We start from the raw sequence: 574,443 nt of genomic DNA, 5'->3' as shown, positions 1-574,443 counted from the left end.
ACCCATGCATAAGGATCAACTGCAGGTTTCTTTGGTGGGGAGGAAGACTAAAGCAAAGAAGGTGTTGCCCTGGGCTTCTGGAGCTCTCTTGGACAGCTGACTCCACTGCTACAGGCTGCTGTGGTTTTTCAGGAAGGGTTGCCGCTTCCCTCCCTTTTATTAGAATTGGTGTAGTGAAAACGGGGAAGGAATGGACTGCCTTAAATCCAATGTAGTTAAGGGTACTTCTTCCCTTAACCTCCTTCCCCACACATGGATTATTCCCCCCTCCCTCCTACCACACACACAAAATATGTGTACAGGACCTCAAGGAGACTCCACAGTCTCAACTCATTTCTTCAGCTTGGCTTGCAGACATGTAAAACTTAAGCTTCTGGAACCAACACACTTATCAAAAGGCTTCTGAGTGCTTCAAACCAAATCCCTGCATGCTGTTGGACCCTTTGGAGGTTTCCCCTTCAACATCTTCCTATCCATGTAATTCTGGCAAACTCAGGGTAGGCCAACTGGACAACACAGACCAGCAGAGGTAAATGTGTTAAGCTCAGGACCAGTTCAAGCTGAAACCTTTGGAAAGCATGACTGCCTCCAGGTCCTTGTCTTCTTCTTTTTCTCGAAGTCGCTGCTCCTCAAGGAGAGCCACAAGGGAATCTCTCTGCTCCACTACTTCAAGCATTTCATTCAGGATCCTCTTCTCCTCCGAGAGCTCCTCATCTGTCTTCAGGTGATCTACAGAGATATCGAAAACTATCAGCATACACAAGGCTAGAAATACACACATACAATCCATGCAATATTCCCTTTTGCTCTCACCTTCTACTGCCATCCTCTCACGGAGTTCCTGCTGCAGTCGACTCTGCCTGTCTTCCAGTTCTAGCTCTCGAGCACTGAAAGGAAAAGAGCAGGAATCCAAGTTCCAGGTGTGTTAAAATACTGCATACATCGCTTCATATTCATTCTCAGTTTCTGCTCCCTCTCTAGATATCTGCTGCGCATTTTATCAATCTCCTTTGGAATAGCTCTTAACTGTTTTTGAAAGATTTAATTGTGCTTTTAGCATTTCAAGTTCTTTGCCTTCAGCTAGGAAGTGCAATGTCAAAAGTAGAGCAAACTAAATACAGAGCAGAGTCAAAGAGCAAATAGATCTGCAATGCCTCTACATATCATCCCCTGCTACTTCCTACTCTAAAATAAAAGTTATTTATTAACAAATGATTTATTACTTAAGGTCATGTCAGGCCATTGCAAACACCACCCTGAGACTTTACTGCCACTAAGGCCATCAGCTTCCACATTGTTGAGGTGAGCTGACACACTCCAAAATGAATTTCAGTGAAGTTGCACAACAGGAAAAGGAAAAACAATCAATTTCATTAATAGGAAAACAGCTTTACTATCAGAGCCCACATGAGAGACACTGGGGTCCCACTACAGGCAGAAAAGGGCCACATGGCAAAGGTGACTGAATTAAATGCTTTTGGCCATGCTTAGAAGACAACTTTACCAAAACTAGGAGTCGTCCCATGTTATTTCTGCAAGGCTCAAAAACACTTGCATAAACAGGATGTGTTTTATACAAGAACAGCATGAGAAGGGCTCACATACCTGTACTTCTGCATGTGCACAAATAATTGAAACTTTCATCCCTTACCACTACTATTCCTTTTCCAGCCACTCCTCTAAAAAGGACTTGGATTCCTGTCTCAGCCAAAGAGAGGCTGCTGACCTCCTGGCCTTACAGGGAAGACAATATTGACAGATCTTCCACTACTATTTATGACAAAATCCCCATTTTTTCCACATTCACTCACAATATCATCAGTTCAGACTCGTAGCGAACCAAGGCATTCTTCTCCTGCACCAGCTTGAACCACTCCTGCATCAGCTTGGGGTCATCCTTCTTACCCATGCCTGCCAAGAAAGAAACCCGGTAAATTTTCAGGTAATGCCCTGCAATCCTTACAAACCCAAACTGCAAATACAACAATGGGGCAAAATGTGCAAAGAAAGCCGAGCAAGATGCTGCCAGAGCACTCCCAAGCCGGGTCCATTCAGTTTGCCTACAACACTCAGTTGAGTGGAAGTCAACCTCCAAAAGGATTCTCTTCTCTTTGGAGCCTCCTTTTTTTTGCTTTTTTTTTGTTTGTTTGTTTCTGATATTCTTGTGATTACTTGTTTCTTCCTCACTCTTACTGCAGAATGCCCCAATTTTTATGAGTATTCAGCTTTTCCTTTCATTAGAAGAATTTTATAGATGCTCATGCCAGCTACTTAAACATATGCTCATCAGAAAAGGATTCAATTGCCACTCCATGTGTTTTACCTTTGTTTTCTTCAATTGCATGTCCTCATGTTTTTCTTTTACTAGCCAAAAGTAACATCTTGTCTCTTCTTTTTTCAACAATTAAGTAAATCTTTTCTGACTGCTCCTCCTAGCCACACATATCTATTAGTCTTGAAGATCCCCCTGCACAGTGAACACAGAAACTAATTCTACTGTACTGCATGCCAGCGCTAGAAAGGAAAGGAACCCCCAGACACATTTGCTAATATGAAAGAAGAGTAAAGAAGCCTTGGGCCTTGACCACCTAGTACAGAATTCTTAGCTGGTCCTCTTATTTTAGAACGAGCTCCTAAACTTATTCAACAGTCCACTGATGAGTCTTGTGTTTGGCAGGGGTCATGTGGAATAAATGCAGAATGCTGTTCCCAAAGCCTTCTGTTGACATTTAGCAAACACAAGAACTTACTGAGGAGGCTCCTCCTGGCAAGCTCTTGGTCTGGGCCACTTATTCCACACTGAACCACCTGCATCTGAATGCTGTGATGTACACCAGACCCCATCAAGGCCAGTGGCAAGGTTCCTGCCTATGTGGAAGTAGAAGCAGGAGCAAGGCCTCAAATCAAGCTCAACAGCACTTTTGGATTGCTGCATCCCCTCAGCTCGCACTGCACGTTACCTAAGCACCCCAAGACAACTACCATCCCTGTCTCTGCTTGTTATTATGGGTGCATACTCTGTACATCAAGAACAAAAGCTCTCAAACAGTCCAGCTAATGCTAAAATAATCAAGCAGCACGCTTACTACTCAAACTCTACGACACAGACGCACCACAAATACCACATTAATGGCTACTTAATTCAGACCCGTGCCCTGCCTCATCCTCAGTATGTCAGAGAAGTTACTCAAGGGAGAGCCTACAACTCCTAGTAAGCTGCAGCTTGGGCTGCCTTTCACCTGCATACCAGCCCCTCAGGGAATTCCAGACTCGGTTGTAGCACCCTAAGAGCCCCCGGCTCCCTGGACTTTATACCAGTGTGTTGCTCAGTTCCAAGCATTCCTTTCTGAGCGTCTCTGCACAATATGCCCACGTGGCGACAGGAGAGGGAGACTGTACATGCAGATGTCCAGTGCTGTGGCGCCATGGAAACACTGGGAAGTCTCCCCTTCCTTTCCGATGCCAGGATGTATAGAAAACAAATGCCTCTAAGGAAAAGCCAAAAACACAACGCCACTGACCTATGAAATACGTAAGTATTTTTAAACAGCCAATGAGTAGAGGAATAATGGGAGGATTGGAAAGGGAGCACTGACAACTGATGTGAGGGAGGACCATGGAAAGCAGATAAGTGGTTAGCAAAATTACACCATGAACACACATAAACAACCCCTTCCCCATGCCTTGGCAATGGAAACTCTACAGCAAATTCCATTTGGGATAGTTAAAGAATGCACTCAGCAAGACAGATGAAGGGAAACTAGTCTAACTTAGGGTCTGTTGGTTTTTAAAGTTCAAGGATGTTTTTCAAATCAGTCCTTATAAAGACACAGTATTCCTTTAATCCCTATATGCTAATTAAAAGGCCATATTTAAGGAAACAGATTGTCATCCCTTACCCCACTTTCCAAACATCTTTCAGGAGGAATAGAGAAATTGAAGCCACCAAATGAAAATAGAAACTTTTGAGTGTGACACTTCTGTTCCCAGAGCTGCTGCCCATTGTCCCTCCCAGTCACTGCACCTTCTCTTGCACAGCTGGGACTAGCAAAAGGGATACTGTACCTTTAACAGCTTGCCACAGGCTCAGAGGAGCTGGTTACCAGGTAGCTACAGACAAGGTTGGTGTGGGGACACAGCAAGAAAAGGGCTGGGGGCCTTGTGGCCACTAGCTGACTAGTGCTGCTATGACAACCCAGCTGTGGGCAGGGAGGACACGGGGAGTGTGAGGTTACGTTACCTTCATGGGCACAGCAAGGGCAGAAGGAGAGAGGTCTACGACGTGGTGTCCCGGCATTGGGCTCAACTTCAATAGGACCAAACGAGGAAGAGGAAGAGGCAGGAGAGGAAGAGGAAGTTGGAAGTGGAACGGAAGAGGAGGAAAGGGGTGAAATAAAAGACAAGCAAAGGACAAAAAGCATAAGAGTGAGAAAGAAAGGAAACACAAGAAGAAAAGAAAAGAAAAAATACAAGAAATGGAGAAGCAGAAACAAGGGATACAGTCTACAGATGAATAATGTCCCTAATAAGCACAGATAACAGGTAAGAGGTAGACTGAGGTACTGGTGAACTCTTACTGAGCTGTATACAAACACCAGGCAGGAGGTTACTGTTACTGCACTTTTCCTGATGCACAGTTTTCAGGTGCAAGGTATTTAACTGAAAGGTTTGTGACCCAGATGTCAGGACGAGTAGAGACATATATTAACTTCTGCTGACAAATGTCAGATTTCAAGCAGGGTTACAGTAAGTCTTGCCTGCATGCAGAAGACACCAGCTGTAAGCAGCCACCCTACCTTAAGCTCTATCAGGACCATGCTCTTATCACCGTGGCAGCATCCACTGATGGTAAAAGTGTCCTTTGTAATGGAATAGAATGTCTTCAGACAGGGAACATCACAGGGAAAATCTGATTACCATGGAACCAGCCTGCCAGGATCTGCTGTGTCAAGCATGGTGAGTACCCATGTACCCCACTGGACTGTTGTGGGAAAAGGCTTTTACATGGATAAAATGATTCACATCAGGGTCTGCAGGGGCAGTGACCAGCTGAGGACTTTGCAGAGTTAAACCAGTAAATTTAAAGCTCTCCCTTCTGGCATTCTCATTCCACAAAGCATTTTAAAGCTTACGAGTCCTGTTAGTATCAGTGTCTTATTGAATCTTTATCATCTTTTCCATCAGTCAGTGAAGGACAAAAATTTCTCATCTCTCAAAAGGTTCAGCTCTTTTAATACCAAGAATATGCTTTTCAGCTGTAGTTAACATTACAGAGATAAACAGCAGGCAGTTACCAATATCACTGATAGTTACAGGAGAACATGCACCAGGGAGATGATGAACTCAGAAACTCAGAATGGAACACTTACTGGGCTCAGGGCACAACTGCATTTATAAAGAGGAGGCATTTCTGTGTTGGGAAAAGGCATCAACTCCACAACAACAGTATGGCAAGAACAACACTCGTTTTGGAGAAGTCAGCAGAGTTTGATGTTTGTGGTTCAGAGAAAGCTCTACAAAATTCGAGTACCAGTGAACTGGGAAGGCTTTAGAAGGGACCATCACAGAACTAGACCAGCACATGGAGGACACACTGGAGCAAGAGGGAGAGCACACCAGCTTCAAAGGCCGTGACTGAGCAGCACAGCTTTCTCAGAAGAAGAAACCTCTGTACTGGAAGCAGGAAGGGGCAACATCAGGAGAGGTGCCACAGCTGGCCATAGGACAATTACAAATGAAGCATCGTACCAACAGTAGTTGAGAAAATACCAGAACATTAATTATAGCTGTTCTGAATGTTCCAACTTTTTCATTTAAAATAGAAAAACACTAAGGCTTTTTTTTTCCTACAACTGCCATTTCACAGATCAGGTTACAAAAGCAAAAACAAACAAGAAAAACCCCAAACCACAAAAGTACAGTGAAGAATATGCTTCCACACAAAGCAGAGCATTCAGTGCATGATACTTGTTAAACGTTTTTTATTTCCCATCCTATCTTATTCAAAAATAAATATTTAAGCTAAAAGCTTTAATACTCTTAGTTTAACCACTATTTTGAGAGTGGCCAGGAAGATGGAGATTTAACTGTATGGAAAAATCCACTTCTTTCAGGGTTTGAGATTTCATTCAGAACTGGGGGATTTGATACATTTCAAGCCATGGGCACAGAGACATGGTGAAGAACTTCCAGTTTTCCATATCTGAGCTGAAAATAAATAGCCAGTATGTAAAAGTGTCATTCATCTCATTGTAAAATGGCCACAGACTACTAGCTTTTGTCATCAGTAAGCAAGTAGGAAAGGATCCCATCTTTGGTCTCCAGTAAAAAGCCCCAGGGATCTCACAGCACCTGACAGAGCTCACTCCCCACAACTGTATTTTCCTCCTCTTAGTTATCTTCCTACTCTTGTCTAAAGAAAATTTGTCCTTGAATCAAGTGACAAAGTCCATGATATCTACACTAGTCCTGCTACTAGAAAAGTCAACATGTTTTTTCAGTAAGATAATAAACATAACCTTTACAATTAAGATCCTTTCTAGCTATTCCAGATGTAAATTACAGTTAATTACATCAGTGAATACAGGTTATGATCACTGCAATTACTTTGAAAATCATTTCTATCCAAAGTAGGATGATTAGCAAGGCTTTTAGAAAGCCTTATATATGTATTTCCTTATGTATTGGAGCTCTTTAACAGCGAGAACAAAGTGCAACTGAAAACTTACTTCCCATGGATCTCTAAAGCTTATTTCATGGCTTATTGTTCCAAAAGCCATTACTAATCCTACAGTAAATATTATTATTATTATTACTGCATTGTTTAGAGAAGAGAAATCACCACCTCCTAGTCTCACTAAATAGGATCATCACTGTAAGACAATTTTTCTGGATGTGGAGCCAGGGCCAGATAGGGAAAAAAATCCATTTGTTGTGTAAATTAAAAAAAAAACCTCAACAAACCTAACCCACCCCCCCTTTCTGTTTAAGTCTCCTTCACCACCAAAAATATACTGACACAGGTCTTCACCCACATGGAAAGAGTGCTGCTGGCAGCAGCAACACCAGCTGAAGCAGTTTGGAAGGAGCTGAAGGGCAAGAGAAGAACCATTTCTGTGGCCATTCCCTTCTTAGGTTCCTCCTGTGCTGCCAGCAACAGTCTAAGGTGAGGTCATGTCCTCTGGACAGAAAATTACAATTTTTTTTCAGCAGAGGGATAAAGCTGCCAACAGAGTGTGTTAGTCAGGAGTTGCTCCCTTTCAGTGCCACAAGTCAGCTCTTCTTTTGTGTAAAGTTTTGGCAGCAGAGCTCAGCAGTCCAAGCTGCTGGCAAGCCAGAGCACGGTTTGGAGGCAGGAGCTGCAGCTTATTTAGGAAAGAACTGTGCCCCAGTTCCTGATCACACTGAACATTCCTGAGAGGCAGAAGCTCTGCCTTGCACACCAGACATGTCCCATCAATGAAGTGACTGGAATTACCTTGCTTCTGTGTAAAAAAGCCACAAGAATGACCTTGTTTGTCACAGCACTCTTGAAAGATTGCAAACTTTGCTACAGTGGTGGAAACCAAGAGCCAGGTCAAGAATAAATACCATTGCTTCAAAGTCTCTTCAAAACAAGGACCAGAAATTGTATAGCAACTATGAAAATACACCTTCATTTTCACTGTACACTGTTCTCTGTTACAGAAGCTACATTGGACTGTTGCATTCTTTTCTTATCTTTATTTAGCTGTTGATTAAAGAGCAATTCCTCAGACTGGTTTTGTCCTTTTCCTCTCTAGCTCCATAACACTTCTTCACAATCAGAAGCACAGTGGTCAAAATGATCCATCAGGACGAAGAAAGCACAGCACAAAGTTTGGGGTGGCAGACCCCATTATCCCCAAGCTACAGCTCACACCAATCCCTTTCACTATTTGCCCCTGTTCTTTGATATGAGAGCTGTCATGATTTCTGAGATGAGGAGAGTCACTGCAAGTTAAATTTACTTGAACAGACCAAGAGGGAATCACATCCTTGGCAAGCTTTGCATCCAAAAGCTTTGATTTCTATATTGTTGACTAATCATGGTGGTTTGGGAAACAGCAACACTGGACAGGAAATTCAGCTCTGAGGCAAATCTCAGTTCTGTGGCACTTGCCCTCACAAGCTGAAAGCATGACACTTTGGAAATTTATTCTATTAATAAATTTCATCCCTTATTTATCAGGAATACTAAAAGCTCTGATTTCAAATCAGTGCTTAAAATATGGATCAGTTCAAAAGAGATCATTACGTCGAACAGCAGTGGTCACAGTAAATATCCTCTTTTCCACCCTTAAAAAAATCAGGTTATGGTCAGAAAAACAAGTACTGAAAAATAAAGCATTCCAACTTTACAATTTGGTGAAGTTGTTCAACAGCAGCATTGTTAAAAACCAAGGATACAGAAAGGCAACTCTTGGAGAACAGCATCCACAGAACTGCAGGTTGAGAGCAAGGATTTTGACATATGTCCCGCAAGCACATCACAGTTTATTACATCTGGGTCAAACTCAATATTCTCTAAAGTACAATAACTAGAAAAAAACCTGGGGAAAACTCACAGAGCACTAGATTGTCATGCAAATCGAACCATTTTTATTTATCCAGCAGAACAGGGTGGGGGAAAGGCAAGGAAGGGAAGGAAAAAAAAATGGGGCAAGCAATGGTTGGAGCGGAACACACACACAAATGATTCCACAGAAGTCTTCTGCTTCTGCTAGACCTTGAGGCACTTCAGAATGCACTCAGAATGAATACAGCCCTGCACTGACCCCGTTTCCCAAGACTTGTTTTTGTGTGCAGAAAGAAGCAGGTAAATGGCAATTGCCTAACAAGTACTGGTACTTAACAAGTTCTGCTTATCAAGTGCTCTTTCCGACTCCAAACTTACAACAAAGAAAACAAGTTACCAATTCACTTCAGCGTCAAAACCAGCTGCAGACTGTAAACAATGTTTATCTTACAACTCCACTCCTCTTTCAGAAGAGCTGTGCTTGCCAATCACAAGAAATAGGACTGATCCCCACTTGAATATATCAGACTCCAGCCTTGCAGAGTTAGACCTGCAAGACTTGAAAGGACATAGTAAGCTCAGATGTTTTAATAAGTTTAAAGAAAGGTAAAGCTGTTGTAAAGTGTGCTTTAAACAGAGTACCAAGATTTCAAAAACCAAAACAATTGCACTTCCCTGTTTACCTGATGTTCATAAGGCTCTTGTCAAGAAGGGAGAACACGTGTCTGAAATCAACACTATCAAACTTACCAGCTCCCTCCCCTACATCCTTCTTGCCTCTCTTGGCACACTCCAGCCAGTGTGTGGCTGTTTATTTAATGATTCCCTGCTGGCTGCAAGGAAAAGGAAGCTGCTCACTTGAACACAGACCATGGAGGTACTTCTCAGAAGCAGACAAGTGGGTTAGGAGGAATTGTGGTTGGGACTAAGGAGGCAAGGTGACTAATGGAGAATAGACAAAGGAGATGGAGAAAAAGGGTAAGGGATGAAAGGAGAAGGCAGATTTGAGATGAAGGCAGGACCTAAAATTTACAGACAAGTAATGCTGGGCAGAAGAGGAAGCAGAGCCCAAAAATTTTGGAAGAAGTCCAAAGGCTGGGATTTAGACTGTGGAGACTGTGTCAGTGGGAAGAGGAGACCAGGAATGGCTAGTGGAGAGAAATAGGAGGTCTGAAGGGTGGAATGCTAGGATTTCTTTGTCAAGAAGGCAGGATTAAAATTAAATGCCTGAGAACAAAAATGGAAGTGGGGTAAGGAGCTCTGGATGAAATAAGACAGGATCAGGACAAGGACTGTCTCAAAATAGGGAACAGAAGGAAGGACAAAGAGTGTATGTCCACCAGAACAGTGCATCCTTCCACTGTCTGGCTCAGAATCCATATTTTCAAGTCTCACTATTCCACAGCTGCCAACAAACACCTATAAAATCCACTGATTGTGTCCTATTTCCTCTCCATAAGGATCTACCCAGAAGATGACAACCTAGTGTTGCTACCAATTATTCCATAAGGACATGAGACAGCTCTCTGTGGTGGATCTGAAGGTTATAAATCTGTTGATATATCAATATAGTATCAAGTCTTCATTTCAGTTGACTCTTCTAATGTTCTTTTAGCCACACCACACATACAATATACACACAGGAATAATTACTCAGAATTGAAATGTGACCATCTGCAGCATGAAATGAAACATCTGCGTTACAGCAACGGTACAAAACATTTCAGAACAGGAAGAGAGGATTATGACATCTGAGCAGAGCAACGGAGCTAGTTAAGATAGCAATCTGTAATCCTACACATTGAAAGTTGACCAGGATGTCAGAAGTTACTACTCCCCTTGCAGAAGTTGTTGTGCAATCTCTAACAACTAAATATTACCAGTTTACAGATAACTTTGCAAAGTGCTTTGCAATTTTTGTTAATATTCTATGACAGCATATTACTAGAGTCATGCCCATGCCTCAGAGACATGGGCTGCTGATAGATGTTGCAATTAACTGTGCAGCATCCAAGCTGGCTGCAGTGCTCAGCAGGGCCTCCAGGGATTTTAATGGCACTCCACCCAGATGCAGCATCCTGCACAGACATGTTAATCTTGAAGCTGAGCTCTGTATCTGCCACTTGAGCTGACAAGTATCACCAGAGTAATGTATCTCTTGTGGCAAAAGTGTTCTGGCAGCCCCAAAAGCAAATATAAAGCAAATTACAGAGGCAACAAAATAATACTACAAAGCTGCATACTCCAGGCTATACTGGCTCACTGCATTTAAAGGGATACTGCCCAATATAGTTTTTTTAAAGTTTGTTTTGAAAACAGTGGTTTTGAGATGAGCAGAAATTTGATAGAGTTTTAAGATATATCAACAGTTTTTAAAATAACCATGAATATTGCCTCTGACTGTTGGAAGCCCAAGTGACTGAGTCACCACATAAATAAAAGCAGCCTGTTCAGAAATGATCACTCTGAGATGACTGAGCTCAGAGAAATGGAAAAGTGAACACACAAAGAGATAAACATTCCATTTCCAATTAAGATTTTCTGCAGCACAGCAGATTTTTTTAAAGTGACAGTGTCCCTTTAAGTGAAGATGATTTTGCTTTTCTTCAAGCCACTATTAGTGATTTTGATGGGATCTCTGTCTCTAAAGAGGCATTAGGAGCAGAGGCAGGAGGAGGGAGAGGTGTAGTGGAGATAGCATTAAATAGGGATAAGGGTCTGTTAAGTGTAATTCAGCATCAACCCTTTTACAGCTCCTACTCTATGCACATGTGAGTATGGGCCAGCCCTGGTGGATAAAACCAGGAAGAGATTTTCGAAGTCTCTCTGCAGGAGACAGCCCAGGAAAGAATGCCAGAGGGACTGAACAGTGAATGAAGCACAGGGCTAGCAGAGGACTATCACATCAAAATTAGCACAGGGCAGCAAATCAGATCTACTGAGGAGGAAAGTCTTCCATTGTGAAACTTGCACTTGGGTGGATATTCTGAACTCAGGTGGATGTTCTTGGATAAAAGTCTATTTTGCTGTGAGTAATTCACAACAGACAGGTACAGGTAGACAATATGTGGGACAGCCTCCCTGGAGCAGGAGGAAAAAATGGATCTTTCAAGGAACAAATTCAGAACACAATGAAATCAGGGAAGACTTCCAGGGATGTGTCTTGGATCAGGCCTAGAGTGTGTGGATCTTTCCCTCTGCAGAGCTGGTCTGCAATGCAGTCCCTCAAAAAAACACAGCTTAGATCAATTAACTTTCTACTCTGAAAGATAAACTAGATGAGACCCTCAGATAATAAGGCAACTGAGCAGAGTTCACTTTCTCTTGGATCTGCTGACAGACAGATGTGTTCACTTCATGAGAACAGATTTTGGGTGGTTAAACTAGCAAAGGAAATTTTAATTTTCAAGATTGGCAAACGCTAATAAAATGTCATTTGCAACCCAAAAGTTAATCACCTACTGAGGGACTCAGGAAGTAACATTAATTAAAGTAAGGGCAGAACCATGGTGCAGAGTGATGACCAGATTCTTCAGTGAAAACGAGAACCAAACACTCTAATGTGTGTTTAGCACTAAATGGGGTACTAAAGCAATAGCATAGCAAGAAGCTTAATAGCTGTATAATGATGCAAACTGGATTCCAGCAAAAACAACTGGAACTCTTAACAGCAGATTCTTTTCTAACCTTTTAAGACAAAAAAGAAAGAAGACAAATCTGTCATCTGCAAGTGTTTTCAATGTCCCTTGAGGGAGCATTTTTGTTTTGTTAGATCAACAACACACTCTGTCTTTTTTGGAAGGAAAAAACAAGCCTCAGAAGGGCAAGATGGAGGCAATAGCATGACTAATCCTTGACTGCGCTGTTTGCTCCAGCTGTCCCCCTTAAAATACTTTCCTTAAGAAAACTTCAGTGATGGAGCTGGACTTTCCAAAGGAGAAGCAAAAAACCAGAACAACCTTCCACTGCTAGCAGGGAAGGTGGCTGGAGTGAAAACAGAAAGCAAATTTAGAAAAAAAAATCAGCACTGTGAAAAATAGAAGAGGGAGCCTTACACATGGTTTGTGGAACATGCCAGGATCTCCTGTTCCTGAGCTGGAAAAGGGGTTCTGCTATCATCAGTCATGTGCAAGGGCTGTTTCTTCTTGTTTGTGAGCCAAGGATGGGAGAAGTAGGTGAAGGGAGGGTGGGGAGGAGTGTCAGCAGGGTTAGTGTCAGCAGGAGGTTCAGCCATACATACCACCCAGATGCAAGTCGATGAGGTCACTGTAATAAGACTCTCCCCAATAGTCTACAACAAGGAATTGGTGAAGACAGAGTTATTGAGTCAGATACCCACCCTAGCCCCACACAATCAAAGCAATATATGAGAAAGGCACAGAAACAAAAAAAGGCCAAATAAGAGACAGGCAGCTATACACGTGGGCACACACACATCTATATATACAAACACTACACATCTCTCTTTCTCTGTATTTATACATACACAAATATATCACAAACATATATATTAGGAAGATGAAGAGAAAATTTCCAGCAGGCAGGCAAGGACTTCCAAGGGGAAAAAAAATCAAGAAGTTTACAGAGACACTTCACCTATTTGTGTTTGCAGAGTACCTGTCCCTGATGTCTCTCCTGTTCTTGCTGAGAAAAGCAGAATTAATCCTGTTGCTTTGGAACTGAGCAATATGTCAGAAGGAAACAGTGTAATTTCTGCAGGAAAGGTGTAAGGGTTGATTTCTTGAAGGTGAGTGAGTGGAGGATGGTGAATGGCACGCAGGTGGGAGGCACTGAGCGCTGACACAATGGCAAACACTCCGGCATAGGAAAGTGGGATTGTCTGATTGATTGATTTGATCAATTGATTCAATTGATTTGCATCCTGCTGATGCAGTCTCTGCACTTTTCAGGACAGAGATGTGCATTTCCACAGCTGCTAGAGACAGGTGCACCATGAGTGTAGCACTGTGGAACATTTCATAGGGAGGAGACAGATGGAAGTATTGAGAGCAATATTTCTCACTGCATATGATTCATTTGATGTAAAGAGGTGGCTCTTAAACTTCTCAGTATTGATCTGACAGTAGATGTTTTCCAAGCTCTTAAAAATGACTATCAAGGTTTATGCTAGAGGGAATAAAAGGAAGGTTCTGGAAATTTCTGATTTGACATATTTTTAAGTTAATAATTGAAAAAGAAGAAAAATTCACAGAGGAAATACAAGTCATTAGCATGTCCAAACAGGCGAATGCACTATAATACAAAGTACTAATATTGTGTTACGTTAATTAACTCATTCAAGGTGTCTCTTGGGACACCAGAGAAAACTGAGGAAATTCTTCACTGAGATCCTGCCTTACCACTGTAATGAAATACTGTGATGCAGAAGGGAGGGGGCAGGGAGGGAAGGAAAACAAGGGATGACAGTAGCTCAGACCATCTGTGTATGACAGACTTGCCCCTGAAACAGTTTACACTGCCTCTTGAAACAAAGCTTACCTTCCTAATCATTCATTCTTGTTATGAATGCAACTATCAAAGGCTGAGATTTTTCAAAGATAAATCACAGAGAACACAGTAAGGCAATTAAGTAATCACAGGTTGTGAGATTTTTCTGAATCAGAAACTAAATGTTAGATTGAGCATTCAGCTTTTGAAAGAATAAAAGACCAACTGTGCCATGCCTGAGGCTGAGCTAATTAAAAAAAAAGAAAAGGAGATAGCCAAGAAAGTACTATTATTTTGTCAGAATTAAAGTTGATGGTGACCTCCAAAATGTTTCTGAGTTTGATTAGTTGAAGAGCAAGTATCACCCCATAAATATTCCTTGATAAATAGCAGATAATGGGTGAAATCTCTGGAAAGAATATTGAGCTGCCTGTATCTATTGCTAGGATCTAAAGCTGTAACCTCTCAGGAAAACAGCAGGTCATCACTGTGAAGAATTTATTATTGACAATCTTCTCAGCATAAGTTACTTGCCAATAACATATTAAGGATAATGCAAAATGGGTAGAAAGTAGAAACAAAATTATACTAAGTAAATAAATTTTTATCTATAGAACTGGTTTTCATTCTTACCAATTATACTGAAAAATACTTTTTTCTAAAAATGGAAAGTGGCCCAGCTGTGAGAGATTTGAGAAATTAAAGTTAGTGGAAGACCTCTACAAAAGAAAAAATTGCAATTCTTTACAGACAAGAAGATGACTAAGAAGCAATATGCTAGAAGATGATAAACTACCTAGAGAAACAGTTCAGATGGTCTTGTCTGTCTTTTTCTATAACAGAAAAAGAAAAGAATCAATGCAAGTTGCAGAATTCTGTTTCTTCTGTCTGAATTTTTAAGTAGTAAGAAACTACTGTTAACATTACCCAAAACTTCTTATTTAAATGCTGATCAATAAATGATTTTTTTTTTCTTTCCCTGCAGGGAAGGAACCTGAAAATCCCACTCATTACAGAGCCTAATACATTGTCCCAGAACAGTTAACACTGGCTGCTGCCTATGGAAGAGCCATTATTTCCATGCTGTACTGCAATCCTTCTCTATTCATGTGGACAAAGTAAGTGCACAGCAGACACCTCTCCAGCTCCCCCATTTTTTCTCCTTGCTTTCTCTTAAAAAAAGAGATTTCTTTTTTTACACACTGCCTTTCCCTTTTGGAACTTCTATTTTCATGGTTTTATTAGGGGAGGGTCTGATCAGAAACAAGAGCATGACTCCACACCTTTACACAGCAGTCCTTGCTGAATGTAGTGGTTGCTGTTAGGTCACAATGCAGGTGACAGAAAAATAACACTTCCCTCTTGAATAATTAGTGGATATTGCAGGCAGAAATTAACTTCATGGAATGTGAATTCTCAAAAAGAAGGAATTCAGTTATTTTTATTGCAAAGACAGGTAAAATATCTGGAAAAGAAGCTGAGGGGAAACCTCACTGCTCTCTACAACTTCCTGAAAGGAGGCTGTAGCCAGGTGGGGGTTGGTCTCTTCTCCCAAGTAACAAACAATACAAGAGGAAATGGCCTCAAGTTGTGCCAGGGGAGGTTTAGTTTGGGTATTAGGGAACATTTCTCCATGGAAAGGTTTGTCAAGCCCTGGAGGCCCCATCCTGGAGGTATTTAAAAGGCATGTGGATGTGGTATTTTAGGGACATGGTTTAATGGTGGGCTTGGCAGTGCTGGGTTAATTGTTGGACTCATGATCTTAGAGGTCTTTTCTAACCTAAATGATTCTGTGGCCATGCAAGAGGACCTAGAGAGGTGAAGCATGGAATTGATTTATAATCTTGTGTTTCAGCCAACACAGATTAGAACATGCTTTTTTTTTCCCCACACCAACAGAATGTGTTTCTGGCTAATCCCCTGAAATAAGGGGAAGAATTTAGGATGGTGAATTCTTTATGTCAGAATTAAGCTTCTGCAAACATAACATACAACCTGTTGATAGAAATATTTTGCAAGAGCAAAGCATACCCTAGAGACTTCCTGAAGCAAAGAGATCCCTTTTGCAAAGCAGGATCCACAATTTCACAGTTCTAGGAAATTCACAAATACACCAGCTCATCTATGACTGCTTCCATTTGGGAGAGCTGGGAGTGAGAAGCTGTTTATCCAAAAGTTTACTCTGCATATAAAATTGTAATTCTTACTCTTGGTCGTACTGTGTCCTCTCTGAACATGTTTTAGGCATTCTGTGATTCTTTTAGGCATTCTATGATGCTTCCGTGAGAAAACTCTGCCATGAATAATATGCCCTCAGCTGCTAAGATCTCCCATTTATGCTGGCATGTCTTACATGAAAAGTCATTCAGCAGCTCAATAATCAAGATTATTTGGACTTGCAGATGGAAAGAAGCAAAATGAAAAGAACCATTAGAAACAATGGAGGTGGGTTTAGTAAATGCAGTAACTGGCAGGCCAGAGAACAGAGTGGGGCTACACAGGAACACACAGCATAAGGAAGGAGGCAGGTCCACAAAGACAGGCGTTTGCACAAGTCTATTTTTTTGATCCCACAAATGAAAAAAGACAGCCTGAACATAAACATATTGAAGTCCTCAAGACTCTTCTTCACACTTGTAGTACCTATTTGCTTTGGTGAGCACTCAGCCTTGCTCCTTTGGCACACCAGACATACCTAATCCTGGCTGAATCCACAGGAAAAGCTGGCAGGAAGTCCACAACAGACTTTTTCTCTGGTGCACCCTCACTGCTTAATCAAGCTCCATCTTCAGAGGCATAGATGTGGCTCTTCAAGCAACAAGCAAACATTTTTCAAACATCTGTTCCACTGTTGCCATTCCTGAACTCTGACCCTTGTGATCAGGTACATAATCCTGGCCTTGACTGGTATACACACACTGCATTTGCCTGTTGGATATTTGACTCCTTGCAAATTGAGGATTTTGTTTTCCAAATCATTATAGTACTATCAGCGTTATCTGAACCAGATACTCCTCCACTCATATGCTTGCCAGATCAGATGATACTCATTTAATTTTATTTCAAGTACACACAGCATTTGTTTTAACAGCTTGACATGGATACCTTTCAGTACACGTGTGCATTTCTGCTCTGCACAACTTTGTCAGAAGTAGCCGGTGTGCTGGACTGTGCAGTGAGGAAGATGTTCTGTGATGGTCCCTTGTAAGGACACTACCTTGATAATCCAACACAATAGAGAGAAAGCACACACAGTTTCACAATTATTTCCTTAATATACAAACAGGGTTGTCTTACTGTGACAACTTGGTGTGAGTGGCAGCTGGGAAACCCCTGCATCCAGTAATACTCAGAAACAGTCAGCCATTAGTAGTAGCTGGAAAATTATCTCCTACACCTCAGGCAAAGGTAAATGGACTAAGTCTCTGCCAACAGGGAAGTCCCAGAATTAGAAGAAACAAAGGAAAACAAGGCTTCAAAAAGATAGTGGAAAAGGGAGAATGGCTTCACATTGGGCTCAGTCTCTAGGCTCTAATGGTCCAATTGCCTCTAAAATCCAAACAGCTATGGATTACTGCACAAGCACTTGGTAAGAAAACATGGAAAACCAAACCAAATTGTGATGGATACCTGCTTCTCCTCGAAGGGCCTTCTCCACAGCAACTCCTCTCTCCTCGAGTTGCCTCTGCTTCTCTTCCACTTGTTCCAGCTGCCTCTGGATAATCTGTTCAGAGAAGAATGGAGCTGAGCCTCACCAAAGCAATTCTCTTGCTTTGTCTGCAGCACACATCCAGCACTAAGAGACTTCTGTCAGATTTGCCTTTTCAAAAACAAGACTTTGTATTCAACAACACCCTGTTTCAACAGCAAGCATCACAGATTCCAGTGTGCGTATCTCACAGGGTTGAGATATAACCCTGCTGTATCTCAACTCTTAAATTTGCAAACATCTTGATATTCATTTATTTGCTACAACTCCTATCACCTTTCTGAACAATGAACTGAAAGGTGATGCTACTCAGTCAGCTGAGCCCCTGCCTTGACAAATCCCATCACTCGTAGATGATGTTAACAGTTTTCCAGCAGACTCACTGTCTGTAATTAAAGGTAATTAAAGGGTAATTTGATAACACATTACCCACCAGCACAACCTAGCAAAGCAATGACAGGAGCAGCTCCATCAGGCATTATCTGAGTATCACTGTTCCATTCAGTGCATGATGGTTCATCCATCTCCAGGTAGAAAGGAGTTATGGGCATGATTTTTCTCACTGTAAAACTCTCGTGATAGGTTTCAGCCACCCTTCACTTCTCTGTGGCATGGCATGAAAGTGGGAGCCAGGAGCACCCATGTAGAAAGAGAGGATTCTGTTCTGATACAGCCACAGGAATGTCAGGATCAGGGTGCTTTCATACAGAGCTAGCTGTGTGCCATGACAAGAGGCTTGTGAGACACTACCTGAGCTCTGTGTAACCTCTTTAGCTCCTCTTGCTTGGCTTGTCTGCGGGCAGCTTTCTGTACTCGCCGCGTCAGCTTGGCGTTCAGCTCCTCCTCTGTGTAGGCCCTCTGAAGGAAGGAAAAACAGCAACAGATCTTATTTACATGCTGAGAGATGACACAGGGGCAGGGATGACCATTTCCTCTTCCAAAAATCTCAGAAGGGAGGTGTTCTGTCTTTGCCATGGCTGTGTCAAAAGTCAAGCTTCTGTAGGCAAAGGTGTTCACAGTGCAGTGAGCAACAATTTCAGGATCAAATCAGGAGTGAAGAAGCATTTAAGCCAGCTGCAAAGCTGTGATTTTATATGATATCCCACCCCTGCCTTCCAGTGCTATATGAAACCTCTTCCCAAAGATCAAACCAGTTTTTATTGTCAGTAATTTCCATTTGTCAATAAATTTAGCCAAATGGATTTAGATAAATCAGTGAGTGCCCACCATACAGAGGGTTCATCTTGATAGGGGTCCCCTTGATTTCATTTAAAGAGGATAAAGGCTTGTCTACATAACAGTTACAGCAGTGTAAACTAAGAAATTATTATAGACTAATGTAGAATATTGCACCACCAGAAGCCATCCAAAAGGGAAAAAGCTATGCTTATAGAAATAGAAGGGTATTTCCTCTTCTGTCAGTGGAACTAGTTTTTTAAGACTGTCTTTTTAACACTACTGAAATTTGATTTAGGATCTTACCAAATACACCAATTGGATATATTGTAGCCTAGAAAGGCTTTCTCTCAAAGAGTTTTAAGAGTGTCAAAAAACACTTGACAACTGCACTGAGTAAACTACAATGAAGAAAAAGCCTCTTTTCTCATGTACATGCAAGTAAAGCCTTAAGGGACTGATGTAAACATGTGTCTTCCACTTCTGGAAAGAGATCTCCTCCATGGACAGTCAACTTCAAGAACAGAATGTTATGTCAGATCACCCTAAAATTTGCTTGGTCTAGTTATTGTACTGCCACATTAGTCAGTCTACCTCTGTTGATGGTTCTCAGTGAACAGAGTTTAAGGGAGGATCACAGCTTAATTAAAAATCCCTTGGGTAGGTCATTGGCAAGCACCACTGTTAAAGCTTCAAAAAGCTCACACTTTACTCTTTCTTTTTTGAAAACACAATGGTACTCAGATTAGAAGGTAAAGTGACAGAGCACATGACCTTTCTGTCTGGTGTAACACTGTTGTGACTGCAAAGACAAGACAATAAGAATTTCAGAAAGCAGCAGCTTCTGCTTTGATTTCAGCTTGATACAGAATTTCATTAACATTTGAGGCAACTCAGCAATTTTGACAGCTGCTGATTCAAGTGTGATGATTCATTTGAACTCCCATTGGAAATATTAAAAAAGAAGAATATGCAAACATATTTAAGTGCCTTGAAAACCAATTTGTTCTGAAGCACACAGACCATCCACATCACCGTACAGCGGCGCACTGATGAACGCATGCATTCCGACCAGACATTTCGGAGCTTAATGCATTTTTGGGAGACATCCTCTACAAAGAATTTGCTGCCCATGTCTGCTAACATCTCAGGCATGCACAGTCAGTGTTGATGTTAGTGCACACGTGGTGCAGAGCTATGGGTTCAATGGGTTAATGTAGAGGGGGACATGCAATGCAACAATGGCCAACTAGTGGGAATGGAGACGCTACCTTTGACGAGTATGATCTCTTGAATGCCAAGGCGTGTGGTACATAGATCGACTTTAAAAGGGGAATGGTAAAGGGAGGAAAATAAAAAAAAAACAAAAACAAAAACGCACAAAATGAAGCAAAATCAGTTCAACATTGAAAACAGGTGCACAGTAATAAAACAAAGTGGTTTTTACATGAAATGAAATTGTGCAAATGCTGAACGTGACCCGGACTGATGAAGCACAATGGAACTTCTGGTCACAAAATCAAGTTTCTAGCACTTTCCTGAAGGCAATTAGTTTTGGCAGCCTCCTTGAAGATACAGTCACCTTGGAAATACCTTTTTCTAGAGAAATTATTTGGCCTTTGTCTACCTGTATGAGTATGAAATTCTGGCCTAGGATTTGGAATAATGGCTTATTTCTGGAACATATTTGGTTTGAACTGGCTCGGCCAACCATCCATTACCTTGTCACATAACTCTCCATTTATATTCTGATTTACAGTCTCTCTTAGGAGTTGTGCTTATTCTATAGTTTTAAATTACCTCTATTTCATAGAAATTATAATTGACATTTAACCAACATCATAAATCATATTCACTGCTTCATGAAATAAGAAGCAGCAGATGGGCTCAGAGTGGGTTATGAGTCCTGCAGCAATGGAACCTCCTTGTCTAAAAAGAGAGCCTCCAAAGAGCTTGAGGAGCTAAAATTGGAGGGGGAAAGGAGCAGGAAAAGGAGGGGGAAATCACTACTTAGCCAAGGACATTCTATGCTACCCTGTACCCAAATATAAGGCAAGTAAAGCACTTGGCTTTATTTGCTAAGGAGAGAGGTAAATTTCTCTTTGTGTCATGAAGTCCAGAAGAAGGCATTGTGCCACTCTGGGCAAACAGACAGCATTTTGCACTCTCACATTCAATTAACTAAGTCACAAATGAGAAGCCAGAGAACAGCACCAGCATGTCTGCAGGCTCCAGGAAAAAGCAAGCTACCTGTGGTGGTGAACACCTGAGCACAACACCACAACTGCACAGGAACAATGACAAACACACACATGGTGACAATACACCTACAAACACAACACCCACGTTAGGAAGTCTTGACAAGATGCTTCTCTTGAAAGACACCACATTAAACAAGACTGAATTAACTCACTGCTGGTCACAAAGAACAGGCTGAACAGAGCAGGCTGTCTGGGAAGCAAGCTCACTACATTACCAAAAAAGCAGCATGAACAGGATTTCAGTTTGAAGAAGGGGTTCACATAAAAGTTAAGTAGCACACAGTAAGTCAGCTCTTACCCATATAAAGTAGCAGGCAGGTTATAACTTAAAAAATACAACTCCCACCCCAAACCAGTACAAACCCAACTTGGTCAGACTCAAAATTTGGTTACATTTCTTTTGACAAGAAGGCATTTCAGTGTTTGCATGTATATTCTACATCCTTGGATAGGATATAACAAAATGAGGTAAGTCAAGTTTTCAGATCCATATCCTCTAAAAAAATACATTCTCAAAACTATTCTTAAGAAAACAGGCAGATGCTGAGGAAATAAATTCTTAATGTAACTCCAGCAACAGCAAATGAGTGAAAAGGAGACACTGCCACCACACCCTTGGCAGAGCTTGTGAGATCTTTTCAGTAGGAGGATCCCAGGCATCTGCCACTGTCATCCCCTCCTGTGCTTAGAGATGTGAACTTTCTTTCTGCAAAAGCCATTTTAAATCTAAGTGGCCCAGTATAGAAAAAAATGACCATCAAGGCAGACCAAAAACTCTGTAACTCTTATCTGAACCCCAGGTATTGGGTATCTGTCCTCTGCTGGCCCCAGGTACCTCATTCTTCTGCATCTCTTGGAAAATGCAGAATTTCTCATGAAACGCCTTGAGGGCATGCAAGGGGGAATGGAAGGGGGAGAGAAAAAAGGGAAGAAAATAAAAACAAAATAATCTTCCTCTCAGATGAGATCTAGACCAACTAGGGAAAGAGATTAAAAGAGAGATAAGTAAATACAGAAAATTCCTGTTTAGTTCATCAATTTCTTCCACCAACCTTAAATTCATTCATTAGCTATTCTAGTTCATTCTAACATAAATACTTTGAAAGCATTTCATATGACACTTCAATTTGCAGTATTTCCATGCCTTTGCCATCTCAGCCAAGGATCAGCTTGGCATCTGAGACTGATTTGTGCACATGGGATGACAGGTTTGAGACAGGAAGCACAGGTGACTGTGCCTGTGACATTTCCCTCCCAGAGGCTCTTTTCTTCTTGGGCTTTTTTATCACATGTACCAGGCACCACCAGGGAAGAACAGTGGGAACACAGTTTTCATTTTGGTGTACCAAAAGAACCTTAGTGTTCTGTGGGGTCAGTAAAATCTCTACATATTCCTCCAAACCTTGCCAGTTCTGTCGAGCAGAGCTTAGAGGCTCTGAGGAATGAAAGCAGGATTCTTCATTACTAATATCAAACAGATCCTTAAATTATTCTCTTGTTTTGGCATTAACGGTGACATTCTAAAATTGAACCAAATAGTTTAAAAACAACTGGCTTTGAAACTTTGCTTTCACCATACATTTTCCACATTTAAATGTGTGCAATTAAACTAAATCCTTATACTAAATCTCAAGGTCAGTAGGGAGGTGCACAGCAAGCTCCCTACCCTGGACTTCAGGAGAGCAGACTTTGGCTTCTTCATGGATCTGCTTAGTAGAGTGTCATGGGATAAAGCCCTGGAGAGAGGAGGGGACCAGGAAAGCTGGTTAAAACTCAAGGATTGCCTCCTCCAACCTCCAAAGCAATGCATCCTAACAGAGAAGTCAGGCAAAAATGCTGCGTGGGTGAACAAGGGATAAACTCAAATAGAGAAGGAAGTCTACAGAGGGTGGAAGTAAGGGCAGGTAGCCTGGGAGGAATACAGAGAAATTCTCCAAGCAGCCAGGGATCAGGTTAGGAGAGATAAGGCCCTGACAGAAAAAATCTGCCCAGGGACATCAATGGCAACAAGGAAAACTTCTATAGGTATGTCAGTGATAAAGAAAAACTAGGGAAAACGTGGGCCCTCTCCAAAAGGAATCTGGAAACCTGGTTATCCAGGATATGGAAAAAGCTGAGGTACTCTAACTTTGCCCTGATTTTCACCAGCAAGTGGCTCCAGCCACAGCATCCCAGTTACAGAAGGGCTTGGGAGAATGAACTGCCCGTGTAGGAGAAAGTCACCTTTGAAAACATCTAAGGCACCTACTGGTGCACAAGCCCTGAGGGAATTGGCAGAGAAAGGGCCTGAGCCACTGCCCATCATATTAAAAAACCTGTGTCAGCTGGTGGAGTTCCCACTGACTAGAAAAGGGGAAACAAAATCCCATTTTTAAACGGGAAAAAGGAATACCCAGGAGCCTACAGGCCAGTCCGTCTCCTCTTAGTGCCCAGTAAAGTAATGGGCACTGAGACAATGGATTCTTCACATAAAAACAGTGGAGAGTAGCCTGTAATCATGAAAACAAGTGAAACCATCTTATTTTAGATAGGATAGTCAGCCAAGTCACAGGGAAACCTGCTCCATGGGAGAAAGAGTAAAAACAACAACATTAATCAGCTAAGTTTCGGATGTGAGTCCCTGAGTCTGTGATCTGAATGGTGCTAGATCCATCTAAAATGCATTTCCCACCTACATACCTCTCGTTTGGATTTCTGGGAGGAGCGTTCCAGAATATCATCACTGGAGAGGTCAGAGTCCTCTGAGAAACTCAGGTGTTGCCGGAGCTGTAAATCTGCAAAGTTGGGAACAGGAAGGGGAAGTTAGAGAAGTGGTAACAATTCTTTCTGTACACTCTTCAGAGCTCAGCTGTAGGTTGTTTGATTGAGCACCAAAACTATTCAGTCCTTTATGTTGTGCTGCTTTGGAGGAATCAAAGAAACCCTGCTCCACGAAATGACCAGCATGAGTTTGAGCTGTTCTAAGAGAGCACCCCTTTTTTCAAATGCTGTTAGAAATAATACTCATGGCTCTCTTTTTGTGCAGTATCAATGCTCTTAGGATAGATACAACATTTGGAATGACAGCAGCTGGCTCTGTTTTGGCTGTTTGTACAATGCCAGAGAAATGTTAACAGTTTTCAATTGTATTTATGGGCAACTTATTTACTGCATCCCGAGCTGCCATTAAACATCTCTGCCTGCAACTGGTGAGCATGTGAATGATTTACAGGAGGCTGCCAAGTCCTTCCTTCAGAGATCAGCAGACAGCCACCAGATTACTGAGAACAGGAATAACAGCATCTCTGCAGTCTTCAGCTTCCACGGAGCCAGGTGGAAAGAAAGAAAAGAGATCAGCCGAAGAAAACATGAAGATCAGATGTAAAGTAGGGATGAAATGTCACAAATTCCAACAAACAATGCTTATTTCTCAAATCTAAGACATAAAACAGATGTGCCTTGTATATATTGACAGTTAAGCTTTTAGTTAGGGTTCCATTTTTTTTCTTTTCCCAGTGGATTCTGTCAGTATGCAGACACACAAATCTAGTCCCTAACACTTACCCCACTCTGCCCCTCTGACACTGGGGAGCAGCAGCTGAATGACAAAGCAAACCAAAACTACTTTCAAGGATACCTCAGAAAAGTAGAAGTGCACAGTGCAGAAGCAGTTATCTGTTATACCTGCAGCTGTAATCAGTGGAGAGGGTTTGTGCTTGCCAGAATCCACGGTGGCATTACTTGAGGGAGTACTTGGGCAGGATTTCTCATCAGCCTTTTTCTTCTTGTCTTTCTTATAGCCAGAGAAAACAGACTTCCATAACGACCTCGGCTTTGTTGCTTCCTCTGTCCCACCACTAGATTTGTCAGAAAGCCTGCTATCATTTTTGGACTTCTTCTCCTTTTTGTTCTTACGAGGGGAGAAGAGGGAACTTCTTTTCTTACTCTTCCCACTGGAGCCTTCTGAAGAGCTGACAGACCCTTCAGGCCCAGCCATATCAGCAGGAGGAGTGGAGTACTTCTCAGTAGCAGAATTATGTTTTCGTGCGGATCCCTCGGCTAATTTCAAGGCCAAATGCTTTGGAGAGTCATAAAACAACTCTTTGGTCTTCAAGGGCATAGAAGATGCCTTTCGTGCCCTCGGGGCCCCAGCAGCAGCAGCCATCTCCATATCTTTCATCTTACACAAGTGTTTAGCCATGGCATCACGTAGAGCTGGGCTCTTGACAGATTTCTCTCTGGCTCTCATTCTTTCTTCAGCAAGCTCCTTGGCCTCCACAGAAATGTCAGGGAACACTCTCTTCTTTTGGTGAAGCCCTCCTTCCATTGAGGGTGGACCACCATTTTCTTTGACCAAGGGCAAAAGATGTGGTTTCTCTGGTCTTGGCCTACTGGTGGGAGGTGTAAAGAACTTCTCGTGAAGGCTTGAGTCCTCTGTCCTGTCATCGTACGTGTCTTCCACATCATCGGCAAACGGAATTTCATCCACGCTCTCCGCGAACGACTTCCGCACGTCTTCTCTCCTGGCCGGGGGGGACTCCTTGGCAGGAGGGGCCGGCTCCTGGTGTCGGAGGACAGGAGGTGTTGATGCTGGCGTTGGAGGTGATCTGGCTTCAACCTCGTTCTGCCAGAGCGCCTGGTACCTCTTCCTACGCAGCGTGGCCGGCTCCTCGTTCTGAGGAGGCGGTGGGGGCGGGCTCGATGGAGGAGTCAGCATGGTGGAGTCAGAGGTGTTGAAGCTCTGGCTAGCCATAGTTCTCATGTTAGATGAGCTCTCCTGAAGGCCAAGCCCAGAGCTGCTGGATACATCTCCCCGTGCTTCAGTGGAAATCTTTAGCTCTCTTTCTGATGGGGACTTCGGAGTGAGCAGAGAAATCTGCTCATTTTCTAACTTGGATAGTCCCTGTCTTCTTGGGGCAGGCTGGGGTTTCACAGGATGGATCCTTTCATCCCCTGAAATATTCCTGCTATTGAAAGTCTTCTGAGGAGTTGTCTCCAGAGCAGACACAGTGAAGTTGCTCTCTGAGCGTTTGTTTCTGTCCACGGGGGTGAGCCCTAAGCTCCTCCGGATTTCAGCGCTCTTCATCCAGAACTCTTCCACGAGGCTGCTCCGTTTCAGGGCTTCTTCTGCAGTAGTAGGGCTCCCCAGTTTTTCCACCTCACCATCCTGGCCCCTAAGGGCCAATTTGGCTAAAGGAGTAGATGTTAAGGCTGGGACGGGTTGGAAACATACTGGAGGCTCCACTGGGGATGGAATGGATGTTTCAGCAGAAGGCAAAGGCTGGGAACAAATAGGCATTTGAGCAGATGCTGGGGATGAGGGCAGTGCTGGTGCTCCTGGCTGAGACTCTGCTAGTGATGAGGGTGCAATGGCTTCTGGTGATGCCACTGGCTGGGACAACACTGGAGATGGTGGCACCAAAGGGCTCTGAACTTTCCTGTCTTTGGGAATTTCATCCTTTGGTCTTTCCTCAAGAATGAAAGGCTCAGGAAAAAAGCGTGGCTCTGGGGATTTTATTGCACGGCGTACTTCAGCCAGGGGATCTTCTACATCCTACAGAAAAATGAAAAGGAGGGAAATTAATAATCACTGGGCACAAGAGAATATGATTTTTTTTTTTTTGCTTTTAACAGACCTAGAGATAAGGAAACTATCCAAGTATCAAAATATTAATTTAATGTCCTAAAGTCTGCCTGCTAAACAATAACTATGTTTGATAGCATCATTAGATGGCCAGCAAAAAAACAAACTTTATTTTAATAGAAAGAGAATGCTGTCAGCAACTGCTGTCAGCAAACAAGACTCGACCCACTGTAAACTGCTCTGTTCTCTCCAAGACAATATTTTAACAATTCCTTAAAAAAAAAACAAAAACAAAAAACAACCAACTGAAACATTTGGAAGGGAAAATTTGAATTGAACATTTTAAGGGTCATGAACTTCCATCTCTTACACACTGCATACACCTGCAAGCTGCCTCCCAGGGCTGACAACACGACAGTACAACACTGGCATGCCTCACTTCCTTAAGCTGAGCTGTGCTGAGCTCTGGAACAAAGAGACCCTGCTTTGGTTACCACTGTAATTTTTAATTGCAACTGTACAGAATCTGCTTTTGGCACATAAAAGACAGCCAGACCAGGCTAAACAGGAAACATCTTACTTATGGCTCCCCACATTTATCACATATATCTGTTGTTAACTGCTCACTGAAATTAAAATACCCTGTGTAATTCAGCTGGGGCTTTGTTATGGGAACTTGTGTGGCTGTGATAGAGCCACTAAACTCTGAAGACAGGAAAGAAAGAGAGCATACATTATATTTTAAGCCTAAATTAAGTCAAATTTCAAGATCAGCATAAATATTAGAGACAGGAAAGAAGGAGAGCCTACTGCTGTCAGTCCTCATTAGTTTATCCAACAAATTGTTTTATTGAACTGCAAGTGCTAAGTAGAAAATAAGAGTCCCTTTCTTACCTCTGCTTGTTTTGCTTTGGGACTAGCAGCTGGAGACAGGGGGAGAACACTGTCACTAGAGGGCTGGATAGGGATGGATGGCTTGCATGGATCTAGGGAAAGGAAAAATGTTCCAAAAATACATAAACCATTAATATTCTACCCTTTTTTTAAAGTTACACACAGCAATTTCTCAGCTTTTTACAAATTTTAGATTGAACATCTAGAACACAAAAAAAAATTTTAAATGTCAATAATGGTACAGACTTTTTAATGTAATGACTTTTACAAGAACAAGCAATTAGAAGAGTTCTCACATTTTACAAAGCTCTGTTCAATGGATTCAGAACATTCTTTTCAAAATGTTAGTGCAAGGGCAGACCTTGCCAGTGAGAGTAGTGAGATGGTTCAAATCCAAGAGACTCTCTTCTAAATCCCACAACTGTATAGACTATCTCAAATGCAATTAACATCAGCCAAGCACTGAAGAGAGAGTGATTACCTTCTGTCACACTGCTAGAAGCACCTTCTGCTTCTTCTTCTTCTTCATCTTCCTCATCCTCAGAGACTTTTAGTTCTGGCCTTTCTACACCACCCTGGCGTAAGCGAAACTCCGCTTCTGCATCAGATGCGATGTCGTCTGATCATGGATGGAGAAAACCAAGAGAACTTGGATACAAGCCCATCAGGACATACTACTTTCTATTCACATGGTGCTAACCACTTCCATAACCTGAACACTTAAATGTTCACTCCTTTTTTTGGTGTGATAATTAGTCATTTAAGCAGTAAATGTAAGCAGTAAATGATTGGATTGTTAGTACAAAGAGTTAAATCAGTAACTGAAGTCCTGCCTTATGAGATCTCAGGAAAATCTTCAACATTTTCTGCCATATGCAGTTAATTTTACAATAGCAAGGGAAGGATTCTGACATAGTATTATGGAACTTTCACAAATTTAATTCTATTTCTGTTATGCATCAGGATCAGTATTGAATACAGACACAAGACACGTGGTGAGAGGACGTGACAAATTCATTACATAATCCAGGACACTGAGGTTCTTCTCTTTCTTTTTGACCCTCACTCCTGGCTCCCTCTCGAAACAAACTCCCACACCTCTAAAAACAAGACCAGGTTTAAGTACCCTCATGCAAAGTGTTCATTGCCAACACATTCTGTTCACACAACAGGTTTAAAGGCTGCACAGTGGTAGCCTACCATCGTCCAGCTCTGCACCCGTGTCTCCCTCTTCACCTGCCTGCCCTTCTGTGTCTGCAGGCTCTGTGCCCAGCTCATCCTCCACATCCTCCTCCTCACATGGAGCTAGAATATATTCAGATATTGAGGAAAAAAAAAGAAAAGAAAACAAACACTACACAGTGAAAAAGTTCTGTATTTGAACTGTACCGACGGTTTATACTGGAGATGTTTATCAGTTACTGTCAAAAGAGGAAATCCTGAAATGTGTCACCTGGAGAGACATCTATGGTGAAGTGACACTTCCAGACTCCAGCGAAACAAGGAATGCCTGCCCTTGGGGAGCCTCCAAGGCTCTTGCAGTCAAAGCTGCCAGGGCTTTTCTGAGCAACAGGTGTGAAAAATTAAACGAGAAGGGGACTGGGAAGACATCAAACCAGAACAAAGGTTACTGTTCTTCCAGGAAGATTTTGGTTTCTTCTTCACCACAACAGAATAGTTACCACCACTTGATAGAATATGAGTATTAGGTCAAAACTGAAACTTCACAATTAACCAGGACTGTTCATCTTGAAATTGAAACTGGTTTTGAGGGTGTAAGTCAAAGAGAGAGTTTAGTTATGGAATTGACCATTGTGACACTTGGAAACTGTTTAACTCTGTGCAGCTACAGCAGTCTTTGGTAAGGTTTAAGAAAATGCATATGCTGTACAAGTGACTAGTGCACAAATTGAGATACTTTACAGTAATTAAAATGCCATATATAAAACTATTTTTCTATTACAGATCATTAATTGAGACACTTTTAAGTAATTCAAATCACATATTCAAACTTTTTTTTTTTTTTTTTTTTTTTTTTCATTTACAGACCACAATTTGATTTGCTGGGTCAAAATAAAGAAAAGATTCTTGAATTTGTAACTCTGGAAACTATGACATCTGACACTACTTCTTTTGACAGGATTTAATTACAGGAGGAGAGACAAGACCAAAGTGTGGAGTATAAATCTCATTATTAAATGATACTTTAAAAAAAAGCAACCTATACAGGAGATAATTTGTTACTTTTTTTTGCCTTTTTTTTTTTTTTGTTAAACATTTCCACTAAACATAATTTAAATATTAAAAAAAAATAAAAATGAGCACTTCCAGTTCCTGATCCTTTTTATTTACTAGTGACAACATGGCTTTTGGAACTATTTATATTGTTGCATTGCTAATTAAGACAATTTTGAAAACAAACTAACCCTCTTTAAAACTGAGGTCTTGCAGCCTCTCCTTTAATACAGGTTTTTGCTTATTTCAAAAGACAGCCTTCAGCAGGGGGTTTCAACCTGAGAATTTCCCTTTTTCTGTGCTCTGTGGTTTTATTCAGACAGACAAATGCATGGATTAGTTTATTTTCTGTCAGCTCCTGTGAAGAGGCAGTTCCACACATGTGTGATATTCCTATTCCTCTACATCAGAGGATTATCAAATCCACACCCTCACCAGTGCTAAGCACAGGAAAACTGAATCATGTGGCAAAGGCTGGACTGCCCACAGGAGCATTTATAAATCTACTCAACAAAACCAAACCACGTCCCAGTCTGATTGTTGCTTAGGTATGCAATAGCTTATGTTATTTTGGAAATGATAATGTCATGGAATGGCTTCATGGTAACAGCAAATGTGAGTAATCTTAATTAGAACTTGCAAAAAACATGAGTGATGTTAAGAATATCTGAATCCACCATGTATGTGTGAGTCTTCAGATCCAGAAGCCATGAACGGACGTGACACACACAGATTGTGTTGGAGAGAGAGGAGAAAATCGGGTTTTAAATGGGTCGGTACAAAAAACTCAAGGGAAGATTACAAATGCATCAATAAGTAACAACTTGGTGCAAGGGTGGATCCCATTCTGAGGGACACAGGAAGCTTGCAGGTGGCTGGTTATATGGCACATATACTGTGCATATACAGATATGCAGTTAGGATAAGGAGCAAGAGGCCAAAAGCTGTCACACAATAACTCAGAAATTACACACTAGGGCAGCCAGAAACTGGGATCAGCACTTGGTTGGTATTAGCTGGCAGCTGTGAGCAGCCTGCATCGTGTGCAGACACCTTGTAAACACTGCTGACTTGCCAAAGCAGCAGCAGAAGCAAAGTTTTCAAGGCAAGCTGGCTATTCTGATGTGCCAAAGCAACTCAGCTGTAGGTCAACTAACTAGCATGGACTGCTCCACTAATTTAGACACCACATCTTTACACAATGTACTCCCTTCACTGGCATCCCAGAATCTTCAGGCTCATCAGTTTGTAATAGAGCTTAGAGGACCACACAAAAAAAAATCAGCTGAGCTCTACCATCCTTCAACTTTCCTGAGTAACGTGAATGCCAGGTCAAAAGAGATACAACAACCAGCACTATTCCTAGAGATCCTAGCTTTGACTTATTCTGCTTTCCTGTTTTCTTCACCACATAACTACAGTTTGCAGTTGCTACAGAGAAATGCAATTTATTTAAGTGCTCTCTGCCACTTAACCTTTCAACTGCAAGAAAGCCCCACGCTCTTTTAGTCTAAAGGCTGGGGGAAGAAGAGCTGGCCCCATCTTCAGTTTGCAAAGCAAATGGAAGCGCTCAGCTGGATCCCTCCTCTGTCCCTGCAGCCAGGATGAGCTGTCCTGGGCCTGCCTTCGGGGGTTACGATGAGTGTGGAGTTCATGCGAGAAGGAAGGGGCTGCCTGAGCAAGGCTGACATGCACGCTCCCCGTCCCCCCCTCCAGTCCACTCATGCAGCAGCGACAGGGCCGTAAGTTCCAGGGTTAAAGTAGCAGCTCAGCTGCTGAAGGGTTATTGTGCATTGGAATACATAGAACATCACCAAACTACCTCCAGGGACCGTCTCCAGCCACGCCTGTACCGCCTCATGGCGTACGGAGGGAAGGTCGGATGCTGAATTTAAAAAACAATAAATTGTAAGAAGGCAAAATTAGACCATCAGTCAGAGTCTAAAACAGAAGAGTGACAGAGGGAAACTTTTCAGCAGCAAATACAGGAATAAAACCTATGAAATTTCAAACAACCGATTCCAGGCTTGAGAATTAAAGAGAGATAACACACAAATGTCAGGGGCCTAATCTGCCTTTGGGATCTGTAATGTTAGAGGAAATATGTGTGGCACAGTGAGAAGGACAGCACATCTGACCAGCAGGCTGCTGCTCCCCTTGGAACTCTGCAGAGGAGGGAAACAGAGAAGGAAGAGCTGAGCAATGGGAGAGGGGTCCCAGGGGTCCCAGAACCTGCACTGCCCAGCAGATGAAGAAGAGCTCCCAAAGCAGAATGAGAAGGACTTCTGGCAACTGTGACACTGCCCCAGGCTGTCACATCAAGCCTTGTCACTGCTGCTGCCAGTGGGCTCTCCAAACACCTCAGATCACACAATACAGCTCCTCAGCCAGGAACAATCTACTGAACTTACAGCCTGTCCACAAACAGCCTTTTAAATACCCAAACTGCTGATAATACCTGCACACGCCTCTACCATATGACAAAACAACAGAAGCAGGTAATCATAAATCGGGATAGTCCTACCTTGGCCCAATTTCAGGGGACAGAAAGAAAATTTCAGAGGACAGAAAGGAAATACTGACTCTCTTCCCACAGGAATTTGGAAAGATCATGAAATCAATTTTGGAAAGATCACTTATTGCTGACAACTGTAATAGTACTCCATAAAAAGTACTCCAGGAGAGTAAGAATTATAAAATACAAATTAAAATAAAAATTTGGATACTAGAGTGATGCAGACCCCAAGCACTTAACTGCTGTAAACTTAAGAAACTGTGTTAACATTTTTTTCTTAGTGCTTTTTAAACATTAAACACTCTAGCAATACTGAAAGTTACAGACAGTTGAACACAGCCAGTTTCTGCAGCTGCAGTGGGAACAAAATACCCATCTCTTATTTGTTGGGAGCTGATTTCACACCAGAAAATCCCAGTGCATTCTACAAACTGCAAATGTAAGTACAGCCATACTGATCTGGAATTGTGTATCAAGCCAGACCAGGATTAAAAAAGCCCCTATACCAAACATCTAAAACTGCAAGGAGAAGATAATTATCTGGAATAGAAGGAAATCAAGAGCTCTGGATTTTTAACCTAAATTCATTTTTTCTGTGAAAGACAGCTTCTCACAGGAGATTTGCTCCCTCTACAACCCTGTCACTGTGGTTGCAGACTGAGAGAAGACCACTGCTCACCCCCTGCAGGGTGAACTTTGATTTAAGCCCACAAATAAAGCACTTATGACATACTTACCTTCGGACACTCTGTAACATAGCCTAGAACAAGGGCAGCAGGGACTCATATGAGATCTAAACTACCAGCATTTTCCCCCTCCAAAGTTTTGCTTTGTGTAATTGGTAACCTGCACATTAGAGGTAGATATACTCTCGAATCTTAAACACAGGGAGTCAAACCCTGCACTGATCAGATTTGCCCTTTGACTCACATCATCCCCTGCTAATACCAGATGCAGTTGCACACTTGGAAAAGAAGCAGCACAGAAAAATGCTCTATACAGAAGCTGAATCTGCTCAATCTGTGCTCTTGTAGCTACACAACACAGCCCCTGACCTTTCCCTATAAAGTGTAGAGCCACAAAAAGCACGAGACTACCACTATCAGCATCCCTAGCCAGTTACAGAGGGCTGATTGCCAGCACTACCAAATCATATGTGGTGAGGAAAAATGCTATGGAGTCAAAGCAGGCAGACAAAGAGGTCAGAAGTCACACTGTCACGGAGCTGAGAAAGCAGCAACTTTAAACAGACACTGACCTGAAAAGCAAAACATTTAACCAAGTGTAATTTCAGTGCAATTTGAGAGCAGTTCCTTTCAATCACTGCTGCCCCTGCTGAAGTCACTGCTCTTGAAGGGCGCAGAAGCAACAGAGTTAAACAGCTGCAACTGTGATCCAAGAACCGATGGTGTGGGGCTTGGGGGAGATTACCTCTGGAGGTGGAGGACTTTGAGGCTGAGACCATTTTTTCCTCCTCCTCTCTCTCACGGATGTGTGTCCAGTGCACATCTGCCAGGATCTCCAGAGGATCCACCGGATTTACAATCTGCTGCAGCCTAAGGTTTCCAGCTAGCAGGAGGAGGGCACGGCATAACAGGTTGTAGGCAGGGTGTATGAAGGGCAGGGAGGAAAAGATGGGAAAACAGTGGAAAGGAAAGGTAGCACATCATAGGAAAGGAAATAAGAAAAGAAAATATTATTGGCTAAGATCAGTTTGCAAGACAGACAGAAAAAGCTCAGCACCGTGTGCGCACGCGTACACCATCACAGCGCTCCTCACGCCTCCCATCCAAGCCGAGTAACGCCATTCCAAGGGCAGAGGGATGCTATTAAAAACATCATTAGACATCGTGCCTACTGCAAGAAGCTCCACTGAAATGAAAGATGTTCTCTGGCTGTCCAACAGCATGTGGTATGTAAATACCAACTGAGCAGAAATTTCCAGCTCCTTCAGCCTATTCGTTGTGATTATTGCCAAAGGTGTCTTGCTGGTAAAGGTGAGGGACAATCTCCATCTGATTGATGCAACAAGACAAAAGGTTTTTCATTCTCTGCTATTGGGTTAGGCACTTCTTTCTAGTCTATTCTTAATAATATGATGGATCTGAGTGTTTCACGTGTGTATGCACACATGGGCACATGCTAATTTTAGCACCTAAAACACCGCTTTGTTTACTCCTGGCTCTTTTGTACTGACTTGTTCAAAGGGAGAATTTTTTTCTGAAAGATACCAGAATTTTGGTTGTGACTTAACAGCTCCCCAGAAGGGAATTCCTGTCACACAAATTATTCTGTTTAAGAGGAATTGCTTTACTCCTCAATTACCTGCCTACACAAAGCTCAGCTACTTATGGAATGTCAAAGAGAACAATGGGCACCTAAATCAACTGATGAGCTTGTTTAACTTCTGCACAACACCTGCCTTGGGAGCACTTACTCTGAGGTATTAAATTTATAGACCCTGTCTCTATTGCTGTCAGCTCTGGTTCTGTAACCCAGGCTTCACTTATCCATAACAAAATAACTGGTTCTGAAAGTGTTCACCTATGCATTGTCTGCAGGAGTGGTCTTCAAAAGCAAATGTCTCAGCCTGGAAGGAAAATGCCCACTTAGTTTATAAAGTATGAAGTCAATTTTCACAACAACTGGATTACCACTGAGTAGGGCAAAGCACTGTTGCAGCAGTTTAGAACCTCAAAAGCAGTTAGATTTTCATATGGTGCTCTAGTGTTTGAAGGAAACAAGACACATTAGCAGCATTTAGAGCTTGCATTCATTATTTCCTGCTGTCTCATTTTAACAAGTTCCTCTCTCCCAGCCATGTCTTCCCCAGACATGACAAAGTGTTTGGGATTTCCGTCTCAGGAATGACTATGTGTGAGATTTGGCATTAAAACTGCAGAAGAAACAGGCAGAAGGAACTGCAGGAAGGACAGAATCAGCAGATGCTCATTAAAGGGAAACGGGCTCAGAGGCACAAACTCAAATGCAGAGCAGGATTCACAATGTAGCCAAGTATTCCACAGCTTTATGTCTCTGTGGCCTCAGCAGAGAGTTTTTATATCACTCAGCACAACCACATGGGCTACCAGAGGCAGTGGCCATCCTGGATCCTGGGCTGTTCCCACTCCGAACCAAAGCACTCGCATGCAGGCCCCAGGATCAGTAGAGTTAGCGTTTGCATCGCCACACAGACTTTTGGGTTAAAAGGTTTAGGTTTGCCAGCAATGGCTGAGAAGAACAGAGTCACTCAGCAAGGCTCGGAAAGAGCAGGTCCCACATGATCTGCATGTTTGAAAGTGGATTGCTCTGGGATTTAGGCCACTCTAACATTTAGTTTCTCCACAAGCCTCTGGACTGAGGCCTGAGCCTGTCCTGTCCCTCTCACCTCTTGCAATAAATAATGAGCAGCACAGCCAGACATCAAAGGCTGCTGCTTGGCTTAGAGGCAAACCTAACACTTCTTTAATGTCTAAGTGCTTGAGAATTTCAAACAACACCTAGCACGGCCTTTCCTCAGGACTGCCTGCTAAGCTTTGCAGGAACATTAATTGCACTTAGATTTGGAATGGCAGCTTTCCTCCATTCCCACCATAGCACCCACTAGCACTTTATAAGCTGTGGGCAGGCCCAGTGTTTTCACTTTATTGGTTCAATGTTTGCACTTTACTGGAGTGAGGAGCCACCTGCAAACCAACTCCAGAGTCAGGTCTGAAGCACCCTAGCAACTGCAACAGGAGGAACTTCTTCATGTATGCCCTTCAGCCACCTTACTAATACTTCTCATTCTTATCACAGAAAAGTTAAATGGCAAAAAAAAAATATGTTTCTTCCTTTTTTTTTCTCTTGGGAAAAAAAAAAAAAAAAGTCAGAAGCCAAGCTACTGTTATTGCAAACATAAACTGTAAAATATGCAGTTTGACAACTGCATATGCCTCCCCTTACATGCAGGAAGGTACTTGGATTTTCCTCTTATATATTCTGGTTCTAATGAACCACAATGAGGGAAAAAGAGATTAACAAGCTATTGGGACCAAGTGTTACCAAAAAACCAACTATCAAAAATAAACTGCAGGAGAATGCATCATGGAAAATCATGCAACCAGTTAGATTTGAATGTCTGATTAATTTTATTGCTGTTATGTAACTGTTTGAAGAATCTTGAGGGATTGCTGTAGCTTGATTAGTTTCCTTCCAGACTCTCCCCACAGACAGACACACACAGAGGACAACAAGAAAAGCAAATTTGCTGACACAAGCAGTCTAAAGGCAGTACTTCTCATGTGTCCCATGTGTCTGAGATAATGCACAGGTGCAACAAGTCTGCAAGTATAAAACAAATCTGATATTCCTTATAACCTGGAAGTCACCATTCATGCAAATTACAGTAGTAAATTGTCCAGGTTTTCTAGAAATCCTGAGGTACTCAGCAGCTTTATCACCTCCCTAAAACCAGTGGCAATGACAAATCTGATTTATGGCACTCGAACCAATGAACCAGTTTTGAGGGAGCTGGTAACACAATTAAATAAAACACAGAAATTCTTCATGTGGGACCTGCTCTTTAATACCTTCCCAGCTCCTGTGGGGAAGTGGAAGTGGGGATAGTGTAGGGGTACCTTTAGGTGTACCCGAGTCCTCTTCGTCTGAGAGATGTTGAAGCCAGAGGCCTTGCTGCAGCTCTCTCTCCCAAGGGTTATACTCCCCCTCTACAGCAGAGGGAAGCACACATCCACATTTAACACCAGACACGCGTGTGCACACACAAGCCATGGAGAGAGGGAAAGAGAGAAAGAGAGAGGACAGGATCAGAAAGAGAGACTGCCTGGAAATGCTGCAACTCCCTGCGCTCCCGCTCCGTTCCAAGCGCCTGACAGGAAAACTGCTCGAATGAAACAACATCCGTCCAAGAACGCCACTGCTCAGCAGACTGAACACACAACATGCATGTTACCATACTTATAAAGAAGTCTTGATTTCCACAGACTTTGGACACTCAGCTCCTATATTGAGAAAGCAGCCAAGGAGCCTGCTGAGCTCATCAACGACACTGCCACTGAGACGCAAAAAACTGGACCTCTGCTCGCAGTAGGCAGCCAAAGACCTTTACGAAAAAGCTCTTTGGAGTCTACAAGTCTCCTCAAAAAGGAAATGTGAGTATAAAGACAAAGACAAGAGCAGTGAGAAATTTGGCATGGTGGTGAAACACTGGAAACATGTCTATTCTGAGCACAAACTTTGCATTTTGATGACTGAGACAAACACAGGGGAAGGAGTCTTTCCCTAAGGTTTTCCATAGAAATCTTTCAAAGCTTTCAAAGTTAAAATGGGAATCTGAACTCCCTTACTCCTCAAGGCCATCTTTTAACTTGGTAGAGCTACAAGCACCTTCTTGTGGAATGCCCTGCTGACAGTGACAGGGCACTACCCCTTAGTGAGGCACTCTAAAACTGAAAACACTGCAGCAACAATTCTTCCAGCTCCTGCTGTCAGAGAGCAAAGGGCACATTCAAATCTAACTCCAAATAATAACAAAACCCAACCATAAGCCAATACAGCAGCAAAAGGCTGTGAATTGACATGTTGGCATGGTGTATGGGAACCATAATGTGTTAGTACTAGTACTCTAAACTGTCCTGTGGGCAAAGTCCTTCAGTATCCAGAATGAACCACCTCAAGCTCTCCTCAAAAATAACTCCCTCAAAAATCAGAGCAACTAAGAAGTGAAAGAAGGAATAAAGTTTTCCAAGGCAAATCTTTCTTATTCTGCATGGCAAATACTTAACTCATTTTCCCCTGCTAGTCAGCAGAAAGAAAGGACAAAAAGCAGAAAAAAAGGACAAACCAAGCTAACCTTCACTTGACTCTTCATCTTCTTCCTCTTCGTATTCCTCTTCATCATCATATTTGTACTCAATCTCATGATTTTGCTCAGCCTCAATCTCTTCTTCACTCTTTCCCTTCAGGAGGGCATGGATACGCACGGCTTCTTTCCATGGAACACCACCCAAGTCTGAAGGGGGCTGCTGAGGCAGCAGTAGTTCATCATCCTCCTCCTCATCTTCCTCCTCCATCTCAGATTCTGAACTACTGTAAGGTTTTAGGAAAAAAAAAATAAAAATAAAATATTATATTGCTAATACTAAATTATAATATTAAAGATTATGAAGTCAATGTTTTCTTGATCAGTCTTAGATCATTAACAAGTCATTTTTACACACATAAACCTGATAACACTGATTTTCAGCTTTCAACCTTTCATAGGCCTTTTAGTGACAGCATCACCTGTGGGCTGCAGTATGGTCCTTGCCCTGCTGCTTTCAAAGAAGGTGAGGCAGCAGAAAAATGCCTGTGAAGCCAAGTCCAAATATTTCTGCAGCATTTATTGTTACATTTCAAGACAATTGAATACAACAGAAAGAAACAATTTTCCTCATATCACATTGCTCTTGATAAATGGGTGCAGAAGTTCTTTACAGGATCAGAATGTAGAAGGCCACGTCTTTTGATATAGAAGCTACTGCTAAAATACCTAAGATGATTTTGGCACTTGCTTCTGTGAACCAGAGAAATCTTTGGGAGTAGAAAGAATACAAAATACATCAGGCAAAGGATACAGCATATGAACTAAGGAGAGATGGAGGAAAAAAAACCCAAAGATGTCTCACTTTTCTGCATCACAGAAATATGTATCCAATTAAGCACACAGTGTACATGGTGGCAAGAAACTGTAGGAATCAGTGCAAAGATAATTCCAATAATGAGATTATTATTCCCACAGCAAAGTCTAAACCATGCAAAGCCATAAATCATTAGTGCCTTTCAGAAATCACCTCAGTTTAATCTAACAGTTCCTCAGCATATGCAGCAGGGGCAGGAAATGTAACCACTTAGCCAGTGACATTTAATCTAGCTCACTTACTTGCCAGACTACCTAGAGGGACTGAGGAGAGAGATGTTTGCATTTGTCACTGGAAAATGAGTGAGGACCACAAAACAGATCTTCTCTGCAGGGTGAAAAGGTGTTCTAGCTTTGATTTACCTTAATGGACCACTGTCATAACAGAACTGCATTAATTAGAGCAACTGTTGGATGATTCCACTATAAATCTTCAAAGGCCCAATTCATCTGACTGAAGGAGAAAACTGAGAATAATGAAAGTTTGGGTGAAAAATCTGGGAATAGTATTTCTGTTTCCTTATGCCCACATCATTGGCCTTTGGTAGAACCCATTCCACGTGGACAATGAAAGGGAAAATCAACAAGTTGAAAGTAATGAAGTTTACACTTCATGTAGGTCTATAAAATACAAATTGTACAGTTGTAGCATCATATTTACATAATTTTATTCATCTACTTGTCTGAGAGGCTATTTTTGATAGCAAATCTAATAAGGAAAACACTTTGTTCATGCTCTGATTGTCACACACTTTTGTCCATAGGCTCTTAAATTCTCCTGACTGGTCTGCATACAAATAACATTATTTTGCTCAAATTACAAGCTGCTTTTTCACAGCATAAACTCAATAGTTATTTTTAACACACTGCCTGCTTTTCACATGTGAAATACTGAATACAAACACTGTTGGCAAGCCATGGGCTTGGTGCATGGAGGCCTGAGCATATTCCAAAGGCTTTATACAGATACTGTCACAGAGATAAAAACTGATGTTCCCCTTCTCCCTGATTTACTGTCCCACCCTTTAGCATGGAAATAAACCTGACAGGTGCTGCATGCTGGGGGCTTGGTGTGCTGTCAATAAGGTTTACTGCTGTTCAAATTGTTGCCATGGGTGCTGGATGGGATGAGCTGCTGCTCTTCCACCAGCCGGCTTATCGCATGGAGGAGTGACGACACAAATTCTTCACCACACAGCTCACTTTACCTTCTTTGGCTTTTATTTATCACTTGGCTTTTGTTTGACCTTTGAATGCTGAGAAATGAGAAGCTGAAAGACAGCAGTGAGAGATGGTGTGGTATAGTGAGCATTCCTTTCAGCATAGAAACCCTGTGCCATAGGAATTGATTCGACAGCTGAAATTGTATTTTCCTATAAATCAGAAATCAAGGACCAAGGTAGGCTGCTCTACAGAATTTACATAAGCAGTTGAGTATCTCATTAGAAAAACGTGTATGTACACAGATTTAGTGCTGAGGAAAGGAACTGAAACCTAAACTGTGGCATTGAATCTCTTCTCTTCCCTTGCCATACAGACCTCTACAGCAAGCAGGACACGACACCAAAACTGGAGATGGCACACTGAGGGCTACAGCAACTTAAAAGCAATGAATAAGCCATGCAAGTGGTTTCCCACACCTCAGACTCCTGTGCAGTCTGGGTTTAGTTGCTAAATTAATCTTTTTTCTTATTGAAACTTAAATAAGATTAGCTCTCTTTTGAAAGAATATACTTTGAATACTGTTTCCTGTAAACTTTCTTTGCAGTGTGTGTGTGTGTGATGCGAAGCTGTGCACCAAAATGTGAGGTCTCTGCCTGATTTCCATCACCTCAGTGAACCCTGAAAGCCCAACCCATCCTTCATAAGACATGGAGGAAACAAAGAGTTCCCCATCTCCTCTGCCTCCTAGAACAGAAACTACACGATGAAATGTCTCCGTGTTTCAAAAACTTTAGAAAGGACAATGCCAACAGTTAAAAAGAATAGAAAGGCAGGCAAAGTCTGATGGAATGGGTGTAGAAAAAGCTGGTGGGCAGTGTGTGCTGACCTGCTGGGCACATCCTCCTCTGTCCCTTTGTCCAGCACGCTGCTGAGGTTGTGCTCTGCCAGCGTCTCCTCGGGGACCTCCTCCAGCTCCTCCTCGCGCTGCAGGGACAGCCGGTAATTCTCCAGCTCGATGCGCTCGGGAGTGCCCCGCAGCCGCTTGGCCAGGCTGGGCTCCTCCAGCCCGTTCACACTGGAACCTGAGAACAAGCCAGGCAACAAACAACAAATGCAACAGTCAGAAATTCACGTTTTTAAGAAAATTGAGCAGATGGGAGAAAAGGGGCACGAGGCAGAGGGAGGTAAATAAAGCGAGAGAATACCTTACGTCATTTTCCTGTTCGCCACTACTGGGAAGCCAGACTGCAAAAGGGAAGCTTAGTGGTTTTGGCTAATAGATGCTAAAAAGAATGTTAAATGTCCTAGCTGAGAGAGGAAACAGGGCCATTTTAGCTGCAAAAACTAGAGATGCAATGAAGTCTCTGTGGGAAGGCCTAGGCACAGGCTGGATGTATTATGTGAGACACAGCAGGAACGCTCTGGGATAACTGCTGTGAGTTAAAACTGGCACCAGCCAAGGGAAATCTACAGAGTTCAGGAGCAAAACAATATTGTTACTACTTAAAGATGAGGGAAGGAATGAAAAAGGCCAAGTTTCAAAACTTTTAATAGACTTGAATCGATTTGCTTTTTAATCAGAATTTGTAACGAATCACAGGGACAAATCTCAGAGAGACATCTGCAAGCAAAAAGCCCAGAAATCCCCAAAAATTGCAGGGATATGTGAACCAGACAGTTGTAGAAAAGTAATGAGAAGCTTCATTCACTGTAACACCCAATGAATTTTATTTTACCCTGCTTTCATCCACTTATTTTTTAAAATTGCAATATTTTAGCTTGAAAGCTGTTTTAGCTGTTGACCCCTTACACAATTTACTATTCACAGAGCCCAATATTTCCATCCTTTTGTTTTGTTTTGCTAAACAAGCCAGGCCTTCTTCTCACTGAAGATAAGCTCTTCAGTGCACTGATCATTCCCATGGGCTCTGCACCTGTTCCAGTTTGGATTAATCTTTCCAGAACCTGGGTGATTAAAAGTGAACGTGGCTTTCCAGATGAGGCCTTTATCAATGTAACACACAAATCTCTCATCTGATACATGCTGAGAACACACCTGCCTATTTATACACCACATAATACTGGTGGCTTTTATGATGTTTAAATCTTTTCCCTTCTTTGCTTTCAACTGGTAAGCACTTTGTTGGTAGCAAAAATTCTCAGCATCTTCTTAGTGCATGACCTGGTACTTTCCACTATTAAGTTGCTAAGTTTAATCTAACAGTTGGCAACATTTTGCAGCTCTTAGTGAATGACGTGCCTGTCCTCCTCTGCATTGATGAGGGTTTGAAATGTTGCCTTAGCACTGAATTTCATTAGCAGATTTTTTTCCTTTTTTTTTTTTTTTTATTATTATTATTATTATTTGGATTTTTTAGGTTGTTTTTTTTTGGTTTTGGGCTGGTAACTTTAGTGACAGTATTACAAAGATCAGTCCCCAGAGATCACTTTTTGGGACACTACACAATCTGTAGGTGACATCCAACCTCATTATTTCCTCCTTTAAGAAAACCTCTCATTTCTAATTTAGGCCAGCTTAACTACTCACACTCCATGTATGCACTTCATGTATTGTTGTTAATTAACAATAATAATTGTTATTACATGACAATAATGTCCATGTGTCAGCATTCCTGTGCTTTACTCAAGTCCAGACTGTTCAAATGCACTATAATTTCTCTCATGGAGGTATCAGGTGTCAATAAAAGCCAGTCCAGCACAGTCTCTGATGAACCCATGCCACATTTTATAGCACTTACCTGCATGAGGTCAAAGGACTTCCCTTGCAGAACAAGCAGGTTTTAGTTATTCCTTAAAAGAAGGTGTTAAACCTACTGTTTAACTGATATGTACTTGTTCAGATCACTTTTTAAAGTTTTTTATTTATTTCATTTTTAGTTTTTTATCTGCAGGACATACTTGTGACCAGTGGTCACATAGCATTTCCTGAATGAGACAAAGTACATCAAGACAGCTTGATTTAATCACAAATTGTTACCACCAAGCTCACAATTTCATTTTTACACTTCTCCCACTCTTCTGAGACAAAGACTATTTGCTTCATTGTATTAGTCTTAATTTCCCAATCTTGCTACACACTGACTCTTTTGCTCCCATGTCTGATTGACTATACATAAAATTCTATTTTATTTTGGCTCCATCTTCACTATGAACACACTTCTGCTTTCCCTTTACCATGCTTTTACTTAAATGCTTAAGAAATAGAACTCTTTGCTTTGCTCTCCTTTGCAAAGTCTAACCCAGCATGAGCTTTGGCAACATTTACTATATCCTCACACATTTTATTGTCCAAAACAGCGTCTGTTTCCTTTCTTCATCCTTTGTAGTTTCTCACTTTATTCCTAACAGTTTTTTTTTCAGGACAGTTACTCACTCAGTACCACCTTCATATTTCACACCAAATTACACAGGTCTTTACATAATTACTGGCACCTATTTCCAATCCCCCCCCTTCAAAGATAAACTGCCAGAAGTGTTATTCTCTCTTCCCAAATATGTTTTAACCTTTCCACATTGTGGACAAGTGGCTGCCATGCCTTTAGCTGGAACTACAGAGCTTCTTCATGGTATAAACAAATAAACTTGCTCAGGTGGCAACACCACCTTGCATTTCCAGGGATGCTGTGGTCTGCACCATTTCCTGCTGCTAAGCCTTCTGTTGTGCTTTGATTTGCAGAGTTTAGTGGAATTCATCTGCCTTTTTCTCTGGGATTCACATTTCATTTCATTCTCTCTCTTGATGGTGATACCAACTCTGCCAAATCTATCTTTGCAATTTGTGCTGCATTACCCAACCCTGAGCTCACATTAACAGGGGAACTGACCTCAAATTTTGCTCTACTACTTTGGCTGACAGTAAAAAACACCACAGGGCTCTGCTTAACACCAAGGTCAGGGGGAACAAACAAGGAATATACTAAAATAATGATTTAAAAAAAAGGTTTTGTACGACTCAGAACTCTTTTTACACAGAGCCATCAGCAAGGCTCAGCTACTTTAATAGGAATGTCTTTCCACAAGCTGTTTTTAACTTATTCTCTTCTGATGCAAACCCTGACATAGCTGCAAAGTTCACAAGAAAAAGAATTCTGAAAACCAAAGAACAAGAACTTTTATCCATCTGATATATTATTTCACTCCTTTTGTTTTGTAACTATCTTAGGGGCTTTTTGTCAGCTTTCTCAAAGAAAAAAAAAAATCAAACAAAACAAACAAACAAAAAAGCCCCAAACAAACAATTTCCATATAATTAAATGGAGTAGAGTTCTTTAAAAAAAAGGCTGTTTCAATACTCCAATATCTAGTGTTGGGAGAAAGATTGGCAGCAACCCCTGTAGCATAGAGAAGGACTGAAAATCAAGCTGACATCTGTTCATATGTATTTTATGAGCATATGTGATCCTTCAGGTGAGTTTTTCTAACCAAAAATCATCAAAAAAACCCAGTGTAACTGGTACACAGAGAATCAAACAAATCCTATCACAGCACAAACTTCAAGTGGGAGTGACTCAATGCAACTATGTTAAAAATCTTACAAGATGGAAAATCAGTCTCTATTTGTCCTGGTTTAGGGCAAATTTGGGAGTGAATGCAAAAAGATGTGGTCAAGCCAGGATGTCCTGTGAGCTTGACAAGCACTCCATGCCTTGAAATCTCAAAGTAGGAAGGGCATTCCCAGTGCTTTCTCTTATTAATTTATTTATCTGTACACTTGAGATGCAAAAGTGGTCACATCCCTCCACTCCACTCCGCCAAGAAAACATCTCTGCATCAGAGAATATGACACAGAAACTCCACTGACTACCAGTTAAACATGGGATTTCTAGGAATTTGCACTACACAGACTATTTAGTCTGCTACATGTGTTAGTTTTGTTTCTAAAAGATGCCATGCATTTAGCCAATCTGGCTGCCTGCAGAGCCACTGCCCAACTCCTTACCAAATATGAAACAAGGGAAATTATACTGACAGCCAACTCTCTGCACCATGAAGCCATCCAGTGTCAGAAGGAAAAGCACTGCACTTCACTTATACAAGGGATAAAAGAGTGAGATACAGGTATCACTGAAGTGTTCAGATGATGGACAATTTCCTCATTTTATACTCTAAAGTTCACACCAACTAATTTGAAGTCAGAATTAAAAAAAACCCTCAAAACATAAAAATACAACAATAAAAATATAAATAAGACTGAGGAATTTTGAAGCTTGCCATCTACCACCTACTAATTTCTCCCTCATATATATATATGAATTATGCCAAATGCATGGGCAAACTCCATTCCAATGCAGTTCTTGTAAACCTACAGCTCTTCTGGAGGGGAAAGCTGCCTCTCTCCAACCAATACCCTGCATTTCCCAGGCTGTTTTGTAGCTTGCTGGCAGGGGACAGCTGCAGAGTGCACTCAGCCAGTACCTGACCTTCTACTTGGTCACTGCATCAGAGACAAAAGTCAGCAAGCACTCCCAAGTGAGAAAAAGGGCTGATGTGGCTGCATTTGCCAGGAAGAAAAGTTGTGTTACTACCCAGAGAGGGGAGCTACCTCAAAGCCAAGTGTAGCTTCTTGAACAATCAACTGATCAGCTGAAAACTCACAACAACATCCAAAATAGGATACATTTTAAAATCTGATTCTTTACTTTGGAAAAGTCAGTGGGCCATGAACATTACATAGATCATCTGAAGGGAGCTGTTTTTCTTAACAGGACAGGCTGCTAAGCTGGTGCATAAAAGCTGCCAGAGGCCTTTATTTATCTCAGCTTTGACAGAGCTTGCCTCCTGAAATGATAAGTGTCTGATCAGAGATAACATTCCAAACAGAACTGCTCCTTGCCTGCATGAGTGTGACCTATTCCAGCAATTCTGGCAATTCCTGGAAGGTTTGGGGAGCTCCTCTTGAGAGAGGATCCCATCTCAATTCACTTCCAGTATTACCTTGCTCTGTAAAATCTATGCATTATTCACGTGGGCTCGATGAAATCCTGCCCAGGTTCCTCCTTGACACAACAATTCCAATGCTGAAGATGCAGGAGAGAGCTGGGAATCTGGGAACAATGAATTCTTCCCAAAAGGAAAAAAAAAAATACCTGTCTATTTTACTAGAAGCTGTTTTTCAGTAATCATGCAGTACCTCCAGACTTGCTTTTCTTAGCTTGCTATCCTAATATCTGATTGAGGTACATGTCATCTCTTGTCCAGCATTTTGCATAGACTCAGCTGTGGCCTTGGGGAATTATGGAAATTCAAATTAAAGAGTTTACTTTGAAACAAATGCAAAAGGGGGAAGGAATTAATACACTCTCAGGAAAACCTTCATTATGCCATTTCCCAAAGCTTGTGGTTTTGTGGTAATGTGAAATGCTGTACCTGTTTGTTTTCACTTGTCTTCTGCAAACACTTCAATTATTTCTATCTCCACACAGTTGTTTGAGAACTGTGTCAGATAAAACAAAGCCTACAGAAACAGGAACACATTGCCTGTGACCAAGTGCTGCAAAGGAAAATGGGAACTTTTCCAGGGGAGTTTAAAAGTCATGTGGTGAGCTCTGAGTTTGAAATGCTACAAGTCTTCATATTCCCTTGCAATTAATTTCTAAGAAATACATTTTGGGGTAAGCTTTCTGAAGTGTGCTATCAATTCAGCAAACATTATCACTGAAGTATAGAGAGGGCAGCAAACAAGATCCAGCAGTATTTTTAGCTTCTCATTTTTCATCTGTGTTCATGTCACATTGAGTTTCAGGATTTTTCCTAGAAGTTTCACCCTCACCCACTTCAGTTCCATTAACTGCCTGTTTGTATTCCAGCCCCACTTCTCATCCAAGGGCCTCAAAAAGCTTTACAAGTACTAGCACACTTAAACAAACCTATTTTGGAAGTAGGTAAGTACTGTAGAGGCACTGCACAAGTCCAGACACAGAGATTAAATACCAGCAAGGCAATCTCACAATAGTCTGGTGGCAGTGCCAAAAACAGAATCCAGAATGCACAGCACCAAGCACTTCACTCTCAGCTTCACTTCAAGTCAACAAAAAAAAGCACTTTGATGTAAGGAAGTGCCCAGCACTGTGTGCACAAGGAGAAAGGAAATCTTGGTATTGAGGCTCATTGTTAAATGCTGCACACATTCAAACAATAAGTCAATTAAAACATTTCATTTAAATAATTGCGACTGATTTCTTCTGAAATCCTTTCCTTAATCCCCTCAAAAATTTTTATCTAGATACTGTTAACAATTTCTGTACTGCACAGCAACAGACACATAGACCATGCACATGGCAATTCTAAACTGCCTGCAGAATGGTTTTAAATGAAATGGATTTTTTAAGGGTTGGTAAGAAGTTCAAAGTTTTAAATCTGGATTCATCTGCCCTTTTACACTTCTCTTTTAGGAAATTTCTCCAGGAGACCCCTGGCAAGAGCCCAACAGACTTGCTGCATTCTTGTTGGTGCTTGTTTGCCCAGCCTCACATCACAAACTGCAGAACTGCACATTTCCTGGTAGGAGGCCCTGAATTTGGATAAATGCATCCTCAAAGACAACAGGGGCAATGCAACACCTCAAACAGACACAAGAACAAATTTATTTGTATTTAAATACTTAATAGTATCCTGGTTTGGGCTGGGATAAAGTTGATTTTCTTCCTAGTAGCTGGTACCATGCTGTGTTTCAGGTTTGGTGTGATAACACACTGATGTTTTGGCTGTTGCTAAGCAGTGCTTACCCCGAGTCAAAGACTTTGCAGCATCTCATGCTCTGCCAGTGAGCAGGTGCACAAAAACCTGGGAGGGAGCATGGCCAGGGCAGCTGACCTCAAATTGCCAAAGGGATATTCCATCCACAGAATGTCATGGCCAGAACATAAACTGGGGGGACTTGGCCAGGAGGGACTGATAGCTGCTCAGGGATTAGCTGGGAATCAGTCAGAGGGTGGGGAGCAAACTGCATTGTGCATTGTTCTTTGAGGTTATTCCTCTCATTTTCATTATAATTATTATTGTTGTTAGTAGTAGTATATTTCACTTTGTTTCAATTATCAAACTGTTCTTATCTCAAACATGAGTTTTATTTTCTTTCTGGTTCTGCTCCTGGCAGCTGTGTGGTACTCAGCTGATGTTAAACCACGACAAGCAGTCACTAAATGTCAGTGTTATTTTGATACAATGCCTCAACTTTCTCTCTTACTACCCAAGGGTATTCCCAAACCCTCTGAAAGCCTGAATTACTCAGCTGTACTATGAAGCCATCACATCTTGAGTTTTCTGATGTTTCCCATTTGATCCATCACACATTCTGCTAAATATAAAAGGCCTGAATTCAAAGAGGAGAGGATGATAAGAAAAACAAAGCCTATTCACAAGTAAGATACTCAGTATCCATGCACAACATTCAAAATGTGAAGACAGCCCTCCTGAAATTCTTCTGTAATGCACATGTACCAATCCTAACAGTAAATAGCAACTAAGCTTTCCAAAAGATGTATTCTACTGAGTCAAAACTCTTGGGAATTGTAAAGGCAAACTGGCTTAGGCTGGACCTGATCCATAAAGCTGTCCTTAAATTGACAAGCAACCAACATTCTCAAGACCTCTGTTACCACGTCAGGCTCCATCTTCACACCAGCATCTAGAAATTCTCCCCAGAAAACTGGGGACCTAAACAGAGAAATGGGGAGGTTAAGGTGTACAGACAGAAAGGTGTTTAATCAAAAAACCCTCTGATTTTTTTCTACTGGAAGAAGTAGCCAGTTGAGTTATCAAAGAACCATTTTTAGTGCTGGCCAAGAAGTTTTCCAGCATTAATTCAACAGCACATGAAACAAAAATCAGTGAGATGCTGATATCTACTGGTTCCCTAAGCAATGGAGAGCAGAAAGCCTCCCTGCCCCAAACCACTATAAATATGTATAGGAACAGCTGACACCTAAAATACTCAAGGGATTCTGAAACAGACACCCCAGAAACAAACATATGAAGGAAGGTGTAAGTCCTCCTCCACACATTCCACAATGTCCAGCTAGAATTAGTTCTCCATTCTCAGATATTGTCCATTAATGTGGAAGCTTGTTCTCTTCATAATAGTGAAAATAAATAGGACTGACTGAAATTGAAAATTTCACACATTTGTCTTATGAGTGTTGCAAGGTTTTGCCCCACTCTCCCCATTATTTTGGTTAAAACAGACTTCTAGAATTCCCAAAACAGACACTGACAAAACAGTTGCTTACTGCATCACCAGGGCTGAGCTTAGAAACAGCTGGCAATTGCATCGACCTGACCTTTCTCTGGTTTTAGTGGAAGCAACCAGAAGTGAATATAATTAGCTAGAATCACAGATCAAGGTCATCTGTAATTTATACTCATGTCTTGGAATCAAATAGAAATTCATCTAACTGACAGTGTAAGTTATGTTTGAGGAACAGTGTTCCCCATATGCAGATGCATGAAGTAGCAGCATTATGTAATGAAGGTTAGGAGTTCAGTATGTGGTTTAACAATACAGTAAAATTGCCTTCCTTACAGCAGAGGTATAGAATAATCCAGAGTATGGCTATTTTTGACTCCTGGAAAGTGGCCAGTGTTGTCACTGGTGGGTGGAGAAGAGAATCAGGGGAAAGGAGCTATTAGGTCACCTAATCCAAGCCCCAGGGAACACTGCTAAGCTCAATATTCCTTATTACATCTCTTCTGGCAGGAAAATCCTTTATGTTTGTACAGAATTCGCTTTTGCTGCTGCCCAAAGCGGTTTCTAGTACTGGTTTCCAGTACTAGATATACAATTATTTGGGGATTTTAAGCCTGTTAATCACTCAGGAGCATTGGCAAATCAGTAACCTATTGCCAGTCATTCTTCATTTTGCTGATATCATCTAGGATGTCAGAGCTCTCTCCCTGGTATTTTGATCAGCTCTATCATATGTTGCCTGGCCTCATTTCCATTCTCTGAAAGAACCTGAGTGTGGGAAGGCTCTGAAGAGGATAAAATAGCATTACTTTGCAGGCATACATTTTGTTCTGGAAGCTATTCAAGGTATGGTACCTCAAAGAACCCCCTGGGATGAGGCAGGGAGAAAAAGGGAAAAAAAAGAAAAGGCCACACTAGATTTTAAAATCACCATGACCTTGGTTAATGAGGTTTCCCACTTTTTGAGTGAAGTATTCTTTTTTTGTTAAGTAACTTAGAAATTAATATTTAAGACTAATTGTCCAGTAATGATCCTAAGAGTGACCCCTTTGATGTTGTTACAAAGAGAGCCTCAGCTATTTTATCTACTACATAACACTTTGTATCATTTACTCATTGTGGCATTTATTTCTTGCCACCTGTACATAGCAGGCCTCTCCCATTTCACTGTGAGGGATCAGACAGGTGATCCCCACTGTGCCAATCACACCAAGCCAAACCAAGGCTATTTCCACCTAAAAGTAGCAGTGGAATCTTCACTGGCAAATGCTCCAGGCTCAAATCACGGAAGGCAAAGGCAGGGACTAGGAGGATGAAGAAGTGTCTGATGCAGGAGAGGGTTTTGAGAAGGACTTGGGGTGTTGGTGGATCTGTCAATGTGCACTCACACCCCAAAAAGCCAAACATGCCCTGGGCTGCATCCAAAGCACTGTGGGCAGCAGGGGAAGGAGGGAATTGTGCCCCTCTGAGACCCCACCTGAGTCCTGCATCCAGCCCTGGGGGTCCCAGTGTAAGAAGGATGTGGATCTGTCAGAACAAGCCCAGAGGATGCCACAAAGATGATTAGAGGGATGAACCATTTCTCCTATGAGGAAAGGCTGAGGGAGTTGAGGTTGCTCAGCCTGGAGAAGTCTCTGTGGAGGCCTTAGAGCCAGCAGGAGCGCTGAGGAGGGACTTTGTACAAGGGCATGGAGTGGTGAGACACTGGAGAATGGCTTTACACTGAAAAAGGGTAGGTTTAGATTGGATATCAGGAAGAAATTCTTTACTGTGAGGGTGATGAAACACCAGAATAGATTGCCCAAAGATGTGGATGCCCCATCCCTGGAGGTGTTCAAGGCCAGGCTGGACAGGACTTGGGCCCACTTGGTCTAGTGGAAAGTGTCCCTGTCGAGGGCAAGGGGTGGAAACTGAACCATCTATAAGGTCCCTTCCAACCCAAACCATTCTTTCAAAATCTTTCAGTAAAAATTTTGCTTATTTTTTATAGAAACTGGTACTTCTAGTTCCACGTGGGATAATGGACAATATTTTGATCAATAAAGAACAACCCATCAGAAGGCTGAAATTTTATCATGTATAATTAAAATGTGGAATGCAATGATTTCAGGTTCCTGTTCAATTTGTGATCAGATTCAAAACACTACCTGTGAGCAGCTGTCTTCTTTCAACTACTGAGCTAAGAACCATTATATCTCTGAGAGAATGTCCAACAGATTTCCATAATCACTGGATTTCAGATAATATTTAGATACTAAACATGTTTTTACCTAATTTCTACCATTTATGTCAAGATTATCAGGTGCTGCAAATGGAACAGGCTGAAATCTTAGGTTGGCAGTTAGAGGAAAATATAGTGGGGAATACTTGCCACAAGTAAAAGATCCACATACCCCAAAAATGTTCAACATCTGCTCCCTCTTTCTGTTGCACACTTTTCTATAATCTACATTTATACCAGGTACTCTCGTGTACATTTTACAGAGCAACCAAATATTCCAAGCAATCCAGAGCTTCACACCTTAGTGGATTTTTTTCCTAAAACTAAGAATATTTTTGTAATTATATATGTAGATAGTTATAGTAAAAATCTGTCACAGTTCCAGGAAAAAAGCTTCCAAAAGACTTACTCCTGATTAAAAATAGTTTACACATCAGTTCTGATGTGTTTTCACATCAGTCTAGAAGTATTCAAAATATCTCTTGGGTAAAAAAAAATCCTATTTTTAAACACTTCTACCCTCAAGCCATCATCAGATAAATGTCTGTAACAGCAGAAAGGAGGATTATGAAATTTTCCTAAAAAAGCAAACATGGCCTTCTGGGATGACAGCAAACATGAGAAATGTCAGACTAAACATACATTTTTAAGAGAAGATGTAAGCAACTAAACAGGGCACAGAAGTGCCATCTCATCCTTAAAGAGCATCTGCCCAGCTTTGTTTGGAAAGCCCAAGTTAAACTCTACATTGTCAGGATCAGCTCAGAAATTAATTCACCTTCCTTCATAAATACACATCAAAGAAGCAGGAGAATAGCTTTGATGCTGTCTCTGGATTATCTGCTCCTTCCCTTGAGATTATTTCTGTTTGTTTTGATTTTGTGGCTTTTTGTTTTGTTATTTTTGGTTTGGGGTTTTTGTTTGTTTTTTAATTTGGTTTTCTCCCCTTATTCCTTGCATTTTAAGATACATCACCAACTGCATATCTTAATAAATTATGCTGCTGATCACAAGCAGGTGGTAAAACTACAACTCCCTTGTTTTAATTTGTATTAATTTTTATTCACTTGGTATTTTAGAAGATCTTTCTTACACTTTTTCATCCTTGTAACAGAAGTCATGACACTAGAGAAGAACCACAGGCACAGAAACACAAAGTGTGAGGTGTCTGTGTAACTTAAAAGGAAAACTGAGGTGAGGGTCATCTCTCCTACCACTGCTACACTTGGTTACTCCAAGTTTTAGCTGAAAACATGGCTTCCTATATTGGTACAGCAAGGATGTCTGATTTCTACTCTGATGGGGAGAAATGCAGCTCCCTTCACCCTTTATTCTTTTTTTTTTTCTTTTTAATTCATGAAGCAAACATTTGATTTCTGGAGAGTAGCTGCAGAGTCAACAGCTTTCCTGATACAGAACAGTGGAGGCTGTTGGAGAGGTTCATCAAAATGACATTTCTAGTTCATGCAGCAGTATATGAAGTTTTACACTGATTTCTCATGGCTGCTCCTCAGAACTGAAGGCCCATCTTAACCTCAAAACTGGCACTGCTTAACACAGTAATGAAAAATTACAGGCAATTTTGAAGGCAGAAAGCAATTACCTCCCTCCAAAGAAGGAAATTACACATATAACAGAACTGGTTTGTGGTTGTAGTTCTGTGACCTACCATTTAAATGTAACTACTCTGGGCAAAAGCATTCACAATTGAACTTTCAAAAATCATCTGTTAAATCAAGCTTTTAGCTGCGGGTGGTGCAGTAGGAAGCAGGAGAAGCACGTGAGGAAAAAACACAGAGCAAGTCTCTAATGTAGAGTAATTCACTGTGTTTTTGAGAGCAGGAAAATGCAGCTCAGAACTACGATCCAGGTCTGTTTGTCATGGTAAGAACATCACAGAAAAGGCTCTTGAGGAAGGCAGGTCACCTCCTTGTGTGCAGTTCTCCTCAGAAAAGACAACAGTCCAGCTAGAACACAAGATGCAGGATTTGGCTACTGAGCTGAGGATTTACTCATTTTCTGTCTTTTCATCACACCAAAACATCCCAGCTCCACAGCAGAGCTACACCAAGCAGAGGAAGCAAAGCCTGTCAGGACTCTTACCTGTCACACTACGTGTCCCTGCTCCCCCATGGCTGTGACTGCCTTGTCCACACAGCATGACAAAGACCTCTGGCCACACAAAACAACCTCCTAAAGACACCAAACTCTGTGAATCCACAATGCTGAGAGCACATCTATCCAAAGTCAGCTTTGCCAAGGCAGTAGAATATCTAGCAAGGAGGTCCTCAGCAGGTCATGCTGTCTGTGCAATGTGTGCCCTGCACTCAGAGCAAACAACAACATAACAGCAACATTTTAAAAAACCACCACAGTACAGAAAGAGCCTGAAAAGTAGTACTTTGAAGTGACCATGGAGCTCCCCAAATGGCTGTTGTATTAGAACTTGCTAGATCTATTCATTCCACTGTCCCCCAATTCTGTATCCCCTGCAGCATCCCTCACCTGGAACCAGTGGAGGGACAAGGGGGAGGACAAAGAAAAACTCAGAAACCTGAAGTTGGTTTGGAATTTATTCCCTTAAACATTTCACACAGTTGAACAAAAAAAATCTCCATTTCACAGCAACAGGGAAACCACGTGTTACATAATTCAGAGACACACACACCCAAAACAAAAACAGGTTAAAAACAACTGCATAAATCAAAGTCTTCAAAGGGACTATACAGCGGAGACATGAAGCCTTTCTGAGCACTAAATCATCTCACTTGAGCATTATCTGTCACTGAACTTATTTTATGCACAGTCCCTCCTTTTCTCTGAGGGAAACAATCTCAAAATAGTATTACTAAGATTCCACTTTTCAAAAAAACCACATGTTTTATTTCTGCAATTAAAAAAAAAAATCCAACTGTTTCACACCAACTTAATGCTATTTTTCTAAGACACAAAAACATTCCATGAAGCTCTAAAAGTGCCCAGAAAAATTCATATCACCCTTCAGAATATACACATACAAACAACAAATATTCCAGTGGCACAAGTCTACAGGTCTGAAAGCTAGAGAAAGAGAGGAGGAGTTGGGAGCCCAGTAACTCCCAAGAAAAAGTGTTCTTAGCAGGATCCAGCCAGCACAAACTCAGCACATTGCTATTTTGTATATATCCTTCTCCATCCTCAAAACATTTTTCAGGATGTTTCAGTGAAACTCCATCAAGTCAGCTTCATCTCTTGCTCTTAAGGACAAATAACCTTCCCACCATGTCTTTTCTACTCCAAATTTTCTGGGCTTCAAATCACCAATCCTTAGCCTTCTCCTTTCCTTTATGCCAAAAGCACCCAAATCCTGATAAGAACACTGAAAAGGAACATGATGGACTGGGAACAGTCAAGCACTTATCCTAACACATTCCTGGCTTGTAAGTGAGGGATGATTCACTGGGCACTGAACCCTGGTTCTAATCAGGCAACCCCTACTCTCTCCTCAGCTTATAAAAATACAGGGTCTGGTTCTTAAGTTTGTATTGTAAATGTTCCAGAGAGAAGTCAATCTTGCATCAGATCTCTCTGATATCCCAAAAAAGGGTTCAGTCTCCTGTGCCATGTCCTGCCAAACCCACAGCCTTGGCTCCTCCAAACAGAACAGACAACATTCAAGGCACGCTAGTAGAGGAAATAGCTTTCATCCCAATTTGGTGGTCCATCCTGAAATGTCAATGTTTTCCTCTTTCTTCTTTATTTTTTGGCAGGGAAAAGAGTGGGATGTATTTGTAAACGTTCAGTGGTCTAAAATGAAGGCACCTCAAACAGAATGTCATGCCACAGAATTTGTTGGCTGTTATCTTCCCTAATTTAATGTTCAAACTAGAGCAAATTAAAACCCAAAAGTGAATGAATAATAATGAAAAGAAGTGACCAAGTAAAGGATTTCATCAAGATGTTTGTTTGCACAGCAAACAGTATTGCTTTGAGCTAAATCATTTTCACAAGTAAGGCATGTTCAATGTATGCAGAACGGTGAAGAAGCAATGCTTCTGAACAATAGAGGCAATGTTTATGAAGGAGAATTCCTAAACAAATACATATCTATATTTTTTCACACAAAATTGAATTCTGTGCAAATGATATTGGATGCATTCAAAAATATTCCTTATACTTGTACAGACATTTAAGATCCTTTTGCAAATGTGGCTCAGATAATTTATTTTAAAGGACTTGCCACTTAGAGGAAACAGCCACTCTTTCCTAGCTCTCCAAGTCAGCAAAAGAATTTTGTCACGTATATTGCTTGCTATTATACACCTGTACTTGTTTAAGGGTCTGCTGTGAAGGGCTTTGCTCTGAATATTTCTCCCTGAAAACACTTAAGGCACATCCATAGGAGGATTTTAACTTTTTAGATTGCATACCTATATCATATACACTTTGTATTTATGTGGTATTAAAGCAAAAGCCCTGGTACCTCTAATTTGTATTGCATTTTTCAGTTTTTCATACTATCACATTTGATTTCTTAATCTTTCACAGGTCAAGTAACTACAGCAAAATATCTCATGACCTGCCTTTTATTGCTGTACAAGTATGAGTTTCCCTGGGCAGTCTTCCCTTTATGAACTTCCTATTGCTGATAGGGACAGAAATGCATTGTTGTGAAAATATGAGCCTGAAATGGGAAATATTTTACAACAAAACATTGCTGGCTAACATCACCCCAAGGAGCATATCATAAAGCTGATAGGGGTAAAGACTGTTCCAAGTCCATCTGTCAAGGAAGAGCTGAAAATTCAGAAACATTCTTACAGACCTTTAGAACAAACAGAAGAACAGCATTTGCATTAAAAGCACATTAAAACCGTATAAAGTACTGTAAATAATATTAAAAAAAAATTCCAAGACACAGCAGTTACAGATTATCAAAGGGAGAGACAGTTGAAAAGCAAAAGTTCTTTGTTTGGCTTTTTTTTTTTTTTTTCCTTGGCAATAGCAGCATTTTGGCACAAAGGCAAATGCAGGAGATAGAGGAAAAACAGGCAGACAAGGTACAGAAAGTTACAGAATCTACGACAAGCATGCCACAAGTTCAGTGAGACCAAAAGCACAGCAAGAGCTGTCCCAGCTGTCCCCAACATCCCTTTCCCAGAGAGAATGGCAGCCACTGCTCAAAAGCTTGTTGCCACTTCCCACACTGAAGGTTTCCATAAGCTCCCCTTGCAGGGCAGGACCACGCAGCAAACCCTTCCCAAAAAGGCTGATCCCAGCTGAACAAACCTCAGCTCACTGATCACAGACTGAGCCCTGCAACCATCACTGAATGCCACCCAGGCAGGGACTGACATCTTTAGCAAAGTTAATCCAAACAGGTTAGTGACAGCACAAGAAAGGGTTTCTTGGGAGCAATCTCACCTCATCTGACTAAACCTGCTGAAGGCTGTTTTGTGGTTGAATATATTTTAAGCATTAAGCTGGCTAAAACAGGTTTGGTGGTATAGCAAAGGGGGCAGTGAATGTATTGAGAAAACCCAGGCAATTTACATCCAGTTGGGATTTCATGGCAACTACTAAAAAGCAGGTCTTGCATGAGTCACCATAAAGCTCCCTGAAACAAGCACTTTTGGTAAGTCAGGGCTGAATTTAACTCTCAGGTATGAAATATAAAAATGGCTGCCTTTTTATATATTGAACAGTGGATGTTACTGTTGTACACCTTCCCTTTGCCCTCTAAGCTGTCTTTACATTGCCACTAAATATCAAACCTGAGTGTGTTACACACTTTCCTGCTTTTACTTAATCATTTCAGAGGCAACTAACACCCTACAGCAAGACCTACCTCACTGCTGAGGATTAGCTCAGGGCCTGAAATTGTTATTGCCAAATTCCATTTGGTGGTCTTGCCTTAAAGGAAGTAAAACACTTTCAGATGTATGACCTGTACTAGGTGAGTGAGCAGATGGATCAAGTGGAGGCTGGGAATCAGAGCCCTGCCTGTCTCCATCTCAGACAGGTTCTTGCTCCAGGTATTTGTCTAGTCTACAGTGAAAGCTTGCAAGAAAGCATATACACAAATAATTTAAATTCAGGAGTTACATTGAGATGTAATCTTACAGACTCCTGATTATTCAGGAATAATATCCTGCTTGGTAGTTCAAAAAGGTTTATTTTCTCAAGCCATAAATAACTGTAAAACCCACCACAGGTTTCCTGACCTAGCTACCCAGCAAGAACAGGAGCTGAGGGTAGGCACATATAGAACATGACTTTAACAGAGAACTGACCTGCCTTTAATGCCACTGTGGCTTGTTTTTAAAGTACATTCCATTTAGCTTCCTCCTGCTTCTTAACCATTGCTAAGTCAGTAGTTCCACAGTTTACTTAAATCATACTGCACAAAGAAAAGAAAACTCAGCCACTAATGGTATTTCCTTAGCACAACAGAGGCACTGCTCACCTCTTCTACCATTGAAGATATTTCTGCCATGCACACAAGAAAATGCACAACACACTGCCTGGAAGGTGTCCTAATGCACTTTGGGCACTGCAAGGGGCAAAGATTTAAAAGGTCCAAAAGCTCTAAACATTATGCTACAGTTATATGCTGCTTTAAAAAGCAGAAAGCAAATAGAAGGAGCTCTAGATTTCAAGTTTTGCCATTAGACAAAATGCTGTCTGTTCCATCTTGCTTCTCTTGAAGTACTACAGTGCTGCTATGGGATTGTGCCACCACTAGAGAAGGAGACAGCTGATTTATAGCTGATTTTTATCTGATTTACACAAGTTTGTCACAAACTATGCCCTACTGTTCACTCATTTAGGTGCTACTTGCTGAATGTTCCTTGGTAAAAGCAATTAAATTTGATTTAAATCAAAAGAGATTTTCTGCCAGCAGTTGCTGTGATAAACTAATTGATAAATGTGATTAAAATCTCCTCCTTCCAATTACCACCACCTACAGCTTCACTCCACAAAACAAACACCTTATGTGAACATCAGTTGCCCTGTGCATCAATAAATATATTTTTCTATTCATCTTTAAGAATATGCTCCAAGCTACAAGAAAATAAAGTTCTTTCACTTTCAGAGAAAGCAGTTTTAAATCTATCCAGTTATGCAAAAAATGCTTTGTTCACACATCTGCCCATAGCATTTTGCAAATATCATTCTTCCCTAACCTTTTCTCACTTTTGCCATATGGAAATTGCACACACACAAAAGAGGAAATCTTGAAAGTAACTACACTCCAAGAATCAACACACTAAGAATAAATTTCTGTCAGATTGCATTCAGTTACAATCTTAGAAACACTTGTATAATAATATAAAGTCAAAGAACACCATGATTTTTATCTGCTCCTGTGTTTTTAAGGTCTTCTCAACTGGCACTATGAAAACATTCTTTTCTCAAAGTATTGGCCTAGGTATATTCCCTTTCTAAAAGCAGCTGATTTAGCTTATTCATAGTCCTCTGGAACAAGTACTAGAAATTAATATTTCTTCCTTTTTCTGACATCACAAAAGGAGCACTTGGGGGCTGGGCAAACGAGCATTTGTAGCACAGACACTTCTCTCGTGTTAGAAGGAATTAGAATGTCAAGTTAAAAGGGAAAACTACATCACAGTAAGACACACACATTCACCACCCCATTTCCAAAGCCAGGGCCAGGAGCAGCACAGATGCTGGCAGAGGGAAGAGCACCATGACCTGCCAGCACCACGAAATTCGAGGGGTTTAAGGAATCCAATCCCATTAGCTGTCAGACACCCAGAATTCCAAAGGAGACACAATCCAAAGATAATGGGATCTTTCCCATTCAAGTACCAGATTAATAAAGAGAAGCTTGGGAGAACGAGAAACCACACCCAGAATTCAGGAAAACACAGAAATCACAGTTGGTGAGCTATTCCAGTGCTTCAGAAAAACTTTAAATTTCACTGACACCGAGCTGCATACATTGCAGGGCTCTTTATCTGGGCTGACTCACAGGAGACCCTCAACCGAGCATCTGTGTTTTCCTGGAATTCTTTCAAATAATGTCCTTGAAAGAACTGAGAACATCTAGGCCCCAAAGCCACAGTGCAAAATAATATATCGAGATTTCCACGTAACACACAAAATTCACATGGCACCGCAAAAACCAAACGAGTTACACAGCTCAGAGTGGGGTCACATGAATTCTTACTGGTCAGCAGGCTGCCCACAGAACTCCCCTAGGATCTGCCCGAGAACTTCTGACTGCACATAGAGAAAGGGAACCCCAAATGCCAGCAGCTGACACATGAAAAAGGAGTCCAGAGGGTTCTGGGCTATGTGGTGCCCAATGGAGGAGACTGTGCTGTGCAGGCGCTGGCTCACCACCCTAACTCTGCCCACGAGGCCGAGCGAGTACTGCACCACCCTGCTAAAGAAGGAAGCGGAGCTACCTGGGGCCCTCTCTGCTGAGGTGGGGATGCTGTTGGCCCGTCCGTTCCCTTCGCTGGCCATGGTGTCCTGCAGAGGTCCTTTGGTGTCCTGGAAGAATGTGGGGGAAGGTAAATTCACGTTAAAATTCAAATTGTTGTGTGTACTGAACACGCCGAGAGAGGAATTGAGATACCCTGCAATCATCACCATAAGGCAAGGGCTGAAAAACAAGCGTGCTCCTTCCCAGTTTAAGGTTTTATTAAAGCTCTCAAAAACAAACTGGATAGCCAAGAAAGTCCAAGCAGTAAGATCCCTGAGGTCTGCTCCTCTGGGAAATAAAACAGATACCATTTTTAGTCTTTAGTTTTGGCAGGAAGTATGGCACATATTGGGATGGATCTATTATCCTTCCAAAAAGGAGTACAGCTTCAGCTTGTACTAATAGAACCTGAGAATCAGGCAGGAGGACAGGCACCACTGCTAGCACAAAGGAAAATATCATTTAAGGGAGAAGGGCAGTTTGCAGCATGCAAGTTTAACAGAACTTAAGAAATCAGCATGTAGCTCACTCAGTGTATGCAAAAATACTGACAAGGGGCTTAAGGAGAAAAATTAGGTGCCTTGGATTATAATGACAAAAGCTGAGGGACTTTTCTGTATTACACAGTGTCTCTTAATCCTATATTTACAGCACAAATACTTCTATTATGGTAGTATAGGAAAGGGGATATTCTGTCTTTCCATGCAGGTTCCTGTTAACACACAGCAGACCTTCAGAAATGAAAGCTTGTCATCTTTGCATCTTATGTAAGAGGGGTAGAACTTTATGTTTCAAAGGAAATGCAAACAATTTGTTTCATCTTAAGTAAAACCACAGAGAAACAAAGCAAAACCAGAACTGGTACCATTATTCATTTAGTCTCAACATACTCTGAGAAATTATTTCAGCTGACAAGAAAAACAAATCAAAATTCTGTTTTGAATGGGAAAGCACATCATTTTATAGTAAGTATAAGTACCATGAAAAGTGCAGTACTAAGTAGAGGAACTGCTTTTAAATAAGATTTAGTTGAACTGCAAGCTTTCATGTTATATAAAACAACTAAATACACTCTGAATTTTTCTACTTTCTGAAAAAACCCCAAACCATCACACAGACTTTCTCAATGTTAAGAACCAAAATCTATTAACGTGGCACACTAGACAGAAAATAATGAGTTACCTTTCCTGACAGAGGACCCACTGCTGGCCTCTTCCTCTGAGCATAACCAGAGACTCGGTAACAGTAGTGAGGTTTACAGTAGAATTTACCTGTAGATAAAACACAAATGATGGTCAGCAACAGGAATACAGGAATTTAGCACAATATAAATGTCCATCTCACTGCAACTTATTTTCTGCTGCCACTCCTGTTGCTCTCTCTAATTTCTTCACTCTATGCAGAGACAAACACTGGCTGAAGTTTTAGCTCCAGCCCTGCTGTCTGCCCTTGTAACTAGCCTCCTTTCCATTGGGTGCCTGACAGCCATTTAGTTTAAAATCCTGTCAAACACCAAAGCAAAGCTGCAGGCTTGTGTGGTATCACATGCTAACAATGCGGCAGTGTGTGAGGAACAAAGAAATCATCACATGAAAAGCTGGCAGAAGCACTTTTGGAAAAAGCAAGAATTAATACAACCAGCAGAGGAAAGTGGGAGAGGACAGTGTTAACTCCCAAAGAACCATCTCTCAAAATGCACAGTGGCTACTTGTAGAAAGGACAATGATTCATTTTCACAAATAAGACCTTTTGTGATCCTGCTGGCTTTACTAACACCCCACAAATCTAGAGAGGTTTTTCACTGGTATCTGAGCACTGTCAGGAAGACAAAGCAGCATTAGCAATACCAACATGCAAATACTACTGGTACTAATAAAAGCAGCAAACTGATGCCTCACAATTATCTTCCACTGTACTTTTATCAGTGTATTCTGCTTGGTACATGCAGCCCATGGCACTCCCCACTGCTATCCCATTCCTAGAGCTTTGGCAATGCATTCCCAACACATATTCTGACCTCTGCCTTTTCTCTCTGCTGGTATTTGCAAAATGCTCAATGGAAAGTGACAAACATCTTTCTACAAATCTTTACTTCAAGGAGTATTTCTTAATATTCACTCTTACCAAAACCTGCTTTTTGAGATTGTCTGAAATGATAACAACTGAAAAGCTCTTACATAAAAACTCTCAGACTTTGAAGCCTAAAACCAGACACTGACTGCAGAAGGCTGCAGAATGCTTGTCAGCCCAAACAGCTAGATGAACAGCAGCAATGTGTGTATAGCTTTGGTTTTTTTCCTCTCAAAGAAAGCTCAGAATGAAATATGAGCTATATTTTCACAAAAATTACATTAGATAGGACACCACAGATTTCTGTTTAGCCATATCTGCTTCATATAGACCTACAACTTTTAGGCATGTAATATTTTAGAATGAATGCTGATAGCCTGCTGAAACTCCAAGCTTTGTGTTTGCTTCACTGAGAACTATCTGGTCATAACACAAACATGCTTGCACAGGGAATCACTAAAAATCTGGTGGTAAAAACTGTTTCAGCCCCTACAGCTGACAGAGGAGCTCAGTCTGTTACTGCTGAACAGTCAGTCAGATAATCAGCTATTTGTGAGTGCTCAAAATAACAGCAGGGCTGAAAAAATGCTTTTCCCCAACTTTGATTTCTGACAAAGATGTTACTTTCATATGTTGATTTCAAAATTACCACTGGCCCCTTTAAACTTGCCTGCCAAGTCTGCTGACCTTCCACACAAGCAATAAAGGGGTTTCTATTCCTTACTGGGAGTCTGGTTTGATGAGTGAGTTTCCTCAACTCTTCACAACCCAGCAAGTCCATTAGTTCAAAGTCATTATATAATGCATTATGAATACACAATTTTAGTTCTTTTTGCCCCTTAAACCAGATGGTGTTTCCACAGCCATTTTTCTACCCAGTATATACTAAAAGATTCTTCTTAGTTATAGAGTGGACACCCATCAATTTCAGTCTGCAGCAGAATATCTTGGAGTGTCAACCTGTGACATCAATTTTAAATTTTTACTCCATCTTTGTATCAGTCAGTGAGGAAAACTACTGGTACCAACACTTTTTTCCTGCTATTCTGTTTTCTACACCATGATGTCTGAAAGAGAATTCTCTGCACCTGACTTATCACCAGTTTTACACCATTTTGCACTTTTTTTCCCCTGAGATTGGATTAAAGATAGTCATCTGTGTAAGAAAATAAATGGATACCTGCAGATGTGAAACATTTACCTGAAATACTTTCCAATATGTTTTCTTCAGAAAATGTGATGTTTTTGTCAATCACTGCTCAAAGAAAGATTGTAATACATAGGAACCCTTGCAAGGAGATCACTTTTCACAGGTGATGGATGATCTCAAATTATTACCTTCAATATGCTCACTTTGTTGATAAAGTGAGTTTCTGAATTGCTGACATATAGTCTGGTTTCTCAGATTTGTAGGGTATATCTGAAGCTTCTCCTAATTCTTAGCATGTTAGATTCTTTAAATTGAGGCATCAGCAAGTTTTTGTAATCATATTCTTCTCTCTTTAGTCTATCAGATACAGAAAATGAGTCTTTACTGAATCTTCAGTAACTACTCTAACACTGACTTACCTCTACTCAACTTTGATGTTCCATTTTTTCTATATAAACAGAATTTAGCTTGAAATGACTTATTATCACAGCCCCATTATAAAATTCCTATTTTATTACATCTAAAATAAACATACAGAGTTGGACAGTTGTGGTATCTTCAAGAAGAACAAGCTGATCACATTTCTCTCCAACTTGGAATTTTCTCTTAAGTGGTATTAAGCACTCAGGAGTTTTATTTAAATACTGTCAAATGAGGAGAGTAAAAGGTCTAGCCCTCAAACACAGCCTGTAAAGCTTTTTAAAGCCTCCAGTTATTAATTGTTTCCCTGCATTCTAGCAGCTGTTAATGATGCTTTAAGTTTTAGCTTTCGTATTTTTAAGATTCTGCACTGCCTTTGTGTGAGACTCTGAACTTCACATAAAGTGTGAGCAAGTTCTCCTCACAGCTCAGACAAAACAATCCTTTTCCAGCCCCAGAACCAAGGACACCACTGCAGCTTCAGGCCCAGAAAGTATAAACAACACCAAACTGAAGAGAGCAAACTGAGAGGATGGGATTTCATCACCTGAAGCTGTAATTGGACAATTAACCCCAATATGGCAATGTCCCAAAACTTATAAAAGTGTGAAAACTCCTGACCCAGGGTCCATCTTGGGTGGAGCCACAGCCAGGCTCTTGCACTGCCCAAGGTGCATCCTTTGAAGGCCTTTTAATAAATAAATATCCACTTTATTCCTTTATCTCTGTCCAGCCTCTGTTCCAGGGAGCCTCTCCAGGCACCATCACAATGTTGTATTAATTCCTACGAGTTTGGCTGCTCTTCTGCCACCATTACCTGGCCACAAGGAACCCGTGAACCTCCAACAGCTTGAGAGATGGAGACTGGAAGTTACTCTCTTCCCTAACTCACCAAATAACTTTCAAGCTACAGAAGAGCTTCCAGGACAGAGTGGTGGGCACGAGGCCATCCCCTTACCATCCTCAATGTCGTAGGCGTAGGAGGACAGGCGCAGGGTGGTGGTGCAGTACTCGCACTTGAAGCAGCTGCGGTGGAAGAACTTGCCCTCAGCACTGAGCCTCTCCATCACGTAGACACGCTTGCGGCAGAAGTAGCACACGTCACTGCCTCCCAGGTTCTGGGGGAACTCCTTCTTGAGAGAGCCCTGGACGCAAAACAAGGATGGCTGAATTTGTGTGTGTCCAGATGGCACACCAAGGTCATGTTCTTCGTTTGTGTGGGTACAGGAGCACCTGGATGCTGCTGCGGTTCTCTCACACGTGGATGCTGCAGTTCTCAGACACGAGACACGGTTTTAACCAGGACACCAAAAACCAACCTTGTCATCCAGGAAAAAAGGTCCTAGGATGCCATTCCTACATCTATCAGGAGTAAAACAAGTTCTGGGTAGATGAGTGGACACCGGCACTATTAACGGCGACCCTGAAATCAGTGACTTAAGGAAGCTTATGAAGAAAGGCAAAACCATTAGAACACCCTCAAACAGCAATTCTTAGACCTACATTACCAGAAGCAGTGTTTCCTCCAGAGAGCAGCAGTGCAGAAGTGTTATGAACAGCTTTCTCAATTCACTATGCACAGTCTTTGGACGCTGGCATTAGATTAAAATACTTGGCAAAGAAAACGAGGGCAGGAGTGAGGGTGGATGGAAAAAGGGAAACAAAAAATCTCTCACAAAGCTACGACAGGTTCCACCAGTGGTGCAACAACTGGACACTCACAAAACTGGAGATCTACACGACATCTAATCACAAACACGCGTCATCTCCGGCACATCGTCTTACCAGTTCCTTCTTGTCTAGAAGGGTTTTGGGTTGCTCTTTCCTTTGAAGCTGATTGGCTATCTGCTCAGCCAATGAGCTCACTCCGCCTGTGTACATCTTTATGTACTTCTACCAGATGGGTTGAATAAAACAAGTGTGATGTGAGAAAAGGAAAAAAAAAAAAAAAGAATCAAATTAAAAATATAACTAGAATGATGAGAGGTTAGGTGGTGAAAAGGTGCAGAGAGGTCAAATCATGCCAAGACAGTGGACAATATAAAGTGACAAGTAGTAATAGCAAAGCCAGTGTCATCAGAAATCACAAGTACAGTCCAGGACCACCTGTAGGAGCTGACAGGAAGACTTGCATTTTGCATTTTTCAAGTTTTTTTAAGTTCCAGAAATACTATGATGATGAAGGGAGCAGATCTTGTTTTTACCTGTGGGGTATTTTGCCCCTGGAAACTTGAGTATAGACACTTCTAAAAGATGAGGCTGAATATAGGTTAGGAATTGAGGTTTCAGGAAAAATTGACATCAGAAACAAAGATCTTTCTAGAAGGTATGTTACTGAATCTAATGCAACATGCTGCTTTACAACAGTGTATTTGTATGCTTTGCACCTGGAAAGAATGAATTTACAGAGCATTCACAGAGCAGGGAGAAGTCCCTTACTAAAGAACTCACAGAGACTCAAAAATATTACTTCTTCCAGTGCTAAAAATACGTGGAGGTTTATATGGAAGAAGATGGAAGAGCCTTATCCAATGCATTAAAGCCATACCTGCATACATCTGGAACATGTATTTATTCAACCCTGAACACGGCTTTATGACTTGGCTCTTCTCCCTCACGGGCACAGACTGACTCCATAGCTCTGGATATCTAAAAACCCTCCAGTATTTTCAGCAGTCTAGGCAAGTCAGCTGTTACCTTAGATGGTACCAAATGAGTGTCTGCAAGCCAAGTTCAATCACTGAAGGAGCGGAGGAAGTGTTTTTCACAGGAAACACAACCGTTGGCAAGAATTAGGTGGTTAAGAAAATGAGGTGGTTACATCCACGTTAGCTCAATCACACTGCAAACGCCACGGATTTGACTCTGAGCAGCAAAGAGCACACCAAGCAACTTCCCTTTTCCACACTAAGCAGCATTAGGAATGTTTCTAGCTGGATTCTTAGCTAACACAGGATCAGACAGCCACTCAGCTTCTAGCAAGTGGGAAATGCCAAGGATAACAAAATGAAAGTTGTATCTTAAAACCCCGTTTACGTGTATAGCAGAACTTGCTTGAAGCACAGTAGTTATTCCCCACAACTAATAACTAATTTAATAGGTGTGGTTGTTAGCCTTTTAGCAATGTGTAAAACCTTCACAAGTTCAGACACGAGAACAGCAGGAAGCATCCCAAAAACTGAAATTCATCACAGAATGGGTACTTCTTTGGGGAAAAAAGATGATGAAAATGGAGTGCTCAGCCAGAGATTATTGCTGCTGTCACTACAGTCCTAATTCCTTAAGCTCTTTGTCACTGCAGTAATGAGGGGGATTATTTCTACCCAGAAAGAATTTATACCTGTCTACTGATTCCATTCCAAGAGGCAGAGCACTTGCAGTATTTCTAAATGCAAGAAATAACAAATGATTTGTCTTTCAGAGTTTTCCAGATTCCACATATGCAAGTGCAGAGTTGCTTTTCAATGATATATATCTTGTCAAACATTACATTTAAAATGGTGCTCACTTCTAAAATTTCCTTCAGCATTGATTTTTAACTGGCAATCATAATTTGGCCAAGAGTTCTCCCTTTCCTCTGAATGATCAGAGACCTTTAAGGCTTTTAAAGTTTTCTTAGAAGAGAGATCAAACATTTCCAGGGGAAAAACTTCCTTTTAGCCGAACCAGATTTCTCCTGATCAAGTTTTGATTTAAAACCTTCAACTGCAGATCCTTCAGGATCTTTACATTTCTGCCAGCACATAAGAAGTTCTGTGCTCAAAAAATGAATATGTTAATATTAACTCACAGTACCTTGGACTATTTGGTGTGAGAAATTTACTTTGCTGAATTTTTCATTTGGGGTTGTGTGTTTCGGATTTGTTTTGTTTTTTGCCTACATATCACATCTGGCCTAATTATGGGTATTAAGTGAAGCATTTTATCTTTCTTCCTATGGTTTTCAAGAGATGGAATGTTCTGCAGCATTTTCAAAAGGAGGCAAAGAACCTGCTCCAGCTTAGGTCAAATCAAGTTCCTGCTGTTTACGTAGGACAACTGTAACTAGTTGAAATTCTCAGTGAATTATCAAAAAGCCAAAGCACATTTTATTTCACACTGTCCATTAACCATATATGCACAAACACATTCTGTTGTTTAGCCCAAAACTTCAACAAAAGCAGCAAGCAAAACCAGAAAGCTTCACTGCAAAGCCAGAAGGACTACCAGTGCTCAAACCCCCTGGTTTGAGCGTGAGATGCACCACAAACTTCTCACGGACACGGAATGTTAAAAACATTTCCTTTCAAACCGCTTTAGGGCTGACAACACCCGAGCTGTGCCAGGCACAGGCTGCCTCTGGCTTCTCCTTTGGGCATGAATAAGCACAGAGGTTCTGCAGGTGAAGCAGTGCCAGTGTCCCGTGGGGTGGACAAGCAGAGGCAGCTGAGTGCACCTGGAGTGCTCAGGGGAGGGCTACCTGGCGGAGAGAGTCGGATGAGGGTGAGGAAGGGCGGTTGGAGGAGCGGAGGCTAAGGGAGAGCTCCCACTGGTCAACAAAGAATCGGCGAGACGGCTCGGTCTCGGGCTAAAACATAAAATAAACATCAACACAATCATACATGTTCTCTTCTAAGAGAGAAGGAAAAATTTTTAAAAAAAACCCCAGCCCAGGCCTTTCTGGCTACCTTCAAGAACAATTTTTTTAAGACTCTTATAGGGAAACTGTGAGAAAAATACCCAGTGTATCTTTACTTTCTCCCTAGGGATGCAGTGTAGTTATTCTTAATTTGCTCTTTATTAGGTTTTACATTATTTAGGAGCATTTGGAAACAGTTACCTACTTCCACAGATGTCCAACCTCCTGTAACCCAACCAACTAAGCCACTGGCAAAGACCCCAAATCAATTTCCTCTGCTCCTTCTGTATCTCCCATTGTTCTCTATTACTGGCCCAAGGCACTAAGATCATCTTTCAAGGCCACGTGAGACCTCTTCTACATTTTAACTATATAAACCAAAAGTCTGCTCTCCTGGGGGACAGAAGAGAAAGAAGTTAGCTTGTATGTATTTCCAGTAATTAACAGCAAATTTCCTACCTAAAATTCACTGCAAGCAGATTAGAAACACCAAACCAAAAAAGAAGGAATCAATATAAAATAATCTGCTGATCTGGACTATCAAATGGCAAAGAATAAACCACAGACTGAAAACCTGCATCCTTCTGAAAATGGTTCCTCACAGGAGAACCCAAAATTTCATCTTCTAATATATCCTCATCATCATCTCCCTGGATAATTATGCCTATCCCAAGAAATAATTGATATAAATAGGAAAAAATTGAAAGTTGGAAGTATCAGACAAACAGCACTGGAAGAAACTGTGCATTCCTAAAAATTATAGTCTGGAAAGAAAAAAAATATGCACATTAAAAAAAAAATAACTGGCTTTCTTTGCAAAATAAATTATGGTTTTAGTTATAAAAAGGAAAACTAAATGTCATGTATCTGCATGACCCATGAAAATAGCTACTTCTAACCACTTGGAATAGATCAACCTCAAGATTGAATTCACTGAGCAAAATGGAAAAGAGCTTGGCTTTCACAGTTTCCCCAATTTATAATTAATATTATTATTCATACAAAAATTTTCTGTACATCAACATTTAATTAAATTTCTTCTCTGAAAATGTCTTACTTTGCTAAGCCTTCTCTTAGTATTTTTCTTGTTTTCTTCCTTTAAATCCCACATCATAATCCATCATTGCTCACAGTGTTCCAACATCTGTTTCCTTTTTCCTCTCTGCCCTACCCACTTTATGCTTTCCTCTACTTTGTGTTCTCAGTCTCTCCTCCTTTTCAATTCTGCACAACACAGAAATTAGACAATTTCAAGAATAATTGCTGTCTTTGCATCACAATGCTGTAATCTTTTTACACCTTCAGAAAGGGGATTAAAAATTGCCAGAGAACACTATAAAAGGTAGAAGCGAAGTATTTTGGTCTAGATCTTCATTTCTGTATCATCATTTTAACTGAATAAGGAAATGCACATGAGCATTGTGAATCTTGCTTTAGATATTAAGTCATGGCACCCATTAACAAAGAGGTGCCACAATGTTTAAAGTAGTCTTATTATTGAGGCCTTCATAGCTTGTCCCCAAAATTTCAAATCTAATTTCAAAGGTTTGCTGCTCCTTCTTGGAGATTCTGTGATTTTAACTATCAGAAAAAGATGGCATCCCAAAAAACCCCAGCAATGGGAAATGACCTAGATGTCACAAAATTCTTTTTAGTAGGGCTTGCTAAAAGTTATGCCCACCAACAAAAGTTCTGGGGCTGTTTATGCTCCACCTCAAGAAGACAGCTTGATTTGGGATGGTTAACTCAAAACAGTAAAGTTATGAAAAAAAATCACTTCTGTAGATGGTGCTTTCCAAAAAAGCACTCTGCAGTTTGCCAAGTGCTGCTGAAGATAACTGAAAACAGAGAGCAACCAAAGAAACCACAGTTCAAACTGGCATGCTCCCATAGCCCAAAGACAACAGACTGGAGAGAAAATTAAGCACAAAACCAAAACAAAACAAAAGTGAACACTGAAATCAAAGACAATCTGCACAAACTGCCAGATCTACCATTGGAAACAACTGCACAGGAAGGATGGACACAAGAGTAGTACTAAAGAGCCAGGAATTAATCTTGGAAAATGTGAATATTCTTGTTTCCAGAAGCAAATAAAATTTGTGAGCAGTTGACTATTAAATGACCACTGTGAGATGACTTGATCCAGAGCCCAGCTGGGCTTCAGCATTTACTCTGAAGTTTAGAGGCTGCTTTTTACTTCATTGTTCATTTGTTTTGAGGAACAGAAAGGGTCACTCACCAAACAGCTAAGAAATGACAAGACAAAAGAGTTGATGGCTGTTTTAACCACGTGACTGTAGAGTAGTGGTCATCATATTTTTAATGATTTTTTTTTTTTCTCTCACTCTCTGAGCCAAGATTTCACCTGTACCAGAATCCCACACTGCTACAGGTCACCTGTAGGGCTGTAGTCACCTGATGCCTCAGTGCACGGCGTGACTCCAGGAGGGCAGCCAGCTGACATGCCCTTTGCTCAACATTCATGGGCACTTGGTCATGAGAAAAGAAACGAGGAGATCTCTGCGAGACGAGGAAGGAGGCAGGAAGTAAAAAAAACAGCACAAAAAGGAAGAGACACCAAAATGCCAGCCAAAAGGTATTACATTCACATGCAGAACAGTAACTAAAGCTCTCATGTGAAAACCCCCCAGTATCTACTTTTCTAATGAAGTGCTATATTTTGACCCTCAGGGGCAAGAAAAACCAGTGGAATTAATTGTTATTTACAACTTTTCCTAGGACTGCTGCAGCCAATATCAAACAAGCACATAGCCTCTCTCTCTGGCATTACCATCAAAAAATAAATTTAAAATGTGGCTTTATAATGCATAAAGAGCCTTATTTGTCAGTTTATTTCCCCATAGTTCTCCATTTTCAAGGATTTCTTTTCAATATCTCAACATGTACTTATTTTTTTCTTAGATTTTGTGTACAGAAACACATTTTAGGGTAATGACCTTCAGTTCTCATAAAGAATGAATTAATTTCTTAAAGATGGTGGTACATGCAAAATAAATACTCTACAAGCCAAAGAGAGCATGTTTAATGAGCCTGCCTATATAAAGCAAAGAACAGCAAAATCAGTCACAGAAGCTGCCAGTTTTACTTATGTAACTTCACTGTCCTACTTGTTCTTATTGCACTACCATGTCAATACACCCTAGGCACAATATTTGACACCTCTGCTATTCTGGTCTTTCATATCAATGTTCCTAAACTGTTTTGTGGTGCACTTGGTGACATGAAAAAAGACCTGGCAGGTGGCCTGCTATATAAGGCAGGACTATCACTGCAGCATCACACAGCCATCAGCTAATTTGTTTGTAGAATACAAAATTAAATGGACCAGGGACTACAAACATGTGCATCAAGAAATCCGAGGCTTGATCTGTCAATAATGCCAGGGTGCTGCTCTGTATTACTAATTATCCTCCAATGCAGAACAGAAAATTGGGTTCACACCCAGTTTACAAGAAACACATTTCCCATTCAGATGCATTAATAATACTCTCTCCTTTCAAGCTGCTTTCCGTTCCACCTACTCCTTCCTACTAGATCATTTTCACTCAAACTGGGGCCTATTATAAAGCTGTGGGCTTCTGTGTCTTTGCAGACACGCGTATTCATTTTCTACTGCCTGTCACAAAACATTCGGCCCACAAGAGCCTTTTGTTACAACACATTCTGGAAGTTACAACAGTTTTATTGCTGGCTCCCATTTATGACTTAATTCATTCAAAGCCTGTACTGGAATGTCAATTAAGTTGTCAATATGAATTCAAATCAACTGGTCTTTTTGAGTGCCCATCTTTTCTTTTCCCATGCTTCTGTATAATACTGAGCTGTTCAGACTGCCTAATATTTCATTGTTAAGAAGGCTTCAAAGTGTCTATACTAAATAATGCCTCATCATTTTTCCTTTTACTTTGGCCTGTAGGAGGCAAGATGGAATGCCAGTTGTTTAACCATCCAGAAAGCAAGCGGTGGACACAATGCAACCATGTTCGCATGAATTAGCACAAAACATAACTCTTCTTGTTCTGCTACAGCCACAGCATACTTCACTAAAGAGGTGTAAGAGGAAAAGAAGAATGAGAAGAGCTCAAGTGCTCGACCTAGGGCAAAATAAAAGCATATAGCAAACTGTTGATGAAGGCTTGTTATGCATTTTTGTGGGTATCACACAGGAAGGATCGCTCCTGACTGACTCTCAGCAGTTCCAGCGTGTTAACAGCAGCATTAGGGTAAGTGTGCTTCACCACCCCCTGTATTTCACCTCTGTATTGCACACATCCACCACAGCTTTGTGTCATCAGCACCCATGCCATTTGTTCATGCTCTTTACCCTTTCCTGTCTGGGGTTCTGCTCCCCGGGATAGCCGGCACCAGGTTCCCTGAATCTCTGCAGGCAACAAATGATGAGCTTAAAAACAATCACAGACCAGCTTCCTAATTAGAACACACTTTATCTGATTTTTCTTATGATGCAGGCAGAAAAAAAGCCATAACAAGAGCAGAAGTTTATTCAGAATATTCTAAAGCTGGCAAGAACAAGTTGGCTCCTGTAGGGAATTTTTAAAAAAAGGATATATTCATATTAAGTCAATAAACAACAACATAGTACCACAATGTAATCAAATTAGTGCAATAAAGATGGCAAGACACTCAGTATAACCCACACTGTGATGTTAGTTCAGAGGAAGGAGATGGAAAGCTTAAAAGATGTGGCAGAATAAATGCAGTAGAAGAGCAGAATTAAAGGTTTTAAAAGACATCAGTGTAACAAGATCCATCTGACTTGCTATGAGGCCTGGGCCAAGACAATCTCAGGGAAAAAAAAAAATCATTTCTAAGGAAAAAGAATGCCTCCAAAAGGAGATTACTCAACTGAGTCTAACATCAGTTCTGTAGCACAGAGGGTAAAAATTCCTGAGTTAAAAGAAGGAGGACTTCCATAGGACACAACATAGAAAATTGTCAAAATACACTTGGCAGTAGCTGGCTTTCATGACTGAGCTAGGCAACCAAAAAGACACAGGACAAACAAACACTTGGAGAGGTGACAGAAGGAAAATATAGAGCTACCAGATCCTTAGTGAGTGAAAACAAGTTTCTCTACATGGAAAATGAATCCCACACTATAGATTAGAAAGTAAAACTCAGCATTTAACTGTCTTAGGTTGTCTATCTGTAAGGTTGGAGAAAAACCTTCTTCTTTCCTAAAACATATCAAACAAAACTTTAAAAGGATTTTGACAAAAGGAAGGCAGCTAGCTATATCACATCGTCTGATAACATTACACTGCAGTTTAAATGCAGGTTTTGCTAATAAAAAGGGCTTTCCTCCCCCATTCTACTTAGATGTCCTCTCCTGTATCCTTTTTGAAAAGTCTGCTGATCACACTGTGGCAGAAAACCAACCCCCTTTTTTGTAAGGACAGTTTCAAGTGGGATCAGTAGGCAGAGCTGATCTATCTTGCAGATGCAAACACCACAGAGGCAGCAAAGAATGTGTGTCCTGGAGGCTGACAATAATTAGACCAGATAAACAGCAAGATGTAATTAAAATTTGAGAAATCACACCAATAAGGCAAGTAAAACCTTCTGCCAAAGAATAGAATTTGTCTGCTCTGCTAAAAGGTAATCCTCCTTTACAGTTTATAGGCATACACGAGCTCAGCAAGGAAACATGCTCCACCTCTGGGGAAATTAATTTCTACAATCCTTAGGAGATGTCACGACACCTCTAAGGAACTGCAACTGCCTTTTCAGGACCTCTAGTTCAGGATTGATCAAGAAATGGATTTGAAAGTAGGAAAACAAAGCAAATAATTTAAAAGGATACAATTCAAGAAAGCACAATGACAATATTCAAGAAGACAAATATTAGAAGGATTTCAGGTAATATTTAACTGGGACAACAAATACATGTGCACAAACATCTTTCACACGCTGTGCTCAGAACAGCTCTCACTGCTCCAAGTTCAAAGTCAGACAGACTGAGATTAGAGCCTGGTGTGGGAGAAACAGAAGGACCACAATGGACGTATGCAGGACACTACAACACTTAAAAAGCGCTTCAAAAAAGAAATCCTAAAAAATGGGATACCAGGGCAAATATTCAGTCACACCTATTTAAACGGAGAGTGGAGATGGACTAAAGTTTAATCTTCTTTCCCTGCATTACTCCAAACATTTAATTTCTACTTTTCTGCATCTCAAAACTGAGAAAGGTTACTGTAATAAAAAAATTGCCTAGAGCAAAATCTCAGTCTCCAGTGGAAACTCTTCATGCTTCCAGTGAGTTAATGCTGCCCTAACTTCCTAACCTAAGATGTTGAGAAACCCCTATCAGCATCTGAAAGAAAGAAAATTGGAAATGTATTTGTAAATAAGCTATTTGATAAGTGAGCTAGTCACCTGTACAAGCAGCAATGAAGAGAAAGGGACAGAGCATGCAGAGGGAATCACCTGCTGCCTGGGATACGGTGGAGAGGAAGATGGAGTGGAAGAAGAAAGCATGATCACTTTTTTGGGGCAGGTCCGAGAACGTTCCTTATGCCTCATCTTTTTTTAAAACAGAAAAAGAAAAAAAAATCATAATAATGGTAGAAAAGAGGCAACATTACCAGTGGTTTGGTGAGACAGGCCAGAATGCATGAACTGAGACCATGATCCTAACCTCACACCTCTCTCAAATGAGCTAAAGCCAGAGTGTACCTGAAGCTGAGAGAGCCAAGTTTTCACCCAGAGCCACAAGATCACATTTGACAGTCCATGAACACAGATTTGTGTCAATCAGCAATTAAACCAACAGCTTTTGAGTCAAGGTCTTCCAGTCAGTTAAAGGCAAAACTTGGAACTCTCCATAACACAATTGGACTGCTCTCTTTGCTTTATGAAAAATTACTTATTGCTGTGCTTTAAAATGTTTAAAAGCATCCATCCTGTTGACCTAATTACTCCTGCTTGCAGCTCATTACTAATACAGTTCAAGTCTCAGTGTTCTGCTCCCAGCTTCAGATCCTTCCTCTCTAACTTACAGACATTACACCATCTCAGGCAAGCTAAAATGTACAACATTCTATTAGAACAGAAATCCAGCTGGTTTATAGAGAAAATGGAGCTGTATTTAATAGTCTGCACATTACACAATACACATACATGTCCTCAATTTAACACACCAGAAAATGTGCCCTTCTAGTGCTGTATTTCTTGTTATGTACAGTCTTTTCCCCACCATTTCTTCTCTATTAATGTGCCTTCTGCCTGATTTTTGTTTTACTTTTTGAGTTCTCACCAGAGCATATCTGGAAATGATTGCACTGGGAAAAAACAAAATGCTGTGTACCCAAAGCCACTGTTAGCTCAGTCTCTAAAAAACTGCACATGGTAGAGAGATATTACAGATGTTTACTACTGCCCTTGCAGACGAGCTGCCATTAACATCTGTTTGGGTGCTCTCCTTTTCAACAAAACAGTTAAATGAATAATACACTCCTCTATCTCAAACAGATGCTACAAGCAGCTTAAACTAAAGCATATGACTTTGCACTGCAGTGGATGAGGAACATTTTTATGCTGTTTCAAAAGGTTTAGCTGTGAAGTCACTAATTTCTAACTGAAAGTATGGTAACATTCTCAACCATAGAGCTGCCCCTGGATTTTCATCTGTCTGTGGCCAAGTCTGCATTTCAAATGTCAAAATTTTCACAAATTTGTTTATTTTTCCAAGGCAAATCTGAGAATACTGAATGCATGAAGCATGTGTTCAGTCAGCACTGTAGCAGAATGTATTTCTGAGTGTGCAAAGAAAAGGATGACTATAGGAAGGCAGAAAATAATCAACAGATTTAAATAAAAACATTGATGTAAAAAAGCAGTATTTGGAGAAGTCACTGGTGTTTTGTGTTCTCTCCTGTCGAGGTTTCAGCTCTTGATGTCTGTGGTCATCTCAGTCATTTCTTATCTTCAAAAAATACAGTCCCAACAAAATTACTGCAGTTTGTACTACTGCCCTTTATCACACTTCAGGGAATGGTCTCAAAAGAATAAGCAGCAGATCTCCAGAGGCAGGAAAGATGTGCACCAAAAGACATGGGATCTCCATCTTACAAGTATCTTTGTACACATCAGACATGATTTAAGTTTATGTATTACACTCAAACATTGCTGCTGATAAGAGACCTACAGAACAATAGCAGAAGACTGCTGAAGGCTATAAGCTGAGAGTCTGGAAATCCAGGGCAAAATTCAGTTTAAAAGGTTTGTCTCTCACACCATGCCCAGTCAGCTCCTCTTCTGGATAGACCATATGGCTTTCAATGGCTTCATGATCCTGGATGAGATTCTCTTTCCCAAAAGCAGCCAAAATGGCTCAGAGAGCAATAAAGCACATGATGGAAGATGTTCTTCTACAGCAGGCATTCATTTGAGGAGATTAACCACCACACCATGAAACAATCCAGCCTTTTTAGGTGATATTACCATCATATAAAAAAATTACATTTCCACTGTGCATATTCACAATATCTTCGTGCATCATTAGATGCTGCTGTGGTACTCATAAGAACACAAAACCAAATTTAACATCACAGGTCAACATCCTCAAAGTGTAACTCAATAAATCAATTTTTGTCATCCAATTCACAAGGGATGCAGGCCACACAGAATTTTGTGAGGAGCAGATTGGTGAGGTTTTAAACCACTTTTTTCTTTGGGAGGTATTGCCTTTCCAAGAGAGACAGCATTAAAGTTCTTGTGATGAAAGTAAAAACTGCTTCAGAACAGATTCTGCCAGGATTTCACTCTTTCTAGGAATTCTCTCTTAGCAAGCCACCCCTACCCCACCTATACAACACACAGAGGTGATCCTGCCTCACAAGCTCATGCAAACTGCCCAGCTAATACCTTAATTCAGGGGTAAAGCAAGATTCTAGATTTAAACTGGTAAACAAGTACAGCTAAGGAATTCCATCTGACAGACACCAGCAGGCAATACCCCAAGGCAGATGCCAATTTCTCATCAGAACTGTGGGTCCAACCCAGACCATTTCTTTTGCAATTCTCTTCCTTGCAACCACTCTTAGGCTTTAGCAATATACTTTCCTCTTCCATGCAGTTTCCAAAAGACAGGAAGAACCAAACCTGTCCATCATATAACTGCCCTTCTCCCAAAGACAAGATCTCAACTTCATTTTGCCAGCTAGTAAGAGCATTAGGCAACCTGTGGTTTCTCTCAGTAACACACACCCCACCCTTTGTCCCCTTAGGAGCTGTTTTGCTCCTCTTGAAAGCACTCTCCCCTAGCTGGAATTTGCTATGTGATATATTCAGTTAGTAGCAGAAGTTTCTGCTCATGAACTTCAACACCTGTGCCAAAAGAGAAATTTTACCAAAACCTTCATGAGCAGCTCTTTCTAGCAAGCATCATCCTCCCTAAAGAACTTGTCAGATACAATACTAATCCTTTACAGCATGTGCAGTGATAAAATACTGGGATTATCTGCCCTGGGAGGTGGTGGAGTCATCAACCTTGGATGTGGTTAAAAAAAAAGACTGGATGTGGCACTCAGTGAGTTTAGTTGAGGTGTAGGGGCATGGGTTGGACTTGATGATCTTGGAGGTCTCTTCCAACCTGGTGATTCTGTGAGAGCTCCTGGTACTCAGCAGCACTTCACTGCTGTCTGTCAGCCAGGGATGAGCCATAAAGCCAGAGTGACCGATGTCACACAGAAGGCCAGTCCAGCACCATCAAAAGCTGTAACCTCACAGCTATCAGGTTCTGCCTGCCCAAGCAACCAGAATCAGAAATCTCAGCAGCCAGCCGAGGTACTGCTTCAGCAACAGCTTCCTGCAGGAGGGATTTCTGTCCAGGCTTGGAAAAGCTGGCTGCTTGGCTCAGTGTCTCAGCTGATCTCTGTTCAGTCAGCAATAAATGGCTCTGAGCATGTCCATGGCTTTTGAATGAAGGTAACTCATAGTCTTCCTTTGCCCAGACACACAGGAAAGAACCTTTGGAACAGGCAGCCTATCAAGAGGGTTTCAATCCTTCCGAATCCTGCAGATTTTGCATCCTTGAGACCCAGTTTTATACTTCTTCATTACAAAAGCACTGCAAATCCTGCAAGAAATCTGGACCCAGGAATCAATCATCCTCTGCTGACGCAGTAAAGCCAATCGAGGAAAGATCATCTCCATGTGTAACACTGAGAGGGAAATCATCCACACAAGGCAATCACTGCTAGTGTTGAAAAGAAGAATTTAAATCCTCTGAAAGGAAAACTGTTGCATAAAGATTTTTTTCAAAGACATGCCCTACACTGCTTCCTGTACAGAGATGCTATTGATGTCAAGGGAAAGCAGAAGGATTTTTTCTTCCTTTTTTAGAATTTCTTTTAAGTTCTATAATGCAGGTATAAACAAGAACAAACAAAAACAAAAAACTGCTCCCTGGTGAGGAGAAAAATCTTCAATTAAAAGAGGAAATAAAGCTTTGTCCTTTTATTCTATCAATGACAAAAGGACGACAATAAGAACATTTGTGTTTCACTATAAAGACTCACCATAAAGTTTCACTAAACTTAATTATAAAGCCTTCATAAAGTTTCAGTAACAGGTTCAAATAGAAATCTCAAGCATGCAGGAATGCAGAGAGAGAGACAGCCACTGCAATCCAGTTTTCCTTTTCCAGGAGGTAATATAAGCAGTGCTCATCAACTCACTTAATATTGTAGAGTTTTTTTGTATCAGTTTTTTTCCCTTCCCTTGCTCTAAGTGCTCTTGAGAAATAAAATTTGCCTTAATCGTGAATGATGTGAATCCATCTCAAAGTGCTCATTAGCCTATAAAGATGATTTTGATGAGACAAAAGGTACAAGAACAAACAATGAGTCAGGAAACCAAAGCATCCTGACAATCCTACTGACAATAACTCTCCTGGGCTTATGTCTTCTTCCTTGAAATCTTCTAGATCATGGCACCAGTCATGACATGCAGCATTAATTGTGCTGAATGCCTCAGACACGAAGATCACTGTGAATTCATCGAGAACAGCAAATTTCCAAACCAGCGTCATCTTCTTCCTCTTGATTCTGGACTATGCTCTGATTAAACTACAGACAGAAAGATGTTTCTCCAAATTCTGGCTGTCAGCAAAACACCTCTGAGCACTCTCAGAAACATGAGGAGGGCATTTGAACAGGGAAGCAGTGGAAGCAGATGGAGTCAGTGAGGTAAGTAACCTTAAATACCTGGAAAGATAATCTATCAGGAACCTTAGCTTTGGAAAGCACACGGCTGTAAGAAATTCAGCAGCAATGACAATGGCCCAAAACGTTGGAGGGAAAATAAAACTTGATACTTGCTAATTTTTCTGCTGTTGGTCCCTATTCTGAACCCCTCTGTGGAAGAAAACTTAAAATGTACTGAATTCACAGTAACACGGGAGTCTGCAAAGCAACAAGTGTGAGAAGTTGGCGAGGAAAGCTGCATTAAAGAAAGTGTCAATAAAGAAAGGGAAACCACAGGAAAGTCTCCTGCAACTACAGAACACCTAAGATTTCACACAGGAATAGCAAAACTGATAACCAATTTTACTATTTATATTAAGGAAGAGCTTTAATATCATAGATGACATGACATCTTTTACCTCACAATTTTCCATAATTGCTTACAAGTTTCCTTTATTTCTAACAGAAGAATCTAGAAATTCTATAGCAAAAATTTCTGCTGCAACATCCATGAAAGTCTTGGTAAGCTGAAACCAGCGTAAGAGGGCAGAGAAAACTGGATTAAATATTTTTGAAACATTAAATCATACATCATCACCCAAGGGAGATGTTGACTTCATTCACTGAGAATTATTTAAAATAACAAACTCAGACAAGGTGCTAGAAAAGGACTGGCTTAAAAACACAACAGTGGTAGCTGGTGTTGGGTGCAGGCAATGCATTGTAGTCAGAATGAATTTCTTTACCTGTTTCCACTGGGGTATGGGAGCAAGCCGGCCCTGCTCTCGTCTGCTGGATGGCTGGCTGTGAACACGTTCTTGATAAGGCAGGACAGGTTGCTGCATGCAGGTTGTAGGGAAGGTGGGACCAAGGAGGAAAGATAAAATAGTGAAGGAAGCTCAAAGAAAGCCATAGGAATGGAATACAGAATAAGACAGACAAACATTTAAGGAAAAAAAATAGGGTAGGGGGGAATTCATTTAGCAAGTAAAATATAAAAAGGAAAATAACATCCAAAAATGGGAAACTTCACATATTTTTGGACCTTTCCTTTCATTTAATTGTTTCTTCAAATCATTGGCTGAGTATGCCAGCCAATGTGTAGCAGCAGAAGAAACATTTTATTGTGTGGAGAGAATTCACCATTCTGATTATGTTACACTACTAATGCTGACATGTAGTGTGGCACAGACAAACTTGACCTGGCTTTCAAGCAGCCAGCTCAGGTCCCACTCACGATGTGGCACAAGCTGTGGAGATGGACTCATGCAGCAGAGCAAGGGCTCTGGCACTTAAACCACACTGAGCCTCATCCTGCTGACACTGCACTGCCAGCAGCAGCTTCAAGTGACTCAATCTAACTTCAAAGATAACCACCCTGCAGTTGTAGCAGTTCAGATACCATCCTGGATAACAAACAGGACTCACTTGGAATGACACAAACATCCTGATTGCCAAGAAACTCCCAGGCATTTATCTGCTGCACATACATACACGTACAAAGCTTAATCACAGCTCACGAGAACAAACAGATGTAACCCGATATGAAAATGCTCAAATCAGAAATCAAGTGGTTGTTCTTAAACAGTATAAGCAGAACATTCCTGGAAAGCTTTTAAAGAGCAATAGGAGTTATAAAAGAAACTAAATTGCTGGTAATATGTTTGTGAAAGATTACACAATAAGGGCAATAACAGAGAAACAGGCTTTTTTAAAGAAGTTCTTCTCCACCCTGTACTTGTTAATTTTAAGCTTTGGGTAAACTTCTCTTCTCTAGGAGAGCCTTTGAAGTAGAAAAGCAACACTAGCATCCAGTCTTGGGGAATGCATGCTATCATTGATGGTTTTCCTCTACAATTCCAAAACAAAGGGGTTTGTTATCCATCTCCTACCTGTCTCCGTAAGTTTGAGGACGGCACCGGAGCATTCTCTTCAAACTTGGCCAGTAGCTGGGTTGCCATGGACTTGACTTTGTTCTGATTCCCAATGGCAGCATCAATTCTCCTCTCTGTCAGGGCACTCACCAGTGTGGGCCTTTCTTCTCTGTAGCTTCGTGGGAGGTCCTCCTAACAATCAGTGACATCAAAATTTAACAAGACACAACCAGATCACCTTTTCCTTTCTCCCGCTTTGCTGTGAAAAGTTTCTTACACTGTAGATAACAGATCTCTTAGCCTCACTTGAAAGCTCAGATTTTCATTTCCTTTGGCAAGTCATCAAGTGTTCTGTTAAATTTTACTGATCTTTTCAAGCTTATTTGATACACTTACCTACCAAAAACTCCACAGCTGAAACACCCTGACATAAACCAAAGGCCCATCTTCAAACAGCAAACCCAAAGCACTGAATTTTAATTCACCTGTACCCATTTGGCTACAAACACTGAATTTGAAAGACAGCCTTATGGGGCATACTGGAAATGTATGCTTTTTGCACAAGGCCAAGGCCAAAGTTTAAATATACATCAAGCTTTTGACAGTACTGCATGATTTAACCAAGAAGTTCTGAGTGTTGATGTCTTCAAACCATTGTAATTTGTGATAAAAACAGAGTATCAGGGAATTGCAACATTTCATTTGTTATGTAGTATTCTTTCACAAACTTTAATTAAATACTTTCACTGGAGATACCATGAAAGTGTAACCTCTGAAGAATTAAATTGTATCTAAAAAATTAAATTGTATCTAAAAAGCCTATATAAATCCTATACAAAAAAATAAAAGAACTGAAATGAGAAAAATGTACCTACCATTTATTTTGCTCCCTGACACCTCTCACTGTAATACTTACATCCTCAGATTGGCTGGTTTTTCTCCTCTTTCCTGCACCATCCAGTTCCTTTTCTTTTTTGTCCTGAAAACAGAAGGAGTAGGGGAAAGAAAACAAAAATGAGCATCACACTTTTCTGGACTGAAATAAGTGCCATCAGTGCACTTAATCAGTTTAGTTGCAAAGCTTATTTAATTCTCTGTGCTCATTCTCCCTTTGTTTAAGAAAAAGTTTTTTTCCTGGATACTCCTTAGGGGATTCTTATCTTCAGTTGGACAATTCTTCAACACTTTCAAATCATTGAAACGTGAGAAAGCAGCTATGTTCCAAGAGAAAATATATGCCCATACACTACCACAAGGCTAAGATTTTAAGACTGATATACACCACAGAGTACATGCTACAGATGCAATCTTGCAGTCATAAATGTCACATATTGTCCCATACCAAGAACACGTGGTCTCTCACAAACTAAGTGCACTGATAAACATTAAAGCTGCTTTTTTAGTACCACTGCTTGTCCAGCAGCCTGCCAGACCCAAGAGTTCCCAGGGCTGTGCCTGGTTACCTTGGGAGTGCGCTTCCGAGAGATGCTTTGTCCCAGTTTGCTGAGGAAGGAGATGGGAGATTTGGTACTGGCAATCAGGGCTGCCTTTTCTTCTGCATTCAGGTCCAGGCTATCTGTTAGTGAGAAGGCAGAACAAATAACAAGAACTGGTATTAAATACTCAACTGAAGGACTCGCTGATTCTTTTTAACATAGCAATCTTTTTCTTAAATTCTCTGTACAGAATGTCTAGAATGAATACCTTTCTCAGCTATTCTGCTTCTTCATTTTGCCCAAAGCAGTTCTTTCAGGGTTTATAATCACCCATAACAGATACTGTGTTTACTTTATTTACTTTTATATTTAAAGTATAAAATAAAATAATAATCTTGATGTTCATGATTTAAAGAACATGAACATTGGTATTCTTAAAAAGAATCCAGAGTTTTAGAAATAATACATGATACATACTAAATTTTTTAAAGGCTATTAAACCAAATTTTTCCCCCTTATCAGAAAGATAGATGTGAATTAAGATAATCAGTAATAAAGAGCTGTAACAACATTATCAATATTTAAAGGCTGGTCATGTTAATTTGGGTTAGGTAGTTACATCTTTCAGTTCTGATCAAAGATGTTTTGTTCCTCATTGGCCTCAAGTTACTCTCACCATTCAGGGATGGTGAATATGTATAAAACTCAGCTGGTGTTTTGAAATTACCTGTTCAACACCTACTAGCAAGGCACCTTGCTAAAACAAACAAACAGTAGTAAGAAAGCAGAAAACTTATCTAGTAGTGCTGAAGTGAGTCTAGAACTTTTGAGGACATTATTGTGTATTAAGTCCTTATTTTGCCCCTGCTGCTGACATCATGGTTTTTATCAGCACCAGTAACAAATCAAATTCTTCACAATCAAACAAATCAGTTTGTAATGTAAAGCTACAGTGAGTAACTACTCTATGTGCTCATGCAGAAGCAGCATGAAGGTAACTGAAGCACACACATTCACCCTGGAGCAGCTTTTAAATCTGAGAGAAGTGCCCCAAAGTGCTTACCACTAGAGGGGATGGTGTCTTTGAACATCTCATAGAACTGTGTGAGGTACATCACCATCGACAGCTTATCTGGCTCTCCAACAGATGCCATTTCCTTTCCAGTCATAATGGGAGATATTCCAAACTCTTTCTCGGCAATGTCGAAGGCCAGTTGATTATTCTTCTCCACATTGTTCTCATCCAAGGAATCAAAGTCTCTGCAAAGGGCAAAAAGAGGCCATGCACTGACTCAAGTAGAAAACAGTCTTCTGAAAGAACTCAGACATCCTTTTTTTTTTATTTTTTCACTTGAAACCCTAATTTTATTTGCCACCAACATGACAAAGTTGATGCTACTTAATTACAGTTATTGTTACTTAATAGTAACAATAGTTACTAGTTATTGTTACTTAATTACAGCAAACTACAGATATATTCTTTTAAAATTTATTTGCTTTTGCTAAAAACCTAGACTTTTCTTCCTAAAACCATTATCCTCTGAAATACATCTCCACATCCTCCTTTGTTGGAAGGCTGTACATTCTCCCCTACATAAAATCTTCTGTGTGCTTGGTACTAAATTAAATCTTGACTTTTTGTCCCTTTTTTCCTTGACTGATCCATATTTTTGTTCTGCTGGCTTTTTCCAAAATTCGTATAACTATATAAAAAGCTATAGCTTGTAGAGAGTTACAAGAACCATTTTAAAAGCTGTTTGAACTCTCCACAAGCTATAAAGCTATTAAACAGTGTATCTCATGTTAACTCAAGTACACCAATATAGAAGTAACTCAGTGCATATGGATTGGAATAACTCCACAATTTTTCAGTATGTTTTACAGTGAATGATGTCTTCAAGTACAGCTCTAGAATTTTTCTGATGTCCCTTTGGGAAGTTGGAGACATTTCAGATTAAAGTACCAGAGTCTTTGGTGCTGTCTCCTTTCCAGCCAGTGTTTTCTCATTCTAGAATCTGGGCAGTGTTTTACCCAATATAGCACTGAAGAGGACACCTCTGCCATTCACCCAACCAAAAAGTCAGTGTGCAGACTGTAGCAACCTCTCTATTTAGGCTGTGGGTCACTATTTCTAGAAAGAGAAGCCTGAGAGAGTTGCTTTGCTAACCAGGGAATTAATAAAGGACTATGCAGAGACTTGTTCACAAGAGATTTAACTGAAACTATGAAGTGTTTCTTACTCCATACATAAAATCTGTCAGTCAATAATGCTTTCCAGTCAGTTCCAATTTGAAGCTTAATTCTGCCCAATCATCCAGAAGGGAAAATGACAACACATTTATTTTCAAATTCATCAAGCTATCATGACCTTCCATTCTGCTACTGAACCACTGGACGTTGGTTTCCATCAAGTTTAATTGAATTAATTTCAATCCATTTCTTCATAAGTCACAAATGCACTGCCTCCAACTCCATATTATTAGTTTCAAATATCACTAATTTCCTGCTCTTCCCAGTTATTTGAAGCAGGCAGTTACTCACATTAAGTCTGGACGGTATCTGTGGATAATGGCACACAAAGCTAAGCCACTTTTCCATGACATTGTGAGATCTGTCACATTAACACCAGCATATCCATCAGTCTGCCTCTGGCACCAGCTGAGCAATTTACTAGAGCGAGCTACAGACTCTGGAAAAAAAGATAGCACATTTCAAACCAGCTAAAATTCTAAATACAACACAAACTCCAGAAGTCAACAAGCAAAATCTTAATGTAAAAAACAAGCTCCTTCTACAATGGGTAACAGAGGACAGGATTCTTGTTTTCTTTTAAAAATACTATCATATCTATTTTAAATCCACTTAAGTATTTTTCATTTGCTGAAAAGTAATTATCTAAGTTGTAACTTGCCAGACTTTTCACCCTGGCCATTGTAAAAGAGCCCCAGGAAATATAAAACTGTTGCAAAGGCTTGTCAAAAGGACATACAGTAGCAATGCTCTCTAAATCCCAGATATACTACTTCTACAGGAAGAACTGCAAATGTACTTCTGTAACTTCTTCTCCCTTGAAAACTTTCTTTTAAAAGCACTGACCTATTCTGACCTTGTCTTACCAGAAGATCTGATGAGATTACAGCCTAAAGGGACGTGGCTGCAGGGCAAAGAGCAGAGACTACACAGCTCTTCAGCAGTGGAAGGAAGGCTCAGCAGCAAAGGCCACTCTGAGAATCCCAAAGCACTATCTGGGCATCCAAGACAAGGCGTGCAAAAGGAAAAGTCTGACATACCCCTCCAGGGTATGACAAGTAGACAGATACTGAAATGCTTATCACAAGGCATCTAACTCTCAGAATAATGCAAGCAAAGTGAGGTTTCATTTAGTTGAGAGATGAGATGAAGAAAAGGAAGGCAGGAACATGCAAGACTGCACAAGCAATAACTTCTGTTACTTTTTTAAGAGTTCTGAGTCTACTGTTAGAGCAAACTCAGTCCAGGCTTCTGCACTTTAAGCAAGGACATTGCTAGAGATAAAGGAGATGAAAAGAACTGCCTATACAAACAAATATGCTTAGAAAATTAACAGCATTATAAGGCAAGGGAAATTAGGCAAACAAAAATAAATTCCCATGCTAATGGCAACTTGAAAAATTGTAAGCTCAGACTGTTGACAAAACAATTACTGGATACATTTTCTAAATGAAGAGGTTAAATAATGGTAAAATAATGCTCTACAGCCCTGCTCTCTAGTTCCTGCACTGATTCAGCTCCAGAATACCAAAAGGAGTAGGACAGCAGCCAGACCTACCATTTCGAGTCAGCTTTGGTGTCCTGGAGTTCACAAAGTTCTCTATCTCCAGGTGAATGTCTTTCAAGTCTCCTGTATTATACAAGTGGCGTACCTAAAATGATGTACAAAAACATTTATGATGATCAACATGCCATGCACCCTAGATACACACAGAAATAACCAGAAGACAATAAGGAGACATCCCAAAGTATAAAAAGGAAGGTAAGTATACGTAGGTAGCAAAAATCCTACCCCAAGAACTCACAACAGCAAGGATCAGTGCTGAACAGTCCAGCTGACTGCTGCTGCTGCTCAGTGGACACCAAATTGCAATGTCAGACTGCTAAACTAGATTATTACAAAGAAAATGCACGTGCACACATAGAAAACACAAATTTATAGGTTTCCTGTATCATCATATCACAGTTAAAATTATCAGAATCAAGCATTCCTAAAAAGGAATTTGTTCAAGCACAAAAGTCTACTCTTGACTGATGCAACTGCCTTTCACCGCTTCCATGTTACACACACATCACTCTCTGTTCCCAGAACACTGGCACAGCTTCACCTGGGGAAAGACACTGCAGATTACAAGCACTCAGAGGCACAATTTGTGATTTACCTGCTGTGGCCGCAAGAAGTTGACGTTGATATTGGGATATCGGGTGGCAGGATCAATGCTGTAATGGCTGAAGTTTTTACTCACGTTCTCTGGGGTGGTCTGAGGCAGAAGCCTATAAATGCTTTCCCTTGGGAAAATAACACAAAAAAAATGTCTGGGGTTTTGTTTTGGTTCATTTGTTTTATTTAGGCTTTGTGGTGGTTTGGGGTTTTTGGTTTGTTTCGGCTGGTTTGAGGTTTTGTTCTGTTTTGGTTTTTTTTCTTAAGAGATGCATCACTACTACTATGGCTAAGTAAACTCTGGAGAGATAAACATTCAAATCAGAAATCTAACCACTTCAGACACTGCATAGCTAAGAGTCAGCATTAGCATATAAAAATCTGCACTTTAATACAACTTCAGAATTCCAAAAGAGGGAAGAGAACAATTCACTGGGCAAAACTGAAGTACAGCAAAGACACTGAGACACAGGAGGAGCTCAGGAAGAGGGGCCACCAAGGGGACTGCAGCATTTGCCCTGTGAGGAGAGGCCAAGACAGCTGAGTTTGTTCAGTACATTGAAGAGAAAGCCCAGGGAAGATCTTACTGCTGTCTGAAGTGGCTAATGGAAAGGTGATGAAGTCCGGCCTCAACAGCAACATTATTTTCCTCACCTTTTTTTTAAATTCAAACAAATGGAATTTTAAGTATGAATTGTGCCATTGTGCAATTTTAGACATTATACTATGGTTCCTGACAGTCAGAAGATGCAGTTGCTGAAGCTTAAAATAGGACCTACAAACTGTTGCTTTAACTTACTCCATTCTTTAATTAAGCCTGTTCTGATCTCCAAGAGAGCACTTTGAGTCACCGAAACAACACTCATCCAAAGCTGATTGAAACACATCAACAACTCAATACTTCAAAAGAGATGAGATGCTGCTTGGCTTACATGAAACAAAGTGACCAAGGACAACATGAAAAATAGCAGGTCACAACTTCCTTAAAAGGAAATAATAAGGTATTCACAAAATAATAGGAGATGGCAAGAACTTTTGTATCTGGTACTTTAAAGGCACCTACATCTTCACCTGGTTTGCCAGTGAAGGGCTGGTGACAGTCAGGCTCACTTTGTCCATGCAATGTCAATAAGCACTTTTAAAAAGAAAAGTTCTTCATCTAATCCTTTAAAACTAGGACCAGGAACAGCAACATTTTTTACTCCTCCACATACTTCAGTTTATTGACTCTTTTGAATTTTTTTTTCTTCAACTGAATTATACCCTCAACCATTCTCTAAAAACCGTAAGAGTCTGTATCACCCATTCTGTCTACACATTTGTACTAAAAGAAACTGGAATGAATGATAAGATGTTGGAGGATTGGATTAGAACTGTAAATGTATTCACTTTCTCCATTACCTCTCTGCAAGAACTTCCAAAGGACTAGCTCCAAGCGACCAACTTCGTACCATCCAAGCAGAGTCCATGGCAGCCAAAAATCCCCTGGCTATTCCAGTTCCCATTGGCCAAAATGGCTGATATTATAGGTTACAAAAAAAAAAAAAGGAAAAAAAAAAAGAAAAAGAAAAGCAGAGAAAGGAAAAGCATCACTTAGGGAAAATTTTAAAAGAAATATCAAGTACATATTCAGGCAGTAATCTGCTGGGAAATTATAATTCAGTAATTAGCTTCAAGCTCCACTCCCCACTGGGTTAGAGGAAACCAGATGTATGGTGAACAGCTCATGAGCTCTCCCAAAATCAATGTCCCTCTATTTCTAACAGTAATTCATAGCCTGGAGTGCCTTAACAGCTTCTCTTCAAGACAGTACTTTTTAACCAACTACAAAATGCTAATTATTAGCAGGCCTACAGTAGGTTCTGTAGAGAATCAACTCATCCCAACAAGAAGCAGATGGAACAGCCAGAACTTCAGAAAAAGCTCTGCACACATTTTCCTAAGCGACATCATTACCATGCTAAAAATTCTCTTTTCCCAACACTCCCACCCTTCCTTCAAACCTCCCACTTTATTCTACAACAAACAGCAGCTTTCCCTATGTCAGGCAGCACACATTTCAGTGATGGTGCAAAGGTTTGTGGCTCATTCAGAGCTCACCCCCTCCAGCTGAACACAAACCTCGAGGAGGCTGTCCCCGACCAGCGCCACGAGGAGCTGGTGGCCGTTCTGCTCGCGCACCAGGGCGGCGTTCTCGGACGCGTACATGCACGTGAAGTCAAACATGGCCACGTCGGGCTGCCCGTAGTGGTTGATGGCAAAATCCAGAGATGGCAGCTGCTGGTTAGTGGAGAAATCTGCTGCTTCCCTGGCATAGTTCAGCAAAGCCTCCTGGTCCACGTTCTCCCGGGAGAGCAAGACCTCTGTGTCGGCGTGGTCCTGCCAAAACCCGCAAAGTAAAAGTGCCGTGGTCAAACCCACAAGTTGATTTTAAGATTGGTATATATGGTAGTTGGCATTAAAATTCTGACAAATTCATTCATACAAATTTGCCTGCTGATTTCTTTCATTCCTATTTGTGTTAATGGTTCCAGGAGAAAATCTATAAATCTTTTATTGCAAACAGTTAACAGTCCTGCTTGCATTTCTGACTGTGAAAGGGCTAAGAAACTTTTGAGCACTTTTCATTCCCATAAAATGAGGGAAGCTCAACTAAACTATCAAATGTTCTTTCAGCATATTTTATCTTGGCATGAACAAAACTCTCAAATCTACAAAGGGAGACAAATTTGAAAAGTACAGGTTTTCACCTCGTCTGATGGTTTAAAATACTTCAGAAGGGCATTAACTGCTTTTTAGAACACAACTACATTCATGTTCTAAAATAACAACTGTATAAAAAACATTATGTGATGGAGGAAAAGCACATTTTCCTGCTTTCACCTTCCCAAAAGTAAATTTTAGCTTACAGAGAATACAGGAGAGGTTAATACTCACATGCCGTATCACTCCTTTATCCAGCAAGCTCTGCTTTTTGGCAGTCATGACAAAGTAGTGTGTATCATCTTTGTAGTAGACAATGTTCTCCAAGTCAATGCCTTGTGACAGAACAAAAGATGTGGTAGTGAAGGAACAAGTTAGGAGTGATGTGCAACAAAAGTCCTACCAGAAGAAAGTAAATTGAAACTGTACCATTAGAGAAAATCAGAGAATGACAACTTTATCCCATGCTCTGGGTGACTTTAAAATCTGAATTCTCAATAAAACCACAGACAGCACATTTCACCTGCATAAAGCTACCTCTTTTAAAAAAATCCATTTATCATCACTCTAAGGTTCAGATGTGGAGCGCAAAGAGAACTCTGGATTCATGACCTTTTCCCATTTAGAGCTCTGATTTCCTGAAATCCCTAAGTTCTCAGCTACTGAACCAAAATGACACACGTCTGCTTTGTACAGCAGAGCAGCTGCAAAAATAGGGAAGGCAGAGACAGCAATGACTGCCTGCCTTGCACGAGATGCTTGCTTCTCGATTAAACACACAAATCTGAGCTGCAAAGCTGTAACAATAAATACAAACAGTTTTCACTGGAAATCTATCAAGAGCCGGCAAACCTGTGGCGTCTCGGAGATCCTGGAAGAACTTCTGGTTGAAGATGAAGGCCACACCGCTGATCTCTTCTACTTTGGCTTCAGCTGTGGTGTTGCGATTGATGAAGTTTGCCGTGATAGCAATCGCAAGTTTACCGCGGAATTCTTTCCGGCGAAACCCTGTGGGAAGGATAAAGTTGTAAGGCTGAAAACCAGACACACCTTCAGAGAAGGCTCAGTATGCCACAGACAAGTGCACTCACAAAGTAAAGAGGAAGAAGGGAATTGGTAAGTTACAAACTCCTCCAGAGAGGAAAGAATAATTGCTTCATCAGAAAATAAGCGTTGTTTAGAGTAAAAGCTCCTCACCACCCCCTCTCTCATCTCTCTTCCCAAAGCTGCAATTTCCATTAAAAATATATTAACATGGGTTTCTCTGCTACACAGAACAACATTCAACACCTCAGATCCTACACTCAAAGGTAGGAGTGACAACACTACTCAACTAAAGAAAAAATGTAGGAAAAATAATCCAGATCAAAACCCCTCATGTCTTTGTTAGTTTAGAGGAAGAAAACAAAGACTACCCACGTCTTTGCTACAAATGGATTTTTACATGGACTTTTCATCTCCCCATCACTTGTCAAGTGGTTTTTTCAGATGCAGATTGGCCTATTAAAAGCCACTTTTGCTCTAACAAATTTAAGAATAAGGAGGTGAATTATGGACACTCCATTACCTTCTAAGGTGTTCCTCCTGCCATCCCCTCCAATGATTACTTCAAACTCATACTCAGACACTGGATGGGTTTTGGGGTGGACCAATGCACGCCAACCTATTCCTGTAGATAGACTCCAAGTTAATGACAATATAAATGGCAATAATCATGGGGAAAAAAACAGATAAAACCAGTTCTTACTATCAATAAATCCTTCAACACATGATCAGTCAAGAAACCCTGCAGACAGCTACATTGATGGCAGGGCAATTCCTGAACTGTGCAGCAATTCCATGTGAATCAGAGGCAGACACAGCTCTGCTAAAATTCCTCTAATCCCTTTAGGAGCAACTACAAACTTCTCTACTATCTATACAATTAATAAAAGGCAAAAAAATAAGTAAGCAGCATCTCCTGTGGTGATGAGAGAACAGGTTTCAGTGATACTAAAAGCATAACAAGGATCATTCACCAATATGAATATCCTCAGTGAATGCAAAGAAAGGAGTTGTTTCAAAATGCTATCAGAATGTTATGTAATAGGCTTAAGTATTTTAGAAGCAATTACAATTTGCCATGTCTTGGTCTATTTCTGTGTAGTCCTTCTGGTGACTTTGCTTCATACAAACTCAAAAAAATTTCAACTAATTTGGATTTGTCACTAGAAAAACAAATCCTGCTAAAAATCCAAGCAAAAATGGATTAATAACTATTCTCATTAATGAAGCACGAGGAAAGGACTTAATGTCATAAGCAGAGTTAAGGTTTAGGAGCCTGTGTATCCAACCACAACTTCCCCCTTCTCTACTGCTCATTTTGGTGCTACTTGCTTTCATTTTCCTGGTCCTCAGGAGGGTAAACGAGCCCCCGAAATTCCACATTGACGTGGATCTCTATTCCCAAGATCAAGGCAACCTTCAAAAGGATGAGCTGGAGCTGACGGATACCTGCAAAAAAAAAGGCAGATGATAAAGAAATAGAAGAAAAAGAGAAGAGCACAAGTGGACATTACTGATACCCTGACTTAAAGGCCAGCTGCTGCTTTCTTCTTCTTCAGGTAACTTTGGCAATGGGAATGAAAATTAATGTGCAATTCAATTAATTTGAAGGAAAATACCATATTTCAGATACTTCATATTTCAGATACTTCCATATTTCAGATACTGCAATGAAAATAATCCTTCACTTAAACACTAAATTTTAGCTGTGCTGATACATAAAAAAGGACAATATGCATAAAAAGATGGAAGAATAAAAATGAAAAGAAATTAGAAGGAAAAAGCAATCTGCAAGAGTGAAGTTATGAAGATATTCATATTATTTTTAAGTTTTATCATTTGTTGCCAAATTAAAAAAAAACAAACAAGACACAAACTGGTGGGCAACACCTGGCTGTGCCATGTACAGTCAATTTTGGGGATGAAAAAAGAAAAGAAAAATAACTCCTGCTCCACCAAAGCATTCAGCTTTCAAAGAAGACTGATTTAACAGAACTTAAAAATCATCAAGATTATTTCTCAATTTTAACACATAACCATCTATTTAATCAAAATGTATCTTCATCTCTCCTAAAAATTAACAAAGCCAAAACTGTTCCTCCTTTCTCCAAACTGAAATTCATAAGGATGTTCAAAAGCATGCACTAATTTTTCTTTACAAGTTGCTCAAGAGAAACAGAATAATGTGGCAGCTGCAAGAATGTATCAGCAAAAAATAGGAAGAAAATAAAAAGAAAAAAAAACTTTGAGCTTCAAGTGTATTTTTCAGTGTAGGAAGAAGCTGTGCCTAAGGAATGTCTAAGAGATGACAGATAAACATTGCATGTTTTAATCTCATGACTAGCCCAGAATGCACAGTGCCAAGCTGTACCATTATGGCTCGAGAGCAGGGTCTGATGCAGGCTGAATTTTCATTACCCCACACCCTTCCCCCCAGAAAGAAGCAGTGCTGCTGTGTCCAGCCCTGGCTGTACTTACTGATGTGGTCTATGGATCCTGCACAGAATTTGCCGTAGAACTTTTTGGCGCCGAGGCCCCTCAGGTCGTGGATGGTGAAGGGCCACAAATGCAGCACGTTATTGCGGGAGAAGGCATCCCTCTTCTCTATCACCACCACCTTGGCTCCCAGGAACGACAGGTCGATGGCTGTACGAAGGCCACAGGGTCCAGCCCCAATTATCAGACACTGAAAAACAACCAGCACACAGTAACTGGACAGTCCTAGGAGGAAATGGGTATTTCTGCAGCAGCTTTCGAGCATCCCATGGCTCTTAGAAGTGTTCTTTGTCTGAAACATAAGCTGAAATTTCAGATCAGTCTTTATTTCTACCTGCCCAGTTCTGCCATTCATCTGGTTAAAGCAGTAACCACAGCCTGAAAATGAAGTATATTGCAGAGAAGTGAAAAGACTCAGGAAGCAGGCAAGCAAAACTGTGTGCTTGCAGCCATTGCTCTAAGAAGAGCTGCCAAGTCATACTTTCCAAGCTATGTAACTACCTGGAGAACAGCAAAATTTCTGAAGGCTTCTCCCTCCCACAATCCATTCCTTTTTTTATTAAACAAATAAACAAACAACAACAAAAAAACAAACAAAAAACCAAAACAACCCCCCAAAAAACAAAAATAAAACCAATGATGAGCTTTCCTCTCATCTCCCAAACCCTGAGCTGGCTTTTCTTAAGAATATCTTCAGTAGCATTGCAACAGCAACAGCAGATAAACACAAGACACTCATGTTTTTATAAACACCATCATTTAGAATAACAGAATAACAGAGTAGCCAAGTCAGAGCACTCTAATTTATGCCTTTGTTGCTGCTTTGGTGCTTCTACTGCTGCAGCAAAGGAGGCTTTGGGGAAGTAAACATCATGTAAACCTGAACTTTGTGTGACCAGAGAAATCTTTTCTCCAACTCAACCTTTGTCATATGGAAGGCCTTTCACCTTCTCTTATCTTTTTTCCACTCTGGTCACAAACACCATCAGATGCTAATAAACAAGTTGAGAATGTAAAATATGTGCGTGTCTAGTGGTGAAGTACCTTCTGAGAACAGAATGATGCAGCAAAATACTTTCAGATTAAAAAGCCAAGATAGTTAAGAGCCACTTCTTAACCACAGAAACTGATGTCCACAGAGAAAGTGTTGGTATGTGCAGTCACATAAACACAGTACACAGTCCATTTTGTCATATCATTATTGTACTTTGATTTCTACTGAGTAAACCAGAGACAGGGAATAAAGACCTTGTTACAGAGGTGGCTGCTGCTGCCCTTGATTCTTTTCCAGATCCTTATGGCTGCACAAGGAAAGCTCTTTGAGAAATTCTTAAATATGTCAAAATTTAACTATCAGCCAGTGTTGTGATAGACAACCAATCCCAAAAAGCAAAACTTTTGTGTTCAGTGGTCATCCCCATCGGACAATTTTTACAGGCTGCCACATTCTCACCACTTATTCTGGGGCACAAACTCTGCAAGCACCATGGAGCTGCAAATGTAAAGCCAGAATGATGAAAAACCAGTACAAGTTACAGCAGCGATGACACAGCTATTGACATGCAAATTCCACCTAAGACTACTGAATGAGATAAGAAATGACACAAATCTGAGGGCAGAGATCCAAGTCTAGACAACAGGGAAGGGAATAATAACACCACTGCTTTTTTAGTGGCTTCAGGAACATAAAAGCATCTGGGACAAAAGGCACACCCAACCTCTGAGCTAATAAATACCTAAATAAAACTGTATATTGAACAGGTGTCATTTCGTAATCTGATATAAGGAATCATCGTTAGGATTATTATTTTATAATAATAATTTATAATAACATTATCACATATAATATATAACATTATAATGATTTATAATAATATTTGTAGTATAATAATATATTTTATTATATATACTATATCTTTATTAGGCTACAGTATTAGGATCTACTATATTATACCAATTTAATATTGCCTTCTTTGTAGGTAAGTGTAACTCCCCAACACCACCTTGCCTTTCTTTTTTTTAAACTTTTCAGAAAATTAGCTCAGCATAACATACTTATCCAGGTAAGAATTTTGCTTGGCTGACAACTGCAATCTTCAAAGAGCCTGGATTTCAATAAGAAACAAGAACACACTGAATTGGGTGACCTTCATACTTTGACAAACTTCCACATATAAAATATTTATGATGGAGTACACAACAGCCAAGGAATTGTACTAAAATCAGACTATTCAAACTCAGGTTTCATGAAATTATAAACTAGTTGCCTGCAATTTTGTCACAAGAACTTAAAAGGTTTTTTCTCTCTCTCTATCCTTCCTCCCTCATAGGGATGTGGTTAAAAGCATTTAGGTTATGTTTAAGATTCTAGATGTGTTGGATATAAAATACTCTGGTAAGTAATTTATGGTCAAAGCTGCCTTTTTTTAATACCATCACAAAACCATTAAATTATGTTGTTATAAAACATCAATTCTAAGCACAATTAAAAATAGAAAATATTCTTTTCCAGTTTCAGATATCTCATAAAAACCCACCTTCTGATACTCTCAGTCTGCAGTGACCCCGTGACATGCCAAGTAGAGCCAAATAAAGACAGCTACTGTTATTCCTTGTTCCCTTTCCCTTCAGTGACTCCAAGAAATTGCTGCAACTCCCTGCACTGAAGCTGTCTCACCCCTCAAAAACACTTCTTGCTCAAGATCTTTCAGACAGATTAAATTAAGTTTCCAGTAACAACGCCATGGTAATGGAACATCAAATGCAAACTGAAATGCTGTATTCTCTGTATAACCAATGAAGAGAGAGCACCATTTGTAACTATTTACATTTGAACAACCCATCCAGTCCAAGACACTTTTGTGAACTCTGTTTATCTGAATTCTGGTTAGCCTGGATGCTGGCCATGTGCACAAACTGCCCAACTCCAGGCACAGCACCTCATCCTTGAACAATTTTTAAATAGGCAATTAAGAGCTATCCTACAAAGTATGAAAACTTCAGAACTGGTTTATGTTCAAGTGTACAGAAGCCAGGCTGCCTAATGAAATGACTGACTTCTGTTCTGACATGGATAAAACCCTAATCTTTATTTTAACTTCTATCATCTCCACATGCCCACTTAGATTTCTGTACCTTTTAATAAGCAGTTTGCAAATTACATTAAACATTAGGAATATAAAGCTAAGTGAGTTAGGAAAAAATCAGACATGACTCAGTTCTCAAAAGGCCTCTGCTTTGAACAGTTAGGATTATCTCTTAGGAACTCCATTTAAACATTTAATGGCAGATACTATTTGGATAGGAAACAAGAAATTAATAGAAACATAGATGAAAAGATAAGAGGAATACATAGTGAAATTCAGTTTAAAAAATGTGTCCACTGCAGTCATTGCTCACTTCCACCACTGTGGTACTTCACACCAACACCAGCAAGTTCTGAGGTTTCTCTCACCATTCAATTCCATCTCATCATCAATCATTTCCTCATCATTCAATGAGGGGCAGTCCCACACGACCTCATGAGTCTCTCTGCTTATCTCACCATCACATGCTACTTCTACAATCACTCTCTTGATCCCAATTCTCCAATTCCATCCTCACTCTCTTTAACTTGGCTTTGGTGCATGAAATAGGTTAAGCTTTTGGATGATACAAAACCCCTTGCAACCTCTTCAGTCAAACATCACTCCCAGGATGCTTTACTCCTTTTATTCACTTTATAACTGTGCTTGAAGAGAGGTTTTAAAGACACTTGGCTACAAAGCACACCCTTTTCTGATGACTTCTGAGCTTCAGTACTCCTCTGGGTCTCATTCCTCTCACTGCCAGCTTCCTGGAGGCTTCACCCATGATCTCATGTGTGATCTTCCTCAATAAACTGTCTTTGCATCACCTCATTCAGAGACACTGCTTCAATCAGCTTTGGCAGAGCTGTCAATTCACAGAACTTGTCCAACTCAACACTTGGCTACTTTTTGGCCAAGAAAAAAATCTCTACCTTTCTGACATTTCCTTGTGGCTGCCTCATTGTTAATTCAAACCCAACAAAACCAAATGGAGCTCTAACATCCTTCTGAACTCAGCTCACCACCTCCCTTTGAGATAAATGTCACACTTGATTTTCTGGATGCCTTTCATAGCTGGATGTCACTCTCCACTCACATCTGGTTTTTTGTATGCTCTCCCAATCAAGCACTATCCACTTATCTGCCTATTAAATCCCTTCTTTAATGTTTCATCTCTATTATTGAACCAACTTTTTCCACAGTGTTAACAAATACAGTCAGAGCCTAGATGCAAAAATCACTCTTATTGTCTATTATTCAAATAAGTTAAAAACCTCTACATCTTGCTCCCTCCATCTCTTTGTCATAAAAACATAAACCACTTATCTTCATTTCAAAGACTTAAACACCCTCATTCAGGTCAAGCCATTATGTTTCATTCAAAGTAAGAACAATTCCTGAATCTAATGAATGCACAGAGCAATCAATTTTGCAGAAAATTTAGAATTTTTCTCCATGATGCTCATAGAGCTTGGAAGGCCTGTTCCTAAGCATACACAGAACCCACTACATTATCTTCAGGTAAATCCTTCCTTTCTTATGTTGCCTGAAAAATGTAAATTTTTAACAGTGCTTGGATTCTTGGGGTGCTGAAGCTACTGCCCACTGTGACTACCAACAACGGCCAATTGTTTGACTTTCAGAGTTTACCAAGAGTTACTGTAGTAATTCATTATAAATGCCTTCATCCATATGAAAATAGGCACTGGAAAGTGAAGCAAGATAAACAATTAAGAAATTAGCATAACTTTCTAATAACTAGTTGAGGGAAAATCTAAGGTCACGGATCTGAAATGACATTCTCTGAACAAGATCTCCCTCAATTCTATACTGAGGAATTACTCATTGATTCTTCCAATTAAAGTATTCCCTTCTCTCAAAAGGTGATTATTCAAGAGAAAGAGCAGCACCTATTGTCCTCAATGAAGGAGGACAGAAACCTGTTCTAATTTTATCTCATTCTGCACTATTTGCCTTTTTTAAAAAACAAGAGTGCTTGGTTATTTACAAAACCAACTTATAAAGAACTGCTTTCAAACTGTACTGTCCAAGGGGTACAGCACATAAATTCCAGCTCACAATAATTCAGGTTAAAAAAAAAAGGTAAAATGCTCTGTGTGTGTGTGTGCAAAAGCAGGAATTCCTGCAGTAAATACCACACATACCAACCTTTTAAAAAGAATTGGTATGAGTTTCCACAGTATATTTTTTTTCTTTGAACTTGGAATATAAATGATCACTTTCTAAATAATAGGAAACAGTCTGCTTCGTCAAATTGGCAGAAAAGTTCTGTTTTCTTGAGAGAGTCATGAGAATTTTCAAATTAAAACTGGAAATTTCCAAACATGTATACTTTGCATCCTAGACTCCAACAGCACACATTCCAGTTACTGTCAAAATGCAAAAAGAAGTTAACCAAGATTAAAGGTTTACCAATTAAAATTTTCCAAGCCATCTATCTATAGGACCAATGCCACAAAAACAATGTAAGAACATGCTGGTTGCTTCTCCTGGATAAAATACAAACATTCAGGTGGGCAATCACACCTGGTGGTGACAAAAGGAATTTCTCATTGCTGATCAAAGGTTAAAATTGTCAGAACATTCCTGAAACTTCCCTGGGCTTACAGTGACACCAGGCATTATCTTTCTACATCCATCCCTTTTTACTGTGTATCCCAGAGGGATTGGGTAATAGCAGCCTGGACCATGGGGACTGAACCTCTTACCTTCGTGTTGGCGCATGCTTTCCCCTTCTTGTAGTCCTTGTGGCTGCCTCTTTTATCCAATTTGGCCCACAAGGCTTTGGCTTTCCAGTAATTGAGCTTGGACTTGAGTTTGTGATAGAAGGAACGATAGTCCTTGGGCTTTAGTTCTAGGTAGTCACAGAGCTCCTGGAAAGCCTTGAGAGTCCCCTTGCAGGTGGAAGCCTGGACAAATCTGTCGAAGAGAACATGAGCCTGGTTCACCTTGTCGTTTTTACTTTCCTCCATGCTTCACACGTGGCAGCTGCCCAGGGGGGCAAGCTGTGCTCTTCCAGTCTGCCAGATTTCCTGATGGTGTTCTGCTGAGCCACTTTCACCTCTGGCTCACAAGCATTATTAACCTATAAAATAAAAAGAAGAAAGTGTCACTGAACTTGCTCTTTCTTCTTCAACATTTTGTCTAAGCCTGCTGAATTGAGCCCAGATTCCAAATCAGTCCCCAGCTGATTGATATCCCATGGATTTCTACACTCAGTAGACAACAGCACCTCTCTGCAGAATCACAAAATGCTTTAACCTCAGCCAGTGCTTCAGAAGTTTTATCAAAACTCATTCTGCACAAAGAGCAGAGAAGTTACAAGTAAACAGGCAGATGTTCCATGATGTCTGGAAGAGGGCAAGAGGTTGTAAAAACAGAACAGGCAGACCTCCTATGTCCCAGTTACTGTGTAACACCACAGCAATGGTTGTGGGCTGCTCTTAACAATACTACTGCCACAGAGCACTTCAAGAGTTGGTTCTCCATCAGTAGAATAAGCCTTGGTGCCTTCACTCTAAAAAGACATGTGTCTTTGGTCATGATAAATAGAGATGAGAGAGGATGGCATAGCACAAGCTGATATAGAGTCGTTGCCTCTAAAAGACTGGCTTTTGCACAGTGATGGTTACTGTGATCTTAAAAGTAAGTTAAACCTGCTAATAGCAATCCATTTCTTAGGAAAATATGTCAACTAAAAAAAAAGGAAGCCTGTCTGTGTTGCATCAAGCAGTATAGATATCTCCCTTACCTAAAGCCTGTACACATATTTCTGTCAGTAAATGAGCAGCATAAGAGTGAAATGTGGCTGCTCCATGAGCTTCCTAAGATTCCCATATTAATTCATCTATTCTGTGGTTTTCAACTCCTTTTGATATGCAGGTCCATACAAAATTTTAGGTGGTAGCTGGGGTCTACTTTAATCTGTTGGGTCAGATCTGCTGTCATGAGCTGTGCTGCTCATTTCTGGGATCCCTCAGAAGCAGGCTGGAGACCTACAGAATCAGTTCTTTGGATCACAATTAGAGATTTTGTTTGAAGAATAGATATCTTCTCTTCCTCTCCCTCTCTTTTATATATAATAAACTTTTTCCTTTCCTTTATACATAGTACTAGAGTACATACACTAGCTTACCCTGCTTGCTGAGAAAGAACACATGCACCAACTGTGGAAGTGAAAGCACTTCTGTGGTGCTTTTTGCCCTTTGTTTTTTGTGCAAAGGGTATTAAAGTAAAAAGGGAAATATGTGCACTTGGATAAAACTTTTTAGATTCTCACCAGCTCTTTTCCTGCTTCCAACAGACAGGAAGCCAAGTCAAACATTACAGCTCATGTCTCTTCCCCTCCCTTATGACAGCTCTCCAGTAGTTTATTTGGGCACTCCTGCTTTTCAGCCAAACATGGTATTTATTGTTTATGTTTAGAAATGGCAAAGGAGACCTGGAAACTTTTACATAAGCCACAAATTGGTAGTCTCTAAAAATAAAAGTTCCTACAGAAGTCAAAGTATAACAATGGGTTATAGTGCAGAATGCAATTCAAACTTTATTAGGACAACTGCCTTAGAGGATTCAGTACCCATGAAGCTGTTTTTCTAACTGGCTGATAGTGATGCCCATGTCCATAGCAGTACTGCTCACTAAGCAAATTGGAAGTGTTTTCCTTATTTTCCATCTTAACTGCACTGTTGTGAAGCTGGAAACATGCTCCAGGCTTGCACCTCAGGGAAACCACTGCACTAGAGGCCTAAGCCACAGAACCCTAAAATGGTTTGGTTTGGAAGGAACCTTAAAAGTCACATAGTTCCAACACGCCTGCCATGGGCAGGGACACTTCCCACTAGACCAGGTTGCTCAAAGCCCCATCTAATCTGGTCTTGAGCACTTCCAGGGATGGGGCTTCTCTGTTCAGCTTCTCTGAGCAACCTGTACCAGTGACTCAGCACCCTCTGAGTGAAAAGATTCTTCCCAGTATCCAACATAAACCTGCCCTATAACAGCTTGAAGCCATTCCCCCTTGTCCTATCATTCATGTCCTTGTAAAAAGTCCCTCTCCACCTCTCTTCTGGCCCCACCAGGTACTCAAGGCCTGTCTCTCCTCTTTTGTTCTCAAGAATGTTATAACACGCTCCCACAAAACACCTCTAATGCTGAAGGAGTCATTTCAGTGTCTCTGTGTCATACAAACACAATAAAATACCTACAGTCTAAAGTCATATGCCTCATTAATCAGCACAACATTCCAAGCTGAATTATGTTCCCCCCACTTCTTGCACCCCCACTCTACCACCCAAACACTCACTTTATACCAGCGCTGATGACTGAGACTTCTGCAGAAAAAGCAACACGAGTTACATGACCTAAATTAAGACCTAAATTTGGGTCTGTTAGTCCACATTCCACTACTGATACAGCCAGATGTAAGGACAGCATAGGGATCATTTCTTACTCTTGTTTCTCCCATAGTTTTTCAGCAAGGAAGTGAAGCAGCATTGGTTTAGCACTGCTCAAAGACCCCAAAGTTAAAAATCCAACCTCCTTTCACTCTAGGAACTTATTGCCGTGTGTCTGAGGTTTGCCAAGCCAGCAGCCAAACCTGCAGAAAGCAGGTCATTTGAGCCAGCACATTCCAAGGGGTACCTCAGCATGGCAGCTGTGCCCAAATCCCATTTCACACATGCTGGGAAATCAGTTATGCCCACAGGTGAAACACCGAGGCTTCAGTCACCACGTTAGGTCACTCCCTAGAACTCTGCATTCCTGATGTAAACACCCCTTGGAATCCACGAGCAACACGTCAGAGAACATGGAAATTACAGGAGGAAAGCAAGGGCAGGCAAGGATTACTGGCCAGGTTTCCAGGGTATTTGTGTGCCTTGCTGGCTGTTCTGCAGGGCTGCAGTATCCTGCATGTTTTGTCTCGAGGCAGCTGATTGCTGACTCAGATGCTCTGTGAATTCCTTGGCTCCCGCGTTGGGCGAGAAAGACAAAGCCCGTGGAAAAACTCATGCAAGAACAGTGTTCACGTTGCTATTTACAATAATAGCAGGAGGTTGTCACTGACTCATGGCTCCAAGTACCCTCAGGACCTCCAGTACTCACCCAGGACAAAAGAAACCAATGGAAAACACAGAGATGCAGGCAGTGAATAATTCCAGGTGGTGGTTCCTTCCCCCAGTCACAAGAGACGCAGGAATATGAATATTTTATCAAATGCATACATGAGAAAGAAAGCCCAGTGCCCTACTTCTGCCAAAGCCAAGAGATAAGAGAAGATTTTGCAAATTCTACACATAATGAATTTGGTTGTACAAATTGAAGTTCTGCAGCAAGTGTTGCAAAAGCAGGGCTTATATATTCTGGGTAAATAAACTCCCATTATAGGAGTTACTGCCCCCCTCTACATTTCCATCCTCATTTTGTTCAAAGTGTTCATTCAAGCAATCATTTGAGCCCAAGGGAAAAAAAAAATTCTACAGGAATATATTTTTCAGCCATCTCTTTTTTGCCATCAGAAATTATTGAGTTAATTCCACCCACATTCACAACTTCTTCTCTCTAGCCTAAATCAGGAGTGAATAAAAGATTTGCCAAAGTAACTGCCCAGCTGCACTTCAGAATGCTGAGTTTCTCTGAGCACGATGTAAATGCTTTCTTACATTTATTTCACAGCCAGGCAAACACCACAGATGCACCCTTGACAAACGAGCCTCTGAGAAGTCAGGCATCGAGAAGAAGAGGTAATACCACATGGAATTTGAAAACCAACTGGTCCATGATCATAAAACCACTCTCCAACAACATTCTCTACGCCCTTGCCTTCCTTCCATGGCCCCTTCTGTAGCTTGTGCCTAGGCAAGACTCAGTAAAATGCCCTGGAAACTGAAATTACTGCAGTACCCAGGCAGCCAGGACACACTTGGAACTTGGCTAGCAAAAGCCTAAGCACAGATTATAGTTAAGCTTATGCTACAGACAGTGGGGACACCTATTTTTGTCTCTCTCCTCCACCCAGCCTCCAGTTTTCTTGTAGGAAACCAATTACCTTTGAGGCTCTTATTCCTTGTTGAATCTGGATGAAATTGTTCAAAAGTTATTAAGGATGAACTGAAAAGCAGATGAACAAATGGCTCAATCCCATAAGCCTCCTTTCTTTAGGAAGCCACACACACAAAAAATCTTTATTCCAACAAATGAAAAAGCTCTGTTTTAATTTCCAAGATTTAATTTCTTTTACTTCAAGCTAAAACTGAAAAAATGGATTTTTTACAATATGTTCATGACTTTCTAAGTGATCACAGGTACCAAAGAGTACAGCTTTAGGGCAGTGGAAAGAGTAGGGAACAGATGGCAAAAAGAGGACAATTTTGACAAGAAAAGCAAAAGCCAAAACTGGCAACTATTTTAGCTCCATATTATGCAGAGCAAGAAGGGGAAAGCAGGAGGACAAAGGCGTGGTTGCCATTGTTTGCAGCTTCCCTTTTACACCAGATGGAAAAGGGGCACGTCAGCACTGTCCACAGCGTGTTTTGAGATGGGATTTAGATCTGTTCCCGTTCATAATATTCGAGACTCAAGCAAATAAGCTGTCAAAAAACTGTGTTTAATACACCTGTTAAACTTGGTCTGGTCACTTCTGCCCACCACATGGGACTTTTGGGTCTCCACCTCTTTCCTGTCTACCCTCCCTCCCAAGCTAGGCCAAAAGTGGGAGAAAGAGAAACCAAATACAAACCTGACTGCAAATACAAGAACGTGTTCTTAGCACTTACACAAACGATTCATAGAATTCTCATGTCAAAAAAAATTCAAGCCAGTACTGACTTGAGAAACAGTGGTAATTATACACAAGAACATGGAAATGTACAAATACAGAAGCAGTTACAGAAAATATTTTGGTTCCCAAATTCACATCAAAGTACAGAAGAAAAAAATGTGTATGCTGCTTATTACTAACCATTTCTTCAATGCCACAACACAACTACTGAAAGCATTTGACCTACAAAATACAACCTTTTATCTATGAGAATTCAAAAAATATACTTTGCTGCTGCTGTCATGCACAACTCTTTGATCACAGCACTCCCTACACTGAATGAACACTACCAAAGAAAGAAACCAAGGTAGAGATCAATGCTTTTCCTTGGAAGAAAAAAAAAAAAGGAAATTATACCAAGGAAGAGGTAGCTGTCCCCTCAGAGGATGGTAAAGGAATAATAAGTAGGACACCTGGAGAGGTGGCATTCTCACACCACGATGTAACAGAGCAATACAGTTGAAATCCCGTATCTGAAGTGCTTTGAAGCTGTTCCTGATGTTACATTTCAACATAGAAATGCATCCTAAAGTAAGTTCCCACCCAGTTTTACAAGCTGGATTTCCCAAGAGTTCTGCAAACACTATTTAATAACCCTAGGAAATGCCTATTTAAAAAACAAAAGAAAGACTCCTAAAATTATCAGAATGATCCTTTCACAAAACTTTCCTTCTATGACTTCAAATGGGAATAAAACAAGTTGGTTGCCTTAGCACAGCAAGATATATCAGCTTTTGACACCATACAGGACATGGAGCCATTCATTTTTCCAAGCCAATGTGCTGTGTATGCCACAAGAAACACCAGTGTTTTGGAGAAAAGCTTTAGTGAACATTAGAGAACAAGAACACTGTTCTGCCCCAATTAAAAATTCTGGGCAGAACAAAGACTGGAGGATACAAACACACTTTAACAACCTCTGCAGACCACTGAGCCAAGACCATCTGAGGTCTCCAGATTCTGTCAGTGCACTGATCACCCTAAACCATTCCATGACACAGGGAAAAAACAAAGAACCTGTATTTGTATTCTGGGAAAAAAAAAAAAAAAAAGCTCATAAAAAATTCTCAAATGAAACTCACATGAACACATTTGCAAAAATTTATGTAAGTGAAAGCTTCTATCTGCCAGAACCTAGCACCAAAACACAGCCTGGAATGATCACAGAAGGGATCACAAAGGAGAAAAGAAAATCAACAGGGACAAAGAGACAGATAGAACCATATGATCTGCAAGTGACAAGAGGATAAAAGTTCCCAATCTTTATTGAGCATGTAGAATGGTTCAGAGATCTGAAAATGAAAAGGTCTAGCACCCTCTGTAGTAGGTGCTTGCTTTCTCTTATGTGCACTTGCCTCCACTTAATATGCTTCAGTTCTCCCTCATTACCTAATTAGCCAGGGAAGGGAAGAAAGCTGGTGAAGGGTCTGAAGCACAAGGTGAGGAACCCTTGATGGAGCTGGGGTTGTTTAGCCCAGAGTGGAGAAGAGAAAGCTCAGGAGTAACCTTATCACTCTCTACAACCACCTGAAAGGAGGGTGTAGCCACGTGGGGGTCAGCCTCTTCTCCCAGGGAACAAGTGACAGGACAAGACAGTCTGAAGCAGTTCTAGGAGAGCTTCAGACCTGGACATCAGGAGGAATTTCTTCAATGGAAGGGTCAGGCACTGGAACAGCATCCCCAGGGAGCTGGTGGAGTCACCGTCCCTGGAGGTGGCACTGAGTGCTGTGGTCTGACAAGGTGGTGTTGGGTCATAGGTTGGACTTAGTGATCTCAAGAGGTCTTTTCCAACTTTTTACATTTGATTCTGTAATTTGATTGCAATTAATTCTGTAATTCCCCCTTATATAGGTCAAAGATTACTTATCACCTAGAGTCACAGGATCCAAATGAGGCTGAATTTACCAAAGCCCCCTTCATTTGTATCAGTCATTAAAAGAAATATTTAGCACTTCAGAAGGAAGCTCAAAGACTGGTCACTTGTGCCAGCATTTATTTTAATCACAGCAGATAGATGCCTAGACTTTCAACTCCAGGACTCACCCCTCAATGGTTTGGTAAATCCAGACTCTCACAAAACAAATATTCCAGTTACAGACAGTAAAAAATGAACATGGGAAAGCAAGTTTTATTTGTGCTGCTTCCAACTCTCAGCTGTAATGGGTGTGGAAAAGAGGCAGGCACTTCCTGAAAGGAAGCGGTGGATGACAAGGGAGTTAGAAAACAGGATTACAAGATTCCTAATGTCACCATTTTTACACAGTCAGCTGGGTATGGCATCACAAATCCCCTGCACAGAGAGTTCAGACAGATTACAGGTTATTTACTGGATATATAACCATTTTCTGTGGAAGAAGACTGATTACAGAAAGCAGAGGAAGTTCAACATTTTGGAATCTTCTTTATACACATCTTGCAAGAATCTTTTGGCAGCCAAGAAATCTAAGTAAATAGACATTTGAATAAAAGAGCTGTAAAGATTTCTCCAACCCACAAACCACCATTTAAAGACTGCTGAACTTAAAAAAAAACAAACAACAAATCCCAAGCTTTATTCCAGGACAAGTTCAGGGAGGGTTGAGATCATGCTATAACCCATGGGTGCAACCTTAGCCTGTATAATTCCTCCAATATAAAAGATACATGCAGAATCAAAAAAACCACAAAAACCTAAAAAATCAACCCTTGAAGCCAGACCTCCAGAACTGCCACCTCCTTTCCCTTAAGAGAAGTCCAACCAGGAACAGCATCTCAAAGACTCACCTGCAGATGAGGGCAGTGGTAATTAGTCACTCTTCATCTCAGCTATTTAATGCTCAATCTGCCCATGTCCCCAGCCCATGCATGGCCAGTAAGACCTAAATTCCCCCAGGGCAGGCTGACACCCTCAAGTTTCCCTGCTGCCCAAGAAAACCCCACTGTGTGTTTATAACCACTCATGGGTGTACCCTGCTCCTGAAACTCAAACTACACCAGCCTTCCTTTCTCCTTCCAAGTTATGCACGACAATATGTGCTCTGCAGTCTGTCTGCACACCTAAAATCAGAAATGGTAACAACAACAAAACTCCATCTAGGTTAGATCAGGCTGTTTCTGAACAGGCTTCACAGCCAGGTACTGCCCTCCCACATCAGTCACTAGATCAGACCATAATATAAAATTAAGCTATTTCATTTTGTTTTGCAGAGGTGGAGAATTACACACCTCAGCAAGAGCACTGTTGACTGAGTAGAGTCTGAACAGGGCACCAAGCAGGATTTGAAAGGAACCAGAAGGAGACTACTTTCCATCATGGCTTATCATTCTGGTCAGATTCACTATGGAGCTGCACCTCACTTTCACAGTAAAACTTATTTATTAGACTCTGAAGGCACAGGGCTTGTAGATAAATGGAGAGATATTGAACACATGCAATGGACACAATGTTAAATCCAAATTTGTCACAGGAAGAAAACTCACCCACCCATTAATCCTATAACTTTTATTTCATTAATTACATCACTTGGTTGAGGTGTGTTCCACACATCCCACAAACCTCCTCTATAACCTCTCCCAGGCTGCATTCCTGTAGACATGACTTTATTTTCAGATGGATATAAAGTCTTTATCCCATCCTTTCCTCAAAATACTCTTATCATGCTTGGAGTTCTTGACAGCATGTTAAACTTCGTTTAGTATTAACCCTCAATAAATTTACTCACATAAATCTTTGCTCTTTTCAAGATTTTTGGCACTCTGGCATGCTCCACAATCCTCAGTAAGGAAAATAATTTTAAAAAGCAAAGGAAAATCCAACCCTTAGCAACTAATAAACTGTGACACCACCAAATGACAACTGATGAAATCTAGCAACTTAATGAAAGTTTGTCTCTGTTACACAATCTGCTGGGTCTAATGCTCCCCCATAATTCATTTTCCTCATAGATACAAGGAAAGCTTTTACCAGGAGACAGGAATGGATTGTAAGCAAATAACCAGTTCAACATTTTGGCTCAATCTTGACAAACAGCCAGAATAAAGAGTTTGCATTTTCTCATGCTGCAAAATACACCAGAATCTTGAAAATAAACCAAACTATAGGCAGCAAACCCAAAACTCTCAACATCAAACTTGCAGTTCAGCTCCGCATATCAGCTAATACCAATTGCACATATTATTACACAGGTTATAAACAGTAACCAGGCAGCACCTTCCCCATTTGGCTGGACATTTGACTCTCAGTAAACACTGAGCAGTTTCAATTGCCCAGATAGCACTCTCCCTGCAGCCCTGCAACCCGCAGGATGCCTCTCTCAGCAAAGACCATGCCAAGCTCAGTGCCTGGAGCAAACGAAAATCTCTTAGGAAATCAGAGGAAAGAGGTGGAGGAGGTTCTGAGATTTACTCTCCTCTCCCCGAGGCTTTGGCAAGCAGCTCCTGGAGGAAGATGGCAGGCATCACTTCCAGAGGCAGACATTACAACCCTCCTCATGTACAGCTGCACTGCTGGGGACATGAAAAGACTTGGTAAGAATTAGTCAGAGATAAAATCCAACCTCAGTGTAAGGATGCCATCAGCAAAATTTATTCCTAGTAGCAAGGACACATCTCTCTTTGCCTTTCATCCTCAAGGACTGCTCTGTCTAGTCTTTTTAATTCCATCCTCCTTTGGATAAAGGCCATTCCTCTGCAAGGATATCTGAGGGTCTGAGGCAGATAGCTGGAAGTAAAATGCTTTTAATGCAGCAAGAAGGAGCACAAGAGACTGCAGGTCACTTGTGACTTTCTCAGTGACAATACCAACAGGCTGCTGCTGCTGAATCTGGAAAAGAAAAATATTGAAATTAAGAAGTATTCTCTTCAACTTCTGCTTTCAGGTTCAGTCAGCCAGAACAGACTGACAGCAGAACAGAGCTCTCTCTGCAAACTGGGAATGACCAAGAGTGGTGGCAGCACCATAGCATGACAATAGCTGCTTTCTTGGAAATCCATACAGTGCTCCTGAAGAGCATTAACTGGATAGAACAACCTGGGGTCTTCAACACCTGAAAACTACTCTCTCTCTGGCAGTGAAGAATTTAATATCTATATATTTACTATTAGTTTATGCCTACAGAAACAAGTGCTGCAATTAAGAAAGCTAAGTTTTCTCCAATTTAAGGACTGAGAAATGTAAATTTGTTTCTAATTACACTGGGAGCTACCAGTAAAATCCATGTCTACTCTCCACTCCCCTGTCATTTCCCATACATACACCCCAGAAATTATCATGTGTTTTTCCCATGGACTTGAAAGATCTGGCTAACTGTAGAGAAAAATTTCTTATTTCCTGGAGCAAACCAGAAAACTCTTCAGTATTTGGTTTTTGAAATACTTGGGAGTGACCACAAGTAATAAGCAACATTTGCTTTTAACCTTTCATTTCTGTAACACTCCTGTTTATTTTCTAGGATAGAACAGACTATTCCAGTTGGAAGGGCCCTACAGTGATCATCTGGCCCAACTGCTTGGCTGAACAAAAGTTAAAGTGTGTTATTAAGGGCATTGCCATAAGGAAAGTTCATTTCCCTTCCCTGGCTGACACCAGTGGCTGGGCACTCACCTTTTGCAGTAATTTCTGCATTATGTTCTGTAACTATAGGGAATAACAGGGAAATGCTCATTTGAAGAGCAAAAGGCAGACAGAAGGATCTAATGCTAATAGAAATGGGCAATTTCCCACCCTTATCACACTGTAGCCAGTGAGATTATTAATGCTTTATGTCTCATCTCTGTTATCAACTCAGACATTTCTTCCTGAGCCGGTTGCTTTTATGATCAATAGCTTTCTTCTAATTTCCAGGCCAAGTTTATACCTCTCTATTCCTGTGATGATGCTGACCTATGCATTAGCTTTCCCTCCCTTCCCACACATATTTATAGGCAATTCCATACCTTCACCTTCATTATGCTAAGGTTAAATCAAGCTCTCCTGGACTAAGATAGGCTTTCTTTTCTGAGGTTTCCCAAGGGAAAAACTGCATAATGTTGGGTATGGGGTTTAGGAGTTTGAAAGGTGGGAAGATTGTGTAATCTTAAGAAGAATTATAGCTGTACAGTGTATTTGACCAGATGAGTTCTCAGAAGAGGATGGCACAATAGGGTGTACAGTACATCCCTCTCCTGCCCATTCTGGGATTGCTTTTGTCTCTTCCACCTCTACAATCCACAACCAGCATACATTTTAATGCACTCATTGATCACAGGAATCACTCTTTCTCCTTTCTTGGTTATTTCCAAGCAAAAGGCCATCAGATTGTCTCACACTATTGAATTGAATTTCACAGGTATCCTATAAGTTCTAGTTCTTTCTACAGAATACCAATGTAAAGGTAGAGTTGGTCTCATAGACAGAGAAATTCAGCCCTGATCCTTTAAGAGCAGGTACAGGAACCCTTCCCCCCAAACTAGCTTCATCCCCTTCTAAACACAATTTGGTCTTCTTTATGAAAGAAATATGGTATTTGGATACAGAAGAGATGCAATATCAATGCCATGGGCCAGGAGACTACTGGAGCTTCATGTGGAAGATTTCCACAGGCTGTGGTCAGCACTTGTGATCAGCCCTTCCAGTCTCCTCTACTTCTCAACCTACTTGTATCAATACAAAAAACTGGGTAGAACTCCTCCAGGTATGGCAGAAAAACATGTTGGCTTTTGTCCTGCAACTCACTATTTGAAACCAGGGAAATGGAGTTCTAGAGCACTCTCCAACAAGAAAAGCCCAAGGCAATTACTCAGTTTATCAAGAGAATACAGTTTTCTGAGACTGAAAAGAAACAGGTGGTTACATGCTAGGATTTGCCTCCAAACTAGTCCAGTGCTTTGATATTCCTGTATAGATGCAGACATGACAATATGTGCACGGTTGATGTGCCAAGCCAGAATCACACGCTCCTAACCATGACTGCAAACATGTATGCAAAAAAACCAGCTTTATTGAAGGTTCACTGAAGGCTGTGTAAAATTATCGGGTTCAAGGCCTTTAGCTGCATGAAGTTGAATTTCTGTGAAAGCAGCTGATACTGTAGCCATTTCTATAACCCTCTGTCCTCTCACAAGTGTTGTGTGGGGTGGGAAGAAACTTGAATGAGGTGACCCTGTCATTTGAAACTCCCTTTCCTTGACAGGATGGATGAAATTTTGCTTCTTCCTCTGTTTCAAAGAATTACAGCCTTGAAAGCTGAAGGTGGCACGAGACTTGTATGATTTTGCCTGTGTGCACAGAGCTGCCAGAAACAGTGTTGGTAACAGTTGTTTGGAAAGGCTGTTCACATAATTTCAAGAAAATTCTGCTTTTGGAAGAACAGCTAAATAAAAGCTGCTGGTACGCTCCTGTGTGTTGTTTACTTTGGAAAATGAAATTTGAATGTTGTTTTCCCTCAAAAGCAAAGCTATGCTATGCAAAGAAATACTTCAGGCAATTTATGCATCATCTGTATCCCCACAGCTAATAAAGGAATGTAAGATGACTACAAGCTATGCGGGTATAATCACTTCTCTAAATTACATAAGAGAATTTAAGAGATAAGTACTGTTCCAAGTGCTCCAAGCATATATTATATGTTGCCCAGGAGTCCATTATCCCAAAAGAAGAAAAATTATTTTGTGTCTTTGAATTGCTTTTAGAAATATCTAAAATACCCCGACAGTGTGGTTGATGCAGCATTGCTCTAATCTGATGTTGAATGAGCTTGGTTTTCCCTTTTCCACATATGCTATGGAACAGTGACTTCACTTTCATTAGTTCCCTGGCTAACTCCTTAGATCTGCCAGTAATACAGCCATTAAGCAGATCAGCAGGGTCTCACATTTAACACAAAGATCAGTATTTAGACATGTCTGTGACTTCAGTCCAAGGTTGCTGGCACATTTAGAAGCAGCCTTAGCTTGAGATGCAGTGGTATCTTAGAGAAACAGAACAAAGCAGCAAGTTTACAGTATCCAGCTGTAATGAAATGTAAAACTCTGTCCTTGACAAGAACAATACAGCATTGTTCACTGGACACAAGAGGTGCTCCTTTCTGGAGCTTTGACTACTACCTGTGTCAGTACTTCCATGTGCCCCTACACCCTCCCACTTGCTGGTTTTGGAGAAAACAGCCTGCCAGGGTACTTCATGGAGGGTCTAGAGCTCATCTCACTGTAGGCTGTGGGGAGTAACCCTGAGGTTACTCAACATTTTGGTATCTCAGTAACTCATAGGACACACTGGAGAGAACATCTGTGGTACCCACACACCCTCTCCGTGGACTCACCCAGCATTTACTGACTCTGTGTGTCCAGATCTAGCATCAGACTCCCACATTCCTGCACTCCAGAGGACAAGGCAGTTCACTTCCAGCACAGAGCTATTTATTACTTATACCACATGCCACATTAACATGAGCTTATGTAACAGAGCAAGGTAACATCTAATGAAAATGGCCAACAAAACAGGTACCTTGCTATTAAAGGCTGCTTTCCCTGGAAGAATTTGAAGCCACATAGGGAATGTGTGGGAGAAGCTGACAACACTGCAAAGCAACCTGCAGCAAGGCAGGTGTGGATGCAAAACACCTGCAAACAAACACAATCCATTACTAAAGGTGAGTTTGACTTTCACTTACAACTGAACATCACACACAGTCTGTGCCCACATCTATTTCAATCCTACCTTGGGTCAGCCTGGCAAGTGGTGGGTGTGATGTCCACAAATGACCACCTGAAGTGACCAAGAGCAGCTTTCACTCTCTCTGACTGGAATGACCAGGCTGGGAGGCTCATTCTCTCAGCAGCCTTTTTCTACAGACAGAATGAAGCACAGAGAAGCTTCTAGCACACTCCTCTCCTGGCTTTCTCCACTGAACACAAATAGTTACAACCCATTCATTGAAAAACAGCCCATGTGCCTGCAGAGAAAAACTAGTCTGTCCCAGCTAGGCTACACTCAAAAACTGCAGTCAGTACTAAGGTGACCCAGACAGGATTAAGCTGGAGGCCTGCCACACCATTAGCTTTCATCAGATCAGTATTTGGCTGCAGAAAAAGACAGAACATTTCTGGGGGAAAGGCATCCGTGTTTCCTTTTCTCTTCTTAGCTAAGAAATTTGATTTGGCTGTTGATTAAGAAAGTACACCAATCCATATTGTTTAAAACTCTTGCTTGAGGAATAGGTCAAGATAAGAAATTGAAAGTCACAGAACCACAGAATAATTAAGGTAGGAAAAGACCTCTGGAGACTGCTTAGGTTGATGCCACCGCTCAAAGCAGAGTCAGCTAAAACAGGTTATTCAGGACTGTGCCCAGTAGGGTTTTGAGTATCTCCAAGGATGGAGTCACAAGGGATGCTTTAAGCCTAACATAATATCTCTTGCAACAGACAGACCTGCATATTTAACCTCCAGGCAGATTAATTTTTATGTAACCAAGCAATACAAGAGAGGATAGATACTCAAGTCCCAGCACACATCACCCTAAAAGGTAAAGTCAAGGGTGCCAAAAGCAGCAAGTCACTTTTTCCCCTATATTCATGAAACTCATATGGTCCTCAGATTTCCTCCTAACTCTGAAACAAACTCAATTGTTTATTCCCAGGTCTAAATGGAACATTAAACAAAAGAAAGCTTAACCCATGAAGACAACACATGAAGCTTCTCTAGCAGATCATATTGAAGCTCTGAATCCCATTTTACTTCTTAAACAAAAGCAACGCCTAGTACAAGGCTTTAACTAAACTGCCTCTTCTCTCCTTGAAAACAGTTCTTACTGTCAAGTTCGGTGACATCTGAATTTGCAGTAAACAAGCACTGGCAGAATCATAAATAACACTTAAGAGAACCTCAAGGAGTGACTGAGTGTCATGTTGGTCCAGATGCTGACCCAGAACACGTGAGTGTCTTACAAGCTGCAATATAAGAGGTACCTAATGACATCAAAAAGGATATTCACATCTAACAACAAAAAAAATTAGAATCAAAAAAAATCCATGTTATGTTTTCCAAAGGCAGAATGTAATTCCTGGCAATGGGGCAACAAGGAATAACTATGCAGCTGGCAACTGAACCACAAGGTTTTAAATAGATAGTTCAAAGCCAAAGATTACTCTCTTATCCTATGCTGGGGGTGTTACAAGGCTGTGAGGAAAGATACATCATATGTGCAGACTAAAATGTATCACTTCACTTTTAAATTATCTACCTCTGCCTGTACAAAGCCACTTTTTGGATGACTTGCAATGTGTCAATATGATTTAAAACAGTAGCTGTCTGTAGAACCCAAGGACCCCTGATTCAGTTTTGGTGTAATCAGGAGGCTTCAGTTCTTGCAGGGTTACCATTTTAATTTTGACATATAAAGAACTCACTCAATAATTTAGGTTCACCTCTGGGATGAGAAACTGTTTCTAGTCTCAGTTCATGGTGGCTACTTAGAAGTACTCAGGTAAAAAGTGATTTTGCTAGGAAAGAAAAGGTCACTCATGGGGGAAAGACAAGTTAAAGAAACCAGCAGAGCAGGTTGACCCTACAAAGATTTTCAACAAGCCAGGAGGTCAGTCCTCTTACACCCAGGGTCCTTCTTTCCTCATCCCCTAATAGGAGGGTCTGGAGACAGGATTTGAGAAGATTACCGGGTCAAAGCTGGAAGTGCAGCCCCGCCAGCAGTCTAAAAGTGAAGTTAATCACCTCAGCACTCACAAAGGGCCAAGGGCTAGGAGAGATTGAGCCAAACTGCTTTCAGCAACTGGCCTGAAACCCATCATGAGCCACGTAAATACCCAGTCTGATCCTGAGCAATGCTTACTTGAGGTAACAGATGCTGTGTGATACACAACATACTTCTTCACACTGTTCCACACACAACGTTTCAGCAGGTCTCACTGGAACTCTGAAGTTCTCCAGCCAAAGGTTTGTACTAGAAAGAACTTTTGTTAAAAGAAAATAAGCAATGATTTGTGTGTGTTTATTTAGAAAATAACTAACTCCACTCAAATCCTCTGGCAAACAGGGAAAGCAGCACTAAGTCTGTCCCAGGAAAAAAAAAAGTCTATTCTCAGTCTAGACTTAGAAAAGGCTTTGTTTAGACATGGATACCACAAGCACTGAAATTGTGAAAACTTTTCTGGTGTCCTCAGTGCACAGGATCAGTGTCTCTCCTCTCACAGCACACAGCCCAGGTAGGGGTCCAAGCCTAAATTCAGTTAGCACATTACCATAGCCTGTCATGGTGCACACCTGCTCAAAAACTTTGGAATTTATGCTGAAACTTGAAAGAAAATATCCCAGCCAACAATTTTAAGCTAAAACTTGAATCAAGTCTCTAGCCTAAAGAGGTCAGCTAGCAATTGCAGAATTCACTGAGTTTCTTCTGCATTTCATATATCTATATATACATACCCTCATCCTTCCCCTTGTAGAAAAAGGAAAGTCAGGGATTCTATTTTTAAAACAAGCTTGTTTTCATTTAGAGAGAAATCTGCACATGTGCAGTTTCAATATCAATTATTCCAGATTTTATGGGCAGTTTTGTCTTTAGTGACCTGGTTCCTCAAAAAGTAAATCAAAAGCACATCCCAAGGAGACACATTAAGGTTCTGCAAATTGCTACAATCCTTCAAAGTCCATTTCAAAAACAAACCCTTAACTATGGCTATAAGATTTTGGAAGGAATAGGAGTGCCTAATTTTAAAAAATGCTATCGCTTACCATTGTAAAGTTTATTTAAATTAATTATTTCAATGTATCCTTGAGCTTTCCAGTTCACTACTTATAGAAAGAAAAAGGAGTGTAGGTTTCCTTAGACTTAAAAGACCAAAAATTCATTTTAAAATTAATTTTTAATTAAAAACACTAAAAAATTATTCCATATCTTGGTATCACCAGTAATACTTTACAGATCATTATTTATGAAATTTTGAGATAAGGCAACCAAAAGTGGTTTTATTCTTTTAAGGTTTGAATCTACCACAAACAATGAGCAGGAAAATCCACAGTTGGCATTTTTCTATTTTTTTCCTCCCTGTTGTTTTTATATCCTTCAGTAAAGAGGAAACCCTACTAGAAAGAAGAGCTATTCCCTGCAGTACCACTTCTCCATTCCAAATTGCCAAGAACAGTACAGGGAATAGTTTCTAGCATGGGAACAGAGAAATCGTCTTCTGAAAGTTTAAGGACACTCTTCTCAGACTATTTTGGTCAGCAATAATTGCACTGGAATGGCACTGGAGATTCCAAAGGGAAAGCTGTTATCCATCACCAGCAAGTCAGCTACACTCAACTCTGTAAATATATCTCAGAAGAATCAAGTGTTAGACTTTTCCTACATTTACAGTGGTGCAAGAACAGAATAAGGAATACAGTCTATTTAGCTTTTATTTTTGTCTTGATAGGTTTCCATCCTAAATTTCAAAATTTATTCCTATCACTGAAGTGTGTATTTCTTCAAACTGAGCACTTCTAAATGCACTCTCAGTCAAAAACAAGCAAGAGAAAATTCAGTACCTATGTCCAAAGAAGAAGTGCTGACATTTCCACCTTGAGAAAGGCCAACAACAAGCTTGTTCATCAAAACCAGTTCCTGAATTTTACAACTTTCTCTTCCAGTCCTGTGGTTTCACTGGGTTTATTAAATCCTATCAGCTGGTGTTATTAAGTACTTGATGATAATGCAGAAAGAAACAGCACTTTTGTGGTCGGAAATGTAGCCACACAACCTTCCTCTTAATGCATAACTGGAGGCTGTAACAGCAGATGCAACCAGGATCTCCTGGTTACATATAGATCTGTGCTTTGCTTAAATCTATTTATCTAGGATATCTATTTTGTTTCCTTTCCCCCTGATTTTGGAAATGAGTTTCAACTGAAGACCATGCTGGAAACTCTCCTGGCCTAACCAAACACAAGCAAACTCTTCAGTCCTATCAGAGATTTGACCTGACTCTCCACATGGCACAGCTATCACAAGAGAAGTGGAAGAGGAAAACAAACACAAGGTTTGTGATGAGATGAGATCCATCCCTTAGGCAATTGTGGGATCTTCAGCTGTTTCATGCAAATCATGATGATATCCATATCTTTATATCTTAGGGCAGAGGCTGTAAGAAATATAACAATCTCACTTAGTTTTTAAAGTCAGCAAAAGTTGAAAAAAAAAATTTAAAAATCAGCAAGGTCTTAGCAGAAGAAAATATTTATGTCAGTATTTTTAAAAAATATGCAGTTTCAATCACCTCAGTATGACACATCTGGGAAAACAAGTTCCTTTTTTTGTTTTACTTTTTTTTTAAAAGTTGCATTACCTCTAAGTTTAACTAGAAATGGCATGTGCAAAGCCAAGAAGCCAGCCTGCTTAACAGCCAAATAAAGAATAAAATTATTTGTCTGGATCTACCCTTCTGCATGCTTTAAGGACACAAATCTTTAAAACTGCATATTTCATCTTGCCTGTCCCTTTAGGAAAGGCTCCAATTCCTCTTTTAACATCCCCATATTTAACTTCCATTTTTAAAAACCTGTAGATTTATCACTGACTTTTTCTTACACTCATAGCAGCTGTACACTAAGCAGAATTTTGTTACAGGATTTTAATTGCACTTTTTAGGGCTACAGCTAATTAGCTTTCAAAAATACTTCTGGAGAAACATCAATCAGAGCAGTCCAAAAAGCTTCCATCAGAAACTGTGACAAAGCAGTACAGAAAAAAGCTCATGCCCACATCAGGGCTGTTGTGGAACAGAGTACAACTCAATGTTTGCTCTATTATCAACTTGGCACACTCAAGGGAAGTTGTGGAAGTCTGTTGTTCAAGTCATTTAAAATTAGACTGCTTAAAAAAATAGCAGGAGAAATAAGTCTTAGCTGTCTAGATTATGTTTCCTATAATTTTGCAGGAAAATTCTACAAATATCCACAGATTTATTTTTGTGCAAGGGTAATAAGCTCGTGGGATGTAAATCACCACAAGGCTTGATGCTTAAGGACAGAACATTTCAAGTGCAGTATTTTTCCCACTCTCCATGAGTGTTCTCAGAGCTCTTGGTCAGGTGCCTGACAAGATATATTTGTCTCAGAGTTCACAGGGCAGCACCTGAGACTTCTCAAGTGTCCCATGATATTTCCCCTCAAGCCCCCTTCCACACAGCTACAGAACAAGACAAAAGACAATCTCCATCATCTTTCCTCTGGAATCCTGACATGGGGAACATAAAATATCTGTGCCAAGTGAGTGGCATGTTTCCTTGCACAAATTTCAGATGGAGTGGCAGAGGCAAGCACAGGGGGAAAAAAATATACAAACAAGACATAATTACAGCACATCTGCAGTGGCAAACAAAACACTGGGTGCATTGTAACTTGGAAAAGAAAAAAAAAGAACCTTTAGGCTCTGACACCTGCTCTCTTTTAGGGGTGACCATCTAATTATCTAATAATTCAGAGCAACATTTCACAAGCTTTCATATTTTATTTACACTAGAGAGTTTCTCTCAATGAAATAAAAAGTTGTAAGCTACCAATATGGCTCTGAATCAAAAATATGGTCAAAAAACTAATTTAATTCAGCTTGAAAACCTATGTGACTTACCATCTTCAGCTAGCAAGCTGCAGAAAGAGCAGAGCTCCAGAGCATGCCTATTCTCCTGGACTAGGTTTTGTTCAGGAGAATGTAAACCATCTGTGAAGTTCTGTCCTTCACGGGGTGAAGTTGTACCATGAAGCAGCTAAAGATATCACAATTATTATATGTTTGCAAGAAAGCAGTTAATTAGGCCTTGCCTAAGCAGGCAGAAAGCAACCACAGCTTAAACAACCACCATTCTACAATGATTCTTCATCTTTCTTTCCAGAGCCAAAATAGTTCTCCAGAATTTCTAAAATGTTATGACTCAAGTAGACAACCCAGCTTAGATCTTATTTTTTTCAACTCAGCAGAGATTTTCACGTGGCATCTTTAAATCTGAGTTATACAGGTAACAAGTGTACCCAAAGATCCAGAAGGGAGATGTTGCAGAAGAAAAAGGAAGGCAAGTTTAGTTGGAAACAATCCTACAGCCACAAAAGCACATACTGTCCTCACTATAAAATCTATTTACTCTTCAAAGCAGCAAGATGAAAGATTACTGAAGAAGTGCTGGACAAGATAAAGCAAGAATTAATCTCAATTAGTGCCATTCAGTTTGTGTTCAAAGTCTTTAATCTCCACTTTTTAACTCCCACTTCTTGCCAGCTCACCACTATTTTAAAGGAGAGCTACGGCACGCTCTACAAAACCTTCATTATGAGGTTTGTTTGCAAAATCAGTCCCTTTCCAAGCAATTCCCAAATTCTCAGCTGAGGCTGCTGCCACTTACGTGGTGCAGCAAAGCAAGCTGCTCCTGCATTTTTGCTGCCTTACTTCACTGTTCCTCTTGAACAAGAGCACATATCCTGCTGGCTTAACCTCCTGCCTTTCAATTCTGCACTCCAGGGAAATCGATGAATTCCAATTATGCACACTTACGTCACCACCTACCATCCAGGCAGGACAGACAGAGTTCAGCTCATCCATTAAACTATGCTCTCTTTGGCAGCCAGGGAAAGAGGTGCAGGTGCAAAGCAGGAATCCCATCTGTGTTTTGAAGGGCAAGGGTAAATCAGGTACAACAGTGGGCAAATGGAATAGCAGCGAGGCACGAGACTGAGCTGAAATTCTTAGAGCACATACAGACACTTGTGCCAAAACTGAAGTTTTTGTGTCCCCATCACATGTACAGAGGGTGGTGGGCAGACAGAACCCTGGTGATGTGGCAGCTGGTTTCTCTTCTCTTTCTAAAGTAGATGATTTCATATCTGAGTATATGTTGATTTCAGTCAGAAAAAATATCCGTAACTGTCAGACTTTTTCATAAAAGCATTTCTGACCACAATGTGGCAAGATGGGGCTAAAAAGGGAGAAGCCAAAGAAGCACTTTTGTTTGAGAGCTATTTTAAGTACACATCTCCAGGCAGAACAGCTTTTAGCATTGCTGTGCTCACTAAGAAGCTTCAGGGTCAGTTACTTTCATTTGTTGTTTCTTCCCTAAGGAATAACTAGGTTTTGCATGAATAGCATTGTCTATCTTGGCTTAGACCACGTATGTGGGGGAAGGTGAAAAAAAACATGAGAGGCCTGGAAAAGACAAAAAGAAAATTGCAGTGCAAACACTGTTTACAAATGCTGCACCACACCAAGACAATTTCCTCAGCTGCTGAGGCAAACCATTACTTTAAATCCCAAGCAATGGTTACAGAAGAGGAAAAAAGCCTGGTACCATCTCATCCTTCACACCAAGGGTAGGTGGAAGGGCAGGGATGTTCCATGCAAAGCTTCCAAGAGGACAAACTTTAGTTTTACCCAGGAATTAAGCACTTGGCTGTGGACTCCAGTAAAGGAAAGTCAGACTCAATTTTTCCACAGCAGAACAGCAGATCTCTGATGAACGACATCCACAAGTAAGAGCTAGACAAGACACTGAAAAAGCCACTATAACAAAAAAAAGTGGTAATTTTGCACACAAAAAAAGGTGACAGAGTCAAAAGGAGCTCAAGGACTGCCTCTTCTGACCATGAAAGCACAGCTTTGCTGGGGCCTGGCCTATGTGTTACCATCACTGGTTTCTATTTTTATCTGGACAGTGAAAATGTAGATGATGTAGAAGCTTCTCACCACTTTACTGACTATTTTTTTATTTGAAGTTCATGAAGGAATGTATAAACAGCCCATTTATCAGCTGCACAAGCACAAGTGCTCAATGCCTGTTACTCCCTCCTGTATGCCTACTTCATTTCTTTAGATTATCATTGACACCTGTTTATTTCTTTGACTCAAAGCTTATTTGTAAGTACCATTTATGTGTTTTTTTTTTCAGAAACCCATGCCCTAAGAGCCTGACAGATTGCCAGCCCCACTTCATTAAAAAACGTCCTGTGGCAACAGCTTTCTTCCACTGCTGACCAAGGCTGTGTTTGAACTGATGACCCCAAACTGAAGCACTTCACATGGCAACTGTGGGCTATGCCAAGTCAGCCTGTAGCCCCTGAATATGGGGAATTCTTGACATGGAACTTCTTTAACTGTGGCATCTGTTATTCACCCAGAAAAGCAGAAGAGTTAGCAAATACGCTTTTACAGTCATTTTTAAGCCTCTAGAAATTGTTCTCCTTTCTTCATCTTGACACGCCTTTCCTCTTCTCAAACACTCAGAATTTGCTATTACGCCAGCACATTTTAGAATACATTCTTTAATCCCTTTGCTGATTGACAACTTGACTTAAGATTTTATCTTCACCCTTTTAGGATTACTTACATGGTCAAACTCTGCTCTTCAAATAGCTCGTAAAGTGAGGATTGAACAATAAGGGGCAGGAGAAATGAGTTTAGCATCAGACAGAAAAATTCTGGCTCCTAGGGTTGGGAAAGAATTGGAAAAGACAAGATTTCTTACCATTATACTGCAGATCACCTGCCAGATAGTAACAAAAACCCCCCACAAAACAACAGAAGATCCCCCAACAACTAAAAAGACTACAAAACAAAAAAAAACAACCACTTTTAGATCCAGTTACCACCCTGAAATGCAAAGGAACAGGCAACACCACAGAGCTGATAGCCTCCACCCTTGCTACAGCAACAGAGCCTGCCAACCAGCTATTTATCAAGAATCCACAGCCACATGAGCTGGAAAACACTCCTCTCTTCAGACTCTTGACAACTGTCCCAGGTCAGGTTAATACCAAAACCCAGTTTGGTACATGCAGAACCTGTGACAGGCTTCACAACACTGAGAATGTGACTAAAAAAGTGCTGCTTCAACACCTCGTCAACTTAATACTTCTGCTACGTCTAATATTAGAATATTGTAAGTCCATTAGCCTTTAAACAGTTTTTCCATGGCAATTTCTCTGAATTCTCTCTCACAGTCTTCAAGCACTGGGGCACACAGCTGCCTCACTATTTTCTGAGGATGGCACAGGGAGAAAGACTAAGCACAATTAATAAAAACCAAACCACACCCCCAAAATACAAAAGGTTCTGCCAGCATAACACTGAAGAGCACAGAAGTGTCAGAGTGTGCACTCTGCTGCTCTCCTGGCTCAGGTTTTTGCCAAAATATCTGGTCACATGCTGATGGGAAAGTCAGTCCCTTCCTTGGGAATACCAAGCTCAACAGGACCTGCATCCATGACAGGGTCCCCAGAAGTTGCCACAAATCTACCTCAGGTGCAGAGATGGCAAGCTTTGGGTGTTACTAAGAGAAGAAGCTACAATTGCCTTCATTCTCCTCTGTTAAAGCTCTTAAGATGAATCACCTTTTAAACCTCGGTTAAAAAGAGGCCTCTCCAAGCAGCGTTCACACACGGATCTGCTCCTTCCAAAGCTGCTGTGCTACAAACCTTGAATTCCTCCTCTCCACAGCTGATGTGCTCACAACCTTGAGAGAACAAAACAAAATAAGGGAAACACACAAGTCTTTCAAGTCTGATTTCTGAAGCTATTTAGACACTGAGAACAAAACTGTTTGATCAGCAACAAGCAGACAGGGATGGCTTTGGTCCTGAGAAGGCTCTGAAGGGAGAAAGAAAACACAGCACAAAGATTTGTTTCACTACTGCTGCTCAAGGACCTAAAGATAACTAACACATGAGTATGTCTCAATTTGTGGTACCTTACATGCTCTCTTGACCAGTTCTTGACCCAGAAAAAAATGCCCTAAAGGGACAGAGAGGAAACTCCATGAATATTTATGGTCTTTAAGAACAATAATGTGTGTATGGAAATATGTAATATATAAACAGCTTACTAAGGGTCAGATTTTGAGTGTTCCATTGTCCAGCCAAAATTTTGTGTTTATAAACTATTGCATGAATCAATCTTTTTAAAAACCTGTCAGTCTCCTGCTGAAAACAAGCAAAGTATTAGTCCTTGAAATCTCACACAAGCAGTAATTATTTTTAGACTAAAGGATACTAAGTGAAGGTTATGAGGCGAGCAATGTCATTTGCAAATAAGCTCTCTGAAGCAGGAAACATCTGAATTTGGGCCTGCTGCTGTTCAAAACAAGTTATCTAGCATTTCTAGCCAATGGCACATTTTACATACACAGAGGTGCTGGTTTCCAGACACAAAACACAACTGCCACCCTCGAGCACTTGTGATGGCATTGAGCCTCCAAAGTACAGGACAATGACAGAACTGACCCTCCTGCCCAATCTGAAGTTCAGAATCACCTGAATACTTTGAACAGAGAAAGGGAAAGGAGGTTGCATCCAAAGCAAGAGGAAGCAAAAGGAGGAATGGCTTATTTTTAACACCAGACAGGTACAGCCATGATTTCAATTCATGCAATGCAACCACTGAGATTCACATGAGCTCAAACACAGCCCTCAGCACAGACCAGTGGGGCAGGAGGAATAAAATGGTTCCAGTGGACATTTCTATTCCTATTCCATCAAACAGAGCACCAGGTGACCAGTGCCCTGCTTCCCATCACTACTGGTGCAAATTCAGAGCAGTCAGTGTATATAAGGATGATGAGTGGCCCTGCTGTATTATGGACAATCTGAGATTCAAGGAATAAATGTTGTTCTTTTCCAGCCTCCAAATGAGATTTCAGAGGAGGAAAAAAGACTGGCCTGCATACTCCACATTTTTGCACCAGCAAGGAAGAACAGGTTAGTACAAGAGCCTTTGGAAAATACCTTGTCAGAAGCTTCCCTGTACAGGTCATATTTCTGGGATTGCTCTCTTATCCTGGACAAAAGCTATTCCAGATAGCTATGGCCATTTCACCTAAACAATTTTTGGGAGTCAAGGGGAAACCCATAAATATCAGAAGTACTTTTTATGAGTAGATGGATTTCCACCACCATCACCTCCCATGTATATTTATTTTTCAGATTATGAAACACAACTGCTTTTGAATACGACATACCCAAAGGCTCGTGTTTATTTCAAGTTCCAGACTTTTTTACTATTGTTACTGCTCCCCATATATACTCCTTACTCTGTTTAGAGGACTAAACACCAAATGCAGCATCATTTATAGGACTCAAGATCTTGCCAGATCAGTGTTCTTCATGCTTTATCACACGCTGTCTCTCACATAAGCTTTTACACATGTTATAACCAGCTGCAGTACTTTTTTAAACAATTGTTATTTAAGAAAAAAAACATACTATTTGGTGGTGTGTCTCAAGGATGGCGTAACATCAGCAGCTGTTGTTCAGCTGAGACAAACCCAATTCTTCTAGAGCCAAGGTCAGTACATGGGCACCACCAAACTCCTGCAAGGAGGAGCTAAGCTGAAAGGCAACAGCTCTACCATATGATTTTAAGACACAGTTTCATTTTTTTCCCCATCAATCATGAGTATTTACATTTATGGCTTAGCATTTTCTTCTGTATGGTATCTCCACATCGTACTAGACAAGTTCTAGACTAAATACATTAAGAACTGGAACCAGACTTTTAAGTCTTACATATACTCTTAAACAACCAAAAGAATAATTGATTTTAGACTATTACTCTCCAGTCTAGAACAGTCTGAAACCATGACCAAATTTCTGAACCACAAAGTTAACACACTTAGCTAGAAAAGATTTTCATTTGTAATCAATTTTTTCAACAGGAGACTGGTCATGACTTACAAGTCTTTGTACTGGTTGTGACTATCCAAGCTCGGCAAGATGGAAAAAATGTTAGAAAAATCAGAATCCTGGAATGGTTTGGGTTGGAAGGGACATTAAAGATTATCCAGTTCCAATCCCCCATCATAGGCAGAGACATTTTTCACTAGACCAGGTTGCTCCACGTCCCACCCAACCTGTCCTTAAACACTTCCAGGGATGGGGTAGCCACAGCTTCTCTGGGCAATCTCTGCCAGTGACTCACCACCCTCACAGTAAAGGTGTTTTTCTTAATATCTAAATACACAGAAGAGGAAAAGATCTACTGTCACTCACCTACACCAGCCTGAGCCCAATTCCAGTGGGGAAGGAAAGAGCACCAGTGACCAGCAGATTTATCCAGGTTGTTCTCCTGGCCTATCTTTTCAGGTGATGTTATAAACAGCACAGATTCCCTCCCCAGCTCTTCCTGGGGGATGGAACTAGATGATTTTTAAGCTTACTTCCAACCCGAAAGCATTCTGTGATTTTATGAATTTCCAAACATTTCCCTCAATTAAGAAGTACCACAAGTACTGAGAAAGCACTCAGTGAGCTTTTAGCAAACCTGTTGCTCTTTTACACAATAACCTCACTGTGAACTTGGAAGAGTCCTTATGGAAATGTTCCTGAATCCAGAAGGAAGGCTTTATAATAAGCTCTAAGTAAACATATGACTTGAGATGCTTTTATAAGAGGCTACTTCACTTGATCAAGTGATAGAAATATCACTGATAAAACCTAGAAGGAAGAAGGCCCAGCTTATTTAAACAGCACAAGTGGCAGTATAGCCTTTCCCATATTCCTACTGCTTTAAGACGAGGGGAATTGAGGGAGGCAGTAACTCCAACTCTTCCTGAACTTAAGCACAGAAAGATAATCTCCCTTCAGGGCCACAAACCAACTACTCACAGCCTCCAAAGAACTCTTAGCTAAAGAGCCAGCCAGAGAAGTGACCAGAAGTTGCCTGGGCAATGGATAGACAAGCAATTAGCAAATTTGCTTCATTAGTGTATCACTTTGGTAGTAGCAGGAAGGTTCTAGAGCCAATTCCAAGGGGACGCTTCAACTTGTATCCTGTAAATCTCCATCAATATATTTGTATAACTGTGGATTATCAGGCTCTTAGATAAGAAAATACCTTCACTTAACAGTGAATATCTACTGCCAATATTTGAGACCTGAGTGCTTCTGTTGTGCACCTGCTAAATTCATTTGTGAAGTCTGATCAAGGAGGACCAACCTCAAAGAGAACCATCTCCAGGTTTACTGTCAAAGTGAGCAAAGCCAAGGCAGAGTCTCTGAGCACAGTGCAGAACTGTAAGAGTTTAGTCCTAACTCTCACACAAACAAAATTGTTCTTCAAAAGCAACTTTCAGAGCTTTCACTGTAGGTCTCCATGTCTATCCCACATCATCTCTCCTTTGAAAAGTCAACAACTTATTCCAGCTAATGGAAACTTATCAGTAAAATATTTTGTTTCACATAAAGCCACAGCAATTAAGGGTTGCTGAAGCAAAGTACAAGCCTTTGACCTGTGAATGAATATTATCTTAAGATTCAAATGGGGACCACTAGCACCAGTGCTGGAAAAATTAAGGGAGACAGAATATCAGCAGAGAAAGAGAGGTAGGAGTTAAAAGCAAGATCTTAAAGCCCCCTCTCTATCCTCAACCCTGTAGCCCCTGTGATCAGGTTTATTTTCCAATAAAGTGATTTGTCCAGAGTCACAGGTGTTCAATGATTCAAGCTTCTCATCATATGGTTGACTTTAACTTCAAGATTATTCTTGGGTCTACCAATTTAATCCTTAAAAATTATAAATCATGAACAAAAAGAAAAAAAAACAAAACCTTAACACCAAACCCTTTATTTACCAAGTTACACCCACATCACATTGGTAGAGCTACTAAATGACATAACAGATGGCTGCATGATACATTTAAAAGCTGGTACCTTGGTTTTATGGCACTTTAATACTTCTATAATAACCAAAGTTTTTTAGTCAGTTCTTCAAAAATGCACATCTCCCCTCTACCCATTTGTTTTGAGGCCCTATAAAGGTCTATCAGATGAGCTCTTCTCAGAAAACCTTGTAATATCTGCACATGTAAATCCCACCGAGCCTTACACTAGTTTGAGTCCTGTTTTCCTCAAGCCCTACCAGAAGCATGCTCTGCCACAGAAAGCCAGCTGTTCCTGCTGAGACTTCCTAAATTCTAGAAAGGCTTCCTCAAGAGACTGGGAGCATACCTAGGAGTGCAGAGCATTACATCCTCACATTTTAGGATGATGCCAATATTCTTGATCAGTGTAAAGGACAGCTTCCACTCATACAGATATCTACACTGCCAGAAAAACAAAGTCATAAGCGAGGGCACTTGCCACAAATCCCAAACTAAAGAACATCCTCAGCCAAGTTTTCCCATCTGTCTCAGTCTATGCCATCAACCTTCCTTCCTTATTCCTACAGATGCTGTTGCAGGCCTTCAAACAAGCAGCATAAATTCACTTTCTGGTTAAATTTCCAGTTGAATGCCGCCCTCCTGAAGGGGAGGACGCACAAACACAAACACGTTCTGTGCGTACACGGCTCTCCCCAGCCAGTCTGCACGCAGGGACACAAAGATCTGCCTCTTGGAGAGCACTATCAGTCCTGTAACAAAGTCCAGGGCAAGCTGACAGCAGCTGGTGATAGAGCCAAGCCCTCTCCTAGAAACATCAACTCCATGGTTATCTTCCTCGCACAGAGCGCTTTGTGCTCCTCCAAACATGGAGCTCTCCTGACGGGAGAGGAAAAAGGCTGAGAGAGCAAGAGGCAAAGCTGCTGTTTTGGTTTATGGGCTGTGGCCCAGAAAAGCAGATAGCCCTGGCACATGAGATAACAGCACAAACATTGGAGCATTCCTTGGGAACAGAATGGGAAAGGGTTTGTTACTTGTACGGTCAGTGAGATGCTGCATTTCTACACCTCACTGCAAACTACAAAAAGGAGCTGTGCCCTTCCCATTTAGAGGGAATGAAGCACCCAGAAGTTTTCTTTAGGATTTCCTTATTCCATCCTACCACATTCAAAGCAATGTTTTTAATGCATGCTTCAGAGCTGTCTTCCATTTGTAGCAAGTTTTATTTAGATAGGATTTATGTGCACATTATTGCTGAAAGCAATGCCCAAAAACAGTTTTTAAAGTAGAGACTACAAAAGGGCACTGTGTCAAAACTGGGCTAGTGTCAACAGGCCTGTCCTCAGCCAAAGAGTGCAGTAACCCCATCAAGCCAAATGTGACTATTTGGAGAAAAACAGCACTGCAATAAATGCAGGTTTGTGAGATGAAGAGCTCTCCTCAGCTGTCAAGTCTGAGCTCCATAGGCAGAAGTGTTTCTACAAACCAGACTGCAGACATGCCCTAATACCTATTACACTTGTTCAAATACAGTGTGTGTTCTCTTGTTCTAGTAAAGTTTATAAATGTCTTTTCAGCACAAGAGAAAACCAGTCATGCAAACAAAATCTGAACATGACACACTGTCAAGCTGACAAAAATAACACTGAAATTTCCCTTGCTCTGTTAGCATAGCACACACTTGAGTAGAAACCTATAAACAGTAAAGCATTTTCATGGAAACATCAAGATAAGGGCATTTCTTCCACCTGCCAAAATGAATCTTCACTGCTTAACTGTAACACAAGTAGTGAGCATAAACCTGGAAAAGAGCTAAGAAATTAGAGTTCAAACTGTAACTGTTGCTGCAGATACACAAACAGATGAAAAACAACTAGAAAATTCTATTAATGCAAACTGCAAGCACTGGACAGTGCTGCTCTAGACTGTGCAACAATAGTAGGAAATGGAAAGTATCTTGCCTTTTTCAGTCAAAATATATAAAACACAAACACACCATGAACACTAACCATCTTCCAAGTAGCTGCTCTTCCACAAAAAAGCAGAGGAAATTTTCACCTCCGATAAAACCTCCAAAGCCAAAGCTGTTTCAGTAAGACCTAAGCTGAACCCTTTCTGCTCACAGTTCAGATCCAAACTTCTGCTTCCCACCATCAGAAAATTGGCACCTACTGGAAAAGCACGAAGTAAATGATTCACTTTCCCTCTGATAACCATGCAGCAGATTGTTGCTACAACAGACCAGAAGAGAACTGGGAAAATGTGGCTTTTACTTGTCCTTAACCAGAGATCTGGAATGCATATGGGGGCTGAAGACACAGCTCAGTCCCAGAATTAATATCTCCTAGGCCTGCAGTCAGGACTCACGGTTCCAGCTTAAACATGTGAATTCTGCTCTAACCACCAAGGAAGGGATTTCTGTCTTTAGGAAAGAGGTTACAACAGCACAGGTTAATATCAGCCATGACACACAATCTCTTTATTATTATTTTTACTGCTGCTGTTTATCAACAAAAGCCCAAGTTGTGCCTTCATATCCAGCAAATCAGCCATTCAAAAAACCCTGCTTGGAATCTGTGAATGTACCTCAGATGAAGCTGTGAAAGAACTAGCCAGATCAGGGAAAGGAATAAGTCATTTGCTCACTTAAGTGTTTTAAAAAGTCAGAGCTGAGCCAAAATAAGAAACCATACACACTTTCTTCAGCTGGCAATCCACACACTCTCACATTAGGCTCTTAAGTAAAAGAAAATAATCCAGGGGTTGTTTGAATTTATTTTCAAGCTGCATCACCAGTGACAACACTGGTCTAGGAACCATGCACTGACTATCCTTTTACAAAATCAAAAGTGAAGGCTTCTACATATCATATATAGGAGAACCTCCCACTCATCTAGAAGTGTTAAACACAGTTGTAAAATTTGGGCTCCTTCAAAAGTCCAGTAAAAATACAAGCCAGGTTTACTACAGTGAATAATCCAGCATAAAGAAACCACATAAGGCTGCTGGGTTCACTCCCTTCTCAGGGCAGTAGTACTAATTTCATTTTTTTTTTTCATTTTACTGTTATTTTATCCTCATTAGCATGCCAAGCAGGAGCAGGAAGAATTCCACAAGTTCCCATACATTAGCCCTGGCAAACTGAGCTGCCTCTTCCCCATCAGTTAATTTAAAACACACAAAGAAAGGTGTCTGAGACACTACCTGACAACTTGTGAAATTAATTTCCATAAATTAATTTCCAAGCAAATAACTCGGTGTGACCAGAAATTTCAACAAACAAACAAACAAACAAAAAAAAGGCACACAGGAACAAGCAGAGAAGAAATGATCTGCAGTCAGACAGGCTGATATTAAAAAAGCAAACCCGAGGGCATAGTGATTTCCAGGGAGGAAATCCACCCCCTGCCAAACATCAGAACTAGATGGAGCACATATTCTCATGCCAGAAGCAGAATGCAACATATTCCAATATGAACAACTGCTTCACTCACTGCATATTGATCCTCAAATATCAACTCCAGTTCACATCTCTAACTCCTGTTATTGGACTATTTATTCACTGGTTTTCGCTGTATGAAACGTGCATTGATTTTCCCTGCCTCCATTTTTTTTCCTGTTGTGGCAGGACACCTTGAGAAAGCAGCACAGGTATGACTGCTGCCAGAACCAGAATTATAACAAGAAATGTTATACTGTGTATTTCAGTGCAGCTCTCAGGACTGGACAAGTTATATAAAGTTCAGGCACTGATTAGTCACATAATCTACATATTTTTTACAAGGCAGTAGTTGGGATGTTTGTAGTGAAAAACCCAGATTTTAGTCCATACTCAAGATCTGTGTTCATCACATTGACAAAGCCACCAAACAGCCATAAACCCCATTTATTTCTTGCTTTTCTGAAAAAGAACACTTAATGTTACCAAAATTCCAAAAGGGGCTGGTTTATTACCTCGGGACTGCCCTGAGGAAAAGAAGGCTTGAACAATAGATGCTTCCAGACAGAAATGCTAAAATACACACTGAAACAACAGTTTAAGAAAAGATACTGTGAATGCTGAAAGCAAAACAGGCTGCCTCCACTAGGTCAGTCCTCTGAAAAGCTCAAACACCTTTGAAAAACAAGAATACAACAGAAGAAACCATAACAGAGCAGAACACTATTCCTGTTTCTCAAGTTATCTAGACTGCAGTAAAATAATAGAATAATAATAGAATATGTGTTTTTAAAATTTATTTACATTAATAACTATTATCTTATAATAATATAAATAATAATTATAACATTGTTAAAATTAATTATTATTAAAATTAATGTATAATTAAATAATTATTTTTATTTACATTTAAATAAAATATTTAAATTTTATTTAACTCAGAACGGTAATTCCACAAACATTTCAGAATCAAACTCTGAGGCTTTTGCTAAAAAATGATTTTGTTAAAGGAACAGAAGTAGCTCATGGAGGGCCACCAGGTGTGACAGACATTTCCACAACAGCTGTCAAGGAAATGCATCAAGAACACTGTTGGTAGAAAAATAAAACACTATCCACTTCAGAAACAAACATTCTTGTGACTAACCCCCAAATTGAAGCAAGTCAGATGTAATAACATCTCTGTAAATTATCAATCTTTTAAAAACAAGCAAACACAGAAGGAAGAGGCATCTTTGTCATGGAAGGGGCTCAATGCACACATCCCTAGAAATAACTCCCAGCATGCAGTCAAGCAAAACTCCCAACTTCACCACCAGCCACCCAAATTTTAAATCTAAATTATAATAATATAATAAAAATATATAAATAGACTGTAAATATATAATATTTATATATAAATATTATATAAAATATAAAAGGACTATTAAAAAGGATTTCAGGTTCATTTGAACAGCATTCCCTTTCCCACAAGCAGCATTCCCAGGTTTGCCTACTTGGGGAAATGAAGAGTGGCCACACAACAGTGGTTCCCATTCAAAAAGTGACCAGAGAGGAGAAGTACAATTAATATTTTCAGTGAAGGATAGTTATGCTTTAAAAAACCAACACCCTAGGGCTCATGACTCTTTTGGGAAGGGACAAGAGGGTGGAAATCTTTATTTTGCCCTTTATTGCTGTTCTGCAAGTAGGCATTTGGACACACTGTATGTGCCAAGTGGCACAGCTACAAGCTATCACAATTTTCCCAGGCCTGCATCTTTTCACACCCACACTGGTATCTTACAAGTCCATACCCACATGCATCTGTAAAAACAGATGTAAGACTTCATTAGTACATCTATAAATATTCATTAGTTGCTATTCATGCCCACAAATACATATATCACATCTGCAAGATGGTAAAAGGTTCCCTCTTCCTGTTCCTGGCATCAGTGTATTTAAAGCACTGAATTCTTATCCTGGCTGTGTCTACACTCATGAAACTCAACTCCAGAACAATAATGCTGCGTTTCATTTATCTTCCTTCAGAAACAGAGGGGACAAAGCCTATTATCCATTTGGTAAAAGGGCAGGAACACCTAGAGATGAAAGAATTTCAGGGTAATGTTAGATCAACAGTATTTTCACCGCTTGAAAAGGCAGTGCTGCTTTCCTAGATAAGGACAGACCACAGACAGAAACCCTGTCACGCTGCAAATGCCTAATCTCACCTAGAGAGCAAAGTACAGGAGACAGGTAGAAAAGCAACCAGTCATATCACACTCCTGAATAGAACAGAGTGTGTGCAGTAGGGACTCCATGCTGTTCATGGAACAGGAAAGAAAGCTGGGTCCGTCTTTCCAGTTTGGCTTCCTTTCCATTTCTCTTTAGGCTTTGTAAAGCTGGCATTCAGACCCATCAGGGTTAGAGCCTCTGATTTTTTTCTCTAGAATTTGTTTAAAGACTGCATTGGCTCCACCTGGTTTACGCTCCTCCTTCACGAAGCAGACAGGACATCTTCATTTCAACTTTCTCTGCAGAGACACAAGAAACTCAGTTCCTGAGGGTGGCTGCTCATCTTGGAGCAGTGAGACAGGTCACCTCCCATCATTCTCTGAGTACAGCCAGGCTTTAACTCATTTCAGTCAATTCCATTCCAATGCTTCACAGAAGTCCTGCCATAGTCTACTCTTCCTTTTTACATTGAAATCAGCATCCCAAGACCTCACTACAGTAAAAGGTGCCCTCCTGAATCAGTGCCAAACCCTTTGAAGGAAGCATAAAAAAGGCTTTACATGGCAAGAAATCTCAGCCTAACACAAACTTAAATATCCACCTGAAAACTAATTAAAAAAACCCCAAAAACCCAAAAAGCCAAACCAAAACAAACAACCCCTCCCCCCCTCCAAAAACCCAGCTTTTTAGATTACCAACATTTCACTAAACTCCCCCTAATTACCAATCAACAGGAAAAAGCAGTCATGTGTTCAGTTATTAAAAGCTTTGATTTTTTTTTTACATATTCAGTTGTAATTAAGAATGAGCAAGTAGCATAGACTTTGCTAGTAAAAATATTATGAGGTCATGTACAGGAAGAGGCAAATATTGTTATAAAAACAGCTGGTACAGGCAGAAGTGACAATGTTCACAAGTGCCCAGCACACATGAAGCAGTTGGCAGAGCTAGGAGGAAAAGCAGACAGCAGCTAACAGAAAACTACTTCAAGTATTGCTCCTTTTGATTCTCAGCTGGGGCCCTGGACACACAGAACAGCCAGAATATGAGCTTAGGAACCAAAATCTTACATGGGAAAGGCATAATGGTTCAATAGAAATAGTGATTTTATTTTCTCTCCTTTATTAATTTGCATCTCTCGCCTCTTTCTTTCATTCAAGCTTGTAATACTTGGAACATTCCTCCCTCTTCTCCCAAATACAACATCATTAAGCAACAACTTTTCCTTGTCATTCAGCACTAAATCCTCCTCCCTGACCAGCAGTGCCATCGTGGCAGTTATGGATTCCACAGTAAACCTGCCTGGTTTCACATCTTTTAATCCAACAAGGCTATTTTTGAACCCAGATCAGATTTCTGATAAGACTCTCTGCACTCTCAGACAGCTGTGCTGTGTGACAAGAACAGGCAAAGAGGACACAGAACCCCAGGACTTAAAAACCAAGCAACTGGAGGGCAGGGGCACTGCCCAAGACACTCCTAAAAATCCTGTAATTGTTTTTCCTTTTGAATTTGGTTTTAGTGATTGCTGCTGTTGTTTCAGATCTGAAGAACCTGAGGGCGTTCAAGTCTGTCTATTTACTTAAAGCCTGTCTATTTATTGAAAAGGAATGTACTTCACTGCACAATGTAGTCATAGGAAAGCTGTATCTAAACTCTGTTTAGAAAACAATGAACAATTGTCTTGATTTAGTATCTTCAGATCTGTAACTCCACTACTATCAATATTTAAACCAAGGGTAAAAAAAAACAATTTCTCATTGCAAGCACTACATACTCACTTCATCCCACTGGCTCTGCAGCAACAAAGCTTAGTTGAGAAAAGTCCTGGTTCTAATAATGCTGCCATATCAGAAAAAGCAGGAAAATAATTTTATAAAGGAAAAGCAGAAATCAAACAAGAAAGGAATTTTGTTTGTTTGTTTCTAGAGCTGCCTTTTTATTTAAGAAAACACAATGGAAAGCATAAAAACTTCAGAAGAATGAAGCAGACAACAGTGCCCTAAGGGCAAGAGAAAGAACACAGATGCTGTGTTCCAACAGCAGGCAAGAGTTATTGGGCTGTAGATCACTGAGTGCTGCAGAACCAAAGCCCCCCAAATCCAGAAGTATAAATTTATGATTATACCTGGACTGTCTTCTTAACAGCTGCTGTGCTACACTACACCTGCTAAGCACCTACTTCATTCTGTCTGTGGGGTTTCCTAAGTTAATTTAACACCCACAAAAGAGAGTCAGCACGTCTTGCAGGAGCCTGGGGATAGCAGCATTTACAAGATCACATACAAAGGTGACAAGCAGCAGCTACTATACTTCCATTAAAAAATCTAAATAGATTTCTGAACAAATTCAGGACACTTAAACTGCTTATCCCCTAACAAAAGGGTCTCCCAGAAAATATTTTCCTAAATACCAGTCACACATGGTACTGTTCGATTCACATGAGCATATTCAAGGTCACTCAACCCCCCCAAATCCTACTTTTTCATCTAGCTGTTTTCTGTGGATACTCAGATACAGGACCCTTAAAAGCTTTTTCCCTCTTCATAGCACCCTGCCCAAGCCCTTGGAAAGGCTGCTGTGTTTAGCAGGCTCCAGCATTAACCAATGCTTTGTCCTACATTTACCCAAATTCTAACAGCACGGCTATTTAATGGATTTCCCTTTCAGCAGCCTTGAAAAGCGCATGCCGTGTACCAGATGTTCACTCACCCAGAAGCTCACAGCCTGCCACCAAGGGGAAAAAAAGGTGGGCAACAGCTCTTAATTCTTCAGTCTGGCTGAAGAGCAGCCTCCCTCCTGCATGCTGCATTCCGTAGAGCCACTGCAGTGCTCCGAGCAGGCAGACTTGCAGGAGCAGCTGGAAAACAGCCGTGCTCTCCTACGCTGAGCAGAGGTGTCCATCCCAGAGCCAGGGTGGTTCTTGCTCAGTGAACCTATCTTCTACAAGCTCCTCACCAGAGGGTGGGCCACACTGACAAGTGGCTGTTGGAAGGTGGTCACTAAGGCAAGAGAGGATAATAAAGCCAGAAAATTTGCCTGTGTGTGTGTAGGAAGGGAAAAGAATAAGTGGAGCAAATAATGAGTGAAAGAATGGAGTCAGTATGCAAAGAAAATTATTTACTGAACAGACTAATTGTGCTGCTGACCTCAGTCCATTCCTCTCCAAGTTTTAACTCCTTAGAGTCAGGGTTCTGTCAGGGAGAGGTCACAGCTCATCTTCCCCACTGCCATTAACCATTGTAGGATGTAACCACCAGATCCTGCAGTGAGACTCCAGAACTGAGCTGCAGCTCCGTTTCACAGCTCTAGGAAGTTCTCACAAATCAGAGCAGAGACACCAAAGTGGTTGGTCCATCATGTTTTCCTCCTATCCCCAGCAAGAAAAGCCCCTCTAAACCCCGAGCCGAAGAGGGTGGCCAGAGTTCACACCACTGCCATTTCTAAGACCGTCACAGAAAGGAGAATTTTTCTGCAGTACCTGAATATTATCAGGTTTTAGAAAGTTGATGCCTGCCAAACATTCTTTTCCACAACAAGGAGTGCTGTATGCAAGTTAATCTCACACCCATGACCCTTGTTCTTACTACCTAAAGATTTTGCTGTCATAAACTCCATAGACACTGCACACATTTAACTGTGGCATAAATTCTAATATGTCACAGCAGTGTGTATTTCACACAGCAGCAGCTATCCCATCAAATGGCAATACTATTATCTTTTCCATTTCTTCTTGGGGATATGGAACAGTACAGTTTTTTATACCTGAAATAATCCCATGTTTTAAGTCATTACTGCATTTGAAAACAGGTTTACAAGAATCTACTTGGCCCTCAGATTCCCTGATACTTATTAAGGATATTCTCTCCACATTGGAGCCTACATGGCAAAGCAAGCAGCAAACCCCACTGAGATCATGCAATATCCAATGTAACAACCCAGCATTTAATTCACAGCGCTGGAAACACCTTCTACCCCATACCATCTAAAGAAACTTCTAAATACATAACAAAGCTGCTTTGTAGAGACGTTAAAGCTGCTCCTGTTCTTCAGTCATCTGTCAAAGGACTCCATTCAATCAAGTCAGGAATTAACACTGAGCAGTTGCAAGTGCCATTGTAGCTCATGAAGCACAATTCTAGTAAATAAACCAACCTAGCTTAAGCTAAGGCAGCTGTTAGGAGAACCAAGCTCAGCTACCCACTCTTGTGAATCATTTCCTGAATTGCCGTAATTAGCACAGCATTGTAAGGCAATTCATGCTCAAATCCAACAGAAGTCAACACTCATCTTAATTTACTCCGTTAATCTCAGAGCACATGATGCCCAGTCCATCAGGAGTTTTCCCTTCAAGATGCACCTCTGCTGTGACACCAGGAGGAAAAGGAAGAACTGAGACCAGTGTGCAGTGCTGGGACTGCTGGGTCACGTCTGACCTGTGCACCTGGAACCTGCTTGGCCATGTCCCTTCCTCTCTTTTTACGACTCCCAACTTTGATGTGAACTTCATGTTTCTGAAATTCTTTGCTTTCTCCAAAGTCTAGAACCAAAGCACTCTGCTCAACAGCTGAATGCACAGGCAGTGAGAAAGCATTGAGCCCAGAAATTGCCATCACTGCTTGCTAAGAAGAACCCACCACCATCAAGAAAGTCTTGACTGCCTGGGATGTTTTCCTGTATGCTGGTTGATCCCTACAGCTTTATGAAATCTGTTAGCTTCTCTCACCCTTGGAGAGCCAGACTTTTGATATTATAAACCTTGAGCTCATTGAGAGTGTGATAAAGCATAAAATAAGCATAGTTTAACAGTCAAATGAACAACAAAGGGCCTTTTGTGATAGCTGGAAAGTACAGGAATGGAGCAGCAAAGGAATGAGGACTAAGAAAAAGACAATCCCTTTTGCATGGAGGTGACATCCTGCAACTTTTGATTAATCATTTGATTTATCAGTGACATGATATGATTTCAAATTAGTACAATGACTTTAATTCTTGTCCTGACACAACCTATCTGAAGGCTTTTGATTTAGACAGAAAAATATATAAAGTAGAATGGCTACAATGCTGGAGGAGTACAACGTGATAAGGAAATCTGACCTCCGGAAAAACATTTTCTTTGAATTTTTTTGGCAGAGGGTAAACAGCAAAGTCCCCAGGTTTTTGGCACGAGGAAGGAAGACTTACAAAATGCTTCTCTTTAAAAAAGGAAATTTATTTTTCTTGTGTAACACTACCTTACTGCTCCATGGGAGCTACAGTTCCAAGGTGGCTATCTCAGGATGAAGCTCACCTTAAGATGGCAGAATTCACCACAGGTGAAAACAAGTCATCTTTTATAGCAGAGAATGAAGGACAGCACAGAGTAGCCTTTGAAGTAAAACGTTTGAGCTTGGCAATATTTCAGTTTGGGAACGTACACAACTTAAACTAGAGGAGTTCTGAGGAAGAAAAATACAAAGTAAACAAGTCATCTTTAAAACAGTTTCATCCAGCCCTAGAGAACAGAAGATACAAATGTATTTTTTTTTCAATCTAGACTTTCAGAGGCTCAGTAAACATTTTAATTCCTTCCACCCTAACACAGCAGCATTTTAGAAGACTGTTGCTTCAGTAACTATTTAAAAATAAACTCTCCAGAGAGCACATGGCACTGAAAACAAGCCACTCCAGACTGATGAGACATCTAGACAATGATCCAGAAAAGGGCACATTAGCAGAAGAATTCTCCTAAGGAGGAAGCAAACATCTCAAGTGACACTCTGCAAGCAATTTAGCTGGTTTAGATCACAGCTGATACTATACCTTTTCTAAATTAGCATTAACCAATTCCTCTCCAAGGAAAGAACACAGCAAACTGCACAGCTAACCCAGCCCACGGAGGCATGTCCTGAACACATTCCTTGGTCCTGCTGGCTCATGGCTATTGCTACCAAAATGTATAAGCAGATCTACTGTCCCTGGAAAGTCTAGAGTATGTTTAGGTTCTGTTTATATGACACAAGATCTGGAAGAAACCTGAAGTACCTGGAGCAAGGCATTGGCTTTCCCAGGCTCACCAGGGAAACTGGACACAAAGGCTAACTCCAAACCACTCTTCCTTAGCAATCAGCACAGCAAGAGGCACAGCTCTAGAGAGTTCTGAATGGGAGCTTTGCCTAATTAATGAATTAGTGATTTAGTGTAGCAAAGTGAATCATGGTGCATTCTCCAAAGCTGTTCACCCTTCCTGACACAGAAAAACCGTATTTGACTTCATCAAATGGAGCAGAAGCAGAACTCTGTTTACACCAGATGGAGTGCCACATACCATGTACACAGACTGCTATTACAGAAATTACTTTCTGCCACAAAACAACACAACCCAATAAAAAACAAACTAGTGAAACATTGTTTGATTGTTTATAGCAAGACTCTCAGACAAACACCTGCCCCCCATTCCTTGTTTCTGTGCACATCACCACAGAACAGAGGAGATAAAATCTACTTTCTACCTCTCCTTCATTCCTTTAGTCACATTACCATGATGTTGGAAGTGCTGGAGGACACTCCTCAACACAAGATCCAGAATAACTTGGATATCCCATGGTTATCACTGATGGATATCAATTTGGTCTGTGCTCTTTAACTGAGTTAGAATCAAATTTGTCTCTGCTTGCCTTTAGACTCAATTTTTTAATGAATTCTGAAAAACGTGTGAATGTTAAATGGTGCAAATCACTTCAAGCTGCAGCATCTCACAAAACAGAGCAGAGTTGGTATTGTCCTTTACATCCAACCCAACAAGACTTTTTAACAGTTGTGTAAGTCAACACATTTAGAAACACCAAGTGGAAGGCAAAAAGGGACTCCAAACCATTCTGTTCAACCAGGACAGTTCCATCAGGGTCATAAAGAGATAGAAATATTAGCTAGGACTCACATAGGCACAAGCATTTTTATTTGTATGGCAGAGATATGATCCCAAACTTCCAGTGAGAGCTCACCCCACAGAGTAAAGAAACCTCAGCGATCTAAAGAGAGGTCACTGTAAAAGTTATGCCATCTATTGTCACTTCAGTTCAAAAGTTGCTTAGAAGACTAGAAGATTATAGCCTAAGACTTCATCAGATGTACCACCCAAAGCATCTTACAGCCATGAAAATAAAAGATATAAAGCCTAAAAGAGATTTATTAGAAGACTTCAATGCACTGCAATGTCCTCTTCCCTCAACCACATCAGCCTCCAGCAAGCCTCGCCTCACTTCAAAGCACTGCATTTTCAGAGGAATTATTTCCAAACAGGAGGGCAGAGAGCAATAACACAGAACTATTTTCCTGCTGGCCAAAGAGGAAGCTGATTCTGTAAATGGGCTATTTCCCAGATTTTAATTAAGGTTTACAACTGGAATCCTGATGCAGGAAAACACAGCAAAAGACCCATAAGGCAAAACAAATATTCCCAGACTGAGGTTGGAGCACAGAAAATGTCAAGATATTACCTTTGTTTTGTATCCTACAATAACATTCGAGATCATCAGTCTAAGGCAGAACTGCAAAATGCAATATGCTGCACAGTAGCAGAACAAGAAAACACATCTCTGGCACAGAGAGACTCCACCTCAAGGGGTGAGGTGACTGCTGGACAAGCAGATCCGAGGAAAGAAGAGAAGGCAGCAAAAAGACAAAACCACTCAAGGCAGATAAGCAGAGACCTATTGATTCCACTGGCAAGCTGCTGTGGTTCAGTCGGCTCATGGCAGGTGAGAGCATTAAGAACATCTCTGAAGGCAGAAGATGAAGCAGCACCAGAGATATCTCTGGGATTCCTCTTCAAGATGGCTGAAAAGCACCCATCTGCATGAACAAAGCAAAGAAAGTCCACAACAAGGCTTTGCTGAATGCCTTCAAAGCAAACCGCATTACCAAGCGCTCCACAGCATTTCACTCCAGGTGACAGGAGATAAGGGCCAAGAAAGATTAAAGGTAGAAAGTAGACTTGATCTCCTCTGTTCTGTGGTGATGTGCTTATGTCTAGCTGTAGAACCCCACGTAGGAATGACTTTTGGTAAAAATGGCCATTGTTTTGAACAGTTGAATTTTCAAGAAGAAATCCAGACAAAGCAAGGGCAGCCTAGACTAGTTTTAACCGTGTGGCTAGACACAAAAGATCATATCTCAAAGTCTCTGTGGAGAAAGATTGAAAAAGGTTAACATATAACAAGGATAAAGATCTGGGAAGAAAGAGATGACAGGCTGAAAGAGACAGGAATGTAGTAAAAAGGTTTTCCTCACAATTTCCATAGCTTTCTTCAGTGTCCCTTCTCAAAAATGAAAGGCAGTTTCTCATGCTGTCTATTGCAAAACAACAGGTTCAGAACAGTTGATCTCTATCAGAGCAATCAAGTTCTTGTCTTCAGCCAAAAAACTGTGCTGCTACTGCCCACCTTCAACAGAAAAGTATGAACTCCCTCAGGAAGTGTGGGATGAAATACATTCCTCTTTCCTGAAGCTGAAATAATTCTATTGTTAATTTAATGCTGTCTAGGAAAAGCAAAAACTTGCATTTCCTTTCCTAGTCTTACTGAATACATTTGAATGGAGTAAATTTCAGTATCTAAAAAAAAAAAAAAGATAAACATCCTTCAGTTTCATCTTGCTACCAAAGCACATGATTGCTGCTCGATTAAACCTTCAAAGGAGAAAGAAAAAAAGAAGAGGTATCAGAAGAGAGGCTGTCTACAGAGGTGAGCAACCTCCCCTTCCTTAAATTGTTTCCCATTTCTGGGCACTCCATTTCTATCACAAGCCATTCCATACACAAGAGTATCTCAGTGTCTCTTCAAACCAAGATACAACACATGCAGAATGAGAAGAGCCATGTCTGTTAATACAAAGAAACCAAATGCTGTTAGAGTCTTATCAATTCATTAATCCATATTCCAATTACCTCAACATTAGGAAGAATCCACTGGGACAGATAACAAATAATTCATTGAAACTGAACTCACTGTGTGCCCCAAACACTCAAAATGTTTGAACTCCAAATGTTTTCACACCATTCACAAATACCACCTATTGCAGATCTCATTCCCTGGCATGTACCTGTTCCTGGGTTTTCCTGGATGGACTTTTCCCTTTCTCCCTCTCCCCTATGCAATTACAATGTGAGCTGACATTCAGCTGGGGAAGGGGAGAAAAAGGAAGGAAAGGGTGGTGAGCTGATGTTCCTAGGTTAGCTTACATCTATCTCGATGGTTTCGGAGATATGGTATCTCCCCTCCTAGTAAACAAACAGTGCCTGACTCTTGTATCTTATCCCATCATTCCCAAATAGCAGCATGAACCCCAGCTCGGTATCACTGCTATTTTATTTCCACCTCTCTAATCATGAGCAGCATCCAGTGCTGCTGGGAGACCCAAGAAAACACCTCAGAGCGAACAGAAAATCCCCCTTCCTTGCACTGACCAGCTGGAACTGTTCCCTCCTCCTCTTTTTGGATGAAAGATGAGATTACCATTAGGATCTGCTGCAGTAAAAGCACTCCCAGGAAACCTTTCAGGGATCACATCCACACCAGGAGTACCTGGGGAAAGCTGCACTTTGCACCCCTGAATTAACAACACACATGTGTAAGAGCAGCCCCCAGGGCAGGTTGTGCTTTGCTCCTGCCTGATGACCCAGCACACAGCATTGATGGGGTTCCTTCTTACTCCAGGTTGTTAAGACATAGATCACCAGGCAGAGGAAGGATTCCTAAAAATCATATAAATCAGTCTGTAACAGCACGTACAGGCTCTGCTGTTGCTCTTGTGGGCAATTTCCAGTGACAGAGTGGAAGTTTCCTGCCTCTGCCAAGGACAGACAGAAGCAGAAACAGTTCTCCCTTCACCTGGAGCTACCCTGAGTACTACTCTAAGATTCCACCAGCAGGACAGCCCCTGTTTGCAAAGGGAAATAAAACCAAACCCTAATCCATTCATGGATTACCTAAGTGTCTGAGAAGTCGTTTTGAAATCCTGCAAGGAAAGAGGAACACATCCAAGTAAAGCCCAGTTCTGCCTCAGCTTTCTCCAAGAAGTGTCATCAGCCCTGCATTACCATGAGTACAACAGTAATTCAAAGTTCACTCATGGCAAAGTAACAGTGCTGGAGCCTCTATCAAGAGACCTGCACCTGCAAAATAACTGAGATTTCTCAGTGAGGCATGTTTGCAGGATATTTGAAACCCAGAGAGGCAAGAAAGAATAAAATGTCATCCTGACCTCAACCAGCTGTGTTTAGGTTTAGACCAGGAATATACAGTTACCTACTATTTACAGATCCTTTCTTAATACACAGGATAGTCAGAAACAGGATTTGTATTCAAATTTATTGAATACTGAAACTGAGATACATGTAATTCAGCAGCAGCATAACTATTAGTTGCTTCTTCTGCACAAATACTTAGAAATAACTGGCAAAAGAAAAATATTTATGGTTGTCCGGTAACATTGAAGAGGAGTTCCCCATCCATTAATTTAATAATTACAGGATTGCCAACATCACCAATTAGCTGTAAGGTGTGCCTTCCAACTGTAATTTAAGACATGAATGAATGCAAGTCCAGCATACCTAGTTAAGCCATCTACTTAGGCAGAAGTATTTTAGAAAGCTGCAAGCTAAATGCAAACATATCTGTTTTCTTAACTGTAGTGTGACTTCTGCAGCTGCAGATGAACGTGCAGTGGAGTTTTGGCTGGTTTAAAGGGGCAGTGCCAACTCCAATCTAACTCTAAATCTAGTTTTGTACCAGTAAGCTTTTACAGACTCTCAGGCCAGCAGAAATATTCCCATGATTGAAGAGCTTAATTCCCATGCAGTGAGTTATTTTTACTGAACATATCCCTGCAGTGCAACCAACCCAAACACAAGTACTGAAAATGTGACAGTGAGAAATAAAATCAAATATGAACATTGTAAGAAATACAGAAAGAGATTTTAGCATAACTATAGGCAAGTGTAGTATATTTCAAGCGAGTCTATAGTTAAACAAAGAAAATCTTGTTTATTGCATTTTTCAGAGCTCAGTTACCTTATATATTTCTAAGTTTCTAGCTAAAAGGAGCCTAATGGATAATCAGTTCCTGTATATCCAGCTTGTCCACTGAGAGGCCATTTATTTGCTCAGTTTCCCCTAAGTCCACTGCACTAGCACAGACAAAGTTCATTTAAAGTGCAGAATAACCGAGAACGCCAATTTTGAGTCTAACACTCAAAGATTTCGCAAAGGCTCTTCATTTTGTTCAGCTTTCAAAGCAGCACAAAAGGACCAACAAAGGAAGCAGAATTATTTTATCGTGTCAAACATAACATTAACTTTTGTCGAGATGGAGGGAACCTTTCCAGGTGCTCCAGAGCACTAACCTTAAATGGATCACTGCATGAGGTGAAGAGAGCACTTCTTTAGAATATGAAATTAAGCCATTGCAGTGAATGGATAGGCAGGTTTTTATTATTATACAAGAAGAAACCCTATGTTTAGAAGCAGCTACCCTTGTTAAGTACTAAACACCCTTAAACACCTCTTAGGGCAACAGCCCGCAGAGATTAAGAACGAACCATAACACAATAAATAAAGGAGCAGAGGTACAAATCTCATAACCCTTCGTGCTGAACCTATCTAAGAATGACGATAAAAAGGCTAAAGGTAAGACAAGCAGCAGCCTGTGCGAGCTGCGGGCGATTTCTGCCGTGAGCTCCGTGTGACGGAAGCGGCGGCAGCACTTTATGAGCCCGGTGCGAGGCACCCGCACGGCGCTCCGGGCGATAAGGCCGAACCGCGGCAGCGGCAGCGCGGCCACCGCCGCTCCGCCCAGCCCGGCACCGCCGCCGTGCCCTGGGCTGAGCCACCCGCTTTGGCCCCGGGTCGCCGAGCCGTGTAATGGGGTCACGGAGCGCTGGCGGCGCCCGCCGCCCTGTGCCGGCCGCTGCCGCCGCTCCCCGCAGGGCGCGCAGACCCCGGTGCTCCCCGCGCGGTGCCGCCGCATGAGGGGATCCTCCGCGCACCGCCCCACCTGCCTCCCCGCAGCCCTCCCGCCCCGCCGCGGGCACTTGCCTTCGCTTCATGCCGCTGCTCGGGGGCGGCGGAGCGGGGCTGGGACTGAGGCTGGAGCGGAGCGGGACCGACCCGTCCCTGCCCGCCGCGGGAGGGGCGGGTGCGGCGGCGGCGGCGCGCGCGCACCTTGGCAGCTCGCGCTGCCGCTGCCCCGCCCACCGCGCGGGCAAAGCCCCCTCACCGCCCGTCCCTTCGGGCGGCGCACCGGGAAAAGGGGAGCGCCGGAGGGAAAGCGGCGGCTCCACAGCCGCTGGACACGCGCTGGAGAAGGGGGACAAGGAGCGGAGAGCGAAGACAACAGGAGAACAACGGGTGTGGCGGGGAACGGACACCATCCCCCGCGCGGTTCTCCCCCCACAGCCCCTAAACGCTCCCGGTCCTCCCCCGCCCCCTGTGGCAGTGGTACACTCCCACCTCTCGAATTGCAACAGGCCGGGCGGGGATTGGCGGAGATTAAAAAAGGGGGCGGGGCGAGGCTGCGACCGTTTAAAGCGCCCCCGGGCGGGGGGGGTGGCGCGCGCGGTGCCCCGGGGGCGCGCGCGGTGCCCCGGGGGCGCGCGCGGTGCCCCGGGGGCGCGCGCGGTGCCCCGGGGCACGGGAGACGCTGATGGAGCCAAGCGATGGCGCCGAAGGAACCGGCCGGAGGAAAGCGGCAAATAAATCAGATCTAAAAGCGGCCGCAGGGACGCTTGTGAAGTCGCCATGAGAAAAGTCCGGGGATATTTTTGGGTCGGGGGTGGCCATAGCAACGCGTCCCGTTTGGATCCCGATGCGCTCGGGGACAGGCTCCTTGCCCCTGCACTAGGGAAGATGAGCAGCCTTGCAGCAGGTGGATGCTGCTGCCATCATCCTTGCCTCCTGCTAATCAACTCGGCTTGGGAGCCCCAAATATCGACTCAGGTTACACAGAGGTGACAGTGTTGGTAGTGGCTTGACAGAGAAATGAGCTAACCCCTGGTCTTGGAGAAAGCGCTGAGAGGAACCCAGAAAAGTCCTACCAAAGCCACAGCCTTCCAACCCTACCTTAAGAGAAGTTCTGATCTCCACAGTGTACTAGAGATTTTGGCATGAAAAGCAGTCAGGTATTGTAATAACATACGATAAAACATCAAGCAGATATCATTCATAAGAGGTGCATAAAATGAGTTAATCATACGGCTGAGCAAATTCTTACTACAATGGGGTATGACAAATATCAGCCAGAAGTGCACAATTCCCAATTCACTATCTATATCCACGTCTGAGAACAGATGGAGGAAAGCCTTTAGCTGATCTAAACTTGGCTCAACCCACCCTGTTTACTGATGGAGTTTCCATGAGCACAGAAATTAGAGCTACTGGTTGCAATCACCGGAGAGCCCCAGCCCGCTGATTCAGCTTACGTGTTGGAAAATCTGGCAAGGACACCCGTCCTTACCTGAGCAGATGCACAAAGTCATGCCCATACAAGCACCAAAGGGTGGCGAGAGCTCCAGACAGGGAATATTCCCCTTTGGAAGTCACTGAAGGTCACTGACAGAGGCAGAGCTTTGCAGGGGAGGCAGCAGCCTCCATTATCTGTTCAAAACCAATATTTGCAGGTATCCTCCCCTGCAGAGATGTAGGTTGGGGGTGTGTTAATTATTGAAAAAGCAGACGGAGGAGGGGGTTTACATACAGTGATACAGGAGATGTTTCAAAATGCTCTCCCAGGCCGACTCGCACGGTGTTTGCAGTGATTACTGGCTGAGCGCTCTGAACAGTCAGGAGGAGAGCTGGCAAGTTTAACAATAATCTTTGTAAAGTGCTAATAAGGACCCAAACAATTCCCATTAGGGAACTGAAAAGCCATCTGCACTCTAGCATGAGGCTGCCTATGGCATCCACGGCGAGACTTGTATGTCTTGGCTCGATATTTTGGAATTCAGCACCAGAGAGGCTAAGTCATATGACAGGGTTATTTGCATCATTATGCTGCTGGATTCCCAGAGAAGTTTTCACAATGTGCCGTAAGAGGAAGGGTTTAAACAAGTTGAACTGAAGCAAAAACAAAGGACTGTACTGCCTCTGCATGTCCCTTGTCACCGCGTGCACGTGGTGAGCAGAGTGGGAGGAGGGTGGCAGCCAGTACTGTACAGAATTTTAGGCTAATAAAGCACACTCACAAAAACTGCAACATCAGTACAAAATGGGCTATTTTGCACTATAAAAAAATAAGCTAAGACAGCTGAAACCCTACGCCAAGGCTTAGTTAGAAGCCTGATGTTCCAGGCTGGTGATGTGCAAGGCAAAGCCCAGCACCGTATCTCCCCCAAGGATTTTACAGAACCACTGCTTTGCACTGGGCTAGGGAACAGTCACCTCACCCCAGCCAGGCAGTGATTGATTCCCTGAGAACTGGTGCCTGCAGGCACTGTAAATCTGGGTGTTGGCACTCCAGAAGTGACCGCTAGTGAGCAGAGCAGCTGTTGAGGAAGCAGCTCCAAACCAACCCAAGGAAAAATATTGTGGTTCCAGATTGAGCTTTTTAAAGGAGATGACCTGCTACTGCTCAAAATAAAGTCAGAGTATGGCACAGTGTCCCGTTTTCAAAAGTCTATACAGAAAAATAAGGCCTGGCTTTTTTATGGAGAAACTATTCAAGGCTCACAAGGCCCAGGTGTTGCTCTGTCAGACAAGGAGTATAACAAGGAAGGCAAGTTACAGAAGAAAATTCAAGTAAGTTTTTGGTATCTCTATGAAATCAAAGTTATTTTCACAGTAAAAATAGCCAAGGAATCTTAAATTCTATTTTGACAACCTTCCAAGGTTCAAGACTTGCCAGGTGCATGCTCCTGTAGGAATTTGTAATCTCTTATAAACCCAGAGCACCAAATTCCACTGGAAGCGTACTGTCCCGGAGCAGAGTCCCCACATCTGGAAACAGGAAGTAAAAACACAGCAAGTGGATTTTCAGACAAGGAGGTGATCACCAAATTACAGGACTGGAAGGGATACTGAGAGGTCATCTAACTCCAGCGCTGTGAAAGCATCTCTGTCCCATCTGTTTTACCTCTTAAAGACCTCCCCAGTGCAGACACCACAGCCTGTCCAAGAAAGATGTTCTTTCCTCATGATTCACTCTTTTTGCCTTTAGAAAGTTTCCCCTAATGGTCAGCCTGGATATCTTTTACCATAATTTACTTGTACTTCTCATCCTACCCAATAAAGACAAAAAAAACCCATTTGCTCCCCACTCCTGCAACAACCTTTTAGATGCACAAAATTCCTCATGTCACCACATTCCCCAGGCCTAAAACACTATTTCTTCTTGCCTGTCCTCCTAGAATTGAGTGAGGCTCAGTTGATTCATGGTGTTCCCCTTTGGTGGCTCTCACTTTAATCCATGTTTCTCCTGGATTTCTCTGTGCAGGAACAGCATGCAGCACGTTCCCAGCTGAGGCCTCACCAGTACAATGCTGAATGGAAGGAGCACTTGGTGTGTTCTACAATCATCCCTCCTGTTTATACATTTTAGTGTGACATTTACAGTGACAGAGCATTTTTTTGTTGTTGTTTCTTGCTGCAATTTGTAAAAGGCCACAATATAAAACCAAACTGCCACTGAAGCCCCTGAGACACTCTCCATTAACAGGAACTCTTTTCTCCTGTGTACAAGTGTTTGTGTTAAAAGTCACTGTATTTGAATCGCCATCAGCTGTAAGCAACTGAATTGGGATCTTGATGAGTTATGGTCTTGTTTTCTCATGCTCACACTTGGACAGCTAAACCCATTTTTTTTAATGTAAAAGTAATCTGTACACAAATGAGCAGCTAAGAGCTTCCAAAAGAAGAACTGTTTTCAGAAGAAACTGAAGGACTAGTCTAGTCTACTAGTTTTAAAGTTTTACAATTTGCTGCTTTCTGTCCAGTTGTTCAGAGCAAGAACACAAGTGTTCAATCTGTGGTTCAAATGCAAGGCAGAAGTCACCAAGCACTCGTCATTCTCCTGATACTGGTGATTATTCACTGCACAGGAATTTGAATAGCTGTAATATTTATGAAATGATGTATTCAACCCCCTGCACCACCTCTGAACACACATGCACACCCTAATCCAGACTGATGTGTGCTGAGCTGGGAGCTGAGTTTTAAATAAATTGCTGGTGGTGGTTGGTTGCAAGGAAACAAATACATGTATAATTCACTTGAAAAAACCTCTCTCTTGGCTCGCTAAGTAAAAATTTCTGTAGGTAAAAACTTCTGCAGTTAAAAAGGAAAATAAAAAGGCAGCCCATTAGAGCCAGTGAGTTTTGATCATGTAGATAAATGTTTCTAGCCCTTCATGCTGAAAAAATAAGTGTTCTGATAGGAGCTAACAAGGAAGGTATCTCTGGGGCTACATGCAAATCTGCTGAGTGTTCAGTATAGACTTTATCATTTGGAACTACTTTAAGAATAAGAAAGGCTCTGGGTCTGTGCATACACACTTCAGACAATTTCACTGCTCACAGATTTTGCCAAGCAGTAAAATATAAAGTTGCAGCTGGTTTGCTGCTATGACTCAGGACTGTGGGCATACGAGAAACACATAACTTTCTCTTCACTATACTGTGAAGTTTTAAGCAGAATTAACCCAAACCAAAACGCAGAAAACTCCCTCCCAAAATGGTACATTATGCTAAGGGCTGGGAAGAGTAGCCCAGCAGAGAAGCCCAGCTGGGTTTCACTTCATGCTTTAGCAACTACAGTTCAAGCATGTAAAGAGGTGTGAGATCATTCAAAGCAGTAAGACAAGTGCTTGTCAAGGAAGAAAATATTGATATGCAAGAACACCATGCCCAGATGAAGTACTACTAGACTGCTGGCCTACAATTAATACACCAACCAAAAAAATCACAAGTAGAGCACTTCCTTGTACTCAGACAGTCCTTGAGAAGGACCAAAGGGAATAGATTCAAATGTTCCTTGGTGAAATGTAATGACAATTCCTGCAAGGCCATTATTGAGACCTTTCTTTGGTTCCTTATCTAATTTGGACTATACAAGTTCCCCACAAGAACTATATGTTGAACTATAAATTCCCCACAAGAACTATTTGAACTATAAGTTCCCCATAAGAGCTGCCAGTAAAGCTGAGATGGGTTTACTCCATGTAGCATGCATCAAAGTCTAAAAGGCATGTTTACTATTTGGAATTTGGATTAAGGGAGAGCCTGAGCTATGTTTTCTATGCTTGTTTTTAAAACAACAGCTTTTTACTCCTTTAAGGAAGTGTACAGAGCAGCTCCCTTGTGGTGCTGTCTGGAAATAGCTGACAGCCCCAAATCTCAAACAGATTTGGAAGTTTCCTTCAAACTCTTAACCATGGTTAGATTCTCTTTAGCTGTGTTGTCCTGGTTGAGAAGTTTATACAATTTTATTAGAGCTACTGGAATTGTTCTTTGACAAGCTGTAAAAAAGACTCTACCTAGACCTTGGATTTGTTCAATCCAAATTCATCACTGTTTAGAGAAGTATTAATAGAAAGGGAAAAGTAAATCAATGAAGTCACTTTATTGATCTTGAGAATGTGGAACTACTATTAATAAAACATGTTGATGTTGTTTTATGGATAGGTCAAAGTCCCGGTAAGGGTGTGTTTGTCATTCTAATTTTTGCGCAGTTTCATCAACAAAGTATTTGCTATTGCAGTACTGTAGTTATTCATCTCCTGTTTTCCTCCCCCACAGCCAGAACATCTGCTAAACGTTTCTGAATCTGAGCTTGTTGGGCTAGGGCCCGCTGCTTTTACATATTTATGAACTGTGTGGTACACTGGCACTCATTCAGCAGCCTGCTTCCCAAGGCTCATGCGCGAATGACATCAACCGCTTGTGGGTTTGTGTGCAGGAGATCCACATGTGCAGGGGTCACACAGGGGGCTGCAAATCCACTGGCCTCCAGAAGCACTTAAAGTCCACTGCTGCCCAGGAACACAGCTGTGGGCTACTCTTTGAGCGATGCAGGCATGAGGAAGAGAAACTAGAGGTATTTATGGTGTCCCCTGGAATTGTAATGAAGAATGATAGGCTAAAATTGAATGAAAAGAGTTGTATCTGACTCCAGAAATATACAGAAATATCATCAAAATATTTTTCAGTTTGGTCAAAGAGGCCAACTAAACAAAAGCTACTATGTTTGTGTTAGTTGCAACCGGCAGGACAAAGCAGAACACAGGAGTGGTTCTGGGGCTGAAGAAAGGAGGACATAATTAATTTCTGACTTCTGCTTTTGCTCTGTAGTCGCCCAGCCTGCCACGCCAACACTCACACAGGCACAGCTTTATGCTATTTACACACTGAGGGGAGGCTGCTGTGCCATTATTGTGCCCACACGTGATGACTCCCGTGGCACCAAGAGAAGCCGTGCTCACAAGCTGCCCTTGTGTGCCTGGGCTGAGAGGACCTGTCCCCGTTTGCCTTCCCCGCTGCTTTGCAAACAGTGCCTTTCCAAAGCCGAGGATGTAGGATTTTCAAACCTCGTGAGAAACAACGGATCCCCGTCTCCTCTCAACTGTGAGAGCTCCAGGGATCATTTGTCTGCCCAAATGCATGCCAGCAACAGACCACAAGCACAATCACAGCCTAATAGTCTTAATGAGATCACAGCTAGAGATGCCCCAGTGCTGCTGTCTGATTAAGGAACAGAACGAGCACCAAATTCATCTGGAGAAAACAAAATCTCCTTGGCTTTCATGTGTGCAGGCTGCAGGTTGATCAGGATTTCAGATCTGTGGTGTATGACCTTTGATTTATTTTCCCTTATAATTCTTTATATATATATATTTTTAATGGTTTTTTTCAATTACTTTTTTTACAAAGCAGTGTGTTCTTTCCCCAGATGTCTAAGTTACATTAATATTTTTTCAGGACACGATGATCACACTGCTCAGTAACATGACCACATTTATAGATGCCTATTGTTAGCCATGCTAGATCGATCTCACCCATGGCTTCTGTCTGTATGCTTGACTATGACACCCATGTGCTACAAGGGAATGTGGTGGATCTTTGCCAGTATAATAATTCCTTTTATCAGCAGTTGATCTGGAGCATCTGTTTGTCTCATCAGAATGAAACTGCTTGTAACTCTATCCTACACCGGGCAAATACTCTTTCTGCACCTGTTCAAGCACTTGATTTACTTACTGCTTAAATTCTTAATCTCAACAGAAACAAATAAGGCGGCTTGTACAACAAAGGCTGGAATCATGAATTAAATGCTGATACAGGACTGTATCAGCTGGCTAGAGCACAAAACCTGGTATTAAGGTAGTGCAGTGCTCACTGCAAATTGCAGATCTCAGCAAGCTTCCTGTAAGAAACCTGCTGCTAATGGCAAGGCTGCAGCTCCTGCAGGAATTCATGCCTAGGACAAAAAGCCAGTAGTAGTGCATTCATGGATTTTGCATGAAGCCTGGAGCTAGCACAAAAGAAAAATCCTCCCCTTAGACACAAGAAACCCTGTGATTTACTAATCAATGACAAACAAAAAATAACATTTGCAGCAGAAGGTAGGAGAGGCTTGCTGGGTCGGTACTCACAGAGCGAGGCTGCAGGAATGACCTTCTTCTCACATGAGTCAACTCCTCCCCGACAGGTGCTCGCAGCTCTCCCACCTTGGCAGGGGCACACACCTGAATTAGAGCCCCTGGCCACTCCACACCGCTTTTTTCTCTTTGCAGGGCTCCTACCAGCGATATTCTCCTTCTCTAGGCTCGCAAGGTAAAGACAAAATTGAAAAGAAATGGGATTTCAGATGCAAATCTCCTTGTGCAAGCCTTTGCCAGAGCATCTCGCAGAGTCTCGAGGAGGCTGTGTGATGATGGGTCTGGCTGCCAAATCGTCACTGTTGCCACAGTAACGGAGCAGTGGTCCCTTGTGGCTTGCTAAGGGAGTGGCAATGGGAGCACTGAAGGGATGCATTGCCTCCTCCTTCGAGGATTCCTCTGACCTGGGTAATCCACCCATTTCTTTAAAAAAGCTGTTTTATTCATGAGATATTTCCCTCACACCCCACATACACCCCCACCCCCTTCCCAGTTTGGTTACTCCGCTCACGGAGCTCTACAGCATCTTAAATCTTGTTTCTGTGGTATAGGAAAGCTGGCATAATCCTGAGAGAGCTGCTGGCTTCCTCTGGGGAAATACCATGGCTTGTAAAAAAGAGGAAAAAAGAAACCTTGTTCTGGTGAATATCTGAACACGAGCACACGCTCACCAGTGTTGGAAGAAGTGCTGGGACGGCGCGATATAATCTTGTCTCTGTGAGCAGGTGAATGAGCAGTTGAGGCAGCGAGAGGGGATTTCTCTGCCAAGTGCTTCTCTGCCAACACGACCGAGCACAAGTGTGGCTGTGAGGCCCTGTTACAGCCACAGGGAAGCTCAGGGCTGGCAGAAATCCTTTGTTCCTGTCCCCTCAGCTGAAAAGTCTTGGTGCTATCACTTCCGAGCTTTAATATAATATAATAAGGTTTCCGGGCCTTAATATTAATATAGCCTGTTTTCTGCTTATTTTTCTTATAATGTTGGCATAAACATATGCAGTAATGTTAGGCAGGACAGCCCAGCACAGTGGAGACCGACAGACTCTGGGCTGCAGTCAGAAAAGCAGCCAAGGCTGCAGAAGCAGGCGTTATTTCGCTGGACAATGAACAATTCAGCCTTGTTTTGGAAAGCAACTCCTTGGAGAGTTAAATAATACCATTTGTTTATGAGACAGACTATTTATCTCATCTTCTTTATAAAATGTTGCTAATGGTTCTTTGTTGCTTTCCTTATTATTCTCTCTTAAAGCCAAGTGCTTCTTTTAAGGTAATGGGTTTCCTCTCTCAGGACAACACACACAGCTCTGTGTGTTTGTAGGTGGTGTGGACAAAAAACAAACACACAGAAGTAAAACCCACACATTTGCTTTCTTAACTGACTTTTCTGTCCTCACTTTCAACCCAGGTTGCTTGGGCAATCTGTGACAGTGGCTCATCCCAACTTGCTAGGTAGGGACTGGCCTCCAGGTGCCAAAATCCAGATGTTAAAGATCCCATCATGACAAAGGGTTAAGCACCTTTTTGCTCCACTATAATCTGCAGCAACAGAGATGGGACTAGTCAAGAACAGCAGTATCAGCCAGAAGGGCTAGAAAGAATTGAATTCGATTATAAAAGCTGTGAGCACACAAAAAAACCTCACATGTTAAGTAAAAATTCTAATCTTTTCACTTATCTTTGCCTTCAGTCTGAGTTTCCCAGCTTTCCTCCAACATACTGCGAGGATTAGAATTTAATTTGATTTAGAAAAAAATCCTTAAATTTCTCCTATGTTTACAGGATTCTTAAATGTGGGACTTGGAGAACATCACGTAACGCAGTGATGGCCGTGACAACACCGCTGGGCTTGGCAGTACAGAATATCTCTGTGAAGTAGGAAAGTGCATCCCACTCCATCCCTGGAGCCTTCTGGTTACAGGTGCAGGATTTAACAGCATCACAGCCCCACACAGACACCCTCCCTTGTTCAAAATCAGTTATTAGTACACCCATGCTTAGGAGCATCCAGTTCCACACAGGTGTGAGGTTATTAAACATATGGAGGCATCTTACAATAATTCTTACTCGAATTACATCTTGAAATTCGAGTTATCAAGGGCATTTTATGCCTGTTTCTTCAGTAACCTTAAATGAGAATGCAGCAAGATCAAAAGCTGAGCTGCACACTTGGTCTCACGTAGGAAAATGTTGGTTGGTACATATAATTAAATAAATCTGTTTTGCTGACACTCACTCCCCCACCCCTCCCCTCAGCTATTTTTATGCTTGGCTTAGTGGAAAAGACTTGGTGCCTCTGGGTGTGAAGCAGGAAGCCATTCAAAATGAAGCTGTCCCCTGAAGAAGACAATCCTGAGAAGGAATAATGCTGGGCTCTCAGGGAGTATGAAAGCAGCAGAGGAATGTAGGGGAGAGGAGGTGGCTGGGCTTGGCCTGCAGCACTGAGAAGTCTTTTCCATTTGCAGCTTTCTCCTCCTGCAGTCAGAGCTATTTAATGGGATCACGAGGGCTGCTGTACCATTACTTAGGGAAGAGGGTATAAAAATGACAGCAGCTAATAAGCACCCATTTCTCATCAGCTGCCTCATAAGGCTAATTGCACAAACAGAATATTTTGGAGGCTAACGGACTGGAAATGACATGTCTGCTGGATCCAGAGCAGTACAGAGAGACTGCAGCCCTGTGCCCGGACACTTCAGGCCCAGCCACAAACAAAAAGAGGGCTATCTCGAAATGTATGTCCTCAGGAGGACCTCAGAAAGTGAGCTGGAATGCTGAAGACACAGCACAGCCATTCTTCCTGAGGATTAGGAGGCAACAGGAGCAGAAATATTGAATGTTCCTTTGTCCATAAATGTCCAGACCACATTCCTGGTTCTGAAGCTCTTTCACAAGAAAGGAAGGCTTTGTTTGGAGCTCACGACTGAGGACAGCAAGAAAGACTTTAAAAAACCTGAAAAAAAACCCCAACCAATCCAAGCTTGGTGGAGCAGGGTAGGAACACACCTTGAACTGAGACCTGGGTTCAGAGGAGGCATTCATGCTTCCCAGAGAAGAGGCTGGCTGATGGGAAGGGCAGAAACTGGACAGAGCTGTGTGTGGTCTCAGAGCAGGATAAAGGCAGGGAGTGTGTGTTTATGTAGGAAGGGAGGTGCTGGTAGTGGGAGTGCAGCCCCTGCACGTGAATTATAGATGTCAAAGCTGAAAAAGTGCTTGTTGGCCTGTTCACTTCCCTTTCTTTTGGCTGCTGAAGATTTGAAAAGTTGAATCTTCCACTCACTGCACCAAAGGACCTAATGCAGTATATTTGCTCTGGATAATTCTGACAAAAAAAATACTTGGCGAGATTGGTTCTTTCAAACATCCAGGTTCATTTTACTCTTAGTATCACTATCCAGGTTTATTTTAAACCCACATTTAATTTTTTTTTTTTTGTCACTCTGATCCACAGTTAGGCTTGTTAGGAAGTGTCTGTGCTGCTTTTCTATTTTTAAAATATGGGCCCACGTTTGATCAGTTTTTGCTTGAGATCCTCTGGTGCACTGCTGGTAAAATTAATTCACAACCAGTTTTCAAGGCTATTGGAAAGTTATCACCACATTAGAATATATTCTGTGCTAAATCATTTGGATATGTTAGGCTTTTTTCCCCCCCAATATTTCCACACCTGGTTTGCATGGAGATCCATTTTCCTGCTTGTTTATACCCCTATTAAGTGCTGCTCTGGTCATGCATGTTATTGATGTGTTTCTGGAAAGCTCAGCAAGTCAGCAATTTTATAACTGCATTATAAATTATAAATAAATTATAAATAATTCAATCAACTGTTTTTCCCCACATCTATTTCTCATTTATTAATGGGCTTTCTTTCTAGGCAGTATTTTCTTATCTCTCATCACTGTCCCATATATAAATATATATATGTATACACAAATATATATATATATACTTGGGGGAGGAACAAAATTAGCTTTGTGGTTCTTGTGCCAAAACTTGCACTGACTTCAGTGAGAGATTTGCCTGAAGAATGCCTGATTATAGCCTGTAGGAGTTGGTCCTATTTCTGTACACCAGGAACAGGCTGAAGTGAGTGCACACGGGTGGGCAGTGGAGTCCCACGGGCGTTTGAACCCAGAGTGGAACAGAAGCACAAAAGTGTGGGTTTATGTGTACAAGAAAAAGAAGGTGAAGCACATGGAGGGGAGCCAGGCAAAGTGATTGAGGATTCTGTTATACAAGAGCAGGAAAAACGGAAGATTTTATGTGATTAATTCGTGTTAAATTTTGTTTGTTTGTTTGTTTGTGGGTTTGTTTCATTTTGTTTTGCTGTAACTTTTCAAATAACGGAAGAGTGGATTTTCTCTTTCCCCATTTTTTCTGTCATCAGACAGCTGTGCAAATATTTTAGCATGTGATTGTGGAAGCACAACACTGCAAACTTCTGCCTTGTGCCAAGAGAAAAGTAGAGGAAAACAAAAGGCAAAAGCCTGGGGTAGATCCAGCTGCCAGGATCTTCTGTCCCCAGGGGAGCCAGAGAGAGGAAAAGGGAGAGGAAAAAGGAGAACTGTGATAGCTTTCACTGCTGACAGTGACAGTGTCCCAGGTCAGAAGGAAACACAGACTGGAAGTGGGGTAGCAAAAGTATCAGAGCAATTAGCAGTCACAGAACCATGTCTTTCTTCTTTTCCTTGGCTTTATCTACATCACCAACTGCTTGTATTGTACCTGCCCTAAGAGACTGAGTTCTCAGGTTGCAGGTAAATTGGAAACCCAACTTACACAGTGCAGTAAATCAGTCTTTTAATTTAGGAAATCAGACCTACATGCCTGGTTTGTGGTTATACTGGCATAAAACAGGTCTTTTCCAGCAGCTTAAGGGGTTCATCAGCAAAGCAGTGATTCAGGCCAGACTGAAAACCCATCTCTTCACAAGTTCCCTCAGGAGTTTATGCTACACAAGTGTGGGCAGTGGGTGATAACACAAACCTAAATATGCCACAGCCAGGAATCAAGCTGACTGATTCTCTGCCAAAGAATCCTATCTTGTTACTGTAGGGGAAAGAATTAATCCATAAAAAAATTAGCTATCACTCACAACATTTTCAGTGGTTTTTGCCACTCTCGTTTCAGCGATTCCTCCACATCAAATGATAGCACATCTTCATTTTTCACTGCTTAAGTTAAAACAATAGGTCACTGTGTATTGGCAGTCCATCTCCCAGCCCATCCTGCTCATGAGAAGTCAAAGGATCAAGACTCATTCCTGAAGCTGGTCTGGTCTTCATTCACAGGTCTTCTGTGCCCTGAAACACAGAGCTGGGGATACTTCTCTTTTTTTAGGCCCATCAGACTGCCAAAGTTACTCAAACAAACAAGAAACTCTTGGCTGTACTGCATGTAATCTCCCATCCCAGGGAATTAAACAGGTGGTTATTAAAACTGTAATAACACCCACACTGTGAGAACATTTAAACCCTAAAGGAAGAAATTCTTCCTCCATCAAAGAGAGCAAAATCATTTAATGATTTCAGGAAGTCTTCATACTCCAACTTCCTCTAACCATTTACATTTCACTTCCATTTAATTACCTGAATGATTAATTAACATCTATCAGCTAATGTTTTGCACAGTGTTTCAAATAAGTAAAGCACCATATAAACCCTTGGTAGGACTTGTTAATTAGGCTACTATTTATATGTTGTTGCTTTCTGGGCTCTTCCCATTCCTTTCCATATTCACTTTCCTAGGCAGTGGTCAGTGCTACCTACCCTGGCTGTTATTTCCAGCCCAAGCTATGGAGTCAGCACCACCATCTTCCTGGAGCTGTTTGAAAAATATGTAAGAATATGCATGAATTTCAAGAATATGTAGATTTTCTGGCATTGTGACATGTACTTTTATGGGACCTGAGTCCCCAGTGAAGACCTTGCACCCTGTTGTCCACTTTAACAGCATTTTTACCTCACAGGCTCAGCCTCACAAGCACCTCTCCCCTGCCCAGAGGATGGAGGCTCCCTTCACTCAGCACAACAGCAGAAAACAAGGGTGGATACAGCCCCTCCCTACAGGACACCGGTTTTCCAGACCTGGAAATATCTGCAGTTCCATCCTTCCTTTAGGAAGCCTCAGCAGGGTTCTCCTGGTGCCACAGGGGCTGAGCACAGATTCCAGAGTCACGGTCAATGTGGCTTCCAGGGCAGAGGGAGAATTTTCTGTCTGTAACAGAAATCCCACCCACCTCCCCATGATCTCCTATGACTCTGGGCAGCCCATTTACAATTAGGTGTTCGAGTAGTGAATTTGGGTGTCTTGAGTTGCAGCTGTCTTGAGAGACCAGAGACATGACTTTTAAAAACCAGGACATATCCCTGCACTGAAAGCAGCTGTCTCTGTAGTTATTGTCTCTGCAGATCCTGGGAGATAAGCACACAAAATACTCCATTCGTTTTGTTTTCCTTTAACTGTCAGCCATACAAATTCTGCTTTAGAACTGAGCATCAAGTCGAGTTCTTTCCTTCTTACTCATAAGTAACATTCAACAAGCCAAAACAGGCCACAGGAATGCCAAAAATATCACCCTTTGGAACTCGGTAAACGATTTTGTTGATACTGCCGAAAACGGAGCAGAATCGTTTTCTGGGAGTGCATTGGCTCTTCAGAGGTAATGAGAGCCCATTTCTTTGAGTCACTGAACTCAGCCATGAGTGCCAGTGGGACAGGCTGAGCTGGTGAATCTCATGATCCTTCCCTTATGTCCCAGTTTATTTTAACTCCTTCTAGAATCTCCAAAGGAAAGGACTCTCATGCTCAAAGACACCGAAGCAGCAAAGGATAAGTCCAGAAATGAAGTCCCTGTAATGTTCTTCCCTTCCTTGCCTAGACAATCCTTGAATTTTCTAAGCAGAAAGGTCCATGGAGAGAAGGGAAAGAACCTCATAATCCCCTTTCCTTCTGTATCCTCACACTGTATGCAGTTATGGGTTTGTGGGGACTGTGAAACTCTGCTTACTTCCAATCTTTATTGCCTTGGTCCTCAATAACTCTGGAATGGAGATTGCTAACAGCACAAGTTTTCCATGTAAATCCCACCAGGATGTCCAAGGGTTTGCCCAGCACAACTGCCAGTCATAGTCCCCAGTGCTGAGAAATGATGAAATCTGCAGTAAGTCATTGCTGGAGGAGAAAAGAAAGAACAAAATGGAGGAAGAAAAAATGGAGGGTAACAAATGGAGAGTGCAGAAAAGGAAGATACAGAAAACAAGCTAGAACAGAGCTGGTTTAAACACCAGAAAATCAGCAGGCTTGCTCTGAGACCTGCATACACATACAGATATGGAGACATTATACAGGCAGTATGGAGAGTTCAAATGAAGGGGGTAAAATCTATATGCTGCTGTGTGTATGTGCATGTTCCATGGTATGCAGCACCAACAGGGAGTAGAAAATCACAAGCCAGGCCTTACTTTATAACACAATAGGCTTTGAAACCTTAAGATTTTGAGCTATAAATAACAAAAAAAAAAATAAATCCAAACACACAAAAAACCCCAAAACAACAACAAACCAAACAAAAAACCAAAACCCCTATAAACAAACTAACCTCACAAAAAGAAACAAACAAAAAACCCAAACAAGCCCCAAACCAGGAGAGTGAACACTCTTTTGCTAAAATCCAAAAGTGACAGAAGAAGGTGAGGATGAGCAGAAGTGGCTGCTGAAGTTTGTCTGGCACCCCTTGGTGCCTGTGCTGGAGAAGACACACAAACCTGCTGGAGCATCCTACACATTTTGGCAGCTTTGTGCCCAAAGTGTCCTGAGTGAAGGATTTCTCTGAGGGATATAAAGGAAGTACAAATTTGGAACAAACTGCAGCAAAAGGCTGATGAACTGCTGCCTGAGTGACCCATACAGAGTGTAAGGAGCAGCCTTGTGGGGAAGACAGAAGGAAGAGAGGGTGTGTGAAGGGTTTGATTTTTTTCCCCACTGAATCAAGATGGAAACAGTGTATGGCACTTAATTCTGTTTGGCTACAGTGATCTGGGGAGAGCAGGAGGATTGGTTTCAGTGGCTCCTTACCCCAGGCTCCTGCTGTTTCATGGAGATCAATGTATCATTTAATAGGGAGAGGCTTTTCAGCTCGCTGAGATTTTATCTGCTGATGGCTTCCATGATATTTATAGACATATCCATCAGCATAACAGCAGGAAGCAATTCTCCAGGGGTCAAATTGGGTGGATTTCCCCTATTTAAAGTGCATTATGGATTCAGCTTTCTGTATAGGATTAACCACTTAACTCACTGAATCCCGAACATCATCAGCTATTGTTCACACAAACTGATGATCTCCACGGCTTAGTTGTGAGATGGCTGACTTGTTTTCAGCCTCAATTATCTTTTCAAATAATAAGGTCCTTTGTTAACCTCTGACTTGCTGAGCACTGTGTAGGCAGCCTATTAAGTACTTCACAGTCCTCTTTTAACCCTATGATTCGGGCAGCTCTGGAGGTTTAGTCCCTATTTCTGACCAGTCTGAATCTTGCCACATGAATAGCAACACCAAAGAACCTGCTTTGATCACGGCAAGCTTAGGAAAATAAACCACGGTGGCTTGGAAGATCGAGGCAGAACCTACGTGCTTATTGTACCAAGTGTTTTAACGCTTTCAGCCCGACTTTTGGTAATGATTTACAGAGCAAGCTTCCCTGCTAAGACTGTTTAGAGAGTCAGCTCCTTTGGGGATTCAGCATGCAGTGATTCCACCTCCTAAAATTATCTGACGATGTTTCTAGTATTGAATGTCTCCTTGTGAGCACACCTTTTGGAATGAGACAGCCTTGCAAGGGGAGCTCAGAATAGATATATTGTTCCAGCAGCTCAGAGTGCATTGGAAATGTGAACTGCTGTGAACTGCAGCTTGATTTGACACAGAAAGACAGATGTAGAGTCCTGACAGGACAAGTGTTCTTGAATACAAATTTCAGTTATTTAAGGTTTTGTTTTCAGTCACCAGAGCTATCATCAGTCACATCTGTCCATCCACTCTCCCTTTCAAATTCACCATGACCTCCTCATGGCCCTATTTCACTTAACCTTGCTGTTTTTACAGTGACCTCCACCCTCATGACTTGGTTGTACTCTGAGTGCCAGGCTGACACACCAGCATGCAGCTCTCTCTCATCACAGACACTCCATGAGAAATGTAAGGGCACTGCTGTCCATCCCTGAGAGCAAAAATGAAGTTCCCAATCCCTGGCAGAATCCACCTCATTTACTATCCTTGAAGGTCTGGTCAGAACTCATACATGAATCCCATTTCTATTGCTTTGCTCTGGAGTGATTTTATTTTGCTGGTGTGCACAGCTGCAGGGTACTCTTGATCCTTTGCTTTGCCCTCATCCATTTCTTTTCATATATTGGAGCATTCCATAAGCACAACTGGAATTTCAAACCAAATAAGCCTTCTGTCAGGTAGGAAAGACAATGACAATTTTCTTCTCTGTTCCCCTGGCTATGTCTGCTGAAGGCTGGTGGCAGTGGGAGACAGGAGAGCTAAAGTTCACTTTGATAAGCTAAAAATATTATAAATACAACTTGTCCCATCTACAGTGTAGTTCCAAAACATATTAATTATAGTTTAGTGGCTTTATGTTTCAAGCAAGTTCTTTCAGGCTGTCTACACTGAGTCATATTTTGGAAATAAACTTTTTGGATCTAACATTAAATGAGAAATTATTTCAGATTTGGTAATACAGACTGAGTTTTCAACTTCTTCCTTGAACAGGCATCTGGAAGAAAAATGTGTCTAGAAAAATTTGGCCTGCCTTTTGGGTCTGCCTGGGCTCAGGCTGCTCCCAAAGCTGAAAACCTCACTGTGAGACAAGGGCTGGATTCCTCACCGGCTGCCCTTCCCCCAGTGCCAAGAAGTAACCATGTATGTGTAAGGCTACATAAACTAATTAGACATTTAATCCTACCTTTGTCTGCACCTGGTGCTGCCAAGAAAGATGAGAAGAAGCAGCGAGTACGAGAGAGGGAAAGAGAGAAACGAGGGCCAATACACTGCTTGAGACATTAATCCTACACACGGTGTAAGCACACCTCTCAAACCTGTAAGACCCTGAAATAGCACACAGATCTTCCAGAGGAGAGGAGAAATCCTCCCAGAAAAGGTGCTGCAAGTTTATTAAAATACTAATTTTACTAATTACTATTAATTTACTATATTTAAAAAAATAAATAAATAAAAAAAAAGCTCACATGGAGGTTCATAAAACAGCAATTACCCGTAAATTACTGTATCAAGTTCAGGAGCACAAACAGCAAGCAGGGGAGTTCTGCCCACCACAAACAGCCCCTTCCCAGGGGATTTTTCCAAGGCTCAGGCACTGCTACCACACAATTCTGCAGCATTGCTGGCTTTCCTAAAGCAACCTCGCATCACAACTTCTGTGAGCAACACAAGGCCACACAAGAGCCAGGACCAGCAGACTGAGATGGAAAAGAGTTTGTTAACTTCTGTAGCACACTCTGAAATTTCCAATTCAAGATGCAGAAGGTGCATTGCCTGCTTGTAGAGATAATTAACACAGATCACAGTAAATGTGCATTCAGAATGAGGGACAGGTGACGCTGTGAAAAGAAACACCGAGATGTCAGAAAGCTAAAAACGAGAAGAACCATTTTCTCAAATCACCTTGTTTGCCTTGTGGTACAAATAGTTCCAGGATTCACACTGTCAAGCCTTTCTTCCAGTCGTGAGAGCACAAGGCTGGCTTTTGAAAAAAAAGGAAAGGTGGAGACTCACGGATGAGAGTTGATTTTGGCAAGTTGGGCCTTGAGAAGAGGCATTAACTGTTAGAGGGGTTGTGACTCTAAAGCGATCAGCAAAGAGACGCTGGGCTAGGCAAACAGGGTGTAATTGACCCATAGTGATGACAGGCTTCAGTATTTTCTCAAAGATAATAACTAGCTGAAGAAAAGAAGATGCCCTAGGCCTTGAACCAAATTGGTCACCTTACAGCTATGAAATGCCCCACCCAGCACTAATTATGACTATTATAACAGTAACAATTAAATCAAAGTAACTGCTGCTATTCTTTGACAGCTGCCTTGCCAAGGTGAGTATTTTATTTGATTATGAAGCAAAGAAAGGGACTTAATCAACTTAAAATTGCTCTTTGTTTCGGAAAGGTTTTGTTATTATCCGAGTAAAACTCAAGTTTTGACAAGTTGCGAACACTACCCTGTGTTTCCAGTTTCCCAGTTCCCAGTGTTTACACCTCACTCAGTGTTTCTACATCTGTGATGAAGGTTGAAACAGAGATTTTCTCTTTTGTTTTATGTGATATTCCTCAGTTGGACCGTGCCTGTGACTGCCCCTGCAGTTGTCTTTTCTGCTTTGCACCGTCTTTGCCTGTTGTTTACATAGCTCTGGATATAGCCAACATCAGACACTTAAATACACTGACTAGGAACAGCAGCAGGTGGGCTCAAAAGTCAGGTGAGTCTCCTCTAACCAGCTCTATTTTGTTAACAAAAAAATAGCTGTGATGCTGGGCCACAGTGCTGGGTGAGATAAGAGAGCATCACCATGGGCCATCTGTTCAAAGCTCACCTTCACCCAGCCCCAGGCTCTGCAGACCGCCTGCCAGCAGCCAGGGAAGCCCTGAATCTGGGCTAATTGAAGGGATCTGCAGCCAGCCAGCTTCATATTTAATAGGGATTTACTGCTGATGAAAATTACAAGTGAATTACAGATTCCAGCATGTCATGGTCTCGCCAGAGTCAAACAAAAGCACGTAGTGATAATGTCGCTCTATTGGGAACGGTGAGAAGAACGACACAGACTCTCTTGGGAGTTGAACAGGAGAATTCCTCCAAGGTTTATTACCTCAGATCTTCTTTTATAGACCGATATGTAAAAGTACAGAAAGGCAAAACTCTTATTTTTTAGTAAGAAAATATTTTAAGTAAGTATTTTTAAGTATGTGTTAGTAAACTAACACATCACCATCATTGGTCAGTGGGGTTCACCACCCCTCGACCTTCTCTTGCAAGAAAACAAGAAACTGACAAACAGCACCTGCAAGGCTGTGTTATCTCTGAGGATTGTTTTAATTCCTCCTTATGATTTCCCAGGCCACTTTCTCAGGCGAGACTGAGAAAATTATGCAGCCTGATATTCCACAGGCACTGTGCTCCCTGCTTTTGCTCATAGTTAGCATCCACAGTGATAAGAACAGAGTGGTTCTTATCCCTGCATCCTGGGACCTGAGGTCTCCATGGACATCATTGCTTTGTTAAAGTACTGCTGATAAGCTATGAGGTACTACAGAGCTCCACATCTTTCCTAGAGGCCGTGCTTTCCTCAGTTGTGTTTGTAATGCCGTTTATAATTTCCAGCTCTTCTGTTTGTTTTTATACGAGTGTAGGAGGGTTTCTTTCTCTTCAAATCAAATCATAGGGCCTCACCATTTCTAGCTCAAAGTCTCCCTAATGCTGCTAATCTCCTATTAACAGCCTACTGACACAGAAGAGACAACAGAAAAAGACTGATTGCCAGCCCTCTGGCCCTGTGACCGTGTGCTGGTCAGATCTGGATTAATAGCTGAGGCGATTTACCTCAGGAGGCCTCATCACAGGTGCCTGTAACCCTAAACTCTCCTCAAACTGCCTGGCAGGAGAGGGAGGAGGGGAACCAGCAAATCCACAGATGATGCACACACAAACAAGGCCTTGCTGAAACTCATTTTTCCTTCTCCTATACAAAAAAAAGACGGGGGAAAAAGCCCTCCTTGACTTTGTATAAAAGGCAACAAGCTGGGCATGGACATCCCACCCAGGACACAAACCCCACTATGGTACTCCCCTCATACTACCTGTCACTGACAGCAAGGTGGTTTGACTGTAGCTTTTCTGGTTTCTAGAAACTGTTATCCAGGAGCACAGGCAAAAACACTGCTTTCCTGTGTAGCACGAGACATTGCCCTGCTGCGTAGCTGCTTCAAGCACAAGACGGACCCTTCCAGCTTTAAGACAATTTAAGCTGCTACCATTCATGGAAAGATGGAAAAACAGCATCATTCTGACTTGGCAACAAGTATCCATCTGACAGTTCGGTTCAGCAGCCCAAACGGTCTCAGGCTCTCCTCCCGAGCGCTGCAGCTCCTGCATTTGCAGCGCTGCGCCGGCTGTGCTGCTCCATGACCCTACATAGCAGGAGGAGGGTGCTGGGATGATGGGTGCAGCTGGCCAGCTGCACTTGACGTCACCCAGCAGCAGAATGTCCCCACACAGCATCTGAGCTGCACCAGGAGCCTGCCTGACTGCCAGCCAGAGAAACAGAGGCAGGAGCTGATGCTGCCCGTGACCAGGTCAGCCACCAAGATTCCACCTGTGCCCAGCAGAAGCGTCTCTCATCTCCACGAAGATTACTCTGTTTCAGAATGATTTCATTTTGCTTGTTAACTAATAGCCGGTAAAATAGGTAATTGTTCCTGTCCTGAAGTTAAACAATCCTGTTACTGAGTGTTATTTGCAGGTCAGAGAGCTGCGAGAGGTTTGGCCTTCAAGGCACCACACTGTCCCCTCTAGGAAGAGGGGTGAAGTACAAAAACATTCTACCATGCCTTACGGGGAAATTAATTTAACCTATAATTATTGTTATTACAAGGCTGCTTGTCCACCTTGTCTTCTTATACAACCACACACTGCAACTCATACGGAGCTGCTGTTCAGAGCAGCTTCTACCTCTCCCTGACCCTTCCCAGCCTCTAACATAACTGCATCAGTGTTGCAGCTCTGTCTTTCCATAGGTCTTTATTCATCAGGCGCATCCGCGGGGAGACAGGATCTGACTCACTCCCCACCTGAAACAACAGCCCCGCTCCAAAAGCTTCTTCCGTGGCCACACCACCTCCTGCAAACATCACCAGGGCAATGCTGGGCTGCCCTTCTAAGGGACAGAACATCACTGGCTGCACCCCATGAAAGAAATCCTCCAACAGCATCTTTGCATAGCGCGAACTCACCTTGTTTTTGTGCTGTCCCACTCCTTTTCTGAGTCTCAGTGAGGAGCATCCAAGCCAGTGTGAGTCTTTTTCAAAGTTGATTCCTTATCCATATTTGGGAATTTGTGCTGGGCACTAGCTGGTACGAGGCACGTTCTTCCCACAGTGCACTTTGGGACTTGTAGTTCCCAAAAAGGAATGCTGTTTTCCGAATTGCAAGCACCGAGCAACACAAAGAGAAGTCTGAAACGCCTTTATCTCTGCCTTTGCTTGCTGCTGGGCCCTTCCTTTCACATGTTTCTGTGCAGTGGTTTCACCTTAGCCAGCCAGAATCCTTCGGGAATCTCTTCCACAGCTAAGGGCGGTGTCCAACCCCTTGGATGCGCCGCTGTGTAAAAGCTGCTCCTGCTGCCGAGAGGGGCAGGTGCGTGGTCCTGCCTCCGGGAAACAGCTACCTAGAAAAACAGAGCTCTGATCAACTTTTTAATCAGATTCCCCACACTGAAAAGGCATAGAAAATCCTCTTTAAAAGATGTGTTTCACTATGCGGCGTGTTTTGTATCAGCCCGTTTGATTTTTTTTTAAATTACATAATCATAGTGGGGGACAGATAAATGTGTCTGTTGTTTAAAAAGGCTGCGAGAGAAATCAATCCCGTCTCTCCTGTAGAGATCCCTTTTTGAAGAGCGTTTGAGGCAATTACCTTGTAACCAAGACACCCTGCTGTTTTTAAACAACAACCGGAGGAGAACGCCAATCTCTGCCTGCCGGGCACTGCTGGAGACGCTGTCATTACACCCCAACTCCATTAACAGCGTGATGTGCTTAAACCTGCGGGCACGGGGTGCCTGAGGAGAGGTGCCCGGAGGAGGAGGCGGCGGGGAACGGAGAGCATCCATCCCCGGCCGGGCGGGATCCATCCCCGGCTCCCGGGAGAGGAGAACCGGGACACTCCCGGGGCTGGGCTGACTCCCGGCGGCCGCGGGGAGAACAGCCGAGGCGAGCTCGGCCCCTTTCCCTCGGCGGCCACAGGAGGGAGGAGATGAAGGAAGCGCGTTTTGGCAGGGACGGGCAGCGATGTCGGTCCCACAGAGCCCGCTTTGCACCGCTGATCCCCGCAGGGTCGCGGCCGGGGTCAGGCTGGAAGCGAGCACAGAGGGTCATCAGCTCCCTGCTCCGTCAGGGTCATTGCATCCAGGCCATTCTGGAATATCTCCATAAAGGGACACTGCACACCTGCTCTGGCCAAGCCGTTTCAGTGCGAGCTCACCGCACACTAAAGCTCTTCCCCCTGCCCAGGCGGAATTTACTGTGCGTCAGTTTCTGCCCCTTGCCTCTTGTCCTACTGCTCGGTACCACAGAGCAGAACCTGCCTTTATCTTCTTAGCCCCTCCCTTTAGGTATTTATTCACATTACAGAGGTTCCCTCTCAGTCGTCTCTTCCCAAGGCTGAACAGACCCAGCTCCCTCAGCCTCTCCTCGTAAGGGACGCTCCAGGCCCAGCAGCAGGGCCTACACATCCCGGCGGCCCGCGGGATGCTCCGGGGCGGCCCTTCCGCTGCCGGGCGGCTCCAGCCCGGCTTTCCGGTGCCTGCCCGAGCGGCTCGGAGCCGAGCCGGGCCCCGGCGGGGGCGGTGGCGGCGCTGGAGCCGGAGGCTGAGGCAGAGCCGTGCGGGGCCGGGGAGAGCCCTCCCGCCGGGGCCATGAGGGGCGAGCCGCCCCCCTGGGCCCCGGGGCCGGCGCAGGCGGCGGCGCTGCTGGAGGAGGCGGCGGATCTGCTGGTGCTGCACCGAGACTTCGCCGCCGCCGTGGAGCGGTGTGAGGCGGGCTGCGACAGCCTGGGACCCGGCCCCGGCCCCGAGAGGTGCGAGCGGCGGGCACGGGGAAGCTGCTCGGTGTCGCACCAGCGCCCGGCTGCCTTCCAACTTCAGGCCACGCCTGCGCTGCTTTGGGGTTTCTTTTATCCCTGTCGGTATTAACGCGTTTCGTTGTGTTTGAGGGAGGTGGGGTGTGCCCAGCAGCCTTCCCTTCGTTCTCTCAGAGATACAGTGTGTATCCTAGGAGGTCTAATTGGCCTTTTTATAGAGGATAAGTAGAGGGAAAGCAGAGAGCTGTGGGGTACCTGGGATGCACTGAAGCTCACTGGAAGGGATACAAGGGGAAATGTTGTTGTAAGAAGCACTTATTTAGGTGTCTGTTCCTTACCAGTTTTGCAGAAGTGAAATGCTCCCTTTGTGTTGTGGGGATTCAGGCACTGGCCGAGATGAACCGGTGGAGAGAAGTTCTGTCTTGGGTGCTGCAGTATTACCATGTACCTGAACATCTGCCTCCAAAAGTTCTGGAGCTGTGGTGAGTTTCTGTCTGTTGCTGTCAGATGTACACACAGGGCTTGCGTTTAGGTTTAACTGCAGGCCAGGCTTGGCTATTACGTGATGTTTTCACTTTGTGTGGTGTAAGTGAAATCTGGGACAGGCCTGTTCTTGACCTGTGTGTGCTGGAGCATGCCTGCAAGATTGCTTCGTGGCGATCAAGTCCAAAAGAGGTGATGCTGAGAGAGTAACATCGATAACTGCACCTGTTGTCTGCCTCAGAATTCTCTGTGTGTGTTGATGTAGACCCTGGTTCCTACCTTCATGAGAGCTGCGTGTGGGTTGTAGCTCTCACAAAGACTTTGGGTTTTCTCCTGCTTCTCCCTTGCATTTCAGCATCCTGTTGTACAGCAAAGTGCGAGAGCCGCAGGTGATGCTGGAGGTCGGCAGCAGCTGGCTGAGAGCCTGTGCCAACCAGAGCCTGCCCGAGTTCGGGGCGCTGCTGGAGCTGTACCTGGAGCAGGTGCTGCTGCCTCTGGGGCGTTTCGAGGGCGCGGAGGAGCTGGTGCAGGGCTGTGCTGCGTTGGACAGCGAGCGGCAGCTGGCGTTCCTCGGCACCATCCGCGAGAGCCGCCGCCACTGGGCTCAGCGCGAAGAGACACACTCGGCTGCTGAGGAGCAGCAAGACCCGGCCACAGAAACTGTTCTGGGTGGGCTTTCCCTCTGTTGCTTGTGCTCTTCTTTTTATGGTTTCATTTCAAGCTGGTCCCTTGCTGGCGAAGGGTAGCAGCTATTAAGAATATTGCTGTGAGGAAGTCCTGTTGTGTATCACAGCAGGAATGAAAAGTGTTAGTGATACCGTTGCTGAGAATTGCAAGGCATATTTAGTCTCTGCCAACATGAGGAGATGACAATAAATGTTCTGGATCAAAAGCACTGTGGAGGTTTTGGTTGTTTTTTTTTTAAGGTAAAAAAGGAAAACTAAGACTACCTGGCAATCCTTTAAGGGTATGTTTTGTTGGCTCTGTGTACAATTTACTTAATTTCCATTTACAGTTGAGTCCAAGTATAACAATGCCTGTCTAGCATTTTAAAGTACTGCTCCTTCTCCAGATCTGTAAATCATTTGATGTTTTCTCCCAGGACAGAAGCTGGCACTACTGTGGTATAAGATCATATTGCAGTAAAGTAGATGCCTAAAAAAGAAGTATAATAAAGTGTATTACAAAATTGTACTGTTTCTCTGTTGTATAAAAAACCAAACCCAACCCAGCTCTCATGCAGACTTCCAGTATCTTAGTTTTTTTATTGTCTATATCTGTGTGATTACTTTTTAAACTTTACCTTGCCCTAACAGCCTTTCTGTTCTTGTTTCCCAGGAGTGCTTTCCCAAAAGCTCCTGACCATGTTGACGTTGCTGCGTAGAGCAATGAGGTCCATGTCAAATCACTTCTATTTACTTCCTTACAAGAAGATGCTCTTGGCTACTTTTTTGCTGTACCTGGTGGTGGTGAGATTAGACCCAGGTACATGATTAAGATTTCCAATTTTTCAAATTTCATTGTGCCTATGGAAAATAAATTATTTGCTTGTACTAAGTGTGGTAAATGTCTTAGGGAGACACAAAATCTGGGTGACTAGGAGCTTAGTTTGTCTAATGTTTCCAGTTGCAGTCCATGTAGAAAGATGAAGCTCCACAAATGCCAGTTTTCTGAAAACTCTTTCCAGCAGACAAGGTACAGACTGTGAGAGGCAGGCAGAGCTGTCCTAAACTCAGCCTTTTCCTCACTGGAGGAAGGAAGAGAGCTGGATTTTTATTAACTCTAGTTGGGGGTAGTTCTTTCTTGATATGTTTAGTGTATGTTAATTTTACCTAGTTAGTTTTACTAAGCTGGTTTTACCTTTTTGTTCTGCTTTGCAGCTTCTCCCACATCACTGCCATTCATTTACAAACTGGTCCAGCTCTTCAGACAGGCTTGGGCAGCCGTGCTTTCTCCAATCCATAGGCCTCCAATTCGAGACTAAGTGTCTTCCTCCACTGAAGGTGTTGCCTTTGTCTTGGGGATGTTACCAGGCTCTTCAGGGACTGGTGAAATCTGAGATGACCACCTGTGAACTCCTGGAATTTCTCCAGACAGGGAATGGTGGTGTATGAATTTTGAAGCCACAGCAAGTTTTCCTGACATTTTGCTTGGTCCTGTCCAACACTAGGGTAAAGCCACTCCTTCCCTATCTGCAACTGAATAAGAATCCTCCTTTTCAATCCTCTTTTTCAAGCTTTTCCAACACTTTGCTTTGGATGTGTCTCTTGAGTGAGGGTTGTGTAGCCAGTTCTGAACTGTGGAAGAAGTTCTCATCCTTGCAAATGCTGAGCAGTTCTCTGAACAAGTGCAATAGTGTTCCTGGAGGTGTGACTGTAGAAGGCAGCAGAGTACCAGTGATTAGGGGTTTTGCCTGAAGACATCTGAAAAGCCCAGTTCCTGCAGCATGGGGTTTAGGACAAGCACATGGAAGAAAAACACTGGAGATGCTAAAGCCTATTACGTTTTGAAAGCCATGGTTTCTCTTGTGACTGATGCCTCTTTGGATAGGCACCCTGGATTTTAGTCATATTTAAGCCAGAAAGATGGGGTGGTGGGCCACAAAGACTGTTGTGCTGTACCTACTCTTCTTAAATGCATATTACAGCACTTAGTGCTTGCCTGATGCATAGTCATTCCTAGAAGCACTTGGTGGTGGTGGTAAGGCAATAGAGTTATTTTTTAAAATTATATTCTATGTTATTGTCTAGTTGAACAACTCAAGTTGTTGCTTTGTTTTACTCTTTCCCTACCTCTTGCTTTGTTCACATAGATGTCAAAAAGTCTCTCTGTATATCTAGAATTGCTCCCCAAGTCCCCAGTACCCAAAGCCCTAGGTTAGATAGGAGTAGCTCAGCAATGCTCTGTCATTCAGAACAGAAGATTATTTTTTATAGAAAAAGATGCTTCTCTGACATCACAAGGTCTACCCCAGATCAGTGGCAAGAAAATTGTACATCTGCAGGTCTGTCACCAGACCAACTCCATTTCTAACCGCCTGGGGCAGAAACTGGAGGTTTGGGGTAGAACATGAATTTCTCCTCCATCCATTCACCCATTTCTCATCAATTGGCAAGAGGTCAATTCCAAGGAGAGATCCCAGTGTGGTGTCTGGCAGCAGTAGTGCCCTTTGTCTCTAGCAATAACCATTCTCCAAGCTGGTGGCTGTTCCTGTTTTCTTCACACAGATGGGTGTGTTGGTACCCTCAGACTGTGTGGGATCTGTTGCTTTGCTCCCTACTGGGGCACTTTGCAAACAGTCTCATCTTCACTACTAAAAATAGTTGTCTGTTTCATCTAAAATTATCCCAAAAAGAGCTACCCTCCAGCACTATTGTCAGACAAGCTCAGGCAGGTTATTCATGAGTGCAGTAACGACCTTGCCTAGTTGTCTCCAGAGGTTTTAAAACCCAGACCAATCCCATATCCCTCCCCAAAGATTTTGTCTCTGCCAGGACTCTGCACCAGGTTAAGTAGCACATAGCTTTTCCATATAAAAAAGTAATTTCTTACATACTCTGCACACACAGGGAGGAACAGCCTTTGGTATTGCTAAATGGTTCCTGAAACCAACACTTGATGTGAAATCAGGTAGAGTGAAACACAAAAGCTCTGTCTGGAGCTGAGCTCTTCCAAGAAATGACCAGAATGAGTCTTCTTCCCCCACTGCTTTGCAAGGCCTCAGGTTAAGTCCTTTGTAAGCCAGTCAATGAAATGGCAAACTTCACTGTGAAGTCAGGCCAAATTCTTACCAAAGTAACTGTTAGGTAATGAACACTTTTTGCTGTAGTCTTCTGGCATTGTTTTTAGTTGGATGGCAGAGATGCTGTTTTGAGGGTTGGTTTGGACCAGTGGTTTCAGCAGGCTATTCACAGTTTTTAGAATGCTGTTAAGTGTCATTTACCAGGATTTTTAACAATCAACTTTATTTTAAGTGTAGGTTGGAAATGTTGACTTTATTGGGGTACTACTGATTTAGAATTTATATTGTTTTTAAATCATCATGAGAGAACAAGAAGGCAGAAATAAGCTATCAGGGGTTTTTTTTTTTTTCAATTAATACTAAAACTGCAGTATCTAATTTTTATAATAAAATGACTACTGATTGACCTCTTTGTAGAGTTGCTTGTTTGTGCTGTGATTGAGGGTATGAAAAAAAATTGTGTTTATTCTATTGATACACTACAAAGTATATCACAGTTTTCCAGAATTGCTTCACATTGTTTCATAGTTTCAGCAGAGATTGAATTAAGTCAAGAATGTCTTCGGTGTGAATCTGATGAGATCTAATCCACTGATGGTGTTGGTAGGGCGTAAATCTGCATTTTGGGATGTCCAAGACCAATACTACCAAGAATAAAATACCTGGTATTCATCATTGTTAGATGAATGTATCTTCACATTAGAACTAACTATAGTTCTGACCTTGTTGTATTGGGGGAGAAACTCTACAAATAAAAATCCATAGCACAGTTCTCTGTTTCAGGGATAATGCCTGAAAACCAGTATTTTATCAGTGTAGCAATGTTATACAGGTACTTAATTATTAGACTAGAGAAGGTCAGAAATCCTGAAATGAGATGCTGCTGGTTTGCCCAGCAGGTGGCAACAGAAAAACAGAAAACAGTTCTACAGGGAATGCAAAGTGTTTAAATCTTCATTCACTGTCTGAGGAAGGTATTATAATGTGTGGGAAATGCAAATGCTTACATGTCCCAAATTAAAAGGAAAAGAGGATTTTGTGTGATCACCTAAGAACTTATTAAGAGTGCACTGTTTTGTAAAATGGCATAATAGTATTCTAAAATAATCCATGTTTCTCACACTGTTGGTGAGTCATTTAGGCAACCAGGAGGGAGGGATGTACATCCAGCAGAGGAGGAAAAGCAGCTGACTGTCCTTCATTTGCCTCTTGGTGTATTTCAATCTCCAGCATATTTGCCCAGCATATTGAGCTGGGGGAGGAAGGAGAAAGGGGAAGACATTCAGAGGGATGGTGTTTGTCTTCCCGAGCCAGTGATGGAGCCCTGCTGTCCTGGTTGTAGCTGAACTCCTGCCTGCCCATGGGAAGTGGTGAATCCACTCCTTGCTTTGCTTTGCTTATGGGCACAACTTTGGCTTTGTGTGTTAAACTAGACCTCAACCCAAGGTTCTTACTCTTCTGGTTCAGTGCTCAGTTGCCAATTGGAGTTAAACCAGTACAATGGTACTTCTGAGTTCTAAGTTATTCCAAAATGCCATTTTCAGAGATATGAAAATGTGAGAGTATTCCTTAGTCTCAAAGCAATGACCTGATGGTTTTCTGAAGAACTCTGAGATTCAGTTTAAGCAAAGCAGCAGATGGAAATTATAATGGAAATTCTTTGTTAAAAAACAACTATGGCTCCAAAAATTATGGCTCTGTAGCTTTTCCCAGCCAAAAGCAAAGAGTAATGGTTTGCATGTTTATGTAAAGAGCAGCAAAATGAAGACTGTACCAAAGTGAGTTTATAAAAACCAGTATGAACTATTTCTCACTCTTAAAATGCAGGTGTTAAAGAGGATACTTCTATGCTGGTCACCAGCAGTGACAGAACAATCTGTTAATATCGTCATGTCAGGGTAGACTAACCTACATTTTAGGAATTGTCTATTTAATGTCTGCTGATTAAACATCATCATAAACAGTACATTTATAGAGTCTGGGGATACATAACACAGATTCAATAATCAAGTGTGCCTTCCTCTTTGTTACCCAGGAGTTGCATCAAAATGAGGATTTCTATACTGAGAGAAGCTGCTGTTTCCAGTGGGGAATTAGTGCAGAGAGAGCAAAAGGGTGGAGGCGACTGCACCAATTTGGTGTCAGAATTTTGGGGTGATGCCTCCAGACCTGTCCTGCAATAAACACTGCAATAGGAATCAAATCTTTTCCTGTTTGTTTGGGAAGAGTAGTGAGAGTCTGTACTGAAAGCTGTCCCATCCTGCTGACAGCCTGGATGACTGCACATGGAAAGAGAAGTAATAGGAGTAAATTGAAATGTTAATAGAGAAGCCAGGAGATCATTTAGAAGCACTAATAGAGCACACTTAAGAATGATAATTATGTTTACTTTCCAGATATCTGTTTTTCTTCTATCCTTCTCCTTTCCATTCATTTGCTCTCTTACACCTTCTGTGCTGGAACTGAGGTGTGATTTTCACCTACAGCAGTACGTGTTGGCAGAACAGGGAACTGGCATGTTGCAGGTGACGTAAAACCCCGAGGTTTGAGAAAGCACAGTGTACAACATGCCACATGGCCACACTCCAAATTAATAAGCATGCCAACGCTGTCTGCACTGAGCTGGAAGCCTGGGGTGTGTCAGGCCAGCCTGTGAGGGAGGATTTGCACAAGAGGGGTGTTGGAGGCAGCAGGGTGACCTCTTCCCCCAGCGCTGTGACGCTGAAGCGCAGCAGCAGGTGCCGGGTGCCGGGCCAGGGGTTCCTCCTGCCCTGCAGCCCAGAGCCAGGCTCCGGCACAGAGCTGCCACCAGCCATCCCAAAGGGATCCCAAAGGCAGGGAAACACCTCTGGAGGCACCATGGTAAGGGGATGGGGAGCACTGAGCACATGGGGGCTGGGAGGGCCGTGGGCTCTGCTGTCGTCCTGACCTCATGCACCACTCACCAGGTGAGGAGAAGGGAGAGGAGTGCAGAAAATCTCACTGAGGCATTACAGCATTACATTTTCTTCAGAGAGTCCCTAATTAGTGGAATTACAAGATCAATTAGATGTGGAGTCTCAGCTGTTTGGTACTTTCTTCTTGTGACCACATTTTCTCAACACCGGTTTGTTTTCATATGAGTAATTAGGATTTATCTACTCGAGATCCTTCAGCCAAAGACAGAGTTTAGCTCCTTGTCCTGGTGTGTATGTCTTAGTTTTCTACTTTTATAAGCTTGTGAATCATGGCTACATGGATAATATATAAATGTATGTGTCAAAAGTTTCTTTATTTTTCTACTGCATTTGTTTGAGAAAAGTAACATTTTCATCTACTCAAAAATAAAGCAACTGTGAAAAATAAAAAAATAAATAAAATGGGTTTTGTATATAGTCTAGTGAAAAAATATCAACAAAAAATTACATTTTTTCAGTTTTTGGAATCTCTTAGAAATTAATTCTATTTCCTTTAAATTGCTGTCCTTCTTGTGTTTCACAAAAATGAAGCCTTCTCCTGAAAATGAAAAAAAAACCTCCATAATGAACGAAAAGCAATATTGCTACAAGACATTTCCAGTGACAGATCATTTTTTTAGATATATTTTTTTAGAAATAAACCAAAAAAAAGTTAGCAGTCTTTGTGTCTGTTTAAAATTAATTTAGCCCCAATGGCTGTACTATCCATAGCTATACAGGGTATGCATGTGTGTTTCTGGAGTCCATGAATGCTTTTATATACTTATGCATTTAAGTAAATTAATTAAGAAAAAAATGCCCTTTGTTTTTAAATGCTGGGGGTTTGTTATAAATTTGTAGAAATCTCTCAAAACCTCTTAGAATGTGAAAAAAACCATTTCACCTTGTACCCCAGTATATATCGAGCACTGAGTCTAATTTTGGTGCAGAGGAAGAACTGTGTTACTTTCTGCCAGCTCATCTTGCAGGCCAAATACTTCCACAGGCTTCCCCAGACCTAGGGAAGTGAGAGTGTTTGTGGAACAGCTGGAAGACTAAAGTCTGCCTTTTGCTGTAAATACTGCAATATTCAATATTAAATATTATTATTTAATATTATTACCAAATATTATTACTTCTGGAGCTAGGTATTAGCCTGTTTTTTTAAAGCTGTCCCAGGTTTAGTTTTGCAAAGGATCTGGTCTGTTCTACTGTTTCTTTGTTGGATCTGTCCTGGTGCATTAGTGGTGGGATGTGAAACATGAGTTTGGAATAGGCTCCAAATTAAAATATCACATAAAGATCAACTTACTCTGACTGTGACGCTGAAGAAGGCCCACTCTCTTCCCTACTAAAAGTCTGGCATCTATTTTAATGCTGCTTACTATGCAAAATCAGAAACCTCTTTTTCACTGTCTTCTCTCTTTGGTAGAATATTTCCAAATTACTGCAGGGGTAGGAGAAGATGAAATGGCTCAAAAATCAGGGTTGAGATACGGTTTCAAACTAGTGCAGCTGAAAACTCAGTCTGAAAAATCTTCAACCACAGTTCTGTATGAAGCTTTACAATATTAACTTCCTAAGGCAGCAATAACTTGTTCTATCTGTGAAAAAGCAGACCTGAAGAAGTGAGCAAAACATCTTTTTAGGTTTAAGATATTGCTTGACTTGTAATTGTAGTTTTGCTTTAAAAAATCTTTTTAAAAGCCAGCTGGCCTCACTGCTGTGTTTGAAAAGAAACACTTATTTTTCTTATAGATTCTCACTGGGATTTGAAAGAAAAGGCAGGAAAGTCAGCATTAATTGAATTCTCTAAGTCCAAATATGCCTTCAGTGTCTCCTGTGTAATCCTCCAGATTGCAACACACTCACTCATAAAGCCCCTTGTCACTCAGATAACTCTGAGACTTTTGCACAGCTCAGTTGAGAAAAAACAGGACTGTGCAAGTACTCTTGAGAACGTGTGCATTTGCAGGGACAGCAGCTTAGAAATGAGTACTGAAAATAAATAATTTGTTTCATTGAATGAAAGATTTAAATTGAGCTTTCATGCTCATTTGAGCTTCTGGGGATGACTAGCTGGGACAGTGGTGACTTTTGAAATTCTAGCTGCTTCTGAAAAAATGTCTTCAGTTATCATTCTTAAATAAGAATATATGATAATTTGTGAAGAGAACTGCTCCAGAGATGTTGTTGATCACACGTTGCAACTGAAAATTTAGTTTTTGTGGAAGATACATTTCATTCCCAGGTCACAGAATGATTTTGCTAGGTAAGCAGTTGCAGAATTTGATTAAAAAAAAAATTAAAATTAACTGGTGAAATCTGATAGTGCCATTGGTTATCTCTAAATGCAATATTACAAAACAAGAATGAGTGAGGACTGTCCTCTGCCCTTAAAGCCAGGTTGTCTTAATATCTGGGCATCTCAATTCTCCTTCCCTCTCCAAAGCCTGGCAGTGGTCACTGAGCTGCTCACAATTTTGACGAGTTGTTTTCTGCATGGTGCCTAAGCATTGTCTGGAAAAATATTAACTGACCTAAGCCAAAACTGTGCTAGTTTTTTTGAATTGTCAATCAGCACTGCAGATCACAGGCCAGTGTTCTGTACTATGACCTGACTCTTTTTTGCTCCCTAGCATGGACAAGGCCCTGAGTATCACAAAATCAGAGCTCAGGCAGCTTGAATTGCTCCAAAGCAGAAACCCAATCTGAAAAAATCCACATGCCTAAAACCACTCTCTCCTCAAAAAAATGCCTTTCAGTGCAGACAGTGTTGCAATTTTTGGGACTAACCCACAAGTATTTGCTTCATAATTCTGTTTATGAACTTATGAAACCCAGCACCGTGGCCTTTGTGCTCCTGTACTTTTAATCATACAGGATTTTGGAGCAATGGACTCCTGCCTGCTTTAGTCTGGTGTTACACAGTTTTCTCTTCCTGGCTTCCACAGAAGCCATGCTGGAAATCATGGAAATACAATATATTGCAATGGCACTGCCTGACAAGAAATGGAGCCATGGTATAAAATTAATGGCTGCTCAGGAGCTGGAAGGAATGTTTGTTTTGACCAAGAAAATCTGAAATCATTTCCTTAGGTGAAAGCAGCTCTTCCAAGTTTCCACACCAGCCTGCTATCACAGGGTAGAAGGATCAAAAGACATCACCTGCCTTGGGTTATGTAAGGGTGAAGGATGCCACATGGCTGTGTCAGGTTCCAGCCAGGAGTAAAAATAAACTAAACTGGGATGTGCTCCTCAGCAGGGCCAATCCAGGAAGGAAGGTGGGGTTTGTGTGACTGAAATTAAGTTTTCCTGACTTTATTTTCCTGGCTGTTTTAAAATACTTCTACAGTACAGCACACAGATCTCAATTTATTAAAGAACTGTCCCAGTATCTGGCATGTGCAGTCTCATTGTGGTCGTGGGGCTGAACAACCAAATGAACAGCTGACAGTGACAATTCACTGATTTTTCTGAAAAGCAACACACTGGGAAAATGTAACCACCAGGAATAAGGAGAGCCAAGGTACACTGTTTTTCCTGACCTTGCCTCTTCTCTCTCCCCTCAGCGTGAGTGCATCTCTGTTCACGTTGGCCAGGCTGGAGTGCAGATAGGAAATGCGTGCTGGGAACTCTTCTGCCTGGAGCATGGCATTCAGCCCGATGGCACCTTCAAGGACCTGCAAAACAAACTCAGCTCTGATGACTCTTTCACCACGTTTTTCAATGAAACAGGCACTGGGAAGCATGTGCCACGGGCTGTGATGGTGGACTTGGAACCAACTGTGGTAGGTCAGTAGAGAAATAAACCTGCAGAATGGAGATGAGATTGCTTTCCCTCGTATCACCAAGGTGTGCAAACAGTCTTCACTGGCACAAAGCAGCCCTTTGTACCTCAAACTGCCACTAGATAGCATAAAATTAATTTTCTTGTGACACAGGATGCCAGATTTTGTCACAGGTGTTACAAACACAGGAACAGGAGAATCCCCAGCAGTTTAACAGCCGGTACACGGGGTGTGTACAATCTTTTCTTTGCATCAATATTCAACTTTTGGATTTGTTTATCAGGACATTTTTGCCATTCAAATTCCACTTTTCTTCAGTTTGGATTCAAAGTGGGAGCCTGATCGCTTCCCTCCAATTTTAGAGGGATGTCAGAAAATTGGGACACCTGAATTTCTTCACACTTTTTTTTTATTTTTAATGGGGACCCGTGGGTGCAGACTGTACTTGTCACCGAGCTCATGAGAGGACAAGTGGCTGGATTGAAGATGCACCATAAATCAGTCATAAGCAACAACGAAAAAATGCTCTGGAGACATTTCCCTTCTCCATCAGCATCTGTCTTTTGGCATCACATGAACTCCTGTGGCTCAGAGCGTGCGCTGATGCCAACAACAACCAGAATTTGTTGGCACTGGAGCATATTCTTACAATTTCCTCTTTCTTCTTCAGATGAAGTACGGGCTGGCACCTTCCGGGAGCTTTTTCATCCAGAGCAGCTGATCACTGGAAAGGAAGATGCAGCCAATAACTATGCCCGTGGCCACTACACCATTGGCAAGGAAAGCATCGATACGGTGCTGGATCGCGTCCGAAAACTGGTAAATCCCAGTGGTTTTGAAGCAGCAGCTTGGACTCTGCAGAGGAAAGAAGGGCAGAACTAACAGCTTGTTAATTTTAGATAGTATCAGTGGGTCAGAAAAGAGATTGCAAGTCATACAGATGATATCCTGCATGTGGTGCAGAAGAGAGAACAGTAGTTCACTTCCCAGCTGCATGCCTCCAGCCATCTTTATGAAGTGGCTCTGAATATGTAATTTTTAATTATTAGCACAGCCCTACAGCACCAGTGCTGATACTGAAGGGTGGATTATGCAGTTGTAGATTGCTGGTTTCAGCTAGAATAACAGAGCAGAAGTTCAGAGAGAGAGGCTATCACACTGTATTAGGAATGGCAAGGAGTATGACATGACTCGCTCAGCTGCATTGTCCAAGAGAGCAAAGTTTATTATTCTTAATCTTTTATACACATGTTTGAGAAGGTCTGAGAGGTAAAACTGTCATTGGTCATTAAAGCAACACATCACCAGCATTGGTTAAGTGGAACACCACCCCTTGACTAAACAACACCTGCAGATTGCTGTCCTTTACCAAGGATTGTTTGGATGCTTTCTCAGGCCACACTGAGAAGCCTGTGTGACTTAGTTTCACACAGGCTCTGCTCTCCCTGCCTGCTTTCAGCATCCATAACAGGCCTGGACAGATCCCCATGTCATAAGCTCAGACAGTGAGGAAAGCAAAGGCTGGAATTATCACCAGCCTTTTCCCAGGAAACCTTGATGTGAAACCCATGCTGTATTCTGCCTATGACTGCTCACTCCTTCAGCTCAGGATAAGCTCATGTAGCAAAATCTTTCCCACCTTTTCCACCTGCTGCTGTTTCACTTTCTCGTTTGCTTTCCAGGCTGATGCCTGTTCTGGGCTGCAAGGATTCCTGATCTTCCACAGCTTTGGTGGCGGCACCGGCTCTGGATTTACCTCCTTGCTGATGGAACGCCTCTCTGTGGATTATGGAAAGAAGTCCAAACTGGAGTTTGCCATCTACCCAGCCCCTCAGGTCTCCACCGCTGTGGTGGAGCCCTACAACTCCATCCTGACCACGCACACCACACTGGAGCACTCGGACTGTGCCTTCATGGTGGACAACGAGGCCATCTACGACATCTGTCGCCGCAACCTGGACATCGAGCGGCCCACCTACACCAACCTGAACCGCCTCATCAGCCAGATCGTGTCCTCCATCACCGCCTCGCTGCGCTTCGACGGAGCCCTGAATGTCGACCTGACCGAGTTCCAGACCAACCTGGTGCCCTATCCCCGCATCCACTTCCCCTTGGTGACCTACGCCCCCATCATCTCCTCCGACAGAGCGCACCACGAGCAGCTCTCGGTGGCCGAGATCACCAACGCCTGCTTCGAGCCCAACAACCAGATGGTGAAGTGTGACCCGAGGCACGGCAAGTACATGGCGTGCTGCGTGCTCTACCGCGGCGACGTGGTGCCCAAGGACGTCAACGTCGCCATCGCTGCCATCAAGACCAAGAGATCCATCCAGTTTGTCGACTGGTGTCCAACAGGCTTCAAGGTGAGTAGGGCTGCCACGAGCTTCTCTTTGGTGTCTAAAATGCAGGTTCAGCCTAGTAGAAAACTTGTATTTGAGTCTTTCTGTTTCTTCTGTTTCCACCTGAACATGGGGGAATAGAGATATTTCCCAATGAATGTAAGAAGGATGCATTTTGGTTCAGCCTTGTAGAAAACTCATATTTAAGGGTTTCTATCTTGTCTATTTCTCCCATTTCCCCCAGAAATGGGGGAATATAGATATTTCCCAATGATCATAAGAAGGATGCATTTTTATAGAATGTGCCTTTCCTCCCTCGGACATCCCATTGACACAGGCTCATAGATTTTGAAATAAGTGGAAATTCAAAGTGTGTACAGGTTAAAATTGAAAGAAGTTTTAATTTCAGACCCGACCTTTGGAACAAATCAATGAGCGTTGCTTCTGAGGCACAATCTAAAATTGAGGAAATACCAAAACTGATAAAATTAATAAAGGAGATGCTGATATTAGGGAATCTCTTAGTTAACCTAGAAATATTATACAGCTTCTCCACACTGGCTACACAGCAGTGTTGGGAAACATATTTTCAACGATACAGAAATTAACAGTGGAAAAACATTTGTCATCCAAACAGCTCCTGCAGCAATGTCAACTTTCCACTGGGAACCAACATTTTGTGTTACTTTCTACAGAGTGTCATGGCAAAACTGTGTTCAGTATTGAGTAGCTCTTAAAAAAGCCACAAACTCATCAGTGTACATGGAACAGCAGAATAGTACAGGTATTAAAGTGGGTGTGCATCATGGTATTTGACATTTGGAATGGCACCACTCTACCCCAGCACCTGTAACTTCACTCGCATTTCTTCAGCTCTCTGACTGCCTCCTGCTGTTCTACAGCCTTCTCTCACATTCCCCTTTCCAGGTTGGCATCAACTACCAGCCTCCTACAGTGGTTCCTGGTGGAGACCTGGCCCAAGTGCAGCGGGCAGTCTGTATGCTGAGCAACACCACGGCCATCGCCGAGGCTTGGGCAAGGCTGGACCACAAGTTTGACCTGATGTACGCCAAGAGAGCTTTTGTGCACTGGTACGTGGGTGAGGGCATGGAGGAGGGAGAGTTTGCAGAGGCCCGAGAGGACCTGGCTGCCCTGGAAAAGGACTATGAAGAAGTGGGAACTGACTCATTTGAAGAAGAGAATGATGTGGAGTAATTTTAAAATACATTTTGGTCCTGGTGAGCACGGAACTGTCTCTGTATCACTGTGCTGCATGTGTCAACAATTAGGTTTTCAGTACGTTGCAAACATAAATTTAGGAGAATTCATATAGTGACATTTTTTGTTCCATAAATGACAGGCAAATTATCCTGTAAGATATCATCAGCTGTATTAATGCCACTCCCAGTAAGGTAAAAAGACTTGTTCTCCCTTGCACACTTAATGTGAGCCTCTTTAAGCACTAATGTACATGGTAAACTCATTACATTCCAAGTATGTCATCCCAAAAAGCTGCAGAACCCTGCATAAGAGCAACAGAGCCAACAGGAACACCACAGACACCTCCTAAACCGGGATTCTCTGGAATCCCCTCTCTGGGGTATTTGAAAAGTCCTGGCCACCAGGTGAAGTCCCAGAGGAGTGGAAAAAAGGAAACATTGTCCCCATTGTTAAAAAGGGTGGAAAGGAGGGCCCTGGTGACTGCCAACCTGTTGGCCTCACCTCTGTGCCTGGGAAATTGGTGGAAGAAGTCCTCCCAGAAGCTGTCCTAAGGCATATGGAGGGCAGATTTAATTGGATAAATTAAAGATAAATTTATTTTATCACAGATAAAATTAATGCATGAAGTACCTAGGTGCTCATGCATAAATTATTTGGGAATTTATTAACACCTCTGTGCAACAAATGAGATGTTGTCTTGCTTTTTGATTAAGTTCTCCTACATCCATTTGTGATCCTCCTTGCTCATTTCAGAATCTAGATTTTTTTTATGATGCTAATACAGAATTGCCTTCAAGAAGGACCTGCCTATAAAAAGTAAGACAATTCTTAGAAATACCCAAGTTGCCTTTTTTCAGGACTGTGAACTTTCAGACCTGAAAAATCTCATTTCTGGGACTGATTCTGCCAGATTTTCTCACAAAAATTAAGGCAACACCTCACCTTTGTTGCACAGTCGTGTTCATAAGTTCCCAATTAATTAATGCATGATTGCTAATTACCTCACATTTCCCACCCTTTCCCCCTTATATTTCTTACTCTTTTCCCACCTCATGTTTCCTGCCCTTTTTTCTCTCCTTTTTCTCCTCACACTTCCTGCCATTTTTTCTCTCTATTTTAATGCCCTTTCCTCCCTCTGTTTAAATACTTCAAATGTTGGGAAAATGGGGTTTTCTCCCCTCAATTAAACCTTAAATAATGGAAAAGAAGTTTTCCTTTAACTGATACCCTTAAAATCACAGGTGAAGTGGGATCCCCTCCAACTTAAACACAGACAATACTGGAAAATGTCATTTCTCCTCAGTTTAAGCCACTTTTCCCTCAAACTCCTTTTTTCTGGGGTCACTGGGGCACACTAGAGAGGGACTGGGGGCACTGGGCAGGGGACTAGAGGCCCTGGGATGGGACTGGGAAGATGAAATAGAGAAGAGAAAGGAAAAGGATCTCTCCACACCCACAGACACTGCCCCACCTGCTCAGGGGTGCCACCCTCCCTCCTCATCCTCATCTTCACTGACCCCACCTGGGGCTGCTTCACTCCCTCCTCATCCTCACTGACCCCACCTGGGGCTGCTTCACTCCCTCCTCATCCTCACTGACCCCACCTGGGGCTGCTTCACCCCCTCCTCATCCTCACTGACCCCATCTGGGGCTGTCCTGCCCCTCCTCATCCTCACTGACCCCCCTGGGCTGTGATTTCCCCCCGTCCCGAAGGCTGTTCCGCTCTCATCCTGGCCATCAGCCCCATGATTTATTTTATCTGGGAGGGCACTCAGCACTCAGCTGCTCTCTCTCAGCAGCCAAGGCACTTTCTGGAGCTCTCTGGACATCAGAAAAGCCGTGGCAATTATCAGGAGCCGGCAGATTTTGTCCGAGGGACGCTCCACGCGATGCTCAGCAGCACTTGGGTTTGGGCACCCAAATACTGCACATTTCAGCCTGAGCCATCCCTTCAGCTGAGCCCATGCTCTGGGCTCACACTTCTGCCTGACACCTGCTCCAGATGTGGCTGAGCTCTGCAGGCAAAGCTGAAAATGTTCTTAAGAGCTAAACTCTAAAGAGTTTTAACTCCTCCTAACTGAGCACCCAGGCTCTCACAGGAGTAATTTCAAAAATCTGTTTCAGCTTTTTCACCAACTTCCTCCAGCGTCCTTTTGCACTTTGCTCAGGTGGTTTCATTCTCTGTAGGCAATTTATGGCTCAGAGGTTCTACTCTTTCTCTTCCTCCCTTCCATCGGGCAGTCGCCACACAGGCCATTAATCGAAGTGAACATCACTAAATTTAAATTATTTAAATTATTATATTAAATTATTATTGCTGAGAGCCTCTGTTACGGCTGAAACGCTGAATTCCAAGCGCTTCTGCTTGGGAGTCCCTACAGTTATCCACATCCCCCAGTGAGGGTTCAGGACAGGTTTTGCTGTCCCTGCTGCCTCCACTGAGAACCTCCGACAGAGCAGGGAGTGTGAGCAGCATCCCCGTTACCTGCCCAGAGGGTTTGCAACCGGGATTTCACCACAAGGACAGCTCTGATGGGCTCCGTGGAACCCCTGTGAGAGCTCCCCGTGTGCTGCCTCCTTCCCAGGGCTCAGCGAGCCGGGCTGGGGCTGCACAGGCCTGGGAGCTCCTGCGGTCCTCACCCGTGCTTCATCCTGCTTCCCCCACACGGCACAAGCGGAGCCGTCTGTATGAAGGGACAAAAGAACCGCCTGTGACAATCCCTCGGCGCTTTTCTCCGGTGCCGGGAGGCGGCGCAGGGCGGCTCCGAGTTTCACTTTCTGTGTCTGCTGCAGGCCGAGCGGGAAATGAAAACTGCGGGGCGGGCGCTGCCTCAGCCGGGCGCTGCCTCTGCCTGAGGCGGCGGGGCCGCCTCGCTCCGCCCGCTGCCCTCCCGAGCGGGTCCCGAGCGGGTCCCGGAGCTCTCCCGAGCGGGTCCCGAGCGGTCCCGAGCGGGTCCCGAGCGGTCCCGAGTCCCTGAGCTCTCCCGAGCGGGTCCCGAGCGGGTTCCGAGTTCTGGAGCTCTGCCGAGCGGGTCCCGAGCGGGTCCGGAGCTCTCCCGAGCGGATCCCGAGCGGTCCCGAGCGGTCCCGGAGCTCTGCCGAGCGGGTCCGAAGCTCTCCCGAGCGGGTCCCGAGCGGTCCCGGAGCTCTGCCGAGCGGGTTCCGAGTCCCTGAGCTCTGCCGAGCGGGTCCCGGAGCCCTCCCCGGTCCCGGAGCTCTCCTGCTGCCCCGGAGGAGCGGCTCCTCCGCCGGGCACACTCGCTGCTCCATCCCCCGCTGCTCCCTGAGCGGGAGGTGCGGTCCGAAGCGCTGCTGGAATTGGTAAGAAGCCCTTTAGCTGTTTTGGATCGGCGTGTCAGGAGGGAAGGGGATCAAGAGGGAAATAATAACGGGGAGTAGTTTGGTGGCTAAGTCTGAAGTCTTTCAGCCGCATCCCAGAGAGTGTGGAGGTGATGAGCCCTTAGGTGCTTTCTTCCCCTCAGGGGTGGGCAGCCACCCTGAATCTCTGCTGGAGCCCTTGGAGGAGCACCTCAGGGGGCACCGTGGAAAAGTTTGGGTTGGAAGGGAGTTTGAGGATCATCCAGTTCCAATCCCGGTGCTGAGGGCAGGGACACCCGCTAGAACAGATTGTTCAGAGCCCCATCCAACGTGGTCCTGCACCCCGAGATCCCCACGAAGGAAAGAAGGATCTGACAGGGAAGGGATGACAAGTGCCAGAGGTGGGAGCCCTCCTCGGGTACGGGCAGGGAAGGGAGGATTTGGGGTTTATCATGAGAAGCTGGTGTCTTGGGAGGGCAGGTGGAGGCTGGAGCAGGCCGGGGAGAAAAGTCCCTGTGCAGGGAAAAAGAGGCCAAGCACAAGTCTTAGGAGGGCTGTATTTCTGATAGCTGAAACCAGGTGGTTCCAAGGGTTGGCAAGTCCTGCTTGTGTCCCTGCTCCCACAACGGGATTCCTGATAGTGGTGACTGGGAGAAAATTCCATGGAACCAGAGACACAAATCCCCCTGTATCCCCCTGCACCTTCCTGCCCCAAGATCTTTCTACCTTTTCCTCAAGTCACCCAAAGCCATCCAGCGCTGTTGCTTGCTCTTTAATCCCACTCTTAGTCCTCCCTTTCCTGACAAAACCTGTGCCCTACAGGTTTGCTTTGTCCCCTCTAGCTGTTGTTTAGCTGCCCCTCTCCTTTCTGTCTCCTTTGACACATCCCCACTGCCTGTGAGCATCCCTTCCCTTCTGTGATTCTACACCAGCTAAACCCAGCAGCCTGAGACGGGCTCCCACTCCAGCTCAGCTTCCAGAAACCTGAATTCACCCTTAAATCATCCCCAGGGAAACAGGCAGTCTGTGTCCAGGCTCCCTTTTGGCAAGGGAGAAATCAGATTAAATTTATATTTTTTTTTTCCTAATCACCAGGTTTGGGTATTAAAAAGTAACGTCCTCGAATACGTCTTTCGGAGTTCATTTTTTTTCCCCAAAAAAAAACAACTTCTCAGCAAATCATTAATATTTGGTGGATCTTAGTGTGTGACAGAGATGAAAAGTAAGCAATCAAAAGTACAGTTGGAAATAAGTGTACCTTAGTTTAAAGGTAATAATCAGGAAAAAAAATCTATTTCTAGCTTCTCTGCATGAATCTTCAGCAACTTTGATATTTGACACTATTAGGGATAGTTAACCCAAAAACATGCTTTTAAAACAGAGATTTTAATTTTCTCTATATGAAAGGCAGAAACAGGATTTTGCTTATTTCCCTTTCTTGGTAGCTTTTCTTAATTCTTTCAGTGCTTGGCCTTAGGTTGATTTTACATGCTGCTTAATTGTAGAATAATCATTTCCAAGTATTTTTTTTGGGTCTCCACATCCCCCTTTTTCCATGAATATTTGTTTTTTCTGATTGTCTCCATGTTGGCGGTGGACTTTTAGAAAGTTGCATTTTTGCCTAGTTGCATTTGCACTTTTATCAGATTATTTTGTTTGTGTACTTTAATTTTGCTTTAGTAGCTGAGTCTCAGGAGACCTTGTCAGAGTAATGGGCTGTTGAATACTCCTTTAAAAATCAAGGCATTGTAATTGTTCTCTTGCATTAACAGTTACTTTGCCTGTGATCACTTGAAGGAACAGAAAAAGAAACTGATATGTTGGCGCTTAAATGTCTTTCAAAATTACAGTCCAAAGTGCCCCAGTGGTGCTGTGACTCAGGAGCTTAAAACCAATGCAGGGAGCCCAGTACAGAAACCAAACTGGCTTATCTGGTCAGAAGAAAAGGTGAAAATTGACCTTTTCAATACTTAGGCTACTTTTTTTTTTTTTTTTATAGAATATTTTTGCTAAAAAAAGGAGTTTTGCAGTGTCTGCTTTTGGGCAATTTTAATCATCTTATTTACCAAACTTTTCTGAACAGGGATTTGTGGAGTTCCTTGGCTAGATGGAGCTGTCTCTGTGGAACTGAAGGCTCATTTATTTATTTAGCCACAAGAGGAAGACAGGATGAGCAATTGTCACCAAACTCTGTTTCTGTTCCCTTAGCAATAGCCTGCACACCTCAACACCCATGTTAATTCAAATATCCCACATGCTGTTGCAGGAATCTTACTGATTTTATTGATGTTCCAGGCTGGGCTGGATGGGGCCCTGAGCAACCTGATCTAGGGGGTGACATCCCTGTCTGTGGCAGGGGGTTGAAATTAGATGACCTTTAAGGTTCCCTTCCAACCCAAACCATTCAATGATATTTTTTTTATTTTTTTTTTTTGATTTCACCTTTTTCATAATGAAAATGTCTCTGAAGTCCTTTTGTTCCTTGATCAATATTGTTGATGGGACAAAGAAGTGGACGTCAAGAAAGAAGTAGGAAACCAGAGGTGCCACTAAGTGAGACCATGGAGGCAGAAATTGAAATACAAAACAATAAAGAGGAAACCGAAGAGCTGAAGGCCAAAACCCAGAAGCTGACATCAGTCTTTGGTGTGGCAGACTTAAAAAATGGTAATAACGTTTTGCCTATTCTTCACTGTCATATTTTATATTTTTCATGCCTGGTGCTCCATTCTCTGTCCATAGGCTTAAATTTTCTCCTATTTCTTACCTCTTCACTGAGGAATATACAGATAATTCTCATTTTACCTTGCCAAGTAACCATTTTGAGGGTTTTTTTTGGAATGGAATACATGAAGATCTCAGAGCTTTTTCCCTGTTTAAGCCCTCAAATTGGCCATTGCAGACAAAAAGGCCTACTTGCTGGCTCTGACTCTTTCCAAACATAGCCAGCATTGCTGGATTTGCTAAACCATGGACTGGGCCCTGATTTTAGTCCTCACACAGTCAGTCTTTGCCTCCTGTTGTTCTATTTTATGTTTAAGTGTGTTATGAGAGGACTGAAAACAGAGGAACTAGGAGAAATCTGAGCATCATTAGCCAGATTTACTTGGATTTTTTTCTGTCAGTTGCCAAACAAAACCAAATCTGCTTGAGCAGCAGCAGAATAGCTTGAACACTTTTCCAGGTCTGACCAAGACACTGAATGACTCAATGTGGACAAGAAGAGTTTGCCACTTCCAGATAATTTTCACTTTCTTTTCTTGTACCTATCCCCAGGCCTCACTTCTCTCTCTTCCTCTTTTTCTCCCCTGCAGAAGCTGTTGGACTGTACAACCTTGGGCAAAGCTGCTGTCTGAACTCTCTGCTCCAGGTGTTCCTCATGAATATACGCTTCACAAGGATACTCCGAAGGTACCACCTGTTTGAGCTGCCTGAGACATTTCCATCGTTGCTCTGTTGTCTCCACTCCTTTTGATTTCCTATGGGATGTACTTTTGGAGGCTTGGATCACTGAGGTGCTGTAAGGATGCTTTTGGTCCCTCAGCAAGGTCTCTGCCTTGTTGTGTTTGTCATACACTGACACTGTGAAGGCAGAAATTGCTGTGTTCAGAATTGTAAATCATCTCTGATTCATGTCCTGTGCTGAGTCTTTATGGCTTGCATCTCTCTTTTCCATAACAGGCTATAATTTTATTCCAGGTTTACTCACAGGCCGTTATAATAAAGGATAAAATTAATCCACTATTAATTTTGTCACTTGAAGCATGGAAACATAAACACACCCCAGTCCCTGGGCCCTGGCTGGCCCCTGATAGAGGAGAGTGTTGCTGCAGATCATGAAAACCTAGAATTACTTTGTTTTGCTTGACTGTTGTCCCTGCATGTTTTGAGAAGGATTTGGGTTTCTGTCTCCCTACTGACCACGCTGATAACTGGTTTGATTTGTTTTTGGTTTACTCACTTCACTGCAGATTTAATCATCTAAGTGGATCATTCCTATTCAGTGCTTTCTTACATGCTCACTACTGAGCAGAGGAGAGAGAAAACAAATTACAGACATGCAGAAACAATAAGTGTCATAAATGGGCAAAGCTAAATAACGTAGGCTGTAGGTTACCATGCTTATTTGAAGTAAGAAAAACCCATGGACTACAGTAAATTTAGGGAGAATTAAGAGTTATGGTTGAAATATAAACATTATATCTGCCCAGGAAATTTTGAGGTCTGGTTGAGGGTGAGGACATCAGTGGGTGGGAGGCAATAAAGGTCTGAAACTGGCTGTAACTAATGTTGTTTCTGAGGCCAGAAAGCATTTGAGGTCCTGCTTGGCTTGTCTCTTATCCAGGAACAAACCAACTTAAAATTCTGGCCTTTTATTTTAGAACTGTCAGCCTGCACTCTGGGATGAGCTAGTGTGGGTGACTTTGTCTTTTTCCTTCTTTTGCTGCAATTGTGCCCATTCTGATTCCTCTCGAGCTGCTGTCTCTGCTACTGACCTGTGCTCCTTCAGGTGTGATGTCTGATATTTCTCCATTGTACCTCTTAATCACCACTGGTGTTTCTTCTTCCCCTTTCAGGATCACAGTGCCACCATCTCCTGCGCAGAGGAGGAGCAATGTCCCGTACCAGATGCTCCTGCTGTTGGAGAAGATGCAGTATGGCAAGTGCAAAGCTGTTGGTCCCAGAGAGCTGGCTTGCTGCCTCTCAGAGCACAGAGTGAAATGTGAGCAGCCCTGCCTTGTGCCCACCTCTGCCTGCACTATCCAGCACTCCAACATCTCCCCATTCCATTTCTGAATTCAGAAATGCCAGGAGTTAGGTGCACAATGACACAGGGCTCCTGGGAGCTGCCCCCCCAGCTGAGTGCAATGCTGTGTCCTACTTGTGAAGAGAGAAATAAACCCCCAAAACAACCCTGCTGGATTTATTTGCTGGTATCCAAAGGGTGGGGAAAACTATCAGCCTGCTAGAAGATACAGCTCTGGATATTGGCCAGGAGGAAAGGGCTGTGCAGGGCAGAGAGTTCACTGCTTGATTTGGCTTGCTCTACTGGCATCATGATAGTGAAACACCTGCTGTTGCTTATTAGAAGAAAGGGATAGTGTGGGAAAGAGAATTAATTTGCACAGATCCCCCTCCATAAGGGCAGAGAGAAGAATTTGCAGGCTAAATCTCCCAGCTGCTCAAAGTTCTAAAAGAAAGAGGTTTTAGTGCACGAGTGACCAGTGACAATGGGATGCCAAGAGTCAGTCTGTGTGTACAAATACACAGGGTGTGTATATATATATATATATATATATATATATATATAACCAAATGCCCTTATCTTTGTCATATAAAAGCAGTAGAGTACTGAAAGGGGAGGTGCCCTGACCTTTATAAAAGAGGAACACAAGATAAACTCAGTATCTCTGCATCATTTTTCTCCTGTTTCTGAGTGGCTTTGCAGTCAGCCCTCTCTCTTCCAGTTAAAGAGAGATAGGGATCAAGGGGTTTGTACTACCTGATGTGTGAGATATATGCATAAGCCCTCCTGTCATTTTAATCTCAGCACTCAGGAGCATTTTAGCCTGCATGGGGGGATGGGGGAAATAAAGGTCTGTGCAGTAATAAAGGTGAAAAAGAGAACAGAATTTTCCCTGTGCTGTTTCTAAGGAGGATTCAAAGGGGGTTGTTTACAGGGCATGGTAGGACATGGGACAGAAGTGACAGGACAAGGGGTTATGGCTTGAAAATGGTTTAGATTAAATATTGGGAAGAGATTTTTTTAACTGTGGGAATGGTGTTGCAGGGTGCCCAGAGAAGCTGTGGATGCTGTGCCCCTGAAAGGGTTCAAGGACAGGCTGGAAGGTGTCTGCTGGAAGGTGTCTTTGCCCATGGTGGGGTAGGAGGGCAACCAGATGATGTTTAAGGCTCCTTCCAACCCAAACCATTCTCTGATGCTGTTAAATGCACTCCTCAACCCAGGGAGCCATCTGAGACCTCCTCTGATGGGTGTTGAGTATCCTCTTGTCCCTGCACCTGGTGACAAGGACAGGGTGGTACAAACTGTCTTTTCCCACTGCCTGCTCAGGTCACATGGAGAAATCACAGCTTGTGCCCAGCCTAAGCTCTGTCTCAGCAGGGAGGAGCAAAGGCCAAGAGACTGGATCTAAGGGGGGACAGTCAATCTCCTTTTGGCATTTGTGGGAAATCTGCTCTGCTGGCTGCTGTTCATGATGCTGATTGAGGTTGTGTTTTCTGTTTGTGCAGTGTTTGTGCAGCATGATGCTGCTCAGCTCTTTCTGACTCTCTGGAACTTGTTAAAGAAGCAGATGAAAAAGCCAGAGCTGGTAAGGATGGTGACTGAAATGAGCCTTTGCCCATTATCACGTGTGGTTTCCTTTGCTCCTTGAAGGATCTCATTCACTGAAAATTGTCCTAAGTTAAATTTTTAAGATTATCCCCTCTTTCATTGCATCTTTCAAATGGGACAGAGAATCTTTGTTTCACAAGCTTCAACATTTTGAACCACAGCTAAGTTTTGCTCATCCTGCTTTCAGGGCATGCCAGCCTCCATTCTAATGGATGAGCTGATTAATAACTAAAATACTGATCTTTTAGAACATTGTATTTATTCATGTTTAATTTCTTTTTTCCCCCCCCAAATTTCTGTAAGCATTTATTGGTGTATCTTGACACAGCCTTTCTATTTGAAGTCAGCCACGTGCATTTCATTATAATTAGTCACTGACAGAACATGAGTTATATTGCAGTTCCTCCCATGGGACTGGGAAGACAAAAAGAAACTTTTCCTTGACTGGCAGTCACAGTTTTATTAATACAGAAGTCAGGCTCCTGTTTCAGTTTCAAGCAAAACAGACCAATTCTGCATCAATGCAGATATTTAACTCTGATCCTACAGGCTGTGTCTTTCCCCTCTGTTGGGGAATGGGGGGAAGGAATTGTTCTCATTTAAATTGTGGGAAGTACCCTGTCCACACAAGTCATTGTCACACCTTGGTTCCAACCTTAAAGCAATGACCTTGCTTGAAATGTGTGACCACATGGGCTTTCCCAGCCATGGGGGAACAGCTCAGCTGTCTTTGTCATAAATCTTGTTTTGGCCTTTCTTTTCCACCCCTCCAGGTAGAGGAGCTGAGTGATTTGTACACCATCTGCATACAGGAGCATCTGGCCTGTCAGAAATGCTCTTTTGAAATAAAGAGCAACAGCACCATGTTAACCCTTCCTCTCCCAGTGCTGGATGCCAATTCTCACAGGCTGAAGACTCTGGTAAGTTTAGGAGCAGTGCTATTTCCTTAGGAGAGAGATGATTCCCCTCTGTTCACAGTGGATTATTCAGATGCCAGTGCACCACTGGACCTCATTGATTCTTTGACCACTTTATACTGTTTCACCATAAAGGAGCTGCTTTGAAAACCTCTAAGGCTTTAAAGTAGATGTAAAAGACATTTATCCATCAATGCCTTCTTTGTGGAATATGTGCACTCTTTTTTCCCCCCAGCTACTGCAATCACAGCAGCAGCTAGGAGAAATGAGGAACCTTTTGTTTCAGGCTGCTAGGCAGTCATTTGTCCTTGAAATAAAAACATTTGTAACTTTGCTGTTTGCTTGGACCCTCTGAAATAAGTAGAAATAAAAACCCAGCTTGGAGGAATTCATTTGAAAGAATTCTCTGTCTTCTTAGGAGGATTGTCTGCAATACTTCTTCCATCCAGAGGAGCTGACTGGGCTAAACATGTGTTTCTGTCAACAGTGTGGGAGGAAAACAACTTTTCTGCAGGTAAATGGAGAACTATTTCCCCACATCTCATACCCAGAACTCCCTTGAGGACTGGGGAGGGTGGGGAAAGGACTCAACCATATCAATTTAAGAGATCAACAACTGAGATTTGCCAGCACAGCAGTGTCAGTGAGATATAAACCACAGGCATCCCTCCTCCTGTTGGGAAGGAGGTCCCTTGTCACAAGGAAGTTGATTTGTGTCTCCTCACCTTCCTAGTGCTACCAACTTAGAGCCCTAAAGCAGGTGGGAAGTGCAGCAGCCCTTGAGACACCACCCAAGGCTGGGTGCTGATGACACTAAAGCTGAAAATCTTGGCTATCACAGTTTGTGTTATGTGGATGTGCCTTGTGTGCAGCTGGGCTACAAAGGTTTGGCATCTGCTGTGCCCTGGAATTGGCAAATATTCGCTGGAGCACTGGCTGTTCTCTGTTCTACACACACTGGGTGGCAATGGCTGTTTCCAGCCTGCTCCCCAGGGTTTGTTCCCCAGTTCTCAGTGGTGTTTTTTATTGCTTTATAGAGCATGAAGCTCGTCCATCTGCCACGGACTCTGACCTTGCACCTAAAACGCTTCTGCTTTGAAAGATCCTCTCACACGCACAAGCTGAGTCACTCCCTGCCATTCCCACAAGAACTGGATTTCAGGGAAGTCTTGAAAGAAAATCAGTGTCAAGCAGATGACAGCGAAAAGGTGACTTTTCAATACTTCTGTTCAAAAAGGGCAGATTTTCTTCTCCTCTCTGCTCCATTCTCATAAAAATTTAAGTGATCACATCAATACCTGTCTTAGTTCAAAGTGCCTGTCTTAAAAATTTGTGTCTCAAACTTTGCCTATGCCTGGTGTTGTCTCACATCCCACAGTTTTAACTGGTTCAGCCATTATTCAGCACTCTGTGATTAAATCACATTAAATTAAATAAATTTGGTGATCAAATCACCCAAGGCACCATAACTGGAAGTTCCTGTCTTAAGGACAGAAGCCAGGCTTTGCAGATCTCACCTGTCCAAGACAGGGGAACTCTATTCCTGCTATTTCCCATGCAGCATTGTTGGTATTGTTGGCAGAGTTTGGTGTTGCTGGCCACAGCAGCTTTGCCAGGGAGCTGAGCTGGATCTGCCCCACTGTGGACCTGTTTCTCTTTTGGGAAATAAGGAGAGGAAGCGTGGCAACAACAGAAGTCACCGCTGCAGCGTTGGCTGTGGAGAACCTCTTTGCTGCTCCTCTGCTGTCCTGCTGCCTTTTTCACAATCCTCTGGTCTCCAGGGGGTGCTGCCAGCCCATAGCTGACAGGAAAAACTCTGAGGGTAAGAGCAAAAAAAGGCAGTGTGCTCAAGGCTGATCTGATCTTTTTTTCCTTACAGAATTCACATCCTTGCTGCCCTGGCTGCTGCTCCTCTACTGTCCATGGCAGATGAGAAATGCTGCACTGAAAGTTGCTCTTTGTGTCTCTTTGCAGGCTACCTGGAAGTATGAGCTTTTTGCTGTGGTTGCTCATTCAGGATCAACCAGCTGTGGACATTACTGTGCCTACATTCGGAGCCTCACCGAGGGTAAATGGTATTGCTTCAACGATTCTGAGGTTTGCCAGGTGAGCAGATCAAACCACGTTTTTGTACCTTCCTGGACACTCCTCTAGGTCTCCTCCAGTCTGACTAAAGAGAGCCAGGAAAGGAAACTGAGGCTGTTTGAAAGAGGTTTGTTCACTTCTGCTACAGGGTGCTCTGGGCTGAGGGCAGAGTGACTCTCACTTCTGCACCAAACAAGGCCTCGGGGTCTGTTGTGTGATTTGCAGAAGCAGCAATTTGCTGAATATCCTACTCAATGTACCCCACATCTGTTCAATGTCTGCATTCAGAACTGTTTTTCCTCAAAGAGTAAAAGCAGTAAACCAATTTATTGAAAGGTGTTTAGCTCCTGGAAGTACCACTTATTATAACACTCTTATCTCTTGCGTGCTTTTCTTCTCTAGGTATCGTGGGATGATGTTAAATGCACCTATGGACATTCCAACCTCCACTGGTATGCAAATATATCCCTGATTTTTTTCCTAGTGCTGCTCTGGACTTTGGAATGAGGGTAGCAAAGAGAGGGAAGACAAATTGGTTTGGGTATTGCCTGGGGTGTAGTGGGCATGCAGGAGATGTCAGTCAGGATTTCTCCATGCTTTTTGTTTTGATGCATCATAAGAAAATGAGTTTACAGGAGGGAGACAATCTCTCCTATAACCTACAGCACTGCCAGGGAATCTTGGGCACACTGGAGAAGACCAGCTTAGTTGACCTAAAGCTCAGAAAGATGAACAGGAGCAATTCTGGGATGTTACCTGCAACCTAGATCTTCAAACATACCTTGTGTTTTGCTTTCTCTTTGCCTCCACAGGACAGAAACAGCCTATCTCTTGTTTTATATGAAAAAGCACCCTTGGTAGGCCTGTCCTGGAGTATCAGAATGTCTCTGAGAGCTGTGCATTGTCCATGGAGCTCAGCACTTCTATGCCAGTGCAGACATGCACAAATGTTTCACAAGAAAGACATTCTGCACTCAGCAACCTCGGTCTTCACATTTATTTATGAAAGAAGTGCAGCAGACACTCAGCCAGGGAATGGATCCAGGAAGAGTTGCAACGACAGACCTTTTCCTTTGTGTGTTTTATGTGTTTATGTGGCTCTACATGTTCATTTCCTCTTTAAAAGATGGTGAAGTTGGTCCTTGTCTCTGTTGCCTTGCTGTTTTCCTTGATGCTGACCCCTGGATTCCAGCCCAGGGGAAGTGTTTGGTCTCAAAACCTGTTGTGATGTGTGTGGTAAAACTGGAGAGCTGTGGGAGCCAGACAGAGCCAGTAAGAGCTTGAGATTTACTTTGTCCTTTTAACACCACGTTAAATGCTGGCAAGCTGGGCAGGAGACCCCAAAAATCACCCCAGAAACAGCTGGGGGAAGGCTCAGAACCCTGATGACTTGTATCAGTGGCACACACTCCTTAAAACCTGCCTGAAAATGAATCACTGCAGGGCCTGAGATGTGTCAAGAGGTGTTTTAAATCACCTAATCACCCGTGTTTTAATCACAATAAGTTGGATTTATTGGAGCAGTTCTGATTTACAAGATGAGTTTGTGTAAATTTGTGCAGGTGATTATTATTTCAACAGGCTTATCAGGCTTTCAGATGCATTTTCTTTCCTGTACAGGAAAATATTCAGAGCAGCAGAGATTCTGAGGCTGGTTAGTGATTTTGCACTACACAGGCCATACACAGTGATAAGGAAAGTGGGATGCCTTGATGTGCTGGAACTTTTGGGATTTTTGGGTTTGTGTGGCTTTTAAAGCACTCTTGACATTAACTCTTGCTGATCCTCTTGGATTGAGGATCCCAGCAATTTGAGATCTGGAAGAACCTTCACCCTAATGCACTCTATGACTGTATGTTCACAAAGGTGCTGGTTTTGTGGGACTGAGCAATCATGAAAATTATATTAAAATTATAGAAATTATATAAGACTGTTAAACTAATGAAGATATGCTACCATCTATATATAAACTATTTTAATTTTGGTAATGATGATGACTCATGTCCATTTCCTGAATGTAAACTGAGAAATCTTAAGAGCATAGCTGTGAAATTACTCTTTCATGGTGTAGCAGGCTTTTATTTCACTGTGTTAGCAATGTCCATTATTCTGTTCAGCTCTGTGTTTGTATTGTTTATCCTGTGGTAAAAAAAAATCCCAGTGTATTATTTGCCATCAAGATGAGGAATTTTCAGCCTGTTCACCTTCAGGAATGCATTGCACTCTTTTTTAAAGCATCTTGCAACAGGTGAGTAAGAAAAACAAGTTTCTGTTTGTTTTTCCAACACTTTGCCTCTGTGAAGGAGCTGAAAAAAAGCTGCATTCCCAGGAACTGAGAAGTTAATGGAGCAAGAGACTGACCTTTCTAATTAGCTGTAACTTGAAATTTAAAAACTTAGGCTTATGAAAAATGCCTTAAATGTGTCATAACCTTCCAGGGCTGTCACCCATCAAGGAAACAATTGCAGAGATATATTTAAGAATGTGGAAAAAAACCCATCTCATTTCAATGAAAAGTAATCAGTGTTTTTTTGAATAAAATAGTATGGGATAAATTCCTTAGAAAATCAGTCTTGTGATTATTATTCTTGATCTATTATTGAAAATTATTCTTGATCTGTTCCTCCTAAACACTGTGAATGCAGGTCAGGTATTCAGGGTAGAGCTGCTGCTAATGTTTAGCTCCCAGAGCCACGGAAAACCAGCTGAACCTGGACACTTCACCCTTGTGCTGGAGGCACAGTGAGTTTATTTTGGGGTTTGCTGTCATGTGAAAGCCTGAATTGCTCCCACATGCAGATGGGCCACAGGAGAGCAGGAGGGTGAACAGTGCAAAAACTCAGATTTAACAACTGCCCAAGCTGAGCTGCTTTTGCAAAAAGTCACTTTGGCTGCCCCTGTGTCCCCCCAGCATTTCTGCCAGAAACACTTTTCCACCAAAATCTGCTACAAAGGAGCTGGGATTATTTGTCCTGTGTTTGAGTCACTGTGCAAATAAGCTCAGCACCAGCATCAAGGGCTTTGAAAAGCCAGATAAAACCAAGAGGATGTGTGTGGAGAGATTATGGTAGGTCCTGGTAACTCCTTGCTTCTGTTTTTTGTTTGGTTTAGGATTACCATGTGGTAGCAGATTACACAATCTCTGCTTCATCTCTGCCAAAATCCTCCTCAAATTCAGGTATTCCTTACCTTCAAGAAACACAGAAAAAAACACAGGGAAAAAGTAAATACATCTAATAAATGTCTCACAAAAATATAATTTCTAGAATGTCAATATGTAATTTACAAAATCACTGAAGGACAGGGAAGCAATGATTCAGACATGGTCATCACAGATATCTCGCCTGCATTATTCCTTTTTCTCACAGATAAGGAGAAAAACCATGTAGGGGACTGAAATCTCAACACAGCAGCCCTGGGCATTAGAAGTGCTGGTTAAACCCTGATTTCCTGGCAGCATTCAGGCCTGACCTTTTTGAGCAGAGAAATAAAATTAAAAGGGTTCTTCTGAGTCGAGTGACCACTCATCATTACAGCAGCTGAGAGCAAAAGCTATGGGGAGCCTTGAGATCAAACATATATATTTTAAAATAACAATAAAAAATATAAAAATATAAAAATATAAAAATATAAAAACATGCACAGTGCCATGGGGATGAAGCCATATTGGGAATTTTAAAAAAAAATATTCCTCCTGTGGACAGGTTAATGCTTCCTCCTGAGAAAAGCAGCTACCTGGTATCTTCTGCTGATGTGAGATGAGAAATGGTTTTGGGGCATGTGCCAACTCCCCAAAGACCACTTCCCTTGCAGGAAAGCAGAGACCATGAGGTATACAAAACCCTGCAACCTCAGCCAATGCAAAACTGCCATGATGAGCTCACTCAATAAATTCACGAGGAGCCTGCAATCAGTTTTTAACTTCTTTGAAGGGTGAGATAAAACAAAATCCCTGCCTCCTCTTATCACAGCACTTCTGCCCATATTTTCCTCGTTTGCAGCCAGCCAGCAGGCAGGAGGGAGGGGCAGAGCTGATTTAAAAGGTTTTGCAAGAGACCACAGCCTCTCCTTGCTGGGAGGAGACCTCCCATGGCCACTTACCTGGAGCTGCCCACTCGTGCGAGGATGCCCATCCTGGGACTGGGGACCTGGCAGGTACCACGCTGGGAATCACAGCAGACTGGTTTTTATTCCAGCAACCTCCTCTTCTCATCAAGGGAGTGCAGCAAATCCTCTCTGCAATATTTCCTTTTGAAGTATCTCAGGTAACCTGGGTATTTATTTATTCCCGGCCTTCAGGAAATCTTTGGAGCAAGTGGAGGTAGTCAAGTAGGTACAAGGTTTTTCTTAGCTGTGGAAAAAAAATAAATTCCATGCTACAAAAGTAAAAACCTCTGTCCAGCTTGTTCTATTTTGGTTTTTGGGGTTTTTTTTTTTGTTTTTCTCTTTGCTTTTGGCACTGGGTATTAGCATCCCAGCACATCATGTAGGTGTCATCTTTGATGAGTGTGTGTAGATAAAGGAACTTAAGGGGCAATAAGTAGATTGGAAATGGGAATTTGCAATAATTCCATAGAGATTGAGGATAACTTATTTTTATTGGCAGAAAATGAGTAAGCAGCACTTTGAAGGAATATAGTTTGGGTGGTTCTTTACCTGCAAATATTACCTAATGGACTTTGGGTAAGAGAGAGTAGGTTTAGGAATATACTGAATTATAAATGCAAAAGAATTCTGGAAATAAGCTGAAAATTTTAAGAAAGATAAAAAGATTTTAAAATGTACATTCTCCCCTAGCTCTGGTCCTCAGATCAGAGACTGGAAACAAAATATGTCAAATCACAGCTTCCCACCTCCATGAAACACTTTCCCAGTCACCATAAAAATATCTTAAATTCTTGCCATATTTTTGGGTCAGCTGATGCTAATCAGCATCTACCTTCATGTGCACGAAAGGGTTTGTTTAACCCTTTCAATCTTTATTTTTCTGGTGACAAAGGACACTAAGAAGCCTAAAGTAGGCTTTTAAAACCAAAGTGTGCCTTGAGGGGGCCTCTTAGGGCAGGAAGCTGTGATGGGGGAGCTCTCTGAAGGAACTTGTTACGTTAATAAAAACTGGTTAGAACCAAGTAGAAGGAAAATTTCGGGCACACCACCCCTGCCACCACAAAATAATGTCTTCTGTTATGTAATGAAAACATGGCCCAAGCCCATGGTTAATTGGGCCATGGTTTATTAATCCATGGTTGTGGTTTATTTCATTAAAGCTGTTTGATTTCAAGGTTCCCACAGCAGCCTCAGCTTTTTGGTGCAGTGATGGGGCCCAGCAGCTCTGACTGGAGCTCAGTGAGCACCTTGTAAAATGAAACAATGGATTATTTTCTCTGAAAAACATCTCACATGACACAGTTTTATGCAATCTTGGGGTATGGTGTTGCTTTTGCTCTCTACTGGCTCCTCCCCTCAGAAGTGACACCGATTGCTTTGCCAAGCTGCAGCAGCACTGATGCCTTAAATTAATTAAATAGTTCTCCTATTTTCCAGATTCTGCACTGCCTTAGTGGATGGTTCTGAACTTCACATAAAGTGTCAGCAAGTTCTCCTCACAGCTCAGACAAAACAATTTTCCAGCCCCAGAACCAAGGACACCACTGCAGCTTCAGGCCCAAAAATTATAAACAGTGAATTGAGGGGAGCAAACTGAGAGGATGGGATTTCATCACCTGAAGCTGTAATTGGACAATTAACCCCAATATAGAAATGGATCAAAACTTATAAAAGTGTGAAAAAAATTGCTCTGTTTTCTATGTTTTTGTTGTTATTAATTTAGGTGGACCAACTCACCGCCCTTTGACGGCAAAAATTTGGAGAAGTGATATAATTTTTTTTTAAAAAGTAGGAGTTGTTCATGGTTTTGAATCACTTTGCTGTTTGGAGTGCCGTTTTCAGATTCAGTATTCAAACAGCTCTTCGGTGTCCTCAAGCCAAGAATCTGAAGTGGTTTATTTTGCTATTAAGTACCAAGTGTGCACTTTACCCAGGAGGTGGCACTGTCTGTAGTGTTTTGAGTCCCCCACCTCCCTGTCCCGTGTCAACAAGAGCTGGATTGTTTTTGTGCAGGGCCAGCGCACATTCCAGAGGTGATTGGTTTCCTTGTGTCACCGGTATGTCACACTGAAGTTGCTTTTAATTTCTGGGGGAATTAGAACTTATTTCAAGATAGCCTCGTGTCCCAAGGTGAACTCCCAATCCTTAGAAAAGGGTGGATCAAGCTCAGGCACCTCATCAGTGACTCCCTTTGCCATTTGATTTCACAAAACCAACGAAAGCCAAATCCAGAGTGGAACACCTTGTTATTCTGTGGCTTAAAAACGCCAGATTTTCAGAACACCAAACTTCTTAATCTGCTATTTAGCGAATCACCAGCTTCTCTTCTGGTTTCAGTGTCTCCAGGGAGCAGCAAGGGATGCAGTGAAGTTTGCCCTCGATGTTGGGTACTGCCACTTCGACTGCGCCTACATGTACCAGAACGAGAGGGAGATCGGGGATGCACTGAGACAAAAAATTGAGGAGGGCGTCGTGAGGCGAGAAGAACTCTTTATTGTCAGCAAGGTGTGTCCTTGGATGGGATTTCTCACATGAGGCCAAGCTCTAGGGAGGAGAGACAAAGCCCCAGCATGGAAAGTGCCACGGGATGAAGCTGGGAATTAACTCTGCCAAGGCAAAGCAATTTGTGGATGGTGAGGGGAAGGAATAGGTCAACCCCTGAGGAACAAAAGGCTTGGTTTGAGAGGGGTTTTTTTGTAGTCCATATCCATTGTCAGCCATGGAGACAGGAACTGAGGCCGTGCTCTCGGTGGCCTCTGGGATAGGAAGCAGGGCTATTGTGTTCGTGGTCGCTCCTGCTGCGCCGCCGGCCTCAGCCTGTCAACTCCTCTATGTTATGCCTTGTTTTGTTTTTTCCCCCAACAACAATGGTAGGAAAAATAAAGTAACTTCTATCTGCTGGAAGCTGGCGGGTCGATTTTCACCAGGTTAGCTTCTTTTCTTTGTTTTAATTGTTGCAATAATTGATGGAATTTCAGAGTATCCCATCTTTATTTTACTTAAGGGTAGCACTGATAAATTCAGGTGCCTCAAGTGGCACTTGCTCGAGATGAGATGTGCAACATCCTGAGCTGCCTCTGTGCCTGTGCTGGGTGTTTCCCTGCCAGGGATGCTCTGTCATTGTGAGGGCAGGAGAGCAGCTCCCAAGTTTTGTGTTCCCCCACAGCTCTGGTCCACCTTCCACGAGAGATCCCTGGTGAAGGAGGTGTGCCAGAAAACACTTGCTGCCCTCCAGCTGAATTATTTGGATCTCTACCTGATGCACTCGCCCATGGGATTCAAGGTATTGCAATTTGAAGTCCTGGGATCCATCTGTCAGGGCTCTGCCCCTTTTGCCTTTGGGACCAGACCTGTCATTATGTCCAACCAGGAGTTGGTAAACCTTGTTAGGACATAATGATAAACCTCTGCAGGGAGAGCCCAGGAGGAAAGGTAAGGTCATGGCTGCTTAAACTAGGTCTTGTAGTACAAAAAACACTTTATTTTTCCCTGCACAGCATTTTCAAGTCATGGATCAAATTATCATGCAGATCACATTCCTCTTACAGTATGGGGTTTGGCTGCCATTTCCTTATCAAGAATCAAACATGCAAACTACTCAGTTCCAATTCTTCTCTTCTCTTCTCTTTTCTCCTTTCCTCTTTTTTTCTTCTTTTCTCTTCCTCTTCTCTTCCTCTTCTCTTCCTCTTCTCTTCCTCTTCTCTTCCTCTTCTCTTCCTCTTCTCTTCCTCTTCTCTTCTTCTCTTCCTCTTCTCTTCTCTTCTCTTCTCTTCTCTTCTCTTCTCTTCTCTTCTCTTCTCTTCTCTTCTCTTCTCTTCTCTTCTCTTCTCTTCTCTTCTCTTCTCTTCTCTTCTCTTCTCTTCTCTTCTCTTCTCTTCTCTTCTCTTCTCTTCTCTTCTCTTCTCTTCTCTTCTCTTCTCTTCTCTTCTCTTCTCTTCTCTTCCCTCCCCTTGTCTCTTCTCTCATCTTTTCTTCTCCCAGTTTAAATAAATCCTGGTTTCCCCATCATATCACCTCCCTGGCCTTCTCCCAACCTGAGGCATACAGAAGTGCCTGCCCTTCCTCTGCCTGCAGGACAGAGGCTCAAGATACAGATTTTCTTGAAGATTTCTCGTCGGTAAAGCCTGCTCATTTTTCCTGCCACGTCTCCTCACACCACAAATATAAATCAGGATATCCAGCTCAGTGTCTCCAGCTCCACTTGCTAGCCCAAATTTCTAAGTGATATCTTTGAGTACTTATAATTCAGCTGACCTTAATGTTGCTTTTCTTTTTGTGCTGATAGGCAGGAGAGGAGCTATTTCCTGCAGATGGAAACGGCATGATCATTCCCAGCGACACAGATTTTCTGGCTACGTGGGAGGTACATTCATTTACAGGCCAAAAATATCTTGCTAGTTTGAAATAACAGCCTGAAAACTCTAAGCTTTCCACTGTGGGAATTGTTCTGAAAGAATTTCTGACAAAAAGTATTCGAGATTGCTGATTTCTCTGTGTCCTTGGGCTCCTTTTTGTGTCACTGTGCCAAAATTTAGGTATTTTTATGTCTACTGCTTATTAAACTGGCTGGGTTGGCATGACAAGAGGAAATCTTTGACTGTCTGTGGACCCTGCAGTGGCTTGAGCTAGAAAATGCTGTTGCCCTCATCCCTACCCTGCTGTCTGGGCAATTTTTGCTGGCTTTAGTTGTAGCCGTGCTCATCTCTTGTTGCACCTGAGCCATCCAGACCCCAGGAAAGCCAACATTCCTGTGCCAATAAACCAGAGCCCCCAAATTTCTGTCTCTAGAAGCCAGTGGGACTTGGCCAAAGTCCTTTGCTAAGCTCTGTGTGCAGCACACACAACACTTGAGCACGAGTTCAAATTCCTGCTTGGCTGAGAGTTTGGGCTTCCTTTCCCTTCCACTCCCACCGTGTGCTCAGCACAGCCAGGCCAAAAGCAGGTAAGAAACTCACCAGAGTCAGAAAAATTCACTGATGCTTTTTGCCTTCTCTCAAATGAAGAATAAGGCACATTTTTGTTGCTCATTTGAAGGTAAAAAGTGGACATTTCAGGCTGCTGCTTATGACAACTTCAAATGAAAATTATTTCTGCTTTGGAACAAGGTTATCTCCTGCTCTAAAGGCTGGTAGTAGATGATTTTCCCCTGTTTGTTTTCTGCTGGATGTGACAATCTAATTAGGGCTGTCTGGCTGTTTTATTGCTCATTAGTGTGAAAGAAAATAGGTGATGGAGAGGGAACACAGTGCTGCTTATCCTATAATCCAAATGCTAAATGGTACATCTCTCTTGGGAAATTAATCAGTGTTGATCACCAGTATCCATCCTGTTCCAGCTGTCTCCTAACAGCTCCTTGTTGAGCTGCCCTGTTCCAAAGAAGTTGCTTTTTATTATGGGATGATTATTTGGTTAGCTGAGGAATTACCCTAAAAGAATCTCTTTCATCTGTGTTAAGATCTGCCTGGGGATAGTATTTCAAAATAGTCATATTTTACTGTAATGATAATATTATTACAGGAGGAATTATGTGAATATTGCCTTTCTTTATCTGTATGGGGACACATGATGTGAGATCCTGAGTCTGACCAGAGCACCACTGTTCATGTTCTGTTCTCACAGCACAAGAGGAGACCAGCCAGGAAGATTTTCATCACTGAAATGGGCATTTTTCCCATATAAAAATGAAAGAACTTAACAGGAAGTGTGGTTCTGTGGTGTTTCTAGGCTATGGAAGAGCTCGTGGATTTGGGAATGGTGAAGGCTATTGGAGTCTCCAACTTCAACCGCAAACAGATCCATCGGCTCCTGAGCAAACCAGGCTTAAGACACAAACCTGCAAATAATCAGGTAAATTGTCCTCCAGCTCCTCTGTGTCGACATCACAACTGTCTGGGGTTTGCACTGGATGTAAACTCTCTTAAAAGTCCCTCAAAAAAACCCCAGTTTCAAAAAGAACCACCTTTTCAAAGCTCGTGTGGCACTTGTTAGGTCACCACAGTGATGCTAAACCTTGAAGTACCTTCTGAGAGGTGAAAGATAATTTAATTTTATTTTTTTTTTGAGATTGAGAGCCACCCCTATCTTCCTCAGGAAGAGCTGATAAAGTTTTGCCAATCCAAAGGGATCTCTGTCACTGCATATTGTCCCCTTGGAGCACCCAACTGGCCAGGGTAAGAATGTTTTGGGAGATTTCTTTCTTAGATGTAGACTGGAGTCAGAGAAGTAAACCAGGCTTAGGATGTGGATGAAACTTCAGAGCAAAACTCCTGTAATTAGGAAAAGATTTACTAATTCATTAAAAATAACACCCACAGAAACCTCACACTTACTGTGATATTCAGTTCACTACAGTTCTGTATTTTGAAGAAAAACAAGCAATTGGTTGATGAAAGCAGAAAAGAGAATTCTTTACTGAGCTTTGGTGAGCTTATTGAATATGTAGGAGAATTTCTGAACTAAAAAAAATCCCCACCCACAACAAACCAAACAAAAAACCAAAGCAGCAGATGCTTATGAAAATAGCAACTTTGCAGTCCTGCTGAGACAAAGGGATTCAGTTTTTAAATGGATAAGCTGCAGAAATTTTGCTTTTACTCCCATCTTCATGGCTTTCTCTGACCCAAGACAGGACATTTGCCAGAACAGCTGTGCTTGTAAAGGACAAAATTAAATTCTTGGGATGTGGATCAAAGAAATTCCCAGCCTGATCTCAGGCTGGATATAAATGTGTTATAGTGACCTGTTTTTACTAGAAACTACAGGCTCCTTCTCATGTGTTCAACATGTTAGACAAGGAAAGAGTGAAGGCAGGAACTGAAGTAACAAGATGTTAAATTGAAGTCTGCAAGACTATGCTTTTTAATCACTTAAATAATATTCTTATGATAAAGGGCTGGAGGGAGAAGACAATGGGTCATTCAACTACTGAAGCCTGGCTATTTTTATTTTCACAGGTCCAAGCCTGACCATATTTCCCTTTTTGATGATCCTCAAATTAAGGAAATTGCACTCAAGCACAACAAAACCCCAGCTCAGGTTAATACTGATCAGAATTATTTTCCCTGCTTTATTCTTCCTACTTGTGCTAAAGTAACTATTTACAGAGGTATTGTGGAATAGTAATATGGAATTCCAGCTGTGTCTTACACAGAATTTATTGCTTTAGAAAAATATTCTCTCTGCCTTAGTTTTAGTGGTGGACAGAAGATTTCCAGTGGCTTTGGGCTTTACCTGGAATAGGTGTTGGTTTTTTTTTTACTGGCTGCATTTCCACACTGCATCCCTGCCAATCCTGAACTCTTGCTCAATGCACTCCCTTGTCATCTCAGCTTCACATATGGATAAGGATTTAATGAGCTCATGTAGTAATTAGGAAGGGTTTAGCTAGTGCTGTGAGCCCTCTCTGATTACCAGTAGAGCAGCTCTGTGTAACCATGCAGACACCTTTGGTTTTCAGCTTTCAGAACACAGGCAGCACTTATCTGTAAATTCCCTTTATGTTCCTGCAGGTGCTTATCCGGCTCCAGATTCAAAGAAATGTGAGTGTAATTCCCAAATCTGTCACTCCACAGCGTATTGAAGAGAATTTTAAGGTAAGAAGGCACCTTACAGAGCAATTAAACTACACAGGAGAAAACCTCCATTCTATCAGTGGTACAAACCACCCACTTTCAAATGTAGTACTGTAAAACTTCGTCAGATACCACATAGATTATTATTTTATGAATGCAAAAAGTCACTTTGAAAGTAAGGAGCCATCAGAAAACATCAGGTAAGAGCCAAACTCTTGCACCTTGTGGTACAATGACGCTGCAGGCAGACCCCACCAGCACTGTAACCTTCAGACATTTATTCTTTGCTCTCCCTGCATGGGTGCCTGCTGCACAGCTTCTAGTGTTTGAGCTTGCTTTTGGTATTCTTTCTGCAAAGACACTTCCTCATCTCACTGCAAACCTGAAGTAACCCAGCTGTTTGGGACCTTGATGCAGGTGTTTGACTTTGAACTGACTAAAGAGGAGATGGAGACCCTCCTTGGTTTCAAGAAGCGCTATCGCATCTGTGCATTAAGCGAGTGAGTATCTCCTCCTCCTCCTCCTGGCTTTATGAGGATTGGATTACCACTGGATATTTGATAGCCCCACTTCAAAATAAAAACAGAGGGGGCCATAACCAACACCTGGTTGTATCTGCTGGACTCTCACACTTGGGTTTGTCAGAGCATTGCCCAGCCTGTACAGGTTGGGAACACTGGGATTTCTGCAGGCACAATGTTCTTAAGATATCCTGTACTGGATGCATACCAAACTGCTGCCTGAAAATCAAAATCAGCTGGAAATTCCAAAATAAATAAGCAGCCACTTCCCCCACCCCCCATTTTCTTTGGCTCCTTTACACAAGGGACAGTCAGAGTAAATAAACTCCATTTTAAGAATGAGAGTTGTAAGTTTTTTTTTGTGAAGGGAAGAGCTGTGCCTATGTACTCCTGCCAACGTTATTAAGGCAGTGCCTAGATAACAGAATGGTTACAGACTCACCAAAATCTTAATTTGATTCAGTTTTCCCAGGTTACCCAGTTCTCTGTCAGCATCCTGGGCACTTGGGATTTCCCAAGAGAGAGGTTTAATATAAAATTGCTCTGGCAATTTCAGCTGAGCAAAAGATACATTATCCTTTGAGAAGGAGGTCACTGATACATGCAAAGGTTACAGAGAATTCACTTCCCCTGCCCTGGGTACACTAAGCAGACACATCTCATTTAATGTAGTTCAGTTTGAGCTCTTTTACCAGGGGAAAAAAGGTTTTCCTTTAAACTATGAAGTGTTTTAATTGTGCTCTTCTTTTCTAGATGCAAAAATCACAAGGACTATCCTTTTTTTGAAGACTGACACAGGCATCAGCTTCAGATCCTCCAGGCATCCAGACCATTTATTGTGATTTCAAGCAATCTGCAATAGTTTGTGTATTAATTCATGATAGAAGGGGAATATGTATTAAAAAATGGGAGAAGGTAACTCTCAGGCATTCTGAAGAGTCACCTTTGAACATTTGCTTCCCTTTTTATCAACCAGTTGTATCAGTCCTTTATCTGCTCTTGTAACATAGTTTTCAGTTGCAGAAAAATATATATTCTGCCTTAATTTAGCAATGATAATGAAGTTTAATAAACCCATGGACTGGGATTAAGGAAAAGCAGTCTGTCATAACTGTATATCTTGACAAAACCTAGAGAAAAATTCTGTGATAAGTTACACTTTTGGACAAAAGGTCAATACACAGACTGTCTTTTAATTATCAGTACAAGACAACCCATTTAACATCAGAAGATTTTAATGACAGGACATGCTGAGTTCAGTAATTTCAGTGTAACAGACTGAAGCTCTTTAGAGGACACTGCTGAATTACAGTTCAGGAGCTCTTAATGAGGTTTCCTATTTATGAACTGCTAAAAACTAATAAACTACTAGGAGATTTGTATGTTTGGTTTATAGTATCTGCAAGAGTATATAAATACTGCCTTTATCAGTAGAATGACTGCAGTTGAGACTGTGAATCTCTCCTAGAAAATCCCAAGTCTGATAAAGGAGACACACAGGAATTATTTTGTTTGGCAACTGTCATATTTAGCAAGCAGAAAAGCTGGGCAGCTTCACAGAAGCCAACAGTAGATTTTCACTCTCCTGTACTGTTCCCCTAGGTAGTTTCCTTGTGTTTTGACTCAAAGGATGTCTCTGAATGCTGTTATCTCTAGTTAAAAAAACAAAGGTCAGTGCTGCTGCAGCCCAATGCTGCTGTTTTAATGAGGTGTCTGTTAATCAAGATTTGCTCTTTAACACTTGACTCAAAACTCCTGTAACTTGCTTTAGGCTCTTGCAGCCCAGGGTAAGAACAGTGTGGCTCAGCACTGCTTGCAGAGAGAAGGACAATTGTGTAATTAGAAGTTCAGGACTATGATACACACTTTATGGATATCCTTTTCCAACTGATTCTCTTTGTAGTTGATTAAGGAAATCATGGCATATCTTTGAGCTACTTCAGACTTTTCCAAGACATTTGAATAACAGGTGCCCCAGCAACAACAGAGCAAATTCCCATCAAATTGGATTTCCTACAACAATTCTTCTAAAGAAAGAGGTCTGAAAAATCTATTAGGAATTGACACTCAACAGTTATAATGCAGTGATATGATAGGGAAGGTGCCTGTAATGGGAATTCTCTTTTTTCTCCTTCTGAACACTCTACATTTAAAAGGCCAGTTGCAGGATATCATCCTAGATGCAATTAGAAAGTGAATTCTGTGGAAGGTGCTCTGCTCCCAGGTACTCAGCCTGTGGTCACCTGTCAATCTCCACCAGTAGCAGCAATACCCACTTTGTCTTGAAATATTCTCTACTTCATAGGAATTTTCTAACCACATTCCAATTTAATCACAGCTATCAGACTTGAAGCTATTTACAGGATGTTTATAGACCGTGGTAGGCAGGAAGTCAGACTAGATGATCACAGTAGCCATATAATAGTAAAAAATTCAAAACAAGTTAGAAGCCAGAGATTGTGTGTTTGTTTCAGAGACAATAGATCTTTTTCAGCTGCAGAGACTTTAGTAAAGGTAAAAAGAGAAGAATTTGGGTGGTGTCAGTTACTGGGAAATAAAAAGCCCCCCTGTTTTGCAGCAGAGCCACAGCCCTATTTACAAATGCTTTTCTAGAAGAGAATTGCTGCCTCACAGCAAGCACAGCCCTGAGCCTGCTTCCAGGAGCTGTATGGAAAGGTTTCTAATATCCCAAATTAATTTTCAGTTTCTATCAGCTGTGCAGCAGTGCTCTTCCACCAAACCCAGACATCCATCACTCCTAGTCAGCAGTGACATTCTCTGTGCCAATGAGCCCAGTAAAATGGGAACACCTTAGCTTAGCACTTTGTATCACAACACATTGTCCCATGACTTCAGCTTTTTATTGTGGAGTTCATCCATTCTGGTAGAGTCAAGCCTCATGAAAAGTTTCAAAAGGGCTGGGTGGAAAAAGTAAAATGTTATGTCTGTGTTTCAGAGGGAAAAGTGGATAACACAGGTAAAGAACAATAGGTACAAATCCAAAACTCTTTGCTGATCATTGTTGCTCAAGTTTTCTATCTATTGGAATTTCAAGATCTCTCATATTAAGGTCAACATTGTTCAAAAGCAAACTGAATGAGGAGCCAAAGACAGTCAGATACAAACCTATTTCATGAACTTTTTGCATATAATCCTGCACAAGAAGTACTGGTCCTTGTCTTCCTCTGAATCTTAAACAAAAAGACTTACAGAAGACTAATTAGGATGATCAGGCCTAGGAATAATTTCTACAGATGGTAATTAAATAGACTAAGACTTTCCTTAACCTGACACCAGCACAAGAAGCTGTGCCAGATGTTTATAAAACCTGGAGCAGCTTGCAAAGTGTGACTGGAAATAGACTAGTTGTTATTTCCTCCACAGTAAAAAGCAGTAGAATCAAATTAATTTATCAGCAAATCAGCCCAGAACAAATAAAAGATGGCAATTTCTTCACAAACTGAAGCACCATTCCCTGTGGAAAATAACAGATTCAGAAGGTAACTGAATAACAAAGAGTTAACTGATGGCTGTTAAACATAAAAGAACAGATTGCTGTCAGAATATTTAAATAACACTTTGCTGCAATGCTCAATTTATGAATCTTCAGCAACTTATTTTGACCCCAGATGGAGACAAGATGCTACAATATGTAGATACTTTGATACAATTCAGCTTTCTTATGAGCAACTACCAGATGGCTTGTAATCAGGCCTGTTTCAGTTCAGAAAACTTGATTTTGCATTCAGCTTTTTTTTTTTCCCTTAAGAATTTAGAAAAAAATATGAAGTTTTGCAGATGTCTAGTGGTCCTGTACCAGGCACTTTAACAAGTTAAAATGCAAGAGCAATGTGGTCTGTTTAAGAGTTTTAAGAGCTGCTTCACATGTAAAATGAACAAGGTTCTGCCAGAATAAGACAGGGCTCTGTACTTTTAAAGAAACCAAGGACAAGGCAGAGAGAGGGATGACAAATAGTTACTGACAGTTTGTAGATGACACACAAAGGGAGTATTAAGTGACTGAAATGAAAATAATTTGTCCCAAGTTAACTGTTCTGTGCCCCAGCTAAGCAAAAAACCTCCAGATTTCTAGTTGTATCCTCAACACAGTGAATGCATATTAAAATCCTAAAACAGGATTTTCTTTTCCCATTTTGAATACTGTAGTTTCCTGTGCCCCAGTTTTCACAACTCTGAAACAAGTGCAATCCATAGCATCTGTGCAGCCCTGTGAGCTCAGCAAGAGGAGAGGTCCTGTCTCCCTCTTTCCCCTGAGGGAAGCAAACACCAGTTTAAATAAGTTTCATATAAAAAGTGATTCCAGCAAGGCAGGCCTGTGTATTTTGTTCCAATAGCAGAAGTAAAGCTATTTTCTCTCAAAGAACATTAACTGCAGCCTGAAACAAACATGCTGTCAGAGTATATGTGCTGTCCTACCTTCAGCCAGCAAGATGCTGATTCCAAATACTTCTTGTATTCTCCTCTACTACACAAGAAATCTTGCAAAAACAGTATCTTGCCTTCTCTAATGAGACAATTGCTGATTTTCTCTACCTGCTTTCCCTGATAAATCAGTTCACCATCATTCTTTGCTACCAAGTAAATGGATCTATCCTGTGAGATCCATTTTCTTTTAAACCCAAAATAAAAGCCTGCTAATCTGGTATCATTTGGAGCAGTGAGTGCAGCTGGAAGTGAAACAAATTTTGTACAAGTACTGACTTTACCATTTCCAAGGACATTTTTTTTTCTGTTAGCTGCTCTTAATCTTTCCTGTAGGCTGGAAATCCTCTTCCCAGGGTGTGCTACAGTATCACACGAGCTCAGCTGCTGCAGCAGAGTCCAGAGAATGTCTAGGAAGAGGCCGACAAGGTGGAGCTGAACTACGAGTTCTTAAATTAAGAACACAAAACAAAACACAACCAACTTTTCATTGGAAGAGCTACAAGCCTGTATTTGTCCTTAAAAATGTCTTTGATCAGAAACCCAGAGATCTGTCAAATCACAATACAAAAACAAATGCTGTGAACAGTTTCAGCAGGAAGAGCTCAGTTAGCAGGAATGCTGAGCTCCGGATATTGAACTCTTTGATCTTTCCACTTTACCTTTTAGGAGATGAAAGGAAATCTCTGCTCTTGTAGGCAGAGGGTATGGCACAAACATGGGGGTACAACAGGCTGTATTTTACTGTAATAATTCCTAGATCAACCTAGACTAAAGGAAGACTGCCTCTTCCTCTGTCTTAGCCTTAGTTATATCTGCCCTTGGAGAAGCAATCCAAAACCTGGATTGCTTATCCAGATTTTGGATTAATTAAGGGTGACAGGGTTTCCTGTCACACCCTCCCCAGGCTTTCTGACCGCAGCCTGCTTGCTGCTCAAGCTTGTGCATCATTACCCCTGCACTCAGGTGCTTCTCTGTTTTCCCTCTATTCCCACTCTGACACTTCACCAAGATCCAAGCCCTCTGCTGGCTAAGCTCTGCACTGTGTCCCAGAACGACCCTTTCCAAATTCCTTCCCACTAAGTCATCCAGGGAAATACAGAGAGAGCCTGTTACAATGCCACTCCACCCCGAGCGCTCGCTGCTCTCCCTTCTGCTGTGGAGCACTCTGTCTCCAGTAAAATTCCTACTTCCAGAATGGAAAATTTCAGGCACAAACTTTCATAAAGTTACAGTGAAATGAAAATAGAGGAAGCTCACAGAACCTGATGTACTATTTGGAAACCCTGACCCCTCAATGTAACCTCTTGCCAGAACACACTTGTCACAAAAACGTTAATTGCAAGCAAGTCAACATTGCCTCAAACAGTTTTCTGTCACAGCTCAGACTAAGCAAAGAAAATCATCTCTTCTGGCTTTTTTAGACACCTTAGGGCTTTTGTTTATCACATTAGAGATTCCCAAAAACACTTGCAGAGCTGAAGCTTTCTGTACATGCTTTTAAGCCCAGAATTTAAAGTGGTTTATAATCAATTTATATTAGAAGAATCAGCACTAGAGGAGCATATTGCCTCAAGTCAGACACCAATTCTCTCCTCTTCATATTTTAAGTTAATTCAATCTTGTCTGTTCAGCCTATTGTAAATTATTGTGACCAAGAACGTGTTGCATGCTAATTCTGGTTTCAGCACTACTGCAAAGATTATTTAAAATACTTTTAAAATTTTTCTAATAAATATTAACCATTATATTGAGAAAGCAGGTTTGTTTTTTTTTGTAATTTTCAATTGGTATGACTCATTAGTCAGACTCCTTTTGATCAGAACCAGGAAACAAACCACCTATTTCACAAATACTTTGATATCAACTTGCTTTCATGTTACATTTTAACCTGGCCAAGTTCATTTTAAGGTTTGCTACACAATTATGGAATCACAATCCTAGATTTCCCATTTAGATTGGTTATGCATTAACAGCCCTGGTGTCTCCCTTCTTCCATCTTTCTGCCAGGCCTACACTACCCTCCTCAGAGGGGCCACTCACATCCCAGATTTACTCAGACATCTAAAAAACTCTCCAAGGAACATGCAAGAAAGCCACCCAATGTTAGCCACTGCTTTTACCAGTGCCCAAATGCATTTTGTGAACAGTCTTGAGCAGCTCTCAGGTGGCAACAGCTTTAAAACCACTACATATTCAAGTATGGTGAAAACCACAAAGGGAAAAACACACACCACAAACCAGAAGTTCAGTATCAGCCTATTTTTCTGTACTCCCTGAACAAAGCATTAAGTTTCTGATCTGCTAGCTCAATGACACAGGATTTTCTTGGAAATTTTTACTGTATTTGCCAATGGTATCTCACACAAGCACAGAATTCCTTCCTGCATCATGTGCTCCCTGCTGGAGAGGGCAAGTTTTTTACTGCTTAATCAAAGCAATCCCATAGGATGCTGTGTAGGCTTCAAGTCTTCAGTGGAATAAGTTTTCTACTAGCAGAAGTATACTATCACCTCAGTAAAATAAAAACTGAATTAAACATGACTGCATTGGCTGTCAGAACCAAACCAGTTCTATTTAAAGAGGCACAAACAGACTCATTGGCCACAAGTTCAACCATGAGAACAGCAGGCAGCTCCCAGAGCACACTTAAGAAGTCAACATCAACAGATGATTTTGTGGGGGATGGTAATTTTCCTTGCTTTTGTGTAATCTCTAGAGACAGCTGATATTATACAGCTGCTCCAGCATTACCACCATTAGAGCACTGCTGAAATAACCATCTCATTACACACAGTAATGAAACTGTATTTTATTATAAGCAAAACAGCTTTTATATCACCAAGAAACCAGGATCTATACACTTTTCGAAGAGCTACCCATGTAGAAATAACTTAGAAATCAACTTATACTTCCAATTAGAGGGGAAGAAAAGGCATGGAGTGTTACAAAGAAACAAAACCAACCCCAAAAGAAATCAGAACAAAAAAAAAAAGCAGACCTCATTATGCAACATCTGCCAGTATCCTGGTCCTTCTAGACAAGAATAGTCACTAGCTCCAAGTCACAGTATTTCAAAATAAAAGTGACTGCTTGTTCAAACTTGCTCAATGCCTTCTGCTTACCAATTCCAGACTTACTGTTTGGCACAGAAAATCTACTAGTCCACACACAGTGTGCTCTTCCAGAACCATTTCAGCATTTCCTTCTTCCAAAAAAGAAAACAGCACAAAGTCACGGAGTACATATACTGCATCTTTGTGGGGAAAAAGAGAAGGAAAAAAATATGGGGGTGTGGAGGGGTGTCTGATGCAGTGAAAAAGCTACACAGACAACTCATAGGCAACAGCAGAAGCATATCTGGGAAGCCTGGAGAAAGGCAGGAAACCATCTTCAGTATTCTGCATGGAAAGGGTAGCCCTTGTGAGTTTTGCACCTGGAGGAAATCAAAAAGCAAGGATTATCTCATGTCCCAAAGACAATGTATGCACCTGTAACCACCTCAAAGAACCATCAAGGGAAGAGATTAACTGTACAAAAGCAAAGGCTGTTTCTCTTTTCCTTGATGACATTCTGCATTTCCAAACAAAAATATTTTGAGTGCCTTCTGTTGTTTGGGTGATGGGACCTAGAGGTGCTTTGTGGACAACTAAGTCAAGGTTTTGCTGTTTACTGACATAAAGACTTTTCTTTCAGCCTTCCACAAAAGATTTCATATCTGGATCTATATTTCCAAGCTGCAAATCCTCACCTTACAGTTTGAATGCTCATCTACCTTCCCAACAACTCTTGAAGAACACACAGATTTTTGTAATGTACTTAGGAGTGATGAGGAAGAAAGACAGAACACCACAAGCTAACCAAGATTTTACATCTGCATCATGCTCATTCCTCCAATAGGGACAAAAAAATTAAGAAACCTCCTGCTGCAATTCCAGCTATAAAGAGTTTCTTGGCCACTGAACTGAAAATGAAGTTTGCTCAAAGCTCATGTTTTGGTTCATAAAATGAACATTTAAGAAAAATCTTACTCTGGAAAGTTATTTTGAAGATGACCCCTTTGAAAACTTCAGTTTGCATACCCTGAGTTTTAGTCAAGACTACCATCTATAACTTCATTTACTGAACTATGGGATAACTTAATAGCTTAAAGAAGTGCCACTTACATGGTCATTTCACAGGCTCTCCAGTTTCTATTAAAGCTGAGAATAGTTGCCATCTCCTCTTTAGTCAGTTCAAAGTCAAACACCTAACAGGAGAAAAAGCTGGAAATCACATCTTTGAACAAATCAGTGCTTGTAAGCAAAAAAAAAAAAATTAAGAGAAAAAAGAAATCACAAACTTGAAGAACAAGTCCACAGTGTAAGGTGCTTGTTGGAAGTGACTGCTTCATGAAGGGAAAGGAAAAAGACACTAATCTCTGGATTTCTGAGCCTCCCCTAGCTGGAGTGGGAGAGGCAGGAATTCTAGAATCTCAACATGCCAGTTATTCTAAGCACACACAGAGCACTGTGTAGCAGACTGCCTCCATCTTCCATTTGTGAAGGATGCATCTTTCTGTTCTATGCCAAAATAGAAGCTGTAAGACCTCCATATTCCACCTAAAGCCACTGAGTGTTTGGAAGCAAAATCCTAATACTGGGTCCAGTCCAGGAATCAAGAGTAGAAACATGGTTTGTGGACACCAGGACTATTTCCTTAAAAGTGCTTGCTCTACAGAAGTCTTTTGGAGAGTGCCACTGCATTCAGGCCCCAAATAAGCTGTCAAATGACTCATTCACATGACACAAAACAGGAAGAATCACAATGTGACTGCTCAGATTATCAGGATACAGTGTTTCCCAAAGCTTTGGTCACTCCTGCTCTCCCACAGTAATCTTAAATTCAGCCCTCAGGAGACTGTAGGCAAGCACATGGAGAAAAAGTCCAGTCCTACTGTCAGGAGAGCACCTGGGAAAGGTGAGAAAGGATCTCTGCTTGCTGTGCTGGGAGAAGCCAAGCCACCCCTGGCCATGCCATGCACCCAGCTCACCTTGAAGTTCTCCACAATGCGCTGTGGTGTGACGGATTTGGGAATCACAATCACATTTCTCTGGATGTGGAACCGAATGAGAACCTGCAAGAAGCACACTACTGCATCAGAGAGGGGATGGCTCCTGCTCCATGGCAAACAGAATCTGTTTAGCAGTTACTTACTGTAAATGGTACAATTCAGCAGAAGTAACCCACTCTTTGGAGCTGCTTTTCAAACTACACCTGAATTCTAAACAGCACTTCCTGAAGTGCACATAGAGGAGTGGTGGAATCCCACAAGGCTTACATTCTCCTCTCCCCTGCAATTTAGTGACACTCAATTCCTTTCCTTCTCACCCAGATTTTGAGTAGGCTATTCAAATGCTCCCTTCTTTGCAACAGCACTTGAGATGGGAAGACAAACATGGCAGCATCTGGAGATGGGTTAAGAAAATGTTTCTTGTGATGATTAGAGCACCCTTGGAAAGCCAGATAAGGAATAAAACCTTCACTGCTAGCTAACACCACAAGTGACAGGGAATGAAGAGCCAGCCTGCCCTCTACATTGTCATTAGCTGTCCCTCATGCTGGGCTACAGGAAGGGGTACTCTGGCACCTACCCACCTGTGCTGGGGTTTTGTTGTGCTTGGCTGCAATCTCTTTGATCTTGGGGTCATCCAGAAGGGAAGGATCCTCAGGCTTAGCCCTGCACAGAGGGAAGAAGATCAGTGGCAAGAAACCCCCATAGGCCCAACCCAGTAAAGACCTGTATCTGGATGAAAAATTAATGCTGCACATGTAGTCTCAGTGCTTCCAGAATAATCTACACCAGCTCCCTGGTCTCTAAGCAAGCTTACCATGGTCTGTCAGGAGAGCCAAGGGGGCTGTAGGCTGTCACAGAAATCCCTTTGGATTGACAGTACTTGATCAGCTTCTCCTGGGTAAGGTATGGATGGCACTCCACCTGCCAGCATAAAAGCACAGAGACTGACAGTGACTTAACTGCTTTAACAGGTTCCAGGGATTAGTTTTTAAACAAAGGCTGATTTTTGTGCCAACTCAATAGTATCTAAGCAATATTATACAGTATTTTCTCTATATCCCACCCCTTTTCTACTATTTATAGTAGCTCTCCTTGCAGTGAAGGGTCTGAGGACTGTGACAAGACTCCTTAAAACTTTGCTGATCCAGATCATCACCAGCATATGGGTGACCAGCTACACAATTGCTTCAAAATGGGACAGTAAAATGCACACCCAGGAGAGCTGCAAAATCACAGCAATAGGATTGCAAACCAGGGAAGTGCAAAGTTCTCTTTTCAGCCCTAATTAAAAGTGCCATAATATTATTTTTACAGCTATCACATTAACTTCAAGGTCAGCATTGTTTCATTAGTCTTCCTTTGCTTTGTGTCAGTACTCACACTAGGCACCTCTAAGCTGAAAATCTTGAGAATGGTTGCCTGCTACAGATTTTAGACCTTCAGCCCACTGCCCTTTACAAACACACGTGCACTTAGCATGAGCTTCCACAAGAATAGCTGTATAATGGAGCACAGACTCCTTCACAGTGGATCTGTGTTCTGGCAGGCAAATGAACAGATACAGAGCAAGGAACAGGAACTGTTCATGTGTCAGCAAGGCAGTGAATGAACATGAACATTTGATACTTTGCACAGAGGGACTACTTTCAGGATAGTTGCACACCAAGGAACACTACTTTTCTTTCAGCAAGCAACAGCAAGCACCCTTTGGACTACACACTGTCATTTGAGCCTCCTGCAGCTGCATTCTGAGGGCAGTCCTGGAAGCTTTTGCTGCTGGCAGGTGGAGCAAGGGAGTGCAAAACACGGAATCAGTTTACAGCCTCGAGCACTTTATTTGTGGTTCTAGCTGCCTGCTGTTATCAGAGGCCTGCATGCCTGTTTCCCCTTTGAGACATGCTGGAATATTAAACAGAACAGAGAGCTCCATTTTTAGGACACATTATACATATTTATTTTGCTTCAGCAGTTGCAGAAGGATAGCTATTTAAGAATAACAGAGCATCTAGTTTTCTCAACTATTCAGCAGGTAGAATTTGCAACACAAGCAAGGCATGGTCATCCTCACCTGTCCACTGGCAATTAAGAAATTAAATATAAGTACCAGCACCATTGTTATGTAATTACCACCTTGCCAAATTAATTTTTTGCTACAATTGAAACCAACACACATCCTGGCTACATTCAAATAAAGAATGGGAATGACAAGGAAGCCAGTGGATTACATGTGAAATATCTGCACAGAGGAAGTCTTTTCAGGAAGCACTCTCACTATTAACCCAACTGTTAGTACCAGCAAGCTTTCAGGCTTGCAAGCATCTCTTCAGAAGCAGTAGTTTGTGAAGGACAAGGAGCAAAGACCCAATGCTTCATGCTAAACTTGATTATTGCCAATAATCATTTATAGCTTGAGAGCATTTACAAGTGTGAGAGGTCACTATGCCAGAGATAAGGGCAATTATCATACAGTGTTAGTGGCAATGAGGTGTGGCAGATGTTGAAAGATATCATAAAATTTAAATTAAGCCTTCTGAAAGTGCTTCAGGGCTGATAATGCTCAAATTACCACAATAAATGACCCAGTTTTACTAATCCAGTATCAGTAATTGAGTAGAGTCCTTCAAATGCTGTAAGAGTCAAGGGTCAAGTCTAGACAGACTCTACAGGGGTCTATCCTGGGACTTGTCCTCTCCAGCAACCTGTGCCAGTCCATAATCATGTCAGTCCTGAAGGTGATGTCAAACTGAGGAACAACCAGCCAACATACTCAAGGGTGGGACTGCAACTTCAGAGGGACCCATTCAAGCAGAAATAACAGGCATACAAAAACTTGAAAGAATTCAACAAGGCTGCACACAAAGCCATGCACCTGGGAAGGAAAAGCCCAAAGCCATGCACCTGGGAAGGAAAAGCCCCTGGCAATAGCACAGGCTGGAACCTGACTACCTGTAAAGCAGCTATGCTTAAAAGGACCAGGGGGTCATAACAGACTGAGCAGGACATGAGTCAGCTGTGAGCCCTGGCAGCAGGAACACAGCCTGTGTGAGAAGTGATCATTTGCCTCCCCTCATCCTTGCCAGACCACCTTCATAATACTGTGTCCAGTTTTCCTCTTCCCAGCTCCCCTCAGCAGCAGAAATATTGACAGAGTGCCATCAATTCAGCAGAGAAACTCCAGGATAGGTAGGGGCTGGAGAACCTGCTGTACTGGGAAAGGCTGAGGGAGGGGAGGAAGGGAAGGCTTCAGGCCTCCTAGAAGCAGCTTTTCAGTACCTAAAAGGAGCTCATGCAAATGCAAGCCAAGCTCTTTAGTGGTGCTTGGAGAAAGGACAGATGGAAGCTCAGAGGTTGAGACTGGATATAGGAGAACTCCCTCTCCCTGCCATACCCCTGAGGGGGTCAGGGAGCAGAGCACGCTGCCTAGGGAGGCTGTGCAGTCTCCATCCTCACAGGTTTTCAAGATGGAAAAAGCCCTGGGCAACCTGGTCTGATCTCAGGGCTGATGCTCTTCTGAACAGATCATCTCCCAGGGTGTCCTGCCATCTGAATTTTCCTATTACTCCATTCTGGTGCTGTCTATATAACTTCTACTCTATTGCCTACCCTGCAACTTGATTTCCTCCCTCCTCCTAACCCTCATTAAGTCTTGAGTCCATAAAGCATGTTCCTGATCAATTCCCTCACTCATCTGCAGCAGGAACTGGCTTCTCCACAGGAGTGTCATGAAAAAGTCATCCAATTCTCTATATATACACATACACCAAGTCTTACTCTACTGCAAGGAGCTTTTTAGAGCTCATCTGAGTTCCCCCTCCTTTCCTTCTACAAGAAGGGATTCTGGGGCTGCTCAGTGCCAGATTTCCAAGCAGAAGCACAGAGCTCATAAAAAGCTAGCACCTTGGCATCCAGAAGCAGCTAGAGAGTGAGACTGAAGAATATGTAGTGTCTACTCTCTCTATAACCTTATTTCAAAGTAAGATCTTTGTCATTTTCTTTAAAAAAAACCCACAACAAATGACAGAAAAAAGAACACCACCAAACATTTGCCTCTGCCACTTGGCCTACCTGATTATTTGCAGGTTTGTATTTCAGTCCTGGCTTGTTCAAGATTCTTTCAATCTGCTCATGGTTGAAGTTGGAGATTCCAATGGCTTTTACCAGACCAGCATCCACCAGTTCTTCCATGGCCTGGCAGAAAGCACAAAGTCAGGATCTAATATACAAAGGCCTGAAGAGCACATGCTTCCTGATATGCCTTGTTTCCTTCATAAGGAACCTAAATGAAGTGCTTAGATTTTCAGAGTTCAGGTCTGAGGGAAAAAACCTCAGAGCACTGGTGTGTATGTGCCACGCCTCCCATGCTCAAAGGACTCATTCTTTGAGATTATGGAAATTCAGAGCAAGTTAGAAGTGGAAAATGATGGACTGATACATGACAATTTGCTATTGTACCACTTGAGACCTTCCAAGTAATTCTTAGTGAGAACATCTTCTGTTCTCAGCAGCCTCTGATGCTCTCTTTACCTTCATCAGTCTAAACTTTTTCCTGCTGGGGCTGAACTCACCTCCCACGTCTGTAGAATATCTGTGTTGCTGGGGATGGCCATGCCTTTGTCATCTACAGGGAACAGCTCCTCTCCTGCCTGTCAGTGAGAGAGAAATTGCGTGAAATAAACATTATGTGGAGGTTGGGTTAACACCAGCTGAAGACCATGATCCTATAAACTCTTATTACAGGACAAACTAATCCTTATTATACTAATTATCTACATACATATTAGACACTAATAATCTATCTATAGTATTTTCTTTTGTTTTCACATGGTATTATGGCAGGTTTCAACCCAGTAAGGACAGATATTTCTGATGGACACTGTGTCCCCTGGCTCACCAAAATCCACAGGGTGAAACTTAAGTCTCCACTTGTAACACAGAAAGTAGAATTATAGCCAGTTTACAAAAATACACAGTTGCTACCTGCTCATAATGAAGTGTTTTAGTGAAATGCATAAGGACCCCCTGAGAATTTGGAATATATTCAGGTTATATTGGGCCAGATTTCCTGACTGGTGTTTCATGGGGAGTCTCATTGTTTAAGTTGCTGGCATAGGGAAGGTTAGAACACCCTGTGTCCCAGTTAGGACCATCTGCCAGGTATCAACTTCATTCAAAACCAGTTATTTTCTACTAATCTGTTATTTACACCACAGTGCATTTTTAGTGCATTGATAGTTCTGTCCATGTGAAACTAATTTTAAAAATACAGATGTTAGGAAGAGCAGTTCATCTTGGTAGCAAGAGGTAGAGTGAAAAATTTGATCAAGCTCTCAATGAAAGCTTAAGCTTGGACATATATAACTGAGACATCAGTTCCTTTGCATGCAGTCAGTACAGTAGAAGACTTGGGAACTAAAAAGTTTAACTCTAGAGCCTGTGGAATGCTAAACCTCCTACAGCAAAGGTCAGTTCAAACTGGATTGTATTTAAGGCCTTAGTGATTGAAGAAAGAAATGAAAGACAATCTCTTATTCTGTGATTCTGTAACATGCAGAGGAAAGAACTTCTGTCAGACAGCAAAGGACAGCCCTCCTCCCACAAAGAAGAAACCACACTGAACATGACTTTGGATTTGTAGAAGGCAACACAATCAATAAACAAAAGGAAAGAGATGTAACTTCTGCTTTCATCAGGGAATCCCATCCTTAGGGTTCAAGGTCTACCTCTTCCATGAGGAAAAGGGCTCAGATACCATGCAAGTAGGGATCTCAAGAGGTAAAAATCAACAGCTTGGCTCACATGGCCACAGTAAAGCTGAGCACCAGAGCAGGGCTATTACACAATACACATAGGATGATCTGTGCAACTGAAGCAATCACTGGGCTATAAAGCCACACAGCTCTTCATAATTGCCACTCACAGACAAAGCCAAGGGCACTGCTGTTACCGTACCTTGAAACCAAGAGGCCAGTGGATGAGGTACAGATCCAGGTAATCCAGTTTCAGGGCAGCAAGAGTCTTCTGGCAGGCTCCCTTCACCAGAGGCTTCTCATGAAACGTGCACCACAGCTGGGGACAAAAAGCCAAGGCACATTGTGACCTCTTGGTTTAAAGCTCTTGGAACTCTTCCATACTGTTCAGCAGGGTGCCTGTCCCCTTGGGAAAGTGATGTGAAACCAGGTCATCCTACAGCTCTTCAAGTGGGGCTTGTTCTGTGAGCAGGACTGGCCTGTGACACTGGGCAGTGTGTGCAGTGGCAGCACACATAACTAACTGCATGATGTCCTGACAGAAGCAGTAGTCTGCTTTCAGTTATTAAGATTTAAGTTGAAAGCATCACCCAAATTTATGATATGGACCCTGCATAATTTTCAATACAGGATAAGGTGAAATAGAAATCTCAGGAATGGCTTAAGTAATGCTTTAAATTGCTCCACGCTGCACAACAGAGTAGGTGAGTAAAGAACTGGGGGAGTTTAAAACAAAAAGGGATCCCCCGGTATACCCTACATTACCAGACCCATACCTTACTGACGACAAAGAGATCCTCTCGTTTCACAACGCCTTCCTTGATTTTCTGCTGGATCCCTTCCCCAACTTCGTTTTCATTCTGGTACACGTAGGCGCAGTCGAAGTGGCGGTACCCGGCATCGATGGCAGCCATCACCGCAGCTGTTACTTTCCCCGGCTGGGACTGAAAAAAAGCCACGGCAAAATAAAACCTCCCATCAACACAGCACAGAAGACCTCTCTCACGGCAAGATAAAGCTAAGAAAGCCACCACATCCAGAGCAAACCGCAGCTAAAACAAAGCCAAATCCCGGCGGCGGCCTGGCCGGGACAGCGCTCGCAGGGCCCGGGCCGCGCTCCTCCCTTTCCCCGCTCCCCATCGCCCTCACGCCGGCAGCCCGAGGGAGCGCGTCCCGGTACCTTCCACGTGCCCAGCCCCAGGATGGGCATCTTGGCCCCGGTGTTGAGCTGCACGTAGTTCGCCATGGCCGCACCAGCAACACCACCTCAGCTACAGCCGAACCCAGCGCCTTTAATAGCGAGCGGGGCCGGGCCCGCCCCGCCCGGGCCGGGGCGGCGCCGAGCCCGGGGCCGCTGCCGGGGCTGTGGGGCAGGCCGCGAGTGCGGCTCCGTGCTGGGGCATGGACAGATATCAGACAGGTCTGGCCTCCGAGCCACCCTCCCGCAGCACCTCGGTCCCCTGGAGCCTCATCCCCGGGCGGGGGTGGCAGAGGGGACACGGGGCAGAAGCGTGTCCCCTCCCCCGGCAGGAGCTGCCTCACACCGCGGGAGCGCTGAGCCCCCGGCCCCGCCGCAGCGCTGGTGGCCCGGGCTCGTCCCCCTTGCCGGGATCCTGTGGCTCTGTGTGCTGGTACAGCGACACGGCAGCAGAAACCTCCGTGTGCCTGGCTACTGAGGGCCAGGAGAAGCTGTTCCCTGCGCCGAGTGACGCAAACCCAGCTTTGCTTAGGAGTAATTTAGGATGGGAGTGAATTTAAAAACAAAGCCAAACACCAAACCAGCTTTATTTTGAATTTTAGAGGAGGTTTTTTTGAAAGTGTTTTGAAAGTCTCAGAAGAGGAACAGTGACTTTTTAATGAGTGACATCACGGTCATGTTGTCCCTCTGTCTTTAGGAAGTGCTGAGGACATTGCAGAATAAAATGCACGATTGTAATGGTACGTGGTCGTGGCCAGCAGTCTCACATCAGAAACTGGCTTTGATGCTTTTGCAGACAAGCATTCGCTGTTCTGCTGAAGACGTCACAGCGCAATGGAAAAACCCAGACTTGCCTGGGAGGCTTTGCTGCTTATTCACATGTGGAGAGTTCCTTCAGGTGCGAGTGTTTCCTCTGGGTGCTTCTCCCTGCTCTCTGCAGCTCCGTATTTTTTGCTCCATTTAGCTAAGGGCGGCACGGTAATTGGTTTTCCTCTTTAGTGTTCCTCCTGTTTTGTGTCAGTACCATCAGGCATCTCTGGCAGGATGCGATGTGCTTTCACTTGGATCACAAAACCTTTACACAGCTTGGTGCTTATCTCTTACCACCTGGGTTGAATTTTCCCTCGTGGTTTCAGGTCGGAGATGCCTCTGTCCTGTCTCAAGAGGCTTCAGGCTGAAGTTCTGTATTTTGTTTTTGCTGTTGGCTCTTGTGAGTTGGAGCCTTTCCCCTCAGAGCTGCAAGGCCAGACAGCTTTCCTCTATTTGCCTCTCCTGAAGGTCTTCTGAGGGCCTTGGAGGAGGAAGAAGTACTGCACGTGTCACCCTGTGACAGCCAGCCTGCTAAATCTTGTGCCCTGTGTCCTTGATAACATGGTCATGTCTTTACAGAGAGTGCTGACAATGAGGAACTGTGAGGGGGAGGAGGGTCTTGCTTGCTTTTTTTTTTTCCCCTTGATCCACAGGAGGCATAATATCATGAGTTTTTGGTTTGTTTTGCTGACTTTGCATTTAGTAACTGTAATTTCACCACAAGTTGTGACTTTGGTGACCAGTGGTGTTTGGAGTCTGAGAACAGGGCCCAAAACAGAAGTGGGTATGTCCTTATGGACAGTGTTTACAGAGAGACCCAGTGGCCCTCTGAAATAACGTGAAGGCAAAGTGGGGAGGTGACACTGCTGCAAGGTGTGATCATCTCTACAGCTAAGGGGAAGAGCTGCAGCGGTCTGCAGCTTCAGAGACACCAGACACAGGCATAACTTACACCTTGGAGGTGAGGGCACGCAGGTTTCAGGCTTGAATTGCTGGGAAGCACAGCAGGAATTTCTGCTTTGCTTGGAGGGGAGATTTATCTTGCTCAGTGTGGGGTTCCAGTTCAACCTTTGGATGCCAGGAGGCAGATCTGAGGTGCTTGGCCAGCCATGACTGTGGAAGATCTTGGCCTCTTTCTCACTCTGAGCTCAATTCAGCCCAGGAGCATGTCTTGGTGGATCTCCCATATTCTCAGAGCATTTGGTCCTCATGCTTTTGTCCTTTGCACTCAGTGAAATTACAAGCTCCAGGCACAGCCAAGGATGAGGAAGAGATCCCACCACCCATCTGTGGTGATTATTGTGTGGGAAGGCAGGTTTAGTACAGCAGGGAAAACCTGGGCAGGGGGAAGCCATGAACTGCCTCAGGCTGGTCAGGACAGAATCTGGCTGGCTCTGAAGGTGGTGCTGTACCTGGGGTGACTGAGTCCTGGCAGATGGGAAGCACCTCTGTGTCCCCCACAGTCCCCCTGGCCGCTGAGGAGGGCAGCACCTCACTCCAAAGGGGGTCCTGTGGGCTGGGTCACCCCTGCTGGGCAGGAAAGTGGCAGTCCTGGGGACAGTGGCAGTCCTGGGGACAGTGGCAGTCCTGGGAACACTGGCAGCCCTGGGGACCGCAGACTGCCCACCCAAGAGCTCTAGGACACAGTAAGCAGGACTGAGAGGTGAAAGGAAGCATCAGGCACCCAGCATCACCCTCGGAGACACCCTTGGTTCCAGGGAGGGAATGGGGTGGCCTGGATGCAATCTGTGGTGACAAAGAAGGGATGGAGAGGAGGACAGGGAGCAGATTGGTGTTTGGCTTAAACTGAGGCTGGGGAAGGGGGAGAAAGGCATTTACTCAATTGTTCTTCTGTGGGTTTTTTTTCACTCTTCAGTTACCTGAGACACAGAAGTGGAGTAGTGAGAAGTCTGGAAGAAGCAATGATCCTGGCCCTGGGAATGAATATACAGTAGTGGAGCAGCCAGTGCACGTCCAGGGGGGAGCACACACAGTGTGCAATTGCCTGAGGAGAGGAGACATCTGGGCAGGCCAGTGCTGGGTAGGAAGATGACTTGGAAAAGAGAAACAGATGCTTTCTGGAAGCTGATGGCAAAGTGAAAACAAAGCCTCTTGAGGCAGCCTGAGTTGTAAGGTTAGGTAGGCCTGTGGAGGTGGGAGTGCTGCTCCCCAGAATGTGAGCACTCTCTTGACAGTCCTTTGCTCAGGCTGTGTCAGCAAATGGGATTCAGGTTTTTGCCTTGTAAGAGGAGAGTTGTGGGAAGCTTGGGCTCTCTGCTACTAGCAGGCAACGCCCTTCCCAAGGGAGGAAGGCTTTAGGATCCACCAGTGAGGGGCTGTGGGGAGAAATCGTCTGATCCTGCTGATCCCACAGATGAAACTCCTCTGCAGATGTTTGGACTGCTGGGTGGTGTTTACAGGCAAGGGGGGAAGGACCCTGAAAAAGTGGTGATCACTGATGCTGTGGCCTGAAAGCTCCAAGGTCTGAGCACAGTTACTACTGGTATCACTTGATAAGTTACTGTTGGGACATCAAGGAGTAACTCACATGCATTGTACTAGCTAGTGCATGCCAAAAGATCAGCAGATTAGTGGCTCTGGCCAAGGATAGCTGGGAGTTCAGCTTGGAAAGCATTTTAGAAGCAGTTGGAAAATATGTTGACTGTTACTGTGTTGATCCTGATAATTTTGTCTCTGGGAGAAGGGGTGGGTTTGGGATTCATGCCTTGTTTGCACTGGTGAGGTGTTAACAGCACAGGTCTGCATGGGCAATGGGTGGAGTTTATAATGAATATGCAGTAAGATGATGATTATGTTAAAGATGGAGTTTGAATAAGGGTGAAACAAATCTTAATATATCTCTCAATTAAATGCAGGGTGGAATGTAAAGAACATAAATTGCAGACAGTATCAAGGGATGGCAGTGGTGACCAAACATCCTGTCCCATGCCAGAATTTAAGCTCACAGTCCTGCCACTCAAGAATACTTCTGGAGACACAGGTGCACTTTTTTGAAGGAGATCCATGCTGAAAGGGTTTAATTCCAGGAGGACTGCAGCTGGTGGATGAGTTATGTTTGAACAAGGAAACCCCTGAAGGCATGGTGGGCACTGTGGAACTCATGCTGGAGAAAGTATTCACTAAAAAGACAGTGCACCAAATTTGTGCATCATAGTAACATTGTACCTTTATTGTTCAATAAAAATCTGTATTTGATTTCAGCAGAGCTAAGTCTCACCTCAGTTTGGGGTTACAGAAGGTTTTATTGGCTGCTTCCTTTAGAAAGCTGCAAAGTGAACGTTCTTGGATTGTATTTGCATGAATTAGAAGTGGAAATTTTGGAAAGAAGCACCAAAGAAGGTGCTGGTTTTCTTGAACAAGAGTTTTGCTCTTCTGCCTTGAAACCCAGTGTGCAACTTCATGATTGTGTTTGGTCACCTGCCCAAGGGTTGGGAGCAGAAATGTGCCACAGCCCCAAAAGCAAATACCTTCTGTTCTCAGCTGGGGCTGTGGGGCCAAGGGCAGCGGCAGATGGCTGGGCTGGAGGGCGAGGTGGATGGAGCTAGAGGGGCATTAACTGCGGCCAGAATTTGGCCCCCAGGCTGACAGGGCCAGAGGAGATGCTGGGACTTTGGGGGCTGAGCTCCTGGTGCCAGCAGCCAGAGCCCCGGGCTGTGTGACATCAGGGATGGGGACAGGCTGAGGGATGGCTGCCCTCTGCTGCCCGCAGGGGAATGGGAAATGTGCCCTGTCCCAGGGAAAATCCACACACGCAGGAGAAAACCTGGCTGAAAATACTGCTGACCACACCCCTGTGTGTTTTCTGCTTATGGACTTTGGTTTTTTTCCTAAGGGCAAGATTTTCCTAGGTAGGAAAAGCTGCTTTCTCAGTTACTTCTGGAGTGATAAAACTGCTGGCTTTTAGTTCACATTTCTCAGATTTTTCTCTCATAACTGCCAACTATCCTCCTGTCTCTCATAACTCCAACTATCCTGTTGTGTTGAAGCAAGATAAATTAAAAAGGTGAATGTGTAGTTCAAAGTCTCTCCCTCACTAAACGTGGATTACTTCATCCACATTTTGACAGAAAATGATTACAGCCCCCATTTTATTCTTTTGGAACAATTTTACTGTATCTTTCAGAAAGAAAAAACAAGAGATGATCACTGAATACATATGCTGTGGCTTCACTGGCTGCAGGAGGAGAAAAGCAATAAGAAAGTCAGATAAATTGATAGGAAGAATATCAGACCAAGCTCTGAATGAGGGCAGGATATTAATATCTTCAATATTCTGCATTGAAGGGGTAGTCCTTGTGAGTTTTGCCCCTGCAGGGAATAGAAAACTTCATTTTAGTCATAATTTTCCTTTCTAGTTTAGCTTCAAGAAGCCACTAAGGTGGGATCTGAACTCTGAAATTGAAGGATGAGTTCATTCCAGATTTGTTTTCCTCTATTGTATGTGTTTTTGTACATTTGGAACATCCCAATTACTTCATCATTCAGGCTCTTGACATTCTAGGCAGTATTTAGATGTAAAACCTCTGTGTATATAATATTCATAACTGATGGGTTTGGAGAAAAATACTGAGTGCTACCACTTACATGCTCATTGTATAGACTCTCCAGTTTCTGTTAAAGCTGAAAATAGTTGCCATCTCCTCTTCAGTCAATTTGAAGTCAAACACCTAAAAAGAGAAAACCACCTCTTTGAACAAACCAGAGTCTGTAAGCAAAATCCACAAGTCTGCAAGGGAAGGCAGCTGGTTAGAAAACATGACTGCTTCATGAAAAAGACATCTCTCTGTTTCACCAAGAATGCATTGGCAGAGGGAATAGAAAAATTCATCCAAAGTTGCAATAACACATGCCAGCTGTTGCAGGATCCTTGGCAGACTCTTGCATCTGTCACTTGTGAGAGATGCATCTTTCTGTCCTATTCCAAAGGCACATCTAGAAGATTTCCAAATTTCACTTAATCTGTCTAGGCTTTTTGAAATCCCAGTGACCAGTTGCAGTCAAAGACCACTGAATTAGAAAAGACCACTGAATAGAGCAACATGGTCTGTGAACACCACAACTGTTTTCTTAACACTGCTTGCTCTACATAAGCCTTTCATGGTGTGCTGCTGCACTCAAGTGCCAGTGAAAAACCATCTGGTAATTCATCTCAAGTCTGCAGAATACAAGATACTGTGTAAAGTGACTGCTAGAATTATCAGCATACTGAAAAAAGGCTTGGTTCATTCCTGCTCTCCAACTGTAACCTTAAGTTTGGCCCTTAGTAGAGTGTGTAAACAGACTAAAAGCCTGGTGTTCTTGCCTGTGCAGAAGCTGGGAAGAATGATAAAGGATTTTTTCCCTTGCTGTGCAGCGAGAAGCCAAGCCATCCCTGAGGGGCAGCAGCTCAATCCCAATCCCTCACCTGGAAGTTCTCCACAATGCGCTGGGGGGTGACAGATTTGGGAATCACAATCACATTTCTCTGGATCTGGAAGCGAAGGAGAACCTGCAAGAACAGACAACTGAATCTTTCTTCTTGCTCTGGAGGAAGCAGAGACTGTTCCAACAGATGTTATCCCTGTTTCCAAGCATTCCTGTCCCTGCAGCCCTGGTTGCCCGGCCTGAAGAGCAAAGAGGGAAGTGGTGGAGCCTTCTGTTAAAGGCCTCCTTTCCCATTCAGTTTTGGGCCAGTCAAGTCTTCCTGCTCACCCAGACTTCTATCAAGATTTCATTCTCTGCAGGAGGACTTGAGATGAAGACTGAAACATTCCAGCATTTGAGGACAGGTCAAGAAAATGTTTCATGATGACAGTCAGAGCACACTTGAGAGTGTGCATTGCAGGCCACACAGAAAACAGGCCCTGCACTGCTGCCTCTCACCAGAGCTGACTGGGAACAAAGAGCCAGCCTGTCCTCCACACTGTCACTGGCTGTCCTGTGTCACAGGAAGGGGTACCCACAGTCTGGCATCCACGTACCTGGGCTGTGGATTTGTTGTGCTTGGCTGCAATCTCTTTGATCTTGGGGTCATCCAGAAGGGAAGGATCCTCTGGCTTAGCCCTGCACACAGGAGACACAACAGCAGAAATCTGTTTTGACATCAGTGGCTAACAGTACATTGACTGTCTCAGTGCTCCAAGCATTATCCATGCCAGCTCCCTCACAAATTGCAGAGCAATCTTACCATGGTCTGTCAGGAGAGCCAAGGGGGCTGTAGGCTGTCACAGCAATCCCTTGGGATTGGCAATAGTTCACCAGCTTCTCCTGGGTAAGGTATGGATTGCATTCGATCTGCCAGCAGAAGGGTACAGAGGTGGGTAGAATGCAGCTGTAACTCACTGCAGGGATTATCTCCCAGTGCAATTAAAGGCTGGAATTTGTCCTCATGTGCCAGTCTTTGCAAAGCATCTTTCAGTTGTAGTTTTCTACAGCACCTGCTTCTACAGTGAGACTCCTTGTACCTCTGGGTCTTTGCTCTGGGCGAAAAGCATTCCATAAGGCTCACCTCTGGGTTCTTTGGCATGTTCTGAGGTCCTTCTCAGATTTCTAAGCAGTATTAGTAATTCTAATACTAATTATAATAGTATTAGTATTTCTAATCAGTATTTCTTAGCAAATATTGAAAACCCCAATGCCTCACATATTCAGCAGTAATGTGGAGTGGGATGAGAAGAACATGCTGCATCTGCTCTGTTCTCCCCCCCTGTCTGTTGTAGACATAAAATCTCTCTTTCTCATCAATTGGTGCTCCTTTCTCATGTGCTATAGTTTTGGACAAATGTGCATTTTTTTTTTCATTTCAGCATGCTCTTTTTTTGTAACTACTTTCAGAGGAAGGACTGGCAGGCTCTGGAGACTGAGGGAATTTAGTACTCTTGGTGAATATGCAAGAAGTACTGAATTCAGAACTGTAAGAGATGTCTGAGTCTGTCCAAGGGCCCTTGAAGGGATAAACTCCTGCAGCTCCTGCATGCAAAGGGGCAGTGGCTGCTGTATGCAAAGATTAGGTGATTTATTTTTTAAATATGTGTGTATAAAAACACCTTATTTCCTATTTTACATAAATCAGAGTAGATACCAGGAAGCCACCAGTGTGTCAGTAAATGTTCTAATTCTGTATAATAGTTAAAACTGACCTCCCTTTCCAACTGGGTGACTGAATTGTGGATTCCTGGATGAGATAAAACACATCTTGTGTGAACAATCATCTGCTATTAGTAACAGATTGATGCCATTACTAATAACAGGACAAGTATTTTAGAGTTCTTGTGGTAATTTGTGTACCACAACTTCATTCCCTATCAGGACACAGATCTACAACATCCTTGTGTGTACTCAGAAATAATCACAGGGCATAATTGTGCTGTGTCTGCTTTATATTTCCTTTTTGCATCTCCTCATGCAATTGTAATTGGATCTTTATAATCCCACAAAACCAGTCCCCTGCAGTCATTTTGCAGCTCACCTGGACATTTGCAGGTTTGTGCTTTAGTCCTGGCTTGTTCAAGATTCTTTCAATCTGCTCATGGTTGAAGTTGGAGACACCAATGGCTTTTACCAATCCACAGTCCACCAGTTCTTCCATGGCCTGGCAGAAAGAGGAGCACAGTCAGCATCAGTATACAAGATAGGCCCTGGAAGAATTATTCCTTCATTTGTGTGGCTTCATTTCCCTTCATGGGCAAGGAAAGACAAATGTTTGGAGCCGCAAAGATTGTCTCCTGAGGAAAAGTGCACACTGGTGTATTTATGCCCTGTCTTCCATCTCACCCAAACCCAAGGGCTCCTTTCTTGAGATGTCAGAAATTCAGTTATTTTCACATGGGAAATAAGGATAATCAGTGATGTGTTCTTAAGCCAGAATGATCACAACCTAATTTACTTCAGCAGAGTGTATTTGAGCACTTTCAGAACAGAATGAGGACAGTTCTGTTTCTGGTATGGCCAGGCAGTCTGGCTTGCAGCTTCACTAAAAATTATCAGCTTGACCGAACATGTTTTGAAAAACTATTTTGTATATGGTGCAATAAATACGTAAGAACTTTGTGGCTACTGAAGGTAATGAAAGCATGGAAAAGACTGCCAGCAACAGAAAGCATGACTTTCCTACCCTGGCTGAACTTACCTCCCATGTATCTAGAAAATCTGTGTTGCTTGGAATAGCCATGCCTTTGTCATCTGCAGGAAACAGCTCCTCTCCTGCCTGACAGTGAAAAAAAAAATAAAAATTATAAAAACACTCTTTTTATTGGCAGGGTAATACCAAGACAACTGAAGACCATGATGGCTTTAGCTACTAGTACAGAAAATACTAATATTTGTTTACATTGTTCCTGGCAATTTTGCCAGTAATCATTCCTAGTAGGAATGATCTGGAATCAGATGTCAGGTGTATGTCCTGGATCCAGCAATGACTCACTAGAACATGTACAAATAAACAAGTCACACTTGTGGAACAAACAAGCTTCCTGTACTCCTCTATTATTCCTTTAAGACCGAATTGGGTTTTTTTTTTTTGGTTTTTTTTGAAGGACTTGTTAAAGTTCCAGGAACATTTAAGTCAGGTTTAGGCTGAGCCACATCTGCTGAAGAAGATATTATGTGAACACACAGGTGTCCTGTGAGGGGAGCCTCTGTATAAGCTGGAGGCAAGTCAGAACACCCCAGATGTACAAACTCAGGAACAAACCTCCACATCCAATGTGCAGATGTCAGAGTATTATGGCACTTTCACTCAAGCTCTTTGTTCACATAAAACTAACCATGACAGCTTTGCAAGTGTGACAAACAGCTGACAAGCTCGAAAGCCACATATATAGGATGGAGGTCTTAACCTGTCTGCAGCAGAAGGAAAAAGCCAAGACTAGACACAGACTGAGACATCAGCTCCTTTGAGGTACATGAAGGATGAGATGTATTTCATGTACTTCTGACATGGATGTCAGAAAGTCTCACCTTTTGAAATCCAAGGTCTGTGGAACAACTTTAAGACTCCTACAGCAGAGCTCAGCTCAATCTGTAGTGTTTTAAGGACTCAGTGATTAAAGAAGGAAATAGAAGACAGAAACACGTTCTTGTTCTGTGCTTCTGTAACACACAGAGGAAAGAATTTCTGTCAGGCAGCAATGTACAGCCTTCCTTCCCTCAAAGCAGGAAAGGATGATTTAGGCCAAAGTTAAGCAGCATGAGCCAGTCTTGCAGCCAGGGGCCTGACCTCAGTGCTGGCTCTGCCTGCCCGTTATCAGGAGGGCAGAGGACGCTGTGCAGGCAGCGCTGTCGGGGCAGAGATCAGGGGCAGAGCGGGATGGGCAGCACTGGGGCAGTGCTGGCACAACAGGCACGGGCTCTTTCTGGAGCAGCAGTGGTGCTGCAAGTGCTCCTGGCACTTCTGAGGAGCTCTGCCAGGAATGACACCTGCTGTTACTGTACCTTGAACCCCAGAGGCCAGTGCATGAGGTAGAGATCCAGGTAATCCAATTTCAGGTCAGCAAGAGTCTTCTGGCAGGCTTTCTTTACCAGAGGCTTCTCATGAAAAGTGGACCACAGCTAGAGAGAAAAACAAGGAAGACTGTGACCTCCTGAGTTTCAGCTCTTTCCTGAAGAAGGAAAAAAAAAGCTAGCACACTTTCTGGGGCCATTTCTGCTTAACACATAATTTGAACAGTCCCATGAAAATGAAGAATGTAGAACACATCTTAGATAATGCTCTACAAAATAGAGAGACAAAAAGAAGTTTTCACCAGTATGGGTCTGAACTATTCTCCTAATAATTTCACACTATAGCACACAGCCTTTCCCCACTGCTCTGAATTTCCCTCTGTGCATATGTTGCCACAAATTCTCCTGGATCCCAGGTCACCATACCTTGCTGACAACAAAGAGGTCTTCTCTTTTCACAACACCTTCCTTGATTTTCTGCTGGATCCCTTCCCCAATTTCATTCTCATTCTGGTACACGTAGGCACAGTCGAAGTGGCGGTACCCGGCATCGATGGCAGCCATCACCGCAGCTTTTACTTGCCCAGCTGCAGACTGGAAAAAGAAGCTTAAGACCCCAAAGCCTACAGATTTCCTACTTATCTAGCAACTAAAGAAACACAGTTTTAAGTAGAGTTTTTCCATGCTGTGTTCGTAAAGCTCTCTTCATCTTACGAATGCAGGCTGCTGGGTTTGAATCCAGCCTCCAGGTATTTATCCATTGCCCCAGTCCAAAGCTGGCTCAGCCAACAGCCAGGTAGAGCAGAGCCCTCAATACTGCCAGAGATGGACCAGGGGGAACCAAATTTCGTGCCAAGGAGCTCTGCAGTGCCTCTTGCTCAACAGTTCTTGCTTCCCAGTGCTGTGTCTGAGAAACAAATGGCCCAGCTAGAAGAATTTTAGTTCTTATGGGGAGGGCAGTGGTCTACACCTTACTCATCCACATCTCTTTGGAGTGTTACACTGTGCTCATGTTAGGGCACATCCCACCTGTAATTTGAGCTTCATGTCAGCTGCTTCCTTCAGAGACAGAGGAGGTGTGCAGTTCCGTGTGTATTTACACCCTGAAAGGGCGTGTAAGAGCCGTGCACAAAGAAATGTTGGCGTATCTTGTCCGCACAAATCCAGCAATGTTTGTTTCTAGGCATTGTATGAATCAGCGGTTTTGCAGTCATCGTAACAACGGTGCAAACCTCTTTGTCAGAACTTGCTCGAAACGCATGAATTGTCTTCTGAAGCCATACCTGGTTAGCAGACGGCTCCCGGGGTACCTGGTACTGCTTGTTCCTCAGCAGGGATGTGCTCCAGTGCAGGGGCACGGGAAGGGACAGGGACAGCAGGGGCTGGGTGGGATCCGCGCATCCAGGGATGCGGCAGGGATGGGAGAGCGAAAGCGGCTTCCAGAGCATCGCCGGGGCTCTGCCCGCATCCCGGGACCGAGCCGAGCTGTCCCCGCTCCCTGCCCGCCCCCGAGCGCTCCGGACCCTTCCGGAGGAGACGGCACGGAGCCAGCCCGCTGTGCCCCTTACCTTCCATGTGCCCAGCCCCAGGGCGGGCATGCCGGCCCCGCTGGAGAGCTGCAGGCAGGTGGCCATGGCTCCAGCCGGGAGTGTCTCCCCGGAGCATTCAGCCCTCCCAGAAAGGCAGCGCCGCTCCCCGGGACCCGCCCGGGACCCGCCCGGTCACAGCCACAGCCCCGCGGCCCTGGGGACACCGGGCTCGCTGCTTCTCCCCCTGTCGCCCTGAGAATCAGACCTTTCCATATTGTTTCCATAATTTCTAGCCACTTTCCCAGGAAAGTAACTATAAACACAGATGTTTATACATTCCATTAAAGATTTGCCTTTTGATGGACATCTCTCGCGACCAGTGTGGCTGGGAAGGTGTTAACCTGACTATCCAATCCCTGGTCGTGGTCAAAAATCTAAATACTGAAAGAACAAAATAAACTTCCTTCTTCTTGCATCACACTTGGAGCTGCGTCTGTGTGAGTCATTTCAGCTGCAATGTGGGCTCTGGGTTCCCTCCTCATCTCTCTGGGACGGGAGAGGAAAAGTGACCTCCTTTGAAGGGGTAAATTAGAAAGCAGTTATTTTAAAGAAAAATGTTATTTTTAGTGTTGGGAGACGCTTCTTTTAGTGTTTTTTGAAAGCTGCTGAAGAATAATAGGTGTTATGTTGAAGTTTTGCTGCGTGCTGGTGGTTGGAGAATTTATTCAGGTGTCAGCATCAGCTGGCAACATAATAGTGCATTTTTCTCTGTGTGCCTTTTTTTTGTAGCTCTTTTCTTGCCCTGCTTACCTGAGAGTAGACAATAGTTTGTCTCTGTAATCCTGTTTTTTGTCAGCACCATCAGCCATCCCCAGCAGGATGTGATGTTTCAGTTAACATCACAAAATAGTTATGTAATGTATTGTTTGCATTTTACTTTTTTTTCCCCCTGCTGGATTCCTCCTCTTTAAATCTGCTCTGAGCATGCTCAGACTCTTGGGGTTTGGCTTGAGGGACAGTGAAATCAGTGCAAAGATTGTGATATTAAGAGTACAGTTTTAAAGCCAACCATGAGAGGCCTGCTGCCATCCTAGTCTGGGGGTTTTTCCCCAATGGTTTATTAACTTAGAGATGTCTCTGTCTTTTGGAAAGGATTTTGGGCAGAAGGTTTGCATTTGCTGTAATGTGTCTGAGGTCCATTTGGTCATAACCAAAAGCACAAGTTTTGTTCACACCTCATTTGAGAACAAAATCTTCTTTCTTTTTAATCACCTACAAAGGCCAAGCTCTGTTTGCATCTGTCAGGGGGTAAGGGAACACCAGACAAGGGGATAGTGCTAAACTGGATTCACCAAGTGCATCAGTGAAGGAAAAGCCTGGCAGAGAGAACGTGACATGCACTGAAGGAGTCTTGGTATGAGCTCTGGATGATAAAGCAACAGGAGAACCATACCTGGAAATATTCACAATGTGTATTAGTGATCCCTCATTATTATGAGGGATTAGAGATCCCTCATAAAGTACTGCAGTGAGTCAGTGTGGCCTCACCTGGGGGAAATAAAGCACTCAACTCTGACCTGTCAGGCTCTGGGCAGTGGCTCAGCACTAACACATGCTCTTACACCTCGTGTCCTCATCATTTTGGGTATCTGCATGGGTGTAGTCATGTTTCCTCACAGTCTGTTTTACTGAGGGCTTGTAAAGCTAGATGGATGTCAGCACAGCCTGGCAGCCAGAGCAGTCCCCACTTTTACCACAGAGCTCTCCAGCACTTCCAGTTACACTCCTGGCACTTTCACATGCTGTGTACCAAGACTCCTCCCACAGCTCTTGTCTGCACCAACGGGTCAGTCATGGTTCATTATATCCAGTTATTTTAACTCCTAGTCATGGCAAGCTCTTGATGCTCCTATGACATTCAGTCTCTCAGCCTTTCTGCCATCTGTCAAGAACCTTTCATCCATGCACTCACACCCACAACCCAATTCACATTGCAATTGTACAATGCAAGCAGCTCAAGCTTGTCTAAGTGTATTTACCCGCTGCATACAGAGTTAAACAATAGTACAGCTAAGTCAGTCAGCATTGGGCACTAATGCTAGTAACCTTCACAAATGCTGGTTTTTGTTAGTCCTCAAGGAAGTCTCCTGACCACTCTGCTACTCAAGACACAGCTCAACCTTCACATGCATTTCTCAGAGCTCACAGCTTGGTCTGATGTGGGAGTTATGGATCAGAGTGCAGCAGATGTTCTGCCAGCCCCAGGCACACATGGACACACGGACACCCGAGCTGCCACACTGTCACAGCACCTCCCAGCTATCCTAGCACTGCCCAGCCAGGCTCACCTGCACCTCCACCAGGAGGGAGATGATGGGACACTTGTGGCTGAGTTCTTTTCCCCCCTTGGACTGAGTTTGATGAGAGAGAGGCAGTTTTCTCTTCAGACTTGGTTGTTTATTCTTCTCTAATCTATATTACATATATACAAGGCACAAGGAGCTACATGCACTAAGATAGAAAGGTGCAAAATGGCCAACAAAGATCTTCTCCAAGGTTTTTTATATGTCCATTTACCCAATTAACAAATGCCAAGTTAATTATTTTTCTTAGTGACCCAATGACCCAACACCTGTGAGCTGCACTGTGGCATTTTCTATTCAATCCCTCATTACTACCCAAAAACCTCTGGAAGAAGGAAGAAAAGACAGCACCCTAAATCCTCCATCTTGTCTTTTGTTTTCTAACTACTTTAAACCTTTAACTTTTTTACCCAGTGACTTAAGAAAACTCTTACACACTCACACCCCTAGTTTTTCCATTTAACAGTTGTTTTCATGGTGTTATATGAAATTCAGTGCTTTCTTGGATGTCAGAGCCAGGTATCACAGATAAGGGCACACACTCTGTGCCTCTGACTCCAACAGGAGAGACTTTGGCAAGGGAAGCCTTTACTTATTCACATGGTTAGTGAGACCTGTCCCAGTGAATCAGCACATCCTGAAGAGAATATAATATTATATAATAGACTCCAGTGTCAGGCCCTGGGCAGCAGCTCAGTATTAACATATTCTAGTTCCACCATGCACCCTCTATGCTGTACCAGCCACCTGCTGAACACTGCTTATCTCCCCTCTTCCCCCCCAGTCTCTGGTACTCTGGGCTTTCAATAGCCAGATACCAGCACTGGCCACCAATTAAACCAGTCCACAGTGATACTCAGGCAGAGTTTTCAGCAGGTCAGGTGTTGGTCTCCTGTTGCTTGTTGATCACAAGATCTCAATGCTCTTGTGACATCATTTAAAATTGATCAGGGATGATTATTTCCAATTACATTTTATATCTGATTTTATCCAATTATATTAATTATTTTCCAATTACATTGTTCATGCAAATTTCTTGGTTTGTTAATTTTAGCATTAGAATAGAACTTCCAAACCAGCAGTAATCCAAATATTTTTATTTTGGTCAAGAATGAAATTGAACATCAATCTCTTTCCAGTTTCAGCCTATAAAAAAAGTGACTGAAATAAGGCCCAGTATGAGTTTGTATTCATCTGGACACTTCTCTCATTTATTTTTCTTTCCCAGAAAGCTTTGGGCTGTACTCTAGAAGTTAATTTTGACTTTTACCTTCAGGCAGTGATTATGTGATTATTCAGGATGCGTTTTTCTCCTGCACTTACATATCCTTAACCCTGCAGCCTTAAATGGTGCTGATGTAAGACAGTAGATAAAATCAGTTGCTCATTCCCTCTTCTGTTTTCCCCTTTGCTATTTCAGCCCTGCAGAAACACTTGTGTCATGAGAATTATCACAGCCCACATTTTGTTCTTCAGAACAATTGTACAATTTCCTTCCACCAAAATAAAAAACCCAAAGTCACTGAACACAATAATCTTGCCTTTGCTGGCAAGAAGGATACAGTGTGTAAGCTACATAGTGCACAGTTTGAGGCAATGGTAGAAACTCATTAGACCCTGGAGGCCTGAGAAAGGGCAGGAAAAAACCCATCTTCAATATTCTGCATTGAAAGGGTACGCCTTGTGATTTTTGCACCTGGAGGAAATCAAAGAGGGAAGATTACTCAAGGCTAAAATAATTAAGAGATTTGATAATATAGAAACAGCTACAGGACCAAGTTCCAGCCTTTCTGTTATTCAGGCATTGAACAGTGGTGGGACCAAGTTCAGAGTTAACTCTTTCTAGATACAGATAAAATTCACACAGAGGCAGCAGCACTTTCTGTGGCCTTGCAGCCAAGACTTCCTGTTTTGGCTTCCAAGGTGCATATTTGCAAGCAGCTGTGCTTTGTACTGCACAACAGATGGTTATCCATCCCCACAACCACCTGTGTAAGGGCTGACATCAATTTCTAATACCCCACAGAAAAAAATTACCCAAAATTTAAAACAGCCTAATGCTCATTTATCCCATATGGACACAGCCAAAGTTATCAACTAAAACCCTCATTTTTAAATTCCAGGCATATAAAGTTCCCTGGAGAATGGGTTTACAATGAATACACAGCACAACTTACCCTTGCCTTTCAGTCAATAAAGTGGAAGTACAACAACAGATGCTTCATCCCCAAAATTATATCAGATTTCAAAATATACCTAATTTGAACAGCTATAGCAGTCCCTGTGAGATCAGAATAAAGATCATTGAAAATGTAAGAGTTTGAAGGACACAAACTGCCACTTACGTGACCATTTCACAGATTCTCCAGTTCCTGTTTAAGCTAAGAAGAGTTGCCATCTCCTCTTTAGTCAGTTCAAAGTCAAACACCTAAAAAGAGAAAAACAGCTGGATTTAACTTCTTTAAACAAATCAAATCAGAATTAAGATTCACAGGATGAAAGAACAACTTCATATCAGAAAGGATGCTGATTACAAGATAGATTCATGAAACATGGAAAGGAAAAGAGATATCTTTGGATTTTCCAGACTCCACTGGCAGAGGAAAGAAATAGAAGGAGGCACCACATAAAGTGCCTGATAAGGTTATCAGAATAGTGTTTGCAAGAGCTCTGCTCTTCACTGCAGTTTTCACTGTAGCCCTGCCTTCCAGACAGACAGAAAGAGCCCAGTCGTCTTGCTGCAGGAGGCCATGGCAAGGGTGATAAAGGATCACTGCCCAGCCATCCCTGAGGGGCAGCAGCTCAATCCCAATCCCTCACCTGGAAGTTCTCCACAATGCGCTGGGGGGTGACAGATTTGGGAATCACAATCACATTTCTCTGGATCTGGAAGCGAAGGAGAACCTGCAAGAACAAACAACTGAAGCCTTCTTCCTGTTCCAACAGCTGTTTTCCCTAAGCTATAGCCACTTGTGCAAGCTGCATTTCAAATCATCCCTGTCCCTGCAGTCCAGGTTGCACTGCCTGGAGAGCAAAGAGGAGAGTGATGGAAGCTCCCATGGAAGGTCTTCTTTCCATTCTGGTTTTGGGCTAGTCAACTCCTTTTCATAGCACTCAGAAGTTTTGCAGTATGTACAAGGCTTACATTCTCTGCAAGAGGACTTGAGAGGGGAAGTGACAACTGAAGATGAGTCAAGAATATTTTCTTGACTGATGGCCAGAGTCAGTAGTAGCTTGTCTTGTAGGCCACAGAATGGACAGCCTGCATTGCTTGTTAACAAGAGAAAAAAGCAGGATTGCTCACAGGTAACACCACAGGTAACACACAGCCCTCTCTTCAGACAGAGTTTCCTAAATTGCTTTGTTACAGGAAGGGGTATCCACTGTCTGGTACTTACTCACCTGTGCTGGGGTTTTGTTGTGCTTGGCTGCAATCTCCTTGATCTTGGGGTCATCCAGAAGAGAAGGTGCCTCTGGTTTAGAACTAGACAAAATCGAGGGAGAAAAGGATGAAACAACAAAGAATCACTTCAGAAAGATTCCATCTAGCCCCATTAATTAATTAATTAAAAAAAAAAAAAGGAAAATATATATACACCTGCACCATTACTCAATTAGTCTGAATGCTTCAGACTTAAATCACACAAACCCACTTGGAAATTACCCATCAGGACGTCCAAGGGGACAGTAGGCTGTCACAGTGATCCCTTTGGAGTGGCAGTAGTCAATCAGCTTCTCCTGGGACAGGTATGGATGACACTCAATCTGCCAACACAGAAGCAGAGAGTGAGAGCTGTAAAACTACTGTAGTTTTCCCTTGCTCCAGAGATTTTTCTGAATCCTAATTTCCTAATTAGAGATTGCCTTCACCCAACCCTGCAGGTGGCCTGTGTGACAATACAAGACTATAGTTCTGTAGGGCACCAAATTTTATACCGAGTCTTAATGTGCTTTTTGGATTTTTGTTCTGAGAAGCTTTGTAGGAGTCAATCATTATGTCAGAACAATTGCTCACATCTGGATTCTTCATGCCTCTAGAGAGAATGGTTCCTAGTAAAATACTCCAAAGTTAGTGGTTCAACAAGATGAGACAAAAAGGAAATATTCTGGTTCTGCTTGTATGAAGAAATATCCAGAGAGAGGGATTTAAACTACATGCTGTATCTACTTTGTTCTCTCTTTTTCCACCTCCTCATTCAACTGTAATCAGAACTTTATAATCCCTGAGAAGTTATTTCTCTGCAGTCACTTTGCAGCTTACTTGGTTATTTGCAGGCTTGTGCTTCAGTCCTGGCTTGTTCAAGATTCTTTCAATCTGCTCACGGTTAAAATTGGAGATTCCAATGGCTTTTACCAGACCAGCATCCACCAGCTCTTCCATGGCCTGGCAGAAAGAGGAGCACAGTCAGCATGCAGTGGCTAAGAAGTGACTGAACACATTCTTCCTGACATGCTCTGTTCTTCTTCATGGGGAGCACACTTTTAAAAGCTGTCGTGTGCTTCTGCAAATTCTTTCCAGCTAACTGGGAATGAAAATGGATCAACACAGATGAACATTCTGCAACTGCTGAAGGCAACACCACTGCTGAGGACAGAAGATGTGACTCTCCCACTCAGGATGAACTCACCTCCCACGTCTGTAGAATATCTGTATTGCTGGGGATGGCCATGCCTTTGTCATCTACAGGGAACAGATCCTCTCCTGCCTGTCAGTGAGAGAGAAATTGCTTGAAAATCTCTTGTTGAGTCCACTAAAGTGCTCACAACCACAGCACCTTAAACTTCTAGTGCAAGAGCACTAATTCTTGTCTACATTCAGTCATTCCTTCCTGAGAAGTGGAAGGAATTTAAAGCATTTTTGCCAGTGACCATTCCCTGTAGGAACAGGTTTTTCTGCTGGACCCCTGGAAGCAATGTTTCCTTTGTTCCCTACAGGGAAACAAAGCAGTCAGAGCTGCAGCCTCCAGCCTCACATGTGCTCCCTTCAGGTGCTGTTCTTCAGTTCCCACTTAGCAAGAACTGCTTTGTCCTTTTTCCAGGGGGGGCATCAATACTTTGGTCTACACAACACCAGATCTACTGAAAAGAGGTTTTGTGTGCACTGCCAGCTCTTCCATGACAATGCTCAGTGTAAAGCCACCAACACAAGGAAAGTTAGAAGAGCCTTTGTGTACAAGTTATGAAAAAATGCCAAGACTGAACTGTGTTTAGCAGCTGTTTGCTGCTGTCATCATGAGACAGTTTCATTTTCATGGCTCTGTTATTATAAAGTTAAAATAAAGCATGAAAAAAAGATGAGCATCTCAAAGGCAACAGATAGAATAGGGAGGGATCAGACTGCGAGGGGATAGAAAGGCTGTGACTAGAAATATTCAAACTGAGACATCAACTCCTTCACTGATCTTGGGGGGCATAAACTCTCTAACAGAGGTTTCACCTTTTTAATTCCTGTCTCAGTGGAACAATGCTAAGGCTCCTACAAGCAAGGTCAGCTCAATCTGTACTGCACTAAGGACTTGGTGATTGAAATGGAAAACAGATCTGCTTTCTTTTGCTCTCTGATTCTGTAGCACAAAAAGGAAAATCGCAGAAAAGCAGCAAAAAGCAACCCTCCTTCCCACAAGAGGTGAATCTGAGATGAATACACACTGGATTTGCAGGATAAAAGTAAAGCAGCCTGTCTCTTATGCTTGGAGCTGGGAGAGCTGCCTCTAGTTTCTCTAGTTTTCAGGCCACCATTCCAAGGATCAAACAATTGCCTCTAGGGCAGAGACCAAGAGCCCGAGTCACATGGCCAGGGTCAAGCTGAGCACCAGAGCAGTGCTGGCACAGATAACAGGCATGGAATTGTCAGCCAGAACAATTGTTGGGCTGTTAAACCAGCCACAAGAAACAAAGTCACAGGCATTGCCACTACCGTACCTTGAAGCCAAAAGGCCAGTGGACAAGGTAGAGATCCAGGTAATCCAGCTTCAGGTCGGCAAGAGTCTTCTGGCAGGCTCCCTTCACCAGAGGCTTCTCATGGAAGGTGCACCACAGCTGGAGACACAAACCAGGGCTTTCTCAGACTTCTCAGACTGAGAATTCCTGGGTTAAAGCTCTGGGGTGCTCCCCTGCACAGGAATGCTGAATGGGATGGAACGAGGCCAGCCTAGTGCTCTTCGCACACACTGAGCTCTGGCTGTGTGGCAGCGCAGGAAGCAAGAAAATACCAGCAATTAACTCATTTACATTACAAACTTCTCCAGTGCTACGGCATTTAATGATGTTAAATGTCAGCTGTTCCTACTGTAAAAACACCACCGATAAAACCAGTATGTCCATAATCCACGGCCATCTGATCCATACCTTACTGACCACGAAGAGGTCCTCTCGCTTCACAGCACCTTCCTTGATTTTCTGCTGGATCCCTTCCCCAACTTCCTTCTCATTCTGGTACACGTAGGCACAGTCGAAGTGGCGGTACCCGGCATCGATGGCAGCCATCACCGCAGCTGCCACCTTACCTGGGGGGGACTAAAGGGACAAAGGGCAGGGCAGGCCTCGGTGAGGGATTCTCAGGCGCTCCCCCGTCCCGCAGCGCGGTGCCCGCCTCACCTTCCATGTTCCCAGCCCCATGAGGGGCGCGCTGGCGGCGGTCCCGAGCCTCACGTACCCCGCCATGCCCGCCATAGGTACCCCGCGTCCGCGGCCAATCAGCGTCCCTCGCTCTCGCGCGAGCCCGCTGCACTGACCATTCAGCGTCCCCCCTTCCGGCGCGAGCCCGCCGCGTCGACCAATAAGTGTCCCCCATCCCGGCGCGAGCCCGCCGCGCTGACCAATCAGCAGTGGAGCCCGCCGCCTGCCGTGGGGGCGGTTCGTGTGGGAGGGAAGCCGGGCGCGCTCCCGGCTTTCCCCCGGGAGAAGGGTGAAGTTCCTTGTGGAAAGATAAGGGCTGGGCTCAGGTGTGTCCCGGTCCGGCTGGAGTTCCTGCAGGGATCAGCTCCCGCAGTGTCCACGGGTTGTCCGTGCGTGTCTCGCTTGTGCCATGTCCCCCGGTGTTCTGACCCCCTCTCTGTTCCTTGAGAGAGACACAAACGTGGGACAAACAGTTTCGCTTTGGGGTGAGTTTGCGAGCAATTTCGGAAATGATCAGGACAAATCACTTCATTTAAAATGCTAAGGGAAAACGTGTTTTAGTGTGTTTTCAAAACTACCGAGGAACACTGAGTTTTCAGCGAGTATCACAATGATCACCTTATCCCGCTGCCTTCAGGGAGGTGCAAACCGTATTTCAGAAGGAAATACGTACAAGTGTAGCAATAAATGATAGGTGGCCTTTTAATTTCACATTAGAAACTGACTTTGCAATTTTGGAGAGGCAAAAAAAGAGGATGAGGTGTTGAAAGCGCAATGAAAAAGAAATTAATTTATCAACAGGATCCTTCGAGTGCTCAATAATAGCCTGTTAGGGCTGCTTGAGAGGCTTTGCTGTTTGCTGGTACTTGGGGAATTCATTCAGGTACAAACAGAAATCTGAAATATGTACAATGGTGCCTTTTTCTCCCACAGAGGATGTCTCTCCCACAGAGGATGCCCAAGATTGTTCTGCTTCATTTAACTGGAGACGGACAAGACAATTAGTTTTCCCTTTAATCTTCCTCCAGTTTTCTGTCAGCGCTGTCAGCTGTCCTCTGCAGGATGTGGTATTGCAGTTTAATCACATAAGAATGCAATTTCTCCTTCCTCTCCCTTTCTTCTCTGAACTCATGTTCTCCTTTGAAGGTTGCTGTCTGCTTTTCCCCATGAGAGCCACCTTGGTCTTTTAAGAGAGGGTTTTGGGCAGAAGGTTTTGTGTTTTGCTTTGTTGGTGTAAGGCCTTGCCCAGACCATGCCAATTCTTGCTTCTGTCCTGAAGGTGTGGCAGGGCCTTTGAGAAAAGTGTATTTATTGGAACAGAAGGTTGATGTTGCTAAATGGTGTGCATTGGTTCAACTTCCAGATGCTTGTTAAGGCAGGAGTAAAACAGGGGAGCAGAGATTTAATCTGATTTTAAGACATTGGCCTCTTTCTTGCACTGAGTTCAGATCAAGCCAGGAGCATCCTCTGAGGTCCCACCAATGTCTCTGTGTCTTCTCAAGAGGTTTTTTTTTTTTCTTTAAGACTTTAGCTTCTGATAATTCTTGTATTTGTTAAAAACAGGGCTGTGCCCAGGGCTCGGGGGCTGTGGCCGGCAAGGAGGGGACAAGGTGGGTGCTGAGGGATGGCAGGGGAAAATGCTGAGTGTCCCAGGCAGGATCTGTGTCCCCACAGTGCAGGTGGCTGCAACCCACCCCTCTGTGCATCTCTGGGCAGGAGGGCCTTGGGTTTTTCCTACAACAGACAGAAAACTTTCCCTCAATTAGATTTTTGAATTTTAAAGTTAATTTTATTTAAAATGCGTGACACCTCTGATGAAATTGTGGATCTGTGGGGTGTGCTTGTCAACATCTGGTTTCTGCTGATGCATGACTGAAGGCAACCACTGAATAGTGGTGCTGTAGAAAATACTCCTTCCTTCTTCCAAAAAAGCCAAATTTCATGGGATAAACATCCCATGTCTTCACTGGCAGCACCAGGGCAGATGACACCAGAGACCTAATGTTTCAAGCACCTTCAGTATTCTGCATGGAAAGGGTATTCCTTGAGGTTTTTGGACCTGAAAAAAATGAAAGTGAGAATGTTATTTTCACACATGATCCAAATGTGGTGTAGAGATAATGCTGTGTGCATGGAGGAGCCACCAAGGGAAGACCTGCATCATGCAGTCACAGTAAGAACAGGTGGAGATACATATTCTCCTTTCTCTGATACAGACTGAGATGAGTTGAACATCCAGAACCCATTTTTTTGTGTCATTCAAGTTACAGAGAGATTCCTGAAGAATTAAAAATGAGAATACAGTTTGGTTTAATTTTTGTTTCGTTTTTAAAGTGAAAATATCAAGCCTTCTCCTGAAAATGTTATTATTTTGGGACAAACCAGTTGGAGTTGGCATGATTTTTAAGTAAATTGAATTTCATGTTATTTAGAAGTTGTGACACAAAATTACATGTACAGAATATTCAGAATTTAAGATTTAGAAGAAAACAATCAGTGTCACTTACACATTCATTGCACAGACCCTCCAGTTTCTGTTGAAGGTCAGAAGAGTTGACATCTCCTCTTTAGTCAGTTCAAAGTCAAACACCTAAAAAGAGATACAAGTGGAAATCACTTCTTTGAACAAACTTAAGAGAAATATAACAGCAGCTCCACACTGGAGAATCCATTTTCACACATGGACTGCTGAATTATGAGCAACAACTTGTTTTATGGACGTAAGGGATTATTTTATGACCATTGCTAATTCTAGATGAGATGTTTCTGGCATGTTCCTGTGTGGGGATTCCAAGCAAACTGTGCCTGTTCATCCATCCACAAGCCATGGAACAGGGAATAATATCATGTAAGGATTGCTGATTAAAGTCTCCAAAAGTAGGCCTGGGTTAACACACAGTAAAGTGCAGTTAAGCATAAAGCAGAAGTCCAGTCCTCTTGCTGCAGGAGGCCATGGCAAGGGTGATAAAGGATCACTGCCCAGCCATCCCTGAGGGGCAGCAGCTCAATCCCAATCCCTCACCTGGAAGTTCTCCACAATGCGCTGTGGGGTGACAGATTTGGGAATCACAATCACATTTCTCTGGATCTGGAAGCGAAGGAGAACCTGCAAGAACAAACAACTGAAGCCTTCTTCCTGTTCCAACAGCTGTTTTCTCTAAGCTATCTCCATTTGTGCAAGCTGCATTTCAAATCATCCCTGTCCCTGCAGTCCAGGTTGCACTGCCTGGAAAGCAAAGTGCTGGAAGCTCCCATGGAAGGTCTTCTTTCCATTCTGGTTTTAGGCCAGTCAATTCCTTTTGTTTGCATCTGGGATTTTAGCAGTCTATGCAAGGCTTACATCCTCTGCAAGAGGACTTGAGAGGGGAAGTGACATCTGAAGGTGGTCTAGAATCTCTTTGATGGCCAAAGAGTTAAAGGTGTGTCCTGGAGGTAATATAATAAAAAAAATCTGCATTGTTAGGGAAAAATCAGAGAAGTGCTACAGTTCATGGGGAAGGGATAGAGGTTCTACCTGTTTTGGAGCTCTGTTTTCCTGCACTGGGAAGGAGTGCCCACCTGTGCTGGGGTTTTGTTGTGCTTGGCTGCAATCTCTTTGATCTTGGGGTTATCCAGAAGGGAAGGATCCCCGGGCTTAGCCCTACAGAGAGAAAACAAACCAGTGGCAAGAAACCTCTGCAGAAAGATTCAGCACAGCAAGAGAGATCTGTATTTAAATAAGAAATGAGTGGTGTGTGTGCAGTCTCAGTGCTTCAGTCATAACCCCCACCAGCTCCCTGGCAGATTGCAAAGCAAATTTACCATGGTCTATCAGGAGAGCCAAGGGGGCAGTATGCAGTCACAGCCAGCCCTTTGGACTGACAGTACTTGATCAGCTTCTCCTGGGTGAGGTATGGGTGAGATTCAATCTGCCAACACAAAAACAAACAGTCTGACAGTGGCAGAACTGCTGCAATATTGTGCTCCAGAAACTTTCCCCTAATCCAATTAGAGGCTGACTTTTTCCCTGATTTGACAATGGCCTCCATGATAATACCATGATAATAATGATACAAAGTGTTTACACAGTTTTTGCTGAGGGGTGTTTCACAAAACTCATCTCTGGGTTCTTTATTATCCCAGAAAGACTGTTTTCAGGAAAACTCTCACTTAAACAGTGGTTGAGCAAGGTGATACAAAAAAAAATTAAAAAAAAAATAGAAGTATCTAAGTGCTGTACTCTGAAATATCCACAGAGAGGAATTTGAAGTACATGCTGGGTCTGCTTTGTTTTTCCTTTTTGCATCTCCTCATGCAATTGTAATTGGATCTTTATAATCCCACAAAACAAGTCCCCTGCAGTCATTTTGCAGCTCACCTGGACATTTGCAGGTTTGTGCTTCAGTCCTGGCTTGTTCAAGATTCTTTCAATCTGCTCATGGTTGAAGTTGGAGACACCAATGGCTTTAACCAGTCCACAGTCCACCAGCTCTTCCATGGCCTAAAACAACAAAATCATCATCCAGTGTGTAAGGCAGCTCATGATGATTTTCTTCTTAATGTGACTTGTTTCCCACCACAAGCAGCACAAGAGAACTATTTAGTGTTGCAAAGTTCTTTGAGGGAAAAGCAGATGCTGGCACATTAATGCCATTTCACCCAAGCCCAAATTCTCATTCCCTGAGTGTGTAGAAATTCACACTGAGTTGCATGAGGAGAAGAATGATGACACTCAGTGCAAGCAGTGGAGGGCTGTCCCACACATTATAGGCCAGATTTCAACCTAAAATGTCTTTATTTCTGTGAAATTTGTTTGAGCAACTCAAGAAAGGCACAAGAACTGTGGTGAAAACAATTTGTTATTAAAACAAGTTGTTATTCTGCAGTGAGATTTTCTAGCTTCAGTGTGGTGGCCACTGGAAGTGCTTGTGCAGCTCCAGTCAAGTAAGACACTCGGAGAATAAGAATAACCAGGGAAGGATTAAGCATGCCCATTATGAAAAGCTATTTTGTACTGCCTTATTAAGTTTAAATTCAAGTTTGTAATTTTGTTTAATAAGGCAGTAAATTTAAGTTTAATAAGGCAGTCTGTACTGCCTTATTAAATTGGTTCCTTCCAACTAATTTTGTGTGAACGAGACAACAGTTCTATGACTGCTGAAGGTAATGCAAGCATGGAAAAGACTGATGAGGACAGAGGATGTTCCTCTTCTGCTCTGGCTGAACTTACCTCCCATGTCTGTAGAAGATCACTGTTGCTGGGTATGGCCATGCCTTTGTCATCTTTGGGAAACAATTCCTCTCCAGCCTGTCAGAGAGAGAGAGAGAAAAAAAGCTTGAAATAATCTCTGCTGTGACACTAGCTGTGTAAAATCACCCGACAGGGATGTAAGGAGCTAAATCTAATACTGCATTAAAAAAACCCAACAAAACAACAAACAATTCTCTCCATAACTCAATTAGTTCTTTGGTCACTTCTTATTCTTAGTTCTTGAATTTTTGTCAACTACTATGCCAATAAAGACAGGTGTTTCTGCTGGACCCTTTGAAGTGATGATCCACAGAGTACATGCAGGGAGGTGGTTAACTTATAGAACTATATTCTGGAGTCCTACATGAGTTCACTTCAAGTAGTGTTCAAGTAACAGTTTCTTTAGTTGTTATTAAAAAAGATATAATGGAGGATTGACTTGGGAACACAGACCTTCATACTGGAGTGCATCTGCTGACAGATGTCCCATGGGGATGCTCATTGTTGAAACTGCTGTATTAGAAAAATTAGAGCAGCTTCTAACTGGACAGTTTGGCCAAAGTATTTTGAATTATTTGAATTATCTAAATACCACAATATTGTGCAGTTTCACTTGACAACTTTGTCCACATAAAGCTAACTAGAACAATATTGAAGGAATGGAGTTGAGCTCAAAAGCATAAGGCAGAATAGAGATTTGCATAGGCATCATCTTTTTGAGATCCAAAGTCTGTGAAACAACATTAAGGCTCCTACAGGCAAGGTCAGCTCAATCTGTACTGTATGAAGGATTTGGAGAATCAAGAAAGAAATGGGAAACAGAAGTGTTTACTTGCAATATGTGATTCTGTAACCTGCAGAGGAAAGAATTTCTGTCAGGCAGCAAGCTGCACCCCTCTGTCCCAGGGGCTTTTCCTTCAGAAGATCACACTTTGGGGTTGTAAAGGAAAGGGAAAGAGGAACAGCTATTGCTTGCAGCCAGGGGCCTGACCTCAGTGCTGGCTCTGCCTGCCCGTTATCAGGAGGGCAGAGGACGCTGTGCAGGCAGCGCTGTCGGGGCAGAGATCAGGGGCAGAGCGGGATGGGCAGCACTGGGGCAGTGCGGGCACAACAGGCACGGGCTCTTTCTGGAGCAGCAGTGGTGCTGCAAGTGCTCCTGGCACTTCTGAGGAGCTCTGCCAGGAATGAGACCTGCTGTTACTGTACCTTGAAGCCAAAAGGCCAGTGCATGAGGTAGAGATCCAGGTAGTCCAATTTCAGGTCAGCAAGAGTCTTCTGGCAGGCTTTCTTCACCAGAGGCTTCTCATGAAAGGTGCACCACAGCTGGAGACAAAAGCAGGGCAGACTGTGACCTCCTGGTTAAAGCTCTGGGGTGCTCTCCTGCACAGCACAGAATTGCTCCCTGTTCTTTGTAATGAGATGTGGCATGAGGCCAGCCTAGTGCTCTTCAGATGTGGCAAGCTCTGGGATGGGCCTGGCCTGTGACTCTGGGGGCAGTGTGTGCCAGTGTCAGGTTCCATGAGTTCACCCATCATTTGTGCTACCCCCTTTGCCCCAGGGTGTGCCCTGGCAGTAGGGGGCTCCCAGAGGCAGTGGTGAATCTGTTCTTCCCGAGCACGCACAGAACTCTGCACTGCATGTAGCAGGCAAAGCCAAGGAGATACAACACAAACCATAAAGAGTGGTTGCCCCCAACCTTTACTTAGGTAAGAAGTAACTCCAGATTCCAGCTAAATAGTCTGATTTTTGTAATATGAAGGAAAACTCACCATCCCCACCTTCCTTGGGACATGTGCTGAGTGTCCCAAGGTGCCCTGAAAGACACCTCCCATGGCAGGGACACCCCTTTGGCAATGCTCTGAGCCAACTGCTGGAACAAGCACCAGGTAGTGACAGGCCTGTGTGCTCTGCTGTGCTTTAGCAGTCAGCAGGGTGTCATTAGCAAGCTGCTTCTGCCTCTATCAGTCCTTTACACTGAGTGGTCTCTGACCTCTGCATCACTTGTTTCTACGTTGCTCTGGGCTATCTGGTCCACTCTGCCTTTTCCTGCTTCTCTTCTTTTGCTCTGATCAATCCATCCCCCAGGAGTGCTGGGTCACCACATCAGGGTGCAGACATGGTGTGTCCTTCCTAACTCTCCCTACAGAAACGGGTGAAGCTATAATCTTGTATCAGCAGTGACCTGAATGCTGTTATGATTTGCTTTATCCTATAACGTAAAGTTTATCTCTATTTCTTACCTTCCTGCTATCTTCCTATTTTATTTCTAATAAAAATACTTTACACAAAGCATTCCCCGAGCTGTGCTCCAGGCTGCAGGATCATTTGATCCTTACCTTGCTGACAACAGAGAGGTCTTCCCTTTTCACAGCTCCTTCTTTGATTTTCTGCTGGATCCCTTCCCCAATTTCATTCTCATTCAGGTACACGTAGGCACAGTCGAAGTGGCGGTACCCGGCATCGATGGCAGCCATCACCGCAGCTTTTGCTTGCCCAGCTGCAGACTGGAGAAAATGCATCAATATTAAGAATCAGTGCTTGTCAAAGACCTGTATTCTAGGAAATAAATAAAACCAGGAAAACCATGTTAGGGAAAGCAATCCCTCCCCCCAGTGCAGGTTGGTGGGGTTTTTTCATTTACAAAACCACTGTTTCTTGCAGTGGTAAACATGGACTCCAGGGCTGGAAATCAACCTCCAGCCATTTATGTGTAGCTCCACTCCAACTCACACTCAGCCCAACAGCCAGGCAGAGCAGAGCCCCAGGACAGCTGTGCAGAGCTGGACTAGGGGCAGTGAAGTTTTGTGCCTGGGAGCTCTGCATTACAGGTGCTTTACTCTGTAGCTCTTACCTGCCAGGTACCCAGCCCCACGAGAGGCATCTTGGCAGCGATGTTCAGCTGCACGTAGGTGGCCATGATCCTGCACTCCCTCCTGGTTGCCTCAGCACAGCTGCCTCTCGCCTGTCTGGTTTTACAGTGGTCACTGGCCAGGGCTGGGACAGTGCTGGGGCGTCACTGGTGCTCTGGACCCTCCCACATCCGGCAAACAAGGCTGTGACATTTCCTTTTGTACACTCAGTTCACAAAGGTTAATGAAAAAGCTGAAATCAATTAAAGATTGACGAGGTGATTGTTGTAGTCTGAGACACAGAGTGTGTGCCCTTATCTCTGATGCTTAGCTCTGAGTTAGATAAAGCTAAAAGTGTAAGTGTGTAGATTAGAGAGTTGTCTTAAGTCACTGGGTGAAAAAACTAGTTTAGAGTTTAAACTAGTTTAGACAGCAGAAGACAAGATGGAGGATTTAGGGTGTTGTCTCTTTTCCTTCTTTCTTCTTCATTTTCTTCTTCAAAAAGTTTTTGGGTAATAGTAAGTGATTGGATAAAAAATGTCACAGTGCAGCACACAGGTGTTGGTTCATTAGGTCATTAAGAAAAATAATATATGTGTCTGTTGTTAATTAGATAAGAATAAGTATAAAGATAAAAAAGCTGCACAGTTCGAGGCCGTTTTGTGCCATCAGAGCCCAAAGTGTGCCAGGTTGTAGTGATTTGAAATTGTGTAGAAAGTCTGGAAAGACCTGCCAAGTTTTGTGATAGCATCCTAATAAACATGAGAAACAAGATCCTGATGAGCTTTCGAGTTTTCTTCCTCACCCAGAGAACTGAGATAAACAGAGCTCCCCATGAGGGAGTATTCTGAAGGAGCTTGGCCCAGAGGGGACTGAGAAATCCACATGAGAGAAGAAATACAGCAGAATCAAAAAAACAGATTAAAAATTACAGTGATTACTTGGAGCTTGGCAGTGGTGTGCCCTGCAGACCTTTCCCTTATGAGAAGATAAGGGTTGAGGGCAGGTGTGTCCTGGTCCTGCTGGTGTTTCTGCCAGGATCAACTCCTGCAGTGCCATCTCCCTTTGATGGAGCCTTGTCACCTTGTGTGCTGATGAAGTGAGACAGCTGGAGAAACCTCAGGGGGAGTTTGCAGAGGAGGAAGGAGCTCCTTTTCACCCTCCCCAAAGGTGTTGGTATCCCCTTCTCAGGCTGAAAGGTGAGGCCCAGTGCAGGACAGGGAAATTCACACAGGGCATGCGTGCCAACTGTGAGAAGTAAAATTAAGTCCCTGTTTTTCCCCCGTCTTAACAGAATCATCCCTCTGGTAAAATTACAGAACTGCCCTTTCTTTCCTTTCCTTTCTTTCCTTTCTTTCTTTCCTTCCTTTCTTTCCTTTCCTTCCTTTCTTTCCTTTCCTTTCCTTTCTTTCCTTTCTTTCCTTTCTTTCCTTTCTTTCCTTTCTTTCCTTTCTTTCCTTTCTTTCCTTTCTTTCCTTTCTTTCCTTTCTTTCCTTTCTTTCCTTTCTTTCCTTTCTTTCCTTTCTTTCCTTTCTTTCCTTTCTTTCCTTTCTTTCCTTTCCTTTTTCTTTCTTTTCTTCACTTTTTCCTGTTTTATAATTTTTTATAATATAATTATTTATATTATATTATGCTTTTATATATTTATTTTTATATACTTATTTATAATTATTTATTATAATATTTATTTTATTATTATTATTATTATTATTATTGTGGGCAGCAGGCATATCTTTGTGTCTTGTTTTTTAGCAGCCAATGCAGTAATAAAAGAGTTTCATAATGCAAAGATATGTGAGTGTAGAAGTGTGCTGTAGCTTCATGGTCACTGTGGATGCCATATATAATTACTGCCACAAACTAACACACCCTTTAGCACAAAACCAGAGCAGGATCCAGGGTGGATGGATGTGTTCTAATGTTTGCACACACGGGGGCAGAGTTAAACTTGTTTGTGGCCACTGCTTTTTCTTCAGTCTTAACTCAGCAGATTGCACTGGATATTGTATTCCTTAGATTTTGTAATAATGAGAAATTGGAAATCTCTCTTCCTCTGCCTCTTTTCCTAAAAAAGGATAAGAAGAAAAAAAATAAAGGTGGCTTACGTTTGTAATAAATTAATAGACTTGAAAATTGTCTGGTAGGGATTCAAAAGATACAAATCTGTGTTTAAAGAGGAAATTGCAAGAGATAACTGCAAGCCAGCTCTCACATACCAATTTTCTGAATTGTCTGATCCTTAAACTCATGACATAGAGAAGAATTCCATTTTCCCTGCTGTCTTTTGCTCTGAAATGTGAGATGATCTCCAACCAAAGGTGTTCCAAAACTTGCACTTTTAAGCACTGTTATGCACGTGGAGGGGAAATCAAGTCTGTTTTCTCGCTCCTGTTAACAAGGCACTTACCTTCATCCTTTGTGTCCAAGGAGAAGCAGAAAGACTATCTAAAATTTAATATGGTTGGATTTACTACAACTGGGAGCGCTCTCCTGTGCTCAACAGCTCCAGCTTTTGCCTGCAGCTGTCTGTGGGGTCTGTGGCCATGTGCAGCTGGTAGGAAGCAGGGTGTGCTGTACAGATTTGGGTTGTTAACTGCACATTTGTGGCAAGAAGCTGCTTCCATTGGGAAATTTGCCACAGATCCAATAGTGTGGAAAGGAACCATTTGGTAAAATGTTTGCCAGCTCTTTGTTCAGCCAGTGTAGTACCAAATTCTGTCTGACCTATGCTGTATGTTGGCCCTGGTGTGCTCGGAATGGCTGGATGTTGAGATTTCAGCGCTGTTTTTCTGTGCCTCATCCCCAGGGATCTCCTGTGTTCTCCCTGCAGCTCCCAGGGCAGCAGTGCTGGTGCCTCAGGCAAAACAGGGGGAAAAAATTCCTCAGGATCTTCGTCCCAGGGTTGACCTGGCCATGCTGGCCTCTGGGGGCAAACCAAGAACAGTAAGAAGAATAAGAACTGACCTTTTCCTTCTTCCCCAGGACATTCCCCACTCTAGTGTAAACCAGTGAGCTCAAGAGGTGCTGGGATATCATGCAAAGCTGAGAGAGTAGCTGCTAAAAATGGCCTTTTTAAAATACTTTTTCTCACTATATGTCACCCTCTGGATTAAGATGGGCCTCCCAGAAGGAGTAATCACAGTCTGATGTTTCCACAGCACAAGAAACCTGAAACAATATATTTTGGGTTCTGAGAAAAACCCAGGCAATTGCTTTCTGAAGCTGGAGTAATTATTACTGTTACAGGTAGAGGAAAGGGGAAAATCTGGGGAAGGTCAAGTTGAAACTACCCTGAAGAGGAACCTTTTAACTGAGCAGAACTGCAGGAAGCTACAGTTTTTGAGAACTACATCAAATGGGGTGGTGGTTTGGTGATAAAGAGAAGTGTAACTTGCCAACAAATGGGTACCTGGGGGTAAACAGGACAGGAAGAGAGAGTTAATAAAACTGTCAGGCAGTGGGGAGCAGACCCCTGGAGGCAGTGGAGGAGGTGTTGACAGCAGACAAGGGCAAAACAAGGCATGTTCATGATATTCCCAAAGAATAATATAGTTATATTTTCTTCTGAGTCTTGTCTACATGAAAATCTTGCACTGTTTCATTATGCTGATGCAAATGCCTTTTTTGGACACATATCAGTTGAAGTATGTTGTGTATTGATTTAGCTTAAATCCCTTCCTTACCACTTCAGTTAAAACAGTAGAAACGATTCCAGTAAAATAACATCCATCCTCCCAAAGACTTCACATTAATTTAACAGCATCAGTTTTTGAACTGGTTTAATTAAACTGCAACTTCCTTGCACAGGCCAGGACTGGTTGCTGTGGAAGCAGAAACATGTCAGTGTCTTTTGTGTCTTTTCTTTAACTTCTAAAAAGAAACCTTCTGATCACAGACTGGAGAGGTGGATTAATGTGGGACTGGCAAATACTTCGCTTGATTTTCTCTAGGTCAAGCCCTGTAAAAAGAGGAAGTACCAAAGCATCAACAAAGACCAAACCTTCTCAGTTGTTTCTGTGGGAGAATGGGCTTTGTAATGAGGGGAGAGGCAACTTCAATTAAGTAGGAAGAACACCATGGCCAGCATCCAAACCCATCTCATCTATAAATGGAAAATTTGCCCATCCCAGACCTACATTCCTGTCCAGTTCTGTTTGTAGGCATGGTTATCACAGGAATGGGATTTTCCTTTCTTGTATATGCAGACTGTAGGTTTTCCAAAGCTCATCACTTTAGAGAACAGTTGACTATTTTTCTTGCCAGGTGGAGGCTCTTATTCTCACGGAAAAATATTTTCATGCTTCCTTTCAAGTTTCAGCAGTAAGCCACGTCTAGTTTTGACAAGGAAAGGGATGATTTGAATGTCTTAAGAGTAGAGGAAGAGATAAGTTTTCCCTTTTAAAAAACACAGAAGTTTTGAAAAGTGTTGGAAATATTTCCCTAGTGTTTGAAAAACAAAACAAAATGAAGCACACAGTAAAACCAATGAGTTCATCTTCATTAGAAACAACATGAAAAATAGCACTGTGGAATCTGTACAGTTGGAGCTGAATAGAAATTGCTTTATAACCTGAACTCGTACACAACAGGGGAGCCAGATTGTTTTAGCTGACTGAGTTACTCAGGTTTTGTAAACAGGAGAGCAGAACCTCATGTGGTGTTTCTCCCGTCACATGGCAGGACCCGTGGGCAACAGGAACATTTAGTGGGGATGTGGAAGGTCCAGTGATTCCCACAGAAGTTCGGCTCATTGTCCTTCACTAATCCATGGCTGTGCAGTTATCGTGCTCTGTGCTCCAGGTCTGCTCTGGCCTTGGTCAGATGGGCTCCTGCACTCTCAGCATCTGTCATTTCCAGAAGGAATTCAGGATGTGCAGGGAGGAGGCCATGGGCTGTACATTGTTCTAGCACGAGGCTTCCAGCAATTGTCTTGGCTGGGGACTCAGCTCGTCCTGCAGCTGGAATGTGTGTGGAACCCAGGGGCTGGGCAGAGATGGTGGCCACGTGTGGGTTGCTGCAGAGGCCAGGAGAATTGGTTTGGCCTGGGTGAGTTCCCAGCTGCCCCCCAAACCACGTGCAACCCTAAGAGCAGATAAAGTGACTTCTTCATCTCTAAAGTTTCTGGATCTTGAAAAGGGCAAGAGGCCTTGGTCCAACAGCACGTGCCTCATTTTGTGGTGTGTTTCTAGAGACATTATACCCTTCCCCAAACAGAAAACAGGTTGTTGCCAGATGAACCTACTGCTGCAAATTCCTCCTTAAGAAGGACAGGACCTAGTGCCCATTTTTTTCCCCTCACACATCCTTGTATTGATCTTGGCTCAGTCCTGTGTTTGATATATTACAGATGCAGTACAGAGGAGAATAAGGACAGCAATATTGAATGTTTAAACAAGTACTTGACCTATCCAAAATGTTGAATGTTGGATAGTGCTGAAGCAGAAAAGTCTCTTTTTAAGATAAAAGGGAGAGAAATACTGAATTACAGACGGAATATTTTTCCTGGCCCTTCCATGGATAGCTAGATATGGTGACAATATAGAGGAATAGACTAATTCTGAATAGAAAAAGAGTAGAAGTCAGGCACAAAATTATTTAAGTGAATGGTTTTCCATGTAAGTAAAACAGATTTTAAAAATTTGAATTGAAAAACTCTGTGAAGTTGATTATTTTGACTCCCCATCACGCATGATTTATTAATCCTGTCTGTCTTTCCACTCATGCTCCTTTTTTGTTAAAGAAATGAGGTGGGGTGGAGGAGGAGGGAGCATGAATTAACTTGTGATACACAGCTATTTATTTAGCAACCTAAGTCCTAAAGTTTCCTGGGAAACAATCCCGTAAAAGAGAGGCCTGATTTTGTTGCTTTTTAGGGTCAGGAGCAGCCCCAGTGAATTCTGAGGAGTTACAGTAAACTGGAAGAACAGTGTGACTCAGTCCTTCTCTTGATATTATGTGACCATAACACATAGGACAGACTTTTAATATAGGAAGCTCATTTTTGTGCTCCATTCAAAACAAAACTGAACTTCAGCCAGTCTTGATTTGTAAAATGATGTTGATGCAAGAGAGCCACATACCATGGACAGAAACACAAGAAGCACCAGAAAAGTCTTTGTGATTTGTACAAGAAAATCAAATTTGTGAGAAAACAAACATCATAAATAACTCTACACACACACATCAACAAAGTCTTAGTTGATCCAAGGTTCATTGTAACATGGAAATAAAAGACTTTAGAGCAGCTTTTTTTTTTTTTTTTTGAGGTGAACCATTAACTTTTCATGGCAAGAAAGTTAATACACATGAACTTAATTATGTGTAGTGTGTGTTTGTTGTTCTCACCATTCTCTGTAACAACACAAAAGTTCCCATTTTACCCTTTTTGGTTGTATTTGCTCAGATTGTTATGTGCTGTCATCATGCTCTAGTATCAGCACTATCCAGTGTGTTTTCAAAATAACTTATCGTGACTAGACACCACCCTGCTGCTTTCTTTTTTCAAAGCACTTTAAAATTATCTCTTCCCAGACAGTTCCTTACTGACGTCTGGTGTCTGGAGCACTTTGTTTATTATGAGGGCAAAAAAGCAGATTTCATCACAGGATTTTCTTTGCTTTTGATACTGCTACAAGAAGTTAATTTGGACAATATTGTGACTAAAAACCAGTGAAATGCTCCAAACCAAAATGTGAAATATAAACCCCCTCCAAACCCACAAAATTTAAAAGTGAACCTTGTAAATCTTCAGATTTTGTCTTTGGCTCTAGAAATGGGAAAACTTTTGATTGTGAGAAAGAATTTTGTTTTCATAGCCATTGATACCTTGTAAAACTTTTTTTCAGAGGTATTTTTGAAGACTAGAACTGTATCCATGAAGATTTCTTCAGAACATTGTGTTCCACACACTTTTTTGTATGTTCTAGGCACCTGCTGGGCTGAGGTGTTTATTTGAAGATGACAATGTAATGGTTTTAAGGGCATGGAGAATATAAGCTTTTCTCCTGTGCCTATGTTCTCAGCTTGGGATATCTAGAAATAATTTTTTTATTTTTAGTTAATATTTTAGAAGAACAGACAGAAGTCATCTTTTTTACTTCAGAACAACATTATCAGTAACTAGCTATTAGGATTATATAAAAAATTCAGTTCCCACTTCAGGTTTAGAATATGATGCCTCACAAAGCAGCTTCCCTCCATCTGTTTTGCATATAATGAGAGCTTTTATGTATTTTCTTCTTCCTTCTTTGTCATTTATTTGGTATTAATGATGCAGAAAAACTTCTGCACTTCCTTAAAGACTAAAGTTCTGATTCTGGTGAGAAATGCAGGGTTAGTTTAAAAGTACTGACACACTCAACTTTTTCTCTTTTTTTTTTTTAAACAGATTTTCCCTCCAAGTAATGCAGTTAGAGAGAGAGAGAAGAAAAAAAAAAAAAAAAAGGTAGAGTACTTTATTTTCTCTTCACATGAGCTTATACTTCTGCTTTTGATAGAAGGAGAATCTACTGAAGTTGTGTATTGCCTCCTTACCCAAACAGGATGAAAGCCCCACTGTGTTAACACAGGAAAGGAACATTGTATTGAGCAGGTGTTGAACAGTATCTAAACTAGTGAAACTAAAGGTGAAAAAGGGCCTTGGCCAAGGAGCTTAAATTGTATTTGGGTGACTGCAAGGTGTGCCTGGCTGCTCTGTCAGGTGCACCCCCAAGTCTGAGGTAATAATAGGCTTGGTTTAAGATGTGCTGGTGTGATATGTTGACAAATAGGGGTAGGTGTGTGATGAAAAATTACCAACACACAGGTGTGCTCCAGCCAAGGAAGTGCTGAGAGCCACATGTGTGGGTACTGCAAGATGTGGTGAGTGGCTCCAACAGAGAGACAGGAGCCTGGCATGTCCTTGCCTGCTCCTGCTCCCTGAGCTCTGATGGAAAAAGGTTCATTTTTCTTGTGTTACAGACCGAGATCTGGTGTGTAGAGACGTATGAAGAGATGGATTTAGCCAGAGTAATTTTACAGTGTTGTAATTCTGAATCCTCAGGAGGCAGTAAGGATGTTTTTCTCTTTGTAGAGTGTTATACTCCCAGAGCTTTCTCCATACAAATTTGTCTGTGGGCTATCAGAATAGTTGCAGAGGAATGTGAGACAATAGCTTGGATAGCAGACAGAGGAAAGACAGGTTTTTTTTTTTTGTAGACAGGAAAGATCTAGGTTTTTTGTAGGGGAAAGAAATGTCAAGTGTTGAAAATTACCTGAATGAGCCTGCATCCCAGAAAAAAAAGTGAGGGAGAGTCCCTGGGCACACATCTGGGCAGCAGAGAGAATGGGCTGGAAAGGAGAAGGGAGGGTCTAGAAAAGGAGATGTAAATTCATGTAGGAAGACACACAGGAGAAGTTTTAGAGAGAGGGTTTCAGGGTTATTAAAGAGTGCAAGGACTTGATTACAGAACTTTATTTTGAGCATGAAATTATTAATGAAGACAGATCATGTATCAAATAGTTCTAAACAAAGAGCTCCGGGTTTTCTGGAAATTAAAATGGGAATGTCTGCAATGCTCTGTGGCAAACACTGGATCTGGCTTTGAACAAAGTAACTATTCTGTGAAAGAGTACCAAGGGCATAATCAGTGAAGAAGACTCCTGTTTGCCACGGGTTTAATCAATCCTTAATCAGCCTTTTTTCCTTCCAGTTCTGTTTTCTTCTGCATCTGCCTTGCTCAGCTCCAGGCCTTTATTCAGAGCGGTGCAGTTGCACTGGTGCCCTGGTGGAAGTTTATGGGTTGAGGAAAGGAGTTTCCTGGACTAATTCTGCCACAAACATTCCAGCTAAATGCAACAGGCTGGAAGGGCTCCAGAGCAGAGATCCTGAAAAACACAAGCCAGCTGGTCTGAGAGATAATAGCTGCCTAGTGAGTGTAGCTGTCTGCAAGAAGTCACGCACAGGGTTATTGCTTTGACTCTCTGTCCTTGGATAGTTTGAAATGTGAATCAAAGTCATTAGGTTGTTTTTGCCATGCTAATGAAATGGTCTTGCCTAAAGACTAAAGGAGACAAAAATCTGTATTTAATGGCCATAGAGGTCCTGGATTGTGGCATGGGGTACTGTCTACTCACTCACGACTGCACATTGGCATATAATGTTTCTTTCTGTTAATTGTATTCTTGGTGATTGATGTACAGCCAATGCACATAGTTCTGATATTCAAGAAAAGCTATTTTTCCTTCTATGTCTAGGAACTTTGCTTCTTTTCCTTACAAAGTCAGCCAACCAGTTTGCCTGAAGGCATGGTGACTGCAGGTGTGTGGTCGTGCAGAGGGTGTGGGAGCATTTCTATTCACCAGTTGGAGCTGATCTGGCAAATCAAACCCTTCTACACCAAGAACTTGAGTATTGCTTTGATTACATAGGCTGGACTGGGTTTATACTCTTCTTAGACAAAGCTGATAGGAATGAAAGGTAGTTGTTAAAGTTGGTGGATGAGGTGAAAAGGATTTTATGTGTAACTGTTAAGTACAATGCACAACCAGCAGAAATATTCTGCAGAAGCAGCAGATTTTATTGTGGTTCTGTGGTGGGGTCAGGAATAGCTCTATCAGGGAAGGCATTGAAAGTATTCTCCCTGAGATGCAGAATGCTTTCTACAGCTTCCCAAATGAATGAGGAACAAAGTGCAGTAACCACCAAAGAGATGCAGGACACCAGCAGCCTGGCCACCCTTACCACTGAGGGTAAGCACTTTGCTAGTGCTGTGAACCTAGCAAAGCAGGGTTTCATTTGGATCAGCCTTCTTTCCCACTGACATCTTAGAATCTAATCCCTATAAATGTAAAATTAGACCATTTCTCTTCACAGCACAACAGAGATATTATTTTAATACCTCTGCCCCAAATTTTATTAAATTTAATCATGCCACTTTTTCCTATCAGAATCTGAATCCCCTATCTTTTATTTTCATGCAGTCTTTTTTAACTTATTAAAAAAGGGAAGATCACCTCTATCCCCTGCAGAGAGGATGATAGAATACATTTGGTTTGCATCCAGTTTGGCCCTCTAAGCTTTACCTCGTGGCTGTTCAGGGTAAGCATTTAGAGAAGAAATTATGACTCTGATGGGCTATGAAAGATGTGCTCTGCTTCTTCTTTAAGATAAAATCAGACCTATGGCAATAGAAGCACTAAAGGACACCATCTTCCCCCACCACTTCCCTCTTTTTTCGAACTAGAGCTGCTCCATCCCCTTGTTTTTAATTACTTTATATTTGGATTATAGCCTGTGGGAATGAGGGAGCTAGCTTGATCCTTAGGAAGACGCGCGTCTAATTCTTTTATTCTTTTGGCTATTGATTTCATTATGAGTAATTAGCTTTTGGACCCTTGCTTTTTACCAAAACCAGAAGGTCCTAAAGCGGTTTCGGGAGAAGCTAGAGGTTTGGATGCCTCCGGTCGTGCGTTGGCGCGACCCCGTTTCCCCGCTTCACAAAGCGCCGCCTGCGTGCCCAGAGCCGCGGGGGGAGCCAGCATCTCTGCCGCGATCCCTGGCGGCAGATGAGCCGCTCCGGGAGGCCGGCATTGCCGCGGGAGGGCCGGAGGGAGGAGGGCCGGGACGGCCGCAGCATCCCCGAGCCCCGCCGGGCACGGCAGCGCCGGGCTGTGCGCGGGGCCCGGGGCAGCGCGTCACCGCCCCGCGCCGCGCCCATTGGCTGGCGCCGCTGTCCATCGCGCCGGCCGGCCAATCGGAGCGCGCCTCTCTCGCAATAAGACGCGCGGTCCGCCCCTCGGCCGGCCCGGCGGCGGCTCCGGCGCTCCCCGTGAGGCAGCGCGGCTTCAGCCCGGTAATTCCCGGGAGCATTGCCGGGAGCTCGGGTGGGGAGCGGGGAGCGGGCAGGAGGTGCAGCGGCCCTGAGTTCGGGGGGGGAGCTCCCTCGGTGGGGCTGTTCCGGCGCTCCGGGGAGGGATGGTGGGGCTGTGCCCCGGGGAAGCGGCGGCTTCCCGAGGGGGCGGTGGCTGCGAGGCGCCGCGTGTGTGCCCCGGGGCCGTGCCCGCGGGCCCCGGGCCGTGTTTGTGTTTGTGTGCGGGTCGCCGCCCCGCGCTGGCAGCCGCGGGTGTTTGCGCCTGTCCGGGAGGTGCTGCCCTACTTGCGGCCGAGCCTCCGTGCTCGGGGAGGGCAGGGACACGCAGGTGCTCCGCACAGGGACGCCTTATAAAAGGGATGAGCAGGGGAGCTTGTCCCGGCTGGAGCAGCAACCCTGGAAGTGACCGCCTCTGGTGTTAGACCTTAAAGCTGTGCTTGGCCAAGAGATCCGCCGGTGTAAGATGTTATCCCGAGCACCGTGCGCTGCCCTCCTGTGCTGAGCTGGGGCTCTGGGTTTCTCTTCTATCACAGAAGGAACCACAGAGTGATTTGGGTTGGAAGGGGACCTTAAAGGCCACCTATTTCCACCCCCCGTGCCATGGGCAGGGACACCTTTGGCTAGACCACGTTGCTCAGGACTCCAGCAAGCCTGGCCTTGAACACCTCTAGCGATGGGGCACCTACAGCTTCTATGGATATCATGTTCCAGTGCCTCTGTGCTGGATCCATGTCTGCTCTCTGTATCCTCCGTGGTGTCCAAGAGCTTTTGGTAGATTTCTGCACGCTACAGCTATGTAATTGCAGCCTAAACAAATCTTAGGAAGCAAATGATATCCCGGGGCATGTGGGAGACCAGAAACTTTCCCTTGTTAGAAATGCAGGAGTTGTGCATTGGCATCTCTTTTTGGGAGAAGGCATTTGGTAACTTTCCCAGCCCTTACAAGGGGTGTGTGCTCTATTTTTTTAACAACTTGGAGAGCAAATGGTGGCTGGCATGACCATTTGTACTTGTGGGCTCTTTCTGTGAGCGCTCAGTGTTTATTCTTTCCCTGCAGGTAACCAGCCAAGAGTGTGTGGTGGTCTCTGTATAAAGCAGCTCTTGAGCCTGTATTGGGATTTGTGTAGGTTTTTCCTTTGCCATAGGAAAGGTGAGTAGGATTATTTCCATGTGTTGCTCTAAGGCTTTTGAGTTTAAGTGCTTCCAGAAGTGGACTGATACTTAAACAACTGTTTCAGCTAGCTCTTTCTAAATTTGTTTGAGAATTGTGCTTCTGCCTAATGTTTTATATAAGTGAACTGGAGTTTATGGCACCCAGATGATTTTTGGTCTTTGTGTAACTGTGTTTCTTATACTAGCTAAATTTCTTACTGCTTTTGGCTAAAATGCCAACTGAACTTTGGCAAAGAGGTGCATCATCCCTATTGTTGGGTCTTAATTTGGTTTTGTAGATTATGCAATTTATTCCTGTGGATAATAGAATAAACTAATCTGAATAATGAGGCATCTGCAGAGATAGAGCTTTCTGTGGAGCTGTTTTGTGTAGCAGCTCATGCTGTGAACACAGTGCAATTTTTTTAATTGTATCTCTGGTATGTTGAGTAAGAACCAGTTGCTTTAGGTGGAAATTCTATCAAATACTTGTTTTTGTTACAAGCCCGGATCTTACAGGGTGCAGTTTAGTGTTGGGTCTGAGGTGACATAACATCTGACTCCTAGCAATAGCTGATTTCTTTGCTTAAAGTGCAGCTGATTATCAGGAGTGGAAAAAGTGGACTGTGCAGGCAATTTTGTCTGAGATGTTCCTTGCCCTACACAAATCTCAGCCTGCCTTTGCATGAAATAAAACTTTCTTTTGTATTTCTCGAGTACAACATTTTTTGGTTTGGTATTGTGTGTTAAACAATATTTCCTGATACTCTGTAAAAATCTTAAGTCCTCAAAGGCTTTTTAATCCTGAGCTGTGCCATTAGGCAGAAGTTAGCATTGGGGGGGTTTTGCATAGTGCCTTTGTGTGATGTAAATGCTGTCTTAACATGAGATTAGAGGAGAACTAAGCTGCAAGATCAGATTCCTGAATTTAACTTTTCTAGATGCTTTTTTTTGAAAGTCTGGAAAAATGAATGCTGGTATTGTGCTGGGTGTTTCCCAAAATCTAGAATGCATGGGCCTGTCCCATCCTGCTGATGTAATTCAGGGTCACACTAGGCTTGAATTTGAGATACTTGGAGTGTGATGGAAGCAGCTCCAACTGATTTGAGATGATGGGAGCTCCCTTAAGTGTGTTTCTTATGGAAATAAGCCCAAGGTTGAGTGTGCAGAAATCAGAGCTCAGTCTCCCACTGTCCATGGTTTTGAGAGCACTTCATATTCATCTGAGGTACAGCAGTTCCCCCAGTGCAGAGTTGTGTTTTTATATTTTTCCCCCACTCTGTCCATTCCATCTAACCTGTGTCTCAGGTCAGAGGGATCAGGTGGGGTTTTCAGAGTTGCAGTCCTGTGTTAGATGGACCTTTCAGGCATCCCATCATCTGCCAGCAGATCTTTGACCACCCTGGCAGACCCTTGGATGTGTTGTTAGAATGTATCTGCCGTTGAAGACAATCCAGAGGTGATGCTGCTTGGTCAAGAAAAAAGAGAAAGGTACTGTTTGGCCTTATGAATGTGTAGCTGTCTGACTTAATGAGGACAGCAAATAGGCCTTTTGTGCCCACTCCAAAAGTAGAAACATTAATCCTGGTGCCCATGAATCTGGCATTGTAATTCACAGACGGGAGAGGAAAAATAGACTTGAAAGTCGGGAAGAGGATGGGATAATCTGTGAGGTCGCTTGCAGATTCAGTAAAATGAGGACTCCCTAGTTGAACATTGCATCCCAGAGTATCTGTGTTGTCACTCTTGAGCATGGAGGAGGTGGCCTGGGGAAAAAAATCAAGCATAGACTGGCATAATTAGCAGGACAGGATGGGGATATGAGGAAATTATGCAGAGTGTGATTATGTTGACATCTCCTTTGAGAAAAGCTGATAAGGTTTTGTGTGTTGCCAGTTGCAGTTCTGAGGGCCACAGCTGCTGTCTGTGCCTGCATCCCCTCAGAGCAGTGAGGGTCTGGAGAGCCCTCATGGGCTTGAGCTACATGTGGCACCTCAGAGTCCCCCAGGGAGGGAGGTTGCTGCTCTGGGAGCCTGTGGTACTGAGTTAGGCTCTGTTTAAGCACTTGAGGGAAACCTGTAGGCTGGAGCAGCTTGTACAAATCTGCTCCTAATCAATTGTTTAAGTGGGCTAGTTGCAACAAGCTGGGTGAAGAACGGCGCTTTCCTTCCCACGTGAGGTCTCTCGGTTTGGAATTCCTCCCACTCTCAATTGTAAAATCATACTCAGCAGACACTTGTTTTGTTGGTTGTTTTGATTCTGATAGTTGTTTACTTTTCACTGCCGTTTTGCTACTTGTAACGCGTTATCTGTGGGATGTTTGATGTGTCTCTCTCATGTCTTTGTCCAGATGTATCGTTATTAGATGCCAGACCAGCTGCCATCTGTGCTAAGCTGCAACCAAAATGGCAAAGTATAGGCTTGTTCTCCTAAGACATGGGGAAGGAGCCTGGACCAAGGAGAATCGCTTCTGCAGCTGGGTGGACCAGAAGCTGAGCAGTGATGGGATAAAGGAAGCTCAGAACTGTGGCAAACACCTCAAAGCGCTGGGCTTCGAGTTCGACCTCGTCTTCACCTCAGTGCTGAGCCGCTCCATCCAGACTGCCTGGCTGATCCTGGAAGAGATGGGCCAGGAGTGGGTCCCCATCCAGAGCTCCTGGCGGCTGAATGAGCGTCACTATGGAGCTCTGATCGGGCTTAACAGAGCAGAGATGGCTCTGAACCACGGGGAGGAGCAAGTGAAAATCTGGAGAAGAAGCTACGATGTTACTCCACCTCCCATCTCTGAATCTCACCCCTACTACGCAGAGATATACAACGACCGCCGCTATAAATGCGGTGATGTCTCTCAGGAGAATCTCCCAAAGGCTGAAAGTCTCAAAGATGTGCTTGATAGACTCCTTCCCTATTGGAATGAAAAGATAGTGCCAGAACTGAAAAGTGGCAAAATGATTCTTATCTCTGCTCATGGCAACAGCAGCAGGGCATTGCTGAAGCATGTGGAAGGTAAGGCCATTTGTTTTAGCCTTCCCCTCTCCTCCTTACTCAACAGCTTGGAGCTTTATATCTTGCTCTGTAGTGTATATTACTTACCTGAGCAATGTCTGTGATCTCCAAGGAGGAAGTAGGAGGTTGGTCAAGGAAACAAACTGGGACATGTGGAAAGGTGAGAGAATTAGTTATGTTCCTGTAGTTAAAGAAAGGGCCAGATGCTTTCATTCTATTTCTCATTGTTCATTTAAAACTACTGTATTCAAACAAACTTTGTGGTTGGTTTAGATACACAAAAACTCTGCAGGCTGACATTATTTTTGGGTTCTTTTTCAGCTGCTTTTTCAGGTCTGTGATAATCATCTCTTAATTAAAAAAAACATTGCTGTAACACAGCAGAATAAAAGGGCTTGGGTTGTGGGAGATGTTCCTGTTACTCTGATTGGTCACCTTGATAATTTTTTATTTAAAATTTATGTGACAGGGAGTAGGCACTTGCTAAAGCTTGTGCAAGTACTGCACCATATCCCAGTATAGAAAATGCATCCCAATAAACAGCCAAACTGGTAGCTTAGCAAGGCTGTTGATTTACCACAGAATGGTTTGTGTTGGGAAATATCTTTTAAAGGCCATCTAGTCCAGTCCCTGTGCAATAAGCAGGGACATCTTCAACTAGATTAAGAGTCTGTTAAGAGTTGTTCAACTGTTAAGAGTCCTGTTCCACCTGGCCTTGAATGTTTCCAGGAATGGGATATCTGCTGCCTCTTTGGCCAACATGTTCCAGTGTCTTACCAGCCTCATCATAGGAATTTCCTTCCTTGTATCTAGTCTGAAACTATCTTCTTGTAGTTTAAAGCCATTACCCCTTGTCCTATTGCAACAGACCCTGCTAAAAAGTCTGTTTCCATCTTTCTTAGAGGCCCTCTGGAACCTTCTTTCCTCCAAGCTGAACAGCCCCAACTCAGTCTTTCCTAACAGATGTGCTCCATCCCTGTGTTCATTTTTGTGGCCCTTCTCTGATCCTGCTCCAACAAGTCTTAACCTTGACTGGAAATCCCAGAACTGGTCTTGAAAAGGACTTATTTGTGACTTTATGATAAAAAACATCCTTTTCATTGTTAGAGTCTTCCCTCCCTTCCTCTTTCATCTCTTGACTTTTAGGTCATCCTAAACTGGAAGTTGAACTATATTAATTTCTTCGTGGGTAGAGCAGAATTTAGTGATTTTATATATGTGTGAATGCAGCCTAGTACAGTTGTAGTTACAAATATGCACAGACTGGATTGTGTCCACTCAGTTTTGTGTTAAAGTTATAAAATCCTCTGTTCTGTGGCTCTGCCTGCTGAGTACTTTTTGCATTTGGCCATGCTGGAACTGTCAGGAGTCTGAAGCCTGTGAAATGTACAGGTACAAAGGGCTTCTGGAAGTAGAGAGGCTGTGAATCCTGGGCTGCTGATCCCTGCTTGGATGAAGGAGGAAGGGCTGGTTCAGTCAGTTCCATGATGTGGTCAGAGTGGTTGTCCACACTGTGTAAAGTGATCAAGGGAAAAGGGGAAGAGTGATCTGCAGCTGTGGTGACTCCCCTGCCTCCCAAGAGCTGAACCAGCTCTGTGAAACCATGCTGGCCAAGCCCTTTGTGGGTGAAATGGTGACAGCTGAGTGTAGCTTCCTGCAGAGATCCTTCCTTGTGCAGGCCTGCAAACAGGGGCTGGCAGCATCAGGGACTGGCAAGGGCTGCTTTGGAGTTAGCATGGCTGGATTTCTTGCTTCACTGAGATCAGAGAGGAGCAGTGCTGCAGAACTTTTCTTTTGGGACAGTTGCTAACTCTGTGTAACTCTTCCAGGAGTGCCCATACTCCAAGTATAATAAACCTATGCTTTGTCTTGCAGTACACCTTCACCCTCCCAGCATATGCTTACATAGGGAAATGTGAGCAATCCCTGGCAGAGATCTGGTTCTGGTGGCCATTTGTGAGCTACCCCACACAGGAACAACTGGCAGGTACTTGCTGGCTCTCCTGCCCTCTATGTGGTGGAGATTGGATTTCTGAAGAGCTTGCCTGAAGGGTAGCATGGACAGAGCTTTGAGACCCCATGGTATTACAATCTGCCTTTGTTGTTTTGTTTTTGTTGCTTTTTGTTTTTTCCTTTGGCCTAAAACTAGCTGGATCTATGAGGTTCCTTGTCTGCATTGCTGACTGTCTCTCCCTTTCTCTCCTGAAAGGCTGTGAGTTGCACTGGAACCCTGCTAGAGTTGGACTTGATTCAACAGTGCTTAAACTCTGCCATACTTAAACTGTATTTATAGCACCCACTGTGAAATGGGCTGTGTTTTTTGTGGATTTTTCTTTTTTATAAGCTTAGTGTGTTCTGCACTTGAAGGGAGTTTTCTAAGCCTCTCCAGTTTCGCTTTTTTTCCTTTTTTAATTTTTTTTTTTTTTTTTTGCATTTTGAAAACTGGGTTCCAAATGCCTCAAGCAGCAATCTTGCACAGCTGCTTGGATGTCTTAGTCATGATGTTAACTTGGTCTTGGAAGATGTAGCTCAAACTTTAAATGGCAGGAAATAGGAATGTTTTCATTCAGTTGGATCTGATGAAACAAATCTAATTGTTTCAGTGTCAATTTGAGATTTTTTTCATAAAAGACTACAGACTATCCCTTGAAGTTATTATTTCAAGGAGGTGTTTTCTTGAAACAGGACTGCAATTCTCTGAATCTGTGCTGTCCTTGTTCTGAGTAATTGGTAAAGAGCTGGACATGTAGTTCTGCTTTCTACTTGCATGCAATCATTGGAGTGACAGATTCAGACTGAAAAGGCTTTGATTGTGGGTTTGGGTTTTGTTCTTGTGTTCTCCTTTTACTGTGTGGACCTCATTAAGGTGTATGGAATGCTTGTAGAATCTGTCATGCTAAATGAACATCCTGGATGCACAGGATCTATTTGCAGGTGTTTTTTCTCAACTCTTTGGGGGAAGACAGTTTTCTCTTTATCTAATAACCAGTGCTTCATATTGGAGCCCTCTTGACAGCATCCCTTTATGAAGACATTGATACTTACACAAGTAATACTTGTGACCACTTTGCCCTGTTTCTGTTGAAGTGCTTCCACAGCATCAGGAATATCTCTCCAACATTATCCCCAAGCAGTCTGGGGTTAGGGGAGCTCTTGGGAGGGGATGTAGCCAGGAGAGCTGACCCAAATTGACTAAAGGGATGTTTATTCCTTACCCCATATGTTGTCTGCTCAGCAATAAAAGCTAAGAGAAAGGAGGAAGGGCATTTGTAATGACATTGGAGCAATAGCTCTGCATATTGGAGCCTTGATTAGTGGGAACTGACTGGATTGCCTGCTGATGGGAAGTAGAGAATAAATCCTTTGTTTTTCTTTGCTTCTGTGCTTGGCCTCTACTTTTGCTTCTGTAAACTGCCTTTATCTTGGCCCACAAGTTATTTTTGCATCTTTTCTCCCCAGCCATTGTGCTGAGGATGGGAGTTCCTTCTTGGTGCCCCCATCCACTAAAGCCTGGCTGTGCAAACCTAATACAGACAAAGTCTTGGCAGATGTGAGTGAAACAAATGTAAATGATGTGCACCATGGTTGTAGCCCACACATCTTTCTTTCCTTAAAATTTGCACAGCAAGTTGACATTCTGTCAAGATCAAAAGCCAGATTCTAACACTCTGCTAGTTTCCCTCCTCTGCCCTGTTGAAGTTAGATCTTCTGTCAGCCTGAAGGGAGGGCAGAAAGTGGCTCTGAATATTTACCTTACTAGGCTAAAGCTTTAGTATTTTCATTAAGCATGTGGGAAGGATGCTATGACCTGATTTGGAACTCAATTACAATGCACCAGTATTTAACAAGCTTTTGTGGCTGAATTTATGCATTTGATCATGTGTATGATCTTTTATTGGATGAATCACCCAGCCTCAAGTGCAGTTGACATGCAGAAAGGAGACCTGTTGTTATTCTCAATAGCTCTCGTGGGTTTGGGGTTCCTCTGACCATAGGAATAGAAGGGAGGAACATGGTAAAAACAGGTGAGAGGGAAGGGGAATCTGAGCCAGCCTCTGTGAAAGTGCTGTAGGTGCTCAAAATCAGTGGGGTTTGTCTCTGTAGGACTTTGCAAGCTACAAATACTTCTAAATACTCCATGGGCAACCACATAAAGGTGAAGCTTTAAGCTTGCCTGGAGATACTTCCAGTTTGTGTGTTTGGTTACCCAGTTTGGTTAAATGGAGGATAAGTGAGCTGGGGAAGAATTTTGAATGTAATTTTGAAAAGTCTCTTATTATAATAAGTGCTGTACCAAATTACTGTAGAGTTCCTGTACCTGCTTCCTGTTGTACAGGTGAGGAACAGTGTTCTCAGGGCACAGCATGGCAGATGTTCACTTGAGGAGTGCAGTTGTGTGCTGAACATTTTATCTGAGCTCCTGAGGAAGTCATCCTGAGTACTTCAGTAATGTCTGTGGGTTCTCAGGACTATAAGTAGGGAGGAGCTGGGTTTTAAACCCTCTTGGGCAAAGACTGCTTCCAGCAGCATGTTAGAATCTGAAACACAGAGTGTGTGCAGTTTGGTTTTGGTACTTAGCTCTGAGATCCAGAAAAACATTGAATTTCATATAACATGAAATTTATGAGCATGTTTTCATAGTGATACATGAAAACAACTGTTAAAGTTATATAGAAAAGCTAAAAGTGAGTGTAAATTAGAGAGTTGTCTTAAGTCACTGAGTGAAAAAGTTAGTTTAGAGTTTAAAATAGTTTAGAGAGCAGAAGGCAAGAGGGAGGATTTAGAATGTTGTCTCTTTTCCTTCTTCATTTTCTTCTAAAAGTTTTTGGGTAATAGTAAGTGATGGGCTAGAAAATGCCACAGTGCAGCACACAGGTGATGGTTCATTGGGTCATAAAGAAAAATAATATATGTGTCTATTGTTATTTGGATAAGAATGAGTATAAAGATAAAAAAACTGCATAGTTCAGGGCCATTTTGTGCTTTCAAAGCCAAAGTGAGCCACAAGGTCATTTTGTACTATCAAAACAAAATGAGCCAGGTTGTGGTGAATTGAACTTGTGCAGATAGTCTAGTGAGACTTACCAAGTTTTGTAATAACATCCTAGTAAACATGAGAAACAAGATCCTGACAAGCTTGGGAGTTTTCTTCAAACCCAGAGAACTGAGATAAACTCAGTTTTACTCCCTTCTTGTGAGGGAGTATCCCAAAGGAGCTCAGCCCAAAGGGGACTGAGAAATCCAAGAGTGAAAAGAAGTGCAGAAGAAGCACAGCAGTAGAATCAAGAGAGAAAAAAGAAACAAAAAGAATTTTTAAAAAGTTACAGCAGCACAGTACTTCAGCAGTGCTTTGGTATTAAACTGGAGGGAAGAGTGTTGCTTCTTCAGTGGTCTTATTTACCAGTGCACCTTGTAGTCAGCACTTGAGATCTTGCCCTGATTTCACCCTTCCCTGTGCCATGGGCTGGCTGGGGGCACAGTCCAGCAGGAAAAGGTCAGCTGGTTACAGTTACAGCACATGGAGTAACTGGATAGCAGTCAGCTCTCACTGCAGCCACCAGCACTGCAAGGAGTGCTCCCTGTGTGTAAAAGTGTTCAGCTTTTTCCCAGGATTAGGATTGATGAGCACAGAAACAGCTTTTTGGATTTAGGATGTTGATTTTTCTTACCTATATTACGTTTTTACAGACAGTAGGCACTTCTACACTAACCTAACAAGCTACAAATGGCAACCTAGGGGCTCTGTCTACAAGGCTTTTTAAGCATAAACTATCCAATTATCCAATGCCAGCTAATTTATTTTTACTTTTAGCCCAATAAACAAACACCTGTGTTCCACACTTCTCTATCCAATCACCCAACACCACCCAAAACCATGAAGAAAAGAGAAAGGCAAAGACAAACCAATGCCCTAGAACATCCATCTTGTCTGTCATTCACTACTTTTATCTCAAACTCTAAATTTTTCACCCAGTGACTTAACATAATTCTGTCTAACTCACATATTCACTTTCCCAGCTTCTCCACTCAGTTTTAGAAGCCTTCTCCATGGTCTTAAATTAAACCCAGTGTTCTCTTGAGTGCCTGAGCCTGTCAGCACAGCTACAGGGACATTTTCTGTGTGTGGCACTCCAACACCTGGCTGGGGAGTGTTCTGGTGAGCTCTCCCTGCAACCAAAGAGCTTGTGTGACCAGCTTGCTCAGCTTCTTGCTTCCTGAGGAACAGAAATACTGCACACAGCAACAGGACACTGCTGTTTCTTTAGGATTTTCTTCTGATTTCAGCTTGTGTTTCCAGACTTCTGGCTGTGGGGCAGCACTTGAGTATGAGGAAAAGTCCTGAGGAGAAAACCATCATGTTTGCTGCTGTGTGTTTATCCTAGACTGCACTGTTTTGCTTTATAAATTGATACTAGTTGACATTGTGGTCACTTTGTGTTCTGTAAAAACAGTAAAATGCATTTCTGAATCCATGTAGCTACAGCTAGTTTTGTTTAATCCATCTCCAGAGGAAACTTTTAAATATCATGTCTCCTGACCACATTATGTGGTTTGCCTAAACTCTCCTGCATGACTTCATCTGTTTTGTGTGTGTATGAATGGTTTAGTCTGGGAGACTGAACTTAGGAGGTGGTCAGAACACTTCCTAGATATAGATTCTCTGGGAATATACATGCTGATGTGGGTGTTGTTGAAGTCCAATGCTTAAGAATCCTTGAAATAAGAGCTCAGGCAGCTTGGCTGCTTGTTTTGCAAACAAAATCCTTGAGAACAGTGCTCGTGACTGGTGAATGGATGTAGTATTTTTCTCATTCATTTCTGTGCCATTTTTAAATTTTAGATATTCTTTGAGGTTTTTTCCCCTGTAGGTCTGGTACTGTGGCCTACACCAGATAAATTGCTGTCCCTTGTGTGCAAGAATTGCTTAAGCTGAGTGTGACTTCAGTGGACTGATGCTCAGTATGTAACAAGGTGTAAGTTTTTTGTAAAGGCTGGTGCCCTTCTGAAACAGGGCTCACCCAAGTGCTGAGCATAAACCAAGAACAGGTCACTGCGAAAGTTGGGTGCTGGTGCAGTCTCTGGGCAGGGGCACATGATCCTCACCTCATGAACAGTTCTGTTTTTTTCTGAACTGTTGTCACCCCAACACTTGAGTTTCTTTACTCACGTGTGTTTTCCTGTTAATATGATGGCTCTGCTTTTCTGCTTAATGTGAAAATCTCTGGTAAATTTACACCCCTGTGTTCTGAGGACCATCTGTTTTGACAGCTGCTCCAGGAGAATGTTTGCTTGGTGCACCTTGGTGTAGTTCATACGGTGTCATCATTTTAGAAGCTTGGTCAAAGTGAATTTTCCAAGTGAATTACTCAAAGCTGTGCCCTGCTGCACAACAGCAGGCTGCTGCTGGGACCTCAGTGCTTCTGAAAAGGGGTGGGAAAGGGAAATCTTGACATTCCCAATAACACTAACTTGCTTTTGCCTGATTTGTTTGAGGGTTGATGTCTTTGCAGTCACTGCTTTCAGTGCAACTATTTAGAACTTGTGTGGAAACTTTACTAGGATGTTTGGTCTTGAAATTTACTTGGCACCTTTGGTCTTGAAATTTACTTTGTGTTCTTGGATGTGCATTTGATAGAAAAACAACCTGCAATTTCACTGAGATGAGAGCCCAGAATATTTTAATTACACAACTGTGTAAAATAAACTTTGTTTCCAGTACACACGTGTACACATTCCTTTAGTTAAGTGGAAAAAAGCACAAGTTGGCTTTTCTGCCTCCTTTTTCTTCCCCTCATTTGAAAGTGGAAATGAATATCCTCTATGTGGTAATTCTGAGAATGCTGTGGACCCTGCTATAAACTTGCTTGTGAGAAATCAGGTGTGGGCAAAGAGTGATTCTCACATAAGAAGAATTAAATACTGATTTTTATGACAGTTTGTGTGATAAGAGCTGCCCAGAAAATTTAAGAGAAAAATTAACCTTGTTGTCCTGCCTTTTTAAGGAGTGTGTATTGGCTGTGTGGCAGAGGTTGTTTCATGTTGGAGTAGCACATGTGGACTCTCATCTTCTTTTGTGATGTGTGAGCTGGGAAATTATAGAGGGGAACCTATTGTACTCCATGTCCTGTACTGAAGGAACAGTCTCCAGGGCAATCTCTTCCTGTTTATTTCACACGTGTAGGCTGAAAAAGTGAAGGAACTGTCTTCACCTTGGTGGGAATTCTGTCCTTCAGCTGTTCCTAAAGCACTTCCCAAGCTGTGGCCCAGCTGGGAATTGACCCTTGAGTGGCTGCTGGTGTTGATGGGGGCAGGAAGTTGTCCTTGACTGTTGTAAGACCAGGAAACCTCAGAAATAGGCATTGAGGAAGCTAAAGGTGTAACTCTGTTCCTTTTTCCTTTGGCAGGCATCTCCGATGAGGACATCATCAACGTCACCCTCCCCACTGGTGTACCCATACTTCTTGAACTTGATGAGAATTTGCACCCTCTGGGCCCTCACCAGTTTCTGGGTGATCAAGAAGCTATCCAAGCTGCCATCAAAAAAGTGGAAGATCAAGGGAAAGTAAAAGCTGCTGAGAAGTAAAATCCTACTCTCTATCACAGCTGTGTTCAGTATGGTAGTAAGTGAGGGTGTGTGTATGACTGCTAGTTTGTGCTGTGTGAATGTCTCAATTTCAAGCACTAAATAATTGGAAGGGACAATTGTTGAGTCTCAGGTTGGTAGTTTAACCCTCTGCCTTTTCAAGAACTGGAATTTAGATTGCAGCGTGAGGTTTTCGATACTGGAAAAGGAAGAGATGATTCAGGTAATGAAAACTTGCAGGGCAGTCTGCCCCAGATCCACCACTGAGGATGGTCCAGTAGAGAAATAAAGGGATGTGTTCTTGGTGTCTACCAACAATCAATCCTCATCTGTTAAGGAGAGAAGCACCAGCTTACTGGACTAATTAAAGTCCAGGATGTTACAGGCACTAAAACTGTCACTGATAAAATGGAACCAGGTAACTCTGTTATCAAATATGATTTTTCTGTGTCACAACAGCTGTGTCAATTTGTTCTCAATGGATTTCCTTCAGTCTTTCAGAATGCTTCCAGCTGGAAAACTCTCTGCCTTTGTTATTCTGAGTCTTCTGTGGCCAGTTCACGGTCCAGAGAATTTTGTAGAGATGTTCTGACTATTAGAGTTTACACTTTATTCAGTTTTTAAGGAATCCAGATGGAATCCCTTTTCCTCCACCATCTTTGCAAAGCCAAGCATCACTGCATTTTGCTGGATTGCAGTAATAGGATTTGAGTCAGACTTTAATCCACAAAAGAAGCACAAAGGTTTTCTGCTTTGTTTATCATGTAGCTCCTAGTGAGGGACCTGAATAACTTTGAAAGACTTTGGTAAGATATACTAGAGGTTTGATCACCCCTTTGTCGAGTTGATAAATAATTCCTGCTCACCTCAGCAAAAGTGACCTAGGGAAAAACCCCTCTAAGCTTTCCTGAGTTGCAAAGGTATCTTGATAAATGTGTGCCACAGTAACATTAGTGTGGCATTATCTGTATCAAATTCTCTGAAGGGCTGGAATTGATGCACGAAGCATGTCACAAGTGTTGCTGGGTGCAGCTCGTTCAGCCATCCTGCTGGTAAGGAAGGATATTCTGCCATGCCTGAAGGTGGTCCCCTGTAAACCTCTCCTCACAATTGTAGCTTGATTCCTGCAGAGTGTGGCCTTGCTGTTGTTTGGCACTGGATTTGACCAGTTCATCTTGTGGTTGGGTGCAGTGTATCAGGTGTGGCAGCCTGGTGTTCTTTTTATCTACACAGGCACCAGAGTAATTCCACTTTTGAAGACTTGCTCTTAATCTTACCTGCAAATATGGAACTGTTAAAAAGTTTATATCTGACCCACTGTCTCAACACCTGAGCATCTGATTCTGACCTTGGATATCAACATGGGTGACACCTGTGCTGCTTGAGCTGAATGTGTTCTCAGCATGGCCCAGCTACAAATCTCAATGTTGATGAGCATTTCCTTGATGTGACGCTAAAGTTCTAAAATCCATGGGGAGCTGCTGCTGCAGCAGTGAGCAGCTCTGTAGCTTGCTTTGTAAGTGTGAGAGGATGTTTTTTCCTTTGAGGAGAGCAGTGTGACAGTGTGATGTGCCTCTGACAGTCTTGCTGACGTGTGGAGCAAGGCTTTGCAGGTCTGATGCCAGCTCACATTAGAGTAGCACGTACTCCATAACAGACTTCTTGCTAGAAGGTAGTTTCTCATGCATGAATGGTGCTTGGGCTCCTCTTTGGTTTTGTTTTTGTAGCCCTTGCAGTAGGAACAAAGCTACATAAAGCTGGTAGGTTTCCTCTTTCTTTGTACAAGAGATATTTCAGTGTTTTTTGGTTGTTTTGGCTTTTTTTCCTCTGAAATGCTATTGGCAGCTTCTCTGCTACTTAATTTTGATACTGACTTAGTTTCTGGGGTTTTAGTTTCTGTGCTTAGTGTAACTCTGAATTTTAGTTGGTAGTTTACAAGTGAGTGTCACAGCATTAGATTGCTGATCTTCATCAGTAAACATTCACCTGTGGAAACCCTGAGAAGGCTCACTGGCACTCAGGTGAATAAACTCTTCCCCAAACATTAAATAACGTGTGAAGCTTAATATCAAGTAAATGTTACTGTGGACTTTAAACCAGACTAGCAGAGCCACCTGTTGCCAGTGGGAACTGGATGCATCCAGGTGTGTGAGCACCCAGGCCACGTCCATATCCCTTTGGCATTGTGCAGTTGTAATGTGGAACTTCTTCAGGATGTGACACACAGCTGGAATATGCTTGGAAATGAACCCAGCTGAATCTTTCTTCCCCTTGTCTCAGAGAACCCATGAGCTCTTCTGTGGGCAAGGAGGAGAATAGAAAAGTGGGTGAGGGAATTTAGGGAGCATCAGTTGCAGCTGAATGGATGGAATTGACTGAAATCATCCTTTGAGTCATGGACCAGGAAGAGGAGAACACAAGTGTGATGTTTTCAGGAGGTGCTGTGTGAGATGAGAACAGTGACAGTGCTCTGGGAAGTTTGACTTTGTTTGCTTGGATTGTGGCTCCAAAGTGATGGCAGGATTTTATGTGCACATCTGGCAGCAATAACGCCCCACAAAAGTATCAAGTGGAACCAACTGGGGATTTCACTGTGCTCTTTAAGATTATTTTAATGCCTTGCAATTCTGAGTAACCTTTTAAACTAAATTAATAAACCTTTAATTAAAATCCTGATTCAGAAACCATGTCTGTTGAAGAACAGAAACCAAATTCCATCAACAGTGGCATAAGGATTTCTGATCTTCAGGCATAGCTGCATCAAGAAGGAGAAATGAGAATCTTCCTTTAGAGATCAGTGGTTGGGAAGCATTTTTCCCTGTGTTTGAGTGTGCCTCAAAGTCCTGTAAGGTTAAATGGTGTTTTTACAGTTAACATAATGGATGTGGTTGATTTGGTTTGTTTATGCATTTTTAACTTGTGGTTCAGTAGCAGTAATAGCTCTAGATCCTCTTGAAAACCTTTGTAAATATGGTGGAGCTGGCAGGTTCTTTATAACTCAATAAATCATCTAAAATAAAATTTAATTTGGCTTCAGTCTTTTTTTCCTTCTACTCCTAACCCGTTTGTTTCCTTTTCAGGGCTGATAAGTAAATAAAACTGACCTTCAGGGTTCCAAAACTACTCAAGCAGTTGTTTATCACACATCATGCAGTCAGTTGGGTTAAAATAGTGCTGGAGCCAACACTTCCAAGGTGTTTACATGGAAAGAAGTGTTGGAGGGAGTACATACCCCTTCAAAACTATGGGGACATTTACTTGGGAACAAGGAACTTTAGTTCCACAAGAGTGGATCTAAACAAATGCTTACCAATTCCCATGCTTGCTTTTCCTTTTAGTAAGAGGCATTACTTTTTGATGGTGTGTCTCCAAAGCACTTTGATGCCAAGCAAAGTTGGAGCTCCAGTGACAGCCACATGGAACTGCAAACCTGCTGAGGGCTGCTTCTTATTGCTGACCTTCACACAGAAAGCCTTGAGTGCTGGGAGGATGGGAGGCAGTATAAAAGTCCTAAAAAGAGTTGAACATTCAGCTAGAAGTGAGGAAGACACAGCTGTGGGGCTTAAACAAAAGCATACTAAAGAAACAGACCTTTTTAAAACTTGGTTTTGTTTTGAGATTGAGTGGGGAATGGAACAGATCTGAGTTTATCATTTTGCAGTTAATGTGGCACTGCTGTCAGCCAATTCCAAACTGTACTGGTATTTTAAGGTGTATTCCCTCCCTTTCCCCCAGTCTGTACTTTACTTTAGTAACACCTCAGCCTATTCCAGAGCAGTGTCCACTGTTTCCTTTGTTGAAAAGACCATCTGAAGACCAGCTTGGTTTCAGTCTGTCATACCTTTGTGCCAAGGACTTTGCTATGAACCTGCTCTTCACAGCCTGAGGAGACACTGACTCTACCTAGTCACATATGCAAAATTTCAACTTTGCTTTTCTTCTTCCTTTTAGTTTTGTTTTTTCTTTTTCTTCCTTTTAGTTTGTGGAGAGTGCTCATTCTCAAAGTTCACCATAAAGGACATTTGCCTTGTCTGTCTTCTCTGCTGGCCTCAGCATCTCCTCAGCCTTAAATTCCCCATGGGCAGGAGAGGAAGTTGATGTGACAGCTCTGGTGCTCAAGGAAGCACTCTGAATCAGAACTCTGGTGAGAACTGACTGATGATACAAGCAGAAGGGTTTGGAAGAGCTGTGAGAGCAGGTGTTGCTGCCTCTGCCCTCTGTTGCAGTGGCCAGAGGTTCTGGGGGTGGGTGGATATAAGAGAGAACTTCAGCTCAGCACAGAGAGCAGGATGGCTGTGGCATGGCACTCTTCCCACTGCCTTACTCCTTGTTTCTCAGCAGCCAGGCCTCCTTGGGGCCATTCCAGCAGAATTTAGCAGCCAGGTCGTGTCCCCATGCTACAGAAAAAAGGGGGAGCAGGGGAAGAGTCTCCCTGTTCTTGCCATTCCCATTATGCTGACAGAGCAGGGGAGGGCAGCACACACCAGACTATGGCTGCTGCTGAGCTGTGCTGTCCCTCCCAGTGCAATGAAGTGGCCTGAAGATGACTTCTGACAGCTCTTTTAAAAGGAGGGGCATTGACCCACAGCTCAGTTGATCCTTGTGAATCCCTTCCAGCTCAGATTATTCTGTGCTTGTTGCTGTGGTGCTGCAATTACTCTTCCCAGGCTTCAGAAAGCAGTTGTGGCCCTAAGGGGAGCCCTGGCACTACAAATGCTGTGTCTGCAAGCATTACTGCCTCATTAACAGAGCCATGCTCTTCCTCAGGTCTGTTCCCCCTCAGCACAGCACATATTTCCTCACCTTCAGTCTGCTACTTGCATGAAAGTATTAATTTGGGAAAAGAAATTCTGTTTCTCCCAGGAAAGCAGTGTGGCAGTAAATGCTCACATTTGGGCTGCTGGTGACTTCAGGGGAGCCAGACAGAATTTGGTGCCAGCTTCCAGCTTGGTCATTTCTACCAATGAGGAGCAAATGGCACAACTGAATACACTCATGGTGTGTCTTTGCTCTTGTGCTGCCAGAGCTGTTTAGTGGAAGTGCCTGTTTCTTTCAGTAAAAGCCATTTTTTTATTCCTTGTTCCTGGTGTTAATCTAGCAGAAGAGCTGGAAAGTAGGAATGTGCATTTGCTATTAATGCCATAACCTAGACTGAGGATGCCTGGCTGAATAATTAATTAACTACCAGTGCATCCTGCTCTCCTGACAGACACTTGTCAGGCTCTCAGTAACGAGATGATTACTCATACAACAACAATGATAATGTATGATTAAAGCTGAGCTACTCTAATATCTGTGGTTTTTCAGCTATTTTTCAGCTATTCCTGAGTTGCAGGGTTTTTTTCTCTCTATGGAAGGCAGTGATGCAGTGCTAGGAGTGAGAAAGCAGTCATAAAGATCCCCGAGTATCCCTACAGGCAAAGGAATTGCACAAATTACAGCTGTAGAAAAGCAAGTGGACAACAGGTGGAGCAAATGCATTGTGGTAAAGTGTGCACAGGAAAACAGGATTACACCCTGTGGGCACAGCGAGGCTGATCAGCCTCTCCTGAGAGGCAGCACATTTTCTCTGCCAGAGCTGCCCTGCGGTTTAACAAGTGGAGTGAGGGTGATTTAGTTCTGCTGTGGAATAAACTGCAGTCATCATCTAGGGTTGCTAGACCTAGATTTAGATCCCAGATTTAGTCTTGCTTCAGCATCTCCACCAGACCAGTCAGGGCTACATGACAAAAGGTGCTCAGCAATGAGCAAATACCAAATTAAAAAGAACATGAATTGGAAAGTGCCTTGGATTTCAGGGATCTGATTTCAGATGCTCCTGTACTAGTTGTTTGGTTTTTTCCCAAGGGCTCTTGTATTCTTCTCTTTACCTGTCAGAATTTGTGGAAATTTATTGATTATTATTTATTTTGCATGCTGTCAAATGTCAAGTTGAGCTTTGAGAAAGAGTTCAGACCCCCCCTTACACCTATCTTGAAAAATGTGGACTGATGTGACTTATCCCAGTAGTGTAGCTGATAGAAAAATAAATAAATTCTCATTCTGCAACCTTCCCTAACACATCAGTGTGAAAAGTGCTCGTTAGTGATGCAAAACTCATGAGCTTTGTTTTTGCATACTTCAACCCATATCTCTAAAGGAGTTTTTAAAGTAAGTCAGCATACACATTTCAGTTTCATGGCATGTTGTGGGAACTGGTACTTAATTTTTGTTGGACAACAGCAAAACAGAATAAACTTTCCCAGACCTCGTTTGCTCAGGTGAAAGCTTTAGGACACCCTACAGAAATTAAAAGTATTTTGTTTCAATGCTGGAAATCTTATATTCTGTGCTTTCACTTCTGTGTGGTTGGCTCAAGTGTTTTCCATGGCCAGAAATACCTCCTTTTAACTAGTATTTTATATCCCATTGTCCTCTAGTTCTTTATTTAGCTTTTCTGCCCTTCCCTTCTGATACCTTAGAACTCAAATTCCACAGGAGCTTGGATTTTGGTTCTATTTTCTTAGCTTGGAAAGCATGAATCAGATTTGGTCAAAATCCACCAGAAATACTGACATCTTTGTCCAGAACAATGAAAAACAACAACTGGCAAGTGCCAAAATGGTTTCCATAGAAAGCTGTCTGCACAACAAAGTCCTTCATGTTTGTTAGGGCGGGGAAGAGTCATCACTTGGTTTTGGGTGAGAGCTTTGGCTACTGTGGCATCTTCTCAGGTTTGTGGGTTTTCCCTGTCCCCTACCCACCCTAAACTTCCCCATCCAACCACAAAGTACCACCCAGGTGCTCCCACAGAGCCTTTTTGTTCCATGACACCTTCCTCCGTGGTGTGTGCTGCCAGCTTCAGGCTCCTTGTCAGAGGTGCTTACATGGGGGGAGACAGGGTCAAGTGTGGAATGGGTTTGAGAGGGAGATAGATCTGAAAAAGCCTGAGAACTGCTGTGCTGAGCTATGGATTTCCAGCTGGATCACATTTTATATTTTACAGTCCTGTCTGCATTCCAACGATTCACGGGGGAAAAGGAGGATTTTTATTTTTTTTTCATATATTTTATCTGGAAAAAGCCACCCACGTGAGAGAAACACCGAGTGACCTGTTTTCCTCTTAATAATTTTTATCTGCTTGTTCTGTTCTCTCTGTTCCTCCAGCAAAGCTCTCTCCCACCATGATAGCCAGCAGTTTTTCACAGCTGACAGTAGCTGTGCAGCTTTGTAGCTTTGACTTGGTTTTCATAGAGATGAGAAAAAAGGGCTCCACAAAGCCTGGCTGTTTGGTCTTGGTACAGAAGGTGCTTAATAGGTTTGCCTCCTATGTCCCTGTTTTTGAGTGTGATGCACAATAATTTCCACTGAAGTCAGCATTTCTGTAAAAGCAGGTCACTTGAAGAGCTGTCTCAAGTGGATGCAGAGAGTGTGAATGTGTGATCTTGTCCAGCTCTGAGACAAGCATTGGGAAAAAGGAGCAGGATTGGGAAAAAAGGATGAGGTGAGGAAGTGCCTTTGTCATGCAGGTCCAGGTTCAGCCCTCGTGTGTTCAACGTGTCCACTGGTGACCACAGAACTCCTGGTTGAAAACACAATGCTGAATTGAGCTCTTTACGTTCTCCTTTTGCTGTGCTCACCTTGGTCCTTGATTCTGGGATCCTGATCTTTGTTTTCCTGGCAGTAAATTGTGCAGGTCCCCCTGTCTGCAGAGGGAGAGGGCCAGACTGCCCACAACTCTTTTTTTTCCTCTGGATGCAGAAATAGAGCAGGCTTTGAAATGCAACCTTCCTATCTTGTCAGAGCATTTCTTGTGAGATTCCTGGGAGAGCCCTTAATGTCAGCAGCCTCGATGGACAGACAGGAAGAGAGCTAGACATTGCAAAGCATGAATAATCCTGAATTCTAGCCTGCTCATCCACCTAATGGAGCTCTGAGTAATGAGGTTTCTGGGAAAGCTTGAGATTTCTACCTTGCCTTCTATTTGCAACAGCTTTGTGCATTTTATCTTTGCAGTGTGCTTAAAAGATTCATTTGTTTTTAAATTGGAGTTTCCCTGCCTATTCATTCACATAATAAGCATTTATTATGTAAAAATTGTAGAGAGACCAGAGCTCAGAAGTCTTCAGTGGCAATTTCCATTGCATTGGTAGAACCATGCCATAGGTATCTCTGCAGGAGTTCATTCCTGCAAATAAATCAATGTCCAAAAACAGTCTGGCCACTTCCAGCTCTGCAAAAGGCACGAAGATCATCCTCACAAGTCCTTGTAATGCTGTTGCAAATGGACAGGAAGTTTTTCCAGTTCAATTTAAACAACCATGATGCCAAGTTGGAAGAGGAGGAAGAGTTGCTGCCTTTTTTGATGAAGCATGTTCCTAATAACACTGTTTTCTTTACCGAGGGGGACTGATGGGACAGGCTTTACCTCACCTCCTCGGACATGTCTGCACTGTAAATATCCCCCCACTTGAGCAAGGCTCTCCCTTGGCTCCTTTTGTTGATAAGAAGGACTAGCAGTCCTTTTTAGGATGTGAATCATCAGAACTATTTTAGATATTTCATTTAGGTGAGATTAATAGTGACCTCCCACTCTTTTCTTCTCCCCAGTGACTCAGGGAGCTCCAGTGTGACTAGATCTGATTTAGGATGTGTTTTACAGAAGCCTCTGTCTGCACAGAGGCATCCCCATGCCTGATGAGATTGGTTTCTGAGCTGCAGAGTTGATTTTGGTAGGTGATCCACATAGAATACAAAAACCCCCATGGATGCATACATTTATATCCTTTTTAATCATTTACCCCAAAGCTGGATTGTGCTGTCCATAAAGATGACCCAGTAAACTTGGTGTATGATTTCAACTTCTTTTCCATCCCATTTAGGTGGAAAGGGCATTCCAGCATGCCCTGCAGTGTCCTGTGCTGCCCAAAACCACCCTGAGATGATGTAAAAATCCAGAAATGGAGAAACATTTCTCTGTTTGTCCTATTCTCCAAAAATGCATTAATCCTATTTGTCACTGACAGAAAGGCTTCCAAATATCCCTGGGTAAAACAGGATTTATAAAAAAATTAAGTAGAAAGTAGTAGAATGTTTAGTATGTCACTGAAGTGAAAAGTATAGATTTTAGAGGGTTTAATATATGGAGTAAAGATGGAGGAAAAAAAAAGGGTGTGGGTTTTAGCTCTCTTTCTTCCTTCTCCATGATTCTGCAGTTTTTAGGAGCACAAAGAGTGATTGGCTGTAAGTTAGTCACAGTTTTAGTTACATAAGTAGATATAGAAAACTTAATTGTTAATATATAAAAACAATACACCTGTCTATTGTTAATTGGGTGAAAAAAATAGATATAAAGATGAAACAGCCACGTGGTTTGGGGTCATTTTGTGTCATCAGAGCCCAAAATGAGCCAGGTTATGGTGAATTTTTTGGTTTTCATTCTCTGCAGGCTCCAGCAGGTCCTGCTGGGGAGACAGGTCAAGGTGGAGGGAAACTGGGCTCTTTTCTCTCATTATTGGAGTGTTAAATATTTTGCAGAATTCTGGTGTTGAAAGCTGCAATCCCAACAGTTGAGAAAAAGTTCAGACCTGCATATTTAGCTTCCAGAAAATGCCCACATGAATTTCTCTGATTGAAGTGGAGCAACCACAAGGGAAATTCTTAGGACAGACAATTTTAAATTCTAAATAGAAATGTAACAGGAAATTAAAGTAAAAAAGAAAGACCTTTGACCAATATCCATAAAGAACCATTTGACCAGTGTCTAGATTTCAGCTTCATAACAAATCTAAGCAAACCACCAAGAAATAAGCATTTGTTATGCTTTCCCAGTTATGTTTCTCAAGCTCAAACCACTTGAAGTAAATAAAACAGCCTCAGGAAATTGGTGTATTACGGTTCTCATTGATGCAATTGTAACTGTAAAACATATTTTACAGTATTAATGTCAGCATTACTCTGCAGTCAGTTTAATTGGATGCATCTGATAATTAAGAGCTCAATCCTGACCCCAACGATCCTTTCAGGACTTTTTGCTTTGCACAGCTGAGCCTGTCAGTGTCTGTGTTTGGGGTATGCAACCAACATAGTCAAAGGTTAAGACCTTCAAAGTCAGAGGTTAAGACCATGGGTAATTCAGGAGCAACCTGTGAATCCTCCACTCAGGCAGGAACTTAGGGGGTTTCAAAATATATCAGGGACATGGGCAAGCTGCATGACCAACAACCCCATTTTCCACACAAAACAAGACAAAATATTCATAGGTGGGGATAAAATGTATTTCCTGAAAGACCATAATGAATGTATCTACCTCTTCCCCTTCAGGACCATAAAAACAAAGTCATCAAAGTCTGGCAGTGAGAAATGAAGCAAACCTGAGTCAGAGACCTCAGCCTCACTATGTGCATGGATATTTATTGAGGTAAAAGAGACCATGGAGCAGTTTGAGGTGTGCAAGCTGCAGAAAGAACAATTCTCCTGCCTCCTCCTGTGTCACTTGGAAATTTCCCATCTAATCCTGCAGCTAAGTGTGGTTATCTCTATATGAAAGAAGCCAGGAGCAAGCATATGCTATTATTGTGGAGAGCTGGTTATGTTTTGTTTTTTTCTCTCCTTCAAGTATTTCAGAAGAAAAAAAAAAATGTTGGTTTTTTTTTTTTTTTTTTTTACAGATTTAAAAATATTAAAGGAGAAACCACAACTTTGGGCTACAAATATTCTGTTTATAAAAAACTGGAAATTATTTTGGGAAGTGGTTGATTTTTTTTTTTTTTTCCAAAATTCCTTTTTAATAGAAAATAGTCTAAGAAAACAGGAGAAAATTCCGTTTTAAGTCTGTGCTTCTTTGTCCAACAGGAAAAGATTTTGTGTTGATGTGAAAGATGGAGAGGGAAAAAAAGCTATTGGCATTTTAAGAACATTTTTATGCCTTTGTTTGCATCTTATTTGTTGAAATTTAACCTTCTCAAGATGCAATATTATTTACACAGGCATTTTGTGAAATACGTCACACTCTGAAAGGAAGGTGGCAAAGAGGGCAATTCCTGTTCCCCAGCATTCCTGGGGGAAAATCACTGTGCTACAGCTCTCTGGAAGGCAGAGAAATATGTTACAGAGGACAGGGGATTTTCCTCCTCATGTTGCACCAAAGGTTTGTTCTAATCCTGGATTATCAACTGATAATGATGAGAAATGATCCTTGTTGTGTGATTTGTTGTTAACATGAGATGGTTTTTGTAGGACTTTGTAACTTTCTGTGCTTGTAGGTTTGATTTCTGTTTGTCCTGTTTCCTCTGCTGGCACAAATTGGCAACAGGGCTGATAATTAAGCAATTAATAATTGCTGAATGTTTTTTTAAAAATCCTTAGGCTTGCCTATATCCTATTTTCTTTTGTTAATATTTTTGTTAAACTTCAGCCCTAGAGAACAGCGGTGGTATTTTCCACACCAGAAGTTTTCCTCAGAATAGAGTATCAAATGCCAGATCACAAAAGGACTTCTGAATCTCCAATTAAGAAATAAATTGGTTTTTGTGTAATTGCCACTGTGAAGTCTCAGGAAGGAGGAGGAGAGGATGCAGTTTGCCTGGAAAGCGCAGGGGCTGGCAGGGAGCTGGGGTTAAATGATGACACTTTGTCACAGATCTAAGGATGTGGGAAAACAGGAATAACTGAGTGGTGGCTTTAACTGGAGCTGCAGAAAATACCACTCCATCAATCAGTACAAGCAGTGCCTCCTACCTCAGGAGACTCTGCAGCCCTCCAGGTTATCTGAACTGATGGAATTCCATGCTGGACCCTCTGTGCTGGTCATCCCCAGGAGGAGTTTTATCAGTGACCGAAAATTGTGCTTATTTCAGCCAGGGAGAACCAACAGTGGCTACAAAAATCAAATCAAATCCCTGCCATGGGTTTGCAGTAGCTGAGGTGTCCCTGCACCACTGATACCTCAAACCCTGCCCAGGGGGCTGAGCTGGACAAGAAATCAGCACTGAAAATTACTGTTCTTCCAGAAACAAAGCCAGCAGGAGCATGGTTTGTCCAGCTCTGTCAGCAACAGCATTATTGAGGGTGGGAACCAGGGAGGAGGAGGGTGGCAAGAACCCCTCTCAGTTTGAAGACCTTCACCATAGCAGGGATTTCCCCCCTGATTTTGGATTATTGCTCAGCTACTGAAGCAGAGCACTGACATTGCTGGAATAAAAGACAAGAGCTCTGTGGTTTTCCAAGGCTTTAAATGGAGCTGGGCTGTCCCAGTTCTGAGAGTCCCATTACAGCACTTTGGCAAAACCTTCTGCTGTCTAGATGCTCTTGCTCCATCTAGTGAGGAAATTTATTGCTCATCCTGGCTTTGTTTTGGCTGTGGAGAAAGCCTGGGGAAAAGTAACTTAATTTATGCATTTGACCTATGCAAAGATGGGAATTACCCAGGAAGATTCTAGGTTTGATTTTGTTAGCAGAGTAAGAATGACAATGATTTTAGCTTACAGCTAACATTGACATATCTATTATTTTTTTAAAAAAAAGGCTTGAGGTTTTTTTTTAATGAACTTTCCCATGAAAATCTATTTATGTTTATGTTCAGTGGGTGGATTTGCTTGCTGTGTGAATCAAATGGCCGGGGGAGGGCGAAGAGATGAAATGAAAAAAGTTGATTTAAGTGGTTTATCTGTTACAACCCATCTTTCCTGTTCTTGTTCAGCAGCCAAAACACATTCCTCTTGTAGAAAAGAAGGAACAGGAGGGCACCACTCACAGATCTTTAGTGCAATAAAGCCATCTCTGAAGCCTGTGTGAGGGGCTACATCCTGCTGGGCACTGAAGAGGGATGAGCAGGGACAGGGTGGGGAGCACAGAGATGCTCAGGACCCTCTCTGGTGCCTGCCAAGCCCCTGCTGAGCTCAGAGAGATCAGCATTTTCCCATTCCTTCTTCTACCCTGCCTTGCCAGACATATTTCATGTCATATTCCCCCTTTTCCCTTTCTCTTTCCAAAAGACATTCATTCAAATTGTGAGTGAAAAGGTTTTTTCCTTCTGGGTGGAAAGCAGAAAGAACAGCTTAAAAAAACCCAAGAGACCACAGCATTTCCTTCTGGGAATTGCAGTTTTGGTTACACTTGAGTGCACAGTAAATGCCATTTTCTTTGGGTAGAAGTTTCCTAATTTTATTTGAAAACTCCTGTTACTACTTGTGAGTTTGGTTAGGCTCATGCAATAGTTATATATACACACACCTTATATTAAAAAATATGTGTATATTCTGCAAACACACAAGCTGAAGACACAGGGCTGCCATCTCAAAAGGGATTTTTGGCTTTTTAAGTGAGAACAGATTTTTAGTTTAAAAAAAAAAAAGATTTAATAAACAATGTTTCCTAAAACCCAACCAAACGAAACCAAACATAAAATAGATATTAGTATTGTTTTGTGCTGGGCCTAGGGGAAATCATAATCTGCTTTCCTGAGCTAGGGAATACGTACAGAAAGGCAAAGGGAAAGAATCCAGGAGGGGAAAAGTTCTGGATTGATTAGAAATGGTAGAAATCTGACAAACCAGTATTTTTTTTTTCCTCTAGGGGCAATGCTAAATGCATCCAAAGGGCAAAAGAGAGCATAAAACAAAGTGACTGACTGCTGATTTTTTGACAGCATGGAAGAGGAATGGATGCACTTTGGTGAAAAACAGGACAGAGAAGCCTTGAAGCCAAAATATCTGACCTTGGAGCCCTCTGATGAAGTTCAGGAGTTGGTGGGTGCCCTGTGGAAGACCTGTGCTGCCCCTGGTAGGGTCTTGAAATATTGCCATGGGCTCTAGACAAAGGTAAAGACACTCTGTATTAAGGAAATGGGACAACAGGACTGGACTGAGAAACTGCTTTTAAAAGACCAAAAACTGTCCTGGAAGCTTTTGTATTTAATTAATCAGTTTACCTAGCAGATAACCAGGCATTTCCTCTCATGAACACAGGCAAAAGCTTTTAGCTGTGCCTGGGAAAATTGAATTAAATTGTGCCTGGTTAAATTAAAGAAGCTCAAGTGGTTCCTTGACAGAAGTAAGGAGGAAGATGGATTACAAGAAAAGGATAGTGAATTTATAGAGTTCCTGTGGAGAAGAAAGCAAGATGTTACAGTGGGGTGGCAGCTACTGAGCAGACCTTTGGGGTGGCTAATGTATGTAATTTATCAAAGGCAAGAGAGACTGTTGAGCTTTTTAAACATAGCAGAGTTTCCTGAGCACAAATGAACCAGTCACCTGATCAGTTTTTCAGATCTCTGGTCCTTTGGAAGTTTCATGGTGGAGGACATTCACTTCCCTTGAAGTGGTTTGTATGTGCTGGCTGGAGCCCTGCCATGGGGAGTAGGGACAAGGTTTCTCTGGTGACAGGATTTCTGAGCTTTTCATGGGCCACAGTTCCATCTTTAATCTCTTGTCAGAGACCCAGTGTAACTTTTCTCTAAAAAAAATCTTTTCTCTGTTTCTGCTGCATCTCTTCTGTATTTTTCTTTTTATTCTTGGATTTCTCAGCCTCCTTTGGACTGAATTCTTTTGGGATCTTCCCTCGTGGGGAGCCCTGCTTATCTCAGTTCTTGTGATTTGATGAAAACTCTTGAGCTCGTTAAAATCTTGTTTCTCGTGTTTATTAAAAGGTGATCACAAAACTTAACAGGTCTCTCCAGGCTGGCTACACAAGGTTAATCTTTGCAATCTGGTACATTTCTTTCTTCTGATGGTACAAACAAGGCCTTGTGGCACACTTCGTGTCTGATGCACAAAATGGCCCCAAAATACGCAGTTCTTTTATCTTTATACCTATTGTTACCCAATTAACAGTAGACATGTATATTGTTTTTCTTAGTGACCCAATGACCCATCACTTCTGTGCTGCACTGTGGCATTCTCTATCCAATCACTTACTATTACCCAAAAACCTCTTGGGGAAGAACATGAAGAAGAAAGAGGAAGGACAAGGGACAACATCCTAAATTCTCCATCTTGTCTCCATTCTCTAAACTAACTTTTTCACCCAGTGATTTAAAAAAAACTCTCTAAACTACACACACTTTTAGCTTTTTCTATCTAACTTTAACATTTGTTTTCATGTATCACCATGAAAACATGCTCATGAATTTCATGTTATATGAAATTCAGTGTTTTTCTGGATCTTATAACTAAGTATCAGAAACAAGGGCACACACTCTGTATTCCAGACTCCAACACCCAGTCTCTCAGCTCTAAGGAGATCCACAACAGCAACATTGTTTTTAGCATCCTTGACACCCGTTAAAAAAGAAAAAAAAAGGTAAAATATATATATATATATAAAAAAACCCATTTCCATAGAAGTTCAAAGGCTCTTTCTGGAGTTCAATACACTCTGTAGTTGAAAGGCCAAAAGATGCATTAAATGAAGATGTTATATCTTATGTAGGATATGAGTTGGCACCTGAGAACCTCCCCTTGCACACCTTGCTTGTGGGCCCAGGGGATTCCAGTTGGGATCCAGCCTGAGCACCAGTCTGAGCCTGATCCATGCAGGATCATCCCTGTTTTTAAGCATTCAGAACATACATGGGCTGATGTCTCTGCACTGTTGCTAAAGTTCCTAAACTTGGTTATGCATTTTTATTCAAATGTTTCTCTTTCAAGGACTGAGCAGTGCAATTCCACGCAGAGTGTTTGGATGCACTACAGAAGGACAAATGATATTGGCAGCCTACTGCTGTTATTTTTGCAGTTTATTTTAATTAGTAATCAAATATAATTTTTCAGCTCTGTGTTTTTTGATTCCAAATCTTTAATGTCTTCCAGATCCACTCCAGGTTCACTAGACTGGGTGGTAACTAAGCCTTAATTTTGATCCAGAGGAAACTGCCATGCCAATTTTGAGCATTCCTTATTTGCTTGCTTTTGCTCTTTTATTTTTAGCTGTATTTTGCACTGCATTTCTCTCTCTCCCTCTGTATTTAAAAATCATTTTAGACTTTTCATTATGTGGCACTGATTCTTGGCACCGAGGTTAAAGCCTGGAACTGAACAAACCATGAAATTACTGCCTCAGCACAACCACTTGAAAGTCTCTGTTTCTTTGCATCTCTTTGAGAAGCTAGAAAAAAAGAAGGGAAAGTCTCTGTGCAGAGGAGAGAGGTTTCTTCTTCCTGGTCACACTTGAGGAGGACAGTCAAACAAAGCTGTGATATTCCTGCTTGGCAGAGGTGTTACAGAGAACCCCATTTATTATATAAATAATAATAAATGCAACCATTTATTTAGGTTGGAAAAGGCTCTTAAGCTCATCAAATCCAACTGTAAATCTACCACTGCCAAGCCCACCACTAAACCACATCCCTGAGTGCCACATCTACATCCTGCTAAATCCCTCCAGGGATGGGGATTGAGCAGTTCCCTGGTCAGGCTCTTCCAGTGCTTGCCAAGCCTTTTAGTGGGGAGAAACTGGGAGATTTCCCCCAATATTTCACAAGCAGAGGTGTCTCTCAGCACAGTTTTGCTGTTTCCCTGCACCTTTCACAGCACTCCACTCAGCCAGGGTGGAAAACCCAAGGGGTATCACGGTGTGCTGCTGTCTGCAGCAACAGGGACCATTTCTGACCCTGAAAGTCTCCATCAGTGCCATGGAACTGGGGCTTCATCCCTCCTCTGGAACGGGGGTGTCTCCCCTGCCAGCGGGGTCATGTCCCCAGTTTGGCTTCTCCCTTCTCAAGGCCTCGTGGCACAGCAAACTCCAGAGCTCAGTGACCCTCTTCTGGAAGTGTTCTTGGCCAGGGGTAGTGAGGAGGGTGAAAAGCCAGGCTGGCACCAAGGAGGCCTCATGTTCCCAGGGAATTACATTTTTCATGATGTTAAATTAATATACAATGGAGTGTTATAGATGTTCCTTCTACATCTCAGCCACGGTTAGAGGACTTCAGCTGTTAATGCCAAGTGTAATAAAAATGTTTTCTAATCTTGATGGAGTTCTCTCTGACATCTTATGTTTCACTGGCTTTTTTAATTTCTAGCACTTCTCTTTCAGGATTCTCGTGTGTCTTGGCTTGTCTGTGCCTTTTTAGGGCTTTCTTTAGTTGGTTGCAAAGTGCATTCTGACTTTTGGCTCTTCCTTGATTAACATGTTTGTTTGTTTACAGAGAAACAGTGAGGGGGTGCTTGGGGAGGATCTCTGCTTCTTCCTTTTGGTTTAATATCCTGTCCATCATTTCACATCACCTCCTCCTTTCTGTGCCGTGGAAACCTGCCAAAATCTCTGGACTGCCGACAGCACTGCTTGTCTCATGCCAGGTTGTCCTGTGTCCTTTGCCTCTGATTCCTTGCAAAACTGAATAACTTGAGCCTTGCAGGTTATTGGATGTGCAAGATCCTAAAAAGCAGCAGGTGAATCTATGCAAAATAGAGGTATTTCCCTAAAATCCAGGCCTGAGCTGGGTAGATGCTTCTGCCAAAAGCACCAAAGCAGCAAAGTTGCAGAATTATAAAGGGGGCATCAGTAAAATGTGGGTCCTTCACATCTTTGTGGAGAGTGATGAGAGGGAGATGTTTGAGAAAATATTGTGATGGAAAATGACTCATAAAAATTCCATATCCTGTTATAGACGCAAATTGGTCCAAATCCTTGCCTTTTTCTTGCTATTTCCTTCTCTAGTGCATAAACTGAGGGAGTTTTCAAATAGCTCAGATATTTCCAAAAGCCTGGAAAACCTGAAAACATTTTTCCCTGAACATTTTCTATGAAAACTTCCTGGAATTTTTCCCTTTCTGCTGCTGCTAACTACAGAAGTTTTACCTGTGGAATAATGACATGGTGCAAGTTCCCAAATCACTTCTGAGCCCATGTATAGGGGTCATTCTGCACAGGAGGCAGGGTGCTACCTGTGCTGCTCCAGAGGGGAAGGGAAGAGGCATTTTTCCTCTGGAATGACAATGGAATAATTTACAGGAGCACCCAGGACCCCCTCTCAGAAAAGAAACATGCTTGAGAGTGTTTTATAACCAGAGATATTCAGAAGGCCTCTATAACACTGGGCTGCAGGACAAATCTCCTCTTTCCCTTCAAAGTCATCAGGAGACTGATTTAAAGTAGCAATCAGCACATTGGGAGGCAACAGGAAGATCAAATATTACAAATATTTCTAAATAATTTTGTTCACAGGGTGAGCATATCTGATCCTCTGCTTGATGGAGCTGATGGTCACATAATGCTTCATGGCTCACTGGGGACATGGAGGTAACTTTGGTGTTAGTCTTTCTTGCTACCCATCTGTTTGTCATCATCAATAACCCTCCCAGTCATTTAACATCCAGGTTCTTGCTTGATCTCCAACTAAAATCCATTGTTTGAAATGTTAAAGTCATTTGTCAGCCATTCATAAAGAAGCCAGATCTGGGGGAAAAACAAATAAGAACAAATTTAAAATTAAAAAAAAAATTAAAAAAATTAAAATTAAAAAAAAAAAAAAATAAAAAATTAAAAAAAAAAAAGTTTAATGGTTTTCTTTGTAAGAAAGAGGCTGCTGAGACAGCAGGGACTGCCTGAGGGTGTCCAGGGCCAGCCAGCACTACTTCACTGTGTGTATGGATAGAAAAAAGGGCTCTGGCAGGAACAGAGAGCAAGGAAGGAGCATTTGCAGAAGCAAACAGGTATCTAAAGAGCTGCTGCACCTCAGCCTCTGTTTCTCTTGTCACTTGTTCTTTCCTCTTAGACCAGGAGCAGTGCTCACTCCTTCCCCTTCAGCTGTGATACTTGTCCTCATCATGAGGATATCGCTTGTTCCCTGCCCAGCAAACACTGCTGTGGCAAAATATCCTCAGGGAAGAGAGGGACAACTTTAATGCCTGCTTTATGTGGAGGTTTTTTATGAGCAGTGCTTCCCCTTTGGGCAAGAGGATGCTGTTTTGTGCTGCAGGAGCACTCAGAGACTCACAGGTGAGACAATCTCCCTGTCAATAGGAGCATCACACAAATCAAAGTGAGGAGGGGAGTGAGGTTTGTGGGGTAAGGGATTGTAAGCAGTGGAAGGAGGATGGGACAAGGAGGAGTGTGGATGCTGAATGTGAGAGATCAGGCAGGAGCACAGTGTCTGTGTGAAACTGAATCACACAACTTTCTCACTCTGGCCTGGGAAATCATAAGGAGGAACCCAAACAGTCCTTGGAGAAGGAAAACAACCTCTGCTGGTGCTGTTTGTTCCTTGTTAATTGTAAGAAACAGCCAAGGGGTGCTGTTCTCAATTGTCCAGTGATGGTGACGTGTTGGTTCCATGATCAGTGAAAGTTTTACCTTCTCAGACCTGCTCAGAGCTGTCTATAAAAGAAGATCTGGAAGAATAAAACTTACTCTCTTTTGCAGCAAAGGCTAGAGAGTCTGTGTGGTCACTATGGCTATTCCTAGCAGAGTGTGGCAGAGGAGCAGCACACTTCTGCTCTGGTTTCTGTTGTCTGTTTTGGTCAGGAAAAGAGTTCTGTGTTTGGAAGATAATCCAAGCCCTGAGGAGAAGGAGCTGTTCCAGGCTCCATGGGTGGTGTCAGCCCCTCCCTGGCTGCACAGCCTTGTACAAAGGAGCGCGTTTTTGCGTGTGTAAACCTTGACATGTGCTTTGCCCCAAGGGATTAATGCTGATTGCACTGCAATGATCATCTCTCAGAGCACAAAGCCACGAGTGAGCCCGTGTGTGAAACCCACAGGGTGAGAGAGTTCAGCTCATTTCATTGCAGTAAATGCAGGGAGGGGAGCATTTGGGCTCTTCAGATGCAGCTCGTGTTTCTGCCAGCCCTGGTGTAATGCATCCCTGGATAATTGTTATGGGGAGGGTTCCTTTTTTATTTATGTGTTTGCTTTTTAACCTCATTTTTTAACCTCAGTTGGTGGGGTGGTAACTGGTTACCTCAAGACTCAGTGCTAAACACAGCCTGGATTTCTCCCAGTTTTCTTTTGGATAGTTACACAGAACTGTACTTTCAGAATGCCCACTGCTCTGTGCTCCTCTGTGACAGCAACTTCTGCTATTACAGGCTTTGTGGTGTGTCTACTGTAGCTGCATAACTTAATTAAAAAAGATGATGAGCAATTTATTTCATCCTCTGTAGCCAGGAAATAATGAAGATCGGCAGCTATATTAAAAGGATGGCTTGGACTCTGACTCCTTTTGCTGCAGGTTGAAGACTTGCCAGCCCAGTTACTTTCTGCAAATAGCTGATTGTTTTTCTTGGCAATTCAGTGGCCCAGTCAGTTCTAGACATCTGGCTGCTGAATAATTCCAGATCAATTTGTGCACCTCTAATAGCCCAAGATGCTCAGGTTGGGAAAGTGCTGCACATTCACAGGGATGCCAGGATGGAGGTTTTGGCTTGCTGTGTGTGAACAGGCTGGCTCTGCACCGTGCACATCACTCAGGATTGCAGCTGATGGGGCAGGAATCCAAAATATTGCACCAGGACAGGCTCAATCAGTAATACCCTGACACTTCTGCTGTTGTCAGTGTTCAGTGTTCAGCTCTGGCTTTGGTGTAGGTGAAGAGTGATCCAGAGCTCGCTTATCCTCCAAGAGCACTGAGTGAAAATTGTCCTTCATTAGAATGTCAGATGTGCTTCCTAACAAGATCTTGCAGGACAGGACAAACACACTTATTTTGCATGTAAATGACACGGTCAAGAGATATGAATATTTTTAATGCCTGTTCAGCTCAAGTTCAAAAGCAAATTCTAGTCCCCAGAACATGATGTGTTGCCATCTCAAAGCTGGGAGCTCACACTTCCATCCATTGTGTTGAGAACCTGTCGCTCTGTGGGACAAAAAACACAACCCTGTTGTGCTCAGAAGGAAAGAACAATGCTTGAACAAAGACCTTTTTCCCCTGCTGTCCTGAAGGAAGCCAAACCCCCCATCTAGAACACATTTAAGAGATCCAGCCCAACAGAGAGCAGTAGCTGGTGTCATTGCTGTGTTCAGTCTCTTTAAAATGCCTGGCAGCCCTGGCACTCTTATTTTAGGTCGTGTCACTGGCGAGAAGCTGACATGAAAGTAAGGAAGGCCCAGCCTGACGTGGTGCAGGATGGATAAAGCAAAAAAAAACCACAAATCCCCTTGTACCAGCCCTGTTTTATGGAGCTGGCAGAGGAACAGGCTCTCTCTGAGTACCACCTAAAGAAAACAGTGCTGCTGTGGGAATTTCTCTCTTGTTTTATATTCCCCAAACCCACTTTTGGCACCTCTGGAGTAGAAGGCATAAAGGCAGCTTGTTCAGGGCCTTATCCAAACCCCATGGATCTCACTGAGAGTTTGTGCCAGCAGTGGGGCTTGAGTTTAGTTATGAGCCTTTATCTTTTCTTCTCATGGATGAAACTACTGGTGAGCAGTGAGCCCAGGTGAGCCTCACTACCTGCTCCTTCTCCATGGGGTGGCTCAAAGCCCTGAGTTTCACCTCCCCATCTCTCATAAAGCCTCATCCTTTGTTTCTCTCTGCATCCATTAGCCAAAAAGACGCAATCTCAAAGTGAAAACGCGTTCCACTGTTGTAGTTTTTGCTCCTTGGAATGTTATGACACATCCCTCAAATATCAGCTTTGTTAACTGTGTCCTTTCACTCCCAGCCTGAGCACTCATGGCTCCTCTTGGCTCCTGCCCTTAGAGAGCACTACCAAGGCTGCAGTCCAGGGAACACTCCCTCTCCTGACCTTCTGTCCCAAAATTCACCTTCTCACCAGCTGAACAGCAGGGCAGCATCCCATCAGCTAGGAAAGCTTCTCTAGCACCAGAAGAAAATGGCTGGCACTGAATTTATTCACTGTTGCCAGCAGAACTTGAGGGAAAAGCTGCTGGGCCCAGCCCTGAACCAGCTTGGTTATCCCTCCCATCCAGATTTATTTTATATTCTCATTAAAGCAAATAAAAGCTTTGAACAACACCATTTGGATGATACTTGCAGCAAAAAAGCTTATCTGGGTGCCTGACCCAGCAGAGAAACTGGTGCTAATGGGGGAGGGAAAACAAAACCCCAGCTTGTCTGTGTTTTATCTCTAACCTCTTTCACTTAGCTGGAGAAGAGAGAACTCCCTGGTGAGTTTTCTGCACCATCCCAGTAAGTTATGGTGGGACAAAGGCCTGAGCTTGTTTTGCTTGAGCAGATGAACCACAGGAACATCTGCCCCTGTCAGTGGTCCAGAGGTTCCCTTAGGATGCCTGGTGCCATCCCAGGCAGAGCAGCTGTGCTGGGAAAGGCTGAGGGTGGCTGTGCTCCCTGCACCACAGCTGCTCTGGATCTCAGGCTTTACATCAATGTGAGAGATGCCAGGATGTGGCTCCTTGTGATCTGGGAATTATAAACCAGTCATTTCAATCCCATGATGAGAACTGAGATAAACAGGCAGGGAGTAACCAAGGCATGTCCCCCAGTGCAGTGTCAGACACTCCATGTAAGGGAAATGAGAGGGAAAGAGCTTTGTTCCAGCCCAAGGCTTATCCTAAAGTTGTTCCAGCCCTCAGCTTGAGGCACTGGCAGGAGGAAGCTCAGCCTTGCAGCCTGTTTCACTCCATTCTGCCTGCAAAATAATCCTGCAGCTTCACTGCCCTACCAGAGTGTGCCAGGCCTTTGGGAGATGCCAAGGTAGCTTTATCAAGCAGCTCCCATGTATGCCCAAGGTCAATAAATATTCCTATTAACTGTGCACTGGATCTGTACTTTCTGCTTTGTCCTGAAGAGGGTAAACAGCTGAACCAGACTGAAAAAAAAAACCCCAAAAACAAAACACTGAATTTAGTTGCTTAGAGATCTGAATTTTAGAAGCAGATGTACCATATCTGAATTATATCTGAATTTCTGGGGGGTCTCCAAGCAATCAGAGCATGGCAGTACCACAGAGCAAGTGAAGGGGAACTGGGCATGCTTGTCAGTCAGCTCTGCTTTATTCACCCTCACTCTGATTATCCATCCTGCCTTTTCTCCTCTTTTAAAGGACAAAAGGTAAATTTAGGGTGAATTAAGGTATGGAGAAAATGCTTTTGGGTTGTGGTGTTTTTTATTCTATTTTATTTTATTTTTTTTTAATTTTAATGCCAGTCTTGCTTTTAAAGTATAGAAAATGCTGCATGGTCTCCTGTGAAGTCAGTTTACACTAAAGTGAATATTGCAAATATTCAATTAGGAGACCAGTCAAGTATGTGGGATTAAGTTGTTTATATAAATGTTTGCAGAACCAGAGTGTGAGTTCACAGGGAGCCTTGGTTTCCCAGATGATCCATAAAAAGGGTCAAACACAGTATACTGATAAATGTAGTATACTTGCAAAAAAAAAAAAAGCCAGCCAGCCTCAATCCAGTCCTGACTGGAGCTTGCAGTACCAATTCCCAGTTGTTTATCAATGTTGAGTTGGAGGCTGATGAGTTTGCAGGATGTGTAATTTAAAAACAATTTCAGGCCCTTCCCTGGGCACCACTGCACATCTCCACACGTCCATGTGCAGTTGGGAGCTAAAAGCAGATTCTGCTTTAAGTAAACAAAGAGCTCCCACTGATTACCCAAAAGCAGCTCTGGTGTGAGCAAGGGTGGAAGAGGCCCCGTGGAATGAGGTCTGAAGATACAGGGTAGCATCATTCCCTGGGATTTTCTGCATTTGCTCCTCTTTGTTTCTGCTTCTGGTACCAAATTCCTGAGAGAAGCTAAAGAAAAGTCCTGGTGTTCCAAGCCAGGGTAGATAGAGGAGAAAATTAACTCCTGTTTTGACAAGGAGTAAATGCTTTCTCAGCTCCAGCTTCAATTTTGGTGAGCCCTGGCAGGACTGGGTGGGTAAAACTGGGCAAAAGCCAAAAAGAGGAGATATCTTATACAATTCTATTTCTAAAATATAAATTTCTAAAATATAAAATAAAATATAGTGGTGTCATTTTTTGCAGTAAATTTTTACAGGCTCTCAGGAAATAGAGAAGAAGGAAGGACTCCAGTGTTCCAGGAGTGCTGGGTGCCTGGTTCCCTGCTTTCTGTGCTGGTCAGGACAGGGAGACATCAGCAAGAAATCAGGAATTCACCCAACCCCAGTGGGCTAGAAGCAGGAGTGACTGTATTAAGACTGGTTTTTTTTCCCTGTGATTAACTGGCATGAAGTCAGGAAGTTCCCTACACCTTTGTATTTCTTTTTAGGGTGGTTTCTTTTGACAGGTTATGCTATAACTGGGTGTCTTTTGGGATGAAAGGTGCTGTGTCAGTGCAATATCTTTTTTTTTTCCCTTAAATTTGTTTTTTTTAATACTGATATCTATACTGGAGTTATTACTAGACTGAATTTATTAATTAAATATTTAGATATATAAATATATTTATATAGATATATAGATACATTTAGATATATAGATACACTAGACTGAATTAATTAACTAAACTGATTTATTAATTAGATATTTAGATATATATATTTATATAGATATATAGATATATTTAGATATATAGATACACTAGACTGAATTAATTAATTAACTAAACTGATTTATTAATAGACTGAGCTGTCCAAATAGGGATTCTTCATCGCTCCTGCTGCAAAATACAGATTGTGATCCTGTTGCCACAGCATATACTGCTAAATTACATCTAGTACAGTCTGTTTTTCACTAAATGCATCAGTGAACAGTTTAAACAAAGTTAAACAAAAAAAAAAAAAAAAAAAAAGAAGTACTGGCAACAAAGAGATGACTTATCATTTGCAACATTAAAAAGGAGCCTGCAGCTATAAGGATCTGGAAATAATATAAACTTAACCCACAGGACTGTTGCATTGGTTTTAGAAGAGCTTACTTTAAAGCTGGTATGTGGGCTCACTAAGAGGCTGAGTGGTTGGCAGGGATGCTAACCATTTATGGAATGTGTCTTTGGAAAGGATTAAAGCAAAAAGCATGTTGCTTCTTACCAGCCCTTAGCTGGGAATATAGCTCTAAGGGGCAAGAGTTAGATTTTAAGCATCCAGTATGTAAAGCTTTCAGAGAATAAACTTTTTTTTTTTTATCTTGCCCTGGTGCTTGGGATCAAATTCAGTCCAGACCGGATAGATTAAAAATCATTCCCATCTGACGTCCAGGAACAGGTCAGGAGTTCCAGCAGCGCTGGCAGTGGTGGAGCAGCTCCCAGCTTGCGTAAGTCTCATTTGTGAGCTGCCCAAGATAACATTTTAGCATTTCAGCATTTCAGCTCCCAGTGTTCCAAGCCTCACACAGCTCTGCCTATTCATTTCGTCCCTCTAAGCTGGTTTTTGGAAACTGCTCTGTGCCAGGGAAAAGCACAATTAAAAATGAAGCCTGAGAGCCTGAGTTCAAATGCAAAATCCCTGTGACTCGGCTGGGAAATCTTTCATTTTTTACTTTCATTGGCCCTGTTGTGACTCTTTCTCGGCCTTGGCTACTCGTGGTCCAGCCCCTCGCTGTGCTGCCTCCTTCCTCTGTCCCATTTTCCTCCGGCAGAGATTCCCTGTGGCTGATGAGGCAGCTCCTGCTCTCCCTGTGTTTGTGCTCTTCCATCTGGGTGTGTTTGCAGAAGGCACCCAGAGAGGAATTGCTGCCAAAGCCAGTTTTGTCCCCAGTGTGGAGAGGAGAAGCATGCTGCTATTCTTAGCTCTGACATCCATCAGCAGGAGCAAAGAGCTCATCTGCTGCTGGAAATGGGATGTAGAGACCTAAAGGGTGTTGGAAATCCCTTCCAGGGGGGACAGTGCCTCTTTTCCTGCAAGCATGTGTTGAAATAAAATCCTCTCCGAGTCCCTCAGAGATGGAAAGGAATACAGGGATTGAATCAGAGCCTTTAATCAAACTAATATAAGGAGTGTAAGTTTTAGTTTTAAGTGAGTGAAATATCTCTTAAGTGCCTTAAGAGACTGTGTTAGCTAGTGAAAAGCCCTAAAACCTAAAGTTCAGTAGTGTTACTTTTTACAAAATTAACTCCAGACATAACAAAAACACGGTAGAACACTACTTGCATTTCCAAGTAGAACTATTTGTGTAAACAAATAGAAATATATACAAGGATTTTAAGTAAGAACTAACACTACTTTTGCACATTAGAATTAAGCTCAGATTAGTGTAGGAAAACTGTTTTAGAATCGTGTTTTTAGCTGATTAGGTAATTTATAAATAAACAAATAAATAATAAATTCTATATTATAGTACATATTATATATTACATATAATATATAATATCCTATATAATTTATTATGTATTCAATAATATGTATAATATATTATGTATTATAATTATATAATACATATATTACATATATTATTTATATTATTCAATATTATATAATGTATATTCAAAATTATTATATATAATATTATTATATAAAGTTATAATATAATATATAATATTATTATATATAATAGTATATATAATATGATATATAAAATAATATCTATTATAATATAATATATATTCTATATAATATGTAATCTATTCTATATTATATAATATAGAATATAGAATAATATATATAATATAACAATATATAATATATTATACTATATATTATACATTATATATAATATAGTATATAATATAGTAGGAGCTATATTATATATTATATAATTATATAATATTATACATTATGTTTATTATATAATATATAATATATGTAGGAGCTGCTGCTCAGAGCATCAGGACTCTATGATGTGTTTCTTTTAGCACAAACTTTAACACTCAGAACTCTTTGCCTTTGAGACTGATGTGTTCATGCAATAAACAAGTTTGAGATCCTTGCTGAAGCCTTCCTCTGGAATTTGCACCGAATGCCTGGGATGTGTTTGTAGCCTCACTTTGAAATCTTTGGTGTCTTACTGCAGAAACTGGCTGTGAAGGGATTTGTGACTTATCAGTAAATAGTCTGACATGCTTCATTTGACAATGAATATGTACCTCAGTGCCATAAAATCATGATATCACTTATTGTGAGGCTCTCAGAAGGAAAAACATGGCTAAAACATGGCTAAGAGGTGAGCACCTCTTTCTTCTTTAAAGTGAAAATTCTTCGTTGTTGAGAACAAGTGAATTTCCTTCCAAATGAATTGGATACTCACCTTTATTTTACCATTGTGGACATGATCTTCTGAACCTGAGAGAGTTTCAGGCTCTCAGTAGCTGATCTGTTTCCCAAGGGAAAGTTTTTTGGGAAACTTTCCTCTCTCAAGGACTCTTGTGTAAGATTTTAGTTCTCAAAACGATGACACAGACGTTCTGAGAGTGTTTTTGTCTTGTCCCACCAATGGGATGAGAGAGGTGTTGTTCCTTGTACCTGTATTGGAACACCTTATAAAAAGGGTTTAAAACCCCAAAATAAAGGCTTTGTCTCCTGAGAAATAAAATTTCAGCTGCTGTGATACGAACCCTCGTTTCCTACTTTGTGTCCATTAGTGACACACCACCTTGCTTATGCTGTTGAAGTTCCAGAAGAGGTGATAGCAGCTGCTCATTGTGAGGGCTGGGATGCCCCTGATCACCTTCCCTGAGTCCTGCATCCCTCCCATGGGCACAGGAGCCCTGGTTAAGCTCAGCCCCAGTAAGGGACTGGTGTTGCCAGCCCTGCTCTTGGCTGTCCCTCCTGAAATGTTGTTGGATGTGTGGTTTTGGTGGCTGCACTGCACATTTCCAGCTCTTGAGAGGATCCCTGGGTGGATCCTGGGCTTGCTTGCTGTGCCTGCAGCTGTTGATGGGCCCTCGAGGCTGCCTGACCTGTGTCCTGCCTCCCCTGCATTGCCCTCAGTGGCAAAATTTGGGAAATTTTGTGCCCAAGTGCTTGGCAAAGTTAAGAGGAAAATGTGTAGCTTGAAATTAACTGGTAATGATAGAATCAGCAAAGCCTGATTGTATTTTTCCCCCTCCCCTAATGATAATGATGACATAATACTGACATCATCATCATCATCATCATCATAATAATAATAATAATAACAATAATAATGATTATGGTGCTTTGGAGATGTTTCCCATTTCCTTCTAGCACGCAGAATATCTGCACACCTGCCTTTGTGCATCCCTCAGTTACTGGCTGAGTGAAAAGCAATAATATGTCTGGTTTTAAACTGTGTGTGTGCTCTCAGCTACCTAAAAGGTCAAGCAACAGCAGATAACCTGTTTTGCATTCTTGCTCTTGGGATGGGTGTGGGTAACTTGCAGAAATCATCATAATTGCAGGGTGTTAGGAGAAAAAAGGAAAGCTTTGGGATGAAGTTCTTCCAAAAAGATTTGCATCAGAACAGCCTCAAGAGTTGAGTGAGATGAGCCTTAAAGTGTCTTAAAAAATACTGAAGTATTTAAAATACCTTAAAAAATACTGAATATGGGCCTGTGGCAAAGAAAGGAACTTTTAGGCAGATGGAGCTGAGGATGGTGCAAAGCATTTGTGGTCCCTGCAGTGTTCCAGGTGCACCCTACAGCCTCTCACACCAGTGCTCCTGGACTCCTGAGATCTCCTGGGCTTCTGCAGGAGGAGTTTCACCTGCTGGATGTGCAGCCAATGCAATCCCATCCCATCCCATCTTTGTGGCCCTTTAGAACAGGGCAATGTAGGAAGGCTGAGCTGGTTCGTGTGGAGTTGTGGGTTCAAGGACCAAGCTGCTCCTACTCTTTTTCTTCTGTGGCTTTACTGCACTTCTGACCCCTAGTAAACTTTCTGGAAAAGAACCTGAAGCTAATTAAGAGGGTCATTTTTGTGGCATTGGCTAAATGGGAAATGGAATTTCTTCCCATTTGCATAAACAGAGGTCTGGCAGCAGTTGGAGCCCACTGCTGGAAAATAAAGGGGAAGAGGTCTGAAATTGGTTTCAGAAGGAACACATTTGTTTAAAATGAGGGTTTACAGATCTGTGTGCCTAGATAAGAAATATGTGCCTTCACAAATTCTGTTCTGGCCCTTAGGTCTTCAGGCATCTGACCCTGTGGGGAATTTTCAAAGCTGTGGAAGGACACTTAATATTTAATGCCCCAATACTCTGCCTCTCCTATTGCTGCACAGCTAATAATGTGAATTTAAATTGATTAGATGCCATCATTGCCTCAGGAAAGGGATACTTATGTTGCCTTTTGTGCTATGATGTAACTATTCTGGTTTATTTTGGCAATGGTTTGGACTTGAAACAACCCTGGTTAATTTGAAATGAAAACAATTGGGTCCTTTGTGCTGTTTATAATGGGTTTTGCAGTAGTTGCTTACTTATAAAGGTGATTTCATTGTCCATTGGGGGTGGTTCATTACTGCATGCTTGACATGATTAAATTTGATCATTGATGGATTTCTGGGTTCAAAACCCAAATCTAGCTCTGTGCTTAGTTCTGTTGTCCAGGCTGAGATGTAGAAAGGGTAGGTGTGACAGTGAGTTTATTCAATATTGACAACACTGAACATTCCAGTATAATGAGTCAGACTCCTCCCAAATTCTGTACTTGGTTTAAATTAATGAGACTTAGGAAAAATATCAAGTTATCCATTTTTTTCCCCTCTGCAATAGTAAGACCATGGTTTCCAATGAAGCCTGAAATTCTCCTGTGGGCTTTTGTCTCCAGGTGCTCTCAAAATATTGCCAATTATTGAAAAACTTGAAGTAAAATGTTATTAGGCCTTCTGTCTTTAAGACAGAACAATGGACCTGTTAAAATATTTATAGCTCATGTTAGGGCAGCCTGTGGGAATTGGGTTTGAGAGTTTCATTCAGACTTTTTTATTTCATACATATATTTATGTTCTTACTGAGTAAGCAGTGGTTGCTGCAGAGCTGGGAGATGGGTTAGGCCTGATACCTCTGCATTTTACTGTCCTCATTTTGAGCTGGGGCTTTGGACAGTAAAGAACATTTAAATATTTTCTTGGGATAGTGTAGACCTGATGGTCTGGGAGTTGTTTCCCTGCTGGTTTCTCCAGGCAGTGTTTATGCCATGCTGCTTTCTGCCCTCCACAGTTCCGCACTCCTGCTGCCCCTGTGCTGAAAACATGAACATTTCCCCACTGCTTGGTGCCCTGTGAGGACAGGAGATGCTGATTTCACCTAAAGAGAGAACCCAGAAGCCTCAGAGGACCAGGATGTGCAGTGAGGTGTTGGTTTGTTGTTTTAATGGCAGGTGCAGATTGTGGCAATCCTGACTTGTGAGGTGCATTTGCACTGGGAACACTTTCCCACCCTGAAATGCCACAGGAATTGGTGAAGCTCTTTGTATCTTAGAAGAAGATGACTTTTTCCTGAGCACACACTGGATCTTCACCCAAGAATTAGCAAAAATTAGGCAGGACCTAATCAGAGAATAAATAATTCTACCTGAACCAACTCACTTTTGTGAAACCATGCTAAAAAACCCTGTTTCTATTCCTCCTCTACAGGAGAATGTGTCCTCACAACAAGAGGATGCTGCTGTTTTCAGTTTATCATGGAGTGTGTTCAGATGCTGGTATTTTATTTTTTTTAAAACATGAGTTTTATTTCAGAAGACTTTGCTAATTCTTCAGTCTCTTTCTTTTCAAACTAGACAAACCCACCTAATCAATCTCAGATTCAGTGTTCTGCTTACCTGCTGTTGCCCAAACCCATAGGCTCTGTTTGCCCTCAAGCTTCTTTTGTCTTTTGGCAGCTGCTCCCATTCCAATTACAAAATATCCTTGGAAATGGAATACCTCATTTTTTTCTATTATTTAAATGATGGCTCACATTGTAGTCCAATGAATTTAATTAAAGCATTTCCTTACACACGTGGTGTCCATGTGGCTTGGGAATAAGAACTTTTTATCTTAAAAGTGGGGCATGTGTAATAGTTACAGCACAAGAGATCTTTCCCTCTTATTCAGGTAAGATGAATGTTCATGTTGCCTGGAGCAAGACATAATCTGTATGAGCTGGATTTAAATCCTTGGGTAGCAGAGGGAATAACCTGTTTTAAATAAGCATGTTGTGAGATGTGACCTAGATCTTTGTGGGGCACTGGAGGGGTGGACCAGGACCTGCAGACCTGGGGGTCACCCAGTGGGGTTGAGGCTGATGCTGCCCCAGCCCTGGGGCTCTCACCAGGCTGCTGGAAGGGGGCTGTGATCAAAATGTGTCATCACAAGGAAGGTCTGGAGATCTGAGTGTTAATTTAGTCTTCAGAATATCCAAAGCTGGCTTGTAAGCTTTCTTTTTTTTGTTAAATTCCCTTTCTGATGCACTGAGGAGGATGCTCAGCTGGTACCAATCCCTCTCTTTCTCCACCATCCTGCAGGCCTGTTAAAATTGATTAAATTTGATTAAACTTCCAATCTTTGGCCAGCCTCAATATTCTTAAAAAAAAAAAAAAGAAAAAAAAAAAAAGAAAAAGAGAACAATTCCAAGAGAAAACCAGAATTTGTGTGTAAGACAAATGCAGGCAACAGTAGCAGCATGGACTTGAAATGTATTTGGTTTGTCCCAGCAGCTGAATATATAATTAAAATTATATTATATTATATATAGATATATATTATACTATAATATATATAATAAATATACTATAATATACTATAATATATATAATAAATATACTATATAATAGTATATATATAATATACTATACTATAATATACTATAATATACTATACTATACTATACTATACTATACTATAATATAATATAATATAATATAATATAATATAATATAATATAATATAAACAATATTATATTATAAGATTATTATCATTAATATATCATTAGAATCATGATACATAATATATGCATCATATATATATATCATGATGTTGTGACTCTGCAGTGGAGTCTCTTTATTCTCTTGTCAAGCCTGGAGTGATTAACTTCTTTTCCTCTGCTCACCATTCCATGTGTTTTCCTAGAAAAATTACAACCAGCTACTACATATTTAAGATAACAGAAGTAAACACATGCAACAAATTAATTGGTAGCTGTATTTGGTCTACAGTCAAGTCTTCTAAAGGCAGGAAACTTGAAAATTGTGAAATATGCAATTTCCAAACCATGTCCTTTACTGTTTTTTCATGCTTTTGCAAAGCAGTTTTCTCAATCCCTATCTCAATGTCAGTGATTTTATTTCACCATCATCATGCTGCTGTGTGGAGTTGACCTAACAGTTCAGCATTCTAGTGAGATGATGAATTCCAAATGCAACCAGCTGCTTGTGTTAAAAACCCCTTTAATTCACCAGGTTCTTCCCTTCCCTTGGTCGTAGATCCAAGTGTGGATATGGAGGCTGCTTGCCTCTTCTACTTGAAAAAGCTGGCATTTGATTTGTATTAACTTGGAGAGTAGTTCAGCAGCTTCTTTTTGGGCAGGTGCTGCTAAATGAGAGAAATTATTTCCTTATTTCAAGTTCTCAGTAATTGTGGTGATTCTGACACCGTGCTGGCCACACTCTTGGATGCAGAGAAGTAAAAGGCATATTCAGGGTGCAAATGGTGTCATTTATGTTCTTAAACAAGGGAAGTGCAGTAAATAAGGTTATAACACCATAAAGGCAGTGTAGTCTGACTCTGTGCTATCATCTGCACTCGACAGCTCGTGATAACACTGAGTTAAACCACTGCTGTGGCTGCATCAACAAAAGAAAAGCAATTTTTAATGATAAACTAATTATGTACACAACTGCAGCACCTCTGAACCTTGGAAACGAGTCAATTATAACATTCTTCTTTGCTGAAATATCCTAACAAGGAAGCTAAATGTAATCCATGGTTAGCTTGTAGCTGGTTGCTTGTTTCCCCAAAGTGTCAATTTTTTGTAGCTCTTCCATCCAAAATTATTTAAAAATATGTCTCAACACAGTAACTGTGTTTTCAGCTACCAAGGTGCTGTCATCTCTGAATGAGGGATGGTGCCAGAGTGACTTTGCCATGTTTTAATTTTCCCCTTTGCCTTTCCATGATATCAGTGAGAACAAATGTGTTACCAGCTGCACTGGGCACAGATTCCAGCTTCATCTGGCAGGAATTTGGGGGAAATCTACTTTGAGGCACAACTTGGAAGACCTTGTCCTGCTTTAACAGCAACAACCTTCCAAAACATGGGTTTCCTGAACCCTTTGGATGTGAAAAACCACCAGAAATGAGTGATTTTCAGTCAGCCTTGCAGGATATCCTAAGCAACAAAAGCATGTGCAGCGTGCTCTGTTTGTAACTCACAAAGCAAAAGCAGTGCCGGTGTCTTTGGCCACTTTTATTGTGTTTGCAGAGCAGTTACTAAGATGTTCTGTTTTGGAAGAGCTAAAGAAGCTGGGCAATCTCCTCCCAAGCTCCTAAATTTCAGCAGCTGAAGGCTGCAAGGATATGTGAGTGTGAAAAACAACAGCCCTGCTCAGCTGACCCATTCCAAGGGAAAGCAGATCCTAGGAAGAGTTTCCTTCCACTCCCCATGTATGGAAGGAATGGCTTGGGAAGCTTGGAATGGCTTCTTGATTCTTGAGGAATGTGTGGCAACCAGCTGAAGGGAAACCCAAATCCTTTAAGTTGCTTATTTGTATATGGAACGCCAAAATTGGCTCTTTTTTTTTCTCTTTACTGTTCAGATAAACTCCATTATTGCCTTTCCCAGTCTTGTAGGAATATGGCAAGAGAGGCTGAAGTTTGCCTAAAAATTTGTTTTAGGTTTTTTTTATGTCTGGCAAATGGGAAGAGTTGTTCTGTGCAGCTTGAGATTCTCAGTGACAAATATGTGCACAAGGAAGGTTAGGAAAGAGGCATGAATGAAACATTTATGTAAATATAAATCACAGAGGGAGACCATGTATGGTTTACATCATTGTGTTTTAAAACCAGTCCAGTATCTCATATTTCTGATTTTAGTCAGAATGAAAGGCTTTTTTAAACCTCCAATTAAATCACTCAGTAGAGGGATTACCTCATGCTGCTTTTATTCCTAAATACCCAGACTGAGGCATGACCCAATAGATACCTTTGCACAAAAAAAATAAAAAAAAAGATGGCAATAACTTCTGCCCACTATTTTTCCTGTAGTTTTGCAGAAATAAATATAGAAATAAATACAGAAAGAAGATGTTTTGGCAAGGATTGAATTAGTCTTGGGGAGATCTTCTGAAGGCATTTATGATCCCAGCTCTCTGTGACAGTCTGTGTAATCCTGGCAATGCTGTACAAGTCTGCCACTAAATCAGTCAAGGGGCAATTTCTCCACGTGAAAATTTGTTTCCTTTCTTTGGGAAGAAGGGGTGACCCCTGGAAGCTGTTTGATCTTGACACAGAGAGGTGTTCAGGTTCCATTTTGATGAGTGCTGAAGTCTTTTAAATGGCAATTCTTTCCATCTGTGGATTGAACTTCTACAAATAGGCTGCTTTGCTGAGCTTAGGCACCAAACATTTAATTTGGAAACCACATTTTATTTATTTTTTTTTAAATTTTTTTTTTTTTTTGTGGATCTGCAGCAACAGGATTTTGCAGCACATCTTTATTAAAACTACCTTTTCTTATGATCCCATATTTTTTTACTCCCTGTGTCCCTGGTTGGTTCCAGCAGGTAGCTTGGGCATTGCCCATGGTTTTCTCTTTTGGAAATCAGCCTATTTGTGATGCACTGCCTATCTGTAGGTATGAGATTTTATATATATATATATTTAGGTTCTATATCTATTGCCTTTGAATAACAATTCCTTCTGTTCCAGTTGGTTTGCTCCCAGCTTTGCAATGATTTTTATGAAAAGCAATTCAAACAACTTGAAGAAAAACAGTACAAACAGTAATCAAAGTCTGGACTGATCCCCAGGTTCTGGATTTCAGCATAATTATAAAGAATGCAATCAGCATTTGATATTAATTTTGGGGATCACTCTAGCTTGGGAACTGTAAGCCATTACTTTATAGCAAGTTGTGCATTTTGGAGAGCAGAGCTGTACTGAGATTTCCAGCCTCAAGTTCTTTGCCATTCTTGGAGTTCAGGCTAGTTTCTTAGAGAACATGCTCAGAGTTATTTAGTGTTTATTTCCACAAACTTTGCTCAGAGCTGTGGCTACATGAGGCTTGGGTTTGATGGATGGGCTGCTTAGTGAATAAAGAATTGCCTGGCTGGTCTCACTCAGAGCTGTGGTCAATGTTTGGATGAGTAAGTGGAGGGTTCAGGTTATACAGCTAAAGAGGGCCTGCAAGAAAGCTGGAAAGGGACTTTTCACAAGGGCTTTTCACTAGGACAAGGGGGAATGGCCTTAAAATGAAAGAGGGAAGGTTTAGATTGGGTATCAGGATGAAATTCCTCAGCTGAGACATGGAAATTCATTGTGGATGCCCCATCTCTGGAAGTGCTCAAGGCCAGGCTGGATGGGGCATTGAGGAACCTGGTCTGGTGGAATATGTCCTGCCCATGGCAGGGAGGTTTGGAATAAAAGGATTCTTAAGGTTCTTTTCAACCTAAACCAATCTATGGTTCTATGTATATAGATATTTTTTGGTTAACATTGCCTGGTAACTCTGAGCATTATTAATCTGTTAAGACATTTTAAGGTTGTTGATCCTGTGGAATTTGCTTGATGTTCTTTGACTGTTGCATCCTTAGGAGATCAAACATGACTGAAGGTATTTGAGATATTATGAACCAAATGTTCCCCACTTACCCTGAAACTGCTGCCCTGCACAAGCTGCCAGGTCCCAAAGGGAGAATTTGACCTTGGTATGTGTTGAACCACAGTAACTGGGGAGACCCAAGGAGTTCTGCTGGACCAGAACTCACCCCAGTCTCCTCAGGGGGGATCATACAATATCCTGGGTTTAAAGGGACCCACAAACATCAGCTCAGCTGGTCCCATCCAGGACAGCCCAAGAATGCCACCATGTGCTTGAGAGCGTTTTTTGCACTGGCATTTTTAGTTCCAGGAGCATTCCTTTGGGGAGCCTTTTCCAGTGCCTTTTCCACCCTGGGGGAAGAACCTTTTCCTAATATCCAACCTGAACTTCCCCTGCCACAGCTTTGTGGCATTTCCCTGAGGTCTCTCCTCTTGGAGCCCTGGGCACAGAGAATCTCAAGTTTTCTGTGCTGACCTGCAGGAGAACACTGTGTTTGACCTGAGGCTGTGGAAAAGGCTTCCAAAACTGAGATTGTGGGTGTGTAGTTTGAATAGAAGTGTGTTATATCACGTGGTGGAAAATTTAGAGTTTAAGGTTTTGGGATACAGTAATATACATGTAGCCTGATGGAGGTTTTAGGGCTTGTCTTGCTTTTTCACCTTCTCCTTCAAGGGTTTGGGAGATATTGTGTGGTTGGGTGGAAAGGTCCACAATGAGGAGCACAAGAGTTTGGTTATTGGGTTAAGAGTAAAAATAAATTAGTTGTCATTTTATAATTGGGTAGTTTACACTTAAAAAGCTTTGTAGAGAGAGACCTGGGGCTCATTTTTAGTCTGTTAGCTTGGTGTGCCAAAGAACTCACGGTCTGTGAGGCTTTAATAGAGATAAGAAATAATAAATATCTGAGTCTGAACAAGAATACTGTCCTCCTGTTCATGAATCCCAGCCCTGAGGAGAAGAACCAGATAAGCCATGAGACATTTTACACCGTCTCTGCTTGACAGAGAAGAGATCAGCACCTGCCCACCCTGGAAATTGTAAATGCAGTGGGGTCTCCCCTCAGTTTCCTCTTCTCTGGGCTGAACAGACCCAGTGACCTCAGCTGTTCCTTGCATTCTTCCCATCCAGACACTTCACCACCTTTGTTTCCCTCCTTTGGACACTTTTTAATGGCTCAATGCCTTTTTTCACACTGTGGGACCCCAAATGCTCAAGGTGAGGCTGCCCCAGCCCAGAGCAGAGCGGGACAATCCCTTCCCTTGGCTGATGCTGTTCCTGCTGCCCCCAGGACAGGGCTGGCCCTCCTTTAACTCATCTTTAAAGAGCACCAGACTAAACTGGAGCCCTGCAGTTCCCCTCTAGTGACTGATTGTGATGGGAATGTGCCTGGGATGTGATGCTGGAGATTCCCAGGGAGTCTGGCATGGCTGAGCTCTTGTGGTCCCTCTCACGATTTGCTCCAAGAAATAAATCATTTCACATTTTTGGAAGGGAGTTTTGTCTCTAGAAATGGATGGTTTCTAAATACTTGCCATTCTAATGAGGTTTTAAAAGCTTACAAGGAGAAGATATTACGTTCATTGCTAGCCAAGCATCCCTTCCTTGGGTGACAAGTAAAACTGGTTCAGCTGGCCCAAGCTTAATGAAAGATGGATTAACACTTGCAAATATCTCCTGAAGTCAGTACTGAAAGTTGTCCTGGTGTTCTGAGGTGTGGACCCCAAGTTCAGTGCTCCCAAAATTTCAGATTCTGGTCTCACAGGTGCACACAGCTTTTTCTGTGTCACTGGTAGCTGTATTTATATTTTGTTGTGTCCTTCCCAGAGTGAGTAGATTGCTGGAGATGTACCTGATCCCCCTGAAGCACCAGAGTTGCATAAAATGCTCCTTGTGTAACCCATTCTGGATTTCATTTACCATAATTCTATTAAATACTTTTTTTTTTTAAAAAAAAAACAACTTTGCACCACAGAAATGGATGTGATTTATTTGTGGACCGAGGAAAGCACGAAATCTGCTATCAGAAGCCTGTCTCTTTCAGGGGTGGTGGGAAATAAAGAAGTAAACATTGCCTCTTTCTCATTAATACAATTACCATAGCCCATCAAACATGTGCTGATAAATTTGAGAGGCTTATACTATTCATTAGGCTTATACATTCATTAGTGTAGCCATCATAAAATAACGAGGGGAGTGTCCAGCTTGGGGAAAAATTCAGAGAACAAGAGCTCACATTATGCAGACCTATGATGATAAATGTCTCCTGTGGCATAATTTTAACTCTTACCATCTGTTATGCCCTGTTGTCATAACAACCTAAAATAAATATTAAAAATAGTCTGAAGCTGGGAAAAGCACAGCAGGGAATGTCTGTCCTGAAAGAAAACAAACCCTCAATGTGACCAGGAAATAGCAGGGAAAGGGACTGATGACAGCTTCAGGGAGATTTAGCTGGGAGAATTTTCAATATGCAGGGGTGGGTGAGAGAAGGATCCCAAACCAGGGTTTATCAGCAGCTGTAGCTGGGCTACCAAAGCACTCTCAGATGCTCAGTGCTGTGCTTCCCATCTGTTTTCAGCTTTGAGCTTGAGAAATAATTTTACTTTAACTGTTGGAAGGTTTGTGTATATATACACAAATATGATTTTACATTTTTGAGAGATGCTTGGGTTTTTAATTATTTTTTTTTTAAGCTGAGCTAGAGGGCCATGAGGAGCTGGAACATCTGGAACAGCAGGAATTGTTATTCACAGGCAATAGATATAGAACCTAAACATATATATATATATATAAAATCTCATACCTACAGATAGGCAGTGCATGAGGAGCTGTTCTGATGCAGTTTTTGCAAGCTGTGTGCATTACACTGGTGTTGATCAAATGATGCCATTCAAATATTATTAGAACTGAGTGTTTAGGCCAAAGGCAAGGCTTAAAAGGAGAGCTGCACTTTCATGCCAGGCCAGCACAGGAGCTGTTTCCAGAAGCTTCTTTCTGGAAAATACAAGAGCAAGAAAACCTGGGAAAAGAAAGGCTGAAAGACTGCATTTAGTGTCAGGGGCATGAAGAGTTGTTTAAATAATTGCAAGTGCTGTGAAATAACAGAGCAGTTCAAGAGCCCAGGAACTTTACTCTTCCTGGCAGGAGTTAAATTATTTGGGGATGCCCTATCTAAAAAAATCCTTGGCTGAAAAATGCTTGGGAAGAGGGAATTCTTGGGAAGAGCAGCCCTGCTTAGGGGAATTGCTAACTGTTCTGGGTGGGTCCTTGCTTTAATCTAATTCTAATGAAGATTTGTTTGGCTTCCTTGCTGAGTGTTCCTGTCTTTTAGCAGTCACTTCAAGAGTGATTTCTGATAAGAGATGAGAAAACAAACTGAGATCTGATGTTAGGCAGTAGCCAGGGAATTTAGATTTATCTGAATTATTAGATGTGATTTAGATGATTTAGATATTCATTGCTGCACACCATCCTGTGCTGTTCTTTGAGTAGTGTGTGCACCATGGTGGGCTCAATAAGATCTCTGAGCTCACAAACCAAGACAGACTGGATATAAAAACCAGCCTGGGCACCCAGCTGCCATCAGTGCAAATGAAGGGTCTGTGCCTGGCCTCAAGTGCACGAGACCTGAGGGACACAAAGCAGAAATTTTGTTTGGCCCTGTTGTGGCTGATGATAGGCAGATTTTTATCTGCAGCCTTGTGGTTTGCTCTGTAACAAGAACAAATGCAAATTCTTACAAGGCAGCCAAACCTAGATGCTTTGATTTGCAGGGGAGCTCTGACCCACCAGAACTGTAACTTCCAGGGATTAAAAGTCACTTGAGGGCCAGTTACAGCCACTGTATGTCTGACTTTTCCTAAACACATCTTTTCTTCCCCTCTTCTATTCTCTGCCATCTCAGAAACCCCGGTGGAACGTGAGAATTTCCTATATTTGGCCAGGGTAGCGGATCAGGGCTGCCCTCAGCCTGCTCTGTGTCTGGGAGCTGTGGACACTTCCATGGCACAGCACCAGAGCTTCTGTGCACTGAGTCAGCAGCTTTGGCAGCTTCCAGAGCTGCTGGCAGTGCTCAAAACATGTGTGGATGTCATCAGCCTGAAGCACCTCCAAAGCCTCAGGTTCACCCCCAAAGCAGCCCGAGGTTTCTCACAAGGCTTCATGTTCTTCCTGATAATGATGACAGAGATGAGGCATCTCGTGGGGTGGTATGATTTTATGGTAAAAAACCTTCCCTGTTCTTGCTGTGATATTGGAAAGACCTGTTCCACTTTGTTCTCACTCAGCTTTTCCCTGGCTCACTGTCCTAGAGTGAGGAAGGTGTGGAGAGCACCAGGAGGTTTCCTCTGAGAGCTGCTTGAGGTGGTGATAAGGGAACCAACACAATGACCTGTGGGGATGTGACATAAGATATTTTCAGTCTTTGTTGGCACTCCTCTTTGCCCATGGTGGGCTCTCATCCCCCTGACAAGCTGAAAATTCCCCAAATCCCATCTGACTCTCCTTCAGCTGATCAAATAATTCATCTAAAGCTCCACTCACTTCATCTGTGCTTCAAGTATTAATTCTGCAAAAGGGTTTCTGTGGAGCCTTTAGAAAAAAACATTGTGCAGTCTTCTGAACTTTACTCTTAATTTTTTTTCCTTGTGTTCCATTCCTGTCTGCTTATATTCATGGGTGAATCCATGCTCATACCAAAGTGCCTTCTGGAAGGAAAGGATTTCCCAGGAGTTCTGGGAACAAGGCAATTACTTGGAAGTCCTGCCGGAAACGCTGCTTGGAAAACACATAGAAAATAATAAAACTTTCCTGCATTCTGCTCAAAGCAGGCTATTATTCAGTATTATATCTAGCTAGATATGGTGGGGATGTGTGTGTATGTGTGCTCAGTGTGCACATTATTTAACACAGACCGTGTGCTTGGCGCTCTCTTCTTACTACTGAAGATAAAATGTTTCCTGCTTTGAGGAATTTACAGCCTAGATGGACACTCCAGGAAGACTGAAAATCCAGCAGCAGCAGCTCAAGATGGAATAGCTCGTTTTAGGAAGTTTATCTCTATTTCATGATGGTGATGACATAATTTTTACTTGGAGGAGTAGGATTTATGCTGATGTACTTTCAGCTTTTATGCCAATCTCCTTATGTATTGCATTAGACAGTCCCTGCTGCAAAGGTTTGAAATCTCAGCTAGATTAAGATATCTGATCTCTGCTTCCCCAAAAAAATTCCACTGTGTTGTCAAGTGAAACCAGAAAGCTGATGGAAGGCATAAAGTGTGCAAAAGGCCTGCCATATTTCACCAGGATTTACTCTGACATCTGTATGTAGCTAGTGGATTTTTTCTTTCTCCTGACCCGAGCAGCAGTGTGAGTTCAGCAGCCAGCACTGTGCACCCTCCAGTGCATCTAGAGAATTCAAATGATTGTTTTATGGGTGAGGTGATAGCCATGCAATTAGGATTTCCATCTGTGCAATCCTCTGCTTTGCTCTGGTGGCAAACACATAGCACCAAATAAGCTCATTACAGCCGTGGGAGGAGAGCTGAGGTTGAGCTTCCCTGTTCACGCTTTTGCTGTAGAATTTTACTTTTTAAGGAACTTTGCAGATGTTTACAAGACTTCCATATAGCTGCTTCCTGAAGTTATGCCTTGCCTTTAATCAAAACTGAATGCTTAGATGGCTCAGAACTCCCTGTTTGAGCAGAAACCTCGCTCCAGTGAGCTCTGAGCTTGCACCGTCCCCTTAATGAAATTGCTGTGACTTCTTGTACTCCAGTCTTTCACAGCACAGCTTATGCATGTTTTCAAGCAAACCTGAGCCTTGTTTTCCATGCAGTTTAATTTGGATCAGGTTAAAACCTCTGTGTTGCTTTGCATTTATAAGGGATATGTGGGTTTGTATTTATTGCAGAAATACGAAGTTTAAGGCTGGATTTTTTTTGACTGAATGCTATTTTGCATTTAGCAGCCATGTTATGCTGTCTTCTGAGCTGGAGATGTAGCATCAAACTTTAAATAGCTTCCAAGGTGCAGAAAGCATTTCCTTCCTTATTTCATCCCCTTAAATTTCTTTTTTTTTTTTGTGCAGGCAGCAAGAGTTTCCAAGCTCACTGTTCAAGATCCCGTGGATCTGGAGAGCTCATGGTGACTATCATTTTATTCTGCTGAGTACTTTAAAAGTTGTAATGAGACTGTGTGGTGAAGTTAATAGAGCCTCCTGGTTATTCTCACAGTACTTGTATAAAATTACTTGGTGTCATGACTTCATATCCAGATGACTGTATAAAATTAGGAATACTCTTAACGCTTGTTCTCCAAGATATATATATTTTTAATTTATTGGTGCCATGAAAATGCAATCATTTTATCAGGGAGATAACCTGGAACTTTCCCCACACTGATGAATAGCATGCCAAATCTTTTCAGTGTTCAATAATAAAATTCAAGGCATAACACATTGGACACATGGGAAAAGTTCCCTTTTGCAGATGATTGATGTGCCAGCCCTTCATTCTGCTTCCAGCCTTCTTGTGCTTTGAGATGCAGATTATTTTTTTTTTACAGGTCTTTCACAATTTTTTCTTATTTATACTATTTTGAAACTTAATGTTTTAACCATTGAGTTGGATGAAAATTAAGTTTTGTGTTGTCCCCTGCAGGATAATCTTTAGGGCTTTGTGGAGTAAATGATTTTGTGCTCAGAAAATATCATCCAGCTCGTTACCCTGAGGTCAGGAATAATTAGATTTGTGTATAAGCAGCTTTCCTGTGGCATTGTATTTTTTATTAATCAAGTGAGAGGTGGAAATGAAATGCTAGCATGGTTTTCATCAAGAATGGTCTTTATTCTTACAGATATTTACTGCTTGCAGAACTTCATACTATTAAACAGTTTTGTCAGCCCATTTCAGGAAACTTGTCATGGCTAAAAAAGTGATGGGCAAGACATTCACATTTATTTGTGAACTACAGTGCTGAAGCGTGCACCCATAAAAAATGGTCCCTTCCTTTTTTATAATCTCTCCTGCAAGGCCTCTCTGGCTCTTCCCTTGCCATCAGACTTCAGCCTTCTTTTATTTCTTTTATTTTTTTTTCCTTCTCTGAGAAACTAAAATGGGAAAAACTGCATTGAATATGGCTTACTGTGCTGAAATGTCCATGCTGCAGAAGTCAGCCTTTCCCTGCAGCTGCATTAAAAGTCCCACACTGAGGATGACACAGTCTGTCCTTACAGAACAGCAGAATATTCCTGTGTGCCAGCAGGGGAAGGGATGGTTCTGCTGCCTGATGTCCAGGAGGTTTGGATGGAACCCCTCAGATATGGATTTTCTGGCAATGATTTATTGGGAAATGCCAGGAAAAAAACCCTTTTTCTTGTGAACTCCTCTGACAAATGAGAAGACTGGTTCTTTCAGATGCTGGGGCAGTGCTGGTGAGGTGTGGGGCACAGAAGCCAGGTACCACCTGCGTCTTCTTAGAAAGCCAAATGCAGGGCTTTGTGGAGATGTTAACTGGAGAGAGTTGAGCAGTGTGGGGTGGGCAAGGCTCCAGGAAATGAGGGTGGATTTACTGGACCTGGTATTCTCTGATTTCCAAGTCTGTTGGTGGAATCAATAAAAAATTATTCATGTTATTCTGAGATTAGCTCGGTTGATTAGAGCATGGTGGTGATAATGAATTCCAAGGCCAAAGACTGGATCCCCACATGGGCTTGAGAGTTGAACTGGATAATCCTGGTGGGTGCCTTCCAACCTGGAATACTCTGTAATTCCTCATTAGCTAAAGCACAGGAAATGCATGCACGGTATGGAACCACAAGCAAGTGTAATTCATGCTTTGAATAATGTGCTGCTCTGGTTTAGCTCAGTCCTACAAGGCTACTGAGGCTGATGGGGATGTTTTGCAAATTTGGGGTTCTTCCCAGGGTGGCTTTTTGGCCCTGTGGCGTTATCAGAGGCCTCATGGCATGTTCTTGTTATCCTTAGAAGTGATTTCCTTGTGTTCATTGCTCAGGGAAGATCCATGGCTGTGAGCCAGAGGTCTGTGCCTGGGCAGTGTGGGCTCCTTCCAGCATCAGGAGCAGACATGAAGGGACTGAGTGTCCATCAACAGATCTACAGGGTGGCATTTTGTCACAGAAATCTTTTGCCTGGACACTCAGGGAATCACTGATCAATGTGAGAACAACACTTCATCCCTCCCAGAGCAGAGAGATACCAATCCCTGAAAACTCTGACTCGGTTCTGCTGCCAGCACGAGAAACCTGGGAGGGTTTTGGGATGGAAATTGCTGTTCCTTAAGGATGATTTTTACCTGTTGGTGTCTCTCCATGGCTGGGTTGCCACAATGGCCCAGAGGAAGCTGGTGCAGTGTTGGCAGTGCCTGCCTGAGCTGTTTCAGGGGGAGATGCTGCATCCTCTGGCCACAACAATTGTGAGTTACTTGGCACCTTGACTGCCTAGAGAAGCCAGGATGCTTCTTTGGCTTTTTCCCCCAAAAAGAAATAATTTTGCAGTAAACAGGATAGGCTCAGCATTTCTACAATTTATTAATTGTCATGTGAATAATCTCTAAATAGAAAAACCCCTTGATTTTTAGATGTTAGCCACTTGTGATCACATAACTGAGGCAGAGTAGTTTTGTAAAGGGTCATAAGAATGATCTTCTAAAGGCTGGTAGTCATATTTCACTATAATCTTTGGTTGATATTAATGATGCTGAAGAATTACTGAAAAAAAATAAAATAAATGCCTGGGATAAAAAAAAAGTCCTTAAGGCAAAAAGTACAAATGGCACCTATAAATTTCTGATACTTCTTTATCTGAAAATCTAGACTGAGTACTCAATCAAATGTTCTCTCCTAGAGATGCAAAACCATATAGCTTCTGGCTCATCAGCCTAAGATACAGGGCTGAGAGCTATTTTGCAAGGTTCATATTTCTGCTGATTGTTAATTGGTGATGATTATCAGCAGCATGAGAAGTGACAAGGCCCATCTCTGACCCACACAACTGCCTAGCCTGAAGAATTCTCTCAAAACACCTCCATGGTTTTGTATTTAAATTCGAATCTCAGAGGTATGTGAGATCTGCAGAGTGTTTTACCACTGATATGATGTGCCTGAAAATTGTAGTCTATGCCAAATTAAGCAGCAGTACTCCTGTATGGCATATACTGTAATTAAATATGGAACCCAAGCCTAATGTTTGACCTTGGGGAATTTATTTCAGTTGATTGTAGTGCTGGTGGGAAAATGAATTCCATAATTGAGGCTGAGATCTGATGTCCCCCATGGTATTTGAGTATTCAAAGTTTTGGGAGAAGTCAATTTCTAATATTCACGCTAATTTATCATTTGAACTGACATATTTGAATTCCAGAACAATTGTAGGTTAAACAAAAGGAAAACAGGATATTAAAGGATCTGATGGGTCCCATCCAAGATTTGTCTGAGTCTCTCTCTGCTGGCTTTAATGGAATGTGGCCCACTCTGTAGAAATAGTTCTTGAATTCTTTTCACTGGAAACACTGACAAAAATTAATATAACCCTAAAGTGAAACAGACCTGGGAAACAAAATCAAACTCAGCTCTTGAAATTGTTCAAACCAGAGGATGTGCAGAAGCGAAACAAATACCATGAGAATGCAAGAAAAAAAATTATTCTTTCGGTTTTAATATTTAAAGTATGAATAACAAAGATAAGGTTAATGGTGGGCTATCTGGTAATTAGAATGGTGCTACAGATACAGTGAAAATGGAATTTTTAAATGTCCAGAGCCTTGCTGGGATTGAGAGAGTGGGTATTTGAAAGACATCATTTTTAGGATGGTGCTGGAATGATGAAACTCTTACTGACATAACAGCCTTAAATAACCAAAAGTGTGAAAAATTAAATATGAAGCAGGTTTTTTTTAAATCTCAATTCACCCTCCTTTCACTGGGAGGAAAGGGTTCCTTGGTGAATGGCATTTTCATTTGTTATTTTAATTTGTATGGAATTGTTTCCACTGTGGGGTGACTTTTTTTGTAGTAATGCTTTTGGCTTTTCAGAGTCGTGCAAGTGACAATTGTCAGGATATAAAAATTGGATCCTGGAAGCCATCCCAAAAAGCATAAAGAGAAATATTTTGTCTTTTTTCCTATGCATTAACTGCAATGAATCAGATGATGCAGGATCCCTTTAGGGGTGATTTTTTGCCTTTTTCTGTTTTTTTATTTTTTATTTTGGTTTTTTTTGTTTGTTTTTTTGAGTTGAAATTATTCTGTGTGGAGTGCTATTGTGGGAAATCCCCACTCTTCAAGCTGAGAGTAGTTTTACTGTGACTTAAATGGTGCCAATTTAGATTTAAATACAGTGGGCTTTAATCCTGCAGGAAGGCAGTGCTTTCTGTGAGAGAGGACGTGAAAATTCAGTTTTTCTATGGGTAAAAAAAGTGGTAGTGGGCTGTGATAGTACTGAAATAAATATTGGAAGAACACATTTATCTCTTTGGGGAGCAAAGAAGCTTCTGGAAGCCTGCTCATCAGGATGCAACAAGAGTTACAGATTTATATATAAATTTATATAAATTTACAGATTTTTATATTTCTATATTATAATTATATATATTTATATATATATTTATATATGTTTATATTTATATATAAATATATAAAAATATCTATATAATTATATAGATATAATTATATATTTATATAAAATATAAATAAATATATTTTATTTCTATTTATTTCTATTTATTTCTATATGATAAATATATTTGTAATTTTTATTAATAATTTTATTAATTTAAATATTAAATTAAATTAATAATGACTTACATGAATAATATTAGTTTAATGTATAATTTTTTTAATGGGTGGTTTCAAGTTATTTGTTTGGGGTTTGGTTGGTTGGGTTTTGGGGTTTTTTTTTGGCTTCTGGTTCCAATCCTGAACAAAGAAGGCCTAAAAATGTGTTTGCTCTGAATTCTCCTCAGCTGTGATTTGCAGCACAAGGTAGAAAAATCCAGAACTTTGCACAGGTGGAAGCTTTTTGTGCCTGTTCAGCACGAAATGAGCACTCATGGTACCACTGGAGCTGTGCTCTCAACACTTTCTGGACAAACACCAAAAATCCTGGGGGTTTAAGTCAAGGAAAATCCCTCTCACCTTGCAGGAGTAAATTCAAAGTGAAATCTGCATTAGATCATTTATTGCAGCAGACTCTGGTTAGGAAAAGGAAGATGTGAGCTGCTCCTCCACTGTAAACATTCCAGAAAAATGTATTTATTGAGTTTATTTATGGGCAGTGCTCACCACTGAAATATCATTTCATTGCCCTCATGCCTTTAATGGAAAAATACAAATGTTTTTTGTCTTCAGAGTTTTGCAAGTGAGGGCACACCGGTGCAATTAATCTCAGGCCTAAATTGTTAATATAACTAAAATAATGGGGTTTCTTCTGGAGAATGCTACTGTTTTTGGCAGGTTTTCTTTACAGAAGTGAAGTAATGAATGTACTCTTCATGTTTCCTTATTGTGTGTTAAATGTGAAATTAAATTTTAAAAAAATCTCTTATGCATGGTTTTTCTGACTTGCAGCAGTTTTTATCTGGATTTTGCTTATTCTGGTAAAGGGCACATTCCACAGGGAGTACAGCTCCTTGGGAAATATAAATATAAATATAAATATAAATATAAATATAAATATAAATATAAATATAAATATAAATATAAATATAAATATAAATATAAATATAAATATAAATTAAATATAAATATAAATATAAATTAAATATAAATATAAATATAAATATAAATTAAATATAAATATAAATATAAATATAAATATAAATAATATAAATCCCATCAGTGGCTTCCTTCTGTCTCAATCCCCCAAATTCTGAAGAAGAATTTCCCTCTTAACAAGAAAAGTCCATTGAAGGTTTAATTTGGGGGAAACAAATAAACGTAACCATAATTTCTCTAAGTGAAATAAAAACATTGTGTCCAGTGAAGTTCTCACAATTTGGCCACTGCCCTCTCCCTCTGCAGTCCCTCACAAGCCCAGGGAATAATTCAGATTTTTTGTTAGCTGGGCCACCTTGAAGAAGATCAGGAGAAGCAGAGTCAGCTGAAAGAACAGGCCTCAAAAAAGAGATGTTTAAAGGCATTAGTTCTAGAAATCTTGAGAGGCTCTGTCTCAGCATTTCTGAAAGTAAGGGTTTGGTTTTTTTTCTAGATAAAGCAAAAAGCTCATTTTATTTCTGAGATTGTAAAATTTAGCAGTTCTCAAAGGAAAAGATTGTTTTTATAGGGAAGAAAAATATCTGGCAAAATACTTGGCATTTTATATCAATTTTTCTGACTGGAATTTTTTTTTTGTTATCCTTAAAAGAAAATTAAGCAGCTTGAAATCTGAATCCTACTTCTGCTGCTGATGTGAAACCTTAAAATCAATTTATTTCTTCTGATTTTTGGGTATTACTATGAGGCCACTGACTGGAGGAAAAACTTCTATAAAGATTTAACTTTGATGGACCTTTGCAGACCTGAAAGATGGAAAATTAGTTTTAATATTATCTCTGCCACATTTGCAGAGATAATCATTGCAAATACATTATTTGCAAATAATTATAATTATAATTATTGCAAATAATCATTATTGTAAATTGCAAAAAATATTATAATTATTGCAAATATATTATTTTATATATTAGAAGTATATTTATATATATTTATATATTATAAGTATATTTATATATACTTATATATATTATAATATATGATATGTATTATATATATAATATATTTATATATTATAAGTGTATATATATATACTTTGTGATATTGCAAATTCTGTTTGCAATATCATTCAAAATGAGAACAGAAAGATGATTTAGAATAAAATGCTGTAACCATCAAGGCATCAATCTGCATTATTAGTGCACCCTGTGTGGTTTCCCTGACAAACAAAAGCAAGCTGAAAGCTTTGACTCCAGGAACTCCTGTGCACAGTGAGAATGTCTTCTGGTAGATGTTTTGTGAGGTTTTTGCCAGTCTTGAAAATGCTGAAACTTGCAAAGGAGCCTGAGGCTGGAAAGAGTATTCTAAGTGAAGAACAAATGGAAATTCAGAGGAAGGGAAGCAACCTGATCCTGGAGAGCTTTCTGGAAATGCAGGAATTCTGAGGAGGAAGAGGTGTCTGCCTCTTCTAAGCCACAGTTTTTAGAAGTGAACTATTCAAAGTGAAATTCCACTCAGCAAAAGGAGCAGGAAGAGAACTGATGTGAGGGAAGAGAAAGGATTTATTTTTTTTTTGAGGGATAGAGCTTGTGCTGGTCCTGCAGAGCCTCTTGTGGAGATCCTTTCCATGATCAAGGAAGTGAAAAAGTTGCAGGGATAGGTGGTTCTCCAAGAGCAAGGGATGGGAGGTCCTCATCAGCGTAATGTTTAGACTATTGGTTCACAACAGGAACAAACTTTGTTTATCCCTGTTGAAAATACACTTTTTATAGCTGGGTGACCAAATGGCAGCATTTGTCATTTATCCCAAGCTTTGGAATTTTGATGTGTTGGAATAGAGATGTAGTGGAAGATGATTTTCCCTTCCACATGCTTTCCTGTCCTGATGCACGAGGGAGAAACCCCTTGTGAAGGCAACAGGGATTCTGTCCCAAAGATATGAGGAGTTTTTTTTTATTGTTTAGTTATAGGGAAAAAAAGAAAAAAGCTCATTAATGATAGAAGCATGAGCTTGAGTTAACAGCGTTGCAAGCACAAAAGACAAATATAGTAGAGTTACAAAGCTCTCTGTAAAATCATAATGTGGGTTATAAAGCTCAGACCGAAGAGCCAGCTGGTGGTGACTGGTGGTCAGACACTGGGGTTGGGTGGGTGGCTCTAAGGATTGAGTCTGGTGAACCCAAAGCCATGGAACTCGAAGTTCAGTGGAGCAAAAATTCCTTACTGTTGTATGAGAAACTTGGCAGCCTGAGGATGGTTTCATTTCCATCCCGTGGGATGCTCCAGGGAAAAACCTACTGACACTGCTCCTCCTGCATGGAAACAGCAGAGCAAGGGTGAAACCATAGTCCCACAGCAGATCTCCATCTCTTCATCTCCTGACCTGTGAGATAGGATCACAATTCTCAGATCTTCAGAAACTCACCAGAAATTCCCCATGGATGTGGGACATCACAGCTGCTGGAAGTGCTCTGGGCCAGTAGGCCCAACAATGTTTGTTGTGTTTGGTGTGTTTGTTGTGTTTGTTGTGTTTGCTGTGTTTGCTGTGTTTGTTGTGTTTGGTGTGTTTGCTGTGTTTGTTGTGTTTGGTTGTGTTTGTTGTGTTTGGTTGTGTTTGTTGTGTTTGTTTGTTGAGTTTGTTGTGTTTGTTTGTTGTGTTTATTGTGTTTGCTGTGTTTGTTGTGTTTGTTGTGTTTGTTGTGTTTGTTTGTTGTGTTTGTTGAGTTTATTGTGTTTGCTGTGTTTGTTGTGTTTGTTGCGTTTGTTGTGTTTGTTGTGTTTGTTGTGTTTGTTTGTTGTGTTTGTTGTGTTTGTTGAGTTTGTTGTGTTTGTTGTGTTTGTTGTGTTTGTTGTGTTTGTTATGTTTGTTTGTTGTGTTTGTTGTGTTTGCTGTGTTTGTTGTGTTTGTTTGTTGTGTTTGTTGTGTTTGTTGAGTTTGTTGTGTTTGTTGTGTTTGTTGTGTTTGCTGTGTTTGTTGTGTTTGCTGTATTTGTTGTGTTTGTTGTGTTTGTTGAGTTTGTTTGTTGAGTTTGTTGTGTTTGTTGTGTTTGTTGTGTTTGTTGTGTTTGCTGTGTTTGTTGTGTTTGCTGTGTTTGTTGTGTTTGTTTGTTGAGTTTGTTGTGTTTGTTGTGTTTGTTGAGTTTGTTGTGTTTGTTGTATTTGGTGTGTTTGTTGTGTTTGTTTGTTGTGTTTGTTGTGTTTGTTGTGTTTGTTGTGTTTGTTGTGTTTGTTTGTTGTGTTTGTTGTGTTTGGTGTGTTTGTTGTGTTTGTTGTGTTTGTTTGTTGTGTTTGTTGTGTTTGCTGAGGGACAGACCAAATCAGACTTGCTGCTGGAGAAGTTGAGTTTTAACACTGAGCTTGTGACATTTTTATCTGGCATAGAGGTGTAATGACTTGATGGAGAGAGAGAACTTCACTCATGTCCTACCTAGCTAAAACTGTTCATTTTCCTCCTCCCTGTGCTTGTTGGACCCCGTTGTTTGGTGCTGTCTTGCTGAACAATTCCTTCCATTTGCTCTGAGCTGCATCTGCTCCAGTGGTGACCGATCCAATTCATCTGTGTCTCCCAAAAACCTCGACTCTCCCCACAGTGAGAGGTAATGCATAATGCAAGATCTCCTTAGATGTGTTTATGTGCACTTCCAGCTCAACAAGGTAACTTGCCCATTGCAAAAATCCCACCAGTTCAGGCTCCTACACTGCTCAGATTTGAACAGCTGGTTTTGTTCCTTGCCACCCCAAAAAGCCCCTCATGTACCTTACACTTAGATGTCAGTGATTATTTCCTTTTGGAGTGCTTTCAGAGGCCTCAAACAAGAAAATCAAGTGTACTGCAGACATGTGCCTAGCAGGAGTTTTACTGAGACCACCAGCTCGCTTCACACGGGCCATCAAATGGTTTTCCAAGCATGTGCTGACTTGGACTGGTTGTGAACCATTGACTTAGAGTGGAAATATTTCATATCCCTTGCTAATCCCCTGAGCCTCCTGGCCTCCCACCCCTGTGGCCATTATTTTTAAGGAGAATCAATTAAGTGCAGAAATTCAGCTTTGTGTTCTTTCACTTAGGTCTCCAGCATTCTGTGCTATGTCAGGGAACTTTTATGAAGTCTGGGGGATAAAAAAATGCCAGACCAGGAGATTGCAAAGGAGTGAAGCTTGCTTTTCTTTCTAGATGGTAACAAAACAAGTATACTTAACTATAAAAAGATGTCAAATAACCTTGAGTGCTAACTACAAGTTTCCCAGCACAGTTTGAATCCTGGTGCTCCTCTTTGGACAAGCTGGGTTACTTGATTTTGAGGAGTTTTATGATTTGGGTTTTTCATTCTTTGCAGGGACAAGCAGATCTGATAAACAATATACACATGCATAGCTCCAGCCTCCCTAAATGCTATTTCTGCATTTTCTTCCCAATAAAGGCTGTGAAGCTGGCACTTCTAGTCACCACAGTATTTCAGGGAGATACATCCTTGAATATGAAAGTAGAGGAGGAGCTGCAAAAGTGTGTAGAACAAAATTATGGGAACTTGACATACTGTCTGGAAAATATGTCTGGAAAGCTGTGGGTTTCCTTTTTACTCATACGCCTCTAAGTGGATTTGCTTTATTGCAATGCCAATAAATAATTTAAGCCATTTATTAGACAGCTTGTGATCCTGTCCATTAGGCTAGTGTGTTTTTGTTAGGAGGGTAGAAATTTCCTTGGGTCTCTGTTTTTTCCTGCTGGTTCTGTCATGGATAGCATGGAGAGATCTGCAGCTTTTTTTACTCTTAATTGCACGAGTGTCTCTTGCCTTACCAATGCTATTGTAACCTCTGCTGAGTAGAGCACTGATAAAAGCCTGTCAGAACCTGGAAAAAAAGAGATGAATGAGCCCATTGTTGTGTTACACAAGTTGGGAAAGCGACAGCTTGTTTCCAGCTCTGTGCAAGACCTCAGGAGACATCCTCAAGGATTTGAAGCTCTTTAATTGCAAAATGGATGTGGTATCTTTACTTTCTAGAAAGTTTAGAAAACTTTTCCAGAGAGAGGTTAGGAAACTCTTCCAGAATGCTTGCTCTGGAAATTCCTCATTGTGAAATAAGATATTTTTCAAAATTGTTATTGCTAGATGTAGAACTTTCCACATTTGTGTGTTTGACTGTATTTTTTGCCTTTTTCCCCCACTTGGTAACTTCTCTGGGATCAAGGGTTAACAGTATCACCCCTGGTGTCTACTTTTTTTGGTAGTTCTGTTTGGTGACAGCTCAAAAACATTTCCCTGCCACCATCCTAGGCTGGTGGCTCTACCTATTTCTAAATGTAGCAATAAAAAGCTAAGCAAGATTTGTGGTCAGCTAATTAAAGTCAGTACAGCAGAAAGTGCTGAAAACATGCCAGGGCCAGGGGAAAGAAAGATCTCAGAGTTCCTTGGTGCTCCTTTTTCCTGGTAACTCTTAATGGCTGCAATTAGAGAATTCTTTGAATTCTGAAGGTTCCTGAAATCCAAAGGTCAGTCACATCTCAAAATGACCAGTTGCCAGTTCAACAATGAGTTCAGCAAGTTGTGAAAGGCCATTTCTTTACTTTTCTGATGTAAAAGCTGTTTGGTGTTTGTTACTGTCTTACAGAATATTCCTTTATCTGTTTTACCTTCCAGACGAGATACAACTATGTTTTTCCTTCCAGTAAACTCCTGTTGGGAGTATTTTCTTTAAGTTATGCTTTAGTTCTCTTCTTTGGCTTTTAGCTGAGCAGGAGAGTAGCAGAAGTGTGATCAGATCTCTTGGTGAATTCTGTGCATTTGGGTTTGAAGGGAGGGATATGAACACTGTTGTGATACCACAGAGTCAGTTCCAAAGCTCAGTGAAGACAAAGATTTTGAATTTTTAATCAGCTTCTGTCAAGATCAATGAGAAAAAAATTAAATCTACTTTCTCCTGTAACAGCAAGAGCTTTTTTGACTTTATTTCTGAGTTTTTCCCTGATTTTTGTGGTAAAATGCACTAAGATACCCATAAGGTGCCTACAATTTAATTTTTTGGGGGGGAATTTGGATGGTTGCTCAAGTAATAGAAAGCCAGAGTATATCAGTATATCCAGCCACTACTTGGGAACACACAACTGAAAGAGTGAGTGTTGTAGGAAGGAAAGGTTGTACATTTAAATATATCAGCTTTGGTCTCCGTGTCTCATTTCCATGGAAAAATCATCCTTTACACAGCTTTGGGTTTTTCTCACGTGCAGTGAGATCAAACCTCTTCCAGACATCTCTGCTGCAAGCAGGCAGTGGGAAAAGCTCCAGCCTGGCCTTGGGAAAGCATTTTGTGGATGTGTCAGTTGTCATTAGCTCCCTCCCCTCTGACACTCTACCCCCTCTCTCCTGGACATCATTTTCCTGAGTGAGCGGTGGTGTCTGCTCTCAAAGCAAGTGCAAATCTCAGAAGTGCTGGAAGGGAGAAGATCCTGTCTGTTGCCCTGATGAGCTGCTGGGATAAGTGGAAGGAGTTCCTCTGGAGTCACTGTGGCTTTGCTGATTTACATGCAAATAATTTGTTGACATATTTTTATAGACTTATTTCCGCGTCGTGTCTGGGAATGAGGATTAACGTGTGTCTCGTACTTTCTGCTGATAATTACTGACTTGACCTCTTCTGCCCCTGTTAAACTGATCTTCTCCCTGCAAAACTAACTTATCATAACAACTTCTCTTCCCTCTTCACTCTTCTGAGTTTAAATGATCATTTACAATAAGGGCATTAACTTTCTGTTAGTCCTAACAAGTATTCCACCCTCTGTATTTTATCTTTCTTCCAGAAGAGGCTGATTTGTGTTCTTACCCTGCTGCCTCTTCCCCTCCTGGTTTATGCCTGCTGAATCCCACTTTGCATCACATGGAACACTGGAAGTTGTGCCATGGAAGTTCTCAAAATCATCAGTGCTGTCCTTTTTCACGGCACATTCCACAGTGCCGTAACAAAATCTGTCAGCTGATGCTTCACTTCCCTCAGTAGGGCCCATTGCTTGCTCTGTTGTTCATCTTGCTGAACTTCTGGAGCCCAAATAAATATCTGCATTGGCTTTCCTGCTCCAGCAATTCCTCTGCAGTCAGTAATCTTTCCAGAGGGAGTTGTTATCACAACAGGATTTATGATAACAAAAGGAGCAGGATTAATAATCAACAGGAGGTGTCTACCCTAAATCTAGGACAGCCCTTGGGAGAGAGGTGGGGCAAAGGACATTTCTGGGATTTCACAGGGCAGGAAAATCTGGTGGCAGACACATTCCAGCCACTTTTCCTGTACTGAGGCACCAAGGTGAGGCACTTCATTGCCTTGGGAAAGGTGTTTTCCTTGAGCATGAGAGGTTTATACTGCTCTGCATGAAGCCTTGTGCATAATAAAGATAAAAATGCAGGGAGGAATCACTGATTGTACACTCTGGAGCTGTAAGTGCTGAGCACTCTCTGCTCCCTGTGACATGGAAGCACTGCTGGTGTTCCTGGGTTTGGGCAGAGTGTGAATAATAGTGGGAAATTGGGAACAAAGAGCATTTGAACTTCTGATCAGCAGTTCAGCTATGCACCAAAATGTAAACATTTGGCAAAACTGCCTGGCACACATGTTTTGTATTTCAAAAGATGAGTTAAAGATTTCTAAAAGCTTCAGGGCTTTGATGTTCTCCAGTTCCTTCAAAATGAATTCCTCCCAAATGAATCTGTGAGGAATAGATTCTCTCTTCTAAGAATTTATGAAATGTTTGGGAATTTTTACTTTTGTCTTTACTAAAGGAAAGCGTGGGGATGTATGAAATGAAAAAATATAAATACAGAGACACTATGCAGGTTAAGGCTTACCAAAAGTTCCAGAATTGTTGGCTGAAGACAGCTTCCACACAACAAAAAGAAATTGAAATTTAGAGTGAGAATATTAACTCTCCAAGATCAGTGTCCTGGTTCAAGTAAAACCACATGTACAACAATTTTGCTGAACGAGCTATGCATGCATCAAGTCCTACAGAGAAAGGCCTACCCAACCTTCCTGAGGAAACATAAGCACTAAAATATTTCATGTTTTTGCCATTTTGGGGAAGAACTTTGACTAAAGCAGAACAATTAATGTCGAGGAATTAAGAAAGACCTTGTGTCCAGGAAAAGCATGGGATGTGAAAGTGCCAGCAAGCACCAGGGATCTGCTCCTTTCCCACTCAAATTCTTACAGAATTTTCTTACAGCTCAGCCTGGGCTCCTTCCTCCACCTTTCCATTTGAACCTCTGGATGACAGAACCCTGGGAAGGAAATTTTCAGTACAATCTCTTCGTGCTGATTCTTCCCTTCAATGTGCTTCCAAATGATGAGGGAAACTGGGATGTTGGACTTGGGATATCGATGTTTTCCCCAAATCCCCAAAGCTGAATAAATGCAGAGCAAAGTGGAAAATATTTTGCCACTTATTTTTTTTTTTTTTTTTGGTGTGGGTTGTGTCACGAAATTAAGGGTAAATTGATAATTTGTTGACATTTTCCAGAAACAGGCAGTAAAGATGCACAGCACCCTTATGTTTTACCACCAGCCTGCAGATGGGTGTCAGACAAAAGCTCAGGGGGCTTCAGCCTGGATTTTGAGTTGGCTGAGGTTTAAAAGACTAGGCATGCTCAAAAGTTGAGCCAGAGGAACAGAGTGTGTGCCCTTATCTCTGATACCTGGCTCTGACATCCAAGAAAACACTGAATTTCATATAACAACATGGAAACAACTGTTAAATAGAGAAACCAGGAGTGTGAGTGTGTAGGTTAGAAAGTTTTCTTAAATCACTGAATGAAAAAGTTGAAGTTTAAACTAGTTTAGAGAACAGAAGACAAGATGGAGGATTTAGGGTGTTGTCTCTTGTCCTTCTTCTTCCTTCTTCTTCTTCTTCAAGAGGTTTTTGGGTAGTAATGAGTGATTGAATAGAAAATGCCACAGTGCAGCTCACAGGTGTTGGGTCATTGGGTCACTAAGAAAAATAATTAACTTGGCATTTGTTAATTGGGTAAATGGACATATAAAAAACCTTGAAGAAGATCTTTGTTGGCCATTTTGCACCTTTCTATCTTAGTGCATGTAGCTCCTTGTGCCTTGTATATATTTTATATAGATAAAAGAAGAATTAACAATCAAATCCAAACAAGAGAAAACTGCCTCTCTCTCATCAATCAGTCCAAGGATAAAAAGACCCCAACCACAAATGTCCTATCGAGACACCCAACTAAGATGTGTCTCTTCCTTTGGCAGAAACTTTGGCTCCTCTCCTGCCTAAAGATCCTCTGCTACAGACTTTACCTGTTCTAGTGCTTTCCATCACTACTTGTACATAAATAACTGGCAAAAAAATGACTCAGCTAGCTCTGCAGCTTGGAAATGATGCTAGTTCTGAGCACAGGGATTGAGTGAGGATTTCCTTGGAGAGGAGCCACAAAGGAACGCGTGTTCAGAGAGTATTGCCCAGGACAGACTAGCAAATATCCTCTCCCTTTTCTCTTGAAAATGTCAAAGATTATTTAAACCTCACAAGATCCCTAAATCAGCAAGAATTCTGTTTGGCACCACATGGTGAGAACTGTGGCTCAGGATCAAAATGGATTTTTAAGTTTTTTTTACTGGTGCTGAAGGCTATGAAGAATCTGCCCAGAATAAAGGAGATGGGGACCAGGAAATCCACACATTTTTAACAGGTGGTAAAAATGCTGTTTGTTTTTTTTTTTTTTTTCCTAATAGGCATGGATTTCTTATTTTTGCCACAGGCTTGGCTTTATAGGTAGGGGAAATGTAGAAGAAAAGTACAGAGCTGCTCTTGTACAGGTCATTATGTCCAAAAAAACCCACTTCCTCTGATTTAGATAGTTCTTTTACTTGGGCATTAAGCAATTAATAATAATAGTAATAGCAATAGTAATAGTAATAATAGCTACTCACTATTATTATTATTATCATTATTATTATTAATTAATATGTATATTAATAATTTATTTATATTATAATATAATAATTAATATTAATATTAATATTAATGATCATAATAATAATAATATAAAAATAATAACTCACTATTTGTGAGCAGAACACCTAATATTTAGGCAGTCTCAACTCATCAGCTCAGCACCAGCATCCTCTGACTGCAGCCCAGGCTCGTTCTGCAGGCCTGGCTGCAGAAGCAGATTCCAGAAAATTAGTTTAGCATGTCAGCCCAGCACAGAGCTCCAGGCTTTGTGAGGAGGAATGAATGGAGGCACAGTTCTTGTGCAGCCCACATGGATTGGAGGCTGCCCTCTGATTTACACACATGCTGAGCTCGGGGGAGTGCACAGGTGTATGGTGGAGGCAGAAAAAGGCACGTTTGTGTTTGTTTTTTTATTTAAAAAAAAAAAATAAGCAGTGCAGACCTGTCCCAGTCTGGCACATGCTTTGTGTCCATCCAGTAGCTAACTTCATACCTGAGGCTAGATTACAGAATCTGGTGTTAGCTCAAAGTGACTTTGTACTGCTGCCAAACAAGGAACAGGCTCATTGCTTATTCTCCAAATCAAAAAATACATTGTGAAAAGCAACAGAACACAGAATTAGGGTTGCATGGTTTAAACATTAAACAGCCAGCAGAACCAAAGGGAAAGATTTCTTTGTCTGCATTAGCCAGGCTATTTCTATTACTATTTTTCCAGCTAGACACGCAGCTTATGACCAGCGCTTGCTCTTGATGAAAGCAGCGACATTTTCGTATAGTGGGAGGCAAATGGAGCCTCTAAATGGGCTGGTATGAAGAAATGCCAACTGGATATAAACCTCCCCAAGTGCATCTGGGCTAATTTTCAGCTTGAACTGACCCAAAAGCATTTCACAGGATGAGGGATGCCTTGAGGTGATGTTTGAGATGGCTGGACACAGAGGCCTGGCTCCCTCAGGTAGATAATTGGTTAATTGGTCTGGTTAATTGAGCCCAAAGGATGAGTGCAAGCTACAGAAACCTTTCCCCCCTGTTCAAACAGGCATAAATTGGAGATATTGAAACACAGTCAGTGTGGCTCTCTGGTTATGACATCTTCCTCCCACCCTAATCCTGTTTTACAGCAGAGCTGGGCCTGGCAAGGAGGATGAGTCTATCAAAACCAGGCTGGAAGAGTTAAAAATGGAGTGATCTTCTTGATCACCCAAGAAAGACCAAACCTGCAGGGCTTTTAGTGAATTGAATTGCCTTTACATGTGTTAACACAGCTTGTGACACTGATCCTGAAGTATTTCAGGGTTTTATCAGCCAGCCTTGCCCATGAGCTACTTAACATGCTTCTGGGCTGTAAATTGGTTTAAGAAGCTTGAGCCACAGGTTGTCAGTATCTCTCCCCAGCCACTGTAAATGCTTGTTGAAGTATGCAATCTATAGATTTGCAGCCCTGTACTTGCAGCTGAAACTGTTGTGAAAGCTGGTCAAGAAAAGCAGGAGCACATGGCTGCGTTTGGCAAAGCCAAAGGTTCCACTTCACTGTTATTTTTGCAGATCTTATTCCAGGTTCAGGCTCCATGGCTTTGACAAGCTCATAGTTTAAGATTCCTGACTAATGGCCCAAGGAATAAAGCTTGTGGGTTATTTTTTTTTCCCTCTCTGTTCCACACTGCCTTATTTTCATTTGGAGCAGGTATTTTTCCTCTTGGGAGGGCAGAGAAGTCCCTGGAAAAGGGATGGCTGCTGAAGCTTTTGTGGTTGCTGATGGATCTAGGGGCTGATCCTGCAGGACTGCAGTGTGGTGGGGAATGCAAATCCCTCCAGGATTTGCAGGCAAATTATCAAAAAACTCCATTAGCAAGATACAGAGGCTGTCTTCCTATCAAATCTGAAGCTCCTGTGCTCCAAAGCCTGGAAGCTCTCTGTGAAACAGATATAAGAACATTTTTTTTTATGTTGTCCAATATTTAACTTCTTTAAACACCCAGAAAAAAACCCCCAAAAACCCTTAACCAGCAAACCCCCCCCAAACTGTCATCAGGTAACGTGACACAAATGCAGAGCATGGAAACTTCTATTCAAACACTTAGCCCTGAGCAAAGTTATGAGCTACTGCAAAGGGGGTGTCCTGTAATGGAAAATGTTATGCAAGATGAGCTAGAGGAGAAGCTGCCACTGGTATGTGAAAGTGCAAAGCCATGGCTGGTTTCTCTCCTGCCTTCCCACCTAATTTGTATAAGCAGCATCTGCCACCAAGGTTATTTTTGCATTAAATTTCATACTTGAAGTAGAATTTATAAGCTAGTTTATGGTTGTGTGTTAGAGATTTTTTTTTAAAAAAAATTATAAATGCACATGCTTTCAAGTAGGATCTTTCAAATTTAATGGTGGGAGAATAATTCACACTCACATTCTGAAAATTAATATTTGCTTTTTTTCTCTGAACCAGTACATAAAATGTCAGCTCAGATTCCCTGACTTTGCCAAATCAGGAATTACTCCCAAAGGATGGTCTCACCTTTTTTTTTTTACCTCCAGAAAGATGAAAGAGTGAGGGAGACTTTGTAGCCAATTTTTCTGGCCTAGCAGTTTCAACCTCTCCAGCTTTTGACTGTGGATCCTGACCAACTAAACAGGGCTTAGGGATGCCCTGATCCTTTCTCCCTTCACCACTGGAACATCTGCCTCTGGAGAAAGCAGTGCAGGAGCAGCTGTTGAGGGAAAAGAGGTCCTGGAGTAGAGTGGAGTGGCTGTTTTATTTGCCAGAGAACCTGATCAGGCTCTCAGATGTTATTTTTCTTTTTCTTTTCCTTTTCTATTTTATTTTCCTTTTTATTGTCTTACTTTTTTTCCCTTTTTCTTTTTTATTCTCCTTTTTATTCTCTTTTTTCCTTTTTTTTTCTTTTTTTCTTTTTTTCTTTTCCTTTTCCTTTTTTCTTTTCCTTTTTTTTATTCTTTTCCTTTTCCTTTTCCTTTTTATTTTCTTTTTCTTTTATTTTTTCTTTTCCTTTTATTTTTTCTTTTCCTTTTTTCTTTTTCTTTTCCTTTTCTTTTTTCTTTTCCTTTTCATTTTCTTTTTTCTCTTCCTTTTTCTTTTCTTCTTTCTTTTCCTTTTTCTTTTCTTTTTCTTTTCCTTTTTTCCTTTTTTCTTTTCCTCTTCTCTCCCTCTCTCTCCTTTTCCCTCTCCTCTCTCTCTCTCCCTTTCCTTCCCCTCTCCACCACAGAAGATGACATAATTTCTCTACAAAATGCCACACTGGCCATTTTTCCAGCCCAGCTCCTTCTGGGAATTTTTAGACCTAGCTTGAAGACTCATAAAGGTCCCATTACTCTTCTAATTAGGAAATAAAGAAGGCTCGTTATTTTGTGAGGGGCAAAGGACTTAAACCTTTTAAGCAATTATTTCCATGGTGAAATACTACCCAGAATTGTGAAATCAAAATGGAAGCCAAAGAGATTAAGACCCAACAACTGGTTTGACATGAGAAAGAAGAGGGGGGAAACCCCCCAGGATTGGATTTGCATCAATCCTTCTTGCCAGAATGCAAAAACTCCCAAACATCTGGCAGAGTTGGGTTAGCAGGAGCGAAGGAAAGAATTCAGGCACACACAAAGGGTTACAACAACAAGCAGAAGATTATTTGTAGAAACTGGATGTGCAAAATCCCCTGTGCCTACAAGCTGGGAAGGAGAGGATTGAGAAAACAATGACCCAATTTTGCCACAATCTTCACATTTGAGGAGTTGAGGAGAATAGATCTTGTTTAATATCCCAACTTTCCCAGTTGATTTCTACCACTGCACCAGGTAAGTCTGGCTTTCTCTTGCTGCATCTGAGCCCAGTGACTTGTGCAGAACCACAGTGACCCTTCCTTGTTTGAGGGGCACAGGAGAATTTAGGAAGGAGTACAAAATTTGCAGGATGTCTCCAAGCCCAGCTGTCAGCTTGCTTCTTGATTTTATTATTTATTTTTTTTTAACACAACTTCTAGTTAAAAAAGGAGCAGATTAGCACAACAAATTGGTATATCACTGACAATCTGTTTCAAGTACAAGTTTTCCCAGTTTCCTGTCTAATAAATATGAGTTTGGGGGTGAAAATGGTTTTTCTCTCCAGCCACTTCACAGTGGAAGCTGCACAAAAACCTTGTGTATCTGCTTAAGAGAACATGGTGTAGCTTTCCACAGGAGCTAAATGAGGTTTCAGTCTTGCTGTCTTGATTGAAGGCCCCCTGAAAAGTCCTATAAATCACAGCTGCTCATCAAGGTGAGTTTTAAAATACATCACCTTCAGGTTGTGGATTTGCTGTTGGTTTAATAGGAGGAGGATACTGTGAGTAGAGAATTTGAATTAGTGCTCTCAGCAGTGCTTATGTTTGTGTGAGTATTTCATAACATTTTATAAGGAGGGAGTTCTATCTGAAAATATCCTCGGAGGACTCCAAGCACAGGGGTAGGGGAAGATAAAAATCTAGCTTTCCATTTACTTTGGAATATTTGACATGTTCAGAAAAGTATCTTAAAACAACAAGGAGAGTTCAGATACTCAGAGTTTTAAAATCCTTCATCACTCACTACTGTCCCACTTGATTTACTCTGCCTAAGGTGGGCCAGCCACACTCGAGCACTACAATAGCCAAATACATCATAAAAAGCTAAAAAAGCCATAAAAGTTTTACACAGAGGATGTGACCAGCATAAACAGCTCACAACATGTGTCTAATGCACAGCATAGGTGTGTCTGTGGAGGAAGAAAACAGTCATTGTTTAAAAATTGTGTTACACTAGACAGTCTAAATGCAAAATAACTCTGACCCTGGTGCCTCCCTCTGGTTATGTGCTGGGATCCAGCAGAACAAAAGCATTTTGCACCAAAAATGTTGGAATGTTTCCATTTTGGCAAAAAATAAAGTGCTGTTTGGAGGAGACAAGCAGCACTGGCAAGGTACAGGGGTGTGGGAGAGACCCATCCAAGTTTTTGCTCCCTTCCTTCATTTTTCCTTCCCAAATTTCTCCTGACTAATTAGGGCAGGGACTGGTGTAGGCTCTGGGTCAGGGTTAGTGGTTTATTTCTGCTGCAGGACAGAGGAAACCCAACGACATTAAATGGAAATAAAAACGTAAGCTTCAATGAATGAAGTGATAATTCACCCAAGAATTTCCCCTTTGTGCTCATTCCCACTGAAATTTATTGTACAATCAGGCATTCACCCCTTGCTTTCAACACCCCCTGTGGAAGATGAACTCGGTGTTTGTGTGTCTGGGCAGCACAAAATCCTTTCTAGGGGAGTGACCCCCACTCTCCAGAGTTCTCTCTTTGCTCATCTGAGCAAAGCCTGCTGGCTTGTGGGATCTGCTGCTGTTCTCCAGGAAATATTGGCTGGGTGGGCTTGGTTTTGGAGCAAAATCTTTGGTGAGGTGTGAGGTCTGGAGTGCCTGACACCTCGTTAAGGACCTCAGGGATCCGAGGCATGGCGCTTTCTGTGTGTCTCTGGCTGTACACAGAATATCCTCAGCCTGGGCTGAGATTTGGGCTGCAGAGGTCTCTGTGGAAAAGGAGATAAAGTGGTTGAGTGCTGATGACAGCAGGAATAAAGTTCTGTGGTTTTTTATACACTTTTTAATAAATAAAAAATATTTATCTATGTCATTTTATTAATTAAATTATTAATTATTACTTTACAATAATTTTATATATATTTATTTTAATATTTATTTTAATATTTATTTCTATATTTATTTCTATATTTATTCTTTTATTTCTTTTTTATATTCTATAAATATATAAATGTAATAAATTTATAATAAATTTATAACAAATAATAAATAATAATTATAATTAATTGAATTATTAATTAAAGTATTATTTATATAAATATATTTATAATAAATTGATAAAAATATTATCAATTAAAGCTTGGCTATAAAAAAAAAGGAAGGGCTTGGAAATTGCCTGACTTGAGTGATTTATTCTCGTTGTGTATGAGGCCTTAAGGCTATGTCTGTAAACACTGCCTTGTACCCATCAGAGATGCTGCCAGCACCACCCTTTACAGCTAATTAATTGTCATTAATGGACCTACAGTCCTACACATCCAGCTGCCACCTTGAGCTTCAGTAGCCCACTGACCTTTGAACTACTCATTTCTGGGTGATGTTCCAATTTCTTGGGTCATGTGTGGCCTTTCAGCAAATTTCTGGGGTTCAGGGTGTGTCTCCAGTGCCTTTTGGGGGAGCTGTGGCTGTGACAAGGAGTTCCCTCCTGTTTTGTACACACTCATTTCTTTTCTTTGTGCTATCTCCAGATTTGTTCTCTGGGCTGCTGTTTTGTCCTGTTGGGCCTGTGTGATGAAAGCAAGAAACATGGCAATTTTACAAAGGCACTTTCAAACCTCATGGGCACAGCTCATGACAGATGCACAGCTCCAGGAAAAAGCAAATACTGCTTCGCAGGCCTGGGTTCATTTTCCTCCTGCCACTTGACAGGCTCGAGTGCATCCACCTCCTTTCTCTTCCTTCTTTATCCTGGCTTCTGGTGGTGGTTTCTCTATTAACAGCTCTAAGGCCTTTTCTCCTCATCTCTTCTGAGGGTTGATCATGCTCAGCCTGCTCCTCTTCCCTGGAGTTTTGCCAGTGTTGAGTTGAAGGCTGCAGACCAGCAGATTCTTTGGGCTTTTTTAAAATTTTTAAAATTTTTTTTTTTAGATTTTTTGAGCTTTTGACAACTGCTGTTGCTCTCTAAAGTCTTTGATACCTGGACCATCTGCACCTTTCCACAAAATCCTGGGGAGTGCAGGAATTCCTGTGCCCTGGAGGAATTCCTGCTCACGTGGTGGAAGCAGTGTGATGGACAGGAGGACATTTAATATCAACAGCCCAGGAGATTTCTCCTGCAGACTTAGTAGGTGTTAAGGTTTTGTAAATGTCTTTTCCTACCCATGAGCTCCTGATTGTATTATATATATATATATATAAATTTAATACCTTTAATTGCCAGTTAAGCTAAAAAATATTCAGAGTTGTCCTTCCTTGTTGGTGGGAGCCCTGAAGATCCTGTTTGGATATCTGAGCTTGTGATCTGAGTGTGGTGGGAATAAATATCCAACATTAAACAGGTGTGATCCATGGGAGCACAAAAAATATAGCTAAAATGAGCAGCCCTAAAATAACAGAAACTTCAGCATTGCAGGAGAGTAAAACAAAAGATACAGGAAAATTTTAAAGTGGCTTGATGGCTGAACTACCTAATACTTGGGTTAGTGGAGCAAACCATTTACTTTTTGTATTTGTGCACTCCTTCAACTGATATTTATATCTCAGAGAAAAACAGGCAAAGTCTGGAGAGAGATCTTGTAAGGCTGGGTTTGTTTTGGGGGGTGGGTTTTGAGAATTTCCACAGCATCAACATCAGTTTGCTTACAGGAAATGGAAGGAAAGCATGATTTTTTTGGTAAAAGCATTAAAAAATATCTGACCTTTTCAAAATGGAAATGCTTCTGGGTGAGTCAAGACCTCTGTGGTGGCATTGCCTTGAAGCTGAGGGAAGCACAGCCATCTGAATGTTGTTGTTTTGTTTGTCTCTCATGTGATACTTGCTGAAAGCTGCCAAATCCTCTCAAATCTTGGGTGGCCTGGGCCTGAAACAAGAAGTGGTCCAATTTCCCATACTTCTGCAGTATGTAACCACCAATATATTTTTATTCCTGATTAAATTTGGATGGTGTTTATAGAAAATACCCTTCCCCTTGGAGAAAATGAATCAAAATGCCTTTTACTAATCCCTTTGAGCATATGAAGTTAAAGTTCATAAGACAGAACTTGTACTGTAGGAATTTCCTAATCAATCATAACTAATCTAGAAGATAAGATGAAAATGCAACAGGGAAATTGGTCACTGTGTCAAAAAGCTTAATCTAAATATTTTTCTGGATATTTCTCTGTGCTTCTTCACACATCTTTAACAGCTGCCAAGAGACCATAATAGAAAACAATGAATGAACAATATAATTTCAGGAGTTGAAATTTGTTCTGTTGGAGTCTTCATTTACAGATTTGCTGAATATCACTGGACTGCATTTCAGAAGAGTTATTTTTTGGGTTTTTTTTTTGTTAAATGTTATTGAAGGGGTGGCTTCTGAGAGCAGTTGCTGCACATTATTGGAGAAATAGAAATAAGTGTCATTTCTATTTCTGACACTTTATTATAAAGTTCAGTGGAGAATTAGAAAGGATGTCACTTGACATTGGCAAGAGGAGGTGTACATGAAACTTGACTGGATTTAATTTTTTTTTTTCCCCCATTCCAGCTAAAAATGAACTCGAGGAGAGTTCAGAATGCTGGAATTTCCCACCAGACAGACATTTGGGACTCTGACCACCCCAGGGAAAGGCTTGAATAGAATTCTGCCTGTCCACAGCATTGTGCAAACTCTGTTTGGCTCTCAGGGTGCCTCTGGCACAGGTGGGGACGGAGCTGTGGGAGGAAGAAGAGGATTTCCCTGCATGGCTTGGATTTCCCAACAGCTCCTCGTGGCTTTGGACGGACGCTGAGCGCCGGTGGGATTCCTCTGCTGAGCACAGCTCAAACTGAGGAGTAATCCCTGCTTATGTGGGCTGAGGGGAACCAGCAAATCCTCTGACTGCGGGTTTTATGAGCTCCTGACACACACTGGAGGCGGGATGACAATGGCTTGAAATATGGAGCTATATATATATATATATATGTATATATATATATTTGAAATATGGAATATACATTCCCGCTATCCCACTCAGCAGCTCGGGGGTTTTATGGTGGGGCTCAGAGCCTGTCAGAAACGGAGCTGGTGTCTCCCTGAAGGATGGAGAAATTTATCCATGAGCTAATGAGGAGTGGGAAGCGTTGCCAGTCAGGCCAGGCAGGGATTTAAGCGAGCTGTTTCTCTGGTATCTGGTTTGCATGCATCTGCCTATGAAAACTCGTAGCGATTTTGAGGAAGCATTCAATCGTGTTTGACTGCTCAGAAGCCAAATTAAATAAGCTGAGTGGCATTTTTTTTTTATACATCAAATATGGAACAGTTGAGGCTTGTTTGTAGCACTCAAAGTTGGCAACTAAATGCAGGAGTGTGTTTCTGACCCATTATAAGTTGAAAGCCTCTTTAAATGCTAAGGACACTTAGAAAACCTATCAAATATGACTTTTTTTTTTCTTCTTTGCTTTGCTATGTGGTGTCACAGTGTGCTAAACTCTAGAAATAGTCAAATTCATGATATTTCTTCTAATGAATCCAAACAATAGCTATTAGCTAGGAATTCAACATGCATTCTGACACTCAGAAGCAGCTCTGACTCAAGGCATGTGTATGTTTATCCTGATGGTTACAATATCATATGTGGTAGATGCTGGCAAGGACATCCCTTCCCTTTACCCAAAAACATTTAGCAGTGGTGAAAAGACTTTTGTCAAGGCAGGCATAATTCTTTCCATATTTGTGCTTTAAAAAAAAAAAAAAAGTTCACTGATTATTTTTTATTTATGAAAGTTGTCTCTGTGGCTGAAAAGAATAAAGATGTTAACCATGAGCCACTGGTGACTGGTTTATATCATCAGTATCTAAACTTGCAGCACTGGGAATTGCTCCTGATGACTTGTGAGACTGAGAGCTGGAAGGGAGATGAGTGTGCTAGTGGGGCCACCTTAACAAGGGGTAGCATATGGTAATCTAGAGAGTTTCATGGGAGGAGAAGTTGTTTTCTTTATAGGAAAATGTCATGAATCCTCAACCAAATGTTCTTAAAGATGTCTTTTCGATGTTTAGTGGGGAAAAAATTCAACCCTTCAAAGACTGCTTCTTTTATTTGAGCTTTGTATGCTGAGACTCTTATCAAGCCAACTCTGAGATCTGTTTTGTGAGGGATGCTCTGAACAGGTGTCACAGACACACCCACATTAATTTTTTGTGGTAACTCACAAATCAGGACCACCATGCCAGTGAACACCCATGGAAAGCTGTGACCTTTGCTAGGTTCCCACTGGTACTGCTAAAGCAGACAAGCAGTGATTCCTCACAGGGATTATCCAAAGTACCTGGGAGCATTTCTTGTATCCATTGTCACCAATGCAAAAAGATGCAGGAGCACTGCAGCCTTTCCTGAGGATAAATGAGGAAGTGGCATCTGAGGAGATTCCCTGTCTTAAGAAAGAAGAATTCCAGACAGCCAGCTGGGAGCACTGAGATTGCATTCCCATTCCTCCAGAAACAGAACTGGAGCAAGGCTGTTAAAATCACTTAAAAAAAAAATAAATAAATTTGAATTTATATTTCAAATATAAATTCAAAGGACTGAAGGGGATGGAATCATTTCCTCAGCATTGTTAATTGATGTGAGTGTGCTTCATACAGCTGGCACCTGGTGCTCAATTGCTGTGAAATGTTCTTGGAGGGACGGGAGAATGTTTGATTTTTTGATATTCACCTGTCTCGAAGAACAGGAAAAAGATAAGATATTTGCACTCTGTCTGCAAATACCAGTACACTGAAGGTTATACTAAACTCCAGGGGTTAAGAGCTTGCCACAGAAGGGGAACATGTGTCATTTTGGTAAGGGAAGGGACAAACACAGATTGGACCCATTGAGAAGATCAGATATTTAATGGGTATTTGATGAGCACTGATCATGGGAGAACTGGAAGGTCTTAAAGTATTTATTCAAGTGTGATCCCTACATAGAGAATTTAATTCTAATACTTTCATTTTACTGTCTGACCAAAGGGCAGGCCAAAGTAGGTTTGATGTAAAGTGCAAACCCCAAATGTGCCATAAACTATGGGTACACCTCTTGCATAGCAAAGCACAGGGATTAAATCTCTTGGAAGTGAAGTAATTCAGAAGTGCAGAGGAGCTGGGGACTGGAACTGTGAGAAACAGATGAGCTGTTTTCTGTATCCTTTTGTTACCTCATCATGTGTCATGCCAGGGATGTAGTTTATACAGAGAAACAGCAAAGCTGTCTGCAGTTCACACCCCCAGCTGCCCCCTGAGAAATTCTGTCATGCTACTTCATCAGTAGAAACCACTGAGATGGTCTGGGGGTATCAGCAGATTGCAGCACAGAGTGAAATGTAATGTAAACATTTACAGCATGGAGGCTTGGTCTATGCAGTAAAAAGTTCTTATTACTCTGAACTAAATTATACATGCTGCACGTTCAATATTTTAATTTTACTATACTATGCACATTTCAAAAGGAAAAAAAGGAACCAATGGGAGTAAAGGGATTTGTTCATCTAATCCTTTGAAATTATTCAAGTGAGAAAGTGTTTGTTTCCTTGCTTCCCCCTACCCTTGCTTCTCTCCTGCAGTGCTTGGAGCTGCACAGGTGTCATCTGCGGCTCCAGATTTGCAGCCACAGGTCTGGAGACTGCAAAATTGACCTCATCATGTTTGGCTTATTCTCATGGCCTTCCCTGATTTCCTCCTCCTGGCTCCTGTCAGGGGGACACTCGCTCAGACGGCACTTGGAGCGGACAAAACGGGCAAATCATACACGGCCTTCTCGGTGCCACCCAGACTTTCATGGAGCGGACAAATCTCTCTGCAGCTGGTAATTGTTCAGATTGGAGAGCCCTAGGTTACTCAGCCATTGCCTGAAAACAAACATTTAGTCGTTCTTGTCACCAGCTATAAAAGTTTTCCAGGTTCTTCCATGTGCTCCATGTCAATGTGTATTGCATTTTTAGGCCCATCCCATTCCTGAATGCCAAGTGGTGCTGGTGTGTTCTCTAATTCCTCTCCTAACAGGTCTTAGCACTAGATTTGTTTTTCCCTTCATCATTGCTTTAGCAATCACGGATCTACCTGTCATAATCCCAAAATATTGCTACCAAACTACAACAATTCTCTCCTTGGATGTGAAATTAGGTGTCTTTGTCACCATTCAGTGCTTTGTGTTTATGCCCATGCAATTACCAGACACTTTATTACCAGTCACGCTGTTTTATAAGGTCTTCATACAACGTTTCATCCTCTGCCCTGTCTTCACATTTCCAGCTAATTTAGTATCATCACCAAATTTTCTTTCTTCACTGCTCCTCTCCTTCTCCAGGTAATTTATTAAAAGTATAAAACTCTTGCAGTGCAGGGCTCTGAGGAACTCAGATGACCTCTCTCTGCTGAAAGAACCGGTTGTTTCTCCCTGCACTTTGCTTCTTACCTTTTTAGCATTTACCCATCTATTCATGGACCTCCTTTTTTACACCGAGGCTTCTTAGTTTGCCTAAAGTCTTTGATCAGGGGCTCAGTGTAAAGTCTTTTTGGAAATCCAAATATTCTCTATCAAGCAGATAATTCCTGAGCCGATAAAACGGGGCACCGTGTCATGTCCAAGACTCCACTGAACTGGGGGTACTCAGCCCTTCCTGGGACCTGGGCTGGCTCAGGGCTGTGTAGGAAGCCCTTCATTCTGGAACCAACTTTCCTGGGCTTAGGAAAAGCTGCTGATTCCATCCTCATAGGTGCGTCTGCGCAAAAAGCCACTCTGCTACGAGGTAACTGCCAATCCAAATCTTTTACAATCCACCTGTGGGTTTCCAGCTGCTGCTGGGCTCTGCTGTCCTCATGGAAAGCCCCTGTGCTGCAAACTTCCATCCCCAGCCCCAGGGATCACCCAGACAGCTCCCAGTCCAGCCCCGGAGGGAGAAGGAGGTGCAAAAAGGACAAGATAAAAGACAGAGGAGGCTCTTCTTTTCTCCAGGATGCTGTGCAGTTTATTCTTGGAATGAATTCCAGGGAAAAAAGAGACAGAGGGAGAAATGATGAGGATTTTTAAACTGGGGGGGAGCGGGGGCAGGAAGGGAGGGGGAAAGCAGGACCACAATTTCAATGAGATGGAAGGGCTGGGGCGAGGGGAGGCATCCAACACCACACACCCAGTGGGGAGCAACAGGGAAAAAACACTTCAGGGCAAACAGAACGACTGGCTTTGTGCAACACCGCACTCAGTTCTTGCTCAGCATAAGGTGGAATTAAAGACCTTTGGAACTCAGACATGAACAATGCTTCCCAATCGGTCTGCTGCAGTTTTTCACTATTCTTTTTAATATCTGTATTAAACTCTTCTTCTCCAAGTCACACTTCCTGCTCCCTGTCCTACCAGGGACACTAAGCATTTCTTTCTCCTCCTTCTGACAGGTGTGAAATTCGCTATGTCTCACCTACACCTTACCTCAAAATTCCTTTTTCAGGAGTCTAATCCTTTCGTTTGTCCCTTCCAAAGTTTCAGAAGTTGGTTTCACCTCATTCCTGAGGGCAGCACCCAAAACTGGAAATATATTCCTCGTTAGGAGTTATTTGTAAACCAGTTGCAAAAGCAGATGATGGCACCATCTTTTCTGCCTGGAAAACAATACTCGAATTAAAGCCATATTTACAAGGAGGAGTGTGTACTGTGCAATTGTTAGGGGCCAACACACTGATTTTTCTCAAAATAAGGCAAATAGAGACTGTGTGTAAATTATTGAGCGCCGCTGCTTGCATTGGGTGTAATTTTTCATGAGTGGCAGTGGAAAATGGAGGTGTTTGGAAGATGATACACATCTGCTGATCACAGTCTGGGTGAGAAGTGGGCATGTTCTTTAAAAAAAAAGGGATTCCTGAGAGCAGAGTTCCCTTACCCTGTGTTCACCTGTGGAAAAAGTGTGTGAAATTCCCACTTTTGGAAGCAATGAGGAAGAGCTCTTCTTTTCACTTTCCTGCCAGTGAGTGAAGGCGCTGTCTCTGTTCTTTGGGGGGCACTGTGTACTAATAGCTAGGCTTGGTTTTGTAGTGGAAAAGTGCAGGTATTCTGTTTTCTTTGGAATATGGGCCACTATGTTTGTTTTACCTTCAGAAAGGTAAAGTCACTGTGTCCACAATTAATTCTTTCTTGTTGTGGGTAAAATATCTTTTTCCAGTGGGTTTTTTGATGGTTTTTTTCAGTTTTTGATCTTTTTTTTTTATCTTTTAAATATGTGCTTTGCACGTGTTTCATTGTCTAAACTCAGAGAAATAAAATCCCTCACCTAGTAGAAATGGGTAGATACACCACACCAAAATGAATGAAAAAGAGGCATAATTATATGCCAACTTTTAAATGACTTTAAGGTGAAGAAGTGCTGCTCATGGAAATGTTTGACTAAATCCAGCTCTCAGGGCGCTAGGCAAGTCTCTTCCCTGTATCCTGGGGGCATTTCTTTCCCAATATATTTAGGCAAGCTGAAAACTGGTACCATGTTCTGCTCTGCATTTCTTGCTTGGTGGTTTTTTTTTTCATGGAAATAAAATGACATGCTTTTTTGATTCCTACACCTTGGACAGGATCCATTGTTTTTTCACTGATTGCTTCACTGATCACTCTGAAGGATCATAATGCTTTTCAGGTAAAAACAGAGCACAGTCCTTGCCATTCATATGGGGGGTTTGGGGCACTTGGAGTGAGAGGTTTAGTGCTAAAAATCCATGATGGGAATAGCTCCTTGCAGGGCTTTTCCACTGGATATGAATGAGTCCTTGGCAGACTGAGGCTGGAATTTGTGTTAGGAAGTGCACCCTTCCCAGTACTTACATTCTAGCCCTTGTTATTGTGTCTGAGCAGCACTAAGGGTTTTTTTTTTGTTTTTAGCTGACTGACACTGCCCCACATTTGAAGAGATGCTCATATTTCTCTGCTCTCTTTTGTGGTAGTTTTTACACCCTCTTTGAGCATGCTGGTGGCTTTGAAGTCCTATGGATTGCGCTGTTTCAGGCCAAAAGATATTGCCTGAAGCAGCATGTGTAAAATTTTCCTAAAAAGCTACCTCTGCCCGTCTAGCATAGAAGCAGCTTGTCTGTGCCCAGGAGGCAATTATGAGGATGATCAAATCCTCTCATGGTGTGTGGGCTTCTCCCTGCTGCCCTCAGCAGCAGTCCCCCAGCCGGAGCTGCCAGCTGGGTGGCTCGCTCACAAACCTCAGCGTACTCACCTTGGTGTCAGAGGGCCACAGCACCTGGGCTGGAGCCTCGCTCTGTGACGTGAGGCAGATTCTGGATGAGCTGTGGAAATGGCACAGCCATAGCATCACCCAGAAAGCGTCTGCTGGGCTGGGGGAAACCCACACTGTGCTCTCTTTATGCTGTGAGGAGGCAGGAGAAAATCTGCAGAGCCAAAACGTGCTCTGTGCGCTGGCCTGGAGCGAGAGAGGAGGTGGGAGCCAGCCCAGGGTGCACGGCACATTTCCTGCCTGCTGCTCCTCAAAGGAGGAAAAAAACAGTCTGCTGGAGAGCCCAAGTGTGAGCTGGTGAACCATCTGAGCTGCTCCTGGGTGTGCTCCTCATCCAACCCAGTTCTTGGGCTAATTGTGTCCCCTGGGGGCCAGGGGAGCTTTCCCTTTCCCTTTCCCTTTCCCTTTCCCTTTCCCTTTCCCTTTCCCTTTCCCTTTCCCTTTCCCTTTCCCTTTCCCTTTCCCTTTCCCTTTCCCTTTCCCTTTCCCTTTCCCTTTCCCTTTCCCTTTCCCTTTCCCTTCCCCTTCCCCTTCCCCTTCCCCTTCCCCTTCCCCTTCCCTTCCCTTTGTCCTTCCCAAGGCCTCCTGTAAGTTCTGGTTAGCCTGGACACCCTGTGTAATCTCAAAAAAGTCACTCTCATCTTTGATGGTGAAGTTCCACTCAGCACTTCCATTCTGGAAGGGCTGAAATTGAAGGATGGTGGAGCTGTGCCTGTTTTTTTTGGGGCTGAATACGCCAGTGCACAGTGAGGAGAGGAAGAGTTTGTTTAATGTTTCCAGGGAAGGGAATCCTATTTCTCTCTCAAGACATAGCCTTCCTTTAGCTCCCTAGAGGCTTTACAGGGTAGGAGCAAGGCTCTACCCAGCCCTGTGACCCTCCAGGCACGTATTTTGTCACTGGAAATGTTCAGGCTCCTTACCATCCCTGTGGTGCTCAGAGGATGGCAGAGTTTTCACAGTAAAATGTTGCACTGCACAGGTGTGAAGGGTGCTGTGGAGGGAACCCAAACCTGTCAGGTAAGAGCGCTGCTGGCTGGCTCTGAGAGCATTTGCTGGGGTGAGAGTTCAGCTCCTGCCTCTCTGTGTCACTCCAGCTTTGGTCTCCCAACCTAACCATGGGATATCTGTGCTAATTGCAGGACAGAAGCTCCTTTCTAAAGATTTCCCTATTTGCTGTGAGCATTAGGATAGTTTCACCTACTGTTAGCTGTGGAGACAACAAAGAAATGACAATTTGGGGGTGAGAGGCAAGAACCAGTTCGGTACAGATGGGAAGAATGGCCTTCCCCGTGGTGAATTTGATGCTCTTGCTGTGTTGTGGGAATGTGGGAATGGTGCAGGATGTGTCTCTGTTAGCATTCAGGAACACATAATCACAGAATGATTATATAAAAGTGCTTTATTAAAGAGCTCTGGGTGTCAGGGATACACAGACCCAAATCTGACCCAACTTGGTTTTGAGTTGAACATGTTTTTATACTCTATTGTTATACAACTTACATATTAATTATTAAATTTATATTGTTCTATTGTATACATTGATTTTACCCAAGCATGGATTTTTCATGATCCCCCTCAAACCCCTAATACAGCTTCTCATGATTCTTTAAATAATAATGATATCTAATCCCATCTAACAATTGTGTCATTTATCATATACTGACCACACAGGTGCAGTTTCACATGATTTTAGCAAGCACAAGGCCTAACATTTCCCAGGGCCTACCTTTAACACTTTTCCCAGGGCTTGCCAAGCCTAACTTTCTTTCTAACACCCTGAATTTTCTATGATTTTAAAATCTTTTACTATCATCTCTGGAGTGGCAGCTGTGGACACTGCAGTGACAGTGGTGGGACGGTGCTGCTCAGCAGTGAGCACCTGCACCACGTCAAATAAAAAGAAAGATAATTTTGGGAAGCTCAATAATAGAAATGACTTCCTTTTGAAAAGCAAAATATAAAATAAATAGCCCAAGGGCTTTTTCCAGGCGGGGATCACAGCTCTGCCATCACAGCTGCTTTAGGACAAAGGCACTCTGAGGCTGGAGCAGCAATAACCCAAGTGGATCCTCCAGCCACCACTGTCTGCTGAGCCCCAAGGGCTTTGTGGTGCCCAAATGCAAATTCTCAGAGTGTCTGAGCACAGCAACCATGGCTGCCCCCTCCCCAGGGGGATGATTTACACTGTATTTCTACAGCACAGACTTACCTCAGCATTAGACTGTAAATTTTGCAGGAAAAAATAATTGCTAAACCTGCCAGAGCCCCAGTCTCGACAGAGACTTCCAGGTTCTCCTAATGTGATTCTTCTGAGGGAGAAACTGCAGGCTGAGGTCTCCAAGAATGCACTAACAACCCAAAATATAAAAGTGCTTTGACTCTTATCACAAGCAGTCCCACCCTTGCCCTGCATTATCAAACTTTAGAGCTTAGCAAAGAGCACTTGCAGGGCCTTTCCTCACTGTGATAAGATACTGATATTAAAATTGTGCTTGATTTAGGGATTTTATTTCTGCATGTATTATTTTCTTTTTTTTCCTGATGTCTTACATGTGCAGTCATAAACCAGGATTTGGGTTATTCCAGTCCTGGAAATGTTTTTAGGTCTGGCACAAAGGGTCTGTCATTGTTAAAGCAAAAGTGAGGTTGTGGCTGGAGTGGCAGTGCTGGTGGTGAGGGCAAGGACTACCATGGGAGTTCCCTAAATTGTTACAACTGTGGGTTTAGGCATGTTCTAACCGTATTTACATAAATATAACATTTACAGGCATTTACAGGTGGCTCCTGTTGAAGGATGCAGAGGGGCAGCCCAGCACAATTTAACTCTGCACTCTTCAAAGCTCAGCTTTCCAGCAGCAAACCCCAGGAAAACTCTGGGATCTCTGACAATTTCTTGGCTTCAAAGCTTCAAGTGGAATTCCAAAGTTCCTCTCAGTGAAACTCAACTGAGCAAGAAGGACACAAACTTTACTTTTCACGATGTAATTTTCCCAAAGCAAAATTGGGTGGCTTTTTTGTGGAATTTTGATGGAAAGGTGACTTGGAACACAGAGTTTGAGATGCTTTGGCAAGGGAATATCAAAGTCATGGTAAGAAAAGAAGGAAAAAAAGCTAAAATACCACAAGAACCCCCAGCTGCTTTCAGCTTTAGGTGGTTCATCCCTCCTACCTTTTTTCTTAGCCTGGATTCTTCAATGTTTTCCACCCTAAAAACCTAGGGGATGCTAAGATCCAGTGGAGATTTGTAATTCCTTCCTGAATAACGTCACTACCTCTTTTTATTTGGTCGTGGATACATAGGCTAATAATTTCTGTAGCTAATGGAATGACTGAGAACAAGAATTTTGTTCTCTCTTGTCTAATAAATCCTGCAAAACAAAGTTCCATATATGCTGTAGGTATTACTTTTAATATTTAAAACTGTTGTAGCCACATCGTGGGAGCTGTCTGGCATTAGAAGAATTTTCCAAAGGGCTGTTAAAATGAAGGAAAAAAGTGCCTTCAAAAAACAAACACCACTTTTTGCTTCATATAATAAAGCAGTGAAATTTAAAATGGCACTAGAATAATTATGATTCCTTGCTGTAAATCTGCATAGATTTGGCTCTCTTTGAATATTTTTTTTTTTTTTATGCTATAAGGATTAGTTTACTGTCTGTGGACTGGATCCTTCTTGCATTACACGTGATTAAATCTGTGGGGCCCAGTGGCCAGAAAAAAGGACCCAGAAAAACATTAAAAAAGTTCAGCCCATTCAGCTGCAAAGTCATCTTACACATAGCTGCTTTTGTGTATTTTACTGCCAAATATGAATCTGCAGGACATGTCCTGGTCTGGAATCTCATTCCCTTAGAGCAGTCAGCTGCTCTGCAGCCTTTCTTAGTGGCTGGTACATGTGGAAGTTGGGATCTCTGATCCATATCTCTATTGTAGGCAATCATTTCCATCTTTATTTTATGTGCTTTGTGTGTTTCCACCATCAGTCTTTATCTGTCTGTCCATTTTTGAAGATACCTGCATAATTTGCAAAGTTATCAGCAGTGTGAGATGACTAAAGCACGAAGACAGAAAATAGTTTAATTTATTGATGATGTTCAAAGACAGTGCTAATATTGGTCATATGAAGGAGATGTGGGGCTGTTCTCATAGTAAATCACCCAGGTTTAATGTTGTGATGAGTAGTTGTAGAACAATAAACTAAACCTGTGTGTCCACAGGTTTAGTTTATCCAAGGCAGTCCAGCTTGCCAAGGATCATCATCAAAGTTTTGAGTCTCTTTAAAAGTTATTTCTCAGAACATGGCTATTCTATCTGTAACTTCTATTGTACTGTTTGAAATGGAATCAGGCTGTGAAGCCTGCCAACTCATCCTTCATGTGCCTTTCCCACTGGTGTCTCTCTGCAGAAGCAAGCTTGCACAGCAGAGTGTTTCTGTTGCCTTTTACATGTGGTCCTCGTTAAAAAAAAAAATACAAAAAAAAAAAAAAATACAAAAAAAAAAAAAATACAATGAATTTTAGCTGCGGCACAATTATTTATCTGATTAAAAAAAAAAAAAAAAAAAAGCGCAAAGAGTAAATATGTTTACAGTATCCCTTTCCACCCAGCGCATTTCCTTTTTTTAAGCTCCGTTTGTGCTCAACAAGACAGCCTCTTTCTCCAAGATTAACATTTCTTATGATTGTTCCTGACAGAGGATTTACTTTCAGAGGCCCCGCTAAGGATAACCAAAAAAGGGCATGTAGCAAGACACTTTTGGCAGCTCGCACGAATTTTCGGAGGTTTTTTTAGCTCTTGGTTTTCTGATGAGTGGCTTCCTGAGCATGCCTGGGGAATGACAGGCATCTCTGCAGGCAGGCTGGACCCACCTTGGCTTGAGCGCATCGGAATAAAGCCAGGACAATGCATTCCTGCCAATTGTAAACATCGGGGATATGTATCCACTTAGCATTGGCTTTTTGGGAGGGGCCAAGGGAAAGCTGCGCTTTTATTGAATAGAGCTGTGTGTGTGTGTCTGTGTGTGTGTGTGTGTGAGAGGCTGCTGCCGTGCCTTTCTCCAGCCGGGCTTTATTCATTTCCTTCCTCCGAGCTGGGAACTTCGCAGCCCGAGGTAAGGAAGGGTTTGAGGGATGTGTTTGCTCGGGAGGCAGCTCCTGGAGCAGCATGCGGGACAGAACGAGCTGTCGGAGGCTTTTTGCTCTCCTCCTTTCTCTCCTTGCCCCCCTCTTCCCCTTTCCAGATGTTCCTGGTGAGCTTCGGGTGGAGGGGGGGATGCAGGACTGGTCCCACCGCTTCATCCTTGGATGGGCTTCTTAGAGAGGCAACAACCTACCTATCCTTTATTTATTTTTTTATTCTTCCCACCCCACCCACCCTTTTATTTTCATTTTATTTTTATTTTTTTTTAAGGATTCGCTCTGAGAAAAAATTTTAAGGTCTGTTGCATTGCTTTTAATTTTGCAACTCAATATGTGGACTTGCAGTGCTGGGGTGTAAGTGATACAGTCACAGCAAAGCTCTGGTTAATGTAAGTGATCTGATGCTCGCTGAAGCAGATGTCCCTCGTGGCAGCCTTTCACAGAAGTATTGTTGACAATAGATGGCATCAGTATACTTTTTTGTTGTTGTTGTTTTCGGCCCTCCAACACGCGCACTGCCGGGGTTTTTCTTGTGGAGTTGCATTCCCTGTTAAAAGAGGGGATGAGGAAAAGCTCCTGGGTGGGACTGGAGCTCTTGGAAGCCTGTGTTTGTCAGAGCTGGCTAGCAGGCTCTCCTTCCCAGCCCTTTGACATGTTGGGACACTTACATTGTGCTGATAGCATGATATTCTGCCCTAGCAGGGAAACTTCTCAGGGAAAGGGCTGGGAAAATGAAGGGAGGGAGGAAGTTAGCTGCAGATGAATTCTTGGTAGCTGCAGATGAATTCTTGGTAGCTGCAGACACTGACCAAGCTGCCAGACCTGCAGGGATAGAGTAGATTTGTCTCACATGTCAAATGTTGTTGGGAAGAATGAAAACACAACTGTTTTAATTATTTTATTTTTTTTTTATGGGATATTTGTTTTCCGAGGAGAATTTTTTTTTCAGAGTATGCAGTTTTTGTACAGTTTTGCCTGAGAAAGGCTTCCCCTGCTGAAAGGCAGACAGGAGAATAATTTGGGAAAATAACACATTCCCTCCTTGGCAGCAGCTCAAAGAAAATAAGGAGGCAGAGTGGGATTTTTTGTTAGAACCATGTATTTATTGTAATTTGTCTATTTTAGATACCATACTGTGAATGATTGTGTTTGTATGATTTGCCATTGGAGAACCCTTGGGCTCTGTCTCATTAAATGTAGCAGTACATTCTCATCTGCAGCAAGTCTCATCTTTTTCTCCTGCCATTTAGACAGGATGGGAACCCTAAAGCCACACACACCAAAATCAATGGAAAAGACTCTTTTAACATTAATTACAAATGGAGCAAAACTTTTAGTCCATTTGTTTTATTAAATTAGCCTATAAGGTAAAGCAGAGCAGAACTTTTCTCAATGTATTTGAAGAAATTCTAGGTCTGCCTTTTTATGGGGAAGCTGCTTTGGTAGGCAATCTTAATAAAACCTGCAGATGTTAATGGAGACCCTAAATCATGATGGCAGGGAAGAAATACCAGATGAGCTGTCTGCAAACAAGAGGCTCAATCGAAATAATTTGTTTTCCCTGAAAACTCCTCTTTGTTGCCACTTGCAATGACAAGAGGATAAATTCCACAGCCTTCATTCACAGGATTAGTCCTGGTGAAATCAACACCATCATTAATGGATTCAGGCTCTGATGAGAGAGGAGTCCTGTGTACTCTGAGTACACTTTGACAGTGAGTGATGTAAACACGTTTTAGGAGCATGGGGGATTTTCTACAACTGCTTCTTCACATACTCACAGCGATATTCTGACATGGAGCAGCCTGAGAAAGGGGTCACTTCCCCTGTGCTTTTAATTCCTGTCCAACAATGCACAAGGGAGTAATGACACTGAAAGATAGGTGAAAAGCAAAGTGGGGAAAGGGTGTAAGTTCCCCTGGCTGGCATTAGGGGGAAAACTGAAGTGCATTTAGATGGGAAGGTGTTTTTATTGGTCTCATTCATGGTGCCAGGTGTGACACAGAGCATCTGTTCAATCCCACCCAGGATTAGGGTGTCCAGGTGGGGAGAACACAAAGGCAAGGCTTTTCTCTTGGCTGCCTGCTAGGACATGGCTTCTGTCCTGTGAAGATGCCAGGGAGACTCCATCAGGAGCCTGACTGGAAGTCCTCCTTGTTTCACACTTCCCTTTGCACAGCTGGAGCAGCCCTGCCTGTGGGGGTGATCTTTTCATTGTAGAAAAGTGAGAGCCCGCAGGACTTCCTTCCTGCAGGAAAACGGGACTTGAATGTTCTGGGACTGTGGAAAACACTCTGATTTCTCAGTAGTGTTGCTTACATGAGACCTATTCTTGCAGGCAGCCTGAGTTTTACTTTGTATTAAAGATCAGTGGAGTTCTCAACCCCTGTCTGCCAAGGGTGCAGCTGGGAACATTTGATCCCAGTGTGAGAGCAAAGAGGGACAGGAAACCATATATGCCTAGGAATGAGAGGGCCAAGAGATCATAACTGTCCATCTGCAGGGCTCCTCTGGACTCTCCTGGCTGTGGGAGAAAGCACCAAAAAAGGTAACAGGGCAGAAGGGGAAGTGCAATCCTTGGTTGCCTTTGAGAGGAGCTTTCTAGGGAGTTTGCAGGATTTGGCTCCAGGTGTGCAAAGCCTGAGGCACGCAGCGACTGCAAAGAGTGGGAGCCTGCCTTCAAAGAGAGCTTTCATTCTTGAAAAATTGTCTCCTCTCAGTAACTACCCCCTGGCAGCTTGTCATGGGAAAGGTGCATGTGCAGGGGATGGTTTGCTGGCTTTGTGGTTAAATGGGTGAGATTTGGGGATTTGGATTTGGGGAGTGAATTCCCTGCTGGAATGAATTCACCTACCCTGTGTGTAGGCACCTCCTCTTGGGGTGCTGCTCTTGCTTGGAAGGTGTGGCTGCTGCTTGTCAAGGGTTTGGCTGAGGCTGAAATTTGACTCAGAGGCATTTAAAGGTCATGTTAGATCTGACCTCTCTGGATGAAACACCGAGGTCACAGGACAGTTGAACTATATAACATTTTTTTTCCTCTTTCCTGATGCTTTTGTACATTCAACCAGCCCAGCGGGGAAGGACGCTCAGCACTCTGTAATTTGGGATCCCTCCCACCCCCGGGGGAGCTTGCTCCTACATTTCTTGAAACAGATTTGACCCAACCAAAAACATTAGGAAATGTTAGTGAGCTGGTATTTTAGCTGTATGGTTTCCATCCTGCATTAAGGAAATGCTCCTTCCCATGCATTTTCCACCCCAAACTGATGTCTCTCCCCCTTCCTGCCCCTCAAGAGGTGAAAACTCTGTCCACGAAGCATTGGGGCACCTCCTGAACAGAAAATCTTGGGTTGAAGGCAAGAAGAATTGCTTGTGGGGACTGTCCTGCTGGCTTGCAGTGAGGGCAGGAATAGCTGAGGAAGCAGGTGAAAGAAAGGGAAAAAACCAGCAATATCTTAGGCCACTGGAGTAATTTCTCCTTTGAATTTTTTCCTGTGGTCATAAATACCTGGTGAGTCACTTAATGGCTGTGTGTCTGTTTCTCTATCTCCAAGTAAAAGATAATCTGTGCCTTTCTGTATTTAGCCCATGGGTCTGCTGGGGCTTAGTTCATTAGTGTTTAGAAAGAACTTGCAATACCAAAATGCCAGGTTTAGGCACTGGCTACAACCTTATTTTTGACTGATTGCCCAGATCACCTTAGACTTTTTTTTTTCTTGGTTTATTCACACAGATATGTATTTGACTTCTAGATTATGGGCATAAAACCACTGAGGCCCAGGCAATGAGGTGGACCAGGCTGAGTGGTGACACTGCTGTCACATCTAGAGGGCATTTCCTGTGTGCTCCAAGATGGAATTGTTTGTGCTGCATCTGGACCCGTCTTCCTGTGAATTTGTCATGTTCCAAAAAATGCATGAAGGCAGATTTTGCTTACAGATCCACCACAGTGTCATGAGCTTGGAAGGAAAACTGCTGGCCAAGCTGCTGGACCTTATCTGCTTGCTCAGTCTCATGTTGATGAGAGAAGTTGAAATTGTAACCCCTGGGGCCAGGCCAAGCTGCAGTGGGGAAAATATTAGGGAAAGATTTCAGGCAATGGAAACATGACATGTTTCCACACCCTCTTGTGTACAGAATACAAATAAAGAGCATTTTCCCTTGGGACTTGCTGTGGAGGGTGTGAAGCAAAGTGGAACCCACCCCGTTTGCACATTTTCTGGTTTGTGTCCTTAAATGGCAAAAAAAACCCCAACAACCCAACAAAACAAAGAAAACTTTGGAATTTAGCTCATAGAAGGGTTATAAATAGATCTGTGGAGATAAAGTTTTGCTGTAAATGCTCTGGGTCTGGGATCTATTCAGAAGGGTAAATTTGCAGGCCAACAATTATGAAGATTTTTGCTAAATTATAATTATTGCTAAATGCAGGAAGACAGAGTCATTGTCACACCTATGTGTGACCTTCCCAATCTTCCCTCAAGCATGTGGGGACCTAAGGGGCTTGGAAATCCCCTCTAAAAATTAAATTACTTGGGGTGAGGAAGAACGAGTGCTCACCATTGGTCTGAACCTGTGACAAGCTGTGCACACAAGGGGACTGAGATTTGCTGTTCTGTGTCCTTGTCCAAAGGAGCTGACTTTGCCTAGGGAGAAGCAGAGCAGGGCTGGACAAACCCTCAGCCAGGAGCAGCAGCTCCTGAGCTCCTTCAGAAGCCAAGGTTCCATCCTGCAGGCTTGTGCCCATTGGATTCCAGTCATCTTCAAAGGGAGCTCTGCCCAGATGAAGCAGCCTGTGATCAGGCTATTGTTTGTTTCTTATTTGCAAGGCTTTGATGTTCTCTCTTGTCTTTCTGACTGCCACAGGGCATGTTAGTACCCTTTTCCCACTTCATTCTTTTCTCTGACAGCCAGCTCTCTAATGGTGAAATGGCCCTCACTTGATTTTTTTTTTTTCTTTTTTCCCCCCCTTGAGCCACGACGTTCTCCCTGGTAAAATCTTTCATCCCAGAAGCACAGAGGCATGACCTTTTATAATTCTTCTCAATTTCAGAGGACCTAGCAGTGCTAATGTGATAGCCTAGATCATTGCTATCTAATATTGAAGACAATTTCTGCTCAGTCTGAGTAACTTCAGATGGAGGAGGCAAAATTATCTTCCTCATGACCTCGTGACAACCTCATTTCTCTCAGCAATTCCAACATTGAGCTGGGGAGAATTTGGCTTTGCTCTGGCCTAGTTAAATCTCATAGGTTTGGAAAAGAAATTCCAAGAGCTTGGCTAGAGTGTGTGGAAATAGGAGTGGGTTGGAGAAGTGTTTGGTCAGCTCTCATTTACCTGCCCAGCCTCACCTGCAGGATGCCTTTAGTCAGCATCACTTTGGAGGGCTGCAGCTCTGGGTCTGCAGGGAGGAGAGAGGTTTTTGCTGCTTTGTTTGGCTTTGGGAACAGCATATCCCCATGTGCAGAGCCACACCCCTGCTATGAAAATGAGGAGTTTCATTCAGATGTCTGATAAGCCACAGCTGTTGCTTTGCCACTTCAAACAGAACTTGGATTATAAAGACTGAAGTGCAGCATTTTAATTGCTGTAAATATGAACAAGAGGGTTTAAGCAATCCAGATGATACAGAGCCAAGCATTTCTGTGGCTAATGTATATTATACTGACAAAAGCAGGCCAGCTGAGAATTTCCCTACTGCTGTCCCAGTAATTTAAAACATCACTAATCTCTTTCCTGCTGCACTGGTAAAAATGAGGGAGAACCTGGGCATTAGCTGGCCTGAATCTGAACTTCATTTCAGTAGCTGCACTGGGATACATTTAATGATAGAAATGATATTGAGGGTTTTTAAAATATCCATTGGACCTAGTCTGTGTGATTTCCTCGAGGCAGAGGAATTCAGAATTCCCTGTGAGCTGCTTGCTATCAAGAAGCTGGCCCTTTTTGTTTGATTTTCTACACATCCCCTGAAGGACAATGACAGCAGGAAATTGGGTCAAAATCCCAGTAAGGAGCATTCACTGGGAAATGATATTTTGTACAAGAGAGGGCACTGCAAACCCAGAAAGCCAGGAAAATTCCATTGCTCCTCGCTCCCTGGTGATTAAAAGGCCCTGCTGTATATGGGAAAGGTCTGAGCTTCATTCACTCCAGCCACAATAGTAAATGGCTTATTCACTGGACACAGTATGCAATCAAGGAGCATATTGACAATAAAAAGGAAAAGCAGGAACTTTTGTGTGTAGTCTGCTTGCAGTTTTCTCTGCTGTGTGTTGTTAGAAGCTCTGTGAGCAGCTTTTTTTTTCTCCTTGCTCCTTTATTTAGATCCCTGTAAACTTCAGTCGGTTTTGTTTGCCACTTAACCCTCCTTCTAAAACCAGACACACCAGCCTATTTCCTCTCCTCCCCCCTATATAACCCAAACAAGAAAAGAACATTTCCTTTACCAGTGCATATATAAACGCAGTTCCTTGGTCTTCAGTGCATCTAGTGTGCATTTATGTGACTAAAAACTGGGATTAGTGGACAAAATCTCATTCTCACCAGGTATAAAGCAATAAATTCAAGAAAATCAATGATTAAATGCCAGTTTTTGAGGGGTTGGACCACAGGAGTGAAGAAAATACGTGTGTGTGTGTATAAATAGGGATGAGTTTTGGGGGGAGGAAGGGAGCAATGTGATTTGGGAGTTGCAGAAGGGGTCCCCAGTGCAGCTCTCAGGGATTTTCTTTCCACCACATCAGTTTCTAGGTAATGAAACCCTACCCAGACAACACCGAGATGCAAAGTCACTGGAGCACAGTGGTGTTTACATTCTTGCTTTTCAGTTTATTTTGTTTGGGGCATTGGTGCTCTCTGCCATCAAAATCAAGGGGAAAAAGTAGTTGGTGTCGCTGGATTTTATTTCACATGGTTTAAGTGCAGTAATGGAGTGGCAAGATGTTCTTTGCTTGATGGAGTTTTTGGGTTTTTTTTGCATTGAGTACCTTAGAAATAGTCTAAAACCTCACAAACCTTAATAGTTTGTGTCATGTTGGTAAGTTTAAGGAGCTTCTCTGATATCTCCTCTATAATTTTGCTGCAAAGCCACATCTTTGTGGTGAGGAATCAATTGGATTTCCCAGACTACTCCTCACTCCACAATGTGTTTTGAGGCCACATTTAACATGAGTGTTACAGCCAGCCACAGGACAGGCTGCCTGGGTTTGAAACCAGCAAATTCTTTTCATCTCTGGCCAGCAGTACTTCTGAGGAGGTGGCATTTGACCATTATCACAAAGTCAGGCTAAGACATGCCCATTGAGGAGCTCTCATGTGGCCAAAGAAGCACAGTCAAGTTGTGACTGCTGGGTAATGTAATAGAAACACGTGAATAATTCTGTTTTCCAGCTCTTGGAAGGATCAGGGGTAGCCAATTTGGAGACCAAAATAACTACTTATCTAATCTCATTCATATTTTTTTCATTCAGGATTTGGGTTGTGAGAAAGTCTGCATTATATCAGCTTTTTTAATGGCATCTGGAGCCTTTGGAAAAAGTCCTTGAGTAATAATCACATTGAATGCAATAAGTATTATTGCATGGTCAAAAATGCTTTTCATTTCTTCTATTTTTACCGTCTCCATGATTGCAAAGGGAGGCAGGAGACTGCTTTATTTTTTCTTTTACCTCTGAAAAGAGGAAAGTGTAAAGAATGCAGGTTTTGGAGTAATTTTTCCTTTGGTTTCCCCCTCCCCTAACTGGTTTGTGACCCAGCTCAGTCTCATTCTGGCTGCTTGTAGAGAAGCTTTGCAGGAGCTCATGGCATTGAACTCTGCTGCTCTACACTGTCCCCATGGTCAGGAAAGATGTTTTTGTTTTTTATTGCTTCACTTGTCAAACCAAACTTTGTCATTCTTGTGTCATCTGCCATAGTGACCTAACTACTTTTCTAAAATAGGCAGTTTATTTTGCTTTGTTTTGCCTTTTTTCCCCCCCTCCCCTTGTGTTCACTATCATCTGTAAATAGATGGGAGCTCCTTTCTTGGAGTATGGCAAACTTAATATTAACAAGTGGAGAGGGAGTAATGGTGTGTTTGCCTTCTGTGTCAGAATATCTGATAAAGATCAGTTCATCCCCGTGAAAAATGAAAGGAATTTACTGTATGTGTAGGAAATATGTTTTGTCATAAATGAAGGGATTGAAGTGGTGACAGGCTATGAATCTGACTTATATGGCAAAATAGAGTTTTACACTTCTGAAAGCCTGGAGACTGGTGTGATGAACTGGAAAAAACATTATAATCTGAGCACGTTATTTCTGTCTCTCCTGCGACCCTCCAAGGCAATGGAAAGTCAGTGATGGAAAGGCTGCTGGCATTAGCAGGCACAGAACATAGATCCTGGTTCCATCCTTACAGATCTCTGAGGCTGAATAGAAATAGGTACACTCAGTGTTTCCCAATTTAGAATTAAATACCAGGAGCTATCAGTGTAAAAAAACCCCATAAGCAGCATCAATCAGCCCCCAAAAACCAAAAAGCTGGGAAAGCCAGCTTTTTTTTTAATATATATATATATATATATATATATATAGGTCATCTTGTCCCTGTCCTGTAGGCAGTGTAGGATAATTCCCAAAAGCACATTCACACTTGTTTTGTCCATAAACACCTCTGTTTATTAACAAAATACAATAAACTGTCTTTTTTTTTTTTTCAGTCAGGATTGGGATAGTTTGCTGCACTCTCTAGATTTTTTAGCAAGGGGAAATAGCTATCATTCTAAAATGTGTTTCTTGGCCCATGGATATTGCTCATGTGAACTGATGCAAAAAAAAAAAAACCCAAACCCTAATGAATGGAAACTTGTAGAAGAGTTACCGGCAGCTGGTTTTATTACGGACCACGGCTCTGACATGATCTCACACACGTTTAAGACAAGTGTTACCTCACTGCCTTCAGTGGAACTGCTTCTCATTTGAGAGGGAGTAAACCAAGCCAAAATCAGACAGAGACCTAGGCAGACTCTCTGGGAGAGTGTGCTTTATGTACGTATAAAATATATGGGCATATCTGCACGCTGCAGTAAATGTGTCAGGCCACCTGAGAGAAAGAGGCCAAATTCTGCTTTGAGTAGCACCTGTGTAAATCCAAAGCTGACTGCAGGGAAAATGTGCCAGGGAGGACCGAAGAAGTATCTAATTTGAGTGCTGGAGTGCATTTTTCTTATTGGATTTCTCAGGTTTCCTTGATTAGATGGCTAGAAAATAGAGGAAAATTAGGCTGTTCTCTGGGAGCTTCATGTTTCTGGCTCCTTATTTTCAACAAAACGAAGTTGTGTTGATTGTGAAACCAGTTCAGAGAAAAGCAACATGTAGAGTTATTCTGCCTTGAAAATACAGAAGGAAGCAGGGAAATGAGAACAGTACATTTCTTGAATCAACTCTTCAGAATTGTGTAATATTACATCTTCTTTCAAGCTCAGCCTTCAGCTCAGCTAAACCTTGCAAAATTGCAGGAAGGTGCCTGTGCTCTATTGAAAATGCAGCTGTGGCCTCATAAAGGCAGAAGAACTTTAAAACTTCTCCAGGTCCTGTAGAGGTGTTAGTTGAGAGGGATATTTTGCACTCTGCAGCTGTGAGATGGGCTTTGCTGTTTTTCTGGCTGTGAGGAAATGCAGTTGAAGATGTGACAGGTGTTGGTTAAGAGCGAATAAAGGACACAGGAGAGAGATTTTGCTGTCTTGGTTTGTTGCTTTCCTTGTGTTTTGGTAACTTGGCTGCTCTCCTGTACAGCAGCACCTGAGGTGCAAGGCACACCTGGAATTAGAGCCCCCAGCCTCTTCAAGCTTTGAAATATTGTGTTTTAGGTGCAGAGATTAACCTGGCTCCCTTGAATTTACCAGGATTTCCCACCAGTGTAGAGAGTGCTTTCAGATGCTTTTTGCTTTACCCAGGGTTTGAAACAGTGATGTTTGCAGGTGAGTGGTGTGGAGTTTCCTTGTAATGTGGTTTGCAGCTGATGCTGTGCGCTCCCGGTGATGGAGGGAAAAATGTTTTAAGACTATGGAATTCAGTAGTGTTAACTTTCATTTTTACTTTCCTTGAGGACTTGAAGGAAAGCAGAATGGTGGTAATTAAGCTTGATCTGTAGCCCAGAATTGAGGGGGGAGGAAGGCAATAAAGTACAGGGAATGTTCCTATTTTAAATGGCCCTATCTGCTTATTTAAAGCGAGCTCTTAGAGAGGGGTTACAAGCCTCTTCTCAGCCTGTTACAGGCTTCTAAGTGTTCACTGTCTGAGCCAAAGCTAATTATATTGTCCACAGAAAAAGCACAGCAGTAGCTGGTGTCCCTGTGGTTCATACAACTGCTAATTATTTCCAGAGGTGATGCAGAAATACGTTCTCACATAATTGGTGTGAGATCACCAAGTCTTTTCACGTAGATGCCGTTCTGCCATCAGGCAGAAATGACTTCTGCCAGCTGCAGTGCCCTGCCAGATTTGCAGTGGTGGGCATGAAGTAGAGAGCCTAATGCTGAGGGCATTTGAGATGAGATTTTTTTTTTAGTTCTCCCTAGATCTTCTCCCTGTGGAAATTACATGTTGCTTAGAGAGAAACTCCAGTGGGGAGAGCTCATGTCTGAAATCCTTTTTTTCTGCTTGCTTCCAGCATTCTTCTGCCTTAAAAAACACCCCATATCTCTGTTTTAATATTGTCTTTAGTTGAACAGTTCCTATCAAATTCAGTCTAGCTTGTATGTGCTAAACAACACTGTGCATGTTGCAGGTCCCTTTGCTGAGACAAAAATGCCCAAGCTCATGTGGAAATCAATGAGAGAGGGGGGCAGAGGCTGGGACTTCTCCTACAGCAAGACACACAGGTCTGAAAAATGTTGTCATCCCAAGGAATAATATCCAGAGGTGTCCTAGTCTTGGCCAGGACAGGATTAGTTTTTGGCAGCAGGGTGCTGGTGGAGGACAGGCTGTTCATGAGCTGGCAGGGTGACTTTGCAGCCCAGAGCTCCAGGTGTGTCCTGGCTGCAGGGGAAGGAGGCAATTCTGCCACTCAGCTCTGGGGAGACCCCAGCCATGAGTGCTGCAGCCAGTTCTGGGGTCCCCAACACAAAGAAAAAGGACATCAACCTGTTGGTTGATCCAGAGGAGGTCACCCAGTTGATCAGAGGGCTGGAGAACCTCTGCCATGGCAAAAGGCTGAGACAATTGGGTTTGTTCAGCCTGGAGAAGAGAAGGCCTGAGGGTAATTCAGTGCTGGAATGCAGTGGAGGATGGAGAGGTCAGACAGATCCATTTCTGCCCCACCCCAAAGCGATGCAGGAGCTGAAACAAGTGTGTCAGAAATGAACAGCAGGAATTCAATGCCAGAACACATCTGTGGCAGAAAGACAGGAGGGTACACAGGAACAGCTGCTTCTCTTACAACTTTGGTGCTGCCTGCTGCACAGAGGAGCACAAAAGTATCTCTCTGAAGAACCAGAAAGAAAATCTTGATGTACTGCATGTGACTTTCCATTTATACAGGTGCAACTGGCTTCAACTGAAGGGCCATTCTGATGAGGTGGAATGTCTCATTTATATCTTAGCTATAAATTACATTTTGACATTTACACGAGTAGTAGAAAACAAACACACTCCACTTGTGTTGGTGTTCCTGTGTGCATGAAAGATGACCTGTCCTCCTTCCCCACTTGCATTTTCTGTCTGGACATAATGCCCCTATTCAGTATTCATAAAGACAGTAGTGGCTACCCAACTTGGCTGCTTGATGAGGAGAGGCATTTGCAGAATTCCACCCAGCTGAAATCACCGATTCTGCAAATGGAATTTGTTTATACATTTTTCCTTCATTAAAAAAAAAAAAAAAAAAAAATTAAAAAAATGCAATTAGGGGGTTTATAATGTTTATATGGATAGCACCAGCTGAATCTTGTTCCAGTCCACTGTGTGCTATTTTAAGGTGACCTGCAATAAGCATTGTGCAAAAAATATTCTGACTGGACTGAAAAATTTGATGTCTAATTTTAAGTTCAAATTCCCAGTGTAAGTAAGAAACTTTGTCAAGCTTAATAAATCTCCTTAGGTGATATCAGGCATGGTTTTATTTATTTTTGTTTTTCCAAAGGATAGAAATAAATGAGACTGAATAGAAGTAAGCTGCTATCCTGCTTATTTATTTAATGTTTATTTTAAAATTTAAGATCTTGAACTGTTGCATTATATTGAAGAATTAAGTCAATTCACCATCAAATTTTCACCTTTTCAATTCAGCAATCCCTAGAATCTCTTTTGTGGAGCCAGCCTTGCTCACATCCAATTTCTCCCTATCAGGGCAAGGGGGCCAGTTCCAAACTTTGGGGTGTGCCATCCACACTAAGAGGGAATAGTGTCAACAATGCTGTTTTGTATGAAACTGAGTCACAGGCTGCCCCAGACTGCTTCCTCTTTTACCTGATTGCTTCATTTTGTACGGCTTTTGCTTCTTTATTGATCACATACTGCCTCTGGGTTAATAGCACAGCAACACCACAATTTATTGGACATTTATTTAAGTAGCTTTTAGGCAATTACATTGTAGCACTGTACTGTTTATTGCATGGAAACCTGAGCAATCCATGTCCAGATTTACCTCTGGTGAATTTAATTTCTAAGCACTTGTCATTCTACAGAATATATCTCAAAGTGATGCAAAAAAAAGCAATTGTTTCCCCCCCTCTCATGAAGACTGAAAAAAGCTTCTGTGTTCATTGGTGTGCTAAATAAAGGGTTTTAGAGAAAAATGTCTGCTTTGAAAATCCCCAGGCACTCTCCTGTTTAAACTCTGTGGCATGGTGTTTCCAGCAGCTTTTGAAACTAATTCCCCTTTTTTGGTTGTCCCACGACACGTGCACAATATAATCTGGATTTCCCCAAAACAGTGCTTTTTGGAACTTTTAATTGTCATTATTTGGATGGGGAGTTACTCTCCTAAAACAGCAACTCTGGCTGTTGTGGGGATTATTGTCAATTTTGCCTGTTCAATATTATTTTAGCATTTCTTCTCCTAGTAACAGCTGATGCAGAAAGATGTGACTTTTAGCCATTTGAATCCATTCAGTGGCTTCACATTTCTTAGCTTTTAGCTGTGCTCACTGAGGGGAATTTCAGGAAAACCTGAAATTTTATTTTGAATGCTGCTTTGTCTTCAAACAGCTCAGTCACTGCTCCATGGCCAGAAGGACCAGATTTTGTAAGGACCTTCAGCTGTTGACATCAACCTCAGAATAACATCATTTCTTGTGCATAAATTTATGTAATTGAGAAAGGCTTCATTTGACAAAGATTTTAACGTTTAGGTAATTGCTCTCTAATTATCATAGTCATGGTAATGTGATAATGTCACAGGGAAAAAGAGAAAGGGATATAAGCTACTCTGAGGCACCAGATGAGAAATATAGATCCTGTAGCACATGCTAGCTGCAGAATTTCAGTTCTTCAAATGTGTGTATGGTTAGCAGCTTTAGGCACTTGGTGCTGTCTTTGATTATAACAGTGCTGAACTTTAGCTGCAAAATTGAAAGTTCTGATTTTCTAGTACATCAGTAAGTGAAACCTAAACCCATGTAATCTGTAAAAATAAATGTAATTACTTTAGCAAATGTGTTACAGCTGGCCAGGTTTAACATGAAGGTACCTGTTTCTGACTAGTGTCAGGAGACAGAGGTGATGGCTTGAGCTGTGCTCTGCAGGCAGAATGGAGGAGGAAAAAATATTGCTTTGCATTCTTCTGTGTGAACATTAAAGTGAATTAAACAGAGTTGCAGATCTGACCTCTGACACTTCTTCCCACTATTTTCTTCTGTTTAAAGCATCTCGGTGAGAGTAGGTTTTTTTTTTCATTTCAAAATCCCTGGTAGAACTGTAGTTAAGTGGGCAGCTTCAAAATTGAACACTTGATAAAATCTTCAGAAAACTTCCAAAATCTTCAAAAACACCTACAAAATCTTCAAGAACACCTGAGGCATCTGAAGCTGTGAATGATCTCTTTCAAGGTAGCTATCTGCTGGTGTTAGCATTCAGGAACACACATAATCACAGAATGATTATATAAAAGTGCTTTATTAAAGAGCTCTGGTGTCAGGGGTACACAGACCCAAATCTGACCCAACCTGGTTTTGAGCTGAACATGTTTTTATACTCTATTGTTATACAACTTACATATTAATTATTAAATTTATATTGTTCTATTGTATACATTGTTTTTACCCAAGCATGGATTTCTTGTGATTCCCCTAAACCCCTAACATAGTTCCTCATGATTCTTTAAACATTATTGAAACATTTATTCATGATTCTTTAAACAATAATGATATCTAATCCCATCTAACAATTATATCATTTATCATATATTGACCACACAGGTGCAGTTTCACAAGGCCTAACATTTCCCAGGGCCTACCTTTAACACTTTTCCCAGGGCTTGCCAAGCCTAACTTTCTTTCTAACTCCCTGAATTTCCTATGATTTTAAAACCTTTTACTATCACTGGAGCAGGAGATAGGACTCTTGCACTCCATCACTGCTGCTTTGGTCTTGCTTTAGCAGAATTTTTCCCCTTTTTTTTTCTTGGTTACTCCTCTAGCAAACAGATTTGAGGTTTCTGCAGTAGCACAGAGGTCAAGGGCTGACTGCAGCAAATCCCTTCAGGTCTGGTCAGTGATTGCTGAGGTGAAAATAAGATCATGAGAAGCTGCACAAGAGCTCTCTCTGCTCTGAGCACTGGCACAAAGCTCTGCTTGCTCTGGTGTGGCTCTATTCAATATTCTCCTCTTGTGGATAGAACCTTGTTAATAAGGTAAATAATAAACCTTATTCATCTGCTCTAAGAGCACACTTGTTTCCTGACCTTTTGGAAATCTCAACAGCTATTTTTCATGGGAATGCTGTGGCTTGAGGCTTAATTAGGGCCTACAAAGTGCTTAGAGGTCCTTTAATGAAAGCTGCCCTGGAAGTGATAAGTGCATTGTGATGTTATTAACTGAGGTGATGCCCACCAAGAACTAGTGGTAGATGAGGCTATCATCAACTTTCTGCTCTTTGATCTCACAGTTTTCTAGCTCTTCCACCTCAGCAGTTTTGAATTTCTCCTCACAAAGAACGCCTATTGAAGTAATGTAGGCCCAACTGATTTTTGGATCATTAATTCAAACAACTGGAGCAAATTATTAGGTTTACAGTTTCAGCCTCGATTTAGGGCATTGGGGTTTCTAGAATTGCTTTCTGGAAGGCTTAACATTGAGGAACAACTGTCTGGAGTGACCAGGGTACACTACAGGACAAGAGAACATGTGGGGTATTCCTGAGAGGGGCCCTCATTCTTGTTCTCACATATTCTGCTCTTCCCAAGAGTCATTCTTCTCCTGTGAGATGTTCCTGGGAGTGTTTTTGTGGCATCAGTAACACCTCTGTATCTTGATCTTAACCATCCTGGGCCTCATGCAGCATCTGCAAAGAAAAGCTGCAGTGAAGGCCTAAACTTTGTGGGATTTTTTTTTTTAATTTTTATTTTTTTTGCTTTGGGTTGCCCTTTTTTTTTTTTTTAAGAAGCAAAATTGTAGTTTCTGAATGACCTGCAGATGTTATGTGAACAAAATTCCTGCTTTGAATGGTTCCCAGGATAACTCTGCCTTGTGTATGTCCCAAGCAATTTGTAGCTGGGATTTGTTTTGTTTGCTTGCAAAAGAAAATTAATATATCATGATGGGCAATGCATGGCACATAAGTCAAATTACACAAACAACTGAGGATTTTTGTGTCCTTATATCAGTCCATGGATAATATTTAGAAAACGAAGTCATTTAAAAACCTTAAAGAATTTTGGCTGCCTTTCAGAAATGGCGGAGTTAAGTCAATAAAATGCTCAGTAGAGATTGTATGTCCCCAAACATATTTTATCTTGACAGGTTATATACTATTGAGAGCTGCAGCCATGACTTGAAGCCAAGTTGGGAAAAGAGCACTTCTGTTACAAGGGCTGCATTTGATGGGAATCTGAGGAGGGGAAGGGAGAGAATTTGTGTGTGCTCTGAGAATGCCAAACGCAGAAAGCTTTGCTAAGCTGAACTCCTGGGTTCCATAAATCACTGTAACATCAGTAGGTCTTTACTGATTTACATCTCTTGGGCATCTGTTTTGGTTTTTATTTTACACAAACCTAATTTCTCTGAATGCATGGAAAGCAGAGGGTTTTAATAGAAGTTACACTCATGGGCATTAGCTTGGAGTCTGTGGATTAAAGTTTGTAGTTGGTATCGCTGACTTAAAAATAAAATAAAATGAGTAAAATGGGAAAATGTGGTAATGTCCAGCCTCCATGACCTGGATCAAATCAATCCATGATTTCTCTTGCACTGATGTGGCTCCTCTGGAGTTTGCTCATCACATCTTGCTTCTATGCCAGGGTGTGACTGCAAAAAATAGACTTTCCGTGTAGGAGACTGGAAATTACGAGTTTGGTGACATTAGAACAGATGCTTTACTGCCCTTTGGGTCCTCCCATGTGAAAAGAACGTGAAAAATACATTCAAAGAGCAAGGAGGATCAGATTCACAGGATAAAATCTGTCTCTGTGGTGTCAGTTGAAGGAAGATCAGCGGTCACACTCTTGCAGGATTGTAACTCTGGGTTATGGAGACAGAAAAGTGATGCTGTGGGGTAGCAAAGTGCCTTATCTCCCTGTGTTTTAGGCAGGTGAATAATGTGGAATCCTGCTCTTTTATCCCAGTGAGAGGCTCCATGTAAAGGCTGAGGCCTGCCCCACTTGTTTGTTCATCCCTTTTTTTGGGAAGATAAATTCACTTTCCAGGTACTAAAGGAAACTTAAATTCAGGAGGCACAGAATAGATACGGGCTGCAACAGCTGCTCTCGAGGGCAGGGAAGAGGAACTTTGAAGTGAACTTGGATGGTGCTTTTGGTCCATTTATTTAGCAGAAGTTGGAATGGTTTGGGGTTAAAGTTGTGAAAGAATTATAGAGGATTTAAATTTACTTCTCGGTCATTCTATATGAGCATTGGCAAGGCCTTTAAGGAGGGGGTTTAGAAAGCCTAATTTTGTGAGTCTGTTCTCCTGAAACCTTTGCTTTGGGCAATCTTTAGTATGATGTAGATACTGTAAAAAGGAACAGTGGAGTACTGGTGGTTGGTGACTTCCCCTTTTGCCTGTCCCCTCAGAAACCTGACTTCTAAAAGACCCTAAACACTCTTAAATCGAGGAGAAGCTACAACAGGAATGACTGTCAGGCTGAGTGTCTTAAAAACAAGTATCACTATAGGTCACTCAGCAGTGTGCACTGCCTAACAGGGTTATGTGGTGTGTTAAAAAGTTAAACAAATGATATTTAGAATTGTAGCTTTTTGTTTTTCCTTCATCACAATATCTTGAAGATATTTTGCTGTGTTGCTACTATTAAAATAGATATTTCGGACTGTGTACTTCAATAGATTGGAAAAAAAAAACAAGCAAAAGAACTTGGAGGAATATTTATATTTTTCCTCCTTAAATGTTCCGTCCTTGAGTCAGTGAACAGTGGCTTGAAGCTGATAAGGGATGCAAAATGCAGTGCTGGACTGCAGTGTGGAGGTAGCTGCTGGGAACTAAAAACCTCAGAGGACCACCCTTCCTTCCCACCCTGGCTGGGTGTGATGGCCTGGCAGGTTTCATCTGTCCCTGGAAGTCTTTCTTGATCCACATTGTCAGATAGCTCTGCTGGGGTGGTGCTGTTTGCACACACAGAGGGAGGTTGACCACTGTGGAATTATTTATGTGATGTGAGAGGAGAAAGCGATTCCTCTGGGGAATATATTTGAATTAAACACAAGACATTCACCCATTTGCCTCAGGGGTGGGAGGCATGGAAAGCTGGTGGTGAAAGGACTTAATGGAGAATTTAACAGGATGTCAGGGGTAGCTTTCTCCAGCCTCCCTGAGCTCTGCATGGCATGGTGTGCCCTTCTCTGCCATGGGGTGAGTACCAGAAAACCTTTTCTTTCTCACTCTTTGCACAGTGAGGGTGAAACTGGAGCCATTTCACAAGGACAGGGGCAATTGTCTTGTCCTTTATTGTACTGACTTCAGCTAAAGCAGGAGCAATTCCTGGTCTTTTGATCGATCTTGATCATTTTCAAGATTGACTTCATTGAAATTTTTTTCCTTCTGGTGGCTCTCAATCTTGAAAAAGATCAAGCCTCAGTAAATAAAATATATTAAAACATACCAACAGCTTAGATACTTAATTGGATACTCATTTAATTTCCTTTACTTGATGACTCATTTTTAGAGGGACACCTACTAAATGAGACTACACGAAACTCTGGGCACTGGAAGGCACAGTGTGATGCAGAATGGTAAGGGCAGATCTGGCTGAAGTCAGAATTACTGAGAGCTGTCTGACAGCTCCACGGTGATTTAAGGCACACAAAGCAATATATTCCAGCAATGTTCAGGAAATGCTCTTCAGTTCAGCTCTGAAGACGTATTTTTCCACTACACCTGTGTATAGTCATTCTAATCTTTAGTAGATCATTGCTCAGGACTTAGTGGTGCCTTTAGGGAAGCGTAATGAAATCTGTGTTGCTTAGTGTGTGCTGCAGCTTTTTTTAGGCAGAGGATTTCATACCCAGCATCTTTCATCAGCCCTGGATTCACTCAGTTTGTCATGCTGCAGTGACCTCTCACACTCATGCTCAGTGTTTGCAACGTTCTGCTGAAAGAGTGAACTCTGTGGGGCTGTGAAACAGTGACATAAACTCAAGAGGTCCCCCAGAGAGAAAAGAGAAAAGAGACTTTATTATAATTCACACACTTAGACATGACTCTGGTTGTCTGGCTTCTTTACCTTTGAAGCAAATTACTGTTTCTTGTTTTCATAGTGCCACTTGGAATAACTCCTCTGAATGCTGAACCTGCCCTGGTTGGACAAATTTTGGCTAAAAATAATCAAATATTATCTGAGGCTTTTGTTCCTTCACGTGTATCTTCTCCCTGGGTGTTGAGAAATTGATGGTGGCTGGCAGGGTGAAGCAAATGTAAAGCAGAAAGGCTGCAGTGAATGATTGATAGGTGATTTGTACAGATTTTTAAATGTGAAAGTGTCACAATGAGCTAACTGGAGTTTTAATACTGTTATTCCTGAAAGTACCACTAAAAAGCATCAGCCAGTTGAAGTGAAGTGGCGTTTTGGAAGTGAAGTCAGGGTTTTTCAGAGCTCACACTTCAGCAAAAGCAGACATTCTTTATTTAGCTTTCACTGGTAGAAATCCAGATGCATGCTTTAAAAAACTCAGTTTACTCTGGCTGTAGTCAAATTAATAAAGACAGAATATTGGTCCAGATGGGGATGCTTAAATCACCAACCCGTATCTTAATTTCTCTTCCTTCAGTTTATCTTCCCTTTGAAATCTGGTCACCTGAGAGTTTTCCTGAATGCTGTGATCTAGAATAATTCCTTAAAACTGCTGAGTTATTTTAGGTTGCTGATTTATTTCTGTCCTTCCTATGTCTTTTTAGGTTTTCAATTCTTTCTGCAATGATTCTCTGCTACTGTCAAGCCTAGGGCAGTAATAAAAAGAAGCCTCTAGACTTGCATTCAGTTAATGGTTGTCCCATATCCTCTGATTTCTGTCATGACAAAAAGTGCTAATTGTGAACTACCCCAGTACTAGGTGTGATCTTTCACATTGTGTTTCTCGAAAAATATAATTTATTGGAAGCTTGGCTTGTCAGAAGTACTGGATGAGCGGTGTTGAGATGAAATTAATTTGCTTTGTAGAAGAAATAGCCCAAACAGAAGCTTTTATCAGACTTGTCTCCTGCCCTGAAAGAGTCCAGCTGTTAGGAAGTGGGAAGGGATTTGTGCAGGCTTCATACTCACACGGTGGTTGGCCTTTTTTATGCAGGCTGTTGGTAGGGCTGCTCATTTATAACAACTGTGGTTGTTTGTGTGATCAAGTGAAAAACTGTCAGGGTCATGTCTAAGGAAATTGTGTTCCATTGGTGCAAAGCATCATCAGGTGTCAGGAGGCAGATTAGTAAAAATAAATTTTCAATTTTTTCCAGCCATACAGCCCTGGACTGTTATTGTAAAATGAGTAAAGATACTCGAAATACACATTCCTTTGGGTTTTCTTTCCAAATCTGAAAAAACAAATAGTCTATCCAAAGCCTCTTTAATGGAAAATGATTCCCAAGGGGTTGGAGAGCTCCTGGTTTTTTTCCCAGTAACTAAAAAGTTCGCCCTGAAACAGGAAGTGCATATAAACATCTACTCAGCAAACACACGACACATTTATATAGTGGAGAGTTTAGAGGTTAAGAGTGTCCAGTTGGTACTGGGAATGCTCCAAGTTCTCCAGGCTTCCAGTTTCATTGTTGTGTTTGAAACCTTAGGGAAAAATAGAAGTACTTATCAACTATTTGCATTTATCCACATTCTTGCAAATTACATGCAGGAATGATATTTTAGAGATTCCTTGAACTTACTCAGTGGTTGTGGAAATTCTGTGGTCTGCCCTGTCCCATACCTAAAAATTTTTCCGTGTGTCTAGCTGTTACTTTTCAACTTTCCAAAACAATTAATTAGAAAAAGAAGAAAAAAAATGGTGAAGAAAAAAAAAGGAGAGAAAAAAAAACAAACTTTCCCACTTCCCCTACCTAAAAAGGTTTTTAGGGAGTGGGGGTGGTGGAAGGAGCAGGGCCTGGGAGCTTTGTACATAAAATCAATGGTGGGATAATTTCCAAGGTCAACAGAATATAGCCTGGCTGTACTGCTGTAACCCATAGCTCCCATAAACACGCTTTTCCAAGGTGAAAAGCAGCCCAGCTCCTCTGGGATTATCCCAGAGGGATGGGTGAGCAGGGGAGGCCTGGCCTTCTGAGTTTGAGAGTCACTACTGGGTGAAACTACAGCTGCTACTACTTAGAATTCAGATTAAAAAGCAGAGATGATAGCAGGGTGGGGGGATAGTGAGCAGTGATGAAGATAAGGCAGCTGGAGAGTGCAATCTGTGCCATTCAATGAAGTGGCTCTGTTCAGATAAATTGTTGTCATGCAGCCAAAACCAAAATCATCTATTAAGGAGCAAGAAAAATGGAATGAGGGGCTGTAACTTGTGTGTATGAACAATATAGAGGACTCTAATAAAAATCAAATCTTGGAACCTCCTCGGGGACGGATATTGGCTACTAACGGGCTCTGTGATTCTAGCAGAGAAAATCCTATGGAATAGCTGGAATCTGAAACCAGACTAGTGAATTAGACACACATTTTTATGCTCAGGGTGATGAACCTCTGGAAGAACAATGTTTGGTTGATTCTTCTCTTGGTGGTAAGAAAATGTGACACCTGCCTCATGTCACAGAGCCCACAGTTGTTATTTTTTTTCATTTCTTTCTTGTAGTTCAGAAGTCCCCTTGTGTTCTGTCTAACTGATTTGGGGAATTTGTGTGTGTAGGGTCACAAGTGCTGCCAGACAAAGTTGGACCATTTCTGATCACCCTTGAAGTGCAAATATTATTGAGCTTGGTTAATTAAAACCCCAAGAGGAATAACTTTGTTACAATGGTTAATAAACTGTGCTGTGGAGCCTGTCTGGAGCTGTCAAAGAAAAGTGATCTAGAGATGCCTGGAAAGACAAGACACAAAATAAATCAATAAAATAATAAATATAAAATAATAAAAATTATGAAATTATAAAAAATAAATATAAAAAAATTATAAAATAATAAAATGCATGGAAAGTGAGCATGTGGGCTGTTGTTGGACTATTGCAAAATGGTTTTTGAGGTCCCATGTATTAAGGACCCAGAAACTGGGGGCATCCAGCAAGGCAAACACTCTAGAGGCTTTTCTGGATGGGTTCTTTCACGGGTGACTTTCAGGCTGGGATTTGTTGTGGGCTCAATTTCACCTTAATGACCCACCTCCATTGGAGAAAAATGAGATTATATAAGGGAGGTGTACTGCTCTGCTGCATCTCCAGAATGAGAGCAAGCTGACTTGATAACTAATCATGATCTCGTTGCTGAATGAGTTCTTGAGTCACTAAACGTGTCAGTAGACAGCAGGCACCTCAGTGACATAATAGAAAATGTGATTTAATGCTTGATTTATATATATCATATGCAGAATGGAATGGATTTACTTTGAGCTACCTGTGCCTTCCATGTTAGTTTTGTTTTTAGAGTTTTGGGAATAAAGAAATCCTGTCCTCCACTGGGCATTATCAATAGATAAATTAGTGACAGCTGATCAACACTTTTACAGGACAGTGTGGCCTTAGAAACCCCATTCCTTTTAGATTGTTTACATGCTTGCTTTTCTGCAGAAGCCAGGGCAGATGAGTTTTTTGGTATTTTTTTTCACAGAAAATGGGTGTGGGTGGGAAATAAGACTAATTCTGCTGTGACATTTATAAGCCCAGGTAACTGGGAAGGTTGCAAAGTAAAGCAGACTTTACAAAGAAAAAGAAAATTTTGTGAGTTCTATGGTTTAGGGTATTTTTATTATTATTTTTGTGTTGCTTTTTTTATTTTCAGGTTTGCATTAATATTCCTAAGGAGGACTAAGAGAAAAGAATTATGAGAAATGACAGTAGAATTTAGCAAGAGACTTGAAACTGGGAGGAAATGCAAGGGAAAGAAATGAAGATTGAATTGGATCTGTGAGTCTGAGATGAGAGAGAGGAAGGTTTTTGAAGAGCCAGTCTGAAATAATGCAGTGAAAAAGAGGGTAGGAAGGGATGAACAGAAGATTTACAGGTGACTGGAATGATACAGTCATAGAACTGAAATCAGAAATACCAGCTCTGGGCACTGCTGGAGGTGATAAACTGGGTAACACACATTTAGAATGCTGCTTTATTTCCATTTAGGTGTGATGTTACTCAGTATAATTTAGAATATTTGTTAATTGTGGCACTGCTCCATCTGGTGGAAAATATTTTTTTCCTGTTGAGCATGGACACTTCACATATCTGATGGTAAAAAGTGATTGGAAAATCCCACCCCATGTATTTCAATGCACCAAAAGCAAATAACTACACTTTAAAGTCCTGAGGGGAGAAAAAGTAGTGCAAGACATATATTTTTATATTTATATTTTATATTATGTATAATTATATTTTTATATTTTTAATCTATTTTTATATTTTTAATCTATTTTTATATTTTAATCTATTTTTATATTTTAATCTATTTTTATATTTTAATTTATTTTTAATCATATATTTTTATATAATTCTCTGCTCTCCAGAAGTTTTTGATGGCTATCCATACTATCTTCCTACTCATCATCACTGTTTGGGAACAAAGGTTTCTCTTGTATTTTTCTGTAAATTGTATGTAGGCAGCATTGACTTGTTGTGTTCTGTGACAGGTCTGGTTGTGGTTCCATGTTTGTTTGGATTTTTTATTTATTTGGGTTTTTTTAAGCACAGAAGAAAAAAAAAAATTGTTGATAACATTTTTTTTTGTGCTTTTTAAAAAAATTATTTATTTTTTTTTGATTGAAAAGCACTGAAATATGTACAGGGTGAGATGTTTAATGTGTTTCTGAGTCTGGCCTCAGGTCAGAAGGAAACAGAAGGTGCATCTGCCATCACATGAGCCCTTAGAAGTAAATTTTCACCTCAATACTTGGGTCAGCTTGAGACAGACCCCAGGTTTAATGTAAAATTTCTCACGTCTTTTGTGCAGTCAGGACTTCTGCTTCCATTTTCTCTGCCCCTGAGTTGGATGAGCCTTGACTTCTCAGCAGGTTTCCAGGACACATTTTTAACTTGCTCTTTCGTGGCTCAAAGTTCTATTTCCACGTGAGTGCTCGCACAGGCTGCTCTGTTGCACCTTTCATCACCATTTTTAGATGTCTCCCTGTAAATGTCAGGCACTTCATCGCTTCCATGACTTCATGTACCTTGGTGCTGGGCTGGTGGCCTGGGATATTCTACAAGTGTGTTTATCTTGTCATCACCAGTTGTGCTTTGGGCTGGAGCTGCTCCTGAGCAACGTAGAGAGATGGCTGAGTGATTGCAGCCCTCGTTCTGTGCTATCCCACTGCCTCAACTTGCCCTCCTTGCCTGCTTTTGGATCTGATCCTGTCCCAGGATAAAGGATGAGGGGAATATTATCTCCCCAGGCTGTGAGAACGTGTTTCCAGAGGAGTTCCTGGCTGCATGAAGTGTGAGACCATCTCAGCATTTTAACAGCAGCTAAAATGTCACACAGCTGAAACTGCAGCATGTTCTTGTGGCTCTCTTTGGTCATCTTGCTGTAAACTGTTTATGAGGACCTTCAACCCACGGTGTGCTGCCTTCTTTGTGATTTCAGAAGGGCATTGCACAATTCTTGGCAGGGCTGCCTGATTGATGAGTCTGATAAGATCCATCTGATCAGCATGACTGGGGTTTGTGGTCACTCTTCACGGGAAGCTTTGGTGCCTGTGTGCTCTGTTGGAGTCTCAGGTAGCTGCATGGCTTTAAGCAGCTATTACCCAGCTGTGCTCTTAAATTCTCCTTGTTCTCTTCATGTATTGCCAAGCAATACATGCAATTTTATTGCCACCTTCCATTTTATGTAGTATGTCTGGGTCTATGTATTATATTGCATTGTAGCATGTATTATAACACACACACACACACATATATCTGTTTATATTTATATACACACACCTTTCCAGGCTTTGTAGTCTGGCCAAAACAGCATTGCAGCATGGATTGGTTGATGGTTTCTAGGCTGGAAGCAGTGAATTGAAACTGACCCTGTGAAGCTCTTCCCTATAGGTTCAATCTGCTTTGCCACTGCTGTCTCAAGTTGAAATAGCAGGCAAATATTTGCTGGATTTGGAGTTAAGTGACTGACACGGTGCTATCTGTTGTTTTTAATGAGCATTTCACTGTTAGGTGTGAAATGGAGAAACCAGGAAGTGTAAAAGATACAATTTCCCTCTGCTGCAGTGGTTTGCAGTTCACATAACAGTAGCTGGTGCTGGCTGGAATTAAATCTGGATTAAAATTTGGACACTAGCTGCAGAGACCCCATGCAAGAAAGAAAATAGAGAAATAAATTCCTTCATGATAGCTGATTTTTTCAGAAATGCCTTTTGGTTGAAGTACTACATGCATTTTCCAGAGTTCATGTACCTCTGCAGTTTATTTTAAGAGATCTGAATTTATTTGGTGTAGATTTATTTCAATTATCTAATCAGAAGCAGACACACAACTTCTTAGGCTGTCAAAGGTATTCAGGAATGTATGACAAACTTCAAAGGAATGTATAAGATCTTGCTACACATCTTACTATGCATTTTTATAGAGAAGAGTTAATTAAATTTTCCCTTTCTGCCCAGAAATTACTTTTAGGCTAAATTAAGTATGTGGAGTTGTAAGGCTTTCCAATGTTCTCTCTTTTTATCTTTGTGACTGATTAAAAAAACCAAATGCTTATCTGGATCAGAGAAATAATAAGCAGAGGGGGAATCCTTAGGCCAGTTATCAGTTCAAAACAATTTAACTTTGAGGTGTCCAAGTTCCAAGGCACAGAAGGATTAAAGCAACAGGGACTGTGTACAATAATGTTTACTTGCAAAGGAGAAACTTCCAGGAGGAAAGCAGCTCTGTTTCCCAGCTCATGTTTCTCCATGGGGGGGTTGCTGGGGAATAAAAGGACTCGTGCCACCCTTGGGAGTCCTGCCTGGTGTGGGGTGTGCTCCCTGCCAGGTGGGTGCAGGACAGCATCCTTCCCTGCCTCCAACCTGGGAATTCTTGTTCTTGGGTTAACTCCTGTGGAGGCTTAATTTATGTTCACTTGCTGGGAGGGAAGGGGAGAAGGAGGAAAAAACCAAAAAGCTCTGGTTATCTGAATATACACCATTCAAGTATGTTTGCAGGGACAATATTTCAAGTTATTAGTCTCAGCAATTTAGATAAGAGCGTGTACTTTCCTACGGAAGACAAGGCACTGTGTCTTAATATTAATACCTGCCACAGAGCAACCCTGTGTGATAAAGTGCTTAGATAGCACAACAAGGGGTGAATTAGAAATGCCTGGGAAGATATATGATGCCATTAGTAAAACATGAAGATTTATGTGTGACATTAACATCTCTAAGACAGCAGAAGCAGAATTGTACTACTAAAGCTGCCTAAATGTTTGTTTTTTGTGGTTTTTTTTTCCCTTTCCCCCAGATGTAATAACAAAGGGATCAGAGAGAAAGGGTTATCTAACTAATACAATTTGGCAGACCCACCATTCCCTTCAGATTTTCCTCTGTCTCCTCTAGCAGATGACTGGGACTCAAATTTTCGAAATCCCTGGCTGATGGCAGTAATGACAGCGGCGTTTGGGGTGTGGTGGAGCACCAGAGTTGGGTTGCCTTTTCTTGGCATGGAGGTGTCTTTCTGCCTGCTGGGAATGCCTGTGTCCATCACAGGGGAGAGTTAAGGATGGCCCTGCAGGAGCAGAACTGGCCAGCAGCAATCACCAAGCACAGAGCCCACTTCTTGAGCTCTTTGACACCAGCGCCAGGAAATTTTAAAATCAGGTGGATTTTAACTCTGCTGGCCAGCTTGTGTGACATATTTCATCTTCCAGCTCTGCAGGGTCAGGGGAGTGAGAGACTGGCTTCATCCTCTCTGGCTGAGTGTGCCCTTTGCTGTTTTACACTGCCAATTGCTGCTGTGAATGACTCGTGTTGTTTCTGTCACGCCCATTCGGGCTCTGTTTCCGATGCATCCTCATCCAGCCATGGGGTAATCCTGTCCCTCCTGCCAAGGGGGAGATTCCATTGTCTTGGGTTCATTATAACACAGTGAGGTGGAGCCACAATTATAACCTTTCACTGCCCTGGAATTTGAAAATGTTCTGTTGCCTGTTGGGAGTTTCTTGCTGTACAAAGTGAATAGGGTTAAGCAAGAACTCATTCTTCAGGGGAGACCTTTTTAACAGTGCATGAAGTTCTCACTTGTGGAGAATCAGTGTGAAAATCAGCAGCCTGTATTGTCTTAAAAGCAGAGAAGAAAGAAAAACTGTCATTGTACCCTGAGGATGGAAAATTTAAGGGATAGCTCAGTCTGCAAGTAGAGAATGCAGGTTTATCTTGAACAGACCGTCACTGTGTAGCAAACTCAGGTATAATTACCTCCTGAATATTGAATTATATCTATAATTATCTATTGAAATTGTGCTTTCCTTCTCTGAACTGTTAGCATTTATACACAAATAGAAGCTGTGCTGGTTTTGAGGAAAGGCAGTTCAGTATTGACATTGTTATGGGTCGTGTGGGGAAAGCCATCCGGTGCTCTGGTGGGTGCACAATGTAATGAAGAGTTTTGTTAGGACTCTTGGTAAATATCCTCAGAAATCTGGGAATCAGAAGTTAAAGCTGACCCTGCCCTCTCAAGCACATGGTTAGTTTGGTGATTGGGGTAAAAAAAAAGATGTCACTTCTAAGTAAGAATAATCTTGTGTTCAAATGTGGAGCCTTTTTACATTTGGGGAAGAGTCATTAATAACAGCACATCACGAGTGAAAACGCTTCATCTGAAAGGTCTCCAAGATCTTTCCAAAGGGGAATTTTGTGCCAAAACTCATGGAAAGCACCACTTGGATCACCAAGACTGCAGCACAGTGAGCCTGAAGGTTTGGTCTTAATTTACACTTGAAATGGGAGAGGGCAAATTAGAAACCTGATTCATGACTAGTGGGCTAGTCAAGATTTACAGTGCAGTCAAACCTGACAAGATTTTGGGATCTTTTCCTGTCAGCTGGAAAACAACCCTAACATATCCAACTGCTGCATACAGAGATGTTTACAAATATCAGAGATGCTGAATTTGTTCTTTTTGATGCCTTTTTCACTTCGATGGGAGGAGTTGACCAGAAGCAGCTCCATAGCACATAACCTTTTATTGTTTAGGGGGTTTGTAAGTTTCATTTTGTTTTTCAAAGCGTAATTTTTTTAATCTTGTCGTCTAAAATGAAACAAAACCTCACTTTTATGATGTGTGAGCATATATTTTACATTTATTTTCATAACTTCCAATGGAAAGACATTCTCCAAGGAGCTGTAGTCAGGTTAACAAAGCTGGAGTCTGAGGCTCCACAGAGCAGGGAAGTCCTTGAGCTTCATTCTTTGACATGGATGCTCCTGGCTGGTTTTCAGAAACAAAAATGTCAGGGTGTGATTTAGCAGCACTTGTTTTTGGTAGTCAGATGATGAAGATTCTTCAGTGAGTTTTGGATCAGGTCATGAAACAGTTTGCCTATGAAACACCACAGAATTTAGATTTAAGAATAGGTTTTTATTGGAGATTCTTTATATATGTATAAAAAGACTTAGAAAATATGGTAGGAATAAGTGTTTGGGGTTCCTTTAAAATCAAGAAATGAAGGCCATTCTAGTGATTTCTAAGAAAAGTGGAAGTTAGCATGTAAGAAACGGATGCTGAGTTTTTTGGCCCTGCTGAAGCTGATGATGAAGCTTCTCTCCTGTCCAGTTGCAATCCTCAGATTTGGCAGACTGGCTGGTTTTCTGGCTCTTGACTGTTTTTAGCAATAACCTCTGGCCATAATACATTGCTGGATGTCCAGTGCCCTGGGCTAACTCTACATCTGTGAACCCTGTGTGAACGTTTAATGGATAAATGCAGAGCATTTTCATTCCACATCTTGGTATTCCTGATGCTTTGGATTGATTCCAGTTGAGTGCTGTGTTGATCAGCATAAAGTAACTCTAACAGAGAAATATTTCAGACCTACTTATTTTGACTTGTCACTGTTGGCAGGGGGGGAGCTCTGCACAGAAATTGGTGAGTTTTCATGTAACCACTGCATTCTTCTAGAGTAAAATGGACCAGTTGGACAAAAAAAAACCAACAAAACCCTCATAAAAATCACCAGAGTGAGTGTGCATGCATAATAAGAAAGCTCCCAAGCAGTCTTGTTAAATTCATGTTTTACACTGTCACACAGTCATGGAATGCATAACAATAGTCTGGCTATAGGTCAAGGGTCTGTTTGTTCTTTCATATTTCTCCTTAATTTGGCAAGTGGACGCACTTTTTGTCAAAGAGAAGATGCCAAAAGAAAGGGCAGGGTTTTTTTCCAAGTTATTTTTGAAAGGCCTTGATTCTTGGATGTCTGATTAGGGTATTTTAGACCTGGCTGTCATTACCCTGGAAATCAAATGTTGCAGCAGCTTAATACAGGCAGCCAAAATCATTAAAAGAGTTCCAAAAAAATTCATCTGAAGATAGGGTTCTGTTCAGCTGCACAAAACAGCAAGGCACTAATTGTAAGCTTAGCAGGGGATTCATATCTTCTGCCTTACATCAGTTTTTTAACCAAAATTAACCCCATAAAGATAGGGTCTGCTGTGTTCTCCTTTCTGTTCTCATGCACGTTCACTTGTGTTTCTCTAGCAGAAGTTTGGATTTTTTTGTGTCTATAATGAGCCAAATAACGATGATCTGAGTGCTGTGCTCACCTGAAATTCACACAAAATGGGAACTGGGTTGTGTGGGAGCCTGAGCTGCAGGATCCAACTCAGGCTTTCCCTGTCTCCCATGGGTGAGGGTAGCTCCACTGGGTGGAAGCACTTTCTTAGATGTGAATTTCATCAGCATTGCCAAGACCTTGATGGGAGAAGCTGCTGTGAGCTCAGGTTTGTCTGATGCCCTGGACATGGATCTCTAGAAACCCAAGAAAAATCCTTATGTTCAAGGGAGGAGCAGCTTTTCAGAAGCTCATTTGTTTCTTTTGTTTTGTCCTGTCCTTCAAATGTCAGCCTGGGATTATTCATCAAATAATCTCCTGATAATTTCCTCAAATTCATTGTTCCAGACTTCTTTTAAACTTGGTTTTTCCTGCAATGGTTTGATTTCTTTATCTGTTTCTGGCATAAAAACATGAAACTGAAGAGCTGTGATCAGAATTATTTCTTGGGCAAATATGAAAGCAACAGTTTGAGATACTTTATCAAACTCTGATTTAATCCCAAGGCAAGTGCTGTTACCCTGGAGTTCATAAAATTTCCTATACAAAGGTTTCCTGTTTTTATGGTATTGGACTCCAACAGATCATCTCTCCCAGACTCAGGTTATCTACCTGCAGAAAATAGATGTTAATTCTGAATTCCTTCTAACCCTGTGTTAGCTGCAAGGTGTCACGTGGCTTTCTTAGTATTTCTTTTCAAATAAATCTTTGAAAGGTACCTTCTTTTTGTAGTGCAAAATGGCTTTATGATCAAGCTGCCAGGCACTGCTTTTTCAAAGTTCTTTACAGAGGAGTTTGGCATCATTTTCCCTTTTGTCACTCTGACAAAACAAAGCACAAAAAAGAAAAATAATTCCTGTGACAGCACCAAACTGGAGGTGATGCCAGCCAAGAGCTTTGAAGGGAATTAATCTCCCAGCCCAACTAACATCAAACATGTTACTAAAACCATCAAAATATTATTCATCACGGAGATGGATGGGATATGAAAACAGAAAAAACCACTTTTTACCACAGCTGACAGTATCATAGAGCTGTCAATGACAAATCTTTTGAAATATCCAGCAAAGGGTAGAATTAGATTAATTTCTTAAGAGAGATTCAAGAAATAGCAAAACTTGTGCTCTGTCACCTGCCATTTTAGCATGCACAAGTGAACCAGACAACAATGTTGTTTTAACCCATATTCAACATTCCTGTCAGTAAATCTGCCCAAAGGGCCCCACAGCCATATCTTGTGTGGTACTATCATTAAATCTTTTTTTTGCTACTGCCTGGAATTTCATTATGAACAATCAGTGATGTAATACTAAACCTATGGAATCTTAAACACGTCTTAAAATCTGTGGAATAAAGCAGGCTCCTACCAAATCAAAAAGATGCAGTATTTTTTGTTGGAGCTGTGTTTTTTGTTTTTTTTCAAGTGGCTCATTCCAACATTTTCCCAAATATATTTCAACTAAAATGTCCCAAAAGAAATTTACTTCAGTTTTGGGGTTTGGATTAAGGTTAGAATTTTGTTAATAAAATGTAATTTGCTGTTTCTGTTTTCTTCTCTCCCATGTTTCTAACACACTTTTTTTTTTTTTTTTTTGGGTTGTTTGCTGCCTTATCTTGGGTTTTACCTCTAAATGTGTGGCTTTGACAGCTCTGTGATTGTGTTGTGCCTTCATATTCCCACCTTCAGTCCCATCCAGCTCTCAGACTGTCATGAAGATGTGCTGTGCTATCAACACAGCATTTGTCAAAATTCAGTGTTTGATGCTCAGTCCATTTCCCACTTGTTGAACTCTAATTGTCCTCCCAGTGCCTGTGAGAAAGCCTTTGTTTCAAAAACCTCTTTTTTTTTGAAAAAAAGGCTCAATTTTAGCCTCATAGCAAAGTCTCAGCCCAGGCAAAATGTTGTTTGGCCTGTATTTTATTCCTTGCATCCACACACACATTGAAACTGAAGTTAAGAAAATGAGTGGTGAAGTAAAAATTATGTGGTTTATAGTGTATTTATTATAAATTATAATATAATTTATATTATACATTTATAAGATAATATACCAGTGGTTTAAGGGGAACTCTCAGTGAGTCTGGTGGTGTGTACCAAAGTTGGAATTAATAACCTCAGGGACTGGAGTGTAGGTGAGTGTTCAGCATGGTGTGACTGGATCCTTCAGATTTTTAATTCTTTAAATTCTTCTTTTCCTTTGTGAGCCTGGTGACAAACCTGTCAAAAGAGCTTTGCAGTTTTAAGGAAAGAAGAAAAAAAAACCCAACCAAACAAAACCTCTGTCTCACAAAGCCCTGTCTCTTCAGAGTTTTCTTTTGGGCTATAAATTCAGTGCTAGTTGTCTCACAAAAAATGTACAGAATCTCCATGTTTCAGTCTCCTATAAAGAAAAAACACAAAGCAAAAATGTTGAGGGAAAAAATAAGTAGAACAGGACATGTCCTTCTTTGGAGTAAATATGTGGAGGAATTAAAGGATCCTCAAAAAGCCATTTTTTTAAATAAAATGCCAGTGTTTATGTTGATAATTGATTAGAGACAGGAGAATAGACAGGTGGGTGGTGGAAGTATTAACCAAAAATATCTAAACCCAGACTTTAAAAGAGTGTTCTGTCTGCAATCACGTGAATGCTGTGTTTTTGGATGCTGACAAGGAAACAGCACAACCTGCCTTACTTTTTTTCCTTGTTACAATATCACACTTGGGTTGTCATCAAATTGTTGTTAACTCAAATTGTCAGGAATTCAGCATCATGTGTGAGTCATGAAAGGGATTAAAGCTGTATTTTGAGCAAGGCTTGTGCCTAACTGTGCTTTTTCTCAGCAGAAGGGAAAAGTACTTTAAAAAAACAATTGCTGCCCTAGTTCAAGTAGCAGTCAAAACTGCTTTAGAGGAGAAACTCAGGTACTTATTTTTATAGGTAAAATGATAGTGTCAAAGAATCTATCTTGCAAAAACCCCTGGTATTACTGGTTTTGTTTGGGTTTTTTTTTTTTTTCATTTTAACTATGTCCCTTCAACCAGCCATATATAAAGCCTATGAAAAATGAAAAACCTTAAGGGAGATTCTCAAGAGCACATGAGAAGTCTGTAAGCTGTGACCTGTGATTGCTTCCTGTCGAATTTCAGTCCTTCAGCTGGAAGAGTTGGGAATTTGAGTCTGAGGATGACCCTACAGAGCATTTCAAATGTGTTTTTGGGCTGTGGGTTGCTTGCTATAAGGACACCAGAGAGATGCTGCTGTCTGTGATGGGTGGTGGCTCTCATGTTGTCTCTACAGGTGATTGTAAATGGGAGATGATGGTTCTGGTTGCACTGAAAAATACTGTTTTTTGTTTTGCCATTTGTCTCCTTTGAAATGTCTGCAGCCCAGATCCACTTGGGTTGTAATGTCTTTTGATCCCAGGGGCTGAATAAAACCAGGCCAAGTAATCCCTGGGAACTGCTGCAACCAGAATTTTTAGGGAGCAGGGAAATTCAGCTAATGCTTTCCTCTGAATCAGTGCCATACCTGGTATGGTTTTTTTGGCTGCTTTTCATGCCTCCTGCTTTTAATAGTCCTGAGCCAGAGCTCTGAAGATGTTCAGAAATCCAGGTTTGATTGCTGTAGGTTTTTAAATGTTTTAAATGGGGAGAGTTGTCCTCAACTTCACAGGCTTTGCCGTTTCCAAGGTGTTGCAATGAAATTTGGCATTTTGTTTCTTTGTCCAGGTTATGGAAAAGAGGATCAAGCTTTTCCCACTAGACTGGAAATAGGTAGCCCTCAGTGCTGTTGTTTGTGCTTGTTAATGTAGGCTTTACCATCTAAGTGTTCCCAAAATTTAACCCCATGGAATGGGGCCATGAGGATTGCCCTCTGTGAGAAACATTCCCTGGAATGATTGTTTCCCCTTCCTACAGAATTTCACATTGGAGAAGAATGATGGAAAACCCAGGATTTTAGTATGCTTACAAAATGTTTAATGGTCTACTGCTCTGTTTAGAAGTAACCATCTCTAGTTATAAAGTCATGAAAGACAGCACTGACTCCTTGAAGAGAAACTTTATATTTCATATTTATATTTATTTATATTTGGGTTTGGTATTCACACCTCAGTTTTTCCCACCTGGTAATTAGTTAATCAGTATGTAAGTAAATATAGTGATGAGATTATCTGTTGAAGGAGATCGAAGAAATAATGAGGTGGAGAATAAGGTAAATTCATTTGTGTTGCACTTATTGGTCCTTTTAAGAACCAAGTGAAAGATAATTGCACTCAGCTTTCCTTTGTGTGTGCCATCCAGAGATTTTTTGAGTATGAACCAAATAGATTAATTTTATTAATTATATTTCAGCATATATGATGTATAATAATTTATAATATATGATAATTAAATTTATTAATTATTCAGAAGCTTTTTAGTTATTTGTGCCCCTTGACTTTGATATTTTGCAGGCTATATGGTATGAAACAGTATAAAAGTATATCAGCAAGTGGATTAAAAAATTAATCTGGTTCACATCAGGTCTAATTGTCAGCATTTGCTCATTCATGGTATTTCACTTGATAGACCATAGAATCATGGGATTGGAAAAGGTCTGAAATACATTTGTGAGTTTTGCTTCAATAAGGAATTCTTGAAGATATTTGGCAAAATGAATTAGTTTTTACAAAAGTTGTTTTTAGTGCTGTGCTTGGGACTACAGAGTAAAAACAGCCCATGAAAGAAAAACATGTCCTTGGTCAGGAACATGTGCCTGTGTGTATGTTTTGGCTCTGCCTCAACAAAAGTGTGCCCAACTTAAAGAAGGTGAGTAATCTTGTTTGGTTGGGGAGGAGAACACTTAAGTACCCTGAGATGAGAGCACTCACAGCTTGGTGTTAAAGCCTCACAGGAGGCTAAGAATGAAAGAAAACAAGATGTTCTTCTGATTAAGACTGATGTCCACCTTCAGAGCTTTATCTGCAGAACATCTCAGCAGTCAGGGAGTTACACAACTTGAAGGTGTTTAACTCTACTATATTGCACCTTCGAATTTATATTTTCTTCTCTGTATGTAAATGGTGTTTTTAGTTAAAGCAGTTTCTACTTGAAAGGCCTGGATCACTTGATGTAGCTAGGTGACTCCTGAATGGCACATCAGTCCTTGGATTTTGTTAGTGATTGGAGTAGTTTGGCATTTTGTTGGTGGAAGGAGAGATCTGGATTTCCTCTGGATTAGAACACGTAACTGCAATTGACTTTAATGGGAATTTTATGAAGGCTGAGATAGTCCTGTAATCTGGATTTCTGCACTGCACAAAGAGAACCTGAATTCCATTCACCAGGTCTGCTGGGTTTGGCAAACTCAGGAAAACCTGGATTCCTCAGTATTTGCTGTGATACAGCCTTGGGAAGGTTCAGAACGGAGTTTCCTGGAGGAATTGCCATCTTAGCTGGTCACAGCCGTGATTTTCTGCCTTGGCAGCTCTTGGGGCAGCAAAGGTGTTTGTTGTTTTTGTAGAGCAACAGGGTTCCAGTTGTGTTTAGCACGTGTGGAGCAGACTTTGACTCCCTCTTCATTTCATCACCTGCTACCTTCAAAAACCCCCTTTGGCCAGCAGTATAAAACTGAAACAAACTCCTCAAAATTCTCTAAGATAAGCAAATGCTGCCCCTGACACTAAATTACTGACACTGCTTATGGACTTAGAAGAAACAGTGCAAAATTACACTGTCACTTGCACAAAAGCATGATGTATTTTTCCAGGGCTTAGTCGAATCTCTTGCTTAAGATAATGAGTCTAATGAACAATATGAATATATTGATATAATAATATCATATATATATATAATACAATATATAATGATGAATAATAAGCCCACCTGCTGATTGTGTTGATTAGGTGGGAAGGTAAACTCCTTGTCTAATGAAAAGCTGTTTGTGAAGCCAGCTTGCTTTTGGCATCTTTCTTCACCTGGTTTAACAGATAAAGAAAATTTCTCCACACCTTGTAATTCCAGCCTTTTGTCTTCTGAATATATGGCCATTTGAAAGTTTTGTCTTTTTTACTGCCTCTGTACATGGAAGTGGATGGGAGTCCCCAGAGCCCCTGAGCAGCTTTCCCAGCTGACTGAGCTTACTCCAAACTGGAGATCTGAGTTTATCCTCCCAAGAACTCCTTCCAGTTCTCCCCCTGAGGAGTGGCTCAGAGGCAGATTTTTCTCACCAGAAGCTAAATTATCATTTATCCCAGCTAGAAGGTGGCTGTTCTGCCACTGTTGCAGTCAAAGCACATGAACAGGCAGACAAGCAACCCCTCACTGAAACCCATGGCAATGCAATCCAGCAGCTCTGCACAAACAGCCAAAGGGTTTTGCATCTTTGACTGGAGGCAGCCAGCAGTCAAGAAACTGTGCTGGTCTACAGCCAAAAGAAATAGGGAATTCCCTCAGGTTTTTTTAGTTTTTGATTTTTTTCCCCTGAAGTGATTAATGGGGGCATAATCAGGTTTGGTTCCATATTAATCAGTGCAGTTTGGATATTAAAATCCTCAGTTCTGTGGCTGACGCTTCCCAGGATGTTCTCAGGGTTGCATTACGCTGTGGTTGGTTGGGTTACAGTCCTGGCAGCAGGATCAGGTGAATGGAGCAGTTTTCCCTGCAAGTGGAAGCTGCTCTTTTCCCTTAGTGGGAGTTGGGATGGATGGAGTAGTCTGCCTTTTCCTGCTTGGGAGTTTCTTCCTCACACAGGAGCCACTGGAAAAAGAAAAGGAGCAGCAAATCAGCTTAGCCAGTGATGCAATTGTATCCAGCAACTGCAGCAAGGATCAAGATCTGTTTTGCTTTCTAGGTCATCTGAACTGTAAAACAAACTTTTCTGCCTTTGGTGCCTTCTTCAATCCCTGACGTAAACACTTCTGTCTTTCCAGTGTCTGTGATAACCATTGGGATACTCAAAGAATCCCTTGGGAGCTGAAGAGGCAGCATCTTCCAGGCTCAGGGGCATCACATCTGGTGAGATACATACATGTGTCTTTTTTCATGCTTTTCATGCCTTTTTTGTTTTACCTGGAGCTGTATTTTGTTCAGCTGAGACAATTTCTATCACCAGCTGCGCTTTGGTGTTAGCTTATTTTGCTTTGAAACTCCAAGTCTGGTATGGAAAGAGGTTGTTTTGGGTTAGTGATCAGCCTGATTTAGAAGACACTTTGTGGTAGTCCTTGATCAAACTGACTGCCAGGAATTACTGGTATATTTGGGAATTTTCCACCCCGATCCTTCCTTGTTTTTTTTGTTCCCCCAGTGTTTTGCACACTAAGGATTATAAATTAGTATGTGCATGGTATTATAGCTCCCTAAAACACTGAGAAATTTTTCCATGTTGTGGCTGCAAATTCACCTCCTGGTTCCTGGAAGTGGCCTGAATGGGAAAAGGGATTTTTTTCCCTTGGGAAGGTCTAACTCCTGTGTCGCTGTCATTAACCCTACACATGCTCATCTGAGGGAATGAGGTCAGCTCAACAGCCTCTCCAGGCTTTCCTTGGGTGAAAGTTATGAATATGGAGACCATTATGTGTCATTAAGATAATAATGTTGCTGAGTGTGCCAGTCAAGTCAATGACTCTCCATTCCCCCAGGTGTTCTGGTTTTAGTTTGATAGGGACACGTAAAAATGAAATTCTGCTTGCCAGGTGGGAGGAAATTTGCCTTTCAAAAGATTGTTGATAGGAGTCTTGCTAAGCAATGATGGTAATAATAATAATAATAAATGTTCCCAGGCTGCACTTTTTCTATAATTGCTGTTTAGACCAAATTGCTGTGAGGAAACTCCAGAATTCTGGCTGCACAGGTGGAGGTTATGATGTCATGTGCAGCAAATTCACCGATTCAAAAGGATGGGATTTATAGATTTATATAAAATAGTAACACAAATGCAGAATTTTAGTCTTGGTGAAAGCTAAGGAAAAAAAAAAAGGATGCAAAATGTAAAGTGAAGCAGTCAACCATGATGGGGAGGTGAGGAAAGGACTTGCCTTGAAGGGTTTCTCTGCTTGTTGAGCACCACTCTGGGGTGGCTGCTGCTGTCAGGGGCTGTGTATTGCATGACCTGAGCTTTTCCTGTGAGGGGAAGGTTTGTAAACATCCCAGGAAGTTATGGCCACGCATGTGGTAATGCTGGTGGCTCTTGCATTCACTTTTAGTGAGTTTCTGTCTCTCAGTTCTGTTTCCTCATCACCTTTTCTCTCATTTCTGGTGTTCACAGGCAGGTTCAAGTGGCCAAGCACAGAGTTCATGTGGTCAGCTGTACCCTGCCTGCTCTTCTGGTCCCTGGTTATCACAGATTGTGTCAGGAGATGAGGGAAACAAGAGGCAGGGTGAGCCAGGAGGATAGAAACCTAAAACTGAATTTGCTTGGCAATATTGGCTCCCAAACACTTCTTTTTTTATTTGCACATGGATCTATAAAGGCTCCAGTTTCAGTCCTAGGGAATAATTAAGCCTTAAGCCGTGATAAACAGGGCAATATTCAATTAGTGAGCTGCCCTGACAAAGGCATGTCAAAAGTAAATTGGTGTTTTTTGGGGCTGTTAACTGTGCTGACAGAGGGTTGGTTAGTTCTTGAAGGATAATGTTTTGGGCAAATTCCCAGCCTCCAAATGCCTGCAGGCAGACTTGTCCATATTTGTGGTATATTTGAGGTCTAGTGCTTCTCCTCTGGGCCATATATCTTAAGAGGGAATTTTAATGGAAGGAAACATTGCTGCAGAGCAGCAGCCTTCTCTGAAAGACTTTCCAAAAAAACTTTAAGGCCAAAGGTCTTGTTTTTTCAGGGCAAAAGATGTGAATCCTTTAATATTTACTCAGTTATAAATAGTGATGGGCAAGGCTGTGAGGGTGGATTCCTGGGAGATTGTATCAGGGATGGTTATTCCCCAAACTAAGCAAAGGCAGTGGTTGTCTTTTAATTGTTGCATCTTCTTTGGCAGAGAGAACACCATTATTAAACAGATAGCAAATAATTATAATAAATTTGAGGTTTTCACTCCTCTCTTATTTCTCTCCAGTCCCAACAGGAACCAAAATATATCTTATTTCCAGTAAGGGATGGCAGTTTAATGCTGGGGGGAATGTTCATGGTAAATGTTTTGGTTCTCCAGCCGTGGCAGGGGAAAAGTGCAACCCCATGGGGAAAGAACTTACCTGGTGCTGCTCTTGACCAGCTGGGCTTGGACAAGGAGCTGCATTTCATTTATCCACACCTCTCTTCCCCCATCTGTAAATAGGAGTGAAGATTATAACTTTTCTTGGGGAGGAGCTGTTTGAAAATGTTGCTACTTTCCACTGAAAGCTAAATCTGCTGGTGTCATTGCTAATAAATGGGTGAGTGTTATCTAATTCCATGAACAGCTTGGTTTGCCTGCCACAGTGAAATCCAGTCTGTCACAGTGTAGGTCTGGTAAAGTTCAGAATGCAATTTATGCATCACCAAAGAGTAAACATGAAACCCAAGTGAGACAAAAGCCTTGCTGAGGAGCCTGAAGGCCAGATCCTCCCTAGGTGCTGTGACACTTGCAAACAGAAACAAAGCATATCTGATGTGTTTTTACAGCCTCACAAGACTGCTGGACCACTGGACAGCCCTGGTGTATTCCAGGCACCTGCACCACCCACCTGCATCCCCAGGAAAATAATGCCTAGCTGCAAAATTCTGCAAAATAAATGTACAGTGTTATTTCTTGGAGGAGGAATGCAGATTCTCGTTTGCTTTTTGATTTTCTGTATCAAGAGTAAATGTAAAGTAACTGAACTGACTGGAAAATGTTTGCTGGTAAATACTAAATAATAAATGTTTGGTAGTAGCTGAGACCTCAAATAGCAAGAAAAAGTGTTTTTGAGACGTTGATGTGCTTTTGTGTAGGTACCAGAGGAAAAAAAAAGTAAATATATTAATACTTAATAATATAATAAGCTAATAGTTTTAATTTTTATTAATACTAATAGCTATTAGGTATCTTTCCAGAATCTTGCAGTTGAACATTTATTTCTATTGATGTAAGACAGGTATTTAACTCTTTAAAAAGTTATAGCTGGACTCTGTAGGATACTCGAAACTTTTGAGAACTGAAGAGACACTGTAACCTTCTGTATGCTATCTGTACCCCAAAAAATTAATTACAAAAAAAAAAAAAAAAAAGAAAAACCAGCTGAACCAACAAAAACAAACTAACACACACCAAAACAAAACCCACAGAGATTAAATGACAGAATTGCTGCTTTTTTTTTGGTGGCTGTTGGTACTATCATTTATGCTAAAGCATTCCAGCCAAGGGCATGTGGCTGCAGTGGAATTTGATGTACAATCAGTTTTAGGGAACAGCCTGTGCCTTGTTAATATAATCCATAAAAGGCTTCCAAACTTCCTGAAACCAGTCCCTTCTGTTTCCAAGTCTGCATATGATCTCATAGGAAATGATCTGGGAGAGGCCAGCTAAGCCTTTTGCATAATCAAGGTAGCATTGTTCTTTTAATGCCTGAAGTGAGTTGTTTCACTGATAGAAACTCAATAATCCCCTTTTCTTCTGTCAACAAATCTCTGTTATCGGGCTGTGCAATGATTCTGGTGGCACTGCAAAGGAGAGTTAAGTGGGAAGGCTGAAGTGTGACTTGAAGACCGACCTCAATAATGTCATTCATTTACTTTGTCACCCCTTTCAGAAATCCTAAACCACTTGCTGCCCAGTGAAATTGGGAAGAACTGAAATGCAAATATGTAACACAAGTGGGCAAGGTTCATTTTGCAGTGGGCTCAGGGGCAGGCAAGCAGCCTGCAGCTGGCCAAGTTTCATAAATGGCAGTAGTAGCAAAACAGAGAGGAAGATACCTGCCCTTTGTGTAGGTTTGATAAGAGTAAAACCTGTCAGATGTACATTAGCAGTAGAAAAAGTGGTTTTTTTATTGGAGCCATTGAAAATCTATCTTTTTACACAAACCCAGAGTGCCTCGTGCAGTGCATATTCTTTTATATCCTTGGGATACCCAGGATTTCCTCAATATATTTAGCCCAAGAAGGGAAACACTCCAGTGAGCTGCTGTCCCTGAAAGCCTTGTACGGCAGCGAGCCCCAACCTTCCCTGGCAGGGCAGGGACAGCAAGAGGCTCTGCAGAGCACAATTATGGTCCAGCTCACATCAACAGGCATCAGCTGCACTGCTAGTGAAGTTACAGTGAGCCTGAGCAGAGGGCTCTGTGGCAGAGTTGTTAAATTTGGCACTCTGCTCTGGGCTCCAGTCAAACATTTTCTTAACCATATTAGGATACGTGGAAATTGGCCAGCCAGCAATGGGCCTTCGATGTTCTTACTGCCTGTGCTCATATTTTATAGAGTGGGCAGCCACTGCTTTACTTAAAAACTGGCAGGTTTGATAGAATAAGAACCCCTTTAACAATTCTCATTGATGTACAATAGGGGGGGGGAAAGAGCTTTTCTCAAGACAAAGGATGTTGTTACAGCGAAGTCTGGGGTTCCCTTGTGCTTTTCACCCCTAGATGTGGATCATCCTGGAAATCAGATCCCAGCAGTTATGTACTGTGCTGTTATTCAGGTGAAAGAACAGGGTGAGGTGAGCCTGGCTGGCCCTGCCATGAGCATTCCCATTCCCTGGCTTACACAAGGCTGGGGAAGGCAAAACTCTGCTCTGGTGGCTCTCAAGGTTTGCTTGAGCCTGGCTTATCCAGAGCCAAACTACCTGGGAGTGGTGCAAGAGCGATGGGCCTGACCTATCTGTGCTTCCTTAGGGCTGAGAATGGCTGCAGCTTCCCCAGCAAGGGATAGACTATTCCACAGGAGAAATTCCAAAATAGAAAGTCTTCAGTATTTAGCTGACAACTTTTATGGTCTTAAGGGTTGAGAATTTGGCAAGCAGAAGTGTTGGTTAAGCATATTATCAGGTCTACCCTATACTCCAGTAGATTTTGCTATTAAAATTACCTTTTTTGACCAGTAAGTGTTTTCATCATTTTTAATTTACTACTGCTCCCTGTAGCTGTAAACTTTTGTTTCACTAAAATGATTCTCTGTCCTTTCTAATGTTCTAACACTTGCAGACAGTTGTCACATCCCCTACTTAAAACTTATTTGATGCATCCATAGCTTTTTTTTATCTGTTAGTCAGTCCCTCTCTGCTTAACACTTTTATGGCTCTCTTGTGGTTTTCCTCTGGGTTGTTATTGTCCTTGAGGAAATGAATTCTCCAGAGCTGAATGAAGTATTCCAGGTGTGATCATCACAGAGCTGGGATATCACCTTTCTGCCTCGTGTGTGTTCACTTCATGTTGTTGCATGGACCCTTTCTGCTGCCACATCACACATTATTTGATGCCTACTACAAAAAAAATCCAACATAATTAACAAAACATGCCAAATTTAAGCTTTTAAATTACAAATTTTGATAACCTTTCTCAAAGATGCAAAAATGGCTGAAGCCATGCCTGTGGTTTGTAGCTCAAGGTGGCACCGTGCTGGAATTATCACACCAGTTCTGACCTTTCAGCTTTTTGCTGATGGTGTCTATGATTTTATACAATTGCCTGCTTGGCTCTCATGTCTGTGTTAGTGGATAATAACACTGAAGTAGCTGCATTTGGTGAGGCTGTGAGAGTTGATTCAAGTTTGTGCATGATCTGAAAGATATAAAGAAGTGACAATGTAAAATATTTGGGCAAATGGCTGCAGAAAACCACATTACATGACCTGTTAGCTTTTGCTGTCCAGGCTTGTGGAGATTGAGGAGGGCCATCAATAAAAAACCTGTTTCTGTCTAATGATTAATTTGCTAAAAGAAGAGGGGAGCTAAATGAAAATGATCAACTTTATATAGAGTGTAACCTCTGCAAAATTCACTAGAGACCCACTGAGAATATGGTTTTAATGTGTCCAAGTTTCCTTTCTTGATTTGCCCAGTTGTTAATTTTTAGTTTGAGAGACCAGCACAAGCAAGAATACATTTGTTTGACAGGCCTGGAAGAGGAACTGTCTTTCATTTTGGCATGTTTATATCAGCACAAATTGAATGCAATATCATAAAATTGCAGCAGAGCTAGGAGTGTGGCAAGGAGAGAATAAAATATTATTTTTACAAATTAAGACACATCACAAATGATTCTTCTGAACCCAGGCTGGTAAATCCCCTCACTGGCACAGCATATGGATTTACCAGGTTTAAAAAACCTACATCAAGCAGATGCAGCTGGAGGAAGACTTCCAACTCTACCCATCATTTTTAAGATACAAATCTGGTGAAGATTTCAGTGCAGTAACGTTCATGATGTTGATTTGTGAGGACCAGGTCTTTATTAGTGATATACTAATATCACTGGGGGTCTGAGGATTGTAACAGCTGAAATCCAGGCTCTCTCATGGGCAGTCATCTTAACCAGCTCCAGTTCTGCTTCTGTGAGCTGAGAAATTTGCACAAAGCCATTCATGATTGACAGTTTTGGTAAGATAAGTTTGTATTTGGGAGTCAATATTCTGAGGTGGCTGAGGATAAGGAGTTGAGAAAAAAAATCTTTCTCAGTGAGAGTTGAATTTTCCGCTGTGTTGTGGGATTTGGTGTTTGGAAAGACAAAACCACTCATGTGAAAGTTCCTGCCCAGGTGGAGGCTTCTCTGCAGGCTGGAGCCATGGTTGAGGACTGAAAGGTTCATGGAATATTTCAAAATTGTAAGGAGGGCATGCAAAGGTGCATGAGCTCTTGGGGTAGGAGAGAAGGGAGTATGCATGACTTTTTCATGCCCACATCACACTGAAACAAAACAAATGGAAATGCAGCCTCAATACTGGATCCGCTAAAGGGAAATGAAGAAGGAAACATTTCTGTTTTAGATCCATTACAAGAAGGAGCTCTGCTGTAGGGCTGTAGTTCCATGCAGGAAGCATTTCTACGGAATTTTGGCATTAGGTGGACTCCCCAAGAACGGCTACTGTCCAGAAGATATTCCAGCTAAAATCTTCTGAGTGCAGTTTGAATTGTTGGCACTATTTCATCTGAAGTCTGATCCAACTTGAGCTAGGAGAGGAACAGAGGAGGCTCTGATTTGGATCTAAATGGCTCCTCTCTACACTGTCCAACTTGCACATAAAATGTTCAAACAGAAGAACATCCCAGGCAAGCAACCCGCCCCGAATGACCCCTTGTAAAGAATATGAAAGAAAAAAGGCTGTACAGAACTTGGATTTGAGTAGATTAAGACATATTTGGAGCCAGAGAGAGGAGCAGGAGCAGGGAGAGGGGAGATTGTGGCAGGGGAATGTGGCACAGAAACAAAGGTGACCCACACTGCACTTGTGGGAAGCACAGCCTCTGTTTTGGATGGCTTTGAGCAGCCCCAGCAGAAATTCTTCCTGCCACAGCTAATTCAGTCATTACTGAATTACCTGTCTGCACCTTTCCCAGATTTAATCCTAAAGCACCAGGACTGGGTTGAGCTCTGTGTGCAGATACAGGAATATTCAGCAAGATGCCTTGGGTTTTTTTTTGTTTGTTGGGAACAACCTGACCTGACAGAACCAGATTAGGTTCTGTTATGGATTTGGTTATGCCAGAGGTGTGTTTGGGTGCCAGTGACACATACAACATGGGAATGTTTAACTAAATATGTAACTCCTGCCTGAAGTGTTTCCAACTTACCCCAGAAAGAAGTAATTATTTTTTAATAAAAATGCTGCCTGTGCAGAGGGGAGCAGAGATGAGGACTGACTTGTCCCGAGGTCTTAGATCCTCTTCAGGAGAGGGCTGGGTTTGGAGTCTCTGGAAAAGGACTTGCTAAATCCTGCTGTGGTCTAAATATTAATGGCATTGCTACATGCTGAAGTTTTGTTTTGATCTAAGGAGGTCTCAGACCTTGTAGATGGTTGCTTTGAAAGCCAGGTGACTTTGGTGAAGGATTCCCCTCTATGTCTATGAATGTGACAGCAGGGAGGATGGTGTGGCTGGGCTCACAGAGAGCCCAAACTCAGAGAATCCAAGCCCAAGCACAAGTCTGGATGAGCTGGCTACAGCTTGGACTCAAACTTCAAACCTCCAGTGAAATTCTAAATAACCCAATACGAGACTTTTGGGCTTGATTTGTTTTCTTAGGCGTGAGACAGCGGTATGAAGCTGAGATCTGGGTGTGTTCTAGGTCTTGCCTCCTATTTTATATGTGTAAAAGGCAGCTATTTTGAAGCACTGCTAAACTATTGACCACCTTTGTTGCCCTTGGGACAGAATAATGGTATTTCTTTGGACTTCTTTTTTTAATGTGTGCCTCCTTCCATATGCCCATGGCATGTAGCAGAGTGAGCTCAGGAGTTAGTACTACATTTACTTATGTTTTGAGGAGAAAAGTCTCCTTATTGCTGTTTTACCTCCCCTACTTCCCACCCCCTATCCTTTCCATTTCAGAATTTTAATCACCTTACCAAGAATTTGACTGAGTAGCTTGGAAAAAATAAAAAAAATGGTTTTATGGCTCTTAATAATATGTATAGGTAGATGTGCAGGTGAAGTTAAAAGTGCATCTCATGCTCCAGACTGATTGCTGAGGGATAAAGAACTCCTCCTGTTTCATCCTGCTTGTTATTGAATCATTTGATAGGTAAATTGTGGATTTGTTTCATCTCCTCACAAATATCTTACAGCCACTTTTGGAGACGGAATGCTGATGCTGGTAGAGTGGCAGCTACAGCTGATACCAACTCATGTCATGCTTGTGATCCAAACAAGAGTGACAGATCAGAGCTCTACAATAACAGGAAAAGGAATTTCATAAATTAAATATGTGGGAAAATTCAAGTGAAAACAGTAGTGGTTAAGGGGAAAATTTCAAGGACAGGGAATAGGTACTCAGCAAAAGCCAAAGCTGGTATCTGTCCATTGTATTTCTTTAAATGTTCAGATTCAGATTATTTTACTTTAAGGGAAAGGAATTAAATTAATGGACTTTAAAACTGTGTGCTTGGCAAAAAAAAAAAATCAAAAAAAAAATCTGCATCTTGAGTTCATTATACTTACACAGCCATCCCAATCTGGCTTTAGATCGGGGTTTTGTGTGGTGGTTTGATTTTTATCTGTGGTTAACAATGTCCATAGTCAAAGTACCTTGGGCTCTGATTTTGTTACATCTGTCATCGATTTTTGATACCTCCTGGCTATGGGGGTTTGCTGTCTTGCCAGTGGAATCCTTGGGAACCTTTGTGAGTGCTTCTGTGGAGAAGGTAATGACCATGCCCTTCCTCCTCCATCCTGAGCAGCTCCAGCTTCCTGCTGCTCTTGCTGAAGACACACAGGTAGAAATTAGGCTGAAACTGGCAGGTAGTATTAAAAAATATATTAAATAATACAGAAAATTGGAAAAAAATTAAAATGTTGGTGTCTAATCTAGTTCATTCTATTGGCCCAATGCAGAGTTTACTCTTTAAAGTGAATTTTGGGTGGTGTATTATTTTTTTTTCTGGAAGTGTCCCATGCAGAACTTTGCAGTTTGCCTCACTTGACCTGTAACAGTGCTTAATTATCCTTCCCTTTACATAGTTTTCCCAAGGGTCTTAAATGCTAGGGAAATTGCTGGTGTCAAGGGACAAAATCAGTCTCTTGCTCCATTTTAAGCACATTACATCTCCTCCTGCCCTCAGGGGAGATGTGAAGGCTTTATCATTCTCTAAAATATGTGTGAGAATTACTGGTTTTTAGGCTTGGCAAGCCTGACCCTTCCAAATTCTCCATGGACACCAGGTTTCCTAGAGCTCTGGAAACTTTTATTGCTCTCTTCCAATAGTTCCCCCATTTCCTGAAGCAAAATTTACCTCGGATATATTCATTTTTCCAGCCAGGAACTGACCAGTACTCAAGAGGGAAGGAGTGCTGTTTGTAGCTGTTGTGTTTCCAAACATCTGACACGAGTGTGATTTGCCACCAGCCCTGGGTTACAGTTTTTTGACTCTTATTTTTTTTTTCTATCTATTTTAATAGATAGAAAATAGATTTTTTTTTTTTCTATCTAGTAATTCAATTTCTGCCTCAGTAAAAAACGTTTGTGAAAGCAATTACCCAACAACTTCCATATTTTTTTTTTTGAGAGATGTAACCCACAAATTGAGAGAGCTCAGAGTTGAAAATGACCTGATTTTGCATGTTCTGGCTACTTGTCCCTTCACTTGAAATTCTTCCGTGTGTTTTTAAGCCATTGATAGCAAAATTTGTGTCAATGAATATTGTCAGTGAATATTGGGCTGCCTGATTCACTCAGCCACGTTCTGGCTTCATGGGATAGGTCAGGCTAAAAACCAAAATGCACTGAAAGAGGGAGGAATGAGGGGAATGGAAATGCATGCATGAAATGCTTCAGTGAGGTTCTTTCAAGTGCTCAGGAAAGCAATTAGAGGAACACTTTGGGAGAGCAGGATGTGTCTGGAGCCAAGTTTCTTCAACACCTATGGGTGTGCTTGATATTAATTTTTAATATCAGCTTTTAGAAATCTTGAGAAAGAAGAGGTAATGCCATGACAGAGGAACAAATGTATTTTGTTGAAAGTAGAGCCAGTCCTGTGGAAGATACCACGTTATTAAAATAGAATCCACCTCCTTCCATGTAAGATGGACAGCTTAGAGCAAGGTTGCTCCTCTAATCCTCCTTGCTAAGCCATGACTTAAAGACTTTGGAGCCTTTGAAGTAAATTTCCCATGGCAGGGGGAGAATCATCCTGATTTACTCCAGCCTGGCTTCCTAAATGCTCAGATGATTGTTAATGAAGAGAACAGGTCCTGTAAACTCCCTGAAGAAGTGAATGGGGAGCACCTACGTTGGTGTAGGAAGGAGATTGTCAGTTCCTAGCAGTGGGTTGCCACGGTTTGAGCACGCTGAATTCACAGCAGCAGGTTTAGAGGGGAGGGTTCATACTGTCCTTTAATGCCACTGAGCTGTTCATTCAGCTCCAGCCAGCTTTTTCCACTGAGAGAGGAATGAAAAAGAAAAACAGCTTTGGAAATACAAGGCCTAGGAAACAGAAAATTGGTCTCATTACTGTCATGAAGCATAATGGTAAGAATTCACAATAGATCTGTTGCTATAATGAAGCAGAGGAAAAGCTCTGATCCCCTGAAGAGTACAAGGAGTTTTTTATATTATTTGGCCAGGTGTGGGTGTGATGGATGGGGCCAGATATCAGTGGTGTAAATCTCTGAGTTCAGCGTGGGCAAAGCTGACTCTGGCCAAAATTCTCAGAAGAGACTTCCTAAAGGGATGAGCTTTATTGTCTTGGTGACTTCCCAGCCACAGCACTCACCTTCAGAAACATCCAGGCTTACCTCTCAGGGTGATAACTGATACACTGAATTTTCACAGTGCTGGGAAAAGGAAATACCTGCTGTTCCAAACTTTCCCATGCACTGCATGGATAAGGACATATGTTTTTAAACTCACTGCCTTGCCTTCCTTTTGAAACTGCTGGAAGTTTTCTGTCTGAACCTAGGAATATTTTGTGCATGGTTAACGTGGTGAATTATGTAGACCTTAGCTGGCTGCTCGTTATTGTTTGTAAAATTCTGTTTGTGTATTTACAAAATGGTAATTGAAATCCGTGGAAACATGAAATAGACTTTCAAGTATGTTTTGAGCCAGGATTTGAATTACAACAAACATATTGATAAGTCACTTGTGCACAGGTAGATTCTTGTTTTCCTCTTCACACTGAAACAAAAGTGTAAACACTGAGAATTTTCTTAGTAATGTAATATTTTAGTTTTGTAGATTTGTGGAAAAAAACCCCCAAGTGTTTTCCTTTTCCCTCCCCACCCTTTCCTCTGGGGCATTGTTAGAGTCTGTCTGATCCATAGAGATCTGATCCAAACCTAGGGAACTGAAACAATTTTTCTGGATTAAAAAAAACCAACATAAAACCCTGGGTTTGGTCATTTCCCCAAGGCTCAGGAATGTTAGTGATGTCACTTTTCTTTCCTCAGAGTTGCCTTTAAGAGTTCATCTCTGTTACAAAGGCCATAATGGATATTCAAGAGAGATTTAAATAAAACTGTGGCAGCTGAAATCTCCATCTCATCAGTAGGTCATGGGTCAGTGACAAATTGTCCATGAGGACTCATAGTTGGTTATCCTAAAAATGGCAGGAGAACTAGTGCTCTTTCAAGAAAAGGGTGTGAATGAAGGAAATTGACTGCTCACAGTTATCATCTTGCATGAAAGCCACTTCCATCTCTGCCCTGGGACATCTGTAAACACCCATTAAAGCCTTGTGTGGCATCAAGTGTGTATTTCTCATGTTTTCATTATATAACTTGTACCTACTCCCGAAATCTGATTAAATGACTAAAACACCCATGCAAAAATGGAAAAAAGGAGAATATTTCTTGCATCCTTATGGGTGATAACAAGGAGACCTCAAATATTAGTGTCCCTATTTTGCAATTTACTATCTTGAAGCTTCTAGGTGTATCTGATCAGTGTTAACAGAAGTGATTCCTTTCATCCTGCTGGGAAAGGTGTCAGTGATGCTGCCAGGAAAAATCAAATTGTTTGAGATTTAGGTAGGGCTGACACTAGGCTTGAATGTCATGGCTCCTGTAGATGTGCCAGAAGATTTTCCCTTCCCCTAAACACAAAATAAAAGCTAAAACACGTGGCCAGGCAGAAAACCTCCACGGTGGTGAACGCTTGGCAAAGAGCTGGATTGGATGTTTGAGGATTGAAACTATCCTCTCACTGTTCCATAGCTTTTCCACCTCTCTTGGTGGAAGCCAGCAAATAGGAGAATTCCCTGGGATTTGGGGCTGTAATGTGTCTCAGTGGGAAGCAGCATGAAGCAGATTTCAGCGTGTTGTGCTGCTGAGCTCTCTGTTTTAGCTGGGTTTTACAGTGATTGTGATTCACCTGAAGTTTGTCTCAGGCAACCTTTTGGTTATTTTGCTGTATATGTCATGGCTGATCTGGCTGGGCTCACAGAGCTTTCTGCAAACTGTGGAGTTCCAGAGAGAAATTTATGGCTTTGAGGGAATAACCAGCTTCATAGGGCGAATGGCTCTGATTACTGTAGGAAGGGAAGTTTGGGTTTACCACTAGCTGCAGATAAAAATTAATATTTGTGCAGGAGACAGGTATGATTTATTTATAAGTGTTTTCTGTTTCCATAATGAAATTTCCTTCGGGTTTAAGTACAGTCATTTGGAGGAAAAAGCAGAGGTCTGTGGCTCATTAGTTTCTGGTGCTTGTCAGAAGTCATTAATCAATTGCCCCTTTTACCAACCTAGGTCCTAATTCAGCAAAGCATTTAGGCACATGCTTAACTATAAGCATGTGTTTCAGAGCACTTTGCTAAATCAGGGCTTTAATGTGATTCAAGCTTTGCTGCTTTTTTTCCCCCCCAAGTCTAAGGTTACCCCAAAATGACAGGAGTCACTAATACATCAGCTAAAGTGTCATGTACCTTCCTCACCTGTCTATCTAAAAAAGTCATATGCAGAGGGGAGGTGGAAAAATGGGTCAATTTTTCCCTCATCCTTTTCAAATCCTACCTCAAATGGAGGTCCTGAGTATTGTGGCATGTGAAACAGCAGCAAGGGGAGTGAAATGTGGGGAGAGCAGTTTCCACTTGATTGTTTTGTCCTCTCTGATCTCTGTTTTTGCTAAAGCCAGGTGTGAGGAGGGCAGAGGAAGGCAACAGATCTGTGTTTTGATACAGCCAGGTGAGTCCTGGTGTGCAGGATCTAATAAGCCCAGGGTAGAGTATGCATACATCTAAATCTACAGAGGAGGTAAATTCAAGTTCCCCTCACTCTGAAATTCTCCCAAGCGCTTCTACTGCTCTTGTGAAAATTTCAGTGTGACTATCAGCAGTGGCTAAAGGTCAAGACTGAGGGTTATGTTCTCAGTCCGAGTCTTGTCCCCTTTTGCACCTGGAAAAGGATGCAGTCCAACCACAGCTATCCTGCAGGGAAATTCCCTGCAAGGAGCAGCACCTCAAGTGACATAATGCCAGCATGACTGCCCCCTCCCACCATGCCCACCCTTCCCATTTTTATTCCAGGAAGAGAATCAAAGGGACCTGGGGTTTTTTCCTTTACATTTATCTGTGTATGATTCATAATTTAGTAGAGATGCTTGAGAGCTCTCAGAAATTACAGAAGTTACTTGAACAATATGATTTTTATGGTTCAGCAGGAAGTTGAATGTCTTGAGAGTGAAGGTGACCAGCCTTATAATCCCTTCAGGAATTGTTTGGTGCAGGAGAGAGTGTAGCCTTTAGGCAATTTTTTGCCATTCTGTGAAAGCCAAAGTGACATCCATGTATCACACACAGCCTTGATTAATTTCAGACCTTGCAGCAGGGATGCTGCCTGTTGAATCAGCAGAAGCACTTTTTGATAAATACAGGTTTCATTTGGATTTCTCCTCTCAAATGTTGCCGTCATTCAGACTTGTTTTGCTTGTGTAGCCTGACATCATCTCAGCCTGAGGTTGTGCGTGGGAAGGAAAATGACAAAATTGGCTCATGCTTCCATTTTCTTCTCTTCCTGCACTGGAGCACAGAGGGAATGGTGCACATAAACCTTTGCAATGTTCACTGCACAGATGGAAATGACATCTGAAGGCTTTGGCTTTCAGGCTGAAGCAAGGCCTTTGCTGCTCCTAATTGTCCTTGACTCTGCAGCATGCACTCGATAGATCAGTGTGGAAAGTTTTGCGTGCTTCCTTTGCCTTTCTATTGGCGCTCCTTCCATCCCAGGGAGAAGAAACCAAAACACTTTCTATTTTCTGTATTAATAGTTTTATACCACACTTAGGGGGAGCTTAAGCGCTGTTTATGTTGAAAAGCATTCCAAAGCCTCAAAGACTTAAAATCTGATCAGATGAGAATCAAAGGGCAGTAGGGGAAGAGGCAGCATTGAGGTAACCCCCTGTCCCAAATCTCACCCCAAAACCATGTGACAGAGGCAGGCAGAGAAGTTTCATCCTGAGCCCTAGGTCACAACTTTCTCTTGCTGGTAAAAGGATATCTTTCATAGGCTTTGACTGGAAATTGTGGCAGTGGCCTTTTCCCCAGAATGCTTTATCTCTGAAACCCTGAAAAAAAATAAAATAAATTCCACCCTCACCAGTTGTGGAATCTTTTTGATAAAGATTGTTTTGCCACTCTAAAATGAGTCACTGAGGCAGGTAAAAACATGGACTTCCCTTGGTACATTTTCTTTTTTATTGTTATTTTTTAAATTTGGAGCGCGCCCCTTGGAACGATTTTGGTTTCAGAAAGTTAAATCAAGACTTAAGGAAGTTTTAAGATAGCTCTCTTTTCTCTTCATGCTTTAATCATGCAGTTCCTTAGAGCCCCTCACTGTCTTGTGCTTTTCTCAATGTCCAAGAAGTTCAGAGGGCTCCACATCTCTTACCTCTATGACTTGCTGGAGTATTTGAGTGTGTTTTGGGTATTGCAGCTCCATCAGGAGCAAAAGCTGTGGGCTCTGTGCAAAACTGCCCTTACAGATGCTGAGCAAATATAGGTGGTCTTGGAGAGTGTGAGTCTTTAGCCATCCATAGAAGACACTTGACAACAGCAGAGATTGGATCTTGAATAATTAAATAAAATAAAATGCTCATGGTTTTTTTCCAGTCCATGAAGTTTAGCAAAGGAAAAGGAAGAAAAGGGAAAGGATGGTCAGGCAGCAAAGGGAGAAATGGTGGGATATGTGTGATTAATGCAGTTTTAACTTTGCTGTCTGTGATGACACCATGTAGTGATGAAGTGGATGTATTCCGTGATTTATTTTCTTCCACTTTAAAGCAGTGGAGCTCTAAAAATGACTAATGAACCTCCTTTCAAGGTTCATATCTGTGACCTGGTTCATATGTGCAGGAATCTTGTCTTCCTCTTAACTGCTGCATTAAGCTGAGGGTTGCTCATCTACAGAGCATTAGAGGCCAAAGCAGAGACCCTGGACAAGTTCCAGCACTAATAGCTGCATTCCAGTGAAAACAGGAATCAGATGTACAGTGCACATGATAGTCTAATTGGCAGATGCTTGTTACCATATGTTAATTGCAAGTTGTATTATAAGTTATGATGTTGATTAAGGCAGCAATTAGAGCAGTTCCTTGTAAGACGCTGAGTTTTTAAAGGTAATTGTTCCAGTAGATGCATTTTTATCAGTGTACCATTGAAGCTTATTCTTTAGAGCAAAATCTTATTAATGTGTATTTTTCCTAACCTCTGTAGGGCTCATTTTTCCAGAAAATCTCCTACCTGAGGAAGTATCCTGCTGTACTTTATTTAGACTATGGGAGGTAGTATGATCTGCATGTTTGCATACTGTTTTTGTGCTACATCAAGACAAGATCAGTGTAAATTGCAAGACAGATCAGTGTAAATATGTGTATATAAAAACCTATTTGATGTAACCATCTGTAGGCCTAAATAGGGATTTTTCTCTGGAGTTATTAGAAGTGAATATGTTAATACATCAAGCACCATACCCCCAGTGGGGATGCTAGTATATAAATGAAGTTCAGTTTATGTCTTGTGGACAAATTATAGTCTGGAGGCTGGAAATCAGGCTTTGGGTTGTGCAAAGGGTGTGAAAAGGCTCGTGTTGCATTGTCTGTGTGGTGTTTGGTGTCCCATAGTAGAGGAAAGAGCAGGGGAAACCTGTTGCAGGAACAAGGTGCAGAAGGTGTTACCATCAGCTGAACAGGCATAATCCTGTAGTTCCTCTCTGGTACAGAGTAATCCCAGGATTTTTGCTTCTGAAGAGACCAGCTGCACAGCTGGTAGTTTGTGTTGTTAAGACTGAGCAGTTCTTCAGCTGAATCTCACTGCTGACATTCTTGAAATGACTTCTGGTTCTGAGCTGGCCACCTTCACATCAGACATCTTTAGGAAACTGAGCTAATTATCTGGTTGCCCTAATGATCCTGGTGTGGAGGTGGGAGGAAGGGCAGAACCAGAGATCTACCATGAATCCTACAGCCTGTAGTCCTATTCTCAAAAAGGTCCTGAAGCCCCACTGGCACAAGCTTGTGACTACAAGAGTACTTTTGCTCTGTCACCACCCTTCCCTCATGCCATGGAGGGAAAATGCCATTTTCCCTCTGCATTTAAGTTGGGGAAAATCTGATTTTCTGTCCCTGTTCTACAGTGATAGTTGTCACCCTGCACCATGTCATTGTAACAGGTTTTTAAGCTGTACAAGCAGACGTGAGGGAAAAAGCTCATTTTTCTCTCCTTAAAAAAAGTTCTTTGCATAATCCTAGCAAACAGTGTGCATTGCTTTGAGAGACTAGTTTATATCCATTCTCTCAAAGTGGAAGGGACTCCAAGCAGAGGAAATCATCATGTTGAAGGAGAGGCTACTCTGATTTATGTCATCTTCAAAGCGTTTGGATTTCCAGTCACACTCTAAGCTCTCAAACTGAAATAACTATGTCTACCCAGGGATTTGTCAGGGCTTAGCTGCATCTGTTCAGAATTGTATTTCTCATTGAAGTAGTGCAGCTTTTTCTTCCTAGAAGAAGCTGTTTGTGCATTAGCCAAAGGCTGCAGTTCAAAAGGCAAGATTGAACTGGTGAAATGGTACGTGTGAGGGTTTTGGTTTAGGGGTTTTTGTTTGTTTATTTTATTTCCCCCCCCCCCTTTTTCTCCTCTAGCAATAAAGTTTACATTGATGGTGTGATATTTTATTGCTTGGCTGTGGACATGTCACCAGGGATGATGTGTGCAGGGTGCCAGAGAGAGCAGAACAACCCAGTGCTGCTGTGTACAACCAGGCAGTCTTTGTACTGAGACAACAGGCATTTAAAAATGGAGACAAATCAATCAGCAGAGGAATCTGCTGATCTGGGAATGGAATAGTTTTTTATGAGGGTTTGTCCTAAGACTAGGAGAACTTGGTTTGCAGTTTTTAGTTTGCTCTTGGACACCTCATGGGAGAAGGGCAAATGGTTGAGAAAGAGCTGAGATTTTGTCAGAGTGCAGATGTACTTCTCCTGAATGCCCCCAGGGAATATCTCCCTCTTTAAAAGAATGAAGAAAGCAATGAGCAGATCCAGTCTTCACATCCTGATTTCAAGATCCTGATTTTTAAGACTATCACATAAGTAGCCATTTATTATTGACAGATTTCTCATGGGTGTCTGTCTGAAATTCTATTAGATCTGGCTTGAAGACGGAAGGATGCCACGATCTTTGGGGGCTGAGGAATCCCTGTGTCTACATTAACTCCATGGAGATGTTCATGTGTTCTCTTCAGAGATGTTTGGTCAAGCACAGGTGATCCTGTTGGAGTTCTAAAGGGACACTAAAGATATTGCTGCTGTTTTGCAGGCTTAGAACAAGACAATACTTGGGATTTAGCTGGAGCTTCCTCTGTTTTCTACGTCCTCCTCTTGCCTGCATCATTCTAAATGATTTAGATGTCATTTCTGGTTGTATAAAGAGGCCCTTCAATCTGTGTAAAATGTGTGCTTTAGTTCTGGCTCCTGACAGCAATGGAATTGCTCTTTCTGGAGAAGGCAGCAGTTCATCATCTTCTGCCACATTTGTCACTGCCCTCTCTCCCTTTTCAGAGCACAGCACTGAAAGAATTTGACAGAAACCAGTTTTGTGTTTCTAGGAAATGAATAATTTGCTTCTTTCAGAGAAAGTGGCCTTTTTTTTTTTTTTTTTTTTTTTTTTTCCTGTAAAGGAAACCAAATAATAACAATAAAAAAGCTGTTTCACTGTTTGACACACTGGGAGGCCCCTGTGCAGGGTCTTCATTCACAGAACATATCTGAGGCTGTACAAGTTATTTTCTTTCTTTTATAACGAGCCTTTTGTAAAATGAGAAGTGAAGCAACTCCTTCCTTCACAGGTTTGTTGTGAGAGTGAGAACTTGGAATCACTCATCCTTGCAGTGGAAATCCTGTGCATACCACAGACAGAAACAAAAACTTCAGTGTGGCTGAATGTTGACTAAAAGTGAGGAGAAATATATTTGTGCTTGTGTATTGCAAGAAACCCATAGGGATTTTAGCCAGGTGAAGAGATAATAAACTATTACCTGAAGCCTTCTCTGTGTGGAGTCTCAGCTGTGTTTTCCTCATGCTGGAGTGCAGCCCCTTTTTCATTCCACACAAACATGCAGAGGGAAAAGCTGAGACTGGGGATTTGCTACTGGAAGGCTCACTAAAACTTCTGTCCAGTTCTGGCACCCTGGATGGAAAATTCAGAGTGGCCAAACATGAACTGGAAGTCACCCTGTGCCTAAGTGAGCTGCCACTGCTCTCACCAGAATTCTGCCTGATTTCTGCAGCCTGGAGCTGGCATTCCAGGCATTGCTCTGCAGTGCTGAGGTCTATGGGAAAAAGTCAAGGAGCACTGTCTGCAGGAATTATGTAGGCCAGTCCAAATTCCAGCAGAGGAATCCCTAGATGATAATTTTTTAGAAGGTTTCTGATCTCTAGTGGTTAGAAGTCAAAATCAGAAAAATATCTGAGATGATGAATGGCTCAGAGGAGAACAATCTAATTGTTCTGACGAAAGCTGTTTTGTAGATTAAACTCAGAGCTACAGCACCAGCCATTTAACTTCTCAAACCCTCATTCTTCTCTTTTTTTTTCTCCCCCCCTTTCTTTGACTATCTATTTCTGGACACACAGGTAGAATGAGCTCTGTTGCACGAAGTATTTGTTATCATAAGGCTTTTTGTGCGCTCCTCCCACCTGACAGTCAATCAACACAGATTCCTTCTCTGCTGGTGTGTGGGCCTCTGTGCTGGACACAAAACCATGCAGTGCACATCATCTGTCTTTTTGGGGACTGAGGAGGGGATGAGCACCACTGAGGATACTAAATATACCAACTAGATATTCTAAATGTAAAAGAATAATGTTGTAATGGTGCAGCAGCTGGGGGTGCTGGAAGAGCTGCTTTGAACCTCTGGACATATCCAAGTCTATTGCTAAACTTGTCTCATTCCCTTTGGGCCAGTCATTCTTCTCTTTTTCACCTTCTTTGATGCCTAGGTATCACTACTTCTCTTTGTTTTTAGCATCTTCTTTCCCGTTGCTTTAATTTTCCAGGTCCTCTTTGGTCCTTGTGTGTTCTGGGTGTGTTTTTATCTGAAGCACGGTGCAGATTTGTTTCTACAGCTATTCTTCCTCCTCCTGTCAGCCTTTTTCACTCAGCTACAGGTGGTGATGTTATTTCAAGTATTCATAAAGGAGATGTAAGCTGTGGAAATAAATTAAAAAATAAAATAAGATAAAACAAGATAAAATAAAATAAAATAAAATAAAATAAAATAAAATAAAATAAAATAAAATAAAATAAAATAAAATAAAATAAAATTTAGAAGCATTGAGGGCTGTAGAGACCAGAGATCCCCTCTCTGACTTACACCAAAAGAAATGAGCCTCAACTGGTGGTAACTTCATGTCATTGTCACAGTGAAGCAATTCTGATGGAGCAGGACTCTGCCATTCCAGATAAAACACTTGTGCTCTCAGCTGGGAGAAGTGTTAACTTGGCACCCACCAGGTGGATGGATATGGGCAGCATTTCACATATGAACTGCCTCATTCACAGATCCTCAGTGGGACTGGGAAAGGAATTCCCAGCATATTCAAATAGAAATGTTCTTTGAACTGTGTTTTTGTGTACTATGGGAGAGGAGAAATCAGTGGAGTGGGCAACTATTGTTTAGTTTTGTATATTTCTACAACATAAAGATCAAGGAAATCCTGAGGCCTGACAAGAGGGTTCTGTTTTTAAATAAGAAATTCATAAAATGTGTCAGTCTTCTTGAATTCCACTTGGTGAATGAGTCCTGATGCCTGTATGACATTTTTGCTGTTTATTAATCTAATGTGACCCTTATAGAAAGGTTGCTTTGGACAAATGGCATCAAGACATAAAATGAATAAACTCCCCATGAGTGTTGCTAACAATGAGAGCTGGCAATAGACAACATCAACTGGTTTCCCATGAGAAACAAAGCAATATCAAAGGGCTGTAAATAGCATTGCATTTTCTGTTTGCCAGATGAAGATGGGACATGTGTGGATGGTCTTGAATGTTCTGCCCGTTTTGGCACATGCTCGCATTTTCGGTGGCTTAGCTGCTTGGTCTGAGATGTAAAAGACAAAGTTATGCTGTTATGTGGTGACAAAAGCCTCCCAGCATCTTAAAACAGCAAAATCACTGTTATTCTTGCTGCTGTGACTGTTCTTCTGAATAAAAAGACTGATGGCATTTCTCAGTTTGTTACAACTCTCTCCCTCTAGACAGGATTTTCTGTCTTCCCCTTGCACTGTTGAGGTTTATTTTGGTTCCCCTGTCCTGCTCAGAATTTGTCATTGTACCTCCCCCTGCTTTTACAGGCAGGGAACCTCCCAAACCTTTTGCTTGACTTTGGTTTTTAGACTGAGCTGTTGAGGAAAAGCAAAAACGCCGTGAGAAGGATAGTGGAATCCTCCTCAGTAGTAAGAATTAGGAAGTTTAGTTAATTTGGTAGCCAAACAATCACCCTACCTGGAAAAGAAAGTTTCACTGAGAAGCCTCTTTGACTTCTCTGTGTTGATAAAACCCTTAGGCTTTGGCAGCAAGTGACAATCTGAAAGATAAAACCACCCCTCCAACCATGTTTAATTCAAATAAATCCATTCTTACAGGGAAATTGGTGTAAAACCCAAGGAGGCTGAAGCTTAGCATGCTTAGGGTCTGCCAGTGCCAAGTTTTTTGTCTCACCGCCTTTCTCTTATTTTCTAATCCAATTTTGTGTTGCCACAAAACAGAGTTAATGTTCACAGAATGTTTCAGCATCATGCTTTGATGCTTAGATACCCAGAATTCATTCTGTTGTATACTGCTGGTCACTAAACTCTGGAGTTATTTATATTTTGTTGTGATGAGGAATAACATTTGATTTCCAAGGACCTTTTTTTTTTTTTTTAATTTTATTTATTTTATAGTTTGGGCAACAATGGCTTGAACTTTGACTAGTTGCAGTAACATTTATTTGTGAGCCAATGTCCTTGAGACAAAACAAACACATTGCTTTGCCTAATGTGGTTATCTTTCCTATTCCAAAAAATATGCAAAGCATAAAGAAAAATGTTTTGCAACCCAGTATCCTCTTTCTCCTGTGGTTACTGTTGCATGGCAAATAATATGCATTATGGTATTTAGTTAGCTAAGCTTTTGCTCTGTGGTCAACCACAAATTTTCTCTGGAGTCAATGGAAGATTCAAATACTGGAGGAATCTGGATGTGAGTCAGCAGATACTGACCAGAGCTGGGTGAAAAATTATTTCTGTCTTTAAATTTTCATGGATTCTTCTGGAAATTCATCGGTTTGCATACAAGGAGCGTGTTAAACAGGGAAAAGCAGAAAGACACACACTTTGAGTCTAACCTATTGTCAGATCTTGCAAGATTGAAGGCTGAAATGCCACTCTGTGCAGTTGGGGGTGAATACTGGGTCTTTGTGGGTGCATTTGCCATCCTGTACTGTGCTGTTACTGGTCATGACTCTTTATAGTTGCTCTGCACTGAATGAATAATTAAATAATTAAAAATTAATAATTAAATTTTCCCCTTTAATGGAAGCTGGAGTAATCCCAGATAGTCCAGGTAGCAAACAATCCCACTCCTGAACACCCTTTGGGCTGATGACATGATGGTACTTACCTGAGATGCAGGATGTACATGCAATTATTTTTACTTAATAAAAATATTTCTTCTTAATATTTTTAATTCTTAAGAATAATCAATTCCTTAATCCTCTTAACCTTAATTCTCTTTTCTCACCACTTAGCTTATGTTAAATTATTAACATAATTTAATGCCTAATTATTAGATAGATCTTTCTTTGATTCAGCTGGAACTGATATATTTGCTCAGCTGAAGATGGATATTTCTACATGTATTTATATATGTAGATATTTGAAGCTGAAGATGGATATTTCTACAGAAAACACCTGGTTTGGGGAGGTTCTCCTATGTATATTATCAGAACAATTGCAACTGCCTCTGGATATGTATTTAATATGAGTAATGGCCTAAAACATCTGAAATAAAGTGTGTATCTCACAAAGCAGATGGTGAGTTAGAAAACAGAAGTTGATTATGCCCAATAAGATGTTGAAATGTGATGTGGAAGCTCTGTAGACAAGACCTCAGTAGCAGAAACCTTCTCTGAGGTTGAGCATAATAAGAGTACAATGGATGTGTAAGATGAGTGAATGAAAAGCTGTGGGTAAAGAGGCTAGTGAGGTAGTCAGCCTTTAAAAATAGTTAACCTTTGAGTCCTTGGAATGTGTGAAAATCCTCAACTGAGTCTTTGGATTATTTGTTTTTTTTTCTCTGCTCAGCACCTCCACACTCCTGTTTGTGCAGAGAAAAAATGTGAGACCTTCACTGGTCTGGGACACCAGCAAATTCCATAAAAACTGGGGCAAACCCCTAAGCAGATGTGAGCAAAAGCTGCTCTGGTGTGGAAAAGAAGCAAGGCTTGGAAGGATTAGCATGGCTCTGCTGAAACCTTCATTAACAGATCTGTCCAAAGAGGGTTTTTATCCTTCACACACCTGCACTTTAGTCAGGCATACTTGTGCAGCTAGCATGGACCTCAGCAGCAGAAGACAAAATAATTAATGAAATTAAAATGGTGTTCTGGCTATTTTTAATCAAAGAGGCGTTGGTTGGTGTGAGAGGAAGAGAATGCCTTAAAAATAGGTCACGTAGGACTGAACTAAATTTTGTGACCATGTTCTTATTTGTAAAATCTATAAATACTTATATTTTTTGGGGGGGGGAAGGAGGGGACAGAGAGGGGAGGGAGGTTAGGAGGGGAATGGGAATGAAGTAAAACAAAATTCCTTTTTTTTTTTTTTCTCTTTTAAAATGGAATGCTAACCAATCCCTTGGCAACAAAGGCTATGTTTATTTTTAATTAAAAAATAACATAGCTGGGTTGACTTCAGTTTTCCCAGCTGCTATTCTTCCATCACAACAGCTCTCTGGCCTCTTTTCCCTTGCTGATTTCTTTCATCATTTGCACTTAGCTTGTATGTGTTACATGGATTTTATGTAATATTTCCTACCACTGAAAGCAAGACTAACAGTCTAAACAAGTAGCTGGGGCTCAGTCATCTTGATTCTCATCTACACTACCTGAGCATGCCCTTCCTTTTGGAAAAGTTGTAGGTGTGACCAGGATAACTTTATTTCTTTTGTTTTTTTTCATGTGCACATTCCTTGCTGTTTCTGTGGCTGCCAAGAGAGGAGAGGTTCCAAAGTGCATTTTGGAGTTACGAGTTACCAAAATAAATGGAGTGGGTTTGGCAAAGCTCAGGTATCACTGAGCTCTGAAGGCTGACACAAGCAGCTTGTGGTGGTTTTCCTCTGGATGATGGATTGCAAACTGCCAGGTTTTGTGCTGGCACATTGAGTGAAAAGTTAGAAAACAGATGTGCTTTGCCATGCCTTCCTTCTCCTGCAACTTCATTTCCTCCATCCATGGGGCAGGACTGGAAGAAGCCAGGGTGATGTTGCATTTTTCAGCAGGTTATTCTTATAAAGCTGATTATTCAAGGGTGGAGCTGATGTAACAATCACTCTGCTTTCCTGAGTGGACTAAAATTTCGGTGTTTGTGCAGACATCTAGAGACCCTTGAGTGTTCAGGTGGATCTGCTCCTTTCTGCAGGCATTTTTGAGTTAATTCAGGTTGAGATAGCAATGCTGCAGCCTTAAAGGTTTGTGTACCAGCCATCTCTATTAAACCCTGCCAGCAGCAGTGGGAGAACATCAAACCTCCAGCTGTTCCCAGACAGTAGCTGGAATAAAAGTCTTGGTTTGTTGGGTCACTGGAAACACACCATGGAAGAAGAGATGTGTATTAATCACCAATAATGTGACTACTGGGACACTCTTTGTGATGCCTGATTTGCAAGCTTTCCATACCTAATAAAGCCACTTCAATAAAGTTCTTTTCATTGGGTGTTGGGTTTTTTGTTTTCATTATTCTTCATTTAGTGGCAGCACTGTGATATTTTTCCTCTGTGGAAGTTTAGCTCTGTTCACCTTGCCTCAGTCAAAAGGTAGAAAGGCAAGCCCAAATTATGAATGCTTATAATGTGAAGAAAATATATCAGTCAAGAATTTTTAAAGCAAAAAAAATTAGAGATTGGAGATTTATGGGAACAACCCCCAAAACTGATAGGATCAGAGGCAGGAGATTTCCAGACAATAACAATAAGGAGTAGGAGGAAGAGGATCTGGGCCAAGACAAGTTTGGTATAGCAAGAATATGAACAGGAGTGAGCAAATAAACTGGAGAACAGTGCAGTGAGGGGGAAGCAGGAGAAGAGCAGAGGGAAAAATGAGGCAAAACCATCAAAATGTGGTGTAAATATGGTGCATGAAACTTCTGGGATAGAATGAGTGGATCTGAACCAGGTTATCCTGTGAGGAAGGTGCTAGAGAAGGGATATAGAAAGTGAAAAGAATCAATTTCTTTTTCCCTTTTTCCCTTTTTCCCTTTTTCCCTTTTTCCCTTTTTCTTTTTCTTTTTCTTTTTCTTTTTCTTTTTCTTTTTCTTTTTTCTTTTTTCTTTTTCTTTTTTATATTTTTTCTGCTTTTTCTTTTCTTTTTCTTCTTTTTCTTTTTTTTCCTATTTCTTCCTTTTCTTCTTCTTTTTCTTCTTTTTTTTCTTCTTTTTCTTCTTTTTCTTCTTCTTCCTCTTCTTCCTCTTCTTTTCTTCCTCTTGGAAGTTTCTGGAGGATGGTTCAGCAGGCTGGTGTGTGCTTCCTGTGGGAACTGGAATGCTGTGTCCTTCCCTTGTTTTTGTAATGGAGCAAATAATTAATAATAAATAAGCACTGGCTTATTTCCAGTTTCTTGTTTTGGCATGTAATGCATTACCCCTTGTAAAAATGGTTTATTTGAGATAGTACCTAAAGACTTGGCAATAATCAAATAAGACACAATGCTTGTGATCAATTTATTCATTTGTCCCAAGTCTTTATAGGCAATTAGAGAATTGAAATCCTTTGAGCTGAGTGTTACTAGGAAAACACTAGATTGTCTTAGTAGGAAGGAGGTAAGAATTTGGAAACTAAAAGTTAGTCTGAACTAAAAGCTGAAATAAATCCAAAAGAAAAGAAAGTGGAACCAAATGTTTCCCTCCACAAAATTTGGGAACACTCAGTCTTTAGGGTTTAATTTTGACTCCTTTTTAGAAACCTTCCCCAAGGACTAACCTAGAAAATGGAATCAAACCTCTTGCCTTGTGGGGAGGGTGTTCTCCAGGGACTTTCTGGTATCCTATCTCCACAGAAAAACCCATGTGAAGGGAAGCCACAGAAGAGGTTCACATGAACCTTCCCTGCTGAGGGAGTGCCTTCATTTGCACAAAGCTCTTTTCTGAACTGTTTTGTTTTTATGGGAGCTGTGAGCTCCAGGATCCACAAATAGTAACTTTTAGTGCTGGCACTAATCCTGTCAATCAAAATTCTTCTCAGAAATGCCATTAATTAAACTTCCCTGAAAAGGATTCAGCTCACAGAATTTTCCCTGCATTCCCCTCTCCTCCACCACCCATCCCAGCACTGTGTTTCCATTCAATAGCTGAAGATGACACAGAAGAGGAGAAAATCAGTTTCACAAGAACTTTTTGTTGTTTCAAAGTTTTTAGCTTACTTGCTCTGTTTCTTTTGAGCAGATTCTTTTATTTGAAATGTTGAATGATGCTAGCAGCTGTCAAAATATGCTTTAAAGCGGGCAGTTTCCATTTACTGTCTGTTGGAAGAGACTATTTTCTGAATTATTACACAGTATTCTTTATGGATTATTAACAATTTGGATTGGAGCTCGAAGCCTTCTGGAACCCTTTTCTGAAAGGGACAGCGAATTTTCAAGGAATTTGGGACTTTTTATTAGCAGTAAATAGTTCCCCTCAGAAGCACGTTCTGCAGCAGACACGCCTGCATCCACTGCCAGTGATGTAGGGGAGCTTATGTTCAATTCCCAGATTAAAAACAGGGGTAGAGCAAGCTTTGGCTTTTAAATGTTAAGAAGTTTGCTGTTCCAAACACACAGTTTGGGAAGGGGAGTGCTCTCCTTCAGCTGTCTTTGCCTTGCTGTGCGTGTTGCTGCTCTGTTGGCGAGCGAGGTTTACGCGAGGACAGAGGGAACGGGCTTGGCCGGTTCCTGCTGTCCTGAGAGAGCAGCAGATCCTGTGTGGATCTGAGGAGCACAGCCCTCTGTTTATTCCTGTGGTCAGTAATGCTGATCAAAGCAGGAAGAGCCTGGTTTTCTGCTGATGGGAATGCCACTGCTGTGTGGTTTAGCAAATGGCTTCTGCTTAGCAGCACAAACGTGGCCAAAGGAGGAAGCAAGTGCTGTATTTGCATGGCCAAGGATGCTGTTCCAGCCCACATCTGCCCAGATGCACACATACTTCACTTGTTAGCCTCTACTTTCAGGAATTTCCATGCAAAGATCTCAGGATGAGGCGTCCCTAGTCCTCCTTTGGGCCGTGTTTAACCTCAGGAAGCACTTAGCTTTCTTTCCTGCTCCACGCCAGGATGTGCAGAATGAAACCCCGTGTGCAGGGCACTCATTGTGACTGAAATGTGTTCCTTTTTGTTGAGAGAGCATCATTGTGAATGTAAGAGGAGGGACTTTCCTCCAAAATATTAGGGCAAAATATTCCTGCTACCCAAGTCAGCATTGTAGGAATCCACAAATGGAGAGACATTTTTCTGTTTGTCCTCTTCTCCAAAAAAATATTAATCCTATTTGTCACTGACAGAAAGGCTTTCAAATATCCCTAAGTAAACCAGGATTTATAAAAAAATTAAGGAGAAAGTGGTATAATGTTTAGTATGTCACTGAAGTGAAAAATATAGATTTTACAGGGTTTAATACATGGAGTAAAGATGGAGGGAAAAAAAGGGTGTGGGTTTTAGCTTTCCTTTTTCCTTCTTCATGATCCTGCAGTTTTTAGGACCACAAAGAGTGATTGGTTGTAAGTTAGTCACAGTTTTATTTACAGAAGTAGATATAGAAAACTTATTTGTTAATATATAAAAACAATACACCTGTCTATTGTTAATTGGGTAAAAAAATGGATATAAAGATGAAACAGCTGCTGGTTTGGGGCCATTTTGTGCCATCAGAGCCAAAGTGAGGCAGGTTATGGTGAATTGAACTTGTGCAGAAAGTCTGGAGAGACCTGCCAAGTCTCTGATAGCATCCTAATAAACATGAAAAACAAGATCCTGACAAGTTTTAGGGTTTTCTTCAAACCCAGAGAACTGAGATTAAACTGAACTCCCTGTGAGGGAGGATCCTTTGGGCTCAGCCCAAAGGGGACTGAGAAATCCAGGAGTGAAGAAAAGTACAGGAGAAGTGCAGCAGAATCAAGAGAGAAAAAACAAATTAAAAAGTTACAAGTGTGAGGATAATTAGCATTTTATGATGGTGGAGGGGAAATTTGTCATTTTCTGAAACTTTGGAGGTCGGATGAGTTTTAATTGAAGGATCTTAGGGTGGCAGAAGGGAAGGGGAGGATTGTTTTTGACAAAATCTTTCCCCCAGGAGGTGGCTGCACCCCTCTGGGAGGTAGAGCTCAGCCAACTGTGTTCAGCAGAGCAGGTAAATGTGTGTTTTGAAGCCAGTGGGATTAGACTATGGTTTTCAAAAATTTAAATATTATTTATATTTATATATTTATATTTATATTTATATTTATATATATTTATATATTTATATTTATATTTATATATATTTATATTTATATTTATATTTATATTTATATTTATATTTATATTTATATGTGTATGTATATGTATATAAATATAAATATAAATATAAATATACATATACATACAAATATACATACAAATATACATATACATATACATATACATATACATATACATATAAATATATATAAAAATATATATATAAATGTAAACAAATATATACATATAAATATATATAAATATAAATAAATATAAAAACATATTATAATTTAAAAGTATATTGTGTTTTTATTTCCTCTGAGCTGTCATTTTGTACTGATGAGCTGCATGGAAGTGTCTGGGTGAGCAGCTCACAGGTGTCCACACCCCTCCCCTTTCTAGGTCATGCTGGAAAACAAATTCCTTGGGCACCTGTTTTGATGGATGAGTCTGAGGCTTCTTGTCCCCTCTCCTGCTGGCAGCCCTTGTTTGCCAAATCCTGTATTGAAAAGTCTTCTTCTTGCATGTGGCATGCCCAAGGAAAAGTTTCAAGTGGTCCCTCTGTAATATCTTCCCAAATAAAGGAACTGCATGACAACAGTGACAACATAAAAATCAAAAGGAGAAAAGTAGTTCTGGAAGAAGTGGCTATTCAAAGAAATACTTTGCCTAGACTATTTCTTTAAAAAAGGTGTTTTTCTGCTGTCATTTTCGTTACTTGAGGGAAAAGAAATAATTTGCACAACAGCCAATAATGAAATCTATGGATAAAAAAATTCCTGGCTGTAACTGGGACGAGATTCAAGCTTAACAGCCACTCTGTGGCTGTCACACACTGTGACTCTGTCACCATGGGAGTGGGGACAGGTGACAACAAAAACAACCAAACCAGAGCTTTCATAAAGGTGCCAGTGAAAGAACAGGAGGAAAAGGACAGAAATTGAAATTTAAAAATTCCTTTTAAACGTAGGGGAGGACTTTATTCCTGTGAGAGATCAACACTGGAACAGATTTCCAAGGGAGGCTGTGGTGTCTCCATCCTTGGAATCAGTCAAACCCCAAGTGGACATGGTGCTGGGGCAGCCTGCTTGGAGCAGGACTTGGACCAGGTGATCTCCAGAGGTGTCATCTAACCTGAACTGTCCTGTGCTTCTGTGAAATATTTGCTATATTTACAGACCAGAGGATCAGTCCTTTGGGCTGGGTTATTTCCTTTGTCACAAAGAATGTTCAAATGCACTTTTCAACTATTCTTTATGTCCCCACTCTCCCCTACTGATGTAATTTAATGTGTGGATTCCACCTTTGACTCAGGCATTCTGGAAGTCACAAGCTGCTGTAGAGTATTTGTGGGAAGCATTATTATTATGTGCTTTCCCTGTCCCTCTCTTCTACTCTGAACATCTGATATTGATCACTGCTGGGATCTGTTGGATAAAGTGGAATACCTGCAACACAGAGTTTGATAACTGGGCTCCATAAATTTCCATTCAAAGCTACCAGGTGGAATGGAATCAAATTAATTAACAGAGCAGAAGGGAGTGAAAACATGCTTTTCTTTGTGTGGGCATGCAAAAAAATATATAAAAATATATATTTTTAATAACCCTCCCCAACCCACATTTGAGTATCACAGGTTAACTGCTGAATGACCTTGGATGTGATTTGATTTCCCCAGGTTCTATAATCAAGAGAGCAGCAACTCCTGAGTTTCATAAGCCACAAAGTGCCTCTGATCAAGCATTTTTAAGAGCTTCTGAGAAAAGCATTCCTCTTGCTAAAATTGTATTTAATGGTGACTGTCCTGTGTTATCTGGGAATCCAGTGTCCATGTGAGCTGGAAATGGAGTGCTGGGTGTGTGCCAATGTCTGGGATGCTGTTAATGCCATTTCACAATGACACCAGAACATGAACCCAAGGTTTATGGTCAGGGGAATTCGAAGGACTGAAGAATCAGTAAAAATGGTGACAATTTTACTACTGAAGCTTACAGCACAAAGTGTGTCCAAACCTGAGGGATGTTTGTTGGGTTGCAGGGTTTGGATTTGTGGAGTCTGGTTTTTGACCTGGGCCTGAGCTTCCTTCAAGCTGAAGTTGTCTGGAAATTACCTCTCTGTTAAATAGTTTTTAACCCTTCACAGTTAGCTTACAATGGAGTTGTGGTGAGATAGAAGCTCCTTGGGAAGGCAAACACTGTGAGAGAATATTTCATTTTGTTGATATCACAAATTATGTCGAGCTTGACTCAGACAAGTGTTGGTTTAGAACAGAGCAAATACAAGGAGAACACAGGAAAAGGTCTTCATGACTGTGGGAAAGAAGATGAAAATGTTTATGGGGGTTGTTTTTAAAAAAAATTAAAGCATTTTAAAAATATTGAAGAATATTTGGATATTTTAAAGGAGACCAAATGGTTTCAAGCCAAACAGGACTTCTAGACCCAGGATTCTCTAAAAAAATTATGTCGAGCTTGACTCAGAAAAGTGTTGGTTTAGAACAGAGCAAATACAAGGAGAAGAGCAGAAAAGCTCTTCATGACTTTGGGAAAGAAAATTAAAATATTTTTGGGGGGTTGTTTCCATTTTGAAAATGCTGAAGAGTTTGAAAGAGACCAAGTGGTTTCAAACCAAAAAGGACTTCTAGACCCAGGATTTTCTAAAAGCATGATCTGAATGTCTTGAAGTTATTCCTGCTGAGAGTCAAGTGGGGAACACTAAACAATAGAAATGAGCAAAGTAAGATTTTCAATTTAGTGGAAAAGCTGGAATTAATTCAGTGACCTGGAAGGGGCTTGTTATTCATGAGCTGGAACTCTGGTCTGCTCTTGCAGGTGTAACCAGGGAGAGGAAGGAGATTTAAAGCTCTTGGTTGTTCTTTTCACACCCTGGTGATCAGGGATGTCTTCTCACCTTGTTCTTTTTTCTTATGTGGTATATGCACAGTAATGCTCAGCATCAAGTGGGGGTTGAGATCTCTTGAATCTAATACTCAAACTCCTAATACATTGGATTAAATTCTTGGCTTTGGCCACCCCAGTATTTGCAATAATCTGAATCAGTGACAGGTGTCTTAAAACCTTGAGATCAAACGGTAAAATTGTTGTTGAAATTACAGAGCAGTCATTTTTACTGAGCCCTCAAAAGTCTGAGTTTCCAGTGAATAACCAGAAATGAATGCAAGTACCAACCCCATGCTATTATCTGAAAATAACTGAAATTAGGTTGATTTTTAAATAATCCATTTCCTCTGTTGGCAGCAGGATGTTCAGTATGAAGGTCCTTGGTTCTAAAGAGAAAGGACCATGAGAGGCTCTCTGAAGAAAGCAAAAAAAAGGAAAAAAAAAGAGAAAAGCAAAGTTTTTATTTTTACTCTGATATGTCTGTATACTACCAAAGAGGTACCTGAATGCAGAGCATGTCTTTGTTTTTTTTCTCCTCTACCTTTACTTTTTTTAATGATGATTTCATTTTGCCTCTAGAAATTCGTTACTATGAACTCTTTCCCCAGTTAGTAGACTTCTAAGTTTTATTAAACTGAACAGTTTTGTATCATCTACAGACTGTCATCTTACTGTTTATCTGATTTTGGAGTTCTCTTTTGAACTTGTTTTATAAAGCAGGGAATATCCTATATCCTCAGGGGGGATGTGCTGGAAACCTGGTTCTGCTGTGAGAATTCACTGCTGGCCAGACAATATGTTTCATTTTGTTCTAATAACAAGAGTCTGTATCAGCTTCACTTCTTAAAGATGTTTTAGTGAGTGACTTGGTTAAGAGATCTCAGGAAATCAAAATCTCCTTGGCAAATTCAAATTTCTAGAGCTTTTCACAGTGGGTTTTTTTGGTGTCTTAAAAACTTTTTAAGTTTTGTTCAGTACCTTAAAAAAAACCCAACTTTCCAGGAGTGTCATTAAAGAAGACTTTACCAAAGAAGAATGAAGAATGCAGAGTAATTATGTCTTTGCTAAATAAGGTTCTTTATTTTCTGTTTTTGTATAGGTATCACCTTGTTTTTCTGGAGTCATCATTTTGATCCATCAAGCAGCTGGTTTGTTACTGAAAAGCTCAGAATATTTCCTCTGATTGCCTTCCTGTGAGTATGATCAAAGAAGTTACCTCAGACTTCTTCTCCTGTGGTATTCAGGGGGGTTTATTTGAGGCTTTTTTTTTTTTGTGTGTGTGTTTTCTTATTTCTTTGGAGGCTGATCCAAATTCCTCTGAAAATCAGTGGAGAACCCTGCAGCAGACCCTTGGCTCTTGTCCCTCTGGTGTCACTGACACCAGTGATTATTTTGTCCAGAACTGATAGTAGATTTAAAGCATTTCATGTGGAATTTTGCCTTCAACTCAAAATCTTTGTGTTTTACAGTAATCATTTTGTCAATGTACGATGTACTTTTGGAAGTCCTGTTTCTCCACTAGTTTTCAGCAAGTTTTTTCTTGCAGTGGGGGGGGTTTAAATCATAATTACTTGTGTTGTGATCATATGCTGATGTGCTGCTATCCTGTTGTGTCTTCTTTTTAGAGCAGGCAGGCTCTGAGAAGAACGTGAGAGACCAAGTAACTGTTTACTGACTATTTACAGCATGGAACACTTAGACATTTTTTTTTTACAAATATTGTTCTTTCACTGCCAGAACAAGTGAGGGCTCACAAACCATTTAAAGGAAGTGTTTATAATGTGTGTAAACTTTAGCCCCTCAATATACGGAAATTCCAGGCTGGAGACAAACTCTGGACTGGCTCGGAGTTTAGGCCGTGCCTGTGGCAGCAGAATGATGGCTCAGAAATATTATTGCTCCAGCATCTTCAGTCAGTTCAGGGTACAAAGAGCTGCTTGTCACTGGTTGGGGACCACGTTTTCTCTGTGCCTGAGCCTCCTCTGTCCCCTCTTTTTGGCAAGAGCAGTGTGGAGGAGGAGGCACACACACACACTGCAGTAGGCCGGATGCTGCTCGCATTGCCTTCCCTCCCCACCAGCATTGCTGGGCACATTTCAGCTGGCTTTGTCATCATCTTTTGGGGGGGCAAATTTAGCTTTGCCTACACTTCTTTGTGAGGAGGTTTTGAACGGGCTGGTGATCGTTGCAGGCTGTTCTCTGCCCCGCTTCTTGTTTTGCAGTTCTGCGTTACTTTCGAGACTTTTGTTGGGGGGAACTATTTAAAACTGAAGCCAGATGCAATCTGGAATTTCATAGGAAATGCTGGTGTTTCGAAATTAGGATCTCTTTTTGATTCAGAACCAGCCTAAATGTTCTAAAATTTCCCATGGAACACTTCTTTCCCACGAGATGTCTAGCTTTAAGTTCCCACATGCTTCCACGAGTAGAGCGTTTATGAGGTATTGAAATTCCTTAAAAATATGAAACCAGGCTAAGAAGGCCGTGCTGTCCAAAAGCAAGTGGGATCATCAGTGTAAGTCCTTTTTCCCTGTGCTAAGGATTGGATATTCAGAGAGCAGTGACTGCCCTCCAGAGTGTTTCTGACACCTCAGCAGCTGGAGTTGTATTTGTAGGCAGGTCTGAGCACGCAGGCTGTGGTGTTGAAAGAGGGCAGAGGAAAAAGAAAAAGAAGAAGAAGAAGAAGAAGAAGAAGAAGAAGTTTTTAGTTCCTGAAAATTGAGCTGGGGCTGGCTCCTTATTTTGGTTCATAAATTGCATCTGAAAATCCATCCCCAGGGACTCAGCCAGCTTCCCCAAGTGTAGGGTGCAGGGTAAGTGACACCTCTCTCATGCTGGCGTCCCTCTGGTGCCCAGCCCTTGTCAAGGTGACAAAAGAATTCAGTCACAAAGAAGTAAAGGCTAAATCTGCTCATATTTTCCATACTTAACCTCCATTTTCACATGACAAAGCTGGCTGAACAGGGGGATGGGTTTTAGGGGATGTGAATGATAATACCATGTTATTAGTTGCCTTCAGAAAATCATTAAAGCAAATGTTGTGGACCAATACACTCATTTGGAAAGGGGAAAAAACAGCATTATCTCTGTACTGGAAATGAGGTGCATCTCTTTATCTGAACATAAAATGCAGTAACAGTTTAGTATTATCATGACAGTCCTGTTAAGACTTCTGTTAGTTCTTGAGTACACTCAAACCTGATTCTGGAAGGCAATCTGATGTGCTTATATGAATTACTTTCAAAAACAAGTGCTACCCTCAAAGGTTAAGGTTCAGAGTTACTGGATAGGGATGACTGCTTTTTATTTTCCCTTGGAAATGTTTGTTTTGTTGAAAGATGTTTGCCATTAGGAAACATTGTGCAAGAATGGGTTTGGTCAGCTTTTCTCCTAAATAATCAAGCCTGAAAGCATTTCTGTAAGAGTCTCTGAAGATGTTTTCTATGGTTTTACTGTGATGGGGTAAAGTTAGATGGACACAGGGTCTTCCTTCTCTCATCCATCCTCTCTGCCACTTGGAAAAGGAGGGGCAGGACTCAATCTAGCCCTGGTTTCCCTTGTGGGACCTCAGGTGAGCTCTGTGTACAGCTGGGCCACTTTTTGGGAAAGCTCTTTTGTGAGAGATGAGAGCCTGGTGGGTTTTGTGTTGTGTTGGGTCGCTGGGGAGGTGTTGCAACTGTTTGGAGTGGCTGCAAACAAAGCTAAAACTTCATTTAGATATAGAAAGTTATTCTTCATTTAAGGGTGAGCCCAAGGAAGTAAACCTGTTGTGACTCATTGTTGCAGGCTGTTCTCTGCCCTGCTTGCTGTTTTGCAGTTCTGCATTACTTTCAAGCCTTTGTTGGGGGAGTTTTGGATGAAGAACATTTTTATTTCCCAGGAATTACAACACCTAGGAATTGTAAAACAGACACCCTGAGTAGCTGAAGATAAATCTACTTCTGATAAACCATGCCCTGTCAGACAGAGGTTAAAGAACATTTAGGAGGAAGGAAAAAATACTAAAAAAATTCTGAACAAGCGGAAAGATCATATGTAAGGGCAGAATCACTGCTGTGCTCGGAGCAAAGGGAGTGGAGTTGATTATTTGCATTTTCTCAGCAGGTAGGGAGCAGACAGAGCTCACTGGAGAGGAGGTGGCAGGAGCATGCTGCACTTTGGCTCTGCTCACTGGCAGGGAGTCCATCAGACAGCAGAAGCTGTGTCTTTGTCCTCTGTGCAGTATTGCCCTTCTTAAGTCAGGAAATGCATGTGCTGAGGGAGAGAGAGGCTAGGAGCTGGGGTTCCTCTGTCTTCATTGACAACTGCTCCTTCTCAGCTCCATCACAACAAGGTCTCCTTTAAAGCACTTTAAAGCTGCATCTCTGCTGCTGCTTTCAACTTCCCAGGGCCATTTTTGGCTTGGTGTGTGTAACTTCACAGAGCAGACCAACCTCTCCCTGATAAACAGGGCCAATTATTCAGAGCCCTGATAATAATTATTCTGTGCAGCATTACACAGATTTCCTATGCCTGCAGTTAAGCTGATGTTTTCAGATCATGGTAAATGCAAATATACCCAAAATTTGGCCCAAAATTTTCTATATAATATGGAAGTGAGAAGCCGGTGAAATTTTAAAAGAGTATCTTGTCTGCAGCTCGTGTTGTATGCTCAGGTGTTGTGGTGGGGTCACCTCAGAAGCACAGCAGCATTGTTAGATGTTGATATGAACTGAGCTTGAACCCCCCAATCTCTGGAAGTTCCCCATGCCTGTTTTCCAACAAAATCCTGATTTTTTTTTGCAACTTTTCCTCACGTGAGCGCTGTGGGTTTGGAACTGTTGAGGTTTTGGCCTCTCACTTCCACTGGAGTCCCTTTACACAGTCAAGGCATTCTGCTACAGGGGTCTTAAAATGAAAGTAGATGACATTTAATAGCCTAAATGAGAAACAGGTCTCCTAAAAATATAAGTGAAATTGGTCTTCCCTAAATTGTTGAGTGCTGACCTTGAAAAAAACCCCTTACAGTCTCTGCAGGCAGACTGGAATTTTTTCAGGAGAACAGATACCCCAAACTTGAAGAGATTACCTGAGGCAGGGCTTTTTTCTGCTCTTACTTAGGAGAAAATTCTTTTCTGTTACACTTGGTACCCACATGTCTGTCTTAAAGCACTATTTATTTGTCACTGAACTGCTGGAATAGTATTCTCACCCTTCTTCAGGATTTTTTAAATTTGCTAGTTTTAACCATTTATATTTAACATAAATATTGGTTATGTGAACATGTTAAAGACTCTGTTTGTATTTTGAATATTGGGAGGGCTTTTTTTTTTATGTGGGAGGCAATGTTTAAATATGTTTAGAGAAGGGGGGAGGCAAGAAAAGCTGTCATCCATCAACTGGTATTAAGTCCAACTTTGAAAGTTTGATACAAACTAAATCTGACTGTTAGTGCAGACATGATACAAATTAGCTGTGACTTTATGATACCAGCTGTTTCTCTGACAGGGTAAAAGGGCACATAACTAGAATAGCATCTTTTGTTGAATGCAGTGTTTCCCTTTGTTAAATGTGGGAGCCTCAGGCAAAGAACTCCTAGTCCATAGTTATGTGACATGTGCAGTCTGCAACATGTTCATGGAGCTTGGGGGGCTTTTTACTGATGTTTTTCAAAGTCAGGGTTATCCTACATGTTCTATTTTTGCTGGTTTTATCACTGAGAGACAAATCTCTGTCGTGCTTTTCCCCTGTGTTAAAAGTCAGGATAATCTAAGTGCTATTTTCCTTACAAGTGCAAAGAAAATCCTGAAAGGCAAAACCTGAGAAAAGTCTACAGATCCCAGTGTAAAATGTAACTGAATTATTCATTTTTATTAATTTTTCTCCCCATGTTTGTTTTATTTTTTTTTTGTTGTCTTTTTTTTCCTTACCGGAATTTTTATTCCATAAAAAGTCTGTGTAGTCTCTAAAAAATTAACAATAAGCACTAACTGGGATGTGACTGTACATCTGTGTCCCTGCTTTGTATCTCTGACCTTAACACCACACTAACCCTGGCTAACTCAGGCAGCAGAAAGTTGGCTGTAGCATGTAAATAAACTGAAACAATGGGATTTATCAAGACATCAAATTAATCTTGCTTCTGCCACTGGACTAAGAGCCAGTAAGTTTTTGAAATTTGTTACTACAGGTGCCAGACATATTCCAGTGGAATCAGTCAGGAAGGGGAAATATTAATGGATTAAGTTATATAATACTTAATATTTAATTAAGAGTACTATGAGGAACAACACTGAGGCTAGAACTGCCCAGCAGAGCAAAATTCAGGCTGAGTATCTTTTAAACTTTCTTAGCCACTGTGAGAGATGGTAGAACAAACAAGCCCACCTCCTTCTGAAGATGCAGAAAATAAAAAATACATGGATGTGGAACTGTAGCAGGCATGTGAGTGAAAAGGCAGAGTTAAGGATGTTGAAAAATATTCACTTCTGCTTGTAAACTTCTTGGAGTAAATTTTAAATATAAATACATTTCAAGAGAAAAGTTGAGGAGGTAATAGCTGTTGAGTTTTCATGCAGTGCTGGTGATAATACGAAACATAAAATATAAAATTCCAAGCACTGCTAAACAGGACTTGGCCATTTCCATTGCAAACATCCAGTTTTACTGTCTCACATCTGTTTCTGAAATTATGTGAAGTATTTATTTAAAATGTCTCACCATGATAGTCCAAGTGACAAGGGAACAACTTGCTTTCATGAATGTGTAGAGTGGTACATCCACAAACAAAGGTCCATACGTGACATTTGAAGAACAAAACCCAGCCACAAGGAGTTCCATGTTCTGTACTGATATTTTTTGTTGATGTAGAAGTCCCCTTAGCCAGATTTCTCCTTATGGTTGTATCCCTGCAAACCTGGAGTGTCTCCAAGGAGAGCTTGATGCATCCCTGCCATCCCTGTGAGCAGGCTGAGTGTGGGAGCACAGGGCTGCCTGTAGATGCAGCCCAAGTGAAAATGTGGGTGAGATGCTAGAGAAACGTGAAAACCACAAAGAAGGACCAACCCAGAGGAAAAATGACATGGAGAACTTAAACAGGTAGCACTTTAGCAAGAAATTTATGTGCTATCAAATAAATGATAGCTGCAGAAGCCATCATCCCAGTAGAGTTTTATGGCCATGATGTAAGATGGGAGAAGGGATGCTAGCCCTCAAATCTCAGAATTTAAATTAATCTTTTTATTATCTGAACATGCATTCTTTTTAATGAAAACAACTTTCCCCCCTCGTTTTGAGCTCTAAGCTATTGAGCTGTAGTGTTCTGAACTTCAGACAAGTTGCCATATTCCTCTCCAGGATAATGACACACTGAGTGGTGAAATGATATTGGCTCTTTTGGGTGTTTGGGAGAGGGCAGACAACATTTTGTAGTCAGATGTTCCAGAAGCTTCTGGAGAAGTCTCTTTATCCACATGGCAGCTAGGTTATTCCTCCAGCTGAGTTACTCTGGGATTTATGGTTGATGATAAGGAAAACCCCTTTATTTTAAGTTCCCACTGTTTTGCAGATGCTAATAAAGCAAAATGACTCAAGGGTTTGTGTTTCACTCTGTGTTTCATTCTGTTACCCCTCTGGCTGGTGCACTGCTACCCTCGTGTTCATTTGTGTCTCAACCTGATCAATTAATTAATTTCCAGCAATTCTTTATTTGATATGGTTATTTAGAATCACACTCTGATTTTTCCCTTACTCTACAAGCAAAAACTCTGTTCTGTAGGAGTAAAATGATCAAAATTTACTCACTTGGAAGTGAGTAAACATTTAAGGACTTGATTCTGCCAGTCAGTGACGTGCTGAACATCAGGTTCATTCTTATATAAATATATTGATCTTACAGGTTCTTTTCTTTCCCTCCTTTTTCTCTTTCTTTCAGTCTCTTGCTTTCAATTTGCTTTCATCTTTTAACTTCTCCCACCCAGCCCAAAGCAAAAATCTATAAGCAATGGTCTTGTTCAAAGTATGGAAGCTGGCTCCAAAACCAACCTTGCTTCAGTTTTAAAACCTTGCTTGAGGGAGCCAGAATCCCTTAAATGATTTAATTTTCAAGCAGTATGAATCATGCAGCGACTGCACAAACTCTGGCTAGAATATATGGTACATATGTTTGTTCTTTAGGCAGTAAGGAGAGAATAGAGAACTGGAGGTCATTTGAGTTACAACTGCTTTGGGGGATTTTTTTTTTTAATTTTTTAAATTTTTTTTCTAAAACATTCCTTCTAACAAATGCAGTTTAAATGGGTTTGTTTATACGGCGTGGAATTGGAAAGGCCCAAACTAACCAGGCTTTACACAATGTGGCCTTCTTCCAAATTAATCTAAAATATTTTAATCCCTCTGGAGTTTCTTTATCCTCTGCATCTGTGCTATATGTGGAGACACATTTTTAACATTTCTTTGAGGAAAATTACCTTTTTTTCCCCCTCCAACTGTACTCAGCAAGGTCAATGGAGCACTGTTATATGCTATTTAAACATCTGAGATTCATCATATATCTGCACAACAGAAAGAATCATCATAAAAGGTCTAATGAATCCCGACTGCTAGCCAAGTGAGGGAGTCCCCTTACGGATACTGGGGATTAGAAACAAAGAATACATGCAGAACACAGGTTTTTACACTTCAGCTTTGGCAATTAACAACTAAACTACCCCTCAAGAAGGGAGAGGGGAAGGTTTGCGACCCCCAGAACAATTCTGGCAAATCACACACCCTGCTGGAGCCAAATTCTGAAGTCATTGCATGGGCCAAGATGTTTTTTGGGAAGCAAAGTGGTCCAATCTCCATGCTTCTTGCCCCTGGGAAAGGAGATGCTCCAAGCCGTGGGCAAGTTCCAGTGGACCTCAGCCCCTGCCTTGTTTTTAAGGCCTTTTTTGTTTTCTTGTTCAGTAGCAAGTTTATGGGACTGAAGAAATTTTTTACTGCCTGGGAACTGAAATACTGAGAGGCCTAAAAATTTCAGTTTTTTGTAAAATTATCTTCCAGGCATTTCAGAAGCCACCACTACTCCTTCAGTTGTCTGTGGTTCCAGTCAGCCTGTGATGGCCACAGGGAGCAGATACAGCTTGGATCTTTTGGGGTGTTTTATCTGGAAAACTTTAGTGTTGGCATTTTTATCTGAAATAATGTTATTTAGCTTTTTTTTTTTTTTTTTCCCTTTGGTAGATGACATCCAGGCTGGTTTAATATCTGTGCTTGTTCTAGACTCACTGATCCTCTGAACCCTGCTAGATCATGAAGTTCAGGTAACTTTAGGGTTGAACCTCTGAAGGAAAAATGAAATGCTGAAGGCCTCTGTTCTGTGGAACCCTAGGGGTTTACCACAGTTGTTTTTTAATTCTCATCACTGAAGTCCTGGTGGGCTGTGCCTTTCCCAGTTATAAAGGGTAGGGAACAGCCCTGTTCTCCTGCCCAGAGGACTGCAGGACATGATTTGTGGGATGGCCCCACTGAAATTGTCACCCCACACTGTCCCTGCTTTCAAGTGACGAATCATACCTTCCTCAAACACATTTTCCCCATCTTTTCACATAGTCAGGGGTATTTTGGGACCATTGCAAGCCATACAGTAATGGAATAAATTCCAAGTCCAGCAGGAGACCACATTGGAGGAAAAACTCATTATGTGCCAAGGGCATTTCTTTTACTTTTTCTACCGGTACTGGAAAATATTCCCTAAATAATACATCTGGATGTGGAGGAGAAGAGAGGGAAAAGATGAAAAACAATCCTTTAAATTCAGTAGGAGCCTATTTAATGGCTTGTTTAATCTGCCAGCTGGCACAGCATTGACTTCTTGCTGCACATACTTTAAGAAGACCTATGTAGTTCTTGGAAGTGAGTTTATATTAAGTTGTAGAAACTTAAATATGGATAAATTGGCAAGGCTGTTTTTTGGTGCTTAATAGGAATCAAGAAACTGCTTAGTCATCTGCAAAGATATTTCTGTCTCATTTTTAATATATATACCAAAATAATATGGATTTAAAGCAGTAGCAAAGATAGTAAAAATTCAGATCTCTTTGAAGTATCTGCACATCCTTCAGACTTTGAAATCACATGTATTCCCTATACAACACTTTGCTTTGGGCAGCGTTTTTATAATGTTTGTGACATTTTTTTCTTTGAAGTAACCTTCTGAATGTACACATTATGAATTTGTGTCTTCTACAGCAGTCCCTGGCTAAGAAAACTGGTGCTATCTTTAAGTGGATTTCATTCAGTGTCTTGCAAGGGACATCACCTAATAGGTTCTCTGGGCTGTAGTTTGCATTTATTTTATATGACTCTAAGCGTTGATGCTTTTGGATTTTAATTGAATTACAAATTTGGATTTCTGTGAAGGTAAATAGGTGCAACTGAGAGCAAACTTGATGTGCAGTGTGATGTATATAATTACATTTACACTTTCTGTTCCTGAAAAGTTAGGCTGCACCAAGGTGCATGTCTTCTGTTTTCAATTACTTTCAGCAGTGGAAAAGCAAAGGAGAAAGGATTTAACAAGAGAGCAACCTGCCTTTTATGTTTAGGGACTCCTTTAACAGGATCTGAAGCGACATTTGTCAGTATTTACAAGGTGTAAAGGTTTTATTTGGTTCAGGTAAGCATTGAAAAATCTGTCTATTTATGATTTTCATATATGGCTTTCATTTTCTTTGTTCTCATTAAGAGTACAAGCTATTTTCATGTTGTAATTTTTTTTGGTAATTTTTAATAACAATAACAATTAAATTTTATTTGATTGTCATTAATTAATAACAATCAAATTTAATAAATTATTATTATTTTTTAAAGCTCAGGTATGGGTTGTAAGAATCCTCCAAGTTTATCATGTGGGACTTTGGTTTGATTCTTCTGTGTACACATCCAGCTGCACCTTGTGGCTGTGAAAAAGGGGCTTCAGAATTTATACTGTGGCCAGTCATGTGTGTCAGTCTGAGCTGGGTGGAATTGCATGGCAAGAAGAGAGGCTGGAGGAGAGCCCATAGGGGATCTGGATCCTTATGGAAGGGGATTTAGGGAATGGTGGTAGGTAACATTCAGTACAGGAATTATTTTTATTTCCCAGTCTGGTTTTTTTGATGGATTATTTTTTTAAATTTTTTTTTTTTTTTTTTTTTGCCTCTGGACCACACAGATATCTGAGGCACCGCTCCTAAATAAATGAAACAATTTAAAAATTTATTTGCTTTATGCAGTGCTCAAGAATAACTTTCTTTTGCCACATTAATACAAAGCATTTTTGTGTGTCTGTATGCACACAGGACACTGTCAGGTCTCACCTGCCTTGTTTATTTGATTCTGAGCCAGGCCAAAGCCTCACCACTGTTGTGTCTTCTGGTTTGGTGACATTGTTGTGTGTTTCCTTGTTTTCAGCTAAACTCAGCCTACACTGGGGGTGCATGATGTGGACTTTGAGGGATATACATCTATTTTGTGACACCCTGTTGAAAGCCTTTGTGGTTTTGCTGCCCTGCTTTACCCCTTTAAAGCCCTTTAAAGTTTCAACTTTCACCCAGAATAACTTGGAATTGCTGCTCATTAGAGATAAATTGATAGAGCTACTTGGCAGCAAACAGTCTGGGTTTCATTTTTAAAGATGACCAGAAGTGTGAGCTGGAAAGGCCCAGCAGAAATTTCCACAGCTGGATCCATTCCAGGTGGAATTCCACAGATTTCCATGAAGTTCTGCCACTGAATAACTGGCCTTTCAGCTGCAATGTATCTATCATGTGTTGTTTTGGTGTGAGTGCAAAGATACTGCGAGGGAAGAGGAGTTAAAGTTTAAAAGCAGCTGGCAGCACCTTGAAAATTTATCATTTATTTCTTCCAAGGAACTGGCTGGATTCAAAACACTCGGTGTCTCTTAGGGCAAAACCAGCAGCATCAGCAAACCAAAGAGCTTTAGGTGTGTTGGGTTTTCTTTGCTCATATTTCTTTTTTCTTTAAAAATGCAGGGATGATGTCTAAAACCCAGTATTGTTGCTTGGTGTTGGCTCAACAGAGCAAGACCAGAGTCCCCCTCAACTCTCATTAGAGTTTATGATGTTCAGCACTAGGCAGAGCTGGATCCTAGAGCTGAATGTTTTAGCACGGAGAGAAAAAGGGTTGAAAACACAAAACCCAAGCCACAGTAAGCTGGCTGCATTTTATCTTCATATTCTTTTCTATTACTGTTTTATGACTGACTATGTAGCTTAATGTATCATGATTTTGTAGTTTGAAACACGTTCCAGAAAACATGTGGAGTTTGAAGCCTGGCTGAGTGCATATTGCTGTTGGAACCTTACCTTAAGGTTTGCTCAAATGTTTCATTATTTTTAATGGCATGGCCTTAGCCTTTTAATTCAAGATGTGAGAGATACAGAGAAAGTGTGCAAACAGAATGCTAAAGCATTTATAAAAGCTGCTTGGAAACAAGTACCTTCAGAAAATGTATTGGTGAAGCTTTTCCAGAGTTGTGCTTCTGCCTGTGTGATTCTCTTTTCCATTCTCTGCAATAGAAATCAGTGGGAAATGGGAATTGTCATTTAACAGGGCAAGGAGTGCATTCTCCTCTTTATTATATATTGGTCATCTGAGCTAGTTGTTTTTTCCTATTATGAAGGACAAAGAGCTCCTGGATGGAAGTTGTTGGCCCGGGTGCTGTTTTTGTGCTCTTGGAGCCCGTGGGAGATGAAGCTGGGGCATCACCACGGGTTTGTCACAAAGCATGCAGGAGGACTGAGTGCACCTAATCATTCTTGTGATTAGATCAGCAAAATGAAGATCTTTGCTGAAAGAAGGTGGTGATGAAGGTGGAAGCAGACAGAAGGCAAGGGTAACTAGTGGATGATGTCCTAGGAGCTTGCTTCCCGGTGTGCCATTGCAGGAAAAAATGAATGCGAGTCAGAGCTCATTTGGGGATGAAGCACTTTTACAAATGGTTTTGTGGACTGCAAAATGCCTTCTGTTTCTGTGTGTTTGGCCTCATCCTCACTACCTGGGTTATTCTCACTTATGGTTGAGCATTGGTAAAGGGAAATGAAGCTTTTACTGCACTTTGTATCTCCAGCAAAGGCTAAGTGTTTCCTCAGTGATAAAGGTGCATGTAAAAATAACTCATTTCCCACAAGTAAGGAGTAAAGGCAATTCTGCCTTTGCATGTGTGTGCACAAAGGTACAAGAGGATGAAGCAGTCTATATTGGCAAAATCTGAGATTGCACCAGTTTCTGGCCTACAGGGTATGCCCACTGAACTTTAATTTGTGTATTAGATGAATCTGTGAGGATGGAATCCAGTCTGACTGAAGTCTCTGGGAAGTCTGCCAAGGATTCCAACAGGACCAAGATTTCAGCTCTAGTTTGTATACGAATAACATTTCAGTATCTTCTGATCTTTGGGGACAACATACTTGAAATACTTCAGAGGACACTTGAAGGGGAGAGTCAAGGGTCGATCCTTCTGCCATGAGAACCGGTGGCTGTGCCAGCAGCTTCCAGCTATGTCTCGTTCCTTCCTTCATCTGCTAATGGGAAATGATAGACAAATGTCACAGAGATCAGGGCTGGGACTGGTATGTGCAAATCCAGATGTCAAGAGAGAGCTCTGCCTGGCCCTGGAGTCAGTGTGCAGTAGAGGAAAGGAGAGGAAGGAAGTAGGAGGAGTGGAAGTGGCCGTCAGCCTGCCTAAGGGAGGAAAGATAAACGGGGACTTTCCACTGGAGCGGGCTGGCTCTGAGATGAGAGCATCACCAGTGTTTGCTGACACCTCTGGAACAGTGCAGCTCCTGCCCCAGTGCTGAACTGGATCATGGATACAAGAAATGGACCAGCCATGGATCTTTTAGTTGCAGACCATGATGCCTTAGGATTTTAGCTTTTATATTTTCATATGTTTGTTATCCTGCAGTTCTTTGGTGTATAGCTCTAAACTCCACATGCAGTGCCAGCTGCTGTTTTCCCATTTTGGTCAAACACAACAATTCCTCTCCAGGCCTGGGAATCAAGGACACCTCACTGCCTCAGGCCTGAGAGATGGAAACAAAAGTGAGTTGGGTGCAGGGAGCAAACTTGGGATAAATGACTTCATTACCCGAAGCTGTAATTAACCCACAATATACAAATGGACCAAACTTATAAAAGTATGAAAACCCATGTTCCATTTTGAGTGTAGCCCCTGGGTGGGTTTCATCTGTCCTAAATGTACCTGAAGGCACTTCAGTAAATAGAACAGCTTTTTATTCTCTTTATTTTGTCTAGCTTCTGTTTTTAGGCAGTCCCAACAAGGCATCAACCCAAGGGGTGACCTCTGGCAGGAACAAAATCCTATAAAAAGCTCCCTGACAACATTTTCAGGTGGTTCTGTAGGAGCAGGAGCTGTCACAGGGCCTGGCACCTTCCAGAACATTTGTGATGTACACTTTGGTAACCTGTGCTGGAGGCAGGGTGGGTGAAACTCGCTCAGCACCTCTGCAGCTGAGGGCCTGGACCATGGCCTGGTCCTGTGGCCAGCAGCAGCTTGCAGAACACCAGCTAGGAATGTCTGTTCTGTGTAATCACTGTGTATTTTTTGCTCAGGATGCCACAGAGGTGTTCACTAATTTATTCATCGAGTTTGGAAGTGTCCCACCAATATACATGAGCTTTTTTCACTCCCATGAAAGAGGAGATGGAAAATGTACTTCATAGCAAAAGCAAAGATTTTAACAGATGGGGGGTTTGATTTCCTCATTGAAATTATCTGTAAGTCACTGCTTTCTTCTCATAAAGTCATTTGTTTGGAAATACACACGTAGCTGGAAGTGAAATGTTCAAAGAACTGAAACTGGGACCTTGAGAAAACACCAAAGTTTGATTTTCTTGTGCTAAGGTTGGTTTGCCATCGATGAGTTTCCCTTGGAAGTCCTAAGAAGCATGGTCAGATGAAACAAGGAACAGCTACACTGGAATAAATCTCTGTTCATGTGACCTAGTATATTTATTTTGCCTCAGGTCCCACATGAGCTATTCTGTTTGAGAAGGAATAAAGCTGCTTGATATGGGTTTGTGTGTATGTATATGTGTATATGTACAAGAGTTTATTTTCTGCAGTCAACATGAATATTTGGCCAAGTTTACAGAAACAATTGCAGATGTGGTTTTGCATGAAAGGAATGTTGAAAATTAATTTATGGAGCCTTACTGTTGGTAATATATGGTTCTGGTGATATCTAACATTTTGGATTAAAGAAGGGGCATGCATGAGGTGTGACACAGGAGAAATCAATCCTTTGAACTCCACCTTTTGGTTTCAATGAAGTCATGCCTGTTTCTAAAAGACCTGAGTGGCACTGGCTGCTTCTAAAGCAGAATTAATAGGGGAGCAATGAAAATAATTCCCAAATGTTTTCTGACAGATTTTAATAAAAAACACACTTATTTGTTTTGACTGAAGATAGATTAAGGAGCTCTAATTCTCCCAGATATTGCAGTAGAATGCTTGTCATACCTGCATTTCATGGGTGCCAGATTAAACAAGTCACATTTAGACAATGAGTGTTGCTTGCTGAGTTGCTTCTAGCTTCAAAAGGGGCAATGAAGAGGTTATGTTTTCACTTCTGAGGTGGAGGAGGTAGAAGGAAAGGGCAGTGGTAGTCCTAGGGATACAGTAGGTGTCATGGAATTTAGCCAGCTAATGCAAAATACCTTTCATGCTTCTCACTGACCAGTCCTTTGCTGACATTTGAAAGGTCCACGCTTTGACACCAGGGCTTTGAGCCACCTGAGGTGGACACAAACTGGAAAACAGAAGACTTGGATCAATGAGGTACAAGTCACAAAGCTGCATGCAGTCTTGGTTTAGGTCAAAATGTAATGAGGAATTTGATGGTTTTGGTGCTAGTATGGACAAAAACAAATTGCAATGAGGGCAATAAATTGGGTCTTCTGTCACCACCTGATCCTGCAGTGAAGACAGGAGCAACATTTAGTTGTGAGCACATGGGAAACCTTTGTGTAGCTGGACTTGGAAGGATCCTGAAATTTCTACTGGGATTCTCCAGTGCAGGATGGGCCTGTGCTGGCATTATCACCTCATTCACCAGCCTGAGAGGCTTGTTGGGCTCAGAGAGGAAGGGGACACACCTGAGGCACAGCGTGCAGAAGTCTTTAGACACAATGAGAAATTTAGCAGGAGGTTTTTCTTGTTACAGAGAAACTTAGGCCAAATCCCCTTGCTTCCCTTCAGGTGAATGAGGAACTTGGGAAATCTGTTGTTGTGCTTAGAGGGAAGCAGGATGGAATGTGCTCGTGTGGCACAGATCCTCGAGCAGCACACAGCCGTGCTATATCAGGGAATAAACTTTGGTTCAAAGTTTCCTGGCTCAGCCAGGTTGAAGCTGGTGTAGAAGTTCAGCCTAAACATCTGGGAGCTCACGCAGTGTGTTGGAAAGGTGGCTGGGAGGTCTTGAAAGACATTTCTGTTCAAAGACCTGAGCAGTAGTTTGCATTTTGCTCACAGCCAGACTGGCTCAAAGGTTTTTAAGACCCCCTGGATGCTGAGTTGTCTCTGAAACCAGTGCTGGGAATAGGGTGAGGACAGTTTTAAATCTGAGCCAGAGCAGGAGGTCATTTTGCTCTCCACACTGGATTATACAGTTATATGGTTGTGTGTGTATTTCTACTCAGCCAATTTATTGTTTGCTTTCAAAAAGCGTATTCCCAACGAGTGCTATTAATATATTTTGTCACATATTTGCAATTACTGTGTGCCTTCCTCTGATTTTCTACCTGGATGAAAGTTGGAAGAAAGAAGCCAGGATTTTCCAAGTCTCTCATGGGATGAGACGTAAAGGGGAGTGGGATTTGCATGTGTGGGCTTTGTTCTGGGAGGGATTAAATGTGGCTGTCCTTGAAGAAAGTAATTTTTAGCAAGACAATGAAAAACTAAACAAATTTTAGCAATTTACCACAGTCAGGCGAAGATCAAACAGATTATGTGAAGTGAAGAGAGGGAGTAAGACTCAACTATTGCTTTTGAAATGAGGGTTTTTCTGGGGGAGTGATAATATCTTCAGGGCACTTTGCTGTGATTCTGATTCAAGCAATGTAGGTAAATTCTTCCACAGGTCCCTCTTTTGAACCTGGTAGTGGAAAACCCCCCAAAGTTTGCTTCAGATTATTTCAGTGCTGTAAAAGCTGAAAAGATGCTGAGGGTCTTGTTTTGAAATAGAAACAATGGTGAGTGATGGACCTTTTCACACTGTGAGAGTAGCCCATGTTCCAGTAATTTGCACAAAGGTGTGGATGCCAGGGGAATAGAACTGGTCTAGTAATTTCAGACATCTGCATCTATTAGATAAATATATATACACCAACTTACTAAAAATAAGAAAAATAAGTATACAATCAAAGAGTAGAAAAATAAAATGGCTTTTCACACCTTGGAAGGTCACACAGAGAGGCATTTTCACAAGTGGCTTTGAGGGCAGGCTCTGGAGGGGAGCTGAGTGGAGTGTTACATTTTTTCCCAGGATTTTTTTTTACTCATGAGCAATTTTAAATTCTTAAAAAAAGAAACATTGAAATGTACACACTCCAAAAAATGGCTTGTAGAAAACGCTTCTAATAATTGGTACCTACATCAATAAGTAAAGAAATTTTTGAGTCTTCTGAGAATCTTAATTTTATACTATGTATAAAAAAATGTGCATTATATTATATACATATATATTAATATATATATATATATATATATAACGTATTTTTGTGGAAATAGGAAGAATTTTTAGACAGATTGATGTTATTGTCTAGTGGTTCTTAGAGGCTGGATGGCAGCTTGTCATTTTTGGGGAGACAGTGAACAGCACTGAACAGCTGACTTCCTCAAGTGAACCTTCTGGCTGATGGCTCCTTTTCTTGCACTAGTATGGCTTTGCTAGATAAATCAAACTGATGGCCTGAACTCCATTTCCCAAGTGGCTTCCTGATTTTTGAAAGAGAGATTTTGGACTACAGGCCTTCTGAATGTCATGCAGTGGCTGTGCCTCAGTCCTCTGAGAGGAGACACTACACTGGAATAAACCCTTGCCCTCCTCCCGAGGTGTCCATCCATCTGATCTTCACTGCATGACAGAAAAGCACCCTGAGGATGGGGAAAATTTTCTGCATCAGGACTGCTGGGCAATCTCCCCAGTGCTCCTGGGAAGGAAAAAGGGGAGGAAGAACAGAAATAGTTTGGGGTTGTTGTTGTTGTCCTCCTCAGACTTCCTCGTGAGGAAGAGCTTGAGCTTTCGGAGACGAGGGGTGGTGCTGAGGACCATGTAGAAAGGGGAGGGGTGGAGGATGGGCTGGGACATTTGGAGAGGGCACAGGGACAATGTTGGTGCAGAGAGCCTCGAGCAGCCCAGAAGAAAAAACAGGTGGAGAGAGGGATGTGCCTGGCTGGGTAGGAGCTGATAAAGGTGCACATAAATCAAAGCATGTCTGCTTTGGGGAGGTAAAGCAGGAAAAAGCTTTGGGATTCTTGTTCCTGGCATGTGAGTTGTCATCCTAACAGCCAAGTCTTTGTTTAAATCCCTGGTGGTGAATGCTCCACAGGCCAAATGCTGCTGCCTGGTACAGTCCTGGCTCCTGAGGACACTGGCATTGCACAGAAACCCAGCGTGCTGCTCTGAATCTCTCCTGTCGTGCACCATAACTCCTTTTTGATCCTTGTCTCCCAGGCAGGGGCAGCCACATCAGTCCTACAGCTCACAGGTCCTCCAGTGATGAAACTGGGGCCAGGTTTAGCTGCACACATGGGCTTTCTCCTTTCTTGGGAAAAAATGGAAGATTTGCTGTTCTGGGTTCTTAAAGGACCAGAACAAGGACCCAGTGCTAAGAGATTGGCAAAAAAATCGTGTTACAACTTGCCTTTTTAGATATATGGCCTAACTGAATTAAAATAATAATAATAATTAAAAAAAAGAAGGTAAGCAGCAGCATTGTAGTGTCTCTATCAGATTTGCAAAATTAACATTTCCTTTGAATCTCCACAAAACAACCCCAGACAAATGCGAGGAAAATCACATCAACAGCAACAAAAATTTAAATCCCCCAATCTGGGAACAAATCAGAAACAAAAATACCCCCAGGGAAAGTAAACTAATAAAATAACCTTCACAAAACCCCCGCCCTCAGCAGTGCTTTAATCCAAAAAAGGGGGCAGAAAAAGCTTCCCTGAAGCCAGGCAAGGCTTTGCTGGTGCCAGTGATTTTTATGGGGAGGGCACTTGGATATAAAGCCAGGAGACAAATCTCCATCTGCAAACAGAGCGCTTCAAATAACATCCAAAGGCACCTGGGCTCCGTTTCCCCTCAGCTGCCAGCAGCTCCTGAGCCACCCTTGGAAGTTTTAGGCTTTCCCTGTGGAAGGACGGGCTGGGAAAAGTGGTTTTTTTTTGGGGGGTGGAAATCCTTGGAGTGCAGCTCCGGGGCTGGGATTGCAGAGGAAGCTGAGGCCTCCAGCCCTGCACAGGAAGCAATCTTAGAGCAGGCCTTAAATGCCAGATTCCAGGCAGAGTTTAACTAACCACTGACAGCTCTGTAAACAAAGCAGGGACAAAAAGAGAACAGCTTTCCCTTTTCTGGTAGTCATTTTTGGTTTGGGGGCTGCAGGGGAATTCTGTAATAGTCGGCTTGATGGGATATAAACCGAGGCTGGGAAGGCTTTGTATATGAAGAACTGTAAAGGGGAAAATACTTCATGGACTAAATCATAAAGAAGAAGGTAGGGCACGGGCAAAGCACGCGGATTAATCACCAAAAAAAAAAATATATTGCTACTTTTTGTTCTTTGAGCGGGATCTGTACATAGTTTGACTTCCCCTGAGTGGAATTTTAAAGCAGTGGCTTATTTTAATTATTTCTCTTTTCGTTCTCTTTTTTCTCCCCCCCCTCCTTTTTCTCTTTTCCTTTTAATTCTTTTCTCATTTTCTCTTCACTTTCCTTTTTTTTTTTTGAATTTCTGAAGGTGGGGGTGGGAACAGCTGGAAGGGGGGGGACTAACTTTTGCAGAACTTTTAATTTTCCGTGCAACTAAAAAAAAAAGAACTCCTCTCTCGTGCAGTGCTTTTACTGCTTGCGGTGAAAAATTGGAAGCTTAAAGTTAAAAATCCTGCTGAATTTGTTGTTTTTTTGTTAGTGGAAAAGACCTGTGACGTTACAAATAGCTAGGCTGCGGCTAGCAGATGTATACAGTCCTTACTTGAAGCATGTTGATTTAATTTTAACTAGGAAACTAAACGCAGGCAGGGCTATGTTTATCCTACAAGACATTTCATTAATCTTGTTTATCTCAACAATACCGAGGAAGTCGAGGTTTTTTGATGGAAAAAGAAAATAGTTACAGCGCCGTTAAGGCAGCAAAACAAAACTAAATGGACTCAGTTGGTTAAATGCCTCCCTTGTGTTTTCACTCTCATCTAAGTGATCATCTCCCTTTTAGATTTGGATCTTTCCAGAGCTTGGAACGCTTAAACAGCCGCCATGGATGACTTTGAACGCCGCAGAGAGCTCAGGAGGCAAAAGCGTGAGGAAATGCGCCTGGAAGCAGAGAGGTGAGTTACCACATCTGGAAAATGGTGCTGGTGCCTTGCCTTTGATTAGCAGTGGCTATCAGAATTTCTGCCTCAAGTCCCAAAGAGTCCTTGTGCTAGCGATACGTGCCAGAAAAATAGCTTTAGCTAACGTTGTGGGAGAGATGAGGAGTGTGTACTACCTAATTTCTTTAGAATGCTGTAAATGTCTGGCTTCTGGTGAGATGAGGAGTGTGTACTGCCTAATTTCCTTAGAATGCTGTAAATGTTTGGCTTCTGGTTATTTTGCTGCATGGATAAATGTAAACAGCAAAGGTGGTGGAATATGGGCACGGGAAATCATAAGAAAGGAAAGCTCATCCTCAGATGCTGTGGGAGTGCTGTGCAGATGGGATTGTACTTGCCAGATATTTACATGTCAGATATTATATCTACTAAAGATAAAGGTATAAATTGAAATCTGATATACACTTGGTATATGCTGTATTCAATTTGTGTGATTTGTCTGCCTGTACTGGGCATTGCCTGTTGCTTTTTATTCATTTACAGTCGCTTTATGTGGGCACCAAGAGCAGCATTTGCTGTCTGTTGTTACAGATTTACTTTGGTGAAATGAGAGCAGAATTTGATGTGGGTATGATGATGTCAATTTATGAAATAAATATCGTGAAAATACTGGGAATGGCATTTCATAAACTAAACCCATTTTACACCTCTACAGTTCTGTTCACTTTAATGAAATTTCATGATTTACACTGGTGTAAATAGGGAGAAAGGCTCCATTCATTTTTGTAATGTCTTCAGTGATAAAAAGATTTGATTATTAACACTGCATTGATTTTTAAAAAAAATAAAAGCTAGGTTTAAGCACATTTTGTTCTCATTTTTGTATTTAATTCTGAATAGGGACTTCATTTTTGTTTCTTCTTCTTTAAACAAAGCTGTTAAAGGAGAGGCTGAGACCTGAGGGTTTGATGGGAATAGCGGCCTTGGGTGGTCTGTGGAGGATGTTAGGGGTTGTAGTTTGGGAGTTTCTGTAGAAAAATACCTCTTAACTTCTCTTTGAAGACCTCCAGGCTCTGGTTGAGCATGCAGAGGCTGTGGGGTGACCTGGGCTGTGTGCTGTGGCTGGTTTGGGCCGGCAGGGACAGCCACAGGGCCTGGGGACAGTGGGCTCTGCCCTTGCCATCACTGGAGCTGGAATCCAGGACCCACGTGTATCCCACCCTGCTGATGGAAACTGCTTTTTCCACGTCTGGGGTGCTCTGTTGGGGTTTAGGAGTGGTGCTTTCATGGAGGGGGGTAGCTTGGCCAGAGAAGAAGGGTTTGGGCCTGTGTCCCTTTTTCTCCCTGATCACTGCAGATGCGCTCCGTGCCCTTTCCCACACATCTGAAGGCTTTCAACAATAAATTACTGTACGCTAAATCTTGCTGTACTCCCTCTGCTGCTGCCAACTTCAAGCATTCAAGTACCATGAGTCAGACCCCTTAAAAGTCACAAGACTGCTTTAAAAATCTCAGGATCTTAAAAATAATTTAGTCTGGACTTTTTATTTTTGGTTTGCCTTAACAGTAACAGAGCCTGATTCTCAAGTTCAGATGCGACTCTGGGAGCTGGGACCTCCCAAATCCTGCCCCAGTGAGGGCAAGGTGGGGCAGGAGATGAGCTGAGCATCTGCCCCCATTGCAGAGCTCACACAGAGGGAAGGACAGCAGCACTGGGGCAATTATTATTAACAAATGAATATGTGATGCTGCATCGGTTTTGGTGAATTCAGATTTTTAGGGATTTTTGGGGGATCATCTTCGCCTTTATTGATTTGACCACAACATGTCATAAGCTGCAGAAATCTGCTCTCCAGGCTTTCATAAAACACTTTCAGGTGTTTTATGAAGTGGGTTGTGCAGTCCTAAAGCTCAGCATGGAGGTTGGAAATATTCCTCCATAAGTTCTGAGCAGAGGCCACAGAGCCCCACAGTGGGCTGCTGTGGGGAATCCAGCACTGGTTGTGAGCATTTCTGCTGGGAGATGGACAGATGGATGTCTGTGTGGGCTGGAACACACTTGCCAGGTCTCCCATGTGCTGTTTAGGCTTTGAGTAGAGCAGCAAACCCAGCAGTGCAAGCAGCCACATCCATCAGCAGCGTTTGTAACTCCAGTGTCGCGTTTTGCCGATTCCTGGGATGAATATACATTGAAAGCCCGTCTTTCTAGCTGGATGCCCGTGCCCAAGGAAGACTGAGGGGTGAAAATGTAGCAGGATGGACTCCTGCAGCACCTGCCCAAGAGAGAGTGATTAGATATTATCATGCCTTCAGTGGAGCCAGAGCCATGTTAGGATCAGTGAGGATTCAGATGCTGTCAGATTCCCGAGAGTCTGTGATGCTGGAGCCGCTGATGTCCAGCTATTTAATCTTTGGGAAGCTTAGTGTAAGTTCAGTTCATGAGGTCTGGTGTGAGGCTTTGTGTTTTGGGGCTTTTTCCCATTAGGAATCTGTTGGAAATGATATTTTGTTGTGCTGTGTAGCCCTGCCATTTGGGCTTCGTGTGCTTAGAATTCGTTTTGTCTTTTGAAGACCAACATTGCATTTCACCCCTGGTACGTGCTGTGGATAGTAATTAAAGCTGTGGCAACTCAGATAAAAAATTTCCACCAACTCAGAAGCAAAGTGGGTTTTTTTTGCATTTTAAGATCTTATAATTTCCAGGTATTCCAGACGTTCTGGATTCCCCACGCTGCGCCCACCCAGAAATTTTGTCCAGCCAGATTTAAAATTTTTTTTTTTTTACTATTTATATTTGTCTGGATCTCTGGAGGCCTCTCAATGTGTTTGGAGCAGCACTGCAGACCTGTCTAGGGGGCATGTTTCCAACAGCAGACATATGGGACTTTGTCCAGCTTTCTCCCAAGGCTGTCAGATTTATTGCGTGTGCTCAGCCTGGCAGGGTCCCAGCAGCTCGGGTACCTCAGGGGGGAAGGAGACTTTCCAGCCACAGCCTGGGAAACCCAGGACAAAGGATGGCAGTGCCAACTTGTGCCCATCTGGCATCATCTGGTTTGTACTGATCAGGTGTGAGCTTCAGGGAAAAAAAGGAAAACCTTCTTGGATGTGCTACACCTTTAACTGCTCAGGGGCAAAGCTGAGGCTTTGTCCTGCTCCCCAGGGACAGAGGGACTCCTGTGCCTGGGACTGGTTTTATAAAGCCCTGAGGTACCAGTCTGGAGCTGGGAAGCTTTGCACTGATTTCAGCTTTGGATTAAGCCCTCCCTGAGTTATTCCAGGCAGCTGATTTACGAGGCAGTGGCAGCCCTGAAGGAGCTGGATGAGCTCCTCAGGGTACATCCTGTGCTGCAGTGTCAGGGCTGTCACACCAGCGAGCTGCACGGAACTGACGGGAAGGATCCCATGTGGAACTGGAGCACAGGGGACTGACTTCCTTCAGCAAGGGAAAAAACAAATACCACCTGCTGCTCTGTGCCTCTTCCTAGGCAGTAAAAGATGTTCCCTTGAGCAAAACCCTTGGGTTTTGTCGTTTTGATGTTGTAACTGATGCTGGAAGAATTTGGCCTGGAGCTGGGTAGAGTTTGTGTGTGTCTGGAGGGGTGACAGAAAGCATTTCTGCTGGTCCACTTCAGTCTGCTGCAGCTGCACTGAAAAGTTGAGGTGAAATACTTCTTGAAATGACAATGGACCTACTTCCTTGACTTCAGCAAAACTGAGAGCAAAAATAAGCCCCTTAAACTCTCTAAAGAATATTTCTCAGGTTAATCTATTTAGTACTTAAATCTCAATTTTACAACTGGCTGACTTGTCATTGTGCCAGCAATGAATTTTCACTTCTGCTTTGTGGTTGTTGTTATTATTGTTGTTTTGTTTGTATTTGTTTTTTAGTTTGTTTGATTTTGTTTGGTTTGTTTGGTTTTTTTTTAAAATTTTATTTATACTAGGAAGCTGATCCAGTTTGTTCCATTGTCACAGCATCACTGCTGCAGACTTCTGGAAGGTCTTAGGGTCATTGTCAGCCTGGCCTCCGTTTAGGTGAAGCTTAACTTTGAATCTGAACCAGAGTTTTGTCCTGTGTCGTGCTCTTCCCTAAGTGATTGCAGATCATGTCATGGGGAAGGAGAGCTGTTGGTCACCCTGATGTGAAAATATGGCAAAGAGAAGGGGTTATCTAGGTTAATTAGATATTAAATAACTCACCTTAAAAAAGGGTATTTGAGTAGGACATAGAGAAAAGCACTGCCACAAAGCTGCATGGCTCCTGATAGCATTAATTTAGAAAGAGAGAAAGAGAGAAAGAGAGAAAGAGAGAAAGAGAGAGAAAGAGAGAAAGAGAGAAAGAGAGAAAGAGAGAAAGAGAGAAAGAGAGAGAGAAAGAGAGAAAGAAAGAAAGAAAGAAAGAAAGAAAGAAAGAAAGAAAGAAAGAAAGAAAGAAAGAAAGAAAGAAAGAAAGAAAGAGAGAAAAGAAAAGAAAAGAAAAGAAAAGAAAAGAAAAGAAAAGAAAAGAAAAGAAAAGAAAAGAAAAGAAAAGAAAAGAGAAAAGAAAAGAAAAGAAAAGAAAAGAAAAGAAAAGAAAAGAAAAGAAAAGAAAAGAAAAGAAAAGAAAAGAAAAGAAAGAAAAAATAAAAATATTTCTTTATATTTTAAAGAAAAGAACCTGCAGATGAGGGATGGCAGGAGCCTGCAGGAGGCTGAATGTCTCCTGGGATAGTAAATTGCTTAAATGCAACTTTTGCTAAAACAAGACACATGGTTAATCCTGACTTGGTACAACTGAAAAAGAAGTCAAGTGAATTTCAGTCTGGATCTGTGAAGGTGTGTAGAGGACCAGAGAGAACCAGAAATTTCACATTTTACTGTTCCTATGGAGGCTGTTGTAGCTCTGGCAGCAGACAAAGGACAGATTCACCAAGTTAAGAAGGTCAAACCTGCAGGGTACATCTTTGCAGGGCAATGAGAAGCACGTTTCTTACCTTCTGGAGAGGTTAAGACTGGACACATTTGTTTCCATGGGATCTTAATGCTTCTGGAGGGCAAGGAAGTGCCATCCACAGAAAGTAAAAAATTTCCTTTTCCTGTCCAGGACAGTGAGGGTGAGTGTGTGTCCATGTTAAATCAACATTGAATGACTACAAATAACTTTTGAAGCTGTTTTTCATTCCTGCAGTGCAGTTATCCCTGGTATGGGGTGTACATTAGTGAGAAATGTTAAACAGAGTTGAGAGCTTAGGAATTACACAAAAATGGTTCCTTTCTGGTTTCCTTTTGCTTGAAACACTAGGAGCTGCCCATTTCTTGTTTTCAAGCATCTGGTTATGTTTTTGTTAAGAGTTTTCAGACACTATGCTACAATTCAGGTTTGTGTTGAGGGAAGGAGAATGTGATCCTAATGTAAGTTTTCAATGAGTGCATGTTTGAACCTAAGAGAAGCTGGCTGCATATATGTTCCATGTCATTTCCCAGTGTTCATGTTTTATTTCAGAACTCCATTTCCCCAAAAGTTAAACCTCTGTCCTCCTCAGGGCTTTTCTCCTGTCTATTCCAAGCCTCTTTTGCTACTAGAAAAAAAAGCAACCTACAGCGGTTTTATCTCTCCATGAATTTCATATAACCCTGAAGTTGCAAATATTTTGGGAATTTCTATTTGTCTTTCTGTAAAATGCTCACTTTTTGCTAGAGCTGAGACATGACATCTTCTGCCCAGGAGATAAACATTGAGGCACTGAATAAATAAGATTAGAGATGCGTGAGAGTTGAGAACAAATTGAAGCGGAGTGCTCCAGCTGTTAACCTGTCTTCACAGCTGCCTGGAATTCCAGCACTGACAAGACATATTTGAATTGTTGGGGTGGGTTTGGCCCTTCACACTGAATCTCTGTTGTGCAATTTTTGGAGTTCATTTCTAACCCAGGCAGAAAAGCACGACCTGGTGGCTCATTAAAACCTTCTCTACTGCAGTCACTCTCAAGTGAGAGTGGATACTAAAGAAATCTTTGCTGTTGGAGCATTTCAAATGCCCTGGAGGAAATAACCAAATGTATGGAAAGCTCAGTAGAATTGAGCTCTAATTTTTGTGTTTTCAGATGACATTTTCTTTAAAGTCATTACAGAGAAATGTTTCATAAAAGCAGCTTTGTTCTTCAGAGCTAGACATACAGAGTTCAGACTTCACTGAGCTGAACCCACTGCAATTCCTAAGCAGACAACAAAATCAGCTCCTCAGTACTTCACATCATAATATGAAATAATCATAATGATATAATAATCCAGATTATGGATTATAGCATGTTAAAATCACTCTGTAATCTGTGTACTATCTGTACTACGCCAGACAAGTTTTTAGGAGGATGGCTCCAATCTAGCACCCAGACAGCTGGTAAAATGCCCCATCTTTTATCTCTTGGAAACACCAAGGAATTTTGGAGATTGTTGGTGGAAAGGAGGCCCTTCCAATCCTGTAATCAGGTAACCCACATGCTGCCAATTGAAAATCTGCCTTTTGTTTCCTCCTATAAATTTATTAACTGGACTGCTGTCCTTCATGAGTTGGATCTTATTTAAATATCTGATAAATACAGGTGTGGAGACACAGATTTCTTTTTTTGCTTATCATTGATAATTCTGACAAACATGCCTGCTTAAAAGAGCACCATGTGAGGAGCAATATAACATGGAACTTTATCATGGTTTTCTGAATTAGACCAAAACTGGTGCCACACAAGGAAAATTGTGAGTGAAAAAATGTAGCTGATATGGTAGAAATAAGTGTCCATGGCTTTCCTGCTATGTTTATACTGAAAAATTATATCTGTTTAGTGTTTTAGATGCAAATTGGCAGTATGCAGTCTGTTAATCCAGGGCAGAGTGCAGCACTCTTGAATCTCTGTCACCTTCAAACAGTGTAAGCCATATCAGCCACCACAGTTTTCTCACACAAAAGGCTTCAGACACTTGAAATGCAAAAAGGCTGCATTAAGAGAACATTGGGCTAAGGTTGGGAAGGCACAGAGCCTTCAAAAACTTCCTGTGCCATCCTCAGCAGGGCACGTGGTTTAACTTCTGTAAATCCACGTGGCAGAGACCAAAGGCACTGCTCCAAACTGACTGAGAATAAAAAAGGTTCTGTTCTTGGTCCCTTTGTCAGAGTCTTAGGCAGGGAAATCCCTATATTTCTATATTTTTTCCTAGACAATAAGTATGTAGCTGAGCTACAGTGGCAGAGTTAATTTAATTCATTGTATAAAGAATATACTGTAGGATTTTATTTACATTTACCTCATCACACAAATGCATACACTTGCAAATTGTTTGGCTGGCAAAAATCTACATTCACCCTTCTTTTGAGTAAATAAGGCCTTATATTTAATAGTGCTCAGCAATAAATTTAATTTTGTTTAAAGTAAAGCAAAGGGAATACTGTGTTGTTCCCATACAAAAGAAGCTGATGGTTGAATATCCCTGTGTTTTAGGAAAAGTTTTAAAGAATACTCTTCAGGCAAATCTGTTTGATAATTTACCTGCAGTAACATATTCTTTAGGCTGCATGTGTGTGCTGCAAGGATCTGGGCACAGAGGAAGAACTAATGGCAGGCTTTAAAACTACAAATTTGCAGACTTGGACCGGCATCTCTTAGTTATTACATTTAAATACCTTCTTGTAAGAGAACAAGAACATTGTAGAACTTATTGCTTAATTATGTTACTATTCTTCAGGGCTTTCTGGGCTCAGAGTGGTAGAAGTTATTAGACATGAAAGTGCAGTTATTGCCCAGCTGTAAGACTCTTTAAGGAGTGACATGAAAATAAATTTAGCCAGAGCAGTTCTAGGAGCATCTGCTCCTCAGTGTGAGTTTGCATTTTATTAATGTCTTTATGATCTAATATCTGAAATTAAACCAGATAATCAGAAGAGGAGATTTGAAAAGCTGAGGCCAATTGGTTTGCAGGGATACCAGATGAAGTCAAATGCTAACAAGTTTCACACACGAATAAGCAGAGTTATGTAAACACTCTCAGATTGCTGGCAGCCCAGGCAAAGCCATCCCTTCACAGCTCAGCTCAAAGAACCACAGAGGAAAAATGTCATTTGCAAATGAAACCCCAAACCGATTTCAACTTGCAGGAGCATCTCATTTGGTCAATTAGCTTCTGCATTTTTGGCTTTGTGCCTTTAAACAAGTTTTTAATTACTGAAGATAAATGTTTATGAGCGGCTTTATTTCTCTCATCGTAACCTCCTTATTAGCTCGTGCTAAAGGAGGAAAATCCCTCTTGCCAGCAGATTGTCCTTGCATGATCAAGGGCTTTCATAGCATGAGGGAAGTCATCAGGTGGCTGTGCTTGTGCTTCTTGGACAAATGAATTCATCAGCACACAGCTCAAGAAATATCCCTGGCCAGGAATAAGGGCAGTGGGCAGCTACACCTTAGGAGAGAGATTTGGTGACAGCACAGAACGCTGGCATGGAGCCTGACCAGAGGGTGACACAAGTGACACAGATGAGAAGGAGTAATTGCTGTGTTGGTGCTGCAGCTGAGCCCTTCTCCTCCTGGGGAGCAGCGAGGGTGATGGGAAGTGGAAAAGTGAGCAGGATGCGTTTCTTTTTGTTTATTGGAAAGTATAAACCAGTGGGCAGTGTATGTGACAGTTAAAGGTTAGCTTCATCTCAGCTGACATTAAGGAAATATAAACAGATGCTGTTTTGCTCCTTTTTATGTCAAAACTTGTTGGCTGGTCCAAGTAATCTTGCTTATTAATAGTCTTTTCTAGATAGTCTTGAATAAAAGGCCAGCAAGTTTGTCATGCTGACAGAAAATCGAGGGAAGGCTGAAACTCAACAGCAAGTTGTGACTGTCTTTTGGTTTGGGATTTTGTTTTGGGTTTGTTTTTTTTTTTCCTCTGACATTTTTCTGAAAACATGCCTCAGTTTCCTTAAAGGTAGGGTGTGACCCTTTTTCAATGCAGACATAATTAAAGCAAAGAGCAAGGACTGCTCCAGTAAAGGTTATCTTCAGGGACTGTGTTCTTGTGCTGAGACCAGAAGAGGTGCTCTAAATTGGTACCCAAAAGCAGGGCTTCTTCAAAGGTCTGGTTAAATTGCTTCTTTATACTCCTTCTTCCCTCTTCCACCAGCTTGAGACAACATTTTGGTGTGTGGATTTATTGAATTGAGCAAGTACTCCCTTCTCAGTGAGCCTTCTTTGCATGATCTAAACCTGATCCATGGCAAATTTTAAAGTCAATTAAATGCACAGAGTGGAAAGAAACGAAATCACCATGACTCCATTTACTGCTTGTCAGCTGAACCTCTCACAAGTCAGGTCTTACTGTGAAACAGCACGGGAGGGTAAGCCCAGCCACATTTGCACTGGGAGCTTTGCACAGATTCCATGCACTTGGTTCCAAACCAGGTTTGAGGTAATTTTCTGCTGTTTCTGTAGCTGTGATGCACTTCCCAAGTCACTGAGAACATACACAAATCTGTGTTCACAAAGCACACATCTTCCTACCCCAGGACAGGTTTCTATGCCTAATATCTCGGAGAAATACGTCTTTTGGGGTTGGGAGGATGTTTTTGAGCAGAATTCCAATGAGCAGACAGTGTTAACAGGAGCAAGCTGGTTTCATTTATAACACTGTCAGCCCTCCAGTGATAGGGAGAAGATCAGTGGATCAATCCTGGGAATTTCTGAAAGGCAGTGTTATAATTACAGTGGTGAGAAAGATATAGGGCTGAAGTTGGCTTCAGAGCAGAATGCTTGCTTAATATAAAGAATAAAACTTTTTCCATCTGTGTTTTTTAGCAGACAAAAGAAACAAGGTGGCTGTTAGTGAAATGGCCCTTTTGGGAGGGGGGAAAAACAACAAGCAACAAACCTCACAGATTTGTTTTTGATCTTCACCTGAATTCCAAGACCATTAATCAAAGCTTAGCCATCAGATTTTCACAGAAATGTTTACAGCTGGGACGTGAACCACCACAAAAATCTATTCCTCCATTCCTCCCAGGTTTAGTACCTGTCATCTCCTCAGAGGACCAGAGCACAGCAGAGACTGGAGAGGAAAATCCTTTCCATAATCCATACACAGAAGGGTTTTTTGTCCTTGTGCCTCCTCCTGAGATGATGACACCATTGAACTGGCATGTCACACCACGCCATCCCTCAAGATGAAGCCCTCAACCTGCAGTCTGCTTTTTTCCCACACAGGAAATGTTTGATTGGTTAGATATGAAAAAAAAATAATAATAATATCATGTGTATTACCATGGGAATAGGATGACTGTAGATTCTTTAGAATAGGTTTTTTTTTCACTGGCCTGTGATCACCAAGCTGAACAGTCCTCACAGCTTTTTCAAGCTCATTTTCAGCCTACACAAAGCTTGTCCTGGGCACTGCTGCTGGGATCATTCCCGAGATTCTCCAGCAGCTACTACTTCAGTGTCTTAATAAGGCAGTACCAGAGCTGGGAAGGACAAGGAGATGGATTTTCTAAACACTGGCTACACATGGATTCCTTTTATGGTCCAGCTTGCAGAGTGGGGTATTCCTCTGAAGGTCAGAGACGCGGATAACAAAGTGCTTCCCGCTGCAGGAGGCATCATGTGTCTGGTGCCACATATCCAGGCTGTTCTGAGAAGGAGAAAGAAATATTTGGGTAGGGAAGTGTAGAGAGAAGGGGGAAAAGCAGGCCCTGAAGTTCTGTGTATTTTGCATTGATGCTGTTGCTGCACTCTCTGGGGCTGCAGGATGGATTTGTGACCATCGTGTGGAGAATGTGTGTGTGCGCTGATATTTCACAAAAAAACATCCCTCAGGATCTCCTCTGCAGGGTTTCTGGTCATCCCACAGCAATACCAAGGGCAAATTTTCATGTCATGGCCATGAATTTGGTTCTTCCTTCTCCCAGCAAAATGAGATAGAGGGCTAATGACCTTTTCAAACCAGTGAGTTATGATAGCTGCAGGCTTTGTCTGTGCTGGAATGCCACAAGATGAATTTGTTTAAGGAAAAGGTTTAATTCCACCCCCCCCTTCCTTCCCCTTCTCTCTTGTACAAGCTAGAGAGTCTTTTCTCTCATTAGCATGTAATCATCTTAGACTGGAGCATTGAGTAAGTTCCTTCAGGGCTACAGTCTCATTTCTCACCCAAATTTTTGATGGAATGGATGAGTCATTTCAATATTCTAACGAGAAGGAATATATTGGTGATTAAATTAATATGAGAAAACCTCCTACTAAGCAATGAAAATATCATCATGTTTTTTCAGGCCTGAATATAAGTGCAGGATATACACAAATTAAATGAAGAAAATATATCTTCAAGGCAAACCTGAAATGTTTAGGCAAATTCAATGGACTTGTAATCTAATTTTTCGTTTACTGATTATTATCAGATGGGCTAATACAGTACCTAATAAACTCTGAAGATAATGAAAGACTTCAGCTGTGTCACCAGCTCTGACACTGAGGGAAGAGAAGCGCTTGAAGGTGTTGTTTTGGTGACTCATATCTTGAGAGCCTAACTTCCTTCATCTGTTCCCCTGTTGCTTTGCTGGCTCCATCCTGATTTCACCTATCGTGCTCACATCACACTTTCAATGAGATCCTGATGTACTGCCTTTGATACCATCATTGGTCTTGCATGCTTGTGGTTAATGCTGGCTTTGGAGGAAATGTGACTTCTCAGTCTGTTGGCTGCGTGGTTTTGCTGGATATAATAACTTGCTTGGAGGAGATAAAGGTATAAATGCACAGAAGTGGAACAAAGACCACAAATTTAGTTGATGAAAGCTTTTAAAATCCTGTCCTGGCTTGAAGATAACAGAAGAATTCTGAAAATCAAGAGGACATTAATGAGTGTGTTTTAAAGCAGGGTAGATGGAGGAGGAAAAGGTTGGCTGCCAGTTAAACTCATTTAATTGGCCATGTCATACATCCAGAGCTGTTCCATGTTAAATTGCATTCTGTGTTTCAAGGCTTGCCCTCGTTTCAGTCTGAATCCTGTTTTTGGTGCTTGTGCACGCTCAATAATGACTCTGGATTTGAGGGATTGGTGTAACAGAGAGCAGGAATCATCCATCCCATCCTCATTATTCTGCTGGAAGAAATTCTGGTAAGATGTCTTGGTGACTAGGAATGACTTTTCCGTCACCAGCCCATCTTCATTTATTTATTGGTTGTTCTTCCCTCAACTTGGGCTGTGTACCCTGTCATCAGTTTTTAAGCCAAATTCTTTATGGAAGTCAATAGGGAGTCCTGCGCAAAGGGAAATGACATAATGCTGCCCTTTAGTCCTACCTACAGAGAAGCAGACTTGGGGAAACATACACATTTTCCTCATTACCAAGCTCTGAATTTACAGCATGTGTTCATTTTCTATTGACATCCGGCAGCAACCCAACACGTTGTAAATTCATCCGTTTGTATTCCAGACAATTGTTTTTAATAAAAAAAGATTCTGGATGTTGTCTTTGTTTGGCTTGCATATGGTAAATGTTGAGGTCTTCAGTCCTCTGAGGTAAAGAATGTGCCATTTTAATGGGCAACATGGAGTGTTCTTAGCTAAAAATATTTCCTTGTCCCGCTGGAGTGCCTGATTTTGTAGGCTGCCACCTTTTACACAACCAGTAACTCTCCAGCATTTTGCTCTATAACTTGTAAAATACTTTTGATATGAAAGATGCTTCTGTAAAAATGTAAGCTGTTGTCATGTGAACTGTCACCTTTCACAAGGGAAAGGTTTCTGTGTCCGTGGCCTGCTCCTGTAGTGCCTTCAAGCTGTTGTTCTGCAGCACAGGATAAACAGAGTTGGAAAATGGGTTTAAAGTCAAGACTTTTCTAATAAGACAACCCCTTTGCTAGTTACAATCCAGACTCTTTAAAGCTTGGATGCTTAATTAGATGAAGTAAGGATGTAAGGATAAACATAAAGAAATCTGGCCAGAGCAGACTGCTTGAAAGGTAGCCTGAAAGTGATTCCTTCTGTTGGGGGCAGTAATGCCATTTTTTTTCTGCTTTTATCCTCCTTTTAGAATTGTAGTGCCTCTCATGCTGAAAGCTGCTTTGTACATGTCTGTGACCACAGCATCTGGCATTTTGTCTGTTATTTACTAAATGTATAAATGCATTATTTATGCATTTAGTAAATATATTTAATTTAATTAATAGTGCATATATTTATGTACTACCTTTTAGCAGGGTAGTGTTGTTCCTTTGTCTTTCCAAATGGGGAGTGAGGAAGGGCTCAGCCACAAACCTATCAGAGGGGATGTATTAATGTTGTTTTTTTTTTGCTTGCCTCTTTGCTTATCAGACCTTCTCCAGGCTGCAGAATTTGGAGCATGATGTGCAAATCATCCAGGCCCACAGTTTTTAGCACCTGTACTTTGGCACAGGCCACTTTTAGAAGGAGAAGCCATGAAAAGCAGCCTTAGCCATAGACTTCAGGAATCATTCTCCATAAGTTTTAAGCTCTTTGGAGGAGGCTGGCCCACCTCTGTTACATTTAATCAGAGCTCTGTGTGTGCTTTATTGCAGGGAAAATTGCAGGTGGAGCCACTGCTTATCTCTGGCACTCACTGTTGGCTCCTGGGTGTTGATGAGGAGATGTTGCAGTGTGTCTGCTGATGATTCCTGGCCAGGGAGGGTGATAAGGTGGACAGCCTGATCATGCTGGACTCACTTGTTGGGTGGAGAGATGGCATGAGGTGTTCTGCATGGCTTTAATGGAGCAGCTGTGTTCTTAATCAACCTTTTCAAAAACTGGAGATTAACACCTCCTTGTAACCCCTTTCCCCTTTATTTTGTAGGATTTCACCTCTGCAGATTTTATTTGAGGAGGTTGAAGGGTCTTTCAAAAGCCTCTGTGAGCTTTAGAGTCACATCTTGAATGGTCAGTGGACAGGGAACTTCAATGTTGCTGAGCGTGTGTGTGAGAGGAGGATGTGGGAGACATCTGGAGACTTCCTCTGTCCAAAACTAACAAACATGATGCTGCATTTTTGGGAAAGCAATCAGAAAATAGGGCAGGAGCCATACCAGACTTTGACTGAAGGTACTCTTCTGCCATTTGTGATCTCGATTCTGGGACAGCAGCTATGGTGACCATATCAGATAATATTTTTTCCCTGGTTTTTTCTTCCTCTTTTACTTTTTTTTTCTTTTTTCTCCTAGTTTTATTTTTTTTTCCTCTCCTTAAACCAGAACCATGACCCTGTTTCTTGTAAATGTGCCTTTGTCATCATGGGTTTTGGCAGACATAACACATTTTACCTCAAGCCTCATCTTTGATCCCTTAGTGGCAGACCTGGGAGTAAAAGCCACAGGACCACATCACCTCTCCAAGGCAGAGAACAGCTGGGACCTTCCTCACAGAACAGTTTTTTTGCAAGCTGTAATTTTGGGTCTCTCATAAACCGGGGCAAATGCAGCTTCACCTTGTGACAAAGAGCAGTTTCAAAAGGCACAGAGCTGCCTGCAGCCTTGTTTAGGCAGAAGAGGGGAATGTGGCAGCTGAGCCTGTGCATTTAGTGAGTGTTGGCAACAGATAATAAATTAAGACTCTTTGGGGTGAAAAAAAAAAGGTTGCTTATGTAAACCAACTCCATTTGTTAGCCTTCCTCCTCCCTAGCCTCTTTCCCCATTATTTATCAATTAAATATGCTGAGAGTAGGGAGCTGTTGACCACGAAATTGGGGGGGGGGGTTGTGGGGTAATAGTTGTTATCCTGTTCCAAAAGCTATAAGATGGATACCAGAAAGAATGAGAGTCAGATGTAGATGATGCTGTTGAGTTGCCATTGGTAGAACAGAATGTACTGTACTATCCAGCTCTGCTTGTTGCTGTGTCTAAAACCATAGAGTATGAGGGAAATGTGGATGTCAGCCTGGAGCACTTGTGTGGTTTTACAGGCTCCTCATTACGTTGCTAAACTGTGTGTGATGGATTAAACTGCCATTAGAATTCCATGTCTCCAAACAGCTTATTTTGCTGCACAGACTCTGCTTCCACTGAGAGCTGCTTGCAAGTGAAGAGAGTCTTATCTTTCAGGCACTCCAAGGTTTGCTGCTCCTACTGTCAGCAAAATTCTGATTGACTTTCTTACAAAAACTGGATGAAATTCTCGTAGACTTGTTTTTCATGAAAACAGGATGGCTAGGAAAGAGTGCTGAAAACTGGGAATGCTTACCCCAAACCCCTTTCTCATGAAATTGAAGGGGAGGGGGATGAATTCTACATTTCCTGCAAGGTAATGTAGCTCTGGTTTTCTCCAGATGGAGAATGTCCTGTGAAGGTTACATTTAATTATTTCCATTAAGAAATAAGGGTAGAGGCCTTGCCTTCACTGAGCTGTGACCCTGGTGTCCCTAAATTGTGCTCAGTAACTCCTCTTTTGCTGTAGTTCAAATCAGTGTTTTAACTTAGGCAGTAATAACACATTTTACTAGGTGTATTTAACTTCAAATCAGTGTTTTTCAGTATTATTTGGAGTCACAAATTGGAAACCAACATCAAAAACTTAAACTAAATGTGAACTTGAAACTTGTTTAAGCTGTTACTCTTTTCCTGAACGGCAACTCAGTCCAAATAATGACTTTAAAAAGTCTTTTTAAAACTCAAATATTAACTTGAAGGAGCCAAACTGAAACCAAACCAAAGCTGAGCTGAAAAGCATAAATTAGTTGAACTTTATGAGCAGAGCTGTACTGCAAAGTTGCTTACACATGTGCAGGGAAGGGAAAGACCTCTGCTCTGACATTCTTGCTGTCTTAATTAACACAGGGTGTGCACAGCTGATTGACAAGGAAATGGCAGAAGATGCAGTCAGGCAATTACAGATAACACAAATTGTGGTCACAACTCATCAGATTGACTGTGGAGGCCTTGGCAAATGTGGCCCAGACACAGGGGATGCACTGGAAGTTTTATGGGAAGACCTAGAAAAGAAACAAAGCAAAAATCTCTCATCTATTTCCACACTCCAGGATGTTTCTGGTTGCCTGAGCCAAAGAAAGGAAGGACAAAGTCCCTTGGGGGAGTTAAGGTGGGGCATTTGTGACCCAGTTGGACCCATCTAGTGGGACACATGCCCTTTATCATGTACAGGTGTGGGGATCCCTTGCCCCCCTTGGATCACAAGTGTATCTTGTCCCAAAAAGCCATTCCAGCAGTGGCTGCAATCCACTATCCTGAGTTATCTCAATGAAGCCTCCTATGGATTTTAAAAGCATATTTACAAGCAATTTTATTTTTCCTTGTTCAAGGCTGAAGGCAACCAAAACAGTAAGAATATATGTTGGAAAGTACTGGGAGAGGTCAGAGCAGTGCTGGTTAAAAGATTTAAAAGAGGAAGAACATGTTAGGAGGAGTAAATTTTTAGAGCATCTCCCATGAGTTGAGCTGATGACTCTGCCATGGGAGGTCCTCCAGTGGTGTAGGATCATATCCCACCTCCTGCACTGTCCCAGGCAAGCCTGGCTGCAGACTGAGAGAGCTCCTGGGCAGTCAAGGCTGTGCTGAGAAATTTTCACAGTCTTTATTTCAGCTCAGCACCTCGCCGTGCTCAGGTGTCCTACTGCCTTCATGACAACGGGGATTTGGCCTGGGATAAATGTACCAAGAGCTTCTTTCTTCCCTCCCCTGAGTGCTTAAAGCTCCATTGTCAGCATTCAGGAAAGCCATGTTTAGACTGAGCTGGAAACAGGTACCAGTATGGCTAGCTGACGCAAGAGTGGTTTATTTTCCATTTTAATAGTTCTTTAAACAGGTCCTGCATTTGTATATAGCTCCTTTGTTGGAATAAAAATCTTTGTTGGAGGCTACCAGACAGCTATAAATAGCTGTCGTGAGTATTTATGCTGGGGATAATCTCAGGAGAAGATATTTTTAACTTTGCACATTGTTTGGAGTAGGAAATTCTTTTAATGCCCACATTTTCCATTCCCAGTGCCATTAGCTGTTCCCCACCCCCTCTCATGATGCCTGCCTTGCTCTCTCTTTCTCCCTCTTATTTCCTTTAAGGTTCAAGGTTACAGCCAACCCACTCCAGAGGCAGACTTGAGTTGATTGGTTTTTTCCCAAGGAAAAGGCTAACTTTGGCCTTTTGTGAGTGTGTGGGAATTCGATTCATTTCATGGGGCTATCAGAATGTAAACGAGATATCTCACCAGGCTGTCCCTGTAAACTGGGTAATGAATGGGAACTTTATTTCTCTCCTGCATGGAACTTGTTAGAATAACAGTGGCCAATCTATTTTACACTCCCATAGAAAATATTTGACTTTTTTGGGGTGAGTTTGTGAGGGTGGCTGCTTGTACCCATGCTTAATGCTGGACCAGGAATAAACAAATAAATGAAAAAGGTAAATAGAGGCATTATGCTATTAAAAATATGGTCCTTGGCAAAGCTTGCTATTACACAAGCCAATATATAATTCCAATCAACAAAATCTTCAAATATGTGTTAAATTGAAAGTGAGGTGCAGACTGTGGGTCAGGTTTCACACAGTTTGAAGTGCAGTCTTTGAGAGAAATTCACTGTGAGGCAATCTAGTCAGACCTTTGTTTTATTTTTCACAATTCTCTTTAGCCTTACAAGAGACTGACACATGCACAGCCTAACAATTAATGGGAATTAGGTACCTTCTAGCCTAGATTGTCAGTATAAAGGATTATTTGACAGCAAAAATTATGTGAGCTCTGTCCTGTACATAGAGTCAGATTTTAAAAGCTATTTCAATACCTCTTGAGATTTGCCTTTGAAATCTCTTTTGATCTCATGGGGCTGCCCAAAAGACAATTTGTGTGCTCTTGAAAACCTCACCCAAGCTCCCTGCTCCTGCCAGCAGCCCTGGAGCATCTGTATGAGGGGATGGTGTTTTTTTTAGGAGATGAAAGTTATTTCAAGCCTCTCTTTCTCTGCACAGTTGATAAGGATTTGTGGCCTGTAACCTACCTGCCTGTGTTGGTGAAACAGTGCTGCTGACTTCATGGGAACTGTATTTGTGTTTTGGACAGCCTGTGTTGCTGTGGATTTGGCTGTTTAATTTGTGTTTGCCACATAAATATGTAGGTAGATGTGCACTACTACATACCCTGCAGTTTTGTAATGCTGCTGTGCTGGAGGCAAGGGCTGGTGGCCACACAGCTCATTTGCTATACTAATGGTTAAAGAAAATTAATTGTGAGGACAGGAAAATTTAAAAAAAACCACAAGCCCTTCACTGCAGACTTCACCTCTGTTTGTCCTGCTGAGTGAGCAATGCCATGATCACAAAGATCAGGGCTTCATTTCCCACCTGCAGTGTTGTTTGCCTGAAGATCAGAGGTTATTAAACATGACTATTAAAGAGAAAATTTGGCCTTCCAGGCTATGTAAATGTTAGGGAAAGGAGCTTGGTGAGCAGAGAGAGGCTGAGTGCCCAGATACCTGGGGAAACCATGGCCCATGCCAAGCAGCAAAAGGGTTGGGACCTTCTGCACAAAGGCAGCTGATGAGCTACAGGCAGGTTTTTTTAGTCTTGGGAAGGTCTTTGCTGAAAACCCTCAAGAACCCACCAGGATAAGAAGTATAATATGAAATAAGCAGTGGGCTCAGCTCCTGCCCTGTGCAGGCAAAACCCAGGAGAAAAAGCAACAACCAGATGGAAGCAGGACCTGGTGCTGTGCCTTGCTGCAGGGTCAGGACTGGCCATGCCATTCCAGAAACCCTTGGGGGTCAGCAAGGGGGAAAGGTGATGGATTGCAGCCACAGTGATGTCCTGAATCCCAAGCCAGAGATGGCAGGGTGGGTTCCAAATGGAAGTTTTCTGCCTGTGCCACAGCCTTGATTCAGAGGTGGCTTTGCTGAGTTAGCTTGCAAGGGTGCCAGGTGTAATGAGTCCACTAAAACCTGGCTGCAGACCTCCAAATTTCTTAAATTCCCAGTTTATGGGATGCAGTCAAATGATTTCTTTCACTGTTACCTTGCCCTTCTTATCTGATGAAACTATGGCTTTATTCAGCCTCAGTGTTTTTCTCCTTTCTCTGTTGTCTAGAATGTGACTAGATCAAATTTCTCCCCTCTGTCATGACCATTAGTAGCTTAAATTTTTTATTTTTTTATTCTTTTTACATGAAGCTTTTTTGAACAATAAAATCTCTCCCAGACTGTAGTTATATAACATTCAAGGTCACATAACAGAATCTACCTCACTTATTAGGACTGTGATCATGGAAATGAAAATGCCCCTGCAGGATTTTTATTTTTATTTTTGCAGAATTTTGCTACTGCACACACAATTCATGAGACTTGATCCATGAAAGATGATGCCATTTTTAGGCCCATTGCATTGAGCTGTTTAGTATCCTAAATATTTTAGTTGTGAGGTAGAAGTAAAAAGCCTTTGGGCTCCTTTTCCCAGAGCCTGAGGGAAAACAAAACCATTGTAAGTACAGAATTTTTAGATATTGCTGTTGTATGCACACTAAGTGGCTTTGACTCCAAAAATCAGCACTTTTATAGATGTGCAGGGTTTTCTCAGAGTCCTTTTTGTGTTATTATTCCTTGTGTTGCCTCTGTGTCCTCCCTGCTGTCTTCTCAGCACCACATCCTCCATCTCTAGCTCAGTCATCCTCACAGGAACTGTTCATGTCAGAGGAAAAGTTTAATGTTCCTTTGGTGGTTTCACTGTGGGTGGAGGGATGGTGACCAGGGGAAGCTGACCAGCTGTAAAACTCATAATTTTCTTCATTCATATTTGCCTATTTCTGATATTCTTCTTCCTCTGTCCTGGGAATGGCTGGGGATACATTTGATCTTTGAAAACTGTGAGGCAATATGTGATAAAACTGTGATAGTTTTCAGAGAATGCCAAGAAATTTGGTGCAAATTTCACCGGAAGAAGAACTCGTTGCCAAAGGGATCTCCTCTTCAAGCATCTTCTGATATGAAAATACCACTGAGCCCTCAGTATTGAAAAGTTTGCTGTAAACAAAGAGATGTGTCCACTCCCTTGGTGCTTATGGGCTCCCCTCCACGAAGTAAACACAGGATGTGATTGCCTGGAGCCCTGTCATCAGTGAAGCTGCGCTGAGACCGAGTTTGGCTTGATCTCTGTCAGGAGCTGTCTAGCACAGCTCCTTGCCAAAGCTGACTTCAGCAGACACACAGGCACTGATCAAACCCCCTGTGGAAGTCTTCCAAAGCAGTCAGACCTGGTCATGGTTGATACAACACTTAAGAATTTGGTAAGAATTTGTGCTGCAGGCATTCTTCTGTGCCCAGGCTCTGTAGGGAAGAGCAAGGAGGACTCCTTTCCTTGGTTAATGTTCTCTCTTTAGGATGAGCTGTAATAGCTTGAGTGGTTATCTCTGAAATCCTTTGTGCTCCCTTCAGCTAGAAGTTTTTCATTGCTGTTAATCCAGATTAAACCTTTGGCTGCTGTAAAAATAGCAGCACTTTAAGAGCAGAAGTAGATTTGTGCCTCCTTGGACTATGATGTGTCACTAAATATCAATATCATTGCCACGTTCTCCCTGGCAGCAATATTCAGAATTTATGTGGTGGCTTCTAATCCATCTGTGTGGGCTACAACACTTGGACTTGTGTACACCCATTGCTGTCAGCAGGATTTAAGGAAGTTTTGAAGAGCTTGGCTGTGTTGCAGCCTGAATGGTTTAAAAGTGCCCCCTTGCATTTCTGCAGGAAATCTGCACAGGATTAGACCCAGGATTTAGTCAGCTCAGCATGTTTTCATCACAACAGGCCCTCTTTGATTCCACCAATGGAAGTATGGAAGGTATGTGGTTTCTGGTGGTGCACAGGTGTGCTGGAGGTCACCTGAGGTGTGGGGAGTCTTCCCAGTGATGCAGCAAGGGGACAGCGTGCTACACAGTGGATGGAAATTGCTAGAGAGCAAAAACGCTGCCAGAACAAGAAATTTTGCTAAATGCTCTGTGTTGAAGTGATGCCTGACTCTGTTATCCTAGGGCCTCGGTGAGATGTTGCAAATTCCTTGAGATTCTGCGTTTAATTCTGAAAATACGATAGTTTGTTTGCAGTGTTCGTGTAATTTGATGGCAATTTAAAAATGATTTTGAAAAGGTCTTTGGCATCAGCAAAAATATTCAGATCTTAACTTCAAACTAAACACAGGCTCTTGTAAATATGGACAAAGGTAAGGGCACCATAGAGTATCACAGTAAGAGACCCGAGAATGTGCCAATAGTTGTTGATTTCGAAGGAAGCGTTAATTTCCTTTTCCTGTTTTTCAAGAATTCTATGTGTAGGAGAAATGCCCCTGCTGCATAAACATTTTTAAAAATAATGGCTTTAAAGGGCATGAACGAGAGCCTGAATCTGAATGTTTTTCTAGTACTTAAAGACTCTTTGTTTAACTCTTGCTTCCTTTTTTTTTTTTTTCTTTTTAACATAGCACTAAGTATGTATAAGGCAAATGTGGCCAGAAACCAATAATAAAATAACAATAATACCTGCCTGTCCATCATAACCTGCCCTCTTTGCCTGCCTAATACTTTAGCTGAAAAGGAAAAAAGAGCCTAAGCTGGAAGAGGAAAGGATCATTTTCTTTCCTCTGCAGATACAGAAGGGCAATTTGATCCCAGGTTTGGGTTCACTTCTCACCATATTTCCTTTGGGGACATTTGTCATCCTTCTTCAGGTTAAAAAAGAAGCAGGAGGTGATGTTTGTTTCTGAGAACATCATCTGGAGGTGGCAATCAGGTGTGCTGGGTGTGTGGACTGCAGCTGGCTGCCTGCATAAATGGGGATAAATGTGCTCACATTTGGTGTAAAGAGGTTAAACCAGCCCCACAGACCAGGGCTGGAGCACTCTTCACTGCAAGGTGAGCTGACATCAATTGATGTGGAATACAGAGTGACTTCACTGGGGCTCCTCACCATCAATGACACCTTCTCAAAACTGACTGAGAGGAGCTGCTGCATCTGGTGGAATAAAGGGAAGTTACAGAATTGAACCTGACCCACCTGGGACTGCTCATTATATAATATATATAAATAATTGTGAGTAGGGGTTATCATTGTAAGCACAGAGCTTGTGTGTGTACATGAAAAGAGCTGCTTGTATCTCTAGACAAACAATTATTTCTGATCTCTCTGAGAGCTCCACATACAAATGGCACTTGAGCTTTGTGTTCTTCCCCTCTGGATGAAAGCTACCCTTCTTTAATCAGTATTTGCAGGCTTGAAATTACCATCCTGTGCTTGTTTTGGTTGCTTTTTTTTGGTTTTTACTTGGGCAGGAACTGAATACTTTTTATAACTTTCAGAATCTCTGCGGTAATTTTTGGTCGGGAAACCCTTTTACAAAGTTCTAGCTCCTGCTTTTGGAGGATTTCACACAAGTAATTATTCTATTATATGTTGAAGATTATAGATAGGAGAGAAAGCTGAAAGGAGCTTGTTGGAAGTGGTGTAGGTAGAGCAAGCTGTAGGTCAAAATAAACCACAGCCCTCTCTTTAGGCTCCAGCTGCAGTTTACCTCTTTTTAATAATATTTTTTCTTCCTTTCTCTGTGGTATTTTGGCACATCACATGGATGGGCACCACATTAATTACCCCTTAATTCAGCAGGTTTGGACTGTAAACTGTAACTTAGGAAAGGAAAAATATTCCTTTGGCCCATTCTCCCACTAGGACAGGGAATGGAGAATGAGGGAAGAGATGTTGGATGTTGGGTTCATGGCTGGGATGTTGCCTGGCTTTTCCACACACACCATGCAAGACTGGGCAAGGCTCTCAACTCCCACTCCTTCAGCTGTGCTTTTAAGGAAGGATAGTGAAGCATCTGGCCCTCAGCTAGAAAGTCAGAAGGCAGGAAATGCCTTTGCTCATAGCATTTGCCAACTGTGGTTTCTGGTATGTTGGTGGGTGGGTTCTCAACGTGTCCATCTCGATAAGAAAATGCCTAAAGCCAGACCCTGCTCATCCTTCATCAAAGGATCATTTTCTCTATCTCCAGTTTCAATTAAATGTGGAGTTTCTAAAAACAAAAAGGCACCATGCTCCTCTCAGAGCCACGTTTAACCTCTTAAGCCTTGGGATGTGCATCAGGAGGGGCTAAACTGCAGTAGAGGATCAGGGCTTATCTTCCCAGTTGAATCAATTTCTCTTGACTTTCTCCAAAGATTTTTGTATCCCCTGAAATTCTGAATTTCATATCATAGATGAGAGGTCTTTTTCAAGAAGTATTTTAGAGGGGAAAAAAAAAACCAAACCAACAAAATGTTATAATGGTTGAAAAATTGTCCCTATTTTGTTTATGAAATTATAAAATGTAAACATAAATTATAAAAATGTAAACATAAAAATAATCCTCTGTCTAGTGAATATTATTATTCATATTTTTCCTGCTAAGGAAGAGTGGAGAAAGAAAACATCCCATAATATGATTGGGTTATTTGAGAAGTATATAGCCTGGCTGTTGTGATTTTAAAAGTACACTTACAAAAAATGTGTTTGGGATTCACATGGAAGGGTGTGGGAAAAGCTGGGTTTTGGAAAAAGGCTGTGTTTAAGAAAAATGAATTTTAAGTAATGCTGATAGGAATAAAATAAATAAATAAAATAAACCTTGGCATTTGGAGCTGAAGGGATTTTTCTACTTTCTTTGAAATTCTGAAATCCTTTCTTAGCCTTAAGCTCAGAATTTCACAGCAGAATTACACAGCAGTGTAAAGAAATGAACGCTGAGGAAAATTGCTCTCAGGTATTAGAAGTGCTTGCAATCCTGCCAAGTTTTTGAAAATGCTTCTGACTTCTTTCTTTCAGACTTTTCTGAAATGCTCATTTGAAACACGGTTTTAATGTTTCTTGAAGAGTTCTAGTGAATGAAAATGTCTAGTGGCCATTTTAGTGAGGTATTTCTAATTATTCCCATGGAAACTGAAATGTCAGAAGCTCTCTAGGTGCAAAGATGATGCCCTAGGAACAGGTTTGTCTTCAGTTGCCTGTGCTTTGGAATGATAGAAAATTCACTTTATGAACATAACTTTGGAAGGGTAAATTCCTGTTATAATTTTTGGCTGATTTTTGGAGGAAGTTTGTAATACTGTATATGCTTTAATCTCTCCTGAATTTCTAAATCCTATAAGGGTCCCTGCAGAATCCTGGAATCCCATGAGGTTTATTCGTAAATCCCATGAGGTTTATTCATAAAATAATCTCCAATGTGACTCTCTGAAGCCATGTCTCAGGACTCAAACCATCATCAGGGCATGAAAGTGCAGCCACAGCTCTAAAACTCAGGCTGCAGCTTTTGGCAGGTCTTGGAGGGGAGGTTTGCCACTTGAAAAAGGAAATTATTATTCTTTGTAGATGGTGGTTGATATTTCTCTATGCAAACTGGACTGCTACTGACTCTCTTGATAGTTATTTTATTTAAATCTCCTTGAAGACAAGTCTGTCAGCTGCTTGGGGAAAACAACATTTCTCTTAAGCCACTCTGTATCAGTTTTTCCAATTTTTTTGGTTTCTACAAGGAACTGAGTTTAAAGGGAGGATATTGGTTAGTGGCAGGTTGCAGAGAATGCAAACCCAGCCAGTGAGAGCTGACAAGGATTTTTTTTAATGTTTGGTGGTGGCAAAGGGGATTTTCCTGTTCTTTGAGGAGCAAAAGAGCAGCTGAGGTTCAGAGCCTTTCTTGCAGAAACCCCTACAGGTGCAAATTTGGCAAAGGTCTGGTTTCATATACAGCTCAAATCTTTAAGAGCACTGTGCAGTGAGATGGGAGAGCCAGGAGAATCATACAGGGATGCTGACCCTCGTGAGAGTGGTCAAGCTACTGGGTTTCAAAGGTTGTGAGAATGAAGTAATTCAGTATTTTTCAGTTTCCTTGAACACAGGTGAACACTCACAGTTGCTTTTCCCAGCATCATCTGCAGATGGGAAGAAAATCATGGGCTTGAGAGCTGGCTCAGAGCTGTCCTGTCCTGATGGTGTAAGGTATGGCCATAGAGACATTTTCCAGGAGCTAGGAAGTAGATATGGAGTGCCTAAAAAGAGTTGTTCACATGGTGTTTTTACAAATTACAACAGGTTCCAGGTACTTCAGTGCAGAAATAAATACTAGCACTTGGGTACAGAGAAATAACAAATTAAATATATATATATATATATATACACATAGGTGGGTCTTTAATTATTGGAGTAATTTATGCCCTCACATTGTTACACCTTTGATGCACATGCTGTGATTCAATTCCTGAGCATTTATCACAGAATCAATAAATAACAAAAAATAATAAATTCATTTGGAAAAGGCTTCTGAGGTCGAGTCCAACCTGTGACCACACATCCCAGGGAACTAGAGTTTGGTGCTGAGTGCCACATCCAGTCTTTCCTCACACACCTCCAGGGATGGGGGCTCCACCAGCTCCATGGGCAGTCCATGCTGATGTTTCTGTGAAGAAATCCCTCCCAATGTCCAACTTAAACCTCCCCTGGTGCAGTTTGAGACTGTGTCCTGTGCTGTGGTGATTTAATTTTAATTTCTTGATGCCCTTTCATGTCTATTACCATGCAGTAAATCACTTTTTTTTCCTCTTTTGGAAGCCTGCACTGGCTGTACGTGGCAGAGCCCCAGCTGCCTGCCTGCAGGGGCACAGAGGAATTCTGCTGGGCAGGGAGAACTTTGCTCCATGGGCCAGGTGCAGTGGGGTTTGTAGGGTTTTTTTTTTAACTTTTCCCACTGTTTTCCTCTAAAATGTCAGGCATGAGCCGTGGCTGGAGGCAAGAACCCGGCCTTGATGGAGAGCCGTCCTGATCTGATATGACAGCCCTTGTGGAAGTGCTCAGCCTCTACCCTTTGTTGCTTTCAAGAGGGAAATCCCATTAGATTGTACAGATGAGACTGGAAGGTTTTGTGTTTTAGATTTCCCTATGACAAGAAGAAAGTAAAGAAACTTTTTTTTTTTTTTTTTTTCTTGTGTGTGTGTGTGTGTGTGTGGTTTTGTTTTGGTGTTGGAAAAATAGACTTTAAGTGTATCCTGTTCCTTGAACAGTCCACAAAGGTGTTACACCCCTGATGTTTAATGCCCTGTTTGGTTCCTTTCTGGAAGAAGCAGGCTTGCTGCACAGGGAGAGAGAGTTTGATGTGCTGCTGGCTCATCTTGGGAGCTGCAAATGGGTTGGGGTGGGAGGGTTAAGGAGATTTATCAGACAGCAGGAGCTGTGAGTCTCAGTGTAGAGACTGCAGGAACCTCTGTGGTGAGTCCTGGGAGTGAGGGGGTAGCAGGGACAGTTCTGATCCACTCTGCCATTTGAATGGAATTTGAATGGAATTGAATGTATAACTCGCCCCTCATTTCCAAAGCATTTTTTTTGGTGTGGGTTTAGCAATCTGATTCCTGTCAAACCCAATGACTGTCACATTGACGCAAATGCCAGGCAATATTTAGAAAATTTGGGAAAGGTATTTTGCCAAGGAAGAGAAAAACCCAACCCCTCTGTTTTAACATGCATTCCTATAGGAATCAGAAATATGGAAGAAAGGGGAAAAGCATAGTGAAGTGTTGACCATTCTAACAAAAATCATACTGTACTGGTCTTTTTTTGGAATGTTTTTTTAAAGCTTTCCTCTGGCTGGAGGCTTTTGAAGGAAAGAAAAGAAAAGACTCATCCTCTGTCTTGAATTAACTTAGTTAATGATTAACAGAGCAGTGCAGCATGTGTGGTGCCTTTTAATTAAATCAGAAGAGACATGATTTGGACAAGATTTTAGTTTCACTTTGAAAGTTATTAAATAAACTGACACTGTTTGCTCTCCAAAAGTTCCTGGGAGCATCCTGTTAGCTGGTAATCCCTGTGCAGCCAGTGAAATAAAGCTGCTTCTAAAACACCTGAGGGCCAGTGCCAGATATTAAAAATGACTGGTGCAGTCAGACTGGGGCATAACTGCACATTAACCTGCACGAAACAGGGTCCTGCTCTGAGGATCCAGTTTCAATTCAGGGATAACAAAGGTCCAAACTGAGCATTTTCTGGTCAAGTTTGCATTTTGGATACCTCTGTGCTGTTCAAGTGGCATAAGCTATTGAGGAGTTGCTGCCTTTGGTGGAATTTGGATGGTTTTTGCTAACTGAGTTTATGTGAAGTGAGATCCCGACTGGGGCTTGGATGTTGCTCACCAGTAAAATTCAGAGTATCATAAGATAGGAGCTTTTGCTACAGGAACACAGCAAAATTGGCTCAGCAGGAAATGTTCCTCTCCCCCAAGGGCTGTGTCCCTGTGCTCACTTTTATATAAAAATCTCCCAGCAGTGAAGGATCAAGCCCCAAGCCTGGATGCAGACCCTGGCTTCAGATTGGAGCAAGTGGATGCTGGCATGTGGTGGCACCCAGGGGTGAATAGAGCCAACATTTCACACTTTGCTGTTGTTTACTGATCTGTCTGTTAAGGAGCTGTGGCTGAGGCCTCCACCCATGCCCTCTCAGCAGTAAAATCAAGGCAGAGCCTGTTTTGCCTGGAGATGCATCTATCATCTGTGTTTCTATCACACCTACCACACTGTGGCTCCTTCTGGCTTTTGTGGCCAAGCCTGAAGTGAGGAGTTATCTTTGCAGCATGCCTCCAATATTTTAAAAATAACATTAATAATCTCACATAGAACTTGCTGTTGAAATTACTTATTGCCAGAAACAGTTGGGGCAAAGAGAACTTACGTCTACATTATTGGCAGCTTTGTGTTTTGTGGGCTCTGCAGGTATCATCCTACATGGCTGTGAGCACAAATCCTGCAAGTCTGGGCTTTGGGTGTTATCCTTCCCACTGATAAAGCTGAAATTTATTAATTGCCAGGATAATTCTGGTATAAATGAGAGACAGCAAGCTTCAAAGTTTGAAAGCCAAAGGAATAGGTTGCTTTGTATTGCTGTGAGGATTGCCATGTGTCCCTGAAAGGCATAAAGCACAAAAGAATGGGAGTGGAATTGAGTGGGGAAGCAGTGGCCCTTCCACCTGCTGCTGGTGGTGGCTGAGAGAAATTGGTTCTTGCTCAGAGCAGGAGGGCACCAGAGTCTGTCCCTCACCTGTGGCAGTGCCAGGGCACAGGGAGAAGAGATAAAACCTTTGTGATTGCTTCCCTCTTACACTTTCCTCCATTCCAGTTGTCCAGGACCAGACAGTTCTGTATCCTGGACAGATTTTTTTATTGTTTGCATCTCCATGTTTATTTGAAAGCAGTGAAAACATGACATAAAGCAGAAGCTTTGCTTTGGTGGAAATGGTCTCTCACACCCAGGAAATATCCTGCTGCTTTAATTCTGGATTGTGCATTTCACCATAAGTGACTGATATTCATTCTCTGCAAACACCAACAAATACATTTTTCTGATCAAGTTTGAATTTACCATGACAATTCTCCTTGGAATAAGATTTTAGCACTTGTTTTGGAGTTTGTTTTGTTTACTGTTACAGCCATGCAGTCAGTAACTTTTCCATGTGAAAAGCAGGATAATATTACCTCAAAAACTGAGCACAGTGAGAGAAAATTAAATTCTCTTCCCTGTTGAGGACCAGACTCCTGCCTACACTATCCAAATCCATCCTGTCTCAGCAAAGCAGGCATCAGAGGGGATTGAAAGCTGCATGGACTCTGTATGGGTCTTATCTGCAGCTACCTATTTTGGAAGTGTTGATAATTTTGGGCTGCAGGCTCTTGCATTCTAATGTACAGGGCTTGTGTTCCCAGTCCTGCAGAACTTGTCTGTGCAAACAGTTCTGTTCTATTTTCTGATAAGGCATTTGCTACCTGATAACGTGTCAGCGTGAGCACGCAAATTCTGCTTGTGTGTGGCTCCCTGATTTGCACATGCAGATGCCCAAACCTACATATTTCAGTTTGAGTATGTATTTTAATACATAGATCCTCCTAAATTTAATACATACATAGCTGGGTACTCCCAGGTTTCATTGAACACATTGAAATTTTTGGCATTGTTGCTCTTTATAAGCACCCAGGTAGTTATAAGTATGGGATAGATTTTAAAAGTGAAGGGAAGGATAGATATCATAGATGTAGGATGGATTCTTAGTATTGAGTATATTATATATAATAGACTATTATATTCTTAGTGTTATATTTCAGTATTTCAGTAGTATATTTCAGTATTATATTTCAGTATTCTTAGTATTAGATTTTCAGAATTGAACTTAGGAGTGGGAAATGGCAGAGTCTCTGTTACTTGAGATATTTACAGCTTGACTTGGAAAAAAAACAAAACATGGTAAGAGACAGCCCAGCATTATTTGATGACAAAGTGCATAGTGTTGTTTTTGTAAGTACTCAAGAGATACTCCAAGAGATTATGTATGAGCTGCCAGACTTTACCTTCAGAATGTGATTTAATACAGAAAGTGTTGTTCATCTGTGAAATAAATTCCCTGCTCACATGCCAGTGTCCCAGAATGAAATCTCCCAGGGTGGGGAGTGCAGATGCTCTTTGCCCTGTGAGATGCATCCACTGAGTTCCCTGCAGTGAGCTGCATTGGGGCATTTCAGAACAGACTTTAAAAAACCAACAGAATTTGTTGAGAACATGAAAGAGACTGTGGCATCTTTCATTTTCCCAGGGAAGGAACAGTTAAAAATATTCTTCAAATAAGGAGCAGATGTTAATGTCATTAGAATGGATTTTCATAAAAACCAGAGTTCTCTTGCAAAGTGCCAGTAGCTCTGCAAACTTCTCTCCAAGTCTGCCTGCTTATTTCAGGCTTGTGGCACAGAGAAGGGGCAGTGCAGGGAGAGATCTTTGCTGTCTCTGAAAGCAATCAGGTACCTTTCTGTAAGCTGCCTCTTTTAAAATTGCCTCAATGTGGACTAAAAAGCTAAAGGAACATGGAGGTATTTGAAAAGCAGGAGGAGTGAGCATCGCAGAGAATTCCCTTTTGACAAATAGGTACAGAAAGGAACGAGCTAGATAGAAAAAGTCATGGTCTGGACAGTGCTTATACCTCTGTCAGGTTCTGAATTCACTAGCATTTCAAAAATAACAAAGATTCACAGCCTTTTTTGATCAGCTCACTGAAAACTCTGCCTTGCCTGCAGGAATGGTTAAAGTAAAAATAAACAAAACATGAAGTGGCTCTCTGGATGACCTCTGGACATTCTTATTGTTAGTATGAGTAGACATTGGAACCTCCCAGTAATAATTTCCTTTTGGAAAGCTCTCATGTCTCCTTCCTCCTCCTCATTTTACTGCTTTTAATATTCAGAAAATAGGAAAGGCCCTGTAGTTCCTTTCCTTGCTGCCATAGATGACCTTACACTCTCCTGGAGCCACTTGCCTTGAGTTCATTGGCACAAATGACACCTCACAAGTGCTCTAGTGTAGTTAGCATTTGTTTGCTCTGGTTTTTTTCCCTCTTTCCAGTGTCTTCCCTAGGGGTTTTGGTGTCCTAGATCTCTGAAGCATCAGGGCATAGAAGAATGCAGGTTGAGACACGTCTCCTGCCCCATCGTTTTTTTGTGCTTTGGATGCCCACATGAATTTTTGAGATTATCTGGAGGTGATTTGCCTCTTCCTGCTCCATATTCAAGATCTTCACCTCAGGGCCACAGTGTACCAAAAGCATCCCTCTTGTCTGAGTTGCAGTGTCACAGAGACAGACACTGATAAGGTTTGCAAGTGAGATTTGCCCACCTTATTTCTCTTCAGTTCCTCATTTGCAGGCAAAGCTGGCACATGCCTTGAGGATGAGCATGGCCAGAGCTGCTCATTGCTGAATCTGCAGGCAAATGAACTCTGTTCTCAGTAGTGTTGTAGAATTATGGGAAAGAAGATGAAATTTGTTGCTAGAAGTCTTGAAATGAAACGTGGGCTGACAGTGTGAAACATTGTGTTTCATCTGGACTGGAGTTCTCTTCCAGAAATTCGTAATTCAAAGCAATATTTGGAAAAGTGAAACAAGAAAAACTGTGATCCTTGTGACTATCCAAAGAGGAATATTTTAAAATGGTTCTGGAGTCTACAACAAGTGGAAGAGGCTTCCCCTGTTTTTAATGGCCAACAAATAGAGACATGCATGGCAGTACAGGCAGATGATGTGAAAATCTGGAACTATTCTTTGAGGATGTATAATGTAGTATTTTAGAGGGCAGTCAATTTGCTTTTTATTTATATCCTGAATGAAAAGAGTTTTGTTGGTGAGCACTTCAATAATCAAATTTATTCCAGGATGGATTGAAAAGAGTGTAGAGCAATCAGCTGGAATAAAAAGACTCTGTAACACAGTAGTAAATAGAGAGCTGTACTAGAAATCTGTAGGGCTGCCTTGGAACCCAATTTAGAATTTCATAAACATCAACCCTTACATCTGGCATCCAATTGAAATGTGTATTTTTGAAGAACAGTGATACAATCTCTGTTTAACTCATGCTCTTCCAGAGGGAAGAGTTCTGCTTCTGTAATTCCTCAGCAGTAGAAATTACTTTTGCAGGAAGATTAACTATGTCTTCCTTCTCACCAGCATTTTTCAGGACCCCATGTATTCACACTGCCTTACATGCTCACCTTCCTTTGTGGGCTGGGTAAAAAAAAAATACAGCAATGGCCTGCCTGCTGCAGCCTCATCTCATTTGCAGATCCCTCTGCAATCACAGAAGTGGAATTCATATTTTCCTCCTTTGGCAATCAGCACAATTCCTTGCCCCAGACCAGAATTCCAGTATGTTTTATACACCAAAAGATGGTTTTACTTTAGAACAAAGGGCTGGGTCTACACAGGGTGTGCATGAAGAAATAGCAGCTTGGTGGGGTAGTGCAGACCTATTTCTGTGTGTGTAAAAAAAGCCTTGTACATATTTGCAAGGGAATCTTTCATCTGTCTGTAAAGCACAGGATTGTTACCTTTTCACAAAAAACCTATCTTGTCAAAAGTATAAAACAGAGAGAGTTTTTTGGGAGGAAAAAAAAGATCCAGTTATTGCCTATGGGACTTAAGCAGAGCATAAATTAATATTGGTGTCATAAATTTATATTGGTGTCATAAATTAATATCAGTGTCCAGAGCAAAGTGCAGCCATTGGATTCTTGAAAGCTCTGAGCTAAAAAAGAGCCAGGGTTGATGCTTCCCTGGCCTGGGTGCTCACTCCAAGGTAAGAGTGCCACCTGCTGAACCCACACATTGCTCCCCACAGACAGCAGAGCTCGCAGCAGAGATTTCCCTTTGGGGTACAAACCCATCCACACCCACTCCTGTAATTTATGAGGGTTAACAAGATCACAGCCCGGGGTGGAATAGCTGCAGGACTGCACAGTGAGTGCAGTTTCAGTTTGCTCACATTTTTGGGCTTTAAGGGGAAAGGGGTTAGAGCCAAGAATATGAAACTGCTGGTGCCTCCATTGAAATCACTGCATTTCTGTTTCCTGCTCCATTCACTGGAATTCATGGAAGAACACTGAGGACAGTCTGCTAGGCTGGATTCAGCTCCAGCCCTGGTTTTAATCCTGTTGTTAAGCCAGAGGTGGTTTTACCTTGACTGCAGTTGTGCTTGTAGCAGCTCCCCACCTCCTTGGATTTGTGTTTGTCAGTCACCCTCAGTCCTGAGCTGTCCAACCCAGCCTGACCTTTCACAGGTTAGACTGGATGCAAGTGCCTGCAAAACGCTTAGGCAGTGATTTACTGTCAAAGAGAGGACTGTTCCCTGGACCATTATTTTATATCTGGCTCCTTTCATCTCTCAGCAGGCTGGAATGTTCCTTTTCTAGGAGCAAATGCTTGCAAGGGCACCTCTGTGCAGTGCTGAGGCTGCTCAGTGCTCAGACGAGCTGCCCAAACAGAATTCCTTCTTGTGAAAGCTGGATGGGAAGCAAGAGTTCATCAGGCAGCTTGAGCAGCTGAGAAATCTGCAGGAATTTCTGTAACTGGGGGCCCAGCAATGACGAGGAGGATCTATTAGAGAGAATACAGTAAAAAAATAAATGGAAAATCATATGATCACAGAGCAGAGGGGAGGGGGATACCGGATAGATAATGAGCTGGAGAACAGGCAAACACAGAGTGTCATTCCAGGAGCTACAGGACCAACCAAATGGTTAACCTGTGGGGTGGAAAGAGCATCCAATGAGTCTCACATGCCTGAAAGGATAATGGCATTTTTATTATCTCATTCCACGCCCTGATCATCCGTCCATTTGCTCCCTGGAGCTGCCAGCAGTTTGCAGCGACTCAAACACTGCAGAACATGATCAGCAGATCCTACTGCAGGCAGAACCTGTCCAGCCTTTCCAAGTGAGTTGCCAGTTTATGGCATCTGGGTGGATTTATCCTTTTGGTGCTGTGTGGGAGGGAATGGCAAGGGGAGCAGAGTGGTGTAACAAGCTGGGGAGCTGGCTGGGCAACGAGGAGTGGATATAGATTGGGTTCTTTCTTTTTTTCTTTTACATTGTGCTCTGTTGTCTAAAATCTTTGCATTTCTCTTACCTGAACTGCAGAATTCCAATTGCTCAGTGGCAGAAGGATGTGTTGGGAGAACTGGCTGCTAGTCAGAGTTCTGCCGGTGGGAAGTTTGCAGGAATTTCATAGTTTGTGTGAAAGCTTTCACATATCTTACATTGCTTAATTCACCGAGTAAATAAAGTCCTCATGGCACATTCATCCCTGAATGTGGAAGGGAAAGCAAGAGAAGAAAATCAATTAGCCTGTGTAATATTGCCAGTAATACAATCTGCTTTATTCCTGTCCTGTATTGTTTTGTTGGTCTGCTTTATGAGCTGATGGGTAGGAAACAGGACAGTGCTGTTTGTAAATTGCTGTGGTTTCTATAAGGGTTTGGTTTAAAGCTTGGGAGAGGTTTCTGAGGAGCAACTGGGATTTCTATGCGTGTTTTTTACAGCTTCCATCATGAAATCCAGTGCTCTTGGAGGGAGAGGGAGCTCAGGGATTTCCGAAACTCAGCCCCTCCAAGAAGTCCCTTCCAGGAATCTGAAATCCTTCATTGTGACTTCAGAAATTGGGCAATAAATAATAACTGAGAGCATGTCAGATGACATTTTTTTGTGTGTGTGTTCTGTGGTGAAATACAGCCACAAGCCACAGTAGCCAGCCCTCCCATACCTCTGCATGGGAACAGGGAGCTGCTGTGGGGGAACACGGATTTTTCTGCCCTCAGTGCAAGGGGAAAGCAAAGGAAGGGGCAAAGCAGGGGAGATTTGGACACTTGAGTGATTAAATGAGTGCTGAAACCTGTGATACTCAATGTGGGGAGCTGGCCCTGAGTGCAGGCTGGACCTCTGAGGTGACCTGGAGATCCTTTCTAGTCTGTGCTGGACCTGGTTCAGTGAGGTGTCAGGGTCTGGCTGTTTTGTTTAAAACACTATTTAAAAAACTGTTTAAATCCTTGCTGGGAGAGACTCTCCTCCACTCCCTTTTGGGCAGGAGAGGGAACTGGCCGTGTGCTGCCTTCATGCTTGGCATATCTGATGTGTTGGGGGAGTGCTGGGAGCAAAGCTTGAGCGTGAAGTGAGTTCAATGAAATCAGTGAAATTATATCTTAGTGAAAGCAATCCTTTTCTCTTGAAGTATGATTAGCTACTGTCGTGTTGTTTTCCTGTATCTTGGGTCCTGTAACAGCTTCTAACAAAAGCAGACACACCTTGAAAACCAGGCATGGGATTCTTTTGTCAAGATTCACGGTAGCTTGCTTGGGGAAGAAAAGCAAAGTTCTCTTTGGCAAGGACTCTGAAGAGAAATCAAATGTGTGGCCAGAGCTTGGAAACTGATTTATTCCCTTGTAACAAACATCTCCGTGACCTCAGGCCAAAAGAGGGAAGACACCTTTAGCATTACCCAGAAAAGCTTCTTCAAAGCATTGCTCAGAGAAATGCATGATGAAATACTGCCCATCCCAGGCTGAGGAATAACGTAATCATTCCAAGTGCTCGTGTCTTCTCAGGAGATTGCAGTGGAAAAGAAAAGGAGTATTAAAATCCTTATAAGTGAACTCTCTGGAGACTCTCCAGGGAAAAGGAGGAGGCTGTTATTGCATTATTTTGAATGAGGTACAATGTGATTGTTAACTTCTTGCAAATGTCCTCTAATGGCCCCTTTATATGATCATTTCATCTGTGTTATTTAAAGATATTTTCTGTGCTTTCAGTGGACTTGTGGTATTTGCAGAAAATTTTGTAATTGCTAAATAGCTGAATATAATCCTGTTAGCATTTGATACACCAGAAATTAAAAGCAGAAGCTCTCAGCAGAGCCAAGAAATCATTCCGGTTGGCCTGAAAACATGAAGTCTGTTTAATAAATGTATAGGGATTGGCTTGGCTCGCTGTGCTGGACACTAAAGTGTTTACTGTGCAAGTTCCTAGAGAAAGCAGAAGTTCTCTTTGCCAACAGGTAGAATATTTTCATCCAGCAAATGATAACTTCTGTTCAAACTTCAGCTTGGTTGTTGGGAGCTCAGATTTTTTTTTGCAGCGTTTTCTTTGTATTGTGGCTTATCTTTTCTGCTTCTTGGCTGGATGTTCAAGACTGATATCAGCTAGTTTTTTAGGAGAAGAGAAGGGTTTAAGAGGACTCCTCCACAGATAGCAGTGGTGTTGGTGGCAGTGATTTATCTGGGTAATTCTGCTCCAAAATTTGATGCTGTTAATCTTCACTTGAAGCTCTCTCCTTTTTCTGATCTTCTCTTTTGACCACACTCTTCATTCCTGTTCCCCAGTGGACAAAGGCCTGAATCCCTAATTTCCAAAAGCCATTTTACATTTTGCTATTACTGAGGTTATACAAGAAGGACATAATGTAACTACAAACAAGACACATGAAGATTTTTGCCCCTAGTGAGGTTATTTTTCTGTTTTGGAAGCAAAGAATCCCAGTCTCAATTTCTGAAAGTGGCTCTTTCCCAGCAGTGACAAGTCTACATGAAGAACTGAAACATTTTTGAGTGGGAGTTTCTGTGGCAGAGAAAGGACAGGTCTACAGGGAAAAGTCTGAGATTTTGCAGCCATTCTTTTGCAGTGAAAAATTTTGGGTTTTTTCAGCATAAGAAAAGCATTGGCTCTCAGGAGCACAAATCTGGAGTTTTGAGTATGCACCTCAATCTTAAGACTGAGACCATCAAACATCTAAAGTTTTGTCAGAGAACAAGTGACTTGGGAGAGTTTAATGAAAATTCTGAGCTAAATTCTCCACCCTGTGCAAGCCTTGGTTCAAGCCAGGAACTTGCTGTGAATCCAAATGCCTGGAATGAGCTGTTAGAACGGCTTCTGATGATAGGTAAATTTAGTAAAACCTCGAAAATGTGGGAGAGTTTTTGCCAGAACTCTTTCAGAACAGTTCAGAGCTGGTTATGAGTTCATGTCAGGTTTCTGAAATTGGCTTTGTCTAAATGAAAAGAATAGGAAATGCTTTTTTTATGAATTTTTTTACATTTTCTAGATAAGAAATTACTGAGTTGCACATTTGCAGTTTTTGTAAATAAAAAATTCTGACTTTTTTTTTTTAATCTTTTGATTCCAATTGACCTATCTTTCAAAGAGAAAAGTAAAAAAGAAAAAAACCACCAACTTGTATGAAGGATTTGCTTTCTTGTTCCAGGCTGAATTATAAAAAAACAAAAAACAGCCCTGAACATTTTCCATATCACTTCACTCTGACAAGGGTTTTTGCTTCTGCTTCAGCAAAACTAGAAAATTCATTGTTTGTGCAGATCTAAAATCCAGATATCTCCTCCACAGCCACGCTGTTGGCATAGGTGTTCAACCAGTGCTGGGTGGGGGTGGTAGAGCTTTATCCTTCTTCTTCATCCCCCTGCCTTCCCTTCCCTGCCAAACCTGTGCTCCCCATCCACCCTGTTCCCAATTCAGAGTGAAACAGGAAAGACTCAGGGAAATTCTCTGGTGATTGCCTTTTGCTTTTCAGTTCATATACTTGTATATATGTCTGTATAAAGCAGGTGAAGTCAATTATGTCCAGTAAATTAAATCCAATGCTTAAAAATGCAACCAAGAAAAACACTTCCATCAGTCACTGAAATAACTGAATCACAGCAGCTCAACTTTCTGTACCTTTTCATTCCACCCACGTTTTACTTTGTAAAAAAACCCCAAAACATTAAAAAACCCCTTTCTTGCACTATTTCCATGCCCTGACTATTTGATTTATATTTTGGGATGTGTCAGCTCTTAAATGTAGTGAAAAAGTCTCCTTGAGTTCAGTAAGGCAGCTTGCATGTACAAGTGGCTGCAGAGCCAAGTTTATAATTATATATCTGTATAATGTTAACCTTCATACATTTATCCATTCCCATTTTAATTCTCCATTTCATAAAATCTATGATCAAATTTTGGGAGCCCGAACTAAGCCGATGTCGTCCCTTTTAATTTAGGACTCAGCCCTTTTATTCTCCTCCTGTGCTTTACTTTTATTAGCTGCTTTCTTTTTGTGCTGATGTGCAGCACATATTGTTAAAGGCACTTATTAGAACGGGAATTTTACAGCGTGGAGATTGCCCTAATAAGGGAAAAAAAGCAGCTCTTTTATTGGTGAGGTAAGAGAAATCAGGCAGTGGATAATAATATTTTTTTCTGCTGATTGAGAAGGATAAGGTGCGGTTTGGCAGGTACCACATTGGTTTGGCATTTGCTGACACGGCTCCTCTTTTCTTGCAGTTCAAATCCTTTGCAGAGCAGACAGTCAGGGAGGGCTTCCCCCACTCCCCCTTTTGCCTTCCCCCTCCCCTCTTCCTTCTCTTTTTCACAGCTGGTGCTGTGAAATCTCACTCTGACGCTCAAACTGGATGTGGCAATGAGGCATTTTCGCAGGTCCAACATTGCAATATTGTAATCGCCTTTTCGGGGAACAGCGAGCACATTGGAAAACAGTTTTCCACCTGGGTTTTCTTACCTCTAAAGCATTTAAGCAGTTTGTGGATCTGTCAGAAAAAAAAATATCACACTGTAGTCCGAGGTGTTTAAATACAATTTCTCTCTCCTCCCAAACCCACGATTGAACCAAAGTACAAGGTTTTACAGAGCTTTTTTTACAAAGTACAAAGGTTTTAAACCTTTTTCAAGGTTTAGTTGATTGCTCATCTGTTTTTTCCCTTCCAATTGCTTGGGCTGCTCACATTGAATACCAGACATGAGCAGCACATCCCAGGCTTAAGTACAGGCTTCACATCTGAAGTCAATGCAGTTCCTTGACTTTTAAGCTGAATTATGTTGAACAAACTTTCATGTGATGGCAGAAGCTTGTATTTTGGGTTTTTTGTTCCTCAGTCTCTGTTTATCTCTTGGTTAAAGAATACTAATTATTTTATCTTATCTTTAATTGGTGCTGCTTAAATTCACTTTAAATTCAGTTTTCATCAGGGGACTGAAAGTGATGTAAAGTGGCTGCTCCCTTTCCACCAGGTGCTCTGGTGTGTTTCTTTGATTGTAGGAGGAATAATGGTTAACTGAGTCACTAATACCCAGTTTTCTCTGTCATTCTCTTGCTTATTTTCCCCTGAATACTGTACATTTGCTGGCATCACTTGTGAAGCAATTTTTTTTCCTCTGCTCCCCACCATAGTAATTCTAGAGCACATATCCTGTCATTATTGAGGTTAGCTTACTGTAGGGAAAGGATGTGAAACACAAATGGATGATAATAAAGCAGAAAAGGAAAATAAACAGCTTTGGTAGCAGGGGTTGGATGTACCAGTTCACATTAAGCAAAATATATAGATGCACCATGAGGTGTGGACTACTCCCAAAAGCTTAATGAGCAACCCCTTTTGGGGGGGATTGGTAGGGTTTGGGGTTTTTTTTGCAAGATGCCTGTTTTGTATTCAGACTCTTCCTCAGTCAGCATTTCTCTTGAAGACCAGGGACTTGGCTCACTTTGTCTTCTCTTTTAATTTCCTTCCACCACTTTTCCATGCACCTCGACTAAGCAGCAGTGAGAAATACTCAGCTTCTCGTGGGCTGACCCCAGCAGAACCTGGCATACCAACTGGAGAGGATTAACTCTCTGCAAGAAGTTTCACTCTGAGCTCTGAAGCTTTTTTCAGATCACTTCCAATCTGCTCTGTACTTCTCTTTAGCCAGATCTGGTCCTGCTGCTGGTCCTCGAGGCAAATGCTGCCGTCTTACGGAACAAAAAAAAATCCAAGATGATTCTGGTTCCAGACTGGACATTATTCAGAAGTATCTCCTAACTGCTCTGCTATGTATTTTAAAAAATGTTGAAAACAGGCCCTGGGGAAGCCATCCACGTGCATTTGTTTTCTCTCCCACGATTCTTCTAGAAATGTGGAGGCCTGTCCTAGAGGTGTGTCCTTGGGACCAACGCACGTGACAGTACAGGATGTAAAATTCCGCCTTCTGTTTGGTTTGCCAAAGCCAAATTGCCCTCAGGCCCTTTTTAACCATAAAAATATATTACATGTTTCTGAACAGGAGGGTTTTTGGCTTGCCAGATTCCATCTGCAATTCGTTCAGCCCTGGAGTTGCTGCAATGTAATTACAGAAGTATCTTCTAGCATCACAACTATTGCTCGTTCCTTACTACAGGTTTTTTGTTCTTTGGGGTTTTTTTTTTAGGTTGTTTTGTTTTGGATTTGTTTTTGTTTGTTTGTTTGTACTTTTATTATAGCTGATTTAGTGGAGTTTGTGACTCAGTGAGGGATGGGTGAACCTCACAAGCTCCCTGCACTGTGGGTTTCAGCATCCACAAATGATGTGTGCCACCATCATCACACACTGACCTGGCCGTGGTGGAACCTTTGCAGTCCCTTTGGTCATTTTCAGGTTGTTCCTGGCTTTCCAGCTCCCATGAGTTACAGTGACATTCTCCATTGCCATGTGTTTCCTTTCCCCCTTTTTTAATTTTTTCCCTTTCAGTCATCTCTTGATAGTGTTTTATTTGCTTATCTTGCAAAGCCCAAGTGAATTGTGTTCCGACCTTACTGTATTCTCTTGCACACTGATGTCTATAAAAAAAGAATCCCATTTTAAATTAGGGTGTGTATTTTGTGTAACACTCATCTTTCCTCTGTGAAGCCTGAGGGTTTTTTAGGATTCTGTTTGTCCTGCAAGAGGAAAATCACTGGCATGTGCTCTGGGTGTGTAAGATGGTGTTGTGCATCTTGGCCTTAGTCATCTCCCTCCTCCTGGAACAGGAGTGGTCAGACACATCATGTCAGCAGTTTTCTTTCTCAGGATTGCAAAAAGCCAGAAAATCTAATTAGCAGAGGCCACATCTGTTTCCAAAACCAGCTAAATTTTTACTTTAGTTAGAAAGATGAAGTTTGAGGACTCATTTTCTCCTTGTTCCTCTCTTAAATTTGCCATGAAGGCTGTAGCAAAGCAGTTCTGTTGCTCTCTAAAAACCTTGCTTTTACTCAAGGTCTACCAAACTTAAAAAACTCTCTTAATGCTGTAGCAGGGCTATCTTGGTGTTCCCATAGCCCTTATCTATATGGCTGTGAAATCTTCTCACTGACTGCATGTGCACTTGTGAGAATTTGCAGCCCTGAGAACAAATATTCCTTTCTTGGCATTTTGGGAAAGCCATGGGGTTAATTACTTACCTGAATTCCTGCATCCTTCTCTGTCTTTCAAAGTCACCCAACACCCTGTGAAGTGCTGAGGCAGGAGACAGCATCTCCCACCCAGCCCTGTGTTTATTGCCCTTGAAAAATTTTGAGTGGTGGTATTTTGGTCAAACGTCCAGAAATCCTCTTTGTATGTGATCACGGCTACACACCAACACTGGCAGTCTGTCTCTTGCTCATCCTGAGCTGGCAGAAGCCCCCCTAAGTACATCCAAGAGCACCTCACTGGCAGAGGATTGCAAGGGTTTGTGTTTTCACACAGGAAGCTGTAGCAGAAGAGGAGCCAAATGAAGTCTTTGAAACCCCACATTTGTCAGCATGACTCTCAGCATTTTGAATTAAGAGCAGTCTTAACTTATTTTCCAATTCAGAGTGTTGCTAATTTCTAGACCTTTTTGTTACCTTGTAGCTGCTAAAGATTTATCTTCTTCAGATAATTACCATGTTCTTGTTTACTCAGTAATTTCTGTGGAAATGTGGTAACAGGTTGGACCAAACTCTGTGTGAGTAGGAATTCAAATTCTCTTATGCTTGTCCTAATTCTCTGTTGTGCCAAGTATTTGTCATATTTTTTTTTTTTTTGTTGCCAAATCCTTGCTTTACAAATGCTGTACTTTCTCAGATGTACATGAAATGTAAATTTGCTATCCAGTGTTTGGATTTTGGCCCCTCTCAGTGCCTTTTGGCTGCATGAGTTAAATTCAGCGAGAACTTTGGTAAAAGGATAAATGGAATTGCATCTCCCTTGGGATGGACTTGGTGTGTGTCTGTGAATGGTTACTGTGGATTGCTGGCTGGGAAGAGGATGAAGAACTTGGGTGGAAGATGAGGAGGACCTTGGATGAACCATGGATGATCCATGGTTGGATCAAGTGTAAGGTCTGTTCTCTGGTGTTGCTTCTAAGGATCCACCTACTGTACAAATGCCTCCAAAATCCACCTGCTGTGCAAATGTCATAGAAGTCTCAGTGAAACCCCAAAACACTGTGTCTTGCAGTCCAGTTGAGAGGGGAGAAGCTTTGACTTCGAATCAAAACCAAGTTCCACAAGAGCTGGTGTTGAATTGACATTCAGGTCAGTGCCATCGACACTGTGAGACCAGAGAGGGAGCAGTGAGAGCTGTGGCACACAGAAGCCTTCCTGTGTGACTTCCTACAGTTTTTATAGGACTAAAACCTCTCTGGTTTTAGTTGTTCCTTGTGGATGCAACTAAAACCTCTCTGGTTTTAGTGGAGTGGAGCTCCCCAGTGGAGCTGGGCTTTTCTCACTCCATCCTGACCAAGTCTGACGGAGCTTTCTGTACCTGTTGAAGCTTGAGAAGCAGAAGGGTGTGGCAGCAAGTGGCCTCCTTGTTTCCCAGTGGTTGGGTGATGACCCTGAACCCCACTTCTCATACTTTCAGGCATTTAAGTGTATCTCACTTCACAGCCCAGTGCTTCAAAAGGTTCCAGATTGTCTTGAGCCTTGCTGACCCCTGTGAAAAGTCCAAGATGCTTTTGCAGTGACATGGCCACAAGATCCCCTGGGCTAAACTTGCTTTTGGCCCTTGCTTTCCTATTTCCCAGCAGGCACACCTCTTTTTAAAAAGTGTAGACTACTGCCTTGGAAATACCTAGCAACAGAAGGCATTATTTAAAATGCAGAGGAGAGACAGGCCATCACTTGATCAGAGAGAGCTCAGGGGAGCGTGTCTCTTTGTTCTGAATGCCAGAAGAAGGCATTTCAGGATAATTCTGTCAGTGGCTTTCACGTGCTTTCAGGAGCAGCAATGGAAGTCAGCACAGTGCAGCTGTTGGGGATGGGACTGGGAGGAAGGAGTGCACATACCTACAACAACTCCTTGCTGGAAGAGCTCCTTCTGGATGCAACAGGTTTTTGAAGCAGGTGTGAAGTAGTGCAGCCAAAAGACAACTGCATCTGCTCTGTGGTTTAGACTAAAAGTAGTACATTCATCTATATATCTCTTCTTCCATTCCATAAACTGGCATTGTAATAGCAACAGCGCACAGAAGTCAGAAGGGTTGCAAGGGTTGCTCAACATTTGTAAAACATGTTGAGAACTTTTGATGGAAAGAATTTAACAAGTGCCAAGAACCATTGGTCTGCATTCACTTCTGGAATGTAATGGATTATACCAGAAGCCTTGGCTTAAACATCTGTGGGTGTGTATGTTTAATGGTGAATTTTTTGATTAGCCTTTCTGTAAAAATGTCAGTTGAATCTGTTAGATGGCTTCGCTTCTTGGTGATGGAAACTGCTCAGGGCTTGTCTCCTCTCACCTTTGGGATCAGATCCTCTTTTGGCTGCTCCTGCAGTCTGTTTCCATTGGCTGTATGGCTTTTTTATCACAGCAGCTCTTTGCCATCCTTCCTGCCTGGATGCTTACCTTTGTAAAGTGTTTTCCAACAGCTGTTACTGACTGGCTTCCTGTGTGGAACTGCTGTTACAGAATGAAACTTAAATTATCAGCAACAACAACAAAAAGGGTGCAATAAATAACTTTTGGGGTTTGAAAGCACACTGAATAATGCAGAAAAGCCCCTCACCCTGTCCCTGTATCTCCAAGGGGCAGTTTCTCTGTGTTAGGACATCTTTACTATGTCCTTTTGGAAGTCTCCAGGCTGTGAGCTTTTTAGGGCAAGAAAATAATTATTTTCTACTGATTCTTGTTTTTTTATCTGGATACTTTCTGTGAACAGCTTGTAAGTTGTGAATAATTTATTAGTGAGTCTTTGAGCTCAGTCAGCTTTCCAGGCAGTATCTCCAACACTGAGTTTGGTAATTTCTTATGAGTAACTTCTCTGGAATAAGGATTACAGTGAAGCAATACAAGAAGAACAAGCACATCTAAGGGAAAACTAATTGAAAGTTGAAAGCTGGGGTATTTTATTGTGTTTATGTGGGTGTAGTTACAATGGCTGCATTTCAAACTTCCAGCTGTTTCATTTGCACAGTGCTGTTACACGATGTCTGCAAATTGTTGTAGCATTCATGTGCTGTTCAAAGTGCTGTGTGTGACCCTGTTTTATGGAAAGCTCCTTTACCTTCCATGGAGGTGAAAGACACATCAGGATTAGCGTTCACAGGGATGCATGGAATGTATCTGCCCCTAATCCCGTTAGCAAGTGGTGGGATCTGCACTAATAATTCCTCTGCTGTCTCACCAAAAGTGTCTCCTGATCACCTGGGCTGTTGACAACAGGCTTCTTAAACACCTCAGAAAGAGAGAGAGATGCTTGCCCATGTTAAAAGCAAACAGCCATGAATTTCCCTTGAAACAAAATCCACACCTGCACAGCATCCGTGAGTTGTGTGCATGGGGAATTGGTACCAGAAAATGTTGAGACATCTGATTTTCATTACATTTTTTTTTTTTTTTCCCATTCACCACATGTAGTACTGGATGTATTTGTAATGCCACATTTCCCCTCAAGTGGTTTATTTCAGTTAGCATAAGGGTTCACAGTCTGCTCTGTTTTGGTGCATGTTCTGGTCTTGCATTTCATCTGCTATCCTGTTTGTGGCATTTATTTCAATATTTAATCTGAAATAAATCTGTGGTATGTTAAGGCTGTGTCCTCCTGGTGCATATTTTAGGCTGAGAAGAGCGGATAAAAAAAGATTATTCTATTATTATCTGAATAATTATCTGGTAAAATTATTTTTCCAGACTCCCTGTGTGCAAACACATGCCTTGTACTTTGTTCATCAGCACAGAGCTTGCAGTATTTCTGAAAGCTTCGACAGACATCCTCAGGGACCAGTCTAGCTTTGAGAAATTGTCATTTATTTACAATCTCTAATCCCCTGGGAAAGACAGAGCAGTTTTGATGTTTCACAGAGAACAGAGTAATGGTAACACCCATACCTTCAATGGAGCAAGCAATAAAAGCAGAGTTCTGACTGTTTGTAGGTGTTTCAGAGCACAGAACGCTTCAATTTCTGAGTGATGTGTAATCTGGGTAGTCACAACCTGCTGTGTTACAGTTTCCCTTCTCTGGGTCATGGAGGGTTTTTGGACAGCCCTGTGAACCTGGCTGGGTGTTGGTGACAGCCACTTGCCCAGTCCTGCTGCTTTCACTGTCCTTGTGTCCTGTCCTCCTTTCCCTTTTCCCCTGTTCTCCTGCTATTTCTCCATCAATCTTCCTTTATTGTGCCCTTCAGGGATGGAGGCTCCTCACCCCTTCCTCTCCCTGCCCACAGTCCAGGGAGATGCTCCTGCAGACCTAGTCTGCTATTCCTACTTCCACATTCCTCCTTCCTGCCCCACTCAGTATCTCTGTCCCACTCTGTTCAAATCCACAATGAATTTCAGGGTCAGTCCTAAAACAGAGACTGCTGGTGTGGGTATGAAGCCATCCAAACTGATCTGCACTGGACACAGCAGCATCTCAGTGATAGATGAAAAGAGCTCCTTTCAGGGTGGGTCCAGCACTATTGCTGGGCTTTTTCCTTGATATAAATCCATGTGATGCCGTGAATTTTCTTCCCTTCACACTCACCTGCTCTAGAGTCCTGGCTTGTGGTTCTTCATCATACCCTGCAAAGCCTGGTGGGCAAGAGAAGAAAATGCAGGAGTGCAAAAGGCAATTCTGCTCAGAAAATTTGAAAACCCAAGCCCTGTTCCATCTCCAGTTTCACAAGTTTCTTGTTTTGTCAGGGTGGATGGAATAAATACATGCTGGAAGTCGATTGTGAGTAGACTGGGCATGGTGATGGAGGAGTGGGGTGTGTGACTGAGGTTGGTTTGGATATCAATGCTTCATTCCTCAAATAAGTGATTCTCTGAGTTAACTTTCAAAGTCTTTCCCCTTACATGATATTCAGTGGAGAAAGAACAGGTTGAAATTAAAGAAGTCTCATGTGGATGAGACCTTATCCTCATGGTGCTGCAATTCTTTTTAAAACACAGCGCTCTTAAAATGCAGCAATCCTCTTAATCTTGATGAAAGAAATAAAGTCCCAATACTGGTTTGTTAAGAGGCTCTCTATTTCCTAGAGTGCTGCATTAAAGAAGTCTTCAAAGGGTGAAAATAGATAAGCAGATGAAATTGAAGGCTGGGTTTCCAGGACAGGAATACATACGTGATTTATTATAGTTCAGTTTGTGCTTTCCTGAAGTCATTAATTTGTTCTTGTTTGCTAGTTTCTAAGGATGCATTGTACTGCTTTGGAATAATAATTAAAAAATAACACCAGAAGTAAATATTTTTAAAAAAAAAAAGAGTTTAAACTATATTTTTTCAAAAAATATTGCCTGCTGCAGCTACTGGGCTAAACTGCACATTGACTTAGATCTTAATTTTGGATGCAATCAGTAAGCTAGCAATTTGAGGTATAAAAGTGCCTTGAAAGCCACATTAAATATAGCAGCCCAAAACCACAAGAAAGAAAACTTCTTATTTGTCTTTGTAGAAATTGTGGATTGGACATTCTAGGGCAAATCCTGTAGAGCCTGACTTCTGCCTCAGCCAGGCAAGATGCCCATTGCTCTCAAGTCATGTGCCTGAAATATTACTTACTGGGTAAGGCTGTGGCATAAATTATTTTGGATTTTATATGCAATAAAGCACTAGAAGCTGGAGGTGGTGGCAGCAAGCAATTTGCTCTGGAGTCAACATATCCCACATTAACCACAGTGGAATGCACGCTGATTGGGTTTTGCTCCCTCTTTTTCACGTTTGGAAAAGCAAGCTGGTTGTGTACGCTCTTTCGCCTGTTCGCCGTCTGCCAGGGAAACAGAGATCTGGGTGGACTCCACCAAGCTTCAGGAAAAACAGTAAAAAATGATCAGGTAGAAGGCACTTGGCCACTTATTGTTTTCTGCTCAGTCATTCTTTTTTTTTTTTTTCTTTTTTTCACGTGAAACTCCTAAATTGGAACAGATTCGATACGTTGCTCTGCTCACCGACAGGTCAATGCCATGTCTATTGTTATGCAGTAAAACTGCAGAGCATTAGGCTTCACATATTGAGAGAATTACTCTCTTCCCCCTGGTACATTTCCAGCAGGCACTTTTATCTAAATATAATATAGGTCGGAAATTTGACATGGTTTCGGTAGCGGGAGGGTTTTACCCTTCATGTTTGCAGCCGATTTATGCTGAGGTGATTTACCAGAGCTATGTGGCTGTGGTTGGAGAATCTGCTTGCACTTCATATTATGAAAACAGATCATCAGTTTTAAGCCATGAGGAAAGGAGGGGTGGGGGGTGGAAAGAAAAAAGAATGAAGAGGAAAATAGGCGCGTGCATGAGTCATTCTGCCTTTGTGCGAGCGGTGCCGTGGTGGTGCAGGCTGGATCTGACTGCCAGGCCCAGGTTTGGGGCTGGAATCTAAAACCAAAGGAGCTGAGCTGTTATGAGCAGGGAAAAAAAAAAGGGAAAGATGCAGGGCATTGGAAATCTTGGACGTCTCCAAAAGTGAAATTTACATTTTCAGCGGAAAACAGTAATTTTGGGAAGTCATGATCTTTCCGAGATGCTTCAGTGCCATCCTCAGCAAAGAAATGAAATCTTTGGATGGTTTTGGCATTAATTATTTGGTAGTCACCAAGGATTTTTTGCTGTCAGTATGGAGTCCTTTTTTAGTTTGCATATCACTTTTTGTACTTCATTCTTCTATGTGGTTTCGTTAGATTTCAGAATCACACTGTTTGAGGGATGAGTGTACCTACTCTTTCCTTACCTGTTAAAAAACCTAAATGTCTAAAATGCCAAAAAAAGAGAAACTATAAATTTTTTTTTAAAAAAAAAAGGTACACAAACTGAACCTCTCTTTCCCATGTTGAACTGTTTTGTCATGTAAACAAAATAACAGCCTCCCAGCCAAGTCCTTAACCAAAGTAAATAATCCAAAGGTTTTGCTTAGCTGAAACAACAAAAAAGGTGGTGTTAAAATGGCCAGAAGTTTTAGCCTTTAGGTGTTTTAGATCAAGGTTTAAGGCAGAAGAAATGCTTCTGAAGGTACAGCAGGAAATTAAGGATACCAGGTCTGACAGAGAGAATGTTCTTCTGAAAACTTACTTGATAAGTGGTTATCCTCCAGAAAAAAATAGTAATCCCTGAAATCTTGGGAGCTATGAAAAAGAAGAAAGTGTCTTGGAAACCCAGTATGAAAATGAAGTGAATGAGAACACAATACACTGAAAGGTGCATCAGTCTCTGTTTTGGCCTGAGAACTGTGTGCACATCTGGGTGATTTGCCTGCTCAGGAGTACAGGCTGTGTGCCTGTGGAGAATGGATGGATAAACAGAGTAAAAATATTGCTGAGACAGAGATAAGTTGTGAGCAAAATGAGAAACGTGTGCTGTTTGTAAATGGAAGGCTGTAGTGTTTAAATCCAGCAGGTGCCACCATATAATCTGGTCCAACTTCCCATACATAACTGTTAGTGGAATTTCACCATACAATGAACCCCAAAATTGGTATTATTTTGTAGTATAACTTCCAAAAGGGCATCCATCTTAATGCAGAGATGCAAGAGATGGATGTACCATCATTTCTTGTGTATGTAATTATCCCCACTGTTCAAAACATGGGCTTAATTTCCAGTTTTAATTTGTTTTCATTTCCAGCCATCGGTTAATTTTATCCACTTGTCTCTTCTACATTCAATGTGAAAAAAAACCAACACGGTGCATGTCAAATTGGAGAAATATGTGAAAAATATGGGTGTTAATAACAGCATTCATGCACAGCATTGGACTGAGAACTGTGGTGGCATGTCTGCATGTCTCCAGCATAATCCCCTGTTTTCACTCACTACATCTTCTTGAAGCATGAGCATTTTAGACTGAAATTCTGCTCATTCCCTCATAAAAATGAGTCTTCTTGAGCAGGTCTGAGCAGAATGCTGGCAGGTCCCACTGAATGATGGGGTGAATGATTAGAAAAAACAGTTTTCCCCACAACTGCCCCCCACCATTCAGCACATTTTTAGATATGACTTGGATGAAATACAGCTGAGATTGACACGCAAAGCCCTGTGTGGAAGCATCTGTACTTGTTATGGTTTGCTTTTTTTTTTTTTTGGAGGTGAAGATTGATCAGTTGTTTATATTCAGGTTTTTATGTGCCTATCATAACACAAATTAAGCAAACAATAAAAAGATTAAAGACATATGTAATCATAAACAAAATGGGACTGAATATCAACAGTGACACAAAGAACGCTCCCCACTGGGTGTTTTAACAAAGCCCATCCTCACCCCACCCATCCTTTCAGGAAGAGCCTGGGTAAATAGAAAGACTTTCTAAGAGCACAGAAGGCCAACAAATTCAACTTTTATAGACTGAGTCTGGCAGTGGAGTTTGTCATTGAGGACATTTTACTGACATCCTCCATCTGACATAAATTTGGAGACACAAATCAACAGAAATCGCTTCAGCTGCTGTAGTCTCACCTAACAAAGGGCAGAGGTCCTGGAAGAAGGTTAGGTCGCAAGCTGGAGGTGCAGCAGTGTGGTACAGGATGAATGATCTCATTTCTTGGGGTGGACCACAGACAAAATGAATCTGTAATACATGCAAAAGCTTCAGGATAACAAAGAAGTGTGGGAAAGAGCTGGATAGGTGAAATTGTGTCTAGTTGGGTCCATGTTGTGAGGGCGCTGCTAAGAATGCAAGGTGTTTCTGCAGGCCTAAAAACCAGATTGACATTTGAGTGAACTGTGGAGGAAAGAAGAGGCAGATATGAGCTGCCTGCTTAAGTTAAAAATCTTAAAGGCTTTTTTCTCTGTTTGGAATTTTTCATGTGTTTCTGACACTCTTGAAATGGAATCTGAGTTCAGATCCACAGCAGTTCTTCCTCCCTGCCTCTTCTAGAATGGAGTAGTGTGATCCAGCTCAAATTAGGCAGGTTTTTTCCACTCCTGTGAAAAATGAAAAAAATTGGATTCATCAGGTTTATTTATGACTCACTGAGGGCAGATTGTGCTACAAATTATAAAGTTTAATCAGAATACACACTGTTTAGAATGGGGACCAGATCTTGCCCTGTCTTCATAAATTGCCTACTGTAGCAAGCCCATGAGCTTGATCAGGAAATTTCAGCGCTGTCATAATTCAGACAATAATAATAATGTTGTAGAACTGGGCAAGGAACTCCAAACCCAAAGTGCATTAGATAATGCTCGAGCTGATTTGTGGTTTCAAGTGGAAACCAGTTAAAGCTGGATTGTATGAAATGGTTTCAGCCCAATAATCATCCCTGCTATTACCAAGTTCCTTGCTGGGTTATAACTTTGCATAAATTCAGTGTTTGGTGTAAAATAGAGTGCTGTATTGCTCTGGAAAAGGTCTGAAGTAAATGGCCACATGTCCTGTGTTCCCAATCCAGCAGATTTATTTTTCACTCAAAGTCCTTCCCCACCCATTCAATCTGAGGGCAACATTTTTAGACTTAGATACTAATGAGATTTGTTGTTGAGCTCTTCAGGTCTGGGATTTCAGCCCTTGAGAGCTGGCACTCGATGATCCTCGTGGGTCCTTTCCAGCTCAGAATAGTCAGATATTCCACAAGAGAGTTGTATCAGCAGGCTTGGCATACTTTTTTTTTACCATGACCTCTTTTGAGATCATGCTGTGTTGTGGTCTCAGTGCCTGAGACAGCTGGAACAGCTGATTGTGGAGAGATGCTTGCCTGCAAAGCCGTGTGAAAGGTGACAAATGGATGTCAGTTTGGTTTCATTTAGCTGCTGGGTGTGTGCTGGGCAGCAAGGCTGCTCTCCAAGGGTGGAGAAACAACCCAGGCCAGCGTGGATCATCAGATTTCCATCTGTCTGATAAACAGAGTTGAAATCTTGGAGAAATACTTTATATTTTTTATTTACTCCTCATCTGAAGAATGTCAAAAGATGCAGGCAATTGGAAGATAAGCTCTGAAGAGCTCCCAAGTTGATTTTGCTCGTGGTGGGCTGCTACAGGGATCTGTAACAGTGGCAGAATGAGGGTCACTCTTTACACTGAAAGCAGTGTTAACATGATTGTAAGGAAAACAAGAAACACATCTCTTAAAAAAACTGCAACTCGTTGTTCCCATGTTTAATCCTATGTTGTTCCCAATATTTACAGATTATTGGGCAGATTGCATGAATGCTGGTGAACAGAAATGAATACTTAAGGTGACTCTCATGGATGGAGCCCATACCTGGTGTATTTATTGCCTGTAGGGAACTGCACTGATATGGAGGAAGGCAATGGATGAGTTTAGAATCGTATTAAGAGACATTTTCAGCTTTCTTAACAGATGATCTATGTGATAAGTGTCCAAGGACAGGAAGTACATATCTGTTTAATGGATAAGATTTTGTGGGAATTTTTTGCTTAGGGTATTCTTTTGGTTTCCTTTTTTAGTTTGCTGAGCAACTGGTGCTTTATAAAAGGCATTTTAAAGAGGCTTTTAGAAGCAGTTGTTCTCCTTTCTGTGGAGGGGTGTTTTGTGTGGGTACAGAGAGTGGAATGAACTTCATCTTTGCGTGGTCTGCTCTTTCTTGTGGAAATTAAAGACCCCACTGGTTTATTATTGTATTCATATCCTTTCTGTTGTAGACCTAAACAAAATGTTGATACCCCTTGGAGTTGCTTAAAAATGGCAGGTGATTCCCTGCATCATCTTTAGGGCTTTTAATTCAGCTCCTTCCTTTCTTCCTCATCCCTCACTGTGATCCCTCATGGCCATGCTGCTCATGGTTTGCACTCTCTTTGAGAAGAGTTGTTTCTACAAAGGGAAAGGTTGCAAGCTCTTGAAGCAGAGCACAAAATTAGCAAATTAAATTCTATGTTGCACTCAGGATGAAAATGGTGTTTTAGGTCTGGCAAGTGGCTCAGCCATGTTTTACACTTTAAATTCTTAAAGTAAAATTGGGATAACTGATTGCTGGTCCTGTACTTTCACCCTTCTTCCAGCAAAGGAGAAAAATAGTGTCAGAACACAGTGATGGGAGAGGTTTGGCCCCAAAGAGTCTGATTGATGGCTAAATCAAACTGGTTTAGTTGCTTTTAATGTTAAAATATTTGCAATACGAACATTATCTGTACTTGGTTTTAGTCAGTGAAGAACTCCATTTTTTTTTTCTGTTCATGGCTGCACTAAAATACGTGACTATGTAAAGAAGAGAGACTCCTTAACCATGATGTATCAGACCACTGCCAGAAGCAAAGTAAATGAATGTCCTGACTGGGTCTGGCACATGTTGGCTTCCAAATTCACTTTCCCTGCTCAAAAAGATAAGAGGAATGCAGGCCTCTCCCTTTATCTCACACAGTAATAACCTCAGCAAAGATTTGAATGGGACACAGGATTATTAGGATTTTAAGGTCCTTTTCAAGTAGGATGAAACTAAATGTAATCATCTGTTGGGTTAGATGAGTACAATGGGTTCTCAGCTGCAGGCTTTCATCACAGCAGCGATCTTGTGTGATTTGGCCTGGCAGGGCTCCGGGCTCACAAAAATTTTGTGGGTGTCAGATGTTTGGCACTCAGAACCGACCACTGAGAGCTGCTGTCGTACTTGTGTCTCCCTGCTTTCTAGTCTTTGAGCTGTAGAATGCTGTCACCATTTTCAGAGTGTGATATTTAGGGGAGGCTGATGAAAAGCTGCTTTGCTGAGTCCAATTCCAGCTACGTGGGCCCGAGCTGCTCAAACGCTGCGGTGAGTGCTCCTGCAGGAGCAGGCTAGGAGCATGTTTGCTCAGCTACAGAGCTGGGCTTTTATGGATTTGGTGTTTTCTAGGAGCCAGCTGATGGTGTGGTGTGGCTGCTGCCTTCACAGGGTCTATTTTCTCAAGTTTGCTCCTGAGAAACAAAAGGAAACCGGGGTTTGAAATTATGCGTCTCAATTTGACAGCATGTTTTCACTAAAGCACATGGAGCAGGCACTGTAGCCACACTGCGCTCTAGAAAACTGCATTTTGGGATTTTTTTCAGTGTCCAATATGCAATAACACCTTTGTTTCCCTTTCCCTGTTGCAGGCTGTCCTACCAGAGAAACGATGACGATGACGAAGAAGCCGCCAGGGAACGTCGCCGGCGGGCTCGGCAGGAGAGGCTGCGGCAAAAGGAAGAGGGAGATCTCTCAGGAGAAGTAACAGAGAAATCCGAGGTTAATGCCCAAAACAGGTAAATGTCTGATGCTGTTTCCTGTTCAAGCCAATGGTGATTTTTGTTCAGAGCAGAGAAGTATCTGGAAGAGGTTTGCTTTGGTGCTTGAATTTGAAGTACTGGGTGTCGCCCTGATAATGTTTTCACAGTTTTAGTTACTTTCCCATGAAAGTCCTATAAACATAAGTTGTTTATCACATTCCTTCTAAGAAACATCTTTTGATGGACATTTCTCATGACCAGTGTGCTTGGGAAGGTGTAACTTAAATATCCAATCCCTGGTCATTGTTGAGAATCTATAAATAGTGGAGTCAGAGAATAAAAGACAATTTTTTGTTCTGACATTGAGAGTGTTCGTGTGTATCATTTCATGTCCTTTAGTGACAACTGGGTTTGTCCATCCTTAAAATGAAGAAGGACCTCACACTGAGGATCACCCTGGCTGTGTCTCCATGGTAGGGTGGGAGCATCACTGACTCTGGGCTTGAGGCCGTGCTCATGGCCCATATCCAGGTGTCCTCAAGGCTGTCTGTGGGGTGATTCAGCTGGGGCTCGTGGTGGCTCTCAGATTCTCTCAGGCCTCACAAAACACCACATCTTTGGTTCTGCTCACAGGGGTCATGGTGCTGTGTGGCCAAAGAGCTGGGTGGCAGCCAGTCCTCAAGCTGTGGCTGCAAAACGCCTGCTGGGTGCTGGGTGTGAGCTCTAGAGCCAGCACTGGCCAGGAATAAGGAGCAGAAAAGCTCATGGAAGGAGGTGACACTTGGAATCATGGAATCATCAAAGTTGGAAGAGACCTTGAAGGTCATCAAGTTAACCCAGCAGTGCCCCTGTAGCCCCTAAACCACGACACCACATCACTCATGTCACCACCCTCTTGTCACAAGATGAGTGGCCTTCCTGTCTGTCCATCACTTTAGTATAGTTTCACATGGTCACAAATAATACACCCAGATTTCCAGTGGCCATAACACAATTGATAGAAGAAACCAGAATTGTGATGGCAAGTGCTCACAGATGCTGAGCACAAGAAGTGATTTATTTCAGGCAAGGAGAATGGATCTAGATTAGCAAAACAGCAGCTGAATTTTGAATTTTTTGTGTAACCTGTCGTGTCTGTGTAGCCTGTTGTGTTTCCCAGCCGAAGAATGATGTTACAGCAGGATTTTTTCCTAGAAACAGTGAAGTGCATATTATTGTTAGAAAGAATTTTTTATTTTTTTTTTTTTTTTAATGCAAACCTTTCCCTTCTACACAGCGTGGCAGGAGAGGAAAGCAAGCGCTCTACAGATGATGAGGCCGCTTTGTTGGAGAGGCTGGCGAGACGGGAGGAGAGACGCCAGAAACGTCTGCAGGAAGCCCTGGAACGCCAAAAGGAATTTGACCCCACGATCACAGATGGGAGCTTGTCACTGCCCAGCAGGAGAGAAGTAAACAATGTGGAAGAAAATGAGACCACGGGGAAAGAGGAGAAGGCTGAAACGCGCCGAGGACGCTGTGAGGTTGAGGAGACGGAAACAGTTACCAAATCGTACCAAAGGAACAACTGGAGGCAAGATGGGGAAGAAGAGGGAAAAAAAGAAGAAAAGGACAAGGAGGAGGTACAGGAGGAGAAACCAAAGGAGCTCCCCATAGAGGAAAATCAGGTAGATGTGACAGCAGAAAAATCCACAGATAAAGAAGAGGCAGTAACTGTAAATGCAGAGGAGCACAAAGCAGAGAATGATACAAATGCTGTGCCAGAAGGGACGCAAAGTGTAACTGATGCTGTAGATAAAGAGAAGCTTAGGGATGAGGAAAAAGCTGAGGAAGAAAGGAAAGAAGCAGAGGAAAGGGAGAGGTTAAAAGCAGAGGAAGAGAAGAGGGCAGCTGAGGAAAAACAGAAAGCAGAGGAAGAGAAGAGGGCAGCTGAGGAAAAACAAAAAGCAGAGGAAGAGAAGAGGGCAGCTGAGGAAAAACAAAAAGCAGAGGAAGAGAAGAGGGCAGCTGAGGAGAGGGCTAAGGCAGAAGAGGAGAAGAGGGCAGCTGAGGAAAGAGAGAGGGCTAAAGCTGAAGAGGAGAGGAGGGCAGCTGAGGAAAAACAGAAAGCTGAGGAGGAAAAGAGGGCAGCTGAGGAGAGGGCAAAGGCAGAAGAGGAGAAGAGGGCAGCTGAGGAAAAGGCTAAACTAGAAGCAGAGAAATTAAAGCAAAAACAAAAGATGGAAGAACAGAAAATAGAAGATAAACAGGTAAAAGAGAAGAAAGTAGAAGACGAAAAACCTCAAGCAGCTTTCTTAAAAAAGCAGGTACAGTAAACATTTTGCACCAAAATAAGACACCTGTGGTTTGTGTGAAATGTAATGCAAGAAAAGATGGAATTGGAGTTTCCTCACAGATCTAGCCCTGTACTGAAGTTACTAATACTTGTGCTGTCGCTCTCTCTTTTTAAAAATCAATCCCCTCCTGCTTGCCAATAATTCAGTGCACAACAGGCCTGACCTCACTCCATCCAAGAAAACCTTGCACGTTCAGACCTCTGCATGTGCTTTTGCTGCCTTTCTTTCCCCCTCAGCTGTTATAAACTGGCCTGACTCAGTAACAGATGAGGTGGAGGCAGGCACACCTTGGCAGGAAATATTCCGAGCGCCTGTGGAGCTGTGTGAGGAATGCTGTGTGCTAAGGGTGATGGTGAGGAAGGGCTCTGTGCACACTGAGCATGGAGAAAAGCCCAGGTGGGGAGGAATGGGAGGATTTGGAGAGGGTGGAGGGGGCACAGCAGCACGTGATGGAGTTGTGGCTGCACACTGGATTGGTACGCGAGCACAGCGCGGAGAAACGAGAGGCGCAAAGAGGTGCGGTGTTTTTGTGTTAAAAATAAAAATTATTGAAAACCCAAAAAAAAAAAAGGAGGAAGAAAAAGTGGAAGCTAAAAAGGAAAAGCTGCCAGAAGAGAAGCTCCAAGCTACCTCCATAAAAGATCAGGTAACTCATAAACCACTGATTTAGATGTGATAGGGAAACTTGAGATATGAAAGCAAATAAGGCACCTTTAAGTGAAAGTTGCTTCTTCAGCAAAGTACTTAAGCTTGTGCTCCACTTCAAGAATATGGGTAATCCTGCTGAAATAAATAGGGGTGAAGCTCCTTAAGTGCTTAAAATTAAGTAAATTCTTAAGTAGTTATTCTTTTGGGGCTTTAGGACCAATTCCTGTTTGTCTTAAAACAAATATTCCAGGAAACTCAGTTCAGTCAACAACACAAGTATGGTTTTCTCTCTAGGGATGAATTTTTCAGGACAGTATCAACTAATCATCCTGGTTTCCTCACACTTTACTGTGAACTTTTTCCCTATGAAAAAAAAACCTGCTATAATAATAACAATTATCATCATCATTATCATCAATTAATAATAATCATCATAATGATAATAATAATAATCTAGGCCTCTTGGCCACTTGACTGCCTTAACTAATAATTCCCCTGCAAGCTGCAATACCCCGTGATACAAAAACTGTGCATACCCAAGATTCTTCTTTTGTTTTAAAGAGAAAAATCTACCAAATGTACTGCATTGCATTTCCACTGTAAACACAGGAGCTGGTGCCATGGTGTTTTACTGTATGGTAAGTAAATAAGATTTGGGGACCATTTGCTCTTCAGGGGACAGCTGGACACAGAGCAGTGCTCAGTGATGTGCAGCAGTTTTGAGAGCCAAAAAGGTCTCAGATCCTTTGAGACCAGGATCAGGTCTCAAAACAACCCCTGATCCTGGTTAGGGGAGACTGCTCAGAGCCTTGGAAGTTTGGACCCATTTGAGTTTGGAACATGCTGTAGATGTTTAGCTCACCCTCAGAGAGTGGTGAAGAAATAGCTGCACAAAAAAAAAAAAAAAAAGAAGGGATGGATTATATTAAGAAGACAGAACCAGTTTCCACAATTCACTTTTGCATGCAATCTTTGAATATTACAAGTAAATGTAAAGAGGAGTCTGTAGCTGACCACAAACTTTGATTTGTGGGGAACTTGAGACACAGTTGTCCTGCTTGTTTTTATGTAGAGCTTGGCCAACTCTCCCTGGAGCTCTCATCATGCTTTTAAAACCTACCCACTGGGCTAGATTATTCCAGGAAATTGGCAAGACTTATAAAAGTTACTTGTGATTTTAGTGTTTCCATCTTTGAATGCTGAAGCTGAGACAACTTAATAGAATCCCACTTCTGCTGCAATGCTGAAAACCCATCCTGAGCATTCAAAATGTCTTGAAAATCTCAGTTGTTGTTTCTTTACATGTGAACAAAAATTGATGGTCAGGCAAGATCAAGCTCCCTTCTCCACTTCTCCCCCCCCATTTCCAGGACATACAAATTCAATGAAGTCTCTTTCTGAAAGTGCCTGCAGCTAAGAGGATGCCAGTGTTTCATGAACAAGACCATGAGGGAATAGAATGTATCTAAATAATCAGGTTTTGCTTTTGCTTTGGACCACAAAGTTCAGGTTTTGATTAATTTGGCAAGGGAAAAAAAAAAAAAAAGTCTCTTTTTCTGAACTTCTGCAGAGTTTTTGGTTCTTAAAAGTGACCTGAGAAGTTCACAAGAACAAGCTTTCTCATGATGTGAGACTCCTGGTATTTCCTGCTTCCAGTTTGGCTAGACATGCTGCAGCAGTTGCTTTTCTCATGGTATTTGGGGATGGCAGATGACTCTGCAGGGAAGCACTAAATGCCCACAGCTTTTAACTCACCCAATAACAGAGCCCAAGTAAGGAATCAAATCTGCCAGATGGGTCTCCAGCCTCAATAACTGATTTGCTTCAGTCTGAAGGTGTTCAAAGTCAAGATTTAGAAATCTCAACTCTCAAGTAATAGCATGAAAATCTGTCAGAAAACAGGCAGTATAGAAAGGGATAAAAATATCAATACATAAAGCTGGAAATATGTTAACCATGCCTTTGGTCATGTTTTAGATTGATACCAAGATTTTTGAGAACGTGTGAACTATTTCAGTTCAGGTGATAACACTGGTCTGCTCCAAGTGGAGTCTTTTTTTTTTAGTTCAGCAGAAGCTGAATTAGTCTATAATGTAGGGAAGCAGTGAGAAAGGCAGAGAACTTCATCTGTTGCCTGCCTTTGGAATGAGATACAAAGGTTTCTGCTTCTTTCCTGATTGATCTCTGCTTTGGTATTGAAATTAGGAGCGGGATTGAGCCCAAAAGATGTGAAATGCTTCTGTGATATCTTGTTTTACCATCTTTTTGAGTAAAGAGGCCAAGCTGTGTTAATGGTTTTCTCAAATGCAGACACATTATCATAAATCCTTCTGGCTTCTGAAATGCTATTTCCTAACCTATTACTTTTTAAACTATATTGTTTTAATATTAGTTTTCTCAGTGATTTCAATTAAGATGTAAGAGATACAACCCTCCCCAGTGGAGCTGAATACATAAGGCAGCTGGAAGTGTTGGCTTTTTAAATAAGACTTAGGAAGGTCTTGATGAAAATCTCAGCAAAGGAAACCTAATGCCCTCAAAATCCCAGGACAGGCATCCTGGCACAAGAAACCTTGCACCAATCAGCACCTCTGCTTTCAGCATCACCCAGACTGGGGCTGAAGGGTTGGGAGATTTTTAGCAGGCAGCCGAGATTCCCGCTGTGAACACCACCACCAGCTCACCCCCATCTGGCAACGCCCAGAAGATGATGCTCTGGTGGCATTCACCAGGATAAATGAAAATCCCTGCTTGTCTCAGCCCAGAACACAGCAGACCATTCCTTGAGGCCGCTGGCAGTCGTGGCCTGGCTTGTAGCAGTTGCAGCATCGTGGCCAAGGAATGCAGGGCCAGGGAAGCTGAACTCCCCTCTTGTCCGGCAGGGAGCCGCTGCCAGCTCCTGTTGGCAGGAGAGGGTGGGAAAAGCTGCTGCCTGCTCTCAGAGCAGAGAAAATGCCTCTGTTGGTTGTGTCCAGCATCCCCCAGCAGCAGCAAATCTGCTGAAATGGTTTAACCATCCCGAGCTCAGCTAAAAGGCGGCGGTGTCCGTCGCATCTCTCGGAGCAGCAGCCTGGCCTCAGGTGAAGTCAGGCACTGGCTCTGGGGCTTCATCTGCACCTCATCCAGTGCCTGAGGAGGATCTGGGCTTTGAAGACCCTGAACTCATCCTTCAGTAATGATTTTGCTTCTCATCAGTACTTTTTTTCCACTCCTCATCAGTAAAGGTTTTGCTTCTCCAGGAGTCATTCTTTGCTGAGGAAGAACAGGAATTTCTTTTCATTTGGGGTGTGAAGCTGTCTTCTACTTTTTTATTTCATGGTGCATCTTAAGCCACCTTTAAGAGCACCTGTGTCACAGACAGGGCTGTTACAGAAGTTCTTTATCTTTATAGTTAGCTAATGAGATTGCAATAGGCTTCCAAAGCATTTTTTTTCTAAAGATCTGCATTTCAATTCTACACAGAAGGTATTTCTTTCCAGTTAGAAGCTTCCTTCAGCACAGAGCTGGGGAAAGCAAATAAATACTTTGGAGTTAACGTTTCATCTTCTGCTGTTGAAAGTTTGTTTTGGCTGGCAGTCTTAACTAACAGAGGATATTTCTACCTGAGAATACATAACTTAAATCAATTCACTTTCTCCTTTTACCAGCATCTAGCCATGACTCAGCTTGCTGGGCTCAGGCCATCTGTGGTATTGATAACTACTTCAAGCTCATAACTCTGAAGGAATACTGGAGAATGAAATTTATCCACAAAATATTCTTGATCACTATTAAGAATCATAAGACAAAACTCTTTAAGGATAAAGGGAATTTTTGACGATATTTTCAAGAGCACTTCCTTCTTCATATTTTTAAATATTCATGTCTTATAATGCTACCCATGACCAGCCCCAGGCAGGACTGTGCTTTTTGTCAGAGTAAGTTTTGCTCTGACATAAAGATGATTTTTTTGTTTTGGCCGTTGTTCTTGCAATAATGAAGTATCCCACTGCTGTGACACTGAGAGTGAACTTTGTCAAACAAGCTTGACATTTGTTGGAGGTTATGTGTTGCTTTTATTGCACCAATGCCCTAAACCTGGTACCAAAAATGTATTGGCAACTCCCAGAGAGTTTGCAACCCAAAATCTTAAGAAGCAACAGGTGAATGATGCTGCAGTGGGAGGGAGGAGTGGGAGTGCAGCTGCAGAGTGAAGCAGTCTGGTGGCACAGTCCCATGGCCACAGCAAACTTTTATAGAAAACTGATAATATTATTTTCAGGATGCTTTGACCTGGAATTCAGGTCAGGACAGTGAAGTGATAGTTGATCACAGTCCAGAGCTTTGCAGACCACTTCTGCTCTATAGCATGTAAACAATTTGAAGACAGTTGCCAAGAAATTCGTGTTTCTCTGCTGTTATTTAGAATGCATCATTCTGACTTTTTTTTTTGTGTGTGTCTTGTGTTTTGTTCTGTGATTTGTGCTGTCTTCTGAGCAGGTAAAAGATGACAAAGGCAAAGCACCCAAAGAGGAAATGAAAAGTGTCTGGGATCGCAAGAAGGGCGTTCCTGAGCAAAAGGCGCAGAACGGAGAGCGTGAGCTCCCCGCCTCCAAACTCAAACCGACTGAGAACGCTTTTGGGTGAGTTCCAAGTGAAAACTGGGCTTGCCTGAGCCCCAGCAGATCAGGAGCCATCTCTGGGTCCCTGCTTGTGGCACTGAGTGGAGGAACTGGGCTGGAAACCTCAGCAGTGGCTCAGATGCTCTCTGCGCTGTGGTTCTGTAGTTTCTAAGCTGTCCCCACCCTGCTGCAGCAACAAAGCCCAAAAAGCTGATGGAAATGGCCCTGCTCCCTCAGTGGAGACAAGAGGCTTGCATTTGCTTTGCTGGGGCTTTCCTTGCTTATTTCTGATATCTGCAGAGAGGCCAGTAATGACAAAACCCCTAGATTTTGTGTTCTCTAATTTTTTTAGTCAGATCTCAGCTTTTACTGCAGTCACCTATTGCAATTCAATTCAACCCTTCCAATTACCCACCTACCTTTAATCAGCAGAATAAAGCACAATCCCGTTGGTAACTCTAGAAAGAGCTGCTCTCTTGATTTCAAGGCAAACATTGAAATTAATGGCTTCTGTAGAAAAGCATTTTCTCCAGTTAGGTAAAAACCTCTCCTAGCCAAATAATCTTTTTTATTTTAAATTTTTTTCCTTTCTTTTTATATGCTGTGTTTGATTTTTATTTTTCTTTTTAAGGAAATACTTGGTTTGTGATTACGTTTGTAAATTCAAAGAAGGTAACAATTTCCTAGTGAAAATTTTATTTAAAAGGATGCTGCCTGCTAAAAGCATGGGATAGATGAAATAGAAATTAAGTTCTTCCTTTTAGCAGGAAACTAGGAATGAGTAGGTTAGAAATTTAAATTTCTTTCCTTCTGCATCCCTCTTCCTCTTTTACATTGACACAGGCAGAGGAAAGGTTAAGCTCTCCAGGCACTTTGAGAAATCTGAGCGTGGCAGATGGGATTTGCTATTGTATCTCAGCATTCCCCTCATGATTCTTCCGGGAAAAACAAACTTTCTCAAAATAAAATGCAGTTCAAAAGACCCTGGAGACACCCTGACCCAAGGCTGAAAGATAGGCAGAGATGGAGATGGAACAGCAGGAAATTGGCCTTGCTCGAAACTTGGGTCACATCACCAATAACATGAGAATGATTTTCTAAAAATGTTTTTTGTTGTGTTTTCATTTGCTTTGCTTCCTGTGGGGGACAGGCATTAGTGACAAAATGTAGATTTGAGTTTCCACTCATTTTTTTTTTGGTTTTATTTCTGTTTATCTTCTACTGTTTTGTGGAAGCGTGAAGAAGCTTGTTCAACAAGTTTCTATCAGCTGAGTAGAAGATTTGGTTTGGCAACATCAGTAGAGGTGCCAGTGTTTGTTGGGTTTTTAGGTACAAATTTGGGCTCTTGGTCTGTTTTCTAATGAACTGTCCAGAGTTGGGCCCTGTCTGGAACTTTCCTTTGTTCCTTTTTTATTCATTTATTTTACTTAAATGCACACATCAGATACTATTTAGAAAGAATATAAGTTGGCTAACTTTCAGTGGTGAGAACTGAGAACAAAACAGGGCAGTGGAGGCTAAAGAAAAATGTTATCTCTCTTTTTGTCTACGTCAGTCACTGAGAGAAACACAGAATAAAATCCCATTTTATGGCTTCCCCTTCCCATCTCCCCTCCCACCTGCCTTCCTCCCTATTCTCATACAGGACTGCAAAAGTCCTAAATATGATGTAACATGCTTTTTCACATTGTTCTGACATTTTTTGGCTCCCACAAGCCACTTCATTCCTTTTCCTCCTTGTCTGAAAGCTGGCAACCAGCTTCATTTCTGAATACCAAAGAGGTGCTTACAAAACTCTTCCTCCACCCAGCACCTCAGTACTGATTTCCCAATGTCGACAGCAGAGAACAGAGAAAACCCAAAATCTGTTGCAGAGGAGTTGGATGTGGAGGAAAATAAGGATAATTGCTGCCAGTGTATTGTTTGCTATTTTGGGTTATGCACAACCAGTCAGGGAAGACCTGTGAGCAGCAGGGGAATAAAATAAGTTCAAAACTTTTAAATATCCTTCTTTGTGAGGAGGCCAAAACAATCACCCCAGGTCTGCAAAGAAGAATGTTCACTCCAGATCCTGCCACTGCCTTAATCAGCTGAAAACTGAGTAGCTGCTAATTTTATTGAGGCTGACTGCACTGAGGGCACTGAGGTCTAACCTTTCTTCTGTGCTGATGGAGAGCAGAGTGGCTCTTTCTCAGGAAAATCTTGGCAAACGTTCTTCATTCTCTTAATTCTGAAGGCCAAATGTTTGCCCTTACCAGGGGGATCATTTTGTCTATCTGAAGTGACCACTTCCATCTTCTTTGGGTCCAAAGCTTGCAAAAAAAAAACTTGTCAAAACAGACTTAGAGACCAAGATGCAAAGGAAAAAAAAATACTGGGGTTTCTGGATTTGTTTGCTGGAGTGGCTACAACCTTGCAAAGAAAGAGGAAAGCCTTAAGATAGCCAGGGATTTCTTTTGTCCTGTGCAGCATTAGGTGCATTGGATCTTTGGAAATTACACAGTGCCTTGTAGAGGCTTGTGGAATATTTTGGGTTCTCAGTACTTCTGGAAACTGAACCAGAAATATTCCAGGCTGGACACCCCCTTGAAATCACACCTCAGGTATGGCTCTTCCCTTTGTTTTTTTACAGGGCAAAATGAAACTTCAAGTTAAATTTCCAATGTATTCTCACAATACTCGGTCAATTGTATTTTTCATTTAATGGAATCTGTTTTTAATATTGTCATCTCTACCAGCTACTGTTGGAATCTTTGATGTTTACTGTCTTGAGGTATTACACTGCAACACTCTGGCTGCATTAATGAGGTCATTTATATCCAGGTTTTTTTTAAGATACCAACAATACAGAAAGTTTTTTTAAAAAACTCCATAAATACATTCATCTCCTGTCTTTTTGTCAGTAGCACACTTAGAAATCTTACTTACCTATCTGTCAGCAGTAACATTAAACACACTTAGGGAGCAGACATTTGTCTAAACACTGATGTGGTAATTATTTAACAAGGTGATCCTATCACACTCTGTTGGAAGTGTGCACTTCACCTGTGCAAATTCTTTAGGTTTGGGGACTTTTTCTTCTTTTTCTTTTTCTTTTTCTTTTTCTTTTTCTTTTTCTTTTTCTTTTTCTTTTTCTTTTTCTTTTTCTTTTTCTTTTTCTTTTTCTTTTTCTTTTTCTTTTTCTTTTTCTTTTTCTTTTTCTTTTTCTTTTTCTTTTTCTTTTTCTTTTTCCTTTTCCTTTTTCTTTTTCCTTTTCCTTTTCCTTTTCCTTTTCCTTTTCCTTTTCCTTTTCCTTTTCCTTTTCCTTTTTCTTTTCCTTTTCCTTTTCCTTTTCCTTTTCCTTTTCCTTTTCCTTTTCCTTTTCCTTTTCCTTTTCCTTTTCCTTTTCCTTTTCCTTTTCCTTTTCCTTTTCCTTTTCCTTTTCCTTTTCCTTTTCCTTTTCCTTTTCCTTTTCCTTTTCCTTTTCCTTTCCCTTCCCTTTCCCTTTCCCTTTCCCTTCCCTCCTCTCCTGTGGAAAGTTACCATTAATAATTTCCAGTTCCAAAACCTCATATTTTCCCTTATGAAATGTAAACCAAAGAGCTGATGAACCTTTCTGTTCGTACATGCTGGTGGAGTTAGGGATGGGTGTTATAGGGGTTTTTTTAGGTTTTTTTTTTTATAGGTTTTTTAGGTTTTTTCTTAAAAACATTGATGAGACTGGAAGATTCTCTCCCCTCTCTTATTTCCTCCTGTTTTCCCGGAGTCAAGTAAATGTTTCTGTCCCCAGAGGTGCTTGTCTTTATCCAGAAGGGTTATAGAAGGTAACTCTGGAAAGCAAAGGGTCGCTGCATCCTTTGTGACACACAGCACGGGGGTGGCACGCGTCCTCAGCGCTGAACGTGGCACAGCTGCTCCTTGTGCCTGACAACTCCTGATGGAAATGTTTTGGGCCAGAAGGTGCTGGAAGGACCTTGGAGCTCTGCTGAGCAGGAGGCAGCAGGTGGGAAGGGAAATCCCAAGGCACCGTTTCTCCTTTCCTTGCCTTCCCAGGCGCTCGAAGGGGAGCGCGAACGCGGAGGAGGCCAAGCCGGGCGTGGAGGCCCTGAAGAGGCTGGAGGATCAGCGGCGCCGCCGGGGCGAGAACGAGAGCGAGGAGCTGGAGAAGCTGAAGGAGAAGCAGCAGGAGGCGGCAGCAGAGCTGGACGAGCTGAAGAAAAGGCGGGAGGAGCGCCGGAAAATCCTGGAGGAAGAGGAGCAGAAGAAGAAGCAGGAGGAGGCTGAGAGGAAAATCAGAGAGGAGGTACGTGTGAAATAGGGAGTTTTGGTTTATTCCATTATTTCTATTTCATTTCCACTCTCCTCACATTAGTTGACAGCTCTTTGCAGCATTGTCTAGTGAAGACCTGAGCAGCATCCAGAGTAGGAAAAAAGGTTTTAATTCTAGCCTTAGGAAGGACAGGGCTCCAATATCTGTTTGCACGAGTCAGGATTTCAGCTGTGATGGCTGCAAAGCTCTTATCTTCTTGGGGATTCAAAATCTTGGGGCAGGGCTATAGCCACAGAATTTTTTTTGACGTTATATACAGATAGAATTACAAAGTGCATGTCAAAATTTATCTGCTGCAGATGGGCTGGAATGCTAATGTTATATATAGTTACAATGGGCTAGATCTCATTAGGGAGATATTCTTGTCTATTTAAATATTGAGTATCCAACACATCTGTTTTCTTGTACTTCCTCTGCCAAGGGGCTCTACAAATAGGATTTCCAAGTCTCTGGTGCATCATTTAGGAATCCCAGTTGTTTGGAAAACAAATGGTAAATGAATAATACTGATAGTATCTGGCAGCTGAATGCCAATTCCTTTAATGTACTGAGCTCTTTCCAGCAGAACTCAGTAGCTGGCAGGATTGCACAACGCCCTGCTGGTCAGACCCACTGACCAGTGCTCACACTGGGGCTGCCTTCAGGGTTTCTGGTTTGGCTTGTAGCTGGTGATGCAAAACTCAGCTCTGGAGGGAGATCTGCAAGCATTTAATCTTGGGTTCCTTGGCCACCTACTGATTTTTCCACGTTAAATATTAACCTTGGCACAATAAGTGTCGGAGTAGAGGGGCAGAAGAACAATACCAGTGTGACACGTGAGAATACAGAGGAATTGAGCTCGAGTCTTTTTCTCTGTTTAAGTGGAGCTACATGACAGATAAATTTGGTGACTTGACTGTGAGGAGGATCTAGGGCAGATCTAATTGTGTTCCTGACATCCTTAACACTCTGATGGATTGGCATTAACACCTTTGTACATTTCAGGCAGATCACTGAACTTTTTCAACTGGCATAAAAAGCTGTTTTTACGAAATCTGGTGAATGTTTGCAGGGCTGCACACAGCCTTGTGATGGTGATGTAGTTCTGAAAGTTCTGATATTTTTTAAGGAGGAAAAAAGGAGGATGAAGGAAGAAATCGAACGAAGAAGGGCTGAAGCTGCTGAGAAACGCCAGAAGATGCCAGAAGATGGTGTATCTGAAGACAAGAAGCCCTTTAAATGTTTCAGTCCTAAAGGCTCATCTCTCAAGGTAACCTCCCCACTGGCATCTATTTAAAAACATAAAAAAAATAAAAAACGTACATAAAAAACAATGGGGTTTGTAGTCCAAACCAACAATCCAGCATCAAAAGCAATCAGACCTAAGAAAATGCTTTGATAGACTTAGCCTGAACCCTCTAGCTGAAAGACTTCATTGGGATGATTGAAAATTTAGAGTTCCTTCCTAAAAATAGAGACCAGACTGGCAGCTGTCTCTTCCTGATGAAGAATCTCCAAAAAGGATCTTCAAGAGAAAATTATTTTTGAAACCTTGAGCTGCATTACTGTGTTGGTTTTAATTTATTATAGCAGTGCTTTGTGAGCTGGAGTAGAGTCATAGAATCATTTAGGTTGGAAAAGATCTTTTAAGACCACAAAGTCACAAATGTTCCCTCACTCCTTCCACATCCACAGTTATTTTCTTGCTTGCCAGATTACTTTGTCCTTAAGCATATTCAGCCTAATCATCATTAATTGTAACTGAGCTGTATGGGAATTCTAGCTTATGTCTAATCCCCCTAAAAATAACATCTAGAAGTACTGGGCTGGATTTCATTTTCTTACATAACAAGAAATACAAACCTCACCCTTCTGTTGCTGCAGGATTTCTAAATGGCCTTTTGTGGCCTATATTATATTAGAAGTGTGATAAATCAATTAAATGGTCTTTCAGCATGGAAGAGGAATCCTGGCCCCACCGAAATTATTGGGAGTATTGTTTTGGAATTCAGTCCAGTTCCTTTCTCAGCTCAAGCTCAAACTGCAGACCTATTAATGTTTTCAAGGACATTTTCCTGTTTTCATTTTGCTTCATTAGTCATCTAAGAATCCAAAATGTTTGTCAAAAAGGCCACTTAGTGGGAGCTAGGAGAGAAAAGAACCAGGTAGCAGCTCATTGAACCATGAACTGGATCTCCATGAGGTTAAAACTGTAACTGTTGAGTGAAAAACTGCATTTGGACAAAATTAGTTTTCCACTCACAGAGAGCTACACTTTGGTCCAGTCTGGGGATTCAGGTCTGTTTTGGGTCCAGTTCTAGCAAATTCAGAGTCTAAATGTTTTTGAATGGATTTGCCTTTTGCTTTTAAGACACACTTGAACACTGGAACAGAATGCACACAGCTGTAAACAAAGATTGCAAAGCTTCAGGACTTGCCACAAGTAGTTAAACCTGGTCTTGCCATTTTGGTTGCTAAAGATGATGTCTATAACAGACACCATAAATGTACAGCTTCTTCCCAGCCCTCCTGGGAGGGCTTCTTTTCCTTCTGTTTATTGAGATGCCTTTTATGACATTCATTTGGAGCTTTAATTCACGGAGGGCTCAGAATGGAGGAAATTGTACTTGAAAACACAAAGTAAAAAGGATATTGATCCTAATTTTGGGGAAAGTGTGAAAAAACACCAGACTTGGCAGGAGTCTAAAAGCTTTCAGATACCTTTTGTGCTGATGCTACACTATTTTAAGTGTATTTTCAGAGGAAAGCTGAAATTTTTCAAATGCTATTAGGCATCCAAGGTACAATTTTTTTTTTCTTTTTTGTGCTGGATTTTTGTCTTGTTAGGTAGAAGTTGTTTGCTACAAAACCTGATATATGCAGCTCTAGACATTTTTTTCCTCTTTCTCTGTTTCTCTCTCTGAGAAATTGGTGATACTCTACAGATTCCAGTCCAGTGTCTGTGGGTGGCCAATGTAGATATGAAATGCTCTAGAAGTTCACACCCTAAAACTGTTTCTTGGCATTCTGTGGTCAAGAGCTGAGGGAAGAGTGATCTCAGTTTATTAACCTGATGTGAAACTTGATGTCAAAACCCAGTAATTAGCAGACAGTCTATTTTGTTACCTTTAATTTGGACTGGCTTCTCAGGCTGGTCTCAGCTGCTTGGTACGCAGCTTTCTCACTGTCCAAGTTATCTTTTGATTTGTAAAGCATCTGGCACAGGTTTTCTCCCTTGATGGATGTATCATCTTGTTAGATCTGCCATGAGTCATGTGAGAATCCCAAATGCACCGTTGTGGGTGGGTGGTTGGAATTAATACTGAAAAAAGGGAGGTTCAGTATTAAAAAAAAATTAAAAATGTCTGATACATGAGCACGTTCTGACTTCTCCTGGGTCACAATCTGGCAAAGCACCTTTTTACTCTTTCCCTGTCCTTTCTGATGTGATAAGCTTTTGGGAAGAAAAAGAAGTTTATGGGAGTGGCTAGTGTGAGGAAATTTGGGTGTGCTGATTGCCAAGGGAGCTGCAAGAAAAAAGGAAAGAAGGGAGCTAAAGTGAGCAGCAGTGCGGGATATTGGCATCCTCTGGATGCTGCAGCTGTCCCTCAGGCAGGACTAGGCTGGGAGACAAAGATGTGCAGCTCCTCTCCATGTATGACACAGCTCATGGATGCCCAAAAGGAAATATAGATATATATATGTATACAAAACATGCATATGTGTTTATATTTATACAAACCTTCTGGGATTGGCCTCTAGAAAACACAGTGGTGACAAGTCCTGTTGTTTTGACTGGTAAATACACTGGTAAATATGGTGAAAAAAATGGTAAATAAGGTTTGTTTCCCTCAAACCTGAGACATTTCTTCAGCAGAGCCAGCAGAAGTGGAGTGACAGCACGAGGGTTGGTTCTTTCTGAGGGGACAGTGAAAAGAAAGCATGCCAAATAAATGCAGGCCAAGTTCATCAGTAGCTCAGGGACAGAAGCAGCCTGGATTTCTCAGGGCTGGGTGAACACCCTGTGGGCTGCAGTGGTACAAAACTTCTGTTCAACCTCTGTCCTGTATCTTAATTTTTTTAAAATAAGGACAAAGCTTGGAACAGCCCCTGCTGCTCTCACATCTACCTGGTGCTTGTCCTTTCCTTAATATAGTTGATTCAAAACATGATGCACTCAAAGCATGAAATTTCCTGGAAAATCTTTGATCATTTTGCTTTTTAGAGGAGTTCATTCCTCGTGTTTTCTTTGGTAAGGAAGGTTACTGAGTCCTTGTGTTCTATCAGGAGAGAACAGGATATTCCAGTGCTAATTCTCCTCTGGGGGATGAACACCACCCCTGGAGAAATGCAAAAGCAGTTGGGTGTCGAGGGGAGGGAGCAGTGGCAGGAGGCTGGGGTGTCCCTGTCTTTGGAGAAAACATCTCCTGGCAAACATGAGCCAGCCAGAACCCTCTGCAAGGCACTGCTGACAGCTGAGACAGAAGATAGGACTTTTCAGAGACATTCTTCTCTTTAAAGACCTGTCTTGTCCTATCTGATTATTGCTCTCAATACCTGACAGCTGGGGCAGTGACTGGAAGGGATTTGCACACAATCTATCCTTGTGGCAGAGGGAAAACAGAACGTTAGGAACAGGATGTGTGACGTTTGTTTTTCCCCATCTTTGATCCTGATGGCAGCACTTGAGTCTGGAAGGTAAACTGAGTTAATTCTAAATTGGCACACTCTGCTGAGATGCTGCTGACAGCAGGAAAAAGCATAACTGTGCTTAATGAAGCAAGAGACTGTGTTAGGCACTCAGGGAGGATAAGGAGAAGCCTCTCCTAGGGACTGCTCCTCCAATGGATTCCCACTAGGTCCTTCCACATGTTGGATATGAGGTAAAATCAAAACACAGGGTTTCATTTCTCCCTGTGTTCATTTTTTATTCCCCTTACTCCTTGACACGTTTTTTGAGAGGAGTTTTCTATGGATCCATTTGTGAGTTTCTGTTGTGTAATATCCAATGCCCAGTTTAAAACTCCTAAAAATGGTGTAATACCTTTCTGTGAAGAGTGTTTTACTGGGAATTTCCAGTAGTTTTTGTTTCCCGAGTCATGATCTCATATTGTGTGTTAACTCATTCTTTCTGGTCATAATTTAATTAGAGGCTGGCAGGTTGATTTTTTTTGAGTGTGTGTTCTGAAAGTATTCCATGGTGACAAAACACAGCCCAAGCTATTGAACAAGATCCTGTTAAGATGAACACAGTAAAAAGATTATTTTTATTTCCTGGTCTGAAACTGAGAAAACATCTTTTGTTAACCACTTTGCTTTGCCTGTTTCTTTTACAGATCTATTTTGTCATACTGTTCACTGTATGTGCCAAATGTTTTATGTTCTTTGCATGGAGTTTGTGTGATGTGCAGTGGGTAAATGACATTTAGGTGTTGCTGTGCAGTGTAAATGTATTTGACTTATTTGTTGAATACACCTGTGCATGGATTTGTTTGCTCCAGGTGTATTTGATGTCTGCTTCTGCTATGTTTTGGGGAGGATATTCCACAATAAATCCTCACACAAATGTGCAGAAGACATTTTATCCCTCTGTGCAAGGCAGAGGGCCTTGCTCAGTTCTTAGGGTTTCTTCCTGACTCTTTCCAGTTTATTTTCTGGTTTTGCTTTTCCACTTTTCTCTTCTGAACATCCCCTGACCTTTTCCTGATCCCAGAGCTGGTGCTCTGAGAACCTCTGTTACCAGTGGGTGAGGAATGACCCCACTTTTGTCCTTTTACTTTACAAGGGTGATATTCTTCTTCCTTCCCACCTCTTCCACCAGTGCCCACTCAAGTCTGAGTGATGTTTATGCAGAAGCATCTCTCCTACCTGCACATAAAAGAGAGTGAAGATCCTGTAAATGAATTATTGGGCAATATCCTTGAGTCCTGGTTCTTTGAGATAGTCCATATTATTTCCAACAGGGTTTCACTGATGCAGCTGGGGACAAACTGGGGACAAACTGGGGACAAACTGGGGGCTCTTGCTGGAATAACTCATCATTTTGATGCGTTGACCCAGAAAATCAGGGGAAAATTTCTGCTATACCACAGCAGGCGTGAGGCAGCGTGTTTGAGGTGACCATCCTTGGTCTGTTTGGTCACTTTTGAACCATTTCCTTGCTCTTTTTGTGGCATTGCTGCACTCCTGTGGGTGGAAGAGCTGTAACCTGTTCCTGTGGGTGCGCAGGGCTCCTGCTATTCTTTTGCTGCCACCTTGTGACATTGCTCCACTGAAACAGGATTTGTCCTAGCAAAGCCCATCTTTGCACTCAGGACTGCTTTCAACTCATGTTTTGGCAGCTAAAAGTGCTGATGGAAACTGCTCTGTAAATTGTGTGTGCGTTTTAGAGCTTCAGAGGTGCCTTTGAGCAGGATGGGTGGTAGCTGGAGTTCCTCCAGGGAGCTGGTTTGGCAAATTCTGCACTCAAGTGAACTGAGATTTTGCTTGCAAGGGCTTGAGAAATAAACCCTGCATGCCCTTTGATGGGATTGCTGTGGGATTTGGTGTTCTGGGATAGCCTGGGATGCTAAAGGCACTGAAGAGAACCATTTAAAGGAAAGGCTGTCACTGCCTTGTGTTAAAGGCACAAATGCCAGAGCAGTTTTACTTCAGTTAAAGTAAATTGAACATGGACAGACCCTGCTGGGACTGGGGAATCCCCAGGAATCCAGCCAAGGATGATTATTAATCATTTCAATCCCCTGGAGCTGCTTGCATGTATTTTACTTTTAAGTGAAACTGTAGAGCCTGGGGTGAGAAGTGGGACAATGCAAGGTAGATAAGACTTGAGGAAGTGTGATGAAAATGTTTCTTGACCCAGAATACAAATAGTTACACATACTCCCCATTTCCCCACTGTGAAATGTTTTAAAACTTTATTCAGGGATGGAGTTTTTTGTTTTCAAAGTATTGAGAGATTTGACAGAAGTCATATGAGACCTTCATGAGTCTTCCTCCCTGGAAATGTCACAATATTTTCCTGTTTACAGAGTAGAAAACAATGATGAAATGTCAGATAACAGGTTGTATAATTACAGCTGGTAGATACTGATTCAGCAGTGACCCTGCCTGAACGTGAGCAGGGTTTACACTGATGGGTGTTTTGGAGCCCAAATTTAAATTGTTGGTGTCCTCCAAAAACATGAGTAAGGGAGGCTTTGTGGCTGAGCTCCAAACCTGGCCTAGTCTGATATCTCATCTCAGAAAAGCTTTATTTAATTTGCTGTCTATATCAAGAGATACATCCTTGCTCTTGTGTGGGAGATGTGAGGATGACACAGGTTTTGGTGGATCTCAATCCCTTCCACGAGACAGACTCCTTCCCATTTCCTCTTTCTGTGTTCTTCATTTATTCTCCTGTTACATGTGAGGCACTGAAGAAATCTGTAGGGTGCAAACATTCATGGAGAAAATATATCCCTTTTTATGAATCTGCAGCATAATAGGCTCCTATCTATAAAACCTTTGTGTGTGTGACATTTCTGTTGGAATGTATCTCTTTCAGATTGACTTTTTTGACATTTGAAATGACGTTTCAGGCTGGCCTTGCACAGGCTGGCTCTTTATTAACTTGAAACTTAAAGCTTTTGTTCCTCTCTTTTCTAGATAGAGGAGAGAACGGAATTCTTGAACAAATCTGCTCAAAAGAGGTAAAGCAAAGAAACAGTAAGTTTATTGCAAACAGTAGTGTTTAAGTGGAGAGAAAATAATTCTTGCATTTATTTTTTTTCCCCATTTCCTATAGTGGTATGAAACCCACCCAGACAACAGCAGTTGTCTCGAAGATTGACAGTAGACTTGAGCAGTACACCAGTGCAATTGAGGTAAGTTAATTCCAGCAAATGAATCTGGTTATTAATTGCTTTGTGGCCTTTAATCGGCCTTTGTTTTGCTGTTCAAGAATTGCAGGGGTTTTTTTTTGATCACAGACTCTTCTTTATTGTGACTTCAAGAACAAAATGCTTGAGGCACATGTGTAACCATCACCTAGAGGTGTATCTAAACAAAACCTCAGGTTTGTCTTCCCTTTCATGCTGCAATTTACTCTGTTCTGTAAGCTTGCAGTAGCTTTGGAGGGTTCAGTCAGCACCTGGAGTGAGTCACATCCTCTGCTTGATGAGAGGCAATCTCTCATCTCATGACAGAGATGTGAGATCTGTCAGCACAGAGCTGGTGGTCATCCTGAGCAAAGCTGGCCTGGCAGCTTATTTAGAAGAACAAGGACCTGGCTCTGCGCTGCTGGCTGCCACCTCACAGTGAAATTCCTTGGCAAAGACATACTCTGCAGAGAAATGCAAAAGAGATGTCAAAAATCACATCAAAATGCAGAATTTGACCCCAGGTAGTTTTGGCAACTGTGCCTAAGAGCCAGAAGTGAGAGCTTTTTCTGTCCATGCTCCAAGGTCAAATAGATTGATGCCACTATATCCAGCTGCCATCTGACCTGAGATATTTACTTTGCTGAGCTTCTGATACATCCACAAGTTGCCAAATCTGACTTGCTTTGCAATTAGAGAGGCAAAGCATCACTCATACAGGTTCTTATTCTCATCAAACCTATGATATGTAAAATGTGCAAGAATTTTGAAAAGAAGGAAGAGGGCGAATTTGGCCTGGTGTTTTTAGTAACCATGCAAAAGACACATTTCCCCCAAAAAACACCCCAAAACTTCCACCCAACTCTCCACTCTGAAAGAACACCTTGTTTCAAACACACTGTAATTGCTGAGATGCACCCCTGGAATGCTGAGGCTCAGTTTTCTGGGGCAGATGGAGCAGTGTGATGCTGAGTGACAGAGCAGCCTTTCCCCCTGCCTCTGCAGAAGGATTTCCCTAGCTCAGTCCCTAAAAGAGCCAATTTTCCAGGATCCAGGTGCTAACTATGATTTTAAAGCCTTGGGGCAGTTGTGTGCAGAGCTAAGGTTTGCCATGGGTTTTAGGAAGGCAATAAACGCAAAAATAAGCGAGCCAAAAATAAAATGTTTAAATAAATATTTAATTTTTTTAAAATGAATTTTTTTAAAAAAGAAAAAAAAATATAAAAAAAAAAAAGCCACTTTCACAGCTGGGTGAACACCAACTGGCAATTCTTCCCCAGGGCACAAAGGCTTCAAGACCAGCTAAAGCTTCTGACCTTCACGTTCCAGCTGAGGGTGTCCGCAATATCAAGAGCATGTGGGAGAAAGGGAATGTTTTCTCATCACCTTCTGGGACAGGAACACCAAATAAGGTATGTGTTTAATTAAACCTAGTGATTATAAAGCATTATGCTCTGGATCTGACCTTGCTGTTTGTGTTCCTCTGAGTGAGCCAGCCTGCTCCTGTTGATGTCACTGCTGAAGAATATCCCAAAGGATCCTGGAGACCTCAGAAATCCACAAGATGTTGTGGCTGCAATATTAAATATAATGGAAGAATTTAGTGACCTACTGAGCTCAGTTATGAGACATTCCAGAGCCACATTGGATATCTTAGAAAAATACATCTGGGGCATTCAAGCAGAGTACAAAGAAATTCTTTGAGTAGGGAAAAATTCTTTTGGGGAGCAGAAGTGATTTGAATAGGCAGGATAGGGATGATATTTTCTAGATAATTCATAGAAGTATTTGTGAGGCCTTTATCTTTTCTATGGAAATCCTTAAGGCAACATTTTCATTCTGTAAATTGATGTGAGTTGCTGAGCATTTATCAAATGGCAAATTGATGAGCTATGGATTGAAGTGGGTTATTACAGACAGTAATTACATTTTATTGATTTGTTCTCGCCTTTTAAAGATTTAATGTTTTAAATTCTAGGCCGTTTCTTAAAAGTACCACTGTGTGCTTTTTAAAAAAAATTAGTTTAACAAGAGAAAAAAAGTAGATTTGAGCTGATGTCTTCTCTTTAAGCTAAAGATTTTTGGAGTTTGGGTTTGTGGTAGAAACAGCACATTTATTTATTTTATTCTATTTTATTTATTAGTCTGACATTTATTACTGGGGTAGCAGTAAAGTGAAGATGGTTTTGTAGGATTTTTGAGACCTAGAGGGCAGCAGCACTGTGTAATTCATGGGGACAATACCTTCAGGGCACATAGGATGTCTCTGAGCCAGCCACAGGCTCAGTGAGGACCTCTCTGCTAAACTTGGCTTTGCTTTTAAATCCAAACCATGGTAAACAGAGCAAAAGCCATTCTGAAGGTGTTGTGAGTGGATTTTATCATTTTGCAGGAAACTGCTGGACTGAAGGTTGGTGTCTCCAGTCGTATCAACGAGTGGTTGACCAAGACCCCAGAGAGCAACAAATCCCCTGCTCCAAAACCTTCTGTAAGTGAACTTGGAACAGCCTTCTCTTCTCTCCTGGGGCAGAGGGAGCTTCCTCCACCAGCTGATGGCCTTGGGAGGAGCTCTGTGTCCTCTTGGAAACTCACAGAGACTCCTTGGCAGTCAGAAAACGGGAAGAGGAAACAGGGAAGTTCTCACCTTAAAGCTCAGGGAAGCAGAGGATAACTTTAACTCACCACCTGTGAAAGGCTTTACATTTAGAATTTACATTTACAATTTAGAAATGAACAGCCACAGACCCCAGACTGCACACTTGCACACACTTGGAGTTTGGCCCTTGCCCTGTAAAAAAATCTTCCAAGTATGTTTTAAAACACAGCTGGAATAATTTAGTTCTTTCTGAGCCTAAATGTACCTCCAAATGAAGGCCCCTTTAGCCTTCCCATTAATTTAGCCAGAATCAGAGCAGAAAATACTGTGGAGGTATTTATAATAAACTCATTATTTCATTATTATCACTCAGAATGTGGGAAGGAGCAGCAAGAGGTGACTGTGGGGTGGGGAAGGGTAAGGATGAGGAACCAGAATGTGGGTGTCCATATTGGAGAATTGTTTCTGATGTTGATGATTCAGCTCCAGGATTTTGTTCAAGAACTGATTTCTTCTCATATACTTGTGCAGTGTTTTTCTGCCAGTTCACCTGCCCTTTATAAAAAGTGCAAACACTTTCTCAATTCACACTCCTCTTTGTCCTAAAGAGGAGTTTGAAATTTGCAGCGTTGTCCACTATAGATCTTGCCTCCAGATTTTTCTCTCTTTCTTTTAAGTTGCATCTTTTAGACAATGTAAAACTAATCTCTTGTTTTTCCCTCAACCAACTGTTTCTATCTATGTCTTAATTTCCTTCTTTCTCAATAGATTGCTCTTTCTTCTTTCAATGTCTCTGCTTGAAGGATCACGCCCTCCTCCTATTCTTCTTCTTTGGGGGTCTGTTTGCTAAGTTGGTCAGGTAAATCTGTTTATAATTGACTATGAAGGTTTATATACATCTATAATGTGTGATTTTTACTTTTTCTTAATCAGAATAAATCAAAGAGAAGCCCAGAATTTCATATTTAGCAAATAACTTCTCACCCCCATCACATTCTGCCAGAGTAAAGAAACATTCAAAGTTTTTGTGACCATCAAGATTCTTGTGGGGTTTGAATATTGAATATTTGAATTCAGGGCAGAGCAAATATTTCAGTTTTACCATGAACCTAAATCACAGATCACAAATCATTTCAGGACTGTGGAAATGGGTTTGTGATGGTGTCCCCTGCAAGGGGCTTTGTGATCAGGTCAAAGCTGGCTGCTTTCCTCCTTCTTTTGTTAATGACCTCCCTTTTTAAAGTGCAGAATTGGCTTCAAGTTCTGATCATCAGCAACCCTGTGTGGCTGCAAATTCTCACCAGTTCTCTGCAAAATACCCCTTGTAGGAACCTCATTTCCACTCATCACTGAGCATTTTACAGGTAGAAATTCTCATGTGCAGAAAACTTCCCTCCCTACATCCCAGGATGGCCAGTAGGAAATCCTGGAGGCCGTGCAGGACTGGAATACTTGCTGAAAAGGAGAGCACTGATGTCCAAAATTGTTTGAGTCTCTTATTTGCCATGCACAGAGGTAGATATCAATCCATCTCCCCAGCAGATGTCATTTTCATTTTCAGCCCTCCTTTTCCCCAAAAAATAATTGACATTTTTATAGAGTTTTGGTTAAAGTCTCCATAATACACTCATTTTCAGAGAATACTACTATTCTTTAATGACTTTACCTCTGTTTTGGTATGTTTTTTCCCTGTCAGGCTTGTGATGGGCACATCCTAAGGTTGCAAAGGATGCAAGGGAAATTAAAATGAATATGAAGGACTACAGTGATAAGTGCTGAAATCTGTATTGAAGGATGTAGGATCTGCTTTTCTGTTGTATTAAAAGTCTAACTCATTTTTTTTTTTTCACATTTTAAAATAAATAAATAATTTTTTTTTAAATAAAATGTTTTGATTTTGATCTAAAATAACCAAGACAAGCTACATTTGAATTCCTCTCTAGCAGAAGTATTGTTCCTGAGAAAATGTGGGTATTTTTCTGCAGAAATTGGATTTTTTTGGGTTTTTTTGTAAAAAACTGATGGTGCAGTAACTCTTCACTGCACTCCCTAAGTTGAGCATACTGAGTAAAGGCCAGTCTGTGCCATATGAAATAGATGCAACAGAATTGTTTTCTGTCTCAAAACATGGATGTGTTTGGAGTTATTTTGTGAAATATTATTCTTTATAACTGATAAACAATGTAATATTTACCTCTAGTGGATGTTCCTCAAATTCTCTTGTGAGGAAGTGGCATTCTAACCTTTTCTGTAACAAATGAAAATAAACCTGAGCTAATGTTGGTTTCTGTTCTCTGACATTTAAAATACAGGATTTAAGACCAGGAGATGTATCTGGCAAACGCAATCTCTGGGAGAAGCAGTCAGTGGAGAAGCCAGCAGCTTCTTCTAAGGTAAAAACACTTCTGGGAAGTGTTGAGAGGAAAATATTCTGTTCCTCACCCACCTTTTATCTAGAGAAAAAAGCACAATGAGGTTCAGAAAGAAGTGTCTGGCTTTTATGTTCCTGTTTGGCAGAGCTGTGTTATGTGTGGACATCCATCCTTTGCATGGGGTTGATTTTCTATTCCTGTTTTAAATAGCAATGTTCTCCTACATGGGATTTTAATAATGGCTTTTTTGCTTTTTCAAACAGGTATCAGCTATGGGGAAAAAATCAGAGACTAATGGTAAGTAATGCCCATAATACATACATTGCACCTGTTTCTATAGTTGAATATCATATATTTTTTATATATTTCTTTATTATATTTCTATATAATATTTCTATATAATATTTCTATATAATATTTATATGTAATATTTATATATAATATTTATATATTATATTATATTATATTATATTATATTATATTATATTATATTATATTATATTATATTATATTATATTATATTATATTATATTATATTATATTATACATAATATTATATACTCTATTCTAGTATATATAATATAATATATTAATATATTATATTAATTATATATAATTATACAATTATATATTCACATATATTCATATATATTTACATAATATATAATATAATATAGAAATATAATATAATATAATATAATATAATATAATATAATATAATATAATATAATATAATATAATATAATATAATATAATATAATATATAGAGAGAAATAAATATATGAATATGTTTATATATTAATATATTAAATAATAATGTATATTATGTAATATGATATTATATAATACATAGTATAATATATAATAATACATATATAATATTAATACTATTACATACATATTACTATTATACTATTATACATATATACTATTACATACTATTACTATTATAATATACATAAATAATAAAATACTACATACAATATTTGATGATATATATATATAATAATACAATGCAGATATTTTAATACTTATTATTATGTAGTACCATTGCCACATTTTTGCACAGGTGTACCTGTATTTTAAAATTCTGCAGCTGTTCATGTTGATGTCCAAAACCCCTTTTTCCCTTTGCCTTTCACAAATTCCATTACAATGTCATTGGAACATGAATGGCTGAGAAACTGCTTTTGCTGGAGCTGTGCACTGGTGTTTTCTTTGCTATTGTCATTTTTAAACCACTGGTTGGTGAAACACAACCTAGTTTTACAGAAAGAAATCAGCAAAATTGTCCTCTTAGCTTTTTATTTCTATTTTAACCTAAAGCACTCCAAATACAGCCAATTAAACTAATTTTATGGCTGAGAACCAGTGGGGGAGAATGGAAGTTTGCTGACCAGTTTAACAGCTTTAAGGATGCTTTGCAACATCAATTCTTTACTGAGGAAAATGATCAAATATAGAGAAACTCTTGGTTTTCTACACTTCAATGTGTGCACACACATTTTTAGTGTTTTTATGTAAAGCCAGAGGTATGGTATACCTGTGAACTCTTCCTTTTGGTTTAGAGTGGTGCAAAGTAGAATTGTTTTGCTCTTCTTGTCCTTTTTTAAACCAAAGTGTCAGGGGAGAGGATTTTGGGCTGGCTCAGGGTTAGTGCAGCCGTGTCCCCATGGAAAGTGTTCTTCACCCACAGGAGCTGTCCCAGGGGTTTGGGCACTGCTGAGCCTCTCCTCAGAGGCTGAAATCTGATTTTTGTCCCTCTTGGGACCCACCTCAGAGCAGCTCAATCCATGAGCAGAGCACACCCACCCCATATCCTTACCTGTTAACCTTTGAGAGAGTGAGCTAAAAGAGCTGTGCCTTTTCTGTTCTGGAGATGTGTTTGGGTTCCTTCAAGCCATATTTAATCCGTCTCTTTCTCAGCAGGTTTGAGACAATTTGAGAAAGAACCATAGGAGGCCCCTAAAGACGCTGGACCAATCAGTTTGGGAGAAGAAAAAAAGAAAAAAAAAAGAAAAAAAAAAAAAGGAAAAAGTGCTAAATTGTTCTTTTTATATTTATGTTTATTTACCAAAATGTCTTTTTTGCATTATCCCAGTTAAAACCATGTATATTAGCACTGTATTTAATAATCAGTCTAGACATTCATCAGAATAGTACTGCCTTTGCACAAGAGCCTTTATTCCTAAAGAAACCCATGCTGTGAAATATATAAACTCTCCTACTGACACTCATAAATATGTATCTGAACAGTGATTTCAGCTGGCATTTGGTCAACCCAAAAAGCATGTAAAGTAAAGTTGCTTGGGAAAGGTGTGCAGTAAACCTATAAAAACAATGGTTGCTTTTGTAAAACAGAAGTCTTTTTTTTCTTTCTGCACTTTAGACTAAGGCATGGAAGAAATATCTTTAGTTGACAATGTAATATTTTCTGTAAGTTGCCCATGTCATGAGAAATACTGCATCAATAATGTGTTTTAATTTTTTTTTTTGTTTTATACTTTTTTTTTTTTTTTAAGTATCAATTTTTCCATTCTAGTTTAAGTTAATACCTAAATTTGGATGATTATGTTAGCTGACAGCGGTACTGATATTTCTTTTTGTTGTTAGTGACTAGTAATGGAATGCAATCTAGAATATATATACACACATAGCTTTACAAAGTTTAGCCTAAAGGCACTACTAATGGTAGAATGCTTTAATATGTGCTAGAGTATTATATTTAGCAATAAACATACATAATTAGCCAATATCACAGCTTAAAAAAAAAAATAAAGACAAAATCACACACTTTTCTATAGTAAGATTTCGTAATTGTCAGTAGAGGTATGGTGAGATAAGTATTAAAAAAAATTTAAATGTCAGTTGCCCAGAAATGGGTAATTAAAAAGAAAGTATAGTTTTTAAAAGAGGAAAAGGTAAGGGTATAGAGGGTCAAAAATAGGTCACTTGTATAAAAACATTGTAGCTTAATTTATATAAAACCACCATAATTAAAAAGAAAAAAGATGTAAAGAGAGTTGGAGCTGGTTTCAAATGACTGTACACTAAATCTTGCCATCCATCAGTGCCGTACACCAAAATGAAGTAAACCTCTATGATGCTTCTTTTTACCTCTCTCTCTCCTGAATACCTTATTTACAGATGTTTTTGTTTGTACATAGTAAATACTTGGCTGTAAGACATCAGCTTGGTTTGGATTTACATGCCATAGTTTGACATTGACATCCTACAGAAGATGGTGGCATAAACTGAGCAACTCAAGTAGCCCCTGAGCAAATTGTGAACAGCTTTGCATCAGAGCCCCCCAGGACCTCCCTTATCACCACTTCCATCTCCTGCAGCATCTGGATTCTTCCTAAAGAAGTGTAATGTTCTGTTTCAACCCAAAGCTGGGCTCCCTGCTCGGCTGCAACATCTTGTTTACATGTGGAGGTGCACAAAGTTTTCTGTAGGGGGTGAAACTGTGCCTGGCATTGTCTGTGAGTTGTCATGGGTTTCTTTTTGTTTGGGGGGGTTTTGTGAGCTCTCCTAGGAGTCTTTCAAAAAACATCTGATGGCTGCAATAAAAACAATTTGTTCAAAGAAATGTATTCTGAAACTGCATCTGCAATAAATGGAGTATTCCCATCAGCAGCCCCCTGGTTGTCAATGAGTAGGGATGGACCAGTTGCTGTAAGTGGGACAGGAATTGTGCTAATTCCCTGTGAAATAAGGTAAAGAACCCCTAAGGGTGTCTCTCCTGAATGCCACAAACCAGCTTGGCTTTGGCCTAGCAAAAATCAATCTGAATATATTTTACAGCAATTTACTGTCAGCCTGTCTCAGGGTTTGCTCTGGTGATTTTGAAGGGTTTTTTTCTGTGCTTTCCTCAGCTTCAGTCTGAGTGTAATATTCTGGATGCTGCCAGCAGAGTTGCAAAAAAAAATCTAAGTTTATATTTGAGACTCCCAGTCTGATGTTGGAGGCAGCCCTTACATTCATCTGGCTGGATTTTACTGTGAATTATCCTTGCCCCTGTTGCTGTCTTCAACCTTCCCCACTAATCACACAAGAATTCAGTTTTTTAGGTATTCAGAGGAAGGGCTGTGTGGGGCAACAATGACAATTTTGTTCTTTAGGTCCCAGCTACAGCACAATCCTGTTTTGAACAATAAACCACAAAGTGATCTCTATCTCCTGTCCTTTTACAAAAATTATAGAAACTTATTTCTATCTGTATTAAAATTTAGAAAAACATGCCAAACTATATAAAACAATTTAAGGACTACACTGATCGATTTTTGTTGTTGATAAAACTTTATTCATATAAAATTTTAAAGCATTAGAAATACACCCTGTAAAAATCACAAATATATAAAAAGCAACTGTTCTGTGACAGTGACTCATGAGCCACTGTGTGACTGACCACAATGGAGGTAACATATAAAAAACTCCATGTAAGTAGCTAGTTTTTTGTTAAACATGTCTCTAATTAAGGAAGACCAGATAAAAAGGAAATGAAAAGACACCTTATTTTTACTAATAATCAAAACCAGATTTCTGCCAAGCATCTTTACAAAAAATCCCACCCTTTTTGCTGCATTCTTACATCAGTTAGTGCTCTCCTCCTTAAAAAAAAAAGGAGGAAAAAGGTGCTGCCCATAATGATTATCAAGTAGAGAAGAAATGAAGGTCGAGCTGGAGAGAACACCTGATGTGGAAGGAGTTAAATGGAGGTCTTGCAGGAACCACCTGCATTTAATACTCTGCTTTGAACGGGTAGTCCTTGTGGTTGACAGCTCTGAAAAGAGAAGGATTTTGTTATTCAAGTAGCACAGAAAGTGTTCTGAGCAGCATTTCCCTGCCCCACTGCCAAGGTGATTGAGTCCTGCAGCTGTCATTAAATAAAATCAAACACAGCCTTGTGGAAAAGCCCCTCCAACACCAATGTGCTGGAGGGAGCACTCTCCAAATGGATCTCCCTCCTGAATTTCCAGGACATGCCTCAAAGTTTAAAATATGATCTCTCCCTGGTCTTGGTCATGTATGTGTTCAAGACAGGGGGGATGAAAATACAGAGGGAAACAGGACAAATGGATAGGAGGGATAATAAGGAACCTACTGGACCACTGGAACTGCCCTCCAGTTCCTGTTAAAGCTGAGGATGACATCCATCTCCTTTTTGGACAGTTCAAAGTCAAACACCTAGCAGGGAAAGATAAAAAAAAGAAACAAAACAAAACTCTTTTTAGTTAGATTCATGAGTAGTTAGCCACTAAGTGTGCTTCATGCACTTAGGACTTGAGGTAGGAATGCATTAAGCAGAGTTGAGCAATCCTCTTATTTCTCAGGCAAATAACAACCCTTGAAGCCATCAAAACAGTTCTTTTCTTACTGAGGTGCTGTTCATGGCAAGGTCTCACATTTCTGGGTGGCTGAATAACAACACCACTTCACTTTGTGTTGTAATGCACACAGAAAAGTTTTTAGGTGCTCAGAATGTGTCACAAATACTGGAGGTAAATTTTCTGCTGTAAGAGAGGACTGCTGGGTATCAGCTGCAAATAACTGTTTAAAAAAATCACAGTTAATCATCTAAGAGCTCTTGCTAGGGGTTCATAGGAGAAATGACTCCAAGCCCTCTCACCATGGATTAAAAGCAGCACAGAGGTGTTATGTAAGATGCCACACCTGATGAGCAAACATCCAGCCAAACTGCACTGCCACAGCCTCAAAGTGAGACAAACACCACTGGTGGTCACAGCTTGTTCCTTTACACCCTGAGGACTTGCTAAGCTTTCCCCCAAACCTGGGGGTCCCTTTCTGCAGCAGCAGCAGAGCTCAGACCACCCTGGTGTAACTCATTTCTCTCCCAGCAGGAACAAAATGCTTTTCCCCTGCTGGTTTGGTAGTGCTGAGCCCCAGTCTTCAAATCTCTGTACCCCCCTTCCAGTGACTTGGTGCTGCTTGGAAACACAGAGAGGCTGTGGGTGCATCAAACCAGGCAGCAGCATCTCCAAAGGGAACTTCACCTTCATGTTCTCCTCAACACGGTGTGGCTTGTCAGACTTGGGAATGACAATGATGTCTCTTTGGACCAGAAAGCGGATCAGGACCTAGGAAAGAACAAGGAGGAGCACAAACAGTGTCCTGAGAAATCTGTTCAAACACATTCTGTGGATTTTTTTCATTTTTCCCTTTTAATCTACAATTTCTTTTTCTACAACCATATTCACTCTTTGGAAGATCACAGGCTTGCACACAGGACTTTGACGTGCCAGGATTTGCTCACACATTTGCCAGCAGACTGGCAAACTGTAATTTCTTAAAGCCCACATTGTGGCTTTTGAAGGATTTGTTTTGGTTTTGTTTAGGGTAGTAGCAAGAGGAGAAAAATTATGATGCTCTGGTTTGTATTATGTGAATGCTCAGACTCAGTGAGCATAATGATGCTACAGATTATTTTGGGCTCACAGGTAAGTATCTCACCAAGGTTCAGCTTTTGAAAGCCCATAAAAAGAAAAACACATTTACAGAATTTAAAAGTTTCCCCTCCCCTCCAAAAAAAAACCAACTATTGAATGTTTTCATCCTGCTCTGCCTGTCTTAGAATATGATTGTCTTTGATGGCATGTGAACGTGTGGCTTTGTTTCAGGTGCTGCTTCTGCACACCCCAGGCACCAACTCATTTGTGTGACTAGCAAACTAATAGAGAAAAAGGAAATCTTAAATAATCAAGCAGCTTTCAATAATTCTTTGTGAACACGAGCAGGTTGGAGCCTATCAAATTACAGGACTGTTCTGAAGAATGACTTAGCTGGAGAAAGGAATATAAATTTAGGAAGGGGAACACCTGAGGAAAGCATTTCTGATCAGTCCACCCCAAAACTTGGCACTCAAGACCTCCTTGAAAATAGCTGATGATTTTTTGAGGGCTGTTAAGAACTTGGGCAGAAGGAAGAGTCAAGTCCAGCCCCATTAGAATGTATCTCTACAGAAAATAACATCTGCCAGGAGTGGCCTGCAAGACATCTGAGCAGGAGGAATAGTTTGTTCTGACAGTTTGTACCTGGGCAGGGCTTTTCTGATGTCTGGCTGCAATGTCTTTAATCCTGGGATCATCCAGAAGGGTGGGTTCCCCTGGCTTAGCCCTGTTAAAAAATAGAGATGGTGGCAGTAGAAAGGTGATAGCTGCCCTGTAGCATCATGGGACATAATCTGCATCAAGACAACAGAACTCTTCTCATTTCACCTCTATCATTTATATATTACTATTATTATTATTATTATTATTATTATTATTATTATTATTATTCATCATCATCATCATCACCATCATCATCATCATCATCATTTTATCATTATTACCATTATTATCATTATTACTATCATTTTCTCATTATCATTACTAGCATAATGATAATAATGATTATTATTATATAATTAAAAATACAAATGATATATAATATGTCATATATAAAAGTATTATTATAATTATTATAATAATATAATGAAAATAATGATGATGATAATAATGATTATTATTATATAGTTAATATTTCAAATGATATTTAATATATAAAAAGTATTATTATAATTATTATAATGATAATAATGATAATGATAATAATAATTAATAATAATAGTGATAATGATAATAATAATTATAATGACAATTATAATGATAATGATAATGACAATGATAATGATAATGATAATGAAAATAATAATAATAATGAAAATAATAATAATAATGAAAATAATGAAAATAGTAATGAAAATAATAATAATAATGAAAATAATAATAATGATAATAATAATAATGATAATAATAATAAAGGAGGAATAATAATAATAATAATAATAATAATAATAATAATAATAATAATAATAATAATAATAATAATAATAATTTTCCCCAGTTGAAGTGCAGTGTTTTGTGTGCAGAAAGGCTGCAGTGCTGTCTTACCAGGGACGGTTAGGAGAGCCCAGGGGGCTGTAGGCAGTCACAGCCAACCCTTTGGATTTACAGTACTTGACCAACTTCTCCTGGGTCAGGTATGGATGACATTCCACCTGCAGGCACAGGAAGATGGCTGATAAAGAGGGAGACTTTGCTGAGCTGCAGAGCTTTACATTTTAAATCCTCTTGGATCACAGAAAATGTGAAGACTTCGCTTCCAGTACCATGATTCAAATCTATCTAATGAAAAAGTTATTAAAGTCACAGCAGCATCTAGAGGCCTAGCAGAGAACAGAGCTTTCTCATGCTACATATTACCCCCAGAAAGCAAAAAGCAGACAAGAATTAAAGAGTTTTATTCGTGGAATCTGGGAAATGAGCCTCCCTGGACTACTGCAGGGCAGGATTGCACCCTCAGAGGGGCAGCTCAGAATGCCCCAAGTTCATTTCCTGCTCTCAGGCACCCAACCTCTCCTTTCCTCAAAGAACCTGTACTGTGGTTATCTCACACCTGAGCTGCTGTGGGGACATCCCTGGGCATTCCCCACCTGGAAGAGTGGGAATTACATTCAGAACCCTCAGCTGAGTGCAAAGAAGAAAATCAGAAGGTCCCCTGAGCTGCTGCTGTGCTGCCATCATATGTTACATAATCACATAATTTGTTATGGAATTGTACTCTTCAACCTCCTTCCTGTAATGGAGTGGTTTATTTTATGTCAAAAAATTAGTAAGCCTAGTAATAATAATAATAAATTAATAATAAATTAGTAAGTCCCATGCTGGTGCAGGAACTCACAGTAGGGATTTTGCTGGATATATTTAGGATTACTCTAAATATATATTGTATAAATTATTTATATAGGACATGTATAGTGTGTTTATATTTTGTATGAATTTAGGTGTCCTCTAATTATATATATATACACACACACACTCTCTAAATATATTGAATACTTCTAAATGGAAGGCTCCAGCCTCATGGAAAGGGGCTGGATCTAAATAATCCTTAAAGTACTTTCCAATCCTAATCCATTCTATGATTCTGGACTGCAAGGTTAGCTGAGGAATGGAAACAAAATGCTCACCTGGTTCATTACAGGTTTGTGTTTCAGTCCTGGCTTGTTCAAGATTCTTTCAATCTGCTCATGGTTGAAGTTGGAGACACCAATGGCTTTAACCAGACCAGCATCCACCAGCTCTTCCATGGCCTAATGAGTAAGGACAACCCAGGGGAAGGGATGAGTTTGGTATTACTGTCAAACTACATTATTTTATTTGCCTCAAGCTCCTGGCAAATGAATGAACAATTCATGCTAGATTAGATGGCATAAAAGTACCTCAGTTAATAAAAGAGAACAGACTCCTAACTGCACAAACACCCAGTAAATTAACAGCCACACCTAGATTAATCTAAAGGGTTGGTTCTACCTTTTCTGTGTATCCAAGTATTTCAAGGACAGCACCCACAGTGCTGACAGCTTCCTTCTCTTAAGCCTTACTAAAAACATCCCCTTCTTGCTCCCCAAAACAAGAGATACAAGCAACTCTCTGGCTGAAATACAATTTTGTGTGGCTCTCCTTCATGCCCAAACATACCCCTCAATTTCATTTTGCAGGCAGATCTCTGCTCCACCTTTTCTTCTCTATGGACTCACCTCCCATGTGTCCAGAAAATCTGCATCACTGGGAATGCTGTGACCCTTGTCATCCAGAGGATGCAGCTCTTCACCAGCCTGTTAAATTAAAAATAATACAATGATTTTTTAAGTGTTGAATTTCCTATGGTGTACCAGCACTTTGGACTGCATTTACTGGCAGCAAGTTGTTTAAACATGTTGCATAACTAAAAGTGATGCATGTCTGTTAGTATTCTCTTTTGGGTGAGGGCCACATTTCACAATATCAGTGCCTGCATGCAAGGGGTGTGGGATTAGTAATAATTATGTAACTTTGGCAGATCTGGAGAGAAGGGAACAGACACCCCCAGCCCCTTTGTTCTAGTTTCTTATTTATTTTACACAGATGTAGATTGGGGGAAAAATTACATTCCTTCTGTGCTGTGCTTCATTTTTTCACTGCTGTTTGCTTCAGACCAAGCCAACATCCCCAAAAACCTTCGTGTCCATGCTGTAACCACCTGTGCTGGTTGCCAGAAGACCCAGGGGTGCTCACACCTACATCACAACCCAAAAGGCATGAAAAGCCAAACTCCCATGCTAAAACACACCACTTTTTTAATGACCAAATTCTTGCTACCAGCAGGATCAGGGAAGAGCCAAAGGAACCCCACATGCCAGCAGGGTAATGAAGATGGTCACAGCAAAGATGAGAGAATGCAGCGTGTTCCTGGGGGGCTAAGGGAGGAAAGAGGTGGAGAGCAGCACTACCTTGAATCCCATGGGGAAGTGCATCAGGTAGAGGTCGAGGTAGTCCAGTTGGAGGGCAGCAAGGCTCTTCTTGAACCCCACCTTAACCATGGACTTCTCATGGAACGTGTTCCACAGCTGTGGGAAGAGACCGAGCCCGGCTGTCACCGCACAGCTCCCACAGGGAACACCAGGGGACAGAGGGACACACACTTGGGGGTCTGGGAGGAAAACTCCCTCCCTGTCTTGATAGGACATTTGTGGCTGGGTTCTTTTCCCCCTTGGACTGAGATTGATGAGAGAGAGGCAGTTTTCTCTTGTTTATTCTTCTCTAATCTATATTACATATATACAAGGCACAAGGAGCTACATGCACTAAGATAGAAAGGTGCAAAATGGCCAACAAAGAACTTCTTCAAGGTTTTTTATATGTCCATTTACCCAATTAACAAATGCCAAGTTAATTATTGTTCTTAGTGACCCAATGACCCAACACCTGTGAGCTGCCCTGTGGCATTTTCTATTCAATCACTCATTACTACCCAAAAACCTCTGGAAGAAGAAGATGAAGAAGAAAGAAGAAGGACAAGAGACAACACCCTAAATCCTCCATCTTGCCTTTTGTTTTCTAAGCTAATTTAAACCTTTAACTTTTTTACCTGGTGACTTAAGAAAACTCTCTAACTTACTCACACTCTTAGTTTTTCCATTTAACAGTTGTTTTCATGGTGTTATATGAAATTCAGTGTTTTCTTGGATGTCAGAGCCAGGTATCAGAGATAAGGGCACACACTCTGTGCCTCTGACTCCAACACTTCCCCACTTAAGTCAGCACATGCTGAAGATGAGGATGGAGCATTCCATTGTTAAAGCAGGACAAACACTCCACAAATCCGGCTGTCATGAAGGTGGAGTCAGGATTCCCACTTATGAGAAGATATTCTCAGATATAAATGTAACACTCTGTCAAGTGCATGGGACACAGCAAAGCTGTTAGCAATTATTTTTTTCAGCCTAAATTTTGACTATTGAGTAGCTCCTTCTGTCCCTTTTAAATGTCCACACTGAGAACAGTTGTCAATTTTACTTCATTTTTGAAATCAAAACTGAAGTTGTTTAAATAGAAGAATGAGTATTATTAAATGAAACCATGCTATTTTAACAAAAACAAGGCTTAATGTGGAGAATCTTAGTTATACTCAAAGTTTTCTGGTTTTGCTGGTAAAAACACCAAGTGGTAAATTTATTAGTTAGTAAAATCCTTTTAGGTGAGGAGAACTTCTGGAACAAGTGGGTGAGATAAAGGAATGAAGAAAACACATATAAAATGCTCTGATTTCTGTTCCCTTTCAGGATTTGTATGTGACACAGTTTTTAAATGTCTTGCTTAGCACTGATGAATCCAGACGACTGGAGGGGGGGGGTTGTGCATTTTTTGGGGTTTTTTTTTGTGGTTTTGTTTGGTTTGTGGGATTTTTTTGTGTTTTTTTCCCCTTATCTTCCTTGGGTGTGTCCAATTGAACACCCAGAATAATTGAGTTAATCGATGTGAGGAAATTATTAGATCAGTAATAGCTGTGATATCTTTCCTAAGTTGTCAGCAGTTCCTGATAAAGCCAAGTCCAAATACAGGGTGGGACTTTTAAGCCACAACAAGAAAACCACGAAGTGAATATCAGAGAAGGGAACTGTGTTACTTTACAGGTACAACAGAGATTTCTCTGCAAGAAAAGCTAAATGCCCCAATAAATTTGCATCCTTGTACCTTAGTGACAATGAAGAGGTCTTCCCGTTTCACAGCTCCCTCCTTGATCTTCTGCTGGACCGCATTCCCAATTTCATTCTCATTCTGGTAGAAATAGGCACAGTCGAAGTGGCGGTAGCCGGCATCGATGGCAAACTTCACCACCTCCTCCACCTTTCCCGGGGGAGCCTGAAAATCAAACAGAAGCCAACCAGGAGTTTTTCCTCGTCCCCCTGCCAGGGCTCAGAGACAGCTCCACACATCCCCCCTTTGCTGGCGTTTCCTCCTCACTAAAGTGAAACCTGATGGATTTTCCAGCGGGGAGCGGGCACAGAGCAGAAAGGAGCTTGTTTCTGCAAGCCATCATCTTTGTGCCAGCAACACATCCCCTGCCATTTCCCCTCTTTGCTCCCTGTGTTGCCCAAGGAGTTTCGCCACTTCCCCTTCCCCAAATCTTCCCCTTCCCCAAATCTTCCCCTTCCCCAAATCTTCCCCTTCCCCAAATCTTCCCCTTCCCCAAATCCTCCCCTTCCCCAAATCCTCCCCTTCCCCAAATCTTCCCCAAATCTTCCCCTTCCCCAAATCCTCCCCCCGCAGACCCCGACCCCATCCTGCGGCTGCAAGCCGCTGCCGCTCGCTCTTTATGGTGGATTTCCTTCTCTTCCCCTCTGGTTTTTGCGCCTCCTCCCACCTCCTCCAGCCCCTAATTTATATTTTTTTTGGTTTTTTCCCCCTCGGCTCCCCTCGGCCCCCCCGCCCTGTTGCATAAGCGGCCGCCATCGGGCGCTGCGAGCGCCAGGCAGGGCACGGACCCGGATTTTAGAGCGGCACTTCCTTTTCTATTTTGTATCCTTTTCTCTTTCTATTACTTTGTATCCTTTTCCATTATTTTGTATCCTTTTCTATTATTTTTGTATCCTTTTACTTTTCTATTTTGCATCCTTTTCTATTATTTTGTATCCTTTTCTATTACTTTGTATCCTTTTCTATTACTTTGTATCCTTTTCTATTATTTTGTATCCTTTTCTATTATTTTTGTGTCCTTTTCTATTATTTTGTATCCTTTTCTATTACTTTGTATCCTTTTCTATTATTTTGTATACTTTTCTATTATTTTGTATCCTTTCCTTTTCTATTTTGTATCCTTTCCCTTTTCTATCATTCTGTATCCTTTTCCCTTATTTTTTTTTATCTTTTCTCTTTTTCATCCTTTCCCTTTTCTATGATTTTTTTATCCTTTCCCTTTTCTATGATTTTTTTTTATCCTTTCCCTTTTCTATGATTTTTTTATCCTTTCCCTTTTCTATGATTTTTTTTAATCCTTTTCCATATTATTTATTTTTTTTTTTTTTTTTTAAATCATTTCCCTTTTCTATTTTGCCGATGCTTTAACTTCATCCCTCATCCCTGCATCTCCCTGCCTGCCCTCGGTACCTGCCAGGTGCCCAGCCCCAGGGCGGGTATCTTCATCTTGTTGCTGAGCTCCACGCAGGGGATGGCCATGGTGCTGTCTGTCTGTCCGTCTGTCTGTCCGCCTGCCCGAGGCCGCTCTAAGGGAGCGGAGCTGCCCCGGCCCCGCCTCGCCCGGTCCTTCCGGAAAGCCTCGGGGCTGATGTCGCTGTTGTGCTCTGAAAGAGTCCCGGTGGCATCGCCAGCCCTCGAAAGGAGGTGGCACTTGGGGACAAGGGTTGGGGACAGGCTGGACTCGATGGCTTTGGAGTCTTTTGTGGTTTCGTGGTGCTGAGAGAGAGCCAGGAGAATTTCTGCCTCTTCACCAAATGGATTTCTCGTGTCTGTGAAAAGTGGAAAATGATTTTTTTTTCATATTTTTTTCCTCAAAAGCATTAGGCTCACCTGCTGTTCACGGCGAAATTAATGAAATTATTGTGTTTTGGCTGATTTCTGAGTGCCCTGTCTTTGCAGAGGGGTGGGCTCCCTGCTGGACCCGGTCTGTGGGAAGGAATCTCTTCCCTGGCCTCCAATTTAAATCTCAGCCAGCACTGGGAGGGTGTCAGACGCTGCACAAGGGGATTTGTGATCACACCTTTAGTCCCAATAAGCCCCCTGCTCTTTGCACAGTGATATTTAGAGGTGGCAGGAGGCTCTGGAGGAGTGCAGTGCCTCCAAAATCCAGAGGCAGAGCCTGCAGGGACTGGGCTCTGCTTTGCTGCAGCTGCCTGGAAGAAAAGATGCTTCACACCATGAAGCTGATGTAAGTCCAGCACCCTACCTGAGTCACAGACACTTTGTGTTATCACAGAAGGGATGCTGTGCTGCTTGAGTCTACACTTTTCTTCTTTTCCTTATATTGCTATTTTCTTATCCTTATATTGCTATTCCTTCTTGCTCATTGCTGACCCCTGACCACCAATTTAAATGCTGTGGAAGTTCCACTGGTGTCATCTTGTACAGTGTAAGCCAGAGTTAAATATTTTATGCTTAGACTTTTTATGTTTGCCTATCAAAATATAGAAGCAACCACGAATTATTGAGCCACTAACTGTGATGTTTGATTGTGATTTGTTAAAAGTTATGTGCATTTACATTGTTTAAACTGCTTTTATGGGACAGTATTTTCATTTGGCTAGCAAATGCATGTTCTGGGTTTAAATACAAACAAAATCTCTTCCTGCTCTCCTTGGCCTGGTTTCTAAGCCATTGGCTTAACCAAGTTTTATTGTCATCTTTCAGTTGTCTTGGATGACATCACACATTCTAGAATGAGGGGAAAAAACCCCAAATTGATATGAAGCAGAGACAGGGAAGCAGGGAATCAAATTTTTCAAAGTGGCTGATAACTCCAGCATGGTCAAACTAAAAGAAGCAAGGGGAAGTGCCTTCTATTGAAAACAAACATGAAAAAACACATAGACCAAACAACCCCACCCAAAAAAAAGAAAAAGACAAAGTTACTGTGAGAAATGTGATGAATTTGACAGAAAAGAAAGACCTACCAAAAAAATAAAGAAAAGAGAAAAGTCTGTTGAGATTTTATACATTTAGTAATGGTCCATTGTTTTTAAGGCCAGAAAAGACCATGCTGTTCTTTTTACACTGATCTCTATTTCAAAATATTGGAAATATTTTGTACCAAGCCTATGCCATATCCAGATTACTTAATTTTATATTAAAGACACTTGGGTGGTATAGCAATGGGAGATTACTAAAATTATGTAGAGACTAGACTGGGAAATGCTGAGATTGAGCTATTAAACTAACCTTTACTTGCAACAAATCTTGGTCTGGAAGGTATAAACCTCACACAATTGTCTTTATTTTTTTTACCCACTTGTTTAACAGAGCCATCAATAATTTTCCTCCCCGTAGATCTTAATTCAAAGACATTAATGACTTTGGAGTGAACTTCCTGCAGGCCAGGGAGGAGCAGGGAGAGGTTTTGGCTACTCAGCCACAGAATGGGCTGGCAGAAGAGAACTGCTGAAAGGACTCTGCTTTGTGTACAGAGTTCAAATATTTTTGTTCTGATTTCTTTATCTGGGTGGAGGAAGGTAACTCATCATTCAAAGCCATATAAAACCCGACTTTATGAAGGTTTATCAAGGCTTTAATTATTTTTTTTTAAACTGTTATTACTTACTGGATGCAAATAACATAATACTGAATAAATAAATTATTTATTAAATAAATAAGTAAGTTATTTGCTGAATGGGTTGGTGACTGGGGCTCATTCACCTCAACTTTTTAGCTGAGTCATGGTGATTTCACTCCTTGCAGAGCCTGGCAACTCCCTTGGGCACCCTGCCGTGCTGTTTCATGAACCAGAGCCTGCAGATACGGGTGGTGACATGTCCAGAACCTTGTTAATGATGCCCATGGGTCGCTAAAACCCAGCTGGAAGTTTACTAGTGTGTGATTTGGAGCTGTCCCTCCTCTGGAGTGACTTTTCTAGAGTGTAATTGTGCTCCTTGTGATCACATTTTGCTGAAATGCAGAAATGCAAATCTCTTATGTGGGTGGTCCAATGCTATGTTTTGTCTCATGGAACCATGAAGGGTGGAAAAGATCTCCAAGACCATCAGGTCCAACCTTCAGAGATGGAGGTTTTTTGATACAAAGGCCCAACATGAGTTAGCCCAGCTGTTAGGGCTCCTTGGGGGTACAATGTGTGTTGTTTTCCTGAACTAATGCTGAGGAGCCAGTCACAGGTGTCTGCTCCTGCCTAGCTGAGAAAACATTGCAATGTATTTCTTGCAACCATAGTGAAACAACAAATGTGATTTTTTTTAACTGCTAAGAAGGTAAGGATTGTGTGGGAAATGGAAAAATGGAAAATTCCACAGATGCTGAAGGGCTCTGCAGCCTTGGAAAGAGCTTGGGTTAATGTAATGATAAATGTACACAAACATTAGGTAGAAAAATTATAAACTTATGCTATAGTTATAAATAAGAATATGTCTTCAGCAGGTAAGAAATTATATTAGGTAAAATAATTTGAGGTTTAAGTGTAATAATGTGATTTATAGAGCAGGTTAGGGATTTAGAAGCTGTAACAGAGGTGTGTGTATGAGTACGTGACCTGTCAGCTCAGTGGCTGAGAGATAGACACAGTGCAGCAAAATTAAATATTAAATTATTAAAATAAAAACAAGTTTAACAATAATAACAGTGTTAACTGTCTATTGGACCAAAATGTTCTATATTGCAATGTGAAGAAGAAACCTGTGACTACCTTAAGCTATTTATATTTTAGTAAAACTTGGTTTATTTTTTTCCTGTGAGTCTAAAGGCACACTGGGCACATTTTCAGGATATGCAATGGGTGAAGATTGAGACATAGCACAGAATCAGAGTGGTGAGGTGGGAAGGGATGTCTGGAATTCATCCTGGACCTCTTCCCTGCTCAGGCAGGTTGCTCAGAGCTGTGTCCAGGTGGGAGCCACCACAGCATCTCTGGTCAAGCTGTGCCAAGGCTCAGCCACCTTTGCAGTGGAAAAGTGTTTTGTGTTTTGTAATAATGGAGTCTCTAAAATAGTAGTATAATGTAATATTAATATATAATAATAAAATAAATGTATAAGAAATATATAATATATAAAATAAAATAAAATTAAATAAAATAAAATAAAAATAAAATAAAACAAAATAAAACAAAATAAAATAAAATAAAATAAAATAAAATAAAATAAAATAAAATAAAATAAAATAAAATAATAAAATAAAATAAAATAAAATAAAATAAAATAATAAAATAATAGTAATATAATTGTAAGCCTCTGTCTCACTTTGTGCCCATTGACTGGTCCTGGCACTGGGCACCACTGAAAAGAGCCTGGCTCTGTCCTCTTTGCACCTTCCCTTCAGGAATTTGAAAACAACTTGAAAGGATTCTGTATGTACATTGACAAGACCCCCTCCTTGAACCTTCTCTTCTCCAGCCTAAGGATCCTCATCTCTCTCAGTGCTGCTCAGCTGGCACTGTGCAGGAGGTGACCATTTCACAGGGGGTCTCCTCACAGGGGGAGCACTCAGCTCAGCCAAATCTTTCCCTTTTATGCTATACCCTGTCTTCAGGCTGTTTCTGAATTGTTCTGTGCTCTCAGCCTGTCTCTGAAAACAAAAGTAAAGGAGCCCCAGCAGCTCAGAGCAGGGAAGGTCTGCTCTTCCTGACACAGAACTGCTTCTGCCAGGCTTATTTGCACAATATCGTGTTCATGGACCTGACAATGCCAGTAGGAAGTGGTGAATCAGCAGTGAAGGAAGTTTTTATGTGAGAAAGACATTTGTAGAATGTTTTGATTGATTCCCCCCTCCTTGAGTGCAATGCACAGTACCCAAATTTATCAGCAAGCTGTGGGTTTTCAGTGCTTACTCAAAGCATTTCCCTGCAGCAGCTGCCTTTGGAGTGGTTGCAAGACACCAGTTTTGGTGACACTGAGGTGAAACCTTTCATCAAAACTCTGAGAGCAGGGTTAGAAATCCATTGGAGAGAGTGACCAGAGCTATGTCCAGTCAATCCCAAGCTATGTCCTGTTTCTCCAGCATGGTGGGGAACTTGCTCCCCTCTCTTTGAGGCTGCTCTACAACCTTAGAGATTCCTGTTAGGTCCTAAGTGAGGCTTTTTGAGCTCTCCTGGACCACAGTGGGCTGTGCCAGCACATCCCTGTGAGTGGGACTCCTCCAAGAGCTCATGAGCCCTCAAGTTTGTGATCCTTGGAGAGCTGTCACCAAAAGCTGATGGCAGGGTGATAACTCCACTCCTGCACCCTCTGAGAGATGCAAAGACAGCCAGTGTGAGCATTTCCCTGCACTCAAGGGGAATTTTTAACAGGTTCAGGCAGATATTTCTGTGCCTGTGTGTGAATTGATTCAAATACCCTCACAAGCACAGCAGCGATGGTGCTATCTTTGAATCTGCAATTAGGTCTCTCTGGTAATTGTAATAAATCCTATCAAATTACTTTATAAATGTTAAATTAGTCAATGATTAAGTGCTGCTAAACCCTTTAGCACCCTTACCCTTTGCACCTTTACTATTTTGCGTGCCTGGCCTCCACGTAAATCATTCTGGACTGATTTCTAATCCGATTTTCCTTTGTGTGCTTCACTCATGTAATGAGTAATGGAGTCATTCTTGCCACTGAACTCTGTTAAATTACACCTTTACAAATTTATGTTAAAACCTGCTCTCACTAATACCTTTGCCAGTGATTCTCTAAGCAGCCTAACACACTCATTTGTCACATCCATAAGCACACAACGCTTCAAACTGTGTTGAGAAGAGCCTTGAGTTAACTCCTGTAAGGGCTTTCCTCAGCTCACCACTTGTGCAGTCTGATTGCTGCTTATTCCTTGCTTTTAGGGCTTTTCTCCTCCTCCTTTCCTCCTCTGAATTTGGAGCAGTACTTTGAAAAGAGCTGAGACAACACCTTAGATGCAGGTAAGAGCCTTGACATCTCAGATCACCTGAGATCAGCCATACAAAGGAAGCGGGGGTGGAAAAGAGTGTAGGAAAGTTGTGATGGATGAGGAGATGTCCTGGCAGCAATCCTGCTCTTTGCTCTCTGAAGTGTTGATGGAGGCCCTTGCTTCTGAATATGAGCAAACAGAAACACCAGGGTGGTGTCCAGCAAATTACTGAGGAGATATTTACATTTAGTAACTGGGAATAGTTGGTTTTTTGAATGGGGTGGACAATGACTCACAATGTTGTTGTTGCTGCTACAAGAGAATTGCCAATCTTTTATTTATTAAGTAAATATTTAAATATTTAATTAAAAAATTATTAATATTAAAATAGGTGCTCTTGTGCCGAGAATGAGGTGTATTAATGTTGGGAGGGGTGAGTTAAAAGGCTGGAGATTGTAAATATGCTCAGGTGACCCTGCAGCTGGGAATAACTCCTGATAAATCAGTGATCCTCCAGCATGGACAGAATTCCACAGATTTGCCTTTTTGTCTTGTGCCTCTGCCCTTTGGGCATGCCCTGATGGCTGAAATGACAGAAATGAATGTTCTCTTTGAGTTTTAACTCTGAGTTTGTGGCTGTCCCAGCTGCCTGAGCTGACTCACACTTGCAGAAGTGGAGAGTAACCACATTTATGTAACAGAGTTGTTTGTTTTTATTACACTGTTGCACTCCAAGTTCAATCTTTATTTTTTTTTTCTCATTTATCTGCAGACTTGTATCTTCCAGCAGAGTTTTCAGTATGGTTGGTGTATATGGGTAAAAAGGAGGGGTTCTGCAGATCAGTTTCCAAATGGAATTTTACAACCTTCTTTGGCAAGAGAAGACAACCACGTGCTGAAACCAATTCAGGGCAGGTAAACTGACAATTTAATTTATTTTTTTTTAATCCAGAAAATCAAATTCTTAACAAAGCTGGACTATGTTAACAATCCTGTTACAAAGAATGCACCTTTTAAATACCTCTAGGAAAACCAGCCAATTTAACCATGTTTTAAATAAAAAGAGAGAAAAAAAAGGATTTTTTCCCTTCTTGTCACTGTTAGAAGTATAAGAAAGCTTGAAAAACTGTCTGCTGTTACAAAAGAATGAAGATCCAGGCCCCACCTTTCTTAGATTTTGGGCAGGGATTTAGAACTTTAGAATAATTTGTACTTGATCTTAAAGAAATTTCTTTAGCTGGAGATATGTTCCAACCTTCCTAATGTATTTATGTGATCCCCCCATAGAATATTAGCTTTACCTGGATGTCAGCTGTGGACTTTAATAACAAAGTATTATAACTGCAGGTCTTCTGATTGTGAAAATTAAATTGCAGTGTTGAAACCTAGTGCATATTCTTTTCAAAATTTTCTTAGTTCTTCCTTTATCTATAATGACTGATAACAGTGCTTTAGGAGAATGAAAATTTTCCTTTCCTTTCCTTTCCTTTCCTTTCCTTTCCTTTCCTTTCCTTTCCTTTCCTTTCCTTTCCTTTCCTTTCCTTTCCTTTCCTTTCCTTTCCTTTCCTTTCCTTTCCTTTCCTTTCCTTTCCTTTCCTTTCCTTTCCTTTCCTTTCCTTTCCTTTCCTTTCCTTTCCTTTCCTTTCCTTTCCTTTCCTTTCCTTTCCTTTCCTTTCCTTTCCTTTCCTTTCCTTTCCTTTCCTTTCCTTTCCTCTTTCCTTTCCTTTCCTCTTTCCTTTCCTTTCCTTTCCTTTCCTTCTGATCTTTAGTAAATTGGAAGAAAAGTGGAATTGTAACTGGTGGGGAAACCAGGGGAAGACTTAGGAATAAGAAATGATTGATCCAGAAAAGAGAGAGACAGGAAAAATAGGGAAGTCATGCTCTTAAATGTAAAAATGTTTTTCATCTGGAAGCAACAAAGTACTTTAAAAATAAATAGCCAAAAGCACAGTTGCTCTTAAAGCTCATTTTATCGTAGATCTTTTGCTGACATTGTTTTCTTATTGACGTCAGAGGAGGTTTCAAGAGCAATTGGAAGCAGCTGTCTGCCTCAAATACACGTTGAAGCCATCAGGAAAAGTGGTAGAGAGTCTTTCCCTGGAATATACTTTGACACTAGTCCAGTGTGTCTTTTCATCACAAATTTTAATCATCAATTGCTGGCTTTGTTTATGTTTGCTGTACTGGGACACGTCCTAGAGCAGCTGCATCAGATAAGGGTGCACAGTAATATATCACTGGCTTTACCAAATCCATCCAACTCACTTTCATCTTAAATACAACATTATTTTATTTTATTTTATTTTATTTTATTTTATTTTATTTTATTTTATTTTATTTTATTTTATTTTATTTTATTTTATTATTTTATTTTATTTTGTTTTGTTTTATTTTATTTTATTATTTTATTTTATTTTATTTTATTTTATTTTATTTTATTTTGTTTTATTTTATTTTATTTTATTTTATTTTATTTTATTTTATTTTATTTTAATTTTTTTTCCTAAGACACTGTCAAGATTTTTCTCTTTTAATATTTTTGGAGGATTGCTTTACTTGGAGGAAATAAAGCTCAAAGTCTGTTCTTTGATCTATTTATATTGATATTTTGTATTCAGTCAGATGATTTTTACACCGTGAAATTTCATGGCATGAATAAATTGATATATAATAACTTTAAAAATTGGCCCCTTTTTTATTTCTTTTCCTTCCCTTCCTTGAGTGACACTGGGAAAAGTGTGCTTTACCTGAAATTGTCTTTTTTCTACAAGGAATTGTATGATGGCTGCTGTTTTTTCAATCTGTATGTGGTCAAAAGTGTCTCATGCAGAAAAACACAAAGAATCTGAACTAGTACATGAATTAAAAATTAAAAAAAATATATATAGTGGAGTACAGCTGTCAGGCTGCTCCTCTGGGCTGGAGTCCCAACAGAAAGGGAAAAGGAAATATCCCAAGTGGCTTGGTTTGGGAAGAACAGCACTCAGGAATGTCTCAAAGGGGGAAAACAGACATTGCCACAGCCATGCAGCACTGATAAATAAATCTGAAATGTATTTTATTGCAGGATGGTGCAATTTCTAAATTCTAAATTCTAAATTCTAGAACCTAATTTTCTAGGTTCTGGATATCTTCCTGGACCTGCAGAGGGGGCAAAATCTCCACATTGCTTAGAAGGAGCAGAATTATTTCATTCTCCTGATATATATTTCCTTCTCTGGTAACTTGTACCAATACTTCACCAGCACCAAGATCCTCACTAGAAATGTTATTGTAACAAAAATGAAGATAAAAGCATTTATTACTGCAGTTAGGGCAGTTGCCATTTGATTTGCAGAAGTGTTTTACTCTTCAATATCTGAACTCAGAGCCCAGCAATTCTCTCTAGCCCAGTGCAGTTTGGTCACCCTTGCCATCTTCTCTCTTTCCTTAATAGTGTCCTTTCCTCTTCATCATCTCTGTTTTTCTGCTTTCTCTTTGATTTTAATCTGGATATTTCTTCTGACTAACAGTTCCTGGCAGAATTCTTGATTCCTGCTTTGAGTGGTTTCTTTCATAGCATGGAAACTGTGGAGTTAAATGAAAAGCTACATGGCTTTGGTTACACATTTTATTTTCACACAATTTCAGCAGTATCTAGAATAACAGAATAAAATATCTGAGACATGATTATGATTTCACTTCATTTATTATCACTGATTTAGCAGAGGCCTTCAATAGGAGAAGGTTTGGCAGCAATGTTTAGGTGAAAAAACTGATTTTGGAGTGTGGGGGTTCTGGGATAAAGATTTTCTGCTTTCAAAGGAAACCATTCTGTTCTGCAAATCAAAACAAATGCTTCACTACCACTCAATTCCAGCAGTTATTAGGGAAATAATCCCTCAAACTTAAAATACCTGTCAAGGGAGGGGCTAGAAAGTTTTCAGTGTGTGGTGGTAAAACTTGTCTAACTTCCCATGTTTCATAACAAGGATTTGTTTGGTTTGGTTTCTTTTTGTTCAGTTTTATTTTGTTTTGAATTCATAGTCTCCATACCAGCTGTGAAAGGACTGGGTTGCAATATTGTTGGAGGTAGAGCAGCTTTTGAGATTGGCAGGATTTACGTGATTAGCCTTTGTGGAGGAATGAATGGGCACTTAAATTTAGGTCTCTGTATCTGTAAAAAAACTTCTTCTGTATTGAGCTGCTTATAGCTCATCTTTGGGTTAATGGGGAAAAAAAAAAAAAAAACCAAAATAATTAACCAGAAGAAAATAAAATCAACCAAGGATGTCAAGAGGCAAAATTGTGCTTGTGCCAAGGCCCAGCACAGACCCTCATGTTCTCAGTGGCTGCAGGTGATGGAGTCAGAGGCACAGAGTGTGTGCCCTTATCTCTGATACCTGGCTCTGACATCCAAGAAAACACTGAATTTCATATAACACAATGAAAACACCTGTTAAAGTTAAAAACTAAGAGTGTGAGTGTGTAAATTAAAGAATTTTCTTAAGTCACTAGGTAAAAAAAGTTAAAGGTTTAAAGTAGTTAGAAAACAAAAGACAAGATGGAGGATTTAGGGTGCTGTCTCTTCTTTCTTCTTCATCTTCTTCTTCCAGAGGTTTTTGGGTAGTAATGAGGGATTGAATAGAAAATGCCACAGTGCAGCTCACAGGTGTTGGGTCATTGGGTCACTAAGAAAAATAATTTAGTTGGCATCTGTTAATTGGGTAAATGGACATATAAAAAACCTTGAAGAAGATCTTTGTTGGCCATTTTGCACCTTTCTATCTTAGTGCCTGTAGCTCCTTGTGCCTTGTATATATGTAATATAGATTAGAGAAGAATAAACCACAAGAGAAAACTGCCTCTCTCTCATCAATCTCAGTCCAAGGGGGAAAAGAACCCAGCCACAAATGTCCCATCAGGACAGATGGTGATACTGGAGAGAGCAGAAAAGCTTCCTTGAGGCTTGTCCTGGTCCTGCTGAAAAACAGCAGGAAAATTTCATCTTTCCTCTGACACCTACCCAGTGCAAGGCTTTTGGTCAGGGGTTTCAAAATCAGTTGCTTAGATAGTCTAATTTGCATTTGGAGATTTTTAATAACTCTGATTAAGTCTGAGCATGTGGTTTTTTAAGATGAAAGTGATTAATTGTTAATATCTTGTTTGATTTGAAGATAGGATAGTATTGTAGTAGCTCTATTAACAGCATAATGATAATTTTGTTGTCTTTGAGGCCAAGAACTGCAAGGTTTTTAAGCAAGGAACACAGCATCATTATGTAATTTGGTAGGGAAGAGAAGTACCACTCTTCACAAATGAAAGATTAAGGGCTCGAGGCCTATTATGTACCCATCTGCAGCTCTGTAATAAAGCAGTGATATTTATATTTTAATAACTTAGAGAGGGCTGTGTGAGGAGCTGCCTGCTCTTTGTGCAGCAGGGTGGCCCTTCCAGGGTGGGAAATGTGTAAAAATGTAAAAATGTTCAGTAGGATGTTTAAAATGTTCAGTTTTTCACAGGGGCACGCAGGGCAAGGCGTGGAGCAGAGGAAACACTGGTGATGGAGGTTATTGCAATCCATGGCACATTTAGGTAGTGGAGACCTCAGGAACAGGGAATTATTTTACAGGCTTCCATGTTAATTAATCAAAAATACACAGGAGAGCATGAGAGAGCCTCTGTACAGCCCAAAGCTGCACCTGATGAATGATGAATGATGCCTTTAGATTTATTTACGTGCATGGATGTGATGACTTAAACTTTCAGCTTTCAGATTTTCCATACTCTGCACTGCCTTAGTGTGTGACTCTGAACTTTATAACTTTTTTAATTTGTTTTTTCTTTCTGTGATTCTGTTGTGCTTCTTCTTCACTTTTCTTCACTCCTGGATTTCTCAGTTGAGCTCCTTCAGGATACTCCTGACAGGGAGTTCTGTTTATCTCAGTTCTCTGAGTGAGGAAGAAAACTCCAAAGCTCATCAGGATCTTGTTTCTCATGTTTATTAGGATGCTATCACAAAAATTGGCAGGTTTTTCCAGGCTTTCTGCACAAGTTCAAATCATCTTGCTCTTTTTGGCTCACTTTGGCCTTGGAGGCACAAAATGGCCTTGAAATCATGGGGCCGTCTCATTTTTATTTTTACCCAATTAACAACAGACACATATATTATTTTTCTTAATGACCCAACACCTGTGAGCTGCACTGTGGCATTTTCTATCCAATCACTCATTACTACCCAAAAAACCTCTAGAAGAAGAACATGAAAAAGAAAGAAGAAGGAAAAGAGACAACACCCTAAATTTTCCATCTTGTCTTCTATTTTCTAAACTACTTAAAACTCTAAACTATTTTTTTTCACCCAGTGATTTAAGAAAACTCTCTAATCTACACACTCACACTTTTAGCTTTTCTATCTAACTTCAACAGTTGTTTTCATGTATCACTATGAAAAAATGCTCATGAATTTCATGTTATATGAAATTCAGTGTTCTCCCGGATCTCAGAGCCAGGTATCAGAGACAAGGGCACACACTCTGTGTCTCAGACTCCAACAAACTTCATATAAAGTGTGAGCAAGTTCTCCTCACAGCTCAGACAAAACAATCCTTTTCCAGCCCCAGAACCAAGGATACCACTGCAGCTTCAGGCCCAAAAGTATAAACAACACCAAACTGAAGAGAGCAAACTGAGAGGATGGGATTTCATCACCTGAAGCTGTAATTGGACAATTAACCCCAATATGGAAATGTCCCAAAACTTATAAAAGTGTGAAAACTCCTGACCCAGGGTCCATCTTGGGTGGAGCCACAGCCAGGCTCTTGCACTGCCCAAGGTGCATCCTTTGAAGGCCTTTTAATAAATAAATATCCACTTTATTCCTATCCAGCTGCTCTGTGGGGTGGTGGGAGTCTGAGACCTCTGGATACAGCTCCAGGCCAGAATTTTAGGGCCAGCCTGGCCTGAGTGGAGAAGTTTAATGTGCAATTATTTCCACAGTGCTGTAACTAATATTTTCTTAAGCTCTGAGTGGTAAGATGGAAGACAAAGGGATTATCTGCGCCCTTGGGTAATGTTCTCTGCACATAGGACAATTTATTGCCTCCAAATATTGTTATTACATTCTTTATTATCAGCTCACACTTTTAGAAATCTGGCTGCAGTGTTGGTTTTATTTTCCATGTATCCTAGGGCATGAGAATTGAGAGTTTTGCTAAGAGAACAAAAACCCCATTAATGTTAGTCCTTTTTGCTGATGTCTTTGAGCCTTTAATTTTTCAATTAAAACTTACTTTACTAAAGAAACTGATAGAAATTCATATGAATTTGGCAATTTGACACCCATCAAAAGCGGAATTCGTTACAGGGATAGATAAGAATTCTAAAATAAAAACTAGATGTGTGAGGGATTGCTGGAGAAAGCAATATAATAAAGGAAAATAAAGGTCTTAATTTGCAATCCATTCCAAGCACACTGCCTCCAAGGGACTTCATTAAGCAACAAATCTCGTATTGCAAAAAATTATTTATAAAACCTGGAAGGTTTCTGGTACTCCAAGTGGTGTTTCTGCAATGAATTTACCATTTGAAAATGCAAATTTAATGTGTACTTGTGTTTGTGAAGGGATTTTTTTATATGGATGGGAAGGGAGAACTTTATGGAAAGGCAGGTGCTGCTGCTGCCATTGGAGTTCTTAATGGCAGCTGTAGCCACAGGTTTGTAGCAGTGTGGGTTGTTAAATTCTTTTTTTCTTCCTCTCCCTCTCTTTTTTCTTTTTTTCTCTTTTTATTCTTTTTTTTTCCCCTTTTTTTCCTTTTTTCTTTTTTCCTTTTTTATTTTATTTTTTTTCTAAATAGCTTTCATTTCTTATGAAAAAAAATTCATCAAAAGCCCTAAGAACCTGAAACCCTTTCATCACCTTCAGATTAGGTACATTGAGCCATCCCCAGTGTGAGCTTACAGTTAAATCTGATTTAAGAGGATTGCCACAATGACCTGACTAAGCAGAGGTAAATGCATTCCCCAGTGTGGTTTGGGAATTCAACACACATGGGATAAAATTAAACATGTTTTGGAAATGGGTTTTTTTTGCTCTTTGGGTGAAAAACATTCAGGCATTGTCTTTTTGCAGTTCTTTGCAGACACAGATGAGAGCTTTTGTCAAATTCTCACCCAAGAAAGCATCATCTTAAATTGAAATATTATGATTATTTCTGCAGAAAGTAACTGAGTATAGAGGAGAACCAAATTCCTGATTTATTTTTGGAGACAGGCAGGGAGAGAGAAAAACGAAGGTTTTGTCTTTTCTAAATACAGAACCCTTTTCTGGCTATTTTAAAAGTGAATTAATAACTCTTTATAAAGAGAAGCTGAAACCCTTGCAAGGTGTTTCTCACACACAAGAAGTCCATGAACTTTAATAATATTGGGATATTCAAATCTTCACTATATAAAAAAAGGGTTAAAGGGGGTTTCTCATCAGAGCAACAATAACAGTTTCCAAAACTTTCATTTTTGCTTAACTTTAGAATCCAGATGTTGTGTGAAATACTGAAAAACAGACTCACAGGTATTTGAAACTGAAACACCTGCATCACATTTGTTGTCAGGCTTACCTGAGGCTGAGTTTTAGCTTTCCCTGGGCCTGACTGAAAGCCTGTGAAAATCAGGAAATATCTGCTATTTCCACTGTGTGAGTATGCATTGGAACACTCCCAGAGATTTCACTCACTCGTTGATTGTAGCATCCAAAATGGTTCAAATCTGCCCAGTCCTGTGGCAATTTGGTCCTTTAGGATTCTCTCTGTGCCTCTTACACTTCTTAATGCACACAAACATGTGTTTTATCACAGGGGTTGATGTCCACAATGTGCCAACCCCCTGGTGCAATTTGACTTATCCCTAGGAAAATTTTTGGGGGGAATGAATACTCTAAAATACAAAAAAAACCCCAAACAAAAATCCTAAAACCAAAAAAACCACCCAAAACCCAAAACCAACCAACCAAACCCAAAAAAACCAACTAAACAACAACAACAAAAAATCCCAAACAAAGAAAAAAACCCATTATATTAGGTTGCAGTTCCTTTTCCCTAAATGTAAAACTGTAAAATTCTTCAAGGTAGAATTTTAGGCTGCACAATCTCAATTCTCTGCTGATTTGGAAGCCTCTCATTAGAGTTTTGCTGTATGATCTGTGCTCACTGGTACATTTTGGCTTTAAATAAAAGCTGTGATGTGTTGGGTGTGGTGTTTTCATTAAAGTTTGAGGGATTATACTGCCTTTACAAAGTGCAGCAAGTCCTTATCTGAAACATCACACGCACAGTCAACTATGCTCAGAAAGGTGGGGTCCAAGTGGAATTAAACTGGAGGGGGACAAGCATGGCTTGTGTCACCAAAGGACAAAAAAAATCCCAAAAGAAACAAAACCAATTGAGCTATTGATGCCAGGGAGGGAGGAAGAGCTACTAATTCAAAGTTGATGTGAGGACAGCTTTTGAATAAAGTAAATTTGTTTTGTTCTGTTTTTTTTTGTTTGGTTTTTTTTGTTTTGTGTTTTTTTCCCAGCAGCTCTTTGAAAAAGGGAGCAGCCCAGAAGAGGGCAGGTGTCAGTTCAGTCTCCGTGTCCAGCTGAATTAAAACATGCACAGAAATGGACCAACCATTCACTTCTTGACAGATTTGACAGGGAGGAAGTAAACTGGATTAGAGCAGGGAGAGAGGAAAATCCTTTGGTGCTGGATTTGTTAATGAAGAAAAGCAACTTCAGAACGACTGGGTGGTAAGATCCTAATGCAGAGCAGATGGTAGTTTTCAGTTCAGGCAGAGTCAGGGTAAGTTCTCACATCCTTTATAGATGTTATCCTAACTAAACAGCTCACATAAAAACAATACAGGCTTTAATTTTTGCTGATTTTTACACAGAATCAACTTTCTAGCATGAAATATATGTTATCTCTTCGTGAAGATTAACTTTTTGTGTTGCCTTTAATTAAAGACATTTGGCATGTTTACTTCTAAGTGTCACACAGATTGATTTTTTTTCTTTCCCCCAGCACGAGTAGTCCTGGTACCCACTAAGATGTTTTCTTAAAAAACAACAAGAAAACCATTTTTTTAATGGGCTATTGGAGGCAGCCCCCATTACCTGTGCAGGTACTTTGTGTCCTCTCTGAATAACAGAAGTTCATGGCTGTTGGGCTTTGAACACCCACTGCATCTTAAAAATAGATTTCTGTTACTAAAAGAGCAATTTTCTTTCTCCCTTTCACTCTAGGAATTCCAAAGTTAAATACCATGTGAAAGAGAAGCCATTTGCTTGGTCACTTACTGTGCAGCAGGGGAAAAATACCAAACCCCAGAATACCAAAACACAAGGAATAAGCAGAATATATCTACTGCAAATGATCTGAATATTTAGGATTTCTTGGTGTCTTGCTGATTTCCTTGATGCTCAGAAGATCCACCTGAATGGGAGATCTCAGTGATCTGTGTGCTCTGAAAGGGCTGAGAAGAGTTTGTGCCTACTGAGCTGCTGCTGTAGGTTGGCATCACAAAACTCTCTGATGTTTCCCCTTGAATGATTCTGTCTTGGTAGTGGAGACAGAAACCTCACAGAACTTCCATTTTGCTATTAACATCTTACACCAATTGGGGAAAAAAATAAAAAAAAATCATTTACAAGTCTCCTCACCATCCACTTCTGAAATTCTAATGACTTTTGAAAATGTTGCTCTTTTACACTCCAGCAGGCTGAAAGAAGATTACACGGTTCTTGGTGTTTTATCAGAGTGTTACAAATGTTATTCTGCTGACTTCTTGAGAAGAAGCTCCTCTATCTTTTCCACAAATAATTAATGTCCCAGATGCTGGATTCAGTTTCATTAAAGCTTTGTTATACTTTGTTATTTGTTATATTTTTTTATATTGTATTTATATTATTTTTTTTTATATTGTACATGTTTTATATGTAATTCGTTATAATTTTTTTCATTTCGCACTTGTTGGGTTTATGTGTGGAATTCATTTTTTCTATGCTGCTGATTTGCAAACAAAGCTGATTGCTAATCTGACCCATTGAAGAAGACAGGAAACTGTGCTGAGATAAAATGCTTGACTGCTTCCAAGTGTTAAAAATGCTGGAAGACATCCATGCAGTCTTGTTAGAGACTGATGTGTCATTTTGGGCATGGGGTCCCTTTTAATGTGGCTCTGGCCCCACCATCACAGCTGTACCTGTTATTCTGCTGCTGTACTTTAGCTGTAGAATTCATTATTGCATTTGTCATGTCACTGACTTTGACAGCTGACTCCTACTCACAGTCACGTGGACATACAGGCACAAAGGAAGATTTTTTGATTTTTTATTTATAGGAACTTGTGAAATTGCTATTTTTTCTCTTCCTCTCCCATCTTTCTGGTGGATTTTTAAATCCTTGCCATATCACTACAAATCACAAATCTTCTCTCTTGGCTAATTCATATTTCTTTTAGCCAATGGCATAAAGTGGTCTTGTGATATTTATTTAGTCCTCCTTACAATTGTCAGCTTCAGAATAGTTTCTCTAATGCTAACATCTCTCTATTGAAAATCATGTCAGGTTTCTCCAGCACTCCTGTGAGAACTCGTAATATATGCCAAAATATGATTTTTTTTTTTCTCTCATCCAGACCTTTACTGGTTGTAAAGATCCACAGAGAGTAGAGAAAAATCTGCACATTTTCATTGCAACCTTTGTTGTCCTGCCCCACACAACTATCAGCTATTTGCAGAGGTGATGACTTCTGGTGTGGTAGGTGGATAAGGAAGATGAGGAAGAAAATGATTCTTGACTAGCTGAAGTCTATCTTGACCTCGAGATCCATGATACTACAGCTCTGCCTCTAGCTTCCACTCAAAACATTTTCCTTTTACACAGTAGAGTCCCCCTCAAAAATATTCAAATTGAGTTTCAGGGGAGGGTTGACTTTAGACGAGCAGGGATGTTTGGCTAGGAACACAAACCTTTTCCTTGCCACTTAAAAACTTTCCCTCTGTGTTATAGCATCATGTTTTCCTGCTGATTTCTTCTTTTACTTAATGTTCTGAATTACAAACTGTTGTGAAGATTACAAGCAAACAGGATGATTTGTTATCTGTGATTTTTATTGAGCATCAGCGTTCTGTGGGAGGTGCAGCCTGGAACTGCTCTGAGGAAAAACCGTACCCAGTGCTGAACAAAGTGTTTGGTTTGCTAATGGCAAGGTACAGAACATTTCTGTGTCTTGTGGGCTTGATAATTCCACCTAAATACCAGACTGCAGTCTGGTGACCTCGTGTAGGGTTCTGCCTGTAGCTCCCACAGCTCTGTGTGGCTTTTTCTCGTTCTATGTCCCACAAGAGTTAACTTGAACTCTTATTCAGGGACTGAACTGGAGATTTCTGGTTGTACCTGAACCCAAGTGTGGCTGTTTGTGACACAGCAGCACTTGTCTGGGCTGGCTGCTACTAAAATCCATTCTCATCATTGTCTCAGTTTCATATTCCCTGCAACCTTCCAGGGTCCTGCAAGCTGAAAAAAAAAATGTCAGTAGAAGACAGTAGAGCTGTCTGTCTTGTCAGAGTGATTCATGAAAGGAGACATCCTTTCAGCTGGTTCTATTCCATTCCTACATCTCTAAATCTGCGTGCTGTACTGCTTATACTGGTGTTAAATGTCACTTAACCTTAAAACAAAATCAGTTCTTGTAAATAACTGATCTGGTTATTCCTTAATTGGATGTCTTGCAGCACACAACTTTTAATTGCTTATTTTTTTAAATTTTTTTTTTATTTTGTACTAAAAGCCTCTGCAGTTAAATTCAAAGTGCTGATCTGCACAAACTTGGAACTGCCTACAGTTTTTATTGTAAATACTTGTTGGATAAAACCTTTTCCCTGTTAATGAAGGTTGATAGGAGGTAAAACAGTTGTCACAGTTCAACAGGCAGAGAAAATTGTTTGTTTGTCTGTTTTTCTTACCGTTTCTGCTTTCATTAAAGCAATGCTCTCACTGGAATATCTAAATAGCTGCAATAATTTCCAGAGGAATATTACTTCTTTATTACGGTGTAAATCAACTCTGAGCACAATTTTGAATACAAACACAAAATAAGATGTTTCTAAAAAACCCTAAAGTTGAATTTCCTGGTGTTCCATTTTGAGCAGAGGGTGTCAAAGCCATAAACAAGAGAGACAAAATTTTACTGCAGCTTTTCCTTTGGTCTGAAGCCAGAATTGCTCCTGGTGCTGAGGATACCTGTGCTTGAGCTGCTTGGGCACCAGCGGGGTCTGAGAGAAGCCTTTGGGAGGCTGGACCATGAAGGATAACCTGGGAAGAGGAGCAGGAAAAGTCTGCTGGGATTGCACAGCAGCTCTCTTTCTTGCTTCTCTTCTCACAGGCACCGTGTGTCCTAAAGCCTTTTATGAGCTTGCTTTGAATTTACAGGTTTATGTGCCTTTTATGAACTTGCAGAAATTGCAAGCAGGCATTCAGATCCCCAGGTTTCTCTGTCTGGTTGACTAGCCCAGTTCATTTTATGAACTGGTACTTCCAATTTATCAAATTTCCCCTTTTGAAACAGAAATCTCTTGCTACCGGTGTTGATTCATTTACTTTGAAAAATATGAATGACCGGCTCCAACATTATTTTTGAGATACTCCTCCTAGACCATATTCTATTCTTACTGCAACCAAGAGTTGGTTTCTTTTCCCAAGTAAAAAGGAACAGGATAAAGGGAAATGGCCTGGAGTAGCAGCAGTGGAGGTTTAGGTTGGATATTAGGAAAAATTTCTTCACAGGAACCATAGTCAAGCACTGGAAACAGGCTGCCCAGGGAAATGGTGGAGCCCCTGTGGTTAGAGGACATGAAATAGAAGCATGGATTTCATCAAAACAGTAGAGGTTTCTCATCCCAAGGAGGCAGAAGCCTTTATTTTGGGGTTTTCAGCTCCTTTTATAAGGTGTTCTGATACAGGTTTAACCTGACTGGCCAAAGGAACAACACCTCTCTCATCCCATTGGTGGGACAAGACAAAAACACACTCAGAACATCTGTACACCAGTGTTTTGGGAACCAAAACCCTATTTACAAAACAGTCCTTGAGAGAGAAAAGTTTCCCAAAAGACTCCTTTGGGGAACAGATCAGCTACTGACAGGCTGAAAACTCTCTCAGGCTCAGAAAATCATGTGCACAAGTCCCCAGCCCTGGAGGGGTTTAAAAGAAGAGTACACGTGGCACTTGGGGACCTGCACTGTTGGGATAAATCAGACCCAGAGATCTCAGGGGCCTTGTCCAACCTACATGATTTAATGTATCCATGACTTCTGGGTCCTAACACCACTGGTAGCAGCAAGACCTGTTGGCCATCATGGCCTTGGCTGCCACATTCCTATCCCAGAGCCTGCAGCTGAAGCATTTTTGCTGCAGCACAGAGGCTCTGGCTGGGCATGGCCGAGTGGAGCTTTCTCTTCCCTCAGCACTCTCCTTGAAAGACTGGGAGTGTGTCCCCTCCTCTTGCACCAGGAGAAAAAAAAAAGTTGGGATCTGCATATCCACCCTCCTGTGCTCCTAATATTCTCCAGTTGATGTAATTAACAACTTAATCAGAGAGGTTCAAGAGAGAAAAGATATATTAGATAATATTGTTCATCGCCTTGGGGACCAGCACAAGATTGTTTCCTGTGAAATAGTTTGCCGACTTCAGGGGAAGTTGAGGTCTGTAGCATCTTGCAGGTTCTTATTGAAGAGCTGCAAGGCTTATACATGCATCTTTATTAGAGCTTTTATTAAAAAATAAAAGTAAAAAAAGGCATTTCTATGATTTCCATGCCCACTTGCTCTTGCAGATTTCAGCAGTGCTACTTTATTTCTCTGTGATAAAAACATACTTATTAGTTTTGTGTGCTCAGAGGGAAGTAGGAAAAAAATGATAAAAGAAGAAATTGGAAATGAGAAAATACTTGGCCTTATTAAGTCAGTGGAAGCCTTCAGGTGTCTTGAAGTTTCAACCAGAGCCTCACCCTTTTTCCAGCTTATTTCATTTAGAGACAAGAGCTGTAAAAGAAGCTTATTTTGTCCATCTTATTTATCATTTTAATGAGGCAGCATATAATTCACAAATACCTTCATTTTCAAATTAAATGAGTCTTTTTAATTACAACCAACATGGATCTGGATGCAGGGCTATAAAATGTTCAAAACTCTGCGTGCTCTCAGCCTCACTGAAGCTTGAGAGTGTTAAAATGATTTTCAGCAGATTGCTTCCATCTCACTAACAGATGAAAGGAGCAGACTGAAATTTTGTCTCTTCTGAAATGTTGCCAGGGCTGGGATGCCAGGGGCAAGGGCAGAGGTTGCAGACTGAGTATTTTTGTGGTCAAATGCTGCCTCTGAGTGCTTGCAGTGCCACTCAGTACAAGCTGAACTCGATTTCTTTTCAAGGTGGAGAGATCTGGATCATCAGCCTGTAATTCCATATAATAAGAAGGTTCCTCCTATAATCACCAGTCTGATTGTTGTACAAGTTAAAATAAATGCTTCTGCTGTGAGGAGCAGCAAAGCACAACATCAAGTGGCTTGGCACTTGCTAGCACTTAATCTGCTGTGTCAAAGGTGAATTAAGGCTTAGAAATTAGGTCAATTAACAGAGTAAACTTAGTAACTGGATCAGTTCCTGCAGCCTGACAGACCACAAATATTGAGCCTAGTCATAGGGACTCTGAAAACAATGGTGCAAGCTTCTGCATTTGTTTCAAAAGAGGAAAAGCTCCCAAACTTTTTATAAAGGGTCTTACAGGGTTTAAAATTTCTGCTGGGCATGCTGAAAGAATTAAAGCTTCCCTTCATGTTGCATTGGTTATAGTAAGTTTGTATATTGAGATTGGCTAAAGAGAGACTAACTGAAGCTGTGAAGGAAAATTTTATTGTACTGTTACACTTTACTATTTATTAACTTCATTGAAAGGATAAAATGGGAATAATAAAAATGCAAGACTGAAAACACATAACTGCAGGCTCTGAGGAGCAAGATGTTTTGAAGAGAATTCAAGAGTGGTGTCTATGATTAGATATATGAGTGATTCCTGCAGTTCTCTTGGGAACTGTTTCTCCTCCATGAAATGTTGTAACAAAGCTAGGAGCACTGTAATGGCTGTGTCCTCCAAGAAGAGGCTGGATTTAATCTACTGTGATGAAATTTACAGCAATTCCTGGCTCTAAACCCTGTCTGTGCAAGCTGGAGCTTCAGGCTGGGCATCCCAAAGTGGGTGCAAATCCAGCACTGCCACTTTGGAGGGTTTAGCTATGCTCTGGAAGTTTAGTGGGAAAGCAGAAGGACCAGAAATATTTGCAGGCTACATTTTGCTCCTGAAGCACTGCCTTTTGGATTGCACCAGCAATTAATTACCTGTTCTGTGCCTGCCTCTAGTTTCTTTTATTTCATCTTTGCAAAAGCCTCCCTGGCTATTTTGGGTCAGACCTGACATAGCCAATGGGATATGGTGGAGGTGGCTCCACAGCAGAAAACAATTCCAGGTGAAAAATTGGCAGGCAGGGGAGTGGTGGTGGTGGTGGTGGTGGTGGTGGTGGTGGGGAGGTGTTTTCAAATTGTTTATTGCAGAATTTCCATAAAAAATACCTTTGCTTTGCACTAACCTTGCCATGTTAGTGTTCATTTTTTAACCAAAGGACTTGCTATTATTTTTTTTTCAAGACAAAAAAAAAAAAAAAAAAATATATATATATATATATATACATAAGAGTAAGCAAGCTTAAATGATGGTAAATGTAGCTGGAAGAAATCACAGTAGAAGCATATGGGAAGTTGCCTTAACAATAATCTGTGAGCCCTGCAGGAGTGTGTATATTCTAGGAGTAAAATCCTGCCAAGATGTTGCTCCTGTCCCTTGCAAGGGTCACACAGTCAGTGGGAAAGGTTGGCTGGGGCTTGGCTGAGCCCACGTGGCTCAGTTGGATTATGGGTCACGTCAAGAGATCAGGGACACTTTTAAATCCAGCCACAGGGCATTTTTGTCCCTTGCACATACAACCTAAAAGGCTTTAGTCTGCAAGTGCTTCTGTAACAGCCATCAGTGCTAATAATAACACAAGCAAGATTTTAGAAGCAGTGAATGCATAAGAAAGGGCAAGGAGTTGAAAATCAATAGGCAAACCCAATGATTACTGACTGCCAGGAGCATGCTGTAATTTACACTCTCCAGGACTTGTTTACATGTTTATCAGCTTATTTACCAGCTTGATACTTAGGTAAATATATATATGAATATACATATAAAGAAATATGTGCATATATTAATTTAGAACTACGAGGGTGACTTTCATAATGTAGCATATCCCAGAGAGTCTTGTGCTGGCATTCAAACCCTAAAACCTTGGCAAAGCTATGCAGGAAAATGAAATCTGTACAACCATGAAGAGCTGGGAGCTTTCTTCTGAGCTATCTCTGAAAGGCAACAACTGTGGGCATAGGATGTAGGATTTTCACATCTGGGTTTTGTTGCTGTTGTCCTCAACTTAGATGTTTTTATTTCTGGATTTATTTTTCTGGAAATTAAAAAATAGCAATTATTCTGGGAATGTCGAGGACATCTTCTGCACTTCCATGTTGTCACAGGAGATGGTGAGCATGTTTCATGCCTGGATTGCTGTGTGACTGAGAGTTTTTCCCTTTCACTAGGTATGTTCTGCTGAAGATCTTCTGAAGTGGAGCCTTAGAGCTGGATAAGGATGTGGGATGCTCAGAGCCTGTGGGATATGCAGCCAGGAAGCCAAAGGTTCCACAAATAACTGTGTTTTTGCCTTAAGCTATAAACCACATTCTATTATGCAGATCTGTCAGGGCTAAGATAAAGCTTCAATACTTTCATTCCTCTGAACACTTTCATTCCACTGTGCCCTCTGAAAATGAAGAAATAACTGGATGGAAGCAGATTTGAATCTATTACCCTTCAAAGAGTACCAGGATTTGTGCATGTGTTTGTTTTGCAATGGGCCCATACCACTAGCCAGCTTTCTTCCTGTCCATAAATCCCTCTTAGGAGAAAATATATTGAAGGATTTACCCTGAGCCTCAAGATGCTGGCTGTGAACAGACCACAGCAACTGAGACCTGGCACTGAGGCATCATCCTGCTTCCACCACCTTCTATTTTTGGATGTTCACATTTCCCACAATATCAGATACTTTACTGCACAGCAAAGTTCCAAAGAAGGAAGAAGGGATCTCGTGTCATCTATTATTTCTGCCTGCTACAGATCTCCTGCCTCATTCAGGAAAATTGTCACCTGTCCCTCACTGGGTTACAGAAGCCATTTTGAACATTGACCCTGTGGGTCTTGGAGCTCTGGCTTTTGAAAAGGTGAGAAGTGAAAAAGTACAAAATATAGAAGTGCCATGCAGGGACTAATAAAAATGATAAATAATTAGATGACCCACAGACACAGACCCCTTGCACGTGAGGTGCAGGCGGTAAGAGACGTGAATCACATCTTGGTTTTGCTACTCAAGGCCTAAAGAAATGCAGCTCCTATGTACTGAAATTTTAATTTTGGTTAAAGCCACTAGGTAGTGCTCTGTTGCAGCTGTTTTGCACCCTCACACTGCCAGAGCCCGACTTTGGGAAATAAGGACTTAGCTGTGTCATTTCACTTCCAGGCATAGGCCTTGCAAGGCCTCAGGCAGACAAATGAGTAAGAACACAGTGTAGGAAGTAAAGTGGGGAAAAAAAAAAGGAAAAGATCCATTTCTTCTCGTCTCTTCCTCCCCACAAGAATAAAGCAGCTTGGAGAAGGAAGTTTTAAAATGCTTGAGGTGAAGTAAGGCACTCCTCTCTAGCAGATGAAAGAGAGCTAACTAGCGTACAGGCTCAAGAGGAAACAATAATGCTTTAATAACCAAAGAGATAATTAAGAAATTAATTTACACCTTATAGACATAACATTTCACGGGTCAGCTCCTGTATTAACTGAGAGTGAGAGCTGCTTTTTGAAAGATACACAATATTTGTAGAGAAGCTTGTAACAACAGTGACTCCCAGCTACTCTCAGAGAGCCCACGGTGCCAACATCCTTCTCTGGTCTAATATTAAACCTGAGAACCCTAAATTAATTGTAGATTGTGGTGACCAGGCAGGGGTGGCCTGTGGCATCACGGAGTTTGGTGGAAGTGTTCACAGGGCAAAATCTGCAGGAGAATTTTGCAATTGCTGTCAGTGACCTATGGGAGGTGGTGCCACTCATTTTTGGTCTCTCATTAGTAGTCCCGACAGCTACAGTGTAACAACCCATTAACACAAATTTTCCACCCCGTTGTAATTAGTTTAGCAGCAAAATTGGCTGAGCGAGGGGAGACAACAACAAGGTCACATTTGCGATCAAATTTCCACGCTAACGGCGCAGAATGTAAATAAAAATAATTATACACGCTCTCTTTGTCAAAGGGTGGCCAAAGATTGGCTTTCCAGCTCACATAGTTTGGTCTAAAGTTACAGACATGGAAATAATAGGCAGCTGGTTTCATTTGGGAGTCACACGATACAGCTCTTCTGCGGCCTTTTCCTTGCCACAAATTTAGGCGAGCTTTTTGCATAAAGCAGAAATAATACTTGCACTGTGCTTTTGAGAAGATGGTGGGCCAGGCCAAGTGAGCTGGAGGGGAGCAGGAGAGCTGAAGGATAGCACAAACCAGTAATGAAATCAAGATGTGGCATCATTTGGCCGGAGGAAGACGAGAACGGTGATGGGATTTAATGGCTCATTATGAAATAACCCTCCCAAGAAAAGGAATGTGTTTGGGGATTAAGATGGGATCCTAGGAACTGGGAAAATTGGGGTTTATTTCTGACATTGTCAGGTCCTATCTGTGTGCTCTTCTACCTGTGACTCAGTTTCCCAGCCCACAGAAGTCCTCACTTCAAAGCTGCTCTGTGGGCTCCTGGCCTCTTTTGGGAGCCCAGCTGAGCTGCTGAAAGATTATTAAATTCATTGTCATTATCAAATTGACTGTTCAATGGTTTATATTTCAGATGAAACAAAAAGCTAAATAGAATGAGTTCTGTACAACAGAAGAAATGAGAGCTTTAAAAAAACCCACCAACAAGCTCTATGTGTTTTGGACAGATTCACCTTTCATTAGGCTCTCCCTTTGAGCACATGGAGCTCAAACACCTCTGACAAGCATTCTGTGATCCTGATTCCTGCTAGCAAGTGCCTTGGGAATGAGTCTCAGAGCCATGAAATAATGTGGTGGCTGAAGTGAACGCTGTCATTGCTGGTTTTGGAGCTCCTCACACTACTGCAGTCTGGCCTTTGGGTCTGAGGCCAGGAAGTGTTGGAGTCAGAGGCACAGAGACTGTGCCCTTATCTCTGATACCTGGCTCTGACATCCAAGAAAACACTGAATTTCATATAACACCGTGAAACAACTGTTAAAGTTAAATAGAAAAACTAAGAGTGGAAGTGTATAGATTAGAGAGTTTTCTTAAGTCACTGGGTGAAAAAGTTAGAGTTTAAGCTAGTTTAGAAAGCAGAAGACAAGATGGAGAATTTAGGATGTTGTCTCTTTTCCTTCTTCTTTCTTCTTCATCTTCCTCTTCTAGAAGTTTTTGAGTAATAATAAGTGATTAGATTGAGAATACCACAATGCAACACACAAGTGATAAGTTATTAGGTCATTAAGAAAAATAATTTATGTATCTATAGTTAATTGGGTAAGAATCAATATAAAGATAAAAAGGCTGCACAGTTCAGAGCCATTTTGTGCTATTAAAGCCAACTTGAGCCATGCAATGGTGAGTTGAACTTTTGTAAAAAGGTCTCAGGAAGACCTACCAAGTCTTTTAATTATATATAAATAAACACGAGAAACAAGAAGCAAATGAACCTTTAGAGAATCTTTCCTAAAACAGAACTGAGATAAAGGAGACTCCTTGTGAAAGAGTATCCCAAAAGAGCACAGCCCTGAAAAAACCAAAATCCCACAGCAACAAGTAGTATTAGTAATACAACAGGAGGAAGAAATAGCACAACCATGAAAAGATTTTTGCAGTGCTACAGCAGAGACTCAGGTTTGGATGATTAAGTCTTTTAAAGATAATGATTTCAAGACAGATAAGAGAGAAATGATAAATGACATCTGGTGAAGAAGTCATTAAGGCCTGTATGCAGAAATGTTTCCTCACATGGTGTGAGGGAAAATGTGCATACTTCTCTCAGCACAGAGTAGTGCTTTGCTTCTAAAATGAACCTGAGGAGTATTTAGAAGACAGCTTAAGGAATAAAGTTGAAAAACATTTCTCCTGTGAGAAAATCAGACCCTAAAACTATCCTTACCACTGCTCAGTACCACAGCACGGTCAGACTGTGAACCCATAGTTTTGGAAGTTCACCTGTGTGTCTCTGTCAGGAAAGACCATCCTCAGATTTCTGTGGCACTGGACTGAGGGTGAAATCAGTGCATGTTAAAGGACCACAGGCCCTGGAGACTTTGAGGGAAACTCTAGGGAAGAGGACTAATTCGAGGCACCAGGAGGAAAGATTTAGAAATATCAAGTAAGGATTTAATGAGCTTGCTGCAAAGAAATACAGAACAAATTAAGTTATTTCTTCACATTCAAAGAGCCCATGTTTGTCATCCCAGACTATGGTAGAGCTTTACTGAGCAGCTCTTTCACATCTTTCCCATCTGAGAGAATGGGAGAACTCAGAGCAGGGATGTTTTGGGTTCATGGATCTCCTCTGGATATCCCGGCAGCCGGGAGAGGGAAGTGTCCCATTCCCACTGACACCACTAGAGGCCACCGCAAACCTCCACAAAGAACTAAAAAGCTTCTAATTTCCATCAGAGAACGAATTTACAACGAGGATCCAGAATGTCAGTGTCCCATACAAGCATATGTTTTGTGTCTTCTGTACTGAAGGAAAATGTGGCTGAGCTTACATCGAGCTCATGTATCCACCACATTTTTAATTCTTTTTTTTTTTCCTTGAAAGAAGGGTTAGATGGAAGAAATATTTTTCATCATCATGGTGATTTTTGTAATACATGTTATATCTGTTTCATGGAGGGGAAATATTAGGTCCAGAGTGTTTAAGAGACTTGCAGAAATTATTAGATATTGTGATTAATTCTTGCTGTAGAAGCATAACCTGCTCTGGGCCAGAGATTGTTTAAAGCTTTTTTATTTGCTAGGCCCAGCTATCACATAGGTTTTAATGAGAAAAATGGACCACAACTTTCTTAAAATCCAACCTTTATTTAATACAATGAACAGCCTTGCATGGAAGTGTTTTTTTTTTCTACAGCTAAGTGCTGACACCAGTTTCCAATATTACCTCAGCTTCTATAAACCACATTCACCTGCAGCTGCAGGATCAGGAACCCTGATGTAGCATTTTTCATGGCTGAATTCAGACATTTGGCTCAGCCAGAGTAAAGAACATAATTAAATCAAATTTAAATTGGAAGGGTATAGCTGTTCCACCTTTCACCCCATTTAGGAGCGTGCCCAATGCAACATATTTTGCTGTGTCTTAGAAAAATTAAATGGATTATGTTACACTTTGTGACAAATTATTTCTTAAAAAAATTGGCTTTTCTCCATGGAAAACGTCTATCTATCACTTTCACAAGTAAATATTGGCAGCAGTGATCCAGGGTGCTTAAGTCAGCCTTTCACATTACGTTGCACATTGCTTTGTAGTGTATCCTAGTGTTAAAGAAAAACATTTAATTCTGTCAGCTGTGTCTGAAGTGAGGAGTCTGGCATTTGGAAAATTGGGAATTTTAGAGCTAAGGATCAGATCACATGGAGATGTAGCTAAAATCCACACCAGTGGGCTAACACTTTTTCCTAATTCATCAGTAAGGAAGGATGGGTTGGTGTTGCAAGAATAGCTTGGTATTGCATTTTATTCTTTTCATGCTGGAAGCTGTAGGAAGTGTGGAGCTAGATGTTCCTAATTTTGTTTACCTCTCAGTATTTTGTATTATGCCTCTTATTAATGTGAAAATACATATTAAAACCCATATTTTAATTGGTTTGAATGGCCCATCTCAGCAGAGAGAAGGAGATTTCACTTTTTCCCATAACACACAGCAATCTGTGTGAGATTTGCTAGATACATTGGGATGTATTTATTTTCCTTTTTCTAATTACATATGGGATGTTATCAGATCTGCTCTGGTAAATCCTCAACTCTCTTCAGACTTTTTGCAGGCTTAAATAAGCCTGGCCAGTTCCACATGTGTGTGCTGCTTTTCCCCTCTGAGCCTCTGTTTCACCTTCAACAGAAGTTTTGTTTGGACTGTAACAGTTGCTTTTTTGCCAAAAAAAAAGTGTTTTTAACTTTCAAACAAATACACAAGCCCTAGCTTTTATGATTTTATGATTTTATGATTTTATGATTTTATGAAGGGTTTAAGTGGTGCATCCCACGAAGGGAGACTCTGCAAGCTGTCACTGTGTCCCCCACCGAAGAGCAGCACTGTCAGCTGTGACATCCACCTTGGGTTTCTTGACCTTCAGGAATCACATCCATCACAAAGCCAGCAGGATTCTCCAGGAGCCTCTGAGATGCTGGAAGTACCAATAAGGTGATAATTCCATTTTCTCTCTCCCCCAGCTGTTCCTCCTCCTGTAAGCTGCTGCCTGTTCTCCTTAGGTGCTCCGTAGCTCTGTTGCTGTGCCCCAAACAGGTGAAAAACCTGTTTTTCAATACAAAGGTGCTGTTTTCACATGTGCTTTGAGGGAAGGCCTTCATTGAGCAGTCATTCACCAGCTCCCAGTTAATTCAGTGGGAATGAGGTACCTAAAAATTTAACAGGGGGTTTAAAAACTTTTTTTAAAAAAGAACGACCTCTCCACTGAAGTACTTCAGGCGCAGTGATTCTCTGTAAGCATCATGTCTGCACAAGCCTGGATAACTTTAGGTGCAGAATTAATTCCCTTCAGCTGGGGAAATAATTGTGCTGTCTCCCCTGTAGTCAGAGAGAGAAATGAGCAGCTCGTAGCACCATGATCTCATGGTGTCAGCAGGGGCTTTGCTGTTTCCTAGGGTACTTAGGGTGACAACAGCTAAGTGCCTAAAATTAGCTAGCAGAGGGCTGGGAACTACTCGTCTGTCAATCACTTTTAAGACTGCAGCATCGATGTTTTTTGAAAGGTAGCTTGTTAACTGGAAATATGTTGCTTTCTGACAGGGGTCAGAATGAATTTTTTCTTTTTTTTTTAAATTTTTTTTTTTTTACTAAGGAAAAGCAGAAGGGACTTAGAGCAGATTTTAAAATCAAAACAATAGAAAAGGACGGTTTTGGTTGTAAATGCTCACTTATGTGGAATTTTGACTGTACTTTGGAAAGGGTGGGCTCCACACCGAGGAGCTGAGGCAGCACAAAGCATTCTTTCCATGGTTTGTGTTGCCTGCCTTTGCACACCTGTGGAAAGAGTGCTGCAGTGAGCATACATTTTTAACCCTTTATTTCTGGCAAATAACTTCAAAATGACATGGAATTTGTACCTCTAAATGGGAGGTTTCTGCACAGCAGCCTTTGAGACACCAGGCCACGTCTCAGGGTCCCACTGGGGTGCTGAAGGGATGTCACCATCATCTGTAAGAAAATATTAGATCTTTAATGAGCTGCATGAACATACTTCCCTATGGAATCCAAGGGGTACAAAGTGAGAGGATCTTTTGAGTCAGAGGTTCTTTTATTTCCCTTTCTGGTTCTCAGTGTGTACCACACTGTCTGTACTATTATTAGGCCCCTTTGCAGACACAAACACAGAAACTCATTGGCAGTCACTAGTGGATTAAAGGATTTATCTCAAGAAATGCTCTGGCTGGGGAAGGGATGGCAGAAGTAAAAACACTCAGATATGAATAACGTGGCTTCTTTCTTGATTTTCTTTTTCTGCTTGTGATCTATTTTCACAGCGAGTCATTAGTACTGGAGACTCAAGATATGGTTGTGTAATAATTTACATAATAAATCCTGGCATCAATCTGCAGCACTGACAAACACATGCTCTGGTGGGCTGAGGCTCATTAGGCACAGCTCTTTCTCACTGCTATGTTAGAGATGTTAAAGGCTGTATTTAGTTAGGTTGGAACTATTCTTGGTCTGAGTTAATGGTATGGACATGTGAAGACATTTGAAAAGGTCCCTCAAAGGCTTGTTTTCGATTCATAAGAACAGTGTGAACAAATTAGTGGCAAAATCATGAGGAAGTGTAAACCCAAAGGTTAAATTGACTCAAATTAACAGGAGCATTGTGCTACAGCGGGGCGAGGAACGTGGGCCTCTAAACTGCATCCTACCAGAGCTTGTGCATGGCCACAAATTAGAGATCTGCTGGAGTCTGCTCTGTGAGTGCTGTTTTTAACCAAGTGAAGTCAAGACCTTTATTCCTGCCCCTAAAGAAAGGATTTAATCCTGCCACAGCAGCCAATCCCTGGGATGATCCTGGTGAAAACTGAGGACTTCCAATGGATGTAAGGTCTGTCTTGTAGACCAAGGGCAAAAGAGGCTTTCTCCACTGGCAGCTTTCTTCCACTGGCCAGGGAGCTTTGCAGAGCATTGAAATTCTGAAGCTGAAACATGACTCCAGGCTCTAAGATATTGCTTTACAAAGAGCCCAGTTGAGTGGAAGGCTGAGTTGCTGTGGTGTGAGACTCTGCTGTGTCACGTGGAGCAGTAGATGGGCACAAGAATTTATGATTATTATTTATTAATGAATGCCCTGCATTGCTTGGACTTTAGGTAAAGGCTTTATGAATGTGTAATTCTTACTGTGTTAAAAGAAATACTGTTATGAGAGGATAGGTTTAACTCCTCATCTGTATGATCTTTCTAGAAGTCACAAATATTACTCCTGTGAAACACTCCAGAAAAAGAAACGCTTGGGTGGCAGCACAAGATGGAACCAGAAGGATGTGTTCTATCACCAGCTGTTAAAACCAGCTGGGGCACTGTTCTTTATCTCTCCCACCACCTATCCTCCCTCCAAGGGGAAATCTGCTGTTCATGGGCCATTGAATCCCACTGCAGGACTGATAAAATTCCCTCATCCATTGGGAGATGCTCCACCCAGGGGCAGGAACCAAGCATTCCTACCTGGATATAATCTGAGATTTGGAACAGCACAGCAGCCTTTCTGCACTGGATGCCAGAGGAAAACAGGAGCCATCTACAGCCCTGGAGCTTCAGAGGAGAACTGCAGCCTTCTACAGGATCTGTGCTTCAGCAGAACCACATCTGTCACTGCAGGAGAGCTGCAGCCAGCATTTAATGGGACTGCTACCAACAGCCTACCCAACAGGGTGTCAGGTTGAATTCTGACTCTGTCAGTGGGTTGTTTTGTACTACATATGTATTTTAATTTTCCTAGTAAAGAACTGTTATTCCTATTCCCATATCTTTGCTTGAGAGCCTCTTAATTTCAAGATTATAATAATTCAGAGCAGGGGTGTTTATATTTTTCCATTTCAAGGGAGCAGACACCTGTCTTTTCAAACCAAGACACAGCTCTATCACTTAGTGAGACTTCTGTTATCAGTTCTGAAAACAGCTCACACTTACAATCAGTGATGCACAAAATACTCATCAGAATTAAGTTAGCTTCGAGTGGAGCAGGGCTGGAATTGTTTATGCTGCACACTACTGATTGCAAGATGTTGATGAGCTAATTAATGGTGGAGTTGAGTGTCTCAATCTGTGGTTATTCAGTGTATTAAAGTAGGTAGTTAATGTTGCCTCACAACAGGAAACCTGTGAGCTTGTTAGGGGTTGTATTCTTTCCCGTGAAGCAGGGTCTGAAGATCTGAGTGAGGATAAAGGAGCTTTTGGTGTTTTTTGCTTGGGTTTTTGTCCAATATTCTTGATGTAAAATTATTACTTTTGCCATACCTATTCAAGCTGTGTGTTTTAGTTAGCTTTATTTATGGAAAGAAGAAAAAATAACTCCCCTCTTCCAGAATTTGTGAGCCTATCTCAGGTGAGATGAGGGGGCCTTGCATTTCACCTGAGTCTGAGGCTGCAAACAAAACAATGTTTCTCTCTAATCCCTGTGCCCCTGTTTGATTTCTTTGACTCCTAATAGAGCAGCAGAGGTTTTAGCATCCTGACTAGCTGCTTGCTTTCCATCAGAAATATCTGTTTTCTTATTTATTGTTTCCTGTCTTGCATGAATTTCTGGTGCTTCGGCCTCTTGCTGTTTGAGGGAGTCAACTTCTTTTTGTGGGCCCTGCTTGTTCACCCAAGGTTTGGTTTCTCTGGACAAGGTCTGCCAACTACTCCTAGGATTTATAAAATAGGAACTGCTGGAAGTTATCTCCTTGCTATCCTTTATCTCATCCTTCTGGCCTTTGGCTGCTTTCAGTGTTTGACTCATGTCTTTGTGCATGGGAGAATTCTGGACTGCGTTGACTCACAAGTGTGACCAGTTCTGGCTTTATGCCCAACATTTCTCAATGTCTGTTTCGCTTGTGATGCCAATTTCTTCAAAGAATTTAAAACAGCAGAGCGTTAAAAAAACGGAATTGCTTTCCTACCTAAAACAAAAAATAAAAATTGAACTAAACCCATCATTTTTCAAAGCCATGATAATTTAGTTTAGTTCTTTAGTTTGGCTCTTTTGTCGTTGCCTTTCTTCAAGAGGAGGTAGGGCAGAAGTTTCTGAGAAAATATTGAAGGTTGCCAGCATGTCCAGACTTTCAAAACTTTTATCAGCCACACTAATGGAAATATTACAATGCCATGCAAATGTGAATTAGTTGGCAGAACATCTTGTTGCAGCCAGGGAAGAAAGCCCTGCATACTGAGTGGCATATTTATACTTTTCAGTGGCATCCTTATTGGCTAAAGTGGAACCCATGTAGCTGTACTTTGTAAAAATAATGAAGTCAAGGATATAAAATAGCTGGGCTTCTCCAGTATTCAAACACTCTTTCAGATCAACAAATTGAAAAGGTCTTTCAGGGATTCTCTTGTGGCTTTGTGCACGAAAGATGAAATCATTCAAAGAACAGGGCATAAAGATACCATCTGATATGTGGATCAAAATAATGCTCTCTATGCTAGGAAAATAAGACCAGTACAGAAACAGTCTTGAATGAGGTTTAGTATTCATTGTTCCCTATAAAATTGATTGACAATTCTTTTTCAACTGTGTAATTTTTAAAAGAGCTGCAGGAATTGTTCAACCCAACCTCATTTATGTTTTGAAATAAAGCTTTGTGTGCTTTTATTCGTCATGGCAAGCATAGAAAAAAAAAAAAATATCAGCACTTATCTGATCCTGGCTTTACATAATGCAGCATTAGTCAACAAAGTTTTACCTGCATTCCTCCTCTGGGTTACTGGGCTGAATACTGAAAGTCATTACCATTTCATGGCTGCTTGGTATCTTGTTTAAAAAGAAGCTGGAGAGCTCAGCTTAGCTCCTGACAGATCAGCAGAGCTGTACCAGAGATGTGTAGGCTGTTTTGGACAAAACTTTAAAAAATGGAGCTAAACCCCAGATTTAGGCTACAGTCCAGCAATGAGTTCCATTGTTGTTTCCATGGAGCTCAGTGCAGGATCAGCCACAATTGTTTTTTTAAAAAATATTCTCATGAGGCCATAGTGTTTCCTGTCTTGCTGGGAGCATGGGAGGAAGAACAGTAATTTTGTGTTATTTTGGCACATCTTCCATGCCTTTCAGTGGAGAACAGAATGGAGACAGCAGCTATATGGAAACATATTGATTCTTTTTCTTCCTTCTTTTTCTTTCTTTTTTCTTTATTTTTTTTTATTTAAACCCCAAAGAAGTTCAGACTTGCAGTCTGTAAGTTGTGGAGAAAGGATGGAAGTTGGTGGGTTGAATTGTTTCTATGCTTCTTTGGGGGAAGTTTGCCTTGTCTCTTTTTGTTTATTTATTTTTTCATTGCAATCTATAGTGAGGATTATAAATTAAGAGATATCCCCAGACAGCAGCCAGGATCAGAGTGAGCCAAATGGATGGATGCTGCTGCATCAACCTTCTTTCTGGTTTTGTAGGTGCACTTCAGCTCTGCAACTGCCAATCATCAGCTGAGATCTGAACATCCCCACCTGTGGGAGCTGTATCACACATTTCTGATTTGATTTCAGCTGACATGGTTACCGTGGCAGAAAGGAAGGAGAGCGCTCTTGAAAGAGGAGCTTCCCTTTATGCTTGTTCCCAACCTGATGCACGCTGCAAAACACTCCCAGAACTTCCACAGCTGCTGTCCTTTCTCTCAAAAAGGCTGGTAAAGCATTATATAAACTGCATTCTGAAAGTTGATGCAAATAGGCTTTGCTCTTTTCCTGAAGCTGCTGAACAGCTTTTGAGTGGGGAATGATGCTGCAGGAGCTCCTGAGAGGAGGGGGGTTATTTTAAGCCAGCTATAATTCTGGCTTTCTGCAGCTGACAGCTCCACTGACTGGGGTGGGAGCTGGCTCCTGTCCCTGCAGAGGAAAACAAAAGGTCCTGCACACCCTGGCTCCCGATGCTGCTGGTGCCACTCAATTACGGCTGGGATTAACGGGACGTGACGGTGCAAGCGCTCTGAGACATCTCCATCTCACACAGCCTGCTCTGGCAGGCAAAAGAGCCCCGAGAAATCCCTCCCACATGCTGATTCACCTCACCTTAGGGCAGCTGGCTGAGCCCTGTCCTGTAGATAAAAACCTGACTGCTTTCAGGTCTTCAGGTGGGGTCTCGTTAACTAAGGCTACACAGCTCTAGTTTGATCATGTGAGTTCCCTTCCTGCATCTCACTTGGCAAAGGGATAAATCCTTCCAAAAACATGGTGGGGTATTCATTCTTATCAGGAAGCCACCTGCAGTAACTAGATTGGAGTACTTAGGTTCTTGGTGATGTTCAAAATGACCCCACACCTTCCTGGGATCCTGTTTTCCAGTTTCTCCATGCTCAGATTGCAGCAGGGCTCATCCCCCTGCCTTTGGTTTATTCTTTCCCCATGTCCCTGATTCTGTGCAGCATTTCAGATACTCTGGGTGTGTGATCCAGGCTGGCATTCCATACTGATCCTGGTGTTTAAGGTTCCTTTCTTGCTCTCCCCAGCTCAGAACACTTTAATTCAGCGTTCATGGCTTCCTTGCTTTCAAGAAACCCCATTTCTCATCTTGCCTTCCCTGCAGAAGATTAAACTTCTGAGTTTATTAATTTAATTAGTTTAAAAATTAAACAGTCTGAGCATCTTTGAAGGCTTGCCTGTAACTTGAGATCTGAATTTAGAGCTGCTTTTTATTTCAAGAGCACTGAGTGAACCAAAACAGGCTCGAATTTGTTTGGTGCTATGGATATACAGAGAAGCATCTCCATCTGTGCTCTGTGTGTTTGGATTTGCTCCGTGAGGAGCTGCAGGTGTTACTAGATCCTGCTTTTGGATCTGGAGAATTATGTGCCCATGACATTATGCTCAGCTGTGAAAAGTAAAAATGCAGATCTCAGCTGGAACATAAAAATTTTCATGTTTTAGGTTTGGCAAAACAGTAAAAAGCATAACAAGGGATACTTTAGTAATGTATGACTGGCTTGTATAAGTAACTCAGAGCTGTTCATGTTGGAAATATACCCAGAAAATGAGGTAAAATTCTAAAGTCAACAGTTAAGGTATTTTTCCTATATGTTTTAGTTTTGCCAGTTGATGATGTTCAGATATTTGTCACATGTGCTATTTATCCCACTATGTTCACTGATTAGAATAAACATCTGAGCAAATTTAGCTTGTTTTCCTGTATCTTTATCTTGCTGTACAAAAATCCTGTGGAACCTCAAGGAGCAAATAAAACATCTCTGTAATATTTTTAATTATTTCTAAAAAAAAAAATCTTTATAATTCTTTCTTAATTTATTTAAAAAAGTGAAGAGTATAGAAAAAAATAAGTTGTCCTAAAACTGGAGGCAGGAAGAAATGAAGACATGTCACAGATTCTGGGAGTACTTGGTGGTTTTGCTTGTGTTTTGCTAAGTCTGATTTTTGTGATGGGAATTTTGTGAAGCAGCCTGTTGGATTCATTAAGGGTGTTGGGATAGCAGATGTGGGAGGTTTTGCAGCCCTAAGGCAGCTCTGGATCAGCTCCACTCTTGCACTGTATAAAAGTTGAGGGAGAGGAGTCTTTATCTCCAGAAAAATGCTGAGTCTGACCCTGTTTACTCAGCTTGTCTGTGACATTTGGCACTGTAAGAGGTACCAGAGTCTGCCTGCCTGTCTTTTTCATCTGACTTATTACAATGTTGGAAAATAAATCCTGGGTGCTGCTGAGCTCCAGCTCCATTCATCAGCTCCCCTCATGTCTGCAGAAGGACCAGGTATAATTCCTGCAGCATGGATTGTGTGCCTTGCTGTCAGAGGAAGCTCCTCCACTCCCTTTGGGTGTCTCTGAGCACTTGGGAACATGCAGAAGCTGCTGTTTTGACTCCCTCCCTTCCCTTTTCCCTGAAGAAAAATATCATCTATCAGGAGATTGAACAAAAAAGACAAGAATTCTCTATTTTAGTCTCTCTTCCTCTCGTTGCTGTGATAATGTTTTACTAGTAAGCTTTTACCAGCAGAAAAATGCAAAAGAAGAGCTTGTGTCAGGATCTCAGCTGTGGAAGAAAGGGAGAGAAATGCCAGTCAAAACAGCAGCTTCTGCATGTTCCCAAGTGCTCAGAGACACCCAAAGGGAGTGGAGGAGCTTCCTCTGACACCAAGGCACACAATCCATGCTGCAGGAATTATACCTGGTCCTTCTGCAGACATGAGGGGAGCTGATGAATGGAGCTGGAGCTCAGCAGCACCCAGGATTTATTTTCCAGCATTGTAATAAGTCAGATGAAAAAGACAGGCAGGCAGACTCTGGTACCTCTTCCTTCTTCTTCTTCTTCCTTCTTCATCTTCTTCTTCCAGAGGTTTTTGGGTAGTAATGAGTGATTGGATAGAAAATGCCACAGTGCAGCTCACAAGGTGTTGGGTCATTGGGTCACTAAGAAAAATAATTAACTTGGCATTTGTTAATTGGGTAAATGGACATATAAAAAACCTTGAAGAAGATCTTTATTGGCCATTTTTCACCTTTCTATCTTAGTGCATGTAGCTCCTTGTGCCTTGTATATATGTAATATAGATTAGAGAAGAATAAACAACCAAGTCTGAAGAGAAAACTGCCTCTCTCTCATCAATCTCAGTCCAAGGGGGGAAAAATAACCCAGCACAAGTGTCCCATCAGGAAAAACTTTTCCTTGGCCAGAGCAAACCCCTAGAATCCAAAAGGGCAGGGGATGCAAGGCAGAAAAGGAGAATCATGACAGGAATAACATCTAAGGCTTGATGCAAGTTGTCACACCTTGACTTATGGTCAGGACATATTATTCTTGGTGGCACTCCAAATCAGTTAAAGTGAAGAGATTGCAGCAGCTTCAGCTAAACTTTAAACTGAATCATTTACACATAGCTAACAGAAAAAAGAAAATAAAAATCCATATTTTTGTGATTCATGGTATTGTTATTCTGTGCTATGCTATTTATTTTATGTTGTTCCCACATTTCCTGGTACTTAAAATACTTTGGAATAACAGCCACCACAAAATTACATGGCTGTCTTTGTCAAGAAATGTAACTTTGAGTATGGCACTTGGGAGTTTGGAAGTTCCAGAGAATGCTTGGATTGCAAAAATGCTGAATAATAGAAAAATGGATATTTGTCTATAAATAACCTCGGTAGACTTCAGAATTCCACAGGGGTGAGGTAAATAAGGCAACAGCCTTCTTTGACTTGGGTCTGTGCCAAGTGTTTTGAGAGTTATTCTGGTACATAAAAACCTGACTTTTCAATGCACTCTTAGGACCTGAAGCAACTTTTTGGCTGTGCCCCTCTGGGAGTGAGAATTGCCAGTCAAAAGGAGGGTGAGGAGAGATGGAATGTCACCATTTGATAAGTCTGGGAGCTGCACACACACTTGGGGATTGCTGCAGTTGTGTGTCTGACCCTGTTTATGGATGGTCACCCCAAATTCTACTCAAATGCACATTTTCACTCAGCTTCCTTGTTAAAAACCACAGGACTTTGTTTTAACTCTGCTGCTGCTCTCAGAAGGCCCTGCAAGGCTGAAAGCTGACCTTTCCCTCAGTGGAACACAGTGGGTTTCTGTGCTGCACTGCCACAGTGCCTCCCCATCCCATCACCCACAGCTGCAGAGGAAAGTGGTGTGAATTAAGCTGAATTGACATTTCTGAGTGAAATGAACAGGCCAGTGCTGGACAGAGTGAAGATTCATGTGTTCCCATACTACTGAACATCTCTGGGAACACCTGCTGTGTGGCAGCAGCTACAGGGGCCTGTGGGACATGCATCCTTTGGAAGGAATCCTTTAGAAATCCTCTCTCTGACAATGTTTAAAAAATCACCGTTCAGGCAGGGCCAGGGTGGAGGAGCAGAGGGAATAACAACTGGTGGTAATGACATCTGGAAACTGCACCCCTGAGTGCAGGATGAGCTTTCCAGAGGGAAAGGAGCAGGTTTGTGGTTTTATGATACCTGCAGGCAGCTGGACCTGCTTTTGGCACGAGCTGTCTGTAATCACCATCCCCGTGCTTTATCTCACAGTGAACAAAGCAGATGTGAGGACGAAGTTTCAAATGCAGTAAAATGGTTTACAAGTCTGCCCAGTGCACTGGAATGCTCCTCACACATTGCTAAGGATTCTGAATTAATAATGCAGCACCTATAATAATAAAGCAAACCAATGAGCTTCCCCTCCAATCCCCACCACCACCACCATGTGTTTTGCAGTCATGGATTACAGTTTACCTTGTTCTGAAGGCACGAGGCATTAGCTGTGCAATGAAATTAATTTGTGCTATGTTCACTGGGGCAAATGGCTCAGGATACTCCTTGTTAGTGGCTGCAGCTGTGAATACATTTGTCCTGAGTGTAAAACTGATGCCTGACTTCCTCAGCATGCCATACAAACTCAGGATTTACCTTTGTAGGCTGAACAGTATTAACATTCCTAATCACATCAGCCCTGAGGCTGGGACTGGGTTGTCTCCTCTTACAGGTGAGAAAAATGAAAAAGTAAAGCAAAGAAATGAGATAGCCAAAGTAGGATCAGGTTGGGTACCCCAACCCTTTACACGTGTCACAGGGAATCATCTTTGGTGCTCTGGAATATGTTTTATTTTGGATAATATAGCTATGATTCCAAGAAAGCACTTTTTTGACTCTCCTAAGCAAAAGGATGAATTGGATGCATTACCAAAAAAAAAAACCCAAACAAAAACCCCAAAACAAAACAAACAAAAAACACAAACAACAACAAACCCATCAAAAAACCCCAAACAAACCCAACAAAACCCCAACCAAACAAAAAAAAAAACCAAAAAACTTGGTCATCAAAAAATGGATTTTGGTGGTTGTTTCTATACAATGAACTCCACAACTAAAAATCAGACTAGAGATGGATTTATGAAAGCATTCCAGATGCTTAAGCCCCAGAGGAAACATGGAACAGGGAGTGGTGGGAAAGGATGTGCATGATGATGGATCCATACTAGAGGAGAAAAAAAAGAATGCTAGAGTAGTTAGAGCTCCTTTCTCTTGGAAAAAGCAATGGATAAACAAGGTGAAATTTCAATTTGATACTCCCACAAAAAATCTTTATCTGGTGTTTAGGAGTCTTTATGGTTTTTAGGAAAATTGTTCTATATATGCACCTGTTGATCATGTAAATATTGTTAGATGTCTTTCCCAGGATGCATCAGCTTTGGTTCAAACATCCACAGCTTTTAGGCACGTTGCTGAAATCCTGAAATTCGTATCCACATGCCTTGGAAAGGCATTGCAGCACACAAATGCATTTACAGATGTTTTTATCCTGGCTCATTTAATGATTTGGACTTTGTGTCAGTGGTTCTGTTATGACTTGTTTAAAGAGAATTCAAATTGATTGTTGTGTTTTGCAGGAATGACAGCATTCTGCTCAAAAGTGTCTCAGTTTACCACGGATTTAAACATTTTGCCATTAGTGAGCAAGGGGTGAGAGAAGGGAAGTGATGGCTCGAGAGAAGCCCAACTCAGCAAATTTCTAATTTGCTAAAGTCTATAAAGCCATTAAACAGTTTTTCCTTTTCACAGGAAGATCACATGAGTTTGATTTTTTGTGGAAGCCCAATTCCTCTATTTAACCTCATTTAAATTTATGTACTTACTTCCCTTTGGCCATTAAAATATGTGGGTTTGGGTTCTTTCTGGTAAAAAGTCACCTTTTAACAAACCAAAACAACAAAACCCACACTCAACACAATACAAGCTCCAAACCTACTAACAGTTCCTCACATTAAATAGGGACCATGATGTGTAGCAGGTCCTCCTGTCTAATGGCTCTTTTTGTGACTTTGAGGAAGATTGTTTGTGCTTTCTTTTTTTCACACCTGTCACAGATCAACTTTATTTCCCAAACCCAGAGGGATGCTGAGAAAATACGAAGATGGAACCTTATTTTTGATCTAGTTTGTGCTACAGGGCTTTGTAAGAGAATTCTTCATCCACACCATTCAGAGACCCCAATTTGACTGTTTTTTTCCAGGATTGCATTGTTGTTCAGCACATTCTCCCCTTTTTAAATGTCAAACTTTTGTGCCACTTTCAACCTTTCTTTTGTTTTTCAGCTCCTTTTGTACCCACTCTGTGTGTTGCCAGT

General features: G+C 41.7%; 12 protein-coding genes and 4 long non-coding RNA genes across 109 annotated transcripts in view; 9 read left to right on the top strand and 7 right to left on the bottom strand.

Moving 5' to 3' along the window:
• MICAL3 (microtubule associated monooxygenase, calponin and LIM domain containing 3) overlaps positions 1-167,861 on the bottom strand; it is a 172,032-nt gene extending 4,171 nt beyond the window's left edge. Inside the window, exons 1-42 of one of the 50 annotated variants that reach the window (XM_086885946.1) lie at positions 144,712-145,115; positions 99,294-99,670; positions 93,479-93,686; positions 92,333-92,449; positions 91,524-91,625; positions 90,809-90,964; positions 90,191-90,291; positions 89,375-89,632; positions 88,655-88,770; positions 87,255-87,381; positions 86,651-86,744; positions 85,384-85,531; positions 83,906-84,102; positions 82,870-82,982; positions 82,323-82,385; positions 81,425-81,598; positions 80,279-80,371; positions 74,773-74,868; positions 72,647-72,703; positions 70,717-70,821; positions 68,140-68,247; positions 65,466-65,573; positions 64,639-64,825; positions 61,223-61,311; positions 60,021-60,108; positions 41,067-41,262; positions 38,192-38,427; positions 36,957-37,046; positions 33,769-33,906; positions 31,645-31,707; positions 28,788-28,892; positions 28,069-28,206; positions 27,588-27,679; positions 24,794-26,663; positions 23,810-23,904; positions 20,141-20,191; positions 18,444-18,551; positions 17,615-17,708; positions 12,777-12,827; positions 1,812-1,911; positions 814-887; positions 1-729 (exon numbers count right to left, since the gene is read on the bottom strand). The exon at positions 1-729 is cut by the window's left edge and continues 4,171 nt beyond it. In XM_086885946.1, coding sequence (XP_086742072.1) covers positions 545-729; positions 814-887; positions 1,812-1,911; positions 12,777-12,827; positions 17,615-17,708; positions 18,444-18,551; positions 20,141-20,191; positions 23,810-23,904; positions 24,794-26,663; positions 27,588-27,679; positions 28,069-28,206; positions 28,788-28,892; positions 31,645-31,707; positions 33,769-33,906; positions 36,957-37,046; positions 38,192-38,427; positions 41,067-41,262; positions 60,021-60,108; positions 61,223-61,311; positions 64,639-64,825; positions 65,466-65,573; positions 68,140-68,247; positions 70,717-70,821; positions 72,647-72,703; positions 74,773-74,868; positions 80,279-80,371; positions 81,425-81,598; positions 82,323-82,385; positions 82,870-82,982; positions 83,906-84,102; positions 85,384-85,531; positions 86,651-86,744; positions 87,255-87,381; positions 88,655-88,770; positions 89,375-89,632; positions 90,191-90,291; positions 90,809-90,964; positions 91,524-91,625; positions 92,333-92,449; positions 93,479-93,686; positions 99,294-99,557 — 6,855 coding nt within the window. In that variant the 5' untranslated portion in view covers positions 99,558-99,670; positions 144,712-145,115 and the 3' untranslated portion in view covers positions 1-544. Of the gene's footprint in view, positions 730-813; positions 888-1,811; positions 1,912-4,240; positions 4,307-12,776; positions 12,828-17,614; positions 17,709-18,443; positions 18,552-20,140; positions 20,192-23,809; positions 23,905-24,793; positions 26,664-27,587; positions 27,680-28,068; positions 28,207-28,787; positions 28,893-31,644; positions 31,708-33,768; positions 33,907-36,956; positions 37,047-38,191; positions 38,428-41,066; positions 41,263-60,020; positions 60,109-61,222; positions 61,312-64,638; positions 64,826-65,465; positions 65,574-68,139; positions 68,248-70,716; positions 70,822-72,646; positions 72,704-74,772; positions 74,869-80,278; positions 80,372-81,424; positions 81,599-82,322; positions 82,386-82,869; positions 82,983-83,905; positions 84,103-85,383; positions 85,532-86,650; positions 86,745-87,254; positions 87,382-88,654; positions 88,771-89,374; positions 89,633-90,190; positions 90,292-90,808; positions 90,965-91,523; positions 91,626-92,332; positions 92,450-93,478; positions 93,687-99,293; positions 99,671-108,936; positions 109,203-112,862; positions 112,979-144,711; positions 145,116-152,254; positions 154,091-166,284; positions 166,719-166,966 lie in introns of those variants that run through there. The other 49 variants (XM_086885945.1, XM_086885947.1, XM_086885948.1 and 46 more) reach the window with 49 other exon arrangements.
• On the top strand, positions 72-29,908 carry LOC111928097 (uncharacterized). Of its 2 annotated transcripts, none has more exons than XR_015285942.1 (4): positions 72-3,532; positions 13,149-13,283; positions 14,970-15,102; positions 29,635-29,908. It is a non-coding gene; the product is annotated as an uncharacterized LOC111928097 (long non-coding RNA). The 2 variants fall into 2 exon arrangements; XR_002863909.2 differs by lacking the exon at positions 72-3,532 and adding an exon at positions 6,991-7,165.
• A 103-nt stretch (positions 167,862-167,964) lies between the features above and the next one.
• PEX26 (peroxisomal biogenesis factor 26) lies at positions 167,965-172,761 on the top strand. The gene is made up of 5 exons (XM_086886051.1): positions 167,965-168,127; positions 168,472-168,612; positions 168,969-169,282; positions 169,952-170,098; positions 170,494-172,761. Exons 1-5 carry the CDS (start codon positions 167,967-167,969, stop codon positions 170,595-170,597), a joined length of 867 nt encoding a protein of 288 aa, XP_086742177.1. The 5' UTR covers positions 167,965-167,966; the 3' UTR covers positions 170,598-172,761.
• A 2,111-nt stretch (positions 172,762-174,872) lies between these two features.
• On the top strand, positions 174,873-182,749 carry TUBA8 (tubulin alpha 8). Its single transcript, XM_023925366.2, has 5 exons — positions 174,873-175,217; positions 178,864-179,086; positions 179,753-179,901; positions 180,765-181,445; positions 182,349-182,749. Exons 1-5 carry the CDS (start codon positions 174,930-174,932, stop codon positions 182,634-182,636), a joined length of 1,629 nt encoding a protein of 542 aa, XP_023781134.2. The 5' UTR covers positions 174,873-174,929; the 3' UTR covers positions 182,637-182,749.
• A 1,416-nt stretch (positions 182,750-184,165) lies between these two features.
• Positions 184,166-197,884, top strand: USP18 (ubiquitin specific peptidase 18). 4 transcript variants are annotated; one of them, XM_086886042.1, is made up of 12 exons: positions 185,545-185,570; positions 185,683-185,963; positions 188,470-188,627; positions 189,275-189,371; positions 190,538-190,683; positions 192,213-192,292; positions 193,089-193,235; positions 193,651-193,746; positions 194,270-194,440; positions 195,207-195,338; positions 195,720-195,769; positions 196,130-197,884. In XM_086886042.1, exons 3-12 carry the CDS (start codon positions 188,522-188,524, stop codon positions 196,176-196,178), a joined length of 1,074 nt encoding a protein of 357 aa, XP_086742168.1. In that variant the 5' UTR covers positions 185,545-185,570; positions 185,683-185,963; positions 188,470-188,521; the 3' UTR covers positions 196,179-197,884. The 4 variants fall into 4 exon arrangements, with proteins under 4 accessions (XP_086742167.1, XP_023781154.2, XP_086742168.1 ...); XM_086886039.1 differs by having other exon boundaries at positions 188,431-188,627; XM_086886041.1 differs by having other exon boundaries at positions 184,166-185,963.
• On the bottom strand, positions 196,300-213,650 carry LOC147653827 (uncharacterized). Its single transcript, XR_015285941.1, has 4 exons — positions 212,244-213,650; positions 199,419-199,668; positions 198,662-198,788; positions 196,300-198,506 (listed from the first exon to the last, which is right to left on the bottom strand). It is a non-coding gene; the product is annotated as an uncharacterized LOC147653827 (long non-coding RNA).
• On the top strand, positions 199,285-208,898 carry LOC111928150 (aldo-keto reductase family 1 member B1-like). 3 transcript variants are annotated; one of them, XM_023925428.2, is made up of 10 exons: positions 199,285-199,472; positions 201,762-201,929; positions 202,591-202,707; positions 203,710-203,787; positions 205,149-205,271; positions 205,488-205,594; positions 206,378-206,459; positions 206,933-207,016; positions 207,413-207,495; positions 208,270-208,898. In XM_023925428.2, exons 1-10 carry the CDS (start codon positions 199,407-199,409, stop codon positions 208,307-208,309), a joined length of 948 nt encoding a protein of 315 aa, XP_023781196.2. In that variant the 5' UTR covers positions 199,285-199,406; the 3' UTR covers positions 208,310-208,898. The 3 variants fall into 3 exon arrangements, with proteins under 3 accessions (XP_023781196.2, XP_086742175.1, XP_086742176.1); XM_086886049.1 differs by having other exon boundaries at positions 199,388-199,582; XM_086886050.1 differs by lacking the exon at positions 199,285-199,472 and adding an exon at positions 201,453-201,481.
• Positions 213,651-214,756: 1,106 nt separating the features above from the next.
• LOC111928140 (aldo-keto reductase family 1 member B1-like) lies at positions 214,757-224,055 on the bottom strand. Its single transcript, XM_023925420.2, has 10 exons — positions 223,943-224,055; positions 223,539-223,706; positions 222,965-223,081; positions 221,581-221,658; positions 221,081-221,203; positions 217,830-217,936; positions 217,597-217,678; positions 216,992-217,075; positions 216,126-216,208; positions 214,757-215,395 (listed from the first exon to the last, which is right to left on the bottom strand). The coding sequence occupies exons 1-10, from the start codon at positions 224,006-224,008 to the stop codon at positions 215,353-215,355; spliced, it is 951 nt and encodes a 316-aa protein (XP_023781188.2). The 5' UTR covers positions 224,009-224,055; the 3' UTR covers positions 214,757-215,352.
• A 4,822-nt stretch (positions 224,056-228,877) lies between these two features.
• On the bottom strand, positions 228,878-236,043 carry LOC111928163 (aldo-keto reductase family 1 member B10-like). Of its 3 annotated transcripts, none has more exons than XM_086886037.1 (10): positions 235,780-236,043; positions 234,638-234,805; positions 234,203-234,319; positions 232,899-232,976; positions 232,239-232,361; positions 230,958-231,064; positions 230,752-230,833; positions 230,196-230,279; positions 229,376-229,458; positions 228,878-229,099 (listed from the first exon to the last, which is right to left on the bottom strand). In XM_086886037.1, the coding sequence occupies exons 1-10, from the start codon at positions 235,843-235,845 to the stop codon at positions 229,057-229,059; spliced, it is 951 nt and encodes a 316-aa protein (XP_086742163.1). In that variant the 5' UTR covers positions 235,846-236,043; the 3' UTR covers positions 228,878-229,056. The 3 variants fall into 3 exon arrangements, with proteins under 3 accessions (XP_086742163.1, XP_086742162.1, XP_086742164.1); XM_086886036.1 differs by having other exon boundaries at positions 235,495-236,001; XM_086886038.1 differs by lacking the exons at positions 234,203-234,319; positions 234,638-234,805; positions 235,780-236,043 and adding an exon at positions 233,729-233,860.
• Positions 236,044-239,185: 3,142 nt separating this feature from the next.
• On the bottom strand, positions 239,186-244,893 carry LOC147653826 (aldo-keto reductase family 1 member B1-like). Its single transcript, XM_023925397.2, has 10 exons — positions 244,701-244,893; positions 244,452-244,619; positions 244,026-244,142; positions 242,732-242,809; positions 242,365-242,487; positions 241,768-241,868; positions 241,506-241,587; positions 240,924-241,007; positions 240,449-240,531; positions 239,186-239,799 (listed from the first exon to the last, which is right to left on the bottom strand). Exons 1-10 carry the CDS (start codon positions 244,773-244,775, stop codon positions 239,757-239,759), a joined length of 954 nt encoding a protein of 317 aa, XP_023781165.1. The 5' UTR covers positions 244,776-244,893; the 3' UTR covers positions 239,186-239,756.
• BPGM (bisphosphoglycerate mutase) lies at positions 244,890-279,413 on the top strand. Of its 13 annotated transcripts, none has more exons than XM_086886062.1 (6): positions 244,911-245,206; positions 260,188-260,244; positions 264,708-264,800; positions 266,192-266,293; positions 267,153-267,808; positions 276,214-279,413. In XM_086886062.1, the coding sequence occupies exons 5-6, from the start codon at positions 267,208-267,210 to the stop codon at positions 276,390-276,392; spliced, it is 780 nt and encodes a 259-aa protein (XP_086742188.1). In that variant the 5' UTR covers positions 244,911-245,206; positions 260,188-260,244; positions 264,708-264,800; positions 266,192-266,293; positions 267,153-267,207; the 3' UTR covers positions 276,393-279,413. The 13 variants fall into 13 exon arrangements, with proteins under 13 accessions (XP_086742180.1, XP_086742188.1, XP_086742186.1 ...); XM_086886059.1 differs by lacking the exons at positions 244,911-245,206; positions 260,188-260,244; positions 266,192-266,293 and adding exons at positions 260,564-260,737; positions 262,446-262,529; positions 262,761-262,878; XM_086886054.1 differs by lacking the exon at positions 266,192-266,293 and having other exon boundaries at positions 244,890-245,206.
• LOC111928118 (aldo-keto reductase family 1 member B7-like) lies at positions 246,484-253,036 on the bottom strand. The gene is made up of 10 exons (XM_086886048.1): positions 252,803-253,036; positions 252,288-252,455; positions 251,158-251,274; positions 249,931-250,008; positions 249,079-249,201; positions 248,523-248,629; positions 248,280-248,361; positions 247,744-247,827; positions 247,229-247,311; positions 246,484-246,780 (listed from the first exon to the last, which is right to left on the bottom strand). The coding sequence occupies exons 1-10, from the start codon at positions 252,866-252,868 to the stop codon at positions 246,738-246,740; spliced, it is 951 nt and encodes a 316-aa protein (XP_086742174.1). The 5' UTR covers positions 252,869-253,036; the 3' UTR covers positions 246,484-246,737.
• Positions 279,414-284,981: 5,568 nt separating the features above from the next.
• Positions 284,982-291,670, top strand: LOC147653825 (uncharacterized). The gene is made up of 4 exons (XR_015285945.1): positions 284,982-285,103; positions 286,695-286,791; positions 287,360-287,520; positions 290,020-291,670. It is a non-coding gene; the product is annotated as an uncharacterized LOC147653825 (long non-coding RNA).
• Positions 291,671-299,907: 8,237 nt separating this feature from the next.
• On the top strand, positions 299,908-523,421 carry CALD1 (caldesmon 1). Of its 24 annotated transcripts, XM_086886011.1 has the most exons (18): positions 299,908-300,138; positions 317,971-318,026; positions 390,119-390,203; positions 422,959-423,052; positions 442,341-442,452; positions 494,978-495,124; positions 496,365-497,391; positions 497,993-498,067; positions 502,549-502,691; positions 506,703-506,952; positions 508,088-508,228; positions 514,606-514,649; positions 514,745-514,823; positions 516,098-516,229; positions 517,210-517,305; positions 519,726-519,806; positions 520,049-520,082; positions 521,712-523,421. In XM_086886011.1, the coding sequence occupies exons 5-18, from the start codon at positions 442,382-442,384 to the stop codon at positions 521,741-521,743; spliced, it is 2,352 nt and encodes a 783-aa protein (XP_086742137.1). In that variant the 5' UTR covers positions 299,908-300,138; positions 317,971-318,026; positions 390,119-390,203; positions 422,959-423,052; positions 442,341-442,381; the 3' UTR covers positions 521,744-523,421. The 24 variants fall into 24 exon arrangements, 23 of the variants coding, with proteins under 23 accessions (XP_086742137.1, XP_086742152.1, XP_086742147.1 ...); XM_086886026.1 differs by lacking the exon at positions 497,993-498,067 and having other exon boundaries at positions 496,365-496,752; positions 521,715-523,421; XM_086886021.1 differs by lacking the exon at positions 497,993-498,067 and having other exon boundaries at positions 496,365-496,752.
• Positions 523,422-524,068: 647 nt separating this feature from the next.
• Positions 524,069-533,982, bottom strand: LOC111928505 (aldo-keto reductase family 1 member B10-like). Of its 2 annotated transcripts, none has more exons than XM_086886045.1 (10): positions 533,279-533,982; positions 531,866-532,033; positions 530,122-530,238; positions 529,390-529,467; positions 528,820-528,942; positions 527,741-527,847; positions 526,841-526,922; positions 525,803-525,886; positions 524,893-524,975; positions 524,069-524,571 (listed from the first exon to the last, which is right to left on the bottom strand). In XM_086886045.1, exons 1-10 carry the CDS (start codon positions 533,345-533,347, stop codon positions 524,529-524,531), a joined length of 954 nt encoding a protein of 317 aa, XP_086742171.1. In that variant the 5' UTR covers positions 533,348-533,982; the 3' UTR covers positions 524,069-524,528. The 2 variants fall into 2 exon arrangements, with proteins under 2 accessions (XP_086742171.1, XP_086742173.1); XM_086886047.1 differs by lacking the exon at positions 533,279-533,982 and adding an exon at positions 532,147-532,285.
• Positions 533,983-534,179: 197 nt separating this feature from the next.
• On the top strand, positions 534,180-539,568 carry LOC111928183 (uncharacterized). Its single transcript, XR_002863958.2, has 3 exons — positions 534,180-534,257; positions 538,665-538,742; positions 539,484-539,568. It is a non-coding gene; the product is annotated as an uncharacterized LOC111928183 (long non-coding RNA).
• Positions 539,569-574,443: the final 34,875 nt, after the last annotated feature.

The sequence above is a fragment of the Cyanistes caeruleus genome, chromosome 4 (assembly GCF_971803275.1).
Source record: "Cyanistes caeruleus chromosome 4, bCyaCae1.hap1.1, whole genome shotgun sequence".
Classification (NCBI taxonomy): Eukaryota; Metazoa; Chordata; class Aves; order Passeriformes; family Paridae; genus Cyanistes; species Cyanistes caeruleus.
The sequence above is the reverse complement of the archived record's forward strand: the minus strand, read 5'-3'. Positions and strand labels throughout refer to the sequence as shown.

Bases quoted from the DNA above. Each gene is read 5' to 3' on its own strand.
- LOC111928118 (XM_086886048.1), bottom strand. From the start codon at position 252,868: ATGGCCACCTACGTGCAGCTGAACATCGCTGCCAAGATGCCTCTCGTG. The intron at 250,009-251,157 runs GTACAGTAACAG...TCTCTCTGACAG, and splicing joins ACTGGCCTTTTGGCTTCAAG to GCTGGAGAGGAATTGTTTCC. The intron at 247,312-247,743 runs GTGAGGGATTGG...ATCTCTTTTTAG, and splicing joins GCATTGTGGAGAACTTCCAG to GTGTTTGACTTTGAACTGAC.
- LOC111928140 (XM_023925420.2), bottom strand. From the start codon at position 224,008: ATGGCGAACTACGTGCAGCTCAACACCGGGGCCAAGATGCCCATCCTG. The intron at 217,937-221,080 runs GTAGGCCAAGTG...TTATGCTGGCAG, and splicing joins ACAAACCTGCAAATAATCAG to GTGGAGTGCCATCCATACCT. The intron at 216,209-216,991 runs GTGAGCTGGGTG...TTCTCCTGTTAG, and splicing joins GCATTGTGGAGAACTTCAAG to GTGTTTGACTTTGAACTGAC.
- LOC147653826 (XM_023925397.2), bottom strand. From the start codon at position 244,775: ATGGCGGGCATGGCGGGGTACGTGAGGCTCGGGACCGCCGCCAGCGCG. The intron at 241,008-241,505 runs GTGAGTAAGTAC...TTGTTCTTGCAG, and splicing joins ACAACAAAACCCCAGCACAG to GTTCTCCTTCGCTTCCAGAT. The intron at 239,800-240,448 runs GTAAGTGGCAGT...GATTTCCTCCAG, and splicing joins AGAATCTGTGAAATGGTCAC to GTGCAAAAATCACAAGGCGT.
- PEX26 (XM_086886051.1), top strand. From the start codon at position 167,967: ATGAGGGGCGAGCCGCCCCCCTGGGCCCCGGGGCCGGCGCAGGCGGCG. The intron at 168,128-168,471 runs GTGCGAGCGGCG...GTTCCTTACCAG, and splicing joins CCCGGCCCCGGCCCCGAGAG to TTTTGCAGAAGTGAAATGCT. The intron at 168,613-168,968 runs GTGAGTTTCTGT...CTTGCATTTCAG, and splicing joins CCAAAAGTTCTGGAGCTGTG to CATCCTGTTGTACAGCAAAG.
- BPGM (XM_086886054.1), top strand. From the start codon at position 267,208: ATGGCAAAGTATAGGCTTGTTCTCCTAAGACATGGGGAAGGAGCCTGG. The intron at 267,809-276,213 runs GTAAGGCCATTT...TTCCTTTGGCAG, and splicing joins ATTGCTGAAGCATGTGGAAG to GCATCTCCGATGAGGACATC.
- LOC111928150 (XM_023925428.2), top strand. From the start codon at position 199,407: ATGGCCACTTACCTGGAGCTGCCCACTCGTGCGAGGATGCCCATCCTG. The intron at 201,930-202,590 runs GTGTGTCCTTGG...GTTCCCCCACAG, and splicing joins AACTCTTTATTGTCAGCAAG to CTCTGGTCCACCTTCCACGA. The intron at 205,272-205,487 runs GTAAATTGTCCT...TTTTTTTTTGAG, and splicing joins ACAAACCTGCAAATAATCAG to ATTGAGAGCCACCCCTATCT.
- CALD1 (XM_086886011.1), top strand. From the start codon at position 442,382: ATGGATGACTTTGAACGCCGCAGAGAGCTCAGGAGGCAAAAGCGTGAG. The intron at 442,453-494,977 runs GTGAGTTACCAC...TCCCTGTTGCAG, and splicing joins ATGCGCCTGGAAGCAGAGAG to GCTGTCCTACCAGAGAAACG. The intron at 516,230-517,209 runs GTATGTGTTTAA...ATCATTTTGCAG, and splicing joins GGACAGGAACACCAAATAAG to GAAACTGCTGGACTGAAGGT.
- LOC111928505 (XM_086886047.1), bottom strand. From the start codon at position 532,230: ATGTGTTGCTGGCACAAAGATGATGGCTTGCAGAAACAAGCTCCTTTC. The intron at 529,468-530,121 runs GTAGTGCTGCTC...TTAATTTAACAG, and splicing joins ACTTCCCCATGGGATTCAAG to GCTGGTGAAGAGCTGCATCC. The intron at 525,887-526,840 runs GTACAAACTGTC...GTTCTTTCCTAG, and splicing joins ATCAGAAAAGCCCTGCCCAG to GTCCTGATCCGCTTTCTGGT.
- USP18 (XM_023925386.2), top strand. From the start codon at position 188,459: ATGGGACAAAGAAGTGGACGTCAAGAAAGAAGTAGGAAACCAGAGGTG. The intron at 194,441-195,206 runs GTGACTTTTCAA...GTCTCTTTGCAG, and splicing joins AAGCAGATGACAGCGAAAAG to GCTACCTGGAAGTATGAGCT. The intron at 195,770-196,129 runs GTATGCAAATAT...TTGCCTCCACAG, and splicing joins GGACATTCCAACCTCCACTG to GACAGAAACAGCCTATCTCT.
- LOC111928163 (XM_086886036.1), bottom strand. From the start codon at position 235,845: ATGGCCACCTGCCTGCAGCTCTCCAGCGGGGCCGGCATGCCCGCCCTG. The intron at 232,977-234,202 runs GTACAGTAACAG...TTTCACTGTCAG, and splicing joins ACTGGCCTCTGGGGTTCAAG to GCAGGAGAGGAGCTGTTTCC. The intron at 232,362-232,898 runs GTAAGTTCAGCC...TCTTTCTGCCAG, and splicing joins ATTTTCTAGATACATGGGAG to GCCATGGAAGAACTGGTGGA.
- TUBA8 (XM_023925366.2), top strand. From the start codon at position 174,930: ATGGCCACACTCCAAATTAATAAGCATGCCAACGCTGTCTGCACTGAG. The intron at 179,087-179,752 runs GTCAGTAGAGAA...TTTCTTCTTCAG, and splicing joins CTTGGAACCAACTGTGGTAG to ATGAAGTACGGGCTGGCACC. The intron at 179,902-180,764 runs GTAAATCCCAGT...TTTGCTTTCCAG, and splicing joins TGGATCGCGTCCGAAAACTG to GCTGATGCCTGTTCTGGGCT.